The 576,716-nt window shown below is 37.5% G+C and overlaps 1 protein-coding gene across 18 annotated transcripts; it reads right to left on the reverse strand.

The window, feature by feature from the left end:
• Positions 1-213,935: 213,935 nt before the first annotated feature.
• ADGRL2 (adhesion G protein-coupled receptor L2) lies at positions 213,936-479,335 on the reverse strand. Of its 18 annotated transcripts, XM_081946471.1 has the most exons (24): positions 435,390-436,550; positions 390,442-390,623; positions 316,027-316,240; positions 296,138-296,247; positions 283,203-284,003; positions 265,686-265,982; positions 264,926-265,029; positions 262,983-263,168; positions 262,349-262,387; positions 258,119-258,302; positions 254,424-254,546; positions 253,986-254,191; positions 252,779-252,952; positions 250,040-250,249; positions 247,837-248,057; positions 245,210-245,276; positions 232,723-232,814; positions 231,664-231,708; positions 230,477-230,645; positions 226,333-226,461; positions 224,566-224,662; positions 219,653-219,781; positions 216,786-216,838; positions 215,904-216,041 (listed from the first exon to the last, which is right to left on the reverse strand). In XM_081946471.1, exons 2-23 carry the CDS (start codon positions 390,512-390,514, stop codon positions 216,801-216,803), a joined length of 3,708 nt encoding a protein of 1,235 aa, XP_081802597.1. In that variant the 5' UTR covers positions 390,515-390,623; positions 435,390-436,550; the 3' UTR covers positions 215,904-216,041; positions 216,786-216,800. The 18 variants fall into 18 exon arrangements, with proteins under 18 accessions (XP_081802605.1, XP_081802593.1, XP_081802604.1 ...); XM_081946479.1 differs by lacking the exons at positions 216,786-216,838; positions 435,390-436,550 and adding an exon at positions 479,320-479,335 and having other exon boundaries at positions 213,936-216,041; XM_081946467.1 differs by lacking the exon at positions 216,786-216,838 and having other exon boundaries at positions 213,936-216,041; positions 435,390-436,545.
• Positions 479,336-576,716: the final 97,381 nt, after the last annotated feature.

Consider the following 576,716-nt stretch of genomic DNA (forward strand, 5'->3'; position numbering starts at 1 on the left):
ATGCCCAGAGAGAACAGACATTTTTCTTTCTTCTTCTTTCAATTAAAACAAACATTTGCCCAAAGTTAGTTTCCTAGCAATTTGGTTTTATGGTTTATTATGAAATGAAATATTATATACCTTTCCACTAGTTTCTGATGAAATATTCATTTTGAAGCTTTGTGTCAGCAGGTCTATGAGCTTTATCCATAAATGAGAAATGTATGCAAGGTAGTCAGCCTCACGCTGTATTTCAAGGAATGTTTGGATTTCTATATCATGACACTCGGTCAAATGTGAACAGAAATTAAAGGTAAAATTCATGTACAGCTTCCACAAATCATGGGCTTATCTGTCAGCATTTTATAATAACCTACTATCTATGATCTATCAAGATACTAAAGGATAATTCTTAGCCCCAGAGGAAAAATCATGACATTCTCAGACCACTATAATAGTAATATATATTTCCATTGAGCAGAATTGTCAAGGTTTCTTTTCAAACTTCGCTCACTAATTGCATTTCAAACAAGTTGCATTGGGAATAATAGACAGAAAAGGCACCTGGCCTGTTATAACTTTAAAATATTTTGATAACCAAGGTTCAGGATTATTTAATGTAGCATTCTTAATCTTTTTTTTTTAATTTCAAGGAAAAATACATTGTTTTCTTCATAAACCCATACTCAGGAAAAAAAAAACCACCACCATCTTTTTCTTTTAATAATCTACAAAGAAATAAAAAGGTTATTCTGTTTGTTAGTTTAAACAATCTTAGTTTAAAAATCTCTGAGTCAGACGAACGTCCATGAAATACAATAATTCATCTTTGCTTTAATTTATCAAAATTAGAGGTTGGGGTCAACCCCCCCCCCCAACAATGTACTGCTTTAGTGGCTTGCAATAATGAGAATAAAGCAAGAAATTAAAAAAAGTCAATAATAACAAAACAGTGTACATTATAAAACATATTCACTGAGGAAACAATAAAACCCACAGCAAGTATTCAATTAGCAATTAATGAACAGTGTGGTTGAGGTCTTGACTGCCTAGTGCCAGGAAGTTTTGTGACTCTGAATGTTGCAAGCTTCAAGGATCGGGTATTCTGTGAAGCAATGATATTTTAGAGTGGTCTTCTCCATATCATCTGATTGATCGCTGAAAAATAGGTCATGTCAAATGCATTTTTATACTCAATGCCCACAATATAAAAAATTGTAAAATAAAATGCATTTGATACTCAATATCCAGAATCACTCTCAGTATGGCTAAGGATATTAAGCAGAATTTGGACATAAATTGTTCTTCCAAAATTCTCTGACAACCCTGTGAAGGAACTTGTTACTTTTTAAAAGTGGACAGCTGAATGATGCTCTCTCTCAGGAAGCAGACATATTCAAAGACAGAAAGATATATTGGGAAACAGAACCCATATGATGGAGATTACATTTTGGCACACCAATTGCTTTGCACAATTTTGGCTTGATTATTTTTAGTAGTTAATATTTATTGTTTCTGGTCACCTAAATGTCCATGGCAGGCAAAATATAGAGAGAAAACAACTTGTTATTTGTTTTATACAATTAAAGCTGAAATTGATTGCTAATGTCCATCTTCCCCCACACTGACAAGAAAGCCTTTGATGAGCTTGCCAAGAGTCCTTGGCCTGTGATGAAGGCTGCTCTAGAGATACCCAGCAAACTTTGATGATTATCCCTTTCTTATCAAACTGTTATTCCTAACATATGTGTAGGCATTAAACTAGAGAGCAAACAGCAGTGGGATTGTATGAGTGGGGAGGTTGAGCTTAAAATATAACCCTAATGAGCATTGATCTTCCAGTTACAGACCAATCAATCAGCTCTCAACCAGGTTTACTGACGTGGAAAAGTGGGACAAATGATTGAAATAATCCTTATATTTATGCTGATGTTGAACGGAGATGGGGAAGTTCAAAAAATGCTCAATAGTGTATCATCATCCTGAGACTGAAACTTGATGCCTTGATGCTCTAGCTGTGTTGATACTATAGTGATAAAATCTCTCTTTGGAATATATATATATATATATGCTTGAGTGAGAGAGAGAGAGAGAGAGAGAGAGAGGGAGGGAGGGAGGAGAGGAGAGAGGGAGAGAGAGAGAGAGAGAGAGAGAGAGAGAGAGAGAGAGAGAGAGAGAGAGAGAGAGAGAGAGAGAGAGAGAGCTTTGTCAACATAGTCTGGAAATAACATAATTTGCTTTACAAGACATAGTGATTCAATATTCTTTATTTTGTGTTTCTTTCTTGGTCTCGCTCACCCATACAAACCCAGAGATCACTGTGTTTTTGCTGAAATTTCTTCAGCAATGCTGGTCCAATGATCTTGAGCAGAACCATTATGAGACAGAAAATAGTACTCCCTCTTTCCATTTCATGGATCACTTCTCTGTTTCTTTGCTGTAGCCAATCAATGGGAGTGGGAAGTCCAAATATAGAAACCTAGCACTACTAGTGGTTTATAGTTTAGCTTGGCAATGCTATATTGAAATAATCCTTATATTTATGCAGCAAGTAGTACAATGTTATTAGGGCTGCTACTGTTCCATCATTTAAGAAGTATTAGTTTAATGTGTGCAATAATGTACGGAATGATAACCTACCACCACTCCAACATCAAGATAATCCTTTCATTTGGAACCATTTTATTACCCTACATTTTAGCTATTTTTATAACAATCTTTTGAGTAGCACTCAAAGCATGCTTCTACAATTTCTTTAAATAAAAAATTTGCATTGTTATTGCATTGTTAATTAAATACCAGTAGTATACTAATTAAAACAATGATAAAAAAGATTGCTGACTGTTGATTTCTTTTCTTAAAGTTGGCTTTGTGTTCCTTGTGTGTTATCTTCCATTCATTTTAGTTGACATCTCCAAACCCACTCTGGAGGCTGAACTGTGTACCATTGAATAGATGTTCACACTTTCTACATTGGGCGAAAATTTGTCTCTAGCTGAGAGAAGAAAGGCAGGAAACATTTGTGTGGTGCAAGACTAGTTAAAGATTGAGTTAGCTACCAAAACCTTTTTCTGTTATTAACCCTTTGTAAAGTACTTATTTTATTTATCTCCATGCAATTTGATTTATTATGATATTTAAATATTGCCATTGAGAATTATATTCTAGGAACAATACAGAAACAATGCACAATATATATAAAATCTTAAAAAGAGTTTGATATAGCACTTCGACATTAAGCTACAAATCAAGAGACTGTGAGCTCTAGTGCTGCCTTAGGTACAAAGTCAGTTGAGTGACCTTGGCCTGTCACTTTCTTAGCCCCAGGAAGTAGGCAATGGTAATTTCAAAGTCTTGTCAAGAAAACTAAGAAGGCTTAAGGCCAAGAAGTCTTGAAGGCATATGTCTGCTTGTCTATTTATCTGTCTATAAGCTATCATCTATCTGAGTACAAGTTAGATTTATCCTGATGCTGTTTAATCAGTAATTCTAGAATCTATATCTTAAAGAATTGCCTAAGGATTCATTTTGTTTTGTTTTAAGCTTTCCCTTAGTATTGGGGGGGGGGGAGATGCACAGCATAGACCTCTAGTGATCTTTCTTAAATATTTCTTTCACAGGGGTAATGCCAGAAAACTAAATACAGTTCTGCTGGATATATCTATAAAATAATTTCTGAAAATCAATTAATTTACATGACATTGTAAATCAGAGTTGAGAGAAAGAAAGACAGAAAGACAGAAAAAGAAAGAAAAGAAAAGGAAAGGAAAGGAAAAATTAAAAAGAAAGAGAAAGAAAGAAAGAAAGAAAGAAAGAAAGAAAGAAAGAAAGAAAGAAAGAAAGAAAGAAAGAAAGAAAGAAATAAATAAATTTATTCGGAAATAAAATAATTATGTTCATTTGAGAATAATGACCCATAATTTCCTTTCTGTGGGGATGATTTAAGTGAAATACTGTGTGTCTTCCATGCCAAAAATCTAAATCTTTTTTCTTAGATTAAAGGTTTATTTTTATATGCACTGATGATTTTGAACAAGATGCACATGTGAAAGTAGGTGCTTCAAATATGACATCGCTCATTTCTTTTAAAAAAATAAATATTCATTCGTTAATGTAATTTTTGTTACTTCTGCTGTCCCAAGAACAGCAATCAGGAAAGTGGACACTTCAAAGCTGAGCAAATCAAAGCCATAAATAGGGGTGCCATTTTGAGCACCAAATTCTGACTCACAAAACTCTGGAGACCAGAGAGAAGAGTCCTGTGATTTGCTTTTCATCACTTTTGTTCTTGCTGAAGGAGACAATACGGGCTGCTATCACATACATATGATCTTCAAAGATAATTGGTATGGTCTTGCCATCTGTTGGTGGGGCGGGGGGGGGGGGGAAATGATTTGTTCCAGACACTGCAGTATTCTGCCAAGAAAAGGCCTGCTAATTTTATTCCTAATTTCTGGTGGTTTTCATAATGCCATAACAAAGAATTGTCTCCTGATGTGTTTTTATTCTGTTGAAATGAGTTGAGCATCATGTTAATAATCTGAACAATAATTCAGGCTGGATCTGAATAAACCCCAATGAGTTTCATATTCCCTCAGAATAAGGGATTGGTGATCTGATCATCATCCTTGCTGTCCTCTCATGGTCTCTTCAACTTCAAAATCTTCTCTGGAGTGTTGGAGAATGCTTTGGAAGCATTTTATTTAGCAAAGTGAAGACTGAGTGCTTTCATCCACAAGGGCTCTGTTTTCTGATTCCGCAATAAAATAACTCTTTTTACTGTATGGTTACACCAGAGCCAGCCTTCTCAGTTTTGGCATTGTGGGCTATTTTGTAAACACACTTTCTTTTAAATAAAAATATGCAGCATAAAAAGAGATATATAAACATTATTTTCTCTGAGCAAGAGCCCTGCAAAAGATTAAATAATGAAGTCCTTGGAGTGAGAAAGTAGTATTTGTCAACTATATTTGTCAATATCCATCTGTTTTCAATCCGGAGGTTAGGGTTAGGGTTATATTTATTAGGGTTTAATAAATATAAAAATCATCCATTCGGCCAGGCAACTTTATTATTAAGGCATTAATAGCCTTAAGCAGAGACCCATAGAAAAGTTATAAGAACCCCTCTATATTCACAAGGATAAAGTTTGTATGGTTAGGATATTAATAAATGTCCCTCTAAAACTCTGGTTGGTTGGTTGGTTGGTTGGTTGGTTGGTTGGTTGGTTGATTGATTGATTGATTGATTGAATATGTCCCATCACAGCATTGTCAACTCTTAGTAACCACCTAAATAGATTTCTTTCATGGCGATCTCGCCCTAACTTGGTTCTTCAGCTCTTCCAATGGTGCATTAATTGCTCCTTTAACTGAGTCAATCCATCTTTCTGCTGGTCGTCTTCATGTTGTCTGAGAGGAAGGCATTAAGGTAAAGGCCCAACAATATTCACGATCTCTAAGTAGGTGATCTCCTGGATGATCTGTTTGTGTTCTTGTAAGAAAGTGATTTAGAAGGTAGCCCAAACCGTGATCTTTTTTCAGACACTATAGCTGGATTTATCAGATGAAGGACAGTTTACCACAGCCAACACATTGCCACCAACTAACCAACTTGCAATGAGAGAAAAGTTACATAATATCGAAGAAATGGTGGAATAGAATCATTTAAAAAAGGATGCAAAAGGAGAGACAAAATGAAAAGCGAATGACAAAAATTAAAATAACTTTTTCATTATTTTAAATAATTAAATAAAATTGTGGAATTATCCCATGGCAAATTGTCCTTTGGCCCATTTCTCATGATTATATTGTAAATATTCAATCATATTCAAAACAGTCCTCAGACTGGCTGTGGCAAATTGCCCGATCCAGGGCAACTTTTTCCTGAAAATTGCAGTATTTGCTTTCAACCAGCACAAAAAGGAAAAGGAGATTCTTTGCATTGTTCAAACTGGAATCAGGAGTATTAAAGATCTTTTTCCCCAGATAAAATCCCTATTTGTGCACAGATCAAATTGGCCATGGCAAGTCGCACCATTCCAGGGCAACTGTTTCCTGAAAATTGTTAGCCACCTTCTCTAATTACTGTTCCATCTCAATGTCTGAGAATGAAAGTTCCAACTGAACATTTCAGAATCCTTTTTTTCTTCTTGGCTGGCAATGCTCAGTTGAGCTAAATGAGGATAAGTCTAGGAATATGTGGAAACCAGCTCAACAGGATTTGCTTTCAACCAACACAAAAACGAAAAGGAGATTCCTTGCATTGTTCAAACTGGAATCAGGAGTCTTAAAGATCTTTTTTTCTGATAAAATCCCTATTTGTGTACAGATCCTCTTACAGAGGGACTGGCAGTGAGTCTCATTGTTCTCAGAAATTCAAATTCATTTGGTTTCTGTACAGGAACATTCCAGCCTGAAATCTAAATCGCCCCCACCCACCTCAAAGTGAGGACTGGCTCAGATTTTAGCCTTCAGCTGAATTCTACAATTGCAACAGATGAAGGAAAGTGTACAAAATGATTTCTGCATTATATTACTAGTTTCTGGTGTGTGTGTGTGTGTGTGTGTGTGTGTGTGCTTTAATGGAAAACTACTATTCAGATATGGTAATTATAAAAATCAGCTATAAATTATGGAGAAATGATTCATTTTTATTAGTGCATGTAATGATAGTTTACTGAACATATTTATTAGCTTATAGCACTGCCATATAAATTACAGTTTATTATGCTGTTGCATCTCCAGCATAGTCTATAATTTGATATATCAGAACTGTAACAAAGAAGCTCATTCCTGCAACCTAGTGGAAAAATCTCTCATTGAGGACAATGTTCTTGGGCTATTTTCATTTAGTGCCATCTTGATTAGGAAACAACTCTGCTCAGTGAGTCCTCCGTGCACAGGAGCCCAGTTTCAGTCCTCTCCATCTCCAAGTAAAGCTAACCAAGTTTCTGTCTTAAGTTCTGAAGAACCATTGCAACCATTGCTTCAAGGTATGACTATAAATTCCGACTCTTTCTCAGATCCTCATTGCCAAAGAGGCACAAGTTTAGATCAGCAAGTCCTCTACAAAGAATTAGGAAGCCACCCATGAGAATAAATTATGAGACCACAATCTTTAAGAGACTGCAGTAGATTTATGTCACTTCAGAATTCATTTTTTTTTTACTACCGATTCTGTGGGCATGTCTTGGTGGGTGTGGTGTGGCTTGGTGGGCATGGCAGGGGAAAGATACAGTAAAATTTCCATTCCCACACCACTCCAGGGTAAGGTTACTGCAAAATCCCCATTCCCTCCCGATCAGCTGGGATTTGGGAGGCAGAGAATAGATGGGGTGGGGCCAGTCAGAGGTGGTATTTACCAGTTCTCTGAACCACTCAAAATTTTCACTACTGGTTCTCCAGAACTGGTCAGAACCTGCTGAATACCACCTCTGGTTCAAAACCTGACCCTTCCTTCCTGTCTTTTCAAATTAATAAACTTTTGGCTGCTCTTTGCTTGCCTTAAAGCATTCTGCTATCTATCACTTGTTTACAAAATGTCACTCTCTTGCATAAGAATTAGTGTCCTTCACAAAACCTGCTTCAACTCTTTCATATTGATATTATTAAGTGAGATGACTAATAATAAATATATTAAGTTTGTATGCGGTTCAACTCTCAACAACTGTGGGGAAGCACACAATGATTAAACAAAGAGATTACAATAAAATCAATAATAAATTAAAATAAAAAGATCACTGGAGTTTAAGACTTTTTTTTAAAAAAAAGGACCATGTATTTAAACCCTAAATTACAGCCTTGGATGTTTGCAATGCTTCTATATTGACATGATCCAATCTAGAGTTATTGCTTCTCATCTTAAAGAAAGAAGGATGAACAATCTTGATCTAGATTAAAAGTTTCTGTATCTCTCCTGCACTCTTCATAAAATTGCCTTTTCAAATAAGCCTATGAGAATATACAGAGATTAATTTCCTGATTCATATATGACATTGTAATGTAATGAAGCAGGTTACAATGAGTTTGAATAGAAGAATAATATCTCTGAGAAGAACAGATAAATACAGATGTGATTGGCATCAAACAGCTTTTGAAATTTGTTTGCAAGTTCTAATAATAATAATAATAATAATATATTTATTTCTTAGCCGCACCCTCTCCCGAAGGACTCGGGGCGGCGTACAACAAAACATTCGAAATAAATATGTAAACAAAACAAACATATAACAAAGGTACACTAAAACATACATACATACATAAGGAGGAGATCGATTGATAAAAACAATTAAAATACTGTATTTAAAACCCCTAGAAATTAAATATAATTAAAATACCCAGTTAAAAACCCGTCAGGAGCGATATGGTTAAATCAAAGTTGAGCCAGGCCAGCTGCTTGGAAAAGGTGGGTCTTAAGCTTAATACGGAAGGAGCGGAGGTCAGAGGTATTCCTAATATCCGGAGGGAGGTCATTCCACAGGGCTGGGCCCGCCACAGAGAAGGCTCTACTCCTAGGCGCCGCCCCACGACATTGTCTAGCGGACGGCACCTGGAGGAGCCCCTCTCTGTGCGAGCGAATTGGTCGCAGGGATGTATGGGGCAGAATACGATCCCGCAAGTAACTAGGTCCTAAGCCATGGAGCGCTTTAAAGATAGTTATCAAAACCTCACCCCTCCCCTTTTAATGAAGGACTTAATGGGTCTGTTGAAACCCAAAGGTTAAGGATTGAGATAAATCAGATTATATATATATATATATATATATATATATATATATATATATATATATATATATATATATATACATACATACATACACACACATACATATATATATACACACACACACACATACACACACACACACACACACACAGATATATATATATATATATATATATATATATATATATATATATATATATATATATATATATATATATATATATATATATATACATATATACATACACACACATATATATATTTGTTTGTTTTCGTAGATTTTCACGGGTGTAGGTGTGCTGGTTTTGTTGTATTCGGGTCTTTCCCCGTGTAAGGTTGAGATTGTCTTTGCAACGTTTCGGCAGGATCTCACCTGCCATCTTCAAGCGTGGGCTTAAAAGCTTTTTTTTAAGCCCACGCTTGAAGATGGCAGGTGAGATCCTGCTGAAACGTTGCAAAGACAATCTCAACCTTACACGGGAAAAGACCTGAATCATTTTACAACCAAAAATAGCTAGTGTTGCTGAAGATACATAATCAGGATGACAGAAGGGGAAAAGGACAGAAAATACAAAAGAAAAAGCAATGTATTTCAAGTTAGATGGTTGTTGAGGTTTTTTTTTACCCTGCTTCAAAGGGCTCTTTTCTACATGTTACATAAGGTTCCTTTGGTTCAGAACAAATAGCTGTATTTTTTTAAGTGTACAAAAGCCAGCTGATTAACATGAGAAGAGAACGAGTGGCATTCCTTTGAACAAAGAATTTGAAGTTCCTTTGGAACTTATTTTAACTATTTCTTATCTTTAGGCTTATGAACAACTCAATGTCCTCTGTCAATCTGAATCATTCAACCTTAAGAGGTATGTAGGTAATTAAAACTTGCCAAGAGATATCACCACAATTTAAGGACCTTGCATAATTGTTCTATGATAATAGTGAGAAATGATTAGAAGATATGAAGAATGGGAATATATGAACTAACAAGCTGATACAATTCTGCACACATTCCTTAAATGTACAAATCGCCAAGAAACCCATCCAGCACCTGAGCCATTCAGCACACCTGAATCGCCAGTGGTTACTTTGCTTGTTCTCACCTGTTTCAGATGTTTTCTCATATTTTTATCCTGTCCAGCTGAGAAAAGTCACAAAGCAAGTTGTTCCTAGAAGAGCTAAGCAAGGCATACAATTGTTTCTGCTTTTGCAAAAGGACACTGAAGATTTCTTTCAATGTTTGCATAAGTGTGCAAAGTTGGAAGGGAAAGGCAATACAAAAACCATGCACCACTCTAGATATTATGCAAATAATCAGAACAATACTCTACTGTCTTCTGCTCTTACTGAGACCTGGCTGTTTTAATATATAATCACACATTTACACTGTGATTACTTTCAAGTAAATATACAGATTAATTCTGAAATATACACATCAGATACACAACTAGTGCTCTGTGCCTGAGTATATGCAATTTTTTTTAATGTGATCAGCACTTCAGAAAGTATAAGGATCCTACTCAGAAGCTTACAGTTTTACACCCCACATAAATGATATTGTATTTATGTTTTGACTTACAGTGTGATCAATATTCTAATTTACAATAATTACTGGAAGTCTTGATATATACTCAGTATATATTACAGCACTATGTGTGTGTGTGTGTGTGTGTGTGTGTGTTATTATTTAAGTGCTTTAGATAGTGTTTTTTCAATAATTTTATATGATTGATTAAGCTTCATATGCAATGTTTCATTTCTTGCTTTTATACTAGTTTTGCCCAAAATCACAATACTGATATGGGTAACTACATACATTCAGGATATAAATGCAACGTTTAGAATCACATAGTTGAGATTTAAGTTCTACTGGGCAAGAATTTCAGGGTCCTCAAAGAAGAGGACACACAGCGCTTGTTTAAATAAGGCAAGCAAAATATTTCCACCTGTGCTTAGTTCATCTGCCAGAGTGATCTTACCCAGCCAGGTCGTAGCTTGATCCTGTAGCTCCATGATGGTGAACCCATAGCATGCTTGCTACAGGTGGCACACAGAGCATTCTCTGTGGGCATGTGGGCCATCACCAGCTTTTGTTCTGTGCGTGCAGGCACACTGGCCAGCTGATCTTTGCGCATGCTGGAGCCCCGGAAACCAGGTCTTCAGGTTTTCGGGGCTGCAGTGCATGTGAAGAACAGGTGGCCAGCGCACATGAACATGCCAGAAACCAGAAGACCAGGTGGCCGGTGTGTGCTCCGGAATGCACACACGCATTCCAGTTTGGGCACTCAATGCCGAAAAGGTTCACCATCACTGCTCTAGCTGTACCTCTGTTTGTGCTTGATTGTTCCACTTTAGAACTGGAAAACAGACAGGAAAATGTCTAGCAATTCCACACCACTATCTATTTCCACTTCTAACGCTTCCTTTACTTTACTTTTATTTAGATTTCTAGACCACCCCCTCTTCCGAAAGGGACTTCCTTGACAGGTGACTAGGATTCTCCTGTTTGTTTGTTTGTTTGTTTGTGTTTGTTTGTTTTATTAAATTGACTCTGGGTAGCTTACGTTAAGGACAATAAAACCATGAGAAATAAATATATTAACAACAATAAAATACAATTATAATTAAAATGGGAAGGGAGGGGACAGGATGTGTAAGGAGGTGAGGTGGGATCTTCTATTGGTCCATCAACCACCACTAGCACTTTCCATGAATCTTAGTCTTGCAGAAACTAAGGCCCCACCAACTCTTCTCCCATTTCAATCCATCCATTTCAATCCATCCCTGACAGAAAGAGGATGGTATTTTTTCAATGTACCCAAGAAAGGTTATCTCAGGAGCACAGGAAAGCTTGTGTAATGCATCACAGCTACTCTCTGGCCTCAGTTCTGTTTCCTGTCCTCTTTCAGTCCTGCTGCCTATGGTGGCCCTCTCCTTCTGTCTAACACCAGCCTGCCAGGTTACTTTCCTCAGTTAATCTTTAATAAATGACAACTGTTATATCACACAGCTTCTGCTGAGAATCCCCTCATCTTACCCATCAGAGACTTGGAACTCTATTAAATTTTTAATAATAGATAAATGTGTCTGTTGATCTCTGCTGTAATTTAAATTCACCAGGGGGGGAGGAGGAAGAAATTAGAAATATAAAGCATAAACTTGCTCCCCATCTTGTGAAGCATCTATCTCTGCGATCAATGGATGAAACGTGGAATGAGGAAATAGGCCTCAAATCCAACACAACAAGGAGTTATGGTAGTCCAAAAGAGTAGAACTGTACTCTCCTTTTAACAGGAAAAATAATGAGATATTTCAGTACAAATTAAAATTATCCTTCACTTTACTTTCTAGGCAAGAATGATTTCTCAAATTTGATCTCTGGTTGGTCTCAGAACTGAGCTTCAGATATGATATAGTCCATAAAGGATCAAGGCTTAAATCTCATTTCCCCACATTCTTGACTATTCTGACACATTGTCAGAGCCTAATGTGTTGTCTCAAGGGAAATCCATTTAATAAAATGAGGGACTATTATGCTTAATTGTTATATATTCTCTGAATAAAATTGCCTCCTCCCCCCATCATAGTGAAACATATTTTCTCTCACTTAAATGCACTGCAACAATTATTTAAACTGATTTCAATTACCATTTTAGTTTGCACTAAATTAACTATTATTATAAACCCCAGATAGGAGCTCAACTTGACAGAAATGATTCGATTCTCTGGCATAGCAAAATCGAGATGATTAAAAGAAGAAGAAGAATGATGCTGTATGGGTGAACAAAATTGAGCTAAATGGGTGAACTGAAGCTCCTAAGAAGATGTGAAAGAAAGGAGGAAAATTGGCCTACAGCTCTTCCAAATATCTGTTATATCTGAATGGGTAGATTTGTAGCTGTGGGTAGATTAAAATAAGACCATTAGTTTGGCTTTTGACCAATAAGATAGATAAAACCAGGGTTGTTGTGAGACAAATATCATGCGGATGACCATTTGCACATCTCTTATAACTACTTTTAAATATTTTCACATCTCACCATTAGGCAAATAGAAAAGGCAAAAAAACTATTGCCCATTTTGGAATTTTTGCATATTTATTCATTTTGCTCTCCTAATTCATTCTGAGAAGGAGAATTTCCCAAAATTTCAAAGAAGAAAAAAATTGAAATAGTTTTCAGAACAAGTAATCATGGGGACCAAACAAAGACAGAGTGTTAAGTAATTAAGCTCCCCGTTAGAAGAGCGAGTATGCAGAGAAGCATAATGAGAGTGATATGGAATAACACACACAAACCAGCATGCAGAGACACTGAATAGTATAAAAATATAGTAGTTTACTATGTAGAAATATAGAGGTATTCAGAGTCCAGTTACAGTCCAAGTCATACACAGTTCAGTAATTCAGTTATCAAAATAGTCAGTCTAACACACAAAGAATAGCTAACAGTTGCAAACCACAAAACCTCAGTATACACCGATCAGCTTCTAACAAAACAGAGAGCTAACAGCCATTCTGGCTCTCTCTTATAGCTGCTTGAGGTAACAAACCAATTACATCTCTTAAGCATTTAAAGTAACATTAAAGTAATCATAGCTTATATACATTGCCAAGCCAAGCCTAGGGTTACATCCCTAACACAGAGGATGAAAGCCCACAAGCTTCTTTGACAAGTGAGCAGAGATTTTCAATCCCAAGCAAGAATCAAAATCAAAAATGTCAACAATGAAAAGGAAAGGAATTTTAACCCAACTGTGGAACTTTCCTCAGAAAATTTAAAGCTAAGGGAGGAATATTGAAGAATAATCATGTAAGCAAATGAGGTTATGAAGAAAGATGAGAAGATTACATTGAAATCCCTTATAAGTGGGATTATAGAATGACATAAACATTTACAGAAATAGTGTACATTCAAGGATTGACTCTACCACAAATTAGGTATTAGAAACAATGGACCAGCTGTTGGAGTGGAAAGGAGCAGGCACAGGCAAAGTATTCCTGCAACTTTTAAAATTGCAGAAGATTCCAAAGAATTAAAGTGCTTGCAGCACTGTATCAATAAATATGGCAAAATTATATATCTTCTAGCAACTGGACAGAAAATTGATGCCTATACCTATATCAAACAAGGAAGATGAAAGAGAACAGGCAAGTTACTATTCCAATTTTTAAGGCTTATTTAAGATCTTGTAAAGATCTTGTAAAGAAATATTTGGAGAGATAAATGCCAGATAAAGAGACAAGTTCAAGAAAAAGCCAGCAGAACATGAGATAAAATAGCTAACATAAGGAGAGCAGAGATAACAATATAAGAAGGAAATTTTCCTTTGTTTTTTTATTGCAACAAGAGTTTTGATTTTGTAGATCATGCCAAAAAGTGGAAAACGTTAAAATCAATGGGTACGCCAAACATTTGGTTATTTTTCTAGAAGACTTAAAGTGAAGAAGAAGCCATTGTAAAAAGTCAATCTGAAAAAAACAACAGTGGATCAAGATAGGTAAGGGAATGATAAGCAAGGGGATCTGTCTAACCTATTCAGTAAATATATTACAGGAATGGTAGGATTAGAAGAGATGACAGCTGGAATAAAAAGCTGAACATGAAATACATGATAAGATATGCAGACATCACTCTCTTCACAGAAAGTAAAAATAACCTAGAAGCATTATGGAAGCAGAAATGAAAAGTGAAAAATCTGGATGAATGTGAAATATTAAGAACATGAAGATAATGTCAACCAGCATGCTTGGTGAATTTAAGAATTGATTATGGGCAAGTCAAGTTATTTCCTTAGACTAAGATATAGGTAAAGGAAGTACTATTCATAGTGGTGATGTACAGTTATGAAAACTAAACTTTCAAGGAAGAATGAGATGGAGAAGAATGATGGTTCCAGAGATGGCTAATAAGAATACCATGGATTGAAAGTAGATCCAGACAATCAATCTTGGACTGAATAAATATTAAGTGCTTCTTTGAGGCAATGATCCGCAAGCAGAAACTCATCCTTTAGGCTTGAGATTAAAGAGGATGATGGACCAAGGTTGGCAAGGTTATAATTTATATTAAGAGGTTCCATAAAGCTCTGTTTTATTTGCTACGCTGTTTAGCATCTATGTAATATTCCAGATAATATTCCTATGCTCTTTAATATTTATGCATTACATAATTAAATTGATAAAATATGTTCTCCTGGGATGTAGTCTGGACTGAGGCATTAGTTTTCCCTTGCATTAGATCCAGCTGAGACATTGGAAAATTTGAATTAGTATTTAGTGTTTAATAGATAGCATAAAAGCCAACCAATGACTAGTTTAGACAACAACATTTGCTATTGTTAACTTGTTTGCCTTTTCAGCATCAGAATGACTTCTTATTCCTTTGTGTTTGTTTTTGTGTATGAGAGAGATATGTTTGAATTTTCTCAACATTTTTCTCTCATGTGTTTTGCTTTTTAAAAACTAGTTATTTTGTTCGTATTTTCATCCTAGGCTTTATTGAATGTTTAAATTTTCATTTATTATCATGCCCAGAGAATTCAAGCTATTGAACGATTTAAAAAAATAACACCAGGGGGTGAAGGGCAGTGTTTAAAAAGAAAATATTCACGTTTTTCAGAATTGTGACATGTCTGCTGGGTGAAATTGGAAAACTGTCCATTCCAACTCTCTCAAGAAGTTTATTTCTTTTCTTTTTCCCTTTTCCTGACTTTTTGGTAGCTATTGCTTTCTATGATATACTTACCGGTAGTTTAAATACTCCTTTGGTGTGTCTCACAGCTAACACCATTGCACCTACTTTCTGCCTAAGGTGCAAATTATTTCTCACTTAGCCACACTTTCATGTCTCTTAAACCAACATTGTATAAGATTACAAAATACACTTTGCCTTTTGATCTAACTTATTACTTCTGTTCTTAAAGACTTCACTTATTTCCAATAAACTGTTTTTCTCCATTTGTGATAATTTTGATATAGTTCTAGGTAAACCAGCCCTATAAATAGCAGTGCTGCAAACTAACACCTTGATATGTGAATGATAGAATTGTGCTCTTAGCTTTATACTGGCTATTACCACATAATATAATTTCCATCACTTACAAACTGAAATATTGTAGAACTAGCAATTTCCAAATTTCCAAATAACTTCCTATGACAAATTCCTATAAATTAACTTCCTATGAATTTTGAACTGCAGTTGAAATTTACTTCTTCTCAACCACATGAGAAAGGAGTCAAATATTCATTTGTTGGCTTCATTTTTTAATGACTAGACCACACTTGGAATATTATGTCCCGTTTTGGTCAGCACAACACAAAAAAGATGTTGAGACTCTAAAAATAATGCAGAGAAGAACAACAAATATAATCACTGGACTGCGGGCTAGAACATATGAAGAAGGAACTGGGTATGTCTAGTCCAGTGGTTCCCAATGTGGGGCCCATGCCCAACAAGGGGGCAATTAGATTTTTAATGGGGGGAAACTGAACCTTGTTTAAACCAAATTAATGGCCTTTTATGCTTTCTCTGCATGAGTAGTGTTCCCTTTTGGAGTAAAGTAAGAATTATATGTCACCGGGGGGACGGGAGGATCAGGATTTTACAGATGCTTAGATGGGGCAAGGCCAAAAATGGTTGGGAACAACTGCTCTAGTCTAAGGAAGAGAAAGATTAGGGGATACTATGATAGCAGTCTTCCAATATCTAAAGAGCTGTCACAAAGGAAAGAGAGCTACCCTATTCCTCAAAGCACCTGAAGGAAGGACAAGAAGTAACAAATGGAAACTTATCAAGGAAAGATCCAACCTAGAACTAAGAAGAAATTTCCTGACAGTGAGGACAATTAATCAGTGGAATGGTTTGTCTCCAGAGATTGTGGGTGCTCTATCAATAGAGATTTTTAAGAACAGATTGAACAGCCATTTGTCTAAAATGCATAGGATCTCCTACTTGAGCAGAAGGTTGGACTAGAACATCTCCAAGCTCCCTTCCAACTCTGATATTCTATTAGATCAGTGTATTTCAAACTTGACAACTATACAAAGTGTGGTTTTCATCTGCCAGAATTCCCCAACCACCATGCTGGAAGCTAAAAGCCACACTTCCTAAAAGTTGTCAAATTTGAAAAACACTGGTTTAAGAGACATGAAAGTGTGGCTAAGTGAGAAATAATTTGCACCTTAGGCAGAAAGTAGGTGCAATGGTGTTAGCTGTGAGACACACCAAAGGAGTAACACACATCTCCAGATATGCAGAGGATTCATAGCAAGAAATCACAATTTTCCAATTACTTGTTGCTCTTTGGCAGCTGCCTCTGCTTGTTTGGTGAATTGGGCAAGCTTTTAAGATAGTAGTCTGACTACAGTGCTAAGCACCCCTAATCCCTGAGTAAAAATAGTTTTGTTTTTTAAAAGCAGCCTAAATGAACAGGGAAAAGGCTTTTTTTTTTTAAAGAGATTTTCTGCTTCCTTTTCTTGAGCAACCAGGGACGTGCGGTCATTGGAGGCAGGGGAGGCAGAGCCTCACCTCTCATCATGAAATAATAATATATAATAATAATATCCACAAGGGAGTTTCATATATATAAGAGGAAGAGGAGGAAGGAGGAGGAGCGCGTGCGGGGCGGTGCCAGCTGGGCAACCGGCGGAGGCAGGAGGGTTCTCGGAAGCGCCAATAACCTTCCTGCCTCCGCTGTACTTTGCGCGCTCCTCATGACTGTAATAGACGTCCAGAAGTGGCAGGGGCTTGATGTCACCGCAGCTGCCATGCGCGGATGGACAGAGGTAGTGAGAGTGACGCTGAGGCAGTCCGGCGGACGAGCGACCGAGGATCAGGCTGCCTGATCCTCCATCGCTCGCTCGCTCGCTCTTTCGTCTACCCGGACCCCTCGGCACCACTCTGGTTACCTCCATCCGGCCGCGCCCAGCAGCGACATCAGCGACATCATCAAGACGAAGTGGCTTGGAGGCAAAGTGCTTTTCAGTGCTTTTCTGTGCATCTGGCATTTAGGTAGATAGCCGGATGTCCTAAACTCCAGACGCACAGAAAAGCAGCTGCTGTTGGGGATCACGGAACACGAGCCGGTGAAGCGCGCTCAGGAAGGCGGGGAATGGGATCACGATCCCATTCCCCGCCTTCCTGAGGGCGCTCCACCGGCGAAGCGCTCCGCGATCCTTTTCTGTGCGTCTGGCGTTTAGGTAGATAATCGGATGTCCTAAATGCCAGACGCACAGAAAAGCAGCTGCTGTTGGGGATTGCGGAACGCGAGCCGGTGAAGCGCGCTCAGGAAGGTGGGGAATGGGATCATGTGTGCTTGAGGCTGAGGCAGCCACAGGCTCCAGCACACGTGGTCCCATTCCCCACCCTCCTGATGACGTCACCAGCCTCACCAGCCGTAAACCTCACCGCACGTCACTGTCAGCAACATTAGGCTTCCTTCATAAGATGTGATTGTAATACCTAGTACAGTGATGGTGAACCTATAGCACACGTGCCACAGGTGGCACGTGGAGCCATTTGTCAGGGCACGTGAGGCACTGCCCTGTCAGCTGGCCAGCGCGCATGCATGCACTGGCCAGCAGAGTTCACCCTTTTTAAAAGCCATTTTTCGCCCTCCCCAGGCTCCAGAGGCTTTATAGGAGCCTGGGGAGGGCAGAAAGAGCCTCCCCCGCCCCCTGGAGGCCCTCCAGAGGCTTCATGAGCTTTCCTGAAGCCTCCGAAGTGCAAAAAACAGCCCTACAGGCAAACCGGAAGTTTGGGAACTTCCTGTTTGCTCAGGGGATCATTTTGAACGCTCCGGAGGCTTCAGGAAGCCTCCTGAAGGTCCCTGAAGCCTCCAGGGTGGCAGGGGAGGCTGTTTTCACCCTCCCCAGCTCCTATAAAGCCTCTGGATCCTGGGGAGGGTGAAAAAAGCCTGCAAAAATGGAGTGGTCACGCCTGTAGTGCCCGCATGTTCACTAGGGGGATAGCGCATTGCATTATGGGTACGGCACGCCTGCAGACAACCCCCCCTGCACTCCCCCCACTTATGGTATGCGAGCCAAAAAAGGTTCACCATCGCTGACCTAGTATTTAGCAAATCACTTTATCTGTTCTTACATACATTTCATGTAATTTTTTTAAAGGAAATATATTTTGGTGCTGTGAGTTCAAAATGAATTCTGCTGAATCTTTCTGATTTACAAATTTCCTTTCCTTTTTATTAGCCTTCTTCTTTACTTATAACCATTTGACAAGATAATGTGCCAATACAAGGAAGACTTAAGCACAAAACTGCAGCATAAAAAAGTACAGTTAGAAAATTCATAACAGTCTCATCTCTCAGACTGTGCAACTGATATCTTCATTGGATCCTCTTGATCATTTTTTTCTTTTCATAAACTGACTTGATTGCCTGGGGAATGCTATAGTACGGATCCTTCCTAATACTGGATATGCTGTTGTGTTCTGTATTATGACAGGTTTTATTTTCCTTCTATTCCGTGTATGCTTTTACTGTAAGCATAAACTTACTTTATTTTTTATTTATATATTAATCAAATTTATGTAGCTGTCCATCTCCCCTCCCCAAAGAGGACTCTTGGCAGCACACAACAATAAATAAAACATGCAATACAAAAACAGATATAAATCCAAGAGCTGCAATAATAAATAATATAAAACCAAACTAGTAACCTTGGGTGAAAGGAGAATAAAAATGGTGCCCCAGGACCTTACAAAATATCAGAAGGGATGGGACTACTGAAATTAGATTGGTCCCATCCCATGACACATTGCCCTGATTTCCAGACCCAGAAGCCACCTACTGTCTCCACCCAGATATCCTGAGGTAGCATGTCAGGTGTGAGAGGCCAGGAGCCATGATACAGTTCAAAAATACTATGGTAGGAGTTTATTTCATGCTATCTATTTACAAGAATCTGAACAGTCAAGGGAAATTGGCACCAGATAAGAGTCAATGGACTTCAAGGGAGGCTGGACCTAGGTCTCTTAGAGAAATGTGACTTAATGATGTGTTTGACCCCACCCTCAGGTTCAGCCTGGTTATGTCCTTCACCAGCAATTAGCATCATCAACAATGTACCCAACAATGTCTTCAGCTCTGTTGTGGTCCACAAGTAGCCAGCAGAGCTGGCAGCAGATTCAGACAGTGAGGAGGTTGGAAAGGAACATGGGCCAGTTCTGGAGTCTGGGGAAGACTCTGATGAGGGCCCTGTGTTGGAGCAGAGATGGGGCCATAGTTCTGAAGACAGTTATCAGCTGCCTTCAGAGTCAGACATCAGTGAGGCAGATGAACAGCTGGAGCCTGTTCCCAGTGTGCACATGCCAGGCGAATGGAACAGCTAAAAAACAGGGTTGACTTGGGACTGAAGCCACAGGTGGAAGATGAATGATCTCTCCCAGAGGAAATAAAAGAGGAGCAAAAAATGAGTGGAGTTTGCAAATTAGTTTACTTAATTGGTTCATGATTTTCTGAGAGTCCTTGCCAATTTCTGCAGATATCAGCCTGTCAGCTCTCCAAGCCAGATAAGGTCTGTGACTGTAAATCCTCCCTTGAAAGACTTGGTTGGATGTGAATGAGCAGCATTCGCAGTAAATTAATAAAAGGTTTTTTTGTTGGGACAAGGAGTTTGCTTCATGCTCTTGTGAAGCCTAGGTCAGAACAACCTCACTCATACATATGACAAGCACCAACTGGCAGAGACAGTCTCCCCTATTTACTATCATCAATTCCTCCAATGACTCTCACCTAGAGAGGGGTGACTGAACACATTCATGCCCATTCACATCTATGAACCCCTTTCCCTGACACTTCCACCAACTGGCAGGGATTTCCATCCCATGCATCCCACAAATTCACCTCTGGTTCTCCCCAGAGGAAGGGAAGAAAAGAGGGATTACTGTGGCCACAACAGAAGACCCACAGTCCAGTTCTACAATTGGATTTGGATTTTTTTTTACAGGTCTACCTAACATAATCTCCCTACATGCTGTTCCTATTTCCAGAAAGATTCAAAGAAACTTTATATATTCTATACAATTTCTCCAGTAACAAATGCCAGTGATATATCTTCTTGTAAACATTTTCTTTATGGCTAGAACATAATGTATATCTCAGTCCTTTCAACCACATGTTTTCCCATTTGTTCAACTGTGTACTATAGTCAACTTTTATCCCATTTTATCATACATTCCTTCAGTTATTCTTCTGTCTCATATTTTAGCATACGTTTAACCCTCAGTCCAGTTCTCAATCACTGAGCTGTTGAGAACTGTAACAGCATTTCTTCCTAGGCCATGGGATTGAAGGCCAAGAGGCTTCCACAGGAGAAATGGATTCACAGTAATCTATCATGTACCACTACTACTACTCCTGCACTGTCATTGCCCACATCTCCAGAGCCCCTGCATCAATAGACAATACCAAACAACAATAAACCAACAATGGAAATGACAGTGCAGGAAATGGGAGCTCCTCTTCCTTCAGCCCTTCAGCCACAAATGCACTAAGACCAGCCTGATCAGTTCCAAAATGCCATTGCCAAAAATAGCACACAAAAATGGCAGTCAGTCGGCATGTCCGCTTCCTACGGTGTCCTCAGTCCAGGCAGTTCCCCCAAGCAACGCAAATAAGTCCCTTGCAGTCTGATTCAATTATATCATTTTCAGTCCCTTGTAGGCTAGCTCCCCAGGAGCCTTAATTGGCAGCCCAGATAAGTGGGTAGCCACAGTAGACCACCAAGAGCAGCTACGTCAGTCTAGGAAATGCCACTGAAAAAATTGAAAAATCCACTCAGTTCCTGAATGCATCAAACATAATCAATGCGGCAGAACAAATGCCTTGAGTGCAGTTGTATATCTTGGTGCATTCAGATTTTTCCTGGAGATGAGTTGTCAACCATAGGAACAGAGGGAAAGAAGCTGTTTCCTACCAACAATTTATTTTCCTGTAAAAATGGTGATGTCTGATGATGAAGGTACAATGGAAGCACAGTAATATATAGCTCCTCTAGAAAGCAGTGTTGTCTCTTAAGCAACCATGCTTTATATAAAACAAAATAGTTTTGTGATGAATGAAAGAATGAATGATATTTCTTTACAAACTAACCCAAGGCTGTAAAAGAAAAGTTACCATACTGTCTATGGATTCCAGGTGGAAATGTAGGGGCCATCAATCTGCACACACTCATCCTTATTTCAAATACACCAATTAGCTGTTTGGAGGAGCAGACAAATGAAGAAGATTGTATTTTATTCTCAGTTTCTTTCTTGAAAAACTACTTGATGCCATGAAAAGTTACTAGATAGCATTGCTTATATCCGAAAGACCGATGCCCACAGGCTGCTAAATTCATATTAAGAATTCCAGCATTTTTTAATGTATCAGAGAATGGATCTGCAATTGAGAGCACCCTTTCAAGTGTCTTGCCAAAATCTACTGTGTCATGTGTTTAATCATGTAACAGTTACAATGCTTTGTTTCTTCTGGCAAAAAAAGTGATTTGGGCACATGCGTTGCTTATGCACAGAGTCCATTTTGGTCAGAACAAAGTAGAATTTGAAGACAAATTGGTGTTTCCTCCAGCAAGTGTTTTATTGGGATAGAGCTCCTTAGCAGGATGAAGTATCTCACTACAATCCACCCAGGTCTAACAATGAGGTTTGAGTTAAGCCACCTTGAAGGCATAGCTCCGAAACAGGAAAACAAATACTGCCATGACCTCCATAATTAAAAACAGAGATCTGCCTTGACATGAGCAGACTAAAATATCATCTGTATTGAAGAGCCTAAACACAGCTGCATCTTGACCCAGTGAGTTGAACATCACACAATCTGTAATTCCATTACAACGTTCCAGTTTGATCATGTGTTATGACATCAAAACTAAACAATTTCTTGTATTACTCCATCTAAATTATGCTCATTTCTCTTTATCTGTGCTGTTGATCATTTATATCTCATGGATTAATCCTAACCATACAGTAATGGTTTATAATAGTTGGACCACCAAAGACCATGGATACCTCCCGATATCCAGGATCTCTGCCTCCAATCCTTTTGTGTCCAATATTGATTTGGCTTTTTAAATTGCTTCCATGCCTCTTCAGACATAAGAATGCCATGAGCATGGGAATATGTATAAGTTTTTAAGTCCATAAAGCTTACAGAAACATCAAACATCAGAGCTTGCCATTTGTGGCCAGATTATGTGACTGAGCAGAAGAAACAGTCTGTCAGAAGTGCCATGTGCCTAACTGCTCAGGTCTGGGCAAAAATATACTCTATCCTGCCCACCACTACTTCTTTACAATAGAAAACATGTAATGTTTCTATGCTCAGATCAGGCCACTCAACCACTCTCTCTTGCAAATCATTGACATGCTGGCCGTCTTGCCCTTGAGTTGCCCTTGAGTTGTTTTATCCCATCATATCAGTTCAGTGCAGGAACGGAATCTCAGAAGATAAAGGCAAAATAGGAATCTTCCCTTCCCTTCCTTTCCCCTATCTTCCCTTTTCTTACCTTACCCTTCCTTCCCTTCCTTCTCTTCCTTCCCTTTCCTTCCCTCACCTTCCCTTCCCTTACCTTATCATACCTTCCCTTACTTTCCCTTATCCTACCCTACCTTCCCTTCCCTTCCTTCTCTTCCCTTCCCTTCTCTTTCCTTTCCTTCCTTCACCTTCCCTTCCCATACCATACCATCCCTTCCCTTCCTTCCCTTCCCTTCTCTTCTCTTCCCTTCCCTTCCCTTCCCTTCTCTTTCCTTTCCTTCCCTCACCTTCCCTTCTCTTCCTATCCCATCCCTTCCATTCCATTCCCAGAAAGACAGGAAATCTGATTGACTAGGAGTGGGAAGGATCTATTCCTTCCTTAGGTAGAAAAGTCAATTGGATAAGTTTAGGTCAGTCTCTGCTCCTCAGCCCTAGACAGGAAAGTTGAAAAACATTTGTTGAAGAGGCCTTTATCCAGCAGTGGATTGATTCGAGTCAATTATTCTCCTGCCACTTCCTACCTCCCCCAAAAAACATTTATGTTTTTAAACATTTAGTTAATATGGAAGTCACAGTTGTAGAGCTATGTGAATTTAAAGATAAGAGTTGTGTGACATATCTTCTCTATTTTCATGCTTTCCTCATCACTGACACACTGCCAACTATATATAAACACACACTTCCATTTATACTGGTTACACATAGCATGCATACAAACACTCCATTTATACATCACTCCTTGACATACATATAAGTACACTCCAGCACTTCATCAAGAATTCTGCAATATTGATTATTTTCTTCTCTGCAGAAGCCTCTCTACAGGCCGAATCTTTTTATAGTTCAAACAACTAACTCTCCAACCATTTTTAAATTGTTTTGAGTAGTCGGAATGCTCATATTATTCCATAATGCAGCAGCAATTGTGCAAGGAAAAGTGGTGGTGGTGGTGGGGATGAATTTCATTTCTTCAAAATGGAGTTTTTATAACCATTTGCTGTAATCCAAAAACTCAAGGCTGCATTTCACCAATTTGCTTGTTGTTTTCCTTCATTTGTTTTCTTTTCGTTTTCTTTTGTAGCTCTTCTTTAAGTTTGGTATAATGCCAGCAAAAGGGATGTTCTTTTTAAAGCTGTGTACTCATGTCTTGGATTGGAAGTTGTGCTCATCTTTCATCACTCGTGATGCCATAAATGTTTGTCCAAATGTATATTTCTCTTTATAAACAGCTAATATCCTTTTTTTTCCCTGTATAAAATGTCGATCAACAATAATGGTCATCTGGGGAATTGCCTGCTCCAATGACACAAATGATTACACAAATCAAAGCAAAATAGTATTCCTTAGCAATACAGCTTGCTGGGATTAAAAAAATGGTTTGAAATTCGGGATCACATGGAAATTGCATTTTTCTGTCTAGGTAATTTTAAGTCAATATTGCAAATGTTTCTACCTACAAGCCAGTTCAATTACATTGTATTATTGGAACAATAATGTTATAATTTTCCATTCCACAGGAAAACCTTTTTTGTGTGCTTTTTCTCTTAACTATATTTACTGTACATATTTCTCTATTATTTTTGCCAACAATAATACCAATATGCTTTATTATATTCGCAAGTGTTTTATTTCTTTCCCCTTTCCCCCTAATGCATAAATAGGTGTATTTGTGTCTATGTATGCTTGTGTGTATTTTTAAAAGCATTTGTATCAAATAAGTTCATAACAAAATTCACAGAACTGGAAATAACAAATTATAACTGTTTGCATTTGTGTATTGGCTGCAGAAGTGTGAATTAGGTAATCTGACATTAAAATAAACATTTCCCTTCTCCCTATGTGAGCATGATGTTTCCCATATTATGTGTAGAACTAGGAGAGACTTCTTAAGAATATATTAACACTGCAAAACATCACCTCAGAGTAATACTATATGTTGTCTTGAAGAGAATCAAGCCAACAGAAGAAAAAGAGAAAGAAATGGACAATTGACATTAAACAAATAAACACCATACAAAATATATTATGGTGAATTTTCAAATTCATCCCAAAGGGCATATCCACACTGCACCTTTAATCTGCATTCTATCTACATGCAGGTTTAATTCTAACCTGGCTTAACAAAAACCCTATGCAGGCTGAGATACTTTACAAGGTACTTAGCCAGTTTAGTCTAGTAGTTATGGTACCAGGCTAGATAGTAGGAGACCTTGAGTTCCACCTTAGACATGACAGTCAGCCTCTCCCAGCCCAACTCCCACTAGTCTTTTATTTTTTCTGTTCCTGAAAAGAAACTGTAGTGAGCACAATTATTTCTTCATTTTCCCCTCTCTCTCTCCCTCCTTCACTCTCCCTCTCCCTCTCCCCCCTCTCTTTTTCTCTCTGTGTGTGTGTGTGTGTTTGTGTGTGTGTGTGTTTGTGTGTGCGTGTGCATGCGTGTGCCAGCAGCAAGGAGAATGGATTCAATTAGAGCAACAATCAGTGAACCATTGGAAGACTTGAAGGACAATGGAGAACATGTCATTCCCATGTGATCACTAAAAATCAGTACAAAATGCACATACAGTATACACAATCACAATGACCTACTTTAAAAGAAAAGAAATAAGTTCACTCCTGCCTCACAGTGTCTCTAGTGTCTTCTAGAGATACTTTTACTGAGGACGTTATAGTAGTGCAATTGTTACAACACTTGACTTCTGAATAGAAGGTTGGTAGTTGAAAACCTTGTAGAATTTTTTGTTGCTCGTTTTCTTTTCCTAAACTATTTACTATTCCCTGTGCTTTTAAAAATAATAATGATAAACTCCGTGCATCTAATTGATTCTTCAGTTACTTGATATTAGAGACTTTGACAACTACTGATTTAGTTGACAGGGCATTCTTACATCTGCAAAGTAACCAATACACTGCTGGAATTGACTTTACTGAAGCAAAGCACAGCAGCCAAAATCAAAATGAATTCTTGAAGAAATATGCAGTAAGGGAAACAAGAGTGTGTTAACATTGCTAGAAGCCATACCTGAAAGTCAGTATTTGCATAGGGAAAAGATGGCTACAGATTGATGTCCATTCCTGCACTCCAAAAAATAGTTGCTGGTCTTATCTGGTGAAAAAGCAATTGGGCAGTATTAAGAAGCCACGGACATGGATTCCCATTCTTTCTTTGTCTAACTCACTCGAAAGATAAAAGGAAAATCACTTGAATGGAACAAAGAAAAGAAAATATCAATAATTGGCCTTTTCTCCCTCTCTTGGATTTTGTCATTAGAGCCTTTGCTGATTTGAAAAAATACCTTATGAAATGAAGTTTTAATATCTCAATTATATTACTTGTTCCATGCTAACAATGGACAAAATGTTGAAAAGAAGCTCTTTCCACCGGAGCAGAAAGGAAACTAAATAGCAAAAGTGCAAAAGCCAAAATCTTGTCAGCTTCTAATGATTCTGGAAAATTGTAAGACAAGAAAGACCAACTTGAATGTGGCTTGAATTGATTACAAGATTACATTTTGCTTGCTTCTACATGATTGGATAATCAAATGCCTAGAAATAATAGGAGTCAGTGGAAACATCAGAAGTTTTGTGCAAAGGTCAAGGACACAATGGAAGACAATGTTGCTGGTCAATGGTGATAAATTGGGAGAAGTTGATAGAGAAGAGATGAATCTTTCATCTCACCATCACTGCTACTGTTTGTGATTGCACTGAATCCTCTGTCAACAATACTGAAAAAATCAAGCCATTGCTATAAAACATCACAAACACCAGCAAGGAAATTCTGCTTTACATGGACAATCTGAAGCTGTATGGAAAAACACTATCTGAAATAGAATTGCTGCTCAACACTGTCAGTATAGATAGTCATGATATTGCAAAGCACCAGACAAATGTAGTACCCACAACACTGGTAGGGAAAACCAGTGAAAATTGAAGGAATCAGGATGTCCTATGGAAATAACATCAAGAGTTTGGACGAAGAATACTAAATACTAAAAAAAAATATCTGGGCATCTTCCAAGCCGACAACATCAAGCACACTGAAGCAAACAAGGTGGCTAGAAGTGAATGCACCATGAGAATGCAGAAGATTTTAAATCCAAACTCAATGGAGGAAATACCATCAAGGCAACTAACATGTGGGCAATTCTAGTCTTTAGCTGGATAAGTGGACTGGACTCAAGCAGAACTAAAAGCCCTGGATAGGAAGGCCAGAAAAATAATGACAATTAATCACACTCTTCATCCACACAGGAAAATATGTGAACATGAAATGACTAGACAGCTGAAGGAGGAAAAAATGGCCTGAGAAGAATATATGAAGGACAGTCCCATCCCATTCATGTCAGAAGTGCTGATTAAGACACTTCTGGATTGAAAGGGTTAGCCAATGACATCATTAGTGCCCAGGGAATTCCTTTGGGAGTTCCTTTCATGTCCCTGTCAAGGAGCTGGAGTGAAAGGCAGGAGCTGAATCCACCATGTAGCAGCACTCGAACATGAGGCCGCTAATCTCCAACCCAGCATCCTAACCATGGGAACTCCCATGTTCCTTTAAAGAACAGTGAAGAAGGTGCACTGAAGCTAATATACCAGAAACGCTTGCTGTGTACTGACAAGAACAAACTGACATACAAGAAATATCAGATGAAGAATAGAAAAGAGACATGACAAGGCAAAGTATTATATGAAAAGTACATTTAAAAAAAATAGGCAAAACAGATAACAAAAGACCTGTCCAGAAATGTTGCTCTAGTCAAATAGAGAATATTTGGGCAGAATCTGCCTTGTAAGAAATAAGCCACAGCAGCATTATATTTTGTTTTATTTTTAGATATCAACTTTTCTCTTTGTGAGGAAACTCTATTGCATACAGTATAATTTTCATATATAACATAAGTGCCGCCTGCTTTGATGACAAAATTTGCACTTGTATGAGTGCCTTTAAATCAACTAATTAACTACCATAATCCATCACCTTGATTTTTTTTTGTCTAAAAACAGCCATTATCTCAAATATCTTTTTTAAAAAAAAGTTGTGAATTATATTTTAAAAGGTGAAGTGTCCATGTGAGCATTCTCAGCAAATGAAAGCAATTTTTTTTCATTGCTAGATTCAAGAGAAGTTTTAAAATTATGCTAAGTTTTCAAATCCGTGTGCAGTCGCTCTTTCTCTACCCTAATTTTCTTTTGTTAACTTAATATGGCATATAGAAATATAAGCTACACTATAAATTTGCTTTGCAAGAATTGCTGTGGGTATATCAATAAGATCTGGTTCAAGATGTGCATTAAGCAGAAATTATATTTTAAGGAAAATCTTGTCATATAAAAAGCATTAGGGTGACTTATAATTAGGTAATTATTAAGAATTCATGTACCTTTCAGCATAATTAATGACACTTAATACAGGAGTATGCGAATGGCAATCCATCTATTTTAAATTATGCTCAGAAATTAACATAGCTCCCAAGGGGGGAAGGGGGAAAATAAGGCTCTTGGCTTAATAGGGGTAGAGTAAGCTTAAATTTAAACACAAAATGTAAATAATAAATATAATAAAGTAAAGAAAATTACTTTCATATTATAGTCTTGCTAACTGCAGGATATATTCCAAAACTAATATTAATGTTATCTTATTTCACTTTTCACAAAGAAAATGTCTTGTGTAAATAAACCCTGTATGAAATCTGGTAAGTAATTTATAATGACTTTCTTGTTTTGTTTTTACTAATGACATCTAATAAGCTGAATTCAAAAGAAGAATTTATCATTTACGTCTAGGGGTGTCAAAAGTGTTCTTAACTTGATGTGAAATGAGTCAAGAAAAACATTTATAATAAATACGTGGTTTAAGGGTTTATTTGTCAAAAATGAGAAAGTGATATCAGTCCATTTCTAACAAACTATTGGTTCAAAAAATGCATCCCACAGAAATCTTTATACGGGTAGTCCTTGACTTAGAGCATTTCATTTAGTTAGGGTTCAAAGTTACAACAACACTGAAAAAAATGGCTTATGATTGTTTTTCTCATTTATGTCCATTGCATCATCCCCATGGTCACATGATCAAAATTCAGATTCTGGGCAATTGGCTAATATTTATGATGGTTGTACTGTCCTGGAGACATGTGATCACTGTTGGTGAACCTTCTGACAAGCAAAGTCAATGGGGAATTCAGAGTCACTTAACAACTGTGTTACTGACTTAACAACCGCAGTGATTCATTTAACAACTATGGCAAGAAAATGGAGCACAACTGACTTAACAACTGTTTTGCTTAGCAACAGAAATTTTGGGCTCCATTGTGGTCGTATGTTGAAGACTATCTGTAAATATGTATGTATGTATGTATGTATGTATGTATGTATGTATGTGTGTATGTATGTATATTCAATAAAGCATTTATACGTCTGACATACTATTGAAATCTAGGCGTAGGAATGAGGCTTGACACGTCTGAGGAGAATTAGAACGGTTTATTGCAACAGGCACAGTCAAAACTACATACAGGAGAGAATCAACATCTTCCCTGCTTGACAGCTATTTATACGGAGCTGTCAAGCAGGGCAGCCAATGGGAACGAACTGAACAGCCCACGCTCAGCCAAGCTGCGTCTTAGCCAATCAGGTGCGGCTTGGTTGTTGCTAGCTGTCAGGCAGGGCAGACCGGTCCTAGGTCGAGGATAGAACACATACAGTTTATACTTCTGCACGGTAGCTCAAAATTTTGTCCTGCCATTTTGGATAGTGTTTATTTTCAGTCAGGCCTGAGAAATATTAGGGCCGATAGCACATTTTGAATCAACCTGTCCAAAAACTCAACATATCACTATGAAATCCCTTCCCCACCTTTGTGTGTACAATAACAATTATCAGTAATGGCAAAATGTTCCCTAGCTATGCCAAGGGAACATTGAGGAAACATTCAAAAGATAACAGGATCAAATGTTTTCACATTCCATAAAGATGTTTAAAACTGAAAACAAACCTACAGCTTTGGAACTTGGTCAAATTCATGTTATCTTACAGTGTATTCACTGAAAGGAGTGTGAAAAAGGAGTGTGAAAAATGGGTGAAACATGACTAAGGAAAGAAAAACATTCCTCCACTTCCAGCCTTCCAGCATGGCATATTTTATCTCTCCTCCTAATTTCCAGATTGCTCTCTTAAACCTTACTACAGACATATGATTATGCAATCTTTATTTGTGCATGCACATGTCCAAATCATTTATGATCACTAGTCATCAATAAAGTTGCTGTTTGCATTATTATGTTTTGAGCATAGGTGAACATGGGAGAGAGCAAAAGAAAGCAATTGTATTTACAGTGTAATTTATGTTTTGTTTATGACTAGTTGGAAAAGTCTTTTTATGTATAAGGCAATGGGTTTTTTTTCCCTCTTCCAGAGTGTAGTCAGTGAATTACATTACAGTGTAAGCATTTCTTCCAGCATAAAAGCAAACCTTGATAAGAATGAAGTGTTAGAAGTTCCAGGATCTAATCTGGGTCAATCACCGGAACCAGAGGGACTTCTGATCCTGGTGACTGAGACCCAGATTGGATCCTACCACATTATCCTGGGACACCTATATTTCAGTGGTGGGATTATTATTTTTTTACTACCAGTTTTGTGGGCATAGCTTAGTGGGCGTAGCATGGCTTGGTGGGCTGGCAGATGAAGGATTCTGTAAAATCTCTATTCCCTTCCCACTCCAGGGGAAGGTTACTGCAAAATCCCCATTTCCTCCCAATCGGCTGGGACTCGGGAGGTAGAGAATAGATGGTGGCAAGGCCAGTCAGAAGTGGTATTTACCGGTTCTCCGAACTACTCAAAATTTCTGCTACCAGTTCTCCAGAACTGGTCAGAACCTGCTGAATACAACCTCTGGTATATTTGCCTTCATTGTCAGTGTTAGAACTTCCAATATCAACCTTATTAATGCAGAAAATATTGGTCTTATCTCAGCATCAAATATTTTCTCTCTGCGTTATAAATCTATGATAGCCATGAAAGGATGGGAATATTTGGTTAAAGAAAGTCTGGGCATGAGCAGATACAAGTCCACAGGATTCCATGCAATTTAGCCTCTCTATGGTTAGGTCTTCCCCATCACATGGAGAATGTCTGAATGACTTTGTTAAGTGCACACAACGAAGTCAATGTGTGGAATATAATGACGAATCATCAGGCTAGAAGTAGCAACACTATGTAGAACAATGACATCTTAGAACATTATCTATCTTAAATGTTCATAAAGGAATTATTACTTGCTTATTATTCTGAAATCATACAAATGTAAATGTGGAAAATAAGTGTTTCAATAGCATACTCTTTTTTGGGGGGGGATATTTTCTCACTAATTACGTTACAGCAAATCCTGTTACGTACTTAAGGATTTCTGTGATTTAATACAGATGCTTCTATGAGTAGAAAAGGGAGTTTTTAGGTTAAACCATCTTTTTCTTCTCAGAGAAGTCTAGGGTGAGATGTTTCAAGGGATCAAATGCCTTTCCTGTGAAGAGACATCTGCTGTTTTAGCTTATTCTTAAAACATTTCTTGCCCTTTCTCTTCCCCTTTGAGAGATATAGTTTGGACAAGCCATAAGTTCATTTTTTTAATGCACCAGGGGTATAATAAAAAGCTATCTGGGCTTTGGTACAGATTCATCCCTGACATGGCCATAAGATCAGCCACATCCTTTCTTTTTCCTTCAATTGGCCGCAGCTACAAATATTTCTGCAGGATTCTAAACAAAAAAAACCCAGAGAAATAAATTCAAATTAGGGTACTTTCAGTTCAAGGGCTACAGATAGCTTTTAAGTTTTAGAAAGAAGCTTCTGAAACACTTGATGTTCATCTAAAATGTTGGGATCGTTCATATGAAACTGATATTGTTATGAATGCTTTGGCAAGCTTTTCGTCTAGCATTTGATCTGACTATTTGATCATTGTTGACTTATTGTCCACACAACAAAGAAAAGATAGTATCGTAGTATGCAATGTAATATCTTGAATTCCCATAAACTACACAAAACTGGAAGATGTAATGCACTGCCAGGGTTATAAATCATATTATTATCTACTTCCTCGACTTGATAAAATTGATTATTACAGCAGAGGGATTTGATGGAATCTGCAGAAAGCATATATTTGGTTATTTTCTTTTTTTAATATTTTGCATTAAGATTACAGCACATACATTATTTCAAATATTTGTTTGCATATAAAAATTCATGTAAGCAACAAAGCAAAAATAGCAAATGATGCCATATTTATATTTCAGTAGTCAGAATGCAAGTAAACATTCTTGGTGAAAACACATCACTGCTTCCAATTAAGGCAATATAATTGCATGCTTTGAAGTGGAACAATGGAAAAATCTGACAATCCATTGTGTTAATATAAGATATAGACTTCAGAGACATGTATAAAAAAGTCACTTCTAATCTCTATAATGTATCTTTGACTACCTATTCCTTTCATACTGTTTGTGTACTGAATTCAAATGCACACTTGAACATAAACAGATAACCATTTGGTTAAACTGTTTTGTGAAACATACAATAACCTATACAGGAATTTTTTTACAATTACCCTTTTTGACTAGTTCTTGGTGTTTCTGTTGGCAATTCCAACATAAGAACAATTTATTCCAGAAACTAAGAACTTCTGATATTATCTCATACTTTCCTGAGTGAGTTTTCCATATTCCATGCCTTCTTCTTAACAAAACTCAGAAACACAGTTTCAAAAATCAAGATTCAAATGCAAACTCAAAGGGACACAGTGGAAGAAAAATATACCTTACCTTTTATAAGCTGCTCACTTTTGTTATTCACAACTTATCTGCTTTAATGATGCATGGGAGTCTAGTGAGCCTATGGTATGATAAAGGTCTAAATGAAGTTATTAAAGATATTATCATACTTCTAAGCTAAATACTATAGTCTTTTTTTTCTTTTTAAAACTATCAGCAATAAACTGTCCTTTAGTGACAATATTGATCCCCTCACTGTGTGTAACTCTGCAGTGCCTTTTCACTGTTTTGGAAGGCTGCCTGCTAACAAAAATGAATAATAGTTGTTTGTTGTGCCATCTTGAACTGTTTGAAAGTTGAAGCCCCTTTGTGTTACAATAGCACTCAGTTATCAATAGAAATCAAAACTGCTTCAGGCATTCTGATGGAAGACTTTGAATTAAAGAAGAGAAAGTGGAGCATGCCATCTATTTAAAGGGTGACTAGAGATGGCATTGACTTATCATCTAGGGTAGTCACCAGAAGTGACTCTATTCCTCTTTTCTTTAAGGCTAGTAGAGCACATTTACTGTAGGCCCATTGTTAAATTTTCTGAATGACTTGTCTGCTTCTTTAAATTCTGCTCAAAATTCAAAGAGTTGTCAATGCGATTCCTTTCTCTAAAGATAAGTGAAAGCAGAGGACAACTTGACAGATGATCTGACAATTGATTCATACTGATTCAGAATTGTCTATTGCCAATGTTAATCATCTTTTCAAAGTTTGGGAAAGAGATTTTGTCCTATTAACTATTGTCCATTTTCTCCATGGGACACAATTTTTAATGGAGAAATACCTGCTCTCATAAATGTAAATACATTTATTCAGGCAATCATACAGCACACTTCAAAATAGCTTCTAGGGATCAACTCCTGTTCAATATTCAGGGCGCCCCATTGTACAAGAAATAAGTTGGTTTTGGTTTTGCTCTGACTGTCCTGGAAGTGCAATTTCACATCAGTTTGCAAAATTAGTAGAAAGCAATAAAAATGGGGGGGGGGAGAGATTATGGACCTTCTTCCTCTTCTCTTTCCCTCTCTCTAGATAAACCTCAAAGAAATGTATAGCAAATGTATATTATTTATTTACTCTTCTAATATGCAGACATTTTTATGTGAGGTTTGGCCTTTATCTTTTTTCCTATCTAATTTTTGCCTTTTGGAACACGGTTTATCTTAATATTGGCATACATTTATTCACTTCTGGTAGAAGAGTCTGAAGAGGGGAGTAAAAAGTTAGCCCAATAGCAGCCATGACCATGTAATCAAGGCTCCAGCTCCTTTTAATAAAGCACATTGCATGTTGAAAACATATAAATATATGAGAACCAATTTGGTTCTAGTCCTGTGTTGGGCACAAGCCTGCTGGGTAACCTTGGGCCAGTTCCTCTGTCCCAGCCTGGGAAGCAGTCAATGGTAAACCACTTCTGAAAAAAAATATTGCCCAGAAAATTGCAGGGATTTGATCAGACAGTTGTCAGCAGGCAATACAGACTTGAAGTTAGCCTCCCAAAATAAATAAATATTCAAGACACTGAGCTTGTCGATCAGAAAGGTCAGCAGTTTGGCAGGTCTAATCCCTACCACCGCATAACATGTGGTGAGTGAGCTCCCGTTACTTGTCCCAGCTTCTGCCAACCTAGCAGTTCGAAAGCATGTAAAAAATGCAAGTAGAAAAAATAGGGACCACCTTTGGTGGGAAGGTAACAGTGTTCTGTGCGCCTTCCGTGTTTAATCATGCCGGCCACATAACAATGTAGACTTCTTCAGACAGCGCTGGCTCTTTGACTTTGAAACAGAAGTGAGCACTGCCCCCTAGAGTCAGGAACGACTAGCACATATGTGCAAGGGGAACCTTTACCTTTACTGCAAATTGGGGAAGTTCATAAGAAAGAACAAATACATTTCTCTACCATCCTTCCATTTTACACTGATATTGAATTCCTGAAAAGGGACAAAACCATTGGCAAACTTGCTTAGAGGACACAAATAAATAACTCTTACTATGTATTATTTTCATGCCAATGGTATAAGACAGAAGACAGTTTAGGACATTGCTTTTGAATGTTCAGGAGTGAAGCAATGAAGAAAACCTCATTTATGCTAACCATATTGGTAGCAATACAATAGCATTTAGACTTATATACCGCTTCACAGTGCTTTACAGCCCTCTGTAAGGAGTGTACAGTGTCAGCATATTGCCCCAACAATCTGGGTCCTCATTTTACCAACCTCAAAAGGATGGAAGGCTAAATCAACCTTGAGCCAGTGAGATATGAATTGCTGGCAGTCAGCAGAATTAGTCTGCAACATTGCATTCTAACCAATGCCACTATGGTTCAAAATGGTAACCATATTGATGACATAAATGAAGAATAGATTCCATAGCCCAGATGAAATGGTTTTGTATATTAGAGGAACCCTGATAGTGATATTGTCAGTAGGAGTTTAAAATGACTTGATGGTATGGCATCAATCAATCAATCAATCAATCAAATCAATCAAATAATGAAGGACTGCACTGGCCCCAGCATAGTTTCAAAATAGAAATGGTTGCACACCATTATGAATATGATGAATTTACATCTCTTCAAACATTTCTTTAGAATAAGAATGAAGTAAGCAAAAGGGAGATTATTTTCACTGAGCATCTTATACATTTAAACAGCACACTGGTTTTTTTTTTTTAAAAAAATACACAGTACTATGAGATCGTCAAGAATTGGATGCATGTAATGAATTTGAGGCAAAGCTGTTCCATATTCTTAGGCTTCATTTCAGGAGTGGAGGGGGGGGGAGAGAGATGAAGGTATATACATATTTATTTGTTGCATGGCATGATTGCAGCCTTGGGAAATTTAAAAACACTGACACTTAGCTTCATTTATTTTATTATCGTAACATATCAAAGGCTCTTGCAGCACATTAATTCTCTTTCAATAGTGCTTCTTTTCTTTGCTGATCCCTGATGTGGGTTTGGAATTGGCTCTACTTCTTTTGATGATCTCCCGTCTTCACAAGCAGAGTGGCTGTCTGTCTGTGGGCCATTCAGCAGTATGACTACTCCATAAGCAAAGATGAGACATCAAAACGTTTTCTAATGAGCTGAAGAGTGAAATAGAATCCGATCTGCATGGTCATAAAAGAGGAGCCTGATAAGAGGGGATAAGCCTAAAGCCGTATTAAACATCCCATTGCTTTAGTTTGTAACAAAAGAACCACAGCAAAATGTCTTCCAAAACATCAAAAAAGAATACATTGCTTCAATTATTTTTAGCAATTTTGTAACTTCTAAGCGTACGGTGTTGACTACACATTGCAATCACAATGCTAGAGATTCCTTTCTTTTAACTAAAAGCAGATGCAGTAATTACAAGTTTCTATTTGATTTGAGTTCCAACTCTTTCTCCTACAGAATTAAAAATTGCTATGTCAATATGCTGTTTGTTGGGGCTTCCCATGCGACATGATGGTTGACATCAAAAGTGCCACATTACAGTAATTTACTGATACAGTATTTTTATTTTCAAGAAGACCTCTGTGGATTTTATTTTTATCTTTTCACCTTTGCAGGACTTGCTAAGTTCATGTTGCTGTTTTATATAAGAATGTAACAAAAAATAAAAATAAATAAACAGAAAATGAACTAAGATTATTTTTTTTTTAAAAAAAACATATACTTAAGTAGTTCAGTCTGCTCCTCTCTAACAGCAGACAGTTTTCATTTGTGCAAATGGTTACTTTTTGTATATTTTCACATTATCTGACACGTTTATATGATTTAATATTTTAGAGACCCAATAAGGAGAATGTTAAAAGGTATTGTTATTTCGCTTGCAGTAGTTTCAAACAATACATTGTGCTGAATGTCGGTCTTATCTCATTTTAGGAACGGATGTTTTTACATGGATAAAATTGTATAAGCTGTTTACATAATTCCGCTTCTTCTATAGAGCTTTTCATGAAGGAATGCATCAGGCTTTTATGGAACAAAATATTTTTGGCCACACAAAATTTGATTTCCCCATCCCACTTTTGTTTTTTTTAAAAAAGTCTCATTTTTCCCAACATAATATGTTTTGCTTTGAATACTATGCAACTTGAGTTGGTTGAGGAAGGTCTTCTCTCTAAAGTCCTTTGAAACAACATTGCTGTGTGCCCAGATTTGTAACAATTTGCAAAAACATGCTTACATTTTAGTGGGAAAGTGTTCTGGGGATAAAAAAAAGTTAACTCTTTTTTAACTGATGTCATGGAGCTCCCTTTTCATAATATAAAATTGATGTGCTGCTTCTCAAAAAAATTATTTACTCAAATGTTGCTGATAAGCCTATGAGTTATATGTGACTCTGGGTCTATCTTGTGTGCAATGGGAAAACTTGCCATCACTACCACCTCACTGCCACCATCTCGTTGCTGCCAACTCGCCCCAACTAACTCATTGTGGATAGACTTTGCCATGAACCTAGGTCTTCCAATCTGGTTTCAAAAGCTAGCCTGGCTTAAGGGAGACTAAAGTTCACACCAGCCAGGCTTCTCCAAAGACTTCCTCGCCATCACTTTCTAGTGCCTCACCATGAAAGTCTGACTAAGCAGGAGTCATGCTTCCTAGTCCTAAGTCCCCCTGTCACTGTCCCTGATTGTTCCTCTCTGTACCCGGGAGCTTTCAGGGTCTGGTGAAGCATGCTGAAGGAAATGTCCTTCTCCCCAACCCAAGTGTGAATGGCAACTTGGCAGCTCAGATGCAGATAAAAGTCCCCAGGCTTGGAATGGTGTGTCTGTCTCTCTGTCTCTGTCTCTCTCTGTGTCTATGTCTCTGTCTCTGTGTCTCTGTCTCTCTGTCTGTCTCTGTATCTCTGTCTCTCTGTCTGTCTGTCTCTCTCTCTCTGTGTCTCTGTCTCTGTCTCTCTCTGCATGCGTGTGTAAAACAATAACTCCCATTTAGCCTGCTTTTCATGGGGGTGCTGGCAAATGAGGTGAACCTTTGAAGAAGGACTATGGGCTGGTGAAAACTTTTGCCTCCCTTAAGCTGGGACAGCTTTGGAAACCAGAGTGGAAGGCCCAGGCTCACAGTGAGTTGTCTCTGCAGCTGGGGGGTGGGGAGTTTGTTCCATCCCTTTTTTTTACATAAGCATGCCATGTAAAAGGTAGCCCTTGACTCAGAACCATTCATTTAGCAAATGTTCAGAGCCACAATGCCATTGAAAATATGATTTTCAGCTGGTTCTTGCACTTGTAACCATTGCAGAACCCCCCCAATCATGTGATCAAAATTTGGGCACTTGGCAGCCAGTAGGCATTTACAAAAGTTGCAACATCTCAGGGTCATATGATCACCATAAGCAACTTTCCCACCCAGCTTCCAACAACCAAAGTCAATGGGGCATATCAGATTTGCTTAATGTCTGTGCGATTCACTTGAGAGCTGCAGTGATTCCTTAACAGCCATGACAAAATAGGTCATACAATCAGATGTAATTCACTTAACAACCTCTTTGCTTAGCAATGGCAATTCTGGTCCCCGTTGTGGTCAAAAGTCAAGGATTACATATTGTAGAAGAGTATAGAGATGGTCTTGAACAAAATACTAGTGTTTCACTAGTAAAACATGGGCTTAGCATGGGAAAACAGGAAAGTGTGAGAAAGAAACTCAAGTTTAGTACACTTTGACTCTCTTTGGTATAAGAGGGAGAGAAAGAGAAACTATGTCAGATTTTTAAGATTCTCTTATTATATTTTTTTTATCAGTAAAGTATTTCTTGTGGAATCTGTTTGCTGACCTGGTTTACCTTGAAGAGCTAACAGTGTAACATATTAAAAAAAGGAGCAGAACTTCAAGGACAATGGTCATCCCTGCTGGTTTTTTAATATCTCCCTCTGGCATAAATTCTGCCTTTCTATTGTAACGGTACAATTGATGGTGTATGGCAAAGTGAAGATTTATATTGTTTTTTAGGGTTTTGCCTTTTTCTTAAAATAAGGACAATAATAGATGAATTATACTCCTGATGAGCTTGATGCACCTATTTTTTGAAAAAAATTCTTTAGTTTGTTTGTTTGTTTGTTTGAATAGAAAATTTAGTAAAAAAAAAAATCTCAGCTCCCTTCAATGGTTGCTTATTGATGTATCTCTTAGGGGGTTAAGGAAAAGAGCAGTTTGAAAAGCTCAGTTCCCCAGCTGCAGGAGAGATGCCCACCAGATTTAAAATAATTGCAGCAATAGTTGAAGAGATTTCCCAACTTTCTTTTCATTTCCTTTGGGTCCTAAGCTTGGGGAAATGTAAGACAAGGGTGAGATTTCAAACTCAGCTGTTTCTTAGGCTCAACATTTATTTGCTTAAAAGAACATCTAGAGTGGGGCTACTCTAATTGCTCAGAAGGCAAAATAGAGCATACTTTACAATGTGTTCTGGTTAACAAGTCAGCTCACAGGTGGAAGGACAAGAAAAGAATTAAAAACTGATCCCAAATTAAAACTGTATACACATCTGTATTTGTTTCCATGTGTGGATAAAGTCTCATGAGGCTTAGCAAGAGCACAAGTGAAGGTCTTCTGACATATTTAATGGCATTGTTTGAATCATTCTGTATTTAATCCAGATGACTTGGTAAGAACTTTGACATAAACGTTAGGAGCCTGGTCTCACTTGGGATATTTATAATATATATATATATATATATATATATATATATATATATATATATATATATATATATATATATATATATATATATATATATATATATATATATATATATATATATATATATATATATATATATATATATATATATATATATATATATATATATATATATATATATATATATATATATATATATATATATATATAAGTTTATAAGTTAGGAAGGAAATCCCTTAACCTTTATATATATATATAAAGGTTAAGGGATTTCCTACTGCAAATCCTTCTGGAATGCCATTGCTTGAAAAAAAGAAACAAACAAATGTGCAATCCTGTACAAGTTTGAAAGTAGTCCTTTGTTTAGGAGATTAGACATACAGTTGAATGACCTATTTTGCACTGGGGGGGATGAGTGTACACTGGAAAAGATCTATACCACTGCTGCTTATTTTATGCAGGTGTAGAGAAGGAGAGTTCCAGCATGACAGGGCAAACTTTCAACAGTTTCATCCCATCCTAGTCAGTGTGCTTAGCTATCAGCAGGAATGCTTCTCTTCAATTTCATTCTGCAAGGTGCTAACAAGCAGCCTTGGAGATAGAGAGTTTGTGATAGCTGTACACCAGATGTTTCTGACCAGACTATGACCCCGGTTGCTTTATCTTTTAAGAAAGAAAACATTCCTGAAGAAGATAACACAGAGAGGTTTTATTTGTGAACTTCTCCTTAATATTCTTTAATTCATGTGCTACATTTTACTCTCTAATATTGTTGTACTTATTATTAGCACATGGCATTGTTACAGAAGCCAGGAGACCACAATAATATTGCAGAGTAGTAGTTTGGCTTGCCAAAGTATCAACTCTCTTATAGGACATATTTGCATGCTTCCCAAGGTGTGTCACAGGAGGGCAAGCTGACTTCGAACATGAGTGAAAGATGAGCAACTCTTCCTGCATCATCACCAAGGCCCTCTCCTTTCCTGGAGCTGCCTCGCAAGCGGCCGCTGAAACTGGGAAGGTTCAGAGCAATTGGGAAATCTGACTGCTTCCAGAGAGCACCAGCTTGTCTCTTTACCAAAGTGATACCTATCTATCTACTTGCATATAACATGCTTTCAAACTGATAGGTGGAAACATGCTGAGGCGAATGACAAGAGCTCACCCTGCCACACAGAGCGAGGACTGGAACCACCGAAGTTGAGACCATCTCCAGTGTCATTAAACCACAGAGCAACCACATCTCTAGTGCTGTGGTCATCTAAAGGATTAGCAGGAGTGCAATAGTAGTTAGTAGTAGTAGTAGTTGTTGTAGTTGTACTTGTAGTTGTTGTTTTTAAGCTATTTTTCCTTTTCTTTGAAATTAATTTTTAAACGGTAAATGTTCCCCTCGCACATATATGCTAGTTGTTCCTGACTCTAGGGGCAGTGCTCATCTCCGTTTCAAAGCTGTAGAGCCAGAACTGTCCGAAGACATATCCATGGTCATGTGGCCAGCATGACTAAACACCAAAGATGCATGGAAGCTGTTACCTTCCCACCAAAGGGGTCCCTATTTTTCTACTTGCATTTTTACGTGCTTTTGAACTGGTAGTTTGGCAGAAGCTGGGACAAGTAACGGGAGAGTAGCGGTGCTAGGGATTCGAACTGCCAAACTGCCAACCTTTCTGTTCAACAAGCTCAGTGTCTTAGCCACTGAGCTACCGCTCAGGTCAAAATAAAAAAAGAGAGCATCCAAAATGTAATGTCCATCCCAGAGGGATGTGAAAAACTTAAAAATGGGATGGGGTTTTGATTATGGGATTGTGTTTAACAACTTCACTTTTTGAAAAAAATCCTATGGATGCCCCTGATATAAATGTATAAAGGCCGTTCACATACATATACAAAATATATATTTTCAAAGTATTATTTTGTTTCTGGATAAACTGTTCATACCCATTTCATCATAACAGCTTTTGCAATCAATATGCACTAATTCCAAGGCAAAATCAACTAATCCAAAGTCTGCAAGAATTCCTATCTGCACGTTAATTTTTCAAAACAAAATTCCCTTTTAAACCTAAATATGAATTGAATTGACAAGTCCTGGCAAGATTAACCTCTGGCTCACTTTCATGTCATATAATTAGTATTATAAATTATGTGCAAATCTAAAATTATTACCGAAAACGAAGTTTTACTACAATAAAGATTGGTGGCCTTGAACTGCAAGAGTGTGCTTAGGCAATGTTTTTGAATCACATTTCAAGAAGGGTTTTTTCCCCCCTTTTTCTTCTCATCTTCCTTCCAGAGAATTTCAAGTGGGTCATTTCAGCTGTGCAAATGTGGGAGAAAGATAACGGAGTGTTACTTGCAAATGGCCAAGAACATCAAAGAAGCAGTAAGAACACTCAGTTTTCATGCACATTGGTCCAAAAATACTTTCACAGTGACAGAATCTAAACTGTGTCTCTGGATGTATCTCTGGACTTCAGGATGTTAATTTTGGGAACAGCTAAACTATCTTTGCTTGTCAGAATCCTTGTTCTGCTTTTGTATACATTTAGATGTATTACTTGTCTTATATGTTACGGCTGTACAAGCTTTTGCCTTTGATGTTTTATTTGCCCTCTGAGCAGAAGAGTTAATTGAATAAACAATAATACATAATAATTTATTATTCACTTTGATTCCCCCCTCCTTAAACTTTAGAATGTACAGGAAATGGCATTCTAATATCCCAGTATAATTTGCTAGCTTTTGTGCTGGATGGAATGAAATGATTGGACACAAATGGAATTAGGTGTAAGCATAGGATGTGAGGAATTGTATATATCATCGTACTCTCCTATTTACAGTCAAAAGCCCAGTGATCCCAGAATGCAGTTTTCTTTTGAATTTGCAGGGATGGTAGTCCAATTAACCCACCATGACAAAATCAAAATCTAGAAAATAACATTGTGATTCGAACCTCCACTTTTCTGTCTATTTTTCCCAGACCTTAAGCACCTTGGAATCACAAATCCAGAAGAAGAATCATGTAAGATCCAGATTCCATTCAGTACTCACCTTCTAGCTCAACAAATGCTTACTTGGAAATATGTACTTATTTATCATATTTATATTTTGGTTTTCTTTAGGAGCTCAAGGAGTTTTATATGGGGAATTTCCTTCATTTTACTCCTGCAAGAAGAACCCTGGAGTTATGTTTGACTGAGAGAGAGAATATCTTTTTCAGGAAATGTCTGTGCACTTCACCAGAAACTCAGTGCTCAGCACATGAGCCACAGTGGCTCAGTGGTTAGAGTCTAGTACTGCAGGCTACTTCTGCTGATCACTGGCTGCCAGCAGCTTGGCAGATTGAATCCCACAAGGCTCAAGGTTGACTCAGCCTCCCATCCTTCCGAGGTGGGTAAAATGAGGCTTGTTGGGGACAATATGTTGACTCTGTAAACTGCTTAGAGAGAGCTGTAAAGCACTGTGAAGTGGTATATAAGTCTAAATGTTATTGCTATTGCTATTTCGTCAGAACAACAAAAGTAGCATAGTGTTTTACCCCTTGGGAACATGCACATGAATTTTGATGACTGTAAAAAGGGGTGTGGGTTACATTGTGATGGTGGGGAGCGGCTAATATGCATGTGGCCACGTTGCCTGAAGACACAGCTACACAGCAGTGTAACGGGTACAGTTAGAGATGCCCAAAATGCAGTGCACTGTTGTGTTTTCCTGGTCTACATTTTGCTTTTCCTCTGGGCATTGCACAGAAGATTTTCCTTCCAACTGGATCCTAAAGCTGTGTCACCTTCCCAGGTAGACCAGACACAAGTTATAAAACCAGATGAGCTAATTCTACTTTCTTGTAAGTCTTCCGTAATTTTGCAGGTCTGAAAATATAAATCTCCCACCATTCTCCTCTACAGTTTAAGACAGTGATGGTGAACCTATGGCACGCGTGCCACAGGTGGCACGCAGAGCCATTTGTCAGGGCATGCGAGGCGCTGCCCTGTCAGCTGGCCAGCGCGCATGTGCATGCTGGCCAGCTGAGTTCACCCTTTTTTAAAGCCATTTTTCACCCTCCCCAGGCTCCAGAGGCTTTATAGGAGCCTGGGGAGGGCGAAAAGAGCCTCCCCTCCCCCCTCCCTGGAGGCCCTATGGAGACTTCATGAGCTTCCCTGAAGCCTCCGGAGCACAAAAAAACCGGCCCTATGGGCAAACCAAAGGTTCGTGAACAGACTTCCGGTTTGCTCAGAGGGTCATTTTGACTGCTCCGGAGGCTTCAGGGAAGCGTCCTGAAGGTCCCTCAAGCCTTCGGAGCCTCAAAATGACCCTCTGAGCAAACTGGTTTGCTCGGAGGTTTGTTTTGACTGCTCTGGAGGCTTCAGGGAAGCGTCCTGAAGGTCCCTGAAGCCTCTGGAGGGCTTCCGGGGGGCAGAGAAGGCTGTTTTTGCCCTCCCCAAGCTCCTATAAAGCCTCTGGAGCCTGGGGAGGGCAAAAAAAGCATGCAAAAAATGGGGGGAGCACCTGTAGTGCACGCATGTGCACTGGGGGGGGGTCTGACATTGCATTACGGGTGTGGCATGCCTGCACACTACCCCCCTGCGCTCCCCCCACTTATGGAATGCAAGCCAAAAAATGTTCGCCATCACTGGTTTAAGAAGTTAGGGTCTTTGGGGACTCTTTCTCTGTTCATTATGCTGCAGCAGGCTATGTCCTCTCTTATCTGACAGTTCCCTCTTTCCTGCATCTCTCAAGGTTTTTCTCCCATACTATTACAAGTTGACAAAATATTTGGTCTTATATTATCCAGTAACTTTGCACTTAATAGCTGGACTGGAACCTGAATCTATTCTAACTGCAGCCACCAACAATTGAATATAAAAGATTAACATTAAACAAGTCAGTGTAATGTTACACTTAAGGATAAAATTCAATATCTTGGCAGGACATGTCAATCATATGAAAAGTCAACCTAAAGATTTAGAATTGCATGTTACTGCCTATATTGAAAAGACATGACTTTCTGCATAGATCATTCAAAGCTAAAGAATACTGCTCTTAACATGACTTTCCATGGAAAGCTTTATAGTTTACCGAGCACAAGGAGTGATTCATACCATTTATTTCTTCAAAAAGGCATAGTTATTTTAAAGGTAATTATTATAATAAATGAAGATAAATAGAAAGAAAAAAAATATGAAGCAGAACTCTTACTTAACCAAAGAATGTACAAGATTTTATATCTTTTCAATGCAAATTGGGGGGGAAAAGGGTTATGAACACAACTAATTATGTTCTTATAATTCATAGAGCTCTCCATATCCATTAAACTAATGGTAAAAAATGTTTCCACTTTCCTTTCAATAAGTTGTATGAATTCAGAAATAAGCTTTTAGATTGAAGGGTGAGTCTCATTCAGTAAATTGCTCAACATAAGGATCTGATAATAGTATTTCAAATGTTTTTGACATATTTCTCATTAAAAATACATTTCTGAACTCAAAAATTTAGTTTGCTGTATAGTTTGAATGTATTCCCTAATAATGCAATTGTATGCACATCTACTTGGATAAAGACCACTGAGTCCAAGTGAACTTATCATTAGTAATGTGTTTAGCATTATAAAATATCAATTTATAGGCAATGAAATCCAGTTTGATTCAATCAGGTTTGATCTAGATATGCAGATCACAACTTTTTGAAACAGATTACTGAAGTCAATCAATCAGATTAGGAGATGTGATCCGATTTAGGAGATAAAAATACTTTTTGTGCATGTACAGAAGAAGTTCATCAATTGTTGCATAGGAAGCAATTCATTTCATTCAATAATTCCACCCAGATTGACAGTCCTGAACTGAGAGATCCAACTGAATTGCCTTCACACACATCTGCAAATTGGATCTTTGCACAGCTTTATCACTCATCATTCCTCTACATTTGGACAAAATTGTAGCTTTCATGAAATGATTCTCAACCAGCTGATACCTGATCCCATGTTTCTGCTGGAGCACAGAATTATATTATTTTCCTCCAAAAAATGATATAAAATCACTCAGCTTAAGTTTTATAAAACCAAAACATTTCCTTAATAAAATTATGCTTCCTTACTTTAAGTCAGTATTTAATATGCTTGATTCTGCAGTTCCTTTGTTTTTCTAGTCTTGGTACCAATGATTGGCATGTCCAAAGCCAATCTAGCAATCAAGGACAGCAGGGTTGAGCATGATTTGTCATCTGAAAAGAGACCCTGATCAAAGCTTACAAAATTCCTTAGTGGAGATAAGTAGCAACAATAAGAAGTTTCTTGCTGGACTACACCCATCATGATCATGAGCTATGCAGAATGAAGCACTGGGAGCACAATCTCCATCCCAATTCTTCCTTGTCAAGACCATTATCAAGTCTTCATCTTCACATTACTAAGTTCCTAACCATGAGATCAGTGGGAGCAGACAGGAGAAGGGACAGTACTTCAAGGTGCAATCATTACCATGGAATGCTATGTGGGCCAAATCCAGAGAATGAATGGATGTGTCCATTTGGTAACATGGTAGAACTTTCATTCAATTCATACTTTCAGCAACTTCATCACTAATAGCTTAAACTGCTATGCAATAAAGAGTGCAATAGCCACTAGCGGTGTTCAATCAGACCACCCAAGAAAAATAATGTCACTAGGGTTTGCATAATCACCAGGAAATGTTCATTAAGGGGGATAAAATTCATGATGTTTATTTATTTATTTTTGCTTTGTAAGCTACCCCAGAATACAGTCAAACGACATCCAGCATTTCACTTTGCTTCTCTTGATCTTGTGTGTGTGTATAAATTATGGAACTTGTTACTAACCCTAGTCTATTTTATTACTTTTCTCTCTCTCATTTTCTAATAGAAGAGGTGGAATTTATTATCTCAAATTTGGTTTTTGAGCAATGAGATCTTTAGGAATGGTTCACAGCTGCTTGGTAAAAGCTATCAGAAACTTGGAGCTCCACTCTTGTGTCAAACTTGGTCAGAATTTGTTCAGATTTTTCTCTGCTAGAATTGCTAGGAAAGCATGCACTTTTAACTTCACACTCAGGGGTCATCATGTTCAGAGGTACCACAATCTCATGTTTACCATTCTATAACCCAAACTGTCTTTGATCCAGTAATCCCATGCTTACAGATTTATTTTTGCCAGCTCATTTTAAAGATAATTCTGGGAAAGATCTTGTGGGCTTATAACATTTCCTGGGGGGGGGGGGGGGATCTATATAATGTGTTACCATCAAATTATTCTTTCTAATCCTGCCTCCTAAAATTGCCCTACAGTCTTTTCATATATACAAAATGAAAGAAATAGTAATTCTGCAGAGATTATGAAATATCAGTAGAATGCCATTTTATAAAATTGAAGAGGACATTCCCCCTGCTTTTTTATGCTGCAGTCAATCTTTTTGCTGAATTGCAGAAAAATGTGCCTCCAGAAGGAATAATTTCTGAATGAGAACGATTCCACCCATTAAGATCAATTGTAAGAATAATAGTTAGGCAACTATGAATTACTTCTGCACAACCTTTCTTACCTACTAGAAATAGAAAATGTTATTTTCTGACCCACATCTTCCCAGCTCTCTTAGTAAGTTGTCACAAACAAACAAAGTATCTATCTAATAGTCTCCCCAGAAGTCCTTTTTGCTCAATTAACAGGAAATGGAAATAACATTCCCATTCATTCCTTTCCATTTTTTTTTCTTCAGAAATTTGTGGTCAGAAATGAAATGCCAATATTTAGCAATCATGAAATGCCAATATTTAGCAATCTGTTTTAAGAGCTGTGTTTCACTGTTTTAGTGACTACCGTTACAAGGTTCATGGTTCAACACTCAACAAGTCTCTCATCTCGCAATGCAAGTAATGTGGTATGGATGAGGGCTACCTAAAGTAGGCTAAAACACAAAATCAAGGGAATAGGAGTGAATCCAGAAATATGCAAGTACAATTTACAGCCAATCGTACAGCAACAATTCAAAGTTACAACAGCCCTGAAAAAGTGGCATGATAATTTTTCACACTTATTATGGTTACAGCATCCTCATGGTCATGTGATCAGATTTTGGACACATGGCAACTGGCATGCATTTATGATGGTAGCAATGTCCCAGGGTTATGTCATCACCTTTTGTGATTGTCTGATCAGTAAAGTCAATGAGGAAACCAGATTCACATAACAGTCACGCTATTACCTTAAAAAATGCAGTGGTTCACTTAAAAATGGTATGAAAGGTCATAAAATGGGACAAAACTCACTTAATAACTGTCTTGCTTAGCAAAAGAACTGTTGGGCTCAGTTGCAGTCATAAGTCAAGGACTACCTCTATATGTTTGCTCATACAAGATAATTTTTCTCACTGTTCTGCCTCACTATAGACTTCTCTGCTGCTTCTCCTTCTGGGAATCAATAAATTATTTGATTATTTTTAAAATTTATATGGCTTTCTACTTGATGGAAACATGCCCGGAGACGATGATGCTTATGGGAGGAGTGAGGAGAAAGTCAAATTAAAATTGGAGTCAGAGATGGAAAAATGGAACGTCTTCAACAGAGATAGCCCTGTCCAATGTTATCCATTCTGCTTTGGACAAAATCCCTACCTTAGTTCATTATGGAAAAACATCCTCTCCTTTAGCTTTTGGACAGAATAAGTTGAAAAAAAGCCTGTAAATTAAACCTCGATCCTGCTGAATCTCATCAGCCACTAGAGTTTTGGAAATATATCTCCTGCAATGCTTTTACTGTAACAGGAGTGAAGAAAGGGCAGTATGGCAACCTCTAAATTGTCTAGCAAGAAACCTGCAGAGAAATTTAACTAAATCTAACGGAGTGAACCCTACTACAAATTAAAAATAAATGCAGGTTTTATTCCTCTGAAGGCTAGTAAGCTAGTAGTAAACTCGCTTCCCTGTCTCCTCCCTCCCGTGTTGGAAGGATGCAGAAGAAAAGCCGGGTTTCCATAACTGAATGCTTAAAAGATTGAAGAGTTCACCCTTCCACCTTCTGACTGCTTGTTATTTTTGATTTCCAGCTTTCTTTAGATCTGACAAGTGTGCTTTCTTATGGGAATAAGCAGAAGGAGACTCCCTGACAAGTCCACCTGTCATAAACTTCCAGGATTTTGGCTTGCTGGTAATAATCTGTGTTAGAGATTAGAAGAGTCACTGGTGAAGACAACTTTGCCCTCCAACTGCAGCTAGATGCCACACTTGTTGACAGGCAGGGCTCGCGCAGATATGTTATGGCAAAAGCAAAGGTTTGCTTTTAAACCTTCTCTCTCTCCCTCTCTCTCTCTCCCTCCCTCTCCCTCTCTCTCTCTCTCTCTCTCTCTCTCTCTCTCTCTCTCTCTCTCTCTCTCTCTCTCTCTCCATGTATGCACAAACACACACATGTATAGAACACATATATGTATAGAACACATATATGTATAGAACACATATATGTATAGAACACATATAGTGGCATGTATACTTGTGTGACATACATACATATATACCATTACAAGTAGTTGTAACTTACAACGATTCATTTGGTGACCTTTCAAAATTGCAACAGCATTGAAAAAAAGTAACATGAGCATTTCTCACACTTACAACCGCTGCCATATTCCCAGGGCCACATGATCAAAATTCTGATGCTTGGCAACTTGCAGGTATTTATGGCGTGTTCCCAAGTCATTTGATCCCCTTTTGCAACCTTCTAACAAGCAAAATCCAACGAAAAACAGATTCACTTAACAACCATATTATAATTTAACAACTAGAGTGATTCAATTAACAACAGTGGCAAGAATGGTGAGAGCATTGCAAGGATATTGGCCAGTAAAATCAATAAATCAATCAATCAAAATAGAGCTGGAAGGGACCTTGGAAGATACTAGGTGACATGAGGAACTTGTATAATAAATTGGTTGGAAAACAGAACCCGTCATCGACTTAAAACAATAACTTCAGAGACAAATTCTTGGATCAGATGACAGCCAAGCTTCTAATATTATAAAATTGGAGAGAGAAATGGAAGGATATTTTTGTACCTTTTCAGCATTTTATATGAAACTAGATATATTTGTTCTACAATATGTTAAAAGTACTGCCTCCAGTATCAAAGGGAGGACAGATCATAATGGCAGAACGTCCATGCTGGACAGCAAAAGCAGGAGAGCATGATTATCTTCATGCTTCTGGGCTTCCCTTAGGCATCTGGCTGGCAACTGAGAAACACAGGATGATGTACTAGTAGAGGCTTAGGTTTGACCCAGCAAGTTTCATCTTAGATCTTTTTAAAGTGGCTCGTGATACAATAATCAGCAAATAAAATGAGTGGGCCATTCAGGTGTGCCAAATGGAACTTGTATCACTGTTCCAAAAATGGGAGAGAAATGTTATAAACAGATAGATAGCTAGATAGATAGATAGATAGATAGATAGATAGATAGATAGATAGATAGATAGATAGATAGATAGATAGATAGATAGATAGATCGATAGATCGATCAGGGGTGGGTTCCTGCCAGTTCTAAGCTCTTCTATAGAAGAGGTTTCACAAATCTACAGTGCTGTTTAGAACTGGTTCCAGCTCCCTCTCCCTGCCCATCCGCACAACATCAAGATAAAGAGCGAGAGGAGGAATTCTGGGAGTTGAAGACCACAAGTCTTAAAGCTGTCAAGTTTGAACACCCCTGGGTTTTTTCCTAAAAGGTTAGGGATGCAAGGGTCTTGTAACTTGACAGCTTTAAGACACGCCCACCCAGTCACATGGCCGACAAGCCACTCCCACAAAGCAGGCCACACCTACAGAAGAGGTTCTAAAAAATTTTGAAACCCACCACTGAGATAGATGATAGACAGATAGATAGATATGGAAAGAGAGAGAGGTAGAGTAGACATTATAATAGCACACCCAAGAAAGATTATAGAAGTACTAGTACACAATACAGGTAGTCCTTGACTTTATACAACAGTTCACTTAGTGACCGTTCAAGCTTACAACAAAAGGTGGAAGGGTGAACTCTTCTATCTTTTAAGTGTTCAGTTTTGGAAACCTTGCCTTTCTTCTGCATCCGTCCAACATCCATAATTGTGGGAGGTGGGATGCAGGGAAGCAAACTTACTACTAGTTGAAATCAAATAAATTGAAAAATTGAATTGAATTAGTTTACTAGTCCTCACAAGTCAGTGGAATAAAACCTGCATTTGTTTTTAAATTGTAGTAGGCTCTCTCCAATAGATTTAGTTAAATTCCTCTGCAGGCTTTTGGCTGGATAATTTAGAGGTTTCCATACTGCCCTTTCTTCACTCCTGTTACAGTAAAAGCATTGCAGGAGATATATTTCCAAAAATGATGAGTTTCAGCAGGATTGGGGTCATTTTTGAGGTCTCATTTCTAGGCATTTTTTCAACTTATTGTGTCCAAAAGCTAAAGGAGAGGCAGAAACTCTGATGCTTTTCCATTATGACCTAAGGAAGGAATTTTGTCCAAAGCAGAATGGATTACATTGGACAGGGCTACCTCTGAATCAATTATAATGAAGATAGACATTATAGTAGCCCACCCAAGAAGGATTATAGAAATAGTAGTACACAATACAGCTAGTATTATACTGTTCATTTAGCGACTGTTCAAAGTTACACCAGCACTCAAAAAAATGACTTAGGACCTTTTTTTACACGTATGACAGCTGCAGCATCCCTACAGTCACACGATCAAAATATGGAGGCTTGACATCTGATTTGCATTTATGACAGTTGTGTTGTCCGGGGATCATGTGATCTATCTTTTGCAAACTTCTGAAAAGCAGAGTCAATGTGGAAGCCAGATTCACTTAACAACCATGTTACTAACTTAACAACTGCAATGATTCACTTAACAACTGAGGCAAGAAAGATCGTAAAATGGGGCAAAACTCGCTTAAGAAATGACTCAGCAGCAGAAGTTTTGGGCTCCATTATGGACATAAGTAAAAGACTACTTATATCTATCCACTGTATATGTTCTTATCTGTCTATCATCCATCTATTCACATATACACATGCGCACGCCAACAAACAACTTTAAAATTATAGCCCCTAGACCAGTGATGGCGAACCTTTTTTGGCTCGCGTACCATAAGTGGAGGGAGCACAGGGGGGTCATGGGCAGGCGTGCCGCACCCATAATGCAATGCGCTACCACCCCCCCAGTGCACATGTGAGCACTACAGGAGCGACCTCCCATTTTTTGCATGCTTTTTTTGCCCTCCCCAGGCTCCAGAGGCTTTATAGGAGCCTGAGTAGGGCGAAAACAGTCTCTCCCGCCCCCCTGGAAGCCCTCCAGAGGCTTCAGGGACCTTCAGGAGGGTTCCCCGAAGCCTCCGGGGCAGTCAAAATGAACCTCTGAGCAAAGCGCTCTGGAGGTTTCAGGGAAGCTCATGAAACCTCCGGAGGGCCTCAGGGGGGGCTCTTTTCGGCCTCCCCAGGCTCCTATAAAGCCTCTGGAGCCTGGGGAGGGTGAAAATGGCTTTAAAAAGGGGTGAACAGCTGGCCAGCGCATGAGGCGCTGCCCTGACAAATGGCTCCGCATGCCACCTGTGGCACGCATGCCATAGGTTCGCCATCACTGCCCTAGACCACTGTACAATGCTAGATTTTAAGTAAGTGTACTTATAAATGGAACAGAATGGATAGGAAAACAAGAAATATTACTACTTACATAAAAATTCTCATTATTATGCACAAATCAAGGTCCTCTCTTTAAGTTATAAACCTTTTCATATTGTTGTGCACAAGACAAAGTCCATGTTTCTCAAGGTCTATCTTAGAAGGAACATTAACATTGTTAAGAACGTAAATGGCATTATATACAGAGAAGAGGAAAAGTGTTCCTTTGCTACTCTGTTCACCAGGGAGGAGGGAGGAGATGTGTAAAGAAGCACCTCATTTACATGTTTATCTCCCTATAACAGCAGCAGCAGCTGGAAAATCCTGAGAAAGGATAGAAACTTGATTATTACAGATGTTTTGGACTTTGAGATTTTTAATATTAATGTACTAATTGTGGCTGAAAGCTTCCATGGTATCCACATCTTGGTGTGCTCATTGCATGCTACCTTCCATGGGCTCTACACGTTGAGAGAACCCTCTAACATCGGTTTTATAAACTATTTTAGGAATTGCTAAAGTGTCCTCAGTCTTGTCTTCTCCCTCTGACATTCGTAACACCTCGAATAGAAACATAGAAGAAGCTACTCAGTCCTTGGTAATTTTTCAAATACAAATTCAGTACCAGGATTTACTAGTTAGCTGTTTGCCTTGTTTACATTGCCCCCGGCCTTCTTTTCACCATCAGAGGTGTTCTGTAGGGAGAACGAGGCAGGCAGGAACTGAGGCAAGGCAGGTTGAAGCTAACACAACTGTTATTAACACTTTAACAAGCCCTAGCCATCCCAAACATCTCATGGCCACATGCACAGAGAAAATACCCTCTTTTACGGCCACTGGACAAACCAGTGAAGTCGTTTGCCTCCAGGAAACACTCAAACCGCACGAGGTAGGCATCCCATGTTTCAGTGGCTGGGCTGAATGCCATGAATGCTGGTAGACTAGCAATCCTTAGAAGTATGGATACTGAGGAGTTAGCCTTGGAGTGACGTCTCGTTGCCTGTGACTTGAGGCAGCTCTTATTAGTGACTTCGCTTTTCCTTTACCTCAGTCCTGATCCAATCTTCGTCGCCAGTGCTCTGTAGGGAGAACGAGGCAGGCAGGAACTGAGGCAAGGCAGGTTGAAGCTAACACAACCTTTATTAACAGTTTAACAAGGCAAAATGCAAGGCAAACCTGGAACCAGCAAACAGCAACATTAGAGAGCTGACAACCCTTTTATACCAGGGCTGTCAGACGCTGAACTCATACAATGGCTGCATTCTCCCGCCAGCTGGCTCCTCGTGTCTTGACCAATCAGGAGCCAGCAATGATAGTCAATGGTGTCGTAGCCTCAAGGACTTAAAAAGAGGTCTTCAGAGAAATTCTCTGCAGCCAAGAAATGGCTCTGGATTGACTACTGTGGTGCCCCCTGGCTTCATTTTACCATTAGAGGTCAATAAAAGAGCTCTGGATTGATATGAGAACCAATTTCTCAGCTGCAGAGGCCTTTCCTGAAGGCCTCTGACAGCAAAACGGAGGCTGGAGGTGATATGCACAAGAAGTAGGCCGGCAAGGCAAGGCAGATGTCAGAGTGTGTGAGGCCTGGCTGCAACTGTTGGAAGGTAAATAGGGCAGCTCTACCCCATCCCCACTCTAGCTTGATTTTTACTTGTGCGCCTTGTCCCTCTCAGTGTACTCCGGAGTGGGTGGGATCTTAACAAGGGCTTATTTTGGGGGTGGGGCTTATATTGAGCACACGTGTAAAGATCAAGCTAGTGCTTATTTTTGGGATAGGTCTTATTTTTAGGAAAACACAGTAGTTGTAAATGCCTTTCACTTCCTACATAAAGGATTTGCTCAAGATATTCTGACCTTGGGACCATTCACCTATTGACTAACTAGAAGAGAAATCTTAGTTCTAGAGTGTCTCATATAACACTTTAAGGAAGCAGATGAAAGAGTCCCAGGCAGACAGCGTAGCCCACTCACTCCATACCTTTCTGTTTTCCCATGTATTTCAGCATCTGCCACCTGTAGTCTCTCCTTAATGGATTTAATTAGTACACCATCCAGTGCACTCTCTATATCATTTGAGCATGGAAAAAATGGACATGGAAAAAAATGACCCGAAACTAGATTGTACAGATTATACAAACACATAAAGAGGGCAGTGAGCCACATAGCCTTCAGTAGAAAAAAATGCTTTCATTTTTTCTCTCCATGCATATTTTCATTTAATTTAGAGTGAAAAGTATCTAATTTATTTAAAAAACCCTAGTCAAATGGCCTCCTAATGTGATGTCTCCAAGAACAAGCATCCCTATTATTTGTTATGTCCCTTTCCATTATTCCTCTGATGTGTGGGTCACTATCTAAAAGTATCCTTTTATCTTTCCCATTCAAAATACAGTTGTGCGATCAAAACAGCAGGTGAACCTTCTTTTCCTTCCTCTTCTTTGGCATACTCAGCATCCAAAAATGTCTCAATCCTATTATAAATTATTATAAATAGCAGGACAGCAATAATAAAACACCAGAAAGTTCTGCTTGTGTAGTCCATGGGAGAATAGCTGGATAAAAGTAGAACCACTGACAGCCTTTTGCGGAACCCCAGGGTAATTGAAGACAAAAATACAGCTCAGAGAAAATCTTGCTTTTATTGTATTGAAACACCTGACATCACAGAGGGGAGGAGATGGGTTTTCAGCAATGTTCCATAAAATCATCCATTATTTGAGCCCAAATATGTAGAATATTAAAGCATTACTTTGATGGAAAACGACAGCATACCAGCACATAGTATCTCACCCCTTTCATCAAAAGCTGAAATGAGAGACTGTTAGGGAGATCCAAGAATACCTATTGTATTCTTTTCTATTTGTTTGTTTGTTTGCTTGCTTGCTTAAAACTCTTAAAAAGAAGAAAAACTAACACAATCTAACACAGAACGGAGGGAGGGAGGGAGGAAGAGAGAGAAAGAGAGAGAGAGAGAGAGAGAGAGAGAGAGAGAGAGAGAGAGAGAGAGAGAGAACCACAAATCCTAAATGTATTTTTTCTGTTTCATGAAGATGTTTATTAGCCACACCCATCCCAAAAAGGCAAAAAAAAAAAAACATCACCATACATTGCAATATGGCCCATAATGAGATCAGGTTTGACACCCCTGCCTTAGATATTGGAACAACTCTATTGTGTTACCCCTAGTCCTTCTTTTCATTAAACTAGGCACCCTTAGATCTGCAACGCCTTTTTATATGTTTTAGTCTCCTTTTTCCTAATCATCGTTGTTTCTCTTCTCTGCACTCTTTCTATGTTGTTGTTTTTTTATGTTGGATGTTTAACTGGATTTTCAAGGTTATCTGGTTTATAGTCAAGACCTTCAAAGTAACTGGGAAAGTAGGACTGAAAGTGCTACTCTATTAGAGCATTGTACAGAAATACACATACCATGTGTATATGGAATTACTGCTGTGAGCTGGGCAGCTATATACATTTGTTTAATAAATAAATCAAAGCAGGACATAACAAAATACAAACACACCGAAAGGGAAGGGGAATAAGAATATGTGAAGTTCCACAATCCTTTTTTCTTAGAAATCTTAATAAAAGAAGAAAGGGGCTCTTTCCAGCAAGCACAGTATGAATGTTAATGATCACACAGAATAGTGTTTAAAGCAGTACTTCCTTTCCACTTTTCTTCTCGATGTAGCATAGACAAAATGAGGAAAGCCAGTTTGGCTTTTGCATTCATACAGCTCCAGTTGCCAGGTTGGTCTGGCATTTCAAACGCAAGCATTTTTCTACTGATAAGGCTGCCCTGGCTTCTTATGTTCTTTTCATATTGCATTCAAAGGGAATCTGCATGATCTATTGTTTGCTCTAAACTATGTCCTTTATTTTATCCAAGCCTATCTGTTTTTAAATTACTAATTTTCACCCTTTCATGCAATCTTCTAAATTACTTTTTGGAGCACCAGCTATTAATATTTTAGGTGGCTTTGATGTTTTACTTTATACTCTTCCATTTTATTTTACATTTCACAGGTTCCTAGTTGCAAATAATCCTACAGGCAATTTTCTTGCCTTGTAACTATTCCTTGAAAGATATGCTAATGTAACCAGGCGCTTGTAGAGCTAGAGTTTAAGTTAATCACCCAAAGTGAGCTGTATTACTATAAGCGGTATATAAAGACATCCTGTACTGAGTTACAAGGTAAGTGTCAAAGCTGTTTTATAAAATACCCGAAGCTAAAAATAGGAAGAAATAACTAGCATTTCAAAGGGTATTGAATTAAGGAAGCAGTTGTTTGTATGTGTTATATTCTGCAGAAAGAAAGAAAGAAAGAAAGAAAGAAAGAAAGAAAGAAAGAAAGAAAGAAAGAAAGAAAGAAAGAAAGAAAGAAAGAAAGAAGAAAGAAAGAAAGAAAGAAAGAAAGAAAGAAAGAAAGAAAGAAAGAAAGAGGAGTGAGTGAGTGAGTGAGTCAAATTTACTGGATTAGTTCCTATATATCCAAGAAGGTAAACCTATGGCATGCGTGCCAAAGGTGGCACGCAGCGCCCTCTCTGTGGGCATGCAAGCCATTGCCCCAATTCAGCTCTGGTCTTTGTGTCTTTGTCACGAATGCACGGAAGCACATGTGCAAGGGGCATGTGCATGGGTGGGGCACATGCATGGGGTGTGCACATGGAAGTGGGTTGGTGTGCATGTGGAGGCCATGTGCACATGCACAGAGGTGGGTCGCATGTGGAGGATGGGGGACATGTGGGGGGCAGGGGGCATGAGCAGGGGCCACACACACATTGCATTTTGGAGGGGGTCGGGCACATATGCACGTATTCACCCAAAGTATTCACCCACACGCGCTTTGGGCACTCGGTCCAGAAAAGGTTAGCCATCACTGTTATATATCATAGAATTCTTGGGAAATAAACATAAAATGATAATTTCTATAGTTTCCATTTATTACAAATGTATCTTGTAAAGCAGAGTTCTTCAACCTTTCCAGCTTTGTCTATTGGTGGGAAGGAAAGAGGGAACGGTTGTGTGAGAGCAGACAGCAAACATGTGCACATGCAGCTCTAGTCATGTTAAAGGCTGGCACATGTACTCACTGCTCACGCAAATGGAGAATGCATGCGACTTCTGCAGCCCAGTTCTGAACTGCTCACGGCCCAGTAGTTATGGGGCCCAGGGGTTGGGGACTCCCATTGTAAAGCATAGAAAGCAATAGAGTGAGTGATGGCTTTTACTGCAGAGATACCATCCAGTCTTCAAAATTATATAGCATTTTTGATCAAGCAAAATAACTACTGCACAACTAAAAGTTAAATCTCCCTTTGGAAGGGAGATATGAATAAGACAAGACCAGATGAAAATCAAGAATAACTTTTAAAAGCAGAAGCTTTGCTCATAACACATCAATAGATGATGATGATTAAAAAAATTCTGCTTTCTAGAATAATACTTCAAAGATGTTTACAATAGAAACAATTAAAATCGGATAATCAAAACAATAAATAAAGCAATTTATTACACTTATTTTTTAAAAAAAGAAGGAAGGAAAAACAACAATTTGTGCAATGTTGAAATGGAGAGTAAGGCGATTGAACCAGGCTGCTCAGCCATGTCATAGGCGATGCTCCATTGATTTCAACAGAAAGAACATTCCAGAGTACAAGCACCACCAAAGAAAAGGCACATGCTCAACTGTTATAACATGGCAAACTTCCAACTGTGCAGGTTTACACTCAATAATGTGGCTGCAAGTTGTGCTCTGGTGGCAATGCCTGGACCAAATGTATGAACAGAGCACAATGAAAGAATATTAACACAAAGGTATTCATATACAACTAATGGTAGCTAAATTGTTCCTATCCAGGAAAGGATATCATTGGTAACACATTTTTGTCACAAAAATAGTGTCTACAGACTCTAGTGGCATCTTTATATTATGTACTATTAAAAGGCCCCAATTCTTGTGCTTTCAAACTACCCAACTGCAAAACATTGAACATGCCATGATTCAATTAGAGCTTATTGGTCCTAATAGATTCCATCACCTTAACATGATGGCATTTTCACAATATTATATTTTATGATAGGCAGGGAAGATGCAGGACAGAGCTGTCTTTGAATAACATGAATTTTTAAAAGAATAAATATGTTTTGCAACAGAACTCCATATCTTTGCATCTACTGACCGTCACCAGGTAGGCTGAAATGAAAAAAGAATGATTTATTGCTGGTATTTAGATCATTATTTAGGGTACTTATTTCCTATGCATATTTGATAGGTATCGACACTGTCAGTAAAAATCACTGCTAAAGGTACAGACTGTAATAAGTTCATCTACTGATAACTTTACAATCACAACTATGCAGTGTTTGTGAGCAACAGTACAAAAATGGATTGTCATCACCATCTTCCCCCAAAAGGATTGAACTTCTCAATCAAATCTACAGCAGTGTGATTTCTGCTGGTCTGGATACTAATTACCCTTTTCCCCAAAAAATAAGACTGCCCCAGATAATAAGCTCAATCGGACTTTTGAGCACATGCACTAAAATAAGCCCTACCCAAAAATATGCCCTCCCCAAAAATATTGCAACACAGTAGCAGCCATGAGATGACCACGCTTGCCACTATCGAAAACACGATAGATTCACTCTTACTTAGGTAGGCGCTGTCACCTTTTGAGATATAAGGCACAGTTAGAGTCCATAAATACATATGCACTGTATATACTGTATATATACTGGAGAGTGAGTGAAAACAAATAAAACAGCATTTGAATTAAACCAGAGAGCAGTGATGCAAACCTTATTGACTACTACATTGCAAAATATTGTATTTACCTGTAGTTAAATAGGAGCATACTAAGTGGAATTAAATTGTTTTCACAGGTAAACACTCTTATTAGCATGACTGGCACTTGCTTAAAGCATCCATTTGCTCCTCAATGGATTTTATTTCCCTTGTTCATTGACTTTCAATCCTTAACAATTATCACTAGCCCTTGCCTAATTTGAAAGTAAACTAAGGCACCACCAAAGCCACTCTTCTAGATAAAGGAAATATAGAAAAAGACTTGTTTAAGGAGTATTCTTTCTGTACTTGCTGTCAAACGTATTTGTGATATAAATTATTTTGATTGGGCAAAACAAAAACAGAGGGTTTTTTTAACATGTAGAGGTTCAATAATTTTTTTCTGAATCAAGGGTAAATTCATACAAATTTAGTTCAGTCCATGAAGAATAAATACCAGCTTACTAAATTTAGGACTGATTTTGAGATTCTGTATTTAACTTGAGAGCCATATGTCAACTAAGAAATCTGAATTTCCTTATTTCCTATTGATTATTGTTGGAAACTAATAAATAGAAATACCCTGTGTTTTGCCTATTTTTTTTTAAAGATAGCTCTTTATTATTATTATAATTACACTAAAAGAAAAAGAAAAAATGCAGAAGAGTGCGACAAAAGACAAAATGGAAGAAAAATATTAAAAATGCAAGAGCTACAATTATATATATATATATATATATATATATATATATATATATATATATATATATATATATATATATATATATATATATATATATATATATATATATATATATATATATATATATATATATATATATATATATATATACATAGTAATGCAACTTACATTTTAAACAAGTTAAACTTTAAGGGCCAGTCAAGTGCCAGTTCAAAACAATTACAAATGCATAAATACAAATACAAAAAGGGTTTTTTAAAGAACATGTAACAAAACATGATATATTTTTGCAATACCCCAAAGTATTATATATATATATGTTTGTGTGTGTGTGTGTGTGTGTGTGTATGTATGTATGTATGTATGTATGTATGTATGTATGTATGTTTTTGTGTTACAACCCCTAAATATGGGAGGAAGGTCACTACTCCCTCTTTCTGTCCTTCGGCAAATACATACCTATTTCCCTGGCTCAACTGATAAGGAGGCGAGCCTGTGGCTTAGTGGCTAAGACTCCTGCCTAAGATATAATACAGCCCAGGTTCAAATCCCAGTAAGGGTATGGCTAGCTGATGAGAGCTAATTAGCTCGAAATAGATCTATACTAGTCTCCCTTTATTTATTTATCAGTACAAATACAACACACAGACACACACTTTAAGCCCAAGCTTGAAGATGGCAGGTGAGATCCTGCCGAAACGTTGCAAAGACAATCTCAACCTTACACGGGAAAGGACCCGAATACAACAAAACCAGCATACCTACACCCGTGAAAATCTACGAAAACAAATTATATATATATATATATATATATATATATATATATATATATATATATATATATATATATATATATATATATATATATATATATATATATATATATATATATATATATATATATATAATATGTGTGTGTGTGTGTGTGTGTGCACATGCATAGGTGTATATATGTGTATGTACACACACACACACACACAGAGAGACTTGAAAAACCAGCTTAGGATCAGTTTGAAATGGGAAAAAAATCTATCCATGTGGTCTCTAATAGCTGACACCTAGTTGATGGTACATAATCAATCAATCAATTAATTTTGTAATTGTCATATCTGCAAGCCATCTTTTCTTTGGACTTCAGGCCTGCCACGCTTTCTACTGTCTATTTGCTATTGTGGGAAAATGGGAGGGGGGATTATAAGGAGTGGGGTGATATGTACGCATAATAACATTCGTTCTAGAAAGCCAAGGTCATCCTTTGTGTCTTCACCTGGTTGGAACTAGATGGGTGGAAGCTGCCAGCGTGGCAGTGGAAGATTGGACCATGTGGTGGACTTGTGGGTGTGGGGGCAAGTTTTTGAACTTTCAACTGGGTGGAAAAACCAGGAAACTTTCAGATTTGGGTTTTCCCAGATGTGTCAACATGGCTCTCTTAATAAATTAGAACTTTGAGGAATCATTTGCCTTGGACTCTGATTTATTTTTGGATGCTATTTGGAACCCTGACATTAATACAATCCTCTTTTAAGCCCAAAACTTTACAGAGAATAGTTTCGTCCACCATTTTGAAAGAGGGATCATTTGAAAGAGTCTCTTCTCTCTTCTACAAGATTCAGAATTGAATTTTTCCCCAGTAACATCCAAATATTGTTTTGTGCCTTCAGCGCTGGAAATATAATATAACTGAATATATCTGGAGCCCAGTATTTGCCAGATTTGAAAGGTTCCAAGAAATGACTCTCTAATTTCAGTCCAAAGCACATAGTCCATCTTGTTTTTATTAAACTAGAAAACAAAAGTTAATAAATATGACAAATGGTGTGATTGAAAACTGTGAAAATTGAAACCCACATAGTTGTATGGAAATTGCAATCTTGAGAGGAAAAATCTTGAAGTCTGGCCATACCACAAAAAAATTGTCAATTTGTCTGAAATATCTAAATGCACAACATAAATTCCTCTTATGATTAGTATCAATTCTGAATTTATATTTATGTTTTCCTTTAATTCTGATAGGTATTTTCAACCATCTATTAATATTACTGTCAAAATAGTAAAATATAGTATTTGAAATGCTCAGATCTATTAATAAATATATTGATGTGTTTAATTGCAGCTACTTGGGCTTTTTAAATATTGCTATATGGTTTATAAAGATAAACTATAATTCCAAAACTAGATTAAATATAAAAGAACAACATTGACAATTTCCATGGTGCAGTATAATCTGTTTGAGGGGGAAATGCTAGTTTTAATTATACATTCAAAAATACAAAAAAAAGTTTCATCCAAGAAATAAAACCAAAAAGAAATCATTTTTGTCTATTACATGTTCCAAAAATTTAATCCATACCATGTCAAAAGCTTTTTCCATATCCAACAAAACCACTACAACATTTTCTAAATTCTCAGACTGAATTGGTAGACTATCTAACAATAATTGAATATTATCAGAAGTCTGGCTTCTCATCATAAAACCAGATTGTGAGGGAAGATGTTAATGGTAGCATTTTCTGTAGCCTATGGAGCAGGAATTTAAGAATATTGAACAGTAGCTCGTAATGTTTAGGGATCTTGCCCACTTTCAAGGTAGCTATTATAAAATCGAAATGTCTATAAAATTCCACTGAATGAAAATTATTTTTACTTAAATTCTTATGTATCAAAACCACAAGGGAAAAGAAAAGAAAATCAAGAAAAAGAGAAAACAGTTCTATTTCTAAAACAGCTGGTTGACAATATGGCTAGAGTATCAACTTATTCATGTTGTTTTTCCTAAGATAATTTACTTCAAAATTAGATATCACTAATATATCATTAATATTTACAAGATTAGTGTGATGACTGACCCAGCCTTAACAGAAGCAAGAAACAGACTCCTTGTCACCAAAAACCCCTCTTTATTTCCCTCTTGTGAATGAATTGCATTCACCCACCTAAAAATCCAGACAATAATTCTTCAGAGTTAACTGCAGTAACAGACCCTTTCAGTTCCTTGCAAGAATTGCAAGGACAGTGAGCTCCCAGCCAAAAGGCTGCAAATTACATTCTGGCAAGCAGTCTCTGTGGCATGAAACATGATGAGCAAAATCTTCAGAAATACGAACTGTTGTTTCCTACGACAACCACTCCCTTTTCCTTTTATTTATTCCCCAGCCAAGGAGGGGCCACTCAGTATCCATGTGTGCTTTGCTTCCCGAGTCAAGTCCTTGTGCTCTGTTCTTCACCTCATATAACAGGTCTGCACATATGTGCATCTAGAACAGGCCCCAGCTGTTCTTCCTCCTCATTCATATCAGCCTCCAAAGGCAGACGTTGGGAAATGTTAGACAGCTCTGGCTCTAGCTCTGTTTCTGATTCAGGGCATCCATCAGAGCCTTCCCCAGATTCCAGAACTGGCCCAAGCTCCTCTCCAACCTCCGCATCGTCCGAGCCAGCTGGTGGGCCACAACAATTATTATGTGAATTTGAAAATCTATTTTCCAATAAGAAGCTCATGATTTTTTTTTCATGTCACCCTTTAGAGACTATATAAGGGGGGAAATTCAGGTAAGCTCTATTTAACTAGGTTACCTCACTAATTTTCAAGTGTGGTTCAACTCTGTTTTTTTAAACCACTTTGGAAGAAGGATTTTGGTAATCTCCAGAGAAGTTATGTGCCTAGAAAGTTTAATATGTTGCATGTAGAGCTTGGAAGAAATACCACAACCATTGGGTTTGGTCTATTAGAAAATTTAAATTTTGATGGCACTCTTGTGGATTGGGTCCAACAAATCTTCCTTCAAACACCTCCCCAAATATTTCTCTATTAACATCCACTAGAGGCTGCTCATAATCTGCATATGGAATATTTAAAACCTGAATCTGTTTTCTCCAGATCTGACCTTGAAGCTCAGCCAGTTTCTCTTGAGAGACTGCCAATCCTTTTACAATTTTTGTACCTTTAATTTCTGAAGCCTAGTTTCATTTCTTAGAAGATTCAAACATTATTTCCTAAACACTTTGGGATGTTTTTCTGCACATGACCAAGTTTTCTTCTGAATATATCAACAATTAATGTTTACTTATTCGTTGCATCTCTGTACATAGTTTTAGTTATTTTTGTTGGTTCAACTCTGAATGGCAGCTCTGGGGTTAATATTTTTCTTTGCATTCATCCTATCTTGTATTCTATAACTATTACATTTTCCATTGCAGAATTCAGACTCAGAGACTGAATAACTAAAGCTTTTTCAGCAGCTGGTAAGATGAGATCAGTCACTATTGGAGATGGTTCCTTCCCAATACAAGGGAAGATAGTTTCTTATATATGATATTGTTCCTTCAGGTAGGAAGTCATACTACCTTCCCCAAACTGAATATAGAAAGTGATTGAATATTGTTTATGTTCTATTATTTGGGGGAAGGGTTCAGTCTTCCAGTTCACAGAGGAAAATCAAAACAAAAGCACAATATTGGTTTCCCACCTAACAATCTTGGTCATCATGATTAATCATAGTGATTAACCCTAAGCAAGCCAATAACTTAAATCTTTTTTCCCCCAGGATAAATTTAACATTAAAAGGTAAAGGTTCCCCTCGAACATATGTGTTAGTTGTTCCCGACTCCAGGGGGCAGTGCTCATCTCCATTTCAAAGCTGAAGAGTCAGTGCTGTCCGAAGACGTCTCCATGGTCATGTGGCCAGCATGACTAAATGCCAAAGGTGCATGGAACGCTGTTACTTTCCCACCAAAGATGGCTTCCTATTTTTCTACTTGCATTTTACATGCTTTTGAACTGCTAGGTTGGCAGAAGCTGGGACAAGTAATGGGAGCTCACTCCATTATGCGGTGCTAGGGATTCGAAGCACCAAACTGCTGGCCTTTCTGATGGACAAGCTCAGCGTCTTAGCTACTAAGCCAACACATCCCTAAATTCAACATTAACCACATACACAATAATGCTTATAAATCAATACTTTCCTAAAAAGAATCTATACCAATAACCTTATTCACTAAGGCTATGTAAAAGTTCACAAGATACTTTGCTTCAGTGAAAGCTTGAAGGCATTCCACCTTCATGAAGTAACATGGTCCATTATTACTAAAATGGAAGCAAAGTGACAATATTGCTTCTCTTCATTTAGAGTCCTTCTAACTCTTTTTCCATAGAGCTCATGGTATTGGAGAAGATAGAGGAGCCTTCCTCACCAAGTGGCATTGACTCACCAAGGTGAGCCACTTTAGTGAATGGTGTGGGATTGCCCATAATGTCCAATGAAAATAATCAGCTTTCAGGTCTCCCTAAAAGTTTTCCAGCTTGACAGTTTTAATGAATGCTACAGGCAATCCTTCAGCATGTGCTGGAGATGATTACCCTAAAGCTCTGTTAACATCTGCTGAAGATTTGTAGCTTCCTCGCATTGCAGTTAATTCTAAAGCTGCCCAGCCTAAAAATACTCAGCCAATGAATAATCCATTCCTCCAAAAAAACAAAACAAAAAAAAACCCAATATTTGAAATAACTTGAATTATTTTGTACAAATGAATGGGGTAGCTTCTCCTTTACTTCATTTAATTGAATTGAATCTTGCCACCTTCGTGGTCCAAATCATTTTCTTAAAACAACTTTCTCACAGACCTTGTCATCTTTGCTTATGTGGATAGAGGGTTGAACTTGAAGTTGCTGAGATTTTGATTGCAAAAATGTATTTGGTTAAAACAGTAACATATAGTAATTTAGTAAGTATGGTTCGATTCTTCCAGATTTAGTCAAAACAGTTGTAAAGTTGAAAAGTGTGACTGAACACCAGTTTGATTCCTTAAGATGTAGAGAAGTCAGCTTCACTTAATTGTCCAGCTCAATAAAGTCATAGCCCTGCAATTAAGAAAACACATACAACTAATACCAAGAATACACAATATGATTTCACCATTCCCTTACAACCTAGCCATGGTTACAGACTTATATTGCTTCAATGTGCCTTATTCAAGGTGATCCCCCTACAAGCTTCTAATTTTAGACTTGATGAAGCTAAATCAAGATGCCACGGAAAGTACAAATGCATTTTGTGTTCATAACTGAAATCAGAAAAGAAAAGGTTATACAAATTACAACTTGGCCCTAAATAAAAACATTGTAAGTTTTCATAAGAATAATTGCAGATTTGAAAATAGGATGGGGTTAATGGAAAGAAAGAAAATGTTTCTAAAATGCAGCAGGAACAATTAACTTATCCTTCCCTCTTTTTTTGGGGGGGGGGGAAGAGATGGTAGTGGTGACAAAAATAGCATGCAAACAATGTTATTGGACCACAAAACAAGCAAAAAAAAAACCTCAAAACCAGCAACATTGCAAAAAATGAACGGGAACTGGAATAAATAGAAAACAATTTAATGTCTTACAAGAATACCAGAGATACAGATAACACAATAGAGAAGGGATGCCCAATCTTAGTTACTTTAAAATCTGTGGACTTCAACTCCCAGCATTCTCCAACTAGCATGTGGACTTGTGGACTTCAATTTCCCCATGGCTGGCTGGGGAATTCTGGGAGCTGAAGTCCAGAGGTCTGAGAGTTGAAGTCCACAGGACTTAAAGTTGTGCAGGATGGTCACCTTAGATTAAAAGTGGGTCTGTAGCAAATGGTGATAGAAGCAGAAAAATTTCAATAGTCAACATTTTTCATACTCAGTGGATTTAGGCCACACAATTTCCTCACAGACCTTTACCTTTCTTTCTCCTCTGGAATAAAGAACCCTATGTTATAACTCATCAAAATCCTTCCATCAAATCCCTGGGGTTGGAGAATCCTGGTTAAACCTGTCATTGTCACGATTACAGCTGTCAATCATCCCACTACATTCCCACTCCATCTTATTTCCTCCCTTTCTCCTTTGTGGCATTTTCGTTCTGTGAAAAGAATTAAAAGGATGTAGTTATTTTGCTTTTGTAGAGTTATAGTATTAAGAGCTGTAGTTATTTTGGTGTTTCTCATCTCGGTCTCTGCATTCCAAGAAACAATATGGGATGGGAAAAGAATCAGGTTCTGATTTAATCTTAATCAACATAAATATGTTGTCCTATTCACTGGCATACAAATTTTAAAAGTGAACAAATGCACACCGAGTCACGCACTTTGTATTTTGCATTTTCAACATTCACCAACCTTTCCTTGTAATGTATTGATGGACAAACGTTTTCCCTTGAAGCAAAATATAGCAAAAGAAAAAGCTAAATATTTGGTATTATTGCTACCTTTAAAAAGGCATACTGTATATATTGAGTTCATTATATCCTCCTTCATTAAAGATTATAAAGATAAATGCCTTAATAAAGTATGATTCAAAATAATTAGCAAAGAGATTAAATACTGTATTACATTATGAGATGATTATTATAATGGTGTGCTCTTTTCAGAATGATGACAGGCCTAGGCATTCTTTGTAGGTTTTATTTCTGTCTAAAAAGAGAGTATTGGGGGCTGGGGACGTTTCTATTTGAAAATAAAATGTGTACTTTATATCAAAGATGTATAGACGATTCAATAAAATATTAGTGATCTCCATACCAGACGAGACCATGTAATTTATAGATCATGTGAAACAAAAGGTTCTTTGATTGAGGCCTTCCCTTTCTATTCAAGTGGATACTTGAGAGAGCTAACAAGGCTTTAAAAGGCAGAATTAACATTAGAACTAAAATTAATTAAGAATTAAAAGCGACTGAAAGAGATCCATTTGGGGGGCCAAGTATGCTTTTGGGATTATTGAAATTCCCAGAGAATGCAAGCTAGGGAGTATCCAGGATTAAGAACTTTAGCAGTGATGGGTCTACAATAGCCAAAATATTATATATTCTAACAGTACACAAGTCATGCCAAGAGCATATGTTCTGGGCACACAGCTAGGATTACATGGTCTACGACAATTCATCATGGAGAAGGAGAAGCCGGAAGCGTCGCAGAAAGACCAGCTGTAAAAGAGCAGGCTCTGCAGAGCCTTGCGGAAATCCAGCCAAATAAACCGCTGTTGGGAGGTCTTCAGACTGAAACCTGTCCTGGAGGGACAGGGGAGAAGAAGGGACATCTCAGATGACTAGAAGAACTGACAGTTCCTTGGAAGGTCACTTAACAACCACCTTGCTTATGAATGAAAATTTAAATACAACCACAATAATTCCACACATACACAGAAACATATCACTAGGGTTTTTTTTCTTTCTTTTTTCTTTTTTTCCGAATTACTTTCATAGGGATTATTCTATATACTATTTATGTTGTTTGTATTTTTTGTCATGGATTGCATCAGTGAGGCTAAAACCGATTTCGTTTTCGATACATGATGTACAATGACAATAAAGGCTATACTATACTATTTCCTTGCTTGGAAATTTATTTTACAGGTTATTTCGTATACTGAAAAATGGGAAGATTTCTTTCTCCCAGAGAGAGACCTAGAATAGCGATGGCGAACCTTTTTTGGCTCGCGTGCCACAAGTGAGGGGAGTGCAGGGGGGTCGTGTGCAGGCGTGCCACACCCATAATGCAATGTGCAACCCCCCCAGTGCACATGCGTTCACAACAGGCGTGACCCCCCCCCATTTTTACATGCTTTTTTCACCCTCCCCAGACTCCAGAGGCTTTATAGGAGCCTGGGGAGGGCGAAAAGAGCCCCCCCCCAGATGCCCTCCAGAGGCTTCAGGGACCATCCGGAGCCTTCCCTGAAGCCTTCGGAACGCTTAAAATGACCCTCCGAGCAAACGGGAAGTCACTTCCGGTTTGCTCAGAGGGTCGTTTTAAGTGTTCTGAAGGCTTCAGGGACAGTCCGGAGGCTTCCCTGACGCCTTTGGAGGGTTTAAAATGACCCTCCAAGCAAACTGGAAGTGACTTCCGGTTTGCTCGGAGGGTCATTTTAAGTGTTCCGAAGGCTTCAGGGACCGTCCAGAGGCTTCCCTGATGCCTTCGGAGCGCTCAAAATGACCCTCCGAGCAAACCGGAAGTCATTTCCGGTTTGCTCGGAGGATCATTTTAAGCATTCCGAAGGCTTCAGGGAAGCCTCCGGATGGTCCCTGAAGCCTCCGGAGGGCCTCCGGGGGGGGGCGGGGAGACTCTTTTTGCCCTCTCCTGGCTCCTATAAAGCCTCTGGAGCCTGGGGAGGGCGAAAAAAATGGCTTTTAAAAATGGTGAACTCAGCTGACAGGGCAGCGCCTCGCATACCCTGACAAATGGCTCCACGTGCCACCTGTGGCACGTGTGCCATAGGTTCGCCATCACTGACCTAGACTATGTAAAGAGGGTCAGTATCTCTTCAGATTATTGGTTGGTCAGTTGCAAGAAGGGTCCTGAGTTTTCAGAAGCCTTCTGCTGTGTATTTAGGATCCTCCTTCTTGGGAGAATTATCTTACAGGGTTTGAACTTTTCCAGGACAGATGGGAAAACATGTTGCTGTTCCTACCATGGCAAAACTCCCCAGCATCAGACAAAACAAGGCTAGGAATTTATGAAACTAGGCAAAGTAGCAGCAAGTATATTCTCCAATTTATTTCACTTTTTTTGGTAGTCATTTGTTCAAGCAAAAATTCTGTTTGTAAGAAAATAATGGATTTGTAATGGTGGTTATACCCTGACCTTATAAAGTGCTTAGGGGTGATGTTCAAGCATGAGCAGAAATCACCATTCTGACACATCTCATATGCACAATCCAATTTCTACCTCAAGCTGGGTAGAATTCCTGCAAAACAATATTTTTGAGGTTCAGTCTTTATCCACAATAAATATAACAAGATCATCTTCTTCTTCTTCTTCTTCTTCTTCTTCTTCTTCTTCTTCTTCTTCTTCTTCTTCTTCTTCTTCTTCTTCTTCTTCTTCTTCTTCTTCTTCCTCCTCCTCCTCCTCCTCCTCCTCTTCCTCCTCCTCCTCCTCTTCTTTCTTTCTTTCTTTCTTTCTTTCTTTCTTTCTTTCTTTCTTCTTTAAAAAAAGAGGGTAAACTGTTATGGTCAGTTTAGTGTACAACAGATGGAGAACGGCCTTCAGCAATGCGCAAAGGGTGTGTTTATGTGTTTAGGCAGTGATCCTTGTTATGATAATATAGGTATTAAATGTACTCAAGAGAATCTGTATTTTCATCTGTGAAGCATTTGAGAATATGTGAGGACCATTCAGCTATGAGGAAGTGAGCCTATGCGGTACCTTTGCTGGTTTCTTCTAAATACAGGCTCAGCACTTTTAACATCACACATCACTTCACTGTGCTGCAGGGCACCAATATTGGGAGTTCAGTTAGAAGAGTTTGTAATACAATGATTTTTTTTCTCCTAGCAAAGTGAGTTTTTTCCTGTTCTGAGGGAGAAGAAAAATCAAATCCTGAGATTTGAGACCTGTGCTGAATACAAAGCACAAGAAACAAAGACAAGTCCATGCTCTTTTTCTGCGCATTAAAGCTTTTCAGAAATGTCGAGTTATGTTATGTGAACATTTCATCTCAAACGTCGTACTGTGTCTTCTGGAGTGCAAAATCATCATTCTTCAGCTGGTTGAGTATCTTTTTGGAAGTTAAACAAGGCACTTGAAAATTTGAGTGGTGTTGCTAGATAACTGTAGGTTTTGAAAACCATAACTTCTTTTTTTTATTATTTCTTCGCCCTCCAATTGCCAATAGTTGTCAAATGCTCTAAATTGGGAGCCATACTTGGGCTAACCAGATTCTAGTAATATAATAAGGATCTGTGATCCTTTTTCAGACTCATTGCCTCACTTGTTCTTTGTTGTCCTTTGAATGACAATCTGAAGTCAAGGACCAAGACAAAAAAGTAGGAGAGGCCAAGACAAATTTAAATGAATAAATAACCAGCCAACCTGTGGACAAGCTCTGCCCTATTCCAAACAAAATCACTTGAAAGTATGAGACCATAGAATGATACAGAAACTTGCCATATGTCTTACCATATTTTTTATCTAGCGAGCATGTTATGGTTAACTCAGACCAGTGGTAGGTTTACTTTTATGGTAGATGGTTATCATATTTTGTACCCTTCGGAAACAAGGCTATTCCTTCTTTAACTCTGGATGGGTGGCACTACCCAATAAGACTACTATGCAATCTGTGGGGCAACCTTCTAGACTCACAGCTCCTGCTTGAAGAGTAGGTGGCATTTGTGGAGAGCCTTTGCACACCTTCAGATACTGTACCAGTTGCCACCATTCCTTTGACTGGGAGACCCAACTCACTGTCACCCATGACCTTGTAACCTCCTGCTTAGATTACTGCAATGTGTGCTCAACATGGGACTACTCTTGAAACTTCAGCTGGTATAAAATAGCAATAGTAATTGCAATAGCAATAGCACTTATACTTATATACTGCTTCAAGTGCTTTACAGCATTCTCTAAGCCAGTGGTTCTGGCTGGTATAAAATAGCAATAGTAATTGCAATAGCAATAGCACTTATACTTATATACTGCTTCAAGTGCTTTACAGCATTCTCTAAGCCAGTGGTTCTCAACCTTCCCAATGCCGCGACCCTTTAATACAGTTCCCCCCCCCAACCATAAAATTGGTGTCTCGGTTCCTAAGACCATCAAAAATATGTGTTTTCCGATGGTCTTAGGCGACCCCTGTAAAAGGGTTGTTCAACCCCCAAAGGGGTCCCGACCCACAGGTTGAGAACCACTGCTCTAAGCGGTTTATAGAGTCAGCATATTGCCCCCAACAATCTGGGTCCTCATTTTACCAACGTCAGAAGAATGGAAAGCTGAGCCAACCATGAATCAGTCAAGATTGAACTCCAGGCTGTGGGCAGAGTTAGCCTGCAATACTACTTTATAACCACTGTGCCATCTTAATATGCAAAGGTATGCATGCAGTTGCACAGGTAAGAAATGGTCCAGCTACATAGCATATGTAACATCACTACTATGTAAGCTCCACTGGTTGCCATTATGCTTCCAGGTACAATTCAAGGTGTTGGTTATCACCCTTAAAGCCCTACATGGTTTGGGACGAGGTTACTTCAGGGACCATCCCCCCCCCAAGATTTTATATCCATCCACTTTGATCCAACAAAATGGGCATGGTTGCAGATCCCATTAGCCACAGAGAAACTGTGGCTAATGGAAGAAACATTAGCCACTGGCAGAAACTAAAAGGGCTTTCTTTGCTGTAGCCCTGACTTATAGTATATTCTCTGTTCTGTAGGGAGAATGAGGCAGACAGGAACTGAGGCAAGGCAGGTTGAAGCTAACACAACCTTTATTAACAGTATAACACGGCAAAATGTAAGGCAAACCTTGACCCGGCAAACAGCAACATTTGACAGCTGACAGCCCTTTTTATACCAGAGCTATCAGACGCTGAACGAATAGAATGGCTGCATTCTCCCGCCAGCTGGCTGCTCGCGTCTCAACCAATCAGGGGTCGGCAATGATAGTCAATGGCATCGTAGCTTCGAGGATTTAACATTCTCCCCTTGGAGATTAAAATGGATTCAATCCTATTGGCCTTTCGCAAGGCTTTAAAAACTTGACTTCTGTACCCAGGCCTAGAGCTCAGAATGTGTTAAGGGCCTAGTTTCTTGGCTTTGCTGTTAGTTGGTTAATCTTCATGGCTGCTGTTTGTATTTATTTATTTTGTGAATGCTTTTATTGTTTCAATGCTTTTAAATTATTCTAGTTGTTTCAGAATTTTAGTATTCTAAATCCCCCCCCCCCGAGTCACTTGGCTGAATTGGGCGGCTATACAAATTGAATAAACAAATAAATAATAAGCATCAATTGCTGCTTGTCTCCCGGCAAAAATAGCTAAGGAAGGATTTCCCCTGTTCTGATCTTCTACAGTCCTCCAGTTATCACTGTTAAAACAGCAGCAATGAAGAGGAGCTGTATATCATCTCCACTGAAAGCCATTAAAAGCCATTATCAGGAATTGTTACTTCATGTTGCAATTTTGGCTCTTTGGTGCTCCAAGAAGAAGCATTCTTTTAGGGCAGGAATGAAAAACTTGATTTGGATATACTATGCATCCTGGCATCTTAGGAAGTATAAATCTGAAGGCACTTTGGGGCATAGATAAGAGAATTAAGAATTTAGTTTGTGCCCCTCTCCCCCTGGGTCTATTACTCCATCTGCTCCTTGTTTTATGAGATTGATAATCTCAGTTTCTTTCCTTCTGTCTTGTTCTCAGACACACAAAAGAGAATATGGACTCTTCTAGTAGTACAGTGTTAGAGCGGAGAGATCTTTTCCCATTCATGTAACGTAGCACCTTATTAGCCTTTCTCTTATAGTTATAAAATTTGCTTCATTCACTTTGGCATCATCAGATACCTTATCTCAGGGGAACTGATATGTACAGGTAGTCTTTGACTTACAACAGTTCATTTAGTTACTGAAAAATGTGATTTATGGCTGTTTTTCAGTTATGACCTTTGCAACATCCCCTTGATCATGTGATCAAAATTCAGATGCTTGCCAACTTGTCCGTATTTATGACCATTGCTGTGTCCCAAGGTCATATGATCCTCCTTTGCGACCTTCTGACAAGCAAAGTTAATGGGGAAGCCAGATTCATTTTAACAACCAGGTCAATTGTAGTGATTCACTTAACAGCTATGGCAGGAAAGGTTGTAAAATGGGGGGGGGGAACTCACTTAGCAAATGTCTCACTTAGACTACAGAAATTTGGGGCTCAATTGTGATCATAAGTCGAGGACTACATGTCCTTTACAATTTTTCATTTAACTACATCTATGCGGAAATACATTCCTGCTATTGTGCAACCATAAAGGCACTTTGAACTTTTTTATGAATTTGTCTTTATTTCTGTAATTTAATTTGTGAAAACTTGGCTTAAGATCATTGCTCAAAGTTCCTTAGTTTTATATCCACATGTAACTGGAATGCCTGCTTTAAAATGCTATTGGACTTATTATGAAGGTTTCTAAAAGCCACATGCTTGTCTTTAAACAAGACCCACCACACAAACATACATATTTTTGAGTGCTGTGTAACATATATGTGATATTACACTTCTACAATAAACAACAGATCAAAACTGATTTGGGGAGTACAAAACAGAGTGAGCAGTGGCACACTCAGTGAGGGAATTTGTATTCTAAACTTATAAGCCATTAGAAATAGATGTTTGTACTAAAAGAACATGCCAAACTTCCTTTGTGGTGCCTCTAATGCTTTGTAATAAGATATTTCTACATCCTCAAAAATTATTATCTCTTCTATAGGTTGAAATCTGAAGTAATGATGCAAACACAGGAAACCACAGATCTTTATTTATCTATTGTTGTTTCTGTTCTGACCTAGGCTTCTTGAGACAGTAAAAAGCACATGCTTAGTCCCAAAACCCTCTTTTTATTTCAAATTGGCAATTGGGTTTGCAAGGTCACATAGAGTACAGAGTCAAAACAGAGCATCAGATTTTAAACCAACCAGAAGGAGAAAGTTGCTTCCTGGAAAGACTCGTGCGACTTTGCTCCTCCTTTATGTCCTATGGGAGGAGCCAATCATCTCCAAGCCTTACTCCCAGGTAGCCCCTTTTGTCTTAAGTGTTCTTGCCTTGTGGCAGCTCTGTGCATGGACGCACTGGGTACAGGCTCCCTGTTTCTTTTCCTTGCTGATGTCTGACTCTAAAGGCTCAGGAGGCAGCACGTAATTCCCAGATGGCCCTGGCCCCATCTCTGCCTCCAATGCAGAGCCTTCGTCCGAGCCTTCCCCAGAGTCCAGGACTGGCCCATGTTCCTCCCCAACCTCCTCACTGTCCGACTCTGCTGCCAGCTCCATAGGCTGCCAGTGAACCACAATAGTTTCATACTCACGTCTAAGAAACATAAACTCTGGAATTGGCAGCTGAGGACTTTGGGCATGCTTGATATAGTTTAAACAAATAGTTAAAACCGATGAGTCCTGTTTTCTCATTCTAAATGTGATCACATTCCTTTGCAGACAGAACTACTACCACTCCTCCCTCCTCATGACATCCATTTTTGCAGATCTTCACTTGCAGGGCAAATGTCTGCCACAGAGAAAGATTTGTGTGTAAGGTTGTACCTCTATTTACTTTTCAGCAAGTCACAACCCTTAAAGCAGAAACATCTACAGTGAGAAGATGCCCTTGGAGTGACATCAGAGAGGGTGTGAGGCTATGCACCCAAGTTGACCAAACTTGTATTGATTCTGAGTCATGCTGATCATGTCTTTGCTGCGGATATTTGTTCTGTTGCAGGATTTTTTTAAAAAATCACCACAGAAACATTGGCCTAGAGATATGTGGAACAGTTATGAATTATGCACCCCTCAATCATTAATATCTGGACAAAGGTCATGTCACCTCATAATTCAGCTGCATCCTCTCTGTTGCATAATATTCTCTCCCCCCAAAAAAACCCCAGACAATAGTTTCTAGCACAAGTAGAGTAAAATGACTCTGATCTTTGAATTTTCTATGCATTTCTTTTTGATCAACTAATGTTGCTAAGAAAAAAATGGAACAATTAAAGATCTATATTGGTTATTAAATGTGGATTTACAGGCGACTTTTTTAATCTATAAGTTGGATTGACAAAAGCAGAAATGAGGAGGTGGTAAGCTGCCTGGGAAAGCCAAGGGAAATCATCAAAACCATAAAAAAGTGAAAGTTAGAATATTTTGGACATGCGATGAGACGCCCAGAATTTAATTTAATTTAATTTTAATTTTATTAAATTTATAGACCGCCCCCTCTCCCCAAAGGGACTTGGGGCGGTGTACAGACCACAAATAAAACAATATACAAAACTTAGATAATTATAAATACCCATTAAAACAAATTAAATGATAGGCTGTACAGTATAGTTAAAAATTAAAACAACCTAAAAAATCTATCCCTAAAAATTTAAAATTTAAAATACAGGCTAGAGGGACACAAAAACTACAGTTAGGCCAGGCCAGCTAAGTTGAACAGGTGGGTCTTAAGTATCTTACGGAAGGAGCGGAGATCGGTCGTTATTCTAATGTCAGGGGGGAGGTCATTCCAGAGGGTCGGGCCCATCACAGAGAAGGCCCTACTCCTGGGCGTCACCCCCTGGCACTGCCTAGTGGACGGCACCCGGAGGAGTCCCTCCCTGTGAGAGCGAATCGGCCGCAGGGATGTATGGGGCAGGATGCGATCCCGCAGGTAGCTAGGTCCTGTGCCATGGAGCGCTTTAAAGATGATAGTCAACACCTTGAAACGCACCCGAAAAGCCACAGATAGCCAGTGCAGCCCGCGCAGGAGAGGTGTTACATGGGAGTATCTGGTACCTCCCATAATTGCCCGCGCGGCTGGGAAATACGGTATATTTCACTTAATCCTCCAAGGAAAGATTGTAGGCAAACAAGTTCCAGGCAGAAGAACATCATGGTTTCGAAATCTAAGGGACTGGTTTGGACAAAACTCAACAGCACTTTTTCATGCAGCTGTTGATAAAAATAGGATTGCCAACATGATTGCCAACGTCCAATGAAGGATATGGCACAAGAAGAAGAAGAATTGGTTACTTGACATTGAGGGTTATTTTGGTAGCATGCAGGTAGTTTTCAATTTACAACCAATTATGTGACCTTTTGAAGTTACAACAGCCCTGAAATAAAATGATTTACAAATAGTCCTTACACTTACAACCATTGCAGCATCCCCATGGTCTTGGTGATCAAAATTTAGGCACTTAGCAACCCATATGTATTTTTGATAGTAGCAGCATTCCAGGTTCACATGCTCACCATTTACAATCTTCTCAGACAGCTTCTGGCAAGCAAAGTCATTGTGGGAAGTCAGATTTGCTTAACAACTGCATGCTTCCCTTAGCAGTTGCAGTGATTCACTTAACAACCGTGACAAAAAAAAGCTCATAAAATTGACCTCAACTTACTTAACAATTGCTTTGCCTAGCCAAGGAAATTCTTGTTCCAGTTGTGTTCGTAAATTGAGGATTACCTGTATTTTTAAAAAGCTAATCCACTTTTAAGCGATCCTACTGGGAAGGTATGTTTTTGGTCTCCTGGTTTGGTTAAAACAATGCTAGAGATAAGAAGAAATACGTTTGCAAGGAATAAAAAATAGACTCAGTAGAACAATGTTCCAGTCACAATTTGCTTCTTTTTTTTAAACCAAAATGTGCCTTGAAACTTTTGTTCTCTTCAGTCTTTGTTATTGATTCTGAAAGGCCTTGGAGATGCCTTAAGAATCCAATAATGATTAAAAGAAATATTATTTTATTTTAAGGCTTTATATGTGACATGTCCATCGTGTTTTAAGAAAGATAAAGATACTTAAGAAAGTACCATTTTTTTTCATAATGTTCAATTCTTTAGGATATATTCCTGAGCTGCTTTTTCTCAAAAAACACCAAACCAACTTTGGATAATAAAAGATGTAAAAACAAATCTGCCCATGATTTCTGAGGGCAGATTTTATGAGATCTGCTAAAGAGAGCTTACTCTGGTAGAGACAACTGGTAGAGTGCAGGAGGTGTTCACGAATGTTTTCCTTTTTCCAAAGCTATACATACAAAAAAAAAAAAAAAAACCATTGGCATTCAGAGAGAAGATACATTTCTGGAAATTTCATATAAGAAAGAGTTGTCACTTCGGAAATAAGAGTGTCCCCTGTGAAAATTTACATAGAACATTTGCATTTAGAAAGACTTTCTCAGGTTTAACAGTGTATACCGTTCTATCTGTGTACAATCTGTATATGCAGTTCTTGATTTACCACCGTAATAGAGCCTGCTCATTATGGCCAGAGGTTGTAGTGACCATTATGTTATTGTCTTGCTTAACAACCACAATCTCTGCTCTCCCTATTGCAATCCTTAAGTGATCGCTTGGGCCATTAAGAAGAGCAATAAAGTGCCTATGAGGACATTGGAAGTTAAAATGGCACTTTAAAAAGTGTCTTATGACTGGTCCTCACGCTTATGACCATTGCGGCATTCCCTGCGGTCATGTGATCAAAATTTGGGCACTTGGCAAGAGGCATATATTGACATTTGTGACTTTCCCATGAGGCTTAGGCATGCTGAATTGGTTTAATAATCTCAGCAAAAAACATTGTAAAATTGGGTGTGACTTACTCAATGACTGCATCACTTAGAGATAGAAGTTCCAATCCCAATAGCAGTCGTAAGTGGAGGACTACTGCTAGTTCTTCTGACTCCATTAACTTTCCTTTGACCAAACCTCTGTGTCTATATTTTGGAAAGAAACTGGCAAATGAGGATATACGTCAGATATGTTGCAAAAGAATGAGGTAGCGGTTCCAGGGCAGTGCATTAATCCCTGTTTTATTTGTCGCTGTCCTTTTCACTCATGGTGCACAGCAGCCCATCTGGCCAATTGTGTCTCAAAGCTGCACAATTTGCCCTTGAAGTGATTATAAACTCCACAGGAAACATGCTCCCTCCTGCTGAGGTTATAAACTCAAAATGAGCATAAAGGGCTTTCTTTGGAAGTGAAATCTCTCCACTGAGAAAGTCTTCTATATTGTAAACTTCTTCTTTTTTTAATAATCATAGATATTAGCTAGTTAGTTCCACGGTGTCCCATATTAACACAACTTACTGCCCTGCTAGCCCAGGAAAGCTTTCTGCTTGCTTGCACACTTTCAATGTCCTCAGAATAAAAGAAACAGGTGAGTCAAATGCATTTTGTTATTAAAGCCTATTACTCAGGATTGTAGTCATATCAGCACATTTCTTCTATAAAAAAAGCAAGGATGTAACTTCCCCGTGTTCATTGAGGAATGCATCTGTGATAGAAAAGTCTCCAATGCATTGGGCTATATAACCACACATCCCTTCCATGTTTCTGGCATTTCCTGCATCTGCCATTGTGGAACCAAACCAGGTTACATAGCAAAACAATTTTTTTAAAAAAAAATACAACACAAAGGTTAGAAGATTATGCTTTGCCCTACTGGAAAGGTACAATGCTGGAAAGATACACTGGGAAGATATAATGTTCGAACACAGCCCTCCCAATCTAAACACTCCCTACAGGGCAGAAGCTATGGATGGCAGATGGTTTCGTCCTCCACTCAAACTCGCTCACCTATTGTTTCGCAACACTGAGCGTTAACAGAATCAACACAAAATTAATTCTGGCTATATATTCAAGACCCCTAAAATATAGGACAATAGCTAATTGGAAGGCTAAAACTGAGAAATCCTGGCTTATTCTGACAGCTAAATCAGCCTTCCAGCTCACTGCATCTGCTATGCAAAAATTATGCTATGTCACAATTGTGGTAGTAATTATTGTTATTATTTCTTTTATTCATTAAACATGAAACTCAGTCAACTGAACATTCAGAAATACATCACAAATACCATTGACTGATGCTAATGGTTGATAAGGGGTGCTGCCAGCATTCTAGGTATCAACCAAGTACCTTCTTAAAAGGTGCTTCCTAGCATTTTCTAGATCAACTAGGTGTTGATCCTTTAGTCATTGCAAGAATAGCTTATTTTTATCTATTTATTACATGTATATGCTGCTCATATCACACAATTATATGCTGCTCATCACACTCTTGCATAAGCATCATGGTTTGAGACTGAGTGACTTGCCCAAATTCATTCAAACAGCTTTCCTAGTAAGACAGGACTAGATCTTAGTTTTCTGCTTTCTAGCCTGATGCAGTTTCCACTAGACTAGACAGATTCTTCACAGCATTGTTTACAGCAATGCATCTTTTTATTAAAAAAAAAACATGATTATGGCTATTTTTATATGATAGCCTTTGACATCCCACCTCAATTCACATCCAAGAGCATGTAAGGTAATGAATGATTTTTCAAGAAAGCATAATTGCAAAACTTTCAATGGTCGTTGTTGATGGATTTTGAATTCAATGTATGTTTAGCACAACCCACAACAAACCCAAATAGTTCAGCTTAACAGCAACTTGCATCCAAATTATTTACATCATAGCCTTTAGCTAGGTTACATTAATTTTGTATGCATTCTGCAGAAACTACTTAAGCAGAAGGCTAGCAATTGAAGACCTGCATGTAGCATTTATGGGACCCTTTTAGCTTGATCCTCTCTGAAATTACTGCCACTAATGCAAACTTTATCCTTGTATTATCTTCCAATTTACTTAAAGCAATGTCTAAGCTATCAAAGTACTTGCCTTAGACTCTGAACAAAGTACCTGATGATTTTTTAACACCATGGCTGAAAGAATTAATTGACTGCCTGGTATGTGATTAACCATTAAACACTCTCTCACCACTTCTACAGATTAAAAATAAAAATCAGAACACCTGGAGTCAAGTCCTTGCATTTTCACACTGCTACAACTCATTACTTTATGTCATTTGCCTTGCAAGTAAATGTGCAATTTCATGATGGCATAAATGTGATAAATAAATATGATAAATAAGTAAAGACTGCATGATGACTGACTAATGATCTTGATCAGAAATAGTTTTGCAACGCAGAGCATTCAGTAAAAATGATATCGCAGAATAACCATTTCAGACAAGTGGTTGTCCAATCTCTTCTTTAAAACCTCCAGTGTTGACGCACCCACAACTTCAGGAGGCAGCCATTTCACTGATTTATTGTTCAGTCAGGGAATTTTAGTTCTTAGTGCTACTGGTAGGTTGGTTCTCTCTTTGAGATGGTCCTCATTGCTTCTTGTCCTGCCTTGGAGCTGTTTTTGAGAATTGGTTGATCCCCTCTTTGTGGTAACCCCTGAGATATTTGAAAACTACTATCAGGTCACTCCTAGGCTGGACCAGCCCTGCCATGAATTAAGAAATAGGAAACTTATGATCCTTCTGTTATTATATATATATAACTTCCAGTTACCACAGCCCAAAATGACCAGCAGGAAGAGATACTACTGTTGTAGGTACATGTAAAGTCTCAGATTTCTCACTCCTCACACTGTCATACCTTAAAATGAGCAAATTGAATTTATCCCTTAGTTAGAGATTCTTTATAGGAAAGGGAAGAAAATTGGCAATTATTTACTATGCTATTATTAATGTTTCTTTTTTTTTCTGATAGGGATAGTAGAAGACTTTGAAATGTTGCCATATTATTTTGGCTTGGGTTCTGCGCTATGAACTCTGATACTGCTTTGGATGGCATTTGCTCTTTTGCATCCAGTAATCATAAATCTTGGGCTGACTCTAACATTTGTACCCCATAATGGTCAAGGAAAGGTCTTCTGAGTTTACAATATGTAACAGAACACTGTAGAATTCCGCAGATCCAGTTCCCAAGAGCAGCATGATTTTTTAAAAAAATCATGATTGCTGCATCATTAAAAAAAATAACTATAGCAAGAGAGTCCTTAGTATTGAATTCAAAAAATTGATTTAAGGAATCAATTAATTGCTTAAAGCCATGCAGCAACTTAATTAGTTGATAGGCTTAATGATTTTTTAAAGATTTTAGAGTCTGGCCTTTAAGGTAAGATACTCTAAATATTGATTTGAGACTGATGAAGTAATAAAGGTATTTTGCATTGGCATGAGTTATCTGAAATATAATGGGAATAAAGGTATGATTAATTCAGAGATCACTGTCCTAACCTAAGACTCCCCCCCCCTCTTTTTCCATTTAAATCAGAATATAACAAATAATGTGTTGATCATATATCAACCAAATGTTAGCCATGCAAGCTGTTTCAGTCCTAGATGGATTGATTACACCTATCAACATAGAGCTATTGTTAATAAAATATGTTTGCATACTGGTACGTTTAGGAGCACTGCAGTTTTGTTATAAAGCTGAGAAGTCAAGGAGATGGGAACTATTTGTTGAGTCATAATCTACAGCAGTGTTTCTCAACCTGGCCAAGTTTAATATATTTTGACTTCAACTCATGCTGGCTAGAGAATTGTGGGTGCTGATGTTCATGCATCTTAAAGTCGTCTGGGTGGGGAAAAAGCACTGATTTACAGCAACACGAGCCTGCTATTTTTACTTTGGTATAAAAATTATAATCTGAAGACTCAGTTGTTGCATCTTTGAGAACGTTATAAACTACATTTTTTAGAGTCCTCCTGTCTTTAGCATGCTGGTTTTAAACTACATGGCTTCACAAATAGGAAAGTATGAAATACATAGCTCATTAGTGACTTTTTCCCACTTAAAGCTGTCTAGATCAGAATTTAGAATAGTTGAAAGGGACCTTGGAGGTCTTCTAGTCCAATCCCCTGCTCAGACAGGAAACTCTCCACCACTTCAGACAAATAGTTATCCAACATCATCTTAAAAACATCCAGTGTTGGAGCATTCCCAGCTTCTGGGGGCGGGTGTTCCACTGATTAATTGTTCTAATTGTCAGGAAATTTTGTGTTAGTTGTAAGTTGCTTCTCTCCTTGATTAGTTTCCACCCATTGCTTCTTTTCCTACCTCAGATGGCTTTGGAGAATGGCTTGACTTTCTTTTGATACTTAGAGTCCTTATTCAGAGGCCTTCCCTTTAGTCTTCCATTTTGACTCCTTCCCCTCAAATCAGTAGCACTTGGCACTGCCACATGTCTTCATTGCTGCCCTCTAGATAGGATAGCTCGTCTTGTCTTCTTCCCCATCCCATTTTTTGTTTTTGTTTTGGGCAACCAAAACTCCAACTACTGTTCAGTAGAGTAGCAAAGCAACCTTTCAGACATGATACCCAATGGGCTTCAGAAGGGGACTCTGAACAGCTGGAAATTATGACAATATGGGAGCTGCTCACTGGAAATTCTCCTCAGAGCAATTTCTAGCGAGCAGCGGCTGAACCAGAACTAATCAGCTCCATGTGCTAGTACCTGCACACGAGTTGTTCTATTGTAGAACTAAAGAGGCAGTGAAGGAGGCTTCAGTCTCCATTTGGTAGCAGAAGCCCTGCCATCAAGCAATTAAATTGAAGATGTTATGGCTGGTATGCAATTGTAAAGATGCTAGATTGGATTGGTAACACCAGTCATATAGGTAATATTCTCCAAACAGCTCCTCTTAAGATCAAACCTCTAGTCTCCATACTCATATTTATGAGTTCAATATTTGCTTTCTCCTGCATTCATTTGGAATTCATTGTCTTTATTAATCTTTCCACAGATCATACTGTGTGCTGGTATGCACACAAATAGAACACAAAGAGTCATAATCAGTAGTTAAATATTACCATGGGGCCCTTGAATAAATATACATACATAGATAAAGCTAGATTAGTCATAAACACTTATTTATTTTGGAAATACCTGTGGAAAATATCTACTGATATCAGCCTAGCTCTAATCAGCAATTATATATAACTACAAAGACACAATTGCTATCTAGCACAGAGATATGCTTTGACAATATTCCTTGCTATATCTATAAAACAGTTTACAAACACCCTGATGAATCATTAAAGTTGAATTTCTTTCTCTTCCAGTCTTAAGTAAAAAAAAAGAGCTTGTTTTCAGTTCAGCCTATCTTCAAATCCCCTTGTTTTTATATCATTGTATGGAAAATTACTTCAACTCTCTGACCACAGATAGCCATATTAACATGAGTGGGAGTGAAGAGGTAGAGAAGTATATCATCAAATACATTATTGTTCTGTATTTTATGATGTAACACACTTAGTGCTCATGGCATAAACATATAATGCTAATATACTTTGGCATAACCAGCAAATCCAAGTCACTCAGAGGTGCTTTAAGTTGAAAAGAAATGCCGTTAGTCAAATTCCATTCTTTGTGGGCCTAGAGCAGAGGTGGGGAGCAATGGCCCCTTTATAACTTGTGGACTTAAACTCCCAGAATACCTGAGCCAGTGTGAGAGTTGAAGTCCACAAGTTGTAAAAGGGCCATAGTTCCCCATTCTAGAGCACAGGTATGAAACTTGTGGTGTCACATTGCCGTCATGTGATGTATCACATTATTTTTCCCTTTGCGGAACTGGGGTGGTCATGACCTGTGTGTGAGACATCGAGCCCCTGGGCTGCCAGTTTAATATCTCTGGTCTATAGCATTTCACCATCTATAGGAATACTTGTTCTCCACATAATTCTGCTAAAATATCTCTTTTATTGGGCAGATTTTTTAGCTATGTTCAAGAATGCGAAGAAAAATAAGGTTCTTGTTAGGGATATCTCCATTGGGAGACAGAAGTTTGTTATTGTTATTGTATATAGATATATGTTGCCTACCCAACGCTAGGAGTATACTCCCAACAGTTCTGATCTTCAGTAAGAATATCTCAAAGCAGTTTTCTAGCCAACAAGAAATGTGTGGCACTTCCTTCTCGAAACTCTCTGAAGTTTTTTTTTTAATCTACTGAAAATCACTTATCAAGGCCTGTGACAACTGCCCTATATGGTCTCTTTAGCCCATCACCCAGCAGTTGACTCTCAAGTACAACATAAAGGAATGTACACAAATATATTCAAATCTGTGTAATTTCCAAAGGTCACACAATTCAGCTTTTGTTGAATTAGCATTTATTTGGCACAATGATTTTATTTCTCTCTCATACACAGAGACCTTAACAAAACATATACAACAATTAGCTATCAGTTTTCTTGGAGCAGCTGAAAACGATCAACAAGACAATGGGAAATAAACACTGATAATTATAAATGTTCAGTGCTATGATGGGTTCAAATTTCCAGCCTGTTGCTTTCCGCTGGTAATAAGAAAATAAATCTGTACTCTGACTTGGAGTGTAAATAATGCTGGGTAAACGAATTCCTTGTCCTCTAACACTTATTTCCCCCCAGTTGTTTGGACAGCTCACAGCAGTTGCCATCAGAGTCAATCCTAACTACCATCAACCCTCTGCTTTATTTCACTTCCTGACACATAGTCTTTTGTGCTTTCCCAGATGTCCTCTGTTACACGGAAAATTCTTGAAACAGGTGCATCCATGTGCCTGGAAATGCCAGGAGAAAATCAAGGAAGTTTATCTGTTGTGGGAAAAAAAGGCTTTGACATCTTTTTTTTTTTTTTTTTTTTTTGAATCTCACAGCCAGGAACCATAACGCTTATCAAGATTTTTTTTTGCAAAACACAAAAAAAAACCTTTCTTTTTTAGGTACGCATCTTTAATTTTTGGGACATTTCAGACAGCAGTCTGTTCAAAGAAAAACTGTAACTATTGTAGAATGCTTCTTAATTTTTCTAGGAACAATTTCAGCTGTCATAATGGATTCTTCATTCTGTGGGCGGTTTACTGTTTGTGCACATTGAACTAAAAGAAATTGCCTTTTGACTTCCCCAGTCTTGACCAGTGGCATCATTGTACATAGATCCATGCAGAGGTGGTACTCAGCCAGTTTGTATCGGTTCTACTGAACCAGTAGTAATGATTCTGCTTGTTTGGACAACTGGCAAATTGCACCACCGGCTGGCCCCACCCACCCCACCCTATATATCTTGCCATGAGGCCCAGTTAATCTCCGTGCCTCCACACCTCCGCATCTAGCCCGCTCTGCTCACCAAAGGTAAGCATTCTGCCCACTCACCCTTCAGCTCAGGTCGGGGCCAAGGGACACAAACCAGTGGTGGAATTATTTGAAACCCACCACTGTATCCATGTATATGCAATGAGTCATTTGAATATATTACAGGGAGTCCTCAACTTATGACCTGTTATTTAACAACTGTTCAAAGTTACAACAGCTTTGGAAAGGGTGCTTTGCAACCTGTAAATGTTTATTGAGAATCTCAATCATCCAGGTCGTGGTTGTTCCAAAGGTGGGTTTTGGTTTTTTTTCCCAAAAGGCAACTGGACTTTTCTGGATTTTTTTTTCTTGAAAACATTTTGCTTCTCATCCAAGATGCTTCTTCAGTTCTGACTGAACGGTGGGGAATAGAAGGATTTATTTCTTTGTAGTCATCTGATCGTTAACAGTCTGGAGGTCAATTGTTAGCTCTCTGATTGTCATTGAGGCTACTTGGGGATTTATCTGTACTCACAAGGCCCACCTGAATCAGAGTGCAAATGGGTGGGGAACCTTGTGGTCTCTCGGAGTTGAAAACAACTTGAAGGCCCATAAAAATATCCCCTTCAAAACTTTTCCTCTTCCTCAACATTTTCTGTGATTACAGTATGGAAGGAATCTGATTATTCGAAGGGGAACTCTTAAGAGTACAATTTTATGAATCTTTCCTTGGTAACAAATCTTGCTCAACAGAGGTATTTATTTCTAAGTAACCTGATGTGAGAACATGTTCTCTAACACAGCTTATTATTTCACTCTATGGGCCATGGGGTTATTTTCCCTCAGGGCCGTGTCTCATTTAAAAAAAAAATGAGTTGAACCTTATATCCTATTTGGGAACATGCTGGAATTACCGAGACAGTGTTTTGGAGAAGAAACCCATTTATCCCAGCATTATTTACACAGCAAGTAATTAACTTGCCAGTATGGATCTGTATATCATATTTTGCACAGTCAGCCAAGAAATTGCTCAGACGTTGAGTCGGTGCCAAGCTTATTGGTGCATTCATAGACGGAGAAGCAACAGTAATGAAACCTAAAACCAAGCAGCTTAACTTATGTCAGACCAAGGAATGGGAAGAAAGCACCAAGGAAGGGAGAAGAATGTATCCCTGCCCGTCATACGAAGTTTTAAGATGCTCACGCTTGCAAGGCAATCTTTTTAATGGCTGACATTATGATTTTTTTAAACTGTCATTATTTTTTTTAATTGAATCCAAATTGACTTAAATAAGTTGCATTTCTTTTCTTCAAGAAAATGTCAAAAGGTTTTTTTAATGTTCTATATTTTGAGCTAAATCTCTTCCCACCATAGATATTATCCTGGCTGTTCATCACATATATTTCCATATATATGTGATTCCCTATATGTGAAGCACTTATATATCTGCTACAGATACAGTTATATAACATATGTAGTGCATCTGTCTCCTTAGGCTGATTTCATGCTGGAAGTGGTAGTCCTTGACTTACAACCATTCATTTAGTGACTGTTCAAAATTACTACAGCTCTGAAAAAAGTTGCTTATGACCGCTTTTCAAACTTTCAACTGTTGCAATCCTTGTGGTCATGTGATCAAAATTCAGATGTTTTGCAACTGGCATGTATTTGCGACAGTTGCAGTCTCCTGGGGTTATGTGATCACTTAACAAGCAAAGTCAAAGGGGAAGCAACGGTTAACAATTGTGTTACTAATTTAACAACTGCAGAGATTCACTTAATTGTGACAAGAAAGGTCATAAAATAGGGCAAGGTTCACTTAGCTTAGCAACTGAAATTTTGAGCTAAATTGTGGTCATAGCTTGAGGACTGCCTGTGATGCTACTTAGTTATCTGTAGCCTGACTAGCCATGATAGACAGTCCTTTGAAGCGTGTTAGTTCTAGGCATGAGAAAACCAATATTGGACACAAATAATGAAGTGTTTACTGCAGAATAGCTGGCATATTACTGAAACCAATGCGGCAATGTAAACTCAGCATGAGATAGCATACGGCACATCATGAAGGAGGTCTGACTTCCATATATGTCTTCAGATTTTCACACCCACATGATCAATCTCAGAAATTGAAGAATGTCATTTAGTCTGACAGAATGGAATTGGTGTTTGTTGATCTGCCCGAAACCATATTTTGGGGTCATCATGAACTTGAAAATTCTAACTCCTTGATGTTCAATAACTGCCTGAGTGCTTTTCAACAATCTTGGTCTCCTGGTTTTCTACTCCCTATCTTATGTATAATCTTTGCAGGGTGAAATTGGGAAAGCACCTTTTCTCAATAATATCTTGTGCAGAAGACTTGCTGTTCTCCAAGGTCTCCAAATATGTTAAATTGTTCTAACCTCTAATTTCTGTTGGCAGTTCTGCCCCATCTCTAGCAGAAATAATAACAGTATGGTGGCAATGCTGATAGTGAAGGTTAGGTAGAACAGGAGAAGAGGAGAATCAATAGTTTGCCAGAATTTCATGATACCTGAAGTCTACTGAAGTATCATATCAGTTTTTATGGATTGACCTATCCCTGCCTATTCCTTTACTACCCACTCCAACTTCAATTACAGCTGGCATTGCATTTTTCTTCTTGACTTTGAAGATAGCACTAGTTTAGAACAGTGGTTTGGCCAGCTTAAAATGTATGGAGTTCAACTCCCAGAATTGGGAGTACCCTGGGAGTTGAAGTCTACAGTCTTAAACTGGCCAAGTTTTTTTTTTAAAAAAAAAAAACCACTGGTTTAGAATAAGAAACATCTCAACCATTTTTCCTCATTTTCTTATATTATATATGAGCTCTTTCCAGAGCAGCCCACATGTTTTCAATCTTTCTGCAATTTATGTCTCCTCCTCCCACTAACATAGAGATCACATCCCTAAAACTCTGATTGGGCTATTGAGAATAGCTCATTTGCAAGCTAAACGCTAAGGCCAAAACTGTGATATTGATTTCAGAAGAGGAAGAAATAGTTAGCAGGACATTTTTTTTTTCATTTCAGCATGGAATATGGCTTTAAAATCTCAAGATTTGCAATGATCTTTTCTAAATCCTACATTTACAGATGATCAGAATGGGTTTGATTCAGTAGACGATCAAAATGATTCAGTAGAACCTGGACTTTTCATTGGACTTTTCAAAATTCTGTCAACTTTTAGAGTCGAAATGGCTAAGCAATAAATAAATAAATAAGCAATTGTGTTGACAATTAATTCCACATCTGTTGGCAGTAACCCAGAAGCAATGTGGAAAGGGCTCGAGACAATATGTGTGGCATAGCTAATATCCCTTTGCTATCTGTTGGGTTTCTCCACTGTTTATACAACAGGTTATTCACCCTAGAGCAGTGGCCCCCAATCTTTTGGGCACCAGGGACCAGTTCCATGAGAAGAGGTTTTTTTTCATGGACTAGAGGGGGTGTGCTTCATGTGCTGCCTGAATCCCATGGATGGGGCTTTGCCTGTTTGCAACGCCCAGTTTTTGGCATGCCGTGGACCACTACCGATCCATGCATCAGGGAGCCCTCTCCTGGAAAACATTTCTTTCTCTTAATGAATTAAAAAATATTAGTGCAAACACTACTCATTTGTCAGGCAACTCAGGGTCCCCCCCCCTTATAAAGGATATATAGTACTAGCAGATGGTAGTTAGTTTCCTGGACTGAATTGACTGAAGATAGAAATTAGAGTGGACTTCCATTTTATCATTTCATTTAGTCCAATTGGTAAACTATATCAGTTGCAACTGCAGCACTTGACAACTTGCAAACTATTAAATAGACAAAATATGCATTTAGATGATTTGGAGGAAGATTTTATTTTATTTATTAAAATTTTATAGCATAGAAAGAAATAATGCAAGCTTTGGAATTGTTTGTAATAACCATAGATATTTCTATTTAAGCAAAGCCTGGAATATGTAGAGGATTCTTGCTGTAGCCACGCCGAGAGATTGAGAGTCAGGTGGCATCCAAGTTTAATTTATTGCTGTGATTGTCATTTCTAAAATTCTTTGAATATGTTTACTTTGCAGTATTTATAACATCACACTCCAAGACTGCCAAAGGACTGAGAGATGTACAATGTTAAGCAAAGAGAACATATCTATTATTTCTTCATTTAGAAAATATATATGGCTGCCATTGTACATAAACATCCAAGAAACAACAACAACAACAATAACAATAATAATAATAATAATAATAATAATAATAATAATAATAATAATTATTATTATTATTATTATTATTATTATTATTATTATTATTATTATTATTATTTATCAGATTTGAACATTCTGATTCTACAAAAAACTGCTCTACTTGGGACAGCTTATATCCTTCGACGTTACCTTAACAGTTCCTAGGTCCTTGTTTAGGACTCGAGCTGCTGAGCTACCAACCAGCTGCAAAGGCTGTGAATCTCACCAAAGATTAACCACATAATAATAATACCTCAATTATTAAACAGAAGCCAAAGAATTAAGATAGTCATCATGCAATAACCCAGCCAGTATAAAATTCAAATGCATATCACACAGGGGTGGTATTCACTTACCTTCCCTACCGGTTTGCAAATGTGAGTGTGCACGTCCGCACATACATTCTGGCTTCCGCGCATGCGCTTTGGGTTAAAAAGGGCCTAAATGGGATGCCATAGAGGGGCAGGTAGCTGGGGCCACCCACAATTTCTGCGAACCGATCCGAACCGGTAGAATACCACCTATGTTATCACAGCTATACTGGGCTGAAGTACCGGGTAAAATGGAGGTGTCTGCAATGGTTAGGACACTGGTTTGACAAACAGCAAGTCCAAGACCCAACTGCTGTCTTGGAGCGAGGTGAACTCCTTCCTTCACTCCAGCTGCTGCTGGGGACATGAAAGGAGACCCCAACTAGGTGTCGCCCAGGCAATGTGATGTCATTCATCCTTTCAACCTGGAAGTGCCTCCATTGAGTACAATGCAAGCTGGGGAAAAAGTCAGATTTTCTCAGTCTTCCAGGAAAACCAAGAACGACAAGCTTCCTGAATGCCTGGAGATGAAGACTGATTCATAGAGTAAGTACCTTGATAGAGAAAATATCATTCTTCTTCTCATAAGATGAGTTTGTTTAATAGAGGGGTCCTGGAGTACACCCACCCTGTCAGATCTTGTGGGGCAGCCAGGGACTCTTGCATGTAGTTGGTGCCACATAACTTGGTTTTGTGCCATGCAAGGGGGGTGATGATCAGTACTTTGAATGGCATCTAGAACCATATTGGGAGCTAGTGCAGCTCACATAATAGTGGTATAACCTAAGAAAAACTTGAGGCACCTAGGAGAAAATGAATGCACCCATAACCAGTCAGCTATGACTGAAGTCACATTGAAAATAATACCATGTTAAAAGGTTCCCCTTGCACATATGTGATAGTCATTCCCAACTCCAGGGGGTGGTGCTCATCTCTGTTTCAAAGCCAAAGAGCCAGCGCTGTCCAAAGACTTCTCCATGGTCATGTGGCTGGCATGACTAAATGCTGAAGGCGCACGGAACACTGTTACCTTCCCAGCAAAGATGGTTCCTATTTTTTCTACTTGCATTTTTATATGTTTCCAATCTGCTAGGTTGATAGAAGCTAGGACAAATAACAGGAGCTCACTCTGTTATGGGCACTAGAGATTCGAACCACCGAACTGCCAACATTTCTGATCAACAAGCTCAGAGTCTTAGCCACTGAGCCACCGCATTCCTATCATGTTAGACATGATTAAATTGTCTTTGCTATATTATAATTTCTAGAAGAAATGATATCAAGCACTTGACCAGTTTTGTTTCTGAAGCTTTTTTCTTTACAACAGGCTGTTCCCATGTACTATAATAAAGCAATAAAAATAAATAAAAAATAAAAAAGAAGCAGAGTAGAGAATATTTGAAAATGCAAAGTGAATGGTTGTTTTCCTTCAGATCCTGACTGTAATCCTTTGTTTCCGTCAATTGTATATTGCCCTTTTTAAAACTACATTTAGCAAGCAGTAAGCTTTTAACTGATTTAGATTGAAATCAATGATCTTAAGGCATTTAGGGAGAAATTCACATAACGTTCAGCCCTTGCTCAAATGTTCGTCGAGGCTATTTCAGTCAGCAGTTTCCTGACTATCCGACCATCTACCAACTCCTTAGTTTCCAATTTCAGAAGTTATTGTTTTGTTGAGCCAAATTACTTAGGGAAAATGTAGTCTACGGAAGCAGGACAAAATAATACTGCAAATGCTTTGCCTATGCATTGAATAACTTCTGATAGCTCTCTTTTCCAGAGTTATATCATTTCATTTAATTTTGTTCCTGTTCCCCGAGAAGTGCTGCTTACTCAGTGTAGCAGTTCCAGACAGTGGTTGGACATGAGTGAAGTATTCTATCTAGAAGAAAAGATTAAACTACTTTTTCTCTTTATGTCTTAAAAACTCCAGGCAAGAGGGACCTTTTATTTTAGGTATAGAGTAATCATGAGCACTAAACCTACTCATACATAGTCACTCAACTAATATTTATGCATATAATGAATTCATAGCCTGTGGGATCTTCCATGAATATGGGCAAAAGAGAAAGAAGTGCAGAATATGAAATAAAATGTTCCCTGGTTGAATGAGAAAAACATTATTCATAGTGTAAATTTTAGATTTAATTTCAGATTTAATATACAGTTAATGAGGGCAAACATAAGTGGTAGAAGCCTGAGTAATCTACCATTGTCGATTCAAGGTTCCTGAAGAAGATCTTTCTAATCTTTACAAGCTCTTGTGAAATGTGCAAAAAGCTTTCTCTAAATTCCAAAATGCCGCATTCCTCATTCAAACATTCTCATCTATTCAGGTCAGGGAAAATAGTAATATTTAAGAATGCCCCACAATTTGCCTGAATACTAACCACCTTTGTGAGAGTTCAGTGGTTTTCGCTAAATGGCATTGTCACCTTACACCTACTGAGTTTCCCCGAAAATAAGACAGGGTCTTATTTTCTTTTGACCCCCGAAATAAGCATTTGGCCTTATTTTTGGGAAGGTCTTATTATTTTTGAGTTACAGGAGGAGGCGAGCATAGTCATCTTATGGCTGCTGTTGTGTTGCAATATTTTCAGGGAAGGCTTATTTTTGGGGGAGAGCTTATTTTAGCGCATGCGCTCCAAAGCCTGATTGGGCTTATTATCCAGGGAGGTCTTGTTTTCAAGGAAACAAGGTAGATAAGGTTTAGTGGAATTCAAGAGGGGTTGTATTTAGTTCATTTATGACTACATAGTGATTCTAGACTGATTCCTCTTTTGATTCCACCCTCAAGTTCTCCTATATTATCTTTGGCATCATCTTTTTGCAGTCTATCCAAAAATTAACTAATAGGAAATCTAGATGGTCCAGAGGGTCTTTTTTAAAAAAAATCTGATGGAAGTAATGGTTACTGCTAACTATTTTGTGCACAAATGCTTAGGAAATTGATTCTTATTGGGTTTGGTTATTTTTATTTTTATCATTTTTTGTCATTTCTAAGCCTCTCGGTGTCTTGTTGGAATCAAGTGAGTTATTAGTGATTTGTGATTATAGCTTTATTGATTAACCTATAGGCCATATCAAAGCAGGTGAGTTAGAGATAGCAACAATGCTTACACAAAATAATTAAAGATAAATCCATTAAAGGAAACAAGCTTCCTCTCCTGGAGCCTGCGTTAGAGAACCCGTCTTTAATCTGAAACCAAGCATTGCTAGCTAGCCTTACTTTGGGCTCCATAGGAATTAATAAATGAAGTTCCAGAACAATTTGTCCAATGCAAAATGCATGAGGGTTAGATGCAATGGCCCATGCTACTACAATTGAAAATTAGAAAGGAAGATTATAACATTATGTATACTTAATCAAGAGGTTTAATCCACAGCTGCATGTTATTATTTTTAGCCTGGGGGTTTAATCTACCCTAAGACTAAAACGTCTTTCCTTAAGACTGTTTATGGAGATCTTAAGCTTTCTACCGTAAGTAGGTCTCATGGGACCTTCTCAAGTGCCTTATTAAAATATGTGGCAGTCATGATGGAAGGAGTCAGAGGCCTCTCCACTGCAGAGAGCAAAGAACAAGAGGATTAATGCTGCCCTGGGTGCTTCCTGGAAAAACTGCTGTCGTGAATTAGCCCCCATTCTGGATGCTGCAGTCTTAGGAAGTGAGTAAGGGCTATGCATGATTAAAACAGTTGTTGTAATTTTTTCCCTTCAATAAATCAATCTACCTTTATTACGGTCATCAACCAATACCACAAACAAAAGCATTAATAGCAATCAAAATAGTAGTAAAACAAAAATAAAAATAAAAAGCAGACAGAACCATATATTCCAGCTGGTGGTGTATTATCGGTTGCCTGATTTTACACGAGGCATAGCAAAATTTGGCCACATTCAAAGAAACTACTTTATGCTGCTCCGATAGTAGTGGTTGCACATAAAAAAGAGCAAGCTGATACTGGAATCAAATTAACCTGTAGGGTTATAGGCTCCTTTTCATTGGATGAGCCTAAGTGCAGATTATTCTGCCAACCTAGCAGTTTGAAATCAGGTAAAAATGCAAGCATAATAATAGGAACCATTTTTGGTGGGAAGGTAACAGCATTTCGTGCACCTTCAGCATTTAGTCATGCCGGTCACATGACCACAGAGATGTCTTTGGACAGCGCTGGCTCTTCGGCTTTGAAACAGAGAGGAGCACCCCCACCTAGAGTCGGGAACCACTAACACATATGTGCAAGGGGAACCTTTACCTTTAAGTGCAGATTAGACAGCCAACTGTCTTCCTGTCCAGGATAATTTAATCTGAATTACTGCATCAAGCAGGGAACCTTGGACTCGATGGGATAAAGTCTGTGGTTTTCTGTAGAAAAGGAGTGAGTTCACAGAAAAATGCAACTGCCATTGCTACTGAAAGCTGAACAGAGTGCTAGGCAGAAGATTCATGTACCCGTTTCACTGAGGGCTTTATCACTACTGCTACATACTTATATGAAAGGCATTTAAAACATTTAGCCACTTTTCCCAAGCCACTAATCAAAACTAGATTGCTGATGATTTCTATTTTTGCACTCAGGTTTACCAGAGCATTCCTAATACACATACAGGCACGCACGCACACGCACACACAATATATGTGTGTGTGTGTGTCTATGCATCTATGCATGCATGCATCTCTCTCTCTCTCTCTCTCTCTTTCTCTGTGTGTGCGTGTGTACATACAGAAAGACACAATTAGAAATCCAGCCATCATATTTCTTTCCTGAATACAATTTCCGCCTAGAAACGCACAACACCCCAAAAGTTGCTTCACGCTAAACGTTTCCACAAACCAAGTTTATTGAACTACTAAATTACAGGCACTCAATATGACAAGATGACTGCTTCCCTGCATTTGCAATGCAAACAAATTGATGAATTGAAATGGCAAGCCAGCAAATATTTTGAGTCTTATTTATGAGATGGAATAGAAGAAGCCCAAGATGAAGCAATTGGTGTTAGAGATGAGGGGAGCAGAGCTGGAATGCAGGACCCCAGAGAGAAAAAGACGCTGAATCTTAGGAGGGGGAAAAATTAAATGCCTCTTTCAGCCAAAAAAAAAAGAGAAACTGACATGCTTATTATTGTGCTTATTCCTTTTTGGGAGCTTTATCTCAAACTATAACTTAAAAGAGCAATTAGAAACAAATGGCGCCCAGCATGAATACTTCTCTGTGGATTCCCAAGCTTGATTGTCTTCATTTTGGCTCTTATATCAGCAGCATGATGCATTGCCCATTGGAAACCAGCACAACGGGTTGAGTAGAAAATACGAACCCTGCCGTGATTTAAGTCTGTGCCTTGTTTTGTGTGTTCCGTAGGGGGACCTGAAACGTGGGCCATGGTGTCAGTCTGTCCAAATAAATGGTTTTCGCCTACAAAGCCCGAGCTATTATTAGTTAGATTATCCTGTCATTTGGAGCAAAAAGAAGGAGACGCAAATAATTTCCCAGAATAATCCAGAGAATTATCATACGCCTCTAATATTGATCGCCTGGGAAAAAATTAAAAGAGCGTTTTAGAATATCTTCCATTTTCTAATAGGAGCCTTTGGATTTCAGCAGTTTGAAAAGAAGAGAGTGATTGTGGCTTTAGAAAACTAATTAGAAAAACTGTGGTGGGGGGAATGAAACGGGGAAAAATGAAATAAATCAGACGGGGGGGAAAGTGTGTGTGTGTGTGTGTGTGTGTGTGTGTAAGAGTGTGTGCACATCCACATAGAACAATCAACATTTGGAATGGAAGGCACTCTCTCTTAGCTAAGCCTCTGCCTTTCCACCTTTGTTTTCCATTGTCTTTGTTCCTCATCTAAACACTAATTAGCTGAGTATTTTTTTCTGATTTTTGGTTTTTTAATGTCCCATACAATGGGTGAATTCTGTCTAACTCAGCAGCAGGGGTTCTGCAATAATAATTTGCATAGGAGTGTCGATGATTACGATCCTTTCATTCCCATAGTACCAAAAGAAAAATAAAGATGAAGTTTACACATAACTTACACGTAGTCGCCAGACATGAAAAAGCTTTTGAAAAACAATGTCAATCCCAAACTTCTAATAAATAAATAAATAACCTTAGAGAGGTTAGTTTTTGTTAGCAAAACATGCGGCATCTTCATTTCAGGTATGTTGCAAAGCTGTTTGAGCCCAGCATATTTATTATGCCTCAAATGATGTTTGAAAAAGCATCCTAGAAAAGTATTGAAGAATGCAAAAATGGCTTTCTGAAAGGTTAATTCACTAGGTTTTTTTTTTTAAAAAAAAAAATCCAGTCACAGATAATCAGGAAAAGGCTCAAAGTGCCTTCAGTCATTCAAAGGTTGGAAAGAATTTGGCATGAGCTGCCTTGAGAGCTTTAATCAGATCAAGTATGTACATTGCAGTGTTCCAATATCTCAGAGGTTGCACAAAGAAGAGGGAGTCAAGCTATTCTCCAAAGCACCTCAGGGCAGGAAAAGAAGCAATGGCGGGAAACTAATCAAGGAGAGAAGCAACCTAGAATTAAGAAGAAATGTCCTGACAATGAGGATGCAATTAATCAGTCAAATAGCTTACTTCCAGAAGTTGTGAATGCTCCAACACAAACGGTTTTAAGAAGAGATTGAATAACATTTGTCTGAAATGGTATAGGACAGGGGCGCCAAACTCACATCATCACATTGTCATCATGTGATGCATCATGACTTCTTTCCCCTTCACTAAAATGGGGTTGCGGGTGGTCAGCACACGAAGCATCTGGCCTGCGGGCCTCGAATTTGACACCCCTGGTATAGGGTTTCCTGCCTGAGCAGGGGGTTGGACTAGAAGATCTCCAAGGTCCCTTCCAACTCTGTTATTCTATTCTTATTCTAATATTCAGGCAGTAATTTGGAGCTCAAATAGAAATTCAAAAATCTGAAACCCATTAAAGTTAATAGCACTGACTCCTGGCCAGCTGGGCACAAGACTGCAGGTTTATCAGTGGTATCTTCTTTTGACCTACTCAAAAGTCCATCTCACTATTTTCAGGGATGCTTATGCCCAGTTTGCTAATATTTAGAATAGTTGCTTATATGTTGCACAACTCAGTGTGTTGAACTTTCTTAGGTTAAGACCTACACTTTAGGCAGGGCAGGGGTCACTCTCAAAAAGTAGATAGGTATGAAAGAAATGGGATGCCATGTCAACTTGATGTCGTTTCAAAGTACATGGCTTATGATCCCAGGTCTCCTGGAAACAGGAGCATTAAACCCATCTCAAAAAGCCAGAAAGGATCACAGCTGGTTACTATTGGAACAGACAACCATTGGGAAATTTCAAAGCTGTGGCCAAGACAAGGCAAATCAATCAGATAAACGGATTAACAGAGTTGGAAGGGACCTTATAGTCCAACCCCCCCCTTCTCAACCAGGAGATCCTACAACATTTCTGACAAATGGCAGGCCAGTCTTTTCTTGAAAGTCTCAAGTGATGAAGCTCCCACAACTTCTGAGGGCAAGCTGTTCCATTGGTTGAGTGTTCTCACTGTCAAAAAGTTCCTCCTTATTTTTAGTTGAATCTCTCCTTGATCAGTTTCCATCCATTATTCTTTGTCTGGCCTTCGGGTGCTTTGGAAAATAGCTTGACCCCCTCCTCTCTGTGGCAGCCCCTCAAATATTGGAAGACTGTTATCATGTCTCTCCTGGTCCTTCTCTTTACTAAACTAGTCATGCCCAGTTCCTGTAACTGTTATTCATATGTTTTAGTCTCCAGTTCTCTAATCATCCTGGTTGCTCTTCTCTGCACTTTTTCTAGAGTCTCAACATCTTTTTTATAGTGTGGTGACCAAAACTGGATGCAGTATTCTATGTGTGGTCTTACTAAGACTTTATACAATCAATCAATCAGAATAGAATTTGAAGGGACCTTAGAGGTCTTCTATCCAACCCTCTCCTCAAGCAGGAGATCCTGTACCATTTCTGACAAGTGACTGTTCAGTCTCTTCTTAAAAACCTACAGTGATGAAAACACCCACAATTTCTAAACCACTTTTGCTAATACAGATTTTACACTTTTTAGCTTATTTTTGCTTAACAAAATCACTTTTGCTAATACAGACAAAGCAACATGTATAGAAGGAAGCCGACTTAAATGGGGAGACTTTTTAGCTTTTCGGTGTGATTATTTTTCTCTGAGTCATATTTTTAAAACTACACTTTGGCAACAATTTTTCAAGGACTTTTGTGGATTGCAAACAAAGCCTGTGTCTTCCTGCCATATTTATCAGCTGAAAGGACCAGTGAATTTAAGAGTGTTTGCATTTGAAGAGACATGTTAACTGCTCAGTTAATGAAATGTTGTTTGACTAAAATATAGCTTAGAAACAACATTTAAAGAAAGGCATTTCTATTAGTGTGGACTTTATTTTGTTAGTGCCAAAGATGTTTGCCTTGTATATGTGATTAAAAACAAACATCTCTAAGAGAAAGAAATGCTCGGCAACAGGATTTAGATATTGTACTCTCTGAATTTTATTTGCTTCTGGTTAAATAGTCTTCTCTGAATTTTTCAAATAAGAGGGGACAAAATTGTGTACTGTTATTTTCATTAGGTACATATGAATTAGCTTTTATAACTTTTAGGACAGCATTTCCACAATTCTGGGATCATATACCATTCTTTCAAGAGAAGAGGAAAAAGTGCTGCAGTTTTATTATTTTCCCAAAAAAAATGTTCAAAACATTTATTGAAATGCAATGCTTGCCTGGAAAAATGTGGAACGATTGGGAAAATATAAAATATCCTCTTGCCTTCGAAATTCTGTGGCAGAAAACATGTAGAGATTTGACTCAGTTCCAGCAATTCTATGATACAGAATGGTATTTTTCCATTCATAAATGGGTAAAATGAAACAGAATGCAGATGATATTATTATCAGAAATCTGACTGCCAATTTGTCATTATATTAAAGTAGACGAGGGATGGCATTTGATTTCATATTAGATGCTGAAATGAATTTTCTCTTTCAGTGATCAGACTTGCACAAATTTTACACTGCTGTAGTTTCGTTTGTAGCCAATAAAACATTTGAAGGGAAATACAATTTAACAAAAGTAGCAAATGCATCTTGATTGTTTAAGACTAAGTTAAATCAACTAACTGGATACATAACAGTTAATCAGCTGTGTGAAAATAATAGAAATACTTCCAAATATAAGAATAGCAAGAAATGGTACGAAGATACGTAGATTTGTCTGGAGGTGGTACATCTTATTAGCTTGTCAGCAATACTCATTGTTCATGAAATGGAGTAAATCCTTAGCCTTGGTGAGAGAATATGGAAGGCAAGAGATCAAAGCTAGCCATTATATCATTCAACAAACATACTATTATTACTAGTACTACATTACTACTATAGTACCAATCTTGGCAATACAAAATGATCCTTAATGCATCTCAGAAGCTCAGAATTTCAACAAAGTTTAACAGAATAACAGAATTGGAAGTGACCTTGAAAATCTTCTAGTCCAACTCCCTGCTCAAACAGAAAACCCCATATCATTTCAAGCAAATTGTTGTCTAATATCTTTTTTAAAACTTCCAATGTTGGAGCATCCACAATTTCTGGAGGCAAGTCGTTCCACTGATTAATTGTTCTTGCTGTCAGGAAATTTCTCATTAGTTCTAGGTTGCTTCTCTCCTTGATTAATTTGCATCCATTGCTTCTTGTTCTACACTCAGGTGCCTTGGAGAATAGTTTGATTCCCTCTTCTTTGTGGCAACCCCTGAAATATTGGAACACAGCTATCATGTCACCCCAGCCCTTCTTTTCTTTAAACTAGACATGCTCAATTCCAGCAACAGTTCTTTATATTTTTAACCTCCAGTTCCCTAAATATCTTTGTTCTTCTTCTTTGTACTCTTTCTAGAGTCTCAACATCTTTTTTACATCATAATGATGTAAAAAACTTTAGGCCAGATCAATTTTATTAAAAACATCCTGTTAGTTAAACACATTCACATTTTTTAAAAAAATGTAGCTATATACTATTATTATTATGTGATTAATCTTTGGTGAGATTCACAGCCTTTGGGGCTGGTTGGTAGTCTAACCGCTTGAGTCCTAACCAAGGACCTAGGAACTGTTAAGGTAACGTCACAGGATATAAGTTGTTCCAAGTAGGGTAGTTTTTTGTAGAGTCAGAATGTTCAAGTCAGGTAAATTTAGAATAATAATAATAATAATAATAATAATAATAATAATAATAATAATAATAATAATAATAATAATAATTATTATTATTATTATTATTATTATTATTATTATTATTATTATTATTATTATTATTATTATTATTATTATTATTATTATTATTATTATTATACGATTGTATCACAGCGGCCAGTTGATTCGCCAGATTTGGCATTGATTACTAGTCGGGCCCCACCCAGGGGCCTAGGACGTCGTAACGTATTTTCGTAATATACGTGCAGATCCAAGCAGTGCAGCTTTTTGCATTTGACTGATGGTGATTTTGTCAATTTTTAACTGTTTTAAATGTAATTCCAGTGCTTTTGGAATAGCACCCAGTGTGCCGATTACCACTGGAATTACCACTGCTGGTTTGTGCCATAATCGTTGGATTTCAATTTTTAAGTCCTGGTATTTCGCGACTTTTTCATGTTCCTTCTCCTCAACCCTGCTATCACCTGGTATTGCAATGTCTATGATTGTAACCATCTTTTTCTCAACCAGTGTGATGTCTGGTGTGTTATGCGCTAGTATTTTGTCTGTTTGTATACGAAAATCCCACAGGATCTTGATGATCTGATTTTCGGTGACTTTTTCAGGCTTATGTTCCCACCAGTTTGTTGTTGTTTTAATATTATAATTTTTGCACAAATTCCAGTGGATCATTTGTGCTACTGAATTGTGCCGCAATTATTATTATTGTTGTTGTTGTTGTTGTTGTTGTTGTTGTTGTTATTATTATTATTATTATTATTATTATTATTATTATTATTATTATTATTATTATTATTATTACAATCAAGCATCTTTATTGAAAGTGTTCCTAGGCAATCTAATGCTTTGCAAGGTTAGGATGTGGAACCCTTAACTATAAAGCTGCACCTTCTGGAGAGTCCTTCTGTTTCTCCTTCTCCCGTCAAGCTTTCAGAATAGTCATCCTAAAAATATTCTGCCCAAGGTAACTAATTCATTCAAATAAATCACATGGTGAGTTTTAAAAAGGAGGTCAGCAGCAGGGTAGTTAGACCAAGTATTCATTGGGGCTGTGTCTGTTCTCTAATTTGCCTGTGGATAATTTGATATTTGTTTGTTTGTATTATTTTTTGTTTTAGCAGGCTGCATTTCCCACTGCTCTTATAAGCGCAAATAATTGCTCTCATTTTTTAAAAGGAATGAAAGCAGGAGATAACCCCCTAGAAGGCTGAGCTACTGTGCTAGCTACAAAAATTAATATTGAATACTCCTAAGTAAAAGTTGCTACTGATAAAGACAGTAATATGAAAGCTGTAAATAATGGGCCTATTTACATGGACTCTGGGCAAACTTTGTGAGTTGTTTTCTTGTCTAGTAAACTTTCAAGGTTGGAATTGTATCATACAAAGATAATACACTCACAATACATCTGTACAGACCAGGCAGACAAAGATAACCTGCGAGTGACTTCAACTCAACTATACAAGCAACACAGCAAGAATGGTGAAGCTAAATAATTTGTTTGTATTTATTCAATGGATAGAGCTGCCCATCTCACCCGAGTGAATTTGAGCAACTCACAACAATTAAAATGGCATTCAAAACAAAAAGCCAATCAATATACGTATTTATGTAGTTATTACTATGTTTTAATTTGTTGTATTTTGATACGGACTGTACACCGCCCCGAGTCCCTTTCGGGAGAGGGGGCGGTATATAAACGCTAATATAATAATAATAATAATAATAATAATAATAATAATAATAATAATAATAATAATAACACAATACATATAAACAAATGAAAATCACATAAAATAACAATCCACAACAGAATCCAATAAATACATCATGATGAATACAAGCAGTCAAGAAACTTTCTGCTACTACCAGTTGTCCAAGTCGTATCTTCAGGACTTCCTGAAGGCCAGCAGAGTCACACCTAATATCAGCTATGGGGAATGATGTTCCAATGGAAGGGCACTAAAGCAAAAAAAGGGGTTTTATCAGCTAACATTCCTTTTTTAGAAAGGATCCATAACATGCCTCCCTTGCTGCACTTGATAGAGCAGAGCAGCTCCCTATGGAGAGGAGCTCCCTCAAATATTTCAGTCCCATACCATATAGGGATTTATAGGTCATTACCAGCACGTTGAATTGAACCCAGAACAGAGGTGGGTTGCTGCTGGTTTGGCCCGGTTTGCCGAACAGGTAGTGGAATTCAGGCCTGGGTCGCAGAATTGGCAGCGGCCCAGGCCTGCCATGCCCATGAACCGGTTCCCTCGTCGCTGCTGGGCCTCCGCCATTTTGTTTTTATTGTGACTGCACGCACACAGTTCACTATAAATTGTTCTACGCATGCGTGAAGAACAATCTACACTGAACAGTGCGCATGCACTCAGCGCGCATCTGGCACATGCACACAGGGGTTGCGAACCAGTAGTAAGTAATAAACCCTGGCCCAGAAGCATCCTGGTAACTGATGCAGCTTGGGCTATATCAGAGCTTTAATATGTGCTGGTCAAGAACCACATATTGCCATTGCACAGTTGCATTTTGCACCAACTGCAACTCATGGATGATCTTCAAAGGTAGCTCCATGTAAAACACATCACAAGAATCTATTTGAGAGGTGACAAGGGCAATGAACCAGAGGTGGTATTCAGCAGGTTCTGACCACTTCTGAAGAACCGGTAGAGGAAATCTTGAGTAGTTCGGAGAACCGATAAATACCACCTCTGACTGACCCCGCCCCCATCTATTCTCTGCCTCCCTAGTCCCAGCTGATCGGGAGGGAATGGAGATTGTGCAGTATCCTTCCCCTGCCACACCCACCAAGCCACGCCCACAGAACCGGTAGTAAAAAAAAATTAATCCCACCACTGCAATGAATCAATCTCATTGTCCAGAACAAGCACAACTATTACACAACATAAAGTTATGAAAGACTGTCTCCTGGCCATGGATGCCACGTAATCTTTGAGCAGGAGTTGTGAGTCCATGAAGCTGGACCCCAATCTTAGACCTGTTTATATATCAGGTCATTTGGAAGCAGTCTTTCTTTATCCAGAACCAAAAATGGAAACTGTAAGACCCAAAGCTACCCAGTTTTGCTTGGTTTGAGCTGAAGCCTATCAATCCAACTCAAACCCCTACAGCCTGGGAGTGGACATCAAGAGCATTGCTTAGTTTATTGGAGCAAAGTTGTAAAACTGGAATAATGTGATACCTTACCAACTGCATAATTTCACCCAACAGCTTAAACTAAAATGGAGCCCAAGGAAGGACCTCTTGTTTCCAATCAACACTGACTGGAGTGTGCCGTAGAGCAGGGATGTCCAACTGGTGGCCCAAGGACTGGATGCATCACATGCAGGCCACACCCACCCCAGTTCCGTGAAGGGAAAAATGTTGCAAAGCATCATATGATGGCAATGTGACACCATGATTTTGATACCCATGCCCTAGAGAGGAAGGAAGAGAACCAGAACATTACAAGGCTACCCACCCCAATCTTCAGAATCAATCCAGATGGGTACCTTGGTGGATGGTATCAAAAGCCACTGTAAGGATGAATACACTTCTCCCATCCTGCTGACACCAATGGTCATCCAAAAGCATGACCAATATTATTTCAGTCCATACCCATGCTGGAAACCAGACTGCAAAAGAATTCATTTTATCTAGGGATCATCTGAGATTGTTGCATAACTACCCTTTCAAAAATCTTCCCTAAAAAGGGAAGATTGAATACTGGATGGAAATTGTACAATATGAATTGATCTAGCCATAGTTTTTTGAGAAGGGGATGAACAAACACTTCTTTTTGGACTCTAAATGCAATGCTACATTTAAACATATGCATTACTTTACTTGTAAAATCCACAGATTGAATGGGAGTAAGCTATATCATCTTATAATGATTCCTATTCACTTGTTAACCAGAACTCAGTTTCCAAGTCCAGGCAATGCTGGCCATGTGTTGCCCACAGCTGAAAGCACTTCTCTTATAGCATATGTATATGTATGCTACAATTAAAAAAACAACAAGCTCTGCCTGATTATAGGTAAGGGTGAGATTATCTTTAAAGGAAGAGTTTTTCTGGGCAATGCTCACTGTTGCATAACGCAGCACTAGCAGATAAAAGAAAACTAAAAACTAAGCCATATGGCCAGGGACCACTGCATCATGTGATCTGGCAAACATGTTTGAAATTGAGTCAGGAAAGAAAAAGAGAGAGAAAGAGGGAGAGGGAGAGAGTATGTCTTTATTTTGCATTAATTCATAAAATATCCTTATCAATTACTGGATTAACTGCAGTTCTAATGTTGTAGCTAGTCAAAAATATGACTCAACATTTGGCATGGATTGTTGTAGTATTGCCAGTCATGGATAGGTTTACTAGATATCTCAATAGGCAGAGGAAGCTCAGATAACTGGAAAAGAGGTCAAAAGGGGGACACTGTTTTAAAATTTGTATTACATTAATTAGAGAAGGTGGGATGGAAGTAAATAAGCACACATTTGAGGAATGCTAGCACCAGCTGTTTGCCTAGTGTGCTGGTGACTGCCAGTGGCAAACAGGTTAGGCGGCAAAAGTCTTTAACCTACGTTTAACTGATTAAGGCCTTGTCAGTTTGAGCCAGAATTGGTTAGCACTTATAAGGGAAACACTGCACCACGTAGAAAAGCAGCTCAAGAAAGGATACTCAAAGAGCCAGACAATATTTGATTCTAAAGCTATGCCTGCTGGGGCAGAAAACCTGAGGGAGTTTATCCTTACTAGAACTTGCATAAACCGGGCAAAGAATTTTGACTTAATTATTTAGGAGCCAATGCTCAATTACAGGTTCTCTGGAGGAAAAATGTTTTTTCCCCTAATCTTTCCTTCAGAAATTCAAAACAAGAGGGTCAAAAACTATCCCGTGTCAAATAACCCAGGAGAAACATGACTTTTTGAAACCTTTTGGATGAAGAGACTACAAGGCATCAAAATAAGAAAACCCAAACATTTCTAATTCTCAGGCATAAAAACACTTAATTTTTGTCAGCCCCAAGCCACATTTTGGCATAGTTTAGCTATTACAAGCAGGCACGACTGTTGGAAAATAAAGAACAGCTGAATGAATAAAGCAACCATTTTCTGTTTCCCTTGCATATATGTAAAGTGCTCAGATGCAATCATTCTTAATAAGGATAGTCCAAAATTAATCCAGCCAGGTTAGCCTTTTGGGAGAGAGGGCGGTCTAGAAATATGAAATAAAGTAAAGTAAAGCCACCAAACTTCCTGACATCCCTTCCTCTTTTCCAGAGTCTTTCTCATCAGGAGCCTTGTAAAGGGAATCTTGAGGAAACGGCAAATTCTGTCTCTGTCCTGATTGTCTGGTCTAGGATTAAGTTTCAATACATCACAAGCCATGAAGACAACCCTGGCATTGCAATTTGTCACACTTTTTTTATGTGCCATATCTCACTGTAGTGCATTCTCCCCAGTTACTGCCAGAGGCTACACATCTAGAACAAAACTCACATAGCAAGAGAGGTAAAAATCATAGCAAGTAAAATTAATAGCCGTTATTTTACCTTTCCCATTTCTAGAGACTGTGATTAGTTGTTCATCAGCCCAGCTCAGAAAGGGGTCTCCTTCTCTTGCCTGAACTTATGGAAAGTTTTATAAATTCGAACCAAGGAAAAGTAGCATAAATCTGATCCAGGGAGAAGTAGCAAATGTTTTCTTGAATTAAGTGATTTAGATGATTGCCAAGAGTTGCATAAAGCAACTTTTCAAGTCAGGGGAATGGGGGGACGGACGGGACAATTCTAGTCCTTAGGATATTAGATGAAAGTGCAATGCTTGGGATCCAAACTAAAAAGATGCTACAGGACATGCAAGGACCCCCATCAACAAAGCACCATATTCTATAGTGCACTTGTGGAACACCACATGATCCTAGGTAAGGACATAGCTGGTTTAAAGAACTGAATACAGTTCAGTATTAAAGTATCCCCATTTACTGCTAAGGAACTGTGATGGTGCAGTGGTTAGAATGCAATATTTCAGGCTAACTCTGCCCACTGCCAGGTGTTCGATCCTCAGCAGCTCAAGGCTGATTCAGTCTTAACATCTCCCAAGGTCAGATAGTTGGAGGCTAATATGCTGACTCTGTAAACTGCTTAGAGGGGGCTGTAAAGCACTGTGAAGCGGTATACAAGTCTAAGTGTTATTGCTACTCCAAAACACATTTTCTCCTTCACATCTGAAATACTGCACAGCTCTATTAGATTTTTTTTAATGAGATGTATTCTTCCTGAAGACAGACTAGATCGTACACTGTATAACCTCCAACGTTAAAGAATCAGAAATAGGGACATATTTGTTTCAATGCCATAAACGTGCTCCTAATTTTAATTAGCGTAAATGGCACCAAACAAAAGATTATTTTAAAAGAGAAACAAGAAATGCTCTCTTTTTTTTTGAGCATTGGGGAAGCAATCTGTGCCTCTTCTTACTTAAGCAGCCCATCATAAAAGCCACCTAGTTCCATGGATTTTACTTCTAAATAAACATGAATTAAAGGGGTTCTCAGACATGGCCTATTAGATTTCTCTGCATGCAAAGCTCTAAAGCGTCTTCATAGCTACTAAACAGTCCATTGGTGCTGCCTGAGATTAGATCAGTGTTGCTCGATTTTGGCTGGTTTCATATATGTGGACTCCAGTTGGAATCTGTACATCTGAAAGCTGCCAAGATTTTGAAACACTGGATTGATTTCCCCATTCACTATCCAACCTGTTTTTCTCCCACAGCAATGCAAGGCATTGAACCAACATCTTGGTCATTCAATAATTTATTCATTGACTTCCCTCTTGATCATTCCTAAATACTTTGGGATAAGATGCAAGACTACCAGACTACCTAAATGTTCTGACTCAGGCTTCCTTAGAAAGCAAGAAGCAAAGTTTTGGTCACAACAAAAACCTCTTTTATTTCCCCAACTTTTATTCATTTCATTCACAGTCAGCAAGGCTTTAGCAAACAGTCTTTCAGAGGAATGTGTATCTACACGCACCTTATCTCGTTTGGAGCACTGCAAGATAACTAGTTTCCAAACATAGGGCAAAGCAAAACTTGACATAGAGTCTCTTATAATCACCAACAGAACTTTCCACTCTTGGCACCACGTAATGAATGAATTGTTTCCTGCAAAAGCTCACTCCCCATTCATTCCTCTTTTGTTTCTTCTGGAAGGGGCCAATCACCTCCAAGGTTGGCTTTACTCTTAAGTCGATCCTGCTTTCTTAATTGTTCTTGTCTTCTGGCAGCTCTGCGCATGTGCACACTGGGAACAGGCACCAGCTGTTCCTTTTCCTCGTTGCTGAGCTCCCTCTCTGCCTCCTATGCGGAGCCCTTGTCTGAGCTTTCCTCAGCCCTCAGGACTGGCCCATGTTCCTCCCAGACCTCCTCACAGTCTCACTCTGCTGTCAGCTCCTCTGGCTGCTGGTGGGCCACAACACTGAAGCTAGCAGTTATTCAACATATCCAAGAGAGGAACTAACAGAGTTCTTTCTTTTCTTCAGGATAAATTCTGTTGCAGAAGCAAGTGGTGAGATCTTAGAAAGAACCTGCAATTTAAAAGACGGCCTTTCTTTTTTTTTTTTTTCAGGACAAGGTTTTAAAACAACTTGTCAAAATCAAATCAATTGGCAAGAATGGTTGACTCAATATGTATAATCCAAATATGTGTAATCTTTCTTCATTTGTTTTGTCCCTGTGTTCTTTTAGTTTTTCAAAGTAATTGTTAAACTGAAATCATTCCTGAAACTTGTATTTTACTCTGAAAGGGAAAACATAAAGGTCTTTAAATGTTTCATTTTAGGATGATGGAACATTTTAGGAAAGAAGAAATAATCTGCTCCAATGTCATTTTCTGGATTCAGTTCTCTTCTTAAAGCAATCACAGAAGCCAAAGCCAAAGCATTTCTCACCTGCGAATAATACCCAAAGTTTGTAGCTTTTGTCAAACATTTCACCTTGACTCCCCATGTCCATTTTGCCAGTTTCAAAATAACACCTTGCTACAGCTGTAATTTCCTCTTTTTAAAGAGTTAGCTTTCAACCAATGTTTTCCCAAACCCTCGACTGCTTTGTATGGAAATTAAAACAGTTTTGCTATCTCTTCAGCCTTTTGAAATAAAATTATACATTGCTGTGTCAGGCTGAATCCATGAGTGTGTTAAATCTTACTTCTCCCTATGATTGATTTGTTTTAGACTCTTTGTAGTCGCACATTCAAATCCGCATTTGATCCGTAATTACCAATATCAACAGAGAAAAGAAAAAAAATTACCATCCCCAATTATTTACCGCTGGCTGCATTGTTGGGGAAAAAAAGCCAAAAAAAAAAAAAAAACCCAGAAAAGGCTATGCGCTCTTCTAAGTGGCATTGTGTATGTATTATTTGCACTTCCCTACTATTGTGTGGAAGGATTTTGCAATGATGGACAGCAATGAAAAGATAGGAAATGACATGCAAGCTGTCCTCCTCTGTAATATATGCAGAAGAGTTTTACAATAACAATATGAGAGTCAACAGGGAAGCTTGGCACAATGAAGTGCTATGAATCAGGATGATCAAATGATTTTATTAGTTTACTTTAATTAGTCAGATCTATTTCCATTTTTAATATGACCAGGGAAACAAAAGAGAGGGAGGGAGGGAGGGAGGGAGGGAGGGAGGGAGGGAGGGAGGGAGGGAGAGAGAGAGAGAGAGAGAGAGAGAGAGAGAGAGAGAGAGAGAACAAGAACAAAGTAATTGTAAGTAGTTTATCAAATCAGGCTTGGCAGGCACCACACAACCGATAACTTGCTCTCATTCAAACTGAGCAGGCAGCTTTTAAACTCTTTTCTCAGCACTCATTCCTCTTTCTCATCCTGAAAAGAAGGTATAAGCTGCAGAATCTGAGGGTATTGCCCCAAAGGAAGTGCATCCCTTTTAAGATCCTATGGATATATAAAGGTAAAGGTTCTTCTTGCGCATATGTGCTAGTTATTCCCGACTCTAGGGGGCGGTGCTCATCTCTGTTTCAAAGCCAAAGAGCCAGCGCTGTCCGAAGATGTCTCCGTGATCATATGGCCAGCATGACTAAATACCGAAGGCGCATGGAACCCTGTTACCTTCCCACCAAAGGTGGTCCCTATTTTTTCTACTTGCATTTTTACATGCTTTCGAACTGCTTGGTTGGCAGAAGATGGGAAAAGTAATGGGATCTCACTCTATGTTACGCGATGGAAGGGATTAGAACCACCGAACTGCTGACCTTTCTGATCAACAAACTCAGCTTCTTACCCACTGAGCCACCGTGTCCCTGAAGACAGAGGCAGGATTCAAAACAAATCATTAATTTATGTTCATCCTGCGGGCTATGGATTCATTACCCTCTGAACTCTGCCAACTTTTCTTGTCTTCTCTGACAATCATGTGACCTTCATCCAGCAAAATCATCTGCTCAGTCCCCATGATTGTTAATTCCAGAATTTCCCCTAAGCAAGCAGTTATTATAAACTGTGTCGAATTATCAATGCTTGCTTCTGCGACCGAGACTACCGTAAACCAGGCTGGGACAATTATCACATGAAAGAAAATATTATTATTTTAGGAAATGGTAACATTTTAATACAATGAGAAAAATGATGAGGGAATAATAAATGGAAGGCATAAAAGGAACTAATAATAAAAAAGAGCTTGGTGAGGAATCCCGCTGTCATATTTGCATTTACCCTGAAACGAATGCTGTGCACATTTTGGAATGCAAATAATTCACAAGAGGAAGCAAAATGAGGATGTTATTAATATTTTTTTTCCTTAATGAGGAATTGTACTTTGATTGAAGGAAGCTTTAAGGTAGCCTGAACTAGGCTTAACAAGAGAGGTTGGCCTTTCTTTTTAAATTATTGAAATGAATATGTGAGGATACTTATTCCACCACTGAAATCCCCAGCTTTAATATCAACTGGGAATCATGGTTTTCAAAGATGTATTGGAAATAGAAGGGATTTCAATAGGCAGCATGATCTTTTGAAAAGGTCTGCAAGGCATTAGCATTTCCTGCTGAATCACATCAAAAGACCATTGAATAAGGCTGAGGTTGTTATTAGACACCTGAAAGTCTGTATTAGACTGTATTGGACATCTGGTTAAATAAAGTTGAAGTACTTTAGCATCAAAGCCTTGCAACCAACTGTTCTGTAGGGCAAAAACAAAAACTAAAAAACATTTGCATTTCTTTGTCTGCTTTCCTGAATTGTTCCCTGTAAATTCCTCGACTTGCGACCGGTCTTAAGTCTTGACTTACGACCGACTACAAGTCCTCTACTTATGACTGACAGCCCGGCAACCAAAGGCTCATGCCTATTGGCTAAGACGCCCCGGGCTGGAAGCGGGTATTTTACTCCTGTTCTATTGGTGGCTCTGTTTGACAGCTCCCTTACATATAGCTGACAAGCAGAGGAGGGTGCTGAATTGTATATACTGTAGTTACCTTAAGCATTGTTTTGTTGCAATAAAAGCTGTTCAATTTGCCTCAGCTAGTCTGTCACCTCTTCTGTCGGTCCAGACTTCTACATTCCCCTTTTCAAAAAACATAATTTCCCCTCCCATTCCTTGCAAATAGTGGGGAAGATATTTAGAATGGTGGCAGTGTAGTACATTTGAATCCTTATCCTAAAGGCCAGTGGTGGGATTCACTTACCTTCCCTACTGGTTTGCAAATGTAAGTGCCTCACCTGCTCAGGTGCACCACCTTCTGAGCATGTGCAGTGCTCACATATTACATCATGGCAGGTGGGTTGAGCCTCCCACAGCCACCGCTATCGGTTTGCCTGAACTGGAGAGATCCAGCTGAATACCATCTCTGCTAAAGGTGCTTTAGAATATGCAGAATCTTTTCTTTTATGTACACTGAGAGCATAGGCACCAAAGACAGACTTGCACCTCTTACTCTATCTGGGAATCAGATCTGCATCACAGTAATATTTTTACCAGATCCTAAATGAGCTGTGGTGTTGCAGTGGTTAGAATGAAATACTGCAGACTACTTCTGACTATGAGCTGCCAGCAGTTCAAGTCTTACCTGCTCAAGATTGACTCATTCGTCCATCCTTCTGAGATTGGTAAAATGAGCACCCAGATTGTTGGGGCAATATCCTGACTCTGTAAACCACTTATACAAGGTTGTAAAGCACTGTAAAGCAATATATAAGTCTAAGTGCCATTGCTATGTTATTGCTGTTTTTTTAATGGCACATGACTCCTCAATAACTCTGGGTGGTGTACATGTTACTGTGAAAGACAGAAATCTGGTGAATGTCGACATTCACCGGTGAATGTCCAAAATATTTGCTAAATACCCTTATTTATGACTTACACTAAATACCTAACCCTAACCCTAACCCTAACCCTACGTATTTGGTATGTGTTGACATTCACCAATTTCTGTCTTTCACTGTAACATACAAATAAGAAAAAAGAAGGCACAGAAAAAATAAAACCACAGCCGACCAGAAGAACTATTAAGTTAAACTAAAAGGGCCCCTGCAGTCATTATATATTAAGATCTCGGACAACAACCTGATTTTTAGTAATTCATGAAACATCATTATGATGTGAACTGTATTAATTCAGAAGGCAGGCATTGCTAGCAAGAATGCATACTTCCTTGATCCATTCCAAGATGACATTGTTTGATAATGAGGCCCAAAGAACAACCTCTCTACTTGAACATGCTGTACATGTAGAAACAAATTGAGTTAAGTGGTCTTTCAGACAGCAAGGACACTGAAGGCTTAATAGATGATCACTAGAACCTTAAACTGTACCTTGAAGCCAACTGGTAAAATATATTCCAGAGTGAGATCCAAAACTTATTCTGGTCTCTGCTTCACACTTTCTCCCTGTTAATCCAGCAAGGTAGTCTAGATTAAGTAACCCATATATACACAACTATGTATTTGTCTGAAATGTTTTCTCAAGTTTGAGAACAGGCCTTCTCATCTAATGACTGCTTTGATAGCAATTCTTTCTCTTGTCCTTTAAGGCTAAGCCCTTGTTCTCTACAGTCCCTCCCTCACATTCACATGTTCCTTTTGGGTAACTCCAGTATTTAGATGCTTAGCAGACTCAGTCAGGAAGTGAAATCAAATATTGGATTTTCTAAGGTCAAAGAAGGTGATCTACTCAATCCTAAGGACCAAGGATGCTGTCTTAGCAGCTGAAGATTTGCACTCTTGGTATTGTTTAATTTCCTATCATGATGATGGTAATGTCATATAAAATAAAACGTGAGATTCAAACCATGATGTTTCATGGTTCTTTTTCTGCTATTCATCTCTATAAACAAAAGATTTTGTGTGTACCCATGATTCTTCATTTGACATGCTCAGTCTGACCCTCAGTACTTGTACTTTTACTGAATTTAATGATACAAATTCAAACAATGTGCAGTAAATGTGCATATTAAGGAAAACATGCACAAAAATATATGGACCTAACAAATAATGTACAATGTTTTAGTAGGCAGAGTTGGTTCTAAATATTTGTAACAACAAAACATGTAAAATGTGCAGATTATGATAATTCTTCACATCTACATATGTGTGTGGATTTTGTTTTTAAAACTACCAACTGATAAAGAAATTCTATAACAAGGAGGGCGGGGCTGACGTCACTACAACACGACATGCAATCTTGGAGCTCCAGGATTGCTGTTGATATCTCTGCTGCTGGACGGTCCTTTTGGACCTAAACCATCCCATAGAGATGGTGATAGAGAAGGGCATGTCCAGCTGATCTCAGGGACATAGCAAAGTCCCTGATTGATCCAGGAGAAGCTCTTTTTCCCAGCAAAAAAGAAGCAGCCATTGAAGCTGCAGAAGGTTGGGACAGCCCCTGAATGGAAGAAACACAGGAGAGAGAGTGTGTCATAATGGTGAGACAAATGTTTATTATTAAAGAAGAGAACACCCAAAATGACTTAGAGTAAAATTAAAATTGAAGACAGAAGAGAGCAAGTGGCAAATTAAGCCTGTATTAAACTTAGTGTGTTATCATTTTTTAATTTTCCTTTTTTTATGGATGGAACTTTTACAAATGTCTCTTACTTTTTAAAATTGGACTGGTTCCTTTTTTCCCTCTTCTATTTTTCCTCTTTTTTTCATATTTGTGGATTATGCTCTTCTTTCTTTTCTTTTCTTTTTTACAATGCTCAGCTGGATTGTTTGCTTTTAAGCACTTGGAATTTAAAGAGAGGGGTAGAGGCAGAGAAAAAAGAAGCAACATTGCCATCTAGAGGCTGGAGGCTTGGAAATATCATTTTTTTAAATTTCCTTTGAACATTTGACTCATATCTAATAATTCAAGGTTCTTGATTTTGTTTATTGAAAGAGATAGTGGGAAGAGTACAAATTGTTTATGCAGGTGCTCTTCTGGAGTACTATTAATAGCTGGACTGGAATGAAGAGAAAACCTTGACTTGAAAGATTATAGTAAACTTGTTTGAAACTTAACAAAAAAGCTTTGGGTGTCTTAGTGGCAGTGTTTATAACCTGGAAGAATGGTGCAACATGAAGAAGAAAAAGAATTAACATTGCAAATGATTATGTTTGAAATTCAAAAAGTACAAATAAGTACAAAAAACATTGAAAAGAGGATGGAGAACATAAAACAAAAGACAGACAAAATAGAAGGAAGAGTTGAGAACATTTATAAAAAGATGATAAAATTTGAAGATAGAGTTCAAAAAATTGAAGAAAAATATGAACAAAGTGTTAAGAAAATTGTTGATATTGACAGCAAATTGAGCGTGGTTGGAAATGATAGAAGTGGAATGTTGAAAGGAGAGATTAACGAACTGGAACTCTATCTCAAACACCAAAACATGGAAGAAGAAAAGGGAGAAAAATTGGCAGAAACAATGAGAGAAATCCTGGCAGAAGCACCAGTGATAACCAAAGGCAAGCGAATGGAAGGAACAGATGGAGGGTTTCGAGTCTTTACAAGATATGCACGGAACAACAAGGTGCCAAGAGAAGTCCACATAAGACTTACCAAGAAAACAATTAGAATACAAATACCACAAATGGCAAGAGATATAGCACTGCACTACTACTGAAAGGATACAGGATGAAGAAATGAAATGTTGGAATAAAAATTAAGTTAAACTTAGTTAAATTTAGAGTATTATGTATAAAATAAAGTAATAATAGTTATAGCTAAATAAAGGATTAATAATGATAATAATGCACACACACACACTCACACACTAGATTGATAATTTGAAATTTTATATAAATTGTAAGTGAGGACTATGGAGAGGATGCTTAAAAGTTTTGTTATAAAAGATAAATAATTCTATATAGAATAGAATATAAAGATGTAATCCTATTGGCTGAATTCAGGATGATGTAAATGCCATAATATAAATTTATCTTAAATTTAGAATACTTTACATAAAAAGGATGTAATAATAGCTATAGTCAAATGAATGTTTAATAACCATAATAATTGTATACATATATATTAGAATGATGTTATGAGTTTTTATGTAAATTGCAAGTGAAGACTATTGTGAGAAAGCACAAAAGTTTTTTTTAACCAATCGACACACTGTAAGTAATTGGAGAAGGATTTTTATTTTGTGTGTGTTTATGTTCGTATGTTTTACATTTGTCTAAAAAAAATTTTTTTTTAAAAAAAGAAATACTATAGCATGAAATTAATGAAGCAAGAAGAAAAACTGATTGAACACAAATTAACAGATTTGCCATTGCTAGTCCTGAGCATATTTTGGTGCTATTGATAACAATGTTTGGCACTACAGAGCAAATGATATATTTTTAATACGCCAAAGAACATAGGTCATTTGAGATATTTTTTTTATATAATTCTTGACATACATGAAATCTGTAGAAACCTGGAATTCTTGAGAATTGCCACTAATTTGGGGGAATTGTCATTCTTTTTCTAAAGGTTATTATGTGGAGGTTTGATGTCCATATATTCTAGGTCCTGTAATAGTGGATTCATGCATCAGTGAGTGTGTTAAACTCAAGGTTCTCCAAATTGTCCTCCAACCTCTCAAATCTGAGTTGTTTAATATAGAAAAATGATTGGGATCAGAGGAAGAAGAGAAAGGGAAAGAAGAAGAAAGCTATGGTTGAATGCAGTTGATAAAATAAATTGAAAAGAGAGCAAAAGGAAATGTGTAGGAGAAAAGGCAATTTATGAAATGGGGTACCATAGAATGTGATGAAAACAATGATGGTTTTCAAGAGAAGGACAAAGAAGGATCATGAATGATATGGATATAAACTAGGTTTAGCTATTTTGCATTTTATTTCTTTTTTTTTTACTCCATGTCTTTAATTTCTACATTTTTTTTACTATTGTGCCCTTCTTTTCTACACTTTGCATAATATCATTTACTGTACCTCAATAGGAAAAAATGTGTATCTTGGCTTTTCTGTAAATTGTTGATTAATTGTCTCTATTAGTTCCATGTATACTTTTTGTTACTCAACTGTACAAAATTCTGGTAAGCAATATATGAAAATGATAAGCCTAACATTAAAAAAAAGAAACAGCCCCACCCAGTGGTGGGTTGCAAATATGTTTACTACCGGTTCGGGTGTGCTTTCCCACATGAGCGCGCCCATTGCTTCAGTGCATGTGCAGAAGCGTCCAGGCGGGTGGGCGGGGCCTCCTGCCACCGCTACTACCGGTTGAGTCGAACTGGGCCAAACCAGGAGCAGTCCACCCCTGGCCTCACCCATCCACTCCAAATCCCCAAAGAAACAAAATATAGTTCTGTGTACAATGCAGTACTGCTCACTTTGTAGCATTGTTTTATTCAGTCCAGTCAGTGTTGTTGTGTGAGCCTTCCCTTCCCAATCTCCACAAGATTGCTCACTCTTGTTTCAAATGTCTGCCAAAGCCTGGAGAAAAGTGTCAGCAAATACATTGTAGGGATTCGTTTGAAATGGGTGAACAGCGCTACATTTTCTTATGTACAGTGTTTGATTCTGATCAAACAATATCTGTATTTTATTTATGTTAAGTGATCATCTGCCTTGAGCAATATGCAATCCAATTATGTCCTACGGCTTTTCTCAGAAGTCACATTTGCCTTATGGCCAAAGCAGCATGTTGGTTTAGGGAGCCTCTCCTTTCATGAGATCTTTCTGGAAAAGCATTCCTGACTTGTCACAGAGAATGCTTTCTTTGTAGAATTAGATATTAGAAAGGTAATAAAAGAACAAAGGGGTTTTACTTGGAGCCATGAAAAGTCTGCCAGACCGAAGTAGCAGATACAGCCAGCTTTGCATGTCAAACTTGTTAGATATTAGCATATATCGTAGTAAGTCTCCCCTCTGGTCCGCTGCTACAGCGGGAAACAGGTATTGTTCTGATTGGTCGAGGGGCGTACCCGATCCCTATAAAAGGGGAACCCTCCGACCACAGAGCAAGCTGGATCATTACTACTATTAATAAAGAGCTGTTAAGTCACTTCGTGTCCGCAGTCTGTCTCTCGTTGCCCAGATCTAACATTGGCGACGAGGGTGGGATCGAGAGGCAGATAGGACGAAGAACGCTACCTCCAGAATCTCCGGATTTGATCCAGCCCAGGAATTCGGCAGAAATTCTGGCCGCCATATCAGATCACCGCAGCACGGCAAATTCAAACAGAGAAGATGGCGATGCATGCTCCCCCCGCTCCTTTCGACCCAGAAAACGACGAATGGGAAGCCTTCATGATTCGTTTCGAGTGTTTCCTCGAAGCGAACGAATACACGGGGACCACCGACGCAAGGAAGAAAAACATTTTCCTCGGCTACTGCGGAAAGGAAGTCTTCAATATGGCCAGAGACCTCACCGCGCCTACTCCAATACAGGCAGTATCATGGGCGACGTTGCAACAGGCCCTACAGACTCATTACGCGCCAAAACCTTCCCGCCATGTTTGCCGCCAAGCGTTCAACACGAGGAACCAGAAGGCGGGAGAATCTATCAACCAATATGTTGCAGCCCTACGTAAAGCAGCCACACATTGTGGATTCAGAGACCTGGATGAGCAGATTATGGATCGACTCGTTAGCGGGCTGAGAGACATTTCCCTACAAAAGCGGCTGTTAGCAAAAACCAATTTAAGCCTACAGATTGTACTCGAGGAGGCAAGAGCTTCAGAAGCAGCAGACAGATCAGCGGAGACAATTCAACGCGGGTTCAACACTGACCAGCCAGCGCCAAGACACACCAAAGTTCACTACGAGGACACAAGCCCCGCCTACGAGGATCCCGAGTTCGAGGACAGTCACCTGATGCGGAGCAGTCACATGAGGCCTGGGGGGAGACCCGGATCCCGCTTGCCACCCTGCGCAAGTTGCGGAGGGAATCACCCCAGGTCTACTTGTAGGTTCAGGAACGTTGTTTGTTCGCACTGCAACAAACTTGGGCACATCGCACGAGTGTGCCGGAGCGGAGTCCCTGCCTCATGGCAGCCACCCATGTACCGCCAACAGAAGCCCAACCCAGGGGCTTGGCGGAATCAGAAAGGGCGCCCAGAGAGAAATCCACAAGTGTATACCCAGAGAGAAAATTCCCAAAGAGCTGAGCGAGCGTATCCCCAGAGAGATTACTCACAAGGAGCTGAGCGAGCGTATCCCCAGAGAGAATACACACAAAGAGCTGAAAGAGCGTTCTATCAAGACGCTCAACGAGAGTATTTTCAGGATGTAGACGATGAGATAGATTGACCCAGAGAGAGGAGTTGTGAACGTATCTCACCACAATACATCAGGTCCGCCCTAAGCGGCCAAAAAGGCTGAGAGTCACAGTCCTCTTGGAGGGCTCACCCTGTGAGCTAGAAGTTGACACAGGATCGACCCTGACGATTATTTCATGGGCATCCATGAAACAGGCTATCCCTAGCCTCAGAAAGAGCCAACTACGCGCTCCAGACGTCCTGCTGCGAGACTACCAGGGAAACGAAGTCCCCATCGTGGGCCAAGGCACATTCCACATCCGTTTCAAGGACATCGAAGCCCAGCTGCCCGTGACCATCGCTAGCGCACCATTACAGAACCTTCTGGGGCTTCATTGGTTTGAAGCCCTGGGGTTAGAAGCCACCGGAATTAACGCCGTGAGAAACAGCAGCGCTGAACAGATTTTTAAGGAGTTCGAGGATGTGTTCAGCCCCGGTCTTGGTAAGTATGTGGGTAAACCAATACATTCAATTTAGACCCTAAAGTGGCGCCAATCCGAATTAAACCGAGACGAGTGCCTTTTGCACTCCGCCCAAAAATAGATAAGGAAATAGATAAGTTAGTGGAGCAAGGAATCCTTGAGCCGGTAGATCATGCGCGCTGGGAAGCACCCATCGTGACCCCAGTCAAACCAGACGGATCAGTCCGCATCTGCGCGGACTATAAATGCACAATTAATGTCGCGCTACAACAGAGCGCATATCCTGTGCCTGTAGTACAGCACTTATTGCACTCGTTGGGGCCAGGAAAGGTATTTGCTAAGTTAGACATGGCACAAGCTTACCAGCAACTGCCAGTTGATAGCGCCACAGCGGAGGCCCAAACTATAGTGACGCATAGAGGAGCATTCAAATGCAACCGGCTACAATTCGGAGTGAGCATTGCCCCAGGATTGTTCCAGAGCGTCATGGAACGACTTTTGCAAGGGATACCGGGAGTCGTCCCCTATTTTGACGACATCTTGGTGTCCGCTGCAAATGAGGAGCAATTAAATAAAAGAGTCAGAACTGTTTTGGCCAGAATCAGAGAAAAGGGTCTCCGCCTTAAAAAGGAAAAATGCCAAATTAACGTGCCTAGCGTAGAATTCCTGGGTTATAGAATCGATGGTCAGGGAATACACCCCACTTCAAAGAAAATTAAGACGATCCAGGACACCCCCACACCACGAAATCAGACCGAGTTGCAGGCCTTCCTCGGATTACTTAGCTTCTACAGCGTTTTTCTGAGGCAGAAGGTGACCGTTGCTGAGCCACTACACCGTCTACTCCAGAGGAACGCACCATGGAAATGGGGACGATCCGAAGCTGCAGCTTTCGCCGGGGTAAAGCGCCTGCTCACCACTGACTCGCTGTTAGTCCAATACAGCCAGACCCTACCACTGGTATTGACCTGCGACGCATCACCCTTCGGAGTTGGAGCAGTCCTCAGCCACAGGATGCCCGACGGAAAAGAAGCACCCATCGCCTTCTACTCCAGAACTCTTTCATCGGCCGAAAGGAATTACAGCCAAATGGACAGGGAAGCGCTGGCTGCTGTAGCTGGAGTAAAGCGTTTCCACGAATACCTCTATGGCCGCGATTTTGAACTAATTACAGATCACAAACCGTTGTTGGGACTTTTGGCGGGAAACCGCCCCACCCCGGTCTCCCTTTCTCCACGCATGACCAGGTGGACTGTTTTCCTGGCTGCGTATTCATACAAATTGATTCATCGACTGGGCTCCACTCTCGGACACGCAGACGCACTCAGCCATTGCCCATTACCTGACATTCTGCCAGACCCCACTCCAGAAGTACCGGTATTGCTCATTGACTGTTTGGACTCTGGACCGGTTTCTTCATACGACGTTGCAAGGTTCTCCTCTAAAGACAATGTAATAAAGCAAGTTCAAACTTGGGTTTGGAGGGGGTGGCCGAAAGGAAACGTGGGCCCGGAATTCAAAATGTTTTGGTCAAAACGGGATGAACTCTCAGTGTTACAAGGTTGTTTATTGTGGGGGGATCGAGTTGTTATTTCGTATGTTTTACGTAGGAATGTATTAGATGCTTTACATGTGGGTCATCCAGGGATTGTTAGAATGAAGGCGTTAGCAAGAAGTTACGTTTGGTGGCCAAACATGGACAAAGAAATAGAGGAGTGGGTTGCGACCCATGCCAGGAATCGAGACCTGCACCCCCGGAAGCGCCCGCCACAGAATGGGAGAAACCTAAAGCACCCTGGTCGCGAATACACATCGACTTCGCAGGGCCATTCCAAGGTCAGACTTTCCTTATAGTTGTGGATGCATACTCAAAATGGCTAGATGTAGTCCTAATGACTTCAACCACGGCAGAGGCAGTCATTAAGGTTCTACGGCGACTTTTCGCCACTCATGGCCTGCCCGACCTCCTAGTCTCCGATAACGGGCCCCAATTCACGGCCATGCATTTCGAAACGTTTTTAGCAGGTCAGGGAATTCGGCATGCCCTCGTCGCGCCATTCCATCCGGCATCAAACGGACAGGCGGAGAGAATGGTGCGATTCGCAAAAGAGGCCCTCGCTAGGATGGGTCCAGGTGATTGGCAAACACGCATTGACCATTACCTCCTAATTCAGCATATTACCCCAAGCGCAACGACGGGTAGGAGTCCCGCTGAACTACTCATGGGCTGCCGTCTACGGTCTCACCTGGACCGTCTTCACCCAAATTACTCTGCCACAGCTCCCCCAGACTCCACAAGCAAAATTCGGTCTTTCAGCATAGGGGATTCAGTATACGCCCACAACTATGCAGGGGGAACATTTTGGATGCCGGCAAAGGTCATTGGCATCACGGGTCCACGATCGTATCTGCTGGAACTAGAAGATGGGCGGAACTGGAAAAGGCACATCGATCAACTTCGGGGTCGCCTAGCACACTCAGACCTTCGAAACGAAGACGAGATTTCCCTGCCTACAGAAAGTCAGCCACGCGAGAGCCCCATCATAGAAAACTACGACACCTGCGAACCAAGCTTGGAACAAGAAAACACGCACGAAGCAGAGCAAACCCCAGACAACGCAACCGAGCAGACTCCAGAACGCCTTAGCAACGAAGGCACAAAACCTCCCGAACGTGAAACAGGAAAAGCACCCGATTCTGCAACCACTTCTAACCAACCCGAACTACGACGCTCCTCCCGAGCAAGACAAACACCCACATACCTAAAAGACTATGTTACCTACCGCAACGTTCCATCTAGGAGGGGAGGGGTGTTAGATATTAGCATATATCGTAGTAAGTCTCCCCTCTGGTCCGCTGCTACAGCGGGAAACAGGTATCGTTCTGATTGGTCGAGGGGCGTACCCGATCCCTATAAAAGGGGAACCCTCCGACCACAGAGCAAGCTGGATCATTACTACTATTAATAAAGAGCTGTTAAGTCACTTCGTGTCCGCAGTCTGTCTCTCGTTGCCCAGATCTAACAAAACTGAATTCAGCAAAGGATATTCAGTTTATGAAGTCGCAGGCAAAGGCTGTGATGATGACTTACATCAGCTATGATCTCTAAAGTTTCGCCATCTTAACTTGGATATTTGCCATTTTAAAAATGCCTTATGTAGCAAAATGAGACATCAGTACTAGAACTATACATATATGAATGTCAGGGTTGGTTTCCCCCCCCCCCCTGTAAAACTTTTCCTTTCTGTTGCTTTGTTTCCATGGCTCACTCACCATTTTTGAACAACCTGATCTATTCTTGGTAATTTCTGAAATGTGCCAAGGAAAGAATAGAACCTTGAAAGATCATTTAAGTTTTTCTAGATTATCCAATTTGAATTTTAAATAAATAATATGTTAAGTATATATAAATCCATAATTTCTGTAACTTGCTAGTGCAAAGAAGTGAAAGCTCACTGTATTTGTGTAGCATTAGCTACACAATCATCAGAAGAATGGACTTGGTGCTACTGAAACTGTTCGTTGTGTTTGGAAATAAATATAATTAACAGAATAACACACTTGGCAGGGACAGTTAAGGTTTTCTAGCTCAACCCACTGTTCAAGAAGGAGATCTTATACCATTCCAGACAAATGCCTGTCCAAATCCTCCAGTAATGGAGCATCCACAACTTCTGGAGACAAGCTATTTGACTGATTAATTGTTGTCACTGACATAAAAATTCTCCTTAACCCTAGGTTGGATTATTCTTTGAGAAGCTTCCATCTGTTTATTCTTGTCCTGCCCTCAGGTCCTTTGGAGAAGAGGCTGACCTCCTCTTCTCTGTGTCAGCCCTAAAATATTGGAAGACTGCTATCATGTCACCCCTTAGCCCTTCTCTAACATCAGAATTCTGCTCAGCCTTACTCTGTCTAGTCTCCATTTCCTTTCCCCCCTACCCTTCAATTTAATGTTGAATATACCCAAGATCAGTCTTCTCAATCTGTGGTCCACGGACCCCTGGAAGGCCATGACGTCATCACAGAGGATCTGAGAAGGCTTGAAGAAATGTTATTATTTAAATCTTAAAGTCTTGGTGATCCGTGGCCATGGTCTATGGCTACAAGGGGTATTTAAAAGGGGTTTGTGGTGAAGAAAAAGAGAATCACTGCCGTAGACCAGTTCTGTTCGGGCATAAACCTCCTCTCAATCCATTGAGATAGGAGTTGCAATACGCATTACCACTGCCAGAAGTCCAAATAGTCCAAATGGTGAGATTTTATATTAGAACAAACTTTGAACAACATGTGGCTGATGGATTATTTGGGGAAAATCTTTTTTAGAAGAATTACAGAAGGGATCTTTTTTAGAAGAATTACAGAAGGGATTATTGATATTGGTTAAGCCAATTCTCCTGTCTGAAGGAAGAGGTTAAACAAGTCCTGGGCTTCCTAGATTTACAATATGAAGGGAAAAGCTAGAGAAAATATTAATTTGCATGGAGATGAGATATATTTACCCATTTGTCAGTTGTTTGGGGCCAAGAGTTGCACAGAAAGAAAAGCCAATCATGGGAAGCAAGAATTAGGAGAAAAAAAGCTCACAAGCCATATACAATATGGGGTAATTTTAGCTTAGCATGTTGATGCTTGGCACGTTGATTCTTAGTAGGTTGATTCATAGATGCCTTAGTATCATGTTTAAGAAAGCATGTATGCCATAATACAGCTTACTTGGTTTGGTTTAGCTATTAGAGGGGAAAGCAGATTGCAGCAAATTTCCTTTTAAAGCTTTGCACAATCCACAAGAATCTTTACCTTAGCATCGTGTTCTCCCATTTATGTTCTCTCAGTATGAATAAATTTGCACGACTGTATTTCTCCCGTTTTTCTCTGCTCAGTCTACCAGATCTTGCTCCAGGTGTCTTCTATCAAACAATGCCACCTTGTTGGACACTGGAGTCACCTATACTCTATAGAACAATATCCTCAAAGCAATTGAGATGACCCAACCCTGTTAGCCTTTTTCAAGGTCTGCTTTTTCCTCAGGTATTTGGGTTATGAGGTTTGCTGCTATTGATGTGTTTCTCTGTGAATGGGGTTGTTGTTTTATCTATGGACACTGGGGGTTTGTATACTGTGGTTTTGCATTTTAATCCTAGTACATAGCCCAGAGTTTCCACTGCAAGATGGGTGGCCGTATTAATCCTATCAATCATTCATTCTCACCAACTGTGTGTGACACTGTATCTTTAAAATTATAGTTGAATAATAATTTATTAAACTTTTATGCCACCCTATTCTCAATGACTCTTGATAGCTCACAACAATCAAATGAAGAAATTACAATCCAATCAGTACAACATAAACGATAACACATATAAAGGAGAATGTAGAGAAAGAAAGGAGTAAAATGAAGTATCTGGAAAGCTATAATGTAAGGCAACCAAATCTTCTCAGCTGGTATTTCACAAGCGTTTTAACATTTTCCATGTATACTTTCTCCAAAAGATATGTGCAAAGATAGTCCAATAAATGGATTAATAACTTTAAAAGCTATCTTAAAACCTATCTCTTACACTAAATTGTAAAAGTCCTGATGGAAGGATTTTGTTATTTTATTGAAAGGGCTGCCTCATTTTAGGCAGAACGATCTCAGTAGATTCAATAGAAATAATGAACTGCTCATGGGAGATTAAATCTCTCTCTGTGTGTGTGTGTGTGTGTGTGTGTGTGTCTCATAGCTGTAGTCTTTATACAGCATTTCATGTTGCATATTTTAACACCTATCGATAGTATTTACTCTTTGTCACTTTTCTAGCCAAAATAAGTTAAAAACTAGGCAATGAGCAGAAGGTGAGATATAAATTCAGGATATTTAATTGTTTAATTTATATAATCATTGTTAGAAAATGTACTGCTTCAGGACTGTCTAGGACTAATTGTCCCTAAAACATAAAGTTGCAAAAGATGCTGAAAAATCTTAATTTAATTAGCTTAATTAAATTCATTAACGCTTCTAAAAGAGATTTAACACTAATTTGAACCTCTAAAATTGAGAATTTAAATTGTTAATCAGTCAAGTGAGGGAGTAGGTTATTCTGTTCATTATGGATATGGAAAGAAGGGCTGATCAGCAAGAGGTTTGTCTGTGCGAGTCCTATTCTCAATGGAGTGTATTTCCCAGAAATTCAAAAGGAAAGATAAGATGGTCACAGTGATGGTGGTGTTTCCCAGAAAATAAGACAGGGTCCTATTTTCTTTTGAACTCTGAAATAAGCACTTGGCCTTATTTTCGGGGAGGTATTATTTTTTGTGAGGTGCGGGAGGCGGCGAGGTTGGTCACCTCATGGCTGCTGCTCTGTTGCAATATTTTCAGGGAGGGCTTATTTTCGGGGGAGGTCTTATTTTAGTGCATGCACTCAAAAGCCTGATTGGGTTTATTATCCAGGAAGGTCTTATTTTGGGGGAAACAGGGTACTTAACTTAATATACAGAGATAAAACAGGATTGAGCTGATTCTCTCTCTCTCTCTCTCTCTCTCTCTCTCTCTCTCTCTCTCTCTCTCTCTCTCTCTCTCTCTCTCAACATACAGAGGTACATATACACATCCACACGCAATATCTTTGAACCAACAATGGTAGAATGTCAGCATACTTATATTTTTTGTAGTAGTGACGTAACCTATAAAAACATGATAATGATTTAACATTATGTGTGTGTGTGTGTGTGTGTTGTATTTGTGCTGATAAATAAATAAAGGGAGACTAGTATAGATCCATTTCGAGCTATTTAGCTCTCATCAGCTAGCCATACCCTTTACTGGGATTTGAACCTGGGCTGTATTACATATTAGGCAGGAGTCTTAGCCACTATGCGACAGGCTCTCCTTCTTTATCAGCTGGGCCAGGGAAATAGGTATGTATTTGTGTTACAACCCCTAGTATGCCCAAATATGGGAGGAAGCTCACTACTACCTCCTTCTGTCCTTCGGCTCATCACAGAAAACCATCCAGGCAGAATAAAATATGGTTTTCTGCCTGGATGGTTTTCTGTGATGAGCTGAAGGACAGAAGGAGGGAGTAGTGAGCTTCCTCCCATATTTGGGCATACCAGGGGTTGTAACACAAATACACACACACACACACACACACACATATTTGTGGTGTATTTGTACTGATAAATAAATAAAGGGAGACTAGTATAGATCTATTTCGAGCTTACTGGGATTTGAACCTGGGCTGTATTATATCTTAGGCAGGAGTCTTAGCCACTAAGTCACAGGCTCGCCTCCTTATCAGTTGAGCCAGGGAAATAAGTATGTATTTGTGTTACAACCCCTGGTATGCCTAAATATGGGAGGAAGGTCACTACTCCCTCTTTCTGTCCTTCGGCTCATCACAGAAGACCATGCAGGCAGAAAACCATATTTTTATTTTTAATGTTGCCTTTTTATATTTGTGTTGTATTTGTACTGATAAATAAATAAAGGGAGACTAGTATAGATATATTTCGAGCTAATTAGCTCTCATCGGCTAGCCATACCCTTACTGGGGTTTGAATATATATAATATATTCAACCCATGGTATGCATATATTATATATATTCAAATGGGGTTTGAATATATATAATATATGCATACCAGGGGTTGTAACACAAATACATACCTATTTCCCTGGCTTAGCTGATGAAGGAGGAGAGCCTTTGGTGTAGTGGCTAACAAATCTGCCTAATATGTAACACATCCCAGGTTCAAATCCCAGTAAGGGTATGGCTAGCTGATGAGAGCTAAATAGCTTGAAATGGATCCATACTAGTCTCCCTTTATTTATTTATCAGCACAAATACAACACAAATATAAAAAGGCAACATTAAAAATAAAAATATGGGTTTCTGCCTGGATGGTTTTCTGTGATGAGCCGAAGGACAGAAAGAGGGAGGAGTGAGCTCCCTCCCATATTTGGCATACCAGGGGTTGTAACACACACACACACACACACACACACACACACACACACACACACATATATATATATATAAACAGTAAATATATTACTATATATTAAAATGTACCATTTAATAAGAGCAATATATTTAATCATACAGTGTTTCCCTGAAAATACAACCTATCCCAAAAGTAAGTCCTTGCTTGATTTATACACATGTGCCCAATATAAGCCTAACCCCCACCCAAAAATAAGTTCTAATTAACACCCCACCCACTCCAGGGTGCACAGGAAAAAATTAGGTTAAGGGGGAGATGTGGGTGGAACTGTTCTACTACTTACCTTCGAATAGTGGCAGCCGGGCCTCGCACACCTTGACACCTGCCTTGCCTTCCCATTTCTTCTGCAGCCAGCAAGGCTTTCCTAAAGGCCTCTGCAGCTGATAAAATAGCTCTGGGTTGATCCAGAGCTCTGTTATCAGCTTCAGAGGCCTTCAGCCTTGCCAGCTACAGAAAAGGCTTCCTGGAGGCTTCTGACAGGTGCTGGTGATGCATGGAAGTGAGGTAAGTCAGTGGATGGCATTTCCCCCCCTCAAAAACAAAATGGCCTTTTCTAGTGGCAAAAAAATATAAGACAGGGGCGTATTTTCAGGGAAACACGGTATCATATTTAATATTGACATAGTAGTCTTTTGCTATTCCAGCAGTTATCTAGGATTGTAGATCTACCTAAATGGTACAGAGAAATGTTATCATATAATGGAACCACCAGAAGAGCCACTTTGATACCATAAGTAATATTACCAGTGGATTATATTTGATTATAGATTAAATTGTATAGGGTGATTAGAAGGGAAGATTATATTGTAAGTATTATGAGAATAAAGGTTATAATTATGGCATGTATAAAATTATGTGTATTCAAAAGAGAGTTGATACAGACAGCATACTACCATTGCAGAAATGGAAATGTTATGTACAACAAAGAAAAATGTATAATAAAAATATTTTTTTAAAAAAAGAGAAGAGCCACTTTGTATCTAGACCAGGTTGTTATTATTAACATATTATACAGGTATTTATTGCTAAGAAGGTTTTGTCCAGTGGTGGCTTGCAGGCGTTACGCCCTGGTACGGATGTACCGGAGCCTGCCCGGAGCACCAGTTACCATTCTGGTACGGTGCTCCAGAGGGCCCACCCGCCCATGCACCTGTGTTCCTTACCTGCCTTTAAATTCTTCGGCGCATCCGTGCATTGCACAGCGCATACAGTGCCTGTGCGATGCTCCACAGAGCAGCCGGACCATTGTGAAGGCTCACAGAGGCATCACTGGATGGTAAGGCGCATGTGTGCATGTGTGCATGCATGCTGTGCGCATTCATTTGGAGGACGCCGGGCCCAATTGCAACCATACCGGTTGCAATGGGATCCGGAACCCACCACTGGTTTTGTCCAAATCCAATGAGTATATACAGTTATGAATATTTGGGATGTACGCAAGTATTTTACATTCATACTGGCTCCTCTGTTTATTTCAACTGAGGGAATCAAACCATGCTTTCATTTATTTAAATGCCTAGGTTAATTTCAAGATCAGCAAGTTCAAAATTACAAAGGCTCCAGATGTTATCAGGGAGATGTAGTTTTTCTAAAGCTATTTTAATCTGATTTCAGGCCCAAGTAGGACATAAAAACCTTCTTGGATGACTTTCATAAGAAAATGACAGGATTGGCTACTGTATTGATTTTCTCAGCTTTCTCAATGACATATGGCAATACCAATTACAGAATCTTGTTGGATCACCTTGTTGAACAATCATTTTCTTACACCAATCCTGTTGTTACTTGCAAGACTGCTATTGTGAATAGTACTAAAGTGGCTCATTATTAGTGAATATTTGCTAAGCTGAGATTTATAAAGGTTTGATGGAACAAAATTGGAACATTAGAAGATAATATTTGTAGTTAAAAGTTAAACTGTGGAGTATTCGGTGCTCTCTGAGACTGGCTGTTTGCTTACAGACATTTCACTACCCAGCAAGTGAACACCATCATTCAAAAGAGACAATAATCTAGGAAGGAGAAAAAAGATTAGAACATATCCCCTTCAGCAACCAACAACCATACAATCAAGCAGAAAACAATCCTCTGATCAGGAAAACATACTCACACTAATATCGTAAGGATAAACTACTATAATTTATACTATATTTTCCTGGGCTCCAAGATCACCGCAGATGGGGACTACAGCCAAGAAATTAAAAGACGCTTGCTCCTGGGGAGAAAGCTATGGAAATCTAGACAGCAAATTAAAAAGCAGAGACATCACCCTGCCAACAAAAGTGTGTATAGTTAAGGCTATGGTTTTCCAACTTGCAATGTATGGCTATGAAAGTTGGACCATAAGAAATAATTGAGGCCTTTGAACTACGGTGCTGGAGAAGACTCCTGCGAGTTCCTTGGACTGCAAGGCAATCAAACTGGTCAGGGCTAGAGAAGATAAACCCTGTCTGCTCTTTAGAAGGCCAGATCCTGAAGATGAAAAGTACTTTGGCCACCCAATGTGAAGGAAGGATTCACTGGAGAAGAGCCTAATGATGGGTAAGATTCAGGGCAAAAGAAGAAAGGACGACAATGAGGTGGCTGGATGGAGTCACTGAAGCAGTAGATATTAGCTTAAATGAACTCTGGGCAGGGATGGTAGAGGACAGGATGGTGGAGGAACGTTGTCCATGGGGTCGCAATGGGTCAGACATAACTTCTCAATTAACAACAACAAATTACTATATTTAGGGGCAGGAAACCCCACACTTACACATACTAATGATGTTACCTGGTTGGATAATGAAATGTCTGCAAGATTGCATTTCACTTGGTGTTTGGGGAGAGCACCAAAATAGATCTCACAAAACTGGAGCAATATTTTGGTTCACAACTTTCAGGATTTTTTTGAGGGATAAAACTTTCTATTGTGTTGAATCTAAAATAAAAGGGGAAGAAATGCATTGCTGATAGAAAAGCAAGCATAGAATAAGATATCAAGTGGTTTCTCCTAATTGCAGTTCTTAAAAATTGTTTCTGACCTTTGACATATCATTAATCAACACAAAAAAATCCAAAAAGTTTAATGAGACTAGCACAGAGAAAGAAAAAGAGCTTATTAAGAGGTGCCTCAGTAGATCAGAACAACTCTTCTATCATATTGGAGTCAAATATCACCTTGTCTTTTCCTCTTTTAATTTCTGTGTTACTTAAAACAATGACATAGTCTGCCATAGTTCCTCCATTCAAAGTTACTCATGGTATAGATGGCTTCTGTGAGAATTGGTGGTTATCCCTAGCTTTCTTTCTGCCCTCCCTATCCCAATAACTTCACAACGGGATCTCTGCAAGGAATCTACCTTTGAAGGCAAACTGGCAGCTGGTGCAGCTAACCTGTTGTTCAATAACAGACAGGATGCATTTGGTTATGAACTCACTAGTTGTAATTTATTGCTGATTCTTAGAAAATGCATTGGTGAATGGCTGCAGTCCCAGGGCACTGTTTGAAAGTCTGCCTGCCTGTTCGTGAAATAATAAACTATTAAACAGAGATTATAGACAGCATCTGGGGAATGGGGAATGGACAGGTTTTGGATTACTTATGTTTTCTGATGATCACAACCATCTACTATTTGTACATGCTATCCACAACATGACTAATTCCCAATGCTCTCACTGGCCAAAGAATGGGAAAATCCTGCTCTACACTCTACAATTATATTGGAATATAATCCACTAAATGGCATTTCATCTGATTTCTAGGAAGAACTGCCAAGTATCAGGGGCATTGCTTCAATAACTGTGTGCATTAGAAGAGGCCATATCTTTGCCATGCTTTTGTTAAACAGCTCTTCTGCTTCTGCCAACTTTCTTTAACAGTCCCTATTTTCATCAAGATAATCACAAGGAGAGTATGTTCTATATTTACAAATGAAAATAAATGTCTGCCTGTGCCAAGAAAGAAAGAATGCAAACAGGATATAGATTACTAACTAAAAATGTCCTATTTCTGTGATTTAGCAGATGGTTTCATGGTATTGATTTACTCCATACAATTCCTTTATAAATGTGGTTGCACTGTTAGGGCTGGGTATAAGATTTGGCAAATCCCAAATCTAGGAATAAAATGAGCTAATTTGGAAAGAAGTGGGAGATGCCCAAGATGAAGCATGTTTTGAGTAGAAAGATAGGGAAGAAGGAGAGAGGGGGGAGGGATGGGGAGGGAGAGAGAGTGGGGAGAGAGGGAGAGGGAGAGGGAGGGGGAGAGAGAGAGGGAGGGAGGGAGAGAAAATAGCAGATGAGATAGTAGCAGTTCTACATACATTTCTCCACAAGCAGCTGTATAAAATAAACTTCAGAGTGGGAAGGAAGAAGGTGATGTGATATAGATTCTGACTGACAGTTATCTTCTATTCTTAATGAATAAATTAACCCAGGATCTCCAGTAATTAAGATTTGGGAAACTCTCTCCATATCACATAGGTATTAGGCATGGAGAAGTCATTTGTTCTCAGTCTGGAGTATCTTGTTGCCAGATCAGCCCAGCAGTCATTTTTGAGAGAAAAAACTCTTTCCACTTCAAATGGATCCACAGACATGTTTTGTTCACATGCATGTTTCATTGCTGTGGTATTAAAGTATTTTTTTTCCATGAAGCAGCTGAAGCTCTGGTGCTCATGTTGGTTGGTGCACTCAACTTCATGACAGGCTAACTCGAGCAATTTCTTGGTTGTTTTGCAAAAGAAAGAATGCTCTCTCGATGGAGCCAATGGTTTCCCTGGGCTTCTAGAACTAATGCTTATAACCAAAATTCGGATTGGAAATCCGGTCGTAAATCATTGCAATCATAAGTTGAGGCTGAGACATCCATGTAAGTAGATATGTTTTTTAAAAACATATTTTCTGTGCTGGTGGTTAAGTGAACCAAGCTGTTGTTAAGTGAATGGCATGGTTCTTCTGAAACTGGCCAAAAAAAATTGGTGCAGATCGTAAAGGTGTGACTGCAAAATTCTGCAACCAGAAGTAAAGGTGAGCTGGTTGCCAGGCATCTGAAATGTGGCCATGTGACCATGGGGAATGGAGGCACAATATTTTATGACAGCCAGAAGTGTTTTGTAGGCTGTAAAACACCTAATCCAACACCTTCTTAACTAAAAAAAAAAAAAAAAAAAAAAACCAACCATTTTTAGTCAAGGACTACCTATATTAAGAGCCATGGTAATGCAATGGTTGGGAATGCAGTATTGCAGGCTAACTCTGCCAACAACGTGGTGTTTGATCCTGACCAGCTCAGAGTTGACTCAGCCTTTCATCCTTCCGAGATCAGTACAATAAGGATCCAGATTACTGGGGGCAATATGCCAACTCTATACACCACTTAGACAGGGCTGTAAAAGCACTATGAAGCGGTATATAAGTCTAAGTGCTATTGCTATATTATCATGAACAGTATACTGAAATGGAACAGTCATAATAGCGCTTCCTTTTGGGAACAGAATGCTGTTTTCGAAACACATTAGAACAAATCAATAAACAATACTTTGTATCATCCCCTCCCCCCCGGGACTTTCATTTAGTTTGTATACATTTGCCTGCTTGCTTGTTTAATAAGTTTATCATTGTACGGTATCTAGTAGCAAGCACCAGGCACATTAAGTGCACCGATCTCTGATACCAGCATTAAAGAATTACATATGTCATATGTGGGAGGTGGGACTCCTTATGGAGATGCTGCAGTGAAAAGGAGATATAGCTTAGTTTGTCACTTTCCACCATAACTGATCATTCATACCTCATATATGTATTTCTCCAACATGCACATGTCAAAAAGGATACTAATGGAAAGAAGAGATAAGTTTTATCTTCTTCGTGTCTTATTCCTGGCATGATTTACATTCCCTCCATTCTGCTTCACTAATTCCTTTGAAAATATATATATATGGAGAAACGGCTTTATTTTATGCATCACACCTATAAAGTGCAGCTCTTTTTCCCTCTCACAATATTTTAAGTAATATACTGGTATGGTGTCAGAGAGGCTGGGATCTCTCCAGTTTCTGATCCCTGGAGTAGGGGGATCAGAAATAAAATTAGTGGCTGTTCAAAGTTACAACACTGTAAAAACTGATTTATGATCACTATTCACGCTTATCACTGTTGTAGCATTCCCATGATCACATATCAAAATTTAGACGCTTGGCAATTGGCTCATATATATTATGGTTGCAGTGTCCTGGGGTCTTGTGATTTCCTTTTGCGAACTTCTAGCAAGCAACTGAAGTGATTCAGTTAACAACCGTAGCAAGAAAGGTTGTAAAAGGGGGCAAAACTGTCTTGCTTAGCACAGAAATGTTGGCTTCAATTGTGGTTGTAAGTCGAGCACTACCTTTTTTTTTTTTTTTTTGCAAAAAAATATATATTCTGGGATCTGCATGTAGCTCTTTGATAGTCCTATGCTGAATACTTTGCACTAATCCAGAGAGAAATAGAATAGAATTGTTTATTGGCCAAGTGTGATTGGACACACAAAGAATTTGTCTTTGGTGCATAGGCTCTCAGTGCACATAAGGAGAATAAAATATATTCATCAAGAATAAAAAGATACAACACTTAGTGATAGTCAAGTTAGTAATAAGCTATCAAATTGTACTAGTAAACAAATAAAACAATATAAATGGAAAGATACAAGCAACATGGTTTTATAGTCATAAGTGAGGGGAAATAGATACTAGGAAGAAAGAGAAGAATAATAGTAATACAGTCTTATAAATTATTGACGGTGTTGTGGGAACTAGTTGTTAAGCAGAGTGGTGGCATTTGGGGGAAAACTGTCCTTGTGCCTAGTTGTTCTGGTATGCAGTGCCCTATAGCATCGTTTTGAGGGTAGAAGTTGAAACAATTTATGTCCAGGATATGAGGGGACTGTAGATATTTTCACAGCCCTCTTTTTGACACGTGCAATATACAGGTCCTCAATGGAAGGCAGGTTGGTACCAATTGTTTTTTTCTGCAGTTCTAATTATCCGTTGAAGTCTATGCTTGTCTTATTTGTTGCAGAGACAAACCAGACAGTTATAGAAGTGCAGATAACAAATTCAATAATTCCTCCGTAGAACTGAATCAGCAGCTCTTTGGGCAATTTGAGCTTTCTGTGTTGGCGCAGAAAGAACATTCTTTGTTGTGCTTTTTTATGATGTTTTTGAAGTTAGGTGTCCATTTTAAGTCTTGAGATATGATAGAACCTAGAAACCTGAAGGTCTCTACTGTTGATACTTTAGAGGTCTCTACTGTTGATACTGTAAAGGAAGGGGAATCCAGAGCTGGGATACTATTCATGAAGAAAATCACTAACAATCTTTCAGAGGATTTAAAATAGACTCTGTCATTTATTTTCTTCACAGCAGGCTTGAGGGCAGGCGTTTAGCAAGGGAAATACCAAGGGTTAAATAGAAATAAAATGGAGTTATACTATATAGTTTTCTCCTGAGCTTTAATCCAGACATTCATCTGCATATTTTTATGAAAACTTAAATGATTTTTCCCCCCAGTTTGGGAAAGGATTTCTGTATCCCTTAATTCATCTTTGACACCTGAACTCACCATTAATAACTTGCATATTTGTCTTTCAAATACTAAATGATGGGTGGATGAAATGTGACTTGGCAATGCTGTTCCCTTTGTTATTACAATTATGCTCCTGTTTCAACAAGAATTTAACATTTCAGAGATACAGTGTCACTGGAGGAGACCAGAAGTGATCCTTTTGTCTGATTACAATGAAGATACTACAAAGATGTTTGTCTACTGATGATAAAGCATACAAATTAACACAGAAGGTTAATTAATTAGCTCCACAACAGGGTCTTAGCCTAGGTGCAGATAACTTTCTTTGTATCATAAATCAAATATGAACTGGGATACCTTTCTAACCAAGTACCTGGAAAGTAAAGATTTTTTTTCCTGTTAAACAATGGCTTAAAAAGAAGCAAAAAGGAAATAAGAAAAGGTCTCATGTAATGTAATAAGTAAAATTAAGTCTCAGCAGCTCCCTAGAGATGCCAGGTGGTTATGTTATAGTGGCAATTAATGATCCAACAGACAAGATTTCTTTGACAAGCTATTAAAGACATACTTGAAAATGCTCTGCCACTTCAGCTTACTCTCTGATCTTCCTACTTTCTTTCTCCAAAACTGAATGGCTCCCTCCCTCCTTGCTTTTAATTTTCTAAATTTAGTTTTCGCCCTATAGCAGCATTGGAGAAGCTTCTTGGATGAGAAGAGAAATATCTTCAAAGAAAAATAAACTCCAGTTGCCTTTTGAAAAGGCACCTTTGGGGCAACCATGACCTAGATGACTGAGAATCTCCATAGACATTTATCCCTAGAGCCAGGGGTGAAATTCAGCAGGTTCTGACAGGTTCAAGAGAACCAGTAGTGTAAATTTTGAGTTGTTCAGAAAACCGGCAAATACCACCTCTGTGTCCGCGTTCCAAATATCATCCAAAATTAAATCAGAGTCCAAGGCAAAGTATTCCTCAAAGTTCCAATTTATTAAGAGAGACATGTTGGCACATCTGTGGAAGCCTGAATGTGAAGGCTTCCCAGCTTTCCCCACCCAGTTGAAAGTTCATGATCTTGCCCCCACACCCACAAGTCCATCACATGGTCCAATCTGCCACACTGGCAGTTCCACCCATCCAGTTCCCGTCAGGCTCAGAGGCGTAGAAAACAAAAGATGACCTTGGCTTTCTGGAAAGGAATTTATTTTGACGACAACACATCTACTCCTTACTATTCCCCCCTCCCAATTCCCCACTAATGAAACAGCACAATAATAGAGAGTGTGGCATGCCAAAGATCCTAAAAGGAACCAGCTGCAGGCCTGACACTCTGGCTGGCACCAGAGTGGGGTGGGAATGGAGATTTTGCAGCATTCTTCCCCTGCCACACCCACCAGCCGTGCCCACAGAACCGGTAGTAAAAAAAAATTGAATTTCACCACTGCCTATAGCTATCTATACTTCTCCAAGTGACAATCCCACAGTTTCTCCTGAGGATTGTCACCTATGTACCTTGAGCATTCTATACCTCTTATCATCTTAAGTGCAGAGAAGCCTCTTCTTTATTCTAGTCCAGTTGCTTTATGGAGACTTATTTTTCCTGACTGGTGATAATGTCTCTTTGGAAGAGGCTGGTGTTTATTTAAAACAAAGTATGGAATTTTCAGGCCCTCTGTGGTGCAATTTCAGACTGGATCAAGACATTCTGTGGCTGAAGTTTGAGAAGAACAGAACAGAACAGAATAACAGAACTGCAAGGGATGTTGGAGGTCTTCATTGTTCAACCTACTGCTCAGGCAGGAAACCCTATACCACTTCAGACAAATGGCTAACCAATCTCTTTTAAAAACTTCCAGTGCTGGAGCATTCACAACTTCTGGAGGCAAGTTGTTCCACTGTTCTGTCAGAAAATTTCTCCTTAGTTCTAGGTTGCTTTTCTCCTTGATTGGGTTCCACCCATTGCTTCTTATCTGGCCCACAGGTGCTTTGAAGAATAGCTTGACTCCCTCTTCTTTGTGGCAACCCCTGAGATTTAGAACACTGCTATCATGTAGTTCTTCTATTCATCAAACTAGACATAGCCAATTCCAACAATTGTTCTTTATATGTTTTAGCTTACAGTGCCCTAATCATCTTTGTTGTTCTTCTCTGCACTTTTTTTAGAGTCTCAACATCTTTTTTACATTATGGCAACCCAAACTGGATGCAATATTCCAAGTGTGGCCTTACCAAGGCAGTATAAAGTGGTATTAAGATTTCACATGATCTTGATTCTATCCCTCTGTTTATGCAGCCTAGAACTGTCTTGGCTTTTTTGGCAGCTACATCACACTGCTGGCTCATATTTAAGTGATGGTTTACTAGGACTCCAAGATCCCTCTCATAGTTACTATTATTGAGCGAGGTACCACATATACTGTACCTGTGCATTTCGTTTTTCTGTCCTAAATGTAGAGACTTACTTTTTTCACCATTGAATTTCATTTTGTTAGATACAGCCCCATGTTCAAATCTGGAATCATATTCCCATGCTTATTCTAATTTGACTCTTACCGTTCTATACTTCTGGAATCTGCTCTGGACCCTCTCTTTAAGCTTGACAGTTATTAAGCTGACAGTTATTTTGTAACCGATATTGCAAACTGAATAACTGGGGTGTTTGAGCTGTAGCAGCAGTTTACTAATTAATAAGAAAGCCTTCCATGTTGCAGCCAGTCTATAGTGGAGCTAGAATAATATTTGCTTCTGATGGCTTTGCAGTATTGTTACAAGGAGATTGAAGTGTAGAAAAACAATTTTCTTCTTAACTCCATGCAGTTCTTAGGACAATTGAACCTGAACCAGTAACTGTCCTTGATTTCAGTCTTCCAGAACTGACATTCCCCATTAAGTCCCATTCAGAAAATCAACATTACAGAAAAAAATAAAATAAATAAGCATACACTTCAACATCTTTGCCCTGGATTGATTATTATTCAGTAAACAATCCTCTCACATTTCATGCCCTTTTTACTGTATATTTTTAAACTGAGAAAGATTCTCTCCTGCATTTCAGAATTCAGAATTAAACCTGATTTCAATAGAAACCCTCCTGAGGAGGATGTCTATTTCATAATTAAACCCTGATTGTATACTTTGCTTGTCCCATTTGAAAATGTCAGAGGACAAAATTTCCTTGAGACATCAAAGTGATTACCAAAATAAACAGCAAATGCTGCTTTCCTAAAACGGACCATTTATATTTTATTCTGTCCGTATTGTAGGCAGTGAGGGATCATGGCCATTTTTTTTAATGATATGAACAAAACTCCTGATTTCAGAATCGAAAAGTTCCTCTTGAAACTTTGGAGTTAAGTCTTTCTACATCTTCCTTTCTACATCTATTTTTTTTCCTGATAAACTTTTTTATAACAGATGGCATTTTGAAATCTGTGAAAATAAGCTCTTCATGGTACAACTCCTTTCTTTCTCCAGTGACTAAAGCTACTTTTTTTTAAAAAAAGAAAAAGCTGGCAGTACATACACACACACAAAAACAAAATCCAAAATTATATTCTTCAGCCAAAATAGTTAATTAAACTAGCAATTACTAATAATTGCTAGAGTGAGTCATGTTTGTTGTCTTTAAAGTACATCTCTCTGCCATTCCACAAGTTATTCTGATGTGAAATTTTGGCTCTTCAGTTTGGCTTTTTAAACAGACCTCTTGGGTAGGATATATATATTTTAATCACCCTGTCTACAGATAAGCAATGTATTTTTTTTTACTAGATTATTGGCAGGACACTGTATTTTCCATTATAGTCTTTTGTGCAAATTTATGATTAAAGGAAACAAACATCCTTACATTTGAAGAGGGAATAACATTCTCGTGGTTTAAGATATTTCAGTAATTTTCTGTACTAACAGATCTCATAACTAGGAAGGGGGGAAACGAGAATTTGCCCCTTTAGAGACAAGTTGCCATTTCAGATAATTAAAAGAAATGAAGCACCAGTCCCTGTTATTTCCATATAAATATGGTCATTAAGAATTCATTTGCCAATTTCATTTCAAAGAGATTCATAACAGTAGGGTGGAATGGTTAAATGGTCATTTAAAATATTAATTTCTTTTTATTCTGGTAGAAATAATAATCATTAATGGATGTCTGTTATTCGGAGAAGAGGTTTATGACCTGAATACAAGTAAATTGTATCCCACCAATATGTTTTCATTAAAAATATCAGCCAGATATATTATTCGTGTATGTAGAAAAAAGTCAAGGAAAGAGCTCGTTTTTTTTCTCCAAACTGGGAGAAACCGTGTGAAAGGTGAACCTTGACAAAAGCTGAACTAGGAATTCTGCTGCAAAACAGCCTGATTCATTTGATGGTTCCCCATGTATTTAATCTTTTCCTCCTTTCAATAAAATTACATAATTTAATAAAGTATTTCTTGGCAATGAAGACAATTTGGTGGTTTTAAAAAAAGAACATTTGGATGAGTTTTCAAAGGCTATATCCAGAAGCACCCTTTAGCTTTAGAAAATCCAGTGGTGAATCTAACTGGAAGAATCCCATTCTCTAATAGCATCAGTTTCCATTCATCCTGTGCAAGTTACTAGATTGCTTAAGTGGGAAAACGCTCAATGTTAAAATGTTTATTGTAACATCTTTACTTCCATTTATCATTTCTTTTAGATTCAGTGTATGTGACCTAGTGAATAGTAGATTCATCCCAAACCTCTATCCATTTAGTCTTCTGTAAGGCTTTAAAGTCCTGGCTTTTCCACCAAGCACTGGGAGATTAGATGGTGGCACGTTAGCAAGGATTTGCTGCTTTTACTGTTTTGTGTTTTTAACTGGTTGTCCCAAAGGTCCCAAAGTCCAGAGGCAGCTGGATTTTCTGGTTTTTCTTTGAAGATGTTTTGCTTCTCATTCAAGAAGCTTCTTCAGCTCTGACTGGATGGTGAGAAAGAATTTATATTCTTTGCAGACAGCTGGTCATTTGCATTCTTTTAGAGAGTCATTGAGGACACCTGGGGGTTTATCTGTATCATCAGAGTCACCTGAGTGGTGCAAATAGGTGTGGAGGAGGGGTGGGTTCCTGCCAGTTCTAACCTCTTCTATAGAAGGGGTTCCACAAATCTACCGTGCCATTTAGAACCAGTTCCAGCTCCCTCCCGCTGCCTGTCTGCACATCATCAAGATGAAGAGCAAGAGGAGGAATTCTGGGAGTTGAAGTTCACAAGTCTTAAAGCTGTCACGTTTGAACACCCCTGGATTTTTTTTCTAAAGGGTTAGGGGTGCAAGGGTCTTGTAACTTGACAGCTTTAAGACTTGCATGCTTCAAATGCCAGAATTTCTGAGCCAACATTTTGGTTGCTAAGCAAGAGCGTTGTTAAGTGAATTTCACCACATTTTACAAGTTGGCCATGCCCACCCAGTCACATGGCTGGCAAGCCACTCCCACCCAGTTACATGGCCGGCAGACCACTCCCACAAAGCAGGTCACACCTACAGAAGAGGTTCTAAAAATTTTGAAACCCACCACCGGTGTGGAGCCTTCTTAGAACAGTTGAAAGGACTGTGTTGTAGTTTGGAGATAGATGATATCATATCCCCCCCCCCTCTGTTGAGAGAGGGCTGTTCAATTTTGACATAGATGGCCTCTTTAACTCCTTTTTCAAACCAGTGATCCTTTCTGTCCAAAATATGTCTTTAAAAGAGTGGCCTGTGTCTTTTAAATGCAGATAGACTGCTGAATCTAGTCCTGATCAGAGGTGGATTGCTCCCTGTTCAGCCCAGATCGGGAGAACCGATAGTAGCTGTGGTGGGAGGCTCCGCCCACCCACCTGGATGCTTCTGAAGCATCATGCGCAAGCGCAAACGAACTGGTAATAAAAAAAATTGGCAACCCACCACTGGTCCTGATGTGTATAAATCCTTTCATTCTCCACCATCCAGTCACAGCTAAACAAACTTCTTGAATGAGAAGCAAAACATATTCAAAGAAAAACCAGAAAGTCCAGGTGCCTCTTGATAGGGAAGAAAAAGCACCTTTGGGACACCCATGACCTGGATGACTGAGAATCTCCATAGACATTTAACTGGTTGGGTGATACAGTTTTTCAAAATGATTTTACATGTCTTGTCATCTTTAATTGGGAGCCACCCAGAGTTGGCTGAAGGATGGACAGCTCTATAAATTTTACAAACAAAGAAACATTCAAAGAGGATATCTAATCCTTTCTTCCAAGCTCTTATTTTTTTAAGACAAATTCACCCATCTAGAACAGCATTCAGGCATAAATTTAAAATGAGATGCAGTGGAAGTATTCTTGAAAACAAAGTCCACCACATTTTAAGACATACAGAATGTAATACTTGATAAACATACCTGGAATATGAACATTTGGAATGCATCATTTCTACCTGGCCAACTTTAGATGATGGGTGATTTTGTTGTTTTTGGTAGTTGGCACACTATGCTCAGTGGTGTCAACCGCTGAATCATTTACCATGTTTCTGTTCTGCATATCAGAAAGTACAACACATGCATTACAGTTAATGAAGATGGTGGGTCACTGCCAGACACAATTCAGTTAAAGGGTCCACATTATGCAAGAAGGGTAGTGTTTTACTTCTGGCAGCAACCTCTAGCAAACATGCTGTAGACTAATGAAAACATTGGCTGTTTGGACTGGTTCAGTAGAAACACCACCGTGTGACTTGTTGAAGGTGAAATCAATAAATAAAAATGCAATAATGTGATCATTCATTCCATCTGCCTATTTCTTCATAAGCAGAAGGGCTGCAGCTGGGTTGCCATACCAGCTCTTTTCCATTAGAGGTATGTTTAGATCAAAGCAATTCTTCATGCCAGAGCCTTCCCATTAGGAGTCTCCACAAGGGCAACTTCTCTAGAGTAAATGTTTGAAAGGGTAGCAACCAGAAGTTGTCACTCAGTCATAGTAGGTTGACTGAGTATAAATTGAGAACGGACCCCTGAGTGGGCCTAAATTTTTAATTCCCCCAAAAAGCCAAGTGTTCAATTGGCATCACATTGGGCTTGGATCTACAACTCTGTTATCATTTGCCTGCTTCTGTGCTCTTAATTCTAATGACCCTTTGTTTTATTAAAAAGGTTTCTTTAGCTAAAGGGGATGTCTTGGTGATCAAAGTGCATTGTTGGAAACATATTAACTCCCTGCCTTCACAGCTAAGTCCCCAGTTTGTCATCCTAAAACAATGAGACTATGAATCTGTCTTATAAATTTACCAGCCCTTTTTTTTTGCCAGCTGCTTCCATATGTGAGAGATGAATGCATTTTGAGCTTAGTGCAGTGTCCTCATTTTCCCTAACTTGGTATTTCATACTTCAATTCCCATCGTGCTTAGCCAAACTGGAGCTGCATGATTGGAGAACCCTGGAATGCCCGAACATGGCCACATACATGCTGCTCACTAATATAAACGTTCCTTTTAGCCCTCGGCTTCTTCTAAGTGAGTAAAACTGAGGAAGGACTTCAGAAATGAAAAGTTTGAGGAACCGTTTAATAGAAAGATACTGCAGGCCGACTGCCAAGTCAAGAAAGAGTGTGGGAGCACAGAAACATTTGGCTAGTTATATCAATTGCTTTGCTAAATTTTCTTTTTGCATTTTTAAATCAAGTAAAATAATTTATGTTTGGTTTGTCTTTCAGCAGAGAGAGGGGGGAATGGGAAAATGGGACATTCTTGCACATGGGACAAAGTTCTTATGCAAGTGTCCAATTTTTTCTCAGCCATCTCTCAGCAGTCAACAATCTCTGGCTTCCCCTGACTCACTAAAACCTCAAGGGAGCAGAGCAAGAGAAGAAATCATGTTGTGGTGGTAATGGTGGTTTTCCTTCACATCCAGCAGCTCGAGTACTCAAAGAAACTGAAGAGCAATTGATTGATGTTTAACTGGAGGGGGGAAAGCCAACTGTCACTTTGCTACTTTGCAACAATAAAATCAGCACAAAACTTGCAAAGCAAAAATGGACTGAAACACCCTGAGAACCAAACAGAGAAATTGCTCCAGAAGAAAACTTCCAAGAAGCTAAAAGGTTTTGGCATGATCATACCTGCAGCTGAAAAGAATGAACAATAATAGCCAGGAAGGTGGGCTGCCAGGAGTCACTCAAAAACCAGGTAACACAACAGAACACTGGGCTTGTTGTTCATTGTGCTACCCCAGCCAATCCTTTCCCCCGTTGCCTATGTCAGACATTAATTCTTTGTGTGAAGAAAAATAATAATTGCAGTCTTCGCAAAGAAAAAGTTACGAGCTATTGTCCCCCTCAAAATAGTCTTGGAAAATATTTTAGTGTTTATGAGAATGAGTTGATTCGAGTAACTTATCACAGTGTGAATTCCAATGTTATGAGAACAAAACTGACATGATTTGTGTGGCAGTTTCACATAATGTATTGTTGTTCTAGAGTTAGAATAATGGGAGGGAATAATCAGAAAATTGATCCCTTATGTTCAGAACAATTCTGCAGCCTTCACCAAGCCTAGATCTTAGTTATAAAGAAATGCATGATTATTTATTCAGCTAATAGAAAGATAAATTGGATTTCATTTTATAAATAGGGAAAAATAGTTGTAAATATCTTGCTAAGATTAAATAGAAACAGCCTTGGCTGAAGTGCCTTTCCAAACGTCCTGAATGTTGTTCACTTATGGAATGCAATCCACATTTCTTCTCAAGTGCTTCTGTTTGCATTTCTAGCAAGCAAGCATTGTTGCTGCTGGGAAATTATAGTTATTTCCTGAACAAACAAGTATAATTCTTCCCTGGTGTAGTTAAATGGTGTTATTTAATGTGCTGGAAGAAAAGCATGGCACTTATTGGATAATCCATATTGAGAAGAGCCACAGCTTCATTTTCTGGACTGAGGAGCACAAGTCTCCAGGTTTTTGGGAGCAGCATTTTCTCAGAATTAAGCATTGTGGGATATACAGGTACTCCTTGACTTTGGACCATAATTGAGCCCAAATCTCAGTTGCTAAGTGAGACATTTGTTAAGTAGTTTAGTCCCATTTTTCCAAAATTTCTTGCCACAGTTGTTACATGAATTGCTGCAGTTGTTAAGTTAGTAGCATGATTGTTAAGGAAATCTGGCTTCCCTGTTGATTCTGCTTTTCAGATGGTTACAAAGGGAAATCACATGCATATCATAAATATGTAGCAGTTGCCAAGCAACTGAATTTTGATCACATGACCATGGGAAGACTACAACTCTCGTAAGCATGAAAAATAGTCGTATATCGCTTTTTTCAATGATGTAACTTTGAACGGTCAGTAAATGAGTGGTTGTATGCCCATTGAGATTAAGTGTGCCATGTAGTAATACTATTGGGCTTCAGGATACCTCAGAAAGATAGTTTCAGATATAGATTTGTGGAAGCTGCCCTCCCCTACTCTAGACAGAGAGATTTATTTTTAATCTCTTTCTTTCCTCTTCTTTCTTTCTCTCCATTTTACCTTCTCCACTAATGTACACATACACTGGCAATTCCTTGCCTTCAACGTGTAAGAGAGTTATGTATGCTGCACCACAAAGCTGCCATCTCATCTTGCATTGAAGATTTTTTCAAACAAAATGCTGTATGGCTCTCACCTATATGTTGTTTCAAAGAGCAGAACTGGGTTTCAGTTTGCTTTGCAAAACCTGCATTGGTGCACAGATAATTTAAAGACAAGAGAAATTATCCTGCCTGATTTCATTCTTCTACCGAAAACTCTTTCAAAGCTAGACATTTGGGTTTGATTCATCCCCTGAATAGCTCTACTGGCACTATTCTGATTTGGATCTTTGGCTGCTTTCCAGGTTGGAGGTATATGGAGCCTTCAAGACCAATAGACCTTGATAGATCTGTCTTTCATGAATTTAGTAGGACCCCATTCAAAGCCATCAAAGTTGGTGGCAACCATAACTTCTTGTGGTAATGAATTTGAAAAAAAGTGATTTCATTGGTCTGTTCTAAATCTCCTTCCAGTTTCATTGGATGACCCTTGCTCCTAGGATTTTGAGAGAAGGAAAAATATTTTCTAATTTCTCCATGCCATGGGCCATTTTATTCACCTCATATTACCAGTCAGTCACCTTTCTCCAGGATAATGAGTCCAACACCTTCTCATCTTTTCTTGAAGGAATGTGTTTCAGCCCTTTGATCATTTTGGTTGCTCTCTTTTTACCTCTTCCATCTCTAATGTATATGTTTTTTTTTTCTTTCAAGTGTGTTGACAAGAATTGTATACAGTATTCCAAATGTGTATCAGATTCTCTAAGGTGGTTGGCTTGGAGTTAAAAGAAAGAGATAATACTCTTGAGTTAAGTTAGATTAGAAGACGAGAAGAAGTATGAGAAACAGCTGTGGGCAGAAGGAAAGGGAAAAGAGCTGAGAGACTTGCATGCTGCAATCTTGCCAAGTCATGTTTTGTACAAGAAAATAGAAGAGGAGCCATTTTATAAAGAAAAGCACAAAGGAAAATGGGGACCGGTGCCTAAACATCTTCACCTTTACAATAATATTCTACACAGTAGAACTGTGGTAGTGCCCTGCACTACACTCAAGACTGCAGACAAGTGTGTTTATTTATTAGGGCTTTTTTTCCTGCCTTTACTTCTTTATAAGTAACTTATATGTTACTTACTAGTAACTCAATGTGGCACACATACCTAATACTCCTTCCTCCTCCTATTTTCACAACAGCAACAACCCTTTCGGGTGAGTTGGTTTGAGAGAGAATGACTGGTTCATAGTCCACAGTTCCATGCCTAAAGCAGGACCAGAACTCGGTATCTTGGGTTACTATGCCAACACCCTTACTACTACATCAAACTGACTAGTCAAAAGAGGTTGGTTATCCTATGTAGATTCGTTCTACAATACAAGAACTGACAGTAATGGTAATGAGAAACAACCAGAAGATAGAGATCTCTGTGAGACAGAGTCAAAACAGTCCAAGTGGCATCATGTCAATACAACAATCCCTGTAACTTTTTGATGACACACAGACTCTCCAGCCAAGGAGAGAGAAAAATAATAATTCTCACTCAACTTGATTGTACAGCCCTCCCTGGAAGACAACACCAGTTCAGAACTTTCTCAAGAGATAGGTATGGGACATACTTACATTTGCTTGTTTATAGCAACCATCAAAGAAACTATGATTCTCTAGACAAATTTGTAGAGGATGAGATAAACTCTTATAGTTAGCCTCCATCCTGGGTTCCTCAGACATCCATTTCCTAAGCAGAAAACACCATTACAAAAATACTATCCTATATAGATCTCCTAATGAACTGCTCTGATCAAAAAACAATATTGTTAGAGGCTTTCAACTGATAGAGCTCTAATCACACACTGTGAGGGCACCCCAGAGGTGGTATTCAGCCTGTTCTCTCCTGTTTGAGTGAACCGGTAGGGAAGGTAAGATAATCCCACTTCTGGGGCATCCCGACTTCACTGCAGAGAGCAGTATAGATTGTTTCAAAAGTATTAACAGACTGTGTGGCCTCAGTTCTTAAGATATTCATTATCTTAAGAACTTGCATTTACCTCCAGCCAGGCTAGCCAAAATGTGTAAACATTTATCACTTAAATGCTAGAAATGTGATCAAACACCGGGCACTTGCTACCACATATGGTGGTCATGTAGCAAACCAAAAAAAATATTGGCAAAGGATACGAAGGTGGTTGGAAGAAATGAATGGATAGAGGTGGGAACTCAAACCAGAAATATTCCTATTAGGAATCATCAAAGAGGATTTAAGCAAAGGGTTAACATATTTAACACTACATAGCATAACAGCTACAAGAATTGTTTATGCCCAACAATGTAAGAGTGGAAACATTCCTAAAGAAAGAGAAATAACAAAAGAAAATACTTGACTGTGCAGAATGTGATAGACTGACGCTAGAACTGAAAAATAAAGGAGAGACAGAGTACTATGAGATTTGGGATAGATTTTATCAGTGGTTGGATTTAAGGAAGGGAAGTCGGAAAGATAAGCACAAGGATGTATAGATTGAAATAAGAGGTAATATAGGTAATATATTATGTAATTGTAACTGGAATTGCAATTATGTAGAAGAGGTTAAGTATGTCTATATAATGAGCAATAGTAACACAAGAGATCTGTGTTACATTCTGTGGCAGAGAGATCGCTAAGATGGTTTCACCACGTCCAATGTTTTTTCTTTTAACAATAAAAGTTTTTGTTTTTTTTTTAAAAAAAGATATTCATTATGTCTGAATATGGGTTCTGCACTTCCAACACTGTTCCTGGTTATGATATCCTGATTGATTCTAGCGATTATCCAAAATTCACATCTATATACAGTGGGGCAAAAAAGTATTTAGTCAGCAACCAATTGTGCAAGTTCTCCCACTTAAAAAGATGAGAGAGGCCTGTAATTGGCATCATAGGTAGACCTCAACCATGAGAGACAAAATGTAAAAAAAAAACACCAAACTACCACATTGGCTGATTTGGAAATAATTTATTTGTAAATTATGGTGGAAAATAAGTATTTGGTCAATATCAAAAGTTCATCTCAATATTTCGTTATATATCCTTTGTTGGCAATGACAGAGGTCAAACGTTTTCTGTAAGTCTTCACAAGGTTGGCACACACTGTTGCTGGTATGTTGGCCCATTCCTCCATGCAGATCTCCTCTAGAGCAGTGATGTTTTGGGGCTGTCGCTGGGCAACACGGACTTTCAACTCCCTCCAAAGGTTTTCTATGGGGTTGAGATCTGGAGACTGGCTAGGCCACTCCAGGACCTTGAAATGCTTCTTACGAAGCCACTCCTTAGTTGCCCGGGCGGTATGTTTGGAATCATTGTCATGTTGAAAGACCCAGCCACGTTTCATCTTCAATGCCCTTGCTGATGGAAGGAGGTTTGCACTCAAAATCTCATGATACATGGCCCCATTCATTCTGTCCTGTACACGGATCAGTCGTCCTGGTCCCTTTGCAGAGAAACAGCCCCAAAGCATGATGTTGCCACTCCCATGCTTCACAGTAGGTATGGTGTTCTTTGGATGCAACTCAGCATTCTCTCTCCTCCAAACACGACGAGTTGTGTTTCTACCAAACAGTTCTATTTTAGTTTCATCTGATCATATGACATTCTCCCAATCCTCTTCTGGATCATCCAAATGCTCTCTAGCAAACTTCAGATGGGCCTGGACATAGACTGGCTTAAGCAGGGGGACACGTTTGGCACTGCAGGATCTGAGTCCCTGGCGGCGTAGTGTGTTACTGATGGTAGCCTTTGTTACATTGGTCCCAGCTCTCTGCAGGTCATTCACTAGGTCCCCCCGTGTGATCCTGGGATTTTTGCTCACCGTTCTTGGGATCATTTTGACCCCACAGGGTGAGATCTTGCGTGGAGCCCCAGATCGAGGGAGATTATCAGTGGTCTTGTATGTCTTCCATTTTCTAATTATTGCTCCCACAGTTGATTTGTTCACACCAAGCTGCTTGCCTATTGCAGATTCAGTCTTCCCAGCCTGGTGCAGGTCTACAATTTTGTTTCTGGTGTCCTTTGACAGCTCTTTGGTCTTCACCATAGTGGAGTTTGGAGTGTGACTGTTTGAGGTTGTGGACAGGTGTCTTTTATACTGATAACAAGTTCAAACAGTTGCCATTGATACAGGTAATGAGTGCAGGACAGAGGAGCCTCCTAAAGAAGAAGGTACAGGTCTGTGAGAGCCAGAAATCTTGCTTGTTTGTAGGTGACCAAATACTTATTTTCCACCATAATTTACAAATAAATTCTTTCCAAATCAGCCAATGTGATTGTTTGGTCTTTTTTTTTTATATTTTGTCTCATATAGTTGAGGTCTACCTATGATGCCAATTACAGGCCTCTCTCATCTTTTTAAGTGGGAGAATTTGCACAATTAGTAGTTGACTAAATACTTTTTTGCCCCACTGTAACTCTCTCTACAAAGACCTACATAGCTTAATAATGTAGAACTATGGCAGCACTCTGCTATTAGATTATAAGAATATCCTTGCTGGATCATCTTAAGGCTACTTTTAGTCCAACATATTGTATCCAACAGTGACAAAATTATTTTTTTTTCTGAAAAACCCATAGGCAGCACACACAAGGACAAACCATGGGCATTTCTTTCATACATAGGCTTTTCATTTCACAGTGCTCTGATTTTACACATACTTGGCATAACCTCAGAATGTTTTGACAAAGCAATGATGGATGATTAAAACCAGGCTGATTCTCATCTTATAGAGAAAATGTTTAACAATGAAATGCTGTGCACCTTTAAAGCTTCTATGAGAATCAAATATAAGGAAACTGCAAATAGCTAGTTGTCTTTTCCTGAAGCAAATGTATAACTTTGTTCTCATATCATGAACTGTAAAAAGCAAATAAATGGCAATTTGATCAATGTTCATCAGCCATGTCGAATGGAATAGCCATGCCAATCCATGATTTTGTTGTGGGTGTACAGTAGATGTGGACCGCATGGGACTGTTATTGTGGAGAAAATGGAGGAAGGATCATTAGGGGCTGTTTCCCCCAACTTCCTAATCATGAATCAGAAACTATGTGTAAAGGACATACAAAGATGTCATAATATTATTGATTTGCTATCCCATTTTTGCTTTGTACAAATCAACAGGTTATTTGTAACTCTTCCTTCATGAAGAGTTGGGCTGAGACAGAGTAAATGACCAGAGTCATCAAGCCATCTTGGTCTCTCATTGTTGACCCACAGAAGAGGCAACTTGTAGAATCTTTTCAACTTCTAAAGCAATAATTTCCATCTTATTCCAACGTTAGCTATGTCACATTGTCTACCTGTCACTGTTCATACAAAATAAAGCGAGGGTGGGGCTGTTCTTGCTCCTACAGGTTATATGAGGCTGGTGGGGGCACACATCCCTTGTACTGAAAGAGAAGTTGGAATGATCTCATAGAATCCGAGCTAGTTTCTCATGGTCTTTTATCTGAGCACCTATTTTGGGGGGATTTTCATAAGGCTAGACATGTACTCCTCCAGAGGATGAAAGGTTTGGAATATTGATTCAATATCAGTGGGAACCCATACATCAGCAGAACCTTGATCCCATGGGGACCCAGTTTCTTCCTGAACCTCCTTTCAGATATGGGACACCATCTTGTCATTGCCTTCTTGCTGTGCATATACTCAAAAATTCCCTTAGCTGAACAAACTTGTCCATATGGTCCAGGAGAGATCAAAACCATTGCTTGTGTGATGTTGTACTTCATTTTTTGTAGACATCTAAGAAACTCATTGGTTTTACTTATCTTGCCACTATATCAATAGATAGACAGATCTTTGGAATACAAACATTTTCCTTTCTGAGGCCAAATATTGTGGGCAAATTTATCATGGCAGGTGTTAAAATATGTCATCTAATATGGTATCCCTGATTAACATATGTTTATTTGCTTGCGTATGCTTCTATTTATTATTATGTATGAATCACTGATTGCAATAAGGATAGTATGCATGATACTCTAATTGAAGGGTATGTTAAGGAGATTACCTGCTGGTTAAACAACCCGAGTTTTTATTTAATAAATTGACAATAGAAGTTTCAGTGGGGCAGAGTGGAGCTCTTATTCTCATTGCTTCCTCCAAATGGAACCCTTTAAACATTTCAAACATTTCATAGAACACTCAAGTTATGTCAACTTTTGTTGGAATGTAGCCAATTTGAACTACAGAAGCTCTTTAATTGTAAATTTTTAAAAAGAAGGCATATTTTCTGTTTCATGCCCACCCTTCTTAGCTCATATTTATCTATATAATTTACATAACTGCCCATTTCACATATCACATAGTAACGCTGGATGGCTTACAATGGGAGAAAAAATAAAATAAAAAGAACTTTAACTCAATAGAATTATACTAACATGCTTACTATTGTTGTAATGTTTGGGTTCAATTGTCTACATAACATTTCAGATTATATAGCTCAGGGTTATCCCTAAGTGACTGCATTCTTTTGTATTGAATATAGTTGAAGGCAACTATGAAATACTACTGAACACTGGAAGAAATATGGAGCCTTTGACTGTAAGGACATTATTCATGAAGAAAGACAGATCAAGACACTGAGACCAAAAAAAATACAACCTAAACCTTATGTTCAACAAATAAAAGACATCTTCCCAAACCCATTTTTAGTGAATATACACCACTCTTGAAATATTATTTCAGTTTCGCTATTGTACTGCTTATCTGTCATAAACATAATAGAAAAAGGCAGAAACACGTTTTTTTGGGGGGGTTTTGCACTGAGAAAATATATTATAAATTCAGCGTACAGTGCCTCATAGTCATGCATTTTTGTTAAAAAAAAGTAAAACAAAATATAATAAAAAATAAGTTATCTAAGCAGAACTAATTTCTTTAAACTATGCTCATAACGTGACACATACTTTTCCCCCCCACAGAAAAAGAAAATATAATCCCACATAGAATCCCACATAGAATATAAGCATATGCTTCAAATTGAGCAGAATTCAAGATTTTAATGGGACTAAAGTCTTGAACAGGAATGTATGAATCAGTGTAAATTATCTCAGTTTTAATATCCACATCCATCAGGGCAGTATTCATTTCTATTTTTAAAAAAAAGTTGTCAACAAATTAACATCTATTCTTGTTTTCATAACTTAGGCATCTTTTTCGCGTAATATCTAATTTACTTAATTTTTAATATAAATTCCAAAAGAAACCAGATTTTATAGACATTCCTCTCGTATAGAGGATGGTATCACCTATCTTTAATAGTTACTGTCTCTCTTATAAGACTGACAGAATGAGTGCAGTAGCTCTATAAACTTGAATTTCAAAAATGCCATCATGCTTGCTTGCCCAGATAACAGTATCGTATCCAATTTATATAAGCTAAATTTACATTCAATTCAGAACCTACACTTTTCCAAATTTTGCAAGACACTTAATGAAACAGGTATAAAAATGTGTAAAGAGCAAAGGTGCAGAAAGTAGGTATATGTGAGGAAAACATACATCACAATTCATATGGATTTTCAATGCAAAAAATTAATGAACCTGGATACAGACAAATTTAAATAAAAACCTCAATGACTAAATAGCATAAAAACTTGCCAACTGTCCTTATTCTCTGTTACCCTAAGATGTCTGCTTACTTGTTCTGATTCAAAGCTTCACTCCAAAGTTGATCTTTGCTGAAACTCAAGACTTTTGGACCACAAGATTTCTTTTGCTACCTCATCACTTCTTGTGATTTTATGTGCAACTTGCAAACCATGAAAGATAATTATCTCTACCTTTCTCTTTCTATATTTTGAAATTCTCATCAAAGCAGTCTTTGAAATTCTCCTGAAAGCTTCAGCAAGCCAGAGTTCTTGCAACCATCTTCTGCAAAAGGGACATTTTCATTAGCAATGCCTTAACTTTGTAATGATCTTTCCCAAAGGGCATTCATTCTGATGCTGTTGTGCCAGCCAGGAACATTATTTTTTAAAGCTTGTTAGCTTGTTTGCTCTTGTCGATCTCCTTTTCATAGAGCTCTTTCTTTTTTAGCATAGTTGTAATGTTTTCACACTTTGGTTGTATATTTAAAGAGGAAGACACAAATATAGCCAAATAAATTAGTCCACCACAAGGGCAATAGAAAATGAGGTACTAATTTTTACAGGCAAGTAGAAGCATATCAATACCCCATAGGACATTATACAAAGAGGCAGTTTTGAGCTTCAGAAATAAACTGGAAATGTTGCTTCAAACCAAGCTGGTGTGAGGATGTGGCACCTGTCTATACCCCTTTCAAGCTATCTCTTCTTCTGAGAATATACGGTTGCCCATTAAGATTTCCTTGCAATTCTGGGAGAAATCATAGTAGCAAATATTTATTTTGGGATAAAATCTGAAACATTTCACATGATAACTTATAAAACTTTCCGCTCTCCATTGTCAATCCAAAGACATCAGTTTGTACACCCACATCTGTGCATTAACTTGTAATAACTATATACAAAAAAGAGCATTTGCAAGTATTCTTGTGTTTGTGTTGTCTTCCGCATGATACAGATCCCACATTATCAGAATGCAAACTCAAGTGGAAACCAGCGATCACTTGATTGCACTGTATGGTATTATTATTTTTTCCTGAAGATTTTATTTGAGCAATGTGTGTTATGGCAGAGCTTAAGTAGAGTTTTCTGGTTTAATAAAACACTATGGCTAATACTGGATAATGACAGTCCATAACAGCAGAAAAGCTTTAGCATTCATTTTAAAAGGTAGATCAAAAGCATCAGAAACATTATTCTCACCAAAATAGCAATGCACACAGACACACAAACACAAAGACACTCTTCCTTAAAAGTTAGATTGATTGTTCTCATGTACTTATGGCTGCTTATACAAGAAGTGAAAGGCATAATGACATATGAAAAGAAGGTGGGTCTTGAAAGTCAATGTACTACTTTTATTCCTGCATAAATCAAAGTATAGGAAGCTGTTGATCAACAGGTATCTTTTGGGAGCTGTTAACCATTCCAGTATGACATTAGTGGAAACATCCCTTTATAAGGGATGTGGTGGCTCAGTGGCTAAGATGCTGAGCTTGTTGATCAAAAAGGTTGGCAGTTCGATGGTTCGAATCCCTAGTGCCGCATAATGGAGTGAGCTCCTGTTACTTATCCCAGTTTCTGCCAACCTAGCAGTTCAAAAGCACATAAAAATGCAAGTAGAAAAATAGGGACCACCTTTGGTGGGAAGGTAACAGCATTCCATGTGCCTTTGGCATTTAGTCATGACCACAGAGATGTCTTCAGACAGCACTGGCTCTTTGGCTTTGAAACAGAGATGAGCACCGCCCCCTAGAGTCAGGAACGACTAGCACATATGTGTGAGGGGAACCTTTACCTTATTAGTGGAAACATTTCAATTCTTTATCATGGAGCACACCTTAAGACTAATTCCAGTTCCTACCACCATATGAAAGAAATCTATAATAATGACTTCCTCACATTTTCCTCCCCATAGTATGTGTAGTATTAACGGGTTGTAGATATATATTCTTTGAGCCTAAGTTACACTTCAACACATAGAAAATGTACTCTGTGCCATGTGGATTTCTTGAACTGATCAGCCTAATTCTACAAATCTAGGACTGTGTGGGAATTGTATTCAACATTTGTAATGAATCCTCATTCAGTTTGCCACAAAAGCAATTGCTTTTTTTCCCATTTAACCATGAAGGCAGTTTCTATGTCATTCTAATTAATAGAGTTCAAGGTTCTTACTCATACCTTGGCTATTATTAAATGATTTAGTTACAGTATTAGGTAGTAATAGGCTTTATCAGAATGTCCTGTCTTTTTCCGTACATTCACCCCCCTAAGGTTCTGCAACCATCCTGATTTCAATTAAACCTCAAAAAAAGACAAAAAGAGGGAGTCTTTTAGACTAGAGACATCTTCAATACTGTTGCTGTGAAAGTACACTACAGCAGGAATGTCCAACTTTGGCAACTTTAAGACTTGTAATCTTAAAAGACCCCATGCTGGCTGGGAAATTCTGGGAATTGAAGTCCATAAGTCTTAAAGTTGCCAACATTGGATGCCCCTACTCTACAGGAATGTAGCCAATAGTCACTACGACTGGAGCTCAGCTCAATTCAAGGAATTCTTTCATTTTTATCTGGAAAGGAACAGCCTTCCAAAGGACTTCATCATGTTTTTGCAGACAAACTGTTTGCTGCTAGCAAAGATGGTTATGTGGAACCTGATCTTTAGTTCCCTGATTTTGTTGCATTTTTTTTACATCTCAATCCCTTTCTGCATAGTGATTTGCAGTGCAGAAGGGGTCTAGCAGCCCCAAGAGTCTGTAAAAAAGTGACGCTAGGCAAGAAACAGATGGCTTTGTTAAAAAACTAAATGATCTATTTTAACAAAGTAAATTGATGTAAATACAAGATATAATTTGTCTGTGCAGTGTAAGTGGTAAAAACAATTTTACAAAGTCTTTTAAAAGCCCCCAGAGCATTCATTGGAGCACACTGGTTGGTTTCACAGGTGGTGAATAACCAGGTCAGTTTAACAAGCTAAGAATGTTGGATAAACTGTATATGCAAAGATGATAGATAGAGATGATACACAGATGAAGATAAATGATAGATAGATGATAGATAGATAGATGATAGATAGATAGATAGATAGATAGATAGATAGATAGATAGATGATAGATGATAGATGATAGATGATAGATGATAGATAGATAGATAGATAGATAGATAGATAGATAGATAGATAGATAGATAGATAATGGATGGATGAATGGATGGGTGGGTGGGTGGGTGGCTCGATGGCTAGATAAATACATACACACATATATACATGCACACACACATATAGACATAAAAATAAACTGACAGACATGGCTGATAAATAGACATACAGAGAAAGATAGAGATGGATGATTGATAGCCAAATGATTGATAGATAATAGAAAGAGATGATAGACAGAGACATATAGATATGATTGACAAAAAAACAGATAATAGACAGATAGATAGATTCTAAGCATTCGTTATAACCTGTTTCTGAAGTTGTGAAAACTTAGAATTGAAAGCAGCTGCCAATATTATTCTCATACAAAAAAAAAAAAAAAAACCTGAATAAATTCTAGTTTGTTTAAATCCAAATTTTAATATCAGTTTTGCTAACAGTTTTGCTGTTAGAATTCTCTTTCATCTTTCCCCCATAAGGCAATACACAGTATATGGGGATCTGCCTTCATGTTATCTTCTCCAGACTGTGAGAGGTAGATGGAGCTGAGCATGAGTGATTGATCCAAAGTCCCCCATTGAGATTCCACAGCTGACGATAGAATCTATTCTAACACTATCACCATTTCATCATACAGCCTTTCTCTGCTTAGCAAGAATGGGCAACCTATAATTTGCATTCATCCCAGCCCAATTTTGCAGACTTTGGCACCTATCTAAAATCCTGATATTAAAATTGGGAGCAAACCAAGGCAATCTGGCAATATAACTTCCTGCCTTTTTTTTTTTAAAGAGAGACAAATATGCAAAGTATTTGTGTGATGCCTCCAACTGGTATAATACATTTTTTTTTAAGTAAGCCTCCAAAAGAATTTTTTTTTAAATGTGCTCAGTGGGATCCCCAACTCATACAACCACACTTACTAGCCCTTTAAGGCAATTTTTTTTATTTGTCTTTTTTTTAAAAAAAAATTGTAGGCCTCTTTTGAAAAATAGTTGCCTGTCTCCTGTACAGAGTTAGGAGAACATTTCTCTATCTAATAGCATTGAATCATACAGTTGAAGAAGTATTATAGATTTAATCACCTAATCATTTCTCAGTGAATAAAATCTAAAGTTGCAAGTACTCACAAATGAGAATTGAACACAGGGATGTCCTTCAGCCTTTCTTCACCAAATATTCCCTTGATCAACTTCATTCCCTTTCTCGGAAACCTTTTCAATAATCACCACCTATCTTTAAACTGTGGCATTCCGACATAGGCCCAGCACTTATACAGAAAGTCTTATTCGTGTAGAATCTAATATGAATTCCATGATTTGGACATGCCAACGCTAAGAGCAACCTAAAACTGTATTTTATCTTTTGCCCTCTTTGCCTTGCAATGCGAACATTCTTGACCTAGTTGTGGAACACCTGAAAGAAAATAAATACTGAAGAATATGAAATGGATCTGATGTCAGAGACATTTTACTCTCTGCTATTTCAACAAGGGAAAAATATGTTCTTCGTTGCTGCTCCCTGTCTTCCCCAAAGACTGTTCAATGCCTATGGATGAGCTAGCCACAAATCTTTCAGCTGGCAAGGCATCAAACAATACTCCAAAGCTGAACATTTTTCTCAGACAAGAGTTTCCCAAAACTACTGTCCCTTGCTCCTTTCCCAGTATATTTATTTTGGAAGAAATCCAGGGGGCAAAACCTAATATATTATCCAGACTGCAGTTGAAGATCAAAGATGTTCTAGTTGCTGCTTTCTGAGATCCTCCCTTAGGACTAAGTTGTTGAAATATTAAACACTGAGTTGGATGGGGAATAGCTTGGTGGTGAAGGAATTTATAAAAGCTAGAAGTTTAAAAAATGCTATATCAATATGTATAGTTTATTTTTAATACCATAACCATTATTATAAATACGTTCCATGTGCAAAATTATGCAACATGATGGGGGACCTTGTGATAAACAGTTGTCAATGTATCATTTTATCTTAAGTATAAAGAATCTTGTAGGAACTTAAAAAATAGAAAATATTAAAAGAGTATCATGCCATGGAGTAAAGTGCATTTCTTAATGCTTTTGAAGTATAATCCTGAATTGTTGGTACATATGTACCTTGATTGCACATCTCGTTTCAAAGACTTCATGGTCTATAAAGTTATGTCATAGCATAGTGGTTAATATTTAAGATGCTCCAAGCTGGAGATTCCACCACAATATGATGACATGCAGCAGAAGGAGTAGCAATTAGTCAGATCCCAGTCCATGCCTTCGCCTCCAATGCCAAGGGTTGAAAAAGAATGAGATCACCAAACGCCACAGGATTTTAGTATTTTCTCATAAAATTTCAAAAAAAAGAATCAAGAATTTGCAATCATTTGAATTTTTAGCCATTTTTTAAATATGTTATTTTATTTTCAGTTTATTTTGCAATGGCGTACAGTGTTTAAAGATAGAATATATCCCTTGGTCCTGCAATGTTTTTAAACCTTGATTTAATATCAAAGAAATAAGGGAGTCTCTTTCTTTGATTCTCCTGTTTTCTCTAATAAGTATTCCATGGCTTCCTTATATGATTTAAATGGAGCTGTAAATTGGAACCAGCTTGTGTTTATCATGCTGAAGCTAGCATAACATTTTTTTACTTACACTTCAACATTAATTTATCAGTTTGTCTGCTGTTATCTCTATACCATTGCTTGACATACCATTAATTGTAGTATGCCAAGCAGAATTGCTTCTTGTGAGATAGAAAGCCATGTAAATTTGATTAAAACAAACAAACAAATAGATATGTTTAAATGAATAAAGCAGGGTATTGTATGTGTTAGTGGATACACAACACCAAACAGACTGATATATTTTTTTTGTTCAGGTCCTACTGAAAAAATGCTAAGTTGATATGGATTTTTACTACAACAGTACTTTTTTTTTCTTCCTACACTTTGGGGGGAAGTTTAAAAAATCAGCACATAGCTTCAGACTCACCTGATTATAAATGCATGCTTTGGTTATTTTTAGCTATGTTTATTTTGCTTTCTTTGTTTAGACATTTTCTAATTAGCCTTGTTGTGGGCCTCATTCAGAACTCCTGGCTTGGTGAACAATGTCTGCCTCGAGATCAATACAACTAATTGTACCTAATTGATTATACAATTTGCATTAACAGATTTCCATTAAATCCCTCCGTGTGAACTTTGAGGTGCTAATTATTGTGTGGCATTGGAATGGTGAAGCAACAATTAGACTTTGGGGCATTCGCAAGACTAGTCTTAGTTATTCTGCATGCTATTTTGCCAGCACGTGTTAGAGAGTAGTATCCTTCCTATGCAATCCTGCAACATTCATCATAATTAAATGTGATTTCTTTGGTTTTGACTTAGAATGTTGTATAAACTCCATCACTGTGATTTGCAAAGTGTTGTTATTGATTTAAAATGTTGGATTAATCCAACACTGTTATATTCAATAAACATGGTTAAAACCATGACTTGGGGCAATGCTTGAGCATCTGATATCATTCAAATGTTCATAATGTTTATCTTTGTGGGACATTTTTATCAAGCCTGGAAATTACAGGTTTTATTTTTACTCACAGTCGAATGCAATCATATTAAATACTGGATATCGAGTAAGAAGAAGCTAAATCCAAAATAAAATATTGGTTGTTTGTTAGTCTTATTGGCTGGGACCTGATTGTTATGCAGATCCAGTCTAGTTTGGACTATAGCCCAAATCATTATTGTATTACATTTAAATATATAAATTGATTAAATGAAATAAATATCAGAGAGTTTTTGGAAGTTGTTGTACCAGAATTCTTTCTACAGAGGTTCAAAGCAAAACTTTTTTACTGTTTGATTTTGGGGGAATAATATTAGGAATTAATATATAGCTGGAGAAGGATTATTTTTTAATAAGAATAATTATACACAGAAATACACACTTTTGAATTATAGATGGTCAGTACACCACCCGTCCAGGTTTTTATGGTCAGTACACCACCCGTCCATTTAAATATTTGTGTTTAATTTTTAACACTTGAACTGTTAACTGTCACAACACAATTATAATTATGTGAAGTGATTAGTGCTTGAAAAATCATTGCCACGTTGTAACATGCAAAAAGTAGTAACTAGCAAGGAATTATTCCTAATATTTCTAAAGCTGTTTTACAGCAGACATAAGGGTGACATTTTCCTGAAGAAAAAAAAAACTATGATCCTTTATAACTTAAAGCATTTTTCTCTTTTTAATTGACACCCCATCTGACTTGCACAAACTTTTTGAATTTTCAGGCTGAAACCTTTTTCAGATTCATTCAGAGTGAATAAGAGGTAGAATGGCCTTGGCTTTCCCTTCCTTCAGTTTGCTTTCAGACTTCTCAGTTCCCACCAACACAATCTGGTGATTATTGTTATACATTAATTGCTGGAACTTCAAGTATTAACTCTGTGTGTATAGCTGCAACAGTACAAAAGGAATCCAAACAATGTGGAAAGCCAGATTCATCTTGAATGAGTCAGAGAGTTGGCAACATGATGCTTTCCAGGTGCTTTGGGTTTCTACTCACAGAATCCCCAATGATATTATGCCCAAGTGGGTTTCAACTAAAACATCTCTGCATCTGTATTACAAGCACAGGGAGTAAAGTTTTAATATTACAGGTGAAAATTGCAGTAACGTTCTACAGTGTACACAGTTCCCTAATCAAGGTTTCATCTTTGCCATTCTACTAGGTCAGCTTCCACCTTCTGAATGTAGTCAATATTTCCTGGTCACTAAATAAGCTCCGTTTTCAATGAAAGGTTTTATCTCCCTACTCTTTTAAATCATGTTCCCCCCCCCCTCAGAGTTTTTTTCTGTAAAACTTCAGGGTTGCCTCAGGCTTTGTTGCCTTGGTTGGTGCTACACAATCAATGACACTCACAGCCTGAATGCTTGAAATCGAGAAAATGATAATAGACAACCTTTGTTTTAAAATTAAATGAAGAACACCAAGCCACTAATTTAGCAAGATGCCTCCATCACGCGTTGAAACGAGTTTCAAATTTGTGTAACTGTTAATGAGAAAACTAGAGTTCTGTGACTGATTTCACAAAGGATTATTAGGACCCTCATAAAACTACAGTTGCCAGAATTGTTTAAAGGAAGCAATGATTTCAGTCTAGTTTTCCTACCAGTTAAAAGAGTCCCTCTTGAATGTCTCTTCGGATCCAGAGGGGGAAACAACCTAATTATACAGTTGAAGGCAAATTGCAGGAGACTACAATTCAAAAATTAATTCTGGGAAAAACAGCTTGGATAGGACAGATAATTCCCAAGTCATGTGTTTTTAGTTTTTGTTAAAACCCAGAGGCTTTAGCCAACAGTAATGGATGTTAAAAGTTGATTCATTCCTAATAATGCTATCTAAGGCTCTTATAAATGGTTTTTCAACTCTCTGGTTCTTCAACCATGTATTTTAGCATATAATATAGCCATTATACAGATAATAAATGTCAGTGTGATATGGTGGTTTAAGTGTTAAACCAAGAACAGGGAGATACAGATTCTAATCTACTTTTAGCCACTGAAGTCCAGTGGGTGAGTGGAGCCAGGCATTCTTTCTTTGCCCAATCTACTACAAGGAGTTCTTGTTGTGAGGGGAAATTAGGAAGACATTCTAACTTGCATTCCTGAATGAAAGGCAGGAGAGATATAACAAATAGAAAGTATTTTTATTTCTTTATAAAATGTTTAGGCCACTTCACTCAACAACCATTCTGAATAGCTTCACAAGATGAAAAAAAAAACAAAATAAAAGAACAGGAATCCTATGGGAACAAATAAAAAATACAAATGAATACAAATGAAATAAAAGCAAGTAACAAGGCACCCATTACCCCACATAGTTCAAGGACTATGAAAAGCAAAGTTTTTAGGGCTTACTAAAAGGTGGGCAGTAGGATCTCTGAGAGAATATTGTTCTTGTTTCAGAGGACAGGTCCTTCAACAAAGAAGATTCATTTCTTGGCTCTTGCTCAAGGACATTGCTTGATCAATATAACCCAAAACAAGTCAACTTTGTATGATTGAACACAATAGGCTATGAGAACCAAAGTGAGCCACACTACAATAGCCACACAGTAACAACCTCTGGGTCAATTAATATTCACACAATGTATGGAAGCTGTGACATGAGTGGCAAAATTATCATTTATTATCAGTTGCAAAAATGTACATTTTCAAATAGAACCAGTCAAATGTGCTAGTCCATCAATTGTTTCCACAACCATTAGTTTCTGTAATACCAGTAAGTATGTGGGCAGTTCAAACTGTGGCTTCACCTATGAAATTGACATTTATGCCCCAAACTATCAGAAATGAGAGTTACATTTCAAACTCTGAGGGTGTATGAAAAGTAAGAATAACATGCATTTTCTTTTAGCTATTTGCTTGAGCTCTTAATCTTTGAAGTCTCTCAAAGGATAGCCTATTAATTTTTCCAAAGGTGAGGCTTTGTAGGATTTCAGGCACTTGCTTGCTACATGGCCTGCAGTTCCACAGGTGCAGCACTTTGGGGCTAACACAGAAGTCTGTACCGTATTTTAGAAGTGCTAGGTTTCATGTTATAAACTGAAATTCACCATCTCGGTTTTCTGTCAAGTACAAAGTTATTTTTATTGTTGCATAGATTATCCACTGCTAGCATCTGAGGACCTTACAGGAAACAAGATGAAGATGGGAGTTGGGGTGGGGAATAAGGGTGTAGTAAAAGGAGCCCTTGTGGATTTTTTTTAAGGGACAATGCTCATCTCCATTTCAAGGCCATTGAGCTAGCACTGTCTGAAGATATTTCCACAGTCATATGATGTACCAGAGCATTATACCTTCCCACTGAAGTGGTACATATTTATCTACTCACATTTGCATGCTTTTGAACTACTACAGTAGATTGGTAGGGGCTGGGGCAAGCACAGGAGTTCATCCTATCATGTGGCACTCAGGTCTTGAACCTGGGCTATTGGCTTTCCAGACAACAAGCACAGCTCTGTAAACTGCCTAGAGAGAGCTGTAAAACACTGTGAAGTGGTATATAAGTCTAGGTGCTATTGCTATTCTTAACTGTTGAGCCACCAATCTCTGTAGAGAGATTGTAAAAACCTCCTTTCCTTATTCTTTCCTCAATGCCTCAGATCTTCCAGTTGCCATTCAATTAACAAATTCTCCATATTCTGTGGTGTGCCTTTTCCCACCTCATCTTTTGGTTCCTCAGAAAGTCCTTGTGGTACTGGTGATCACAGCAAGAGCATTCCATTTCACATCTATTGAATAATTCTCACAAACACTGAGTTCATCTTGTGGCAGCTTTGGGATCTCTCAGTTTTCTATAATTCTTCTACTTGAATCTTCAAATGCAGCTTCAGGATCCTGTCAGGAGCCTGCAAAATCAAAATCATTTGACATCATATATTGAAAAAGAATACAATATTAAAATTTCATCCAGCAATCATGAGAAGCAGTAGCAGCAACAAATAGGTTGATTTTAATTATGAACACAGTAAGTATCAATAAATACAATCTATAAAAACAAAAGCTATTTTGGGACCTTGCATAATTTTTAAAAGTGAGACTCATTCCTAAGAGAATAAAGTTTAAGAAAACTGTTTAGTAATGAAATAATAATGGAATCTCAAAATCTGTCAGAGTCTCTCCTTGCTACATCTTTAACCAGTGTTTCTCAAACTTGACCACTTTAAGATGTGTGGATTTCAACTCCATGCCAGCTGGAGAATTCTGGGAGTTAAAGTCCACACATCTGGACAAGGTTGAGAACTTCATCTTACACCAAACAAAATCAAGGGTGTGTGTGTATGGAGCCTATTACGTTTCCCAAAGTAGAGTAATTTTTTCGGAACATCTTCCATTAATGGTTTTATAAAACACAGGATAACAGAGTTGGAAGGAACTTGGAGGTTTTCTAGTTCAATCCCCTGCTTAAGCAGGAGAACCTATACTATTCCAGACAAATGGCCATCCAATCTCTTCTTAAAAACATCAGATGACTTCTTGTTATCAGATAACTTCTTGTTATCCCTTTCCCATTCCAAGAGTCAGGTTATAATCCATCACATTTACATGTTAAAAAGTTTGTCTACCCTTTGAGACAGTGTTGGAAGATCCAATTTTGTATTTTTATTTCATCATTACATTGACATCATGATGGCTTTGGTGAAATCCTCACTAGGGCCAGTGTTTGCATTGAGATCCTCCTTTTGTCATTTTGCTGATTTTGATCCCCAACCTATTGATACCACTATCCATAGAGTTGTTATGAGAGAAGGGGAGGCAGAGAGTAAGAATGCCACTTTGATCACCTTGGGGACTAGACAAGATAAAAAATGAATTGAACTGTTTTGCTTGAATTCTCTGACATATGTGTATGTCAGCAGTGTCCAACATTGGCAATTTTAAGACTAGTTGGCTGGCTGGCTGGCTGGCTGGCTGGATAATTCTGGGAGTTGAAGTCTTAAAGTAGCCAAGGCTGGACACCTGTGGTTTACATGGCTTTGTGTCTTGCTTCTTAAATTTGTTTCATATTCATAAATAAGTGTATTGACTCATACATCACATTCTACTTTTATAAAAGTGACAAATGATTAATATATCACAAAGTTAACCCAACCAATTGGAAATCCTGTCTTTCACCATATCAATCTACATAAGTGAAGAATTTAACCAGTGATACTATCCTGTGATGTTTCGTATTCACTTCATAAGTGAATATCTGCATATCATAGTCTTTTCATTTAACTCTAATTTAACTACTAAATGTGGGACAGTGGAAATCATATGAATTTAATCTGCTAAAGTTCATAAATGTCATTACCTGCAATCTTTTCTCAATCCATTTTAACCTGTTGATACCTGTTTGAATTCCAACAGAACATTTGATTAAAACTGACAAGGATGAAAGCGAAGGTTTCAATATCCTAATGGTGTCACTTCAAATACTGGCCGGCAGCTCAGTGATCTAAGGTAAAAAGTACAGCTTTCTAACAAGGTAATTTAGTAGAAACAATGAGTACCAAAGCCAATTTCATTTAGACCATTTTAAAAGGAAAAAATTAGGATTCCTTGTACATATGTCTAATAAAAGCCAGAAATCTTGTGCCAAATTCTTGGATTCTGTTTCCTTTTGAACTGTTTTTCTTCAGATACTTTATTTCAATTGTTTTGGAAGATGCATCTAATCCTCTGTTGTTTTTTGGTTAAATATAAATCATCAGCCCACACACCAAAATAATTAGCCATATAATTTATCAGTGTGTGTTTCATATGTCCATAATGGCAGGATTAACAGCTTCCCAAGCTACAGTATATATTTTGTTTAGTACTTGAGGTGTTTGCTTTTCTCTTTTCATATGAAATTCAGCAAAAAAGATTATCCTCCTTTTTTCCTAAACACCTGAACTTTATTGGTTGTCATTGAAAAGACAGAATGCAAGAAGGAAGATATAGTTCAGGGGTAAAATACTTCTGTAGGGAAGGGAGGGAGGGAGGGAGGGAAGGAAAGAAGAAGGAAGTAAGTATTGGATAGTTTTTATAGCACAATTTATAGTATTTGTTTATTTGTATATTTGAAATTTTAAAATGGTGACGGAAGGAATGAAATTTATTCAGGGATAAAAATGGTGCCAAACTATTTTCATATTCATTAGATGTCTGAAGAGATAATTTATGCAATGAATCTGAAAGAGGTTTATGGAATCCAAAAGTGTTTGGATGAATAATTGGACTGAAATTAAATGGCAATGAATGTATTTTTAGGACTTCAGAATTGAGCCCCAAACAGCAAGAACACTTTCTCTAAACTTATTATAATTTGAAACCTTAACTACCAAGAGTCATTGATACTACTAATTCTACAAGGATAGTTCCTATAGCAACCCAAGGCCACTTTTCATCTGGCAATAACATTTTATGATTTTTCCCCAAAAAACATTTCTGCGGCATTTGCAAAGCAGGGCTTAACAATGATAGATTTTTTTAAAATCAGACATGAAGTACAAGAATTGAGGATTGAAATAGCCACAATAGCATGATGGGAGAGAAGCAAACATAGGGAATAAAATTTTAAATGTAAATGTTAAATTCTCTTTTATTGGCAATTTTAAATTTGTTTACAATGCTTGTAAACAAAAATCTTCAAAGTTTTGGAAGGGAGATCATCAATCAGTTCAATGAAATGTATTCCTAAGTGCATTTGGTTCAAATATATCCATTTTGATCAAAGTTACAAATTCCACTATTTATGATTCTTGCTTTTTTCCTTCCTATATATGATTTTGATGACTGGCATAAAAAAAAGCCAATGAATATTTAAACCTTTCATTGAACCAGACAATTATTTCAGTAACTAAGGTTTAACTACTCCAACTTTATCCATTTCGTTGTCTCCAAATGATTCCTAGTTTCAAAGCAGCAAGAAAGCTTCAATAGAACAATACTTCCTGGAAAGTCTGAGGTCATCCTGTCGAATAAAGCCGGACTAATCCATATAAACAGTAGCTTGCCATAATCTCAGGCAGTGGTATTACCACTAGGACAAGTTCTTCCAGTTGTATGTATTGAGACAGTTTGAACCAAAATCAGGAATTGTGTTACTGGTCTTCTCACTTGGCTGTTAAATCATGTTCCCATCTTTTTTTTCCTTGTTGTACATATGTAGTTAAAACCTGACCAATAAACCCTGAACTATATCTGATGAAGAAAAAACTTATCTGGCACCATCTTCATTTTATCAATAGTTTTTTTTAAATTATTATGCTTGATGTTTGTGATTAGGGTGAGAGACTTATAAATGGTATTTTAGTCTTTTTCTTTTCTTTTCTTTTTTTCTTTCTTTCTTTCTTTTTTTTTTTTTTTTGCAAAAAAACCTCCATTTTTTTCCTAGGATTTTCTTTTTGTTTGGTTTGGATTGGGGTTTTTGTTTTGTTTCTTGCCATCCATTCCCTATTTAGGGTCTCCAGCAGATAAAACCACCGAATTGTCACTTATATAAATCTAAACAACTACTGAATATTAAGATTATGAATTTGATTCCAAAAGCAGATAATTTTTAAACCTTTTGCCATAGGATAGTGTACTCTCAACCTCTAAGCTGCAAGGAAAACGTGAAGGGCTTTTGATGGAAAGAATTTAAGAATCCCATAATTCTGAAACATTTTTAAATCCACAGGCTTCACATTTAAAACAACAAACCAATAGTTACAAGAAAACTGCATGAGAAAACTGTGTATTTAGATGGGGATGGGAGTCAATGATGATTTAATTGAAGGGGCATGTTTTATTTGGGGTCCTCTGTCCCCATTATCAAACAAATGCCTGCTTGTGGTTATTAACTCTTGAACCTTACACTGGAAATATGTGCAAAGTGCAAACACTCCAAAATTACCCTTTGCTTTGAACTTCTCCAACCATCTGCTGCTCATTAAAAGAACCATTGTGTTAATTACATACAATTATTATCTATTATTATTCAGAGGCAATTGTTATTTTGTTTAATAAACACATATTCTCCATACATTTACTCTTTTTTTCTATGCATGATGTGGAAGCAGTGGTTATCAATGGCTATGCATATGAAATTACTTTGAGCGAAACCTGACTCCCTGTACCTTTATGAATATAATTCCTTTTCAGGGTTAAACAATGGGTTTGATAGTACCTTTTTCCTGGGTATTAATGCAACTTTGCAGTCATTTCTAAAATCTTTGAAATGACCAGTTGCCTTCCAAATAAAAATTAGCTAAAAAATTTAGCCAAATAAAAATTAGCTAAATTCCCTCTCCCCCTCCCCTTCCTTCTCCTCCTTTCCTTCAAGACAGTCTTGATTCCCTGGTGACTGCATGGATTAGTTCCCCTTGGTAAGAACTTAGAAGTGTTTGACATTGCCTACTTACTAAGATTGAGAGAGAGAGAAATGGCCAAAGGACATCTAGCTGGCTTTGTGCCCAAGGCAGGACTAGAAGTCACATTCTCCTGGTTTCTTAAGCCTGGTTACTTAACCATTACTCCAATCTGATTTTCTGCTCAGATTCTTAGTCCTAGTTCACTATCTTTATTTATTTACTAGCTGATAACCTAGCACTGCCCGGGTATTTAGTTATCCCAACCCTCATTCCATGAACGTCGCTACAATTTCTAATGTTGGATTTTCCCCCTTACCAGATGGAGCCTCCTTGTGGAGTACGGTGAAGCTGTTACCATAGCAATTCCACAGCGCTGTACAGTAGAAGCAATTTTAAGGCACAACAGGCTGTATCTTAACAGAACACATATCCCAAGGGGTGTTATTGGTGACTTGCCCCCACAGTATTTATTTCCAGAGGGTAAGTAATCTGTGTACCAAGTTTGCTTGAAATTGCTCAAGGCATTCCAGAGTTATGCTGGAACACGCACACGCGCACGCACACACACACACACACACATATCCCAATAATGCACAGTATTCATGTCAGAACAGTCATCAACATAAACAACCTGCATTCAGTGAAGAATTTCGCTGGCAGAATCCTTCAGCAATCAAAAATCCAACCAAGGCACATTATTTAAAATGCAACTGGCAGGTACTCACTGCAGGCGTACATATCATGAACAATAGCAGTGCAGTTAATTTTCTTACAGTAACTTTCCATCAAGTATGTCAAAGTTTCTACTACATCAGTTCTGTCATCTGCTGGTGATGTATACCACTTGAGGTATTACTTTTCATACACACTGCAGTTTGGCTAGACAATTTTACACCGAAGAAGTACAAAAAAATGAAAAAGAAAAATCATTGAAGAATAAAATGATTTTTGTTCATTATTTCTTTCATAAACTAGTTTTTTAAAAAAGCATTCAGTTATTTGAATGGTAGTCATCCAATTCTGGTTTGATTTGGGTTAATTAGATAGTATTTGTAGTTTAAAAAGAACATCATTTTTCATATTTGTAAATAATCCTTTCCCTTAAAGGTAGCTAAGGAAAAATTAAAGCAAAGATGAAACATATCTTGTTTCATTAAAATTGACTAAACATTAAGAGTGTTTGTGATTATCTCTTGACAATACTTTTTTTAAGATAAGAGGAATCAAAATTCTCAGGAGAAATATTATTTCTATGCTTCATGCAGCAGCATCTACAATCTTTCCTGTAACTTTTTCCATTCTTAGTTTGTCACTGTATGCAGAAGCTGCCAGTGAAATTAAACAAGAAATATCAACACTTTTAAGATGCATCCATTAAAGTTATATAACACTAAACTGAGGTAAGCAGAAAAGGGATCTCCATTCCAAATTGAAATGAAATATATTTAAATAAATAAAAAATCATACTGATCCACATCCCTCTGTTTGATTTTATGTGTATACTATCATACAAGGGTTTTTTGGAAGCCTTTGGAAACTCCTAAATTACTATTATGTTGGAAATAGCATATAATACTCTTCCAATTGTTGCTGGACTAAATTCTAAGACGTCCAGTCAGCATTACCAAGCGTGAAGGACATGGGAAACTATAATTGGAGATTATATACAGAGATTTCTGATCTTTTAATTAATGCAAATATTAACTATTTATTGACAAATTGCAAAGTCTTACAGATAAAAATAGTACTGAATCCTTGGTTACCCACAAATACATTTTTTTCAATTTATTATAGGCCAATTGACAGCCATTTTTGTCTCCCACAAAACAGCCTGAAATCTCCTGATTTAGAAACCCATTCTGAATTTCAACTTGACTAACACGATTCATTTCCCTTCGTTTAAAGACTGTTAGATCAACATAAGTAGATTCGCCAGATTTTTTTCCCTCAACTTTTTCAGCAATTTGGGCCTAGCAATCAGGCATTGGCACAAGGCCAAACAAGATTCTCATAGTACCTCGGCAACCACTTTTGCATCATTTCATGACATTTAGAACAGCCTATTTTTAATCAACTGTTCCTGGGCCTGAATCAGTTAAGCTGTAGACTTTGATCACTAAATTGTTTAACTTAGGACTTTAACTGACATCTTTAACCTGTAAATCTTCTTGGGCTTCCTTCCAAGTATTACCATCTCTGAGCCACAGAGAGGTCCATCGAATTCATGCAGGTCTAATCCTAAAATGGCAGGTCACAGCCTTGTGTTGTAACTTTCAAGCCACTTGCTTGAGAATAGCAGCTATGATTACCTCTGAGATGGCTGTGGGATTGTGGTCTTATTGGCTTCATGCTTACATACTTCCTGTCGTTCGCCAGCTTCATAAAAATGTGTTTCTCTTGTTCTACAGTTAGATGCAACTGCCTATTATAGAAAGATTGGTGAAATCAAAAAGTCATAAAATGCTATCAAAGGGCAAAGATCCACAAAATAAAGAATGGATGTTTTGTTTTCTCACCTTCTTCTATTAAAAAGAACAATAACTAAAATTCTTATACCAAATAGCGAGTTTTGTAATGGATTCTGTACACTGACTTTAAAAAATATATTTTTTTAAAAAATAAAATGTTAAAACTTTTATTTGAAAAAAAATTAAGTAAGAGTTTATGACATCAACTAAAAATTTTAAATCAGATATTTTAACATCAACTAAAAATTAGTTCAAAAAGAGGAAACTATGAGGAACCAGGTTTTTTTAAAAAAATATTTCTCTACTGCTTTTAAATGAGTATTTATCCTGCAGGATTTACAGCATACTTGAGAAGAAAAGTCTTGCCGAAAGAAACTCATCAGCATGTTCTTTATGTTTCTTCATAAAAATATTCATACAGAGATATCAGAGATATAAAAATAGCCATGGAACATAAATACACCTTATAAACATGACCTTCTTATATTGTTTTTATCTCATTTCCAGCCAAGAAACTTAATCATAAAATCATAATAGTGGAAGTCACTGAATAGACTGTTTTGTTCATGCATCTATGTTTACTAAGTGCAGAATCCACTATGATCACTCTGATGGAGACCATCTAGGTCACAGGTGCCAAACTCACAGCATCACATTGCCATCACATGACTTCGCGACATTTTTCCCATTCGTAGAGCTGGGGTGGGCTTGGCCTGTGCATGATGCATCCGGTCCATGGTCCGTTAGTTTGACATCTCTGAATTGAAGCTCTGTAAGAAGACTCTACAGCAAAGGACAACTCACCCTCTATTAGGGCAACTTGTATCACTAGCTGTCAACTTGTACAGGACAAAAGTTCACTTACTAGGTCTTCTAATATGTAAAGCAGCACTGCTATTTCTTCTCCTTAAAGAATATGTGCATCTTCTCCCATGATGCAGTTGAAAATATGATTAGGGATTGGGAACTGCCTGATTCCTTTGGGTGAGTTTAGACTGCTATGGGCATACTTCTTCCCATCATTGGGAGTTGCCCTTCATGATAATTTTGGCTTGGGCTGTAGGGATGATCCAGCTTTTGGATTCCACAGAGGAAGCAGCAAAGGTGAGCTGGGGCATGGAGGGCAGAGTGATGAGGGCAGTGGGAATGGATTGGAACAGCTGCAGCATCCCAGGGCATGGCAAGCAGTCCCAGATTCGTGTGGGAATATGTTATACTGTTAATAAAGGTTGTGTTAACTTCAACCAGCCTTGCCACAGTTCCTGTCTGCCTCATTCTCCCTACAGAACAGCTTTGCATTGTGAAAAATTGGAAGAAATGTCAAAGGGCAAAGCCAGCTTGTTCTGACCCAGCTCCCCAAACCCAACAAACCCTCTGATGTGAACTCAAAAGATTCCTTTATTAGGAATGCCGGCAGTCCTGGCAAAAAGTTTCTCTCATGGGCTAACAAGTCCATCCATCTGGAAGATGAATAGTTGTCTGTGACATGTATTCATCTCTGCCCCTTCCCTTTTATCTTCAGAGCTAGGGTAGGGCCTTCTCCTTCTCTGCCTTCTGCACAGCCGTGTGTCAGGTACTGGACCCAGCTCTTCTTCTCCTTCTTCATCAACCACCTCCACACCTGAGGCTGTTGACTCTCTATCTGAGGTTTGATGGATGGCCCAAACTCCACCTCTGCCACTCTCTCTCTGCCAACTCCAACCCCTCTTCCCCCTCGGAGCTCCTAGATTGCTCTGATGCTAACCCTGACTCCCACATCTTCTCCTCCTCCTCCTCCTCCTCCTCCTCCTCCTCCTCCTCCTCCTCCTCCTCCTCCTCCAATTCAGCTGCTGAAGGGGCTGGTGGCTGACAGTCCACCTTACAGCTTCTTCAGAAGTTCTTTGCAAAGAACATATCCCAACTTCAATTCAACAGAGATACCCTTTACCCCAGTTTCTATAGCAGAGGAGGAAGCAAGGGCAAGCCAAGCCTGTTGCTGCTCAAAAACCCAAAAGAAGATGCTTGATCTGTACAGGAAGTTAACCTAGAGAGCCAATCAATGTCACAGTTTTTGACCCTGTCTATCTCTGGCCATAAGAATAGGACCTGCAATTGAATAAGAAGTCTCATAAGAATAGGACCTCCAATTTCCTCTCTGGCTTCCTTCTTTATCTCTTTTTAAAGCAGGAGATCACTTTCCATTTATTTCTTAGAAAGATGTTAATGTATTTTTCCCTTCAGGCTGAAGGCGCAATTCATATTTATCTCAGTTTTTTGACTGGTGTTCAAATTAGTCCAGCCTATGTGAAATGGAGGGGCTTGGCAATTTTGAGGAATACAAATAATGAAGTTATGGCTTATTTTATCTTCATCTTCATTTCAAGAAAATTACAGGTCTAACTTTTGTTCCCTGCATTGTATCTGAATTGTCAGCACAAATAGTTCTGGTCCCTTTGGGTTTTCTACCCAGTTGTGGATTTGTATTTTCATGTGAGCTTTAGAGTCTCGGAGAGGAAAACTCTTTATAAACCCACGGTCATCTGAAGAAAGTATAAATGACTTGAAAGTCAATAGATAATTCTTCTTCCAAATGAATTTTTTCTTTAATAATAAATCACTGATGAGGCACTACAAAAATGTTCTTTTTTTATGGCTTTCAGAAATACTCTGCTGATACCAGAATTCATGAAGACTAGTGGATTCTAAGAGCTATAGATTTTATACTGAGTGCAGGAAAGTGTTTCCTTTCATTACATTTACAATAAGGAATTAACCCCAAGGGTATCTACTTAATTTCATAATATATAGACTGGAACACGAGTAATGTGAATCTTCTAAAACGCTATAGGGAAGCAACTGACCTTTACTCTCATGAGAATTTTCTGTAAAATATACTGGGGGGAAAATAGTGAAACAAAGATTTTTGAGTTAACATATGCCAAAATATTACTAATTCTGTGCCCTATATGATAGGGAATTTGCAAACATAAGCTTTGGTGAACTTTTGTACAAAGCATTCTTTTTGGAGCATTTCTTTTGAAAACAACAAGAAAGTAGATCAGGAGGGAAGGGGAGAGGAAGGGAAGGAGTTTTACAGTTGAAATTGGAAGTCCTAAAAGGGACAGGGAAAACATAATATAAGATATAATCCATTCAGATCTAACAAAACAAATGCAAGTCTTTTGATAAAGGCAACTTTGGGAAATCATTGATAAAAGCGACCTCTCTTGCATTCTTTATAGCACAGCCGACAACAATGAAAGCTGAACTTCAACACTAGTTCTTCCATTTTAAAAAGCAAGAATAGTCACTATACAAGCTTTTCTGCTTTGTACCACTGATGGTGGTCACCCTTGAGGATCATCCACATCATTACCCAGGCAATGGACATAAGTTAGTTTCCTTGAGTGCTCGGAAACTGATATGTATATAATCTTACAATAGAGATTTCCTCCTACAAATGTTCATGCTGTTTGTATGGCTATCTAGGGGAAGCACTAATCAATTTAGATATATGGGTTTTATCCAGAGTATTCAGGTAGAGTTATGGGTAAAATAAAAAAAGGTCCTCCATTTAGACCACAAACTAGTTCAGGTGGTGAAGGATAGTTAGATTGGCATTTTCTGACCCTCAGCTTCTACCACAAGAGGAATTCATTTCATCTGTGCAATGAGAAAGGCAGAATTGCTATTCTAGACAAGTTTCAGTGCAATATTTCTCTCTCCACTGTTGCCAGTAAGCAGACATCTTCAGTTCTGAGTAAACAGAACAACAGGCAAAGTAACTTTCTTGTTCCATTTTCAAACAATACTTAAGGAATCTGAAATATTGATTTCAGACAATACAAATAGATAGCTTCCAGCTGCAGGACTTTCAGGTTGAAAAATAGATACCAAATCCATTCTTTTGTCAGTCAACTAAAGAAAAGCTGATGATCTAAACAGATCTCATTTTTGGCTTGTGGATGCTGACCAGAGATGATAATAGCTGGACACATGGAGTGTTATTTATGAAGCTACAGAGACACTTTGTCTTCTTCATAAAAACCAACTATTTACAACTCTACTATGCAGGATCCCTTTGGAGCCTGGTTGGAGCAGATGTCAAAGAGAAGTTTCCTAGAAAATGAAAAATGCTAGGGAAGACTTAGGGGGACAATGCATCAAGTATTCCTAGGAGAGAGGAGATGTCAGAATTGCTAGAGTAATCATTAGATACATCAGGAAGACATTTGCTTGATGATTAGTAATTGTGGAGGAACTCCAAGAAGGGGTCAAAGGATCAGGTAAAAGGCAGAGAGAAAGTAACCATGAATCCTGGAAGAAATATAAAAGAAGCAGGAAATAAAAGTGATATAATTCAGAATGAGGATATCTTTCACAGTTTTAGCAAACAGTTTATCAAAAATGTAAAATGATCAGGTTTAGCGATACTACAGTTAATTGAATATGAAAGCTCACTGTCTTTCCCCACCCCACCCACTCATTAATCCAAGACAATATTTCAGATCAATATGTAGATTGTCAGTTCCTTCTACAATGATACCATTTGTTGAAAATACTTAACAAACTATCCTAGAGAAACTGACCATATGTTTTCTCTGATGTTGGGGATATTACTTAGATGAGCAGAATTTTTTTTAAAGGCTGGTATTTGAATGCAAGGATTCCTGGTTATTCTAGATAACAAGATGATAAAAAATATGGAGTAAATGCTAATAGCAAAAGCACTTAGACTTATATACCACTTCATAGTGCCTTAATGCTCTCTCCAAGTGGTTTACAGAGTCAGCATATTGCCCCCATCAATCTGGCTCCTCATTTTACCTGCCTCGGAAGGCTGAAAGGCTGAATCACCCTTCATCCAGTCAGGATCAAACTCCTGGCTGTGGGCAGAGTTTGCCTGGATTCTAACCACTGTGCCATCATGGCTCTAATATTAATACTGTTAAGTAGATCAGCCAATTTTTAAGTAAGCATATTTGATGGATACACATATATAGATCTATAGATAGTTCTTGGCTTACAACCACAATTCAGCCAAGCAAGAAGTCCATGTGACCACCTTGCTTAACAACCACAATCCTGGCTCTCTTCATTGCAGTCATTTAGCAATCGTGCAGCTCATTAAACACAGGATGGGGTGCCTCAATATTTGGACAGCCATTTCAAATGGCACATTTCCTTTCCCAAACAGGGAGCAAGATTAAATGATTTCCTTGGTTCTTTGTAAATTCCTAAGGGTCTATATCTTCAAATTATGACACCTATTTTTTAACAGCTTAGGACATTACTGAAGCACTTTCAATTTCTGCTATATTTCACCAGGATGGTAAACAAAGCATAAAATAAAAGTATTTAAAATATTAACTGTGAACATTCTTCGTGAGTACATTCACGTATTCATATACAATATGTTAGTATTTATAAACAAATATGAACTTGCTGGAATACGCATGAGGAATAAAGTAAACCTATTAAAAAAGGGAAAGTGGACATAAGATATTTGGCAATATAGTTGACCGTACCACTCTTTCCAGAGGCACATTAAGGGAGAGGTTTCTAAAAGTGAACTGAAATCTGAATTAACACATCTGTAGGCAAGATAAGATATGAAACTGGACAATTGATATTTGTCATGCATGAGGAGAGTTTTACAAAAACCTTGGAAAATGACATCCTTTCACTCTGAACAATCGGGGCATATAATTAACTGCCCACACACAGATTTATGAAGTCATGAAATAAAGGGTACATTCTCAATATAATTAAGTGTGAGTCTAATACATATGCAAAAACTCATGATCAAATACTATTTGCAGGATTTTCTTTTCAGAATCACTTCTTGTTCTTGTAAAACAAATCCCAGCATTTGCTGAAAGACTCTAAAATATAGAACTGTGCAGTTCATAATCTTGAGTAGTTTCCCATTTTGGGGGTTTCCAGGTTAAAAAAGTGTGGAAGAAAATGTCCAATAGTAGCCATTAATCATAATAATTAAATAAAATATTCCGCTCGTAGGCTGAATAACCCTGATGCTAGGAGCTAGAGAACAGCTCAAGAAGAAAGCTGTTGACTTCAAGCAATGTTTAAGTTTCTCAGCAGCATAACAGCACTAGCACGTACCAGGTGGCTTGGTGGATCAAAATGAAGGCCTCTCTTTTCCAATAGATTGTTGCCCCTTTTGCCAGACAAAAGCTTCTGCCAACCCACAAGTAGGCCATGAAGGTAGTATGATGAGTATTTGTGCTCCCCAAGCAACCAGTAACTATACCTGTAAATATATCTTTACAGCACTTTGGGAAGATTAAAAAGAAATACCATCACATCATCCAACTAGTAATGGATCCTAGCGGCATGGGGCTACCATCTGGCTTTTCTTTTTGCCAACCCAACTATTTTCAAAAGCTGGCAAGCAGAAATGGAGTGAGGTTCATAGAGTTGAAACCAGTCTTTCAGATAAAAAGTGTAGAGAAATAGGTGCAGGAAAAACTCACAAACCTTTACAGCAGTGAGTCTCAACCTTCCCAATGCTGCGACCCTTTAATACAATTCCTCATGTTGTGCTGACCCCCAACCATAAAATTGGTGTCTCGGTTCCTAAGACCATCGAAAATATGCATTTTCAGATAGTCTTAGGCGATCCCTGTGAAAGGGTCATTCGACCCCCAAAGGGGTCCCGACCCACAGTTGAGAACCACTGCTTTACAGGATTTAAAATAAGTGGCAGATGACCTCACAAATCTCAAACCACAAGGCTCGTTCACTCCAAGTGTTAAATGATCTATAGGTCTTGACAATGCTATCCTAAAATCTTATCAGGTCATTAATAGTGCAGAGCAGTGGTGGGATTCAAAAAATTTTACTACCAGTTCTGCAAGCATGGCTTGATGGGCGTGGCTTGGTGGGCATGGCAAGGGAAGGATACTGTAAAATCTCCATTCCCTCCTCACTCCAGGGAAAGGTTACTGCAAAATCCCCATTCCCTCCTGATCAGCTGAGACTCAGGAGGCAAAGAACAGATGGGGGCAGGGGCAGTCAGAGGTGGTATTTACTGGTTCTCCAAACTACTCAAAATTTCCACTACCAGTTCTCCAGACTGGTCAGAACCTGCTGAATACCACCTCTGGTGCAGAGATGAGAAGAGCAAGGGCTACATTTTTCGGATCCTGCCATAATTTTCAGATTAACCCATGAAATTTGTGACCAAGACAAGGTTGCTACATGCTAATTATCAGCTTGGAGAAAACGGAATTTTTTAAATATTATTTTCTATCCTGCTGCTTGCTAACAGTGGATGAGTGAATTTAAGGAGTAAATGCATGCATATATACATTTTGCTAACGAATCATCCATCATGCTCAGCATATGGTCTTCTTACAGCTTATCTCCCCACTATTGGAAATACCTTGTAAATTGTATTTTCTGTTGCCAAGTTGGAATCAGTAAATAAACGAATAAGCAAGCAAACATTCAGCATAGACCAATAAAGTCTGCCTGGTTTCTACTGTACCATCTTAGGATGAATCATTGCAGATCCTCTGCAACTGACTTAGTAAGGGAAGAGAAACAAGTGCTCCATGGTAGCTGTGGCAATAAATATTACATCCTAAAATAAAAGTATTCTAATCTGTGGAACTTTTGATCATCTTTTGTTTCCAGAAGATAAAACGGTGCAAGTATACATTAGTAGTAATTTATTTGGTCTTGTTGTAAGAATCTTAAAGCCACACAGGAATAGCTGCTTGCCAAATAATAAGACCAATAAGAAAAACTACCCAGTTCTATTCATTTGACCATCTGACATTTAAATAGATAAAAAGGTATGGTGGTAAATTTGGAAGTGTAGGATACTTTCCATCACAACATGTTCCAGTGAGAATTCATGGCCATACTCTGATCTCTCTCGCTCTCTTTTTTTTAAATCCATCATTAAAGAGAGATATCCAACGAACCAAAGAAACAAACCACTAACAATTCATTGTGCGAAACAGAATTGAAATTCAATGTACAGACACCCATGAGAGGAAGATTAATCAAATTCAGCGACCTTCACTTCTGACTTGAAAAGTTCAACTGATCAAACACATGGGGTTTAGTGACAAATAAATTAAAATTTCACTACCGACTCAAATGCAAGCTTTTGTGTACAGATCATTTGCTCTCTGATAAGAGAGGTGGCTGGATTCAGCCATTATTATTATTTTTGCAGTATTTCAAATCATCTTCAGCAAAAGTATTGGGAAAGAATACTAGCAGTCTGACTGAACAAGAAGGTCAGCCCTATTTTGGAGATTAATGGATAGGTGAAAAATTATACCTGATGCACATAGTTCTCCAGTATATTTAGAGTAGCAGCTTAACTCTCTTACGTTGTTATTTGAGATGTTCCCCACAAAGCAATATCCATAAGACTGTCAATCAATGGGAGAGGTGGCAATAGGTCACCTTCTTCCTGAGGTTTTTGGCTACTACTGATGGGCAATATTGATCGGAGGAATCAAAGCAGATATTTATCTAAGAGGCATCAAGTCATTGTGTGGTATGGAATTTAAGCAATCCATTCAACAATGATCCTTGAGCTAGATCTTAAGTATGTGTTAGTGCTTTCTCCAGGAATTCAGAGTAATTTATATGGTGATCACCCTTGAGTTTATATTCTCCAAAGTAGTCTTTTGTAGACAGAATAGGCTAAGAGAAAATAAATCTCCCAATGAGTTTCTATGGCCAAGACTGAATATGGGACTCCTTAAGTTCTCATCTAATATCTTACTGACTTAGCACACTGACTTAGGATACAACAATAATAGAATAGAATAGAATAGAATAGAATAGAATAGAGTAGAGTAGAGTAGAGTAGAGTAGAGTAGAGTAGAGTAGAGTAGAATAGAATAGAATAGAATAGAATAGAATAGAATAGAATAGAATAGAATAGAATAGATCAGTCCTGAAGGCCATCTTTTTCTTTGGATCTTCAAGGCTCCCACACTTAGTGCTGTGGGAAACTGGGAGGCAGGATTACAGGTAGTTGCGGGGATATCTAGCCATAGTAACATTCTTTCTCTGAGAGCCAAGGATATTCGGCCTGCACCTGGAGTAGCATAACTGGAAGGTATTTCCAGTTGGGACAGTGCATTGATTGGACCATGTGGTGGACATGGTCCAATCAATGGGGAAAGGAGCTGGGCTTTCATTTGGGTGGGGGAGACCTGGAAGCTTTCAGATTTGGATTTCCCCGGATGTGCCAATATGACAACTCAAATAAAATGGAGCTTTGAGGAACTTCTAGCCTTGGAGTCTTCTTGCGTTGGGGGTGTTATATGGAACCCTGACAAGAATAGAATAGAATTATTGGCCAAGGATAATAATAATAAAGCCCTACTATATGTGTAAATATATTTAGTCATAAGACCGTACTGTGGTTATTAGGTGTTTAGCAGAGTGATGGCATGAGGGGGAAAAAAACCTGTCTTTGTATCTAGTTGTTCTGGCATGCAATGTTTTTTTCCTTGTGACAGGAAAAAATAGTCTTAAATATAGTGATATCCTGACGAGAGAAATTGAAACAGTTTATGTCTAGGATTTGAGGGATCTGTAGATATTTTGTCAGACTGCTTTCTGACCTGTGCAGTACACAGGTCCTCAATGGAAGGCAGGCTGAATGTAATTGGTTTTCTTTTGTGCAGTCCTAACCATCAGTAGAAGTCTGAACTTGTCTTGTTTGGTTGCTGTACCAAACCAGGCAGTTTATATAGACAGTCTGCACCAAACTAGACATTTCTTACAGAAACGTAAGAAGTTGCCTTTACGTTATGTCAGACCAGCTTAAGATCGTCTACTTTGCCAGCATTTTCTGCAGTTCCATTCCTAGATGGAGATACGAGGAGTTGAACGTGGAAACTTTGAAAGGCCAAGTTTGTGATTTAACCGCAATGCTACACAACTTCTCTCCTTTCCAGGGTTGACTTTTAGTCAACGGTGATGTTCATATATTCTGATGAAATATTTTGCACTCCATATAAAACCATGATAGGTGAGGCTGGGCTCACTGTGCCTGGAGGGCCGGGAAGTTCCCCTTTTCAGCTTGAGCACAAGACAATGCATTAATTTATGAATTTATTCCCCTTGTGACAGGGAAAAAAATTGTCTTAAATATGATCTGTTTCAGTGAGTTTGCTAATTTCCTTTCTTCCTCACTTTGTTATCAAAGTAATACATTTTCTGACACCAGCACACTAGTGACCAGTATGACTAATGATCATTCCATTGTATTTCTACTGTGGAACTAGCTGTTTGTATAACCATTGTTCTCTCTCCCAGTGAATTAGCATTATGTCTATTACAGTCCTCTTACGATTTCCAAAATGTGTTACACTCAGCAGAAACATTCTGCTGAATAATGGCAAAAGGTGTCTTATCAGTTTCTTAAACAATTCACTTTTTACCGGCCTTCTGCTTTATCTTTTCCTCCTTAGTCCTGAAGGTCAAGCTAGAAGGAGAATGGAACTGGGGCCTCTGCTCTCTGTGGGACGAGAATTTCAGAAGCTTTGCATGAGCAAAGGGGATTCTAGAAGAAATAAAAATAGAGAGGAAAACAATATGTAAAGTAACATTATTTTAAGTTTCCATATTTTGGGCTAAGGATTCTCTACTTTTTTGGGACGGCGTGTGTGTGTGTGTGGGGGGGGGGGGGGTTGGAGTATTCCTGAAGTGAAATTTGAGTTCTACTTGAAAAAGAGGTAGAAGCTCAGAACCGTCTTCTTCTTTCTAGTGTTTCAACTAGCCACCTTCCAGCTTGCTTCCCTGGGCACTAATGAACTTCTCAAATCATGAATATTAGAAGGGTAATCATGAATCCATTCATCCCTAAAGGAAACGTATAAAAGAGTTTCCTTTTCTGATGAACTCTGTTTGACTGAGACCGCACTCCCATATCACTTCTCTGAAAGCAAATCCTAATGAACTCAGTGAGGCATACTCGGAATAGGCATGTACAGGATTGCATTATAATTCCATAGCCCTCATGCAGCAACATTTTTATTAGGGGAAACCACAGGTCTAGAAATAGCGAGCGAACCTTTGGCTTGTCCTCCAGAAATGCATATTTCTCAAACTAACATTCGTCTGATGAAGAATTCCAAAGTATGATTAACACTCATGTCAAAGTGAGCCAGGTGTGTTGGCTAGCATTCGGATCAATGTGTTGGCAGAAAGGTGGGCACAGACTTGACTATTTTCTTTTTCTGTTTGCCATATGAATTGGAGCAGTGGTGGGTTTCACTTATTTTTGCCCTGCATGTGCACATGCGCTTCATGTGCACATGCACCTTCCATGCATGTGCCCGGCCTTCCACACATATGCTTTTCTTGCTCATGTGCCTTCCACGCATGTGCCTTTTCTTGCTCACGTGCCTTCCACACATGTGCCCGGCCTTCCACACATATGCTTTTCTTGCTCATGTGCCTTCCACGCATGTGCCTTTTCTTGCTCATGTGCCTTCCACGCATGTGCCCGGCCTTCCACACATATGCTTTTCTTGCTCATGTGCCTTCCACACATGTGCCTGGCCTTTCACACATATGCTTTTCTTGCTCATGTGCCTTCCACGCATGTGCCTTTTCTTGCTCACGTGCCTTCCACGCATGTGCCCGGCCTTCCTCACATATGCTTTTCTTGCTCATGTGCCTTCCACGCATGTGCCTTTTCTTGCTCATGTGCCTTCCACGCATGTGCCCGGCCTTCCACACATATGCTTTTCTTGCTCATGTGCCTTCCACGCATGTGCCTGGCCTTTCACACATATGCTTTTCTTGCTCACGTGCCTTCCACGCATGTGCCTTTTCTTGCTCACGTGCCTTCCACACATGTGCCCGGCCTTCCACACATATGCTTTTCTTGCTCATGTGCCTTCCACGCATGTGCCTGGCCTTTCACACATATGCTTTTCTTGCTCATGTGCCTTCCATGCATGTGCCTTTTCTTGCTCACGTGCCTTCCACACATGTGCCCGGCCTTCCATACATATGCTTTTCTTGCTCATGTGCCTTCCACGCATGTGCCTTTTCTTGCTCATGTGCCTTCCACGCATGTGCCCGGCCTTCCACACATATGCTTTTCTTGCTCATGTGCCTTCCACGCATGTGCCTGGCCTTTCACACATATGCTTTTCTTGCTCATGTGCCTTCCACGCATGTGCCTTTTCTTGCTCACGTGCCTTCCACACATGTGCCCGGCCTTCCACACATATGCTTTTCTTGCTCATGTGCCTTCCATGCATGTGCCTTTTCTTGCTCACGTGCCTTCCACACATGTGCCCAGCCTTCCACACATGTGCTTTGCTTGCTCATGTGCCTTCCATGCATGCGCCTGGCATTAGAAATGTGACTAAATAGGACAGCATAGTGCCGGGGCAGGTGGGCAGACACACCCGCGATCTCCACTACCGGTTCACCCAAACCAGTCCGAACTGGCTGAATACCACCTCAGAATTGGAGGTTTTCTTTTGTACTCCAGATCTTCTGTAGTCTAAGAGAAGGAGGAGGAGGAGACATTCAGACCTGAAAGAATGAATTAAAGCCAAACCTGTCAATCCACTGAGAAGCCAACAATCCATCAGAGCCCGGGAAAAGCAAATTCTGAAGAATTCATCAGAAGGAAGAAAATTCTTCTCTCAGGTGACTTTTAAGGAAGCCCTATTTTGCTTTGGTTATTTTGTCATCTATCCTAGGAGAAGAAGTGATCTCTTCACAGACAACCTTCACCCAAAGAGGAAATCTGCTCCAAATCTGGAAAAGTATTGAACCGTCGGAAAAAAATAATCATAGTAGGGTCAGATGTGAATGAAGATGCTTTTATTGGGTCATTTTATAGCTGGATCTGAGCTGTATTTTTGCTTCTAAGTCTTAGTTTGATTAACAAATATGGTATATGTGTGTATTTAGGGATATTCTTACTTTAACTCAACTATGAGTTAAAGCTTAGAAGATTCATGATATCTCCCATTTCTCTTGTCTTCAACTCTCAATTAGCTCTTTAACCTTAATTTACATACTAAACCACAGGAATCTTCTGGAATTAATAGTCTCATTCTAACAGGGAATTTAGCCAACTACATGGTTGGGTTTTTTTTAGCATCAGAAAAGGCAAAGAAGCTGAGAACACTGGACACATTTTCACTTCCTCCTGTGTGAAAGGACAACTAGAATTGTTGGTAAAAGGTTAGATGGCAGCAACAAAATAGATAATTCCTTCAGAATGTTGAGGGGACAACAAAAGAGTTGTGAGCAGTGGAACAAGAGATTCCAATCTGCCACATTCTTGTTTAGACAAGCATCCACTGCATTCGTTTTTGCGCCCCTGTAATCCCTTGCTTTGGGGTGGAGTCAGGGCAACCAACTGAATGTAGTTGAGCATTTATGGCCAGATGCCCTTCCTGAAGCCTATGCAGAATTCACAGCATATACTTTTTCTTTGCAATCTGACAGAGAAAATCTGCTGCTGCCCAGAACTGAACTCTCAAACTTCTGAGAGGAGGTAAGCGTCTTCACCTCTAGGCCCCCATGCCGCTCATAAGCACCCATGGCATTATATAAGCAAAATCACAAGACTAATAGGTTGTCAATTATTATAGGTTGATTGTAAGACCAAGATCAATACAGTACAGTAGCATATTTTTGACCCCAATTATGTGTCTCTCAATGTGCATTACAGCTTGATAAACTTGACATCTTGACTGCATTCTGTAGCATAGATTACCTTGTGGATTTCCTTAAATTCATTTCTGATAGTCCCAAGAATTGATTCTTAAACAAAAAAAATGTAGTCTGAACAACCGTCTTGCTATTACAGTACAGTATGTATAGAGTGAGAGCAGGCCAAATGAGTAGATGGATTTAATGAAATACTGTTTCATTGATGCTCTCTGACCATGGTGATACTCAAACAGGTAGATCCAACTTTCTAAGTTGCATGGGGTCTCCTGATACATCGTTAACAGGTGATGGTTCTACAGACACAGGATCATGTTACCTCAAACTTTCTACCAACTAAACATTTATGTTATGAAGGACATAAAGAAACCACACAATTTTCAAAGGATGAAGCAGCAATAAGCAGCTAATGTGGAGTAAAAAGAGTCTGGAACGAACACACACACACACACACACACACACACACACACAGAGGATTGATTATTCTAATTGAACTGAATTATGCTTCCGTACTTTCACATCTTTTTGTGGAAGAAGGAAACACTCTTCCATTCCAAAGCAAAATTGGACTTGGCTTTGTTTTATTTTTTTAAAAAAGGACAATAGAACCAATCCGAAAACATGCAGTAGACTTAATCAATGACATTAAATTCCTGGCAACAGAGCTTCTCTGGAGAGTGTCTGGCTTTGTTATTCTCAATGTAGAAAAGACCAGCTTAATCATTGCATAGTGCTTTTCTTAGCAAATTAAAATATTAATTAAAGAAGCAGTATTTTATCTTTCTTCCTGCTATTTAGTGAATGAATCATCCCCTCTCTGCTAGAGATTTTCATGATGCAAAGGATCCAGTCTTAGCATGTAGACCTTTCCCCCAAACGTCCACTCCTTTCCATGTGAAAAATCACAACAGGTAGTCCTTGACGTATGACCATAATTGAATCCAACATTTCTGTTGCTAAGTGAGACAGTTATTAAGTGGGTTTTGCTCCATTTTACTATCTTTCTCACCACAGTTGTTAAGTGAATCACAGCAGTCGTTAAATTATCAACACAGTTGTTAAGTGAATCTGGCTTCCCCGTTGACTTTGCTTGTCAGAAGGTGGCAAAAGGTGATCACATGACCATGGGATACTGCAATCACCATAAATGTTAACCAGTTGCCAAGTGTCCAAATTTTGATGTGACCGTAGGAATATTGCAAGAGTCGGGAGCATGAAAAGCAGTCATAAGTCATTTTTTCAGTGCCATACTACCATGATGGCAAACCTATGGCACGCTTGTCACAGGTGGCACCCGGAGCCATTTCTGAGGGCATGCGAGGTGTTCCCCTGTCAGCTCCAGTGCACATGCATGTGCTGGCCAGCTGATTTTCGGCCTTGATTTTTGGTCATTTTTCCCTGAAGCGTCCGGAGGGTAAAAAACAGCCCAATGCGCAAACCGGAAGTTTGTGAATGGGCTTCCGCTTTGCATGTTGGGGTGTTTTTTGCCCTCCAGAGCTTCAGGGAAGCCTCCTGAAGCCTCAAGAGAGCAAAAAATGGCAAAATGGGCAAAGCAGAAATCTGTTCCCAAACTTCTGGTTAGTGTGTTGGGCCGTTTTTCATCCTCCCCAGGTCTCTAGAAAGCCTCTTGAGCCCGGGGAGTGCAAAAAACGGACCTACCATGCCCATCAGAAGTCGCAAAATGGGCCATTTCCGGCCTTCAGAGGGCCCCCATGGGAGAAGCCATTTTTACCTTCCCCAGGTTCCTAGAAAGCCTCCGGCACCTGGGAGAGTGAAAAAAAGACCTACCAAGCCCACTGGAAGTAGGAAAAATGGGTCATTTCTGGCCTGCAGAGGGCCTCCAGGGGTGTGGGGGAGACTGTTTTTGCCCTCCCCTGGCTCCAAGAAAGCCGTGCGCTCATGCGAGGGGGTTCACACACGCATGCGCAGGGGGCATGGCATGGGAGCATTAAATTATGGGGGTGGGCACACAGGCATGACAGCACCCAAGGTGAAAAAGGTTCACCATCACGGCCATAGTAACTTCAAATGGTTGTAAGTCAAGGACTACCTGTATAAAAAAATCACTCCAACCTTTGCGAATTCATGAGAAAAAATTAGATAGCTGTGATTAGAAGCAGTTCTTCTGGAACAGCAGGAGCAAGAACCTTAGTGTGTGTGTTGTGATACTGTATCTGTTATGCTTATACTATTATTCCATACCAAATCCTGCTTACTGTATACCATGTAGCCCAGGTTAAAAACCAGTTCAACCGCTGATCCAGGTATGTGATTCCTTCACAGCATCTACATCTCAAGGGCCAGGAGCATCCTTGGCTGGCTGACTGATTCTTAAAACTTAAGATGGTAGCTGTGACCTCAAGATCTCAAGAAGCCCACTTCTCTTTTTACATGAGTACATGGGTCAGATGTTCTTTTAAAAAAAGAGGGAGCAGACTTTGATCTTGTAATTGCATTACCATCTTGACTTTATATATTCCCCCTGTGGATGCCTCTGTTCAATTCACCTTCAATCATTTTAATGTGCTTTTCTTCAGTCCTATCATCATCATCAAAAAAAAAATGTAGCTGAATAAATTGTTCCACCCTAGCTATCAAAGCACATTCTTCCTCAAAACCAAGACCAGTAAATGGTAGGTTTTTTTGCATCTTAATTCAGGACTAATTAAAGAAAATGATTACTGGGTTTACCTGACTTTGTTTCCTGTCCCAGTGAGTGTCATCTGCTGACCAGAAAAACAACCACCAATTCCCTTTAATGTGTGACTGGGTGGGATTGAATAAGGCTGAGTAAAAGCCTAGGATGAAGGATTCAACCTGCTTTTCTGGCTGCCAAAGTGATTCTTGTAAATTCAGTGAGTCAATTTCCTCAAGTAAGTGAGCAAGAATAATGTTTTTGACTCATTTCTGTAACTAGGTTTTAGGAACTGGGTGGAGAAGAGGTCACATTTTAGATCCTATTTAAAGCAATAATACTTAGACGTATATACTTCTTCGTGGTACTTTACAGACATCTTTAAGTGGTTTACAGAGTCAGCCTATTGCCCCCAACAATCTGGATCCTCATTTTAACCATCTTGGAGGGGTAGAAGGCTGAGCAACCTTGAGCTGGTGAGAATTGAATTGCCGAATTGCAGCCAGCAGTCAGCAGAAGTAGCTTGCAGTACTGCATTCTAACCACTGCGTCATCATGGCTCATTATGCAGAAACATTGCAAATTCACAAACTTTTAAGCCTAGTAGTTAAGCATTAAGTATAGTGGTGCTTTCAGAGGTGAGTGGGTTGCTCCCAGTTTGGCCTGGTTCGGCTGAACTGGTAGTGGGCCTGGGTTGCAGAACTGGCAGTGACTGAGGCTGGCCATGCCCCCTAATCGGTTCCCTGGTCCCTGCTGCCATTGCCGGCATGTTGTTTTGTAGTGTGCCCGCGTGCGCAGTTCACTGTAGATTGTTCTGTGAACGCGCAAAGTGTGCATGAAGTGCGCACAAGCAAACCGGTAGTAAAACCGGGAGCAACCCACCTCTGGGTACTTTGTACCACTGGCCAGTCACTTAACCTAGTTTAGCAACACATGCAAGACTTTCAAACCATTTTGAAACTGCTAGCGAGGTATAATATAGGCAGATATCTCTGTGGCTTCTAGGTGCTGGGATCAAGCAAAGATAGTTATGGTCTGCCTACTGACCAGATAGAAGGGAGTATGCTACCTTATTTGTCCAATAATGGTTGCACAAATCCCATTCTTGCTGGGCCATCAAACTTATCATCAGTAAACCATGGCAGATCAAGTTCATGGAAACTATATGTTAAATGGTGGCACAGTGATTAGAAAGCAGTATTGCAGGCTAACTCTGCTCAATGCCAGGAGTTCAATTCCTTTGATCCTGACTGTCTCAAGGTTGACTCAGCCTTCCCTCCTTCCGAGGTCAGTAAAATGAGGGCCCAGATTGTTGGGAGCAATGTGCTGATATTTGTAAACTGCTCAGAAGGGGCTGTAAAGCACTATGAAGTGCTATAAGTCTAAGTGCTAGTGCTAAAAGCAGAGGGAAAATGCTACTTTAATCTAATTGGCTGAGAATGTTATGCTGCCTCTACTGTGGGTTGGAGATAAGGCAAGAGCAAGTCCTTTGAAAAATAGTTAGATGTAATTGGAGTCATTTAGACAGTGAGGTGGGCGGCATGTAAATTTAATTAATACTGCTCATGCTGACAGGGATATTTGGATGCCCCTAATTCCCTCTAAAATCTCAGTGCTGATTCCTCCAAAACCCAAACAATAAGATGCTTTCCTTCCACAGTATTTCTTGCAAACGTCGGTTTCAAATCTCCTGCGCAGACAAGTTGCCCAGCTGAGACGGTCTCAAGTTATTGTTTTTAAGAAAACATCAGCCAGCTACTTGTGATTCATGGCTGATGATCAACTGATGAAAGGAGCACCCGCCTGAAATTTGTATAGCTTCATCATATGCCTGTGAATGCCAAAAAACACATGTTCCTTCATAACAGAGTATTTGGATTCAGAAATGTTTTGTCCTATAGTTACCTCACTGTTCACTAGATCTGTGATTGTAACACAGAAGACTTTAAGAATCTAAAAGAATTCCAAGTGGGAGTAAAAATGAGAGAGAACATAGAAAAGCCAAAAAAAAAAGTGTAGAATACAATGCCAATTGTACAACTTTTGTTATTCTTAAAAGAATCAAATTATTTCATATTTTTTATCATTTCTGATTCAGGAGAGAAGTAGAAAGAATATTCTTGTACTTTTGAAAAGTGCTCTATTAAATAATCAGCTCTTGAACTCCTGAACCAATTCATACAAAAGTTTAAGTGGATTAGACTCCTCAGTTCATGATAAAGTAAAATAATATTTTTTAAAAAAATTAAGCTGAAAACCTGAAAGCAAATATCCAAGTAATTTGGATTGCTATTAGTCTACAGTAGATTATTTTTTAATCAGGTGGCAATATTACTTTTGTCAATATTAGATTTGGCAAACAAAATGCTTCGAGACACTAAAGTCAAACAAACAGCCGTTGTTTTGTTACTCTGAGTATCCTGTGGACTATAAGCTACTTAATTGGAATGTTATTAAATACAAAGCTTTCTTTTGTAAGGTTTATAAGAGATGAAATGACCTCTTTATAACATTTAAAATTAGCAGGAAAAATCAACAACTTCTAGGAATCTTATTTGTGGATCGGCCTTGCTATGTTTTATATAGCATATCCTCATATTTTGGGAACTTCATGCAAGGATGCAAATATAAAAGATTTATAAGCTTCATTTTTTCCCCACAGGTGTTTTAAGAGTGCTATTCTTGTCGTTAGAACAGAAATGAGTATGCAGATAAACTTGTCTCTGATTTTGTAAAGAACAAGCAACAGGGAAAAGCATGAGAAGACATGAAGGACACAGAGAGTGATAAAGCAACTTCAGAGTGTAAGATGGATGAGTGAGTAAGAAGATGAGTGAGAAAGAGAAGACAGAAAGATAATGATAGTATAAGTAAGATAGACAAACAATTGAAGCAGAAAAAGGCAGGCTGATCTATAATGAACTGCAGAGAAAATAATTGAATAATAGAACAAGAGAAAGAGAGAGGCAAAGAGAGAGAAAAGATTTTATTAATTCATTCATTCATCTATTCATTTGATTTTTATGCCACCTCTTTCCAACCAATTCCCACTGAATACATGTATCCTTGGGTGGGACAATTTCCCCAAAATGTTTGAGGAGGCAACCTTTTCCACTTTATTAGGAAGTCCTTGCCAATTCCACGGACCAGGTTTTGGCTAACCACACAAGGCAAGCTATTTGTCAAAAGGACCAGTCCTACTTTCAGCCCATAGAGCAGGGGTGACAAACTTGACTTCGTCGAGGGCCACATCAGGGTTGCATGGCTGGGTTGGGGAGCATAGTCAGGGTGGCATGGCCAGCTCAACATCACTTGTGTCAGGGGTACCTGTGATGGCCTGAGCACTCTGGCAGTGAAAACGGAACTTGGGAGGGATGTGCACAGCCTACCCCCCCCCCCCCCCCGAGCTGGCAGAGGATTGCAGGATGCTGAAACAGGTGAAAATGGAGCTCGGGAGGGCAGCACGCAGCCTTCCAAAGCTCCATTTTTGCTGGCAGAGGCACCACATTCTAATCCTTCACTGTTTTCAAGGCAGTCCCATGAGCCAGATCTAAGCACCCCGTGGACCAGATCTGGCCCATGGGCCTTGATTTGACACCCCTGCCATAGAGAATAATTGATGTAGATTTTTCTTGTCAACAGGGAATTTTCCCCAATCACTGGAACTTAATTTAGTCTGCAGTAAATTTCCAGGACAAGCATAAATTGGCTGTCTTTTTGCTGCCCTCATTCTCAAGCCAGAGTAGAGACTAGCTATCAATTGATGCCATCATCCTTTGGGGATGACTCCTGACTGAAGAAAAACACTTGCAACTGGCTGTACCCTAAGATGACCATCACTGAACACAACTTAATAGGCTTACCTTGTTGTTAAGAACTTCTGAATTTAATGTGATTTAGTTCAAAGCATGCATAGGTTTTCCTAGGATTTTCCTAGACAAAGGATTATGTCAATGTTTCAGTTTTTCAATTTAGAAGGAAAAAACAAAGTTCGATCAATTGCAAACTGTGGCGAGAAAAGAAGAGTGCAGCAAAGATCACTCTTTTGCCAGATCTTTGAAAAATATTTGGGGTGGGAGTAGGGGCAGGCATAATATCCTCACATGAGATCTTAGAAATCTTCCCATTTTCCAGAGAGGAAAGAAATAGGAAATTGCTCTGTATTGGCTTTTTTTTTTTCAATAATAGTGTTTTAGGTGAGTTGTTTCTTTTTTTAGTATTTATTTCAAACTCTTTTTTATGCCCACTGCTACTTTTACTGCATTGTTGGTGTACAGAAATTCTCAACAGACACCAACCCTCAACATCATTTCCCCTGTTTGATCACTTTCCTTTCAGCTGCTCGTAAACAAGTGTTGGAACTTGTTTGCATCCAGAATGTAAAACAACATAATTTTTACCTTTCTGTTTTGCAGCTGGCAGCTTCCTTTAATTAGACACAAGAAATCTTTGTTACATCTCTTGCTCTCTTCTAACAATCCCGGGGGAATGAATATCGTTCAGGAGGCAGACAGAAACCAAGCTAAGATAATAAGCAGGTGATGTTGGAAAGCAAAGGAAAAGTTCATTGAAGACAAGGAAAAGAAGCTTTATCTTCACTGATGAGCAGACTCCTCCAGACAGGTATGGAACTGAAGGGATGAAGAAAAGGTTCACATAAGACGTAAAAAATAATCATGAAATACCATACACAGCGCATGGAAAACTCAGGAACATGGTTACAAGTGGAATTGAATAACTAAACAATGACCATCAAGCCCATCCCATAGAAAGAAAATATCACTAATCTAATTAATTAATCTAGACGTGATGGGCGGCACATCCATTTAATAAATAAATGTAAGTAAATAAAGAATGTGAGTTGTCTTCCCATATGGGTGTTTTGTGCTGGGAAGACATGAGACAGACAATCTGGATGAGTGGAAACAGGCTGAGGTTGAATCACAGTGAGGCACAAAAAGTGCTCATTGAGCTGTCCTACAGCTCTGGCATTGTCTCTCAATGTGGTGGCACTTGAAGGAGAAAACCCCAAATTTGGGGAGTCCTTAGATTCAGTGATAGGTAGACATTGATAGATAGAGGTCCAGAAAAGCATGCGAAGAAGAGACTTCTTAGGGTTTTTTTACAGGGGCTTTTAAACCAAATTTTAAGGGGGGGGAAGGGATGGGTTGATCCGGATGACTCAGACAGGCTTGGGGGGGAGTCTGCCAAGGCACAGGCCAGAGCTAACTAATGGGCGTGGGTTGGGAGGGCTGGGAAGGGTTGGGATTCTGGGGGAGACATTAAGCCATTCCATTGGGGGGTTCACCATCACTACTGTTTGTGGGAGAGGCAGATATGGTGGGGCCCGAGGGCCAAATGATGTTCGGAGGACGTGGGTTTGCTGTTTAAGAGCGATCGCGCGTTCCAACCCTCATCGCCCTTCTCGCACCCCTGGGTGCTCGGGATTACAGGACCCTGGTCTCCGGCTGGTGTCGCTCAACACCAGGTCTGTGGTAAATAAGGCTCCCCTCATTTACGACCTCATACAAGAGGGTAGAGCTGACCTGGCGTGCATTACGGAGACCTGGTTGGGCCATGAGGGGGGTGTTCCCCTTAGCGAACTATGCCCACCAGGCTTCCAGGCGTTTCACCAGCCGAGAGCCCAGGGCAGTGGCAGGGGGTGGCGGTGATTATTAGGGAAAGTCTCAGACCTCAGGAGGTCACTGTGCCTCAGATAGGCAGGCGTGAGTCCCTTTTTGTGAAGTGGGGCCGTGGAGCTCAGGTGGGCCTTTTTGTTACGTACCTGTCTCCCTGCTACGTTTCATCGGCCCTGCCGGAGCTGCTGAATGTGTTAGCTAGATTGGTGGTTGATTTCCTCAGGCTTATGGTCCTGGGGGATTTCAATCTGCCTTCCATTGGCGGGACATCCAAGTCAGCTCGGGAGTTCATGGCTTCCATGACAGCTATGGACCTAACTCAGTTAATTCAAGACCCCACCCATAATGGGGGACACATGCTCGACCTGATTTTTGTCTCTGGGCAGTGGATGAATGATCTAGATTTAGGAGATATTTCTATTCAACCCTTGTCATGGTCTGATCATTTCCTCATCAGACTTGACTTCCATACTGCTACCCCTCACCGCAGGGAGGCGGAACCGACTAGATGGTTCCGCCCGAGGCACCTGATGGACCCCGAAAGGTTCCTGATGGAGCTTGGGACTTTTCCTGAATCCCTTGCTCACAACTCGACCGAAGCCATATATATATATATATATATATATATATATATATATATATATATATATATATATGTGTGTGTGTGTGTGTGTGTGTGTGTGTGTGTGTGTGTGTGTGTGTGTGTGTGTGTGCGCGCGCGCGCGCGCTGATAAATAACACAAATACATATATGCTGCTCCTCTTACCTATCCCACTCAGGGTACCAAACCACCAGCAATCATAAAGCATTCAGACATACTAAGCAAGGTAATAATAGGTTCAGATTTTTCTCATGAGATCTCTTTTGTGAGCCATGTATCTGCTGAATCTCTGCAAAACTGAAGCATCTAGACGTTTCAGATGGAAAATAGCTTTCATCACATTTTTTTTAAATGCAAAGGTACTTTCGTTATATGTCTTGCATTGGCAAAACCTTTTGCTCAGTGAAGGAAGCTGAACGAAAGAACTGAAGGTCCATTTTGAATGAAATTTTGGCAGCTTAATTGCTTCCAACTGACAATCAACCTTGTGACAGCCTCCAACTGAATTCTTTCCCTTCACCAAAGAATTTCTGATCTTCTTTATGTTCTCTGATAGCAGGAAGAGGTCATACACTACCCAACTAATGTTTAGATTCACAATGAATGATTGTATGTGTGCATGTGTAGTTGCAAATTTTTCTGTCTCTCAGATAAAAGATGAAAGGAAGGGAGGAAGTTATAACTGAAATAGGGGAATGAAGGAGGATTCTCCAGCACTTTAGAGATGTTCACAAAAGAGAGAGTAGAAAACTGGTATCTATCTTCCCACTGATTTATTCAATCCTTCCATCATGAATAATGGGAAAAATGTGGTTGCTCAGAATAATTCAATAGAAGAGCTACCAAGAATAGGAAAAACAGTTCTCCATTTTGCAGAAAGACATTTTCAGGAGCCATGGAGTTTCTGTATTCCTTTTTTTCCCCTTGATCTGAAATATAACTATTTATTTAATTCCTCATTCATTTATTTAAAATAGCTGAAATAAATTTGATCCATTCTCTGTTGCAGTTCGGAAGCTTTCAAGAAAATGAGGAACCTCAGTTTGTTCAGTTCCAAACAGGGGCATCTGAAAGGACTGGATCAGATAGTTTTCAGAAGTGTCCTTCCTTCGCTTTCATACCCGGTACAGATATCCTGGATTTTATTCTCAAGGACTATCCAGGTAATGGCAAGTGTCTCCGTTGGAGAAGGGACAATTTCATTTTCTTTCCTTTTAAAGCTATAATTTAAGTCTCTTGAAGAAACCTCACTTGGTCTAGATATTAGGACCAATCACCTGTAGACTAATAACTAATATGTCTTTCTCAGATGAGCTGATAGATTGGTAGTTGAACAACTTCAGTCACTGGCTGGTCATTTTTGTAGTAGCAAAAAATTTTTATAGCATTTTATAGCATTGTCCAACCATCCCTGAGGTGAAATATCACTAATAAAGACAGGCTGTATATTGTCACAGCAATGGATGGCTAACATTACATGATGATATAAATCACTAGCATGAAAATGGTTATTGTCCATTTCATTTTAAATTGGTTTTGGGGTTTGGAACAAAAGCTGCCCTGGTCATCCTGCAGGGCATTTTTTTTTTCTTTAGAGCTTGTCAAGGAAAATATGGCACCGTTCGTTCTCTTGTTCCATTCTGCAGCTTCCCAAGATGCTATTCTTCTGGAAAAAATGCTGGGATCATGGGTTACAGCAGGGGTCAGCAATGTAGCTCTTTCATCCCTCTGCTGTGGTTCCCTGTCACCACAATTGATAGGGCTTTCAGTTAGGACAGGTAGAGGAAAAGGATGCCGCGCTCCGAGGAGACTCTATGGTGGGGGAACCGGACTTCCGGTCGGCTCCAGAATTGAACAGGGGGCTTTCAGTTAGGATCTTTGTGGCTCTTTGAGTGTTTAAGGTTGCCAACCCCTGGGTTAGAGGGATCCTTCTCAAATGATTATTTACAGAAAGCGTTTTGGTGCTTATTGCTCACCCCCTACATCTTTTTCAGAGTAACACCATTTTTTCTCTCTTGCTCTCTAACAGCCATATGAAACCTGTGGAGGATGTTATCCAGCGATTTGGCCTGAGCTGTCTTCAGTGTGCAGTTGATACACAGTTTCATTTCTGATTTCCTCCAGAGACCAGTGAAAAGACCGAAAACTCCATAGTTAAAGGCGAGACTGTCTCAACCTTGTGCTTTCATTTTTTTTAAAAGTTCCACATCTTAGCACAGAGCAACAACCAGTGGCTCAGAGTAAGATAAAGTGGCCCCAAATCATTGGAATATAATTGTTTCTAAAACTTCCCTTTTTTAAGGGTATGGACATAATATCTATCGCCCGGCATCCAGATGATCAGTTCCCCACAAATCCCCCTGATTTGCCACTTATTTTCAATAAGTAAGTAACATTAAAATCGATGATTTTGAGACTTGAAAGATAGAAGAAGGGTGACTTATGTAAAGAAGTTTAGGCAGTGGTGGGATTCAAATAATTTAACAACCGGTTCTCTGCCCTAATGACCAGCTGGGTGGGTGGGGCTCAGTGGTCATGTGACTGGGTGAGTGTGGCCAACTCAACATCACTCACATCAATTGGTGCTTCGCCTTAGCTGTTACAATGTAATAAGGGTTAACCAGAGAGGAAGTTTCTGTAAGCAGGGCAATCAAGATTAGGCTAGAAACAACACCAGAATATTTCCCTCCTGCTTTCCTTACAGGATTAGCCCTGTAAAGTGGGAAAAAACAAAATAAGATTTCTTTCAATAACCGATTCTCCAAACTGCTTAGAAAGTTAACAACCGGTTCACCCGAATAGGTGCGAACTGGATAACTCCCACCACTGATAGGAAAATAAGATGCTAAATGTCATAAAAATAAGGCTCTCATTCTACACTTTGCTTCGTCCCTTCCTATTTTGATCTCATCATCATCCATAAACTTTGACATCTTTCCCAAGACTCAGAAGAAGCCTGCAAAGCCCACAAAAATGTGTATCCATGTTTTTATATTTCAATATATTAATTTGAACTATTTGGTTGGCTCATTTTTTTTCCTCCCTAGCTTGCTAAGTAAATCCTGTCTGATGCTGTCCCTTTCTCATGATGTTTTATTCTGCTGACTGATTTCCTGATTTTCCTTTCATAGAATATGGGCTTTGGAGAAAACCATGTTTCTGGCCCCTAGCAGTCTTCTGTTTCATATATCCCACTGTGGTCTGAAGAGAATCTACAGCAACTTCCAAAACTTGACAACCGATTTGGGGGAGTCTGAGACACCTGAATGATTTGATATGATAAAAGGTTGAAAAGTTTCCCCTGTCCAATCATGACTGGTGCTCATCTCCAATTCTCAGCCAAGGAGAGCCTGTGTTGTCTGAGAAAAAACTTCCATCATCATATGGCCAGCATGAAAATATGGAACACAGTAACGTTTCCTGCCAAAGTGGTACCTATTTATCTACTCACATTTGCATGCTGCTATTGGCAGGAAATGGGACGAGTAATGGAGCTCACTTAATCGTGTGGTGGGCTATGGGCTTTCCAGCTGACAAGTCCAGCATCTTAACCACTGACCTGTTTGTAATGATATTGTGACTCAATTAGGAAAGTTTATTTGATAAAACTATCTTCAAAACTGTTTCATGAACAGAATATTTGCACTAGTACATCTCCTTCAATATATTTTTTAAAATGCCTCTTGAAGTCTTGATCACTTCTGAATGAAGGCAGATATATGTGTCCCAGGATAATGTTGCAGGATCCAATCTGGGTCGGTCACTGGGATCAGAGGTAACTATCCTAGATTGGATCCTTGCTTGCTTCCTTTCAATATTTATCTTACGAATGAATGGATTTTGCTCATCCCGTACAACCAACCCTCCTCGCTTCCCTTCCCCAATATCTATATTTTCTAAACTGCTGGAGGAAGCTGATTGTGATGTTGGGGGCCAGTTTGCTTACCTACCAGAAAATGTGCACTATATTTTGTCATTTTCCCCCAGCTGTTTTATTCTTCCATACCTGTTGAGAAGAATGTGATTAGGCAATAAGCATTAAATTTACCAGCAGAGTTTCAAGAAAGAGCATAGGGACATGGAACAACATTTGCTGCACGATAAGCTAATGAAACGCAGGGGAGAGCCACAGAGATATGCGAACCAGAGCTGAGCCATTAACAGACAGGGGAATCTGTTTAGCTCTCAACAGTCAAGGTAGAAAACTAGAATAACTCTCTACAGTATAAGTCTCTCTCTTGGTTTGTGTACCTGAAGAATTAGTGTGTGAAATTTTTTGAGCCCCAGCAAACTTTCATTGATTGTCTCTTTTAAGACTTCTGTGTTAAAGTTCCATTCTGTATGTTCAACATCTGGACCTTCTTAAAGTATAAACGTTTTCATACATATCTGGTTTCAGAACAGATAGTCTTCAATTTACGTCCATAACTGAGCCTGCCCATTGCAGTTGTAAATTGTGATCGTCATAAAGCAGGTTGTGATGTGACTGACCCAATTTTACAAGTCAGTTTTGTGGGGATCATAAGCAAATCACCATGGTCATTGGGCAAATCTGTGGTCATTAAACAAACCAATTGTTTGCTATGAGACAATTTTGGTGCAAACCAGAAATAAATGCTGGTTTTCCGCCAAAATGTCATAAAATGTCACTTGCCTTAGAACTCTGCAAATGGCCATAAATGCAAGCTGGTTGCTGAGCACCCAAAATGTGACCTCAGGAGCTGGGCAGTCATTGGAACTTCAGAACTGGATCATAAATAATCTGGAAAGGTTTATTGTAATTTCAACTGGTTACGAAGTAATCGATCATAAGTCAAGGACTACATGTATGAATCCATATTTTTCTTCTTCCTCTTTAATTGTGGACTTTAGTCCAATTCAATTGTGATTGGGGTTTTGAAATTTACCATTCCCTGCCAAAATTCTCATGTAGAAAATATGAACTTTTTTTTCTCTTCTAAGACTGCTTACAGACTTTTTAAATGCATTTATTTAACCATTTTTAATTGCTGCCCAACTCATACACAAGTGACTTACAACATCAAAAATCCACAACACAAAAACTCAACCAGGGTTGCTATTTATAGACAATTAAGGATAATCTAATCCAAGATATGGAAAAATGGAGAGGGAACATAACATATACTTACAATGGGAAACTATTGAGATTTAAAGACAGAATCACAAATTGGGGACGTGTAAAGATGTATAATTATATAAATATAATGATGAGAATAGCTCGGAATTGTAACCAGGTCTACATCTCAGCCAAAAATAGCTGGGGATGGGGGTGGGTTTTAAAGCACAATGACTATATATGTATACTTTTTTGTTCTCTTTTTTTAAAAAGAGGAAGATATATGTCAAATTAAATATGTATACTGAAAAGGAATTATAAATACCATCAACATAAAATGGAACTCCCTCAGAAGCTGAAATACACGAGGTAAACGAGATGAACAGTGTGAAGTAGAGGAGAGAGGAGGGAAGAAGAGAGGGATAAGAGAGAGGGTGGGGTGGGGGGCAAGAGGAGAAGAGAAAGGAGGAGTGGAAAGGGGGGAGAGGAGGAGAGAGGAAGGGGAAGTAGAGAAGAGAAGGATGACAGAGGGAAGAAAGGAGGTAGGGAGGGGGAGGAGAGAGGGAGAAGAAAGTGATGGATAAGGTACAAATATGGTGTCTGGAGAGCAGAAGAGCCAATAATTGTTTTTGGGAGCTGAGGTAAGGTGAATTGATGTAAACATTTAATAATACAATATGATGTTGGCTATGTAATAGTATACATGGGATTATATGTTATGAAAATGGAAAAATAAAAAACTTAATATGTAAAAAAAAAAAACCTCAACCTTCCCTCACTCCATCCTCCCACAAGGGATCATAAAATGTCATTAGCCAACCACGGTGTCGCATGGAAGTCTGATATTGCAATTGTACCTCGTAATCTGTGCTGGCTTCCAATTCATTTCAAGGGGCCATTTCATATTTTAACCGCTGACTTATAATAAGAATTAAATGGCTTAGATCCAATTAGTTCAAAGGAATTTTGCCTTGGCATATTCCATTTGGTTTTTTCCGAAGTTTTGGAGGAGCCTGCTTCCAATCCTTGTGATACCAGAAGATGCTAAATCAGCATCTTTTCAGTTGTAGCTTCTTACTATACAAATTCCTATATTTGAAAGTGCATTTTCAACTTGGCATGTTTGCTAACTAAAAAAAAAAGCATTCTTCACTCAGGCCATTCAGGTTTTGCAGTTGACGGCTTTCTTGTACAGAGCTAGTTTTCTTTACCCAGGTTCGATGCTTTGTTTTGTTTACTTAAAACCATTCTGTTACTTTTGTATGGAGTGTGGTACATCGCCTTTGATATCGGCGGCAGCAATGCTCACTTAACAATACAATAGCACAAAACTTTGCTCACCTTCAGAAATAAATAAAGCTTACAGAGTTTTTTAGAGTGTCGAAGAAGCATTTCAGTTTGATAAAGCTTTAGTCAAAATGTCATTTTGCATCAAAGCCGCATTTCTCTTCTAAATGCCAATTCAAGGGGCTGCCTGGCTTTATTCAGACCTTTAAAAGAGCTTCTGCCCATATACCACATCACCTCCTTCAGTAGAGGTCAGCTGAACTGAACTACTCCTTTTCCAACATGTAGAACTGATAGAGCTGGGGGGGGGGGGGAAACCTCCATATGTTTTTTTTAAACCCATGGAACAAATTCAATTTAGACCATGGTTTCATGTCATCCACCTGAAATCAGCGATCTGTTGGGAACAGCCGATACATACCTATGATGACATCTGAATCACATTTAGTAATAAAGATGAGGGATCCAGCTTAATTAAATGACAATGATCCCAGGGTTAAAAAAAGTAACCTGTTCCTAATTTTATCACCTGCTAAATTATGCATTGTGCACATTCTGTGTCTACTTGAGAAGATGCCATTGTCAAGGGTAACTCCAGTCCTACAATCTATTTTTTTGGTGGGGGGGGGATTGCTTCTTTCACTAGTTGTCCCTCTCTCTGTCTGAATGATTTGCAGTGAAGCTGATTTTCTCTGTCATGTTTTTTCTTTCCCATGAAATGATAGGGAAGTATGAAGTTGGTACTTCATCTAATTCAAGAAAGGAATTTTGTTGTTGTCATTCACTACAAATTTGATTTTTATTTGCTTCTTATTGGCAACAATGCCTTGAATGACTGGATTGAAACACCAGGAGAGCTGGTGCCATTCAGATATTGAGGGAACTTCATTCCAGAGGGCAAGCTCGGTTGAACAGAAGGTATGGTTCCAGGTCCTAACTGATGACATTGTTTAATCGAACCCTGCCAGATTGGCAGGCCAGATACAATGAGAGACAGGCAGTTCTTCAAGAAACTAGGGTCTATGCCAATGATGGCGAACCTTTTCGGCACTCAGTGTTGAAAAGGGAGTGTGCACATGTGCACCCTCGTCAGGGACGCGCCCCAGACAAGAAACTGCCAATTGGACATGTGTGCACTGGGAAATGAACTTCCAGTTTCTAGTGTGTGCATGCACACCAGTCAGCTTGTCTTCTGGTTACTGGCATGCATGCATGCATGACAATCAGCTAGCATGCATGCATGCAATGGAAACCAGAAGACTGCATGTGCAAAAACAGCTGATCGCCTTGCATGCATGAGCACCAGAAACAAGGAAGAGGAATGGGCAATGCCATACGTGCAGGTCAACATGGCTCTGCATGCCACTTTGGCCACACATGTCATAGATTTGCCATCACAGCCCTATGCTATTAAGGCATTTATAGGTAAGAACCAGCATCTTGAATCAAGTGTGGAAACAAACTGGCAAACAGTAAAAGCTGGTGAAATAGAGGTAGGCAGTGCTGGCAATGCTCACTGGCAAAGCTACTGCATTCTAGACCAGTTGAAGACTCTGGCTGGACTTTAAGGGAAGCCCCATGTACAGCACATTGCAGTAGTCAAGCTGTGAGGGAATCAAGACATGAGTGACAGTCTGAAGGCGCCTTGATTTAGGAAATTGTCTGGTGCACCAGATGGAGCTGTTTCGTTATTGCTGTTGCTCTGGGTCATTTCAACCCTGAATTTAACTACACAATATGTGATGAGTAGTACAATATGCATACACACAGTATCCTCTTATGTTACGGATCATGTGGATGGAAGTTGCAAACCTCCCTCCCCTCTGTTTTAAATGTTTTAATCCAGCTCTGGTGAGTCGGGGATGTTGTGTCACTGAAGCAAGGAAAAGAAAAGAAATGTCTGCGGCTCACCATTTTCCAATCCTAATGTGAGCTTTAAGGACAACGGGAGGGGAGGGGACCCTCTTTAATGAGTAAAGACAAATTGTGGGGTGATTATGTCATCTGAATGCATTGGATTACAGTTCTCAACTTTCTCAGACAGCGTTACTGAAAGGTGCAATTCAATAACATCGGCTAAGTCAGACTTTGTCCACATAGTGTATAATAAAATGAGTAGTGCCTTCTATCATCACGCTGAGTAATTAAAAGCCTTTTTTTTTACCTTGCTTGAAAAAGGCAAGAGGATGTAGAGGAAATGAAGAACGGATAGGATGATGACTGATGCTGATGATGAGAGAATTATAGCTTCAGCTTTTAAAATGAAAATACAGAAGTCATTTTCTTCAGCGTTCAAGGCGCAAAGCGAGAGAATAGAGAGCTAGTTTTTATTCTTTTGCACAAGATAATATTCTGCAGCTACTCAGAGACTGGATTCCACAGGCTTGTTGCCATATTGAACATGTTTGGTTTTTTTAACTATATTCTCCCGGAAAGTATTTATCTCGCTTTCATTTCATTTATCTGTTTTTGGTAAGGGATTCCTTTTCATAAATACAAAGCAAATAGAATAAATTAAAAACCCCATGAATCAAGTAAGATATAGCATACAGACAAACAGGAAAACCATGAAATAATAAGCAGTAAGTCTGTAACTGACATAAGCAAACAATCGTTTTAGTGGTTAATCAGTAAGTTTATTTTATTCATTTGTTTATTTACAACATTTATATAGTCGTCCATTTTGCATCAAACCCTGGACATCTAACAAACCCCCAAAATACAACAATATCTAAGTGCAACAGAAAAAATATTAAAACCACGAGCAACCAAAGCAAAACCAAGCTTAGCGCCATAGCTAGAGTTTAACATGCATCCCACAAGAAGATCCTCTAATCCATCTCAGCTTATCCCAAAGTTGGGGGGGATAGCCGGATATTAAGTGTTTTTGGGAAGGTTAAAAGAGTGGTAGTGTCATGCCACCCTTCCCCGGTCGAAGCCTGAATCTGTAATGGAAGATGAGTTGGAACAGTAGCTCAGATGGGGAGGTTCTATTGGCTTTGGAGGAAACTGGGGAAGCGGAGAGCCAGTCAGGCCAAGGCATTTCAGGATTAGAACAGCTTGTAGCTGTTCCAGGGCAAGATGAACATGAGAGACAGACTCAGGCGATGAGCAAGGACCACCTCCTCCTGATCCTAGAGCACAAAGAGAAGAGAGAAGGCCAGAACAACGCAGACTGACTCAGCTACGAGGGAGAGAGTGCCCTGTTCCCCTTCACAAGGCACACCTGGGGACTGAGATGTAAGAAGATGCCAGTGGGAGGGGCATTTGTCGGGAACAAGCTTTGAATCGGTAGAGCCTCGTGTGCACTTGGTAACATCTGGACATTACTGTGCTCTGTCTTGTGGGACTTGTCCAGTTTACCTGCTTCACTGAACTTCTGGCTCTGGTTACTGTTTTGCTAACCTTGCTAACTGGACTTCTTGCCTTGACTTCTTGCCTTTGCAAAGCAGTAACCTGCTTTGCAAACCTTGCTTACTGGACTGCTCACAGCCAGAAGCTGTTTAAGGTGCATGTGAGACCTTTGCTCCAGGACTTGTAGTAAACATGAGGACGTTTGGGGGCAAAGTTGGAGCAATAAGGGGGAGTTAGACCTCTAGCTGTGTTGCTTTCATGCCATGCCCCCAGTCATCACAGGTAGTCTGCAAACTTCAGAAGAAAAGGTGTTCTATAGGGCAGCTGCTGTCACCAAGTAAATGGGCTTCCTAGGTTCCAACATTTACAGGAGTAGACTAGGAACATGCCCATCCTATCTAATCTGAGAGGACACAGAGATCACTTTAGGGAGAGGAAGTCTCACAGATAACCTGGTCCCATGCTATATAGGACTTTAAAAGTGCAAATAGCACCTTGAATTGCTGGCTAAGTTTAAACCTAATTATCTTTGATTGCAATTGCAATGGAGATGTAATGAGAGAATAACCTTGAGAGACCGGAAGAAGAGCCACTGCTTGAAAAAAGATGTTTCAGCCCACAGTAGAAATCGAGATGGAGAAAGCATTGCAGAAGGGACCCTCCCTAGTTTTTTGGAAAGTAAAAGTAAGCAGAGGGAATGCTTTCAAACGTGCAAGATTCTATTATTGTTAGTTTACAATAAAGGCAATAACTTGTGTTTTTGGTTTCCTGTCTGAACTACCTCAAAGGGCTGACAGGAGTAGTATTGGCAACATTTGTAAAATTTCTGATGAAATTTGCACTAGTGAGAATTGTATAATGTATAATCTCAGACTTGAGCTAATGTATTGTCAATTTTTAGTCCCGATATAGTGATTAGTGCAACAGGACAATAGCTATTGTTGCAAGGGCTTCATTTTGGGATTTGGAATAATGAATGACCATGGCAGTATTAGTGAGCTGCCCTTCCACACAGTTTGAAGGGAGCACACTGAATTTAGGTATTGTAAACACGTTTCTGCTTAATAAGGAAGAAAGTATGATAAAATGTTACTTTGAAATAACACAGAATATACAGTATAATTCCCCTAAAGCCTAATTTGGAACATCAGCTTTGTTTGCTTATAATTTGAGATCAAGCCCAATTTGTCTGACCACAAAGACAGCTTTTCCAGTCCCATCATTGTTGGTTCTTGAATTGAAAGGCTGCAGGGGGTGAAATTATTGATTATGTATTGATTTTTTTTAATGAAGCAATAAATTTATATGTAAAACAAGGTTGGGGATAATAAACCACTTCTATGGTTTACTTTATGTCTGAAACACGTGAGCTGATCCATTGATTTAGAATTTGATGGCATGTCACCCAAGTCTCAGACCAAAGGTGGGTTCCCCCCCCCCTATTTTGCATCATAAAATCCACTTGCACTTTAGGCAAGGAAAATCTGAATCCTCCAACACAATGTAGTCTTTCTATTTTCTAGCAATTTATTAATGATATTAATTAATTGTATTAATTGTTTATTTAATTACTTGATCAAATTGCCTGTCCTTCAATTCAGTTTTGATTTAGGTTCTTAAGTTTTCTTTCCTCACCATTATTTTCACCACTGCACAAACACTGAACATTTACTCCAGTTTTTTCAGCATAATAATCCATAATTATTATCTTTATTATTATTTCCTCCCTCCTGCCCTCCCTCTCCCTCCCTCCCTCCCTACATATTTTATTCTGCCTTCAGTGAATTTGCTTCCTACAAACAGCTTTACACCCAGGGACACATAATGTGCTATGTAATGTTAATTCCCCAAACCAAATCCATACGTTGATGAAAGGCAGGTATTCTAATTTGCCAGGCTAAGCACCTCTTTTACTCTGCTCTCCTGCTGACATTTCTGTTTGACTTGCATTCAATCCTTCATCAGTGACTCAAGGACAGATTGCCCTAGGAACAGCAGGATGTCACCCTTGATAATAAATGCAGTCCTTGAAAGGGTGACCTGGAAACAGATTTTGTTTTGCTGAATTTCTGCATTTTAGCCACTGCACCTTTTTGTCAGTTACAGGCTGTATAATTTTCTGAACTAAGGAGGAATGACAGTTATGATAGGAAAAGGAGAAGAGTGGGAGAAGGAGAAAGCATAATAATGGCCAGATGACTTTAAAGCAAAGGACACAATTGTGCTTATTTATGCATTCATTCATTTAATGTTTTACCTGATGATGTTGTTAATGATTTATATGAACGAGTCCATCCTCAGAATGAACATCTCTGTAGGATTAGGTTTTCTATCATCCAAATGTACTGTATTTCCCACCAAATAAGACCAGGTCTTGTATTAATTTTTGCTCCAAATTTTCCAGGTAGCTCTTATTTTTGGGGAAATATGGTACCATATTCGTCCATCTGGGTGACGATCTTAACTAGGGCTTATTTTGGGGCAGAGCTTACATTACGAGCATCCTGAAAAATCATACTAGGCTTATTTTCTGCTTAGGTCTTATTTTCAGGAAAATATGGTATATATGTGGTGCAAAGCAGGCCTGAGAGATGAAGGAGACTAGATTTGGTGAATCTGAATAATATATGGCTGCTGTGAAGAGATTTTGAAGCTCTCAGAAGTACAATGGGATTTCCCCAAAGTGACAAGAACCAAGTCGGGTTTTTTCCAGATCTTTGTGACCAATTCAGTCATTCAAGGCATTATTGCCAGTAAGAAGCAAACAAAAATCAAATCCATTATTTTTGCTTTTTTTTACATGGAGAGGAGTTGAATTACTGACAGTTCAACCTTCTCCTTCTAATCATGGTGTCAATGTAGGTACATTGCTGCATGCTTATGTACAACTATAACCCTTAGTCTACTCTGTACATTTTATTTTCACACCCACTGCTGGGTATCTTGAGAGGGACAGTTGTTACCTAAATATGTGGCTACAATAACATATGGCAGCTGATATGGCAGAGGGCAAAGGTATCAATTATTTTATTATTTATCCTGTCGTGTATTTCATTTCTCAAAGTTCTATTCCATCTTTTCTCCAGGATGGCTTATGCAGAGCTTTGCTTTTCCTTTATCTCTACGCTAGAGTTATTGTAAACTTGACAACTTTAAGATGTGGACTTCAACATCCAGAATTCCTCAGCCTGCATGTTGTCAAGTTAAAAAAATAATAAACCTGAAGCTTCCATTTGTAAATTTGCTTTAGCAACCAATGGAAAGTATGAAGTTTTGGATGTTTGAATCTCACTTTGGATTTAGCCCAGATTGAACTGTATTGGATTAGATGTCGAATCAACTTTACTGAACAATTGGATTTGTCATTGAGTATCCACATTTATTTCTTGAACCTCAAATAGATCCCCTGATTGTTAATATATAATATTGTAAATGCTATGTACATAAAACTGTTGTTATGTTATACTGCCCTTAGTGTGTAATGCTATTGCTAATACAAGACGGCTATTTTAAAAAGAGGAAAAATTGATGTGTGAAACTGGCTAGTTTGGTGGATATTGTTTATAACTTCAAGTTACCATTCAGGTTTTTATGTGCCATGATATTCAATGATGGTAGAGGCATTACCAAATTTCATCTTTGTTGATTGCCACTATTTTTTCCCATATTTTTTATGGGAGATGCATTATGTTATAACTTTAAAATATTGATCATAAAGAAGCCCAACATGGCTAAAATAGAGTTGCAATGTACACAGAATATAACCAACCAAGAATCTTGGCTATAAAGTAGATGAATTTCAATATAGGTAATGGCAAATGTGTACAGATCTAGAACACTGATATGAAAATATTTCAATATCTGCTGTCAGCTGGCTTCCATCACTTAACAGATGAGAACATATGACCAATGTGGTCTGCACTCAGATGTTAAGCTAGGATGTGCCAGTTTAATTTGAGGAAACTAGATATAAATTTATGGGCTACCCAAGTTGGTTGCAATACAAAATGGGATTTTTGTTAATAGTGTAGGTTAAATTCTGAACTGGAGAAGAACATTGAATACCAAGCCTTCAAGTAAGCTTTGAGTGACCCATTTGTCTGGACTCCTGTTACTGTTATGATCTGAAATAGCCATGCAAAGCGATCAATGAAGAAACCCAGAACCCAGTCCTTTTAAATCTCAATCTCTCTTCCCACCTCTGTCTTCTTCTCTGAAATTGGAGGATTTCAAGAGCATCTGCAATCAAAAATGTTGACACTTGGATGTTGTCCCAAAACCTGATTAAGTCTCCTATTCAATGACTAGCTGTGTATGTTGCTGTACTATGTGTTGATTCATGCTTTTCCTTTCTCTTTTCTCCTGGTTCTTTTTTGAGTTATGATCATGCCCTTCAGAATATATATTTATGCAAAATCTGTTCAAGAAGTATAGCTCCAGTTAGAAGAGCTGCATTTAGAATATTCCCTTTTCTTTATAAATAGTGAAAGAACAGAATTTTGATTTTTTTTCTTCCCTTGTAACTCTGTTTCTTGCTTCTACACACACTTTCCCCATTGTGGAAATGAAACTGATGTGAATTTCTTTTTCAGTCTTCAGAAGTGGACAGGAAAGTACAAACCATGTTAAGCTACTCTAGTCCTCCCAAGCACAGATATTTTCAGGGTATAAGCAAAAGATGGTGGCCACAATAATGTGATTAAGATTTTTTTTTTAACAGAACTAATGTTTTAGTTCTGTAAAAAAACAGGCAGGCTTTCATTCACACCATGGTGACTATGTTAAACTATTTGACCACCTTACCAAATGTTTCCCAACTTTGGCAAATTAAAGGTGAGTGGACCTCAACTCCCAGAATTCTCAGCAATGGTTATGCAGCCTATGGATTTCTGGGAGTTGAAGTCCATATATTTCTGGAAATGGCCAAGATTGAGAAACACTAGCCAACAGATACCTTTTCATTTTGGTTTACGTCATCTAAGCCAGAAGTTAACAAAACTTTTGTCTAAAGGAAACTTTAAAAAAAAAAGTATTTGTAGGATTTAGGCTGGGCCATCAATTCTCTAGAGGTGATGGATTTGTGAGGGGATGGAGTTACAAATGTTTGAATTTTTTTAAAGACCCAAATCAATAAATGGCATCACCAAACCAGGTGCCAACAATTTACAATAATTCAAGCTTGAGAACTGGGGACAGCAGGAGAGAGCTGCAAAATTGTCATCTCTAGCCACAGATCATCACTGCTTCTAAAAAGTATCCTCTTAGCAAACAATTTGTATTATGTGAATGAAACAGATTCAGGAGGAATTTATGTCACTCATTTAATTATGAAAATTGGAACTCAAGATTTATAGGCGTCAAGAATTGAATTTGCTAGTGACATGAATATGTGATTTCAAGATTCCTTTTTCAGTATTTTTTAAAGACTCAGTCCATTGTTGTTTATACAAATATTTCACATATTGCTACTGTATCTTCATTAACCCTTGCACTTATTAAGAGACTGTTAGAGATGTCTGAAGCTATAATGAGGCTGCAATTGAGATTTGTTTTTTTGAAATACCAGGAAAAACAATCTGACATTCAAAGGGGGGGGGATCCTGAAATTCAACAATTCTGTGTTTAAAACCACTGTTTTTCTGTGTATGGAGCCACAAATTAAAGTGGAAGATAATTATGTCAGCATAAGACTTTGTTAGATGCTCTGTAATAGTTTCCTCAAGTTTTTGGTGAGATAAAAAGGCATTTCCTTAAAATAAGAGAGCACCTTGAGATTAAAGTTGTTTATTAAAGTGATTCTATCTAACTGCACTGTAACTTTTACAAAATCTGAATTATTCAAGTAGCTGCTGCCTTGGGAGATGAATGGTATGGGAGAGAATTCAGTTAACTTAGTCACTTCCTGAAAACCTTTATCTCCAAATGAAACTAATTTTTAAAACGCCATAAAAGTGCCATGATTCAAATTTGAAAGGTGGTTTAACAACATCCTGCTTCTTGCGAGTTAAGTGAAAGCAACGAAATAAAATTTCACCCACACTTCATGGTGCTTATCTAAAGTACATGATATGTAGCCCTATAGGAGAATCTCTTTCTCACTCTCAGTGTCTGACTAATTGTTTATGAACCAAAACAGAGAAAACAGATTAATATTAACAGGTATAAAATCTAGATACATATTTTTTAAGGGTTTTTTACCCATTAAAGACCTGGAGAAAAATATCTGGATAGGAAAAAAATAGAAAGTAAAAGCACTTTATTTAAATAAACATGAATTTGTTACTGATAGCTCCCAATTCAAACATGATTTTAAGGGGCACTTAATGTCGATTCCAAACTTTGTGACTGAAGGAGGAGAATTTTAGACCTCTGTGTTTTAAGATGATGCTTTTAGAAGGAATGGACTTGGTGGCTCAATGACTAAGATGCTGAGTTTGTCAATCAGACAGGTCGGCAGTTTGGCAGTTCAAATCCCTAGTGCCGCATAACAGAGTGAGCACCTGTCACTTGTCCCAGTTTCTATCAACCTAGCAGTCTGAAAGCATGTAAAAGGGCAAGTAGAAAAGTAGGAATCACCTTTGGTGGGAAGGTAACAGTGTTCCGTGCGCCTTTGGTGTTTAGTCATGCCAGCCACATGACCACGGAGACATCTTTAGACAGCATTGGTTCTTCGGCTTTGAAACAGAGATGAGCACCATCCCCTAGAGTTGAGAACGACTAGCACACAGGTGCGAGGAGAACCTTTACCTTTTAGAAGGAATCCCATACTCTACTATTTTTTTTACCTTTTTTTATAAGAATAAACTTTAATTTAGGACAGAACTGTGTCCTTATATGTTACAGTTGTTTCCCCCCCCCAAAAAAAAACCCTCAAATTGTTTTGCAATTTGCAAAGTGTGTGTTATAATAAATTTGATTTATCTTAGTGAGGCAATAGAGCGCAGCTCTTTTTAGTCAAATTCTGTGTTGAGTAGAGATGTGAGATGTAAACAAAACATGCCCCAGATTTTCAAGGGATGTTGCAATGAAGTCTTTGGTGGCACAGATGACACTAAACAGCATCTGCATTGACCTCCCTTAAATCCAAATACTCCAAAGTTTATGCTATGTCTGAAAAAGTTCGTGTTTCTGAAAGGTTGCATTCAAAATAGAGAATTCATTTTTTTAAAAAAATCAGAAATGTGTATACAAAATGGTATCAAGGCAATGTATATTAAAAATGAGACAGTAATCCCAGTTAATTTGTAGCTCAAAGTTATTCCCACAGGGAAAGCTGCATGCAAAGTCCTGTGTTAAGGGAGGTTGAAAAAAATAAACAAAGGGATGCTAATTTTTTAAAATAATAATGCATACATTAAAATATTGCACTTACCATTGCTAACATAATATCTATTAATCTACACACCTTTAATATATATGCTCATAAATTAGTTTCATGAAAACATCACCCATATAAAAGGCACAGTCATCATAACACATTTGAACCTCAGTTACTATGATGAAACTTACTTCCACGCCTAGTTTAATGGGACTGCAGTTTATACCACCTAGTCTTCCTAGATTTCTTTGTAGTGAAATCTACCGCCATTCCCACATGAAATGAGAGCAGGAGCTAATTAAAATTACCAACTAGAGAGGGTATGAATTAAGGGAATAAACAAGACTAAAGACAGGAGCTCTGCTGTTGGTACAAAAAAAAAATCCCCTTGAGTTTCTGTTTTACAATTGTACAAGAACTTGTTAGACTAAATGTACAGCGTCTATCAGTCCATGCAACAATCACTAGGACAGTATACAATTAATGCTCTCTTTAACTACACGCAGCAGGTCACATTTTCTCTCTGTTCACTTCAGGATGTCAAGTCATTCCTGAAAAGCCTGCAAAAATAATAATGCCTGTTTCCATTTTCTGCTTTCTTTAACCTCCCCCTACTCTGAACCCTCAAATGCAGGCAATATTAATGGAAATGCAGTTTTATAATTCTGTCATCATGCTATTTTTTGCTGTGTTGAACCAACAAATGGCACAGTACTGTGGAGAAAGGCAACTCATTTGCTTGCAGATATGCAAGCATTCATCTCCCTCACATTTTCCAACCAGAATTGCTAGAGGCTGGTATTAGAGAGATCTGGATTCAACCCTCAACCACAAAAACTTTCTGTGAAACTCTGGGCTAAATACACCTTCCACCACAATTCACCTTAAAGGGTTGTTGTGGGGGGGGGGGAAATGTAAGAGGAGAGAATCAGAGGCGGTATTCTACCAGTTCGGACCAGTTCACCCAAACCGGTAGTGAAAATTGCAGTGGCTCGCCCATCCGCTCTGACTCTATGGCATCTCATTTAGGCCCCCTTTTTTTCTAGCAAAAAGCACATGTGCAGAAGGCTTAACACATGTGCGGAGGTGAGCAAGCACTCAAATTTGCGAAACGATAGGAAAGGTAAGTAAATACCACCCCTGGAGAGAATGCTAGATGTACTGCCTTTCCTCCTGAACAAAGGAAGGAAGGAAATCTAATTAACCTATCATTGTCATCCTCAGTGTGATTTAGGTTGGTTAATTTGTTCTTCATCCATTGCAGCCTTGGAAAAGGAGGGCCAGAGAAGAGCTTTTCTTCCTCTTGACAGCTGCTCTCTCAACTTTCTCTCTGAATTAAGACTGGAGGAATCTTCTGCCAAGTGAGGATAGAAAGTCACAATGGAAATAAAAGTTACCTCAACTGTGCAGGTGGGGAATGCAAGAGTTCAGCTCCATTAAGAAAACTCATAGCTGAAACTGTCTCTTGAATGACTCCAAAAGATTCCTCGGAAGGATTGCTTCAAAAGCTGTTAACGTCTGTCTTTAACACAGAGTGTGACACATTCCAGAAATAGCAGCAGTCTCTTTCAAATAAATTGCCAGCCATCTTGCATGGCACGCCAAACACAATCTTAAGAGCCCAAGAGTTACTTGCTAAGCAACCCCATTAAAAGATTAACTTCCAGCAAACAAAGGCACCCCACTCAGTTGGTTCACTACGGCTTAGCCATACCTTTTGGCATTTGGCTTATATAATACTTATAATACTAGCACTTTGGAGAAATCCCAGTTGCTTTTTCAGTGCTCTCTCTAGCTCTATAGATACATTTAAATACCAAGAAACATAGTGTTCACACAACAGAGTATCTTCCACTAGCTTTACATTTAGATGATAAAATGATACATTTTACCTACAACATTTAGAAGATTAAAAAGGGAGGCAGTTTTGTCTAGTGGTTAAGCCACCAGGCTAGAAACCAGGAGTCTAGGCGTTCAAATCCCGCTTTAGGCCTGAAAGTTAGCTGGGTGACTTTGGGCCAGTCACTCTCCCCCAGCCTTAACTAACTTCACAGGGTGGTTGTGCTGAAAATAGGAGGAAAGATTATTAGGCATGTTCATTGCCTTATAAAAATAATAAAGATGAGATCAAAAATATCTAAAAACAAATCTGGATGCCACCATTCTGTTGTCATTTACGAGTCATGAAGACTTTGGCGAAGGAGAGTTGTGACCCCTTGGTTCATTCCATCTGGTCTATGACGCTTGCCATCTTTTATAGACTCTATTGATTGTGGTGAGCTGCCCCAAATCATTGAGAGTCAGGTGACATACATGTTTAACAAATTATAATAAGGGTGATGAACCCTGTTCTGTGTCTTCAGCCCCACCTGAGGCTCCAGAATACATCCTATAGGATGGCAAAATAATTATCTCCCCATATATGACAAAAAGTTTTATATTTTGCTGGATTATTCAAGAGATAGTAGTTTTGTAGGCATTAATGAATTGAGCAGCAGCATCTCTCTCTCTCTCACTCATACATACTCACTCTCTCTCTCTCTCTCTCTCTCTCTCTCTCACACACACACACACACACACACACACAGATTTAAGATCTGTAAACGCTAGTTACTATACATGAAGCACGACAGCAAAGAAAAATGGCTCATTTTAACTTTTGTAGACTGAGAAGGTTGCTGGGCACTGCCCAGCAACCTTCGTGGTTGAATGGACATGTCTACTTTTAAGATTCGAGACCGGCTTGCGCTGAACAAGCTCTCTTTGTCCTTCAATCTGTGCCGAGGACAACCCAGCTACAGGAGTATGAACAGTAAAGAAAATAGGCAGAATTGACAAACCTAAGATTTCATTGACAAACAAGAAGTTTGTTTGAACCTTTAGACAAAATTTCAGACAGGTGAATGTTTGATTTGAAGTAGCAAAATGCTAGCATTTAAACTTTAAAAGCAAACTTTGCATTTCCACTCCCTTATACTACTACTTCATTCTTGTTAGTGCCTGCCAGCACAGAAGCTCTCATAAAGAGCCCGATGCTAATGTTCTCATTCTGTTTTTTTTAAAAAAACCACTTCCTTAAGTTGGCAGTTCTGGTTCACTAACTCCTGATATTTGTACGATTTTCTCCCTTTTGTTTATCTTGGATGTTAGCTTCTGGAACCATTTTATGATTCATGAAAAGCACCAAGAGAAATGGTATAGTCATTAAGACCGTGCAGGACTTCAGATTCAGTAGCAGTCAAAAAGTTTTGTCGGAATACATACGTTTCCCAGGTAGCACATCTCTATAGCTTTTTAAAGCTACTGCATCCTGCATTCTGCAGTTTAAAGAATTGCACCTGGGGGCAAATTATGCAAACCCTGTGTGCTCTAAATTCAATCCAATCCAAAGTGTTGAGCAACCCTATTAAATAGGCTTTTAATACATAGATCAGTGTTTCTCAACCTTAATAGCTTTAAAATGCGTGGATTTCAGCTCTCAAAATTCTGAGAGTTGAAGTCCACACATTTTAAAGTGTGTGCCTGGGTTGAGAAACATTGATGTGGATAAATAAAGGATTGTTGAAAATGGCAGCAAATATATTTATTCCACTTTCTAATTTATTTAGTTTTATTTATTAAATTTCTACACCACCCATCTCACCTGTGAATCTGTACCTCGTTGCAGGTTTATAGCAGAAAGGATAATTAAGTTGATCTGTCCCACAAAAAGTCTTAAAATTCTGAAAGATGCTAATTTGCAAGGCCTTCCTTCACAATAAGGAAGACAAGAAATAGCTACAGAATATTATAAACTAGCCGTGTATAATAGAACATTAATAAGGGAATAAGAAGAAGTTAACATTTTGCATTAATTTCATGTGCTTACAAATACCTTTTTGGGGTTACCAGTTTCCATGTACTTTTTCCATTTTTCTTCAATTTATTTAAATAATCCAGCCTTTTCCTTGGACCTTCTAGTTTTGGTAGACTACAGCAATGAAAAGTCCATGACTGGGGATGATGGGAACTGATGTCTAGCATAGCCAATTAAGTGTGATATTGAAAATACAGACTTAACTTCTATGAAGGCTTATTAGTGCATATTGGTCATTTCTGTACCTATTTAATAAGAATGAATGAAGAATCGTTCACATATGTATCATTCTCAGTTTTTCTTTTCTCATCAATATAAAGTTAGACTTTAATCATATCCTAGAATTCTACTGAGGTCAATGGAAGTAAAACAAATGAAATGTATAAAAGGGTCCACTTAAACTACAGCTTATAACTGCTACTTTTAACTCATTCATCAAGTGGTTTCAGTAAGGGAAATATTTTCCAGTATGATCTCGGAAACGCAATGTACTTACTTAGAACTACCTTTGATTTACTGCTCTTCTTCTGAAGTGCTCAGTGAACTTTCCAACTGTTTTTTGAGCATTTATTCTGGACAATTTACAGGCTCAACTACAAAATCTCTGTGGTCATCCCAAATAAAGACGTACTTCCAATCACGTTCCATGGGTACAAAATAAAATCTATCAAAATACAGCACTAACTATATATAGATGCAGTGCCAGGAAGATGTTAAATAGGAGTGGTATGCATGAGGTCCCATAGAAGCAGAGAAGAGTTCACATGATAGTAAACTGCAAGAAAATATAAATGGAAATAAAGAGCAGATGTGGGAAGAAGAAGAAAACAGTGGCAGGAAGTCAAGTTCTAAGCAAGGGAAACCCAATCTATAAGAAACACAAAGTGAAAGTAGAAACACGAACAGAAGACAGCATAATGTATCACACACCCCCTGCCCTCTTATCACTTACTGGTAGCAGCTGGTCTATGCAAACACCCACCTTCTTGTTACACACTGCTCAGCAGTGGGGAACACTCCGCACCTGCTATCCAGGCTAGTGTGGTACACTATGATGCAAACACCATTCTGGATTAGGAGGGTGATAATTCTGGCAAAACGATTTGAGAAAATCATGACGATCTGAAGTAACACGTAGAGCACAGCAAACCTTGGTGTACATTTGGTAGTCTACGCCACACATAGCTGCATCAAAACTTCCTTAAAATTAAATTCCATTCATCATCGTGTAAAGGAAAGTTTGGCTATGCAACTTCCAATCAATTTAGTGGTGCTTCTGCAGAACTTTCACTGTCGATTGTATCCAGTGGCCTTAATTATTAATGAAAATCTTGGCAGGGACTGCCAGTTTAATGTTGGTTTTGTCTAATAGGGCCACAATGCACCCAACGCACGCTCACAAACAGGAGGAAAAGAGCCAACAAATTAGCAATAAGAATGAAAAATCAGTACATGACTTAAATCTGAGTTACTGCGAATGAAAATTGGAATTTGGAGCGCTTTATGACAATTCAATATTGAGGAATAAACAAATACGTTTAGTGAAATTTAAATCACTTGCTGTTGACACATTATAAAGCTCTGGGCATTGTATCAACACCCTGCCTTGATTCCCACTTTGCTAATAGTAGTAATAATAGTCAGGTTAATTTGCATATCACAAAAATGCTGCGATTTTACTGTTTTTGCAAGGGCTTGAATATTCATAGAATTTTAATAAATGAAACTATGTATTTTATTTTTGTTCTTGGGAACAAGAGATTATCTTTATCACTAATTGGAGATTTAGCATTACAGTTGCTTGAAACATGACCGTACAGAGTTTCTTTTAATAAATAAGATTGTATAGACTTTTTTGAAAAAAAAATCTCTTATATAAAAGGGGAAGTATGCCGCTAACTTTTTAACCCAATCTCCTGCTTTTCATCTTGATGACACGTGACAATAAAGTTGCGGCCCGAACTGACCCCTTCTTCTCCCCATCGTCTGAAAACTGTAAAAGGAGTGATCCTTAAAAGCAGAATTTCACCAGCTCACAAAATCAATAATCGAGCTTATGACCCATAATGCAAGAAAGCGCATTTTTACCTATTTGGAAAAAAAATTCACATTTATTTACTGTCAAACAGGTGTTAAACTTTACATTGGATATTAGTGATGGGCTCATTATTAACAGGTTTACACAAAGGGATTTGGGTGAAAAGAGCAAAAAAAGAAAAACCTGAAACAATGTACATTTAATTAGCTCTTTTATCATAAAATAAATTAATTACTAAATATAGGCAGAAGGAATATGGAAGAGTAATATTTATGTTTTCTCTTAGCTTAAAAGGGGTAGGCACCTTCCATTCACTAGTCCACCTTCCCTCCTCCTCCTTCTTTAAAGAAAAGAACAAAAGGGAACTGAATCTATAGCTAGTGGGTGATTGTTCCTTTTTAACCAAATTTGTGCAAGGCCTGGCATAGTTGGCAACTAAGAGAATTCTTTCCATAAAATATGTTCTTTTGGCAATATCAAGTTTAAGCCATAAGAATAGTCATGTCAAAGCGGCATACTGTTTACAGTGGAAAAGAAGAAGAAAATGGGTAGAGTTTGCATTTTAAACATATTACGGTACTACGGAACCAAGTGTAAGAAGAAACAGCTTGTAGCATATGTGCAACCAAGAGCGTTTCACAATATTTTCTTCAAATCCTTTAAAATTATTTTAATGACAATTATATTTCTGTTTGGACACAAAGGTATTTATTTATTTTACCCTAGCAATAGAACAAAATATAATTTCTTTAGCCATTTTTTTTTCATGAGAACATTGTACAGTTGAAGAAATATATGAAATAAGGCCTGTGGCTTGATTGCTAGTGGTTAGACATGTTTTCAACCCTTGCCTTAGTGGGAAAGATTTGCCATGAACAGCATACTGGTGCAGAATCTCTCTCCTGCTTTTGCAAGTCTAGTCAGGAATAGTAAGGTACAATAAATTTGTCCCACAGGATTTTAGTGCCTACCTCTTGTATATAATACAATGCAGGCATACAAAAATGATGCAGCCATATTTACAAATTTAGTTCCCAAACTGCTGCTGTAAAATGGCTGGAACACTTTGCATGTATGTATGTGTGTGTGTTTATTTCACAATCTTTTTTTTTAATGTCAGCAGCAAGATATCTTAAAATACCTTGATGGTATCTCTCTCTCTCTCTTTTTTTTTGTCTCTTTGTAACAAATAATTCTTTTAGTATACTCTGTGTATATACAAAGCTTTTTTTTTTATATAAAAATTCACAGAACTGAAAGGTCCAGTCAACTCCTTTACATGGGAGAAACCACAGGGACAAGAGAATAGTCACTTCAAGCAGATATGAGGGGGTCTGCATGGAGCCAATTAAGTCTGTCTGTTTAATACTTGCATGTGGCCTTCAGGATTCCTTTGCTACTCTATTAAAGGCTTGTCACTAGCTGCATTTGTCCTTCCCTAACATCCCCTTCTGGAATACATCCTTCCTTGTTAATGGGAATTATATAGCCATCACTGTTCCCTCTGCTGATTTGATAGTACATCTGAAGCGGATGGCCAGCTCCAAGGTTTGGCATACTTTTGTAGTAAATGTCCTCATTTTCGCTTCTCCGGGAGGGAGAGAGATCTTCCTCGATATCAGGACTGCTCTCAAGATACGGAGAGTCTCTGAGGTTGGGCATACTTGTGTAAAGCGAGTCTCTGTTGGGCGATTGGAGGTGGTCTTCCACTTCAGCTGTCAACTGTGACACGTAACTATCGGTTCCTTCCATCTTCACTTTCTTCTGTGGTTGGTACAGAAGAGAGTGAGTCCGTTGAGGAATCAATGGGGCCTCAAGTTCCTTTTGGTGCAGCTCCAGGCCCGTGTTATCACTGTGCATTAAAGACGAAGCGTCAGCAACAATGGCGTCGTCTTCACTACTGCTCCCACCGATCACAGCTTTGATTGGTAACGTGCGCTCCAGGTTATGGTTCTTGTGGCTGCCCCGCAGGTTGTTGTGCACCAATTCTGAAATGATCATTTTTTCAAATGCGGCATCATTCAGGCTTAGTCCACAGTCTACAACTTGCACACTGTCATTATAGTCTCCATTGCGCAAAGAGTAGCTGTTGTTGAAATTACCATTTAGCGGTAGAGTATCCATGGCACTTGTATCCCTGGCATTGTTCAGTGAATGTCCTGCAACAGAAAAGGGACACCCATGGGTTACTGCTTACCCTGAAGCTAAAATTCTTATTCTAAGAAAATGTTTAATGTCGTTCAGGACAAAGTTGTACTTGGAAGTAAGACTTGGGACACGTCTCCCAAGGGTAAAATAGCTACACACCATATAGAAGAGAGAGAGAACTTTACAAGGTAATGTTGTTTTTCCTCGGAGCTTCAATTATATTTTCAATCAGAAATTTTAAAACAAATGTTAATGGGTTCTGGATGTACCAATTTAGGATTCAGTTCTACAATTCTTCCTGCAAGGAAGAAGAAAGGGACTCCATGTCCTTGCATATGAATGCCAAGCAATTCATTCATAAAACATTTAGCGCATAAGTACAACGGGGAAAATAAAATCAACAGGATTTGTCCTAAACAACACTAAATTAAAAATAAATAAATAAATAAAAGGGAAGGAGGGAGAGAGGGAAGGAAGGAAGGAGGGGGAATCAGGTCACATACAAAACAGAAGGTAAATGCATAACAGTAAATATTCACATATTTAGCAAGCAGATACTTTAATATAACATTTCTAACATTTCCTTGTGTCTGTGTGTTTCTTTAGCTGAAGATGGAACAAACAAAAGAATGACCAAAAAATGGACAAATACAAAGACTTCATGTTAAGCACAGACAGCCATCTCTCACACTGAAAGGGTCTGAGGCCCACAAGCACCATCCAACACAGGAAAGACAGCAGGTGGAATGACTCACTTTGGACAACTCACATCATGTCTGTCTGCTCAGGCTATCTGGCCTAAGAGTAGCTGATATATAAAAGAAAGTAAAATGATTTATTGTCACAAGATGAAGAATTACTGAGCGTCTCAGCAACTTAGTCAGAGCAAGGGTTCAGCAAATTAGATTACTTGCAATAACAGCTTTTCCCCACTTTAATGTGCTTTTTTTTGGGGGGGAAGGGTTGCATTTCATATTCTCTCTGCCAGGAACAGCCCCAGGCTTCAGAATGTCAAATTTTACCTGCAGCCCTGCAGTTTGCATCAGTCACAGTGACAGAACCGTATGAACCAGTGTTAAGTCTATTCAGAGTTAAGCCCACAGACACTATGGGCATATGGAAATCAAAAGCAGAAATGTTAGGGATTTCTCTAAGCATGGGTCACAAAAAAATTAACCAAAGAAGAAATATTAGCTGTGGAATGGGAGATTATCAGTCAGAACCGATAACTTTCAACTGCTGAAGAAATGGAGAAATTGGATACATCTGCTGGAAAGATGACACAAAGTTTAGGAAGAGAGAGACAGAGGAGGAGCGGGAGAGAGATAGGAATTGTATGGTGAAATGTTCTTTTGCTGAGGTAAATAAACAAATTCATTTTTCTAGAGACACAAAGACATGTAAACTAAGACATCACAGTGCTTCCCAAACAAAGGAGATAAAAGAAAGTTCTTAAAAGAAACTGAATGGCATGGATCATGGAAAGTTAGATGGTTTGTTAGTGAGCTGTTGGAAGAATTGCTTTTATTGTTCTAGAGCAGTGTCTGGAACTCTTAAGGAAGAATGAAGTATTGTTGTCTGAATGAAACTGACCACTGTGAAGCTGCTGCATTATATGCAAGGCTTGGAGTAGGTACAGAGAAATAAAAAGGCTGTGTGTGCATCTAGAAATGTTTTCAGGTTTATTTTCAGCCAGTACTTAAAGCTGCAGCTTAACCAAAGAAAATTCAAAGTTGCTTCTATAACAGACAGAAACACTGGTTTGATGCCTCAGGGATTTTTTCCCCTCTCCCTTTGGTTATGGAATACTAATTGAGAAGTAAAAAGCTGCAGCTAATCTTACATTGCATTGTTTTTGCCATTCATGTGCGCTGAATTAGTATAAAAGATTACAAGTCTTTGAAAAGCTGTAGGCTTTGATTAAACAAGTTTGGTAGGTGGGATAATTTCATATATGTTTTGGGATTTTTTTTCTTTTTGCAAAAGCTTATGGAACATATGGCATTCATGAGAGAACCAATGCATGGGCCACATGCCGATATTAATTTCCTCTATAAAGGCATTTTCTCTCTCTCTCTCTTTTAATAATCATATTCTTCATACTCTATTAAATAAATATTGAAGCATTTTTAATAATCCTTAAAAGAATTTTCTGTGATATACTGCAGAGTTAAGCACACTCCAATGCACTTAAGCCAGTTTTAGAGAGGCAAGTTTAGATGCCCATGATTCAGGGAATTCACTTGAAGTCTTTCCTAGCCTGTAGCAAGATTACTGTGGGAATGTAAAAAATATTATGTCAATTATTAAGCATTTTGCTCAACAGTGCTCTGGTTTTAAGCAGCAAATTATTTCAGCATTGGATATCATCAGTTACCAATAGGGCTTGCTACAGACCTAGTGACTTTTTTGGGTTCATCCAAAAAGTAGTACTCATGTACTGTTGAGTGTGGAAATAATTAATTTGGAAATTGTGAACCACTTGCCCGCTGAGTCTACTTCATGACCGCTAGTTATGTTTTAATTGTGCCCATTAAAAATCATGCTGAAAAAATTTACATTTGATAGGCAAAGTTAAGTTTTACTCCCATACTTGTCTCTCTGTAGGTTGCTAGAGGAGAGCATAAGGAAAGTAAGAAAACACGAGAATGAACACAGAAACTACAGTTCACTTTAAAAGTAAGGAAAATTGACATAACAGGTTTATACAGGTTTAGTTTTTTTTAAATAAAAAAAAACATGTTATAAAATGTTTAAGAAAGGATTTCAATTTACATTAAAAACTACTTATGAAACTAGTAATTAATAAAGGTGCATTATTTTATTTTTAAAGGACTCATTACTTAAAAAAAACCTATTGGCTGGTACAGTATAACAAAGGTATGGTTAAGACTAACACTCTAAATCCTGATACTTCTGGCTTTTTATAGTGAATTAATATCCCTACAACTGATCAGAGCAATGTCAAGTTAGCTGACAAATGCTCAGAGGACAAAAGATACACCCTGTCCCAAACATCTGAGATTAGATCCAGCAATCAGGCTGTATATTCCTCCTAATTCTGCTTTTCTAAGACTAGCCACCATCTGATGACTTTCTTAAGGAAACAAAGCAAAACACAACACAGCAAATCAAAGTGCTCCTATAAAGCTGCACTATACTATAGTTGGCCTCTAAATGTGACTCCGGATGCAGTTTTCCACAGCATGACAGTGCACATGTCAGGATGCCTTTGTGTGAGTCTAATGGTCTAATCAACTCCATAAGCAGATGTTCTCAGCAAGATTTTGATTCAATTTATATTTCATAGATGTGATACCTCTAAGTGATATATATCTTGAAGATGGGCTCTCGGAGAATGGGGTGTCAGTCCTGCAATAGTATATTAAGATTTATGCCACCTGTGTTAAAAACATGGAGGATTATTGGCAAATACTACTATGGCAAAGGATTAACACTATAATATAGTGCAGTTTTACAAGTCTGGCATTATCAGTAGCATTGGAAGGAGAATAATTCAAAAGGAAACTGTAGCTCCAACTATTTTAAAAGAAAAGGCTTGGAGCAAAGCATACTTTAAAAAAAAAAAGCAAAATCAACATATCCCAAAGTGTGGGCACACCTGGTGAGTTAAACACAGGAGCTGAAGGGGCATTACATACAACGGTTTCAGCGAGCAATGTGTTATAAGGATTGTTAGTGCCGTGCGGTCGAAGAAGAGGGTTTGTTAGTAGGTAATTGCCAGTCACTCCTAAAGCAAAGGAAACAGAAAGAGAGACATCAGCTCTTTCATTTCAGGCTGACAGTTCCAATAATGTGTATTTTTTAAAAAATTTCATCACAAGTCATGTATATCCCGTCAAATTCAATTCAGCTGAACATTTCTGACTATATTTGAACTATTAATTTGAAGGAAGAGAATGAAAATATTGTTAGGTTTTGGTAATTCACAGGTGCTGGCCAAATCCCCAAAGTAAACACCTGCTGAGAAATGACATTTGCTAATTTATACAAAATTGCTGTTAACACTCCAATAGCAATTAAATACAGCGACTAATGTTCTATTTCAAGAAGTTACAACTTCATGCCTGTAACTTTCACCGTGGATTGGCACCAGACTGGGTACATCAAAAATTTGTTAATTGAGAGCAATAGGCAATTCTCCCCTAGCAACAGCCAAGGTTTATCACTAGCATAGTTTAAAACAAAGTTAAGGTAAGCAACGGCAAGCTGCAAGATGCCTATTCCATTCTATGCAAGGAACACATGCCGAAGGAGAGGTCAAAGGTAAACCATTCACATATATTTTACATGTCAAATGGGCTTCATGCTGCACTATTGGTGTGGATTTGTAAAGTCAATTATCTTTCAAGTTATCTCTGCTCCCTCAGTAAAAAGAATCTTAAATCAACACAATGAAAGCTCATACAAAAGCTCTTTCTGCAATTTCAGTCCTAATGCATCAACACTTTTCAATACGCTTCTAATGAAGCAGCCGCACACATAGCATTACTTGGTAAGAACTCAGCATGTGAAACATCACACTGATTTTGGGTCTGTCACGTTAATATTGTTGTCAGAACAGATACAAAGACTCCACTGCTTTGTGGACATGCAAATAAAATTAGGTTGAAAGCGCCTTTCAATTGAGCAGTCTGAAAGTATGTAGCCGGGCATTGTATGACAGGCCCAAGATGAGACACAGAGCAGCCCAACAATGCATATACAAAATTTACATTGATTAGGTTCTCATTGTGGCAATAGCAGAAGATATTACATTTTAAATATTAATGCTCTTATCACTACTAAAAATATTATTACTCTAGGTAGCAAAAATCCTGGAGTTTTGGGAATTGCTGTACTGTCAGCTTACGTTAATCTTATTTGCAATTTGATTTAATTTATTTGATTTTTCCCCCTCCACTGTTTGAGGCTTATTCTAAATATTAGCAAAGGCAATCCAAATCCTTTTGTCACTATACTACATATCATAAAATTGCTATTATAATAACTATGCAGTAGAGTTCCAGTTGAATTACATAATTGGCTATAGTTCTTTGCTACCAGCTTAGACATATTATTTCCAGTATACTCACCAGATACAGTTGAACATTAATACCCTAATTCTGAGTATGACTCTTTTTTCATTGTAAACTAAGAAACTGGCCCTTATTCTTCTTAATGTTATGGGATCTATTTCATTGGGATGTTCTCAGAGTATAATGCAGACTTCAGATTTGAGTTATCTCTGAAACTGTGCCCAACTAATTTGGTAACATCAGAGGTGTAAAAACAATTCAAGCCAAATTACTATTGAACTTCATACTAAGCCATAGCTTGTTTTAACCATGGTAAGATGAATAAATCTGAATTAAACTAGTGCATCAAACCATATATTATGAATGAAATGGTTGAGTTAGTGTAACAAACATCATAGGTTGTGGGTGAATCACAACTATGAATTGCAGATTAGTTCATCTAATTAGGTATTTTTTTTCCTTTTATAGAAAAGAAGCATTGCAGGTAGTCCTCAACTTAGAGTAAGCTTAACAATTGTTCAAACTTATAATGGACTTGTATATAAAAGGCTTATTGTATAGGCTTTTGCAAAATGTCCATTGGGTAAAATGGCTCTGCTTAATGACCAGCACAATTGCTTAATGACTGCTTAAAAAATGGAAATTGAATAAATGAATGAAAAAGTTAAAATTGGATTCAGACCATAGTGACCTGCTTAACAATCTCAATGGCTTACGACTGTAATTCCAGGTTCAATTGGTCATAAATCGAGGACTACCTGTAACACATTCAGTTGACAATAAATCACTTTACTATACAAAGTTTCTTTCCAGGGAGAAAGATCAATCTGATAAGAATCTCTGACCCTTCATATTCTCCTATTATACAGCTTGTCTTTTAATATAGAACAGGGGTGTCAAACCCGCGGCCTGCGGGTTGGATGTGTCATAAACTGGCCACACCCATTCTCAGTTTGGCAAAGGGGAAAAAAATCATGATACGTCACATGACAATGCGAGTTTTGACAACCCTGATATAGAGTATTTTTCTGTTTCCAGTTCCTGATTTTTCTCCCCCCTTCCACTTCCAGTTCACCTTTGTAGCAAGGAAGGGAAGCCAACAAATAATGTAAAGTCTAAACTGAAAATAACATATCCTTTGCAGAGAATGGAAGGGAGCCTTAGGCAATGATTGGGTTGAGATCAGAGGGGAAAAATATTGCAGTGTCTTTATTATGCCAAAGAACCGGTGGTAAATTCCTGAAATTTATACATGTTGAGTTGCTTGGTATTACAGCTATGCATAAAGGATCAATTCATCACTGGAACTTTTCACTTTCCCTAAAATGTTCAGTTTGGCTCATTTGGGGGCTGGATCACATCCAGAACTCCATTAACTACTTCCTGTTCTGGAATATATGCTTGCAGAAATATACAAACCACTTTTAGAATGCTCAGATTGACCAGTTCTGGGGAGGGTAAACAGAATGTTGCAAAGAAATATCTCTCCCATTTAGCACATAATTGCTTGGCACAGCGTTACAATTAGACTAGAAAAACACAGCGTATTGGCTTTGGTGAAGGGAGACTCGTATTTCCTACCAAGGATAATAGAGACATTACAGCAAGGGCAAACAATGATGTATGAAGCTGCAAGGAACTAGAAATCCCTTGTAGGACATACCAGTACCTCACGCAAATTTGAACTCAGGAGTTAGGTTTTTAACTGTACACAATATTGATGAACATTGAGTAGCTTATTAAACTGGATTGTATTTTGCACATTATTCTAGAAAAATTCAGAAATGGCTTTTATTATCTTTTTAAAAAAAATATAGATATACAAACAATGTTCATTGCAATGATCATATGTTTGTGTTTTGCAGCTACAATAATTAATGTGGGCATCTAAAGTAAGGCACAATGATGGCAAAAGGATGACATGTGCATCACGACTTCTTGATGTGCAATTATTTAAAGATGTCATGATGCGGTTTGCTTTATTTTATGATGCACATCCTCATTTCCTTCTCTTTCTCTCTCAAGAAGAAACTTGTGCTTCTTAATCATTCCATCAAGGAATAGCTATCTAAAAATATTTGCTTTGTGTATACAAATCTCTCTCAAGACAATAAGGAAACATTTGCAAGTATGGAGGATGTTGTTATGGAAACCAACTCTTGCTGAATCAAAGTATGAATGATCCTCTTTCGCAGAAGAATCCTCTTTTGGGCTGAAAGAATCTACAAGCAAATGCCAACTTTTTAAACCAACCCAGCTTGTGATTTCTTTGGGACTAGATACTTAGCTTGAAATAGCCATTCTATTTTCCTGATGAAGTGATTAAGAAGCACACAAGGGCTATGGTGTAGTGGTCAGAATGCAGTATTGCAGGGTAATTCTGCTGATTGCCAACTGCCAAAGTTGACTCAGCTTTCTATCCTTTTGAGGTCGGTAAAATGAGGACCCTGATTGTTGTGGGCAATATGCTGACTCTTAGAGAGGGCTTAAAGCACCGTGAAGCGGCATATAAGCCTAAATGCTATTGCTATTTACTATGCAATGTTCCTGTAATGCTGACCACATTCATGCATTTATTTTGTAAAACCAAAGTGCATAATAATGATCACCTAATTGCTGTCATGGCAGAATTAGACCTGGGCACTGAAAGTGATCCAGTGCTTTTCTGAAAGTTCAATTGACAGGAAGTCTCCTCTTCTCCTCTCACTGGATTTTGAGGAAGTGATCTTGCCAATTTTGAACGAGTATTTTAAAGCCTCAAGTTCACAGCAAAACACTGTGCTTGAATAAAATTCAATTGTGGCTATTTCCAGATGGGACTTTAGTATTGTTTAGTACTGTATGTCTATGTGAACAGGATTGAAAGCATATAAATATTAAATCTGAGTTAAATCATAAAGGGTTAACCCAAAATCCAAAAAAGCAAGCTAGGGTTTTCTCTCCTTCCCCGAAACTGTCATGTGGCAGAGAAATGCTCCACATTCTAAACATGATCAGAACTATCTTGGAAGGAAAATGAATTTTCAGATGCCTTTTATAGCAAGCTAATGCTAATTTGATTTTACAGGCAAACTGTGTATGGTAATCTAATGCATTTAAAATTTTACTGTGCTGGTAGTTCTGTTTCAGTTTTGGAATATATAGGTTAGCAAAGTTTTAAAATTATATTCTTGCTTTTAAGTTAAATTATTGATGAGACTTATTTAAATACGCTTTCCATGAATGCGAATGTCAACTTTCATCCTAAGTAAGGAGATGAAGGAACTGAGTTTTAAATGTATTCAAGACAAATAGTCTCTGAGTTACAGTTTTTTTTAAAACAGTCTTCCGCATATGTGTCTGTTTTCACTCAAATGCTGAGATCTTTAGCCTATAGTAACTTCCCAGAGTACATCTGTTTATTTGGTTTAATTACTGCAATCTAATACCTTGACATTTTTATTTAAGAAATACCATTAATTAAAAAAAGTAGAGTGAGATCTATCAAATAACTGACCTTGATTAAGGGTTGAAGTGCTATTGATATCACCTGAGATAAAGGAAGATTCAGATTGCTTTCTCACAGTATCATTCCACATTCTTCTTATTCGGCTCTGTTAAATGTAAAGAAAATCAGGTGGAACTGTCACATCTCAAATGGCTCCAGAAGACTACTGCTACTTTATTACTAGTCCCCAATCATCTCATGTGATCTCTTATGTAAGCCCTTGTCTTAAACACAATAGTATTTGCTTCCACGTCAAGACTATGCTGTTAATTTTCTTTTGAGTGTTGTGCATATTATTAAAATCAGGCTACTGAAAAAGAGTAAGTAGTTATACCGGTTATGTTGTCATGGGCTTGGCTTCAAATTCGCTCTTGAAGTTTTGATTTTAGGCACTTTTAAGCAGTGCTGTGGCATTTTATTTTCTCTTCAGATTGACCAAGTGATGCTAAGGGAAGTATAAACAAAGTTGTGGCCCAGTCAAGTTCCACTAATCACCTCACAGGGTTGTTGTGGGCAGGATAGGAGAAGGGAGTATTAGGAATGTTTGCCGCCTTAAGTTATGCATGAAAATAATAAAGGCGGAATAAAAAATGTTAAAAAATTGAGGTCTGACATGTTTATGTAATGTATGTGTTTTATTAAAGATTTTCTAATCTATGTCATGATTACTTCCCGATATTTCCAGAGCACCAGAGCTCTAGTATGAAGGAAAGTTAAGGAGTTAAATGTTTGTGAAGCTTCAGTTATGTTTTATATGAGGAAGTTATAATTCATCAGTAATTTTAGAAGGAAAGGAAATTGGATATAGAAACACACACCATACACACAGACACAGACACATACAGACATAAATGCAGTGGCCTAGTCCCATTCTCAGTTCTTTTCATCTGCCTGGAAAATATGTAACATCATAAAAATCTGAGGAAAAACATAATGTAATATAAACACGAGGGCCTTACCCATAGACATAATTGTGTTTAAATAGAAATGTATCACTAGTAATAGATGCCCTTCTGGGTCATTGGGTTCTATTTCAATACAACAACCACAGATTTTTATTTATTTTTAAAGGTGGATATAAAGATCCTGGAAAAAAATGACTTTATACTTATGCAAAAGGTTGTCTACCATTTTGCTTATGCATTAAATCCACAAACACACTCCAGCCACCTTCTTCACACATAATCAGAAGTCAAACCTCACAAATGCATGACAAACATTACTTCAAACAGTGAGGTCTTGTTTGCATTTGGCAACTGCATATAACCAAAAGTGCAGGTAATAAGGAATATGCAGCAGTTCATGCAAGTGATTTTCCAGGAAATTTTACTAATAATACCTTTCTTTTACATACAAAAATGTTTTTGAAATAGTTATTTAAAAATCCATCAGGAATTATTTTTGGAAGTTTTCTTTACAAGCAATATAGTTTAGTTTAGTATCTGATTTGTCTTCTGAAACTTTTATTTTATAAAGTTGCATTCAGTCATTTTCTAAACAGAGAATGATTATTTAAGTATGTCTGGAGGGACCTATTCCTATTAATCACTAAAGGATTTTAAACTACCTCCACAAACTTTCAGAATTTTTTGAATTGACATACATTGTGTATGTGTGTATATGTGTGTGAATGCATCAAAAGACTGTCAACAGGGCTATTATAATGAGAATACAATTATTAGTGCATCTAAACAGAACATATCTCAATGGGCTATTTGATAACCAAGATTAATTAAAAGATGCTGTCATTAGAAGTACTGTCAAAATGTTTGTTACCTGAGTGCCAGAGGAATAGCGGGCACTTGTTCGTGTTGTTGATGCTTTTACTGAACTGTGTGGACTTTCTGTGGGTAACCCACCACAGCAATATGAATGTCTGAAGCACTTGCCATACTCCTTGCGTACCTATAGGTGAATAACAATGATTGTAATTAGATACGTTTAAGTTTTCCTTTTTGAAATATATTTCTATATAATAAAATGAAGCATATAACTGTTTTAGACATTCAATTAAACAAACATGAGTACTGTACTCAAATAATTTTGTAACATTTATTATATCCGGGGGAATGGTTCAGTACATTCCAAATTATATTCCCAAACACTGATTATAGGCGGAAATAATGACATCTTTTTAGCTGTAAATATAATTTTGCGGACCCGAGTATGATGTGGCATTTCTCACTCCAGAAATTTTTTCTTAGGAAAACTAGTAGGCCATATGTAAATGGCTGGATTTTTCAGTGTTTTCCAGAAAGTTCTGTCCCTAGAGTGGTAAATTCTGCACATTTCAAATATATCATAGATGATAGATAGATAGATAGATAGATAGATAGATAGATAGATAGATAGATAGATGATAGATAGATAGATAGATAGATAGATAGATAGATAGATAGATAGATAGATAGATAGATAATAGATAGATTCATTCTTGTTCCCCAAATATAGGTAGTCCCCATTTACTGATTGCAACAGGGATGGGAAACTCTTGCTATAATTAATGAGATTGTAAACTGAAAAATCATGTGATTGTGCCAACTTAAAAGGTAAATGTTCCCCTCGCATATATGTGCTAGTCTTTCCCAACTCTAGGGAGCAGTGCTCATTTCCGTTTCAAAGCCAAAGAGCCAGCACTGTCTGAAGACATCTCCATGGTCATGTGGCCAGCATGACTAAATGTAGAAGGCGCACGGAACGCTGTTACCTTCCCACCAAAGGTGGTTCCCATTTTTCTACTTGCATTTTTACATGTTCTCGAACTGCTAGGTTGGCAGAAGCTGGGACAAGCAATGGGAACTCATTCCATTATGTGGCGGTAGGAATTCAAACTGCCGAACTTTCTGATCGACAAGCTCAGCATCTTAGCCACTCAGCCACCTTACATCTTAGCCACTCAGCCACCTTACATCTTAGCCACCTTACATCTTAGCCACCTGAGCCACTTGTGCCAACTTACATCACCACAGATTGTTAAATGTGACAATTTGTAACTTCCTGCCAACTTCCCCATTGACATTCCTTGTTGGAACCTATCTGTGAAGGTCTCAAATGGTTATAACATGTAACTAAAAAAAATCTGAGCCATTTGCCCCATATCCAATCATAATCACATATTGTGTTGGATACCTGGATGGCAGCAACTTCACATCTCATTATAAATCTTATTTTTCAGTGCTATCATAGCTTCAAATAGTCACTGAATGAGCGATCGGTAATTGTGGATTCCATAGGTTGGTAATTTGGCTACAAATGTATCAACTAAATATTTTCTGTTAATACACTGATCATCATTCCACTTATTTTAAGCACGGAGATCATGACAGGATATTGCAGATTCAAGACAGAATTGAATTGTTTCAAATAGTACCTGTTCTCAGAATGTAGTCTAATTTAAGTCATTAATCAATATTTCAAGATATTAAACATGGTTTTTCCTTTTGTATGAACATACTCAAATATTGAGATCATCCAGGCACTTTTCTCTCTTTCATAGCATCTGAGTACCTTTGGCTATAAATCAAGAAATATTTTTTTTCCTTATGCTGCATAAGGTTTTGGGAAATCCCAAACAACAGAGGCCCCACTACTTATAGCATATACCTTGTTAGCAATGGAAAAGGTATTTAATTTAAGGAATCGGTTTGCTTTTTCAGCTGTTCCTTGTTATAACCTGCATTGAATTTAATTATGTTTTACTGTCTGGTGTTTTGGTAGGCATTCATTTAATCTTTATGTGGTTTTAGATTACTATTTTATTTTCAGATGTCATTGGTTTTGGCTACATTTTTTCATATTTCATAGAAAGACAACTAATGTATAATAGTTAAATATAGACATTATAAGATCGTACAATCTTATAAGAATACACGTGTGTGTGTGTGTGTGTGATATCAAATACACACACACACACTCTTAAAAACAACTCAAACAAAACTAAACCTGTACTGATAAATATTTCATGGACATGCATAACTATCAATTAAAAGATGCTAACAACTATAGAATTCTACCCAACAGATCCCCTCGTTGTCTCCTAAATATCACTCTCTAAGGCTGATTTTGCCTAATTGTCTATGCTGCTGCAAATATACATTTTCTGTCGGACTGCACTTTCTACTGCCATCATTTCTAAATTACAGCTTGCTGAAAACCGAGGTAACAGAACTATCATCTTGTCAGGATTGGAAACATAATCATTTTCACTTTCCCAATTTTATTTCTCTGCTCAATTTAGCGACCACTAGCAATAACCAAATAAAAAAAGACTGCATTAGCAACATACAGAAAAATGGAACAATATCCAGTAGCAGAGAGTAAAGCTTTTAAACCTCAAGTGACAATCTGAGTGACGTTGGAAGCATGAATAATCTTGACTTACTCTACCTACTTTCTCTACACTTGAATGGCATTTTGTTACAACTTTATTGTGCTGGCTTTGCTTACTGTAAAAATAAGATACTTAAGTTTCAAAATATTAACACTATAAATATAGCATGCCTTTGTATTTATGAATTTGAAAAAAATATTCCTAATATAATATCCTGAAAAAGCGTTCAACATTGTCCTTTTAATTTTTTTTAAAAGGTAGTACCTAATTCTAGAAAATGTATCCTTATATATGATATTAGCCTTTTTCAGGAAAAAGCAGTATAGAAATATGTCTAAAGGTTGGAGCATAAAAATTAAATGTCACTAAAATTATAAACGAATTCTGAAATGCTCATTTGATTTTACAAAATATTACTTGTCTCTCAGTCTTTACATAAGTAGTATACACATGTGATTAGTGGTGAAATTCAGATTTTTTTTACTACTGGTTCTGTGGGTGTGGCAGGGGAAGGATATTGCAAAATTTCCATTCCCATCCCACTCTGGGGACAGCCAGAGGTGGTATTTGCCGGTTCTCTGAACTACTCAAACTTTCCGCTACCACTTCTCCAGACCTTTCAGAACCTGCTGAATTTCACCCCTGTATGAGATGTATCACAAACAACTACCTCAGTTAAGTCTTTTTAATTTAAAGATCTTAAAGTAAAGTAATACTTTTGAATCAAGAATCCCCAAATATAATTGCAATGTGATTAAAATTGTACATATGGGTTATTTATTTTTTCATGTATTATTATATTTCCAAATTTCTAAATTTCATCTTTTCTCATTTAATTTTTGATAATTTTTATTGGTGATATAAAAATGCATTTTTCCTAGAATGGAAAACTACTATTAAGTACCCCGCTTACTTTGATAAAGCAAATAATATATTCAACTTATTGGAATTTAAAGTCTTACCTAGAGCCAGCAACTGTTATTTTAATAGATAATTATATTCAACAATATTTTCTATCAGAGCATTATAAAAGAGACATTCTGCTTATACGGTACGTGGAAAAAGCAGGAGCAGGGCCATATCAGTTCCCTTAAATAGCTTGCTGGTAGTCAACTTTTGATGAAAACATTTTTCATGAATTCTTATACATAGTAATCTAATGAATAACTTCTAGACTGATATATTATTGTATTGTAATCCCCCCCCCAGATTTCTCATTTAGAGTTTTTCCATGTGGCTCTTGGTTCCAACAAAATAAAAGAAATACAACTATATGCTAAACTATATGCTCATTAGAAATGTGCACGTTGTGTCAAAAATTTATACATGTAATCTCTGTGAGAAAAATAATAATACTTAAATTCAATGTTTGTATTTTTTAAAAAATATTCAGTAAGTGGAGATGGATGACCAATGCAAGACTCACATTGATATTTTGATTCTATTATAAACCAATAAATGACTAACATTTTTTTCAACAAGAATATTTTTTCTTGTTTTTTCTTTAAACGTGTTCTATAATTTATCATGTTTATCGTATACATTTAGTTATTCACTACAGGTAAATACATATAAATGAAAATGACTCACTTTCTTCTGCAGTGCACAATGAAAGATGAAAATAAACATTCCCTGGAAAGCATTAAATACCGTGAAGAGGTATGCCATCACAATAGTCTCCTCGTTGATGTAAAGCAGTCCAAAAGACCATGTTAGACCAAGAAGACATAGGAGAGCAAATGCACCTAGAGCCCAAGACCTGAAAAATAAAATAAAATTAAGCAAGACTGCTGAGTTTAAAAAAAAATCACAGCACATTGCAAACTTATGCATTACATTTTCACTTGCTATGGTTATCTGTTGCTAGGTTTGCATTCAAACATTAAAAAAAATAGCCTTTCAACGATTAAAGAAGGAAACAGTCCTATTCTTTAGTGAAAGCAACAGTGGTAGATGAGCCCTTTCTCTTATTCATGACTGCAAAGGCACAGTACTATTTTGAAATGCAAAAAATAGAATCCATGATCCTGTATGTAACCTTTTATCTATATGTATGTATGTGTGTGTGTGTGCATTTTATCACAAATATTTAGTCATTAATAGAAGCCAGGTTTTTTTAATAAATGTGCTTGAAATCTGACATAACATACACAGATAAGCATAGTTATACAGGTTATATGGCAGTTCAGAAGCCTATAACCAGAAGCTCAAAAACTCTGCTAAACTAAGACTATATCGTCTAACTTTCATAGGAAAATGTCTTACTGAATGTGGTTAAGTATGTGGATTTAGCCGCAATATAAAATCTTTAAAGGATTTCATAATGAATAGTTTCGGGGAAAGAAAAAAAAAAGAAAGAAAGAAATCGCAGAGGACAGCACAGAATGAAAAGGGAAAAGGGATTTATTCATTGCATTCCACATCTAACTAATGATCTTACTTGATAAATGGCTTATTATCTTCATAGCTAGAAAGCATTATAAGCAGAAAAGAGAAACAAAATCATTAGACAGAAATTTAATTTGAAATTAATAAAAAAGCATTTTAGTAAAGTTCATACAAAAATTAGTTAAAAGGAGAGAATTCAAAGTGCAGATGCAAGCAATTTAAAATAATAAAGGCATTTAAGAATTGAAAATAGTTTAGCAAATTAGATATTTAGATTCATTAAAATTAGGGACAATCCAAGAAATTGTCCAAATTTTCAAGTTTTTTTCTTTTTTTTCTTTTTTTTTAAAGTCATGCTTTAAATTTGTTAATATAGGGTTCTATCTTACCCAGGTAAGTCCGTATTATAGTAGCCATCACAAACACGGTAATTACTGGTGTAGATGAGAAGACAAAAAGAGGAAGAAAAGGAAGAAAAGAGAGAGATGCTAAAGATTAGCTCTCTCTCTCTCTTAACATGCAACATGCAATGAAGTTGATATTGTGACCTATCTAAGCAATATCTACTTTGCAATGTTAGGTATCTTGCAAATTTACCCTTGTCACATTCTATTTTCAAAGACAATTTAAAAACCCAGTCTGCAGCACAATTGCTTGGAACTTATTAGAGGCTTATGGTAAAATTTATGCAGCCCTCCAGCGTCAGACTAATACAATAACCTAGCCTGAAATAACCCTATGACTTAAATGGTAAAAAGCTGGAATAGGCAACACAAGACTGAAGTGTTTTTAACTAGAAACTTCAAATCAATTTCTATTCCTTTAACCACAGAAACAGAAGGGATTGAAGCTGAAAGTGCAGACTTTATGTTGCCTAGTTCAGCTCTAAAGAGTGATCCACCACTGTCAGTTTTATTAAATTAAACATTGCTTTAATTTCTGTAAAAGAGAGCATTACGATAAAAAATAATTGTTTGTTAAATTAGCACAAAAAGGAACGGATAACCATCAAGATAGCCATAGTAATAGGAACAAACCCGCTTAGGAGGTCAGAGTTATGACTGGGGAAACTGCTGAGGACCCCCTAACTGCTGAGAATAATTTAAGAAAACAAACCCAGCAGAACAACATTAGCCGTGCAGAGAGGAAGGCAATTTCGAGGGGCATTTTAAATGCAAATGAAATGACTGTGCTGCCCTGGAATTTCAGGAAGGCACCAACCCAACGCCTTTGACCAACATGCCAAGGAGAAGTTATTTAATTTCAACCTTGTCTGTAACATTAGAGCAATGAATGTGTTGAAAGCAAGACTGGTGTTGTTCATTTCTAACTGACATCTGTGGTTCCTGGGAGACAAAGCCATGTGTTCCTAATGGAGGGGAGCTTTCAATCAGCTGAAACAATCAGACAAATAATCACAGTTTTGGATCTGAACACATAGCACTTACTTAATGTTTTCCAACCTGCTAGAGTCTGGTTTCAAAGTGTTTGAGTGCTTCACCATTTTGCACAGTGTGATCACCAGGAAGATAAGATTCAGCTGTCAAAACAGATACAAATGAAATTAAACTACTTCAAGAAACAGGTTGATTAATGACGATACTCCAGACTAAACAAAAAAAAAGAGGAAAAGCTATCATTCCCCAAACTATTGTGCGACATGAGTACTATCAGGAAAGTAGCTTCAACAAAAGATTAGATCAATGGTTAAAAAAAAACCCGCAGCAAATATGTTTTTCAGATAACATCTTGCATTCTTTTCAATGTAAATCAAATTGGTAGAATGCTCGCTTAAAGTTTTATTTTAGCATATTTATATAATATATACAATGCCTAGTGTAAAAAGTTACACTATGCAATCATAGTAATAATAAAAGAATAAAAACAATCCAGCATACTTAAATATGCTTCTACAACTCTACATTTTTGATCACTTAAGGTGCTTAACGCTATATGAATAAGAAAAAAAAGGTGAGAAAATCCTTTATTCAAAATTAACTGCAACATGATTTTTTTCCCATTTGCTAACAATTTGTTTTCTGCCTTTTTTTTTTTTTTGTATGTCTTGGTGGGAATGTGTTCAATGCATGGATTATCTTCTTTTCAGGTAAATATATTTCTGTGTCATGGCACAAGGTAATAATTAAACACAATTATGATATATCTACAAGTCATCATGGAAAAATAAAATATAAATTAAAAATAGTATAGTAAAATTAGCACAAGGCAATAATTTTAGCCTGATGTTGGGTGTGATAGTTTACCATCAATTAACTTCCGTTACAAATAATTCATCCACTGGGTAGATACCCACAAAGTTAATTTTAGCCCCTCCTCCACTTTTACAGGAATGAATAACAACCCATGACTCCCTTCTCCTTCCCAGTATGGGGTCCTTTGCATTCTATAAATTTCTTAGAAATTATTTCATTAGCTTTTTCAATGCTGGCTTACCAATGAATATGCATTTTTCATGAAATTAAAATGTATCTGCCAAAGAATAATAGATTACAAATGACAAATCGTGTATTTTCTGTTTTTCTGCTCTGATGTCTATTGAACACAGGTCTATTTCCTGAAACAGGAGGTCTGAGATCTAATCTTTCTGTCTTTTTCCACACAAAACTATTATTGTTAGGCTAGGAAAAGGTAAATATATTGTTCCTAGACTACTTAATCAAACTCTCATCATCCCATTCCCATTCACTTGCTATTTTGGTGTTTTGGTGATGTAACTGGTTCTCTGCCAAATTGTTTCATGACTTACACTGAAAAAACTGCTCATATTTTATGTGTACTGATATTCATATTGCCTGTGTGGAGTTTCTGGCCCCAATGGGGAGAGAGATTACAACCAAGGGGCCAATATTCAGGTCTTTGATATATTGCATAATGCCATTGGCTGCCTCTTGGGAACTGAACCCTGGGCTGATTACGAAAAGAATAGCTTGTAGAATGATGGGCTGACAATTTGGCAGCAATGAAATTTGAAGCTGTGGTTGATGCACGTATTTATATTAATCAGATTGTATGAGGTTGTCCCTTGTTTTCATGGCTTAAAGTGTACATAGTTTAGGTCATCGCAGTAAGTTTTTGTCTGTTTGTTGTAAAGGCCCCACTGGGGCCAATCAGTGAACATTGTGAGTTTTAATAGTGCCAGAGTTACTAAGTGGGTATAAATGAAACTATTTCATCTCTTGTTTTTATGCTTCTAATTTATTTCTAATTTGTTTCTTAGACTGCCTAGGACCATCCGCACATTAACCAAATATTACTACTGATATAAATAAAATCTATATGTCAAAATGTTGTATTCAACTTATTTATTTATTGAATTTAAAATCTGACCTAAGCTTTCTAACATGAGCCAGGTATATATAGGTATTAATTGTGACAAGAAGTTATAATTTATCCCTCCAAAAAAGGATGCACAAATCCACAATTCCCAACACCAACCCTATGTGGGTTGGCCAGGAGTGAAGTTCAATTTGGTCTTTGTTCTCATTTAGCACTATTAACTACTAACCATATTAGCTATCTTCAACAAGCTACAAACTTTAGCCATGGTTATGATATGTGGTAGATGTAAGATAGTATCACCCAGCTGTTTCGGATGTTATCTGTCTTATGCCAGTATAATTATTTATGTGCCACCCATTTTCTCTAGAGGCAACTCTGAACATCTTACAAATTTAGTGATTTAAGCCCAAAATACCTGGAAGGGATTCCTGATATGTGGCATTATAATCTATTTCATGTTATCTATGTCAATAAACTATCAATTAATGGAATCAGCCTAAACAAATCAGCCTTGTTGGAAAATTTGGGTGCAATAAACAAACAAATGAAACAATACATTTGGAAGCTTCTGTTGAAAGAAGAAAAAAGTGGTTGGAAGAAAATGCCCCTGTATTTTATCAGGGATAATAAATCTTCTGCAAAAAATAGAAAGAGAGGGGTGGAGAGGAAATAAAAGTATCTTAAAAGTACTATAAATCCAAGATGATGTGCCATATGACAATATGGCATAGCATGATTCTTCTCTGTATCTTAGTGAATATAATATAAAGCAATAAACTCACGTTCATTATCTGAAAAGCAATACTTAGAAACCTTTCAAATATCAGCAAGGCATTTATAGAACCTTTCCTAAAATTATTACAATGAAAGAATAGCATCATGATAAAGACAAGCAAAGTCTCCTGAAAGAGAACTGCCTTTGACTCCTGCTATTAACCATGACAACAATAACAACAACAAGGAAAACCATAGTCCTCTGTACTTTATTCTGTTTCTGAACACAAGTATGTAATTCAGTGTGTGTGTGTTTTGATGTTACAACATTTGTTTTGCCACATACACCCTATGGGCCTACGATCAGGGGTGGGTCCAGCAGCCACTACTGCCTGTTCCACTCATGGGTGTGCTTCGTTGGCATGCTTCACTTGCGTTTGTGCGCTTGATGCATGCATGCTCAGTACAATAAAAATTGTTCTATGTATAGACAGAAGCCAAAAACAAGATGGTGGCACCTATGGTGGCGCCAGGAAAACCAGTTCAGGGGCATGGCAGGCCTCGGTTGCTGCTGGTTTCAGTGACCCAAGCCACTACTAGTTTGGTTGAGCCATCCGAACTGGTAGGAACCCACCACTGCCTATGATTTTGTCCCATAATTTACTTAATCACAGAAAAGGAAAACAAGCAAGAAAGCAAATAAACCTCCTGTCAGCCCTGGAAGCCATCTTTTTCATTGGAGCTTCAAGGCTGCCACATTTAGTGCCTGGAAAAATGGGAGGGGGGAGTTGTGAGGAGTGGTGAAGGATTAGTGATAGCAACATTCCTTTCTCTGGGAATCAAGGGTATTCGGCCTGCACCTGGATGGGAGTGACTGGCGGTTGTCTTCAGTTGGGATGATTAATTGATTGGATCATGTGATGGACTTGTGGGTGCAGGGGGTGGGTCTTTGACTTTCTTTGGAGTGGGGAAAACCCGGAACTTTCAGTTTCGGGTTTTCCCAGATGTGCCAATATGACATCTCTAATAAAATGGAACTTTGAGAAACTTCAAGCCTTGGAGACTTCTTTCATTGGGGGTATTACTTGGAACCCTGACATTAACCTGAATCCTGTTTTTAAACCATAACCAGCCCCCTAACCACCATAACCATAACCAGCCCCCTGAGCACCGACCCGTCACCCAGGAGGTGTAAAGAATCAGAGAAGTTGGAGGAGTGACACCTCCTTTGAATAAATTGAGCCTTAAGCTAAATTTATAAGCTAAAGAACTTTAGGCAGATTGCTTTATCATGGGAAATATGAGAAGCTAAAAACAGCCTGAAACTGTGATCTGCTTAAATAGGAGTGGGTACCTTTCTCTGACGACACATTTCTGAGAGGTGCAGTAGGATTTCCAATAACTTTGGGCTTTTTAAAAATAATTTGGGGTAATTTTTAAAGATGTGAATGGAAATTGGAGGCCTTTAGGAGAAAAAAAAATCACACTTATTCTTCATGGGGTGAAATCATACTGTTGTAGTTCAGCCATTTTTTTAACCAAACTTCAAATATAGGCATTTGAAAGCATGAGAACTGGAAGAGTTTATCTCTGAGAGAAATTTTCATTCCTGTTTTCACCCAATATTGAGAGTAAAAAAATAAAATAAAGATATGACTGTGTTTTATATTTATTACTCAGCTATTTCGTCACTTCCTTTGCTCCCTTACTTGTGTGTCATTTTATAAATCAGATTGCCTGAATTTTATATTGCAGACCTAAATTCACAATTCTATAGAGTTGAAAAATGCATATAGCTGGTCTAATGTTCATTAGTTTATACTGACAATGGTACCTTATTTTAATAACTCAAGATAATAATATTTTATTCTTTATATGGCCATAAGGCCAATATATATGTAAGCATTTCCCTTTTTTTTCTTATTATAGGAAAACTCTAGAATGTTCAATGTATGATAGTTCTCATTTTATCCAAGTTTCTTGAATTTAAAACACCCATGAAACATCCTGCATATCACATAAAGCATTTTGAAATGTAAGTTATGTTCACAAAATAGGAGAGACTTTACCCATATTTGGATCAGCATATCAAAGTTTACTGTCTAGTAGTTTATTGCCTCAGAGCATAAAAATCCAAGGGAACTAAGGATAGTTAATATTTACCTTCTTAAAACAGAAATTATTGAACTGTTTATTCACCATTCATGAGACAAAGTCTTTTTTGTGAAATGTTTGTGTAACATTTTAGGATACAATTCCTAAAAGTTCAGGAAGCTTTTTCACCAAAGCCCAACATGAATGGCAAGATTATCAGCTCATCTGGAAATACCTAAGATGAATGTGGATTTTCTTTTGCTGGTGATTGTAGAGTTTAAAAGAGCACACAGTTAATTTTAGAGGCAAAAAATCCACTTAACCAAATCTTAATTTAAAATTCATTTCATCTAAGCTGAAGACCTGACATGGATTGAATAAGAAGGGGAAAAAAGGGAACACATGCTGAAGTAGCCTCCCTGAACTGCACAAGTTCTGACTCTATTTGCCATCCCTGGAGTTTTTTGTTGTTGTTTTTAATTACCAATTCAGCTCCAAACTGGCTCAAGAACCTTCTTTTAGCCATACAAGCCCCATTCCTTTCTGGAACATGCAACATGAAGAAGACTTCTAAATGAGTTGCAAACTGAACTCTCACTGAACTGGATGAATTATTAAAATTTCAGATGGAGCTAACCAAATGACAAGAACAGTTCCTGACATGTCATGATCCGGGCTTCATTAAATCATTTCAGGCATACTAATAGTTTTTTTGCCACTCATTACTTATACACAGATATACATTACTTATATACATAGATATAACAACCCTGGTTTCCCATAGGTAAAGACATAAAAAAATCTAAAAAATTCTTAGACTGGGATGGCGTGACAAATACTTTCCTTTTTAACAAAGTGGAAAAATGATTCTGAAAATGTATCATTCTTTAGTTATCTAAAGTCAATTTAACACTACTTTGTTTCCCTGAAAATAAGACCTTCCTGGATAATAGGCTCAATTAGGCTTTTGAGCACATGCACTAAAATAAACCCTCCCCAAAAATATTGCAACATAGCAGCAGCATGAGGTGATCACGATTGCTGCCTCCTGCACCTCAAAAATAATAAGATCTCCCCCAAAATAAGACCAAGTGCTTATTTCAGGGGTAAAAAGAAAATAAGACCCTGGGTTATTTTTGGGGAAACAATGTACAACATCATAAAGCATATTATAAATTACTTGACTTTTCCCAAATCATTCTTTTTTATATTTTATATTATTTACATTTAAAAGTGAGGTTGGATCGGAGATATTGTCACAAAACAAATTAATTTAAAAAAAAACCCTTTACTATTTATTTTGTCTATGAAAATATCATCTTCCTTTTAAATTAACTGACTTTATAATTCTTTTTTAAAGTGCAGAATGTATTTTTAGCTCCTTTGTGTTGTTAAGTTACATAAATATCAGGAGGAAACTCAACAGATTAAAGGGAAGAATTCCTTCCAACTCCAAAGTCTCTTTCTCAGCAATTCTTTGTTTCTAATTTATAGGAACAATAAGAATTGTATTCTTAACTTCCCATTTCCCCCTCATTCGACTTCAGGCATTTGAAACTGAATAGATAGGGACAAATCCTATTCTTCTTTATAAAAATGATTTTAAAATGCAATTAATTGTATCAGTAACCCAATCAAACATTTTGGAGTCTTTTGTCTATGAGATAAATTTGGAGTTGCTTTCCTTTGTTTTTAAATTTTGAAAGTGCATGCTAAGTTTCAGTGTTATACTGTTTACATGTATTATAGTGTTTATGTTTGTTATTCAAATTTTGCCAATTAATTTGATAAAATTAAAATATTTAAAAATGTAAAACAAATATTAAAAATATTAAACACTTAATAATTCTAAATTGAAAAGACTTCATACTACCTATTTATAAAAATATTTTGAGGAAATTTGATTTTTTTTAACCTCTCAGAAATTTATCACACTAGAAATATATATAGTACATTTATTCCAGTTTTTAAAAATAAATATAGCAAGGTCAAACATAGGGCATTTACTTATGCTCTATGTACACCTACTATGAACATTAGATTATGAGAAAAAAATATTCAAACCACATTAAATAGGTATTTTTCTTGAATTACATATATTACACTACATTTGTACATTTTAAAATATATAAACATGTACTTTAACTACACAAATTGATGCTGTCTCAGCACTTAAATTTAAGACTACTACTTTCATACTGAATACAAAAACCTGGCTTCCTAAATATTTGTTACTGGGCAACTAATTCTCTCTTTCAAAAGGGGGAAACAAGGACAACCCCCTCATCATATTATAAGTCTAGGATATTAATTTATGTTATTAAAAACTTTTTAAAAGGAGTGGATTATTATAGTAAAAGTGAAATATTCATAGGATGAAACAGGCTTTTTACTAATGGTTAATATTAATCCCTTACAAAATATCTTAACTAGTTTCTAAATGTTCATTAACAATAGCTTACACATTTTAATTTTTTTCTATAATAATGAGGGTTTTAAAAAACAAAATAACCAAAGCATCTAATCCACAATTATTTTGTTAACATATTCTTCAACAAATCCATATTTCTCCCAACCAATACTTTCAAAAATATGTGGCATATTTATAAATGGTTAAATGCTAACAGCAGCTTTTGAAGTGATAACGCAAGCATGGCCGTATTTTTATAATGATGGTAATTGTAAATTCTTGAATTATGTTGATTGTCCATTTATGCTTATGACTCTTGTTTGGCTACAACATTCACATTCAACTGTTTCAGAATCATTACACTTCCCTTTTTTTTTCTTGGTGGGGACGATTAGAGGGCAATGCAATTGCTAGACAAGAATTACTGCAAGGAACTCTGCAGTGATTGCTACCTGCTGTTTCATATTTTCTGAAGTTGGGAATACTGTTCCCAAAGGCCTTCCACTTCTCAGCCTAAATGATTTGCAGGATAATAATGTCATGGCTGGTAAATAATAGTGGACTCTAACTGTACATGGTCAATACGATTAAATATCCATCACCCTGGTTTCTATTCTGACCTGGTTAGAAGCAAACAGCAATATCTGCAGCAATGCCCAAGGCTCAGACAAAATGTAATGTTTTAGAAAGAAAGATAAGAACAAACTGAACAAAGAAGTGAGAACAATATTTTTTTTTACAAATCCATAAATACATTCACATATTCTCAAACATATGTACGAATATAGATGTATTAAACAGGCATACTTTGTGTCTTCCCTGTAGAGAAAGAGAGAAGAGATGGAATAGACTTTCTGAATTCTTTTTCATCATACTATTTTTAATTATTATATGTATATCCAGAGAAAGTGTCATTCTTACTACTCCCTATTGTTAATACCACACTTCTGTGGTTTTGTTAAACTACTGTTCATTGTGAAGTTAAAAAACAAAACATACTTCATTAATAAAGATTCTTCACTAAATTTGTACAGATCAACCTCATTCAATGAGCTATGCAGTTGAAAACATGTTGCATAAAGAAAATTCATTGATATGAGCAAGTTAAACAAGTCAGGGAGCCAAATGCAAGCTTATTCCTTTTTATGGGCATTGAAGAAAAGAGGTTGAAGAGATTGAGTATAAGAAGGCTTTTCTTCGAGGGTCACACATGTTTTAACATTAAACAAGGAATGAGGAATAGTGCAGTGTATTTTACTGTGTCCTCTATACTCACTTACATCAATCATAACTTTAAAGAAGTCAGAAAAAATTATAGAACAAGTTCTCTAACATTACATTCTACTTGAGAGGATTCAAAGAATGGAAACTGGAAATGGGATCCTCTTTTAAGTAAGAAAGCCTTCAGTGATGAACTTCAAATTTATTTAAAATTGGTTCTGTGGGCGTGGCAGGGGAAAGATACTGCAAAATCCCCATTGCAACCCCACTCTGGGACCAGTCAGAGGTGGTATTTGCCGGTTCTCTGAACTATTCAAATTTTCTGCTATTGGTTCTCCAGAACCTGTCAGAACCTGCTGAATTTCACCCCTCCTTTTACTGTGATAATTATTTTTTAATATAAATTACCAAATATATTACCAAAAGAGAGCTCTATAAGGAACAATGAAACTAAATATTGTCCTCATGCCATAATATCATAATAACCATGAACCCATTCATGACAATTATTTACCATAACCCTTGTTATAAATTGTCATCTGTATTGTTATACAAGTAAAAGCAGCTGCAAGTACAACTGTTATATACTATGCTATGTGTCAATGATAAGCAACTTTTCCATATTGTCCAATCTAGATAATTGCTAACTGCTGACATTGCTAGATTTGCCTGTTACCTAAATGTTGAAAGAAAAGTATGCTGATTCAGTCTATCATTAATTATTATGCATCTTACTATATAAATTGATTTCATAATTCTTCATTAATTTGATGGGAAAGACCACTCACTTTGGTCCAAATTAGCATGAAGACCACTAGTTAATTCAACAGGCCTTCTCTACCTTTCTTTCTCACTTTAAGATTGTGCAATTCAAAAGCTAATCATGATGGACAAATGGCTTTCTAACCCATATAAGGCATAATGCAGCGGAACGGGGAATTTGGACAAACACAGAGAGTACATTCCTTCTTCTTAGACAATGAAAAAAAAATCCACCTCCCTTTGTTTTGGATTATTTGTTATATTAGTTCTCTTCCTGTTTTTAAGTCCAATCCACTGATCTCAGTTGTGTCGCTTGTTGTGGATAATATGATTACTTTGATTTATTTAAGTTGTTATAATCATTGTATTTTTGAATATGTGTGTGTGTGTATGTTTGTACTTACAAAGCTGGTAAGCTTTTCTTAGACGATAAAGAATTAAAGTCATATTCAATCATTACTATTTCTATTTTCTGAAATATGATACATTTTGCAATTTAGACAATCATTAATAGAATCAAAAAGTACTAGATAATTTAACTTTGTATAATAATGTAAAGACTGATGTGATATAATTATATTTGATAACATCTCAAAAGAAAGATGTTGGAAAGGAATTAGACATTTCAATTTTAAATGCAAATGACAGACTAAAGGTATCTGACTCTAACAGTAGTTAGAAAGCACACATTAAAAAAGGTGTAAACCTTAAATAAAAGGAATAAGAAATACTCCTATGTACACTTTCCTTACATGAGTGGCTTTGAGTTCAACCGCTTTTTTTCCTAATAGTTATATTAGAATTATACCCTAAATAAATTCAATTAACTATCCATATTTAATTACTCTAGTGATCTGTATGTTGTTACTCATCAAATATGACTGTTTACAGACAGTGCCATGGGGCGGCGCCTAGGAGCAGAGCCTTCTCTGTGGCGGGCCCAGCCCTGTGGAATGACCTCCCCCCGGATATAAGGACCACTACTGACCTCCGCTCCTTCCGTGTAAAGCTCAAGACCCACCTATTTCAAATAGCCGGCCTGGCTCAATCATAACTTCATAACGCTCCTGATGGGTTTTTTAATTCAGTAATTTTATTTAATGGGATTTTAAATTGTGTTTTTTAATTGTCTTTCACTTATGAGCCTACCTCCTCCATGCACATGTATATGCCTTTGTTCTTTATGTATGTATGTTTGTCTTCATCTGTATTTTATCTGTTTTGATTGTACGCCGCCCCGAGTCCTTCGGGAGAGGGTTGCGGCTAATCAAATAAAATTATTATTATTATTATTACAATTTTCACAAATTAAAACAACATATCTACCGTATTTTTCAGAGTATAAGACACATCTTTTCCCCGAAAAGAGGGTGAAAATCTGGGTGCATCTTATACACTGAATACAGCATTTTTGGCCTCCCGAAACCCCGCCCCCTTCGCAAAAATGGATGTGCATAGGATTTGAGATGCCTGCAAAGTCCTCTTGGGGGCTGGAGAGAACAAAAACAAATGTAAAATGGGCCATTTCCTGTTCATCTTTGCACCCCCCCCCCAGCCCCTAGGAGCACTCTACAAGCCTCCTAAAGCCTATGCATGCCTTGGTTTTTGTGAAAAACAGACCGTTTTGGCTCATTTTTGCTCCCCCAGTCACTAGGAGCACTTTGCAGGCCTCTCAAACTCTCTTCATGCCCTGTTTTTCACAAAAAAATGAGGTGTGCAAAGGGTTTGGGAGGCCTGCAGAGTGCAAAAACATTTTTTTAAAAAATTTACCTCTTCAAAATCTTGGAGAGTCTTATACTCCAGTGTCTTTTACTCTTAACTGGTATTCAGTTAAAATGTTTTTACTACGTCCACCAGTTAAAAATTCTTTCCAAAGATTTTGCAGAAAGGAACTCTTTTCTTCCATTTACTTAAAGATCAGAAAATTGGAGGAAGCTATTTCACAGTAAAAAATGATGGTTATTTTTCTAGGCCCTAGTTCTTTTGATTTATCAAGAACTATAGTATATCTATAATAATTTCTTCTGGTTATACAAAGTGTGGCATGAAACCAGATAAGAAGGTATCTGGCTGCAAAGGTAACTGGAGACCCAGGTGGTAAAACACTTGTTGTTGGTAATTACAGCATCTTGAATTGGGCCAAGAAATACATGTTTCTCCTGCAAAATACATGTTGTTCTGCTGAATTGGTTAGCAAAAGAAGAGCTGCATTATGTGTCACCTGCAGCTTCCAAGTTCTCCTTAAGGGCAACCCATGTAAAGTGAATTAGTAAATTACTGATTAGTAAATCAGTAAGTGTAACTGAGATATAAAAATGACATTTGCTGCTTTAATCCAGGAAAGGGTGCAACTTAAAAACCAACAAAGCAGGCTCACTTTTTTTTTTTGTCTAGTCTGCACCTCTTATAAAAAGACTCAGAGAGAACTGAGTCTAGGACAACTCTTAAACTGTGTGCCAATTCATTCAGGTGAAGTTCAGCTCATGGAATTAGAAAATGTCTCTGCCAGGATTACTTCCACCTTGCTGGTATTTCATCCGAGCTCATAGACATAAACATTATCTATAGTTCTAATCATTTCCATGTGCTGATCTAGGGATCTTCTTAGGTTGTTAATCTCCTGTTGCTATTTAGTAAAACAAGGAGCCCACTTGGATCAATCTCCAAGAAGCTGCTGCTTAACAGTGGCCTTAAGAAGTTCATTATTGTCTTCATATTCCAGATGTGTCCACTGAATCACTGGAACATTTTCCAAGTGCCTACTGGAAACCAACTGAACCCATAAATATTATGAGTTAAACCATCTTAATGGTTCCATATGGAAGTTTGTAGAGGCCACAAGCACAGGCGGTGTACCATTTCACTCAAACTGGTAGCGGAAATCATGGCTGGGCCTGCCCACCCGGGCTCTATGCTCTCCTATTTAGGCATGTTTTTGAGGCTGGGTGCATGCATGAGCAAAGTGCATATGCAGAAGACCGGGTGCATGTGTGGAAGGGCCGTGCAGCGAACTGGTGGTAACAAAATGTGAAAACCATGTTAGCCTCAGATGTTAACTGGGCTGAAAGTCAATGCTAGACCCAAAGTCATCCAGCAGTTTGCTGTGTTGAAAGTGGATTAATAGCCTTCATAGTTCACTAAGTATTAGAAATCCAAAAGGTATCACCCAAAGAGGCAATACAGACATGCAAGAATTAATGTTCACATTTATATTTATATCATTTATATAGCAATGCCACTGTCCTTATACAACATATGTGTATGGAGGAACTCTAATTCATTTCAAACATAGCCACCAATATCCCTGAAAAAAAAATTGGGTTCATTTACAATAGGTATTTTTATAAATAAATATTATAATCTAATAACAAAAAAACACAATGCATCAAATTAATCTATGAGAAAAACTAAAATGAAAGAGGTCATATTCTTACCAGAATAATGAAGGTAACAGGCCCAATAAAACTCCAGATAAAATAGTTGTCCACCTTGAGCCAGCAACTGTTTTAGAAAAGAGAAAAAAAAACAGTCCATGAAGAAAAAAATATTATAACAATTGCAAAAAAAACCTAACTTTCACTGACTCATGTTTATGAGATATCTTTTAGCAAACAAAAAAAGTCTATGAACAAAATAATATTATGAAAATTGCAAAAAAACTAACTTTCACTGACTCATGTTTATGAGACATCTTTTAGCAATGACATTAAGTGGAAATCCAATTGAAATCTATTCTTATAAATAACTTAAACCTCTTCATAAATGAGGTTTGGAACTTTAGGGAGGCTGACCAAATCAATGAAAGTGAAAATAATTAATGAACAAACATAATCTATAGTATCTGCACTATCCCATCCATCCATCCATCCCTCTCCTCTCCTAATGGAAATAAATTGTGTTTGTTCATGAAACATTCTTTGTGTGGAAATCTGAACAACATTAAACTATAGGTAAACATATATTTTATGCAACCTAGTTATGCTATTCATCATATTTTTGTGTTGATTACCAACTCTTATTTTCAAATTTATCCAAACTAGACATTCCCTATTTAAGGACTATTTACAAACCACAGCCTCATAATAAAAAAAATAGGCTTGCAGTATTGTCCACAGTTCTATTTATGTTCTTGAGCACTGGAATCTATCTAACTTCAAAACACAACAAACACACTAACTCGAACACACAATACGTAAATCCTTTCTTTGCCATGATTTATTTTCTTCTCACTCTCTGTGCCTACTTTTTGTTCCATTAAATCAAGTTGAGAGTTGGTAGCAGTAAAATAAAGAAAATGCTGAAAAATTAATAAACAACATAGTAGATGAGGTTAATTTCCTCATCTAATTTCCACACACGGACCAATTTTTGTGCTTCTGACACACACACATGGTCCATGTCCCTGCTGCACAGTGCCTTAAAATTTGCTATTGTACTATTCAATCTATTGTTTAACTATAACAAGAATTAGATCCCAGTAAGCTTGGCTGATTAAAAAAAAATACCAAGCAAGATCAGACCTGACTTGGAAGGGAGATTATTATAAAATCCCCAAGCTGAAAGTTAAACTCAGACGCCAAAAAAACACCCCACCCTCATTTCACTTTTGCCATGAAAACAATATGAATATGTCTATTCAATCACCAGGAATCAACCTTAATTCTGCTTTATTATCAGATCATCATAAACATACCTATCAGAAATTCAGAAAATAATTAGACATCCTACTTTTTCCAGCAAAAAAAGGTGTACTACCAATAAAAAGCCACCATTCCCAACTGTATATTCAACAATTAAAAGGAAATAGCATTAAACTAAATTAAGCATCGGCTATGAGGACTCAATTCATTTAATGATTCACTTTTTATATATTTCAAGTAGCTCCCTAATGAATCACTTTTATTTGTCTTTCATCAACAGCTAAATTAAGCAGACTTTTGTATTAAACAATATCTGACCATGCTGTAAGTATTTAATCAATGGACAAAGCAAGCACTATTAGAATTCACATTTATGTCTTCAGTTATACAAATCCTCAGTAATATCTTGTGTCTCTCTTTTATAACTTTATGTAATACCCTATTTTATAAACAGAAGATCTACCTGATAAAATATAACCAAATTGAAAAATATAGATTGAAATGCTCAGCTATCACTTTCAGAGGATATTTTACCAGAAGACCAATTGAACAATGATATCTTTTAAAAAGTTAAAACTAAGGTATTATATTTTGCAATAATGTAATTTGATTTCAGCAAAATTCCCTATACCTATTCTTTCATGTAAATTACATTGGGAGTATAAATAAAAGTAACCAAGATTTGCTGTGAATGAAGGCAAACATAATGATGCAAGATTGAATTTGGGTCAATCACTGGGACCAGAGATTTACTCTTCCAAGCTTTTGGACTCGTGCTGGAGTACATCTTCTCTCTAATGGAATATGTCCTTTGGGCTGTTTGATGTGTTGATAGATGGCGACTGGTTGTTGTTTCCTTGTGCTGCCAAGCCCTCAACTCCTAAGTTTTCATTGATAGCCTCACATTGCAATGAACAAAGGACACACATTTAATTTCACAGCAGCAAAAATAGTTGGCCACCCAGGTACAAAGATAGGCAAGGAAATGATTGAAGCCTGGATATAGGCCCCTTGTCAGCTAACAAGAATTCTGATTTACCACCAGCTTATCAAATACTAAGGAGCCGAGGACATGGAAACACTGCTATCATCAACGCACCAATCAGCCAATAGGAAGGCACCACATAAACATGACTCACAGAACAGACCGAAGTATGTATTCCAGTAGAGACAAAAGTCTCTTAAGATGGGCTCCAGCATGAGTCCAAAATTCGGAAGAGTATATCTCTGGTTCCGGTGACTGACCCAAATTCTATTTCACAAGAATCACATTACCATTCCCTACTAACAATGTCTTCAGATATTCTTTTACTTGTTGTGTTTCATTCATCATTTATTTCAGCAGGGTTGGCTTTCTATCTGATAGCTAACACACTCAGTAAAATAATTCAAAATACTAGATGCTAAACACATATACTTACGCATTCTTTGCTCCATAGCTTGTATAGTCAATAGCTGCTGAAACACCGACAACAGTTGCAGGAAAGAGATAGCCAGCAACATAATAGTACTTCTTCCTGGAATATTCACTTTCAAATACTTCTACTAACATAAGATACAGTTGTACCCCTTCTAGGCACATCCAGGCAAAGGCTGCCAGGAAGAAAAAATGTAAGAGGCCTGCAAATATGGGACAGGCAATCTGCAAAGAAACATAAACAATCAAATGCAAACTACAATTTCTTCAACCTTGCTTGTGTAGTCTGACATTTCCAAAAATAAGAATAAGGTGGTTTCAACCCAGAGCTCAGATTTTAGAAAGAGCCTACTATAATCTCAGGCTGAGAGAACCACTCCAAAGCAGAAGTTTCTATTCGGCATGGTTAAACGTCTGTGTGTTCTCGGTAGCTGTACCCTGTCCTTTGTTGCACTCTGTAAGTTAAGATATGGAAAATGTGTGCCTGTTCACATTATTCAGCGTAATGGAATATCAAGTATGGAAAGCAGCCTATTAATTTTGGGTACGGAAATCTTAACAGTCTGCTGCAAGGCTTATACTGCAAATGATTTGGTACAGAAAGATAAAGAAACACTGCCGCTAAATGTATTATTTATAACTTCTATTGAAGAAAAAAAAAAGAACATGCCATTGCAAGGAATTCCATTTCCTTTCGTATTCAATATTTTTTTTTCTTTTCTACATAAGACGGAGTGCTGTATTACTAACCAGGCTATGAACACAATCCTTAAACTCGAGGAAAGCTTATTTTAGAAAAGTTGTAATTCTGTCTCAGGTCTTTAAAATTTAGGTCTTCCATTATGAAAAGTGAAGGTAATAAAATGTCATTCTTTTGAGGGGGAAGGGCAGTTGAGAAACTTCAAAAAGAACTATATAGAATAATTTTAGCATTATTGCATCATTTAGATATATAATGCACCTATATAATGCCAACTCTGGATAGATAGTACTCGAGTTACGACCAGTCATTTCGTGACTGTTCAAAATTAGGAGACCTCCCCAGGGCTACTTACAACTCAAATTCAAAGTTCTGACTGCCCTCCCCAGTCATGTGATCATTTGGATGCTTTGCAACCGCCCCTCATTTACAACTGCTCTACAGTCACAGTGACAGTGATTTACAATGTTTTATGATGCCATTTACTTCCAGTTTCTGGGAGGGGGGTTATATCCCAGACTATCGATTCTCTTAAAAACCACCGTGTTAAATGGCTGTGATGATTCACTTAACAACTGCGGCAAAAAAGAACATAAAATTGGGCACAGTCACATGGCAACATGCTTAATGACTGGCGTGACTTAGGGCTGAAATTGCAGGCTCAGTTATGGTTTTAAGTTTGAGGACTACCTGTACCACAAAATCCCTAATGGGGATTTAAGCCTTTAACAAGTACTGCTTTGGTTTTACGCCTCTCAGCAATACTGCTTCTATTTTATTCTTACAAATGTTATTTTATTCGGCTTCATTGTTAGAGGACCGCGGAACTTTTACAAGGAGCTGTATGCCAGTATGAATGATTATTGCAATGCTTGCTATTTGTGCATGTAGTATCTCTGTCTCTAAAGAAATACATATGCATGACCCTAAATCAGAATAATGTGCCTGCCTAAGGCCTTTCAGACAACAGTTTCTGTTGCAGTACTTTTTATCTCTTATATCATGCCAGAGTGTGGTTAATTAAAATAGCTATAGTTTTAACATGACTTAAATCTGGACAATGCTGCTTAAAAATAAATAATTCTATTTTAAAGAAATTAATCTGTCTGGCACAAGAACATCTAGACAATCCCTTCCTGTGCTACGGTGCCCTTTAGATGAGCTGAATACAGTTTCAAGCATCCTGGAAGCCATTTGGTTTCAGAACCAGATCTACTAAATAAACTCTTGTTCTTCTGCAGAACGATCGCTCCCGTTCTCTCAACCTTCAGAAAATAATTTAAATCTCTGCTTCAACTTGTTTCTATGAAGTTTATACATATTTACAAATGTATCCTAAACCCAATCAATTTCACCACAGTTTTCTTACTGCTGACTGTGTTTTGATTTTCTATTGTTGCTTGCTTGATCATCCAGTTTGGTGGGAAAACTGGGGTTACAAAATAAAGCCTTTTTTTATTTTAAGGAAACAAAAGCCTGTGAATATATACAAGTCTGGAGGGCTTACCTTATATTCGGTTTTATCGATGCCTATTAGGAAAATAAATTCGGCAATGAGGAGATTAATGCAAAGATTCTTGTGAATTGTGTTCCGGTCACTTTGAAGGCCACGGAAGAAACAGAAAGTAAAGATGCAAATCGCCAGGCAGACAAGGGAGATGACAATTCCTACCCAGGTGATGACAGTGAGGAGTAAGCCATGAATTCCATTTTTGTACTGGAAGTAATGAAAATGAAGGAAAATTAGTGTCATTACTGACTAATGGACAAGTAAAATATCAGGGTTACATTTAACACTAAGGACTCAGGATTTTGTTTTATGCAACACCTTATAGCTGGTAAAAAGACAGATTTGTTTTTCATCGGAAGTGCAAATTTGCACTGATAACAAAGTGAGAGGTGAGGTGGCCCAACCTACAATATTTGTTGGTTTGTCCATAAAATAACCTGTAATATGTTCATTATGAAATAACTGGTAACAATGAGGCTAAAAGAAACTATATAAATATTAAACTGAAAAGATACATCTTGGGAAATTGTTCTGTTGAATGTATAAAGAGAACATTGTTTATAATACCAAGAGACTGAAGTACAATGGAATTCTTTATTAAGATGTACTTAAATAAAATAAATACATATTTTAAACATTACAGTTAAGTAAAAGATATTACTGTCCAGGTCTGCACATCATGTCACAACAAGGCATTATGGTTTATAATTGAAGTGAAGCTAGTTTTAGTGCTTTGCAAACCATAGTTCATGACTTAAGGTTGTATAAGTACACTATATTGCCAAAAGTATTTGCTCACAACTGAGTCTCATTATGTGGATGGGTGAGCAAATACTTTTGGCAATATAGTGTGTGTATTCAGTATTAGTTTAGTAAATAAATGATGGTTTCAAAATTGTTGCTTATTTATGACCGAACCTAACCAGTCAAAGACAGCAATATTTTACTGTTATCTTCACAACAGTATCTGGCAGGGGATGAAAAATCAGCCTGATGCCTCTGATATGTGGGATAACACAAAGGTTAGTTATGTCTCTCTTGCTCTTTAATATTTACATAAAGGCCAGTGGGAATGATATAATTACTATGTTAATGATAACAAACTTCACATTGCCACCCCAGGTTGTAAGTGAGATGCTGTTGGGGTCGTGTTCTGGGACCTGCAGGTTATTATTATAGCTTGGATGAAAGAGAATAGACTGAAGCTGAATTCAAGCAAACCCGAGTTGCCATTTGTACTCTTTTAATGCCCAGCACTATATTTTGATGGGCAGACACTATCTATGAAGGAGCAGATTTGGGATCTGGAGTATTTCTGGATTCGTGGCTCATTCTGGAACAATAGGTGGATTTTATGGAAAGAGGTCTTTGCCCAACTTTGGCTGCTGTGCCAGTTGCATTCCTAAGAGGACCTAGGTACAATCATCAAATTAACTAGGTACAATCATCCAGGGTTTTACATGGGTCTGGCCTTAAAGGCAACTTGGAATACATTGGCTTGTAAGTTTACTGGTTCCTGGCGCAGGAGGCAAAATCAACAATTCTGGAGGGACTACACCAGTTACAATTACAAGTTAAGGTGCTACACTTCATGGCACAAAGAGCCCGAGTATTTGCAAGAACACCAGTCTGAAGCAGAATCAGCCTGACACACTAATCAAGAATGTCAAACTCGCGGCCGGCGGTCTGGATATATCACATGCTTCCCCCCCCCCATTTTAGCGAAAGCGAAAAAAGTTACAATATGTCACGTGACAAGGTGTCATTGCAAGTTTGACACCCCTGCACTTGATCAAGCATGAGCAAGTTGTAGAAGAAAAAGGGCTGTGCTAATAAATTAAAAGTAATTTGGGTCACAAAGGAAAAGCTATTGTGCCAATTAGCTTGATTGCACAGGGCTGTTTGGCCATATCTGTTGGAGACCAGCACTAGGTCTAGTAAGGAGCAACTTCTTTTAAGTCTGATAGATGATTAGGGTTGAGACTAGAAGGCATTGCTTATCTACAATCGCCTTCCTATGGAGATCAGATTCTCCACCTCTCTGCTGGTTTTTAGGAAATTACTGAAAATATAATTATTCTGGAAGACATATTTTATGTTTTGTTCTTGCTTGTTATTTTTCTGTCTTCATTGGGGTTAAATGTTAAAGGTTTCTGTATGGGCAGAAACTGCACATCAAATAAAATAAATTATTTATGGAATAGAATACTTTATTGGTATTGGTATGCCATTTGTTGACGAATTATGTAGATTATTGTACATGTATTTAAATTATAACCTGTTTCCTCAAAAATAAGATATTCCCAGATAAAAAGTCCAATCAGGCTTTTGATCACATGTGCTAAAATTAAATCCTCCCCCGAAAATAAGCCCTCCCCAAAAATATTGCAACACAGCAGCAGCCATGAGGTGACCACGCTTGCTGCCTATTGCATCTCAAAAATAATAAGAGCTCCCCGAATATAAGGCCAAGTGCTTATTTTGAAACTCAAAAGAAAATAAGTCCCTTTCTTATTTTTGGGAAAACATGTAACAGATTTATTCCTTGTGGCCACATTCAACTGTCTTTTTCTACTACTTCCTCCCATGTGTATGTGTAATATCTGAACTTTGAAATACAAAGGCCACAGAATACTGTAAAGTAAAATAATGAGTTATCTCAGGGTAGTTCAACAGACCAGGAGTTTTACTGGGTCTTCAAAATGCTGTAATTCAAAATTTGTCAGGATTACTTACCACAATTCCCCTATGGGCCATGAGAATTGCAAAATTAGTTAGGTGGCTACATGCACACGTGGTATGTGTTTTATTTGTGTCAATCAGCTTGCAGCCTTGAGTTGACCAATATCCCATCATAGTCCGCTCTGAATAGTTCCAGAAGGAGCAATTAGCATTGAAATAATTGTTGGGCTGTGAGACATCAGAATGGGAAAAAAATACAATTATTTGCATATGAATGCTATAAGATAGTTTATTTAAATCTAATACAATCCTTTGTATCGCAGCAAATTAAGCTGACACAGAAGAAAAGGTATATAGTTTGTGCCAAAAAATAAAATAAAATAAAGTAACTAACAGACTGTGTAGAACAAACTAGCAATTTAGTTATAGGCATGCCGTACCACGGGCATTACTGAGGATTTAATTTCCTGCAACTAGAATTCTCTACTTAAGTTTGGTGCTTATATTGATGACCTGTGGCTATTGGATTTCCAACTTTTAGCAGTAGAAACAGGTATAGTTATTTAAAACAGACTTCTTGGATAATTTAGAATTTAGGAATGCAGTCTCAATTTTAATCCGTTGTAAAAGAACAGAAGAGACATGTCAGCCCAGATTAAATTGCACTGAAAACAACTCAGAAAAATTAAAGGGGATAGATTCCCCCCCCTTTTTTATTGGCTTTTCCAATTTATTGCTTTAGGTAAATGGAAAATCCCAACCTGGACAATCAACAGCATTTTGACATGACCAGCAGAGTCTTTTAAGCGTCAGCTGAGACAGTGTCAACCTGATTCCAAGAAGGGAAGTTTGCCCTTTGGAAGAAAACCTACTTGAATGACTGGTAAATGGGCTCCTGAAGATAGTACAGAATTAGAGCAAAATGCTCTGAGTGCTATTTAAATTTTGCTACATTAAGCAAGCAAAATTGTAAAAGCCCGTGTTTTCTGCCCTGCTGCTAAGGTAAGAGTTAATTTTCACTTAGGAACAAATTACAAGCATTTACATTTTCATGTTGATTACTGAATTAGCTTTCATTAAGAATACACTTAAGTTCTAATAATCACTGAACCAGGCTCCTTTAATTTTATTTTCGCAGACTTAAATAAACCTATGCCTCTGACCTTCCAATATTTAAAATTCAAATGGAAAGATCGTCCCCCCCCCCTCTTTGCTCTTGCTGATTTTATGACCTTCCCATTAATTCATTTCCATAACTTACATCGATGTGTGCCAGGGTGAAAAGAACAGGATCGGTCAAATAGACACGACTGGACTCCTTGTTGATGGAGGCGGCAATGACATCAGAGTTCACAGCGATGGTTCTGTTCCTGCCAGCAAACTCAGTTCCTAGCTTGATGGTTGCATTTTCAGTACTAAGAAACCGGCCCAAGCTTTTGTAAATGATGAACACCAGCTTTGCTAACCCTGGAAACAGAAACCTTCCATTATATTGACTTGAAACTGCACCCAGTTCCATTTTTCCACTTTAGCTTCCTAACCACAATATCTGTACTGAGGAGTCATGGATTCCAAGGAAAAATGGCAGCCAAAAGGTACAAAGGACTATGCATTTTTAATTCTGTCAAGGGGGCTTTAATCCAAGAAGTGGTAAATGCTCCTTATAAGGTTGAAAATAACTCATTTGATCAAGACATACCATTTCTGCTGTTTTGCTTCACGGTATTTGAAGAGAGCTGGATGGAGTTGCCGCCGGCATTGCCTTGAGGAAATTTTAAGTCCTGCACTTGCCCTTCTGTGCTGAGTACTGCAACTTCCAGGACTGGTAAAACACAATAAAAAGTATATTATTATTATTTCTTTTATTCATTAAGCATGAAACTCAAGTCAAGTGAACATTTAAAGATATGTCACAAATACCATTGACTGGTGCTAATGGTTGATACCAGCATTATTGCTGCCAGCATCCTAGGTACCAACCAAGTATCTTCTTAAAATATTTTTGAATAATAATAATAATAATAATAATAATAATAATAATAATAATAATAATAATAATAATAATAATAATAATTATTATTATTATTATTTATCCTGACCATCTCATTTGCAAGTGAAAAAAAATTGTGATCAAATTTGCCAGGTTTTTTTGGGGAGTGCATTGGACAGACTTTGTTTATACATGACAGATGTACATGAATTGTTTCAACTTCAGGGAATACTTTTTCTTTAAAGTTTAATTAACTTGAATGCAGATGCCATGAAAAGAACGGTTCAGAAGACATGACATCCAATCTGCGAGTTTAAAATACATCATTAAAAAAATCTGAGTACTGTTTTTTATTTGGAAGAAATATATGTCTATGAGACTGATGCAGTAGTAATTAAAAAACTTGGACAAAGATAAGAAGCACCCCGTTAAAATTTTCACTTTATGCACCAGATAATCCAGTATTGACTAAACTGATTCACAAGATTGTTGTAAAGGTATGGAAGCACAACAATGTATATTACTCTGAGTTTCTTCAAAGAAAGGAAGGATAACATTTAATTAAAAAAAAACCACTAAAAGGAATATACTTAAAGTCTGACAAGAGTAATGGTACAATTTATTATAAAGATTTCTACACCCACACAAAATGTACTATTAATTGAGGTCAACCAATGTCCCCCACAGAGACTTGTGAAAAATTTAGCAGAGCTATTTTATTGAAATATGCATGGTTTATTACTTCTTTCTTTCCTTCACACATACACACAGAGTATAATGTTCTGAATTTAATATCTTGGTATTTTCACTAATTAAATGGGAAGCAAGCAAGCAGAAGCATCCCACTGAGAGGGAAGGAGAGAGTGTGCATGTCAAGGATAGGCAAATTATGAAGGCAGCATTGTGCCAACATAAGCTCCACCCATTCCTGGAATGCCATGCTGGACACTCATCCAATGATGAAAGCAGCACAACCTGTGGGCGCTGAACAAGGAAACGCATACCTGCCTTATCATCTCAAGTAGGCAAGATAAATTAGCATGCAGAAAAAACTTCTCTGTACAGATTTCCAGGCTGGACAAAAGTTACTGCTATGTAAGTAACGTACTATGGAAGTTATGTCTCCTGCTGGATCAGGTTTCTACATGCACCTGCTGAATCGACTAATTTATAACAATCCTGACTAGTTAAGCAATAGCTAATTGGAACTTAATCTGGGGCATCTCATTCTCATCCAAGATAATTGTGCCAACTTCATGTTAACTTTCAAACAATTTATGTGTGGTCTATATCCATTTTAATGCTGAATTCATTTATTATGGAAGGAGATCTACTGTAGCTGTTTATATAAATTCAGTGAATTCAGTATTGAGAAAATGTGTTGGTAAAACACAAGACGTAAACTAAAGAACACATACTATTGAATATTGGAAAGAAAATTTTGATCCTGCATTGATTGCATGACTAACTTTGTTGCTTGTATTCTTACGATTTATTGATATTGATTGTTTCCTGATTGCTTATTTGTAACCTATGACTACCATTAAGTGTTGTACCTCATGACTCTTGACAAATGTATCTTGTACACTGAGAGCATATGCACCAAAAACAAATTCCTTGTGTGTTGAATCATACTTGACCAATAAAGAATTTTATTCCATTCTATTCTATCCATATTTAGGAATGCAGTATTAAGTTCCTTAATACTAGGTATCTGTAAACTATTTCATTTTCGCCAGCAGAAACATATAATTTCACACATAAATCCAAGCAACAAGTATTTTTCAGTAATTAGTTAGAAATTTGGTCCCTAGAGCTTGATTCAATACATTTCTTAATATCTATAAAATGGAAGAATTGTTAAGGATTTAAATTTACACAGAAAGCTATTTAACTGTACATAAGGAACAAACATAGGAAAAAGATCTAAAAAGAAATACTGGTATTTTCTTCCTTCTCAGCATTTAAATTATACATTCTGCTTGAAATGTCAGTAACTATTTTGCAGTTTATGATACATGACTATTTTGTATATTGGAGATACAGCTCACTGAATGTATTTTCACCTTGGGTGAAATTACATTGCATTTAATAAAAATAGTTTTTACATCGTGTGGTCAAAATTGGCTTGTATTGTCATAAAAAATGAATAAAATTCAGAAATAATAATAAATGATCAGAAAATAATTTCCAGGTCAAGTATCTCAATTACTTACATAGATACACAAACACAATTTTTAATCAGCCCTTATAAAACCTCCATCACAGATTAGTACTATTATCTTGATACTTCACAGAATAGGATACGGTTAAGATAAAAATGAATTGCTTCAATTTCTGTAATGATGATTTCAGTAAAGAAAAAAATAACTTAAAATGTCTGGTTTAGCTGCTATTATAAGACATACATTATCTAGTTGATTGCCTTCCTCTCCAACTGTTCCTAGTCAGTGGTGATAGGTAGGAAAGGTCAGGCCCTTGGCCCCTGCTTTGTGGGGTTCTGCACACTTCAGCAATGTCTCTGTTTCTGTTTAACATCTGCATGAAGCCACTGGATAAGGTTAGCCATTACAATTATGGGTAATCTATCTCCACCCATGGTGAATTAAGTGATGCCACCTTGGTGGCGCAGTGGTTAGAATGCAGTATTGCAGGCTAATTCTGCTGACTGTCAGCTGCCAACAGTTAAGCAGTTCGATTCTCACTGGCTCAATGTTGACTCAGCCTTCCATCCTTCCAAGATTGGTAAAATGAGAGTCCAGATTGTTGGGGGCAATATGTTGACTCTGTAAACCACTTAGAGAGGGATGTAAAGCATTGTGAAGTGAATATGAGTCTAAGTGCTATTGCCATGACTTCTATCTTGCAATGTCTGAAGTCTGTTAAGGGCTCAATGGGGAGCAATGGGCTGAAACCGAACCCTGTCTTGATGGAATGATTTTGGGTTTGGGACTCTTTAGTTCATGGAGTGCTGCCATTCTTGGTTTTGGACAGGGTTGCATAGCCCCAGACGGACTCAGTGCATATTTTGTGGGTTTTCCTAGACTTGTGAGTCCTGTTTAAGGAGCTTGTGGCCGTTGTGGCCGGAAGGCACTGGTTGATTGTACATTTGTAGAGCCCATCCAGAAGTTAGTTTGAATGTTGTCAGCAGGAGAGTGGAGGTGTATTGGGTTGTAAATTTGGGGTTTGTGTGAATGAGTTGGGTGGTCATATAAATGTCAGAAAATAAATAAATAAAATTCTTCTACTTCTACTTTTTAAAATATGAATAGAATAATTACACCTGAGAAAATAAAATTTTCCAGCAAACATAGTATATATGGCTATTTCCAAGCCATTATTTTAGCATGTTGTTCTTTTAATTTACAGCATCATGCCTGGCTTTCTGAAGTGCAAAGACTTACCTATGTGATCTGTAGGCATCGCGACTCTTGTTGGTTCTAAAAGATTATCAGCCAAAACAAAAGCTCCTTCTTCTAATGTATCAAGTAACATCGTTGCAGCGTGAGCTTGTTCAGAAGAATTCATATCTTTCCAAGATTCCAGAGCTTCAGCCCTAAGGAGGTTGTCCACGGTGTCAACGATTGCCTGCATTCATTAGAAAAATATTAGGCTCTATAGCCTTAGGCAGCAGGAGAAAGTTCCTAATACGATCAGATGGCAATTGCAATATTTAACTGCCAATGTGATTTACAGTGATTTAAAGCAAAAAAAAGCTACTGCTTTGCTTCAGAACAAAGAGGATCAGCACAACATGCCTTAGAGCAAGTATGAAAAAGAACTTAACATACTGAAGAATGCAAAAAGGCAAATACTCGTGGCTTTCATTTGGAAACCGAGGTGTCAATCCAAAGTTTCAAGGAGCTTTGAGGCATGCATGAATCTGCAGGAGTTTTTCAAGTAATTGGGAACTGAAGAATGTTAGATATTGGCTTAATACCATAAATGTAGCCATATGTGTATGAAACATATGACAGCCAGCCTAATATATAGCCAAGGTGTCGGATTATGATTGGGGACATTCATGCTTACATTCAGCCTTATGGGGTTGATTTTAAGCCTATCATCCTCATTTAATCCAATCTACTCTATGGGATTATTGTTTAAGGAAAAACTTGAGACAAAAAATTGAGCTTCTGGTGACTACAATCATGATATAAACTAACCGTCCAACCAAATAAATAAGCAATCATAGAATAATATAAAATTAAATGTGTGGTGAAGGATCCAAAGTGAAAACACTGACTGGACTCTGATGATCAAATCATGGTTTAACAAACCAGAATAGGAATGATACTAAGAGAATAATATTTTCTCAGTTTCTTTAGAATACCAGAATGCTATCTCGTAGCTTTGGCTATCATTTAAAAATGGCTTCAAATCTGTCTTGTTTGGAAAGCCCTGCCTACAGTCCTAGTTTGCATATAATGGGAAATACGTTAGGATTAGGGATTTTTAATTTGTCTGAAACTCCTATGAAGAGCAGAATGAAACAGCAGTAAATGTGGATTCCTTTTAGCAAAACGAGGATGTAAGCATCTTATAACAGCCTGTCCATTCCCATGGCAAAATAATAATAAATAAAATCACATCCACTGACAAATCAATTGAAGGGAAGCTCTTAAATTAACGGCTAATGTAGCCCCACAACTGAATAGGCTCTGCACTGCTGAGCCATCATGCTTATTTTGTCTCATTTACCTAGTTTACATATATCATTAAACGCACACATAATGTGGTTGATCAGTTTCAAAAATGATGGAAATGAGAGCAAGCGGCACTACATGAACAAAAACAATGTCAGGTCCAGAACTTTGTGCTCTGTGTGTCTGAATGGATAGGGAAAGCGGTATGGGCTATTGTCTGGGGTAAAATTAATTAGCCTAATCCATTTTGATATCCTCTTTATGGTTGCATGCCGAGTGTCCCAATGGCAGGTGGAAGATAGTTTTGACTGATATGAAAGGATTTTCTTCTTTTCTCTAATGAGAAGCAGAAGAGTCAACTGCACACATTGATACCACTTCAACCATTGCAGAGCGTTGAACAGAAATTGGTCTATGGAGGCCGGATTCATTAATCACCGAGAAATATGAATTGGAGCCTTTGATCTGAACTATAAGTGAATCCTCTGCCAAGGAGTGAGAACTTGCCTTATTTGCATAGCAGTAGCTAGATTCCGATTAGTAATTTGGGGAGATTTTGTGAATCTTATCCATTTGTGACCTACTAATACGATCCCAGTCAGAAATTGAGGTTGTGGTGCACTAAGGGCTCATTGGTGACACATGCTATTAAGCGGGAGATTAATTTTGTTCATAGAAATCAATGAGAATTATCGATGCCTCCCAAATCCACAGTCACTGCAATTACAAATATGGTCACATTTTAGATTTGACCATGAAATTTATCTTTTAAAGTAAACTGCACTTTTTGCTTAGCTTCCCATTCCTCTTCCTTTTTTTCTTTGTGCTTTTTTTAAAGTGAGTCCTAGACAAGTCTATGCAGTTTTCCAGTTAACATTTTTTTTGGAAATGATTTGCCATTGCCTTCTCTCTAGAGAAGAGTAATTTACAAAAAGTAATTGTCACCCAGCTGACACATGCGCCTAAGGTAGAACTAGAATTCTACTTGTTCCCACTACTAGTCCAGTGCTTTAACCACTAGACCAAATGCATTAAGTATCTCCAGTTAAGAAAGCTGAATCATAAATTGGTTAAGAATTGACTTGTTTCCCTTGCTCACTTTTTCCTGTTGTTAAGTTTCAATCTTTACCAACACTGAATATACTGTATATATATAAAAAAGAATATCACTTAGACCTACAAAGTAGCAGCTTTTCAGTGACTAAGCAATTTCATAGTGATCTACTCTAATCTAGTGATCTTTTTTGAAGTGATCTTTTTTGAAGTGATCTTTTTTTAATCACTATTGGCTTTAATAATATCAATTATTATAGCCCCATATACATAATGTCAGTAATTATACACAATTATAGCTAAAATGTGGAAAAAATAAGGAAGTCCATGCAAGCTCCATTCCCAATATACCTCCACATTCTGTTAGTTTAAGATCTTATACTCCTACTTATGATCAGAATGTACTTTAAGTTAAAGGAACTAATCTCCTTTCAAATTTAAATGCTAAAGATATTAATAACTCTAAAACTGTATTTCTTCCAGCAGTGGAAGGGAAGGCCAGCTGGGACTTGTATGCATATGTTTCTTACATTCCCATTGTGTTTCTATTCATGTCTATGCCTTACCTATAACCTGGGTTAAAGTGAATTAAGATTCACATTAATCCAGGCCTGCTTTTCTTTAATCCCCAGAAACCTGCATCAATTTAACCTGAGTAAGTCTAAACAAAGTTAGCACTGCTGGAGATGTAATACTAATAATGTTCAGCTGTCCCTTTTGAGAGTAATGGATTTATAGATTCAGTGGAAATGGGGCAGAAAGTGAATTAATCTTGAACAGTATAATTATTCTTAAGCAATTTGGAGGGTTACGATTGTAATAACTTAACAGTTTCATAAAAAATGCCTTTGCTCTATTATAGGCAGATTCAATTTAAACTTGTATTTCTTTTTGTAATACTAATTGGAAATTCTATAATTAAAACTGCCATGCTGTTTTTCCACCCCCAAAATACCATCAGTCAGAGGTATGATGCGTCGATATTGGCATGAACAAGAATGTTCGCTGCCGGATACAGGTAGTCCTGGATTTACCATCATTAATTTTACAGTGGTTCAAAGTTACGGCGGCCTTTGGAAAAGTGAATTATGACCTACGCAAGTTACGTGACTGCAATTCAGGTGCTTGGCAACTAGTTTGCATGTATGACTGGCTGCAGCATTCTGCAGTTACATGATTACGATTTGTATATTGGGGTAGCAGGATTCACTTAACAACCATATATTTGCTACTGACAGTGGTAAAAATTGTTGGGAAATCAGGTCCTCCTTGACTTGACATAACAACTTAACAATAGAACGTCCGCTCCCAATTGTGGTTGCAAGTCAAGAATACCTGTATTTAAGTTCTGAATTATTTTATTGCTCTAGAAAACAGGATGATTTTCCTGTAACAATAGCAGTTCTTACAGGAAAAAGTGTATAAAATCAGACAAATAGTTATTATTTTGAATTCAATAGTACACTAGAAAGATAAAAAGAGGTGTTAGTGCAGAAAGACAAGGTGGGAATCAAGTGGCATTCTTGCTCCATAAAGGTCTAGTGAAGCAAATGGGTACGTGAAGGGGCATCCATCTGTGGATTTTGCTTGCTACAATTAAACAGTGTGTGATATGCAGAACTACATATATAAAACATCTGGGTTCAAAGCAAAATATTGAGGAAACAAACTTACTGCTATCTTGGATTTAGTTTAATCCCCTTTCCCATCCTTGTATTTTTTTACACAGAGTACGGAAGGAAATGAACTATTGATTATTGGCTTATTCTATTATTGGCTTACTCTCAGAAATGGAATCTGTGCAAACATAACACTCTGCACAGGGGCTGTGGAGGGATACAATATACATATTATCCAAATACTGAAATACAAAGGATCATGCAGCAAGAGCAGAAACGTAGCAGCAGGGAGATAGCAAGGTGACAGGAGAGATACCTTAAGGTAAGCCCTGCATGTCTTCTCTCGCTTTTGGAGCTTGTTAGTAAGTCAGGGGGAAAAAAAATCAGAGGTTAGACACAAAAAAAGTGCAGTAGAAATGCTACTATTTAACGATTGTTGACCACTTACGTGTAAACTTAAGAAATATTTTTGCTGATATAATAATCATAGTGTGTTTAATTATTCTCAATGTGCTGTTTTTACGAAGCCTAATGAAAGGGAGGTTTTAATAAATTATGGATTAATCAACTCCTTGGTATATTCAAATATTTCTAGGGCCCTAATTCATATTAGGAAGGGACCGAGACCAAATGATTATAGCAAAGAAGAAATGTCTTCTTCCCAATTTTCCTCCACCCAATGTTATAAAAATAAAATGAATAAAACTGCCCAGTGGGGCAAATTGTCTTCTTACTCTTTTACAGTGAAACAATTTGTTGCGTGTGAAAATGTGCTATAACTTCAACATCCACACACCTATCTAGATTTGTTACTTTTGCTCTTAAATTCCTACACCTTCCCTACTTCAAGAGTAAAACAAGCAGACACTGGGCATTTCTGGAAACAAACAAATTGCAAGGCAAACATGTTTTAGAATACACTTGAGGAATCTGATTCAATCTTTATCTACCTTGTTGTAACTCCGCCCTGCAGAGTCCTTCTCATTGGGCTTCAAATCTTGCAGCTGAGCATCAAGGATGTCTACCAACTGTTCCATCAGTCTGACTGATGAACTCACATCACCAGCAAAAATTGGTCCTTTGGTGTGTTTAGCCAATTCATTGGCAAGGTTAGCAGCATTTTCTCCACTTCTGATCTGAAATGGCAATTGAAAGGCAAACCAACTTAAGCAACCAAACGGAAAAACAAGTCCACTATCTATAGATATTCTTTTGTGCTTGTTCTTAATGAGAAGACTCTATTAAAGTGTCTCGTGTTTTACTGGTTTTTTTATGAGCACAAAAAAAACCCCAACATAATTTCAACTTTTATTTTTATTTTAGTACTAAGATCAGATACAATCAAAATGCTTTCTTAAGTCGTGATCTAAAACAATACCTAAATACCAATAGTGACAAAAAATAATATAATAAAACATGATAGTTCTTGTGGGTAAGTATATATTCAAGTATTCAGTAAAATTCAAGAAAGAGACTTCAAACCCTAGGCAAATATTCCAACTCCCAGACTTGACCTAAATTCTCACATTCCACCCTAATTTGTATGGAAAATACAGTATTCACTCCAAGAACTTATAAGACATATTTCTATTTGAATGTCATGAAAAAAAAAAGACTTTTTAAGTAGGATTGAATATTTCTGGTAGACACCCGAGGGTTTGAGTCAATAAGGGAAGATAGTTTGTGGAAGCATTTGTAACATTGCTTTAGTATGCTGGACTTGACCATAATAAATATTTGATTTGAGCAATGCTTTGAAGAGCCCCAGAGATATGAATGTGAAAGACAACCTCTGTGCATGGGTTGGTATAGATATTTTTATTTTATTTATTTTTTTGTGGGGCCAGAACTTGAGGATTGGGATAGGATGTAAAAACTATAAAACAAATAAAATCAACTATCCTTCAACTACTGTGTTTTGGTGTCTAAAAGCATTCTCCAACATCACATAAACAAAGACAAGAAAACTATACTAGCTTGAAGTGAAGACAAATGCTGGGGAAGCAACAAGTAGTACCATTATTGAGAAGCCAGGTATGATAGACTTTTGTGGGGAGAAAAGCTTTGTTGAGCAGTAGACAACAAGGCTTTATTGACTGCCTGCTTATAGGGCAGACATGAGAAAACCTTGGCATGCAGACTACAACTGCTCCCTACTTCTACCAATAATCTCCAGGTAAGGTGCCAAAACTCAACAGCCAAATGTCAACATTCCGTGATATGGTTTTGGATTATAGAAATGGTTTATGGAGCTTAAGGGTGGGGGATGGAATGGATTTTTTTCCTCAGAGATTTCTTTTTGCCTTTCTAAGAACTTTAAAAGAGCTGAATACATTTCCCTCATGTTTTCTGGTGCCATCACATATTACAAGATATTCTCCACAGCAAAGCTGCAATGCAGATCCTGACACTTCAACTACTGCTCATCTCTAATGGAAGGCAATAGAAAAATGGCAGGTTATAAAATAATAATAAATAAGACTTGTACATCTTTTTCTTCCTAGGCACACGAAGAATATAAAACGGTGTCTCTTCAGGGACTTGTGTGATAACAATTAAACCCATGGACCGTCCAACTAAATATAACCATTACGCACCATCTATAAAAGCAAGAATGATTGTGGGTGGACCTAATGATATCAGATCTGTTCTGAGAAAGTCCAGAGAAGAACCACTAGATTCCAACAGGAATTCAGAAAGCCTAATCGTTTCTTTTCATCTAGTGGCTGGTGGAAGTTTTGCATCCTAGATCTGATAACCCCTGATAGAATCCAAGGTGTATCCTGAGAGCAATGCAATTCTCATTATTCCTAACACCTGTGATGAACTAAACATTCATTTACAAATTCTCAGATTAGGCATGCTATCATATTAATATATTATTCCAACCCACCTTCTGAGCCAGCTGGTTTACCCAGTGTGAAGTACAGTTGCTAAGATCAGGACCTTTAGGGTTCCATGTTCCTGTAGAAATCATGCAGAGGTATGAAGCTGTTCCTATAAAAGATACCCAAAAAGAAACCAAACTTATTTATATATTTATGAACTTTTCTTTTCCCTTTTTTAATCTTCCATACATCTTTGTAACCTGAAAAAAAATCGGACTAAGGTTTAATATATATTCAACTTTTAATCATTAAAAAAAAAATGCTGGCTGAGGATGAGATTTAAAAAAATACAGGATACTAATAGCAAACTAAAGCCGTGCTAATAATGTTGGGTTTCTGGAAAATCAATAAAAAATGAATGCTGCTGTCTTCTTCTTTGTCCTGGAATTAATCAAAATAGTGTTCATGGGAAAGATGTGAAAAAGTTTTGTAACTGACTGTGTTTCTGCTAAACACACCTTACAAAGTTGTTGTTATGGGGAAAATTGGAGGTGGAAGAAGTATTAGGTATGTTTGCTGCCTTGGGTTATTTATAAAATAATAATTTTATAGGTGGAATATAAATAAATAAATCTGAAACAACAGAAAAAGGACTATAAGTACATTTCTAGGCTTTAATGCCTGCTATAGCTTAAAACCCGAAGATGTCATATTCTCCTAAGAAAGAAAAATCAAATGAAATATAGCTTAAGAGTAGTCAGCAAGGATAAAAAAGGAGTTCAAGACAGATTTTGTCAAACATCCGATTTGTTTTTAAAAACTTACCACGGGTTCCTTTAGGGCAGGGACGTTCCACCATTATTCCCCTTTGAGTCTGAGGCCAGCTAATCCCCCGGGCCACATCTGGTTCGCAGAATCTCTCAGGCAGAGGGAAAAAACTTGTAACGGGAGGAATTTTGGTTGTAGAAACTGCTGGTGGTGACTTAGGACCTCTACTATCTTCTTTGGTTCCTGCAGCCATAGTTGTGCTAACAGGAACTTTGTGTGGGGTAGTGCTTGTGGTAGATACAGTTGTTCTGAATAGCTCTGTGGATGGAGTTATTGTCTCTGCTGTGGTAGGCACTGTAAAGGGAAAAGTAATGTTACTATTTGCCTTTTACATTTGATATACTATTTGTAGGGTTTGATATGCTATCTGTGTACTGTCCAGATCCTCTTGTGAGGGAGATAGTCAGATTTTAAATTTGATAAATAAAGAAAGAAAATAAAAGAAAAAAGAAAATATGGAGGAAGAATGAATAAGAACAGTTGTGAAACTTTCTCCTTCTCCTTCAGAGAGGATTTCCAGATAATCAGAGGAAAATATATAGTAAGAATTAAGAATATTAATAAAGATGAACACATAATCCATACTTAGATGCAATGCATGGCGGTGTCTGCACATATCTCTTATCTCTTGAATACAAATTGATAGATATATTTCTAAAGCCTGGGAGGCACTAATATCAAATTGTCTACTCACAACAGATACATTTAATAAAAGATCGTAAAATTATATTGATCGAAGAGATAAAATCAATGTTCACATTGGAAAAAGGCAAAATAAACAAAGAAACCTACAACAGAGGGACAGGTTATAAATAACTAGGTTGTTTAATAACAACAACAAAATCTCCCAAAAAAGAAAGCACCCTACTTGATGTCACTCACTCTGTCACTTGAAGAAAGATAATTAGTGTAACATCTTGCCACCCAGAAGACATTCTTGTTTCAGAGATCTCTAGCACACCTGATTAGATCCAAATTGGGGCAGGGAGCAATTGGGAGACTGGAACGTTGCATGCTTGTGTAATTTCAGTATTTCGACATCTCAGATCTTAAACATCACTTTCTAATAGAGTAAGAACTAATTTAAGCCAACCACACTGCCTAGTCATCCGAGAAAACTAGTTTTCAACAAGTAACTTCTCTGTTAGCTTCTAGAATTGTTCATTTTATCAATTCATCCAGAAATAATCAGGGTAACTGTTGCAAGTTCCAAGCTATTTCAATAGAATCCAAGCTACTTTGGATCTTTGTAAATGATGTGAATACCTGCCAACACTTAAGAATTAAAAAAAATGAGTTTTAACAGTCAGCCAGATGTTTAGAGTAGATGATGATGATGATGATGATGATGATGATGATGATCACTATTATTAAATATATAAAAATTTGAAATCACAGCTGCAAATTCCCTAGCTGGGATTGGCCTTCATACACACTGAGTTCTTCCCAAGAATCTAAGGTGTTGTTATTTTACACAGTTAAGAGCTATTCCTATTCATTATTATACTGTATAGGGAGTGTTATATCTCGTACCCATTTCAAAAATAAAGCTATGGAAGGCCCAGCTATATTTTCTAGAATGGAGTAATACGCATAAATAGATGATGCTTCTTGAAATATATTCCATGTCTTTGCTTCTATGAAAAAAAAATACTTAAACAAAACTTCCTTTAGTCCTTCTATCTAAATGCTTGGATACTTTTACTTCTGCATGCAAATCAATAGAAATGAAACAAGAGAAAAAGAAGTAAATTCTCTCACTAGACCTCATACATTCCTTTTTTTAAAGAAGTGTATTTATTAATCTACTGTAGTGTTTGTCAGTTATAATAAGCTATAAATGACATTTATAAAAATGATAATGATGCTCATAATAATAAGGGAATAAGTGCATCTTGAAAAGGAACATGAAAACTTCAAGGCTCCAGAGAATGGCAATTCCCATAGAATCTGTTTGAAACTATAATGATAGCATGTCTATTGTGATGTCATTTCCTCCCTTAGGTCTTTCTTACATGGACATCCTTTACAATTTCTCATTTTTTAGAAAAAACAACAGTTATCTGGAAAAGAACCACTTGACTTGGGCAGGTTTTTCCCCTACTACCGTGTTTCCCCGAAAATACGACAGGGTTTTATTTTCTTTTTACTTACAAAATATGGCCTTGGGCTTATTATAGGGGAGGGCTTATTGTTTTGGGGTTGCTGGGCGGCTGCTCCCTTGCGAACTGGCTCCCGAAGAGCCGGGCACAGCCTCAGGGGCGAAGCAGCCATGAGATGACCAAGCTCACGAGCAACCGCCTGGCAAATCCCCTCTCCAGCTGGGCAGAGCGCTATTCACTGACATAGGGGGTATCCCTAAGGCGCCAAGCCACGTGATGCTCTGCCTGCTCCCCAGCTCCCGCGGCTTGGCACATTCAGAATACCCCCTAGGTCAGTGCAAGGAGCTCTGCCCGGCTGGAGAAGGCGGTTGCGCGAGCGCCTGTTCCGCCCCCAGCAGGCATGCCTCCTAGCCTCAACATGTCCAGCTCTCCCTGTAGCAGCCCGGACATGTTGAGGCAAGGGAGCAGCCGCCCGCAACTCCCGCCTCCGGCCAGGCAGAACACCACTCACCAACCTAGCAGTATTCCGAAGGCTCCAAGCAATGTGAGTGCCTTTCTCCCCCGGCTCCTGTGGCTTGGCGCCTTCAGGATACCACTATGTCAGTGAGCGGTGCTGTGCCTGGCCAGAGGGGGGGGGGTTGTCCAGGGGGTTTATTTTCAGAGGTGGGCTTATATTTTTGCCCACGTAAAAATGTGGCAAGGCTTTAGTTTCAGGACAGGTCGTATTTTCGGGGAAACACAGTATGTCTTCAAGTTAACCTCATTTTCCCAAGGGTAGGGTAGGGGGAGGATAAAATAATTGGTTGCTTCCCAGTGCTGATCAGAATGCAGACATTTAAATTTCTAAACAGGGATAGAGATTTGGAATCTATTTCTAGTTGACTTATTGCCTGAATCAAGATCTATTAAGATGTGCTGTATTCTCTAGAAGCTTTCTAAAATTATCTCTAGAAAAAAACCTGATAGGTTTGCTAGACAATTCACAATAACAATATCAAAGGAAAATATTGTCACTTATTTTTTAAATTATCAGGATTAGATTTTAAAATTTAAATTAAATGCTTATGTAGAAATATGGGTTGTACCAAATCCCTCCAAAATGCCATCTTGTGAAAGTGATTTAATCTATTTTATTAACATTTTGGATTGACAATGTAATTCTTTGGATTGGCAATGTAATTCTTTTTTCCCCTTAGTGTTATTCACTGAGAATAATTATTATGTTTGATGTCTATAGCTATTCATTTCAACTTTAAAAAAGAGTCACCGGGAAAAAATATTAAAATATTAAAAAATAACATCTCTGAAATAACATGAACACTTCAAAACTCTAACCAATGAATTAAATAATTTGTGGTAGGAGCTCTAGAGCAGTGGTTCTCAACCTTCCCAATGTCGCGACCCTTTAATACAGTTCCTCATGTTGTGGTGACCCCCAACCATAAAATTGGTGTCTCGGTTCCTAAGACCATCGAAAATATGTGTTTTTCGATGGTCTTAGGCAACCCCTGTGAAAGGGTCATTCGACCCCAAAAGGGGTCCCGACCCACAGGTTGAGAACTACTTCTCTAGAGTATCAGCTCAATTTAATGCACCACAATTAGTTGCAGCTTCTATATTACTATACCTGGAATGTACCGATTCTGTTGTGACACATTACATAAAACATTGCTATGTTAATCTATTACACACTATTTACATATATATTGACTTATTTTATAATTTGATATACTAATGTTTATGTTTACACCGCAAGTTATAAGATAATAAATAGTATAATACGTAGAGTAAAAGTCATGAAAATTAACAATTAACTAGAAAAAAATTAGAAAAAGAATTTGTCACTTTCAATGTTTTTTTTTAAAGGTTCAAAAGCTAAATCCCAAAATGATTATTTCACTAGATATCAAGTGGAAAACAGGAAGATGCTTGAGAAAAAGTATTAAGCAACATACTGTCTGCAGTGAGTGATAGCAACATTTGTTAGATTGCTAATCCTCTCTTTCCATCTGGGAGGCTTACATGGGATCTCTCTCTTCATTTTATCCCGATAACATCAATCCTCTCAAGATAGATTGCAATTTCAACCCACTCTTGGTCCAAAACTCCAAACATTACAACACATTGATTTAACAAAAAATAAAACAGCTTGACTTTATATCTGGGTAACCAGGATCTGCATGTGTAGTTTTAAAGATTAAAGGAGGAAAAAAAAAGCCATTAAGTTGAGTTTCTGGTTTGATACGTCTGCGGAGCAATGGGTCCAGCAAATCTGATTTTAAAAGATATGATGAAATATTTTAAAACAGATAACTCATGGGAAGCTGGTACAGATAGTCCTTGACTTACAATAGACCTTTCAAAGTTACAATGGCACTGAAACAAGTGACTTATGAATGTTTTCACATTTATGACCATTAAAGGCATCCCCATGACAACTGATTCATATAGATGGTTGCAATGTTCTGGGGTCATGTGATCATCTTTTGTGACTTTCTGAGAAGCTAAGTCAATAGGGAAAGCCAAATTCACTTAGCGACCGTGTTAAATGATTCACTTCACAACTGTGGCAAGGAAGGTTGTAAAATGGGGCAAAGCTCACTTAACAAATATCTGACTTAGCAACAAAAATGTTGGGCTCTATTGTGGTTGTAAATCGAGGACTACTTGTATTCAACTAGGAATCCTGCAGCTTTGCTATTTGCACAGAAAACTTGAAAAGGAATTCATGAAACTGAATGTTTCAGTCCCTGAAATATCATTATTCAGCGTGGGAAGCGGGATCAACCATGGTATTTCCTGCATGAAATTAAGAATACCATCTGATTTTCAGGAAAGGAAGTCTCATTAGATCCATCATAGCTTATAAAAAATGTATGAGAATTGTAAATAACAATTTCCCGGAAAGCTACAGAGAAGAAAAGGAAACAAGCAGCCAGTCATCAAAAGAAACAGCTAAAAAAAAAAAAGGCATTTTAATTTACCATCCCAAAAGGTAGAATTAGTAAGTCCACCTGAACATCAGAGTATTAACCTGCCTCTAGCTATTGCAATATTAAAAGAATTATTAACTGGTGAAGCAACACAACTCATAATTTTTGCTTCAAAAAAATAATAACTGTATCTGTATTGGTATTCTCTCCATTTTTTCCAAACAAAGAAAAGACAGGTCCCCCTGCCTGGAGGAATTTACAAACTGTGACAAGCATTCACTCCCTATGAACTCAGGCCTTCTGGAAACAACCGGATTTGACACTTTTCAGGTTTAATTTTTTTTTTACTTTGGCACTTATTTCCTAAAGGCTTATGCTTTTTTTTAAAAGGATTTAAACCTCTTCTGTCCTTAGGCTATAACTTCTAGAAACACGTATTCTTGAATGTAAATTGAATTCAACCACAAATGCAAACAAGGAGATAGGTAAGACATCTGTTTTTCAAAGAACCTGAAAAGAATATTTCTTTCTAGTGGGGCTAAGGAGAAAAGAAAAAAGTAAGAAACTTCTACTTCTATTAGAATGTGGACAAGAAATGTAACATCCTGGCACACACAAAAATCATGTATTTTTCAACATCCCTACAATGGTCAAAACTGAAAGCATCCATATCTATCCATTCTGCAAATGTTTAAGAAAGCCAGAGTTGATTGTGCATCTTACTTGTTTCATTCCAAGTTTACTGAGAACATTATATAAAACCTAAAATCACACGGTTTTTCTCCCTCTATGGTTGTAAATCTATTCTAAAGTTCCTAAGGTGCCTGATATTACACACATTCAGTGCCTATTGAAGACCTCTGACCTCATACAGTCATTTGTAAAATTAATGCAGGAATGGCTTCAACTGATGCCTAGGCCTTTCTTTCTACCTGTCTTCTTTACATTCTATATAGTTTATGTAGAATAAAATGCACACATCTGTCTGTTTACCTATCTATTTCCTTGTTTCTAGCTGAGTACCCTCAAGAACTCTTTCTGAAAGTCATGGTTTTCTGATTCTCATTTTCCATTGCCAACACACACACATAAAGGACCCTTGTGAAGTGCCACATTTCATTGCTAGTCTGATAGAGTACCGCCTGTGAAATCTTGCTGAACTTTCTATTCAGCCTACCTGTTGAAAAAGAAAAAAAAAGGAAGCAGACTCCTCAAACCTGTCTAGCTTCTCTGTAAGTACTTGTCTGGCATCTTGTGAAATCTCTGTAATTTTCTTTTGATTACAATGCAGCCAGACTCCCAATGCTTTCTCAATTAATGTTGTCAAAAGCCTCACCAATGCTTGGGAAAGTGTCAAGAAGCCACTACTGCTTCAGATCTTGGGGCGCTATGGAAAGAATCTGGGGGAGGTTTTCCTTATTACTGATATTCTAGACACCATGTGTTTAATTAAGTCGTTTCTCCATGACAGAAATCTGTATCAACAATAGTGCAATTAATACTCTCACAGATCCTCTTACTTCTGACAGCTTCTAACTCATTTAAGCTACCCTTGTGCCCTACAGCTTAACATCACTAAAAGGGATCACAATGACTCTTTTTTTGAGTCCAGCTAGGAGGTTAAAATCACAAGAGCATATAATTTCATACGGCACTCTATGTGCAGCTGTTCATTTGCAAAGACAGATACCACTGCCGTCAGTGTAGCTATTTAAAAAATGAGTTCTGAAATACATCTGCTTTGTCTGGAAAAAAAACGATGTGCACAATTTAGTACTCATGCTACCTGTGCTGTAGAATTATTTAAAGTTTAAACACTGAATCTAAATGCCCAGAATGATTAAAAAGACACCCTGTAGAAAAGTCAGATTTCTACTCATGTACAATCTGAATGGAGGATAACTACACTTCCTTCCCTAAAGGTGGCACCACAAGCATCCTAACAGATTTGGCAAAATAGACATTAAGCAAGGTTTGCAGAAGAAGATGTTTGGCAGAAAGTAACAATTAGCGTTATCTTCTTTTATAAGGTATCAGTCAATTCAGCCGATCTGGTAGCCATACTAGTTAAAAGGGTTTTGCTGTTGTTTGCATTTGGGATAACTGCATAGAAATTTGGAAACTGTTTCTATGATGCTCAGCTGCTTTAAACTTATGCAGTATGTTGGAATTAAAAATAAATCCATGTTGATTACAGGATTCCTATCGACATTCTGAAATGTGGTGAGTAATTGCACATTATGGCTCTGCTGTTTAAGGAGGAAAAGTGAGAGAAGTTTCTCATGTTGGAACAAAAGACATAACTACAGCAACTCATGCAAATTGGTTGGAAGAATATTGTATCATCTCGTACGGCTGATATGATCTAATTGTATTGCTATTTATCTGGTTATACAGCCTAGTTTCATGCCTCTGAAAGTGTCAGAAATCACTTAAATGCATAAATATCAACAAGAGATCGGTCCAGGGAGTAATTAAGAAAAAAAATATCTCAGAGTCAAAGGGATATAAACCTGTACCATACTTAAGACAGAAAAAAGCCCTATAATACTGGGGACTTTTTTCATGGAAAATATGAGAAGATACTATTAATCCTGTTTTTAATCTTGGCTTTTGAATTTCTGGGAAGTGTATCAAAGCATCAGCCTGTAAAGTCAGAAAATGGTTTTCCTGTAACATAACAGATGAAAAATAATAGATTTCTTCCAAAATAATATACTATATAAAATAATATTTAAAAAATCAAATATAAGTGGTGGTACAGTGGTTGAAAGGCAACATTGCAGGCTAATTCTGCTAGCTTCCAGCAGTTCGATCCTGACTGGCTCAAAGTTGATTTGGCCTTCCATCCTTCCAAGGTCGGTAAAATGAGGACCCAGATTGTTGAAGGCAATATGCTGACTCTGTAAGCTGCTTAAAGAGGGCTGTAAAGCTCTGTGAAGTGATATATAAGTCTAAGTGACATTGCTATTGCTATAATTGTTTAACATATTCTTGAGTTTTAGATACAAAGGAAATGAGATCTTCTTAATGTATTACCTTTCTAAAGAAGTGTTCAAAAGCAATGTAGGCCAGTATATCAAAGTTAAAAAAAAAGTAGTAAACAGGAATAGCATCTATAGCAGTAGTAATAGTAATATATACTCCTGCCACACTGTGAATGAGAAGATCTGGATTCTGTTTCCTATTCTTTCATTTACTTCATTGGATAGCTTTGGTCAACCTAACCTAATTTGGAAGCTGGAGCTCTTTAAGAGTCAGTGGCAGAAGGGGAGAATACCACATAGGCCTTGTGAGCCATTAGAGGAACTGTGAAAAAGCAATATAATAAAAGGAATTAAAACTAAATCCCTGATTTAGTTTAAGTTTTTGCTTTATTGCCCGGGTCAAGGGCTTTGCTAGTCTTCTGAATGGTATACAAGGGTTCTGAACTTTAAACTGTATGAAGTCTGAGAAATACCTTAAGCCCTAAAAGAATTAATTCGTCCACAATCCTTGATATTCCATGAAGTTAATTTTGCATGGGGCCTGAAAGATTGAGTTTAAGCTATGGTTTTAATGCTGCAGGAATAGAAAACTTAAGCATTTTATGAAACCCTTCTATAAATAATTCTGGCACTGCTACCGACACTGCAATATAATATAGAGAAGTAACATGAGGAATATCACTTCTTAGGAGGAAACAATGACATGGGAGAGGTTAAGTATGATATTTAGCTATGGGGGAGACTAAGATAGAGTGAGATAAATAATTCCATTTGGTGAAAAGAGGGCAAATGCGGTATTTGAACCATTTTGAAGAAGGAAGTTGTGGTGCACACAGGTACTGACAGGCTACAAGATAAAAGACAGGGTTTGTTGAGTCTCTGAAGATGTCATTACCGAATGCATCACAAGTAAAGTGATTGCTGAATTCCCTATAATGGTCTTAAAATTAGATATTCTACAAGAATAGGCCTTGGCTTCCGCAGTGGACATTTTGACCCTGTGACACTATTAAATGTTTGATATTAGGACAATTTCTTTTCTAAAAGCAGAGAAGGGTAGAAACAATTGCTTATATCTGCTTCAACCCCAAGAAGTATATATAAACTCTAATCATTTTTTAAAAAAATGTTTAACTGATGTTCTTTGTCCCTGAATGTTCATTCCTGAAAAGAAAATGGATGTCAAAGAATGAAATGACCATTAGCTTACCTGAAGGGTCATTCTTGGTGCACTGCAGGAGTGTCCAAGCAAGGGTTAAATTCTGTCCCACTGCCCAAGGACTGGATTGAAAATCTTTGGCCACGCCCTCTGGTTCCTTCCTTCCTCAGTTTTTCAATAAAGGCATGGTCCATCTGAGATGGATGTCCGCATGGCAAAGGATCTTCACAAGGAAAAGCAGGACATCCTGCAAATAATACCCCAGGGTGGGGTTGGACACTCCTGCAGTGCACTGAGATGACCCTTCAGGTAAGCCAAGTGTCCAAGCAAGGGACATGCCCAAGCAAAATGTCACTAGGGCGGGTGCCTCCAATAAGGTCCACAATCCACGTCAAAATTCAGCAGAAACCATGCTCTGCAAGACACCTCTTCCGAAGACAGCATCTGCAGAGGTGTATTTGTCCAGCTTGTAGTGCCTAACAAATAAGGATGGTGTCACCCAGGTCACAGCTTTGCAGATCTCCTCAATCAAGGCCTGGGTAGCCCAGGCCATGGTAGTCGCTGCACTTCAGGTTGAGTGCGCTGTCAGTCTGGGAGGTGCAGAGCTACCCTGGTGCTCGTACGCCAGGGAAATACAAGCTTTAAGCCAACGGCTGATGGTGGAAGATGAAACTTTTTGGGCCATGGCCGCCGATTGAAACGAGACAAATAAGGTCTCTGAGCGTCGGAAGGAGGATGTATGCTTGATGTACCGCTTCAATGCTCTCTGCACGTCGAGGGTATGCTAACGGAGTTATCTAGAATGCGTGGGTCTTGGGCAAAAGTTTGGGAGAACAAGCTCCTGGGCCCTTTGAAAGTAGGAATTGATCTTCGGAGTAAATGATGGGTCCAGCCAGAGAATGACCCTGTCTCTATGGATGAGGCACAAATCCTCCCTGACTGACAGGGCTGCCAGTTCTGACACCCTCGCCAATGTAATGGCAATGAGGAAGGCTGACTTGAAGGAAATGTGCCTGATGGAAGAAGATCGGAGACGTTCAAAGGGTGGTTCTGAGAGAGCCCTGAGAATAACAGCAAGGTCCCAGGACAGGTATCGATGGATCACCTGCGGTCGCAGGTTTGATGTGCCCCTAAGGAAGGCCTGTATGCTGGGGTGACAGCTGAGTGATTGGGGAGAATCTACAGATGTTACAGTGGCCAGTGCAGTGACTTGGCATCGTAAGGTGTTTGGAGCTAGTCCTTTATTGAATCCCTCTTGGAGGAAGTCCAGTACTTGAGGGAGAGATGCAGAAAGTGTGAGCCACAGCAGGTGGAGAAGGCTGACCACGTGGCTCTGTAGATCCTAGTGGTGGAAGGACGCTGGGCCACCTGGATGGTATGAATGACCTGCCTCAAGAATTTGGCTTGAGCTAGGAGATCCTCCTCAAGTGCCAGGCGGTCAGATTGAGCCACTGGGGCTCTGGGTGTTGTATGAACCCCTGGCTGAGAGAGACCAATTCCTGGGGAATTGTATGACCCCCTGGCTGAGGGAGACCAATTCCTGGGGAATTCTCCAAGGCTGGCTGACCGAGAGGTTGGTGAGGTCGGCAAACCAAGTTCTCCATGACCAGTAAGGGGCCACCAGCAGCACTTCTGCTTGTTCTAGCCGAATCTTCCTGATGACTTTAGGAAGTAGAGGCAATGGCGGGAAAGCGTAAAGCAGGCCCGTGGGCCAAGGGCAGTTGAGCGCATCTACCCCTTCAGTCTGAGGCAAGCTGTACCTGGTGAAAAAGCGGGGAAGTTGGGCATTCTCCGGAGTGGCGAAAATGTCGACTAGTGGAGTGCCGAATCTGAGACACAGTTGACGGAACAGGTTTGGATGGAGGCTCCACTCCCACTGATCTAGAGTGGCCCTGCTTAACCAATCCACCCGAACGTTGTTTATCCCCGATATGTTTTCCACTCTTATGGAACTTACATGATGCTCTGCCCACCATCCGAGTGCATCCACCTCCACCAACAACGCTGTGGATCAGGTGCCGCCTTGGCAATGATGTGCGCCTTCACCACCTCATTGTCCATCCTGACAAGCACATGGCTCCCCTGCAGGTCTGACTGGAACTTGTGCAGAGCAAGGCAGACCACCCTCAACTCCAGCCAGTTGATGTTGTAGGCGAGCTCGTTGGTGGACCACCTGCCTTGCACTATCTTGTTGTGGAGGTGAGCTCCCCACCTGAAGAGGCTGACATCCTACGTGAGGATCACATGCTCGGGTTCATGGAACAACAAGCCCTTCATCAATGCTGGTGTTTGCCACCACCTGAGGGAGCGTAGTACTTTCAGTGATAGGTGAACACAGGTCCTGGAGTTGCTGGCATTGGATCTCTGTGATGGAAGGAGGAACCATTGCAACTCTCTTGCGTGCAGCCTTGCCCAGGGAACAATTGCCAGACAGGAAATCATATTGCCCAGCAATTGCGACAGAAGGACCACGGGGAGGGAGGGAGACTGTTGAACCTGCTGTACCAGCTCTTGGAACCTGTGAATCCGATCTGGAGACAGGGACAGAAGACATATTGAAGTGTTGATCACCGCTCCCAAGTGTAACACACTCGTGTGGAGAGGGAGATGACTCTTCTTGTGGTTAATGGAAAACCCGTGGTACTGCAGGAAGTCCATGGTGACTTTCAGGTCCCGTAACGCTTGCGTGTGGGATGACTGGATCAAAATGTCATCCAGATAACGTTGTAGACGAATGGGTCGCTTTCGGAGTTCCGCCTCCACTGCGGCCAGTATCTTTGTGAAGACCCTTGGGGCTGATGACAGGCCGAAGGGGAGGGCCCGATACTGGTAATGACAACCGGCATAATAAAACCGCAGGAATCGCCTGTGGGTCAGTCTTATCAGAATGTGGAGGTAGGCCTCCTGTAAGTTGATGAAAGTCATCAGATCCCCTGGCCGAAGGCTGCCCAGGATTGGAGGGACTGCATTTTGAACTTCTTGTAGGCAAGATGATAGTTGAGTTTCTTCAAGTCCAAGATGTCCCTCCACCCTCCTAAGCTTTTTGGAACTAGAAAGAGGATGGAGTAGAACCCCCTCCTCTGCTGCCCCAGGGGAACCGGTTCTATGGCCCTTATTTCTGTCAGATGACAAATCTCTGTCTCCATGAGCTCCTTCTTGATGGCACACCTGGGGGTGGGACATGAATGAAATGTTGGGGGAAGGGAAATGAACTCTAGGGTGAGGCTGACCCTCACTGTTTGCAGTACCCACGCATCTGACGTGGTCATCTCCCAACGTTCTGCAAACAGTTGAAGCCGACCCCCTATAAGGGTGTATGACTGGTGGTCATTTGTTGTGGCAGAATGGCTTGTTGGCTGATCCGCCTCAAAATGGCCATCTAGAGAAGGACTGGTGACAGATCCTGTCCCTAAAAGGCTGCCTGTCCTGGTTTCGTTCGGAGCCCTGGGCATAAGGGCATTGGAAGGAGGTGGAAATGGAGGAGGAATTAGGTTGCTAGTCAGTGGCTCGAAAGGACTGCTTCCGAAAGGAAGAATTCCTGTGGTCTGGTTTACATGAGACGGAAGGCATAACCTTCCACTTGTCCTTATTCTCAATAAGGACAGAGTCTAAGGTACTCAACCTGGCACCCTTGAAGGGAGCAAACACGAGCTTCCATTTAGATATCATGTCCATGTTCCAATGGTGGAGCCATAAGAGCCGGAGGGAGGTGATGTTAGCGGCATGGCTCTGGAAGCAAACATTGCTGTGGAATATGGGTGAGCAGTTGACGCAATCAGGCAATAGATGCCCTGCTAAAGAAAGAGGCCGAGGTGGAAGCCCTAATGGCCCATGCCGCAGCCTGGTGGGTCTTATGACAAGCCCTTTCCATTCTCTTATCTTCCGCATTGAGCCCTTCCAAGAGATCTGGGGGAAGGATGGAATTAGAGGTCAGGGCCGCCACCAGAGCATCGACCTCTGGTAATTTGAGAAGATCTTCCATGCCAGACTCTAGGGCCGTGATGGCGAACCTATGGCACGCGTGCCACAAGTGACACGTGGAGCCATTTGTCAGGGCACGCGAGGCTCTGCCCTGTCAGCTGGCCAGTGCGCATGCGCGCGCTGGCCAGCTGAGTTCACCTTTCTAAAAGCTATTTTTCGCCTTCCCTAGGCTCCAGAGGCTTTATAGGAGCCTGGGGAGGGCGAAAAGAGCCTCCCCCGCCCCCCCCGGAGGCTTCAGGGACCGTCCCTGAAGCCTTCGGAACGCTTAAAACCACCCTCCGAACAAACTGGAAGTGACTTCCGGGTTGCTCGGAGCGTCATTTTAAGCGTTCTGAAGGAAGCGGGCGGTGGCAGCGGCTGCAGAGGCGGCGACCCCGGAGAGGCAGAAGCGGCGGCGGCAGCAGCTCGAGATTCCCCGGCCGGCGCGGAGCAAGCGCGGAAAGGCTATGCGCCGCCGCCTCCCAACCGCAGCAGGCACAGCTGCTCCAGAGGCGGCGGCGGAGGCGGAGGAGGTAAGCGTGGGGGGAGGGGAAGGGGCGGGGGAGGCAGGCAGTGCGGGAGGCGCCACGCGACGCCCGGCAAACTTTCCCTGGCTGGGAGCCGCCTGGGCGAGAGGCGACTGGGGGGGGGGAGAGGACAGGTGCTCGGGGACGCCTCCACACCTTACGCTGCTCTTCCACGTGGCAGGCGCGCCGTCTCGCGTGGGCTCTGGCCGCCTTCCCGGCACGCAAGGTTGGGCCGGGTCTCGGGGGGCGGGGGAGGCAACTTTGCCGGGGAGGGGACAAACTTTCCGCCTGCCCCGCCAGCGCATCTCCCGGGCCTTGGTGGCGGGGGTCGCGGGGGGTCCAGGGCCCTGCGGGGAAAGGCAGGAGCTGCGGGAGGGGCACGCGGGGCTGTCCTCCTGCCTCCCGGATGGGGGCCGCCCGCTGGCTCCACTAAATGGGGAGGGGGTGGCTGCGTCCCCGGGCTTCCCTTCTTCTTTTCCCGCTTGGGCTGCGCTGGCTGAGAAGCCCCCTTTGCCCCCCTTCCTCCGGGAGGCCGGGAACCTAAAGCTCGGGGGCTCCGTCGCCCGGGGGGAGGCTGCGATAAATTCCACCCATGCACTCACTCAGACTGAGGTGCTATGATCAGGAAGAGGGGCAGAACACTGTTGGGACCACAGGTGGAACTTGCTACTGGCAGGGGGAAGGCCCGTGGAGGAATGGCAGCTGCCAAGGCCTCTGAACGCCCAAGCACTTGCCCGAAGCTTGCTGCAGGAAGGAGAAGTGGATCTGCTGGGTCCTGGAGCTCTGGCAGCAATGAGCAGCAATTCGGCTTTTCAGTGGAGGAAAAACCACCTTCAAAATGGCCACTGCCACTTCCCAAGATGGCCATGCCCAGCGAGACACACATGGTGCACCTCCGGCAGATGGATGGCTGCTCCTGTTTAATCTCTTCACCGCACGGCCGCTGGAGTCGCTAGATGTGCCTCCCAAATGCTGGACGGGCCGCTGAAACTTTGGATGGTCTCGCCAATGAAGCTTAGCTGGGCGGCAGCACTGCGGAGGTGACGGCCCCCCCGGGAGGGTAAGAAGCGTGCCACTCCATCCAGAGCGAATCCGGCTTCTCAGGGCAAGGCAAGCGAGGCAGCGAAGCAAGGAAGGCTAACTAACTAAAACGGAAGGTAAAACAATAAAGAGCTATGCTAAGGGAAATAGTATTTGAAATTCTTTCAGCTAAGGCTGTAAATACGTCCGATGGGCTTTGGACTGAATTGAAAAACTGAGAATGGAAGGAGCCAGAGGGCATGGCCAAAGAATTTCAGTCCTTGGGCAGTGGGACAGAATTTAACCCTTGTTTGGACACTCCAAACAGTGCACCGGAGAATGCATTTGTTTATTTCATTGGATCAGACCCAGATGTAATCATATTTAGAACAGGCTCACTGAAATCAATTTGTCCTATTAACTTTAATGGATTTAATGAAAGTAACACTAAGTTTGGGTCCAATCCAGTATTTCTTTTAAAAAAAAAATCTCCTGCAACACTTCCCAACTCATTTGAATTGAGTGGATTATATACGTTATGCTTTTTAAAAATAACTATTAACTACATTTCTTTCTCTGCTTGCTCATATCAACCGGCTGCTGCATATTTATTGTGACCATGCAGCATATTATTCCTATAAAGCAGAAACAATAAATAAAACATAGGAATTATACAAAGCTCTTATTGAAAAAAAATTGTTTGCATGAATATTTCTTTCTTACATTTAGCATTTTTATAAATTATAGATTACAGTAAACCTGAAACCCTTGGTTTAGCAGATAATAAGACATAAAACCTATTGGATCCAAGTTTGCCCAAATTTGTCACATGGATGGATGCTGTCCACTGTTCAGTTCATTGTTAAGTGAGTCTGGCCTTCCCATTGTCACAAATGGTGATCACATGACCCCCCCAGGACACGGCAACTGTCATTAATGAGAGTTGGTTGCCAAGCATCTGAATTTTAGATCATGTGACCATGGGGAGTGCTACAATGGTCGTAAGTGTGAAAATAGTCATGTCACTTTTTTCAGTCCATTGTAACATTGAACAGTCGCTCAAAAAGTATTGTAAGTTGAAGACTACCTATATGTATGCATTTTGGGCTGTAAAAATATAAAATTTAATGCTAGTCATTTAAATAGAAGATGTATTATATTTCTTTTAAGAAATTAGCATGAAAAGTATTCTAAATGAAATGATTTAAAGAAGTACTGGTAATATAGAAAATATTTGTGTGTGTGTGTGTGTGTGTGTGTGTGTGTGTTTGTAACATGTTTCTCTGTGTTTGTATTATATACGTACATGTATGTGTGTGTGTGTGTATACATATGTATACACACCATAAAGAAATGATACAGGGTTTCCTGCCTAAGCAGGCGATTGGAGTAGAAGACCTCCAAGGTCCCTTCCAACTCTGTTAGTCTAATCTGTATTTGTAGCAATAGCAATAGCACTTAGACTTATATACCACTTTACAGTGCTTTACAGCCCTCTCTAAGTGGTTTACAGAGTCAACATATTGCCCCCCAAAATTTGGGTCCTCATTTTACCCACCTCGGAAGGATGGAAGGCTAGGTCAACCTTGAGCCTGGTGAGGCAGATGTAGCCTGCAATTCTTCACTCTAACCACTGTGCCACCGTGGTATTGATACCAATATTGATATAGATATATGGATATATGAGTTTTACTTCATTGCCTTAAAAAGCTCAGCAAAGTAGCCTTTACACATTTTCCTATATATTCAATGGAATACTGATTGAACAGGTAACTTTTCAAATTCTTAGCACAACCTCTAATAAAATTAAGCTCAAGGCTAACCCAATTCCTCTCCTCTTTTGTTTCTCAACTGATGGCATTGATCTAACTACTCAGGATGAGCTGTTTTCTATTCAGAAATGAAGATACATACTATCCATAGTTGTATTTGCACACTTCTATAGCACTTTTATACCTATATAGACCTAACTTACTTTATAGCACTTCTGATCCTATAGTTCTTTTACATTTACAGTGCATCATGCAACCAGTTCTATATAATAGAAGTGATAAAAGTTCATCAACAGATGAAGAGGAACAACTAATAAAAATATATAAAGTAAAATGAAAACAAAAAAAGCAAAGTCCACAAAGGTTTCTGTGCATAACATATTTTAAAATAAGTGGATTTCAGCAGCTTGTAACAATATATTTTACTGCATTCCCTTGCCAATTATCTTTCTAAACAACATTCTCAGTGTTTAATATCTATATGTGAACCATAGTATAATAGAGACATTTCTTCACTCATGAAGCTTCCTAAATATCTGCTCTCTGGCAGTTTATATAATGATACTATCTTTTAGGTTCCTATACATATTTGGTTCTGCATTTGCCACATAATTGGAAATATGAGAATGGAGTACCTTGCAACAAAAATATTAAATCACATTCCTCGGAGCTCAAAATGGAAACTGAAATGAAAACCTTCACAACGTTCGGGGAAAAACAAAACAGTCTCTATGAGTTGCTTTATCATCACATACTTTTCTAAAGCTAGCACAAAATAATTAACTTATTTATAAATTTCATTGTGAAGTGAGAGGAAAGCGCCAATGCTAACATATTTCTCATTACAAATACATGGGGTATTACAAATAGTGTATTTAGTATTTAAAAACTGTCCTTGTTTCGGCATGGCATAGGTAAAATTTAGAGCAAAACTGTCCTCTTGTTTTTGTTTTGGCAAGCAGCATTCATTCTAATTTCAAATCTCATTTTATTAAGCAGTTTATTTATGTATAAGCAATTTATTTATTTAAATAGTTAAAAAGAGAATTCCTACCTTGGGCAGGATCAGGTGGACCAAATTCAAGAGAATATCGTAGGATGAAATTGTTGTTCCACACATACAGTTGATTGTCTCTTGGATTGTAATCCACAGCAGCAATATAATGATACATGTTGGGGAAAGGAACATCTACATATTCTCCTCGGCTTAACCTGGTGTTGTAAATATAGTCGATTGCATTTTTACCAGTTTCACTTTCATTGTCTTGGTAAACTGATCGCACAACGTAAAGCACCCCGCATATCATAAAAGCATTAGATGCTGCCCGTTTGTCGTAGGTTGTTTCCCATGTTGCTTCAAAGCGCAGAGTGTATGGATTGAGTTGGCTAATGACTATCATTCCATTGTTTTGTTCTGTTGCGTAAATTACCCATAAGCCATTTTCATCCACTGCCAGATCAATATCAGTCTTTCCCCCCCATCTGTAAGGGGATGTGTCATGGTAGTTGGCGGAATTTATAATAGCTTCTCCACTCTTAATTCTAGTCCTTAAGTCAAATTTGACAATGTTTCGGGTTCTTTCCTTATTAAAAAAGACCGCGCCATCGTATACCACAAATCCTGTACCATCCACTCGATTCGGAAGCTTATATGTTGTCTGTTGGCGTCCATTTTGGAAGTCCTCTAAAGATGCATATTCTATCAAAGTATCAGTGCGGTATGGAGTCCACGGCATGAAGTATATTTTATCTGCAGCCTGAAGAGGATCTTTGCACCATGCACCTGCCTTTTGTTCAGCTTCATATAAATTTGGGGAATCCACCACAGCTTTCAATGTCCCAGGGCAAACAAAAACTGGTAGCCACAGAAAGAAGCAAGACAAGACAGATATTTTTTTAAAAAATGAATAACATTCACAATATCCATAAAATCTAGGCAAGCACACTGTCTGAATAACTTTAAAGAAACAAAAAACCCTTCAACTAACAGCAATGCCTTATAGTTCATATGCAATTAATACATGTATTAACCTTTGTCACTGTGGTTCTTAAAAGTTACACAGTCTTTTCTCTGACAACAAAGCAAGGTTGTATGGCATGTTACTAAATCTGGAAAAAAATAGAACTACCCTTGCATAAAAGCATTTATTCTCCCAAACTTCTAATTGGTGTAGAGCAGCTCAACTGGTCGGTAGATGTTTTTAATTCTTAACATTTTCAAGAAACATTCAGAAACCCTCAGACTGAAAATAAAGCTGCTTCAACATACAAGGGGGAAAAATGAAAATTAAAACATCAGATCCATAGACCTTCATCAAGAGCAACAGAAATAAAGAGCAACCAAAGCAATGGATGGAACAGACCAGGAACCCTGTAATTATGGCATGCTATGGAGAGGGTTCTGGAAAGCCAAGCAAGATGACATTTTTATTAACAAATAGTCGTCATGGGTAAGAGAAAGACAGGGAAAGAGAAAGAGAGGGTGGAAGAAAGCAACGGGAGTCTTCATCTCAGAGCAGGTGCCATCAGATACTAAATCCCACCACCTGCTTTTAAATAGCCGAGTCAGTTTAGCAGCCAAGTCAGTTTATTGCAAAATTGCAAAAAAATCAACTTCTTTTAAGGAAGGGTACTTATGAAATCCTGCTAATTATTACAGTCTTGGAGTGTTGTGGGGAAGGGGAAAGGGAAGAGGTCAACATCCATAAGGCACATAACAAGGAGCTGAGGGGTTTGGACTATATATGTTATTTACCTTTTTGCTCCACTTCTATTTCAAGCATCGGAAGAAAAATGAAAAAAAAAGTGCAAGGGAAAAAAAAGAAGATTAACACAAATTGACTATTAGGCGAAGATTAAATTAGTCAACAGATGTTAAACACAGGAAGAATAAGAACTGCACAACATTGGATAGAGAGAAACAGACAACAGGAAAACCTAGCTGGAGAAAGATTCTACAGTTACATAAGTGAACATGGATCAATCATTTTAGTAGGTTAAAGAGGCAGTACAGAAAATGCTGGGATGCAGTTTCACTTAGTCAACCTGAATAAATAATGAAAGACTTGACTAATGCATGATATACATAGCCTTCTGTTATCCAAGCAGCCTTAACAAGTGCATGTAAAAAGGCCTTCTATTAATATGCTATCATATGCATGTGTTTTATATATTGTATTTTAGTATAAAGAAACATCTTTGGTTAAAGGAGAAGCTAAGTGGATTTGCATACGCAGATCTCTTTCGGGACCCCAATCTTATTCTTCTGCCAGAAAGAAGTGTTACTATTACTGAAATTGCAAGAGATACTAATAAAATTGGATTAGCCTTTATGTATAAAATATTTAATTCAGACTAGCCTCTTGCAAGTTTCTTTGAGACTGCAAAATCCAAATGTTGAACAAGAAGCAAATCCAATATATTTGGGCACTGTGAGAGTTCTCAACTGGTTTGCTTTTTATGTAAATCTCCAATTCATGGTGAGTTTACTCTGCCATTTTTCCAAATACAGATGTTTCTTTAATTTCTTTTTAAAAAGATACAATTTCTTGTGGTATTTAGCTTTACTGGACTTTTCAGTTAAGAGTGAAGTGGACAAAAATGCAAATAAAATTGGGCATGCATGTAAGTAATTACAACATAGAAGAATATCTCTTAAGAATAACGGACAGTGGATTGAGCTATGGCATAGAGTTACTGAACAAACCACAATTGGCTGAGATTATTCAGCACCCTAAACCAAAAGCAAACAAACCACAGAACAGCTTAACATGATGTATGTATCCACTCAATATACCACTCGTCTCAAAAGTCTATGCTGTGCTCAGTCAATGGATTTATAGAAGCTTTTGAGTTTTCCTTTAAATCAAATATTTCCCAATTTTAGAATTTTCAGAAGAAAAAAAAATCTACAAATCTGAATGTGACCACTTATTTTGGCTATGAATTTTTCTACAGCTGATCATTCCAGCCTGTAAGGTAGGTAATTGATAATATCTCAAAGCCTATTCAATGATGACAGTAAAGTCCAGCAGTTCAGCCTAAAATAATACAAATGAAGAGCTAAGGGTGCATACAAAACAAATAATTTGGGCACATAGATGGCATTGTGGAAAACACATTTTCATTTTACAAGTATTGAAAATGAAGTTAAACTATGCAAAGGTAGAGACACAGTCCTTAATGCTCATATATTATAATTCATACCGCTGTTTTCAAGATCACACGGTTCAGTTTTAGAAAAGTCTTTAAGTAGGCTGACCTTTCCCTTTCTGCCACGTAGGAGATAAGATTACCAATTTTACTATTTAAACAATCTCTTTCTTTTTTGCTATTGCCAATTATAGAAAAACAATCTTCAGAGAGATAGCCAAACTCTTTTCTCATTCAGAAAATCCTAGCAGCGAACCTTAAGATAAAACAATTTTTGCTCTTGACAAATTCTATAAGTAAGAGTGGAACATCTTGGGAAGGTTGGATTATACTTTTTTTCCATGGAACATGCTTTCCCTCTCATCATGATGAGAGAGGGAAGGGGATACCTTCTTCATGTTAGCTGTATCGCTGGTTGAAAACACCATTGTTAAGAAATAGAGGTTCTAGAGGACAAAGGAGTAAAAACGGTCATTTGTTTTGGAGAATGAATGGATTATTATCACCCAGAGCCAAGAAATGTGATTCAATGAAAAGTTCTTTACCTCCACCACATCACACACACACAGGGAGGGAGCGAGGGAGGGAGGGAGGGGGAGAGAAAGAGAGAGATGAGAGGAAGGGAGGGAGGGAGAAAGAGATGAGAGACAGAGACAGAGAAAGAGAAATAAATATGAGAGAGAGGGGGGGAGGGAGGGAGGGAGGGAGAGAGAGAGAGAGAGAATGAATGAATCACAAACCTAATAATAGATACTTTCACAGGTGACTTTTAAGTAGTAAAAGTGAAAAAAAAACTTGCTACCTTGATTCCATCAGTTCACCTCATCTTTCGATTTGCTACAGTGGTTTAATGTAAATTATGCAGTTTACCCTGGTTTCATTCCCCCTGCTTAGAAATGGGAATGTTGGGATTTCAATTTTAGAAATAATAAATCTTTTCATCTGCTCCATCAATATCTTATCCCACTACCTACTAAAAATCATGGTGGTTTACATTCAAAAGTTAAATGAATATTAGAAACATTTTATAGGCCAATGTCAGAAATATTCTGGGTTGAAATGTTCCTCACATACATAGCATGTTTTCTATAATTCAAATGGAAAGAAAATGACAGAGGAAAGAAAAGAATAAAGAAAGGTAAGAATTTTTTTTTTGTTATGCAGAAAAAGTCATCAACAATCCCAGGAGTGGGGAGGGAGAAAAAGGTAAGGTCCACATTAAAATTTGAACAAATTTGTATTTATAACTGCACTTTCCTCTTACTGAGAGAATATGGAATTGTTCCTGGAGGTCAAAGTATATTGTGCATTATTCCATGTGACTATTATGCAATTATCTCTTTCTCTGACACCTTAAAAGGTTTTGCTTATAAGCAAAAATCCTTATAAGCAAAGTTACACATTTGCATGATCTGCTTTTGGTATTTTATGCTGTGGAATATAGAACTCTGGAGACACAGGCCTGAATTAAATCCTCTATCTAAAATGAATAAGTATAACAGTCGAGATGGAAGAAGTAAACAAGAAACAAAAATCAGATTTATCTTTTCGTTTAGGTAAATTTAAGTATTTTGCATCAGATTAACACAAAACAGGACAAAGAGTTATCATCAGAATATGTACCAAATTACTGTTTATTATCCTGTTTTTTAATATGTGGGATAATAAAACAAACCACTTGTCTAATATAATTAATCCAAGACAGGGCTATATCGAGGATGCTCAGATGAACAGTCAATACAACTATGTTTTGACAAACAGAATTTCATAAATTTCCTTCCCCTGTAGGACTTTTTCATCTGTTTAAATAAATAATGCTGATTTGTGTCCACATATACTTACTTGCATGCATAGCTCTTTACTTATTGAAACCAACGGGAAAATCTACGTATTTATCAGAATACATGCAAGACTTCGAGTGAAATGTATAAGAAACGTGTTGCAAAATAAATACCTAGCTATAAAATAGCTTTATTTACTTTTGCTTTGGTTGAAAATCATTCACCTTGAAAAATGTTGGTCATGGCATTCTTAATGCAGCATGCCTCAATGCCAAGGAAATTTATTACATATTTCATACCAAATTTATTTTAAACACACTGGCATTGTCCAAAAAACCTTTCCATGACAGTAATTATTTGAAACCATCACATTTCTCTTTAATAATGATATAGTCTACCACATGAATCTTATGCACTTGATTCAATCGTTAACTGTAAAATACACAGTTAAATTACTTCTATTAATTTTAATGATACTAAAATACAGTTTTACCTGGCCAGGATCCATTTTTACTGGATCTGAAAAATCTAAATCAATTTACTATCCCAGGAAATAGAATATAACCAAGTAAATAGACCAAAAAAAGTTTTAAAAAGAGGTTTGTAAGCCATCACTTCCTGATGTTTGTGGATGTGAGCATATTCTATATTAAAAGAAACAACAATGTACCTGCTCAGAATACTAAAACAAGGGCATAAAGTCAACAAACAAATAAATATTAGTATCATGTACATAGTGGGCACATTGAATTCAGCTGTACATTTTTGGGGACAGCCTGGTAAAGTAATAAAATTGCAAGTTCCAATAGTACAGCTAGAAAATAAAATACCTCTGAATGTTTTCCACAGAATTACTGGATATAAACAAGACTTAATATAAAACATCATGCACAGATGTATGAAGTGGTGCCTCTGATGTGCTTTTTAATCCTAAAAGGACTGACTTAGGTTATTTGGAGTATCAACATATACTGCATAATTCAGAGAAATGTCAAGTGGGCTTTTCTCTATTGCTCTGTAATTTAATCAATAACACTCTTATTTCAACTTTGCATTTTAGATCTACTTTATAATTCTGATTTTAACAGTGTTTCCCTTGGAAATGTGCAATTGTACAGAAGATGAATTGGTCGTAGAAGAAAGTATTTTTTTGAAAATAAAAGAACATTTCCATTAATTATATGTATTTTAGATGGCTAAAATTGGGAAGCAGAACACATACTATATATTTCATATAACCCTGATTGCATGAAAATAGCAAGAAACTACAAAAGTAGGGTCCTCCCACATTTGTAATATAGGGTCCCTAAATAATTTACCACATAAACTGGTGGATTTATGGTGTTCATTTAATGACTAGATTAATGAGTACCTGGAGTTCAACTGATAATATACTGATTTCTGAACAATAATAGAAGTGTATGAACACTGAAATACATTATTCTTATACTAGACATCTCCCTTGCCACAGGGCCTTCTATTCCTCATTGTGGTTAAAGTAAGTTTGCCAGTGGTTTAGTTTTGATTTCATTTTTAAAATAAAGGTCACAACGGAGCACTGTGCAATGTGCTGCCCTGCTGTTCTAGGGAAGAAATTCCAAGGTAAGCAGAGGAACTAAGAAAATATACAGTTACAATAAGACACAGAAAGTAGATCCTCTTAAGGAAGGTTTATCCCATTATCCTACTTAGGAATAAATTTCATTGTATTCAAGTATTATGCTTTCAATTTTTTGGAAAATATTCTGGGCCAGGATTTTTCAAAATCTATTCTATGGAATCCTAGAGCAGTGATGGCTAACCTTTTCGGCATCGAGTGCCCAAAGTGGAATGTGTGTGCATGTGTGTGTGTGTCTGTGTGCAGGTGCGCTGGAGTGCCAGAAACATGGCGTGTGCATGCCTGTTTTGGGGCTACTTCAGAAACATGGCGTGTGCATGCCTGTTTGGGGGCTACTTTTGGGAGCGTTTTCAGGCCGTTTTCGGGACTGTTTTCTGGCCGTTTTCAGCCCCAAAAGCCTGAAAAATCACTTAAAAATGGCCTGTTTTTTTACCGTTTTTTAGGCCATTTTCCAGTGCTCTGGTGCCCACGAAGACTAACTTGCACCAGAAACCAGAAGAGCGGTTGGCAAAGGCAGGTGCCCACGCATGTCATAGGTTATCCATTATGGTCCTAGGATCTTCTGAGAACTTCATGGGGGTGGGAGTAGAGTCCACTAGAATTGAGCACATTTTCCAGCTAGAGATTATTTCTTGAACTGCTCTAAGATAGCAGGGCCAATAGCTGCCATATATGATGATTATTCTCCTCTTTCTTGTACATGCAATAATATGTGCCTAGAGGAAAAGCTCCAAAATGAAGAGAACAAATAATCACATTAAAAATGTTATGACTTCCTAATGTTTTGCGGTGGTGTTTTTTTTTTTTTTTTTACTCCAATGATGCTTTCAACTGAATGCAGTCCAGGACCATATAGTTAGTTATTAATTGTTCTCATGTATTCCAGGGTTAACATTAAGGTGTTACCCTGGTATCCATGAGAACAACTCATAACTTCATTCTTGAAGAACTTTGGATTTTTGATCATTTGGCCTTTTCAGCAATAATTTTGTAAAAAGAAAAACAGTAAGGAAGTAGGAGTCCTAAATCTATTGATCTCTTTTGGATCTCCTAGCTGTGACAAGAAATTGAAATGCCCAAAGTGATGAAGTACAATCTTAGCATGAAACAGTCATCCATCAATGGCCAAGTGAGGTCAACAATAACAAAAGTCAGGCTGCAATGAAAAACTGCAGTCATCCTTCCATGTTTTAAATAATAAAAAAAATGATAGTGCTTTATGTTGTAGCTGCATTGGTAGTAAATTAGGTCAGAAGCCAATATGCACTGTCTGATAAGGATGGTTTTCTCTCTCCATGGCCTTGAACCTGAAACGATGGATTATAAGTGCATTAACTATGAAATATCATGCAGCACAGTGCTTTAGTGCAAGTAAACGAAATGCACAACATTACGTGCAATAAGCAGTTTTATAACAATTGTAACACGCGTGTATATGATATCCGAAATACCGGTGGTTGCTGTGAATGACCAATGCAAAGCTTCCAACACCTTCAAAATGTATACCGAAAGGTTTACAATCCCATTGCAAACAGAATGTAAAAAAGCAGAAAAAGGAAGAATTTGGGCATTGCAGAAAGAAGAAAGCTAAAATTTGAAAGTAGGTTGCTATGGAAAAGAGCAGAGATTTGAATAAGCAAGTGAAGCTCCTGGGAAGATTTTGAATACGTCACAGAAATATGGATAATTTCAGAGAACAGATGTGTACCTTATTTTGGCATTACTGCACATATAGTATGTACAAGTATGAATAAAATGCCTTTTGTAATGTCATAATGATAGTACAGAAAAAAGAATAGCCATATTACTTGTACCTTAAATTAAATTGTTTGAATAATTTTCTCTGCTCACTATAAATATAACTACAGTTATATTTATATAACTGCAAGGCAATATAACTACAATTACTATGGGTACAGAGAGGCAGTTTTGAATGAGAGATTTTCATACAGTGAGTAGGAAGATCCTACTGGCTGAAGTGTAAGGGCAATGATACCAAAATTAGGTATTCAATAAAAGCAGCAGTAAGTATACTTTGGCTGCAGTTAAGAGTTATTAACATTGTTCCATTGGCCTCATTATTTTTTTAAAAAATCTGCAGTTTTGAAATAAGCTGGTGTTAAATCAGTCACTAGAAAGGTTACCGCTCTGCACCTGGTTAGGAATCAATTATTGGGCTACAGAATTAATTTTATTTCAGCATATGCTACAAACATATTTTTACACTTTAAATGCAGCACAAATTAAATGAAGCACCAGTAAGCTCGCCTGAGATTTAAAAAAAAATAATGTGTAATTTTAAAAAGTAAATATTCACCCAATATCAATTCCAAATAGATTTATTCAAAATTAAACTCTAAATTTGGTCCATCAGTTAGAAAAAAAAATTCTATCGACATTAGTCCTGCATAAAAAAAAACTTAGGAAAATATGTAATAGATGACCACCGAATAGTATTTTGCAATGCCATTCAGAGTTTTCTTCAGTTAACTGCAAAAGAAATCATTTTTTTTTTACATTAAAAAAAAAAACTTGACTGGCAGGAATGCATCCACATTTGTCCTAAGAGCTCAGCAAATGATCTGAAAATAATATTTATGTATATTTAAACACTTCCTCCTGCTACAGGAAATGATCCCAAGAAATATAAGAATCTTGATATTTGAATGGTGTCATAGCCTCTTTCTGGTAATTTAAAATAGTAACTTCAAGGTAAGGGGATGTTATGATCAAAATTATATTTTTTTCTTAATAGGCAAAAATGCATTACTCCCAACATGCTACAAAAAAAATGATATAATGAGCCACCAATAATAAGACACTGGAAAACATATTAAAATTCGGCATATGCAGTGCATTTCAAATCTACTGATGGTACAGAAAAATAAAACCACAACAAGCATCTTTTTTTGCAATGACACAATGGTAGAAATACACAGCAAGAACAGAAAAAAAATATGAACTGTGTTTGGCCTTTAATTGCTTCTTCAAAAAGTTCACAGAAGAATTAAATACTAAGTATTGCCAGTACAAATTATATTATAGTGTTTTAATGATGTAATTAGGAAAATTAGTATAAATATAAAGCATGGATGAAGTCTTGATTGTTAACCTGGTTTGTGTTTTTAACACAAGAATCGAACCAGTACTATTGTCTCAACTTATGGAATATGTACTTCCTTTTTACTAAAAAAAGCATAAGTTTGTGAGTATTAAAATAATTAAATGGGGCACAAGGAATAAATGGGTGCACAATTCATGCACCACTAAATTTTACAGTTATAGGCAGTATTGTTGTGGTCTGCCGGTGACCTGCAAAGCTGACAGCAGAGTCAGACAGTGAGGAGGTTGGGGAGGAACATTGGCCAGTCCTGGAGTTTGGGGAAGGCTCAGATGATGGCTCTGCATTGGAGGCAGAGAGGGGGCCAGGGCCATCTGGGAGTTATGCGTTACCTCCGGAGCCTCCAGAGTCAGACAGCAGCAAGGAAGAGGAACAGGCTCCCCCTGTTCCCAGGGTACGCATGCACAGAACTGCCAAAAGGCAAGAACAATTAAGACAGAAGGGACGACTCGAGAGTAAGGTGATTGGCCCCTCCCATAGGACATAAAGGAGGAGCAAAGGCACATGAGCCTTTGCAGGAAGCAACTTGGTTCATGCTGATGAGTTTACCTTCTGAAGCTCCATTAGCCTTGCCAAGCTAATTGCCAATTAAGTCTTTGGCAGCGTTTTCAAAGAAAATAAAGATGGCTGCTTCTCAGCCTTATCCCGAAGGACTTTGGCAGCCTACTGCAGGACTCTTTACAACAATTAGGGACTCATTACGGGCTGTGAATGAAAAGCCTTTGAAATAAAAAGAGGGTTTTTGGACCTAATTGTGTGCTTTTTATGTATCAGGAAGCCTACAACAAGTATCTTTTCTAATAGAAAAGACACTAAGTTTCAATTTATTTTTAACAATGGCATTCTAAACAAGTGTACAACTATTTGTGAATCAAGTGAAAAATGAATCAAGCAATGTAAGATTTGTGACCAGCTGTTGCTACGAGAGGAGGACTGCAGAAACCTCTGTGAAAAGATTAGATATACAGAGATGCAGTCGTAAATTGTGAATTTCAATAAATAAATGTTGAGGTTTCACAGCCTCAACATGGTACATTAATGATGACATTTTTCTGCAAATTTGGATGCATACTTTCAATGTGTAGTTACAAACAGATTCAAAATAAGAAAATAGTAAATATGGCAGATACAAAGGTTTTGGATATCTTTTCAGTCAGTGTTTTGTAATATAGGTAGTCCTCAAATTATGACCATTGGTTTAACAGCTGTTCAAAGTTATGAAGGTGCTGAAAAAAGGAGATCTATGACCAGTCCTTGCATATCGATGGTCACCTGATCAAAATTTGAGCATTTGATTACAATATTTATGATGGCTGCAAGCATCTGCGGGGTGTGTGTGTGTGTGTCATCTGATCTCCACTTGTGACTTTTACAGGCTATGTACTTGGAGGTGTGGGAGGAGTCAGAGTTACTAAAAGATTACATGATTAATTAATCACCATATAATTCACTCAATCACGTGCAGCAAAAAGGACATAATATCAGGTGTGACTCAGTTAAGGACTGCATGACTTAGCAACAGAAGATGTGATCTTGATTGTGATCTTAAAGTTGAATTTATTGACTGCCTTTTTAATGACCATAAGAGCTGCAGTGGTGCAGTGGTCAAAATGCAGTACTGCAGGCTACTTCTGCTGACTGCTGGCTGCCTGCAATTTGGCAGTTCGAATCTCACCAGGCTCAAGGTTGACTCTGTAAACAGCTTGGGGAGCACTGTAAAACATTGTGAAGCTGTATATAAGTCTAGGTTCTATTGCTATTTCAAAGTTATAACGGCATAAAAGAAATAGCTGTGCAACTAATTCTTTCAGTTATGACCATAGCAGCACCCTGCAGTCCACCTGATTTTCATTCAGGTTCTTTGTAAACAGTGCATGTTTGTGACTGTGGCAGAGTCCCACAGTCATTTGATCACCATTTGTGTATCTTTAGTTGGCTTGCAACAAGCAGAGTAAATAGAGAATGCAGAACCATAAGTTGCAGTTACACGATGCTTCCCTTAATGACATGATGATTTACTTCATGACCAAACTGGAAGTGAGGTCATAAGACTGTTACAGCCATGTGATTTTTGGCTTAAAAAACAGAAATTCCAGACCCGATTGTGGTGTCTAAGTGAGGACCACCTGTGTCTTCTTTTGTAAAAGAAATTAACAGCTGCTAAGTGTTACTCTAGCTCAAGGGTGTCAAACTGGCAGCCTGCAGGCTGGATGCGTCACTTGAAGGCCACACCCTCCCAGCTCCATGAAGGAAAAATGTCACGATACATCACACGATATCAACGTAACACCACGAGTTTGACACCCCATGCTTTAGCCACCTAAGAATCCTATTTGTGGCTTTTTGTTGTTGTTATTACTCTTTATTTCAGAACTCTTATAATTCAGAAATATTCTTAGATATCTTTGTATGCACAATATGTTTGGGATTTCATTGCTGATTTTGAGTATATTTTACTTGGGGAGTATAAAGGCCAATCCAAAACATTTATCTTTCTTCCTTGTAAGTAGCTCATGACTGATTTGCAGGCATGGTTTAGATTGTCTTTAGACTGATAAAATGTCCAAAATTTTCAAAAAGATACAGGACTTATTTTTACAAGATGTAGTGATTTTGTCAGCTTCCATTCACTTACGGATTTGGTGAAATACAGATTGTGACCAGGGGTACCTGAAACTTTGCACGCAACTGTATCACTTAGCCTTTCATAATGGAGTAGACATGTAGCTTTTAAAATATGGAATTTTTCTGGGGGGAAAGCATGAATATGTATCATTATAGATGCATTCTTGATCAAGGACCATGATATTTAAGCTGAGGGTAAAATAAATTGTGCTAAATCTAGTAATACCTGGAACATTATACCCAGATACATCCACGGCACGCTCCAATTCATGAGCCAAAATTACCACAGCAGGTAGTCCTTTCAAAACTAATAGTAAAGTCAGTGGTTTCTTTACAGAACTGCAAGCCAAGCCAATTTGTCAAGAACTGGTACTGGGCATAAGTACAAATTCCTATTGACTCTTTTGAATAGCTAATTCAAGTTTCTTTTTTCTGAGAGGAAAAAAAAATCAACTATAGTAGCCTTAAAAGCCAAACACTTAAGAACACAGACAGACACTTGGCCAGCATCACACCATGGCTCCTTTCCACACTTCGTGAAGCTAATTGGAGACCCTGGCCTGGAAGTGCTCTGCATGCAAAATGGTTCTCAGGCGATAAACATGTGCTTCGTTTCTCCATCAGTATGGCTCCAGCATCAATTGTGAAAACTAGAGTAAGGGAAGAAGAAGAAGGGGGGGGAGTATACTTACTGTAAGGGACACATTCATATTGGACTTCGAGGTATTTATATGTTCCAGGACAAGGATCAGGAAACACATCCGATCCAGTAACTACTATACATTGAGTTCTGTTGTTGCACCTGTAACAGGATAGAGAGAAAAAAAATCAACACAGCAATTTTAGAATAACTTATTATTTTTATCTTTTGGTGATAATTCTTATAATCCTCCATAGTTTAATACTTGCCAGATGCAATGGATTGCAATGTGCATGTTTCCCAGAAAGTGGAGAAAATGTGAATATGTAATTAGTTCAATGAATGAATGTTCAATGTTCAGTGTATAATGAAATGTCAATTCACAGCAATCGCGGCTAAGAGTTTGGGTAACAACAGATAATTCCTGTCCTTTTTTCAAAAGTCCAGGTTGTTGTTTTTGTCACTGCGTTGTTTTGTTTGCCAGCTGTGCTTCAACTCTAAGACATACGGTAGACTGATCTGACTCTTATCACTAAACTCAACTGCGCATATACACACATTCGTCCACATTCCTTCATCATTATTATTTCATTTTTCTTTGTCTTTTATTTGCCTGCCAAGGTGGTAGGCAGGAACTCTGCCAAGATGTAATCATTTAGCTAGTAAGTTTTGTTTTTACTTTCTTTATAATAAATTGTGTTTCTTAGAATATATCTCGGGTTTATTTTGCTTAATTATCAAGTATACTTCAAGGAGAAGCCACGGTTCATCCCTCGTTAAATACAGGGCTGAATTTACACCCTGACAGTTTTTATTTTGCTTTTGCTTTTTTTGGATGGTGAAACATTTTGAATTCAATTTTTCTAACAATTAATGAATTTTCAGTCATTACGATTATTAAGTAGCAATATTGTTTTAAAGCAACACAATTTAAATAGTTATACTTATTGTTTACAGCTGGATATTTTCCAATAATTGTGCTCGGCATTGGAGAAGCCAAAGTTTTAAAGACGGAAATACTACTGTACCCTTGATGGTATTGTGGAGATGTGACAACTACTGGGCCACCAACAATATTATTGGCAAATTCCTAAGTGGATTACACTCAACATAAAACATTATATTAAATTACAAATATTATGGTAATATAAACTAACAAATGATTTAATCAGCTCTAAATAAAACTGTAAAATAAAAAGTGAATTTAAAAAAAAATAGAAAATCAGGATTTTATTTTTACAAAGTGTGCAATATTAAAAATCATAAAAAAGCAAGCATGAACATTAAAAATATATCAGATTTAATACTGGAAAAAATTACTCAAGATGTCCATCTGTAAGACATTTCTCTGAAATGACATTTTACTTTTCAAGGACATTCCAAGTCATATCCTTCCTCAACATTCATCTCCCACCCCAAATAAACCTTTACAAGAAATCAAGCTATGATCCATTTCCCATAAAATGACCATGTTAATCAGAAGCTGCTGGTTTAAAGAGGTGCGGCATCCTGTAGACAGATACAATATAAAAGACTTGGTGTTTCAAACTGAACTTTAATTTTGAATATAAATGAAGTGGTCCTTGTCAAAACTTAGAATAAAACCAAGTTCAGCAAAACAACTTTCAGTGTTTCATTGTGAAGTCAAAGCAAGGAGCCAAACAAAAGGCCAGGAACAGTTTGGTAACTAAAACAAAGGATGTTTGGCTGCTCTCCTGGGTAAGTTCTGTTTGTCAGTAAACTGAAGAAAGGGCAGCCAGATCTTAAAATAATAGTCTAGCCTTTGACTCCAGCCATATATCAAACTACTGCATTACTAGCATTTCCCATACTATTGAATACCCTTGCATAAGTTGGAGACATCTATCTTATGCTGGAGACTTAGAGAGTTTCTGACATCTGTCTTCCCAAAAAACAGGTGTAAGATCAAGCCATGTTTTCAATTCATGTTTGCTAAATGAATATTAAAGTGAGCTTAATTGCAGCTTTTCAGAGTAACTTCAGTGTTGTTAATAAATGATAAAACAGACATCTCCCCTTCTTTTTAGTATTTAGCTTCTGAAAAGTTAGTTTTAACCTTCAGAGGAAAATAAGTTTTTTTTCCAGAATGGATAAAACAACCCCATGAAATCTGTTATAGATTCCAGGCTGTCATGCTGATTGTCTCATTCCTACAATAATGATAGCTGCCTGTTGGTTCAGATCTTCTATTGTAAACCAGACAATGTGTATTCAGCAGTTTCCCACAATAAACTGACAGACACCCCTCATAATTTCCTTACAAATGTGCCCATCTTAACTAGGTAATAAGTACTCTATAGTTAGCTGTTACGTTTGTATAAAATGTCTTACTAAAAAAAATACACATACATATACTATACATCTTCTTAATAAATTCAGAAGATATTTTCATAACGGTAGTTAGACTTGTAAACTAACAATGCTTTACATCCCAAGTACTGTAGACTGAAATGGCATGGCTATTCAAGCTGAAATTGGGTGCTGAATTTTGTTACTATACTTCAAATGATCTGGATAAAAGAGAATAGGCTATGGGAAGTATTCAAAGGGGATGTTGATAAAACAATTTGGGCCATTTAAAATGCCTCTGCTTAAAGTGCTATGGTAGCAGTGACCTCTGGTACACTTGGTATGGCTGCTTAGCAATAGCAATCAGCACTTAGACTTATATACCACTTTACCATGCTTTACAGTCATCTCTAAGCAGTTTACAGAGTCAGCATATTGGCCCCAACAATCTGGGTCCTCAGAAGGATGGAAGTCTGAGTCAACTTTGAGCTGGTGAGAATTGAACTGCTGGCAGTCATTAGTATTAGCTTGCAGTACTGCATTCTAACCACTGCACCACCACAGCTTAGGAAGCATTAATGACTTTCAAGGAAGTCCTCTACAACCATTTGTTTAGCAACTGTTCCAAGTTATAATGGCACTGGAAAAAAATGACTTACAACTGGTACACTTAAAACTGTCATAGCATTCCCCATAACCACATGATCAAAATTCAGGTGCTTGGCAATTGACATGTGTGCATGACAACTGCAGCATCCCAATATCATGTGATAGCCATTTGCAGCCTTCTCAGCCAGCTTCTGACAAGCAAAGTCAATGAGGGAAGCTGGATTTGCTTAATGACCATGTGATTTATTCAACTTCAATGACACACTTAACAACTGCTTTGCTTAACAACAGAAGCTCTATTCCCAACTGTGGTCATAAGTCAGGAATTATCTCTATGTATCTATGTGAATAACTTTCATGACCAGTTCCAAAATGGAGGGATAGAATAACAATACAAACTATCTTCTTTTGACCTAAAGTTTAGATAATAGTAAATGAAAGTCTCTTTAAACATTGTTTCATATAATTAATAAATATCATTTTGTTTCTTAATTTCACTTAGATGAAAATACCTTCTTTTAGTTCCCCTAAAATTTGGAAAATTTTCCATCCCTTTGGATCTTACAACCATCAGGAGAAGGTTTTGACAGTAGGAACAGGTCTCCAAAAGAGTGGGAATTGCCCTTATTTTATAGGCAAAATGAATTAGTTGTAAACCACATAGAAATTACAATATTTATATGTCTTATTCTATGACTATTATCAGAAAAAAATATTTGCCCTCTTGCGTGAAACAAACAAAATAGGTATGCTATACAGTGGCTTTTAAATATGTCCCCTAAAAAAAAAGAAGAGTCTAACGGGAAGAGAGAGAAAAGTCTTCCTATGCTTCACGTTATAGTTTATCAAACCTGCATAATGTAACATGATTTGCTATAACTGCCAAAGTCACTAGGCAGATATAAATCACTGAACGATTAGGGTAAAGAAGTATATAATATCCATCAGTGGTAAGAGCTTTTCCCTCCTCTAGATAAACAGGATATAATAAGGTATCTTGTAATATTTCTATGGAACAGCTTATCCCTGGTTTTTTTAGCCCTCTTTCACTTTCTCACACTTCTTAAGAACTATCTTTTTTAGCAATGCACTTGGGAATATGTAAGTTTAGCCTAAACCTGTGGGGAGGACAGTTAACTCTCATTGATTGGTGCTTTATACAGCCAACATTTTTAATCCCATCTTCTGACCTTTTGTAAGCTGCCCACGGCCTATAGAAATTTAGCTGCACAGAAGGTATGGGAAAATATAAATAAATAATTCTGGAAATCCTGCATGAGCCAAGTAAGATAGCAGTTATCTCTTACTTAGGATGTCCACCACTGTTCTACAATATTGTAAAATGAATGGAACATGGGCTTTGGAAGGCTTGTAGCTCAATTTTGTCAAATTGTTGCCTTCCCAGGTTCGAATATTGCTAGTGCTATAGCTACAGATACATAGATTGGGAATTCTTGGCACTGAAGAAATAGGGAATTATAATGTGAACACTGCAACACCAAAGACAGTCAATGTATAAAAACTGTTCCTGAACATTAGCACATACTCCGGGGGGTGGGGGGAGAATTAGCATCTCTACCACACTCTAAGAAAATCTGAAAGTTTCTCAAAATGTAACAACAATCCGTATGTGTAAACAACAGCCAGGATATTTCTAACAATTTATTTTATAGATTAATGTAAGGTACATACATTTTTTTCTGTTGTTTATGTGGTATTTTTAACTTTTTAAAGCATTCAGAAAAACCGGGGCTTCATGGCACTGAGAAAATTTTGAAATCAGGTTGCCATCTAATTAACAGTTTCAAATTATTGCGAAAACACAGGTCTGCTTCTTCACACAATAGCTGAAGAAAAATGTCTAAGGCTAAAGAAAAGAAAAGAAACGAGGAGGGGAGGCTGTGTTACATCTCCACTGCTCCTGCATTTGCCACTTTTCATTTATCACTCTGGAAGTCTGTCCCATCTGTGCTTGGCTTTAAAAATGTTCTTTGTTTCCATTCTAATTTGTTTGCCTTCTTGCTGTAATTTCAATGCGTACAATTCCCAACAAATTGCTTTTGCCCTTCTTTTGATTATCATATTCTCATTATTATACTTTACCAAGAGAAAAGTATGGAGATGAGATTCCAGGAGCAATCTATCTGGGTGAGGTGTTTTAATCAATGGTCTTGCTCTGGTGATTAAGCAGAGACTTCTGTTTTGGCAAGATAACATTAGTTTCTCCTGTCTTGCTCCAAAAGCCAATGGGAATCTTTTGCAGATCATTAGATATGCTACAATAAAGCTTTGGTACATTCCCTTTTCTTCCTTAAATTCTTCACTGTCCTATCATTTCCCATCACCATTGGAACTGCATTATTATTATCGCTCCCCTGAAACCTGCACCAGCGCTATGTCTCCAGGCCATTGGATGCCATTTTCAATTGAGGCTCCCACTTCAAAAATATAAATTAAGAAAATTTCATTATCTCCTGCCAGGGGCCATTATTCACCACTGTTCTAGGGAAGATTAAAAATGCAAGATCTATAGTCTTGAACAAATACTCCAGTATGAAAATGAGGATCTGGGTGTAAACGACAAGGCTAATATACTAGGACTAACTAAAATTGAGACTGAATCTACAAACTGAGTTTGTTATAGATCACAGGGCATAGGCAAAGCTAATTCTAACAGACAACTGAATTCTAAATTCACAATCCCTTCCAGCTGGGACTTCATAGACCTATGGTTTTAACATACCTAGAAGCAAATATGATGTAAATTGCATCAGCTTCATTTCAAAGTCATGGGACTTATATCTCAGTTTTCTCTCAATGGACATCAGGATTATATGACTGAAATGTGCATCAGTAGGTCTAGACTGAAACAATGCTGACCATATTTGTAATGCTATAATATACTGAACTTTCTAAAAGATTTATGACAAATCTAGTGTGGTTTCGGAAGTTGTTGAACATATTTTTAATATGTGGTGTGTATGTGTGCAGTTTTATGCAATTACTCTAAATATATATATTATTTAACCTGACAACAACAGATGCTAGTGTATCTCAACCTAAGTTTACTTGGGCAGATCACGCGTGGTATTTTACTCTTTCAAAGAATCAACAGAATTTGTGTAGCAGTTATTTCTGCATATTGCAGACAGAAACATCAAAACACATGGGACTACATCTCATTTTAATTTTGACAAATCTGACTTACAAACATATAAAACTGCTATAGAATAGAGAATCTAGCCCACCTGGGACTGCTTGAGATGCTTGATGGTGGCTGGGCCTGCAGATATGTAAACACACATGCTTTTGTTTATGCATACGTGTTCCCTGAAATATCATGGAGAAGTAATAGTGAAAAAATAAGGTCTGTATAAAAGCCAATAATTTTCAGTACACGAGGGGAAACACAGATGCATAGTTTTTATTTAATTGTTTAATAGCTAATGATTTATTGGACATTATTAATTACTAAATAAACATAAGGAAACTAAATGTAGTGCAATTAATATAGCATAGGAGGTGTTGCATAGTAATGATCATTTGTCATAATTAATACAATAAGTAATGCTTGGGGCAGATATTTTAAAATGTAATATAAATACTAAATACAGCAATCTTTTTCTGTTTTTTTTTTGTATTCTCAAAATCAATAAAGGGGAACAAATTAACTTGAAAGTAAATTGGCAATTGTCTACTGAAACACAAACACCCTATGAATTTTCTGCAAGTAGAACCAAAAGGACATGATTAAACAAAAAAATCTTACCATGCTACACAATTAGTGAAGTTTTAGCAAACGTGACTGAAAGCAGTAGTTCCAGGAAGAGTTACTCAAAACTATCAGAGGTACTTTGAAGGGTGTACAACATGTCTAAAGATTGGGCAACAGCTGAATGACGCAATGAACAGAAAACAAGAGGTCACTCTAAAAGTGCATTTCCATTTAAGAAAGTTACTTTTTGATTCAAGCTGGATCTAATTTCTGCTACTTAAAAATATTTCAAAATATGGGCTGCAACCAAAAGTTACAACTACATTATGGAGCCTCATGTAGCTGTTAGTTGCTTAGCCTGTATGAATATAACTGGATGCAATTAGTCATTTATTTATTTCATAGCATTTGTATGGATGCCCATCTTAAACAAGTAACTCTAAATGGCCAACAACTAATATACAAAACATGATAAAACTCCTACAAACAAACAGTTAAAAACAACCAATGCATTGCCTAACTGATACATCTTGATTCTATTGTCTAGAGGAAAGCCAAGTCTTCACAGCCTTTTAGATCTTCCATATAGGGCAGGTACTGAATAGACTTCAAACAGAATTGCTTACAATAATAAATCAATTTATGAATGAAAATGAAATAAAATAGATAAACTACCCTAGTATGTAAAGAGAAAAAATAATATTTCTTTTTTCTGTAAATTATGCTCTGGGTGCCATGTTCTCTTATGGCTGATGGTTATCCACAAATGTGCCTTCTTGTTGGCATTCTCCTCTCTCTAATAAAGGACGTCTTCTACCTACTTTGTTGTCTTTTTAACTCCAAGCAAAGTTTTTATTATTTCAGGGTTTTTAATATTAATTTTCTATTTATGCTTGAACAGAAACATTTAATTCAACTCATCTTAGCTGCCTAGTAATCATTTTAATTATCAGTTTAATTGTTTGTATATTACACATTTGTATGCTTTTCTTAGTTTTATGTTATACTTATTTGTTTAAAATGTTAGATACTGGTTTTCAAAATATGTTATAAGCCACTCTGGAAAACTTTTTGTTTTGAAGAAAGGCCTATAAATTCTTAAATAACGTAATTAAAAACATGAAATTCTCAAGCAATGGGTAATTTCCTATGATCTAAAACAGGAACGTTGAATTCCTAAATGCAAAGCTATATCTTTTCCCTGGGCCTTGTCAGAAAACTGCTTAGCTCTCCCATGTATTTCCATTCTAAATGAAAAGCTATCAGATATCTATTACTCTGAAATGTATTGCCTATTATTAATAAGAGTTAGGCACAATAATTCTACAGTCCTTTAAATATATCCAATTCAGTAAGAACTGTACTGCTGATGTTTGGAGAAAATATTGTCTGCTTACTGTAGAAATACTGGATGTGATGGCTTATTTCAAACAGCTTTCTTATATTTGGCAAGAAGAATACCTAGTCAATCTAAGCTGATCTTCAAAAGTTAAGCAGAGTCAGATTTGGTTAGTACTTAAAGGAAAATGATTCAATACCAATCAGGGCTCAAAAACAACATTACAATATGAAAAAAATTGACAATCTCTCTAGTTTTGTCAATAAAAATGATGTAGCACCACTAGTCAGAACTGAAGACGCTTCTTGGATGAGAAGCAAAACGTCTTGAAGGAAAAACAAAGAAAACCCAACTGCCTTTTAAAAAAAAGCATCTTTTGGACAACCAGGATCTGGATGACTGATAACCTCCCTAGACAGAAATGATGTGGGTATCTCTATGAACTAATCCGGAGCTGTGCCTTACTGGTTGGGAGATTTTATCTTAAAATATCCTAATGACTGATATAAAAAGGATAAAGAATAAATCTGGCAAGAAACAATGCATGCTACCAAACTTGTTTATAAATTACATCTTAGTAGTTAAATAAACATAAAGGGTTAAACATTTTAAAGTGTCAAGACTGTCTCCCCCTTTTCTTGTTTTAAAGTGATTCTCTGATTACTACCCAGGATTTACAATGCTAACAATATGCAAATGTTCTTTTATATAATGTGATTTGCATATATGTTAAATAAAATTTGAAACTGCCTCTAAAACTCCTTTAATCTTTTTTAATTAGCGAAATAAGCAATTTAAAAATAGCAACAACAATTTGTTAATAAAAACTCTGATACGTTAGATGCCTTGATAATTCTGGGCCATTTTACAAGACCTTTGGGTCAGTTTAATGCAAATTAGGCTTGAGTCACCCAGAGTCTTATTAATCCAGCCCAACTTCCTGGTTTGCAAAACTGCACATTCAACATAAAAGTGGCTTAATTTTAGGAGCAAAATAAAGAATATTTATTTGCAGAGTAGACCACTGAGACTCCCTTTATTTCAAGGGGTCATCGTGTCGAAACATAATGTAAGGACACAGTTATCACACACATATAGAGTGAATAATTGTGTATGTACTTCTTTATTTAAACATTCATAGGATGCCTAGAGTTTTGAAACTTCTCCTTGGATAATTACAATGTATTGCCATATATTGGAGCCAGTGTCAATTAGGGCCAATTACTCATGAAAATATTTTCCCATTACAGTTTTCACATATAGAAACTATCACTCCCCATTTTGACAGAGGAAATGGGAAATCGCTATGGGATGTCCTAGTTAAGATTTAAATTAGCAAGAAACTTGTTACCGGGCATTATAAAAGATATGGAATAATAGGACATAACCTTGCAAAACCTTGGCATCCTCCCCACTACGACCTGTAAATTATCTGCAGAAATTACCTATTCTTGTGCGGCAGCTTATATTTCTCTCATTGGGGAGGGAGGGGAGAGAAGAGGAGGGGGCCTTTAAATATTTAATTAGTAGCATGATATGAAGACAATGGTGCATGCCAGGCACTTTGATCTTCAGCCTATACTCTTCCTAATTATACTCAAATTTACATCGGTCATTGCAAACCTCTGGCACTTCTAATTACTTATTCCTTAAAGACCCTTCCACAGAGAGGTATTTTTCATACTCACAGCTCTGGATTTCTCTAAATAGTTTTCTAGGCCATTAATTACTTTCTCAAGGTTTTATATTTATAGTATATATTTTATATATAAATAAAATAACCTGGCTAATTATGAATGTCTTATTTTATTTTATTTTGCTTTCCTTCTTGAACTGTTTAAATGGAAATTTGAAATCTCTTTTCATCATGCAGATTTTAAATATCCATGTGTGGCTTTAAAAGTATTAATGTCAAACGGGGGGTTAAAAATCAAAGGAATGCCCTTGGATTTGATCTGATGATTTCCTTACCACCTTTTTTTCTCCATGCGCATGGACAGCTTAAAAGCATGTGACAGAAATGCTGCCTGTCCCCTAGGAAGGGCCTTTAATCATATCACGCCCAGTGCTGTCATTTGTTATTTAAACAGAAGTTTGGGAAGTTTGTGCTAGAAGCAGTGTGTGAGTGTTATTATTTTATTCTCTTGAGATAACTTGAACGTCATGAAAAGAATGATTATTTATCACCGACATAGCAGCATCTCACCACAATAAGTGGAAAATTTACAAGATTGGTAATGGAAAATTTGTAGTGAAAATTTTTTCAGGAATATTCTTTTTTTTTTTAAAAAAAAGCTTACATTTGAAAGAAAGCATAGCCTTTGAAAAGGGAGTACTACAAGTTCCCATCCATGATTTGCTGGAATCATCATGATTCATTCATAAGCTACAATCCATTTTTAGTAAAGAAAAAAAATTGCTGGAAACAGTGCTGTGACTCTCTCCCTCTTCAATCAAAAGCAAGTTTAGAAAGGCGTATGAGGCGATATACCAGCTCACCACTCTAAGCTTGTATTTAATTAAGCTGAAAATGTTCATAATCTAATCCTTTTTCAAATTGCCTTCCTCCACAAGAGGGTCTGTGTTTGCACAATTAAAAAGGCTCACTTTAACCTGACCTAACTAATGTATTAGATGTAAATCCTTCCCTATTGAAACAAGTGCTGGGATGACAGCAGGAAAGGAATCATAAGAAAAGAAGGAGCTCCTTTATCATGCATATAACATTGATAGCATTCATGATAACGGAAGCCTGATCATCCTTATTTAGTTTTATAGCATGTTACCTAAAATTATTCTCTAATTCAGAATACTCTGAGGGGACTTTACACTGTGTCTCAGTCGCCAAAGGGAAAGAAAAAAATGTAGGAACCCAGAAAGTAAGAGATTTTTTGCATTTATAAATAAAGGAATAATGGACTAATTAAGTTGATATATTTGACAGGAAGCAAACTTTCAGATCTGGAAGCATCTTTTCAACCCCAAGTTCACACACCCCTTCCCCAAGAAGGCTAACATTTCCTCTGCAGGGTAAATGGTGACTTGTTTCAAGTTAAGAGAAAAAAAATGTACTGCAAGACAAGTTATGGATCTGGGGGACGGAGTTTTATGTATGATAAAATAAAAGCTTTGCAAAGCTCATAAAATACCTAGATTAAAGACGTGTTCAACATGATTACCCTGTTTACCTAGAAAGCACAGCAAGAAAGAAGATAATACAAAGGCTGAAGGGTGAAGTCTTAAGATAAGTTGCACTTACTAAGATGCTTTAACATAGGGAGCAGGCTTTTGTTTATGGTTGGATGAAATATAGCTCAACTCAATTTTCTCTGCTTGGACTATATGGAGTATAATGTTCACAATGTATTATAGCTCATAATGATGTAAAATATCTGGGCATTTCTGTTGGTCTGCCCGTCCATCCATCTATCCATAGGTAGTCCTCGCTTAGTAACTATTCATTCAGTGACTGCTCAAAATTACCACAGTACTGGACAAAGGAACTTACGAATTGTGCCTGAAGTTATGGTAGTTGCAGTGACCTCCCTTAGCCAAGTGATTATAATCTGTCTGTTTGGCAACCTGTTGGCACTTAAAACTGCTTGGCAGGCACCTGGTGATTATGCCATTGCCATCTGCAATCTTTCCTGCTGGCTTCATCAAAACGTCAATGGGAAAGCCAGCATGGAATGTTGCAAGGTGCTGCCACTTACTAAGAGGAGTTGTTTCCAGGCACTGCCTGAAAAATCCACACTGAAATCAAAGAAGAATTTTCAGCCATGAAAATTTACACCACTAGAGTGAAGAGGCAGCATGGTAAGGATCACTCAGTGCCTAATGGTAGAGGGGAAGCCCTGTTGGCCCAGCACAGACTGTTTCTGTGTCTCCCAGCTTAGCTTCTGAAAATCTTTGTTGATTTGCAGTTCCTAAGTGGAGATATAGCACTTACGTACAGTAAGGTAGAGTAAGGAGAATGGGGTGCCTCAGAGGGATGGAGGAAGCTCAGCATAGAACATGTTCATGTGGTTTCAACTCAGGGCCTACAAATTCTTCTTGCCTTTCAGAGAATTTTCAACTACTGAGTGGAGAAACATTCATGCACAGCTTGTACCAGATCTCCCAGGGTCTCCCCCACCCTGTGGCCCATACCTGGGATAACCACTTGCAAGATTGCTTAATGACTGCAAGCAGGAATGCCTAGATTGTGCTTGTTAAGGGAAGTAGTCATTTGGGGACATAGTTAATGACTGTTTTGTTCGATGACTGAGATTCTGATGCTAAATGTGGTCCTTAAGCAAGGATTGCCCCATCCATCCATCCATCACAATAGATTGCTCATACATAATTTTTAGTTACCACAGATATCTTCAGGCCTTCCTCAAAAATCCAAAAAGGTGATATGAGGACACAAACTCTGTGCCTCCTTTCCCTAATCCTGATCTTCCCTAGCATCTGAAGATTTCATTTTACCCGAGAATGGATTCCTGAGCAACAGGGTCCCCTGTTGTGGAAATATGGCACTACATTCAGCCAAATGCAGTCAAACTTTCTCTGACAATTGGAGGCTAGTTCTTCATCAATTCTATACTTATACTAACAAATGCCTGAAGACATTTACTGGAACTCCCAAGAATAGCTTTATGGAGAACAATAGCTCTCTTCCTGTATTATTCAATGTATAGGGAAGCCAAGGGATTAAATTCTAGGGGGGAGGGGGTAGCACACCTTTGGCATTGTCCCAACATACTTCCATTTCCTTGCTTTCATTCTTAGCTTCTATGTGTTGAAGGAGTTTGGAGAGACATCTTTCTGTATTAGTAGGCAATCTTTCAATTGTACTGTCTATTAAACTGGCATGTGGGTTAATGTATCCATTGTGTATAAAGTGGGAATGCAAAAATCTGCTCCTATGAAATCATTTTAAAAGGGAAACAGGAACTTCAAGTAAATAACAGATTTGTACAATAATGCAGCAGCACTACAATGCTATCACAGAAAATTGAAATGGGGAGCTTACAATATTTTTTAAAAAATACCCAATTCATGTTTCAGTAGCAAGGTAAAACTATTACTCTGAATAAAGCATTTACTCTACATTACTCTTAAACCACATTAGCTTCATAGCATTAACTTGCTTTATGGGTTCAGTTGATCATGACCTGTAAAATGTTAAGCAGAACTGCTTTAAATATCCACTAACACCATGCACGGGACTGAGAGCACAAGGCAGTGTTTTATGAAGCGGGGAAAAAGTGTCCCCTTATGAAAAACTAGCACATATTCTTATGTCACTGATATAAACAGGGTACGCATGTTAAATAATGTATAACACTGGCAATGTTTTTCTAAGCAACAGGAAGGCAGACTGAGTTTATTTTAGTTCCTGTTCTTTTCCAACAGAAATGCACGTACACAAAGACAAACATGTTCAAATATGACATTCATGTGCAGGAAAGCTGAGAATTCCCTTTTGTTCTCTGTTAATGAACAAATTCTGTGTTTTTAGGGGAAGGATAGAAGCCTGGAATTACTTTTTGAGTAACGCTGGCCAACATCTTTGGCAATTATGATTTTATTAATTAAAACCAGAACCACAGAAACATGCTATTGTTCTTACATTTGACCCTTACAATTTTGCATTTCAGCCATTTTTGTAGCACAAAATGTCATCAGAAGTTACTAATTCAGCACCAAATGGGTTATAAGAATGTAAAGTTTATATTTTAAAGATACTTTTTAAAAATTAATTGCAAAGGCCTAATAGAATTCCAAAGGTCAGGATAGGATATTTTAAACAAAGAAAACTATTCCTGCTACTTTTTAATTAGAAGATGTTGGCATGCACAAAAACATACATTCACAGTATTTATTCAGCATTATTAACCCACCCTCAACCTAAGTTTGTGGGACAAAAAAGAGGATCAGACTTATGAAAACACAGACCCATTCCTTTTCTACATGCCTCACACCTTACTAGGTGCACCAAAAAGAAACAACATAAGCAGCAATGCTGAACATAGCCTACTCCTGAAAAAAGCAATTTTACACATGTTCTTAGGAAGCATTTTATTTTTACTGCTTTTTAAAATGTAGCTTAAAGTTGAACACAGAAAGATAGTCAGTGAAAGTATTCTTTTTTTATGTTCATTGCCATAACAGCTCATCTTCATTTATTTATATAGTGAATCAGTACTATTTATTATATGATTTCTACATGTTTCCTGTACACAGACAGCTTTAAACATTTCACATAGGTACCACATTACTCTAAATTGTGCAACTATCATATAATATATAAAATACCGCAATGGAAACTTTACAGCAATTTGACCTCATGGTTATTTGGCTAACTCTGCTTCATAATATCCAATGCAGTTAATTGTACATTTTTGATGTTAATAATGTCTGTCAGTTTCAAGCATAAATTGTCTTTGATTAATATTTAAACTGTGTTTGAATAAAAATAATTGTGGTTATATTTCCTATTCAGCAGCCATTATGGCTTACTAGAGGCCTCTTTAAGAAAAAGAGCAAGCTAAATGGCTCAGCTGTCCTTACTATAGGAAGCTTAAAATCACTTTTCATCACTGTATCAACCAGGACTGTAATATAATTATAGCTACCCTATGATTGGGATGAGTATGTGAAGTGTTTATGCACTACTAGGCACAATTACTGCATGCTAGTACTGTCTTATTATTTTGCATAATAAATATTTTTTAAAAAACATAATTCATGTATCTGAGCTCCAGTAGCATTGTTAGGGAAAGAAGGATGTGTTTTGATAAGCTGAAATGAACCAGCAAGAAGATAGTTGTCATACTGGTAGCATTTTTAAAAAAAGTTCATTCTAGGATGTACTCAGTACACAATGTACTTGGTAGTCTCAGTTCCAAAATTCAGCAGCTGGGTTGAATAGAAAGATGAAGGGAAGAGAGGAATTAGATTTGTTATGGAACCAATATAGTCCCTCAGGAATCTTGAGGTTTGGCACAAAATCCAATCTGTAATTTAAAGCTCTTATTTTCAAAGTATTTTTAAATTAATATACTGCTAATTCATACAAGTGTCGGATCTGTCCATTCTTTTCTCTTAAGGCAAGTGTCTTTCATCAGCAGATATTTGGTCATTGGAAGGCCTTAGCATAAAAAAAGAACTGTTTTAGTATACCACAGCCAAACATAGTACAATTGAGTAGAAAATATTATGGCCCATCAGTGAATTTATCATTCATCTATGATGAAATACTTATAAAAGAATAGATTACTTTCCTATGGTAAAGTAAGTTGTAACTCTTGAGCTAAGACTATCGCAAAATTCTGTTTATAGAGAAATTCCCCTTCACTGAAACATAATGTTCCATTACCAATATAAATAATTTTCACTGTTCACATAAAAAGTCAATTATTTGGGCTAACAATTATTAGAACCAATTGAGTCTAAGTGACTGATTGTTAAATCAGTGTGTAGAAAGATATAAAACTCAGAAACTGACTTATTGGATGAAATGTATTACAATAGGGGATGATGAGGGAAGCATTAGTCCAGGACTATGAAGATCCTGGTTCAAATCCTGACTTGCATGAAATTCATTGGGTGGTTCTGAGTCAGTTGCCATTTTCCAACCTAAACTATCTCACTGAGTTTTTCAGATAATAAAAAGGTTGGGAAAAATCATGTAAGTGGTTTGTTCCTGGAGGAAAAAATGGACTATATAAATTTAATAAATAACATTATAAAGATATATCCTTCAAAAGATATGTCCTTCACTTCAGAGTAGCCACTGATCTACTTTCAAGAACTCTTGTTAAGAATGTCAGAATATTCAAATACAATTGTCACTGTTGCTGATAAGGTTATTTAGTGACAACACTGAAGAAAATGTAGGTAAGAAAAGCACTGAAACTCTCAAATTCTACTTGGGAACTAATTATCATCAAAATATGATCCAGTTATATGTGACCCCTTGGTCAAATATAACCACCATCATCCTTTCTCCTAAAGAGTTCATATGCAAGCAATATCAAAAACTAACCATAAATAGGAAACACTTCGCAAACACCACATCAAATTACAAATGTACTGTCTGAGATGACCATGGCGAAAGAATGTCTATGTTTCTGCATCCACTTTGATGTAACCTGAAGCCAGTTCTACATAAAAGAATGCTGAAGAGAATGCGTCTGGCTCTGATAATCATGTACAGTAGAGGTTTGTCAAGTATCTCTCAGATTCTGATAGTGAAAACCAGTGACGTACCAAAAGAAAACAAGGGTCTGATATTTGAGATCAGTAATTCACAATGACATCTTTCATGTTCATTCCTCCAGAAGCACGCTAGTTCAAATTAGTATCTGATATGTGACAATCAATACAATCATTTTTGGAGCAGAGAAAGGACAAAAAGCTATCAAAACCACAGAGGACAAGAAAGACAGACAAATTCAGACTGTCATTGTCTCCCTAAGACATATTTCCTACAGACATTTTTTTTTTAAAAAAAAATAACAGCTATTTTGATCCACAACAGAAGCAACTGCCACCTTGAAAACTCTTGATTCTAAAAAGTCAGTTGAATCCTGATAACCTGATTTCTTTACAAGACATAAAAGAGATGAATGGTATAAATACATGGGAAAAGTGTAATTGTAACTATCTTGTATTTTCAGTATACTTTACTAAACCAGTTTTTCTGCACTGTCACGAAGTAATATAACCAAGATGCTGCAATATGATTCCAAAGAAGGTGCCGTGTTGTGTGTTAATTTGTATGGCTGGCCACAGTTGAGTATTAAGATGGAGAGCCATGGAAAACTTTTAAATAAATAAACAAGGATGCCATCTTCTCAAAATTGGTTCAGCAGTCTTGAGGATTAAGGGACCAAAGTAACCAAGAACTGTTGAAATTAATCAGATAAGATGAGTGATTTCCTGATCCACCTTCCAATTCTATGATCATCCATGAAAGACTTTCCTTTTATTCTTTATCTTTAGAGAAAAAAAAGGGCAGCCTTGTTTTCACTTGAAAGGAAGCTCATCTGATAAACCTGCACTCTTAAAAAAAAAAAGGTTGACAAGGGAGGAAATGCATGTAAATGACACTCGAATAGGATCTGGGTCAGAAAAGTAATTTAGTTTTGTGGGGTTTTTTCCTATCCATATGTCAATCATATCGAGAAAAGCTATTAAAAACATCATTTGGTGTAAGTTATTTGTTTCTTACAGGGGGGAGAGAGGGAGGGAGGGGAAGAGAGAGAGAGAGAGATCTTCAATGAAGTTCTAAGAATTTTAAATAGACTGTCTGCTAACCTAGAAATAGAAAGGTCAGAGTGCAAACAGTTCCTGTCTTGAGCTTTGACAGGCACAGCTGTGTTCTTAGAAGAATGAATGACTGACATAATGAAAAGAAGGGGATGCCCTGCAGTTTCAGAATGTATTGTGGTGTTCAGTTGTTAATACTAGCATAAAACACTTAATAAACTAGGCTTGGTATCCTCATCTATGGAACATACTTTCATGCTGATATTTCACTTGTAAAAAGCACACCGTCTGTGATGATGGTCATTTCTCTACTAGCAACTTATAATCATTGATCTATTGCTGTGACAAAATAGTAGTAATGAGGATATCATTACTTCTAAGGACGCCTGGATGATGCTACGGAAATACTACTAATGGGCACATGGTGTGTATATCCCTTTTAAGCACTTGTGGGATAATGAAATTGAAAGGATAATAGCAAATAAATTGTCACTGAAATAATGATAGTAAACAATAGTAGATTTACAACCTTGCTTTCAAGTAACAATTACGACACTAAAGTTTGACGATATGTCTTGTTAAAAGGAAACTGAATTATTGGAACACAATAATTTTAAAAAATTTTAAAAAATGAGAGAGGGAAGGAAGGAAAAAGAAACCCGAACGAATTAGCAGTCTGGACTGATCTTAAATTAAATCAGAGAGGAAATCATTGGAGTGTTTTTGGTTTAAGAAAATACAGAGATGAACGATTTTAAATTTACCTCTACATCTTTTTTAAAAAAGCCAAAAAACCCTAACACTATTGTTATGCTGATTTAGATATTGATTTGACACATCATTTCTCAGTTTAATGGAGTAATTTGAGAAGAGATTCCTGAGATTTAATTCTAATGAAAATTAAACTCCTAAGAAATTACCAGAAAAATCTGGATCTTGGTATGCATCATTTATTCATTCAACGATTTTTCCAATCTTTGAAATGAGACTGCAATTTCCCATGGATTTGTCCCAAAAAATTTGTTTTATGAGTAATTCAGACAAAATGAAATAATAATTCATTAAAAGCAATATATTGAAGCATAATAGGACCTTTTCAAACATGTGAGGGTTTCATTGTAGCAGTAAAGAATGTGAACACTTTGTGGTCAATGTCAATGAATGTTTAGCAAGTATTCCCAAAGTGAAATCAATATGAGAAGAAAGGAAAACAAATGGGATATTCTGGGAATCTACCTAATGCCTTCTATGTCATGCCAAGCACTGTTTGTATGAATTGTATTAGCAGACTTAAAGTGGATTTTTCCACTGGGATCCTCTAGGCTGGAGTTGCAGCACAATACAGTTCTTACCCCATACAAGTGACAGCCTTGCAGCAAACCTGATGGGTAATGGGTGTCAGTAGGAAAAGGTGGGGAATGAAGGCAGAAAAAAGTCAGCTTCTGTTGGACCACATACATAAGTAGCATGCTACAAACTACTCTCACACTCTCCTGCCATTACACAAAGTATCACCTATGCAAGGCAAGAACCGTACTACAGAATCATATTTCTTTATGCTTGTTGAACTTGCAAACAAAATGGACTTACAAACATCCTGTTGGAAGATAACTCTTCATAAGTAGGGGACTAGTTGTATATGTATCACATATCTACCAAGAAGTGAGTTGTGCTGAGTGTTATGGATTCTCCTAAGTATAGGGCTTTGGGTAAAAAAAAAAAAAGAACTTTGACATCTCAGAAAATATAAATCATATTTCTCCTTCCTTCCTTCACTTTCCTTTTTTCCTACCCCCCTCTCTAAATAAAGTAAAGATTCCCCTGCACATGCATGGTAGTCATTTCGGGCTCTAGGGGCAGCACTCATCTCCGTTTCTAAGCCGAAGAGTCAACACTGTCCGAAGAAATCTCCATGGTCATGTGGCCGGCATGACTAAACACTGAAGGTGCACAGAGAGCGGTTACCTTCCCACCAAAGTGGTCCCTATTTTTCTACTTGTATTTTTATGCGCTTTTGAACTGCTAGTTTGGCAGAAGCTGGGACAAGTAATGGGAGCTCATTCCGTTATGTGGTGCTAATGATTTGAACCGCTGAATTGCCAACCTTCGGATCGACAAGATCAGCATCTTAGCCACTAAGCCACTGCATCCCTTCCCTCTCTAAATACAATACAATAGTAGAGTTGGAAGGGACCTTGGAGGTCTTCTAGTCCAACCCCCTGCCTAGGCAGGAAACCCTATACCATTTCAGACAAATAGCTATCCAACATCTTCTTAAAGACTTCCAGTGTTGGGGCATTCACAACTTCTGGAGGCAAGCTGTTCCACTGATTGATTGTTCTAACTGTCAGGAAATTTCTCCTCAGTTCTAAGTTGCTTCTCTCCTTGATTAGTTTCCACCCATTGCTTCTTGTTCTACCCTCAGGTGCCTTGGAGAATAGTTTGACTCCCTCTTCTTTGTGGCAACCCCTGAGATATTGGAACAATGCTATCATGTCTCCCCTAGTTCTTCTTTCTCTAATAAAGCTTAGGAAAAAAGCAAACAATCAAACTTGGTAGTAGCTTTGTTTAATGAGTGGATTTTTCTTCCTGAAATGGGGAGATCTCATTGGAAGGTATATTGGAGTTTCTTAAGATATTTATATCTGTAATTAAACCTTTGCCACTGTATTCTTTTTTATTAATATATTTTAATCACTTCTTTTACCTTTGTGTCATAATTTTGTAGGCATCAGGGAGGAAACATTCAGTATTCTCCATCTGGAAAGGATCAGCATCACAGATCTTGTCATCTGTCCGTCCATAATTAGCACTCTCTATCATAATGACATCACTTCCTGGACACCGAAGATCAATGGAGTAGCCCTCACAGGACAGTTCTCTCCTTACCAAACCAAAGGGTAGTGCTGCTCGGCTAAAACCTTAAAAAAACACAATAAAAAATTAGAAAACATATTGCATTATTAAATTATTCCCTCACAAATAAGTTAGAGAGATAACTCTAAAATACACCTTGGTAAACATGAGGACATTTTTAGACTTTTACCATACCAGAAAGTGCCAGACAGAAAATGTCCACAGCACACCCTGGATTTTCTATGTAGATGGATGGAAATATTTATATAATAGAGCAGCTTGTTCACATCCTTCTTGAATCAAGAGTTAAATGTGGCCATTATTCTGAATGCATCATTTTATAAATAAACACATGGTTGAGAGTTGTTCTTTAAAAAATAAATTATGAACTTTAGAGATTACAGGAAACATCCAGCAGATTTCGGGGTCCAAACAAGTCAAACTCTGAAAGAACAATGAGTGGAATTTTTACGCTAAGTGTGCAGTGGCGGCTGAGTGGCTGGGTCATTTTTTGGCCATCAGGTTTACAACATACTTTCAAGCCAGGACCTTTGCTTAATGAGCCCTAGTTTGTGTTCTCACTAATTTAATTATTTTTAACAGATGTTTATGATTGGCTTTCTTCATCCTGGGTCAGCCCTTGCATTGACTTCACCTTAAATTCAAGCACTATGTCACAAGTATTATTTATTTTCCATGCTCTCTCCTGTTCCTAGCCTACTGCTGAACTCAGGACAGCCTGAGAAGTTTTCACAGCAAGGCTATGTTCTCTGCCTCAAAATAACAGAAAAAACAGGGCATCTGCTTGTTGAAAAAAATAACAACCCCCAAAACAATAAAATGTTACAGGCTTATTCAACTTGATAATTTAAAACCAATGTGTTCTCAATTCTTCGGTTTCTTTTGTTCACTTTGTTCCTTTCATCTCAGATCATGTGGGATTTGTATGTGCAGTAGCTTTCTGCTGAATGAATTTTTTTGAGCTACGTGTTAAATGTCGCTTAACTTCTTTCCTTTCCGTGCAAACCATGATTGCATTTTCACAATAAATCTAATTATAAAATGGTTCCGTGGCAAATGTCCAACCTGCAGCTCCCACAATAGTCAGAGAGTTGAAAACTTGGTTTATAAACAATTTTTCATACCAATTTACCCAAACGTATTGTTTTGGTCCTGATTTATTTATCATAAATTATCCTCTGTGGCCTGTAGTGACTGGAAGTAGCATGTGCATACTTAACCACTCAAAGTGGTTTTAAAACCGTGGCAAGAAGCCATGTGCAAGATTCTCAGTGGACATGTCTGTCACCCAACCATTTTACATTAAGTGTGATACGTGAACAGACAAATTGGGATTTCCATCTTTATCAGATGCTGGGAATGCATGATCAGCAAAAAAAAAAAAAAACTACATTGTGATGATGAGCTGATTGTATTTCACACTTCTGTAAAGCCAGAATATTTTTCACAAGATAAGAAACTATTTGAACCAATTCCAATTCTGTGAGAGCAGAATCCAAGGGCTATGTTGAGCCAGAAGGAGAAGCTCCTTGTGAGAGCTGCGTTCTGCAATCTTTGTTTTTTTATAAGGACGGCACTGGGACATGTAACAAAATACAAAAGTCTTTTCAAGCATGTACAAAACACACAACTCTTTCACTGGTAAAGCATCACAGAAGTTGCACTTAAAATGAAGGCTTTTTATTTCCACAACAGGAGATTCAACTTTGAGTCAATATTAAGCTCAGCACTTTTCTTCTGATTGTATTTACCCTCTGATAGCTGCAAGTTGCTGCCAGCTATTCTGCCAGTCTCGAATACCATTTGAATACATACAACTGAATTAGCAACGACCCTATGCCTCACTGATAGCCTATGCTAACTGGGAAATACAACTGACACAGACGGAAAACCATTATGAAAAACAGGTGGGAGTACAATACAAGCCCATAGCCTGGGCCTCTGAAGAAGAAGCATCATTATTGCATTTAACTTCCTCATATTTCTCTTCATTGAGTGGTGGAGGAGGGATCTAGAAAGTTTAGGAGAGATGATAATGAGGATTCTGCAGTAGAATGTGTGTGAGAGAGTGTCTGTGTATGTATGTGCTGACTCCTGAAGACTGCCTGGACAAGTCCTTGAAGTGTTTTTGGCAAAGTGTTTTGTAAGTGGTTTGCCATTGCCTCCTACCTATATAGAAGGACTAGGGGAGACATGATACCAGTGTTCTGAAATCTCAGGGGCTGCCACAAAGAAGTGGGAGTCAAGCTATTCTCCAAAGCACCTGAGGAACGGTAGGACAAGAAGCAATGGGTGGAAACTAATCAAAGAGAGAAGCAATTTAGAAAGAAGGAGAAATGTCCTGACAGTTAGAACAATTAATCAATGGAACAACTTGCCTCCAGAAGTTGTGAATGCACCAACACTGGAAGTCTTTAAGAAGATGTTGTCTGAAATGGTGTAGAGTTTCCTGCCTAAGCAGTTGGTTGGGCTAGAAGACCTCCAAGTCCCTTCCAATTCTGTTATTCTATTCTATTCTATTCTATTCTATTATGAAAATAGAATACCTCAATGTCACCCAACTAACCTAAAATGGGACTAGAATTCGTGGACTCAGTTTCTAGTTTGACCTTGACCACTTCACCAAATTGAGGCTCACCTTAGTAATTAGCATATAGAGGTAGTCCTCGATTTACAACCACAATTGACCCAACAACATTTATGTTGTTAAGTGAGACACTTGTTAAGTGAGTCTTGCCCCATATTATGACCTTTCTTACCACAGTTGTTAAGTGAATCATTGCACTTGATAGGTTAGTAATCTGGCTGTTAAAGTGAATCTGGCTTCCCCATTGACTTTGCTTGTCAGAAGACTGCAAAAGGTGAACATGTGACCTTGGGGGACAGCAATCGTAAATATAAACCAGTTGCCAAGCATCTGAATTTTGATCACATGATCATGGGGGAATGTTTCAAAGGTCGTAATTGTGGAAAATGGTCATGTCCCTTTTTTCAGTGCTGCTGTAATTTTGAACAGTCACTAGATGAACTGTTGTAGGTCAAGGATTATCTGTACAAATTTTCATCTGAAAAACTGTAATGTCTGAAACACAAGACAATTACCAGTTTTCCCCAATCTGTTAGCTTTCAGATAATGTTGCATGTGCTGGCATGGAATGACTAAATTGTAATCTCACACATCTATAGTGCACTAAGTAACACACACTGCCGGAATTCAAGAAATGCTACTTTATTGCTGTGTAGTAAGAGATTTTGAAATCCAGCCCCAAATCCTTACTGTCCTTTTTAAAGACAACATGATCAAGATAGGATAGTTCTCTTTCTCACACTTTCTACTTCCTCAGGAGTCAGTAACTGTTTTTCCTCTCCCACCACTTTCTCAAGGCTAGAACTAACTTCCTGAATAAAGACAGAGGAATAAAATCATCTATCTTCTTTCTTGCCTATTATTAACCATTTCCAGGCCGCTTTAGAAGCTGTTCTGTAAAAACTAAAATAAGAACAACAATTCCAAATACTACAGTCCAAATTTCCTTATAGGAAATTTAACTAATATATAAGCCTTAATAGAAAGCTTTGGGTCTGGGTTTTTTTTTTTTTTTTTTGCATTTGTTGTGGAAATCAGAACTAATACAGTATTTCAACTGAGGTTGCCAGGACTATAGAATTCAAAACCAGAGAAAGTATCAGAAAATCCATGGCAACATGCTTTCATATTAAGGGACACCATAATCACTGAATCGTGAAACACTTCTTCTACGAAAGTAGTTCAGCTGTATCTCTAAACCATGGGAATGAATGAAAGCCAAGAAAATATGCATTAATAATTAAAAACAGAAGGAATATTCTTGAGTTTGGTGGCTGAGAAGGATAGATTTATAGTGCAGAGAAAAACATTATACACTGCTGTCATCTAGGTTTCTATAGTCTCATCTGAGCAATTGAAGAGAGTTGGTGGGAATGCAGTTTACATGCCTGTCTACTAATGCAGCAGTACTAGAGCAATTAAAAAAAAACAGATGGGAACACAGATAGATTTTTTTAAAAAGAGACTATCTTTCAACTTAGATTGCTCTATATTTTGGGCCGCTGCTAAAAATAATAGTTAGGTTAAGATTTGGAGAATTCCCAATAGAGGTAGCACATTCCTTACCATCACCCTCTTATTTATTTATTTTTTCATTTTTTAAAGAAAGGCAGTGTGAACCCAGAGAGAAACAAGCTGTGAAAAATGATGAGAAGTGGAGATCTTGCTAAGAAATCCAACAATATCATCAATATGCAAAAACATACCAATCTGTAACAATAAAGGTGAAAAAAACCTTCCTATTTTTCTTTAGGAACCAGATAAACGGCAGCCAGTTTTGGGAAGCTGGGATATCTCAGGTAAACGTATAGGTGTGCTTTCTTTTACCTTTCAATTGAGAACTGAAACGTGCAAAGGGATTATTGAGGATACGATAAGAGGAAAGTTATGGTCCGGATGAAATGTGTAACAGAATCTGGGAGAGTGAAGAGGAATCAGAATTGTTGCAAAAGACACATGATCCTATAGAAGCAGATTCAGAGCAACTCCATCTTAATTATGCTAGATTCACATTTCATAATGATGTTAAATTGAGTTGGGAACAGCTTAAAGAACCTTTCAAGTTGCTGCTGTGTTACCCTATTAATAATATGATCTTCTTAATAATCTAATAATCAAATATATTTCCATTCAGAAGGCAGTTCCTAATGAAGGGTTATTTTACTTCCCCCTACCATTTGGGAAAGCCCAGGTCTCGGTCTTACTCCTGTTTTCTGCATCATTGCAAAGTCTAGATTTAGACCTGTATGAAACTGATCTAAATTGTGTTCTTAAAGCTCATGGATTTTTTTTTCTGAGACTACATCTTTGAACACATCAGTGAAAAATATATTTTTGTTGCACACTTGCAACAAATAATTTCCTCTTCCCAATCAAATGTGAAAATTTAAACCTGTGGTACCCTAACTAGCACCTCTCACACATCTCCTTTGCTCGATGACTGAGTCAAAAACTGGGCATGCTCAGTTGTAGGAGGTGTGGCCAAAGATCTGATTGACTCAGTCTCCAAAGCAGAAGAGGAGTCTATACCCACACAATTGGATTATCCTTCCAGCACACTGGATAAGCTACCCAGTGCTTTCACTGACCAGGCAAAGAAGCCACTCTTTTTGCTTACTGAAAGTGAAGAAACCAGTTGAAGTAACATCAAAGAAACACGATTTTAGAAGAACAAAGTACTTCCCCAAAAGTGCTTTAACACTATCAAAAGAGTGCTTTACTCAAAGTATGATCAAAATGAAGCCTGTCTTTTCCAATTGTGCACCACCACCACATTTCAGTTGTGAGTAGAGAACAATCAAAATATATTGCTGTCATTAGTGCTGAGATGACAAACCATTTAGATTTCCGGTATGGTAATTTACTAATGAACCTGGTCCTTCAGAAATGATCTTGAAGTGCAGTACATAAACCGGTTTCAGCAGTACTATGGAGATAACACACTTCAAGAAGGGATTTAAAGCACAAGTGCTACGATAATTAGAATGCACTGTAAAACAACTCAAACATGTGTAACAATTTTAAAATACTGCTTGGCATCTAGTTAGAAGATGAATGTATGCTCATTCTTTAAAGGAATGAGAAGAAAAAGGAAATCCTAGAATTTTTGATGGCCAGAAAGCAGCTGCATGCAATAAACAAAATTGTGAAAGGCAATTAGTTCTGGCTTGTCTAAAACAAGGTGGAACACTTCTTAATTTCAATAAGCTATATTAAACTCAATAATGAGCTTATATATCTCCTGCACATGTCTACCTATAAGGCAGATATGTATGATTAAACAGATATTCATAGCAATATGTGCTTTTCGGGGGGTGGGACATATAGCCATGAAAATTAGGATAATTTGCATAGTGTAATTCATATATGTCAATTTGCACATCAGTGAAACATATTTCCATTGCACACTTGCAACAGTTCCCTCTTCTCAATCAAAATTGGAAACTTAAACCTGTGGTACTTTGTATTTGCAATATGTAGCAATTCGTTACACAGTGTTACCTATAAAATTAATCACTCTTGGATTTGCTCTTGATTATCTTTGAGACTGTTTGCTCCTGGTAGAATCTGCTTATCCTACTTCAACTCATGAAAGCATCTTGTAATTCACCCTCGCCTGCATCACATCATCTTTAGAGAATAATTTCTGGATTTATTCATTAAATTTTATTTTTCATTAATACTTTTGTGACTTTATGTCTTTCTGCTTGTTTTATTTATGTAAGTCGCCCAAAGTCTTATGATTGGGAACAGAATTAAATTGAACAAAATAAATTAAAAAAAAAACACTTTCAGTTATAAAACTAAAACAGTTCTGTGGAAAAACTAAAAACTAAAGTATTTTCTAGAAAATCTTCTTTTGGGGATAAAAAAAATCTATGTCATTTCAATGCAAAAGGAATGTCCTTGTATAAATAAAGACAGCTTTTTATTCATCTGTACTTTATTTTTTAATAAGAGGCTTTATCAAATTTGAGAAAAGGGAAGCCAGTTGAGGAAAAATAATGGTGAAAACACTCAACATATAAACCAGTTTCCAGAGCAAACATTGCTTGTTTTTGTAAAATAGGGAAAACATGTATGTACTCTATTTGTCCAATAAATAAACAATTCTCTATGCTTTTATCAGAAATTTGTACTTTACGAACTATACGGTGTGCTTAATATAAACTTTTCATAACATAAAGTTTCCACTAAGGAAGGCAAAGCAGGTAAAATAAACTGTGTTTCCCTCCTACAGACCTTAAATCAGCTTTCACAAACAGTTAAAATTGTTTGCAGAGATTTAGTAAACAGCATGCTTTGTTCGATTCATTATCCCTAACATTTGTTTAACTGTATTTCTGCAGTGAAGATATACCAGAGTTAACAATGTTCTACAGTAATCAAGATATAAAAATAATTGTATCTGCCCTTGACTATTTAAACTGAAAATTGCTACCATGAGATCTGCGGAGGAGAGGGGGAAGGACTTTCATTTTTTTTAAATTTATCCCCAAACAAACAAATAAAAGAGACTGTGACATTTCAATTTACATTAATATTGTCTGGGTAAAGGCATTAATATGCATATATTTATTTCCTGTACATGATTCCAAGAAATTGTATAGAAATTATCAAAGATAATGTTCACAAAAATACATCGATTTTTCTATCAGGAATAAAATGATTGTCATTTAAAATAAAACTTGGGCTGGTTTTGTAGAATGAGAAAAGTCATCTTGCAAATATCACATTTTTTAAAAAAATATTATACCTTTTTGATACTCTTGTGCCAAAAAGCTTAATGCGATAAATTGCAGAAGCACATTTTAGTGCCTATTGCTTAATAGATGCACTATTTTAATATTTTGTATTAATTATATTATGGTAATATAAATTATTAGTAAATCAGTGACTATTGACAAGTTTTAACATATAAGGTAGATTATTTTCATTTTTGGTCTATTATTCAAACATTTTTGTTTCTTTTGGTTTCATTTCATTTAATTTTGCTTTGAATTTTTAAATATATTCAGAAGTTTTGTCTTTTATTGTAATTTTGTAAATTATATAAAAAAAACAGAGATTGGTTATGTTACTAATCAATCAAAACACACTACAAAAAATTCAGTACACTAATACTTATCACCTGAATTAGATCTGGTATTTAGCACTCTGAATTCAGAACAAGGAATACATTCACATTCATATATGAGTTCTACTATTAAAATCCTTAGGATTTTTTCATTCTAAATTAAAACAAAAATGTTATTTTTTAAAAGAAATAGTTTAATAAATACTGCTTTTAACACAGACACTTAAATTCAGCTTAATCTCTAGCTCACTGTCCGGTCCTCATTAGAACTCATGGATATTTTAATTTGATTCCAATGAGGACAAAAATGTTGGAAATTAAAGTACAAAATCAAGCCTCCATCTCATTGGTTAATGGATCAGAATGTTACTTTTAAAAAATGAAATGAGTACTGTACTTTCTCATATGCATGAAATGTATTACAAAAATGCATAAAATATACAGTACACATACAAAACATGTATACATTGTAGACAGTAAAAACACAATCTCATACACATTATTATAAAGCAATAGAGCTGTCTGATATATGCAGAAAATGGAAAAATTCTCAAAAGAAGCAAATAAAGATTTAAAGATCAAGTGTTTGTCAGATGAAAATAGCAAACTTCGCCTTTCCATTATAAATATCATCACATACTATAGTTTTTCTGCAAGCATCATTGGATCTGAGCGGACTATACTAACACAATTACGAACAAATATATTACACGCACACAATCCTGACACACAAACGTCTAAACAGGCTTAAATAACAGGCACAATGTTATGAAAATGCATGTATAATTTTTCACATGTTTTATTCCTTATAAGTCTGGATACAGTCCTCTTTTTCAATTTGTAATACTAATTCAGAACAAACAGATGTGTCTGGTTGTAGAGAACTGTAAAACAAGTTTATTTTTTTCACATCTAGTCATGCTACAATTTTACACATATTAATATAATATCCAGACTGAGTTACTGAATTATGTTGTGAAACGTTTCTTTTGTTGTTTTAGAAACTTCAAGGCTGTTCAAAATACAGTAGTTAGGTGATCAGCTAGTACTTTGACATCAGGTTTAGGTGTGTACTTTTCTCATATGAATTTGGCTATTTAACAAAGTAATTCAAGTGAAAATTTTCGATGCCAGCTTTCGATGCTGGTTTTGCATTCAAAGATTAACAATGTTTTTTGTGGTGTGTATGAAAAGTTGCCAGTTTCATAATGCTAGTATTGATTTTAAAACTTCAAATGGTTATTGCTTTTATTTTCGAGGCTTTCAAATTGCAAGATAACAGATTTTGTTAAAATAGACAGTTGGATATAAATACATAAATGTGTTGCTATATGGAATGTGGCAATCTTTTGTTTTCTAACTATGTAGACATGTATACATAAACATATTTATAAATATATGTAGGCAAGAACTTACAAAATAAAAAAAAACAATATATTGTCTACCCAGCCAAATAAGATTCTCGATAGCAATAAACCGAAGTGCAAAAAATCCCCCCATGAAAATGCTGATTTTTCTATTTATGTTTTGTGGCCTGCTAATGTTTCTTGCAATTTCTGCTTTTCAAAATTTTCACAAGGCAGGAGATAATACATGCTTTAAATAAACGTGCTAGGCATGCATAAAAGGCTATTCTGAATTATGAAGCAGAACAGATTGTCTCATGACAGAATAGAGATGGGCAAGTTTCTTACAGATGCACTTTGCAAAAATCTGAAGACAGATAATAGAGGATGGCAGTCAGTAAAGCTAAATTTTCTGGGAGAATGGAGGCAGGACAATGGGTCCCACCATATACATGCACTTAATTTTAAGCCTAAATGAAGGCTTCTGTATATTTTGTTATTTTAGGCACCCCACCACTTTTTCCACCAAAAACTGGAAACTTGTCTTTTTATTTTCATCCATTTGCTGCCAAAATTCAGCTCTAGAATTTCTGAGGGTGGCAAAAGAGAGAGTTCAGGGGCCGCAGGCAATCCAATAAATTGCCCATGATGTTTTATGATTCAATAGGCCGTGACAGCAGAGTGAAATGCAGATTGGTGTTTAGCATCTCAAAAACTTTTATTCGGGATGTTTGTCAAAAAGCGCACGTATCTTTTCTGAAAATTGCTACTTGTCCAAAAGGAAAAGGTTCTCATTTCAAGAAGGAAGTATTATCACCAAAACAAAAGAAGTGGGATCTGTGTGCTGAATTATGAGTCAATAGAATTTCCTGCTGCATTACAACAGAAGTTCTAGGAGATCAAAAATAAAACTACACATTTTAGAGATTCTAGAACTGTTTATTGATTGGTGTTGCACGGATAAATACTTTTCTTTTAAATTTTCATACAATCCCTCTTGGTTTGAATAAATGACCAACATAAGGCTGATAAAGGGGAGAACAAAACAGAACCCCCCCCAAAAAAAGATTGTCTCTAAGCAACATTAATTCAAAGAACCGCTGCTGAGTTCATAAACTAACAAAGGAGAGGGGGAGAGCCTTTGTTCCCAGGCTTGGTAAACCAAATTTGCAACAAAGCAGTTTGACACATGAGCTTTGGAGAGTGGGAGGAGGTTCTGTTTTTTACGGGAGGTGGGAATGTCTATTTCCCTCTTTTCTAAATAGGGTTGATTCTATGGCATCAAGATATATATTTTTTTTGCTTTAAAAAAAATCTGTTTAGAAAACATCAAAAGTATTTTACTACTTCTCATGGTTTAAAGATTGTTGAGCCCGAAAGATATGAAAGCAAAAAAATCTACTAATGCTAAGTAGTCTTTTTTTTATTGAGTGAGTTTTATATCTGAATGTTTCATTCTGTTGTTTGGAAACACTTGATAAAACATTCTAGTAGTGATAAAATAATCTACTAAATTAATACCTGTGAATTCACTAAGTTCAGTCAGGGTTTCTTTCAGGTGACTAGATACAAACATATTAAATTTAATCTTAATGTATTTGACCCCGTTCACTTTGTCTAGCTAACCAGTATTCTCATTTGAATATATTCTAACATAACAGTTAGAAGTTTGTGATGCCAGGCTTATATCTCTTCTGAAGAAAAAAAAAGATTCAAGTTTATTTTTTTATTAGTTAATGTTATTACTTTTTATTTATTAATTTAAAAAATATTTATTTGTTTATATTTTTAATTATAAAATTTGCCTCCCATCTTTGTGTCAAATGACTTTGGGTGGCTTACAATGTAAAAAAAACCATTAAAATCATTTGGTACAAAATAAAAAAAGAGGTAAAATAAATCAGAAGATGGTGAAGGAAGGAGCCGGATACACAGGGAAGGGGGGGAGCCGGATTTTAATTGGTCAACCACTTCCAGGATGAAGCTCCCCCATTTGGTCTCCAAGCAGTCTGGCAGAGTCAAATCTTGAGGCTCAGAATTGTAGGAGCCAATCTCATGTTAGGTTTTAGGATGTGCCAGAGGGCAGAAGCCATGGCAGAGAAGGCTCTTCTCATGGACCCTGCCAGCCAAAATTCCTTGACTGATTGTCAGTGTGGGTGGAACCGGCGAATCCCATTGGGGTGAGACACTTCCTCAAGAAGGCTGGACTCATGTCATGCAGGGATTTAAAGGCAATTTTTAAAATGTATTTTTCTCAGGCTTTATTGCATTATAAACTTCAGGATGTGAATGAGTATTTAAGTATTCCTGTTCATAAATAATGTGTGCTTTGGTTACCCCTGCCCCTTTGTATTCATCCTGATAATATTTCTGGGTCCACTCTGACTTCTGAGGACCTATTTCAGAACACTATCAATATAATGCCCTTCTGCTGCTAGCTGCAAAATGATGGTGATGATGGTGATGGGAGGAGGACGAAGAGGAGGAGGAAAATGGGAGGAGGAAGAAGAAGAAATAGTAGTAGTAGTAGTAGTAGTAGTAGTAGTAGTAGTAGTAGTAGTAGTAGTAGTGGTGGTAGTAGTGGTAGTGGTAGTAGTAGTGGTAGTAGTACCGTTTCCCCCCGAAAATACGACAGGGTCTTATTTTCTTTTGCCCCACAAAATATGGCCTTGGGCTTATTATCAAGGAGGGCTTATTGTTTTGGGGCTGCTGGGCGGCTGCTCCCTTGTGAACTGGCACCCAAAGAGCCGGGCACAGCCTCAGGGGCGAAACGGAAATGAGGTAACCATGCTCAAGAGCAGTCACCCCGCAAATCCCCTCTCCAGCCGGGCAGAGCGCCATTCACTGACCTAGGGGGTATCACTAAGTCACCAAGCCATGTGGCGCTCTGCCCACCCTCCAGCTCCCGCCCTCCTTGGCACATTCGGTCAGTGCATGGAGCTCTGCCCGACTGGAGAGGGGGGTTGCGCAAGCACCTGTTCTGCCCACAGCCTCACCAAGCTCTTGCACAGCTCTCCCAGGGCACTGCCGCTGGCCGCCGCTGGCCGCCACTACGCTCCAAGCATAAGTTCCAAACTCCAAAACTTGGGGCCGAGTCTTCCAGCATCAGCCGCTTAGGAGTGCTCTCTATGGTGGACCGGCTGCCGGACAGAGAGGCTTCCGGACAGAGAGTCTTCTGGACAGAGAGTCTTCCAGCAGCTGGCCCACCATAGAGAGAACTCCTACAGCGGCTGATGCTGGAAGACTCGGCCCCGAAGTTTTGGAGTTTGGAAGTTATGCTCGGAGCGTAGTGGCTGCGGCGGCAGTGGCCAGCAGCAGTGCTCTGCGAGAGCTGCAGAAGGGCTTGGTGTGGCTGTGGGTGGAACAGGCGCTCACGCAACACCCCTCTCCAGCCAGGCAGAGCTCCATTAATTGACCTAGGGGCTATCCTGAATGTGCCAAGGAGAGTGGGAGCTGGAGGGCGGGCAGAGCGCCACATGGCTTGGCACCTTAATGATACTCCCTAGGTCAGTGAATGGCGCTCTGCCCGGCTGGAGAGGGGATTTGCCGGGCGACTGCTCATGAGCGTGGTTACCTCATGGCTGCTTCACCCCTGAGGCTGTGCCCGGCTCTTCAGGAGCCCACTTGCAAGAGAGAAACCGCCTGGCAACTCTCCCCTCCAGCCAGGCAGAACGCCACTCCCAACCTAGCGGTATCCCAAAGGTGGCAAGCAACATGATCGCTTCCCCCCCCCCAGCTCCTGCGACTTGGCGCTTTCGGGATAACTCTAGGTCAGTAAGTGGTGCTCTGCCTAGCAGGAGGGGGGGTTGTCCAGGGGGTTTATTTTCAGGGGTGGGCTTATATTTTTGCCCACATGAAAAATGTGGCAAGGATTTAGTTTCGGGACAGGTTGTATTTTCGGGGAAACATGGTAGTAGCAGTAGTAGCAGTACTAGTACTTTCTAAAGCCAGTTTAAACAACAGCAACAAAAATGACTGAACTTATTTCAGACTGGCAACACTTTAGTATCAGGATATTTTTTTCCAGTGCAGATTTGAATGACAAGCCAGTTGATCCATTTGGATACACTGCTGAATCCTAAAATGCTCCAATCATTAGTTTGTATCACAATGGTTAAGCCTCGAAAGCAATTAATTGCTGCCAACACTCGGAAGGCAAAACCTTTGGCAACTTCCTCAAAACCTTGATTATTGGCAACAATTTGTGTCATGATTCTTCCAAACGACTCTCTGGATAGGTACTGTGAATATGAGAGAGAGAGAGAGAGAGGGAGGGAGGGAGGGAGAGAGAAAGAGAGAGAGAGGGGGGGGGGAAGGAAAGAGGGAGAGGGAGGGAGAGAGAGAATAGATAGATGATAGATAGATAGATAGATAGATAGATAGATAGATAGATAGATAGATAGATAGATAGATGATAGATAGATATAGATAGATAGATAGATAGATAGATAGATAGATAGATAGATAGATAGATAGATAGATAGATAGAATCTATATCATTTTAACAGCCAAAATGCTAAATATAACAGACTGATCTGCATGTTTGCCCAACAGAATGAACTGAAACTACACATTCTCATAGGAGTTTATAGCTCTAATACATGAGATTATCCAGTAAAGCTCTCTAGAGTGTTCATTAAACCATGATAGAGGCATCACTATTGTTGGAGATTATTAATGTAAAACAATGCATTTGCAAAATGTTGACTCAAGTTATATTCTCAAATGGGATCATGTTAACTGGCTATGTGCATGTCAAAGCTATAGTGTTCTAATTACTCTTCTTTTGTTATACCAAATAATTTTGTACTACTTTTCCTAGGCAAAACATTTATGTATTACACTAGGTGACTGTGTTTCATGACATCATGTGTAAAATGCATAGCCATAAATTTCTTTATTTCAGGCATTTTCAAAGAACAGGATAGCGTGCATAGTTTTATACTCTCAATACTGCTGTGAGGCAAGTGGGATTTGGTATCTCTCCCAAATCATCATGATTATTACAACAGCCATATCAAACTTGAGATAGTACTGTCAAAACCACAGTTTATGGTTTAGCAATGTTGAATATATTGGGTATATTCAGTAAATTATTTCAGCCAATCATGGTTTGGGATAATGTGCAAACCCAAAATGAGCATACCAGGAAGCAATCCTTGATTATTTTATTCATGTGCTGGAACATTGCTTCTCATGTAAACCATCAGTTAAGTAGCATTCCTGAAGCCAGGGTTACAGTTACCAATATTGGCTATATATTTGTTTTTAACTGTCCAATACTATTTTATAAGATTACACTTAATTTTGGTCCAGCCAGATTGTTTCCATATTGTTAGGTTTTTCTCTCCTCTCCCTTACTGATTAGCTTTTATGTTGGGTAATATAAAAATGTTCCACATTTACATATGTGACTTTAGAAGCAGTTTGTATTTTAATTTTCCATCAGTTTTATGGACCAGATATGAACACTTCAATATTAGTAAGATGTTATCCATTTAACACTGATATTACAAAGAGCCCAGAAGCAATAGTTCTGCAAAAACAGCAAAATAATAATTGCCTATATAATCCCAGCATTAAATGTGTGACATCATCATCTCCTGTGCACTAACCAAATATACTTGAGAAATCAAAAATGATTGGTACAGACAATCAAAGGACACAGTGTAATCTTACTTCAAAGTTGGAATTAGTGAAATCTCCATGTCTACTTCATAAACCATCTGGGTTTTTATTTCTTTTCTTTATTTTTCATTTAAGCAGCATTTAGGTAGGATTTAAGTAATATAGTGCACGTGGATCTGATACGTATTCATGGCACAAGTTCTATTTTTCTATAGTTTATCAGTTGGTGAGTTTAAATTTGCTATTGGAACAAGCAGGTCCTTAAAAGAGATGAAGATCCAAAAGAGATTGGCTAAGACTTTGCAGATGGATCAGAAAGTCCCAAGGCTAGAAATAGTGTGAGTTGACATAACACACAATGAGTTAGGAAATAAGAAGTAAGAGTGGCAAGCATTATGAGCACTTCTGATTCCCCAGCCTTCTGTCTTAATTAAAAGATCATCCTCCCTCTGAGAATTGCACATACAGTGATACATGTTCAAAAATACTTAAAAGTAGTCACTACTGGGATCTTTCTGATAGGAAAAAAAGTATAGTATTTGATTCACTAGCTGATTAGCTAAGAACAGGATAGCATGTATGTTACTCTTTCAAATCCAAATCCCGTAGACCCAAGTTGCCCTAGACCCAAGTTGTCAGGGGTGTATTTAAGTTGCATCCTCTATTATGCTTGTTTTTAGATTTATTTATTGGGAAGGGGGAGGGAGGATTGTCCACAATACTTAACTCTAAAGGAAGGAAGTGTTTGCATATGCTACTACATTCCATTTAAGGAATCCACAAGCGAGGGGTACTGTTTTGTTTTCAGCCTGTCTCTGAATTTTCCCGTAAATTGAAATGTTTTCTTCTCCTTACTTCTCCATTCATTGTGCTCCTGTGCCATATCTTTTAGATTATAATTCTGACACCAAGAACTATCTTGCTACTAATAAGCCCATAAAATTTTGTTTCGGCTAACAAGCAAATTAAACCAATATATAAATAACCAAATGCCACATTTAACCCTAAGAAATTATCCTAAATTCAAAATTATTCTCCAAACCGGGAAAGTCAATGAGGAGAAACACACAGAAATATCTGAAACTCCTTTGTTGTCTCTAACTTTCTTATCTTGATTATCAAGGATTGACAAGTCCAGTTGAAACCAACTGTGGAAATGGTACAACATATGAAAAAATAATGATAGTATATATAGATAGTACCGTGTTTCCCCGAAAATAAGACAGGGTCTTATTTTCCTTTGACCCCCAAAATATTGATTAGGTCTTATTATCGGGAGGCTTATTGTTTTGGGGTTGCCGGGTGACTGCTCTCTTGGGAGTGGGCACCTGAAGAGACAGGCACAGCCTCAGGGGCAAACGGCTGTGTTGCGCTGTCACAGCAGCCATGAGGTGACCACGCTCATGAGCAGCCACCCGGCAACCCCCCCTTTCCAGTCGGCAGAGTGCCACTCAGGGACCCAAAGACGCTAAGCCGCGTGGTGCTCTGCCCTCCACCAGCTCCTGCGGCTGGATGCATTCAGGATACCCTTAGGTCAGTGCATGGTGCTCTGCCCAGCTGGAAAGGGTGGTTGCGTGAGTGCCTGTTCCATCCCCAACTGTTGTGCTTCCCAACTTCACCATGCCCTGGCCCAGCTCTCCCTGCAGGGCCAGTGTACACTCCGAGCATAACCTATTCTCCGCCTTCCAAACTCCGGGGATCCGCAGCCGAGTCTTTCAGCAGTGGCCGCTCTGGGACTATGCTCTATGGTTGTGGGCTGGCTGAGGCAGAGCATGCTCCCAGAGCATACAACCATAGAGCGTATTCTCAGAGTGGCAACTTCTGGAAGACTCGGCATCCTACCTCCGTGCTTTGGAAGACACAGAAAAAGCCATGCAGTGGCGGTGGGGGGCAGTGCAGGGAGAGTTAGGCAAGGGAATCGTGAGGCTGGGAGGTGCGCAAGAGGGAGAGGAAAAGCCGCTCGCGTAATCCCCCTCTCCAGACATGCGGAGCTCCATTCACTGACCTAGGGGCATTCCGAAGGCGCCAGGTGGAGGGTGGCAAACAGGCGCTCACACGGCTTTGTGGTTCCCCTAGGTCAGTGAATGGCGCTGTGCCCAGCTGGAAAGGGGGGTTGCCGGGCGGCTGCTCATGAGCGTGGTCACCTCATGGCTACTGTGTAGTGCTGCTGCGATAGCGCAACACAGCTGTTCAACCCTGAGGCTGTGCCTGGCTCTTTGGGAGCCTGCTCGCAAGAGAGCAACTGCCCGGCAACCCACCTCTCCAGTTGCACAAGGCCTCTAAGGAGGAAGACTGGACTGAGCAAGCAGAAGGCCTGTGAGGAGTCACTTGTTACATGCATTCCATGCCTTTGCCCTCCCCTACCACTTGGATCCTGGGCCAGCCGGAAGAAGATGGTGAAGATCAACTGGGAGAAGATAGGAAAGTGGAGGGTGATGAACTGCATGTTGCAGTCACAAATGTAGGACACTTGCCAAGCACCCACATTTTAACAGGACCATGGGGGTATTGCAACAGCTGTAACTTCACATATAGTTTAGTCCATGAAAAGTATGCCATTCTACCTCTGGATGCAGGCCATGATAAGATAAGCCTTCCTTTCCAACTTGAAAACAGGTTTGTGTGTGCAACGGATTTGCTTGTTTGCTATCAGAAGTAGAAAATCTTCAAATACCTTTTGACATACTATGCAGCTGACAACCATACAATGGTTTTGCTTCTTCCAACAATCTTGCTTGGAAACACTAAGTTTGTAACACTGAGATTTCCTGGTGGTCTTCCATCTATCTGGTGTTTTTAGCTTTTTTAAGATCAGCTAAAGCAGCTAGGAGCTGCCACCTGCTATGACATTGTGCCACTTCTTATTGTTTCATCACTCACTCAGGACTGACTGCAGTATTCTTTAATTTACCAGGCAGATATAAAGATAAACTATGCTCTCCCATATTCCAAATAAAGCAGTAGCTATGCATGCAGGAAGGTGTGATTATGTTGTAAAATTGTAATTTAACTAGAAAACACCTGCTTTGAAAAACTTCCTGGAAGTACAATTCCCAACAGGTTTCACTGATGATATTCTTCTCAGGCAGATTAAATTCAACTCCCTTCCATTTGCCATGTGTGAGTTTCTTAGATGACAGAGAGGGAAATGCTGCCTGCTCTACTTAAACCATTAAATGTATCAATAATCCTGCAGGAACATCATTGTTATTCCTGTTTCTTATTTCTCCATTTAATTTTACAAAGTCAAATTCCTGACATTCAAGCCCTATAAAGTCTCTAAATCAAGCATTCTTACAGTAAATAATTAAGAGAAATAAACCTATTATCAATGACAACTTGCAATCAGACATTTTTAAGGACACAGTGTTACTTTGCTTACTTAAATTATTAATTTAATATTAATTTCACTTCACTTGAGCGCTAGTCTAGCTAAATAGCACTTAGCTGTGTTATTCCGTTATTCTGACCACATGTACCTATGAAAACATTTACAGGAAGCCCCTTCCCTCCCCTCCCCCCTATATCCATTGGTAACATTTACAGCATTTTCCAAAGGAGCTGAAACTAAAGATTGGTGCATCTAGGTAACTGGAGACTCAACTTGACTAGCCAAGGCAACACTTAATAGTCCAAGTGTATCTGAGACTTATTTATCAAGTCCAAAACCACACCAAGAAACTAATTTATCACAATTTTGTCTCTTGCAAAAGCATGGAGTTCATTTGGAAATTCGATTTCAGGGGGCAATTCATTCCAATTATTTTTGAGCTGGGGCTTTGACTAGCCTGATTTCTCTGCACCCCATAGCTATTCATGTTAGAAAGAGAAACATGTGTTGCTTATAGCAACAGAATGCATGTGGGGGGGGGGGGTGAGAGATGGGGAAGCATCTATCCTCCCAGAGGGACACTTGCAGTCCAGGGCTGAAGGTTGTGTTCCCAAGCCAGAAAGCACAAGATTTGGGAGCATAAAATGTGTGTCCAAGTTTCTATGGGATAAAGTAATGTCTAGGTTTTTTGTTGTTGTTGTTTTCTGGCTGAACAATGAGCAGAGGTAGGGGAGAACCCCATACATGAATCGACTTAAGATTTCTGAAATGCTACCAAATCCAGTTAAGAATCCCCTTAATCATTCACACATACCCCAGTAGCAGAAAGCAATGAGGCAAAGTACCTAGATTTTTATAACCCATTAGGTATTATACTCTCTGTACAGGATTTAAACACACTAAATGCACTGCCAAAAATTTCAGGGACCTTTCATCTTGAACCCTTTAGAGCCAAGTCAATCTGAGCAGTTACAATGCCATTTTTTTTAAAAAAAAGAACAGAGCTGGGACGTTCCATTTTAGGAGGAAGGAAGAGACTTGTGAAAAATCCCTCTTCCTAATTAAATCATGGTACGTGAGTTTGAAGTGGTAAATAATAAATCAGAAAGAATTTGCAATTTGGTTGTCAAGGAAACCGATATGCCTTTGTCATAATTGCTGTGAGTCCCATTTGCCCTTTTGGACACCAAGCCTTATCAAGCATTCAGATCAGAGAATGAGAAAGTCACTCCCCCCCCCCCCCCCGCTCCTCTGTCCCTGCTACATAGGCAATTGTGTAACAGAGACAGAGTTTGATTCAACAAAAGTATGCTATCAACAATTGTGGTATTCAACGATGGTCCTTCCCCTCCCTCCCTCCTCCTAAATGCCACTATGAAGCCAAACATTAGAGAGATGAAACTAGAATTGATATTACTTAGGAAGATTCCAGGAACCGGATTTAATAGAAAGCGTTCCTCTAATGGCAGCTGTTGTCATCATGGTTGATGGGGAGAAGGGAAAACATTTTGAATATTTGGCACCTGTTTAGTCACAATTCCCTGTAAAGCTCTTTCTTTGAATTCAAGAAAAAAAGTCACAAGAAGTAAAAAGGTAGATGAAGTACATTTATCTTCAGTGTGGTTTACAATGGACTGGTATTTGGGAGAAAAAATAAACAAATGCCGGTTAGAAAAAGTTTTAACAAACAAACATTTCAGGATGAAAATGCTGTCATTTTAATGATGCATAATAAGTTTTACAGTACTGGTGTAAATGAAATGATTCTTCCTCTTGGATTTCTGCCTCCATCCTCCCAACCCATAGCCCCCTTGTTGTTGTTTTTTGCCAATCAACAATCTTGCTGCCTTCATTTCCTGCAATTGCTTGTTGAGAAGATGTTCATGATTGTTTCTTCTTTGGCTGGCAGAAAAGAAAACACACGCACTTCCATGCTGCTTACATGTTCACTGCAAGCTGCTAATAATTGTTTACTACTTCAGTTTCCTTCTTTCTGTCCTATTCATTTCCTGGATTTTCTTCCCTTGTCATCAAAACTTGTTGTCCACTTGGGAAAAAAACAACATTTTAAGTGCACTCCTTCCAAATTTGGCATCTGGCTCTAAAGGAGCAAAAAACAGCAGGAAATAAGGACCCAAATCCTGGCACCTTGTTCCTTATCCTCATATACATAACCTGTTCACTTTAATGTGACCTGTTCTATTTTGTAAGCTGTTTGTGTACAAATTAAGATAAAGGAATTGTGAATAGTGCTAACTGGACCCTTGAACTAATGCAGGTGGTTTTCGACTTACAATCACAAACTTCTGTTGCTAAGCGAGGCAGTTGTTAAGTGAGTTGTGCCTGATTTTACAACTATTTTTACCATGGTTGTTCAATGAATCACTGTGGTCATTAAATGAATTATGTGGTTTTCAAATCAATCCAGCTACCTCCATTGATTTTGCTTATTAGAAGGTCAAAATGGTAATCACATGACAATATATGCCAGTTGCCAAGTGCCCAAAATTTGATCATATGACAGTAACTATATGAAGTTAGGATGGTACTGAAAAAAGTGACTTATGACCATTTTTCACACTCATTACCATTGTAACATCCCCATAGTCACGTGATCAAAATTCAGATGCTTGGCAACTGACTCACATTTATGAGCATTTATGTTACTAATTTAACAAGTGCAGTGATTCACTTAACAAATGTGGCAAGAAAAGTTGTAAAATGGGGCAAAACTCACTTAACAAATGTCTCCTGAGCACTATAAATTTTGGATTATTGTCCTATGTTGAGAACTACCAGTATATTGCTAAAAAGTCTTAAATACATTTGGTAAGTGGCTTTCTATCCTTCCTATGCAACTATTATTTGCTTATCTTACAGAAATGCAAATAATAGGGCAGAGCCAGGCAATCGGAATTCAAGCTCTAAGGAAGGGTGGATAAAGATAACCTGTATACAGTCGTAAGTGTGTCAAATGGTATGGAACTTTTTGCAGCACTGCTGTAATTTCGAGTGGGGGTTAAACAAATGGTCATAAGTTGAAGAGTATCTGTAAAAGCTAACTTAGCTCCAGCAGAGGTCCAGAAACAGCTGACTATCACCCAATGGCTTATATTTGCTCTCTAGGTGATTCAAGATGAAACAGGCTAAAAAACACAATTAAAAGTGTAATAGGTACAATGACACAGAAAGCACTATAAAAATACCATACAAGCTTGGTAGCAGCGACACAAGGGTTCAAAATCTAAAACAATTGTAAATATTAAAATACTATTGAAAATTAAAATGATTTTGAAGAAAAACTTGGAGAAATAGATGCCAAAATGATCTACATGTGGGCACCAAGTGAACCTCTCTGAGAAAAATATTCCATAAATAGATCTCACCACAGACCCAAAAAACAAAACAAAACACACACACACACAAACACACACACCTCTTTCTTTTGTATACTAATATTCTGTTTGTCTGTCTATGTGATTTGATTGTTTCAAGTCCAAGGCAATGTAGAAATATAAATGCAAATAAACAGCAACAATAGGTAAAGGTTCCCCTCGCATATGTTATAGTCATTCCTGACTCTAGGGGGTGATGCTCATCTCCGTTTCAAAGCCAAAGAGTCAGTGCTGTCCAAAAACGTCTCTGTGGTCATGTGGCCAGCATGACTAAAAGCCGAAGACGCATAGAACGCTGTTACCTTCCGCCAAAGGTGGTTCCTATTTTTCTACTTGCATTTTTACATGCTTTTGAACTGATAGGTTGGCAGAAGTACTTTTGCCATATTGTATTATTGTTTAAACAACAATAATAGAATATGGTAAAACCGATCTTTACTCAATCTTTGGTCTAGTACCTATAGAAGGGGATATTTATGGGTCAGAGTTGAACTCTGAGATCTGTGGTGTTCTCTAAGCTTGCTATTTCGCTTGCAGACATCACCCAACTAGGTAACATCATCAGTGCTAGAAGGGAATGGGATTTGCTCTCTTCTTTATATCCAAGTGGCTTGCTTTGTCAGTGTTGGTGAGAGTGTTCTCGGTAGTCCCTTGATTAGGTTGTTGTTTGGTATTTGACCCCATACTTTGCAATAGGTTTGGAAGGCAACAAAGGTAAGAACCGCCTCTTCATTGGGAAGGGGAGGAGAAGCTGCTCTAAAGGACAGGAGATCACACAGAGAATGTCCACCATCAAGCCTTTAATCACAATAAAGGCAGGCATCTCCTGTTGCTTGGTAGGTTGGGGGCCAAATCTATTTGAGCAAGTTCTCTACTCAGGCCCCAAGACTCAGGGGCCTGGGTCTTTGTTTTGTACTGAGTCTTTGTTTTGTACTGCTTATTATTATTGACATAGTCATTTATTAGTATTGGTTATTGTAATGTTTCATTCTATTAGCTTCCTGAAAAGCATTTAATAAGTTGTTAATTATATATGCCTGCTGGGATAGTTCTTTCACACTTTCTAGTTGTTTTTCCCATCCTGAAAGGGGAACAACCCACATACTCAGTGAGATTACCAAAGAATGAGGGGGGGGGGAGAATCTCTCATTTTTTTTTCATATCGACCAAAAATAAGGACTACTAAATTGGCAGTTTCAAACTACTATGCCAAGCAGCATGCATAAAATTCAGAAAATAACATACATGTAGTCCTCCAAATTCTTAGTAGTCACCTCAACTACATAATACATCCTCAAAAATGGAAGTAAGGATGGCAATTATTGTTTGGCAATATAGCATGGGGGTAAAAGGGACACACAAAAAAGCCCTATTGTGGGTCTTTTTTTTTTTTTTAACTTTCAATCTCTGCAGTCAACCTTTGACATTCTACACAGACCCAGGGCGATCTCTTCATGTATTTCCTTTTTATCCAATTGGCTTGAAATCAAAGACAACAGTAAGCGCAGCTAGGTAAACTGTCAATCAGCTTTTCAACTTTGTTATAAGATGTGCTTGAAAGATTTTATATTGTGGCTGATATTGAAACAGTATCTTTCAAATTGCAAAGACACTGGAGAATTGGACAAACTGCCCATGCACAGAACCTGAATTAGGCCCAGATGGTGGGATCACTTAGATTCTCAAAAAACAAACTTGACATTTTGGAGTAACTTAAGAATAACATACAATAATATACCAGATCCACTGTGAGGCCAAATGGAGTCTACTGCAATATGACAAGAGAACACTAAGATTATAAGTACAGAACATATTTAATATGTATGATAACAACAACAGAAATGCAACTTTAATTATACTAAATAAATTGTCTGTGTGTCTGTGTGTCTGTGTGTGTGTGTGTGTGTGTGTATGTTGCATTTGTGCTGATAAATAAATAGAGACTAGTATAGATCTATTTCAAGTTATTTAGCTCTCATCAGCTAGCCATACCCTTACTGGGATTCGAACCTGGGCTGTATTACATATTAGGCAGATGTGTTAGTCACTAAGCCACAGGCTCTCCTCTTTATCAGCTGAGCCAGGGAAATAGGTATGTATTTGTGTGAGCTCCCTCCCATATTTGGGCATATATATATATATATATATATATATATATATATATATATATATATATATATATATATATATATATATATATATATATATATATATATATATATATATATATATATATATATATATATATATATATATATATATATATTTGTGTTGTGTTTGTGCTGATAAATAATGGTCCTCTGTGATGAGCCGAATGACAGAAAGGGGGAGTAGTGAGCTCCCTCCCATATTTGGGTATACCACAGGTTGTAACACACACACACACACACACACACACACACGTGTGTGTGTGTGTGTTTGTCTGTGTGTGTGTGTGTGTATGTTTGTCTGTGTGTGTACATATTATACATACATATTATGTGTGTGTATGTATGTAGGCTTGTCTGTGTGTATGTACATATTATACATACATATTATATGTGTGTGTGTGTATACACATCCATTGTATGTATATCAATTTTTATGTACCTATCCTACAGCAGACTAAAGTATTATACAGATTCTTGAAAAAAATGTATTTATTTATATTTATAAATATTTATATTTACATGATGTTTGTATAACTGTCCACTCCTTAACATTTTAGGGGAATTTATAGAAATACAGCTAAAATGGCAGTTGTACTGTTAAATCTTAAAATTAAAGTTAAATCTTAAATTACTGCACCAACTGCAAAAGTGTTTTGGGCAGGTATCCCAGTAAAGGACATGTTATGAGGTTACCAATTACCACACCATTACTTTATCAGCAAACACTTTTCTATTCATGTTATGTGGTTATTCTGCACTGTGCTGAACTGAGAACCTCTCTCTTAAAATGGATAGCAATCCCATTAGAACAAATATTTCTCTCAAATCCTGATATCCACATCTCTTAATCATCAATAACACTCTTACTCATGCTGAGTTTTAGTTTTGTGGTCTCACAATCATTCCTTGAATCTAAAAAGATTCTCAATGCTCAACCTGGATATTCAGGAAAAATAATTTCATTCATTCATTCTTCTCTATTTCACACTCTCCTATCTATTGAGTTGCAGCTCCTTTATTTTCATGCAGCATTTTATATCCTACCTTTCATTCATACATAATGATCTCTCCTTCCATTTTCTCTTCAATGACATTTATGCTAGGTCGGCTGGAATAAGAGTAAGTGATTACCAGAATCACTGTCCAAGCTACAATAACTAATGGTAGGGTTTGAATCTATTTACTTTTTCTGCCAGTATAACACATTTTAATCATTTGCAATACTTTCAAATCTAGGAATTATTTCAATCGATTTCAAATAGATGTAAATTCTGTAAGAGTTAAGACAGAACTATAACTCTAATGTAGAACACAATCTCCAGATGATCTAGCAAAGAAAAAATCTAGTATTATTTTCTGATGGTGATTGCAAACAAAGAGCTGTCAGCATTCCAAATATCATGCAGAATTAAAGCAGAGTCCAAGGCGGAACTATCCTTAAAGTTCCAATTTAATAAGACAGACATGTTGGCAACAAACGGTGGAATCCCAAATCTAAAAGCTTCCTGAGATTCCACCCAGTTGAAAGTTCATGATCTTATCCCCACACCCATAAATCCATCACATGGTCCAATCTTCTTCTGCTATGCTGGCATCTCCACCCAGCTGGTTCTGGTCAGGTGCAGAGGTGCGGAGACAAAAGATGAGCTTGGGCTTCTAGAAAGGAATGACAACAACATATTCCACAATTCTACTCCTTTCTATTCCCCCTCCCAATTACTACACTAATGAAACACCATAATGAAATACAATACAATACAATACAATAGTAGAGTTGGAAGGGACCTTGGAGGTCTTCTAGTCCAACCCCCTGCCTAGGCAGGAAACCCTATACCGTTTCAGACAAATAGCTATCCAACATCTTCTTAAAGACTTCCAGTGTTGGGGCATTCACAACTTCTGGAGGCAATCTGTTCCACTGATTAATTGTTCTCACTGTCAGGAAATTTCTCCTCAGTTCTAAGTTGCTTCTCTCCTTGATTAGTTTCCACCCATTGCTTCTTGTTCTACCCTCAGGTGCTTTGGAGAATAGTTTGACTCCCTCTTCTTTGTGGCAACCTCTGAGATATTGGAATAATGCTATCATGTCTCCCCTAGTCCTTCTTTCTCTTAAGCTAAACATACCCAGTTCCTGCAACCGTTCTTCATATGTTTTAGTCTCCAGTCCCCTAATCATCTTTGTTGCTCTTCTCTGCACTCTTTCTAGAGTCTCCACATCTTTTTTACATCGTGGCGACCAGAACTGAATGCAGTATTCCAAGTGTGGCCTTACCAAGGCATTATAAAGTGGTATTAACACTTCACGTTATCTTGATTCTATCCCTCTGTTGATGCAGCCTAGAACTGTGTTGGCTTTTTTGGCAGCTGCTGCACACTGCTGGCTCATATTTAAATGGTTGTCCACTAGGACTCCAAGATCCCTTTCACAGTTACTACTACTGAGTAAGGTATCACCTATACTGTACCTGTGCATTCCGTTTTTGTTGCCTAAATGTAGAACCTTACTCTTTTCACCATTGAATTTCATTTTATTAGATAGTGCCCAATGTTCAAGTTTGTCAAGATCCTTCTGTATCTTAAGCCTATCTTCTGGAGTGTTGGCTATTCCTGCCAGCTTGGTATCATCTGCAAATTTGATGAGTTCCCCATTTATTCCCTCATCCAAATCATTGATGAAGATGTTGAAGAGTACTGGGCCTAAAACAGAGCCTTGGGGTACTCCACTGCATACTTCCCTCCATGTAGATGCAGTTCCATTGAGAACTACACGTTGAGTGCGGTTGGTCAGCCAGTTACCAATCCATCTGGTGGTGATGCTGTCTAACCCAAATAATAGAGTGTGACAGGCCAAAGATCCTAAAAAGGAATATAACTGCAGGCCTGACAGAAGCTGAACCACTGCAAATGTTAACTGCAATCCTCAGCTGAAGGTTTCCATCAAGACACTATTCTAAATTATATCAATGGTTACTGAAAGTCATCTAGAAACATCAATAGTCCCCTCCCCCCCCACACACATGATTAAACCAACAATGCTACTTTCATACCAAACCCAGGTGTAAGCACAGACTAATAGACATTATTTGTAAAGCATCATCTCAGCCAGCAATCTCCAACCTTTCCAAGTTTGCGAACGAGCAGAGGGGGGGGGGATGCTTTCTTGTGATCAGTGGGCAAGCATGTGCACGCATCTCCATTTGTGCAAGCTGCAAGCACATGTACCTACTCCTCCTACAAATGTAGCTGTGTGCATGCGCACTCACCCATCCACAGTAAGTTCTGTGTGCTCGTCCACCACTTCTGCAGCCCTGTTCTCAATGGTGGGCCATGGCTTGCAGATTGGGGAACCCTGATCAAAGCTTCTCATAATGGGACTCAGATGGAAATTTGGCAATAGCCTGCACACCTTCGAACAACTTGAAAGAGTTCTCTCTGCAATTCTCCTTGGATGTGATCATGAAGGGGATCCAATGCTGCTTCTTTTCTGTGGCTGCTGGTATGCTGAAGCTGCCTTCTACTCACTCACCCTATACCACAATCATTAAGTTCTTTTCTTTTTGTTTTCCTTCACTTGCAAAACTTCTTTGAACCATAGATTGATATGTGTCTAATATGGGGCAGGGGATGTTTGAAGACACAATCCAAGCACCAGGGACACCAAGCAACCAGGTTGTGGCTAGAACCTATGCCAGTTTTGAAAAGTGGAAACTAAATGGCCACAATAAGAGAAACTTGTTTAAGTTGAGTTCAATTCATGATGACATCATGGCCACATTCAAGTAATTTCCTTCTCAGAAATATGGATATAATTTCCCACTGTTTTTTCAACTTTACAGTCTAGTTTACAGCAAAGGAATAACTTGGATGTCTCCCATGTAAGTATTAACCAAGAGAATTTAGACAAGGTCAGCCAGTTGCTGCCATCTGTTTAGATAATATGGAATAGGAAAAAGAAAAGAATTTGTTTTATTTATGCTTATTGGCTATATACATGTCAAAATACAGCTGATTCTAGGGCAGAAGCTTATTTGCAACAGAAAAATTACTAGGAAAAAATGCACCTTTTTATTAAAACAACATTAAGAAATATCTACATTGTGTAATATAAATAACTGTATGGTAAGTTCTACAAAAAGTGAACGTGATTAAATAGTATAACAGCATCTTCCAAAACAATTTAGCCTATTTTATATACAAACAAGCTACATTCTTTTCTCATGATTGAGTCTCCTGAATTCAGTATAATCTAATCTGCACACTTCATAGAAGATAAGAGTCTCAACTGTGTTCTAAGAATATCTATCTGGAAATTTAGAACTATGCTCATATTTTCCCCCTTCTGGAGTCCATTTAGATACCTTGAACCCAGAAGTCCTCTTACCTTTTATGTTTTATTTTTTTTCCCTCTCTCTCTTCCAAAGCTTCATATTCTATAAGCACCATACCAAGCACTATTTTATTAGTTTTCCTAGGCTCAACAGGCTACAGAATGAGTTCAAAATTATCTATACCAGCACTTTCATAATCCACTGTGAAAAAAGTACTTCAGCTTTGCCAGTTAGTAGCACACCAAGTGAACCTGGTATTTCTTAATCTGAACAGTTTTCCAGGTGGCCAATTTGATTTGTCAATGCTTCAAAATCTTTAGTATGTCATCTGTTAGACTAACAGTTAATCCATCAATCATTGTCTCCAGGCCGTCACATTTTTTTTCTTTGCCCCCTGCAATCTTGAACATAAGCTTTCAAACTTCTCTCCATGTTAACACTTGAGTCTGAATTGCTTCTAAACATGCACTAATATTCACTGAGTTTTTACAAACAAATATGAGAATACTGGCAAGGCAAAGCCATCTTTTGACACACTAGTATCAAAAACGGACACACCTGTGCTTCAGATAAACTCAAGAAAGGAGGGAACCACAGAAAATATATTTTTGTTTTATTTAAAAGCACACATTTAACTTCTATATTTGGTCTGCCAAACAAAATTGCATTTCAATATATATTCCCTCAAAGCATAATCAGATTCTTTCACAGCACTAATCATTATTAATTTGAATTACAGTATACTAGAATAATGCTGAAACAAAGTACATCTATGTTTCAGAAACCTGGAATTACATGTTTTTTTTTCACAAAGCAATTATCCAGATAGAATAAGACAATCAATTTAAAATATTACTGGGATAATGTTTACATTTGAAATTATCCTTTCATTTAGATCACCTTCATAAACATATTATTTTCTGCAGTATGTTATCCTCAAATTTAAAAAATAATAATTTGTGAATTATCAGTTTGAACTCATCCATGTGAACTCAGGAGTAAATTTTACTTGGTTCACTGGATTTATTTCCATGTAAGAATGCAAATAATTACATTCTTTCAGTGCCTTCCTATGCAGGTCTATTGTAAAGAAAGTCTTACTGAATTCAGTATTACTCCCAGATAAATGTGAATATGATTTCAGCTTTAAAATATTTTAATTAGAAGCTGTTGATACCTTGGACCACATGACAAGCTCTAATAAAAAGCCTTCTTCAAAAGAATAATTATATTCCTTGTGTACTGAAGTATAGACCATAACCATTGAAGAATTCTGGTTTTTTTAATTCCCATGATACCATTTACAGCAGCTTTTAACCTTTTACGTAACATTGTGCTATTTAATACTCATGAAGTAGTTTTAAGGAAGACCTGTTAATTTGAAAGGGACATATTATAACATCTCTCCTTGGCACTATAACAATTTAATCTCCTTTTTTCAAGACAAATCAGTTGGAAAATGACCATCTGCTAGTGAGCAAGTACTATTCAAGCAAAATAATGAACAAAATGCCCTCCATTTTCAGGAAGTGAAGGACCATTAAATGAAAGGAATTTCTAAAACAAAAACATGAGGTTAACTGATTGATTCACCATTCTCTGCAAAATTACACTTCCATTTCTTTGACGATTATGTTTATGGGTTGCAGGAAAGATGAAACATAAGAAACATTTGGCATTACCTTCTGAATAAAATTGTGCAGGTTATTGGTATTTTCAGCTGAACAAAAATTAGGCATGTTTAATGCCATGTCCCCTGTGATTTTTAGTCATCATCTGGATTGTCAGTTATTGTTAGGAGAAAAACTATATTCTATTTGTCTTTCCAAAAGAAACTGTTTTAGATTATTCTAAAACTGTGTTCCTTTGTACTGTCTTAGTAATAAGGAGGTTAACTATATATGTCTCTCTCTCTGTGTGTGTGTGTATGCTTCCAAATACAATAGATAAAACGTCAGCTCCTATTCAGTTTGTAGTTCAGACAGTTTCTAGTCTTAATCAACTGCATCCTTATTTTGCCCTATCAATTAAATTCTAAAGAAAGAATATGAAAATTTGGGTAGGGTCTTTATGAAAAGGCGTAACTAGCAGATTATTGTCCTTTTTCTTTTATGTAATTAATCTAAAATACTGCAGAAGACTGTTTTAAAAAGCTGAAATGGTTCTATCCATCTATGCCACTCATAAAAACAACCTCAGAATAAAGTGACCCCTAAGTCCCAAATCTAATCTGACAATCACAGTCTGATAAGAATATTCTGACATGCCGTTCAGAACTACTTCTTCAGAGTAACTCAGACAATCTCCAAGTTTCTTGCTCAGGAAAGACATTCAAAAGAACCCATGAGAGTGGCGTCAAACATAGGCAGTGGTAAAACAGGGCAAAGACGTCTTTTTAAAAATAATATATAGTTATAACTGTGTTTTGCACCTGTGAGTATTTTACTGAGATGTAAGCTACTAAGGTCCAAAACTTTGAATACTAAGACTATAGTTGACAGCAGGCTCCAAGCAATGTTAAAAGCAAGTAGATCGCTCTGCACAACAGGTTTTCCCCATTATTATCTTCCTCCATTTCTTTTACACCTCAAATTGGCCCAAGTGTTTCTCCAAAGTAACTGGAGCACATTGGCAGTCTATAGGTAGGTGTTAATAAGAATTTGTCCTGTTAGTTAAAAGGTGTATACCAGCAAAATGCACCTTACCTGCTGATAACATTTAATACTCTATATAACTGAAGATAATAATGGAAATGTTATATAATGATACATTGGGTTTTAACTTTTACATACATTTTCTTGCCTCTTATTTCTCCATTCTGGTAAATCACTGTTGATGCTGTTGCCTATGGTGATAAGATTTTATTTAAACATTGAATGGTAGCAGCTCAATTGCCACCTCTTGCAGCAGCTGCACTGTGCATGCTGTAATTTAAAACCTCAGATTCTTTTGGGAAACACTTTTCATTCTGCTGTTTATACAGATATTCATAGCCAGCCCTGCTAATGTCTGCTCGCCAGGCGGAATAGTTAGTTCGCTGGAATTCTAAGCCAGAATGCAATATAAATAAAGAGATTCAATAAGATACAATTTTTAAAAGGACAATAAAATAGAGGCAAAATAGATAACAAAATGGTTTTTTTTAACAAAGCACACACTTAGCAAGTAAAAAGCAGGCAGAGCAAAAGAGTCTTATTTAACAATAAAACAACAAGAAGGTTGAATCCAGAGCCAAGTGCTCCAAAAAAATATGTTTGTAGATACTGATATGAGCCTCATTTTGTTAAAATCAGGACAGAATATGGGGAAAAAGATCTCTTCTGGCTATTACAGATGAAGAACCCTTATTAAAGTATATTTTTAAAAGTATTTATATAGTATTCAATCATTTTTTTAAAAAAAATACTGTAGGGATGAAATAAAGAAAGAATGTAACTCTAAAAGTTAGACTTGTACTTGAGGCTACAATTCTATTATTTTCGTTTTAGTAAAAAAGGATTCATCTATGTGACTGTGGACAGAGTAATGCCTTCCCTTCCCAAGGCACTATGCCAGGAACACAGACCATAGGATACATGGAATGGTGTCTTTTATATTCATCATGACTAAGTGGTTCAGTAAATGTCATAGGTAAAAAGCTACTGACAGCTCTAACAGAACCAATGGGGATCTATTGGCCCAATTCTCAGTTAATTTGTCAAGGAAAACAAAGTTGTTTCAGTTCAACAGCTTTTAGAATCATTAGATCTCCTAAAAATGGAAGTGAAGAATATGTGGAGCATTGGTTTTTAAGGTAGTAGAGCAGCATGCTATTTAAAATCCAATGTTATTTTTTTTATTAAAAAAAAAACAACCCAGTATTTCTCTCTTTGGCAACTCAACCTTTATCCTTGGTAAATATGATAGTAGGATGGATTAATTTGCAGGGAACAATATTCCATATATTTCCAACTTATTAATTAAGATGCATCAACATTAAACCATTTCATGATGCAGTCCCACAGACAAGAATACTGAATAAACAGCACTAGCAGTAATATAGAAACAAGCTAGTTTACCCAAGTTAAATGTGCTTCAATTGAAAAGACAGTATCATAAAACAGCAGAGGGTAACTAAGTTTTTTGTTTTAATGGACTCTTGCTTTATGGATTACTAGCTGAATACCTATGCTCCGCTATGAAACTATGTGATCGGGCTTGATAAATCGACACTTACAACTTGAAACTTAATGAATAGTTATGGATTGGCCTGTCCTCTCCCCTTCTCTCCTCAGGCTTGCCCCACAGAGGCCTCTCCTATCCTATCTCCTCCTCTCCCTCAGGCTCATCTCTAAACTTCCAGCCTGCAGGCCGGATGAGTCACACGCTGGCCACGCCCACGTCCAAGTGGCAGTTGGAACATAGTTATTTTCAGGTTGGGAGGGGGAATAGAACTTCTTAGCATCAGAGTGTGTTAATAATATAAGAAATACTAATGATCTAATGGACATTTCGAAAAATCCTTTCTTAGCGAGCACCTAGAAGCCAAGGGGAACATACCTGCCAAATTTCAAGTTTGTAGGCTTTACAGTTCTGGAGATTTGGTGGCGTTGCGTGAGTGGCATTTCACTTTTGTATATATAGATTATGATTGAAGGAAGCATCAATTTTGAGAATTTTTTTTTGATAAAGTAAATTATTACAACTGAATACTAAAGCATCCATATTTTAGTAACACAGTAACGTAAAGATGATTTATTGGTGGTGCATATCTGAACCAAACATACCAGAATGCAAAAAACAATTCAATGCCATTTTCTACATGTGCAGTCCCATTACAGCCAAGAGAACCCATTCTACTGATTCAGTGATTACTGAATCATCCCCATAATTCTAATAAGTTTATTTTATACCTGAAATGATGCTAGAATGCTTAGACACAACTGAATATTGCTGACTGACCACTTATGAAATGTTACACGGTACATCCAGATGTCTGATAAATGCCTGGATGTCACTGCTTTTCCCTTGTTCCTTTTAAACTATATTTTGTAACAACAATAAGGCACTGTCTATCATGTATTTCGCAGGGAATATAGCCCTTCTGGGACTGATAAAGTTCCTTTGCCTTCATTCAGCCTTGTAACTCTGCATGAGATACAATATAGCTGGAATGCATGTGTCTTCATATGCACTGTGTAATCCCAAGTAAATTTTTCTTCCATTAAAAAAAGAAGTTACTGTTTAAACACATTCAAACTTTGTAGCATTCACACAAATACCTGATGTAACACATGATCTCAATAATCATCACAAAAGAAAAGACTGAATAATGCAATTCTTTATTAGTCAGATATTACAGAATAGTTTCTATTAAACTGGAATAGTTTCTCAGGCACGGTACTAGAGCTTTTTTCAGACAAACTATGTGACTGCTTTCATCCGTTTGTTTCCATACTGAACTTTTTATGAAAAAGAAATATTGTGCCAATTACCAGCAATAAAAATGATGTTTAGATTTGTGATTGATAGAACACGCTTTTTGACAAAGCAACTTTATCTTCAAATGCAGTGGGAATAGATGTTAATAATAGCATCAAGACTTGGTTTCTGAAAAGCATTTCCTGTTCCACTAGATTCATTCTTCCAATACTTTTTATACATTGGGTTATGTTCAACATGCAATTTAATAATTAATTAGAGTGCAACACATTAAAAACTAGATGTAGTGCAAAAAGGTAAATAAAATTGAAAATTTTGGAAAAGCAGCCACAAGGCATTCCTAAAATCCTGCTTTGGATTGTATGTGTAAGAGGAGCTACTCATTAAAGCAGCCATATCCAAACTTTTCAGAATGAAGTAAAAGGTCAGACTGCCTTCCTGCCATCTTGTAGGGTTTTTAATGTACAGTATGCATATTCAACTCCATAGATTTATGAGCGAATGTGTAAATTTTGAAAGGATTTCACATAAATCTGAAGCTAGCCCCTGGCCCATTTTTCTTAAAAGTTCCAAGTCCATAACCATGTTAACTACTGAGAAGCTGCCTGTCATATCCTGTTAATGAAACTTTGACTTCCCTTTGTTCTGACAGCAGCAAACAGCTGCTTGTAAATGAACCACTGTCTCTGGGCTGGCTCCCATTATGCCCTGTTTTTGTGTTTGACAAGGTCACTTGCTGAGGGGATTTTTAAGGAAAAAGACTCTGCAGTCTATGGAATTAGATTTAAACCATAGACAACCCAGTTAAAATATTTCCCCCTAATGCATCAGCAAAGTGAGAATAATAAAGAAGAAAAAATATCTCCCTGACCATGTCACACGGTTTTTTCTTCCTAATAGTGACTTCATAATTCTAACAATCATTGTATAAAAAGTAAACTATGTTTTCATAAATCCTCTTTCAAATCAGCTATGTATGAAAGTTTAATTGTTCAGCAGGATTAAAAAGATTAATGTAATATTATTCATGTGGTTGTCATTGTTGACACATGATTCTACCTAATAGCAGCCATAACAATGTGAAAAGTTTCTTTTTTTCTAGATTAAAAAAAATGTTTTCAGGTTTTGTTTGTTTGTTTTAACATTGGGCCAATTTTGTTCAAAAGAACTAGCTCCCTAGCCAAGTCAAACACTCTTGTAAACAAAATTATTAAACTGGTTGATTTTATAATGGATTGCAGACTTTTCAAGGGTTAGAAAATGTGTACTTCTGGAATCTGTTTTTGAGATAACTAAGACTTCAGTCAAAGACACCAAAATTGTTCAGATGTTATATATAGAACTAACCGTTATTAGATTCTAGTTCCCACCAGAATTTGACCTATGATCTCCGGGTGAACAAAAAAAAGTGGACATTATGGTACGCAATCCTTTTGTTTGAACATTGTCTTTGAAGCCAGGCATGAAGGCAAGAATGAATGGAAAGTATTCTAAGAAATGGAAGATATGATACTGGGAGACATCCTGTGGAATTTGCATGAATGGGTTTGAGTCGCCCATAATCAACATGCACACAAATAGAAGAATTGTGATGGGCTACTTTAAGCATTCTTTTGACTTCTTCATCACTGGCCATTCAAAACAATGAATAGAGATAAGTCTCTTCTAGTCATTCCTTATATAACTCCAAAAGGCCACTATTATCCTATTCTGTATCTCACATTGAATAACCTTTCAGCTCTTCATAATGCAGTATTAGTCTTTCCAGTGTAATGCCAATTAATGCAAAAAGGAAAGGGGGGGGGCAGGGAAATCTCTCTCTTTCATACACACAGACACACACATATTCATTCTCTTTTTCTCTCTCCCACACAAACACACACACACAAACAAAATTACTAAGAATGAATGTTGATTCTATTTTATAAGTTACACAACAGAATATCCTAGTGTGTATAGTTCCCTTAACATCTGTCTGAAGTAAATGACAAAGTAAAACTGTGACTATGGAATGTATGCTTCAATTGTATCACATTATTATTATTTTCTTTTAAGAACAAGAACATGAAGTTTCTGCCTGATGTTAAGGAACTAGATGTTGTGGAAAGAATCTTGGGAGGACTTGATTTTCCATGGGAATTCCAGCTAAGAATATCTACCTTTGAATTCTAACCATTGTTCTCTGTAAGTTTCTCTCTTGGCAAAGTAACAATAGCTACAAATCCATTAGATTGCAGATTCTTTTGGTTCAGTTTCAATCCAAGTAGCATAACAAGCTTAGAGGTAGTCGATGACATTATAAAGTTTTTAGAAAATACTCTGTCAAGTGTATCCCAATTTCAACTTGCAGTATACCTCTGAACAAAATGGAGATCTTTTTTTTTTACTTTACACAAATATCTGAATATTTCTATGCAATGGAAATATTACAAAACTGCATTCTTCCAAAACAGAAAAAATAGTAGCTTCACAAAATGAACAATTTAGTTTTTTTTTTAAGAATTCAAATTTAAGAAAAGTGTAGAAGGAACAGAAATTTTCTTTTTGATTTCTTTTAGGCTATAGGAATATACATGCTACTGTCCTGTCTTGACTAAAGTAAAATAATTGTTTTCTCCAAGAATACTTCTTAGATCTAGTCTACATGGTGCATTGCCTTTCAACCTTTAGACAAAAGCTTGAGCATGTCTAAAATCTGGCTGCTAACTGCATAAACAGTAAGCTCTATACCTTTTCTCTCCTACTGCTGCACTGATAACCCAAAGTGCTAACTCCCTACATGCTACTTGGCTCAACATCCTATAGGATTGCCTCCCCTAGTTAGATATGCCACTTCCTGTCATTTTCTGACAGACAACAGATTTAGGGTTCAAAATCTGTGAGAACTAATATATGGGTACAACAACCTGCCACACATTGTCACACTCCCTTAACTCTGGATCATCCTCCTCCAGAGATGTAGGATGCTTCCAATCTCCTGAGCATTAAAAAGGTTTGACGACTAGAGGACAAACACTTTCCATCTTTCTGCATGACTGGTGAAGTCAGCTCAAGTGGGTGTCTCCCATATCCTCTTAGTAAATCTGGTTTTGGCTTCTCATATCTAATATTCATGTAAACCAGCTCTAAAATAAATTCCCTCCTCCCTTTTATGGTTTCTGTACTATATTCGTTTCAATGAGTTGAAATGTTGGATCTAGTTGAGATAATTTTAACTTCCTACTTGTCAATGTTGACAGGACCAAACCTTGCATTCCAAGTTGCTGATCTTAAGTTATTTATTATCACTTCAATACGAGCCTAATTACAATTTATGGCATAGGAACTCACATTCCAAGATAAGCTTACTGAACGTATATTCTCTTTTTCAAAGTGTTGACAGCACCTGGGACATTGATCTATTCTATCAAAAGATATGTAGTTTAAAATATAGATAAGAGGTCTGTTTATTTCAATTAAACACTGCAAGTTATAGAAGAAATACAAGTCTTACCTTTTGAGTTGTCTTTACAAGTAGGCAACAGTGAGGTATAACTACAGTACTTTGTTCTTGTTTTAATCACAATCCCACAGGTGGTTCTGCACCATGAATTTAGCCAACATAATCTTGTAGGTTAACAAAGGGAGATGTAGATTAAACTCATTACAGGTTTTATCATGTGGGACACCTGGCAAAATATGTATCTTAAATGAGTAACAGCAAACCTTCTCTCGCCTCTCATTCTCCCCTTGACTAACATCCCAGATGAACATATTTGGAATGCCTGTAAAAATGATGAATTGCTGGTTCACAACAAAAGAAGGTTGGATTCAAGATTAAAAACCAAATCTTCAGCTGAATTGCATTCCCATTGTGAAAGGAGCATTGCTAGCAAAATTTGGAGAAATTCCTTTAAAAATTTGAGAACTACCCCAAAAGGTTATTGACATGTGTTAGTTCTTTGAACTGATTTTGCCTCCTAATTAAAACTTTCAAATTAGAGCCATTGTATACCGACTGAATACCCGACTCCCCACTGAGATTAAAATCATGATGCAATTCCTAAAACATGTAAAACCCACTAAAACCTGAACTAACACAAAGCCAAAATAGACAACCCCCCCCAATGCTTCCTGTCAATCAGGAAAATCTGTTTAATAAATTTGGAGAATAAAGATCATACTGATTAGCTACTGTGAATTAAGGGCACAATATACTAGTAAGCAACATAAAACAGTCTCATTCTTTTCAAAATGATTTCTCCTCTTATTCTACCCAGCTTAAAAAGCCTCCCAAATACTTTTAACATTCTTTCCCCCCCAAAAAAAATATCCATGCATTTACTGTCCATCCCTTCAATGTGTTCAACACTTTGCTATAGGTGTGTGTGCACACATGCACATTCACACACAATCCTCTTTCATCATATTCAGTAGAATCCCAGTCAGTTTTATGTGCATTTTTTTCAACAATGCTGAATAAACTGCAAGACTTGAGGAAATGGCATGGAACCAGCTGAGTGGCTCATATCTTCTGTTTGGATTTCTTGAATATACGAAGAGAAAGCTAAACATCCTGATGTTACATTACAACCATTCACTGCAATTCCATTCACAATACATTTCTATTCTCCAAATGTATTAAGTAGCTTCATACTCCAGCTGCAACTAACTATTCAAGAAACCTTGACCTTATAACCTTTCCTTGCATGGTTAAGCCTGTTACATGAAGTAAATGTATGTGTGTTTGTGTGCATGTGCATGAGAGAGACAGACAGACAGACAGACAGACAGACAGACACATTCACAGAGAGAGGGGGGAGAGAGGGGCAGGAGAGAGACAGACAGAGAGAGAGGGAGACAAAGAAAGCTTAAGAAATGGGACAGAAACAATGATTTGCGGGTACAAATACACCTTACAAAAAAACCTCACTAATTTTATTTGCAGAAATATGTTTCTTGAAACAGTGCAATATTGCAAACAGTATGATACCTTTGTGTCTGCTTCAACTTCAATACCCACTTTGTCAGTCCAGGAAGATTACAGAAGATTTTGAAGGATCAAAATGTACGAGGAGAGATATCTATTTCCCTTTCCACCCTCCTTTCATTCCATATCCCCAAAGTATCCAAGGCATCCTTTTTCCTTCCTGTACTGGCATCAAACAGGCCAACCTAGTCTTTCCTGAAAATAATAATGTATATTGAAACTGTCACAGGATCATAGTCACTGAATTAATTTAAAACATGATGAATAGAATGCATTATATGCAAGAATAAAAGAGAATTACTCTGCTATTACACTTATTTCAAAGACAGTAACTTTGGACTGGTTTATTCAAAATGGCATTTGATTTGCTTTTAAGCCATACTCTTATCAACAGCAGTTGGTGTAAAATTATGAACTTCAGAATCTACTGCCTTGCTAAAGATTGCCATGAGGGGGCATAGAATAGACAGATAACCTGCCTCTTTTCCTCAGATTTCAGATGCTGCAACTACAGAGATACTGTTCCCAGAATAAATTTCCTTTGAGATTCAAGGATTTCCTTTGTATTATGCCTATTTTTCTACAACCAATAACTAAAATTTCATAACAGACCTTAACTCAGTAATGACATTAGGCCAGTGTATCCAAACACCGAAAATCAGAAATAAAACTTTGATAACTATCATGTGAATTGGGAATACCTAGTGAGTGCTTGAAAAGGTTGCCGGTCAATTGTACTTTAACTATACATCTCTGTTTGTTTCCAACTTAATCTTTTCAAGATATTGCAATCATGAGACAAAAGAATGTGTGAAACTAGTATCTGTCATTTCCAATATTATTTTGAAGAGTTGGCAATGACGGTGAATTTTACAGAGGTTAAACTCTTCTTGAAGTTAAGCACTTTTCCATTTCCCTCCAGTATAAGAATAAAGTAAGCAATACTTCATGCCAACTTTAGCCACTGCCCTATCAAACTGCAATAAGTACTGTATATCAGTTATCTTGTTTTATGACCTAAAGTTGGTAATACAATCCTTACCAGGCGCAAGGCAAGAATGAAGTAAAAAAAAATCAGATTTCTGTAAACAAAGCAGTCTATTTACCAAGCTGGCATGAATTAAGCAAAGAAACTATTCAGAAAATTAGAGCCAAAAAAAAAAGTTTTTTTTTTAAAAAAACAAAACCAGTAGTTTCAGGAATTTGGTTACATGGCAAGGCAGGGGCTGAACTACAGAGGTGAACCTCTAAAGTTTCAAATTGTGTGTAGCAATGAAAACCCTCCCAAGGTCACACCTTTGTATGGAATGTAGAGCTGCTTTCTTCTTAGAAATAGATGATTTGTACATAAAAGCTGGCAAAATCTTCCCTAAATCTGATAAACCTCAGCTTTAAGCAAGCATTATTTGTCAAACTATGTTTTCTAAACTTTTTATTCTCTAGCACTTGGAGAAGATCATCAATGACAAAATTGCAAAACTGTCCAGCTTGCATTTTGTCAAAGCCTATTTTTCTACCATAAGAACCAAGAACAAAACCCTTTATAAGTGAAGAGCTAAAGATGCAGTACCTAGAAAGGCTGCAAAATCTTTATGCATTGAATGGCCACTATAAACCAGCTTCCTCAACTGCAGTCTTTGCATATATTGGGATCTACAACTCCCTTCAATCCCCTATAAAAATAATTGGAATACCAGATTAGGAAAGGCTGGTGATTCCTCAACTAATGAGAACGTATGGCATGCTGCAAAGAGTACACAAAGACATAGAAAATAAGGAAAATATTTAGTTTGAAATCAATATATGTGAATGCTATCTAAAGATGCAATAATCAACCTGATATCCTTAGAGATTTGAGACTATAATTCCTATAGTTCTGCCATTGACATTCTGACAGAATCCAATGGAAATTGAAATTAAAAAAAAATGTCTGGTAAGCATGGATTCTCTATACAATATATTTTCACCATGGTCATCATCTCAGAAAATTGCATATCACAACAGCCAACAAAAAACAACAAATATGGCTGGGTAAAGAAAATGGGCTTGAGGAAATAACATGGCCTTGGAGATGATATGCCCACATTAAACTGCTTCTTTCTTCACTTTAATTTCATTTTTATTTAGTAACCCTAACTTATTGATTTATATTATAGCCAGACCAAAATCAGAAGAGTTTAGAATGTTACACTGCATTTCTTCAGAGTCAGTATTAGGTTAGGAAGGCACACTTTTATATTATCTGGCCACACAAGTCTTGGATTCTTAGATGCATTCAATTTAATCAAAGTAATATAGTCAAGCAATCTATGACATGAATTCACTAAAATAAAAGTGAGTAAGCAGAATTTAAATTGATGCAATCTTGTGATGTCTTGCTTAGTCCCACTAAGTCTATAGCTAATTATATTATAGGCTTTTTAAACTGTTATCCAATTTAAGAGCAAGGACACAGATTAAGATATCAATTATCTTAATTTATATCTTACTAAAACACTAATATTTTTATACTTACTGCATATAACCAAATCTCTTTTAAAGATAGAAAAGAGTGTAAAGTTATATGGTTCTGGCTTAATCTACAAGTAATATACTTAGTTATGCATTATCTTGGTTTCCATTATATACCATCATGGAAATTAATGGTTTGTCTTTGAAAGGCAATAGAGTCTGAATCATTCAAATAAAAATATGAATAAGAAAGCTTATCTTCACCATCTATTGCAAGGGCAAATAAATTATTTGGAGTTGGAATCCATAATATTTTAAGTAGCATGTTGAAGGCCACACTCACAAAAATATTTGACGCTAGAGCAAAAACTAATTTTCATTTCATTAAATTTAACTGATGTTAATACAATAATACAATACAATAGCAGAGTTGGAAGGGACCTTGGAGGTCTTCTAGTCCAGCCCCCTGCCTTGGCAGGAACCTTATATCATTTTAGACAAATGGCTATCCAACATCTTCTTAAAGACTTCCAGTGTTGAGGCATTCACAACTTCTGGAGGCAAGCTGTTCCACTGATTAATTGTTCTAACTGTCAGGAAATTTCTCATCAGTTCTAAGTTGCTTCTTTCCTTGATTAGTTTCCACCCATTGCTTCTTGTTCTACCCTCAGGTGCCTTGGAAAATAGTTTGACTCCCTCTTCTTTGTGGCAACCCCTGAGATATTGGAACACTGCTATCATGTCTTCCCTCGCCCTTCTTTTCATTAAACTAGACATACCCAGTTCCTGCAAACGTTCTTCATATGTTTTAGTCCCCAGTCCCCTAATCATCTTTGTTGCTCTTCTCTGCACTCCTTCTAGAGTCTCCACATCTTTTCTACATCGTGGCGACCAAAACTGAATGCAGTATTCCAAGTGTGACCTTACCAAGGCATTATAAAGTGGTATTAACCCTTCATGTGATCTTGATTCTATCCCTCTGTTTTTGCAGCCTAGAACTGTGTTGGCTTTTTTGGCAGCTGCTGGACACTGCTGGCTCATATTTAAATGGTTGTCCACTCGGACTCCAAGATCCCTCTCACAGTTACTACTACTGAGCAAGGTACCACCTATACTGTACCTGTATTCCTGTAACATGTTCAATGTTATGAAAATGAAAAGGTTAATTTTTATAATTATTGTTAGATTTTTAATCCAATTTTATTTTTAATGAGAAAGAGTCAACTCAGGATGATGAACATACCTAATATTCCTGCCTCCAATTTTCACAACAAGAAGATTGTAAGGTGGCTTGGGTGTGTAAAGCAGGCCTATACCTCACAATATTCTGTGAGTTTTATTCTGTGAATTTTTTCTATGCTAGCACCTTAATCATATCAAACAAAACTGACTCTCTGTTGTTCTGATGGTTGTCTTGGTTGCAATTCTTCCTTTCTTTCGTCAAGAATACTCTTATAGCCCATTATGGCTAGAAACTATAAGCAAGTTTCTTTATTTAACAATGTGCCTTTGTTAAATACATTTTATTATATGCAGACATTACTACTGGCATTAGTCACAGAAAGTTGTTCTTATAGCCTAGCAAAATGTGTAAGAACTAAGAGTATATAATGCACTTTGGATTGCAAATTCTCCCTACTAGCACCCAGACAGGATTTATGACTGAACTATATAATACATTTTTTTTTCTTATGTCTGTTCTGAAAAAAAATACATCTGTGAAGCCAAATAATGTAACAGAGCTAAACTATGAAGAACACCCATGTGCTTTTTATATCTATCTATTGGAAAATTATTGTATAATTGTGTAATTTTGGACCAAAATCTAAAGATAAATTTAAGATAAAGATAAATTTATATCTATAAGAAGGCTCCATGGGAACACTTTTCCCACACTTGTTAGATTAGAAGACTCAATATTCACAATGCTAGTGGCATGTGCCAATTTATGTTTTAGATTTAATAAACTTTTGCTATTTTTAATGATGAGTTACTATATCATCCTTCCCATTTTTCATTAGGTAACATAGCAAATATTTTAAGTTTGTCAGATAAGTTTTTTTGAATAATTCTTATAGCCCTAGGTTAGCATGATATGCATCTAAAATCTAAAGAGTAGATTGCCCTTGTGGCTGAGTGATATGTCTTCCATTTAATAGCCTAATTAATCACAATAATTTCAAAGAAAGTCAAAATCTTGTCTATGTAGTGAGACAGAGATTGTAGGTTATCTCAATGAAAAAAATAAGCTGCAAAAGCACAATTGAGGGTGTCCATTATTCCATGGTAATAACTTCCATTATAACTTTTAGAGAAATCTTAAGATGATCCAAAATGTTTAATTTTGTTAATTAACTGCAAGGATAAGAAGAAAATATACTAAACTGAATAATGTAGAAGAAATAATAGCTATTTGGTGAAATTATCAAAATTAAACAGCAAGATAAAGCTAGTTGGTATGGATAACGCAGTTATAAGACACATCAAATTATTTTGCATTCTGTCTAACCTTTTTTTTTAAATAAAGTATAAATATTTTTGTGGGCTAAAAAATTTCATGGCAATTTTTCCTTCCTTGGCAACAGCATTAAATCATGCAGAATATATACAGATCAGCCTGGACTTAAAATAAAGTCAACATTTTCCACATCAAATGTTATTTTATCTCTTATCAACTGGACAGGTATATCAACTGATATAAGCAAATGGAAAATTGTCAAAAACAAAAATAAAAAACAGTGTGTTATTAAGTGAAAAATTATTTTAAATAACTTTAGCCATGGGCTAGTCACTTTGAAAGCCGCTAGTGTCTTTCAAAATAATAAAGATGTATAATTTATGCAAAATAATTTATTCTGGCTGTTACCTTATTATTTTTGCTATTGCTACTGATGCTTTCATGCTCAATCAAAATGAAAAGACAAAAATCCTTATTAAGATGGCTATGTTAAGAGTGAAATTTAATAGGCAAGTTAGTTCAGAAAGCTAAATCAAGGGATAATTATTCCTTTGGATGACTAATTGCCAGGAATGTTCAATTACAGCTATCTTTGAATGCCCCAAAGACTTTGTCTTTAGCACCAAATTTAAAAATAAGTTGGATTATTGGTTTGCAAGGTCTATTCTTTAAAAAATCCCCCCAAAATATATAATTTACTTTTGGCTTTGAGGGAGGGGATATCAGGTTTTGTTTTCCATTTTAAAAAATAAGACAAGCATATTTTCTGTTCTTAATTTCTTCCTAAATAATTTTACCCTAAATTATTTACTCTTTGGTTTTATTCCTATATTTATATTGTAACTTTGAGGAAATGGGTATATATGTAATGTTTTTAAAAAGCAGTTCCAATAAACACAAGTATAAAATTTATTTATAAAATCGGATCTATCACAAATTTAGTCAGAATGAAAGAGAGAGGGAGAAACACCCAAAAGCTATTATGTTGTTAATATTCAAGGCTGAAATGCTATTGAATGGGATTGGAGTGTGGAGAACTGCCTCATTTCCTGTTTCAGAACCATTTTATTTTTTTATAGATTTAGAAACGGAAAAATGATTATGAGTCTATGTATGTTTATACTCCCCGTTAACAACAGTGAAAATAAATATTGGACAAAACATAAATAGGCTAGAAAAGAAATAAATACTTTGTTATGTTCAGAACTTGTCTGGCAATTCTCATGTCCTTTTATTCTAAAATAGGTCCTATACATTGGTTGCCTACCTACAATTAAAAAGACTACATATTATGTCATTTTAGAGCCACCATGTAGAGATCAAGGGACATTTTAGCATTCAGGAGAAGCGTAGTAAAAATGTGTTAAAGATCTAGTTTACTAATTTGACTCACTGCCGCAAAAGATGCCAATTCCATTATTTCTTTTGAGAAATTGTTTGATTTGACCTATCTTATTTCTGTTCATGGTTATTATGAAAAGGACTTCATTATCTGGCACTTTATTTGCTTGTTTTTCTCTTCTTCCCATCATCTTTACAGCTTGTTACAACTTGTATGTAGATTACTATTTGTTTGAATAACTTGTTTGTTTTGAATTATAGGCAAGGATGCTAAATCTAAGGATATATCAGAACAAATTGATTAAAAATATAGACTTCACTTTTACATAAAGCACCAATTTTTGAGACCATGCTTGAAAGGAACATGATTTCATACATATAAATAAAGAAAACATGGACTAAACATCTGAATTGCATAACTGACAGGGCAAAACTATCTATTATGTTGCATTTCAGACAATCAAAGAAATAATGGGACTTTCATCATTCTGAAAAGTAGATTCAATATTATGTCTCAACTGAAGGATGAGTGAGATTTTTAATAGGTTCCCAAATTCAAAGTGTTCCAGACAGGAAAATAAACAACTATAAGGAAATATTAGTGCCATGAAGGAATCTGGAAAAACAAAATATCTCTTTCACCTTAATAAACCATTGTCCAACTCACTCAGGGAAGGAACATTTTGATGACCTAGTGGAAGTTATTGAGACAAACAAAATTAGACTTTACGCTCCATCTGGATATTTTTTTTCCTTCCATTGAATTATGTCCAATACTCACAAACGTATTGTCAAGATTTGTCAAACGTGGTTTGTCATTGCCTCCTTCCTAGGGCTGAGCAAAAGTGTCCATCCCAAGATCACCCAACTAGCTTTGTGCCAAAGGCAGGACTAGAACTCACAATCTCCAAGTTTCTAGCCTCATACCTTAGCCAATTCCCCAAACTGGCTCTCATTTAGATATTGCAAGGTGCTTATTCAGTTTCTTCTGCATCAGAGAAACAGTGTTCTTTACCTAATGTGTAAACATTGGCTGAGTATTATTCAGTCTTCGTAGCTTCTGACCCTCACTTGGCATTTAATTCCCAGTCCACCAGGCTATTCATGCTTGATGGCACTGATGCAGAGACACTCAATGCTTTATTTATGAAATGGTGGAAGGGATAACACTACAAACTGCATTGGACAATATCCTATTTAAATACGTATGTAAATGGCTACAGTCCTACAAAGTTGAATCATTACTAGATTGGGTCTATGCTGCTTGATTTTAGAAGAAAGCATGTAACCAATTATCAAGACCAGAACAAAACACAGAGCAAAGCAAAGAAAGTTATAGATAACATAGTAATATCTGACCACATGTAAACCGACTTATGTGAAATAAGTTATTTGATAAAAGCCTTTCCGGTTAAGCTTAAGTTTCAAGCTTTTTTCACACTTTATCAAGGAAATGCTATAGGTCACCACTGAAGGACTGATGGGACTTAAGTACATACTTTGCAAACTAGAATCCACAAGCCTAATCCCTGACGTCATTAGTAGGAATCAAACAAACATGCACAATTGTAAAGTTCAAGAAAAAAAGTACTGCTAGCCAATAGTATGGAATTGAGAAATTAGGGGTCCAATACATTGGTTAACACTAGATCTAAGAAGAGTCAGGCAGTTCTGAAATACTATAAGAATATGTCTTATGTTTTGAGAAATAAATTGATTTGGAAATCAAATCATAAGTTTCAAAACCTTTAATGTTCTGTAGATATATAATTTTCCAGACATAGCTACAGCCATTAAGACCGAGACATTACAGATTTTTTTTTCAGTCTAGACATCTGAAAATATCACAATATACATATCTAGGTCTTCTGAAGTGTTTGTCATAGAGTGGAAATGCTCCCAACATTTCTTTCTTTCTTTTTTTTCCCTTTCCCTTTTCTTTCTTTTTTTTTTGTGGGAAGGGGAATTAAATAGCAAATACATTAGAGAGACAGTACCAAAATTAATTCATGCCATAGAATAACCAAAACTGCCATCTGCAAACTTTTAATTGTCCAACAATGTGACAAGTGGGCATCTCACAGAAATTCCCTTAGATAAGGCTTCCACCTAATCCTTTTCAAAGAAATTCATTATTTACACCAGTATACATATATCAACCAAATTGACAAAGCTTTTCCTTGTTAAAAATGAATTATTTCACAGCAGTGAATATCTTATATTATTCAAATGTTCTCCTCTCAAGTGCCTTTTCATCTAAAATTAAGCAAATAGCATTTAGTCCAAATGTTCTAATACTGATCAAAATGGAGCCATGACCTATTAACTGTTTGCCCTATTTTTCTAAAGTGAAAGCAATGACCACAGGAAAACATCACACTCATTCTGGATAACAGCAAAAAGGGATATTTCAGAGGGACTGAAATTATTCTAGAAGCCTGAAACTTAAGATCGTCCGTATCTTCTGTTGTTTTTAATTATGTCTTTTAAAAAAGGTCCCCTGCTGTGTTTTTGAAATACTAAATGGCCTCCACAGCTATGTGACATAATTCATTTTAATTCATGATTACAAGATGTTTTCAAACTATTCCCTCTTTCCCAGCAGCTACTTAAAAGCATGAGGAGAAGGGAGGGAATCTTTTATTCTCTTCCCCCTCTCTATTTATCGGTCCATTTCCAGATGTACAACTTTTCAAAACTGGATATTAAGATTAAAATCACAGCATATGTTAACTACTTTTAATTGTTTATATACATTCCCACAGAAATGCCTAAGGAAAATCAGAAAATCATTTTTTTAAAAAAAGATAGCTTTTAAATTTGATTTGATTTGCTGAATGGATCTGAACAAGCATCTGAATTGTGAACAGATGCAGAGTTACCTTTCCATAAAAATGAAATATTGAATTCATAGAGAATACCTACAATTTCCACTATTTCACCCCAAGAACACACACACACACACACACACACACACACAGAGGGGGGGGAGGGAGAGAGAAAGAGGAAGAGAAATACCTTGCCTATGCACAAAATCTTTAGGAAGCTTTTTGCTTATATGTAATAGTACATAATTTTATCAACATCATAATCCCATTATTGTTATAGTGTTGATGGCCTGCTTGCTTCTCTCACTGGCAACTTAAAAAAAAGTACAGATAGTCCTCAACTTACAACCACTACCAAAATTTCCATTGTTAAACTAAGTAGTTGTTAAGTGAGCTTTGCCCCATTTTACAACCTTTCTTGCCACAGTTGTTAAGTGAATCATGTAATCAAATGTGGCTTCTCCCATTGACTTTGCTTGTCGGAAGCTGTCTGGGAAGGTTACAAATGGTGATCACATGACCCAGGGACAGTGCAGTTGTCACAAATTCATGCCAGTTGCCAAGCATCTGAATTTTGATCACATGACAGGGATGCTGCAATAGTCGTAAGTAGGAAAAATGGCTTAAGTCACTTTTTTCTGTGCCGTTGTAACTTTGAAAAATCACTAAGTGAATGATTATGACTCAATGACTGTACCTAAAAGAAACTCTTTTTGTGAGTACCAAGAATAGCAGAATTCAATGGCAGTTGTAAATAGTGCAAAAAAGGAAGGGATAGTGAGACCACAATATCTCCTACAATAACAGTTCAGGTCCCCAACTCTGTTTGTGACATAAATAAGTATGAGACAAAGGAGAAAAATATTGCAACTACATCTTTATCTTGAATAATGCTTGATAGCAGATACCCCTAGGAACAGGATGTGAAGACTGAAATATGTGTAACAAAACTTTGGAAGTTAAGGAAAGACAGTCAAAGTAAACCAAAATTCCTAATTCTCAAAGTTCTTCTATCATGGACCTTAATAGTGTTTCCAGTAAGTATCAGAGAAATTGGCACTTTGTGGAGTCCAATGACATCCAAAGCAGCTCTCTTGTTCTATTTTTCTATCTTCCAACCTGACTTTTAAATACTACATTAAAAACAGACTTGGCAGAATCAGTAGAATTTAAGATGCCTTCATAATATCATATGGGCTTAATATCACAACATGTTGGTGGCATTCTAAAATCTACTTCTATCATTCAGATACTACTACTATCACCAGTATTATTACAACTCCTACCATTTAACTGAACAGAATCAACAACTTGAGTTAAATAATTAAACCTGCCCAGAAATGTCAAGACAAAGATCAGTGTAAAACTTTATCATTCTTATAAAGCTTCCATTTTCATCTTCATGCTATGCAAACTGCTTTGTAGCCCTTTAATTTAAATCATCAAACTGCTTCAGGGAATTGCCAGAATACAAGAAGAAATGGCACTACCACTAGTCAGAAACACATTAAAGTTTAGACCAGGTTGGGGGGGGTGGGGGGAAGCAAATAAATAACATGCTTGTCAAACTTTATAATCAATACAGCCAGAACTCCAATCATTTCTTTTGTTTTAATTAAAAGTTACATGCATCTTCCCCCCCCCCCCCAAAAAAAATCTCCTTTTGGAAGGAAAAGGATCAAATATGGCGATCAAATAAAAAATATATTTCAGGGAAACCAGTGCTCTCTGAACAGATGCACACAATCCTTCTCTCACAAATCAGCAGCTATATAGCAATATTCCATTTAAGCTTGAAGGGATAATATAAATTTGCCAGTCAATTATTCAAATTGTAGCAAATCCCTGCATGATATATGTTCTTCAGGAGCATATGTGCAAATCGTTCAGCAAAGCAAAGTGCCTTTTTGGATCTGCTCCACGAAGCTGCCACAACTGCTCAAAGGCTTGTATATGGATTCCAAGACATTTCTGCTAGGACAGCAAGAGGAATGAAGTCAACACCGCTGGTCTTCTCTAATATCCTAGCCCCGATAATAATGTTTCTTGTATACAGCAGGTGGCTTCCAAGGGATAGTATAAAATGCTGTAAAGCTAATGAATAACTGGCAAATAAAACAATATAAATCACTGGCTTTGTTAGTATACCAAATCCACTCCCTACTCCTTCTTTGGGAATGAGTTTCTCTTCTCAGAAAAAGATTTTACTGGACACTTATGGCTGTTGCATTGTGTTTGGAACTGAATATGCCTCTTCTGTATGTGTGTGTTTGCTTTTTAATTCTAAAGCCTACCAACAACAGAGCAAGGTTCTTTGAAAGCAGAGGCTTATTTCCAAAGAATGACTTCTCCTTCATTGTCTAATATAGCAATATTTTTTTTTAATGGTCTTACAATTAACATTGTGTCACCAATGCTCTAGTCACCTCCCCATTTTGAACATTCTAATGTGTCCTACATGGATCTGGTCTTAAATGGTACTTGAAATCTTCAGATGGTACAAAATACAGCATCATATCGTGATCATATTGCCTATTAATGGCAATGCCACAAGTCCCCATTGCTGTTGTAATCCAGGAATCATGAAAATCATTCAGGAGAGACAAGAGTTGCAGGTAAGGAGGGTGGGAAGTATGAGGTGCTGCAGGTAGTTACGGAGGGTGAGCAGGCCAGCAAGGACAGTGGACAGACATTGGAGAGGGTAGGAAGGTCAGTGGACTGGAAGGAAGATGCTAGAGACTACAAGATCCATGGAATCTCATATTCTGTAGGAGACTCCCAAGAAGAAAAAGTGGTGGGATTGACCTGCGACCTCCCCTACCAACTTTCTCATTTGCTTTCCCCTTTTCTGTCTGGGAAAATCACAAATGGTGATCATGTGACCAGAACTCACCATAAAGGTAGAATCATGAGCCAGGCACCTTGCTGCTTGTTCCACCTAATTTGATTTAAAACAATGCAAACCTCATATGCTGCAAAGCACTGGTTTCCACTGAGCTCCAAACAGATCCCATGAATTTTCTTGAAGAGTTAACTGAGTGGTAAGTTCTTGAGATGGGTGGCCTTATAAAACGAAGGGAAGAATTAATGAGCATTTTTAAAATTGGTTTTTTGAAACTGGTTATTTTTTTCCCGACAGCCATGTTATAAACAGATGAGCCCCCACTTTCACAGCAGCATTTTGCAGAAAAATTGAGAGCACTGGACACTGAGGACATTACTTTAGTTGAGTAAACAAATGTCTGCAAGCAAACAACCAAGCTCAGAGACCACCAAGGACTCCAACAAACAGGCTTCGCAAGCATCTTTTCTCATATGAACTCAAAACATTAATGCCAACTTAAACGAATAAAAAGTTTGTTGGCTCATATTGTTTAACAGTTTTATTTTCTTTGCATTTAATTCTGATATTTGTCTTAGCCTATTTTTAAGTAAAATGAAGCTAGGAATGAAGGAAAAGTCTTCAACCTAAGCTTCACCTTCAGCTTCTCAAATATTCCATTTTGCAAATCTGGATGCCTGAAACTTTTTGGTCCCATAACGAATTCAAACAAATATTCCCATTAATGGGAAAAGTTAGAATGCTTAATTAAGAATAAAATTGTCTCATGACTAACTAAATAAAGCAACGACAAACCACCCATTTATAAAATAGTCATTAGTTTTTTGTAGCAAGCCCATCAACCTTGATTACTTTTTTACCAGCGGTTGGCAATTAGTTACCCAAGTTATAAATGTACAATTAAAGTAGTGTTCAACCGACCATATTCTTTAATAACATATCCTGAGCCACAATGGAAAAAAAAAATGACTGTGTAACGTCAAAGCCATCCTACTAAACAAAACTGAACTGAGCTTTATTTCCCATATCGAGAATGTTTTGAGAAAGGTAAAGAATTATTATTCTGAGGCAAACGGATAAAATGGTTCTTGTGGGCAGAAGGGGAAATTATTCCCTACTTGTTCTAAGGAATGTAAAAAGCAGCACAACAATCCTGGAAATCATTCTATTCATACAGCCTAAAATCAGGAGTGCTTTGCTACATTAATACAGAGGTTGGTTTACAAGGGCTCCCCCAATAGGCATGACCTTTAGAAAATTCAGGCGCAAGGGTGGGAATCCAAGAAGACGGAGGGGAAAGATGAAAAATGATGCCAGGGCTGCAGTTGTCTTATGCTAAAGACTTGACTTCGTCACGTAATTCATACAGCTGCAGCCGGGCTAATTCAAGAGCTCACTTTTCAAAAGCTGATAAAAATGTAGCGTTTGATTTGAAGAAGGTGGGTTGTTGTTGTTTTCTCCAGAGGTGGATCAGGTCTTCTTTTTAATGGCATTGATTAAAATTATAATTCTATAAAGACGATGGTAATGCCTTGCTTTAAAAAAATAACATATAAAGCTGCAGAAATTCAGCTGACTGTCACATTGCTTCCCTGTCCCACTATTTCTTCTCTTTTTCTCATAATGCTTTACGCAATTACTTCTTTGGTTTAATTGCTCAGATAAAATCACAGAGGAGCTACAAATTACCCAAAGTCGGTAAAAGAAGAATAATTATTGAAAATGACTTCTTCCATTTTACATATCTAAAATTGTTAAGGGGCAGAGGAAATGACTTAAAACGGAGTAATGCTGGAATCAATTGAAATCTTGGTGGAAAAGTCTCCCAGAATCTTTTCTTTTTGACATTACAAAAATTTATGCCAAAGTAAGCCATATATTCTGCCAAGAAAAGCAGGATTATGTGCTTTTTTTTAAATGAAAGAAATGTTCATATGCCATTATCTGTGCTGTACAGTTTAGTTTGTTTCTACTAGACATGAAGAAACACAGGAGCTGTGGAAAAATAACATTCCTACAATTATTTCAATATTTTAGCTTCATGACACAACATTGCTTTCAAAAATAATCAATAAATATTTGGATTATTAGAAGGAATTTTAAACCTACCAATAAACTGGACACTTGTTCAGGAAATATGCTTCCAAAAAAAGAAATGTATTGACTGATCCAAGCCAAGTACACTGCCCCTGTCCTTAATCTATACATATCAGAGTTAAGCAGAAATTTCAATACATATTGCTTTCTCAGGATTCCTAGTCAAACAAAAGTTTTGACTCAGAATAATATTTAAAAAGGTAGCACCTTTTTATAGGAATTTTTAACCTGCTTTGCATGAGGATAAAAAATGAAGACCAAAAATTCCTATCTTGGCTAAGATTTTACTGAACAAGAATATAATTTTATCTAATTATATAATTCTATACCATCCCCTGATCAAAGCCAATTTAAAACAGTTGTCTAACAGATACCTATTGGGAAAAATATTATCTTTTATCATAACAGTTCATTAATAATTCCAAGCTACCAGGAAAAACAATCTCAGGCTACCTGATAGTAACTATTAGGCTTTCAGGGACTTCTCTCTACCATAAGGATGTTTTTCTCAGTTGACAAACTTGGTCTCCCACCCAGATGCTCATAGTAATGGATTAAGTTAAGAGAGATTAATGTTAAAGCAATACAGAAATAGGCCGACACACCTTACTTACTAGATGGTACCTTGCAAAATCTCTCCTGCTATTGCTACAAACCTAATGATAGCAACATAGCAGAACAATCTCTTACAGCTGTTGCATAGAAGAAGTTTCCAAAGAATATTCTAGAATAAGAGTCTTTTTCACACTGAAACTAAAAAAAAAAATTACAAATAAAGAGCAGTGGTCACATATCAACATTCCATACATCATAAAGTCATGAAGTTCCTTCCAAACTTATCTAGCTGTATTTATAGTAGGCACTACCAAAATCCCTAAACTAGCAATTTCAAAAATCACCTCTCAATATACTAATATTTATAATGCACAAACAGTATCTATAGCACACAAGAAGTGTCAGGAACTAATGCTAAACAGGAATTCCGTCAATGGATCAAATCAAATGTTTTTGTGTTCCTGGTTTTAGCTTGTTTAATTTGTCAGCTATCTTTATAAACAACATAAATTATAAGCAAATTACTATCATGTGTTCTGTGCTAATTAAGCTGTTTCTAATTTAAAGGTGTTCTATATTTACAATTTTAAATGCAAACATGCATACATTTTTATAGATTGCTGATTCCAAACACACATCATTAGAAAGAAAAACAAACAGCAACTGCTGGCAGAAGCAAGGTTTGCAGCACAATAAATGCACAAGGCATTTCCCCCCCTCAAAATCTTCAATTCTCATTAACAAAAGAAATTGTAAGTATTTGCTTTTCTTTTGTCTTGTAGCCGCTGACAAGAGGGGTTGGGGGCTTGCTCCTATATAGGAGATTCACTTGGTAGCTCTCAATAAACCAGGTCAAAAACATTTGAATTTCTAGAACATTAATGGCATTTCTTGATTACACATTTATGGCCCTTTAGTGCTGAAATGTAATGTGCACAAAATAAGAAAACTTCAGTTGAAGGTGCTTGTAATACCAGAGGCTTATTTATTTCTCCAATATCCAAGGCTTATTTATGTGATTAATTGTCACTCATGCAGAAGCAAACATGAAAAATGCATTTCTAAGGTGAACAATAAATGCTTGCTGTTGATGATACCATTTAAAGGAAGAAATGCTTTACACCGAGTGCACATAAGCACTTTAACTGAAATGAAGTAAGAATCATGTTGTTTTATTCTGCTGTTTGTATCTGAAAGATAATATTCCTATCATAAAGAAACATATTAGCAGCTCAGCTCAGATATCATTCTAAGGCATCAAATTGTTTGGGAAACAAAGTTTGTATGCTATTTTTAGGCTAACAAACCATGGCAGGCAAGCCAGATTCCGAAGCCTACTTGAAAGTATTTGTGTAAGTTGTGGCTGGTGTCAGATCTCAGCACTCCAGAAAAACAAACAAATACAGTAAAGGATGTATTTCATTTTGTATGAAATCAACAAAAATTGTAACACAATTATTGTCCAGCCAGACCGGATCTATTCTTTCTCTTCACAGGATGTCTTAATGCATTATCAGTAGTTTGGTTTGCACTTTACCTGTATGTCTGCCCTGCAAAATGATAAGCTGTATATTTCATATTGTCCAGTCAAGTCCACCTATGTATCAAATGTCTGGAAATGGTAAAATGGCAATGGCAATTACTGGGGCGAAAACCACACCCCTCCAACCTCTTTTGTGTATTCGTTTTACCCCACTTTTCTTTCCTTCTCACAAAGTGATTGAAGCATCTTTGAGTTTACATTAGTTGTATACAAACTAGGTATTGTGTTTTTCCTAACAGCATAATTCCAACTTTCTGGTTTGTGGTTTTATGCCAAACAAGCAAAGCAAATTTGTGCATGTCATTGGACACCATTTGGCCATTATTTGAGTTCCATCGTGATCCAGCCCACAATGACCAGCTAATAATGCCCAAGGATTTCTTCCTCACTTGATACATTTGCCCTGTTTCTGTATTCCCTGACAACAGAAGAGAGGTGAAATGCTTTAGGAAATGATGTTTTTACTAATTAATCAACAGATTTTATCACAGTCTCAGTCCAGCGTCAAATATTTATTACATTGTGTCAGGTAGTAAAAGAAAACCAAAGATAGACTTTCATAAAATCACTATAAACTACAATAAATGTTACACTAAAAAGCAATCACTTTTGATTTCTGTCTTCCTACACTTTGTTACCACCATTGATACTCAAGGGGTAGATAACTTCTATTTATACTATTCTGATCTCTGTAAGAATAGACATAGCACAGAATCAAATTATTTTATTATTACTATTTATCAATTTATTTGTTAAATTTGTCACTTACGAGTAGCCCCACAATGAGACAGGCAGCAAATGAATTTAATAAATAAACAAACAAATTCCGCCTTTCATGTTCAATCATTGAAAGCAAAGGAACAGGTAGGCAAGAAAATATGATGTAGATTAGGCCTGAAGGACTTTCTGATCCTATGTGGTGTCTATACTTACAGAGCAGAGGTGAAATTCAATTTTTTTAAGTACTGGTTTTATGGACGCAGCTTGGTGGGCGTGGCAGGGGAAGGATACTACAAAATCTCAATTCCCTCCCCACTCCACGGCAAGGATATTGCAAAATCTCCATTCCCACCCCACTCAGGGACCAGCCAGAGATGGTATTTGCTGGTTCTCTGAACTACTCAAAATGTTCGCTACCGGTTGTCCAGAACCTGTTGAATTTCACCCCTGTGACGGAGATCAGAATGGTATGTGCAATAATTTTCTTGTCACATTATAGAAAGAAAAAATTGTGTTTGAAAAAGGAGGATAGGAAGAATATCAACCTTTTTAACTATAGTGTTGGAGCCTTCTCAGAATATAGTAAACAACCAAGAATGAATGTGTTAAGAAATGAATCATCAAACACATCAACACAGGACCAGGCTCATATCACTATGCTTTGAACACATTATATATAGACCTAGCTTTTTCAATAAATGCATTGTTCTGGGAAAGGTGGAAAGAAAGAAAAGAAGAGGAACACCAACATCAAAGTGGATAGATTCAATTGCAGTAGCTATGAATGCATTATTGGGAGCCCTGAAGGACCAGTTTGGGTACAGATGGTCCTGGAGAAAACCTATGTGGTCACTAAGACTAACATTATATTTAATAGCATATAAACATGATCATAATCAGGAACAATGCTTTTTTGGGGGGGAGGGGGGCAATGATATGCTTAGGTAAATCCCTGAACAGAATTCACTTTGTGATTTGAATCTTTGAAGTCCTTTGAGGAAAACTAACACATTTACAAAAGGCCAACTGATAAAACTGCACATTACTAACCCTTCTAATCCACAGATGCTCTCTGACATTTCTACCTTTTTGACATTTCTTCTGGACTAGTGGAAATATTTTCACACAAGCCTGAAGGACAATTTCAGTTTGTCATTACCTCATTTTAAGAATGTCTAAGGACCTTGTATGGGTCATGCTTATTTTAAGTAAAGGGAGTGAGTTCAGTTGGCAACTTACTTAGCAGCATCATAAAAATATCATATAACCTTCCTCAAGATAAGCTCTGGTCTTAATAATTGCATGAGCCCAACCATGGTATTCCTTAAAAACAATATAGAACTGATTTGCTCTTGTCTTCCTTTTGATTCCCACATGCCAATTCCAGCTTAGCCTACAGCCTTCAAATATCATTTTTGTCCCCCATTCAAATACTTGTACTTTCTATGTACTTTCACATTCTGTAAAATATGGTAAATAGTCACATTAAATTTGGATAGGAAAGCAAGTTTGATGGTCTTCAAGATGTAAGAGACTCTGGCAGGCATCAAGTTAAATGCTCATGTAGTCTAGTTCATCTCTCTCTCCTCTAAGGTATGAAAGTTGTGGATAAATTTTATCCATCCACCCAAAAAATATCAAGGAAAAAACAGAGAGAGGGAGAGGGAGAGAGAGAGAGAGAGAGAAAGAGAAGGGCAAAGAGAGAGAGTGAAGGGAAGAATAGGAATAGGGATTAGTGAGAGGGAGAGGGAGAAGAGGGAGACAAAACTATTTGGCCAATGATAATGCAACTGATATATGTCTCAGTTCCTTACAAGACTATCCACTCAGTAAGAAACTTCAGTAACACCTGTAAAAGATAGAGCTGATGCACAGTATAGTAAAAGATTAGATTTCTTAGTAAGTTAATTTTGCTTTGCTTAAATGTTTAGAAATTCAAATCATAAGCTAATTATGCATGCTAATTTGAGATAATGTTTTGAAAATTGCTGCAATACTAGTGTGGAATAATGTCAGTAAAAAATAATCAGAAACACATACTTTTTACATGGACATTTTTAAAAAGGATAACAGAACATATTTCTCATCTTCCTACAACAAAGGCAAATTATGTACCATCTACTTTGGATAATGGATAGCAGACAGATGCTGGAATGTGCATTTATGAGTTGTGGCGTATTAATTAATCGTCATAGGAAGATTGAATCCATTTCTCTGCATTATTAGTTTACAAACAAGAGACATTTTTCCCCAAAATGCTCGAAATGATGCTCTGTTATTACAACAATTCCATTTAAATCTAATATTTAATAGCACTTCTTTTTTTAAAAAGAGGCAATACATTTTTAATCAATTCAGCTTTGTTCTGTTACTGATTAGACCTATAGACCACAAAGAGCTAGCATGGCAAGAACCTCAAAAAGACTTATTTATGTCAATGACAGATCAAAGCAGCATTACTAGAATTATGTAATCTCTTTAAATGTGGTGTTGAAAGAAGAAAAGGGGGATAAAAAAAGGCTGTTCCACATGCATTGTGCAACTTTCTTTACTTGACTGTACTGCTTAAGCAAGTTTTTTGAAGATGTAATTAGAAGAGTGCAATGTATTAATCAATGTCATGGGTTACTCATTGCAGACAAAACCCATCCATTTCTTTGTGTCTGTTTTTTTTCCAGAATTTGTCAAAGACAGTTATTAAAAAAATACTTTAATAGCATACTGCACTTTTTAAAAGAAATCACTAAGGTCCTGCAAGAACACCTCTAAATCCAAAATGGGCCCCATAGGATTTCTTAAAAATTAAAAATAATAAATGATTAACATGGGACTATGTTTATAACCATAGATAAAGGATAAAAATACATATAAAGTCTTAAATATACTGCAAGAACAGGAATTCCAGAGGATCAAACTTGAAATATTAGCAAATCAATGCTTTATCCTGCATTGAAGCCATATTGTGAATCAGTAAGCCCCTCCCTCAGCAGCCATTTTGGGAAAAAATATGTGCAATATATTCTCAAACGTTTAAATGTGCCTCAACCCAAAACATACCTTAGGGATCCCTGTGTTAATATGAATGTAGGATTTTTTTCATGACATATATAAATGTGTGCTTTTGTTGCTACTTTTCAGCTATCATTTATTAGCATATTTCTGCACATTATAACACATTTTTCATTAGATTACCTTCATCATTATTTAAAAACTATGTTTCCTGATCTTAGCCATGGTAAAGAAAGAACAGATGAATTCATTACTCCTACCACTCTTCAAATCCTTGACATATTTCACTAACATGATGGATCATCCCAGAGAGATACCCAGATGTTTCTCAAATGTGAGCTAAAAGTTCTCTCTATTCATAATACATATTCACAATGCATATATGGCAGTGATGGCTAACCTTTTTGTCATCACGTGCTGGAAGTGTGAGCGCATGTGCGACAGCGCACACACACGTGCCCACACCCATAATGCAATGTGAGTGCAACGCACACCCCCCCTTCGTTCTGCCATCCCTATACATGCATGTGCAACCCCTCCACACCACAGTTTGGGCCTAGCAGGTCTCCCTGAAGCCTCCTGTGACCAAAAATGGGGTGTGGAAAGGGTGCTACACTGCTCCCATGCATGCACATGCAACCCCATGCTCCACTTGCATGCACGGCTGAGACTCAAAAATCAGCTGGCCAGTGGGAGGCACATGTGCAAGTGCGGTGGAACTGAGCTGGGGTGACGGTTCGTGTGCCCACAGAGAAGTGTCCGTGTGCCACCTGTGGCACGCATGCCATAGGTTCGCCATCACAGATATATGGGATTCTTTTTTCACTTTTTGGTCAGATAAAAACTTATTGCAGTTTCTTAAAAACAGTAACCTTAAAAGGGATATGTACCTGTTGATCTGCTGATCCTTTGAAAATGTTCATTTATATTTTAAAAAAAGAGTAGCATAAAACCAACTCAATTTCCAATCAAGGGCCTCAATAATATTGAGTCTGAAACTCAAGTATATTCCTAGCTGCGAAGAAATCTGAGGGTTGGGTTTTTTTTTTTAATTACATAGATGAATGTAAAATACTAGTAGTATTCTATATGCTGTCCTACACCAGCCACCTGCCGCCTGGCACTGTCCTTCTAGGTATTTCAGAAAACACCTGGGCAAGATGTTTGTTGGAGATGCTATGAGATAATTAGCAAATAAAACCACTTCTGGCAGCCCTTCAGCATTAGTGTCGAGCTACAGCAGCAAGCTGGCACCTGGCAAAGAGAAATGCTACATGTGATAATTCCAATTTACACATTCAGCACAACATTCCATCTGCCTGTCATTGGGAAACAGTTTCATATTCAGTGATAACAAAGATACCTTGAAACAATACGGTGTCCAATTGCTGACATGGAGATTCCCTGAACAAAGCAGACACCAGCTACAAATGCCTTTTTTTTGCTTACATGATTAGAAGGGTTTCTCTACTGAAGTAACAAAAAAAAAGGCAAAAATGGACTTCAAAGGGATATGCACTAACCAAAACTGAAAGAAGGTTGTTATTTGAAGGATGGGCCCAAAGCCTGCATGAAAAACAATCATTTATTTTAAGTTGGATACTGAAAGAAATAACTAATGTGATAAACCCATCAACTTAGAAATTCCTAAGGTTTATCACACTACTTATTTTTGTGCAAAAAGTTGTTATAAGCAGGTACATGGAAAAATACTGGACATCTACAGTAGACACCTTAAAAACAGAGATGAGGAATTGCTAAGAATGGCTGTTTGAAAATGACTCTCCATATTATCTCCTTTGCTTTGTGAATGGAAAAATTCCATGAATTATCATAGTTGTAGTTGCAGACTACAAAAATCATTTTCTAACCAAACAAACAAACAAACAAAATTTTTGAAGACTGGAACTTTTGTCATAACTTGGATGCCCCAAAAGAATCCGATATTTTTTAAATATATATATATATATATATATATATATATATATATATATATATATATATATATATATATATATATATATATATATATATATATATATATATATATATATATATATATATATATATATAAACATTGCATATATATATATAAACATTGCATATATATATATAAACATTGCATATATATATATAAACATTGCATATATATATATATAAACATTGCAAATTGTCAAAGATATCTGATTATTTCCTATCTACTTTTTGTAACAATATTTGTGATTTTTACTGTTATCTTCTTGTAGGAGTATATACATTATCTTAACTAAGTTTATATTTTACACAAAAACATAGTTTGCCACAAAAGCAACTGCCTGAGAAGACGCCTGGATTGGGGCCCAAAGGATAAAGTGGAAACATTACATTCTGTCCCATACTTGTGTATGGTTTGCCCTGACAGATCGGTCTCACCGGAGAAAAAAACACATTATCCTAAATATTCAAAATTCAAAAAGATGAACTAAAGCAAGGGTGTCAAACTCAAAGCCAGATCCAGCTCATAGGGCACCCGAGCTTTGAGTTAGATCCGGCCTGGAAGGCCCCCTGGAAACAGTGAAGGACCATCCCGAGGTGCCTCTGTCAGTGAAAACAAAGCTCAGGATGGCCGTGTGCAGGCCTCCCTAGTTCCGTTTTCATTGGCAGAGAATTGCAAGAGGCCGTCCCAGCCGAAAACAGAGCTCGGGGGCTCATTTTCACTACTGCCAGTGCACCACAGATACCCCCAACACAAGTGACATCGAGCTGGCCATGCCCACCTTGGCTACGCCCACCCTGAGGTCAAACACAACCCTGATGTGTCCCTCAATGAAATCAAGTTTGACACCCCTGAATTAGAGGGTCGAAAGTAGAACAATCTTTTTCATCCTTTTTTGTAAACTTTGTCAAATTTGGCTGTCCATCAGATAACTTAAAATTGTGGTGGCATGCGTGATGCACTGCATGTGTTTATACAATGTACATGTGCGAATAAATGCATGCAACTAAGTCTGCTGATATAAAATGAGTTAATAATTTTGTTTCTTTTATCTCAGCAGCTCCTGTAAAAGACTGTGGTGCTGTAAAATACACCTCAATGTTTACTGTAGTATTTCATCCATCTATTTGGCTTCTATCAGCAGCCTTAAAAACAGTATTCTATGGTCCCAGAAACTGCATTCTACAACATTGCTTTGCCCAGTTTCTCCTTTTCAAAGTCAGACAAGGCTGCAGTTGAGGGCAGCACAGGTGATAATGAGTGTGTCTCTATTAATCAACAACCCTGGGGGTTAACTGCAAGCTTTTCCACTCATTGATTGTTCTGTCAGGAAATTTCTCCTTAGTTCTAGGTTGCTTCTCTTCTTGGTTAGTTTCCATCCATTGCTTCTTGTCTTGGTCTTTTGGTGCTTTGGAAAATAAATTGACCCTCTCTTCTTTGTGGCAACCTCTCGAATATTGGAACACTGCCTCTCATGTCACCCCAAGTCTTTTTTTTTACTAGACAAACCCAATTCTTGCAAGCATTCTTCATGTTTTAGCCTCCAAAACCCAATCAACTGTGTTGCTCCTCTGTGCATTCTTTCCAGATCTCAACATCTTTGATATATTGTGGTAAACAAAACTGGATGCAGTATTTCAAATATGGCCTTACCAGGCATTACAAAGTGCTACTAACACTTTGTCACATGATCTTGATTTTATTCCTCTGTTAATGCAGCCTAGGATTGCACTGGCGTTTTTTGGCAGTTGTAGCACACTACTGGCTCATGTAAAAGTGATTGTTTAATAGAACTCCAAGATCTCTCTTGCAGTAAATGCTATTGAGCCACATTTTAACTAATTTGTACTTGTAAATTTGGCTTTTCTTGTCTTGCCTAAGTGTAAAACCTTGCTCTTCTCTACATTGAATTTCATTTTGTAAAGATAGGGCCCAGTGTTGAATTCTATTGTGATCCACTAGGATCTTCGGCCTATATCAAGATAGGCTTTACACACCAACACAAAATTCTTTGAATCATTAGAATAGAGGTTGGGCAGGGGGGAAAAAACCTTCCTTTTTTCCTATTTCCCTTGGTATCATTTGAAAAAAATGTTGTCGGTCTTAGAAAGCAGTTTCAATTTTCTATTCTTCTATTTTAACCTGCCTTAATCTGTTAACAAAAGTACTTTAGGTAAAATGATTCCTTCAGTTGCCTTAGCTACAAATCCCCATAGTATACTATAATTGAAATCTACTCACGTAAGTTAAGAATAATTAGGAACCCAAATTAAGCCAAATAGAAATTTAATTTAAACAGTCATCTGCTGTCATTTAAATGGTTACGGGGTATTACTATTGCTTAACATATCCCAATGTCTTCAAAATGGACGTTGCTTGTTGCTTGGCATCTTAAGGATTTACTCTTTCATTTCATGGGCCTCACTCAAATGAAGTCCATTTACATAAAAGCTCACCAGTTAATGTCACATGAGCTTTTCAATAAGCCAATTTGTAATTCTACACAACAAATAAAGTACAGCTTCTCTGAGGTAAATAAAAGTGACACTTCATAACACCTGAATGAATCCGACCCCCCCAAAAAATTAAAATTGAAAACACAATGATCTATTTCAAAAGATTAATAACTCCAAGCTCTGCTAAAAACAAAGCTAATAATTAAATATGGTTCCTGACTTCTATTAAGTAGCATAATGCCTGCTGATGTTACAGCCACAATTGTGACCAGAATTTCTGTTGTTAAGGAAGATGGTTGTTAAGTGAGTCATGCTCGGTTTTATGGCATTTTTGCCTATAGCATTATAGTTAAGTGAATCTGATCATTAAGAGAATCTGGTTTCTTATATCATTGACTTGCTTGCCAGAAGCTGGCTCACAAATCTCATGGCTTCTGAGATGCTGTAACTGTTACATATACCGGTTGGTTGACAAAGGCTCAAATTCTGATCATGTGACCATGGGGATGTTGCATTGGATGTCAGTGTGAAGACTGGTTGTAATTCACCTTTTCTCAGCCCCATTATAACTTTGAACTGACACTAAACAAATGGTTGTAAGTTAACATTTACCTGCAGTCAAAGGTTTTTGGACTTTTTCCATTTGTAACACGTTCTACACCTTTCCCCCTCATTTCTTCCTTGGTTTTGTGTTATGATGATTAATTTTGAAGTTTTATAATACTGAGAGATGGATCTTCCTTGGTCCACCCCAGGTCTAGTACAGTGAAGTTATTTAAAAGTAGGGTAAGAATAATTGTAACATTTAAAAAGACAGGATGTATCATTTTTCTATCAGTACGAGGTCTCAACATTGGCAAAAATTCCTATTGATCCATTAACATATACAAAATCAGTAATTCTGCAAAGCAATTCACAAACTATTGTATGAGCAATTCTAGAACTTGTGCACGAAACAGGATCTAAGCAATTGCACAAGTTGTTCCACAAACTACTGTCTCAATCCTTACACACTCTCATTAGAACCAAAAAGATAGGTTTCTTGTCCTGCTTTCCTTCCTACCACTGTTGATGGGAGAATGGTCAATAAACTATATTTGCTATTTCTTTACTGGAGTCACTAAAAACAGTACCCACCTGTTCTTGTGTTATGTGTTTTGTGCTGACTACAAAACTAACAAATAGTAGTATACTATTGTAGGTGTATTATATATCTGTAAAATCATAATGAAGAAACAGGTTCTCCAGTACTGCCATGGAAAAAATGTTACGGGATTTCCAAATTCAGATGTGCCAACATTTAAAACTGAGTTTTTCAAACTATTTTCCATGAAACACCGGGGTTTCATGCTACATAAAACAACAAAAATAATTCACTAAAGAATTAATTTGAATCATGTGACAATATCAAATATTCTTTGCTTTGGGACAAATCTTAAATTGACCTTTTATTACCAACATTTTTGAATATTCTTCAGAGAAGACTACATAATACAAATGGTAATTAAAGGTAAAGGTTCTCCGCGCACATACGTGCTAGTTGTTCCCGACTCTAGGGGACAGTGCTCATCTCCATTACAAAGCTGAAGAGCCAGCACTGTCCAAAGATGTCTCCGTGGTCATGTGGCCAGCATGATTAAATGCCGAAGGCACATTGAACACTATTACCTTCCCACCAAAAGTGGTCCCTATTTTTCTACTTGCATTTTTACATGCTTTCAAACTGCTAGGTTGGCAGAAGCTGGAACAAATAACAAGAGCTCACTCCGTTATGCGGCACTAGGGATTCGAACTGCTGACCTTTCTGATCGTCAAGGTCAGGGTCTTAACCACCGAGCCACTGTGACCCTTTTCACCAATGGTAATAGGAAGTCTAAAATCTCAGTGTGTCAAAATATCACAAGATTTCTGTGTAGTTATTATCAACATCTTGCAAGAGTTCATATAAAATATTAGTATATTGCATTGTTTATTAATTTTATCAAATTTCAGACACACCTTTCTAGCTGTAGTTTCTGGGAGTAAAGCTGAGCTTATTATGCAATAACTGGTATCTCACAAGATCTGCTGATACCTTGGCAAGTTTGTAATTTAAAAAAAAAAGAAATTTAAAATATTCTACAAATGCCACATTACCACATATTGGTTAAAAGTAACAGACTTGGGACTCCTTGAAAGACACACTGTAATTTAGAATATTTTGAGATGTAGGTATATACCAGAAGACCAGATTTTTAACTAGATCACCTACAATGACAACCCTTCAAGGCATCCTAATTTCAGAGCACAGTACAAACAATCTAACTTTAGATTTTCTTTTTAATTGCATTCTTACATTCTCTCTTTAATAATACATCCTAAATGATGTATCCCTCAAGGAAATTATTCAAAGTAGAATTTGCAGGTTACTAGTTTACTTATAATATATTTTACAGCTCATTAAATCTATCCTAACTGGCCTTTCTGAAGCATGGCATCAAACTCAGACAATCGTTATGACTTTTAATGTCATTATGTACTGTGAATCATCTTAATAAAAGACAAAATATGCAAACAAGGTTCAAAACTTCCATCAAGGTGAATGGGCAAAAACACATCACAAACCATCAGTTTGTTCCTTGTTGCTTTCTATGCTGCATGCCAATTTCATCTGTTATAAATTAACTAATGAAAAAGGACAAGAAACAAACAGTACATTACTGTTTACAAAGAGCAGATTTATCTCAAACCCACTGAAATGCATAATCAATTGTAAATGGCCACAAAACCCATTTTCCTAAACAGAATAATGATACTGAATAGACATGTGAACTTGGACTATAAGACTAAAATTTATTTTACAAACATTTTGTTCCAGTAAGATTCTCATTTGATAACTCAGGCAGAAAAAAATGTGTGTCTGTGCATGTACGTGTGCCATTCTGCTTGCATGTTTGTGTGCCATTCCATTTCTATACACACACACACACACACACACACACACACACACGTATTTAGGTATATTACAGGGGAAATATCAGTTTTCATTCATGAGTGGCTGAATGGATTTGACCAATATGATGCTTTCCAGATGGCCACAGACTAACCAGCAATTATGAAGTTTTAGCCCAAAATTTGATTTGCAAAGAGAAGGCAGAATATCAAGGCAAGCAATTTATACATGATAAAGAATTCAATTAAATGCAAAATTCAGATATAGAGATTATGGCACAAATGGCCTGTGTGGTATCTATATTTAAGAGCAAATTTGCATTTTCCCATCTTCTTAGATAAAATTTCTGAGTGTAAATGATCAAGATTAATTGATAAAATGCACTTATATCACTGTTAACTGTGATGATGCTCATATAAAGGCATCGGTGCATTTTTGTATGAAACAGTATTCAAGATGTGATTTGGATTTGGTCAGAAACAAATTATCCAGGACAATGTTTCTTAAACTTTCCTGTCCCCCACTCCACCCAAAAGCAGCTTTTCTTTGTATGTGTTATATTTACTACATAAAAAAAAATAAAACTGACATGTTTTTGCTACTACCACTTCTCACTATTGTTAAGTATAATTTTAATATTATGTTATTTTTAAAAAGGCTGAAAATAGTTTTGTTCTTTAGACCCTTTCCTAGGAGGGTTGGGGAAACTCCACAGGATCTATTTTAAGAAACACTTATCTAGGAGTACAGATAGAGGGGGCACCTCAACTAAGCAATCAATACTACAGCTCTAATCAAAGAAAAGTTTGTGGATAAAGCAATGACAAAAAGCTTTAGCAGAATAAAAATTTCAGAGCTAGGAGAGAATGTGAGATGGTTTATTTTATTTAAGTCCACGGGATTTTTGTTTGGCTTTTAGAGTTTCTGTATCACTTTTGATTTGCTTATAAGAATTACAGAATCTAAAGTATGCCTTTTTCCAGCTAAGAGGTTTATGCTGAACATAAGAATAGCTTTTGAGATCTTTATACAGCGTTCCAAAGGTCAGCGGCACCTGGCCACTCATGAATCTGCAGAACTCGATAAGATTATGCCGGGGATAAACTAATGCTATATAAAATGGTGGAGAACAGCAGATAAGAGGGAATAAGTGACTTTGATGAGATGATTTTTTAAATTTCTTTTAAGAATTTGATCTGAAGCATAACATTTCAGCATACAACAGACAATACAAGCTGTGCTCCTAGCAGACTACTAAAGAAACATTAAGTTTGCCTATTTATTTTTCTGGAGAATGTTTTATTATGTTATCTCGGAGGATTTCAAGTCAATATATTACAGAACAATATAAAAGTACTCCTTTCTTTTACACATTTCATTCTTGTAACTTGGATTACAAGTACAACATATTTTAAGCTTTGTTTAAAAACAAGTTTCCAATTTGATATGACATTCTACTCCAAAGCACATAATTTAAAATTGGATCCAAAGTTAGCCAAACAGAATATATCAAAAAATGTTCAGGAAAATATTTTCAGTGCTTCAGAACATGGAGGACCATAAGAATAATACCTTTTAAAGCAGTTACCTTTTTTCCAGGTTTTTGCACAAGCCTAGATTGCTGCTTTAATAAGTCTGTTCATTAAAACTACATTTATAAATACAATTTATTAAAGCAGTCACATCTTTAAGGATCTAATTAAAACAACTTTCTTGTTTTATATTCTGATGGAAGCTTTAAAAAAAGATATCCCAGTTTTAAGGAACACTGTGCTTGTACTTTTCCACATTCCAAATCACTTCTTTCAAATAATTTCTGAACCATGTACCCTGTCTACCCAAGATAATATCACCACTTCAGTCTCATGTATGTGACTAATCATGGAGCTATTCTTCCCCAGATCACTTATTTTTAGCATTTACATTTGATATAAGAGGAGTTCAAAACAGTACTCTTGGTTAATGCTTTGATAACTTTGTCAGGAAATCTGAAGACAAAAATGTTTAAAACATAATGTAGAAAATGTTGAGTGGAGGAACTTAGTTCCAATTCCTTACTCAAACAACACATCTTACAATTAAATGATTAATATACATTTCAACTGAAAGAAGACTAACAGTAAAATATACAACTAATTAAAAATCTAATAAAATATATGAAATCACGGTAATTAAATTAAAAGAAATTATCTTCTGGCTAAAGAGAAAGGACTTAATTCTTTTCCTAAAACAAAGAAATGTAGAACTTATGGATAGGTCAGGTTTCATATCAGTGGGCAGATGCGCAAATCGTTAAGCTGATTTGCTTCACAAAGCTGTTGTGAAAAGCTACATATGTGGCAAAACATCTCTTTAGCATTTGAGATGAAACATTTCTGAAAGCTAAGTAAAACATTCCTTTATTTTTTCAAGTTGAATGCTTCCTATTTTATATAATTGATTACAAAGCCCATAATTTTCAAATATAAAAACCTATTATTATGCATTTAAAAACCAACAGGAGAATTTCTAAACCTGAGAGCACTGAAGTCTTCTCTTTTCAATTAATCTGCTTTAGAAAAGCCTTGTTGATTTATCTTCAGATATCAACAAATAATTGCAATTAACTGTCATCTATAACAAATTTCCACCAATGTTTATCACTATAATTATTGTGTTTTCTTGTTGTTGCCCCTATGTCTTGTGTCCAGCTTGTTTTATTTGACGAGTAAAAGTACTTGGGAAAGAATAGTCTGCTTTTATGGAGTAACTCACAAAACAACCCCCCCCCTCCCATACCCTTGCTGAGAATGTAGCTTTTGTGTACAATGCACATATTGTCACTCTTTATTACAAATAATCCAATCAGTTTCATCCCAGTCAACAAATGTATGCTCGCAAAGCCGCATTGTCTTTTAGTCAAGCATAAATTAGTGTTGTTGGTATATGGATATTACAAATATACCTACATATGCAAATTCCTGGAAAGTTTTATATATCTTCCCTATCCAACATTGTACTTAAGATTCTCCCAAACTGCAAGATAAATCTCCCTATTAATAGATGAAACTCCCATTATCCACCTTTTCCCTGATCCTGTTACTGTATTAAAAAAGAAAAGCAATTAGGAATTAATAGAAAGATGTAAAATATTTTTAGTCACTGAAATTTAGTTGTGCTGGCCTCCATCAATAAAATGGATGCAAACAAAAATGGCTAGCAAGTAAACCAAGTAGGCTTGTTCTAAGTTGGTTTAGGAACACTTTTGCCATTTCTTTTCAAAATTTACATTATTCAAGGTTTCACATTCTGGGTGATAGGATTATTCTCAATTCTAAGCTAAACTAAGCTCTGTTGAGGTTGATTTCCCACAGATTTTTGCCAGCTATAAAAACATCCACCTCTAAAGCCCTATTATATATCTATTAAACCAAAGGCAGATATCTTGCAAGAATGCCCAATAAAATAAGATTAATTCATCTGTTTTGGCTTGAAGCTACCTCCATATCAATATTCCATTCCAGAATAGAAAACCACAACTTTTGATTTATTCTAATAATTTTTAATTAGTGTGGCTCCCTTCCGTCTACTCTTCCCATTTCCTCCCTAATTTTCTTTCAAGTGAGAAATGAAGTCCTTTTTTTAAACAAAAAAGCAGTACATGCCTTCTCATTTGTAAACTGAACTTTCCCGGAAAAATAAAGTTTTATTCAAATACTGGTATGCAAAGACCACCAGGAACATATGTAGATAATTATCTCTAACAAATCACAATGATTTTTTTTAACAGACCACATGTGAGAAGTGTGTTTGGAAGACTTGGCCTTCAATACTTTATCAACTCAATAGGGGAGAGGGGGGGAATAGTCTTAAAAGTTGGTCAGGCAAACCAGGCTTTTGAAGGGCAATATCCCCTGAGAGAGATTGCTGGTCTTCATTCCGTGAAATCTAAATGAGAGTTCCTACTATACTTTTTTTTTCCAATTCAAGCCCATGAGCCGTATCTTAGAACAGATCCAACATTAAACTAAATAGATATGTAAAAGCTTTTTTTCAGGATATTCATGGAGTAAACAGTTGTGTTTGTCATTCAGCAGGCTCAGGAAGAAGTGAATGGGAATATATTATTTCACATGTTATGTTCTTAGCATATATTTTTAGCTAAATTCCAATTGCAGTACCATGTTGAATGCAAAATTAGATGGAGGGAGAAGAAAAGAAATCTGAATTTTATTCAGACAGAGGATCCTTTTTTCCACAAATAGTACCAGACCTAACCTTCTGAACATTTTCAAGTATCATAACTGAGCCATCTCTATATTACATTTCATTTTCATAAGAATTGAAGGGGAGGGACCATAGACCAAATGAATCCAGCATGATTTTAGAAGGAAAAAATAGTCTTAAGAATTTGCAGGATTTATCTCCTCATACTCTAAGGCAGTGGTCGGCAAGCAGCGGCTCGCGAGCCAAATGCGGCTCTTTGCACATTTTAATGCGGCTCTTCTGTGTGCCGGGCGCCCGCTTCCCTCCTCCACTCGGGCTTTGGAGGGAAGCTTCTGCAAAAGCCCGGGCATGACAAGTCTCCCAGGGTGTAATTTGCCGAGATGTACGTGCGCACCTGTTTTCCACGGCGTGGAGCAGCGGCGAGATTCTGGGCGGCGAGCGATGATTCCGGGGGCCATCAGTGGGGGGGCAGGGTCCCCCCTCGCGTTCCTCATCTTCCCGGATGGCCCCTGGAATCATCGCTCGCCACGCAGAATCTCGCCGCTGCTCCACGCCTTTGAAAACAGGCTCGTGCGCACAGCTCGGCAAATTAAAGCCTGGGAGACTTGTTGTCACTTGCCTTTGCAGAAACTTCCCTCCGAAGCGTTCCGAGGGAGGGCTGTAAACTTCCCTCCGAAGTCTTGGGAAGTTCTGAGGAGCCCCCCAAAGCAAAACGCCGCTGCCAGGTAGTTAAAAGTACGTCTCTGATTCGTCTCTGTCAGTCTCTCTCTGATTCCCTCTCTCACTCCCTCTCTCTGTTCCTCTCTCTGTCTGTCTGTCTCACTCACACACACACACACTGTGGTCACCTTGTTGACCACAGTGTGTGTGTGTGCGAGTGAGACAGACAGACAGAGAGAGGAACAGAGAGAGGGAGTGAGGGAGGGAATCAGAGAGAGACTGACACACACACACACACACACACACACAGACAGAGACAGAGAGTGGGAGGGAGGGAGAGAAAGATAGACAGACAGAGAGAGAGACACACACACAGAGTGAGTGATTAAGTGAATGAGTGAGAGACAGACACACCCACATACACAGAGTGACAGAGATGGGGGAAGGAGGAGAGAGAGACAGAGATACAGAGAGAGAAACAGACAGATAGACACCCAGAGAAAATGACAGAGGGAGACAGAGAGGGAGGGAGGGAGAGAGAGACATTTTAAAAATGCGGCTCTCCAAATAAATTTCAATCGTGGTTTTGGCGAGTTTTGGCTCAGTTGAAAAAAAAGGTTGCCCACCACTGCTCTAAGGAACCATATTTATATTTACATATTTCATCTAATGCTTTCAAACAAAACATAAATCATATTTTTTTTATTTCCAATGATAGTTACAGGAACACACAAAGTGTTTTTTTAAATTGTTATTTGGATTCAATCAAGACATACTAATATCCAAATTTGTCCAAAATAAATCAATATTTTTTTAAAATCAAACTATGGCCTAAATTATATCAATACTTTGCAACACCTTGGATTTCATCATCTATAGAATAAACATACAAGATGCTCACACATCTGCCTCTCTCTGACCACGACTAATTATCATGAATCCAAGTACAATAAACTTATATATATATATATATATATATATATATATATATATATATATATATATATATATATATATATATATATATATATATATATATATATATATATATATATATATATATATATATATATATATATATATATATATATATATATATATATATATATATATATATATAAATGGCTGTGTGTATTCCAGTATAATTCTGGAATGCCTCGAACAATTTCAACCAAACATGGTACACAGATGACTTACTCTCTGGAGAAAAATACTGTGGGAGTAAGATACCTCTAACACTCCTCGGGGGGGAGGGGGTGCTCTGTTAAGATAGAGCCTGTTGTGCCATACTGGCTTCTACTATACAGGGCAGTGGAGTTGCCCTGGCTTCACAGTACTGCACAGGGGGCTCCCTGTGGGGGCCAATCCAACATTAGAAATTAAATTTGGTCCAGACATTCCCCCCCCCTATAAATAAATATCCAGGCAATGTGTTATTGGCCACTAGGAAATAAAGATGCTTACAGAAAATAAAATGGCAATGTTTTGTATGTAACACTGTGAATATATTGACTTTCCAGATCTCTAATGAAAAGTGGGGTGCCTCCTGATACTTGGAAGGGATCTTGAAACTGTAATAAAATCTACAAAACCTGGGGCTCATTCCCACAGTCATACCAATACCTTTTTCTCCTGTTCTTAAGATGGGAGGGAAGCAAGTCTTTATAGCCTTCCTTACCAACCTCAGCAACAAGGCTGATCAGTGCTACTGTCTGCATACAGATATGCCCTCCCCATTCTAGTCTGGTCAAATTCATCATCTCCTCCTTGTTTTGAGTGCTTTTGTACAATACAAGATCAATCATCAGTGAGAATGGGCTGGGCTGAAATTGCCCAGGCAAAACAAAGTTCTTTCTTTGTTTCACAGAAGAATTCAAAATACAGCCAAAGATCCTACAGTCCTTTAATTCTGCCACAACTATTGTTTGTTACTTGCAAACTGGGATGTGACAGAGGAGTTGGTGAACAAATGGACCATTTTATTTTCCTATTATTGAAAGGAACATTGACTTCATGAAACCGCTGCATTTCATCTTCCAACAAAGTCAATATTCAGCTAACTAAACCACATACAAACAAGGGAAAACAGCTCCTGGTTCTCTTCTTAAGCTCTATACATCCCAGCAGCCAAAACATAAATGACGATCATGGCTCAAAGTCCTACAATAGGACAAGAAGGGGAAAACTAGTGTTGAGCAGTTTATCAACTGCAAAGGATTCTTTCTCCAAAAAACCCAGGTAAGCACACAGGAAATTTTCTTTCCTTTTTCCAGAGAACAAACTAATTCTGAAATAGCTTGGAATGGGTTCAGTCTATCCTGCCAGCATACCAGCTACAAGACCAAAGCTACCCTGTAAAAGCATGTCCTCAGCCAAAACTAAATGGGGTCTTCATATCTGGGTAAGGAGTTCCATATTCTTACATGTTTTTTCATGTAAATACAGAAAAACTGAATATGATATATACATACATTTAAGCACAGCTTGCTATAATTTAGCTGCAATTCTATGAATTCCCAAACTCATTTGATTATCTTGTCTTTTCTCTGACTTGATAGGGCTGCTGTATTTTATCCTGATAAGACTGTGAAAAAAGGAAGGATACCTAACTCAAGATGAATTACCTGACAGAAAAGGAAATCAAACTTTGGAATCTTGTTCAAGTCCAACATCTACTCGCCACACTTAATTTCTGGTGATGTATCACTCTATTTTTTAATCTTGACATTTTTAGCAAAAAAATCATTTTTGAAAGAATGTTTTTTTTAAAAAGGCAGCAAAATTGCAGCTTCGGTCACAATAGAATTAATTTTTACAAAACTCCATGAGATTTACTTCTGAGAAGACCCCAAAATAAAATTGCATCAATAACTAGTTTGTAAATTATCATCTGTAAAGTGGTCCTGTAAATTGCATCAGATTTCCAGCTTTTTCAGTAAGGTACTATACATTTTCCTATTTTAGTGGCATTCAAATTGGTTAATGACAAAAACATGCAATCCCCCATTCAATTCAGGAGAACTTAAATGGATAAATGATGTTTTATACTGTTAAGCTATTGCATGTGTAATACTATAACACTACTGTGCTTATAGTATGCAAGAATTATAGTGAAATATCTTAAGTCTGTGAAGCTGGGGAAACTGAGCAGAAATAAGCATCTAGTAGAAATGACAAATTGTGCTTAGTACTGTCATGACTCAAACTCGAGCCTTTTGGGTCCTGATGTTGGATGCAAGTATGTCAGCCACAAGATTTGTGTCATGACACAGTTTGTCATTGGTACCTCTTAGCACCTCTGTGAAAAATATTGCAAAAGAGAAAAAAAGTAGCTTATTTTTTCTCTAATTTAAATATTCCCTTAGACATTGCATGAACAAGTAGGAAAATAATTTTAAGTGGGAAAAGATATAGGCTGACAGTAGCTCATTTTCAATTTCAGTGACCTGATTTTGAAATGAATTATGCTTCTTTTCAACTTACTACACATCCACCAGTAAGACCTAAAAACCTATATATTCATAGCTGTGATTATGTGTCTGCATCTCTCTATGAGCATATATATATTTGCCACTGCATTTTTTTTAACAGTGGATCAAGGATATTTAAACCTTCACTATCTTATATAATTTCAGAGAGATAGAAAGGGGGGGGGGGAGATTCTAAAGAGGGAAAACAATTTCTACCAAAATGGTAGAAAATCATGTGAAATATGTCAAAAATAACAGAAATATAACATGACAAAAATAAACTAAAAATTCCAAAATGCATCAATGTATTTCAAAATATGTGACTGAATAGCATTCCTCCAGTGGATACATGCAACAGAAATATGAAGCATCATTTCCAAAATGAATTATATTGCCCCTTTAGACAAGGATGAATCATAAATCTGAATTATATTTTTTATTCTTACAAATTACACATTGGCATATCTTACCTTCTGAACACTGCAGGAAGCTGACTATCAGAAGCAGCCAAAACCTTTTCATTCTGCAATCAGAAGCCACCATTATTGACCCCCTTTAAAACCGATTTCTTTTTTTTTTATTCCTTAACGATCCCAGTTATAAAATGCCCAGCGTCATTCAAGAGGGTGGTCTACATCATTCATCTTCGTAACTGGGGAGAGAAATGAAAATGAAAATTATCAACTCATGTTCACCATTAAATGAGACAGTAGAGATCAGATTATATGCTGATGAGAAATCTGGCCGTGAGGGAAGACAGAAAATCATCTGTTTTCCATTAATAACTGAAGGGAGACTACAATTAGGAAACCATGAGAAAAGAAGCACGTAATGTGTGTGAAGGATGGTGGCACATTCTTGCAAGAATTCCAGGATTTCGAGGAACTTTCAAGCTAAAAAACGCTGCAAGGCCAAAAGACATCTAACAACACTTGTAAGAAAGAAAGCAGGGCAGTTGCCTCAAGAAACAGAGCAGAAAGACAACACTTCCAAGCACCCTTTTGTATTCACATTTTCAGGATCAATGTGATCCTTTGGGTAACATGCAGCTTCAATACCTGTTCAAAGAACTGAAAAGGTGTTAAGATTTTTCTGAGATAGCAGGGTTCCCATCCCCGGGTTAAATTCAACATCTATATTTAGGGAAGAGGTTGCTTCTTGGAACGCAGAGGTTTGTCTTCATAAACATTCTTTACCAATAAGAGAAACGGGGTTGCAGCTTTTATCCCAAGGGAAATAATTTCTGCCAGGCATGCCAGGGCATTACCGAAATAATAGCAACACTTAAAACTACGCTTTCGAGGCTTTACAGAATGCACCTTTCCCAATCAGTAATTACAGACCAAGAGTATGCAAACTGAACTTCAACAGGGTTTTTGTGCAGCTCTGCATTAATTATTTCATTAAATCTGTTATTAGACATCAATTACCGGGCCACCTTTCGTCATCGTCAAAGCCCTTCTACATTAATACGACAAGAGCATGCTGCATCTACTTCTCCATTGCTCTTGTATATTTCTATCCAAAACTATTACTCATCTACACCCAGAGCTAGAAACTGATGTATATCCCTGGATCTTCTCTGTACTAAGAAGCAAACTGCATTCTACAGCACAGCAGGAGACCAGGCATTGTGCACTTCCGTGAATGTTCATCTCTCTTTGAAAAAGCTGCCTACAGCTAAGGCAGCAAAAGTTATTTTTGCAAATGCAAACAAATAACTACAAAGCTGTGAACAGTTAAATCTGCCCTGGTCACCTTTGTTTGACTCACTACATTGCCAAAGAATAGAAGCGTCAAACCAACAACGTAAGTTCCAAACTTGCTCTTTTTCAAATAGCTGGCAAAATATGAATTGTGCCAAATTCAGTCTACATTACATTTGTGCCTAATAGGATTAGAAAAATCAGTCATAACAGATGTTCTTTCTGATCCTAAAGATAATGCTTAGAACTTATTTCAAAGCTCCTTATTTTGGAATATGCTTAGAACTAGAGTCACTGTTGCAAGTTGGACAATTATATGTCATATAAATCAATACACTAGTTTGCTGTCTGTTTCTGGTCCTTGAATGAAGGAACCTCTGCAGCCTAAATATTTTGAGAAATTCATGCTTGCCTATACTTACACTGTAATAGTTGCTTTGAGACAACCAGTAAACTCTCTTTTGTTATTTAATGCAATGGTTTGCACTGCTACTCCACATTAATAAAAGGAAGGAAGCAAATGGGTTAATTACATGTACTGTATGTATCTTGCAACTCAGAATTCGTAATGAAAGTGAACACAAGGAAAAACTGGAGTCTAGTTCCCCAAATTATTACTGTTTTTAACTCCCCTGTATACTTTTCCTTAATTTTTATACTCTTCTAATTGATAACAGATAGTCCTCAACTTATGACAGTTCAAAGTTACGATGTAAACGTAACTTACTGTATAGTTGTAAATGTGACTTATTACCAATCCTTAATGTGGCAACCATCACACAACTCCCATTGTCACATCATACAACCCCCATTGTTATGTGATTGCAATTTGGGCACGGAGACCAGTTCCCATTTACAACAGCTACAACCGCTTGCGGTTACATGATTGTGATTTGTGATTTTCCTATCCGGCTTCTGACAAACAAAGACAATTGGGAAAGCTGGATTTGTTTAATCACCATGTAATTTGCTTAATGACTGTGGATTATTTGCTTAGGCCCAAGGTAAAAAATGATCCTAAAATCAGGTCCAGACACATGACTCGCTTTGTGACCACACCATTTTATGACAGAAATTCCACTACCAAATGTGTTTCTAATCAAAGATTACTTGCATGCTATAGCCACATTGTTCCGCACTCTGAAAAGAAAAACTCTTCAGTAGGTCAATGTTTGGGACTGACTTGGAAGACGGATGGTACCTAAGCAAATCATTCAGAAACTATTCATGTGGCGTATTCAATTTCAGAAGTGGTACCAGGCTAACTTCGAACTTAAATTCAGTTTTTCCCACTTTAATATACTAGTGAAGTACGAAAAAGCATTTTGATGGGTATAAAAACAAAGGTGTTTTTTTTAAAAAAAGGAAAAGATCATTTCTCCCCCCCCTCCCCCCCAATGGACAACTCTCTTGTTACTTTCAAAAGTGTGACAGAAGAAGTTCTCGGCAGATACCTAGAGGTATAATAAATAAATAAAAAGGAAAAGTGAAAAGATCTATTGCTAGTTAGCCTAGACGTGGCACATCAGCTGCTGCAGGAGTTTCCTGAAGCTGACACAAAGGAATAATTACGTTACATCTTGAAGTCTTACACCCACAGCAAAAAGAGCATTCTCTAGTGAAAAATCTATAGCATCCGCAAAGAAACAAGTCACATGTATCGCTGAAAGGATGGTTTGTCTTTTTATTTTCATTTGTTTCTTTGCAAAAACTATTCCCCATTAGAAAAACCAGTCAAGCCATTTAGCAAAGGAGGGGCTGCCTTGTATTTATACACACAGCACACAGCATGCATAGGAAGAATAACAGACCTTTAGGATACTTTCCCTAACAAAAGCCTGAACAGTAACAGCAGGCTTCAAAAACTTTATAGGCAATAAAAGGTGAACCAATACACTCATTAGAATAACAAGAGTGCTCGGCTCAGATAAATTAATAATTGCAAAGGAAATAAAGCTAAAATTTGATTATTACTGGAATCACAAGGGTTTTTTTGAGAAAAAAATTGCTGAGATTTCTTTGTTCATGATTTTTGCTTTTGGGATTCAAAACAAAATGCTCATTTTCATACATCTTCCAAAGATGAGAAATGCATCAAACATTAAGCAAATATTTTAAACACTGGAAACTAAAGACCAATTTTCTGGAGGGAAAAATTTTCTAGATTGTGTTGTTATTGTAATTTTAAAGTGATAATATGGTTGGAGTTACGTTGAGGTTTGGTCCATCTGAACTGTTGGAATATGTAAAATAACAGAAAGTAATGTCAAGTACAATGCCACTGCCACTGCTATGCAATGATTTCAGTGTAATATTAGTTCAACAATTTTAAGACTTTTTCTAACACCAATATGTATACACTAATACCTATTTTTTTAAAATCCTTCAAATAGGAATGAAGAAATTTGATTGCTTATTTTTTCAAAGAATTGGCTAACACATCTGAAAGAAGAAAATCCTTTTTATTGCAAATAACCAATAATTTTATTATATGACTCTTGCATAGCAACATGCTTTATCTATCCTCTAGTCAGATGCTACCCTCCCCTATCCCCCACAAACATTAGCAGGTATAAATCCTGGAGCCAGAGAATACTTGGGACCAAGGATGTTGCTGACAGCCTAGTCTTTCAGACCATGTAATTGCACAGATAAGGAGACACAATCATTAAAATCTTGCATCAACAAAACCCAAAACAGGCAAACACCACAGGAAAAGCTGTATCAAGTTACTTCTATGCAAACAGAAAATGTAGATCATAGTAAGTGGTCATTCTTTGCAAATAGCCCATTTCCCTTCAGACTTTAAAAAGAGAAAAAGCTCATACATAGCTGGGCCTGACAGTGAGGAAGGGAGACAGCCTTTAGAGCCAAAAAGCAGATTAGATTTCAATGCAACCAAAGCTGCCTGGAAAACTTCACTTGTAACTTAAATCCTTCCCTCTGGGAAACAGCCTGATCTCCATCAGAAGAATTTTACTTTGGAAAATTAGAGGATATATCCTAAGCCCTTTTAAAACAAACAAACAAAGAATATCAGGAAGGAAGGAAGGAAGGAAGGAAGGAAGGAAGGAAGGAAGGAAGGAAGGAAGGAAGGAAGGAAGGAAGGAAGGAAGGAAGATTGGTTAGTTTTTAGGGGCAAACAAAAATCAGCTTGAAATTAAATTTACACTTAATCTTAGCTATAACAATGGTTACATCTATCTGTTAAACTTTTCATAAAACTGCAGTAATTCCAATATAAGGATTGGATCTCAAATAGAATTCGTGGGCCAGAATGCTTCCTTAGATACTGTTCTATCTAAGATACTGCTTCCTCAGATACTATCCAATAGTTCTGGTAGACATCGCATCATACCGTCTGGTTCCTAAAAATCCACAGAACAGGGGATGAACACTAATTCATCATCTTCATCATCATCATCATTTTTATTTACATTCAAAGACTGTAGAAGCCATCCCCTTCTTCAAGCATAGTCATTTGCAGAATAAGTACTTTTAAGTACTTAAGTACTTATAGCTTTGAAATAAACATTTTCTCTTTATTGTATCCCCCAAATCTCTCAAAACCTGAAAAATTAATAATAGTATCAAAATAATATTAGTATTATATAATATGTTTCTCACTACCAGGGCATAGTGGTAGCTAGTCAGTTGTCCAAATGTGAGCTAATCTTGCATACCCAAAGCTGGACAATTATCCAAAATCACTTTCAGAATCAGGTCTTTCATTCAGTGGCCTTGGCCCAAATATTACACTACTTCTCTTTTGAGTATGAGAATGATAATTCAAGATAGAAGACTTGGGCCATGGGCCCCTTGCAACAGGCTAACAAATTCAGTACCAGATACTGCAGAAGAAATCAGGAAAAGCTATATTTCATAAAGAGAATATATGAATCTAGGCAAGAACACCTTAATCGTAGCTGAACTGACAGTAGCAGCACTCCAGAGCTGGTTGGGGCTATTTCACAAACTATTGCTAGGAGTGCAAAAGCCAGCGAAGTAGTGGGTAGATCTCCCACTCATCTGGTCCAATGCCAGAAGCTTAGCTGAACGCTGCTGGTGTCCAGAAAGAAAGAAAGCTAGTGTAAACTCCCTCAAATTCACTGAAATCCTCTAGAGAATCATGATACATATTTTGAGAAACTCTGGCTTAAGATTGAGGTGAGCCAGCTACAGTCTTTCCACAAAGCAATGGTTTTGATTATGTTCCGCAAGAGTGCTGGGATTGCAGCCATTGAGCAAAGCAAGTCACAGGGATGTCTCACTTAGCAACCATTTTGCTAGAAGAGCCAGAGTCTGGTCCCAATTGTGACCGTTAAGTGAAAACTACCTGTAAAGTATCAGGGAATGGAACAGCATTTAATGTGAGATGCCATGTTACAGTAAGAGAATCATGTTTATGAATTCAGATGCTGTATGCTCTGAAGTGAGAGATTAATGCTTTAGAAATGCCAGAAACAGTGTGAGATAAACATACACCAGCCCTGAATCTAAGCTGAACATGAGATCACAAAGCTGGAGTCCCAACAGACCAAATCCTATGTTAAGCGTTACAACCGTTGCATTCTTTGATAATGTGACAAAATTAGTGGACCAGAGGAATGCCGTTGATATAGTTTACTTGGACTTCAGTAAGGCTTTTGATAAGGTAGACCATAACCTACTACTAGATAAAGTAGAAGAATGTGGGTTAGACAGCATCACCACCAGATGGATTGGTAACTGGCTGACCAACCGCACTCAACGTGTAGTTCTCAATGGAACTGCATCTACATGGAGGGAAGTATGCAGTGGAGTACCCCAAGGCTCTGTTTTAGGCCCAGTACTCTTCAACATCTTCATCAATGATTTGGATGAGGGAATAAATGGGGAACTCATCAAATTTGCAGATGATACCAAGCTGGCAGGAATAGCCAACACTCCAGAAGATAGGCTTAAGATACAGAAGGATCTTGACAAACTTGAACATTGGGCACTATCTAATAAAATGAAATTCAATGGTGAAAAGAGTAAGGTTCTACATTTAGGCAACAAAAACGGAATGCACAGGTACAGTATAGGTGATACCATACTCAGTAGTAGTAACTGTGAAAGGGATCTTGGAGTCCTAGTGGACAACCATTTAAATATGAGCCAGCAGTGTGCAGCAGCTGCCAAAAAAGCCAACACAGTTCTAGGCTGCATCAACAGAGGGATAGAATCAAGATCACGTGAAGTGTTAATACCACTTTATAATGCCTTGGTAAGGCCACACTTGGAATACTGCATTCAGTTCTGGTCGCCACGATGTAAAAAAGATGTGGAGACTCTAGAAAGAGTGCAGAGAAGAGCAACAAAGATGATTAGGGGACTGGAGACTAAAACATATGAAGAACGGTTGCAGGAACTGGGTATGTTTAGCTTAAGAGAAAGAAGGACTAGGGGAGACATGATAGCATTATTCCAATATCTCAGAGGTTGCCACAAAGAAGAGGGAGTCAAACTATTCTCCAAAGCACCTGAGGGTAGAACAAGAAGCAATGGGTGGAAACTAATCAAGGAGAGAAGCAATTTAGAACTGAGGAGGAATTTCCTGACAGTGAGAACAATTAATCAGTGGAACAGCTTGCCTCCAGAAGTTGTGAATGCCCCAACACTGGAAGTCTTTAAGAAGATGTTGGATAGCTATTTGTCTGAAACGGTATAGGGTTTCCTGCCTAGGCAGGGGGTTGGACTAGAAGACCTCCAAGGTCCCTTCCAACTCTACTATTGTATTGTATTGTATTGTAACCCAGTTTACTCACAAAGAAGAATTTGCTGCCTGACAAATAAAACACTAATGCTTATACTGTTTCAAACATTATAACTTTTATCTTCTCTGACCACATAGGCACTGGACTCTACATCAGTTACTTCTAGGAAAAAAAGTGAGGGTAAGAAAGAAGAAATGGGGCTGAAATGGCTGCCATTGTCAGAAAGGTTAGCTTCTTTTCCTAAGAGGTTTTGTTCATTTCTACACAGAATATCTCCCAACTCACTGATCTGTTCCTATTCACATAAAATAATGGTGTCTCAGATTAACAATTTAGGAAAACAAAGTCTGCTTGAGCTAATGAGGCAATAATAATACTCTATTCCCAATATTCTCTTTCTTTCCTCCATGCTTTCTCTATTATCAATATCATAAATGTTATCAACATTCATTACACTTTTGCTCCAATTCATTCTATTTCATATTACTTTAAAAAAAAAAAACCATGTTTCAGATGTCCTGTGTACTAACCAGCCATTTAGTTTGCCCTCATGATTACTCTCTGGATTGGCGGGGGAGAGAGGAAACAGAATGCACAAGAAAGTCAATTACCACTATTATCAGCTGTAATATCTTAGCCTCATGCTGAGCATGTTAAATATGCTGATAGTTTGGACACCAGAGGCACAATCTGTAGATGTTTACCATTCTGTTCATTAAACACTCCTAGGTCTGTGCAAGAACTGCAAAATAAATAGGTCTCATACGCTAAGTTTTATAAGAAGGGAAGGGTAGGAAAGGGAAGGGAAGAGAAGACAAAAAAGTAGTATACAATCAGTTGAAGCAATAACATCCCAATATAGGATATGATCTTTTTTTAAAGGAGAAACAAGAGCAGACAATTTAATGGCTTACCTAGTTATCAAAGAGTACCTCTAGCAATAGATAGTATTGGTAAGGATTCAGTTTCACCATGGGATCCAACTGGACATCCTTACATAAAGTCAATACCACTTAGCTTCAATTCTATAAACCTACATATAAGATGTATGTGAGCTTCAATTTTATAAACCTACATAAGCATCTGTATAAGATTTTGAATGCGACCTAATATACAAAGTTGGGAGGAAAAAGTAACGCAAAACAACCAACAGTGCATTTCCATGCTCTGTTTTTTAATTAAGTTTCATTCTGTCAAAACTGTACAAGTTCTATCTTTTCACAAAAGTATGGCCATACAAAATGTTTTGAAATGAAACAGTTGTCTCATGTTCAAAACGGGCCATTCTGACTCTTCCAGAGCTGTTTCAAGCCTGAATCAGCTGTTTTAAATTAGAAGTAGATATTCTGAAATTGAAGTAAGTCTCATTTCATACCTGGAATGATTCCAGAATGGCTAGGGTAAGAAGTTTCAAATTCAGGTTCACAATATTTTGCATACCCCTTACCTGATAGAAAAATGAGATTTAGTGGTCAAGGTGGTTGAAAAGGAAATGCATCTGAAAAATAGTTGTCAAGTTTCAAACACAAAAATAGAACCAATTGTAGTGACTTTTCCCTCTCTTTTGCATCACTGTAGATATTCCCTAGATCTGTGATGGCGAACCTTTTAGACACTGAGTGTGCATACCCAAGTCGAAAGGTGTGCATGTGTGTATGCATGGATATGCACATATGCAGACATCTATGGACATGCAAGTGTGTGGACATGTGCACAGACATGTGCAACAGAGACCCTAAGACCAGCTGGCCAGGAGACAAGATCTTTTTCTTTTGTGAGCTTCTGTTTTGTCATTTTCAGGGAAACAGAAGCTCACAAAAGAAATGCCATGGATATCTGACCTGGGGCAACAGTACGCTTGCCAGCAGAGAGGGCTCTGTGTGACACCTCTGGCACGTGTGGCATAGGTTTGCCATCATGGTCCTGTTCAGATCCTGTTACAAAATTGGTTAAAATTCACCACTCAAATATAGATGACAACCTTTTTAGAAGATACAAGTGGATTGCTTTATAAGTAACTCCAGAAAGTGTACATACATAATATTCACCCTTCCTATTCCACCCCCTGCAACAGACGCGTGAGATAAGTTGGGCTGAGACAGAATGTCTGGCCCAAGGTCAGTTATCCAGTTATCCAGTCAGTTATTCATCATCATAAAGTGGGAATAGAACTCATAGTCTCCTGGTTTCTAGGCAAGCACTTTAACCACTATATCAAGCTGGTTTCCCAGGTTTTTAAGCTCTTTTTTCTATCTATCTGTTTGTTTATCTGTCTGCCTACCCACCCACCCACCCATTTACCTATCTACCTACCTATCTACCTAAGAGCCGCCCAAGCTTATGAGAAAGCGATTCTGAGCAACATACAACAAAATTAAAGACAATAACTACAGGTAATCCTCGGCTTACACCCACAATTGAGCCCAAAATTTCTATTGCTAAGTGAGACAGTTGTTACATGAATTTTGCTTCATTTTACAACCTTTCTAGTCACAGTTGTTAAGTGAATCACTGCAGTTGTTCAGTTAGCAACATGGTTATTAAGTCAAACTGGCTTCCCCACTGATTCTGCTAGTCAGAAGGTTGTAAATAGTGATTACATGCCCCCCCCCCGGACCACAACAACTGTCATAAATATGAGTCAGTTGCCAAATGTCTGATTTTTGTTCAACGGTCATGTGAAATCCAGTCATAAGTCATTTTTTTTCATTGCTGTTGTAATTTCAGTCACTAAATGAACTGTTGTAAGTCATGAACTACCTGTATTGGGAAAGTGAATTTTGGAAGTATAGTCAGAAAATATTCTACAGGCTGCAGAAAGAGAGATCATTACCTGCCTACAGCTCTTGGATCATAATTTCCCCACTCCTGCCTATATTATGTACAGGTCAGGCTATTATGGCTTGTTCAACAACCCATAATGAAAACCTGGCTTACTGTTAAGAATAAATGCATCCATTAATTCAATAGAATTAAGTCCTATGTTATTACCTCCTTAGCCTGGGTAAGAAGACATCAATCAAGAGTTCTCCTTCAAGGCACATGACCAGCCTCAAATTATCATAATTCTAAGACATTATGGAAATATCTAACTCTCCAGAGAAGTCTGTAATTCTGGGAAAGGAAGAGAATAAGAGGATGGCCACCAACAAGATCAATGGATTCATTTACATTTGTGACAGGTGAGGAGACCACTGAAAAATCTGAACTACCAGGTGGGGAGAGATTGTCCTGTCAAAAATCTATCTCTATATTAATTAAAGTGTCAATGTTGAATTGGTCTAAGATAATAATTCAAGAGCAGCAGTGGGATTCCAAATCTTTTCCTACCGGTTCTATGAGAGCCTTGCGCGCAGCCCTCAAAGACTGCCCTCAGTGTCAGCACTGGTGAGCTGAGCTATTGTTTAGCTCAGCTGAGGTATGGAAATCTACCACACTAATCAGCTAAACTAAAAAAACAAGGGAATATAGGACAGGGAACGGAAGGGGCGGGTGGGCAGGCCCAACCAGAGGCAGCATTTTCTGGTTCTCTGAACTACTCAAAATTTCTGCTATGAGCTCATCAGAACCAGTCTGAACCAGCTAAATACCACCTCTGTTCAAGAGGATATAAGGTTATAATCTAATTAAGATCCACCCATCACTGGTGCTAAGTGAGTGTGTATTTCCTCAATGTAAAACAGATAATTTATTAGAACCATTAGCAAACAAAGATAATGAGACTATGATAAGACATGCCAACAGTTCTGGATGATATATTATGCCACTTGACAGTGAGATGGGTGGCATATAAATTAAATAAATAAATAAATTTATTTTGTAACCTTTTTCTTCTCAGTGTAAGAAAATCGGAAATAGGAGGAATATCATTCGTACCTGACACTCCCAGTTCAAATGTTAGCTGCCCAATATCCAACCTCCACCAGGCAAAATAAAACCAAGCATGAAGATTTAACAACAAATACATTTGTGGGTTACGTATACCATCCTGTTTATTTAAGCCCATTGATTAATTTAGTTAAATAAAGCCTTATATTCAAGGTACTGCAAGTTGCAACTGTAGTTTATATGGGCTTGAGGCCAATCATTACGCAAAAAGGTGCTCTTTCCACACACAATATAACTGCGTAGTGGTATGTGGACTATGCAAGAAACACGAGTTTAAAATCATTTAATTTTTTTAACAATAAATGAAAGAAAGCTGGCAATTAAATACCTTACATTAGTTGGAATAACAACATGAAGCTGGAAATATATTAAGCACAAAAACAGTTTTTTAATAGTCTACATGAGTTTGCTACTTTATCATTCAGTTTCCAGGTTAATTATATATACACTGCTTAACTTCCAAAAGGACTCTATACATATACATATACACATACACACACACTCATGTATACACACACACACACACACACACACAAATACACTATTCAAGTAGAGGTTTTTTTTCTGTTCTGCACCAGTGATGATGCCCTTCTATGCCCTTTGTCAGTGACTAAAATACTTAGACGAATGCATTATGTCATTCTTTAAAAGTTGTCATTTTAAAATCCTGAAGGAAGAAGAAGAAAAAGTGACTGGAGTAGCAATTGTCTAACTCCATTGGGAAACTTTCAGAGCCAACATGGAAATCCAGTGAAACCTGCATTGTCTTAGGTCATCAGAGGTCTTCTCTGTGGAGGCCAAAGGAATGAATGGAGGAGCCCAGCCTATTCACTTAAAATGTTTTCTCATTAAACTCTACAGGCACCTACTATATTATGCTTTAAAACTGAGAATATATTACCTCCATGTACAACTTTTCTATACATAAAATAGACTGGGAAAAGACTAATCAGGGAGAAGAAAAACGCAAAATGTAACTGATAGGTTAATATTTTATGCAATTATTCCCTTAGTTTGCAATAATAGATTCAAAAACACCAGCCATGGTTTTTCTGCTCAACATGAAGACAAGCTGCAATGTTTTACACTGTATTAGGAAATCAGTTTCTCATTATGTTTAAAAATAAGAAATCAGTTTCACATCGAAGTGGGCAAAATTGGACAGAAAACAACCTAAAATCGTAACAGCATAAGTAGGAAAAGAAAAAAACAGTGTAGGCTGACAATTCTGAATGGCAACTCTCAAAGCTGTGCTGATGGACATGTTATCTGCATTTACTGCTAATTAATTCTACATTCTGATTCTTCAAGAAATAACACAGGTTCCAAACTAATATTTGTGATAACGTAGTCTAATCACTGCGCAGCAAAATATGAAACAAAATCAATCGTATCTTGTAAGATGTAATCTTGCTACTCTATTTGGCTCACTGTGCTGAATTCCTAACTCATAAATCATTGTTACTAGCCATTCAGAGGATCAATATTCAGATTCCCTCTTGGTCTATACATACAACCACTAAATGAAATAATAATGACCTAAGGTCTGTCATATATTAGGTCATCAATACCACCAGCAGTGATTTCTTGGCAACAATGAGGTAACTGAAGATAAAAACAAATCTGATTTTTTAAACAAAAAAAAAACCTGTAACAACAGGGTATGTGTGTGTGTGTGGGGAGATAACTCTTTGTATGACCTAAATATGTTCATAAGTACAGTCCAAACACTATTACCTGCTTGACATTTTATGGAAAATTTACATTTAAGGAAAAGTCAGCTTTGGTGACAATGCTGATGCTAAATATATTTAATTAGACTGTAAACATACGATCGTTAAATGCTATCTTGTCTAGTTCTGAATCCCCCTCCTCTCTTCTATATCCTCTCTTTGTCTTTTAAAAGCACCATTAGTACATCTGTAAAGAGAATTCCTCAACTCCTTACTCTCATTCCGATAGCCCCAAAGTCCCAGTGGAACAAAGATTAGTCCCATTAAAAACCAACAACAAAAAAATAAAATAAACTATTAGAGTGCTTTCCGTGAAGCCTTATTCCCCAAATGCTTTACAGACCATTTAATTATCTCAAGGTAGTGGAACGCCTCTCTGCAGACAAACGTGAAAGCTACACAGCTCTTTCTATCTCTTTCTAGTATCCCAGTTGTAGACTATGGTGCTATTTTAATCTCCAATAAGAGGGGGGAAAATGTTGGCTGACATGTATTACTTAGGGTTAAAGAAAAGAGAACAATTTCTTGAGATCTTTAAATTACCACCAAAACAACACAAGAAAATCCATAAGGGTGAGTGTAATTTATGAAAGGAACATATATAACGCTATCAGCTAGCTTTTCACCTAACCCCACTATGCATATCATCAGCAGAAAAAGCAGTGCCTATTGCCAGTCATTGACATAAAGTGATTTTCCAGACATACCACTTTACACAGCAGGGGAGTTGCACATTTAGGAAGCTTTATAATAATTATGTTTTTTTAAAATAATGGAGGGGAGGAATCTCTGGCTTTCCAGTTTGTTCTCATTCTCTTTCTAGACCATTAGAAGATTTCACAAATAGCGGGATAGAAAGCTGCACAGCGAAAGCTGCTCCCATCCAACATTAAAAAGTGGCAACATGCTTGACGCAGACTGAATCTTACATGCTGGTTTTTAACTCCAATCACACAACATAGCATTGCCACAAGATGTGGAGGGCAACAACAATACCACCACTGCTCAGCTGATGGAAGCAAGAGGTCTACAAAGGAAACAAGTGCTGGAGTTTTATGCACAACCTTCTTGCCTTTAAGGAGATGGCAAGCGATAGTGTTTTGTACTTGAATTTTATTAGGGTGTGAAATATGAAAGGCTGCATTAAACAACCCTCAATTTCCAAAACTTTGTGTAGATTCCAAAGGGCATCACTTGGCTCCCTCCGTATCTCATATATTAAGAGTCAAGCTTGGTTCTTCAGATATCAAGACGATCGAGAGGAGATGTGGTGGCATATGGTTAGAATGCAGTATTGCAGGCTAATTCTGCCGAGTGCCAGCTGTTCGATCTTGACCGGCTCAAGGTTGACTCAGCCTTCCATCCTTCCAAGGTCAGTAAAATGAGAACCCAGATTGTTTGGGGCAATAATCTGACACTGTAAACTGCTTAGAGAAGGCTGTAAAGCACTGTGAAGCTTTATATAACTCTAAGTGCTATCGTTATTGCTATCAAACGTAGGTCTGTTATTGTGAAAAAAAGATTAAAATTGCATTTTGCATGTAGAAATGGCACTATTCTAAAGGCATTTAAAGAAATATCAAAGGTTATGTAACCTTTCACACTTTTAAAAATTCAATTTAAAGTTGATGGGCACATTTTAAATTAAATTGTTTTTTTTTTAATTCAAATTTTGTATTACTGTACGCTGCTTTAGAGTAAGATTACGGACACTGTACATAAAATAAAAGCTGTAAATATGTATTTCTTGCTTATGAGTTTTTCATGGATTCTAGCATTCTCACCAACTTTGGAACTGTTAAACCCAAAGTTTTTGACCATAAATTTTAGTAACATGGCTAAAATAAATTCAAGACTGATTTGCTGGAGTATCCTTATTTAAGCAAGTTGTAGATTTTAGTTGCTCTCATTTTCTCTCCTTTTTTAAAGTTTATTTTGTTCATGCTGTGATTTTTCATATTCATATTGGAATTTGGTAACACAGATATTTGGCCACTTTTGTATTTCCGAGATAAATATTTCACAGAATAAAAAAATCATTTTGCCTATTCCAAATGCTTGGCTTAATAATTACGCTCATAATTTTTGGCCTGGCTTGCTTCAACATGCCACTAATACGAATTACATTTTTGAACTGCAATTAACAGCACACTCCATTTGCCTACTAACCATCAGATAGTAAAGGAACATTGGTGTGTTTTTTTAATGTGCAAATGAAGAGAAAATGTGTCCATACGTGAAAGAAGTAAAGAAGATTACAAAATTTTAATAAGAACATTATATTATGGTAACACTAATCTAGGTGTTTTACTGGAAGCAAAGTGGATTACTGTAAATGAAATTTTAAAATGTCCTTTCCATTTTATAGATAACACAAAATGACTCCTTTCATGTCTCCTGCGATAAGGATACATTTGCCACACATTTAAATGGTGCCTTCACCCCATCCAACCCAATGTATAAATTAATAATTCAGTGACATTAATACAAGAAGATAAATGATAAAGCAGCAGGGCACAAGGGCAGCATTCGAAATAGACGTCTTTGGGAGCAGCTAATACCTTTCTGCCAATTACAGGCAGAACTTTTCAACAATCTTCAACAGCATTTTTACAATCTAAATAGCAGCTTATGCACACGCAATTTCACACAACTCAAGCTTAATAAATTTCCTGCTGGTACCAAACAATCATTTTAGGGGATTAAAGTGCAACATCTGCTACCATTAATAAGCATTTTATATAGCTGTAAGTATAAAAAGCAGTTTTCACTGAACTGCAACTCTGAAGGGGGGAAAAGGTACCAGTTTAGTATAAATCATAGTTTTATCACTTTAGTTGTGATTTTACCTTATGACAACAATGGAAAGTATTACTGAAGTATTACTCTGCATTGACTCCAGAATGAAAATATATGCTAGCAGAACTATTATTTTTCCAGTATGGCAATGTTCCAAACATTGAAAAAGTAAATTATATAGCCAAATGCTAAGCATTTCCAGTCAGACTTTTAATCACCAATGTGTTTTCAATTGACTTTTTCAGCTGCAGAAATATACTTTGCCTTAATATTTGAGTGACATCTTCTCTTTAAAATGCTTATTAATGCTTTAAAAAGTTATTAATAAATTGGATTGGTTTCAAAGCAATCTGCCAATATCAATATTGTTCCTGATACGATCTTCTTGTTAATGTAATTGGAACAAAGTCAGAATTTGGTTATGATATCAGTTTTATGATAATCAACACAGTGAAGGAATTTTGGTACTTTCCCACCAACATCAGGGAGATTAATGTGTACAGTACTATGTAGAGGCTATGAGAGGATTAAAAAAAATAGTGCTGAAGGATATGTGTTTTGGTTTTTGTGTGTATGCCTGTATGGAAAGAATTAAAGCAAAATATTTCACATCAGGGATCTAAGAAGCAAAAGCTCATAGTCAAAGTTGGAAAGTCCTCAGAGATCTGGAATAGTAAGTTCTACAACAAACCCCAAAATACTATTTATTAGCATATGCTGTCCAAATGTTTTTGCTCTGTATTGCCAAAATAGCCTAATCCCTGCTGTTTTCATTCAGAACACTGGAATACCACAAGCTATCATATCCCTTGGTAAAATAGGACTGAAAAATGAGGATGTTAAAAAACTCTTGTTTCAATACTTGGTTGGCCATTTGAAGGTTCTGAAATGACAAAATTATCATTCCATTACACTCAAGTTCAAAAGAGAGAGAACACACAAGCACTTGGTATCATTTATCTATTTAATGTACCACGCTAGCCCAAATCAAATATTATTTTATATATGACTGTTGCAGACAACAAACCAGTTCCATAACCGTAAAGCCTACAAACTTGAAATTTGGCACATATGTTCCTTTTGGCTTCTAGGTGCTTGCTAAAGAAGGATTTGTCAAAATGACCATCAAATCATTAATATTTCTTATACAGTAATTAATATTCTCTGATGCTAAAGAGTTCTACTCCCCCTCTCCACCAGCAAAGAATTCTGTTCCAACTGCCAGTTGCCTTATATTAACATGCTCTGATGCTAAGGAGTTAGACATTCTACTCCCCCTCCCCACCTGAAAAGAACTCTGTTAGCTCAATTCAAACTAACAGATGTTTCACTCCTTCACTCAGGAGCAGTCTGGTTCTCTTTACAGTACTAATTGTCGGTACCTCACTAAAATGTCTACACCTTCCACTTATGGAACTGCTTCTGGACTCAAGGCGGGGGGAACAATATTCCTTTATGTGTTTCAATCACCGATCACCACTGAGCCAACGGATTGAACCGTAGTGAACTGGATTTCCCCTGCATTGCCCAATCACATAGTTTTGTCGTGAAGTACGGGTATCCAGCTAGTATATATATAATCAATGAAACCAATAAAAGATGGCAAGCAGAAGAGTCCAGTTGAATGAAGCAAGGGGTCTCACTTGTCCTCACAAAAAGCCTGTGTGAAGATCCAAATGTCCGTGATTCTTCTAAACAGCACCAGAATGGAGGGCATCCCAAGTTTGGGCTGGCAGGTGCCACTCTGAGGTCTGAATAGATGGAAATTATTTAATCAAAGGAAAGCAGAGCATGCCAACCCTGCAAGTTTGAAAGGGTGAACAGATACTATCGACTATCAAGTAACCAGACCTACTAATTTTTATATATAATAGTGTAGGGTTGCTTTCAATAAGAAACGAAGAAAAAAAACCAAGAGTTGCACTGTCTTGCAGGAACTGAAAACCAGGGTCAAAATATAAAAGTTGCCAAAGCCATTTTAAGACTAATTCAAGGATCAGCTGAATCTATTCATATTTGGAGTTGGTTGGTTGGTTTTAATCGACAATTTTGGCTGGTGAAGTTCTAGTGCTTTTCATGCCAAGAACTCAGTCCACCATGACACACACCAAACAGCCTTCTTAAATTCATCATGTGAGGCTAGAATGCCATCAAGGAAATGCTCAATATTTCCAACTTTACCTTGCTTCACTTTTTGGGAACAGCCACCATCAATAAGGTCAATCATAGATAACAAAATAAAGGCAGAAAAAAATATGTGGGATGAGCTACAGAAAAACCTTTTGCTTATGAAAGAGGAAAATTCTAATCCAATTAAGAGTTCAATTTAGAAGGGCGGCAGTTACTTCTAAACTGGATTTGGGCTTGACTTACTATTATTTTCAATAATAATTGAAATATAAGTGACCATAGTTACATTGGTTAACCTTTTACATTCAACTAGCCTTAATATAAGAGATTATCAATACAGGCTACCCACATTGCATCATGTTGCCGGGACACCCAAAATTACTGAACTCATTTAATAATCAGGGTTACCAACTGATGTAGTTTATGCCATTGGGTATAATTTAGATGGTTAGAATTTGCACACAACACTCTTCAAACAGAACATAAAAGACCTGTTCTGGCATTTCATTTAATTAGAATCTTGGATCCCCACTGCAAGAATGTGTATATATAGAGTTTATTAATGCCTTAAATCAAACTATTATTCAGATTTGCATAATGAAGTCTACAACAGCCTTATTTAGTGATGAGAAAGCAACCTCCACAAAAATTTTAAATGTTAAAAATCCAGACCTAAATTCATACCCAATGTAATTCAATTCCTACTACTTAGAGTTGGCAGTTAAATACTGCTTATGGACAGAAACAACCTATTTTTACTTTATATGCCTCCAAAAATCTACACCATTACTGAACTATTGTAAATTTGGTATTCATTCTAGATGACAACATGTCTTTCAAAGAAGAAAAAGAATGCAAAAATAAAATTATATCACTGGACGGTTGATCTCATAGTGATTTGGTCCATGGTGCAGCTGTTAGAATGCATTATTGAAGGCCAACTCTGCCCCATAGGCAGGAGTTTCATCCTGACTAACTAAAGAGTGACTCAGCCTTCCATCCATTCGAGGTCGATAAAATGAGGATCCAGATTGTTGGGGGCAATATGCTGACTCTATACACCTGCTAAGAGAGTGCTGTAAAGCACTATGAAGCGATATATACATCTAGGTATTATTGCTTTTGCTATTCCACACATAAGTATCAAGCAAGTAAGACATTAAAAAAATCAGCAAACTATGTCAAAGAACACTCTATTCATGTTTACTTCAGCATCTGTATAATAACGTACTGAAATAAATGAATAAAAACTGTGGTTTCCCTTCTGCAAGAAACTTTAAACATAAACCTTTCAATAATGATTGCCAATCAAAGCCAAAGCTTGCTATTGAATCATTTTTAAAGTATTGATTGACCACACATTTTTCTTTCCCATAATCAATGTAATTACAATTACATTCCAGCAAGACTCTTATAATCTATTCATTTATAGATAATATGTGAAATCAAAGAAAGAAATGAGAGATAGGATAACAAAAGATAATTCATTTTAATATGTTTTACTTATTATCATTTTAATATGATAATACATTTGAATACTTCAATAATATGTTTCAATCGTTAACATATTAACGGGGAAGACATACTGAACTTTTCTCAACTATCAAGTTAGAATTAATAAAAGTTGGTATCATTTACATATTTTAGACTGCAACTCTCACATTTCTATGACAATGATGATGCTAATTCAGATAGATGGCTATTTAGAATCATAACCTCTAAACAGCTTGTTCTAATTAAAATTGGATATTGGATTTTTTTGAGAAAATATGATTAAAACTCCAATTTGCCCATTACATTTGATAATGAAATAAGTTAAACTGATTAAAATTTGACATAATTTTTTTTCTAATATCACCTTGCAGGATAATGAGGCACACCAACAAGAACATTGTTCAAGATAGTTATCCACATTGTTACTGTGGAGGTGGTAGCGGAAACTTAGCTGGGGGAATCCTTCCATCGTATCTTTAGTAATATTATATCATACTGGAACTGAAGGAATGTGAGTACAATGGGTGATACCTAAATTTGATTAAATAAATAAATGAAGTTCACTTTAGGTGCTCTGTCTTCCTGGTTCAGTATCCTCAACACTCTAAATTACCGAGATACATTCCTAGGGATTTTGAATTCTTCTTCTTGTGCCACATCCGTCATCGGATGTTGGCGATCATGTTGCCAATCCTATTTTTGTCAACAGCCGTATGAAAAAGTGCTGCTGAGTTTTGTCCAAACCAGTCCCTTAGATTTTGAAGCCATGATGTTCTTCTACTGCCTGGACCTCTTTTGCCTTCAATTTTTCCTTGGAGGATTAAGTGAACTATGCCATATTTTTCTGGTGTCGCGTCACATCACAGGAATTTTGAATAGCAACTTCCATTTACCTTATTTACATCTGGATCACCCTGATACAGTTTACAGGACTTGCAGGACTGATATTCGTTGTAGAAGACAAATTTGTTGCAGAAACTCACACTGCACTACAAAAACTGTAGTTTAAAAAAATCCAGGCTTATACTTGGCTGAGAATACTGTTTTTGTAGGATGCAAAAGACATTAGGAGGGGGAAAAAAGCTTTTAAAGATCTTCTGTTCAATAAACCTGAGCTGTAATAAGATACAAAAATAGATCTTACATTTTCATATGTCAGCTCTTATTACGCCTCTTTGCACAAGTCCTGCATGTGTCAATATACCTTGTCTCAAAAAAGGCCTTTCTGATCTATTTTTAAAAAGCGGAATTGGTCAGGAGTTCATGCAATGCTTCTTGACCTAATGTCATTTTTATGGTTTTTTTTAAACCATTTACTCAATACATTTAAAATCTACACTCACCACTTCCTAATATTCCAACAGTAATCAACATTACTCCTTAGTGTATGATTTTTAAAAAATCCAAAAGTATAAATAGCAATAGCATTTAAATTTATACACCACCCCATAGTACTTTACAGCACACTCTGGGCGGTATACAATGTAAGCATATTGCTCCCAACAATTTACAGACCCCAGAAGGAAAGACTGAGTCATCTCATGTCCTGTCAATATCAAACAGATTATGTTAAACATAAAATCTGCACGTTGTACGGCTATATAACTGCAACACTCTTTCCTAGATGGCTTCTGTCACCTTTAAAGCCTTACAGGGCATGAGACCAGGTTACTTTTAGGACTATCCCTTCTGGATGATTTCTGCCTATTCCAACAGATCTGATAAAGTGAGCATTTTCTGGGTACCCTTGGTGGAAGTATCATTTGGTGGGACCTGAAGAGCATGCCTTGTCTGCCAGGGTGCCTGCGGTATAAGAATAGCCTACATAGATCTGAATAGTTCTAACTATACTGGCCTTTTTAAAGCTATTTATGTCTGACTTTTATCCAAAACATTGGGTCCAGGATATTAAAGATGGAACTCTGGCATGGATATATAAATAAGGTAAATGTAAAGGTTCCCCTTGCACATATGTGCTAGTCATTCCCGACTCTAGGGAGCGGTGCTCATCTTTGTTTTGTTTCAAAGCCGAAAAGCCAGCACTGTCCGAAGTGGTGTCCATGGTCATGACTAAATGCTGAAGAGGCACAGAACACTGTTACCTTTCCACCAAAGGTGGTTCCTATTTTTCTACTTGCATTTTTACGTGCTTTCGAACTGCTAGGTTGACAGAAGCTGGGACAAGTAACAGGAACTTACTCCATTATGCGGCGCTAGATATTCGAACCGCCAAACTGCTGACTTTTCTGATTGACAAGCTCAGCATATTAGCCATCGAGCCACCGGGTGCCTCAAATATATATATATAAATAGTCCTTAGTTAATTACTGTAATTAAAAGTCTATTGCTAGGTAACATGGCACACTTAGTTGCCGACAATATCATGTGTGGTTAAGCGCAATGTCAATGCGACCTCTACTAGCAACTTACTGCTTGTTTCTGCATTCACTTTGCTTATTGGAAGTCAGCTATGAAGGTTGCAAATGGCGATCAAGTGACTGAGGAATGCTGCAGCTTTTGGAATTGTCCGCTGGTTGACAAATGCCTAAATTGTCAGGACGGTCCTAACTGTTCGAAGTTACGATGGTGCTGCGCAAGGAGACTTATAATCAGCCATAATCTGAAGCCCGCTCACAAGTTCCAACCACTTGTTCACCACCATCATAACTTTGAACATTCACTGAACAAGTGGTTGGTAAGCGAAAACTATCTGTACTGTATAACCGGTGATTTGGATAGATGGAAGGGAATACAAATTGGATAAACTAAATAAAGAAAACATGAATAGAGTTTCACCAGGTAATAAATTAATGCTCAGGACTTTAGTTTACTCTAGTCCTTTGAAATATACTATATGAATATCTGAATGGGACATTAGAACAATTCTTGGTGAACAGAATGTTTTGATGAAGGTCAAAATCTGAAGTAGAAGTTGATACTACCTTTCCACTATGCTTTCCACCATCTAAGTGTCTCACAATTTCATCCTTCTTCAAAAGTAATGTTGTATCCAGGTTTGCAAGCCCTCCAAACTTCTGAAACATGCCATAGAATAAGTGACAACTAAACTTTCAAAGTACATGCAAAGATTTGTGCATACCTGTTATAAAAACTCCCATGCCACTATTTCAAAACACATATGCAACATTATTTTCCTCTGGGAAGCAGTGTGCAAATTCTCCTTTTAAAAGGTTATCTGTATGAGTCACACATTGTTTCTTGCCTTTTCTAAGAACATTGACTAACATAGTTTTTAAAAATGTTACTTTACCTTGTCTGAAGGGTTTCAAGCAGTTTTCAAAAAACAAAACAAAAGCATATAACAAAATTAATAGCAAATGGTACGAACCTAGCTTCTTCTAGCACAATTTCACTATTTTTCACCAGAGCTTCCCACAGTAGAAAGAGCAACATTAATCATCTCTTTCCACCTGAAAATCTATGTCTCCTTGAAGTGAATTGAAGAACTGTACCTACTAAAATCTACTCAGTTAAAATTAAAGGTTGGCATTCTACTGCAGAATAATTACATCCCTTTATTTCAGTCTGTCCATATAGTGTTATAGATATAGTGCTTTAAGGCAGAAAGTTAAACTGTAGTTTAGTGAGATATGAATTAGGATATCTGTCACTATTATAAGGTTTTCTCTTTTCCAATTTTTGCTGCACTGTTTCATGTAGACAGACAAGCAGGAGTAGTGTTACACTATTAGTGTGAAGCTACTTCATCTTGATAGTTTTGTTTTGTTTTACCAAATCTTGGATGAGATAGAAACATTCCAGAATATCATTTTCAAGGACCCAGAAAGGAGGCCTTTTCAGTCTCAGCACCTGCCATTGGAATATAACATACAGTGAGATGCTAAAACTTGCAAGGGGCGATTGTTAACATTTCAGAAATTTCATGAGCTAGTTGAGAATTGAGCCGAATCGCTAGTCCTAGTCTACTAATCTGTTGTTCAGCGGCTAATATAGTATGGCGGCAGCAATGGAGCCAAGCAAAGCTGCTTCTTAAACATTTACCATTGCACCGCTGACCATTACCCGGAGATGGGATTGTCTACTGGCTTCCAAAAGGCTTATGTATAATGTAATTACTATAATACAGCATATGCACTCATAAATGGGCATAATATAACGTTTGTAAGTACTTGTTGCAGCAGAAATTGAGTTTTTGCAAATTCTGGTAAATGGTAAATGTTATTTTATCTCAATTTCAAAATTAATTTTAAACAGGTCTTTTCAGCTGTGTGAATAATACAGTAAATGTTAGGTTCACTTTTGAGTATATATAAATTCATAAATATATATGAATCTTGTTATTACATCCAGCATTGAACCATGTCTTCCTTAATTACTTTTGTGCAATAAACTATCAATAATTTTTGATCTAGTCCTTGCATAAATATTATGCGATCTATTTTTCAAACAGAGATACATTAAATAACCAACAATTATTAAGTCTTTCTTATTTGTTTTGCAATGTTCTTTTCCAATTAAGAATCTAATTAAATTTGCAGCAATTAAAATGAAAGAAAAAATGCTATTGTATGGAAACAGAAGTAAAATCAGACACAGCCCAGATATCTGTTATTTTAATTTATTTGAGAAGCACGATTTATCTTTTTCATTAATCAATTTAATTGTAAAATTTAGAAACCACCCGTCACTGAAAAAACAACTGTGATAATTTAAGGAAGTATTTTTTACGAGCGCCGGACAAGAACCTGGGCCTCCTGGTCTGGTGGGGAAAACATGTTGTGGGTGCCCCCAATGAAAATATGTCCCTTTACAGAACCAAGGAAATGCACCTTCTTTGTTGTAGCACTTGCCTTTGTAACACTGTGACTCTGAAGATCAGACTGGTCCCAACATGCCAATTCTTCAGAAAAATTCAAAAACTTGGGCGGATTCTAAGGCATGAGGATAAGTCAACAGATTAGTTGAACTCTATGAGATGTTATTTGATTGTAGATTGGATTCTACCTTGTTTGTCATTATAAAAGTTAAATATTGCAGTTTTGCTATTTATTTTCTATTTTTCTTTTCTATATTATTGGCTTCGTACTGACATTGCACTAAGATGGGCCGCCATGTAAATCGAATAAATAAAAATAAGGTGGATATGCATTATGCATTTATTATGTTATGATATATTATTATAGTTTATGTGTTATTGTATTTTAGATTCAGATTCTGCATTCATTCAGGATATCAGATAAGTATACACATTATTCCTTCCCTCTTCTTCTTTCCCACAATCACCATTTTGAGAGTATGTAGGACTGAGTGAGTGAATGGTCCAAATGGTTCAAAAGGATGAAACTATATAGGTAGCCAACCAGATTTAACTTAGTAAGAAGTTTGAACCCAGTGATCAGTTTGGATAGCCCTCAAAATTTTGCCATCATTTGTAGCCATGCCTAAAGGTTAGGGCTACAGTTCCCATGTCTGATCTGAAACTAAGACAACAGCTATCCAACTTGGAACTTTCAAGATGTTTTGGTTTTTTTCACCAAATTGTTTAGAAAACTGGCCATGCAGTCTGGAATGTTTGAGAACCCTAAACTCCCTACATCAACAGAGTATCAAACTGGAGAAAGTGCAAGTTTGGCTCAGATGCTGCTGTCAAATCTTCCCTGCAGATATGAAAGACACAATTACACAATATCTGAAAGGAGGTTACCAGCTTGTTTCAGAAAGCTAGATACTTCAGTTATTCTGTTATGGTTTTAGAAAAAAATAATTTCACATTCTCCTTCAGCAGAAACTTACTAGTAAAGATTCATAAACAAAATCATTTTTGGAGTAGTTATTGATATGTAGATATACAAACCATGTTACTAATTCTTATCAAATATATTGACATGAGAAACATAGTTATTAGCGATGGGAGCACAGTAGTCATTAAGTATATTGGAGAATGTGTTCATGTAGAAAAGTATAGACTACTACTGCTGTGAATAAACAAATACTGCAAAGAATACAACATTAGGAAATCAGGGTATATGTTAGTGATATTCAATATGAGATTTTATTTCCTTGTTCTAGGGGACAGCTACTTATAACTTTTAAAACTTTTAAAAAATTAGAACTCTCTCAAACGCTAAAATTGTTCCACATTAATAGGACCTTATTTAGTGAACATGAAACAAATGATGCTTTCAGAATAATTGCATTTGATTGTTTACAGGAACAATATGTGAGGTTTTTTTATGTAAAGAGCAAAAGGAGAAGCAGCAGCATTCATTCAGTAATATTTATACCATATCAGCATATATATGTGTAGTTACTATGATTCTACTAAGAATACCTATGTATAAAAAAGGGATAAAAAGAAGAAAGAAGAAAAAGAAGAATATGACACAGCCCGTTATTAAGATACATATGTGCATGTTATTTCATGTCATTTTGATGTCACTAAAAGAAAGAAGAATGAAGGAATAAGAATATTTCAGAGAAGCACCTGCTATTCCTTGGGATCCTTCCTGAAAAGAAGACATGTATTATAAAAGAAATAAGAAAAGCACATAAAGAACATATTTTTTTGAAAATTCATTTTAAAAAAGTTCTGTCATATTTATGATAGAATATGGTAGCCCACTTCTGGAAATTCCATATATTCAAAGTGTCCTCAATTAGACAATTCCGTGGATCACATCCATTATAGTTTCTAATTCCTGCATCCCCAATGCACTTCCTGAAGTCAGCTAGTACTTGACAAGATTTTACACTTTGCTTTCTTCTTCCTTAACAATTTTACTTGCAATTTTAGCTTCTTTCTTTTTCTAAGACTCATTGTAGTTTTTGGTTTCCTTTAGTGAGGATGTGGTTTTAATCTTAACAATGACGAAAAGAATATATTGTGTAATAATTATTTTTAATTGTTAGCTCATCCAAAGTTAATGGAAAAGTTTGGGGAGCAGCAGGGGGAGAAAAGAAAGCAAAGTTATTTGCAAATTTACTGTGAATAACAAATAAAAATTTAAATTATCAGAATCTTCAGTCAGATTTTTTTTCATTAGCAATTTATAACATTATCCAATCATCGCTATGTCAAAAGAAGTGTAGTAAGTACAGTTGTTTTAACCACTTTAGTGATGACCTGATAAAAGTTATAAATGCAATATATAAGGCAATAGTATGGAAATGATTAGTGTTTCATAGATAATGCCCCCCTCAAAACTGTTTTGATTTTTTTTAACAAAATAGAACAAAGCCAATTTTATCTTAGTTACATGGAAAACAATCAAATTCAGCAAATTATTGAATAAATGCATATTAACAAAAACATTTGTTTTAAATTAAAAATTGTATTACATTTTAGGCAATTTTCCCCATACAAGTTTAAGGATTTAAATCACACTGCACTCCTTGGGAGTGACTTTTGAGATGTCATGCATAAGCTTACTCTGCATAAAACATTTGCATAAAATATTCACTGTCATTTCTCCCCCCCCCCTTTTTTTTTTAAGGACAACACAAATTATTGCAGGTGTATTATTTCTTTAGATGTACTTACAGAAAAAATAATGAAATGGATACTAGTTATTTTTGAGAAAAGGCCACTCAATAAAAATCATATACTACAAATTAGTACTTACATAGGGAATGAAATTATGAAACAACTAATTATTTTGTTCATTCTAAGCATTTGTTTCTTAGAAATTAAGTTCTGATTCATCTCTAAATATACAAGAGTCATTTGCATAACTCTTGATTCTAAAATCACAGTAGGATCATTCTTTGTTTCAAAGACAAATTTTATATAAACATATCTGCCTGAAATATAAATTAACTAATTTTATAAAACACAATGTTTCATATTAGCCTTCAAATTATATTAATTTGAAAAATGAAGTAAACATAAATTAAAAAGAAGACTACATATTTCTATATTAAAAACCATTAAACGATTAACTTGGTTTTTTAAAAGAAATGCATTTATGAATTTCATAACTGTGAAAACGCAGGAAAAATTAATTCAGTGAAAATAGAAAATATTTCTGTCTTTGAGTTAACCTGGGTATTGAATTTCACTTTCAGAAACAGAAGCAACGCTGTATTCAAGTGCAATGAAAATAGTATACTTTCTGAATGTCACAGTGGAAATAATGCAAAACCAATAAATCACAGAGAACCTATATACATTGCCTAAAAAATTTAAAAAAAAAACAGTCATGTAAGGTCTATGTTAAAGTAAAACAATAGCCAGTTTTTTTCCGAGTATAAAATATTAGTCATCATTTTAAACATCTTATTCATCTAGAAAATGTTATAATCCATAATATAGTGCCATAATACTAACCTGATTGGAAATATCACATTCTTGACATAATGTTAAAAAAAAAAGTGCTGTTAACAAAATATCTTGCTGGGTGAAAGAGAAATTTGAATTCTATGCTGCTGACAAGTTAAAATCAAATTGTTCCATCTACAGGTAACATTTCAAAGGTTCCACGGCTTTGATGTAGAATCTGCAGCAGGGTTTTTCATTCCTCAACCAATCACTCTTGTCACTTACATTCCATTTGCCAAATAGTAAAGATTTTATTAGTCATACTCATGGCATGCTTCCAAAGGCAGAGAAGAAACTCCCAAAGAAAACAAAGAACAAAAATCACTCCTCTATACATAATAAGCAGAAACGCTTTCCCATCGTGATTCGCTGGTAGAGCCTCATCATTTAAAATGAGCATGGCCAGCAAAAGGGCTACAGCGCAGGCTCATGACTGAATTTATGATCTCACTGAACAGGAAAATGCTACACACACACACACACACACACAGAGAGAGAGCTTTACAAACACAAGCACACACAAGCACACACAAGCACACATTTAGCACACAGTCCAGTTCATCAACTGCAAATCACACAACATTTTTTTTAAAAAAAAGCAATGTAAGGAAACATTGTTTGTCAATCTATTTATTGCACGGGGATCATATGTGCATCAATTGAAGAAAGTAGTTGCAAATTTTAAAATTGCAACGAAGCATTCTTTTGTTTTCCTCTTACACTTCAGTTGCAAAGTTTGGAAACAGGATTCTAATGGTTTCAAAGGAGCACATGTTGAATCTAAACAAAAGATACAGGGAGGGGGGGGGAGGAGAGAGAGGGAGGAATGACTATAAAAAAAAATAATCCCACAGCACACGATTTTAATCTGGATTCTCCTTCTTAATATTTTTTCCTTAACATGTTTAGGAAAATGTGTGATCTTAATGTTTTATAGTCTTATTCCCTGGGATGAAGCCACACAATGGGACTTCTTTTTCGGAGTAAGTATCTGTATTATCAGGCTACAGGAGTTATAGCAGTGATACCCCTTCCCAATAGAGAGCTCTATAAAAAGCCCTCTTTCAGAGAAGTAATTATATCTCTAAAATCCAATAATCTTTATTTAAATAGCTTTACTACCTCCAAATGGAATTCTTTTTTTTTTTCAAAGTAGCATTTGTTAATATCAACAGTCTGAAACCTTAAACTGCTCCAAAAATTGTAGTGTGTGTACAGGCACCCTATTAATTACTGACAACAGGTGCAAAAGATAAGAGTTAACAATCAGAACGATCTGAAAATATTACAGACATTACTGCCCTCAATGTAAAAAAAAAAATACAATTATAATGAACAGAAGTGAATGTGTATGATAAAAAAGCAAGGTTTTTGTTTTCCTCTCAGGATTCCAGAAAACTTAGGTGAATAAGGGAAAAAATAGGTTGGCATGTTCTAATTTTCATACATTCAAAAGGCTTTCCAAAGAAGAGACATTCTATGTTGGCATAGCCACAAACTTTGTACAATCTAGAACACAGTTTTATCAAGAAAGCCTGTACTTAAAAACTCAAGGAAATGTCAAATGTGCCTCTCTCTCCTCTGGCATAACGTATGTTCCAGAAAAAAAAAGCAGAACTGTACACTCAAGCCCATTCTCAACCTTGTTATGGCTCCCAAATAAAGGTCTGAATGGACTATAGCTAGTGCTGAATTTAAATTTACTCTTTCATTTGGGGACAATTGTAAAAAAAAAAAAAATACTAGCAAGTGCCAGCTCCTCCTGATGCTCCTGTCTGGTACCAATTCTTTCTCTTCAATGCCATGTACAAGGCTTCTTCTTTTTTAGATATTTTTAATACCGCTTTTATTATTTTTATAAATAACTTAAGATGGCAAACATTCCGCTTCCATTAAGTGGATCCTATAATCCTCTCAGTCAGTGTTTAAACTTTTTTTTCCGCCAAGGACCACTACCCACTTTTAAAAATCATGGAGGAGCCCAAAAGAAATTTTGTTTGTATAGGTTATATTTATTGATAACGGCCGTATTAAAAATTAAGACACAATCGTTTCCGCTACCACTTCACACCACTCTTTAGAAGGATTTTAATATTGTATTATTTTTCAACATAGATTGGCAAATAATTTTGATTTCTCAGATCCCTCAGAGGTCTCAGGATTACACTTTAAGAAACATTCTCTAGAGCGCATATTTTTCTGGAAAATTAAAAGGATATCCACTCTATATACCCCAAGTTACCACAATTTTATGTCAAGCCAGGCGTAACTATTTATAAAATCCATCTATACTTTTATTTACGTCCTTCTATGTATTCAAATTTTGAGCTGAGGGTTTTTTAAAAAAAAAAACTGAAAAAATGTCTGCATGTATGTCTGCTTCATATTTCCAAACTTAATTCTTAATTTGTTATATCCGGTCAATCTTTAAATAAATAAAAAAAATCTGAAGAGAAGACATCTTTTGACCAAAGTATAATTGAAGTGTATATTTTAATCTTTATCTTGATTATTTTAAGAAACTATTGTTAAGGGAATTCCTTCCAAATTTGGAGAAAACAAGGTCAAGCAGAGGCTTCTAGAGTCCTCTTCTGCCACTACCACACAGCAAAAGTACAGAGCAGGGAATACACAAGCAGAGACAGCTCAAACTGGGTCAGTGGATTTACTGAATTATTTTGTGCAGGGGGGGGGAGTCCTCTACCTGCGTATTCTATTGAATGAAGTATTGCCACTGTGAAAAAAAACCATTTCCAAAGAAGAAAGGAATGAGAAGAAAAGAACCTATGCAGATTTGAGCAACAAGCTATTGTAGACCAAAGATATTGAGGTCGAAACAAAATGTGGAAAAATATTTTTTTTTGTACTAGACAATGCACAAAGTGCCTTTATCTGAAGCCATTAATAGGTCTTTGCAAATCATTGATTTTGCATGTGAGGGATATACCCCTCTGGAGTCACTGAGACACCTGATTTATGCATCAGAACTTCAAAGCAGCTATACCAAAATGCTGTGGCCAATTCAGTTTCATAGCAATCCAGAGGGGCCCTTCGCTCGCAAGTAAAGCACCTTAACAAATACTTTTCACAAGCCTACCTATTACTGCTACTGCTGATAGTATAAACAGAATTCTTTGAACCCAACATTTATCTTAGGTGGCCTCATACCTGATGTATGCCCTTGTATTTGCCATCAATAGGTTGCAAATATCTTGGCTATGTAATTATTAATTAATCAAAAATCATTCTAATACATTGAAATATTTAGCTATCTACAAATACGTACGGTCAATCAACCCGAGGTCTGTCAAATCAAGATGAAATAATTTCATCTTAGCAGAAGCCAATGTGCAAAAGACAATGTGCTCAAGCAGATGACAGGTAAGATGGTCTTTACGATACTATCTTTTTTTGTAGTCAAGCTAGCAGGAAGTAAGGTTAGTGTCCAACTCTTCAAGTATCTCTTCAGCATAGAAAGAGACTGTTGTCTGTCTGTCTGTCTGTCTGTCTGTGTCTGCCTGCCTGTCTGTCTATCCATCCAACCATCCACTATGTCATCCAACCAAACCCAATAATCATTAGAATAAAATGCACCTGCAAATTAAGTGTACTCCAAACTTGCTTGATGCTCTAATGCAAACAAGCATCTATTTAAGTCAATTTTTATTCCACTTAACCCTTCAAAAATAACATTTAAAATTGTCTATATGCATAATGCAAGATAGTAATAGGAAATAAGAGAAAATAGCGAGCTCCAAAGCAAGAAATCTAACTTGCAACCAAGACTTTTGTCAAATTTTGTGTACTGATTATAGGAGTATTTATTGGTATTGTTATTGTACATTCAGGAAGAAGAATCTACATGTATTATTATTATTATTATTATAAGTAGTAGTAGTAGCAGTAATAGTAGAAGTAGTAGTAGTAAAGCAATAACTTTTTTTTTATTCCATTCAATTGTGTCTGATTCTCATAGACTGCCTGGACAAGTCCCTGTAATTGTCTTGGCGATGCTTTTCAGAAGTGGTTTACCATTTCTTCTTTCCTAGGGCTGAGAGAAAGTAACTGGTCACCCAACTGGCTTTGTGCCTAAGGCGGACCAAAACTTCCAGTCTCTCAGTTTCTATCTAGCCCAATGCCTTCCTTAACCATTACACTAAATTAGGTCTTATAACAACATTAACATATATCAAAACTGTACTATTCATTTATTCTTCTTTGTCTAGGCAGAAATTTGAGAATTCGTTTTTTTCTCCGTCCCTCCCTGCCTCTTCTCTTTCTCACACGCACAACAAAAAAGCAAGACAAATGAAGATGAATTTATTTCTATTTTTCCCTCCACAACATTAGGACTACACAGCTCTTAAGCAATCTGCTTAAGATAATGTCTTCCGTTTACTAAAGTTGGGGGAAAATATATTGAAATGTTAGTTTATGTCACACTTTCTGTTTAACTTACAACTACTTACATCAAAAGTTTCAAAGGGTTTTAAGCTGTGGAAACTGTTCCCAAATGGCAGCTAGGCTTTTTAAAAAAAAATCTAAGAACAAGGCCTGCCTTTTCTGTGGTACCGCAGCAAAATTGCTATGGATGCTCCTGATTGCATTTTTTTTGCCCCTTTTCTTTCACAAAATCCTATTAGATTTTTTCAAGTTCCATTAAACTTTTGGAATAATCCTGCTGTAGTCATAGCTGCAAAAGAACAAAGTTTCTATGCAGGGGAAAAGCCAATAGATAACAATAAGTTTATTATTAGATGCATTTGCTCAATAACGGATGGATCAAACTTAGTAAGAACCACACGTCCAGATACTAGAGTATTTAAATATTAGTATTTCTGGATCTTTAATCAATCTTACTATCATAATTCTATTGATATGTAATTGCTGTGGCTAATATTCTTATCCTCTTAAGAAAATGTTCCATGCAAAAATGATACCATATTGCTATGATAATACATAAATATGATTTAGAACAGCAATTCCCATTCAATAGTCCTTATATGATACTGTAAATCTCTTTATTAGAGAATGACCTATTGCAAATCTGCATTGTTTCTCCACTTAAATGGCCATTTCGTATTATAACAACAAGTTGATTTTTTTATTAGCAAAGTTTAGCCAGTTCAAATAATGAGTCAATATTAATATATATATATATATATATATATATATATATATATATATATATATATATATATATATATATATATATATATATATATATATATATATATATATATATATATATATATATATATATATATATATATATATATATATAATTAAGATATTAAGTGTAATTTTCTTAACATCATAACATCTTCTCTTTTTTAAAGAAATTGTTACCAAAAATACAATCATATTATACTGCATTTTACACATGAAGTTTAGCACACTGTAATAAAGCTATAGAAAAAAACAACTATCAAACCAATTTTCGGGCAGGATTGTTACAAGAAAGGATATTATCGAATGCTATTTCTGTTTTGTGTAATTTGAAACTGCATATACAATTTTGCATCAACATCATACTGAATAGGAGACAGTATGCTATGAACTATTTTAAAAGGGAAAGAAATCATAATTTTTCTGCCTAAACGATACTTATTTCAAACACCTTTGCTATTTTCCTTCTTGCTTAGCAAGTAAGATAAGGAGTATATTTATTTATCTTACAAATATTTCTTCTATTCCATGGATGATTTTATGGATTTATTATCTATAACTTGCTTTGGTATTTGAACCCTGTTCTAAGTCTAGCAAGTATAAATCAATTTATTTTAAAACAGTGATATTAATTAATAAAAGAGGAATATTTTATTGATTTAGTTCCTTATACAGATGGAGTAGTCAATACTGATAGAAATATGCTTATTAGTCATAATTCAATACATTTACTTTTCCATTAACTTTAATTTCTATATTTATTAAAACAATAAAAGGTTTGCTGCTGTATTTTAAATGTTTAGCAATTGGATGTCATGTTTAATTATGGTTTACGTTAATTTGTCAGTTAAATTTTAATTAAAAATGAAATATTAAGCATTCACGTTGCATTTGTATGCAATAAATCTAATGAGAAAGAATACTGAATTTACAAAATTCAAAAAATGTAGCATTAAATTACAGTAATAAAATCACGTATTTTAATGAAGATAAAAAAATCATTTAACAATATTACCCTGACTCATAATTGTTTTCCAAATATTATTTGTAATTATTGTCACTTATTGCAACACAAGAGTTAATAAAATTGCATTTAAAACAACTTACAACACCTGAGAGAGCAGCCTTTGCCCTGAGTTAGAGGTAATGTGCTAATCTTTTTAAGATTATATGTGGCAAGACACTGTCCACCATAAAAAAATATGCCTATAAAAAGGTCTCCCACTCTCTGCATGTTTCCACATAAACAGTTATAATCTTTGTGATCTAACGAAGAATGCTATTAACAAACAGAAACTGCATTTATACTGGAGAGAGGGAAATGTTTTATTCCCAAATAAAATGATTATTTAGATTATCATATATACAAGCTCCCTCTGCAGGTAATGTGGAGAGTTGGCAAAAAAAGAAAAAAAAACTATGTAGGAAATGCAAAGTTTATCAATTCAAACAAACTGACAATATTTTAGAAAATTCTGAAAGCTATCTCACTTCCATAAGCATTACCTGATGTCAGTAGGTCCTGAAGGAGGCATCCTGATTTTATTTTTATTTATTTATTTGCTCTCTAGGTGACTCTACACAGTTCAAAGCAGCTAAGCTGGTTCTGCGCACCAAAATGCAAAAGTCTCTTTTCTGAAGCCTCATAAAAGTCTTTTATGGGTAAAAGTAAACCAACACCGGACCATTCTGAAATGGAGGGGACCACCCAAAACAAGTCATCACTTCCAGGCTAAGTCATCTTCTTATCCAAAATAAACAAACCCAGCACTAGGGCTCTGTTTAATGTCCCTCTGTCACCTAAACCAAAATTGATTCCATTTGGGATTAACTCAGTGGCTCAAAGTTTAGCATCAATTACACTGAATACGAGAGTGCACATTTTAAGAAAAACAAGCTCATAATCTGAAAGGAGAACAGTATTTTGGGGGAAAACTACCCGTTCTCATAAACTGTTTTTTTTCCGCTCTCTTGCAAATGAAAGAGTTCTATTCTTTTCCACAGAAGAAAAATAATTTCATTTTGTTTGATGTACATGTTATAACTATTGTCCCTATTTAATGATCGGTATAATTTCAATAAAAGTCAATCATACTGCGCCAAAGGTGCTAGAGAAGTCCAATGGAACTATAGTTAATAACCAATCCACACTACTGTTTGAATTCTCAAAGAGTCTATATTTTACCAGAAAACTATAATATCACTTTTTTCCCAGATGGAAGAATATTTCATTGCCTTTCTAAAAGAGGTCAGTTCTTATCTCTCGCACAATTCTGTATATTTCTATTGAATTCAATGAAGCTTTCCATGAGATAAATGATGTATTCTTATATAAACAGACCAAATTTTTGATGTAATATATTCACTTTAGAGCTCAAGCTTAGTTTATCTGTTTGGCATATTTTTTTCTATTAATCAGAAAATCACTTCCATTTAAAATTCACTTCTGACTTATAAAATTTCAATCTCAGCAGTCTGCGTGTAAATTACAGAAATAAGGACTAAACTCTAATATGGTTGGTAATGTAAACCATTACCAAAGAGGAGAAAACTAAAAGTTATTATCAAGTTCAAATAAAATAACATAGAAAGAAAGAAAGAAATTTATATTTTAAATATAAAGAATATGGTAAAGGAAATATAGTTTAAAAAGTTTATTAAAACAAATTCATAAGGGGTTTCAGGGTCAAATTATAAATTAAATGTTTATTTTTATTTTAGACAAGCATATCCACAAAGGGGCATTTCTAGTTGTTATTTTGGTTATTTGTTATTATTTGTCATGTACTGATTCTTTTTTACTACTTCCACATGATGTGTTTCTGTGGATATTAGCAAAAATTTAGTTAGTCACAACCACAATGTTGGACTGCAATCATGGAAGTCAGAACACTGAATCAAAATCACTGTGTAAGTTTAATAATCCAACACATAGATCAGGAAAGAAAGACAACGTGCAAATAATAAGGAAGGGGGCATAGATAGAACAGCCATTTCAAAAACAAATGAACCAGGTAGCATTTTTGAAAACCTTAATTAGTCTCCCACGCACAGCAAATATAAGCCAAAAGAGAAATGAACCATTCACTCTAAAAATTCTGTCTTTCTTTCCTAATGTTTTTGTTTTGGCCATCAGCAACACTGCATTTTCAGTTGCTTTTCTGCAGGTGAGCAAGATTAACTTGAATACATCAGGCTAATTTCTTCTATGTATACTAATGTAGCAACAATGATTTCAAAAGACATTCATCTAATACAGATATGCACACCCGACACTCAACACAATCAGGTCTTGTCAGTCAGCGACGAATATTCCATCAGCATTAAAATGCAATCACAGTTGTTGCTGAACCCTCCATGCCACTGAAAGGGCACGAAACAAAACTCTTAGGGAAAGTATGTCTTTGGGAATCAATTTTATTTATCTAGTTCAAAAGGTCTCTATATCATTATTTGCATTGAGCCAACAAAATTCTTCCTTTAAACTCTGACAAATAGCATCAAGCTATGACATGTCAAAAATGGCAAAGACAATGGCTGAGTCATATTAACAATCATGTTCTATCATGAAATCCGACTGAACTGCTTGCCAAAAAAATGCCACCCAACACTTTAAATGGAAAAAACAGCAGAATATGAACATTGCTTTGTTTGTTTGTTTGTATGTTGTGTGTATACTTATACAAACAAATTTGGTGGAATCACTTTTGGTGGGTGGGAGTGTGTGTCAGAAATGCTTGGCATGCCAATAAAGATATCATTCCCTCTACAATTTCAATTATGAGAGCCACTGCTTATCTAAGCAAAATAATACAGACAGCTACACAACAGAACAACAGCAAACTTGAGAAAACTCAGAGATTGCAGTAATGCAGAAAATTCTTTAGACTAAAATCCTTAAGGTGGGGATGGGAAGGGAGAGCAACTGATCTAAAAACAGCTCAGGAAGAGAGTGCTCAGTGACTAGAAAGTAATTCAAATGTAAAATAGAAAATCAATGATAGGGGGATAATGACTCAATTCCTGAACACTTGCACTTCATACCACAACATTTCGTTGCAGATGCTATTTGTAATTTTAGGCTCAAAACTCTCTGATGTCTAATAAACCACTGGTCTACTACATAACTATGGGTTGAATTATGATTACTCAGTGGTCAAAACTAAGAATTATTTCTCTCTTCTGAGTGATTGCAATGACTACCTTCTTTAAGTTATATAAAACCTTGCTCCAAAATCAATTCTAAACCCCACCTCAATTTAATTACCAACATTATCAGCCAAACAAGGAGAAATCAAACTATCCAAAATAAGGCAGTCATTTCTTCACTCAACAGCAAAGAATAATTTCAGTAGTAAAGGAACTTTAAGTACTCTGTCAACTGAACAAAATAATAATCAAAAGGCAGTCACGATTCATACAAAAATACAGCAGACAGAAACTGCTGTGCCAAGATAGGCTGGATGCAAGACTGAATTTGCATCAAATAAACAAACTGAATGGTAAAGATTTTAAAATACAGGAGGTGGCAACATCTGAAAAGTTTTAATAAGCATTCTGGAAATGTTTATAGTACTCAAATCATTATCTAATTTTTCACAAATCATGAATCAAACTGGTGTAATTTTAATCTGAATGTCATGCCTCTGTTTTTATATATATTGTATATCAATTAATTGATCATACAGCAGGATATGGTATATTTTGTTAAAAATGATTATTTATTCACTGAAAATTAGCACATCCACAAATAATTGCTGGTGTTATAATAATTATTTCTACGATTTGTTTTTCCCTGCTTTAAGAAAACTGGACTATTCAGAAAACAAATGGAAATATTTACCAATCTTCACAATGTTATAAGAAGCTGAAGGTGGCAGCAGGGACAGGGCGTATTTTGTTAATAGTAGACATTTAGTGCAAACTTAGCCTAAGATCTCCATTTTTAAAATGGATGAAAAAGATTAAAACATAATTGCAAAATTAGCAAAAATGATATAAAAATTAAAAGGATGCTTTAGCCAAAAATCCTCTAAGCTAATGATAATTTATTTCAATATATTTGACTTAGGACCTTAATTCGTATTTTATTTGAATTATCCTTTGTGCAAACTGTTGGCTAAACAGATGAATTACACAGTGCAGTATCTAAAACACAAGATTTTGATCAGTCTTTGGTTTGCGTACAATTCATTTTTGATGTGCTTCCTGTAAAAATCAGACAGCACGATTTAATGTTGAACAATTAAAGTAGAAATGTTTATAAATCATGGATCATATTCAGTGGCACAAATCTATTTAAATGTTAGTTACTCCTTCACTTAAGAGAAAACAAATGAAACATTTTCGGGAAGTAGGTAGGAGGGAGGGAGGGAGGGAGGGAGGGAGGGAGGAAGGAAGGAAGGAAGGAAATCTCTTGCAAGAACTGAAGTGGAAGTCAAATACTTTTCTTTGTTTTAAATATTAAACCACTGAGTGCCAGCTTCATTCCTGCAACTTGTTCAGAGAAACATTTCTGTTTATAATGCTCTCACCACAGCTGACAATTAAGTTGTGTCCTGTTTATCCATCTGCCTTCAGCTGAAGAACAAATAAGCGCAGAAGCTTATTTCATAACCAATCTCTTAAATTCCTTAAAATATTTTAATGTCACTAATCCCTCTATTCCAAGACATCATCCTCCAAAGATCCCTCATTTCTTCTCAAGATATGCTGCTCTACTGTCATTCATTGATTATTTTTGTGCTCTGTAGAGGGAGACATTACCTCTGGACTAGAGCATACCTCAATTTTAACCTGAGGCAAAAATCTGGTTTAACATCTTTATTCAGTTGGCATTTGTCTTCTCTTTTCAGCTATTTTATTCACGAATTCGAGTGAGATAACTTTGTGATTCACAAAGGGGCTCTCCCGAATAACATTGTTATGGTGCCTTTCCCTTTTAGCTAAGACAGTCCTAGAGATTCAGTGAAGCAGGCGTTTATGTGCTTTAGGAAGCGAAGGCAGGTGCGTAATGTCTCAATGAGAAAGCAAGACCTAGAAATTCTAACTTCCTCTACAGAGGCAATATTTTCAAGCTACCAAAATACAAAACATATAATCAGCAGACAAAATGTGCATGTTTGACAACCGCTGAAACACTATCACATATTCAAATATATATTTTACTAAAGCTGAGCAGTAGTTTCTGGAGTAATAAACAGTGTTTTCCTGCACTGATGGCATAAATGTGTATATTATTAAGACCACTCTGCAAAGTACAATTTATCTTTAGCCTTTATTTTTTTTTTGAAAAAAATGATGATTGTCCATCTATCCTCTTCAAAAACAAGTTCAATGATATTTCCATCAAAATTGAACTTAGCAACCATGTGTGAGATAAATAGATACAGATTACGTATAGTGTGAAAAACATTGTTGCACTTTTGAGGAATAATATTAAAGCAGTATAAATTGATATCTACTAGGCTCTTTATAGAGAAAGAAAATAGCTATGGTTGAATTTGCACACTAGTGTATATTCTTCTTAGTGCATTAAATACTCCAATTCTTGATCATCCTAAACAATTTAGACACTGTAGGCAAGTTCCTGCTTAACAAGGTAATCTCATTTCTGTGGTTTTTCAGTGTAAATTGATTTTTTCCTTCTTAGCTGCTTTGATAATTGAACAAAATTATACAACCGTGATGGGATTTTACTTACCAGCAAACAACATATAAAATCTTCTGCTAAGATGAAGCATATTACTTCATAAAACTTCATTCTGTGTAATTACACAAGTTGCATTTAAGCTTGTTTCTGCCACTAAAACAATCAATAGTGATTCTGTTGCTATTCTGAATGCACTTTCCTTGCAGGTGTTACTTCTATATTTACTACAATTTACCGCTATGTTTTTGATCATTACTTCTTTGGGTGTACGTGTGTGTGTGTGGGGGGGGGGGAGATAGCAGACTTACAAGTAGTTGAAGAATTCACTGTTACAAATGCCACATGGAAAGGGAAATAATGGCACATGCTAATTATATACTATTATATACTATTTCTTCAATTTATAAAATGTATCATTTGTGATAATAGTCCCTAATCTTTCTTGCAGTGTAATTCAAAACCTGTTTGAGAACATTTTCCCCCTAAAATAAATCTTAAATGTGGCAAGTTACAATGCAGTTTTCAATTCCAATTAAAGAACTGTCATGTCTATGTCAATAAAAATACTTATAAATATGAATGCACTTCACAAGTAATTTTCATCAGAAATAAAGAAGCAAGCTGAAAGAAATAATGCTATTTCACTAAATTAATACAAGGGTATCATGTTTAATATATCTTTTTAAAAATGCATTTCCTCAGAAGTTCAGCTAATATAGCTGTATAAAGAACTGACTGAATTAACTACTTCATGCAGAATTATTAAACATCAATGACTTCTATCCATCGAGAGTATTTTATATCTTTTAACTTTAGGGTATGTTGGTTTTTTAAATGAATTATCAAATTACCTCTACTGGATTTTTTTCCACATGCCATATTAGCCTTATGAAATACTCAGACAACAGTTGCATGTAATATGTGATATGTAACTATTAGGGTTGATTTCATTACTGTAATTCTATTATGAGTGGCCTGATATTTGCTGTCCCATAACTATTCTTCTGCGGATGGATTAAAAATTATAAGCCTATCCCAGTTATACCTGATTATTTTTTCCTAGTCTTTATCTGGTGGAATAATAATGGGTTCTAAAACTTCTTATTTGAAAGTACTAATACCAAATAAGCCTAAAATCCGGAGATTAGGTGTAATATGTACTGTGAAACAGCTCATTTTAAAAAAGAGTACATTAAAGAGAAAATGTCTCAAAATGACAGTAAATTCAATTATATTTGAGACATACATTAGGGAATCCACACTATGGAAATTGAAAGCTTATAATTTTAAATATCAATTCATATTTTTCTTAACTTTTTAATGTAGTATTTATTATACATTTGTATTTGTCATTAGGAACCCCAAATGGCACATGATTTCACTCTTTTGCAAGCAGGTGCAAAATACTATAATTTTGTATTTCATTTTTAAATATGTATTTTTGTCAATTAAAAATGCAATAAGTAAGTCAGGCTAAGTGACAGATATGAAAATCGGTTTATTTAAATGTCAGTTTATATGTATAAACACACACACACACACACACACACACACTTTTACTTTTATTTCAACATACTTTTCTTAGTACATCTTAAGTACCCCTTTTTAGTATGCCTCATTCCTGACATAGGAAACATGAAGCCATATTCTGAGGTACAAATTATGGACTGGCTGCTAGGCTGATTTTCTTTTTTAAAATACCTTTCTCTGTTTATTTGAAGGAAGGAAACATACAGAAGCTCTCACTGTTATCTTAATTTAAGATTTGGAATACCACTTGCAATATTGCTATTCACAAAATGGGCTACTTGCTTTGATGTTCTGTTAATGAATATTGAAGCTAAATATGCAAATAAGTGTACATGCATGTGAGGGACAAACAGAGGAAGAATGAATGAGGGTTTAATGGAATCTCTCAAATCAAATAATTGGTTTGTTCTACCCCATATTGATGCAATAAGTTGATTTCTCCATCTGCTAGCCTCCAGAGCAACCTAAAATCTATGTACAATTTCTATTGCCAACAGAACATACCCAGTATGATTAAAAATGGCAGGCTTAAACACTGCTGTGGCATATTAATTTCTAAGTGGCCTAATCTTGCTCTACAAAATGCTGAAAGTTTTTGTTCTATGACATTCTCCAGCATTTGAAATTGTCAAATATCAAAATCAAATCCAATGTGTCAAAATAAGATACATTTTAGATTATCTCTCTTAGCTCTATAGGATAATCTATTTCTTCCATAGCACTCTGTATCCAAAGCAGAAAACTTAAAAGCAATTTAAGTGCCCTATAGAAAACTGTCTCAATATATACCCTCCAAATAGGGACTAATTCAGAAAAAAGGGCAACTTTAAGAAACTATCCTTACATAATTTCACATTATCCTAAAAGACCCTATACAATCATGAACTTCTGCTATCAAAATAGCAGAAGTCCCCAAACATCTTACATTAGATTTTGTTCCCATTTTACTTCTAGGTAACCCTCTTTGTTTATGAACAAACAATTCTGAATATCAGAACTGTCTTATTATAAAACAATTGCATTTAAAATTGAGCATCAAAAGTCATATCAAATGATCTCTGTAAGGACTTGATAAACTGGAGAAACAAAAATAAGCATGAGAGAACTTAGAGATGACAGGGAAGTTATTTTTGTAAAGCCTAATATATCTCCTAAATTCTGATTTCCTATGAATGATGTACCGAAGAAGGACCGCATTCTCTTGCTGTCCATGTCTGCCAGATTGTGAATATTGATTTTTAAAGATAATGAAGGAGTAAAATGAGCTATCTCTTTTACTAACACAGGATAATCAGTACTACAACAAATGAATAAATGGGTGCCGGATGCAACAGCACCTTAAAATATAATTTGCAAAATTCTGTAAGCAAATGAAACAGTGGGTTCTTGATATAACTATTTGAAAAATATTGATTATACTACTTTTCACAATTTTTGAGAATGGCAGAAACAACAGTAACAATACAAAATTTTAAAAACCCCAACACATATCAGTAACTTACCCATATATTGGGTATCTTCATCATCATTAATGAAAAAAAGCAACTAAGTATTCTTATTATCTTGGAACATTTGTCAATAAATTTACCCGAGACATAGTTTCAAAAATAACATTCTGTATCAACTATAAGGAAAAACAATGCATTTCCTAGTAGATGTATTGAAAGAAATGTGCGCTCATTTTCAAAGGCTGTGAACAGAATGGTCTTTTATTTCATGGACTGATTTGTGTGGATGTGTGCGTTTTAAGTAATTAGAAGTTCTTTCCCATTCAGCCCCCCAATGCACTGATATGTAGACCATATCCAAGGATGAGCCAGAAAGAAAAGGCCTCACAAATCCTACTAACAAAATAACTAGCAGATACCAGAAACTATGCAACAGTGGCTGGCATGAAAAAAGGTCACTCTTTTTTCTTAGTATAAACCATTAATCAATGGAATATAATTGTTTGGCTGCTTACAAGGGCCAGCAGTATACAGACTATGTTTCTTCCCTGGCATAATTACAAAACACTAAAAGTTCAGAAATATAACCCAATTCTACCTCCCCTTTTTACCCCTTTTCAATTCCTCACTGCCCTTTGGGCCTCTGCTTTGGAAGCAAATGGAAGACAGACTGAAGTTTTCTCAATTGAGCTGAAAGCTAAGAAACCTTTGATATGCTAATGGGATCCTTCAAAGGGTAAGAATTCACACTTGCATTAATTCAAACAATTTGTGCAGAATGATGTGAAATGGCACCTCTTTTAGTAGCAAGTAACAAAAGGGAGGGAATCTGAGTATCTGAAGAAACCAAACAACAGAGGATTTGTTCTGCAGGATTCTTTTAGCAAGGACAATATTTTCTGAAGGAAAAGAAAAACACACCTGAAGCCCCAAATAAGCTATCTTTCCCTTCTGCCATACCAATTATAGGTGCATCTAATAACCACCACTAGTATTATCAGAAAATATTATTATCTCCAACATATGATCAAGCAAGAAATCTTCCCATACCTGAAAGCCTCTGAAATGGTAAGAGTTTTTTTCCTATATCCAGTATCCCCTTCCCCTAAATTTCATTGTGGCTTTTATTTTTGATATTCTAATGCTAAAAAGAAAAGAAAAAAGCAAACATCCTTCCAGACATCTCCAGCACGCCCCCTCCCACACACACACTTTCTTTGCATTGTCTCCAGGTGGCCCTAGACTTCTTTCTACAAGCAAAAAAGAAACCAGTCTTTAGGCCACAACGGGAAAGAACTGTTATTTATTGCTAAGTGGCAGCCTTTATAGGAGACATGCAAAGGACGGTTTGATCCCTTCTGCTTCCTTGTGTGATAGGTGAAAATGTGTGTGCAACAAGTGGGTCTTTTTATTCAAGGAGTGCAACTTTTCCCTTTCAATATACAACTGAAATACAAGAGGAGGAACAAGAGCGGAGAAGGGCCTGCTTAGGCATTCATGCAGCCAGATTAATGAAATCAACTGCCAGGCAGTTTCCAAAGAATCTCTCTCAGTCGGGGAATCTGTGCTTCCACTAAAGAATGTTGGAGGAGCAAACCAAAAACAGAGAGGAGAAAAATCTCTTACAGTAACAGGATCCAGATGGCTCTTGCTGTTACTATAAAACTTGTAAGGCTGCTCCTGAAGCTTTTTCTTCCATCTCTGAAGCAAGGAAGGTTACCCAAGGAACTTTCTTACATTCATACACACACACTAACCTCTTTCCATGGTGAAATAAGAACTTAAAACAGTTAGAAGACGATGGCTGGAAAGATCCCCCTCCCCTCCATACATTTCTTGTTCAGCGTTAGCCCCTCTCTTTGGCAGGCTTCTTTCCTAGTGAACTTGTTTAAAATCACCTCATGTCTCTTACAGAGAAGTATCACAGGGCCTTATGAATAGCTCTAACAAGCTGACAATAAGTTCCATCAAAATTGATGATAAACGCTGCCAGATCAAATGGGTAGGGTTGGGCAAAGTTTAGCAAGTCAGAGAGGTACCTCTCCTTGAACCCACCCAACCAATCCAGGGTCTGATGCCAGCCACCCACAAGAACAGGCAAAACAAGGGGAACAATCACCCCCATGTGAAGGTGTTCTTCCAAAACCTCAATCCTCTGAACAAGAACTTGGTTGCTAAGGGATATCAATGCGTTCTTCTCCCAGGACAGTGCCCTTGGCTTGAATCTGATCTATCTGGCTCTCCTCTACCAGGACTCTTAAGTCTTTTCTCCAAGATGCCTTGATCCTAAGCAGTGCCACCTCTACTAGCGTTGGTTCACAACTAATTGCATTTTCAGGTCACCCTTCTTTCCCTGTCCCTTGTTTCATGGGTCACTGGCATTCTCCTTTCTTTGCCAGAAGGTGCCAGGAGAAGGAAGCCAGACGATTATTGGAAGCAGTGGCAATCACAATCTTCCTCCACTCCCCTACCTACATGGGCCTCGGGTCTAGTTCTCACTTTTTTTGCCTCTCCCTTCCCTGGTTATAAATAATACTCTTGATTTATGTAGTGGGTTGTTTTTTTTTTTTTTTAAGGTAAAATAGAAATGTTTGAATGAATGGGAATAAGGAAAAAGTGGGACAGGAAAGAGTTCCCGGCATCTCACGAGTGTATTGGCGGGGTTCCCTTTTCCCCACAGGGAAAACAAAGGACGAGGAACGCGCACCCCGTTCTCCCACGAAGCTTCCCCCTCGCGTGCAAATGGCTCGCAAAGCAGGAGGAACCCAAGTAAGCAAACAGGTACCCTAAGTAGAGAAAAGCTCATTCTCCCTCCCCACCAACCTCGCTTACCTCGCTTGGATTTGCAGCCAATTGCGGGCCAGGGTTTCTCTGGCATCTGGATGCCCCAGAAAGGAGGTGCACTGGATGAGTCCCTTTACGATCACGAGGGTTGGGCCTGGGAAGCGGCGGCAGAAGCAGCAGCAAGCCAGATCGAGCCGAAGGATCGCCGGTCAGGCAAGAGATCGAGCCGGGCTGGGTAGAAGTGTTAGAAAGCCGGGGAAACAGCTGGCTTCGCAGCTGGCTGAGCTGGGACCAAAAAAAACAACGTACAAAAGGCAGCGGCTTCTCTTCTTCTTCTTCCTCGTCCTTCTCCCTTTCTACAAGCAAACCTAGCCAGCCGAGGGTCTTTTGGAGGGGTTAAGTCAACATTTCACCCCCCTCCGCAGTTCCCAACGCGCTCTGCTCTTTCTCTCCCTCCCCCCTCAAAAAAAGAGGGAGGAAGGCAAATTATTAGAGGGAGGAGAAAAGAAACGGCACAAGCCAGAAAGAAAAATCGAAACAATTCTTCCGGTACTCTAAAAGCACCACAACAAAAGAGAGCTTAGGTGCAAAACCCACTGGATGTGACCAGCCCTGGAGTCCTAGATTTCTCTTTTCTTTGAGCAACTGTAACGATTGTTTAGAAAGAAAAGAAAAACGGAAAAAACAAAACCACGATGCCAATAATTCGATCTTCGGTTTCTTTTCTTCAGGGAGGAGGCGAAGGCGAGAAGGGGGGTTGGATGCAATTGCAATGCGCGGAGCCCCCCAGGCATAAAAAAAGAGAAAGAAAATCAAATATCTTCTTCTAAAAAGGCAGCCTCTCTTTCTCCGTCCTTTTCTTCCATCTTCTTTGCATCACCCTTGATGACATTCTGGCCTCTGGCAGGATCCAGTCCCAGCCCTTCCTTCCTCGGGCTTCGCGTCTTCTTCCCTCGGATGCTCTGCCCCGTTGAAGAACAGGAGATCAAGAGACCAACTGGCCGCGCTTAAAACCACGGGGAGAAGAGCATGAAATCGCCCAAAAGGAAGCAAGGAATGGAAAGGGTGTGTGTGGGGGGAACCCAATGAATAGTACCGCCAGCTCCTTTTCGTTCATGCACCTCTCCGTGTGTGACTGGGGATTGCGAAGTCCTGACACAGACTCTCCACTAGCTCTGAACTGGAGCCACCTCCAGCCTCCACCTCTTCCAATCTCCACCCCCTCTTTCTCTCTCTCTCTCTTTCTCTCCCCACCCCTGGGCTCAGCTAATCATATAAACATATTATCTTGGAGAGAAACGGCGACAGCGGCAGCTTTTCTTCTTCTCCCCCCCCCACTCCCGCCCCCCTCTAGCCCGCTTTCCCCCCTTCCTTTGCTCCCCTCCTTCTCCCGCCAAAACTAGGAGTTCTGGCAAATAAAAACAGATTAGAGGCAGCTAAGTACCAAACGTGAAACGGATAATCTAAAAGCTCGATCTGCCACAACTGACCATTTTCCAGTCCATTTCAGCTGCTTGCGGCGGCACCGTTTGGGGGTGGGGGAGGGAAAAGAAGGTGGGCTGGAATGAGAGAGAGAAAGAAAGAAAGAAAGAGGAACGCACACGGATCCGAGGAGGGGGAGAAGAGGAAAACGGCGTCGGTGTAAGCTTGAGCCGGTCTGGCGGCGGCAGCAGGAGACGCTGGTTCCCTTCTGCCAATGGCAACGGCAAGCATTGGGGCAGCCTCGAAGCGAGAGCGCATCTCAGGGTCCCGACTGGAAAGGGCGCTTGACGGCCGGGATCCCTTTCCAACCGGTCGCGGCGCTGCAGACTCGCAGACGCCGCGGCCGTTCGCTTCGCCGGCCCTCTCCGTTCCCTTGCACAAGAGGCGGGCGGATGGGCAGCGAGCGCCGGGCTCCTTCAAACTTTAGTCGCCGGCTTCTTTCCCTTGTCCGCTCTACCCCAGCCCACCCTTCCCTGCCCCACGGTCGTTAGGGTTAGCCCCACGATCCGAGAGGAGAGCGTTGGCGAGCTGAAGCGGTGACAGCGGGGTTCGGAAAAGGGAGGAAGGTTAAGCGAACGCCGCGGGAGAAGCGAAGGCGGCGGGAAGCTTTGAAAGTTCGAGTCGCGGAGCTTTAATCGGGCGCGGATGAGTTTCCGCCAGCAGGTTCCAAACGTCAAGCCCGTCCGCCATTCTTCACTCTGACGGTTCGGGCCGCCTGCGATCGTGTATTTCACTTTGCGGGGCAGCGAGAGGGGGCTTGGGCAAGCTGCCCACGTGCAGCATTGAGGAAAAGCAACCGGGAGGTCAAGAGAAGAAAACGATACAAATATAACAACGACCCTCGCAGAGCCCCAGGCTCGCTTCTTCCTCCCTCCTTTCCCTTCCTCCTTCCTTCCTTCCTATCAGTGTGCAAATGTGTGTGTCGGTGCAAGATCAATAAAGCTTGTAAATAATTTGAGGAAGGTGTACTTTCCCCAAAATACTGTGAGGGAGCGGACCTTGTTTATTTCCTCACTAAATTGTTTCAGAGATAGGATTTCTCTCACTTTGACACAAACACAAACTCCATTTCAGGAAGTGCTGTTTGGTCTGAAAACTGGATGTTTTTAAAACTGCTAGTTCTCTGGATTGGTTCACACATCTGATTTCATACACCTCACGGAGTGGCAAGTGTGGAGCTGTTGCCCTGCAATAACATGCACTGATCACACTTTTAAATGCAGTATGTTATATAGACAAAATAAATTTACACATTAAATCAGTAAAGCAAAACGTGTCATTTATCTGCAATATATTGGAAACCATTTCTGAATGTTATATAATTAGAGATTTGGGCATTTTACCACTGAGATTATTGAAATGAAAGTTTGAGTTCACCAGGAATGGATTTTTGTGTGAAGAAGTGCAAGCTCAGTTCAATTCTGACACGAGGATGAATCCTAGACTAGTAATATTTAATGTGTTATGTAAGCATTTTGCTTCATTCTCATTATTTATTCTTGATTCTTTGATCCAATAAGCCTGAAGTATGACCACTCCACTTTAAATTAACAATAATTATTGATACCAGACATGCCAAGATTATATTGCCTATTAGTTATAAATATTCTGTATGGTTACTGTTTCATGTTTCTAGTAAGAATTTGAAAGCATAATATGCCCCTAATTTAATCAAATAACTTTATGAGGTAGTTATTTACCAGCCTGAATATGCATAAACTGAACATGATTCGTTTTTTGCATGGATAAACCCTAAATAACATGACGCTGAAGTGCCCATGTAAGAGACCAGAGAGAGGGCTTTCACAACAACTGGTTGTATAATTAGTTACAAAATGTCTGGCTTTAAGTATGCAATGTATGTTACAATACAGACACCCTATGATCAGACTATAAGTACAATATAATTGTATCTTGCAGCCCAGGTTGAATAACCATAACATGCAGCAAGCTTGGATCAGGGCATGGATCTGATCCATGCATTTTTACTCCACTCCACCCTTTTGGCTATAGTTTCAATGGATCACCACATGTTAAACCATTTTCCCCCTGCCCATACTATCTGGGATAGGAATCGGATTGTCCTCCCTTTTGCCTTGCTTTTCTATGTTTGCTTTATCCTGATAAACAATGATGTGGAAAGCTTCAGGTCACCGATGTTATCGCAGATGTTGTATAAAAAGGACGAGTGAGATGTTCACATATAGTATAATATAATTCAGGATTCACTTTGTCTACTTCCATCCCATAAAAACCAACATGAAAGGACACTAAAGTCATACACAAAATCTTAAAAGATAAAACATGGGTGGTATGGACTATTGCAAGAATATTTTAGTTTTAAAGGTGTCTTGTAGGTGTGATAGGTCGGACACGACTTCACCACTAACAACAACATAGGTGCAGTTTGTTTTAAAATCAAAGATACTATGTGTTTACATGTATACATATTACAAAATAATTACAGCTTTGCATATGCGATGCAGCTGTAACACACCCATGTCCAGATTGCCTAGCCAATCCCTTTTTTTCCCTTCCCTTCCTGTTGTATTTACTACAAGGCCCAGATTGGTATTCAAAAACCTCTTGTATTTGCTCTGCTTGCCACCATTAATTGCCCTAGGGTCAATCTTCTGAAATGAATTATGTCAGTTTCAGAGTCAGTCCTCCCATATTAGCTACACTGTGCTACCACAAATTGTCCTAGGGTTATTCTCCTTGGGTGACTTATGCAGTGCACACTTGAAAGAGCTGAATCCTTTACATTCTGGGAAACTGCACATAAAATCAGATAGGAAACATTTTCACTTTGTAAACCTTCAAAGTTATCATAACCTTTTGGATCTATTGGCACAACACATTTTGCTACAATTTTTTTTAACAGAAACTGCTTTAAAGAATATAATTATCCTTCACAGCATAAAAGTAGTGGTCTTAAGTGTAATTTGAAGTGATTAAAAAGATTCCATACTCTAAACAACATATACCTTGAGAATTAGTCAATTGAAGTTTTTTCTCTCTCTAAAATAATCCATGAGGCCACAAAAGACAGTAATATTGCTCATTATTATTGCAAAACATTGTGCATGCCATGATCCTTTCTTCTGTCCTAGCATGCTAATACAGAAATGAGTTGATGCCTTGTGTATAAATAATCAGTACAATTGTAGAGAAAAAATAATGTATTTTCTATCTATTAAATAGCCTATATTTTCACCTGATTTTAGAGATAGTTTGCTGGATTTTATGTCATTCAACATAATAAGAGAACCAGCCCTTGATTATTTGTTTCCTTATCCTGGCAACCTTAGGGAAAATCCTAAATTCAACTGAGACACTCACAACCTCACAAGCTGTAATGTCAATATGCACATAATCCTCCCCATTCCATTTAGTATCTGACCAGATAAAGTCCATGAGTTTAACATTCAACATTATATCAGATTCTCTCTCCCTCCCCCCATTTGTTTTTCATTATAACATACTGGGTGGAGAGATCTGGAAATTTAAGAAATTCTCCCATGCCTCGCGACCACTGAAGAGGCATCATAATGGTCTTTTTTTCCTGATAGCCAACATAATCATTTTTTATTTTTTTAGATTCATCTAAGAGGCCTTTTGATAACCAATTAATAAAGGATTAATGTACTAATGTGAAGAGAGTGATGTAAAATAAAAGTAAAGAATATGCTTCTGACATTTGTTGAGTTTTTTTCTTTTATAATGCTCTTTTCATGTTTACCTTCTGCATTTAAAAACTCTGACCGTTCTAACTAAGTCTAGAATAGCTGGAAGCAAAATGTTGTTCAAATAGAAGGAAAACATGCTTTGGAGAAGAAAAAGCATCTCATTGCCTGGATTTTATGAAAAAAGATAGGCACTATAAAAGAATCCCAGGGTGTACAGACTCAGTCTTCTCTAATCATGCATTATCCAAGCACCATATCTCAGGATGTGCAAAGCTTTCTTGAGGAAAAGAAAGTAAGTCTAGGATAAGGAATTCACTGTATAGAAAAATAAGAATATGTACCATAATCGAAGAAGAGTGAAATCTTTAGAGCTACATTTTTTGACTACTAGATGATTCACATGGAATTCTCAAAGTCTCACAGAGGGGGAAAAAAACTAGATTTGACAGCCTGGAGATCTAAAAGACATGTTCTATATCTGGGAAAAATCACTGAATCTTGCTTGATTCTGTGCTATAGGACAACATTGTTACATGCAGCTAAGATTTCCCTAGGTATAATCAGTTTTACTACAGGTACAACAGTGTCTATATGCCAGTCTTCCTTTTCAAAGGGAACCTCACTGGTCTCTTAAAAGAAAGCTAAAGGGTCACATTCCCTCCCCCCCTCCTGAATTGTTTAAAGACAACATGAAAGTGAATGTTATATACCAGAACTGGATTATTTAATCAACTCACTGAAAACTGAAACAAGCTGGTTCTGATTCTTTAACTTAAATTCCTTTGGGCTGTAAAGTATTATCCTTACAGAGCTCTTTTTTTTACAAAAACAAAGTTGGTATATATAAAGTGATCAAATACATTAAGTTACACATTGAACTATATCTTATTACATAAACTATATCTCTGTAATTCAAAGGTAAATGCCAGTGCAAATGAGAAACTTGCATGGGGAGTACTGACATAGGGACTGCTGATGACCTTTGTACAGTCAGAAACTGGGAGCAAGACTGGGTCACAAACCTTGCAACAATAAACAGGGATTATTGTGTTTGCTTTTCTTTTGCTAGGAGAAAAAAAAACCTTATCTATTAGTTGTCAGGAAAGAAAGAGAAAGAAAGATGTGCAGGACAGGGAATTATAGGAAACTCACATGTGAGTGAGTTTTGCACTTCTATATGCCCTACAGACATTTTGCTTTTCGTTCACTTTGCCCAGTCAGAAACCATTTTTCCTTCTCCCTCTATTTCCTTATATATGTAACATTACATAAATTGAAGCAATTTTTTATAATATAGGGCACAAATCCAGTTATCGCTAAACATTGATGGTCTTATTGATCTTAGCAGGAGAATTAAGCATGTGCAATCAATGCAACCTAAAAGGGTGTGATTTAGGCTAGATTACTTCACATACTGTAATTTGGTTGGAATATCAACAGATTTTCATTGTGTTTCTTAATGTGGATGAAATCCTTATTAAGGGGATCATAACTGTAATAAGAAAGCTGTCTCAGAATACTGATTTTAAAAGCATGCCACTAATTATACATTTTACAACCCCACTATTTTCACACTAAGAAAATTACACAAACATTTGGTTTTCTTCTGCAATTTCGCCACAAATTTTTTGTCAGGACTGTGAACGTTTAATCCAACATTAATTCTACTTTTGTGTGATCACAATATTTTGTGTTTGTGTGTGAAAAATAAATGATACATGATAGAGTTGTTACCTCTTATGTTCTTACATATGGCTATATGCATTGTTCTCACCATGGATATGTTTATGTATCCTCTTTGCTTATATCTTATCAGAAAATGAAAAGCTTTGTATTCATTCTTCATATTTACCACTCACCCTTATTTTTATTTCACTTGGGCTTCATATTTTAAGTGTTTTATATACATTCTCTTAAAATTGTTTGCCATTTTTTTCTTCACTCATGTACGCATACCCAATTTACAATTTGTATAACAGACTATTCGATACCTTACAAATTTAGTTCTAACAAGACATTTCATTACTGATACTTTAAAAATGCCAACCGCAAATATCAGTTTATGGTTTTATTGAGTATTGGGGCCCATTTCATACACTAATAAATAACAAGCCGCCTAGAATAAGATAGGCGACAAATATACTTAATAAATAAAATAATAAAGCAAGCAAAATAACTGATAAATCAGCAGCGTATGATTTTCACTGCTTGCCTGATTTCATTGGTGATGCCTTGGTCATATTTGATAAAATGATGAACAATGAATCAACAGCTTTCTTATATGATCCACATCTTTAAAATATCATAGCCCATGCAAGTGTAGAAGTGTATAATAATGCAACACTTTCATGACTGTTCGTGACACCTGATTTTCAGACCATAGAACAAAAATTATTCAAAACAATTGCGACACTTGTGTTGTTGCTAAAAGAAAATAAAAAAGCAGCAAATCATCTTCCCCAACACAATTCTATTAAATATTAGGTTTTTCTTTCTGTTATAGGTGAAATTCTAGTCAAGCCAGTAGGAGCTATTCATAAACCTTCTGGATAAGGCATTTGAAGATTAATGGCCAGCCATTACAGATTATTGCAATGTTTCTTAAGGAATTGTGTACGGTTTCACTGTATATAGGCTCTAATGAAAGGGTTCCCGACAACACTTTTAGCCAATTGTCCTGACAGCTGCATTCTTGGGCAGAGCACATTTCCAAAAGGAGATTGAACCTATCTGACAAAATAGGTTAAATTGCCCTTCCAGTTAGAGCCATACAATGTTGTTTCCTCTGCTAGACAGAGAAATGGTTGAGAATACCCAACTACCACCTGAGAGCATATCTTGGTACATGATATACAGTTCTGTTAAAAAAAAAGTATTCACCTCCTTTCCAATTTTCTCAATTTTAGCATACTTTTGCCATTGAATTCTATCCTAGTCTGGAGTAAATAAATAATACTAAATTCTGGTGCTTGTTTCATTTATTTCATTAAAAAGTAATACAATAGATTATATCCATTATACCATCTCCATTCCATTCAGTCCTTCAATTAAAGATGTGTGAAAATGTCATTAACCAACCGGAGCTGACTTTGTCACGTAGAATCTCATAAACCTTTCTTTTCCTCACAAGATCCCAGCCATATATTCCAAAGACCAATTAAGCGCCACCTAGAAAAAAAATCTGAAGACTGCAGTTTTTTTAAAAAAAAAAGTCTAGAAAAGTTCACAAAACTACTTCTAAAGCTTTGTGGCTGACACCAATGCATAGTCAGATGCATTGTCTTGAAATGGAGTGGCTGTCTTGTCAAAATCACTCCAAGAGTGCAGCATAATGTAGTTCAGGAGGTCACAAAGAACCCCAGAGCAACATCAGGTAATCTACAGGCCTCTCTGAAAAATCAACATTCAGGAGTTTGCCATCAGAAAAGAACTAAGTAAAATAGGATTTGTGGGAGAACCTAAATAAAAAAGCCTACAGAGCATTCCAGGAAGCTCTAGATATATCCCACATAAAAGCTCAGAAACCTCTCACAAAACAATTTCTTCTCAGCTTGAACATGCCATTTAAACAATGCTTTTAGGAGTGGAACACAAAATCAGAATGATGGGACCTGGCATGCATTGTTTAAAAAGAGTATTCTGAAGATTTATTGCTAAAACATATTATGGCAGTAAGCATTTCAAGTCCCATCTCAATTTCTCATCTCCCAGTATATTTGATAATAGATTCTGACATACAGAACTGCATTTTTGTACAATCCATTCATACCGCCTTATACTCCATTGTGTGATTCCTGAAATCTTCGAAGTTCAGCATTTATTTTTGGCCCTTTTACCACATTACCTTATTTTACTGCATGGCACAGATCAACAGGACCACTTCTTTCTTGTGAAAAAGGCAGGAGTTTTGAAAGTTTATATTCCAGGAAACATTTTCTATGCTTGCAGATGAATTCCTGAGTGTCTGAACTCCGAGCAATGTTCAAAAGCCATTAGGGTCATTCCAGTAAACCAGCCAGTTGCTTGAGATCACTGTGCTATGATGTGCCCAACACTAACCTGAATTTGTGCATTGCAGAAAAATAAATATCAGAAGAGGTGGCAAACATTGCACACTATTTGGAAATGTGTTTAGGCTTTTATTTAGGAAAATACATTAGATTTTGTTTTTCCAAAAAACGAGAAAAGCAATTACCATGAGTTTAGCTGTTTCCAACAGATTTGGCCTAACAAGCGTTCTTACAACTCAACTCTCACATGCATGCCAGAGGTGGATACAGAGACCCCTCTCTGGGCATGTGCGCAGTTGCCAGCTACTGTTCTGGGTTCCGGTATGTGCATGGGCTTCATGCATGCGGAAGCACCAGAAACTGGAAGAACATCTGCCCTGTGTGCATGTGCACGCCATCCAGCTGGTCTTCACATGCGAATGTGCATGCCAGAACCAAGAAGAGCAGCTGGCATGCATGCCCAGAGAGAGGGCTCTGCCTGCCACCTCTAGCATGTGTGCCATAGGTTTGCCATCATGGATCTAGTGGAAGAACCCCATTCATTTTTTTTAACCTTCCTGTTTTATTATAAACTTCACTATACATCCTAGCTACTTTTTGAAGTGAATAATTAACTGGATGGTGCATTTCTTCTTACTGCGATAGTATAACTATTAATACATTTAGGCTCAGAAGTAAATATAAGGGTCTTTTTTCTGGCAAAAGATCTTCCCAATAGGCTACTATGTCTGGTTTAAGTCTGGTCTAGTTGAATATTTTATGGTTCTGTCTTCAGAAAAGGAAATAGTTTTGCCATAAACTACATACATACGTGAATGCTCTTGGTAACTCATATTCAAAAATGTGAATGGAAGTGAACCACTCAAAGCAATAATTGAAATAATTTGAATAACATCATGTTGATGCAACTAGTTTATATATGCAGGTAATCCTCAATTTATGACCACAACTGAGCCCAAAATTTCCATTGCTAAACAAGACAGTTGTTAAATGAATTTTGTCTCATTTTATAACTTTTCTTGCCACAGTTGTTGAGTGAGTCACTGCAGTTATTAAGTGAATCTCGCTTCTCTGTGGATGTTGCTCAAAATACAAAATCATTTTTTGTATTATTATGAACCATATCTTGACCCCAGATTCTGAATGAGAGTGAAGAGGAATGTAGAAGGGACAATAAGAGAGATTTATATATTTAGGATTCATGGTGACGCAGTGGTTAGAATGCAGTATTGCAGGCTATTTTAGCTCAATGCCAGGAGTTTGATCCTTACCAGCTCAAGGTTGACTCAGCCTTCCATCCTTCCGAGGTCGGTAAAATGAAGACCCAGATTGTTGGGGGCAAAATGCTGACTCTTTAAACCACTTAGAGAGGGATGTAAAGCACTGTGAACAGTATATAAGTCTTAAGTGCTATTGCTATTTACTTATTAAATTTATTGGCCACCATCTTACCACAAGGTAATTTGGGGCAGAGATATTAGGGATATACCCAAAATATTACTTTGGTATTAAATGACTCTACTTGCATAACTGCAAAAGAAATAATAATACCTTGTTTTCCCTTCCTTGCTACTTCAGATATATTGTCATTATCTATTTATACTGTTCAAACTAAGAGTGTAATAATTTTAGGAAGTTTTTCTGCCTCTCTATTGAGCTTTTTAAAATCTGCATACCAAATTCTGAATGCCAGATTGTAATATAAGTTTAATTTGGTCATTACAATACAATACAATGTGGTACAATATTCCACCTGAAAAACTGTATGTTTTAGTATCAAATGGCTGCAAAGAATTCACTGGAGTCATGGTTCTGGCCTATTTTAGTTAAATACTGTATTGATATTGTTGTGCTGGTTCCTTCGTGCAAAATACTGGGAAACACTTTTTTCAAATGCATTTCACACCCACCCATCCTCTCTATCCTTTGACTCGATCCAAAAGGATCCCATGGTCAATGTTATTGGAAGCTACCATCAGGTCAAGTAGGGTAAAGATAGATACACAACCATCATCCCACCCTCACTGCAGTCATTCAAAAGTCTGACCAGTGTCATTTCTCTCCCCTACCTGGGTCTGAATCTTTAACGGAAAAGGTTATAGATAATCTGCTTCATCCAAGTTCATACAACCACATTTTCCACCATATAACCCCAAAAGGGGAGGTTAGAAAATTGTCCAGTATAGTCAAATCCAGCTGTGGTTTGTTGAAGAGGGGGATGAACTAAGGATCCTTAAGATGTGAAAGACAACACCTCACTTAAATAAGAATTCACCACTAGTAGATCCTACCCATACACTACCCCCTGGTCCACTTTATCAAGATTGCCATGGATATAAAGAACACGTGGCTAAGCTTCCAGTCCTAAGCACCATGTCCACTTCTTCAGGCTCAATGGTTGAAACCAATCCCAGATAATCAGGAAAGGAAGGAACATTAAATTTGTTCGCTGTCATGAATTATTTACAAAAGTAATAAAATCTATATCTAATTAAATCTCTAATATGTTTCATCTTCTCTGCAGGTCTGTAATTTAAAAATGTCTATTGTTAAAAAAATTATAAACTTATTTTACAAGATTTAAACAAAATAGTGTGCTTTAAATTCATTTCAATATGTATTTAAAAGCCAACAAGAATGGGAATTATGTAGGATTGTCTATTCATATTTCCTTTCATCCCATTATTTTACTGCCATTGTTATACTATTACGTAATTGTTAAAGGTTTCCTGATTTCAGTGAGATAACGCTTCTATATCAATTATCTTTATTGCTGTTTGCATCAGATTTAATCCTGAGCCTTATTTTTTGTAAACTTAATAGATAGACATGTTTAGTTTTTACATGTATACTATATATCCAATTGGTGGAATTTTAGTATTACTGCCTATGTTGGTATTCTTGACTGGCCTTTCTTTATATGGCATATTTCTTTTCTTATTGCAATGTGTAAAGAGGCTCTTATCTTATTTGCAAACACTGCAGGGACTATCTAATTAAAACAAAATTATTTTTATTGTTACGGAGTTTTCGAAATTCTCTAGTGTAACTCTTTTAATTTAAGGCTGGCTCTTATTCTGCGTATGTTTTTTTCCCTTCCTCTCTTTCTCATGTACCTTCTTAATATTAGAATCACAAGATAATGTAAGTTTTCTAGCATGGCAAATTTTAATCTTCTCCAGAGCATTCAGAAATGACCGAATCTGCTATGGCTGTGATTTCCAGGTTTACAAGTCATAGCTTACATTGCTCACTGAAATGAAGTCACCCAGCAGGATTCCTTGAAATCCTGTGGTTGGTTTTATTTATTTATTTAAAGCAACAGGTACAGTACAACTTCCTAACTTCCTAGTATTTTTCATTATGTGTAACATGGTTAGCTATTCAAATCCATCTTAATAAAGTCTAAAATATTATTTAATAGCTGGCAAAATCATGGACTTACTCATAATACTTACTAATTATTTTCTTTCTTTAGCCTTTACCCCCTCCCCCTTACAAATGCTATACATGACTAAGGAAACACCCATTTCCATTTGTTTTATGTTAAATCAACATCTAACCACTCTGTGATTTCATTCAAAGAAAACAGAAGGAACACATTAGCTTTGTGGTTAGAGAGATTGATGGGCTTCAAACACTTTTAACCATGGATGGAGACTTTTTATTTTCTTTTTCCAGCACTAGCAGCTGGTGTTTTTAATTTAAATAGATTTAAGAGAATGAAGATCATTTTATTGAACATAGGTTCCTTGGACAAAAATTAAGTTAACTATTTTAATTAAGTAATATTCAAAAGGAACTTTGCTTAAAAAGTTAGAAAGTATAGTAATAAGGGGCAAATTTAACTTCTTTTAACAGTAAAAACATACATGAGAAATAAGCACTGACTCCCACTCCACATGCCAAATTCCTTATTGTGTACAGTATAAGAACAAGAAAAGTAAGAGTAATAAATTGACTGTTAGGCCTGAAAAATCATGTCCACACATGAAGGTCCAATTAAACTGATTTATTGCTTAAAAAAAAAAAACCATGCACAGGAATCTTCTCAATTAAAGCAGCTCAGCAGTAAGGGTCAACAGAATTCAAGGTGGTTGAACTTAGTCTGCTTGTCACTAAATAGGGATTCTAAGCTGATCCATCTTTTAACTTCACCCCCAGGTTCTGCTACTTCTTCTACATTAAAAACTTCCTTTTTACAACCCTGTAATCACTTAACTTGCGTTCGAATCTGGGCAACTGGATGGAGCTGAGCGTTAACTGGCTGGATGCCCTTCCAGACGTCATGTGGAGTTCACAGCAGATATTTTTTCTTTGCACAGAAGAGAAAAGCCTGCCACTATCTAAGATTGAACTCACTACTTTCCAAGTGGGAGTTAAGCCTCTTCACCATTAGGCCACCACACCCCTCTATTCCTTCTCCTACATTGACTGAGTATAAATGATGTAAAACAATTCTCTTCCAAACAGTTCATTGCTCTACTACGGAATATAAAATGCTTCAATCCACTTCATAGATAACATTGTTGGACTATGCCATCTTGTCATATCTGGTTTTATATCTAAAAAATTAAGTAATAAAATAATAGTTATGTTCACTTTTGCAGAGGCAACCCAGGTTTGAGAACATACAAGTAGGATAAAGTTAAGAAATTGCTAAATCTTTCCATTAAGCATAGTATTTTAGATTAGATGTTAATTTATTTTATTTATTTCAATATCAACCTATCCCTATTTTTTCTTATTCTATTCAATTAACTCTGATTTTCAGAGATTGCCTGGATAAGTTTTCTTGGTAAAATTTTCAGAAGTGGTTTGCCATTGCCTTCTTTCCAGGCTTAAAAAAAATTGCTAAACTCAAAATCACCCAATTGGCTTTGTTCCTAAGGCAGGATTAGAATTCATAGTCTCCTGATTTCTAACTAGATGCCTTAACAACTACATCAAACTGACTCTCATACTATCCATACCTTTGTCCATATGTGTCAGCTACCACTTTATGCTTGCTTGGGTTTTACTGTTATGCAATGATAGACTGCCATGAACTGTGGGGAGGGAGAATGAAAGAGGGAATGCTTGGGAAAATGAAAGTAAGTACTGTACCCGCCCCCCTGGAGCTGCTGCTTCAAGGTCACATAGCTGGAAGAAGGAGGGAGCCATATACCAAATGGTGCTTGGACTGACAGTTATGAAAATATCTTGCCCGGACCTGATTGGTTTTAATGGGGTGGGCAATGAGAGACAGTTAAGGGAGGATAAAATAGAAGTTAGGAATTTTGGCGCACAATTCTCAGTTCTGGCTATGCAATACTGCAATACACTTGATCTTTAATAAAAATATACCTTACTCAACAAATGGAGTCAAGAATCATTTCTATTTAGAGGTTTTAAGTTGGGTCAGGTCCAACAATATGCTTCACTGACACAAAGCCTTCATGCAATCAAATGAAAACAAAAAAAGCATCCCTACTTTGGTGCAAAAAAGTCAACTAGATAACATTTACTATAGTTCTCTCAAATTTCCCAGTGTGAATCTAACTGCTGCAAGATCTGTCATGTTTTTATTTCACCAATTATAAAGCTCTGTTGTGATAATGATTTCCTGCATTGCAAATACCTAATGTAGAAGGCTATTAATGTCATTTAAATATAGGAGGGCCAAAATAATATATCTCCTGTCACCTCCTCATCATTCTAAATGAGCACTTTCAAACATTCTTGTTTTTGACCAAAACTGTTCCAGTGTGATTGAAAGCTTGGTTATACCTTTTTAAAAACAGCAGTCAAAAGAGTTATATCAATGCCATGCCAGTATTTTAAATAGCATCAATCATTTACCTAGTAGCAGTTATAATTACTACCTATACAGTTCTCACATGAAATTGTTCATCAAGGTGCTATTGAAGTTTTCTGTTTCAAAAATCACCAAAGCACCTTTATAGTTTATCATGAAAAAAAATATATATAAAGAATTTATAGGAGAAAGGATGGCTTTGGGACTCAGTTTCTTTCAGTTCAACCTATTTCACAAAGCCAGTGTGGGGAAAATTGGAATATGTATGACATTTTGAGCTCCCAATGAAAGCTGGGATATAAATTGAACTGAAAAAAAACATGCTAAGCTTCTTTTAGGAAGCCAGGTCAAACTGTTTCCATGTTTCTTGTTGGGAGTTATTATTGCTCGTAAAAATAATGTTTACAAAGGATTTTTATCCAATATTATTTCTTATAATAATTGGGAGCAGATAATTAAAAAGAAAACTGTTTGGAGCCTAAAGAAACATAGCTCAGTCTTAACTCACTCTCTCTTTTATTACTCTCTACAGTCTGCTATTTTTAATGGCACTATTTTCAATGCTTTATTATTTTTTCAGTTTCATTTTTTAAATGATGCGGATTCTTGTCTCTTACCATGAGAGCCACTAATATACAATGTTATAAATACCTTAATGAATAGTATAAATAAACATTCACTAAAATATAAATTATGATAAAGCAAGAAGCCCATAATGATTTAGTTCCTTAAATATTGGATGCTGGTTTAAAGTGCTGCAAGGAAAAATCTTCAGGCCTTCATAATTTCTGAAAGAAAGAATCCACAAAATAGAAGTAATTACAGTAAATTCAACTGTTGTAATATTGCTTTAGGGAAATTCTGTTTCATTTCATTTTATTCTTGATCATATGCATATTATGAGTATATATAACACATGGATAAAAAAAGCAGACGAATAAGAATAAGTATCATGGTTCAAAAACAAGGGGTCAGTATTCTTTCGTGATATTTGTTTATACCTTTCTGTCATACACTTATACAAAATAATATACGGAATTGTATATGTAACTAGTGAATAAGTGATATATGGCTTCAATCTGTCTCCCAGTTTACCCATAAGAACCATTTTGCCTCAAATCAATTAATTGCTCATGACCTATCAGAATGCTGATCATTATTGATGATGATGATAATCATTATTGTTTCCATGAATGGTCATTTAAATTAATTTGCAACAAGCTTTAACTTTGGCACTTTGTTGCAATTGTGTCCTGAGTTTACTGCAGCATTAATCATTCGAAATCTGACATCAAGCAATGATTTAGCTTGCTGACAGAAATCTGGTTTCTGGCATGTGTGTGTGTTTGTAAGTTTCTGTGTGTTTACCATCCTGATTGCTGAACTAAAGGAACCCAATATAACTTTCAAAATTTGTTCAGATTACAGTATGTTCATCCTAAACTAAAATTATTAATAAACTAGAATAGGAGCTCTAATAATTGATTCATTGGAGAAAAAATACAGCTCAATAAATACCAATGAAAGTTCTATACATTTATTTAGCAACATATTATTCTATTAGTACTTATCATATTTTTCGGAATATAAGATATATATTCATATAATATGCACTTTTCTCCCTCAAAATAGAAGCTGAAAATCTGGGTGTGTCTACACTGGATACAGAATGTTTGGCCTCCCAAAACCCTGCCCCCTTTGCAAAAATGGCTGTGCATAGCCTTTAGAAGGCTTTCAGAGTGTTCCTGAAGACTGGGGAGAGCAACAATTGGGGAGAGTATAAGATGCACCGGAATATAAGACGCATCAAGATTTTGAAGAAGCAAATTTAAAAAAAAGTTTTTGCACTCTGCAGACCTCCCAAAAATGGCCTATTATTGTCCTGGGGTGTAGGGGGGGGGCAAAAATGACCTGTCTTTCATGCAAATGGGTCCATTTTATGTCAAAGAAAGAGCATGTATAGCCTTTAGGAGGGTTATAGAGTGCTCCAAGGGGCTGGGGGGGGGACAAGCAAAAAACAACCAATTATTTGCTAATTTTTGCCCTCCCCAGTAGCATTATGGAAGCCTCCTAAAGGCTATGCATGCTCTTTCTTTGACATAAAATGGACCCATTTTCGTGAAAAACAGGTCATTTTTTGCTCATTTTTGGGCCCCCTACACCCCAGGACAATAATAGGGCATTTTTGGGAGGTCTGCAGAGTGCAAAAAACTTTTTTTTTAAATTTGCTTCTTCAAAATCTTGGTGCGTCTTATACTCCGGTGCATCTTATACTCTGAAAAATATGAAAAAATATAAAGTTCATATTGTAAAAAATCTTCTCAAGCTACAAGAAACTTTGAACAACTTTACCCGGTTGTAATCTTTCTATAAGGAATGAGAAGTGGTTACTGTCATTCATTTGTCAACACATTTATGAAAAATTACAGTGTTATTATGTTCAGCTGCCAGAATATTATACAGTATTATTATATTTATTAGTACTTGAAATACTACTTCTTCTAATCTGCATTTCTTTGTCTCTGGGACATGATACTATGATTCCTGACACTGCTGTATATAGGTTATCCTGTCCAAAGTCAAAATTCCATGTCAGCTTTTATTTATTTATTTATTTATTTATTTATTTATTTATTTATTTATTTATTTATTTATTATTTATTTATTTATTTATTTATTTATTGCCTTGAAATCAGAAACGGCTGAACCAGAAACTGATTAAAAATGGTCAGGTGGTGATGTGAGAACTAAGAGATGCTACTAGTGAGTTCAAGTCCTGCCTTAACTATGAATGCCAGCTGGTTAAACTTGGGTCAGTCACTCTCAGCTCAGCTCATAGGGTTGTTGCTGTGGGGAAAATAGGACAAGGATATGTGTTGGATATGTTCACTTTCTTGAGTTATTTGTAAAAATAATAAAAGCAGGAGATAGATAGATGATAGATAGATAGATAGATAGATAGATAGATAGATAGATAGATAGATAGATAGAATTTCCCCATCTCAAATCCCAATCCTAACTCCCGAAAGACTATATAATTTATGATGAGCTATTGAATTTATAATATTGGTTTTGAATACTTTAAAACTATTCAAAGAACACATATTTTTATCTTTATCTTTACAACTATTATTATTTCAAATCAGGAAATAAACAATTGGCAATCATACTTGAATGGAAATGTATTTTATTGTATTAAATGTAAGCTTGAAGTCTATATAGTTATGCTGGGTCAGTGATGTGCTGTCAGGAGAGGCAGAGCCTCACTGCTCTCATCATGAAAATAAAATAAAAATTACTCCGGGAAGCTGCGAAAGTGGCTGGGAGCGGCGAGTGGCTTGGTTTAGCCTCCCTGGACATCGCAGCAGCAGCCCCAAGTGCGCCAATCTCGCCATTTTTTGCATTGGGCGAGCCCGGGATCCTTGCAAGGGGAATGGGACCACTTGTGCAGGAGGCTCCTCAGTGCCAGCCTCAGATCAGCGCAGCCGCGGTCCCCTTCATGTTGGCTCAGGAAGGACGGGAATGGGACCACGTGTGCAGGGGAAGGGGACCGCGGCTCACGCTGAACTGAGGCTGGCGCTGAGGAGCCTCCTGCACACGTGGTCCCATTCTCCTCCTTCCTTCTCCGATCGGGCTGCGCCACCACGCAGTTTGATGACATCACCAGCCTCACCAGCCATAAACCTCACCGCACGTCACTGTGCTGGGTGCATTGAATTTGAAACCAATTTATTACACCTTGATTTATCTGTTTTAATTTCCACTATAACAATGAAGTTTCCTTTATGATCAATTCTCTTATCCATGTGCTACTTGAAAAAATACTAACTAAAAATTCCAAACATTTTCTACAAGAATTTTAGAGAGCTGGCCAATTTTTTTTTATTTTTTTTTGGGTGGGAAAAAGGAAAAGAGAATAGCTGCATTAAAAATAAGAAAAAAGGAAAATGATATAGAAAATATAGAAACTAAACAGAAGTAGGGTAAATAGAATTGGTGGATTCTATTTATTTTCTTCAAAATATTAAAAGAATGAACTGTTACAAATACGGTTATGGTACCTCTATATTTTAAGAATAACAAATGACAAAAGGAAGGAAAAAGTTATAATTTCCATACAAAGTTGTAATTTCAAATAGGAATGGGGAAAATTATTCATTTTCTAACATTTATTTGATTTGATTTGCTATTTCCTATTTGTAAACTGCTCATCTTTGTCACATTAGATTGGCTGATAGATGTCAATCCTGAACTAAGTTATAGGCTTTTTTTTTTCTTTCTCTTTTTCATTTTCCTTCTATTAGTCTTAATATTATATTGTATACAATTATTAGCCGTGCTGGAATTCTTACAGGTTTTTAAAGCAGGATTTTCTTCACAGTAATTCTCTGAATTAGTAAAAAAGAGAGGTATCAGAAAATGTAGGGACTTAATCAAATACATAAAGAAAAGATGGCATTAATCAGTGGTAAATGTTATTTTGTGTCAGGCCGAAGTAGTAATCATATGTGTTAATGTAAATATGCTCTGAAACCTACTTGCAATTTTATCTCTTACAATAGTTAATTGGTGTTGGCATATTGTTTTCTTTTCATTTCAAATCAGTTTGTGTGTGTGTGTGTGTGTGTGAACATTTGTGCATAGGTATACACTTAATTCTATTAGCAAAACTACTCTGGCATAATATACATCTAATTAAAGCTACATATTCATCATTATATTTGTTAAGAAATACTCACTCCCCATCTATTGTACATGAAACTTCTGTTAGTAAAACAATAAACATCTGTAAGTCCAGTTAGTGACATTGCAAAGATTTGTTAAACATTGAATCAACTAATGAGCAATAGACAGTGGCAAAAATCATATGTTATATTGTTACTAACTCCTGAGATTTGCAGTCTGTTGGCATAATTTGGGCATGAATGCATAATTTATAGGAAAGCCTCTATTTTCCAGAGTTCTAGTTGATGAAAGTTGTTTTTAAATACCCTGTAGTTAGATTATTAACTTTTGCAAAATAGAAACAGATGTGTGTCTTAGTATGCCATTAAATTTATGATTTACATAGTACCCCTGAATACATCAACAGAACCCAATGAATCTAATTTGCTTCGGGATTTACAATAACCTGATTTGGCATGTGTAAGCACTGAAACACTTTAAACAAAATTAGAAAACTATTACATTTTGTTTGATTAAAAGTGCAATTGTCTTTATTAATGACAAAACTTAGAAAATCTTTCTTTGTTCAAGGATTTTTCTTTTATACAAATGTGCATTACATTTACTACATTTTTGCCGCTACTTTCCTCATTTTAAAATAAACTACTCCATTGAATAGGAGTCTGCCCAATACAGTGCCAAAATCCAACTTTCAAATGAATAGCAGATTTCATTAAAAAGAGAAAGAAAAGTTAGTATTTGTTGTCAAGAACTTGTGCATAAAGTTACCCTTTTAATGGTTATATTTAACTTATGTGTTATTTATATAGATTTATATAGTTAATAGATGGTATTTTTTTTTCAGAACTTAATCTTACAGTTGGGAAGGTTTATTCCTCAGTAAACATAAGCTGTAGCTCCAGGGCTAGTGAAGTACTACCACAGAATTGTGCATTTGTAACTTACATTCGTTTTGTGCCTTGAATGGCTAGAAAAAATTATAATACTCATTAGCATGGGTAATGTGTATTATTTCTTTTATTAAATCACATTTTCTATCATTACTAAATAATCAGAACATTGGATACCTTATGAATGAAAGCAAATATACATGTTCCAGGATAATGTTGCAAGATCCAATCTGGCTCGAGCACTGGGACCAGAGTTTTAGTCTTCTGAGCTTTCGAACTTGTGCTGGAACCCTATTGTATTCATAAAATAGCCCAAGGCACATATTCCAGTAAGGAGAAATTCCCCAAAGATGGATTCTAGCACAAATCCAAAAGCTCAGAAGAGTAAACCTCTGGTTCCAGTGACTGACTCAGATATTGAATACCTTCTTTCAAAGGCAAGATGAAAAAAGAATTCTGTGTGTGTGTGTGTGTGTGTGTGTGAAGAGATACCCATGCTAATGAATATTTGAGTCCCTGAAAAATAGCTATTGGGAAAAATAAATAACCACCTCTAAGGACCTAGCTTCTTGGGCTGGTGAAGGCAAATTTTTCTCCAATCCATATTAATTCTTGGATAAAGTAGTAGCTCAGTTTTATATCCAAAGACTTTATATGTTTAGGACAGTGGTGAAATCCTCTGAAGTCTGCTACCGGTTTGGTGAGTCTGCTACATGCACCTGAGGCGTGCCCACATAGCACTAAAAAAGGAACATTTTTAAGCCTTTTGAGTTTGCAAAGGGGGGAATCCGTGGTGCCATGCGATTTAGATTAGCTAGAAAGCAAGAAATCTGACGATTCTAGCTAATATAAATTGTGCGTCACAGCTGATGGTCGCCCAGCTGATTGTCGGAAATACCAGTTCGCGCCAACCGGTAGCATTTTTTATTATCAGTTCAAGCGAACTGGTCCAAACCAGTAACATTTCACCCCTGGTTTCAGGAATAAGGAAGTGAAGTAGAATGGTAAGTGGTGCAGAATTCATTTCTATAAGGGTGTCTTCCTCTTACATAGCAATGGATGCAATTTGTTGATCATATGGACATCTGAATAAGTATAACAGTACCAGATGCAAGGCAGCGATGGGGGAAGATAGCCCACCTACCCTTGTTGGTTTGCTTCCTGAATTAATCTGGGTTGGCCATTTCAGGCATAAATCATTGTAGTTAGATGGCCTCTAACATTGATACAGCAATGTTCTTACATGTTCTTATCCATCACAGTTCAGGAAGTGAAAGTGTGTTATTCTCCCATGTATTTAACATTAAAGCAGCAAAGAAACAACACAAACAATTTTCTAGACAGAGAAAGGATTGAATGTCCAGATATTTTTAACGAATCATCCTTAGCAAACAGCTGATGAGCAACTGGGAATCTCCATTGTATCCAAATTAATAGTTTCATCTCCTTTGAATGAATGAAATGTGTCAGGTTTATTTCAGACCATATGGAGATAAGGGAAAAAGAAAACAACTCCCTTGTAATTCCGCTTCCCATGAAGTTTAATTATCAGGTAAAGCATTGGGACAGTTCTCTTTCTTTGATTTCCTATCTTCAAGATAGGATAATGCTAAACTTCATAGCAACAAAGTGATTATATTTTATATTAGAATATGCAACAGGTGTCATCCAAGGACATACTGACCCAGATAATCAGAGTAGTTTGTCATGAGAAGTAAAGAAGCTTTTGTCTGTGGGTTGGACTTCGCAAAACAATTACTGTTTGGAAACTTAATTATAATGCTGTAGAACTCATGATAGACTTGGGCCTTTAGATCTCCTAAAGATTGGTCAGAAATTACAATCTAATAAATAAATTATAATTAAAAGTATTATTTTGTTTAAGGTAGTAGTAATTAAGTTTCAGAAAACTAATCTTCCCATTTCAATTATATGCAAAAATGTAATTAAAACTTTACATTTGATTTAATTATTATTTAATTATATGTATATTACTTCCTTTCCCCTAAGTTTGTTATAAAACAAGTCTGCATCAATTGTGATCCTCCAACCTAAACAAAGCACACAAGCCAAACAAATGTTCAGAGGACTTCTTTGCCACCCATTTCTTCAATATATGAAATCTTAGGCAGCTTGCAGTGCATTAGACTCCTGATACAGCCTGCAGCCAATATAATTGATCAAAGTTTTGTGGCTTACTATAATGTGACAGGAAACTTTGTTAGCATGCTGTCCAAATAATCTTTGCATTTTCAGAATTGTTAAAACAAGGATGTTTTATAAGCCAGGATGTTTTCGACTCCCTATATTTCTAAATGAGTTAATTAAGTTCCACTTTATACTCATTTACTCATAGAACATTCCACCAGAACATCATCCAGGTGCTTTTTTGGCAAACTTCAGATGAGCATTAAGATTCTTCTTAATGAGCATTGACATCTTGTTACTCTCCTAGGGGTTCTACATTTATCTAATGTTTTTCTAATGGGGTAGTTATGAACACTTACTTTAGCCAAAGTGAGGCAGGGGCTCACAGAAACCTTCAGTGTTGTTCTGGGATTGTTTGTGACTTTTTGAACTGTTTTATTTAGATTGTTATTAACAGGGTAGCTACTTTTGGGAAATTGTCCCAAATTATCTCAATTTCAAAGGTTGGGTCTTAGGACTGGTCCACAGTTCCTACTTGTCTTAATATGAGGATAGCCGATCTAACATTTTAGGAGAGCAGTAACAAACAGTACTATCTATACTTAGACTGTTGAAATCAAAAGTGGTGCATTTCCTTCTGTAGTAGAGCAAATGGGCAGACTTAATTGCTTGCCCTCCATCCTTCTATCTGATACAAATATTTATGTTCTAGCTGGCAGATTCCAGACCTCAATTTCTATTCTGTGTCTTCAATGGCCATCTTGTACTGACTGATAGATACCCTACTATGAAATGGTGACTTATTTTTTGGGGGAACGGGGTGGAAGGTAAAACTTTGGGGAACAGGGTGGTGGTAAAACTCTGGTTTTCTCTTCCTCTTTTTTTCACTGTTCTTTCTCTTTCTATTTTCTTTCTTCTTTGAAATTGATAAGTGTTCTGCCAGTTTCTCCTTCTAGCTCACATAATGGAAAGAACAGAAAAAAACTCTTCAAGTCCTCTCCCCACACACACACATGCATTCCAGTCCTTAGAAAACATATCCACCACAAGGAACACAGTTTGCACTTATTCTCCTATCACAGGTGGAATGGGAAAAAGAAGCATGGTTCTATGTTGTTACCATGTTTCCCTGAAAATAAAACAGGGTCTTATTTTCTTTTGACCCATCCCCAAAATAAGTGCTTGGACTTATTTTTGGGGAAATCTTATTATTTTTGAGACACAGGAGGCAGCACACATGGTCACCTCATGGCTGCTGCTGTGTTGCAATATTTTCGGGGAGGCCTTATTTTCAAGGGAGGGCTTATTTTAGTATATGCACTCAAAAGTGGGCTTATTATTGGGGAGGTCTTATTTTCAGGGAAACAGGGTATATCATTGCTATTCATGGTTTCTGGAATCCAACCAAGAATTACAGCTTTTTTTCAAATTTATGGCAATTCCTAGAATATCCATTCAGTTCTCATTCTCTTTCTATCCTGAATTAATAATCATTGGAGGTTATGCCAAAGAACAAAACGAGAACATGAGGTGTTGTTTGTCAGGTAATATCATTTGACATTGAGGCAAGCTATGACTTTCTAGAATCTAGGATGCAGAACAGTATTTTTCATCATCTGCTATTGTGGTTTCTAAAATATTAGAGATTACTAAGTAGTTAAATTTATTACATTTTCCATGCATGCAATTCAATGCTCAGTTGAATAGAGACAGCTAAACCAGGATTTCACTTTAACAATTTTTTCAACAATTTTTTTTAAGAAAAAACGGGAATAGCAGCGTCCAACATGGGAATAACAATGTCCAACATATGTCCATAATGAGAATAGCAGTGTCCAACATGGCTTGTTTTTTCTCTGTTTCTAAGTTGTTTGTGGAGAATTTTCTGACAGCAAAAGAAATGCTATTGTTTTCAGTTTATATTCTATTAGAAGAAACTAAAAAGCTGTTGGCACATATTGCTTACTTAATTGTGATCTTGCTGAGTTGCATGTGATCTTAAAGAGGTTCCTTATTAATGTGGATACAATTTACATAATTTATTTTCCAATAAACCCTGTGATTCAATCCTGCTCCTATTGAAGTTAGGAGGAATATTTCCATAAGCATCAGAAGTAGTTAGTTTCATAAAACTCAGCTTTAACAAGGCAAGGAAAGCTTTTCATTAAATATTTGATGTTAACTGTCAATTATCTTCTTTTTTTAAAAAAAGGCAGACAACACATTTATAAAAGAGACATTGATAGTATACATTATTATAAAAGTATGTTTTGAACTATTTTTATGATATTGCTGAACAAATAAGAAATGGAAAAGCAAAATTGCACTTAATTGATCTTAGTTCATATGGGTGAGTACAGTAAAAAATATTATTAAAACCACACTTCTAAAAAGGAATCATTTGAAACTTCATTTACATTTAAAACATGAGTCAGCCTGGAGAGCTTAAGTCTTCTTTCTTTTTTCTTTTTCTTTTCTCCTTTTCTTTTCTTTTTGCTATAATACACACTAGCTGAAGAACTTCCTTATCCACAAGATAGTTAAGCTGACTAAATCAGCTTAATGGAACTGGCAAATCAGCTTATATCTACATATTTCCACTTAACTAAATTGTAAATCAAGCTGGATGAAACTCATTTGTTGCCCTTTTCCAGCAGAATGACATTTATTTCAATTTTTATAACCTACCTTATCTTTAGGTGCCGAGCTAATCAAATCCAGTGGAAGAAAATGTGCATTCACACATGTATATACCATTGCATATTGTTATAATGTCATACCAGTATAATCTATTGACTGAACTTAGTGTTAGGTATGTTTATGATAGAAAAAGTGAAATAAGTTTTATTCCGCTTTTCCATTTTTTAAATAAAAAATGCTTTTTTTGAATATCTCTATTGTTTGCTAGAGACTATAGAGCCCTGAACTTTTGGGAATGAAAAGCTACAGATTTTGAAAGTAAGTCAGATAAATAAATTATTAACCTGTAGTAAAACAAGAATGGGATAGCCAATGATGTGCAGTCAGGTGAGGCAAGTGAGGCACAGCCTCACTGCTCTCATCATTAAAAGAAAAAAAAATGTAAAAGGAAAAAGCTGAGCTAGTTGCTGCCTCACCGTGGATGACTCTGCTTAACTATTTAAAAAAGCCTCTAAAAAGTGCCCTGTACTATGAGGCAGGAGAACTTCATGCCTCATCTAGTCTGACTTTAGACGTTTTATGATCACTCGAGCAGAGTTAAGCAAGGGTTAAAAGCCTAAAAATTCCTGACGTAAGTGAGGCACGCAGTTCTCCTGCCTCATAGTAGAGGGCACTTTTTAGAGGCTTTTTTTAACAGTTAAACAGGATCATCCATGGAAGCCAGGAAAGAGCCATGCTGTAGCACACACACTTTCCCCCAGCCTCTTTCTTTTGGAAGGCTCGGATCGGCTCCCCTCTGGCTTCTCTGCCTCTCCTCTCACCCAAGCCTGCCAGCAGGAGGTGAGTGGGTGGGCTTTATTGCGTTCCAGGCATTTCCCACCCAGACAGCAACTGCATTTGCGATGGTGGAGGTGTTTGCGGAAGGCAGCGGGGGAATGGGGGAGATGGCAGAGGAGCTGTTTTCAAGCCACTGGAAAAGATATCCAATCCAACCTCTGTGTGTGTGTGTGTGTGTGTGTGTGTGTGTGTCTGTTTGTTTGAGAGTGGGTGAGAGAGGGAAGGGGGTAGGAGAGATAGTCCAATCCAACTTGTGTGTGTGTGTGTGTGTGTGTGTGTGTGTGTGTTTGAGAGAGGAGGAGGAAGAGAGAGAGCAACAAATGCTGTTGTTTTAAATCGGAACTGAGCATGCCTGGCTGTGGAATTCTGGAAGTTGAAGTCCACAAGTCTAAAAATATTTGAAACCCACCACTGTGTCAGTGCTTCACCAGCCATAAACCTCACCGCACGTCACTGGATAGCACATGGCAAAATGTGACATAATTTTATACATTTGCATGATGCTAATATGTATTTACAATATGCAGAAATTAGAAATAATGTATATGTTTAGAATGTATGCATTATTTGGATATTTAAAGTAATAATTTCATTTGCGTCATTGTAGGTGGGAAGACATATTAAGCCAAATCTATCCAAATCACAATACAGCTAGAAAAACAATTTGTGAATCCAGAAAAGATCTCACAGAGTAAAATCAACACTCATCATATAAACTCTGAAGTATTTGTCCCATCTATCTGTAACGTGAGCATACTCATACATACCAGTGACGTGCAGTCAGGTGAGGCAAGTGAGGCACAGCCTCACTACTCTCATCATGAAAAAAAAAGTAAAAGGAAAAAGCTGAGCTAGTTGCTGCCTCACCGTGGATGACTCTGCTTAACCTCACTGGTGCTCTCCCTCCCCAAGTGTAGTGACTTCCTCCCCAGGCCCCCATTCATTTCTCTCTCACACACACACAGCTGGATAAAACTATATAAAAATCTAGCCCAGCTTCACTGATTACAAGTTTAAAAAGGCAACGTGGCTCCACCTGCAATCAAACTACACTTGGGGAGGGAGAGCACAAGCAAGCACTGAGGAGACCACAGGAGGAGGCAGGAAGCCAGGCAAAGAGCCATGCTGTAGTACACACACTTCCCCCCAGCCTCTTTCTTTTGGAAGGCTCGGCTCGGCTCCCCTCCGGCTTCTCTGCCTCTCCTCTCACCCCAACCTGCCAGCAGGAGGTGGTGTGTGGGCTTTATTGTGTTCCAGGAATTTCCCACCCAGACAGCAGGCTGCATTTGCAATGGTGGAGGTGTTTGGGAAAGGCAGCAGGGGAATGGGGGGGATGGCAGAGGAGCTGCTTTCAAGCCACTGGAAAAGATATCCAATCCAACTTTTGTGTGTGGGGGGGTTTGTTTGAGAGTGAGTGAGAGAGGGAAGGGGTAGGAGAGATAGTCCAATCCAACTTCTGTGTGTGTGTGTGTGTGTGTGTGTGTGTGTGTGTGTTGAGAGAGGGGGAGGAAGGGAGAGAGGGAGGAAGGAGGGGAAGGAGAAGAAAAAGAAAAAGAAAGAAGGAGCAAAGGAGAAAAACAAATGCTGTCGCTTTAAATTGGAACTGAGCATGCCTGGCTGTGGAATTCTGGGAGTTGAAGTCCACAAGTCTAAAAATATTTGAAACCCAGCACTGTGTCAGTGCCTCACCAGTCATAAACCTCACCGCACGTCACTGATACATACATTTGCAAACCCACAAATATTGACCATGCTCTCCAGCAGAATTCGTACTGAATTTCCCATCTCCTGATTATACATTTATTTTTTTTATTTCCTAATATTGATGTGGTGCCTACAGAAAAGTTTTATTAGGGAATAGTTTTATTCCCTTCATTATTTAATTTTTCTTTTTATCTCCCAGAGCGCGTAGCCAATACAATCAGTTAAAGTTCTTCATTTAGTATGTTTCAGAGAGAAGAACACCTGCTGGCTTCTTTAATAACAAGTTGTCCTTTCTTGAGTTATATATGAAAACTACAGCACAGAGGGGAGTTCAGAATAACCTTTAAACATTAAAACTGTATTTTTAAAAGGTCCATTTTTAAAAGGTCCAGCCTCCATGGCGAAGATTGCAAAATAAATTTGGGAAAGCTTTCCCCCCCCCCTGAAGATGGATGATTTTTGTTTTTCTTTCTAAAACGAACATTACACCAAATAAGCGAAATTGCACTTCTGGTTAGTGGCTTTGAACATAAATGCTAATGTTCTACAAAATAATGTTTTCAAAGTAGTTTTTTAAATACTGTTAGAGTAATACAGGTTTCTGGATGTATTTACTCTACCTTGTTCTTTAGCTGTTATTTGAAGAGGCTGGGTTTTTTGTTTTCTTCCTTCCAGCGAAGTAAGTAAGGGTTTGCCATTTAACAGTTAGAACATTCCATAGCTTTTAGGCATGAATAAAGATTCACAGTCTGTGCTTTTAGCGTTTGGTTAAATTGACTTTTTCTCTTCCTTTTCATTCATTCGTCAGGCTGCTGTCTTAACTCAGAGCCAAGACAGATGATGTGAGTCCTAAGCCACTTCTTGTAAGACAAATACGTTCACGCAAAGAGTGTATCTAACTCGGGAACAACTGTTCCCCTTATTTTCAGGATGAAGCTGACTGAATGGAATGCTAACTGTTTGGATTTTTTTGTGAAAACTCCTGTCCAGCCAGCTGAACAAAGAGCTCAGTGGTAGATCCTAGTGATAGTTATGCATATGAACTTTCAGGGGAAGTTGAATTTAGCTGAGTAAACATAACAGCTTAAAAATAAAATAAAAAAGCATATAAACAATCACCAACATAATTAAATGGCCAATAGAACTTGATTGCTATTTGTACTGCATACAATAAAACTTCTCTCGCTGTCTTCTTCTCATACGGAAGCTGTCTTGTATTGATGCTTGCTTAAATGTTTGTGTGCATGCATAGATGAATGCTATCTTCTGAGCTGTTTTGCCCAAATTCCTTGTTCTGATGTGTAGACCCAGGGCCTAGAATATTTTAAATTATAAGGGGACTGAGATGAGAGAAACAGGTAGTCTTTGAATTACAACAGTTTGTTTAGCGATCATTAAAAGTTATGACGTCACTGAAAAAAAGTGACTTCTGACCAGTTTTCATACTTATGACTGCTGCAGCATCTCCATGGCCACATGATTTACATCCAGATGTTTGACAACTGATTCATAGTTATGATGTTTGCAGTGTCCCGAAGTCATGTGATCTCCTTTTGTGACCTTCTGACAAGCAAAATCAGTGGGGAATCCAGATTCACGTAACAACAGTGTTACTAACTGAATAACTGCAATGATTCATTTCACAAATCTGTGGCAAGAAAAGTTGTAAACAATGGGACAAAATTCACTTAGAGAATTCCTCACTTAGCAACATAAATTGTGGCCTCAACTGTGGTCGTAAGGCGAGGACTACCTGTATATTGTTGTTGTTCTGTTTAAATCTGTCAGATTTTATTAACATGTTCACATCTTGCAATTTCCCTGATTTTATTTGAACTTGCTAGACTAGTGTGATTCTTATCCTGCCAGCAGATATATTCACCCATGTCAGCCACACCTAACCTAATGGCTTCATGCCAGGTTGCTACTACAATTTTTCATCTCTCAACCGTCATGACTGTGGGGAGATATACACCCCATGCAATGCTTCGAATTTCATCAAAGTAGGTACCAGGGCTTGTGGGGTGGAACGGATATATATCTGTGCTTGGAGAAAAAAAAAACTATGCTGGTGTGAAAGCAGAATAAGTAACCACAGTCACAAATGTATTCTTCAAGATCACTGGCAATGAAAAGTGTGTGCTCTATTAGTTTTTTTTTTTTTTTGACAACCTGTTATATTTCAGCTGGCATCGTACTCCAAACAATAAGGTGCCCTCAAACACAGACTAAGTGGCAGACTCCGTGATCTTGTGTACTTTATTCTTTCTTCACAGTTATGCAATGTTTACATTTTCATCTAGGGCGCCGTCTGGCCACCAAGCTAGATGGGTGTGGTATAGAAACTTAAACAGAGAACAGAATTCCTTCAGTGGCACAGAGGATACTAAAGTAGCCATGTGTAAAGAAAATGTTAGTTGAGATTATAGCTATTCACTATATTCTGTAAAATAAGCCTCAGCATTGATTAAAGAGGAAAAGAGGATACATCTAAAGGAAACTTTCTATGGAAATCAGGATTCAAGAGAGTAAAATAGACCATAATGTAAGAATATGTCTCGCATTGTCTCAGACTAAGAGAGGTCTGAAAAAGGGCTTCATAATCCTCTTATTTACAATGTTTGTAAGATAACCCAGTCTGCAGGGACTCTGGCACACAAACAGCAAAGCAGGAATTAAAACAATAGGATGCAGTAAAAGAAATATAATAAATAACTGTAACATCATAGGTCCCTGCTTACCTATGATGGAGACAGTTAGCTTAGGTCAAAGGAACAATATGAAGAGTTTTGTGGAAATGCAAGGCGCAATGAGGACAACCATATAGCTACTGACAGTCTGCTGTGTTGTCCACACTTCTGAGAACCACTTGGGCTGAGAATACAGTTTATTCTTAGTAGATATGCCTCTCAAGATGTTCACACCAGTCAGCAATATTCAAGTCTGGCAATGGGGAGCCTATTGTACCATATATTATGTAATATGCCATATAGACTTTTATAGATGATGAGAAGAACTGTGAACAGAGCTCTACAGACAAACAATGTAGTAACCTAAAGATTAATGTTATTCTGCAATGTATGTTGTCTTGCCAAGAATCTGGCTGCTGTATCCTGTACCAATTGCCCCACACTAAGTATATTGCCTGAGTCCAACTGGGGTAAATACTATTTAAATATAAAACCAGTTCTACACAGTGTCTGTACTCAATCCTATATCCCAGTTCAACGTCTCTAAAACTGTGTTTTTCAACCTGAGGAACTTTAAGACGGATGGACTTCAACTCCCAGGTTTACCCCAAACAACACTCACCCATCTTAAAGTTCCTGATGTTGAGAGAAACTACTGTAAAAATAATAATTTTATAAAACTATACATATTAAACAGATTATTATTCCCAATCACAGGAAATTGAGGTTTGGGGTGCTTCTAAGTAGGGAGGGATTGTGGCATTGTTTAAGGCTGGAAAAATGGGTAACTGGGTCAAACAATTTAAGAACACTGCCTTATGGCTTACTTAGCTAGCCTGGTAAGTAGGCTTGCTAATTTAGTTTTACTCCCTTTATATATTTCCTATGATTTTTATCCCTTTAGGACAAGCAACAATTCAGCAATAAAACTTTTTTTCGTCTCTCCTCATAAGATAATTTCCATCTACTGAAAGTCTGTCAGTCAGACAGCTGTTACTTGCAGGAAACCAGCCACAAAAGAAGCTGGTAACCCTAAACAAATATGTAATATGTTATTTTACACCTTGAGATTATATTTGTTCCATTTCTATCACACATTTCCTTCAAAAAGCTAAAGGCAGAGTAGGATGTTTCTATGATGTAGGATAGGTGGAAACCTCAGCATTAGAGGGAGGTACCTTTCTGATAGGGATTTCAACCTGAGCTTTTGCAGGACTAGTCTGAAAAAAATATTTTATTTTAATATTTATTATATTCTTCAAAGCCGATCTATGTTCTTACTTTCCTAAATTATTGCATTTTGCATTACAGAATGGTATGAATCTTCTTTCATTCTCTCTCTCCATTTTTTAAACTGTACTGTTAAAATGTTCTATATGATTATTTCTAGTATACAAAGAGATTTTTTTACATTTAATTTGACTCTTTGAAAAATAAAAGGTGATGATCTAGTCAATCATTATGGACAAGACAATTACTGTAGAAAAAACCCAAATTATTATAACTTACGAGTTACATAATGCATTTCAAGAATAAGTAAGCAGTACTCCCTCTTTTTTAAATAGCTCTGATTTTGAATGAATAGCCAAAAATAGCTAATGAACTCAAGTTAGGACTTACTCTCATTGTCCCAGAGAGCCAAAAAAACCTAGAAAATTACACACCAAGGTCATATCTGGCAAAATGGATACAAAGCTATAGAAGAACCTACTCTGCTGTTTAGCAGAATCAACTGGAATTGATATTTATTTTATTTATTTTATTTTATTTTATTATTCGTATTTATAGACCGCCCCCTCTCCCGAAAGGGACTCGGGGCGGTGTACAGTCACTAAAATGCGTTATAAAATACATACATAAAACAGTTAAATAATTAAATACGTAGGTGGAGGAGGTTGCAAGACTGTATATAGAATAATAAATATAGTACATTAAAAACTCTAATAACCCAGGAGTTAAAATATTACCCAAAATTACCCATTAAAATATATCCACCGGGAGGTAAAAACTAAGAATGTGCCAGGCCAGCTAATCGAAACAGGTGAGTCTTTAATTTTTGACGGAAGGAACAGAAGTCAGTGGTAGTTCTAATGTCGGGGGGGAGGTCATTCCAGAGGTTTGGGCCCATCACAGAAAAGGTCCTACCCCTAGGTGTCGCCCGCTGGCACTGCCTAGTGGACGGCACCAGTAGTAGTCCCTCCCTGTGAGAGCGGATTGGTCGTAGGGATGTGTGCGGGAGGATACGATCCCGCAGGTAACTGGGTCCAGATAAGTACAACAATGATGGCTTTTGCTTAATTAAGACTACTGTTCCTATGAAATAAATCACATGTAATCTAAGTAGCCCCAACATGATCTCTAGGAAACAGGGATGATATATAATATTTTATAGTAATTGTAACACAAATCTAATAGAGATGTTTCATTTTCCTAAGAAGGAAAACTAGACTTCTAGTGTAATAAGCACACTATCACTAGCTGAAAACACTGAACATCTATTCTATCTTTATTTCTATACAGATTTATTTACTTTGTAAACACACAAAAAAGTAAGAACTGGAAAATGCTGAACAGTTACAAATGGAAGATGATGATATCTGAAATACTGCAAAAATTTGGAACAAGATGACAAAAGAAAACCCTAATCTAAATGCAGTCATGGCTTTTAGTTAATTATAGACAGTCATCTGAAAGTTTGATTGTCTATATTTTCTATAGCTATGAAAGCAAAAAGTCTTGCAAACAAACAGAATAAATTCTGCCTTGAAAATCTTACTAAATGAGCTGTATCCAATAACAATAGCACTTACATACCACTTCACAGTACTTTACAGCCCTCTCTAAGTGGTTTTACAGAGTCAGCATATTGCACCCAACAACCTGGTTCCTCATTTTACTGACCCCAGAAGGAAGGAAAGCAGAGTCAACCTTGAGCCATTCAGGATTGCACTCTTGGAGTGAGCAGTGAGTTAGCCTGCAGTACTGCATTCTAACCACTGCACCACCCTGGCTCTCAAGTTTATGTATTCAATATGTTGCATGCAGTGGTGTTATTCTACTGGTAAAATGGAATTTACTAGGAGAAGATTCCATGCTGCTGCCAAACATGTCATAATAATTCCAAATAATACAACTTTCCATAGGCTGCAGTGGCTTCTGCTGAGTGTCTGGATGCAATTTAAGATGGTGGTTGTCACCTATGTAGTCTCACATGGTACAGGGTCATCTTATTTGTGGGACCACTGGTCTAAATTGCTTAAGGTAAAGGAAAAAATTCCCCTTGCACTTATGTGCTAGTCGTTGCCGACTCTAGGGGGTAGTGCTCATCTCCGTTTCAAAGCCGAAGAGCCAGCACTGTTTGAAGACATCTCCATGATCATGTGGCCAGCCTGACTAAATACCAAAGGTGCACAGAATGCTGTTACCTTCCCACCAAAGGTGGATCCTGTTTTTCTACTCACATTTTTACATGCTTTTGAATTGCTAGGTTGGCAGAAGTTGGGACAAGTAACGGGAGCTCACTCCATTATGTGGTACTAGGGATTCAAACTGCCGAACTTCAAGCTCAGCGTCTCAGTCACTGAACCACTACATCCCTTTTAAATTGCTTACTTACCTCCAAAGTGACAGGGCAGGAAATGCCCATGTCCCTTCTATCAAACATACTATCTTATACAACTCAAGAGGTGTGCTTTCTCAATTGAGATACCTGCCTGTGGAAAAAGCATTCTCCCCTACCCCCAAAATTCAAATGAGTGTGACCCTATTGGATTAAAGATGTGGCTTTTCCCTCAACGATTGGAACAGGTAGTTTACATGAACTTCAGTAGGTAGCTGCTTGTCTTCTATGTGTTAGATGGAAGAAAAATGTTGGTCATTTGAAGATCTCTATTTGGGCTGTGATTACTTTTAATTGTTTTGGATGGCTGTTTTTTCTTGTGTTCTTTAATTACTGGTAGCAACACCAAGGCAGAACAGTGAAATAGACAATTACATAAATTTTCTGAATTTGGCTATATATTGTTGAACACATAAAGAGGAGAAAGAGCAAGCAAATCTTCCTTACTAAAGGAAAAAGTTAACAGGCATCAGATCATTTATTAGCATTAAAAGTGCAGGAGAATTGTTTTGAATGATATCTAGAATGCGACGTGAGTATTCACCGTAATGTGCATTTAATCTTTATTCATTAAGCACAGCTAGAGGTGGAAATGAGAAAGTGTATTGTTAAGGTGCAGATTAATTATATTCAACAAGTTATTTTCTTTGGCTATCTGACATTTATCACTTCTACATGTGACTTAAACACATATGGTCTCTCTCTCTCTCTCTCACACACACACACACACACAAACACACACCTATACTGATGGAAATTATATGGGTACGTTCAGCATCACTTTTTCTTACACGCAAAGCATCTTAATTCAGAATAATATTTTTGTTTCAGTTAATGACAGTGAAAACACATTTGGAGATGAGCAGTATAAGCAATTTACTGATAAGCCTATTTGAATATTACTTACCTTGAATATCTGAAGGTTTTTTTTTTGTCAAAATGGGTGTATTGTTTTGTACTCAAAGGGGAAAAAACTTTTATTTCCCATTCTATGCTAAGAAATATAATGATGGATGATGATGATGATGATGATGATGATGATGACGACGACATTCTTGACCTTACCAGTTTAGGGCTTAGTTTTAGTTGGAAAACAAATATTTTCATTAAGATATTAGTTGGAAAATTAGTATTTTAATTAAGATATACTTTACACTTGTTTTTGTAGTTCTATGGAACTACTTTGAAGTTTGGAAAGTGACATATTGAAAAAGTTACCTACTGTAACCTAAGAGAACCTATTTCTCTTTTTTTCTCTGCCTGAACTATTAAAGAGAGAATTAAAATTGAACTGGTCTCTCTCCCACCTGTATATCCAAAATTTGGTTAGGTGACATGAATGAAAGCAGTGCTTAATTGAGTTTATAACCCATGCTATTTTTTTATCCTTGGGTTCTAAAGATGTAAATCCAATGGAAAAGGATTTAGTCCTACGGACATTACTAGGAAATAACACAAGATAAGGATTGAGTAGAGAATTACTCATACCACATGCTCTGGAAGTTTATTTCCCAAGAGAAGTAACCTAGAGTAATATAGGTAGGTTGGAGCAAATATCACATGCATCATGACATCTTTCAGGCAAATGATGTGACATGTACTTGCATCAGATGATATAATTACAATGCACCATTTGCACATTTGCTCATGAGTTGTGTCATTTTTTTTTTCCAAATCACCAATACTGCTATTGGGAACACACATCTTTGTAAGACAGCATTCCATTCTTCCCTTCCCCTTGTTTCTTGTATTTCTTACAAAATGGGCATTCCAGATTAAAGTTTTAGGTGTGGTAGATTATTGGACAGGAATCAAATCCCCATTAAAACATAAAGGGAAATTGATGACTTTCTGCCTTCACCTTCTTTTAGCTTAATCTATCTAGGTTGATGAGGAAATAGGAAACAAATCTTATGATGAACTTTTAAAAGAATTGGTCATGTTTAGCTTGCAGAAGAGAAGACCAGATCGAATGAGTTAAAACCACATGGAAGTATATTTTAAGTTTAGGAGAAATGTATTGACAGTAAAAGCTCAGTAGAATAGATTGCCTTCTGAACTGGTATGTTTTCCTTCAGTGGACATCTTCAAGCAGAAGCTGAATAGCAATTTGTCCAAAATTCTTTAGTAGATCCTTCACTACATAGACATTGGGCTAATTCACCACTGTGATCCTTCCCAAGTCCATTGTTCTGATTCCAAACTAGCTTTAAATGTGGTTTTTAAGGGTGAGCTGTTATTACAAGCATATTAAATTTTTGCAAATACCATAATACAGTATTTCAGCGATGATTATTATGATAGAAACTAGAAATCAAAGCTAACATTCATATGGGTGTTTGCCCGAGATGCACTAAATTCAAGAAGAAGGACTGTCAACTGAACCCTATTTTCTGTCCCTGCCTTGAAATGAACTGCTTGGAGCCTTGGACACACCTTCCTTTGTTGACAGAAACAAACAAACAAACTAAAATTAAACATTTCTCTGAAAGTTAGTTTTCTCAGTTTATCTGACTGAACCTGTAACATTTAACATGCAATTAACTGAAAGAATCAAACAACATATTTTCTGACCTAAATCAATTGTTGGCAAATAGCAATTCTAGTACATAACCTTATTGTTCTTGTGAACTCTTTAAATGCATTACAGCATGACTTTTTTAGTATGTTAAAATAAATTTGGCAGAGGAGTCATATTAAAAATAAATAAAGTATGTGGTTGACCCAGAGAGAAAGATCCAGTTTTCACCAGTATGTCCAGTTTTAGGAAATGCTTAATTAAAGGATTTCAGGGTGTAGATGTCTTTGTACAATAGAAGATTACATGTTGTGATTTACTCACTGATGTGAGAAAGACAACCTACTTGTTCTCACACCCACATTTACTATAGAGGTAAACCCTAGCACTGAAACAACATTAGTGGATTGATGAAGAAAGAAGTTTAAGCAGAGACTAAGAAGGTCATTCTAGGATTTTCCAATTATTAAAATATGTTTTCTAAGCTTGAAATGTGATATTCTGACAATTTGGAAGTGCCTAATCTTTTTTTTTTTAAACAAAGTTTTTTATTGGTTTTTTGATGTTTTACAGAGGGAAAAGGTAAGGGAAAGGTTACAAATTTTGGCAGCAGCGAAATGCGGTAGGTGCACCCCCCCTCCAAACTCATAGTATACATTTGCATAAGATTCAATATTAAGTAGTAACATATAGTCAGTGTGGTAAATTCAATTGGTAATTTCGACCAGTTTATATCAGGTGAATTTTCTTACTCATTTGTGTGATCTGAGCTTTCTTGATGTCGCCCCATCTCCCCCCGCTGGCAGAGCTCCGTCTCCTCCCGTGTCTTGTATGTCTGTTGTGGAGTCTTCTGGTTTTTCTACGAGTAGTTTGTTTTTCTCCATAAAGTCCTGCGCCTCTATGGGTGTATTTATTCTAACTCTTGTCTCCTCCCAGAATATTAACATACCTTCAGGCAGCAACCGTGTAAACCACACCCCCTTCTGGTATAATTTATTCGCCAATTGCGAATAATGTTTTCTTTTTTCCTTTACTTTCTTGGGGATCTGTTTCAGAATGGTTATCTCCTTATTTTTGTATGTCAAGGCTTGCCCCCTTTGTGCATTCAGAATTTCATCACTTGTGCTTTTCCTAAGAAATTTAATGTGTACCTCCCTGGGAACATTGTGTGTTCTAGCGTAAGCTGAGTTCACTCTATAGGCCAGGTCTATTTCCCACCCCATCTGTTGTTTCTCCTTCTGAATATACTCAGCCAAAATGTTTGTCATGATGTCCCTTATATTTTCATCATCTGTCTCCATCACATTTTGAAATCTAAGATAAAAAGACATTCTCTCAAACTCTATTTTCATTTGTTGGGTGTCAAGTTCTTTGTTTCCCTTCTGCACCCCCTCTATCCCCTCCCTCATCTCAGCCGCCCCGCCCTCCAGAAGATCCAGTCTCTGTGAGTTCTTATTAATTTTATCCTGGTTCTCTTTAATTTCTTCTTTCATCTCCTTCAGTTGTCTCTTTATTTCCTCTTGTCCCTGTAGAATTTGCTGAAACATTTGATGAAACTCCAGCTCCGTAGATTTAGGTTGCTTTAAGGCTGTTATCGTTGATTGTGTACTAGGACTGGAGGTTGCAGATGTCCGGGCAGAGGCAGCAAAGCCTGGCTTTCCAGGGGGTGGTCTTTTAGATGCCATTGTTTATAAAGTAAAGAGTCCAGTCAGTATGGAGAAGGATCAATCAGGAGGATAGAACAGCCAGGAGAGTCCAAGAGACAGAAGGTTCAGGCAGAAGAGAGCTTTTATTTCCACTGAAACTGGCAATAGAGCCAAATTTCCACTCCAGGGAGTTCAAAAAACAGCAATCCACAATAGATTTGTCTGAGTAGCACGGAGACAAAGACCGGAAGCCTGAAGTTTTAAAGGTGGAGTCAGATTTCACATTTCATAAAGACAACGGAAGTGTGCCATCTTGCCCTGCCAGCTTCGGGTTTAGAGGCAACAAATAAAGTTTTCAAAGTTCAAAATTTCCAAAGCTTCCAGATCTTCATTATATTATAAGTTTAAGTCCAAAAATCCACTTAGTAAGGGTGTGACATCATTGGTTTGGCTCTCCCCCTCCTCCTTCCCTTGGGGCTTAGAGCACGCTTGTTTCCAGCCGCTTGTCTGAGGGGGGGGGAAATCCCCCTCCCTCCAGCCGCGCCTCTCTAAATCAAGCCGAAAAATAAAGTTTACACAACTGGCAAGTTTTAAAAGTTAGTTATGGGAATGGAGGAAGTCTATGCCTCACCGCACCGCCGCCGCTTCCTTCAGTTTTCTTTTTCATCGCAGCAAAGACGCCGGAGTGTCTCTCCATCGTGCTCCCCGGTGCCTGGAGCGAGGCGGGGGACCTCCCGCCGCCCGCCGCCAATCCAGGGATCCCCGCGGTGCCGCCCCTTCGGCAGGACGCCTCTACGGGGTGTCCTGTGCCCCCCAAGGAGTGGGAAGCCCACCGGGGATGCAGGGGGCGAGCAACGCTTGCTCGTCGCCGTCGGCCGCCGGAACAGGAAGTCGGAAGTGCCTAATCTTGAAACAGTTCTGCTTCTAAAGCCTTGTCCAAAATGGAATCAGAGCTTTTTTAAAGCTCAAAATACCTCGAGTGACAGTACATGCACTTTTTAGGTAAAACGAGGGTTTCAAATTTAAAATATTTTGCACACAAACATTTCTTTTAAAGATATTGTATGAAAAACATGTCGATGATGTAATAAATTGCATAGAACACAAACTTTCCATCTCAGAAGGGCCAAAAACTAGGTTTATATTATTACTTTGATAGTGGTGCTAGATCTTTGCTAATTCATATGATGTTCTCTGTTAGTCTTACAAGAAAGAATGCTGAAGTGAAACCTTCCTTTTCCAAAGTCTATTTCCCACTGACCCAGATTCCCCATTCTCCTTGTCTCCCAAAAACCTTTTCAAGAAATCTGAAAGTTCTTTCTCCCCCCCCCAGAAACAGAGCCAAGTCATTGTTATGTATAATATTCAATAATGACACTGATAGAAGTGACTCATTTTGCACTTAAGGAAAATTGTTCTTTTTGCTGTCCATCCCCAGAATCTCCTTCATTGCCAGAATCCGAATGAAATGCTTCTAAATAGAGATGCACATTTTTGCATAATGTGCAGCAGTGTGTTGACAGTGAGGTATGCTTAGAAATGAAGCCTTCAGAGGACTGTCAATTACCTCATGCTGATAGGTATATAATACACATAGGTTATGAGCATTTTGGCTTCAGACATATGTTATTGTCATAGATTACATCGTTTTATTTGAAAGTGGTTGCTGATTTGTTTCTTTGTTTTGATTGATTTGTTTCCAGCCTTCAAGCACTGAATCCATTGTGTTTTATTTTAAAGAAAGAAAGATGAAGCATAGCTTGATACAATGCACTTTGGAATGAATACAGATAATCCTCGACTCAACCACATTTGGGGGTGGAAAAAACTGTTGCTAAACAGTGCAATTGTTAAGTGAATTTATGGGGCTCCCCTTGAGATGCACCCGGGGACTACAGCTGGTCCAGAATGCGGCCGCGCGGGCGCTTATGGGGAGTACGAGATACTTCCATGTAACACCTCTCCTGCGCGAGCTGCACTGGCTCCCTGTGGTCTACCGGGTGCATTTCAAGGTGTTGATTACCATCTTTAAAGCGCTCCATGGCACAGGACCTAGTTATCTGCGGGATCGCATCCTACCCCATACATCCCTGCGACCAATTCGCTCTCACAGAGAGGGACTCCTCCAGGTGCCGTCCACTAAGCAGTGCCAGAGGGCGGCGCCCAGGAGTAGGGCCTTCTCTGTGATGGGCCCAGCCCTCTGGAATGACCTCCCCCCCAACATTAGGACAACTACTGATCTCCGCTCCTTCCGCAAGAAACTCAAGACCCACCTGTTCCAACTAGCCGGCCTGGCTTAACTAGAACTCTATCCTCTAATCCCCCTGGCAATTTTAAATTGTAAATTTAAAATTTAAGGGTATTTTAATTGTCTTTTTAACTTTATTGTTATTGTCTCTTAATTTTATTGCTATTGTTATTTATGAATTGCTATTGTTATTTATGAATTGTAACAATGTTTTTATGTATATACCTTCTCCGTGCCATAAGCTTGTCTATTTAATTGTACGCTGCCCCGAGTCCCTTTGTGGAGAGGGAGCGACTTATAAATTGAATTAAATAAATAAATAAATAAATAAATAAGTAAATAAATAAATAAATAAATAAATAAGTATGTGAATTTATGACCTTTTTGTTATGGTCATTAAGCAAATCACCTTCACCCCTTGACTTGCTTATCAGAAACCCCGATGGAAAGTTAGCAAATTATTGCAATCATTGCAAATACATGCTAGTTACCAATGCCTAGAATTATGCTACTGCTGTATTAAAAAAATACTCTATTGTCTTCATGGAAAAAATGGTTTCAGATTGTGTTTTGTTTCGTCAAGGGAAAAGTAAAAAAATAGTTCAATTTTCATAGGTGGAGTGCCGGGCTCTTAACTGATCAATTGTTGAGAGATGTCTAGGAGTATTTGTTCTTTAATTGTGCAGCCATCTTTCCAACAATCTGCAGTCTTATTGGTTTCCCACGCATTAATGACTTTCAAAGCAAAGACAACAACAGCACTCTTTTCTCATCATAAATAATATAAAATAACTTTACAGCTTCTCCAAAAGAAACTTCTAAAGCACAAGACAATGAGATGAAAAAGGGAAGTCTTCTTCATATGAGGATAATTTTTTTGGAAACAAAGGTATCAATTTAGCTCAACATCCTTTTACACCAGAGCAGCTTTCAAACAATGTTTTTCGTCACTTTTGGTAGGATAGATCTGACGGCAAAAGCAACCCACATTGGGTTCCATAGCTTCTATTTATGCTAAACTCAAGACTCTTCTAAGAGAAGAGACTATCTGTAGCTCAGAGTTGGACTTGATGAGTTTGGTTGTTCACTTGCTGACTTTCCATTGTCCAATTAGATGACAACATTAGTCAACACTGAAGACTGTGAATCAGTCAGGGTTGGTTTGTTTCTGCCTGCTTTGCAATGAAGTACATGATTTTCTGAAGAATTAAGAAGGGGAGTTCACCTGTCTGTGGGTCACCATTGATGAAGCTTTTTTTGTTTTCATTTCGAAATGAAGACATCGCTGGATGTCTTTGAGCAGTTCTTTTCCAGCTTCTTTTTAATTCTTTTTACCTGATCATATAGCATAGTGTGGTTACTTGACCATAATACTAGTTTTGGTTGTAAAAAAGATGTTGAGACTTTGTTGCATAGAAGTGCAACAAAGATGATTAGACTGGAGGCTAAAACATATAAAGAATGATTGCTAGAATTGGGTATGTTTAGTTTGTTGAAAAGAAGGACTAGGGGTGACATGATAGCAGTGTTCCAATATCTCAGGGGTTGCCACAAAGAAGAGGGAGTCAAGCTATGTTCCAAAGTACATGAAGGTAAGACAAGAAGCAATGGGTGGAAACTAATCAAGGAGAGAAGCAACCTAGAACTAAGGGGAAATTTCCTGACAGTTAAAACAATCAGGTGGAACAACTTGCCTCCAGAAGTTGTAAATGCTCCAACACTGGAAGTTTTTAAGAAGAGACTGGATAACCATTTGTCTGAAATTGTATAGGGTTTCCTGCCTAATCAGGGGGTTGGGCTAGAAAACCTCCAAGATCCCTTCCAAATCTGTTATTCTGTTCTGTTCTCTTCTTTTCTGTTCTGTTCCATTCCGTTCCATTTTGATGGAGCAGATGGCAAGAAGCAAGTGAGCGGGCATGGGAAGGCCTATCAGATACTTTTTAAGATAAAGTGATAAGTCTCCTCACCTCTGTTAATTCCAGTTCTCTCTGCTTCCTTTTATCAATTTTGAACCTCTTTCTCCCAGTTTCTTCTTGTCTTCATGGAATAAATGAATCAGTACAGCAGGAACTGGTGTGAATCTATATGCAATTTGAAGTATTTTGAAGAGTCCCTGGAGCGTACATTATTAGAGTACAGTGTTCAACTCGTACAATTATGTGCATCCCAACACTAGGTCTGAAAATGTTGCAAAAGATCAGACTGAATACAAATGTCTCGGACCAGCCAAATCAGAAATCCCAATGGGTCAGAAAGAATATACTGGCTGAAAAATGCATGTACAGTCTTAGATCTTGGACATCATAGATAAAACTTTGATTTGAAACCACACCTCATATTATGTTTTCTTCAATTGGAAGCATGCCTTTGCTATTTTACAGACAACAAAAAACTTCCAGGGCATGCTTGCTTGTGCATATGTGTGTGCACACATACACATATACACACACATCCTGTATCTCACCCTCCTGAGATTATAGTTTTTCAGCAGTATTTTTCCTCAGGGCAAAACTAGTTCAATTATTAAATGGCTTTATGTTTATTTCAGATGAGAACTTTGAGGAATGAGAAGGTCAAAGAACAATGAACATGGAAGATTGAATGGCTAAGTACCACTCTCCTGAACAATTAGCGTATCTTATCCAGGTTACCTTTCTATAGAGTCTCGTTTTATTCATGAACTCTGCAGGTACAGTATGATGACTTTTCATTTATTTGCTTGCAAAGATGCTCTAATTAAAAGGTAAAATCAACCTATTTTTATTTAGTCTTGAAACAGGAAAAACTTTGCAACTTTTAATGTGTATGTTTGTTCCCTATTCAACACGGTTGCATGCAACTCTAACTGAAGATGGAGTGTCTATAGTCAGAAAGTACGGTATACCATTTTAAATTCACATATGCAGCAAAACCCTAGTGAAACATAAATATGGATCAATTTTTATACAGTTCAACATGGTAAAACATTATATAGGCCTAACCCTCTTTCAATCTAAAGGAGAGATACAATTCTTTTCTTTACTGATAAGAACATAAACTATATTTATGCGTGTGGGTATGTATATATTACAATAAATTATGTAGCAAAATGCATTGGTGAACACCCCAGGTTTCCAAAGCATTTCCAGCAGAGGTGGTAAATCTTTTTATTTCTTTAGAAACAACCACCCAAAAAAATTCTCAACAAAAATTCAGTGGGAGTTTTATAGATGGCTTTATAGAGTCTGAATATGCAAATACTTACATCTATATTAATATTATCCTTATCAACTTGCATATTTATTTTAAGTGAATTTTCATTATTCTAAAATGACAATTTGCTTGTTCTCACTGCATTTATTGGTGTCAGATACAGAAAATAGATTTCTGCTTACCATTCTGGGAAAGATGAAATTCATCATTATGCCAAAAATACCCTGGAAAGCAAAGACACATTATTAGTTATTATGCCCTTATCCACGGGGATTCTCAACATAATGGATCAGCAACCACACACAAAAAATGAAACAAATCAATGACTAAAAATACAAAGCAAGCTTTTCAGAGTGTGTCAAAAATGTCACATCTGCTTTTGTGTCAAAAATGTCACATCTGCTTTTGTGTCAAAAAATGTCACATCTGCCTAGGCAACTCTGGTCACATTGGAAACTCCTTGGTGTCTGTGCTTATGTGAGTGTGCGTGTGTGCATGTGTGTGAATGTTATGTATCTATAGTGTGAAAGCTTTGTATTTATAGACCATGCATTGAAGGTATTGTAGCACATAGATGAACTACTTGCCTCTAGGAAGCCTTGAGTTCATACTGCTAACAAAGACAATCACAAAACAAGTCATGTGACAGGCTTCTGACACTAAGGAAGCAGCTACCACTAAACTGGATCAGGGTTGAGTTTCATTTTTTTTCTCCTCAGAAGTGTTTCCGATGGCCAAGGGCTTCCACCAACAAAACTGAAAGGTTTGCTTCCTCCCCCCATTTCTTATAATGGTTTGGGAAAATAGGGTTTTCTTTAATGCAAAAATATGCCCATGGACTCTCACAAAGGGTTTACAAGCTTCTTTCCATTCCCTCCATCACCATTCCATGAAAAATCGTGCCCCAGAGATCTGTTAGCAAATTTCAGCAGCTTACAGTAATCTAAACATAAGGGATTGATCTGAGGACAGCCTAAAGGTCTTGGATTGCCCATTGACAGGGCAACAGTGACTTAAATAAACAGTTTGACCTGACATAAGACTTTTCTGTGTTTCTAAATTCACCCTTTCTACATGTCGTAGTTAGCACATTCATAATAAGTAATCACTCTAATTTAAAACATCTGAAGGAGAAAGTTCTCCAACACCAGCACTCCACATACCCCCCAAAATAAGACTGGGTCTTATATTAATTTTTGCTCCAAAAGATGAATTAGGGCTTATTTTCTGATTAGGTCTTATTTTAGGGTACATATGACACTAAATGCATCCGTCCAGCTGACAATGTTAAATGGGGCTTATTTTTGGGGTATCCTGAAAAATCATGCTCGGGATTATTTTCAGGTTGGGTCTTATTTTCAGGGAAATACAGTAGTTCCAGATAAGCACAAAAGTAATATAATCTGCTGGACCAGTCTCAGAATATTACCAGTCCATCCTTATGCTTACACTGAAGTAAGCATTTAACTTCATACAGCCTCCCCAAAATTGAAATAATTCCCCAAATAGTTCCAGGAGATGCAGTGGCCTCCACAGGAGAGTTGGAAAAACTGAAAGCAGCAGCAGCATGGCGAGATCATGCTGCTTCTCTGTGCCCCCCCTTTTTTTATTTACTTGGTTGATTTATATCACCGTCCATTTCACAAATTGTCACAGTGGGTGGCCAGCACTGGATTAAAAATCAACATAATCGCATAATTTAAGATGGGCTTAAATTAAACAAATAGCGCTGAATTTTTCAGTGGCATCAAACAGCTTACTGTTGTGAATTCTAGGTATCAATTTTTTGATCTTTGGATCTTTAGCTGAATGTCTGACAGAGCAACATAATTTTGTCCTTCTTCCTTTAAAGCTTCAGTATGACCATTCACTATAAGCCTACTGCTTGTATCACTAATGCTGTGACCTTACGAGATCCTTTAGGTCATGTTTGCTCATCCAACTTTCTAAAACAGCAAACTCATAGTCAAAGACCATTCTTTTTTTTTCTTTTTTCTTTGATCCACCAGTTCCTGAAGAGGGCAGCACGTTCTAGATATTATTGAATAATAATCTAAGGCTGTCTGGCTTTATTGTATTGAGGGTTGGGGCAGTGCATAGGTAGATATATATAAAGGCAGATAGCTGGCTATTCGTACCTCTTCTGTGGAAGAATAAACCAGCTCATTCTTTTGTCAGGTTGCAAGTCAAGGTCAAAACTGCATGGGATTATTAAGGGGGACATTTAAATAAGATACCTGGAGCCGTGTATTTAGTAGAGAGAACAACAAAATATCAACAAAAGTACTTCCATGAGGAGTGAGTTTTATCTCTAATACGGGAGATAACTTTTTTTCCTTATTGGCAGCACATACACTGTCACAAAAACTTCTAAAGGGGTTAGATTTAATTATCTCACTCCTTGAACATTTCATCTCGATTGCTATGGCAACATGCAGTTGCCTCAGCAGCAATGCACACTATAATCAGATATTTCCTCACTCATTTCATTGCTGTTCACCACAGCTATGCAATGAAATTTATAGCCAAGCCCTGGTAGATATTGCAGGACTTTTACAGAAATGAATGTCATTCCCTCTTCCCATTCCGGAATTCCAGACATGTGCATTCATAGGTATGCAAACATGAGCCACCTACTCAAACATTTTTTTTCCTCAGGGAGTTTGGCACCAGATTATAGGGTAAGATAAATATGTGTAGTTTGAAAGACATTTCTACTTCACTGAATTTAGGTTTTTTTCATTACACCTCCCTCTTTACAAGGCAACCATCCCCTTATATAGCAACTCAATCCTGCAAACTAATGGGTAGTTTTTTTAGTTTCTGCACCAATTGTGAGAACAGAAAACACCATATCTAACCAGACTATCATTTGTTCCATTTCCACTCTCACCCTACCCCCCTCCAAAACAAAACCTTTTTGTTTGATTATTCCTTCCTTGATTAGACATTTCTGGAGCAGATGACATGGCCTCCTTCAACTGTCTGATAGAAAAATCAGGGACAATTGCTACAACAAAAATAATTAGGGGCAGTGAACCAACAGTAGGAGTACAATTCATAAAGCAGACAATGCAATCATTCAGAAAACTAGAAAAATGTGCTTGCTGTTGGATTATAGGAATGTGTGGTATACTCAAATATGCATCTGGCGAAAAAAAATGTCAGCAGTTAGGCCTGAAGTACATGAGATGTTTATGTTTCACAGATATATGTGTATGCACACCCCTGAGAATTGAACGGGTGGCTTTTTTTTTTTTGCTCTGTTTATGAAAACATTAGCATATTAGATGCCATAGTTCTCCAAATTAACTATATTTGAATTAAGGGTTGCAGTAAATGAAAGCTCTTTTCACTTTTGTACACAGCTTTATTCCAATAACAGATACTTGTAGTATCAGAAGGATTCTTCTTTTTTGAAAAAGGAGTTCTATTTTTGCTGGTAATTGTGAGGATTCTTTGCTTTTTAAGTTTGTGTATTAGAATAACACAAACCAGGGCCATGGTAATAGTGTTAGAACAGTCTTTGAAAACCAGTCATCCATGCAAGGTGCCCATGAGAAAAATATTATAAAACCAGAATTATGTAAGATCATTCAGGACTTAGTAGCATATTCAAGGTCAACCATTTCATTCTGCATTAAATGATGGATGCACAGCATTTTGCTTATCATTAACCTTGATTCTATGCAGACCTTCTCCTCCATATGGTCCTGCTGAACACAATCTATTATTTCCCTTTAATATTTCCCTTTTAAAAGATTCTTTTTACTGCTGTTGTTTTTAATTCTCTGTTTATGCTATGCTTTTTATAATTACTGTAAATTGAAGGGTGTCATTTTAATAATGAGTGGTGTATAAAGACTTCATGTAAATAAATAAAGATCATATGATCTCTCCCCCTTAAATCTATCTATCTATCTATCTATCTATCTATCTATCTATCTATCTATCTATCTATCTATCTATCATCTATCTATCTATCTATCTATCTATCTATCTATCTATCTATCTATCTATCTATCTATCTATCTATATAAAAGCCAAATATCACTCACTCATCATGAAATCTCCAAAACCGTAAAGCCTACAAACTTGAATTTTGGCACATATATTTCTCTTGGCTTCTAGGTACTCGCTAAGAAAGGATTTTTAGAAAAGACTATTAGATAATTAGTATTTCTTATACAGTAATTAACACATTCTGATGCTAAGGAGTTCTAGTCCCCCTTCCCATCTGAAAAGAACTTTGTTCCAACTGCCAGTTGCCTCACATTCCGTTACCTCAGTTCAAACTGGCAGATGGTCCACTTCACTCAGGAGCAGCCTGGGGCTCCTTACTATACTAAACACTGGTACCTCACCAAAATGTCTGTGCCTTCCACTTATGGAAGTGCTTCTGGACTCAAGGTGGCGGGAGCAATATTCCCTTATGTGTTACACTTACCGACGACCACTGACCAAACGGATTGAACTGGAGTGAGCTGGATTTCTCCTGCATTGCCCAATCACATAGTTTCATCGTGAAACATGGGTATCCAGCTAATACAGAATGTTATGTATCACAAGACAGAACACAGAATATAATTCATGCATGCACAATGTTGTTGCATGCACAATGGGGCCTCCATTCCTACCTCTTCTGTAGAAAATCTTCTTTTGTTCCTAAATATATGACTAGTCAAAGATGGGAACAGGAGACTTTTTTATTTATTACATGCATTTATTTGTTAAATTTGTATGCTACCCATCTCAACATCAGGTACCTCTGTCAACCCTTTTTCCTTCTCCATATTTTAAAAAAAGCCAACCTCAATATTACGTGGTAAGTTCATTGTATCTCATCATATTATTTTGTTCTATGAAAAACAAACAGATGAAGAGACCTTTTGCCTTTCCAATCCAAATAATTCTATGTCTTTCCATTGCCTCATTATTGATATGCTTATGGAAAGAGAATCATGTAAGTACTCATTCTATGTGTACCGAGTACCTTTCTTTCCATGGCCAATATAGTCTCCAGTGATTATTTAGATTAAGGCTATGGAGTAAAGGAAAGTCTTCAGACACTGTTCCTTGCCCGATAAGAAATGTCATAGTTTCTTTAGAGAAGAAAAATGTATAGCACAATTTAGGCTAAAGTCTAATTTGAAACAACTCACAGTTATAGAATAGTCAGAAGTAGAAATGGCTCTGTGTTTCTAAACATTCAAAGGTGACAAATCAAACTTAAAGAGAAAAAATCATATTAATCTACTGGAAGGATGTGGAATAAGGTGCAAGCAGGGCGTAGGCTCCCTGCTACACTTTAAATGACATCAGGAAGATGTCATCCAAACTGCACCCTCTCTGGGACAAACAGTATCAGGATGATGGGAACATTTTGAAATTTTCTTCCTGGGAGCTGGCACTTGAAACTGGCCAACTTATTTCTTTCTCATGCCTTGGACACATCTATCCTCTTGATTCATTGGTTAAAGCTACAAACACCATCCTGATAAGTGAAGAAAAAGGCTAAATTGGTTTTTTTCATAATGATAGGAGGGTGGATGGATGGATGGATGGATGGATGAATGGGTGGGGTGTGTGTGTAGGTGGGTGGGCGGGCAGACTTATAATTTGACTTTTGGCCTTATTTATGTCTAGGCTTTCTTCAAATATTTTCAAAATAACAAAACATAGCACAAAGAAAACTTGAAAAGATCAGGTAGGACACATTGTCATTTTAAAAGAGAAAGAAAAATAAAACAAAAATCCCAGCTAAACCAGTGCAAGATCTTAATGACTACAACAAATCATTTTGCAAAACTCAAGTGATGTCTACATGAACATTTGCAAAACCCTTTATGGCTTGGGGCCTTATACTTTCATCTGTTCCAGATAGGATCTACCTATCTGATATATTGATGACTTGAAGCTAGGAAGCTTTATCAATAATAGCCTCATCCCTATGGAATTGTGTCCCCTCTCCAAGGTCAAATTAACCCCTTTCTTATTGTCCTTTTAGAAGAGTCTAAAAGAGTATATTTGAAAGGAGTCTTTTGTTGAAAGATGCAACAGTTGATTGGAGGCTGTAACTGTTTTTAATTTGCATTTCCTTTTGTTGATTGTAAACAATCTGGAATGAACAGAGTTGTATATAAGTTTATGCCAATAGTAGTAATGCCTACAGTGTTTACGAGCCACCTGACACTTACTAGAGAAGAACCTTGATGGACCATCCTTGGCAAGCGGTCCCAGATTGTCTGCACCTGGATCATATCTCACTTTTACACTTTTTGCAATGAACCTCCTCCTGTGCAGCAGAAAATGCTTCTGCAAAACCACATCATCTGTTTACAATATGTCTTTCTGGTTTATCAAAAGCCTGATTTGCATTCACAAGGTGTCACATGATGTAAACTCTTTAGGCTAACTCATACTGAATCCAGTGTTGGCATCCAGTCTTTGGGGTGATTACCAGAGGAATAAAGCTAAGGCAAAAATCATTGGATTTGGTAGATGAAGGAATAATGGCAAGGAGCCCACTTGTAAGGTGTATCTGTGGCTATTTCAAGTCTCAGGCCACTTATAAATGCACAGATAGTAAGCCTGCAACTTATACTGTGGCACTGGAATTAGTAAGGTATAATTGTTGTGTCTTTCCTAGAAGGCACTTGAGTCTAGAGCAAGGTTTTCCACTGCTTGTTTTGCCAAATTTTACAGAAAATTAAATCCACTGAGTTTGCAAAAATTATAATATATGCAAGCAGGCATATATTTGAGCAGCAATATTAGGTGGCATGCATACTTAATCAGTAATAGCAATAAAATAAAAGGCAGGCTTAAAAAAAGGTCTAATAAATAAGTAAAACCCAATATCATACAGAAACTTGTTTTTAACTTCTAGCTTAACGTGTGAAACTGAAACCTATGCAACTTTCCATGTTTCATGAGTATGCATGTGTTCTTTGGTGCTATTGATGTCTAAAATTATTAATTTTATGCTACTATGGTTTGCTTTCCAGCATCTCTATGGACGTCCCAAATCAGTTTTATATAAGAAGAAAAAGTGGTATTTAATCCGCCTCTTTCTTGCAAGTGAAGCCATTTTATTTGTTCTCTACAAAGGGCAAATGCTGCAAAGGTGAAAGTATCAATATGCTGGAAAGAGATTTCAACATAATGTTGGTCCTTGTAGTAGTTTTGTAAACTTTTGTTTGTATATAACTTTATGTAGGCGTCAGGAAGGCCATCCGGTCAGTAAATGCTCAGCGCCATTCACTTGGCCCACCTCCACCCTGATGTAAGGGATTACAAGGTCATTAAAAGAAAAAAAAATGTGAATACTTTTTTAAATCAAAAGTGCAATTAAAAACATAAAGAAAATGAAATCTATTCTTGGCTGATGTTGGAGAATAACCATCCTAGTCAGGAGAAGTCTCAAGCAGCCTGGATTCATTACAGAAACACAGGGGGCAAGGTCTGACTCCTCTCTCCCCCCAAATACCTTCCTAGGCAAAAGCTATCAATCTGAGGAGATTCTTGTAGAATAGGCATCAAACAATGAAGTTGCTGCTTTGAACTCTACTGATATGTCTGCGCCTGGCATTAATGATTAACTTAAGAATTTTAATAAAGTAGTATTTGATTGATTATTGTTAGATACATGTAATACCTATATGAAAGAAGGTCATACTTATGCATGTAAATTGATCAGTAATGGGATGGTAAAGAGGACAAATTATGAAAGCCTATGTTGACAGCATTAGCAAAAGCCATGACTTGTGAACTTGCATTCGATGTCAGGAGTCATGTACACAACATCTACATTTGGATGATGATGTCACTGCACAGCAATTGTCATTTTGGCCTTATCATCATTCTCTGTGGACACCATCATTCTCTGTGGTGCAAGACAAGCGTATCTAGTTATAGCATCATTAGGACTCAATTAAGAATACAGAACTTTCTTGAAGAAGAAGGAAGATTGAATTAGCTCATAAATTCCTGGCTGCACTTGAAAAAAAAATAAAGGAAACTTCAGGGAAGTGTCTGCACAGATTGAAGAAAAAAGAATTGAGAGTGAGAAAAATATTTTTAAAAATGATCTGTTTGCAATTTCCACCTATAATATGCAGTGTTACCATTCTCTCACATAATTTCTATCAGAGAGAATATTGATTTTTCTCCCCCTGCTGAGTTGCCTAATAGCTCTGAAAATGATTCTCTGAATCTGACTTTAACACGAGATCTTTGCTTTCTTTCAAAGTAATAATTAGGAGGGGGTGAAAATGAATGTCATGTTGAAAAAAAAAAAAGAAGAGCCATAGACAAAGATTTGTCACATAAGGAAAATAATTTGCCATAGAGACAATAAATAATAAATAAATAACACAATGACTTTGTCCCCATGATACTTTTCCTTATGAACATGTCCTACATAATACATTGACTCTCAAATGTAAACATATCAATGAATTGAAAAACAGGAAGGTAGTTATAAATTACCATAATTACTTCAGGCAGATATGCATTCATAATCCTATTGTATGTGCATAATTCTATTGACATAAGGTATCTTGTCAATTCTATAGGTATAGCCTGGAAAAAGACTCTTGCAACTTGCATTCTGTTGAACCCACTGGGACTTCTTAAGGGAGGGGCAGGAAACCAGAGTGAAACCCCTAAGCTTCAATTTGACTATTTTATTTTTTTCCTATTCTGTACTGGGTGGATTAGCATAAAGAATTTAATAGGACTGGAAAACATCCATGGTTAATCTTTACATAGAGGTTACTTGATTTTGATTTTGATTTGCTATCTAAAATTCTTGTACTCCAGTCTACTCCAAGCATCAATTTTGTATGTATCACTCAACCATAACTATATGATAGCCAATTTATGTTTTTATGATGCTACTTTTATTTATTTATAGCTACTTAATTGTAGAACCTCAACCTTGATTTCTCTTGAGCATTGGCTTGATCATCAAGAAAGTTTAATTGCAGGGGTCTTTGTATAATCTTGGCAATATAATGGATTAGCCAATGTGACTCTTTTTGATATGCTGAATTACCACTCTACCTACCTCACTTGCCATTGCTTATAGCAATAGCACTTAGAGTTATATACCACTTCACAGTGCTTTATAGCCCTCTCTAAGAGGTTTAGAGTCAGCATATTGCCCCTCAAAAGCTGGGTCCTTATTTTATCCATCTCAGAAGAATCAAAGACTGAGTCAACTTTGAGCCTAGTGAGATTTGAACTGCCAAATTGCAGTCAGCCGACAATCAGCAGAAGTAGCCTATAGTACTGCATTCTAATCACTTTGCTGCCATGGCTCTTTCGCTATATTTATACTTATGCTAGCAAGAGATGCTAGGAAATATGCTTCAATATCTGGAGAGTTATAGGCTGTTAAGGATGCGGTGGCTCACTGACTAAGACACTGAGCTTGCCACTCAGAAAGGTTGACAGTTCAGTGGTTCAAATCCCTAGTGCGGCATAACAGAGTAAGCTCCCGTTACTTGTCCCAGCTTCTGCCAACCTAGCAGTTTGAAAGCACATAAAAATATAAGTAGAAAAATAGGGACCACCTTTGGTGGGAAGGTAACAGTGTTCCATGTGCCTTCGGCATTTATTCATTCTGGCCACGTGACCACGGAGAAGTCTTCAGACAGTGCTGGCTCTTTGGCTTTGAAATGGAGATGAGCACCACCCCCTAGAGTCAGGAATGACTAGCACATATGTTCAAGGGGAACCTTTACCTTTATGGCTTATTTAATTCTCCATGGAATGGCAATGGCTCTTTATTATTAAGTAGATCTTATCAATACTTGAAAAAACACAAAGTTGAAACTATAGTGGTAATTACAGCAGTGGTGAAATTCATTTTTTTTACTACCGGTTCTGTGGGTGTGACTTGGTAGGTGTGGCAGTGGAAGGATACTGCAAAATCTCTATTCCCACCCCACTCCAGGGGAAGGATACTGAAAAATCCCCATTCCCACTCCTGGGGGAAAGATATTGCAAAATCCTCATTCCCACCCCATTCTGGGGCCAGCCAGAGATGATATTTTCCAGTTCTCTGAACTATTCAAAATTTCCACTACCAGTTCTCCAGAACTTGTCAGAATCTGCTGAATTTCACTCTGGATTACAGGTATTACCAATGAACTACTCCCAGTCAGTGGATAGTTTCCATTACATAATGATACCTCAGAGTGCTCCAGTTTGAGTTGGATGAGAAATTTCATTACCAAGTAACCATAGTTGTTGCATTTTTTTCAATATAGCATGGGATTTGCCATTCATCAACTCTAAAAGAGTGATGGGAACAGCTATTCTAAATGATAGCATCACAAAGAAGAAAGCCTTGCCACTACCTCTGTCTCAAAATGTGGTGAGAAATATACATAAATTTAAGTTCCAGCTGCTTGTTAGTATATATATGCATCTGGAACTACCTAAGAGAATTTTAATACCATTCCTAAGGTTAGGAAAGTTTGAAATTCACACTATTGCTTAAAATGTATTTGTGTGTAATGGAGTTATGTGTACAATTCCTCCACTTACAGACTTTAAAAACCTATACATAGATTTGCACATTTCAGAAAAGTTAATGGTAATTAATATTCTCAAAATCTGTACTCTATTAGAGAAAATCTTATTTCTCAAATATTAAATGGCATCTTTTATTTAAGAGGAAACCAGCAGAATTAATAGACTTCCCCCAACTTTTCCTTCTTCACCGTTCAAATGGTAAAATTCAAATGGAATATTGCATAAGCATTAAATACTGAATTAAATTAAATACTGAAAAGAAGGACTAGGGGAGACATGATAGCAGTGTTCCAATATCTCAGGGGTTGCCATAAAGAAGAGGGAGTCAAACTATTTTCCAAAGCCCGTGGCGGTAGAAGAAGAAGCAATGGGTAGAAACTAATCAAGGAGAGAAGCAACTTAGAACTGAGGGGAAATTTTCTGACAGTTAGAACAATTAATCAGTGGAACAACTTGCCTCTAGAAGTTGTGAATTCCCCACCACTGGAAGTCTTTAAGAAGATGTTGGATAGCCATTTGTCTGGAACAGTATAGGGTTTCCTGCCTAGGCAGGGGGTTGGACTAGAAGACCTCCAAGGTCCCTTCCAACTCTGCTATTGTATTATATTATATTGTATTATAGTTAGAAATCTCTCTCTGTGTGTGTTTGTATACACACACACGCACACATATTTCTAACTAGTATGTATATATATTTATGGATTTTAAGCATAGTTTTATTATACCGCAAATATTTCCTAAGGAGCTTATTAAGTGGTTAGATAAATTAAAATTTAAAAAGAAGCAAAGGTACGTTTGAAATAAAAACTGTTTAAACATGCCTACAGGTAAAGACCAAAGTGAGCAGCAGGAGTAATTCCTCCTGTGAGTGAACTGAAGCTGTAGGAGACTTTTTGCAGTGGGACTGCCAAGAACAAGAAAAAAATGTGAACGTCTTCACTTTGCTTTTTGAATAATACTGAATAGGACTACCTGAGCCAGACTACAATAATCAGAGTTTTCCAGGATCCAAAACCTAGGAAGACATACTGAGTTACTTCAAAGCAATTTTCTCCATTGTTCTTCACCTATACTATAGACAAAAATCTTAGCTACAAAATACACCCATTGTTCAGTAGGCTGCATATCAATTTTTGAAAGGGTTGTTAATTCATTCAGTAATAATTGGTTTTGGATCATCATTTTTGACTCCTAGCATGCATACATTCCACATTAATAGATTTTCTCCATGGCTCTCTGTCCCTAATTTGTTCTTTCAAGTCTCCCAAAGGTGGACTTGCCAACCACCCACTTTGCTGCTGGTCAACCTCTTTTTCGCTTTTCTTCCACCTTTTCTAGCAATAGAGCCATGTCTACAGAGTTGGAGCTTCACATAATGAGTTCAAAATCCACTAACAAAACTGACTTGAAACTGTTCAACTATCTTGGTTGTTGAAATAATAATAATAATAATAATAATAATAATAATAATAATGATAATGATAATGATAATGATAATGATAATGATAATGATAATGATAATGATAATGATAATGATAATAATAATAATGATAATAATAATAATAATAATTTACGACGTCCTAGGCCCCTGGGTGGGGCCCGACTAGTAATCAATGCCAAATCCGGCGAAACAACTGGCCGCTGTGATACAATAATAATAATAATAATAATAATAATAATAATAATAATAATAATAATAATAATAATAATAATAATAATAATAATATCAAAGCACCTAAGTACACAATGGAAAAAGCATCAAAGCCAAAGTGGAAAATCCGATTAGAACAAAAAGTCAAAAAATTAAGGACAGATGCTAGCAAGTTAAAGAACATGCATGAGCAACTTAAAGAACATGCATGAGCAATGGCTTAAAAACAGCAAAATCATAGATCAGCTAATCAGAAGATATAGATTGGATAGAAGAAACATCAATGAAGCTGTAGAGATTGTAAAACAGCAGATAACAGCAACAGCTAGAAAAATTGAGAGATACGAGGCATGAATCATCCAATAAAAACAAAATCAGCAATTTTGATCAGACCAACGGCATTTTTATCAAAGTCTTAATGTGAATGGTGACACCAAAATTGAAAAACCAGAAAAGCAGGACACAGCTGAATTCTGGAAAGGATTGTGGGAAAATGCAAAGGACTATAATAAGGAAGCAAAGTGGATACATGACTTTGAGAAAAGCATTGGTAACAAATAAATGCAAGTATTAGAAATAACAACTAAGATGGTCAAAAATCAAGTAAAAGAGTAAAGAATTGGACATCACCTGGAAATGACCAATTACATGGTTTCTGGCTCAAATATCTGACCAGTTTACAAGCAATATTGGCCAGGCAACCGAATGAAATTTTACAAAATGGTCAAATTGATGAATGGTTGACAACTGGAAAAACATACTTGATTCAGAAAGATGCAACTAAAGGAACAATACCTGAAAACTACAGACCAATAACGTGTTTGCCAACACCTTCAAATTACAGGCATTATTGCAGATAACATTATGGATTATTTGGAAACAAACAACATCTTGCCAGTAGAGCAAAAAGGCAATAAAAGAAGGAGCAGGGGCACAAAAGATCAGCTCCTGATTAATAAAATGATATTAGAAAATTGTAAGAAAAGAAAAATGAACTTGAATATGGTCTGGATTGATTATAAAAAGGCATTCGACACATTGCCACATAGTTGGATCATAAAATGCTTAGAAACAACTGGCATTAGCAAAAATATTACATCCTTCACTGAAAAGGTGATGAAACAATGGAGAACTGAGTTGGCAGTAGGGAATGAGAACTACGGAATGGTTAATATCAAGCAAGGAATTTTCCAGGGTGATTCACTTTCACCTCTTCTCTTCATCATCGCAATGATCCCGCTATCGGTGATCTTAAAAAAAAATGAAATTAGGCTACCAAACAGCCAAAGAAGCTGAAAAAATTTCGCATTTATTATATATGGATGATTTGAAACTCTATGGTAAGTCAGAAATAGAAATCCAATCACTGACAAACACAGTCCGAGTATTCAGCACCGATATTTCAACGCAGTTTGGCATGGAAAAATGTGCCACTGTATCCATAAAAAGGGGCAAAATCAGTGCATGTGAGGGAATTGAAATGCCCAATGGCCAACTAATTAAATGCAACAAAAATGAAGCCTACAAATACTTAGGCATTCTGCAGTTGGATAACATCAAACATGGAGAAGTAAAAACTATTGTCAGGAGAGAGTACATCAACAGAGTTAGGAAAATTTTAAAATCTAAATTAAATGGTGGAAATACAACCAAGGCCATAAATACCTGGGCAATACCAGTTAGATACACAGCTGGTATAGTTAACTGGACACAAGCTGATGTGGACATTTTGGACTGAAAAACCAGGAAACTAATGACAATGCACTACAGTTTACATCCAAGCGGTGACACTGATAGATTATACCTGCCCCGAAAATTAGGTTGCAGAGGATTATTACAAGTGAAGCAAATAGTTGAAGATGAAAAACATGCAATGGCTGATTATTTAAAAGAAAGTCAAGAACATCTCTTAATCAAAGTAATGAACAAAAATCTACTGAAGGCCCAACAGACAAAACAAGAATATAGAAAAGATGTGATAAAATCAAGAATGGAGAGTTGGCAGAACAAAGCATTGCATGGTCAATTTCTGGAAAAAAATAAAAGATAAAGTGGACAGTGAAAAAACTTTATGTTATGGCTAACAACAGGTAGCCATAAAGAAAGAAACAGAGTCACTAATCCTGGCTGCGCAAGAACAAGCTATCCGAACAAATGCCATTAAGGCCAAAATCGAAAAATCCTCTGATGATGCCAAATGCAGACTCTGCAAAGAAGTTGATGAAACTGTTGACCACATACTCAGCTGCTGTAAAAAAATTGTGCAGACTGATTATAAATTGCGGCACAATTCAGTAGCACAAATAATCCACTGGAATTTGTGCAAAAATTATAATATTAAAACAACAACAAACTGGTGGGAACATAAGCCTGAAAAAGTCACCGAAAATCCGATTGTCAAGATCCTATGGGATTTTTGTATACAAACGGACAAAATACTGGCGCATAACACACCAGACATCACACTGGTTGAGAAAAATAAGGTTACAATCATAGACGTTGCAATACCAGGTGATAGCAGGGTCGACGAGAAGGAACATGAAATAATCGTGAAATACCAGGACCTAAAAATTGAAATTCAACGATTATGGCACAAACCAGCAGTGGTAATTCCAGTGGTAATCGGCACACTGGGTGCTATAATAATAATAATAATAATAAATGGTTAAAAAGTGTTGGAATCTTGGCAGTTTATTGATAGTCAAACTATGACGGGAGTCTCCAAACCAAAGAAATTTTGGCAGCAATCTATATCTCCTGTGCATGTGCTTTCTCTTTGTCTCTTCTCTGATGATCACTTCCAATTGCTCCTTCACTTGCTTTCAGTCCTTGCAACCCACTCCCAGCTTTGCAACCTACTCTCTAGAGCAGGGGTGTCAAACCCCTGGCCCACAGATTCCTTACATCTGGTCCACAGTGCCACTCTGGAAACAGAGAACCCCCCCCCCCAAGCAGACCACTCAGCCCACCACAGGCACCCACAGCACAAGTGATGTTGAGCTGGCCATGACTACTATGGCCACAACCACTTGGCCTCCAGGTCAAAAATAACCCTGATGCGGCCCATAGTGAACTCCAGTTTTATATCCCTGCTCTACGGATTTAGGCAAAGTTACTCTATTTCTTTTAGGGTCATCCTAACCCATGCTTTCCTTCAGAGTAATTCCCTTCCATGCACGTACAAACTCACTCCTCTGCCCATCATGCTTGCAAGCGCATATCCCGCTTGTCCATTTATCATACATAGAAACATATAGACATCTTTCCACCATCATCTCACTTTGTTTTACCTGCCTTGGCAGTTTTTCCTTCCCATGTTTTCCTCTGCTTCAGATCCTCAATTTCTCAACACCTGTTTTTCCCCGCTGTCTTCAAAGAAACAGCTTAACTAAAGGAGATGTTGCGTGGTTTGTTTGCCACATATCTGGATTTGTTTGCCACATATATGGACAATGCCAGATTGAAGGACCCTCCCTTCAAGGAAGGAGAGAAGAAAGAAAGGCAGTTTTTCCTCTTGTGAGAAACAAGAGGAATTGGGTTTTTTCTCTCTATTTTGATTGGAATGATAATATCCAGAATATTTTGTGAACAGCAGGAACTATGCAATTTTTTAAATGTTCCAAACAATCACTATGATTGTCATATGCTTACTTCTTTGTCTTCTATTTTTCTTTATGGGGGTTCTTCCATCTCTTTTGTTGTCCATTCCCCATCAGCTTTCACTGAAGCTTGATAAACTTTGTAGCATCTGGAATCACTGAACAGTGATCAATGACTTGTGTTGTTCAGCGTTCAGCCATTGATCATAGAAGAGATAGGTGCATATTTGGAAAGCCCTGGCAAACAGCTGCTTCTGCTTTGCTTGCCAACTTCATCTCTTTTTTTGTTTTTGTTTTCTTTGTTTGTTTTAGATTCCCTAAGGGTCTGGAAAAATCTGGAAGCAAGATAGTTGTCTAATTTAGTCAGGGTTGTATAGCATTGTTTTATTGACATTTTTTTCCCTGGCCTTCCATATATATTATAAAAGCACAATCCACCACATGAACATGTCAGATGGTTACAAGGACACAAATGAATTCACTTTTGCAAGTAGCAGTAAATGGTTAGTTTCAGAACACTCTTCATATCCTCTTGCCCTCTACATATGTTGAGACTCCCAATATTCACATTCAAGAAAATCCTGAAGATTTCTTACAACATTTTACTAATGTCTACATGCTACTCTCCATTTAATTTTCTTTTCCAAATTACTGATGTTACGTTCTTAAAAGACCCTGGTCTTCAAAGGTCTGAACCAAAGAATTCCCAGCGCAGAAATAAAAAAAAATATTAGAGTAACATTTTAAACTAAGCAGGCTCTATAATTACTGAACTTTACAATGAAAAGTATCTTTCGAAATCAACCTCTTTGCAAGATAGTGTAGGCTTCACAAAACAGGCTAAGTATAAGACTCTAGCTTCTGTTCTGAGAACATAACTATAAAAGTGAGTGTCCACTATGAATGAATGAATACACACACATGCAAAATGAATTGATGGTTTGGTTATATTAAGAGAATGAATTAAGATCAAATTGAAAACATATATGTGAAGGAAGAATAAAAGCATCAAGAGGAAGAAAATCACTGAAAAATAGGTACACTTGATAAGAGAGAAATTTAAACAACAAATGGCAATGTATGAATCAGAGCAGCGATGTAGGAGAAACAGAAATAGAAAAGTGTGAAGAAGTATAGTAAATGATGTTAGTGAAAATGAGTGTTTCTATGCATCTTTAATTTCTTAACATTATATTTCCTATTTTTTTCCCCATGTGCTGCATAATATTTAATTAAAGGTAAGGGCATGAGGCATATGCATATATGGATGTATGGCACAATTTGTATGCCCCTTTATTTATGCCAATATGTATGGTCAAGTATGCGAAACAAAAATCTACTAATCTCACACTTTTGCTGAAATTATTTTGAATGTTAGCTTTATTTTGCATCATCAAATCGGTGTCGGCTCTTACCAACCACACAGACAAACCTTCGAGAAGAGAACATTGGCTTACATTCAATTAGTGAATACATTGAAAAAAATCATGGGATTTCAAGAAGCATGTTAATATTTGTTGTTTATTGTTCTAGCTACTGTGTTTCCCCCAAAATAAGACAAAGTCTTATTTTCTTTTGACCCCTGAAATAAGCACTTGACCTTATTTTCAGGGAGGTCCTATTAATTTTGAGGTGCAGGAGGCAGCAAGTGTGATCGCTTCAGCTATTGCTGTGTTGCAATATTTTCAGGGAGGCCTTATTTTTGGAGGAGGCCTTATTTTAGCACATGCACTCGAAAGCCTGATTAGGCTTATTATCTAGGGAGGTCTTATTTTCAGGGAAACAGGATATATATATTAGGTATCTCCCCATACAAAAATATGACCCCCAAAATATATAAATTGGAAGCACTGGACTTGTTTTGCTATTTAAGACACAGTCATAGTGTGTCACCTACATTTAGAAATTAGACATGCAAGTTTAAAAATATTCATAGCAACACATGATCATATTTAGCAGTCTGCTCCTTTTTCTTCTGAGAGCATTTAAATCCCCAGGAGTAAAAACCAGCTTCAAAACACTGCCCCAGCTAGAAGTATATATGATGGCACTTATTTGTATATTGCTTTAAATAGCTGGAGATTGAGACAGAGATTCATCCATTCCCCCTCCTCTTCTCCTTTATTGGGAAAAGCAACCAGAGCAATAAAATCCAAAGCATCTCCATTTTTGGGGAGGGTTTTCTATTTTATTCCTGCATCTAGTGATGATCAAATGTTTGTGATCATTATGCAAAAATGTCACACTGCAAAGCAGCATTCCATCTGATCACCCGAAACATCACTCCACTTGCCTTAAAGTCCCTTCAGGGGCAGAAGGGAAGGATGCCAAGGTTAATTCCTGAAGACCCATTGAATTTTAGTTGGTTTGATTGTTTACTGAACAGTTTATTCCAATTACACCAGATATGAAGGGGAAAAAAATCTGGCATCTAGGTTTTCTCATTTTCCTTTTCAATCACCTTCTTTTTATTTCCTTTTCAGTGTTTTCCTTCCTTTTCAGAGTTAGTGCGCATGCTGTGACTTTTTTTTAAGGTTGTAAACTAAAAAAAAAAAAAGTAACAGTGTGTGTTTTGTCTTTATTTGTCTGTAAACTACTTGGGGCAGTGAAGAGAGGGGCACAAATGGTTGAAAGAAATGAAACAAATAAGTAAATAACACTTTGGGTTGGATAAGCAAATGGTGGCTACATCTCAATCCAATACAGTTTATTATGTCTTTCTATTGAAGCTCAACCCTATTTAAAAGAGCAACGCTAAAGAAAAGTCAGCACAAACCAGTGAGTTTCAAACAGGATAGGGGCATAGCTAATTCTTCCTGGAAATTTTCCAAATGTCTCTTGTGGTTTATATGGGTAATAGAGACATCCCCTTAAGCATTTGTTTTCCAGTCACCCTGCAAGTATGTCAATGAGGAATGTGAGCTGGGGCTATTTTGTCTGAATGCTGTGCACCAACAGATATGAATAACTATCAGCCACAGTCAACTTTACACACACACCCAAGTTAATTCCTTTTTAATGACCATTGCTTAATGATCTTCGGTGACAATGTGAAGCAATCCCATCTTGATTAGTGGGTAAAACTAAAAACTAACAAGAAATGAAATGAAAATATAAGGCTTTTCAGTCTTGAGGTGCACATATTTTTGCTTTGGTATTCTACAATCACCTGGCTGCGTGGGGATCTGGGTTACCAATGTTTCCAGAAGACCAATCTGGGAGATTTTTGACCCCCCCCCCAAATGTGATCTTTGCAGCACTGCAAGAGACTTCTGGAAGAAATCTTAGATTGACTCCTTAGTATTTTTAAATTACGCCCTTGAATAGTTACCATGGATTACATAGCTCATAGCTTATACATTTTATGGCTTCTTTACACCCTCTTTCCTCCCCACTATCCTTTCAATAGATAAAAATGTGAATGGAGCTCTATTTCATTATTTGTCAGCTTCCCTTTCATATGTTGTATTTTATATAGGAAGACAAACAGCATATCACGTTTGATTTTAATAGATAATTGTCACACCTCTTGAAAACCTCTTGAAATTATTTATTCCTTGTTCATTTTTAAAAATATTTTGATGTGTTTCTTATCCTCTAGTTTGGCAGGTCATCTATCTTGTTAGCTTTTTTAAAAAAGCATGTTATTTTTTAAAAACAACTGAGGAATGGCCACACCCGGTTTAGCAAAGGGGAAAAAAATCCCAATACATCATGCGATGCTGCCGGAACAATGCAAATTTGACACCCCTGTACTAGATGTATAGCATGCTAAATGTACCAATTGCCATTTATGGAAAATCCCTTAATAAACTGAGGTACAACTTTCTCTAGCTCTGCTGTAACCAGCATTACCAACCTTTGTGACTTCCAGATGCGTTGAGAGTTTCAACTTCCAAACTTCTCAGCTAATTGCACTTGCTAGGAAATCCATTGAAATTTTAAAAGATAAGAAAAGTCCTAGCAGAACAACACTATCTAGCGCTGCATTTATTTTAAAATCACATAGTGATCCTAGGTGGTTCACAACAGCCAATTAACAACAACTAGATAGAAACATTTCTCGCAATAACCAGCCTGATGTCTATGGGATTTCAATAAAGGATGTTTATAAAATCTTGTGGTGGTGCCAGTAGTGGGTTGCAGGCAGTATGCCCCGGTACAGGCATACCGGTGCCTGCCCAGAGCCCCGGGTACCGTTCCAGTATGGTGCTCCGGAGGGCCCACCTGCCCACCTGAGCTCCTTACCTGTATTTAAACTCTTTGGCGCTTGCGCGCATGCACGCACAGTGTGTGCATGGCACCTGCATGACACTCCGCCTAGCAGCTGGAGCGTCGCGGAGGCATGCGGAGGCATCGCAAGAGGTAAGTATGCATGTGCGCACTGCACAAATTCATGTGGTGCATGCCGGGCCCCCTTGCAACCGTACTGGTTGCAACGGGATCCAGAACCCACCACTGGGTGGTACAGTCCATAATCTAGCTGTGTGTTGTGTTTAAAATATGTATTTTTTTACTACGGGAAATTCAGGAGAAATATATTATGTATATTACATGTATATTACGATATATTACATGTATACAGTAAAACAACAGGATATCCAGCCACATCTCTGGGAATTTGAGATAGCAACTTCCTTCTTTTCTTTTTACTAGATCAGGGTAGAGGTGGTATTCAGCAGGTTCTGACCAGTTCTGGGGAACCGGTAGCAGAAATTTTGGGAAGTTCAGATAACTGGTAAATACCACCTCTGACTGGCCCCACCCCCATCTATTCTCTGCCTCCCGAGTCCCAGCTGATCGGGAAGGAATGGGGATTTTACAGTATCCTTCCCCTGCCATGCCCACCAAGCCATGCCCACAGAACCAATAGTAAAAAAAAAGAAAAAAAAGAATCCCACACACTGGATCAAGACTATCAAATATTCAGCCCATGGGCCGGATGCATCACAGACTGGCCACGCCTACGCCCGGTTTAGTAAAGTGGGGAAAAGTCCTGATACATCACGTGATGCTGCCATGACGACACAAATTTGACACCCCTGTACTAGATGTATATCATGCTAAATGTATCAATTGCCATTAATGGAAAATATCTTATATTCAGTGCAATGGATATATTGTACACGTACACACACACGGATTTGTCATTGGTACAATAACTTATAATTTTTGTTTTTAAGCATTCAATGTTCTTCTAATATACAATGGAGTCTCTTGTGGAACTAACTGGGCTTTTCTTTTGTTATGTCCTTTGTTCATATTAGTCTTCCTTTTCTCAATTCATTGTGTACTGATATAAAACTTTGTAGCATTCCCTTCCTCCCACCCATCGGGAACTAAATACTATTGCTCATTTTAAAATTGGAATCAAAGTCATATTTTCTGTAATTATCATAATTTTGTAGCTACTCCGCCGGCTGCTTACTGCCGTGTGCTTTGTGAAATGCAGAGATTCCCAGCGTCTGTTTTGATATTTTGTTTCATGTCACCCCAATGTTCCTTACTGCTAGGATAAAAAAGCCATACAGTACAGCATTTCTCAAGCGCAAAGTTCGCAACAAACCTAAGAAGAATAACACATAATTTAATGAGACTAATGTAAAAGAAGCAAGGGTCCTTTTCATCCAATTTACTAACCAAGTATTTACAGCTGAGATGCCTATCTGGAGCTTGATGTTTTTGTAACCCAGGCTTCCTAGGAATGCAAGGAGAGCCCATTAAGGCACTTTGTTAGAAAGAAAAGAAAAGAAAAGAAATATCTATGTAGGTTTAGGGCAATACATCAGCGAGATAAGGATCTCACATTAAGATGACCTTTATGTGTGAAAAGCAGCTTTACTTGCAACCAGCTGCCAAACTTGCTTTGACCTGCCAGAGGTCTCAAAGCTATGCAGATATGATGTATTAGTTTCTTTCTTCTCTGAAACAAGCTTCAGAGTTTAGTGTAATCAACTTGCATAGAGCCACCTGCAAAGCTGCTTTAAAAAAAAATCTGACAAGGGTAAAATATCCAAGACACTATCCTATGTTCAGCTGTTGGTCCCAATGACTTTTTAAGGGCTTCTTATCAAGTAGGTGGGGGGTAAGATCACTGCCTTATTGCTGTCACATTTATTTGTGCAAGTGTATAGACAAACACACTTTTTGTGTATGTGGGCATGTCTAGTTTAGAATTGGGCATGTCTAGTTTAATGAAAAGAAGGAACTAGGGGTGATATGATAGCAGTGTTCCAATATCTAAGAGGCTACCAAAAAGAAGATGGGGTTAACCTATTCTTCAAAGCACCTGAAGGCTGGACAAGAATCAATCAATGGATGGAAGCTAATCAAGGAGAGGAACAACCTAGAACTTAGGAAACATTTCCTGACAGTTAGAACAATTAATCAGTGGAACAACTTGCCTCCAGAGTTTGTGGGTGCTCCAGCACTGGAGGTTTTAAAAGAAGATACCGGAAAACCATTTGTTTCCTTCCTTGGCAGGGATTTGCCTAAGAGACCGCCAAGGCCCCTTCCAACTCTGTTATTCTATATTATGTATATTGTACAAAAAAGCTCTAGTTAGCCATCATCTAGCTTTGGAAGAACATGCTGTTTGAACTTAGCCATTGTGGTTTCTAAAGCAACATATACATCATATCTACCCATTAATAGTTTATACAATACAACATGACTGAACAAACCATGGCTTAGTGTGAGGTACAGATTAACTCACACTAAAGGATACAATCATGCTCAGTAACAAGGTCAACCTTTCAATAAGTAGTGATCCCTAGTAAAGGTCCAAGGATTTTTGATTTGTTTTCTTGCTTGCTCCAAATCTAAATTCAGATATGCAAGCTATCACTTGGGCAACTACTTCTTTACTATAAAATTATCTCTCGGAATACTGAGCAATAGGCTGCCATAACCAAGCAGTGACATCAAGATCTGTTCAGGTGGAGGGGTGTTGTCTGTTTTTTTTAAAATAAAGATTTGGGGAAAGGCAACTGAAGAATATTATTAATGCAACCAAAGTTAGGGCAAACTGGTCAAATGTTATTGCTAAGGATGAATTACACAAACCCTTCTCAGTCTGCAGATTAGTATTTTATTTTGTTCTTTACCTTGTCTGCATTAGTACTTTATTTTTCAAGACACTAAGCAAAAAGAAGATTTGGAAAAACCTACAGTCTTTGAACACTGAATATAATGACTAAATCAAATTAAAACTCAAGTCCTATGGAAGAACTAATTTCCCCAAATTATTAGCCTAATCTGTTAGAAGATTTCATACTTTTATTTCTTCACCTCCTGTTCAACTATTTCAAAAATGAAAAACCACTGCTTGTATCATTTCTCAAACCATTAATTGCCAAAAATTTAGGGCTCATTCTGAATTAGCAAAATGGTGGAAACTTTAGTATAAGCCCCCAAATACACATACAACTATTTTTTTAAGAAAACAAAATCCAATCCTCTGATGTGCACGACAAATCATCATTCATTTTACATCTCTCAACCCCTAAAAGTTTAAGGGTGTCCCTTGCTCACTCAAAGTTTACCCATCTGTAAACTTTGTGACTATTAATGTGAATATAAAATGAATGGAACTGAATATAAAGTATGTCTGTTTGAAAAATTCCTTCCAACACATGGAAATGGATCATTAGAATCAAAACAATCATTTTAGCAAATCAGATGTAATTCTTTACTGAATCTACTTCTAATCTGGATAGATAACAGAGTTGCATATCCGTACCCTAAAGGTATACTATAAATATGTCAGAGTTTGTTGCAGAAATCACTTCCAGAAAGCACACACAGATAACTGATTCAGCAGGATTCATTAACTTCTTTATAAACACAATAACACATGACTAAATGTACAATACCACTAGCTGATTCTTCCAATGTGGTAGAGAGTTACAGGCAAAAAACACAGGGAGAGGAGAGAAGCAGTTTCAGTTCAGCAATCAATTCTCAGCAGACTAGATTAGTTTACTTGCACAGACTCAGAGCTACATAGGTAAGCCACACCCAGGCTCTGAGCCGTCTGGCATGGCTCTCAGTCACGAAATAGTTCCTATTGGCTGACCTGTTACCATGCCTATTCATTGGCTGACCTTGTTACTATGTTTCATGTTCTAGTTCATGGATATTCTGACAAATACTTCCAAGGCAAATTCAACAATTAAATATAGATAAAGGTAAAGAAAAGTGCAACATCCATTACACAACTGAAAACTATCTGTAAAACTGAATGAGATTTTTAAAAAGGAAGGAAAAAAAATCCACCAAATGCTTCAAATTCATCGTTTCAGACATTTCCACTTACTACATCACTTATGTCTTAGGCAAAAAAAGTATAATTAATAATGGATTATCTTGCAAATTGGGTCAGAGAGATAGGTCCTTTATTCACCTTTGATATTCAAAATGTCAAGCTCTTTTTAGAATCCACATTGTGGAAAAAAAACATTTAACGTTTTAGATAGGGTTGTACAGTTAATGCTTATTAAACCTGTGATCTATAGTATATTCATAGCTTTCTTCCTGATGTATCTTTTTATTCATGCAGAAAATACATACATATGTATTTGTGTGTTTGTTTGTGTGTGTGTGTACATGTGTGCACATACAGTAACAAGTCTTAAGACTTAATTTCCCGCTCTTCAAGAAAATCTAAACTGTTACAGGTTGACTATTCTTAGATGTCCTCTCACTCTTACCTTACACCCACACTTGATAATAGTGAATATATTATATATGCCTATTAAATCATGGCTTAATTGATAGTAATGGATGTTGGTACAATAGTGAATAAATACTGAGCTTAGCTAAAAAGAAAAAGGGATTTAAATGACTTATGTAGTACAGAGAACACAAAAAAGGGTTTGAAAATGTAGCTTTCCTTACTAGTGCTTTAAAAACAAAAACAATCTTAAAAGTGGCATAAAAGGATATGCAGCAACTCCCTGGATTAAGAGCGCCCCAGTTTAATTAAGAATGGAGGTTATTGTAGCAAAATTCAAATTAAATATACAATGATGAAAATTAAATGCACAATGGTTCAAGTTCATTATATCATCTATAGTAGCATTCAGTACAATTATTCTACTCTGGTTTACATACAGATTTGACTTAAGGACAAACCTTGGGAACAGAACTTATTCTTAATATAGGAACTACCCATAATTTTACATGCTAACAGGTATTAACTATTTTTGCCATTTGAATTTGACAAAGAGGTTTGAGATTTTTTTTTGAATGCATGCGTTGGGACAACTATCTATGAATACCCTTTCAGGCAAATTAATATCTTTGTTGTAAGTCAGTTCATTTATATTATATTATATTTTCTTATATGTATTTGTATTGCAAGGACTACAAAAACTGGCAACCGCGGGGTGTCAATCAACACCAGCAGTTGCCAGGATTGGCTAAGACGTGCAGGCCAGCAAGACCTAGCGTCATTCTAATTGGTTGCCGGTTTGACAGCTGCACTATAAATAGCTGTCAAAGCGAAGTTGCTTGTTCTGTTCTGTCAGTAGTTTCTGTCAACAATAAACATGTTCTGTTCCTGCACAATTCGCCTCAGTGAATCTCCTTCAGCTGAGAACATAATAAAAACTATAAAGAGATATCCAGGGGTGTGTTCCAGAAGGCACTATTGCCGGTTCGCACTTGTGTGCGCTTGATGTTCACTGTGCTCGTATGTGCAGTGCAATTAAAATTGTTTTGCGCATGCACAGAAGTGAAAAACAAGATGGCGCCAACGATGCTACCGACTGGGGAACTGGTTCGGGGGCACGGCAGGCCTGGGTCGCTGGCAGTTCCAGCAACCCAGGCGGCCAAACCACTACCAGTTCGGCCGAATCGGTCCGAACCGGTAGGAACCCACCACTGGAGGTATCCCATTTTTGTGCTTTCTGATTTAAAAGTGAGAAATGTTTAGCTATCAGTGATGTGCTGCTCCAAATACCCTTGTTCGATAAAGCTCTTAGCCATCACCCCAGCTTCCTTGGTCATGTCTTCATTAAAACAAAGGCAAACATAAAACAGTTCACTGCTTTTTGCACTCTGAAGAAGCAAGAAATAAGAGGAAAAACCAGACAGAAAACCTCGAGTTAATTTCTGCATGTCCATAGGTTTTTCAGCCTTTACACAGTTTAATCCAACTTTCCTTACCACGAGTGCTACATTTTTTCCATCCAACTGCCTGGCCTGGCATGATGGGAATAGTAATCAAAATGATTTGGCAGGGGTCAGGTTGGGAATGGTGGCTTAGCAGAGAAAGTTAAATGTATTCAGCATTTTCTGTTCAATGGAAACTTTAACCTTCTATTTCTGAAACCATTTTTAAAAGGGGGAATGTAAATTGATGTACTTGGCAATAGGTCTTCTAAACATTTGTACACCCTGACCACTTTTATAGTGTTTAACTTATGGTTGTATGCACTGCAATAATCTGTAGGGGGAGGGTAATTTCCAAATGGTTATAGTTATTTGTTCCATAAGCAACATGTGGGAAAAGCAAGTAATGGAGATTTTGAAGTACTTCTGGCTTTAGAAAACCTTCACTTTGCATTAGCTGTTATGTGTAGAAGGAAGTATTGATACAAAAACTTCAAGGTTCTCCCTGATATAAGTTGGAATAAAACAAGACTGCGGCTGATTGTCTGACATTGAAAACAGCAAACCTGTGTCTTTATCTTCTGCTTCTCAAGGGGGGGAAATGTACATTTTAACACAGCTGCAAGAGTACAATGATATCATGTCATATATTTGGGTTATTTTGTACGGTAATTAATAGGGGAAGAGGAGGAAGAAATGCAGAGTTGCAGCTTTTTGTAACAGCAGGACAGTTCCTCTGTAGGCCTTCTATCTTGAAAAGAACAGAGAATTGTTGGGCTTCTTCTTTTGGTCAAACCTAATGTCCAGGCTCTTATGATACATCTGCCTGTATGATTAGGGTGCAAGAAGAATATTCTTAATGCATAGGGTACTATGTATGTGAATTTTCCCCCTGCCTTTTCTTCCACTGGCCTGCTAGATACAGTAGAGTAGCTCAGTCTTTCGCGGAGCAGCAAATATTTTGCATGTTCAGTTTGCAAGTGAAGAGTGAAGCTGAGAAATGGGATCTTGTTTTGCAAGACGCAACTCTTACATTGGGGGAAAATTTCCTTCTCAGCGCCAGAAAATCAGATCAGCTTCACCTGTTCTAGTTGGCTGAATGTTGTGGGTGCTTCATCACTGAAGGTTTTTAAAAATAAACTGGACAGTCACTTGTCTGATATAGTATAGGATCTCCTGCTTGAGCAGGGGGCTGGATTAGAAGACCTCTATTCTGATTTGGATTCAGAAAGACCCATTGAACAAAATGGAAAACCTTTTTATCCTCTTCAGCTTTTTCAGGTACAAGTCTAGGGGACTCCTACTCCAAACTTGGTTGCAACTTTGAAGGTTAATATAATCTACAGTACATATTTCATCAGAATTACTCATAAAGACATACATACATACATATATACATACATGTTGTATTTATGCTGATAAATAAATAAATAAATAGTAGTGAGCTTCCTCCCATATTTGGGCATACCAGGGGTTGTAACACAAATACATATACAAATACATATACATATACATTACATACACACACACACACACACACACATATATATGTTGTATTTGTGCTGATAAAATAAAGGGAGACTAGTATAGATCCATTTCGAGCTATTTAGCTCTCATCAGCTAGCCATACCCTTACTGGGATTTGAACCTGGGCTGTATTATACACTAGGCAAGAGTCTTAGCCACTATGCCACAGGCTTCTCCTCCTTTATCAGCTGAGCCAGGGAAATAAGTAAGGTTGAGATTGTCTTTGCAACGTTTCGGCAGGATCTCACCTGCCATTTTCAAGCTGTGGGCTTAAAATGTGATCGGAGCTGCCGTCTTTCTGTAAGTGACTTACAGAAAGACGGCAGCTCCGATCACATTTTAAGCCCACAGCTTGAAGATGGCAGGTGAGATCCTGCCGAAACGTTGCAAAGACAATCTCAACCTTACACGGGAAAAGACCCGAATACAACAAAACCAGCATACCTACACACGTGAAAATCTACGAAAACATATATATATATATATATATATATATATATGTGTGTGTGTGTGTGTGTGTGTGTGTGTGTGTGTGTGTGTGTGTGTGTATGTGTATGTGTATGTGTATGTGTATATATATATATATATATATGTTACGGTGAAAGACCGAAATCTGGTGAATGTCGACATTCACCGGTGAAAGACCGAATATTTCATTACATCGTTTTACATTCGGACCTTCACCGGTGAATGTCGACATTCACATAGTCGCTTGGTGTATGTCCGAAAATACCCTTATCCTCTCGACACCCTTACCCTAATCCCCTTACCCTAATACCTCGGCTCCTCGCTTCCTTTTAAGCATCTTCTATTCGCGGAGTTTTTTTTTTTTAAACCTGCGATCCTTAAGAAGATGCCTAAAAGGAAGCGAGGAGCCGAGGTATTAGGGTAAGGGTGTCGAGAGGATAAGGGTAATCCTCTCGACACCCTTACCCTAATCCTCTTACCCTAATACCTCGGCTCCTCGCTTCCTCGCTTATATATATATAAATGTGTATATAAATGTATATAAATGTATATATATAAATGTAATGTTTGTTTGTTCAAAATCTCAAACCTCCGAAAGTTCTTCACCGATTGCTTTGAACTTTTGACACAACGTTGCATTCGACTACGCACATGTTTTTATATATGTATATTATATAGATGTCACACCTGTGACAGGTAAAAACATGATTTTTTGTAAAAACATGCTTTTTGAAAACCAGCGCCATTTAATGGACCTAAAAGCAACACACACCATACCATAGCGTTCATTTCTTGACTATAGTATATTCGGAACAGTTCGGCCTCCCTCCAGCTTTGGCCCAACAGTCCCTTTATATGTGTGGATGGGCTGCGGCTGCACCCTTTCCCCTTTCCACCCCTCCTCCAACAAGCTTTGTCATTTCCACCAAGGGGAGCTGAAGCCTTTCAGCCTGCCCCTCCCCTCTCTCTCCTCCCCTCCCACCAGGTCTTTGCTGTCTGCAGCGGGGCGGCGCCTGCCCCATCCCTCGGCTGCCTCCTCCCACCCTTACGCTGGCCTCCCCCCGCCAAGCCCAGTGGAGGCCCAGAGGAGGTGGAGGTGGAGCATCTCCTCAGCCCGGCCGGTGCTCTCCAACCCCCTCACAGGGAGCCAGCTATGGCCTCGCCAAGGCTGCTCCAAAGGGGCTGCAGCGGTGTCAGCCTGAAGTGTAGTAGGGCTGGGGCGGCCTCTGGGTGCCCCGTGAGGTGGCGACTGCAGTGGCGATGGTGTCTCTGGATGGGGCCGTGGCCAACAAGGGCTTCCTCGCATCTGTGTCACCAGGGACGGCTCCTTCCTCCTCCTCTTGCTCCTCAGGGGACGCCGGTCGGCTCCTCTCGCCGCCACCGCTGAGGGAAGCTGGGTCGGGGGCGCCGGCCTCCTCCTCCTCCTCTCCTCCTCAGCTCGGCCAGGCTGGGGCCTGTGGGAGCGTCCTCTGTGGCAGCTCTTGCAGGGGCCATCGTGACTCACTTCCATGCGATCTCTGCCGGGTGACTTGCCCTTTCTCTTTTCTTTCTTTTCCATTTAACCAGACTGGGCCACAGCAAAGCGTGGCTGGGTACAGCTAATATATATATAGCTGATAATTATTAGCTGATAAAGGAGGAGACCCTGTGGCTTAGTGGCTAATACATCTGCTTAATATGTAATACAGCCCAAGTTTAAATCCCAGTAAGGGTATGGCTAGCTGATGAGATCTAAATAGCTTGAAATAGATCTATACTAGTCTCCCTTTATTTATTTATCAGCACAAATGCAACAGAAATGTAACAAAGGCAACATTAAAAATATGGTTTCTGCTTGGATGGTCTCCTGGAGTGAGCCGAAAGACAGAAAAGGGAAGCAGTGTGTTCCCTCCCATATTTGGGCATACCAGGGGTTGTGACATAATACATACCTATTTCCCTGGCTTAGCTGATAAAGAAGGAGAGCCTGTGGGTTAGTGGCTAACATATCTACCTAATATGTAATACAGCCCAGGTTCAAATCCCAGTAAGGGTATGGCTAGCTGATGAGAGCTAAATAGCTTGAAATAGATCTATACTAGTCTCCCATTATTTATTTATCAACACAAATACAACACACACACACATACATACATACACACATTGCAATAATGAGCTTATATATGAGTTTTAGAACATTTGGCCACAAGCAAGTTACTAGTTGTCCATCTGAATAGTTTATTTGCCTTTTCTCCATTGTGCTACCTTCTCACATTGCAATAATGAGCTTGGTGGGACTTGGGAAGCTAATCAGCACCATATCCCCTTTATCAGCCTTTTGTGAGCTCCAGCCATTCGCTTCTCTGCAGCTAATGTTTTTCTCACCAGAATCTAATATCTGTTTGAGAGCAGTGGAAGATGAAAGGGATCCAAAGTCTTGGAATGCATTATACTTTCAGGGGTGGACTCCACATGTCTGTTCCTTTTTTTCCCCATGTGTGATGAATAGTTTGTTGCAGTTTTGCTAAACAATAAAGCAACAGGTGAAGGAGGCTGCTCTTTCAGCCAACCCCACTAAATTCATAATATGCAAGGTAAGCGGTTTGAGAAGGGAAAGTCTGCCTATAAAAAAGAAATAGAAATAGAAGAAGAAGAAGAAGAAGAAGAAGAAGAAGAAGAAGAAGAAGAAGAAGAAGAAGAAGAAGAAGAAGAAGAAGAAGAAGAAGAAGAAGAAGAAGAAGAAGAAGAAGAAGGACAGAGAGAAAAGCAAAATAGTTTTAAATGGATTGCCTTACAGAATAAATTTTATAAGAAAGCAGACTTGATTGTAAAGGCATCAGGTTTACACTAGAAGCCAGACTACAAGATGATATATGCTGGAATAACAGACAAATAAAAAGGAAAATGTCCCTAACATTTTCTTTATCAAGGTTATTCAATGTGGTCTCCTTAGGACAGATATGTTCACAGGTCACTAAGAGGAAAATACATGGTTCTTTTCAGCAATAACCGATTCTCTGCTTTTTCGTTCAGGTAGTCCTCAGCTTACAACCATTCATTTACTGACTGTTCTAAGCTACAACGGCATGAAAAATGTGACTTATGCCTGTTTTCAGTTACGACCTTTGCAGCATCCCCATGATCATGTGATCAAAATTCAGATGCTTGGCAGCTGGTTCATATTTATGACCGTTGCTGTGTCCCAAGGTCATGTAATCCCCTTTTACGACATCCTGACAAGCAAAGTCAATGGGGAAGCCAGATTCATTTAACAACTGGGTTACTGACTGATCAACTGCAGTGATTCACTTAACAACTTTGGTAAGAAAAGATCGTAAAATGGGGCAAAACTCACTTAACAAATGTTTCACTTAACAACAGAAATGTGGGCCTCAACTGTGGTTGTAAGTCAAGAATTACCTGTACTAGCTCTCACAAGGTGAAAAGGACATGGTTTCTGTTAAAAATGTCCTGTCACCAGATGAAAACAATACCAAGGCAGATCTAAGTTTTAATTTACCCTCAGTTTGCATTATGTTCTTCCTCACTATTATATCTAAGCTGGATTGCATTTGAGTAACTTTTTCCTCAATGTCAGTCATGATCAATGGCTACAGGTCACTTCACCTTACCATGCAGTGAACAAAATATTGTCTATCCCCTACAAAAAGAGGATAAAATAGCAGAGTAGCAATGCAGATCCATTGTGGGAGAAAACTATTGGCTTTTTGTTACTTTCCAAAATGGCTTTATGCAATACGGCAGGAAAGAGTAGGATGACCAGCAGCATGGTGAATGGATTTAATTACAGCCATGATGGGTGTACCATTAGACGACCTGAAGGACCAAGTTTGGGACTTTTCCAGATCTTCCTGGAGAAAATATATCTATGTGCTTGCTAAGAGCTGATCCCCAACTTGATGGCACATAAGCAATTTATGTGATATGTGGCTGAAATTCATTTCATTATCTCCATGGACAAGAGAACAATAATTGAAATAGAAAGGGTCAGATAGAACCTAGGAGATACTAGGTAGATAGAATGAACTAATTCAATGCCTTTTTTGCCTGATAACATGGCTTTCAAAAGATATTCATGTTATGCCACTAAAATTTATTTCAAACATTTCTGAAGTCTACAGGATCAGTATGGAGGAAAACTAGGGTTTCAAAAATCTCACCTATATAAAACAATATTCTTCATATTTAGTTATCTTAAGGCGGCATCTTTCCTATTCCTTTTCTGTTTAAATCCCTGATTCTTGGTCAAAAGGCTCCAGCAATCTTATAAATGCTGCATTGCAAATCATTAATATATAGCAGTGTGTTTCCAAAACTTGACTTTGGCTTATTTTAGGGTTTATAATGCTAGAAGCAATTTATAATGCAGGAATGGGTTTGTTTTTTGAATTTAAACCATTTCTTTTGAAGTATTTAAACTGCCTATTGCATACTATTTTGATCCATCTACAGATACATACATTATTTCTGGTTATGTCCTGTCTAGATACTGAAGATAGATAGCCTCTTTGAACAAATATTCTGAAAGCAGCATGGAGTCCTACTACCTTTCTCAATAATGAAACTTCAAATGTACACTTTTTAAAGGAAAAGGCTAAACCAAGATCACTGGGGTAAGTTGGGAGAGGGGAAAATAAAGTGACATTTCCAAACAGTTTAATAACACTTCTTTGTAGACGCCTTACTAAACTCAGCAAGAGGGAGTATCTAAAGCAATAGAAATGAGGTCTACTCAATTTAAATTTGAAATCCTTGCTTTTTAAAAAAAAAACAACAACAACAACAAAAGCAGTCCCCTGCTGTTTTGAGTTTGGCAACTGATAGGCCAAAAGGGACGTGGTGGCTCAGAGGCTAAGACACTGAGCTTGTCGATCAGAAAGGTCGGAAGTTTGGTGATTTGAATCCCTAGAGCTGCATAACAGAGTGAACTCCCATTACTTCTCGCAGCTTCTGCCAACCTAGCAGTTTGAAAGCATGTAAAAATGCAAGTAGAAAAATAGGAACCACCTTTGGTGGGATGGTAACAGCATTCTGTGCGCCTTTGGCATTTAGTCATGCTGACCACGTGACCACGGAGACGACTTTGGACAGTGCTAGCTCTTCGGCTTTGAAATGGAGATGAGCACCGCCCCCTCGAGTCAGGAACAAGTAGCACATATGTGCGAGGGGAACTTTTACCTTCATCTTTAGGCCAAATGTATGGGTTTGATTTAATTAGGAAGAGGTGCAAACTCTAGGTAGTCCTCAAGATACGACCACAATTGAGCCTAAAATTTCTGTCATAAGCAAGTTAGGTGATGTTTACCCCTTTTTATGACCTTTCAGGCCAGAGTTAAGTGAATCGCTACAGTTGTCAAGTTTGGTAATATGGTTGTTAAGCGAATCTGGCTTCCCCATTGACTTTGCTTGTCAGGACGTCACAAAAGGAGATCACATGACACCACGACACCATCATAAATATGAACCAGTTGTCAAGTGCCTGAATTTTGATCACATGACCATGGGGATGCAGCAACAGTCATAACTGTAAAAATCGGTCATAAGCCGCTTGTAACATTGCAATGGCCACTAAGCAGATGGTTGTAAGTCGAGGGCTACCTGTATGCAGCAAAGCCCCTTTTTCCAGCTGAATTTTTATAATCAAGTCCATATTTGGATAAACTGAAATGGCTATAAAACATCTAGCAATTTCCAACTCAGAAAACAAAGAACAGGAGGAATTCTAGCATGATACTTATAAAAATGTTTGGGAGGGGGGGGGAGTTGTATGATTGGATTCTTCTATGTTAGAATTACATGTGATTTTGATGTAATATTCCAGACAAAGAGCTCACTGCTCTATAAGTTATTCATAAGGTGTCAGTGTAGACTACCAGAAGCTTTCATCTATTAAACTCTGGTAAGCTTCATAATTGGCCTAGTGTTTCCTAGAAGGAATGATGATAAAGAATATCACTATCCATTTCCTTGCGATGAAATAACTGAATCCTCAACTTTAGAATTCAATGTTATTGAGTGTGGAATACATGACCAGTTAACTAGATTTGAAAAGTGTAGAGGAACCACAGTGGTCCTCTACAATTCTGGGCACTAAATCAGATTTAAACATGCATTGTGTCTACTATTATGGAAATGCAGAAGCAGAATCTTGGACAGATTTTCAATGCATAAACTCAATGTTCAACTTATTTCACTTTAAATAACAAGAAAAAAAAGTTAAGCATTGCTCTTCTATGCACCCTTTGAATATTTTACACCCACTGGATATTGCATGCACATTTGACGTAACACATGCATGCTTTAAAGAAAGTGTGCCTATAAACACATAAAACAAAACAAATTTTATCTCAGTCTACAGTATTTTTAAATATATGAACAACACAATGCTAAATGATTATTAAAAGACTATAATTGTTTTTGCAACACAACAATGTATAATGTATGCATTATACATACATGTGCTACTTCCACTGCATAATAATTAAGGAGAGTGATGAGTATTTTTTCAAGTACAATAAATCTGAATCAGATTTTAATTCCTTTCTCTGTTTAGCAGCACAGGAAGGGTACATATATTGACATTATTTTTCAGACTGCAATCCTATTCACATACACTTATATGGAAAGCAGTTTCACTGAACTCAGTGGGATTTACTGAGTAAAATGCACTCTCTGTTGACTTTCCCAATCCATCATCTTTGAACTAGCTGTACATTTGAAGGTAGATCTATATTTCTTTTTGCAGCCAACTAATTAATACATGATTCTCTAAAGATAAATATGTTTATGCAAGGAAAATATGTCTTATAAAATGTTGTTGGGCTTTGTCCAAGGATTCAATTTTGATTTTGATTTCTTCGATTTATTTAAAATATTCCTTGTTTGTTCCTTCTGTCTGAACTTTTTCTGAGTTAATAATCCGGTTACTAGTTATTCAGCAAAAGGAGGACATATCCTCCTTGTCGATAAGTTGTCTATCCTGTAGACATTATCTCATATTTTCTTTTGTTTTTTGAGTATGTCTTCCTGAGCAGCTTTTCTCTGTGACATAGGTAAAGGTAAAGGTTCCCCTCATACATATGTGCTAGTCGTTCCCAACTGTAGGGGTTGGTGCTCATCTCCGTTTCAAAGCTGAAGAGCCAGAGCTGTCCAAAGACGTCTCTGTAGTCACATGCCAGCATGACTAAATGCTGAAGGTGCATGGACTGCTGTTACCTTTCCATCAAAGGTGGTTCCTATTTTTCTCTAATAGCAAAATAATTGGTGACTATGTTACAGTGAAAGACAGAAATTGGTGAATGTCGACTTTCACCGGTGAATGTCCGAAATATTTGCTAAATACCCTTATTTATGACTTACACTAAATACCTAACCCTAACCCTAACCCTAACCCTACGTATTTGGTATGTGTTGACATTCACCGGTGAATGTCGACATTCACCAGATTTCTGTCTTTCACAGTAGCAACTACATATAGGACTAATGAAAAACTATGCACTATGAAGTAATTAATGAAAAGGCAAAAAAACCAAGATCAGATATGAACGGGAAACTTAAATGTGTTTTCCTAAAAATGAAAAAAAAAATCAGAACTTTAATTTCAGAGATCTTTTTAGGTGAGTGATTTCCTCCAGAAAGCAAATGTTTCCTGATTTGATGCTTCAATGAGGATTTCCATCTTAATGATTCAGTTCTTAGAACTTCTAAACTGTTTGGGAATGAAATAAATTAAATAGAGTTTTGTTAATTTTTGATATATGTGATAATTGATAAACTAGTTTCCTTATAATGCTACCATGTTACCAGTATAATCCAGTATCATATCCCATAAATTCTTCTATCTGATGATCTTCTGAAGCACCACTAATATTTTATGCATGTAGTCAATACAAAAGTGCATCCTAGAGACACACAGCACATTTATCCTTTTGCTTTAATCTTGTACATTATAATGTCATATGTAATAATATAACATTCTTGGTCTGCACTTGATCAAAAGAACACTTTTTACACTGATAAGAGATAGAGATAATACTATAAGAAGTAATAACTATACCAAAGAACATGTCACATGCAAACTGTTCAAAAAATCATTGTTTCCAGGCCTTGTAGGAAGAGCTGTATCTTGGTTCCTATTTTCATAAGGAAAGAAAATGAGAATTCATGGAATTACAAGCAAATGAACTGATCTCGTCCAGATCAGAAATAAATAAATCCGTAAGTGCTATGAAACTATTGTGCTACTTATCAAAAATCAGCATGGATTTGTCAGGGGTAAGTCTTGCCAATCTAACCTGAATTCATGTTTTCAATGGATAACTTCCTTAGTAAGTTGTGGGAATGCTCACATATATATTCAGGCATATATTTTGACATAACATATTTCTAATTTCTATACCTCAGCAAATCACAAAAATATCCTCATGACATTCTGATTAGCAAGCTAGTTTAGTGTGAGATGGCTGCCATGACAATAAAGTGGATAATTAGAGTCTAGAAACTAAATCCTATGAAGACAGACTGGAGCTTCTGGGAATGTTTAGCCTTCAAAGGCTGAAGGAAATATGACAGCATATTTTGAGGACCTAAAAGGATATCCCTGTTTTCTATCTCTCTGAAAGCAAGTCAAGAGATAATGGAAATACAGCAAAAATAACTTTTTTTAAGTTACAAAAAGGCAGATTCTTGTTAAATGTTAGGAATACTTTCTTATTACTATAGTGAGGGCAGTTTGACAGGGAATCTAGTTATCCTTCAAGGTAATGGTCTTCTTCCCTGGAAGCTTTCAAGAGAGATTGGGCAGCTATCTGTCATGGATGCTTTAATCTGAACTCCTGCATTGAGTAGACAGTTGGAGTTAATAGCCAGAAGTAGCTCCTTCCAATTCTAATTCTGTGATTCTGAAAAATACATCTTGTTCAGTGTAATGTGTTTTTTTTCCCTAAGAATATTGGTAGAAATGCAATCTAAAGCTAAACTCCTAAGAATACTCCTAAACTCACTAGGGTTTATTTTTTAATAGTTAGTGTTAGTGTCTTTAGACCCCAACCAGTGTAAAAGAGACAAAAGTTAGATACAAGATCCAATAGAATAAAATCACAATGCAAGACACCTGATCTTTGTATCTCAAAAGAAAATATCAAGTTCTGAACAGCAAAGGAGCTATGTCTATCTAACCGTTATGGTTTATTATTTATGAGGTCAAAGTGGAATGTATGAATGAAAGTTTACAAGCCATGTTGTTAAGTGAGGTAAAATGCTTGAAAGCTAAAAAATGACAATTTGAGAATGACGGGATTTTTTTAAACATTGTTTAGATCAGTTGCCTATTAGTAGTTTCATCTTGTAGCATTTAAAGTAAATGGGTATATTTGTATTTTATACAATATATGCATTTGGATGGATGGATAGATGGAAGATATGGATGGATGGATGGATGGATGGATGGATGGATAGATAGATAGATAGATAGATAGATAGATAGATAACAAATAGAATATATACCATATTTTTCGGACTATAAGATGTACCAGAGTATAAGATGCACCATGATTTTGAGGAGGTAAATAAAAAAAAAAAAAGGTTTTGTACCCTGCAGGCCTCCCAAACCCTCTGCATGCCTCATTTTTTTGCAAAAAAAAAAGGGGGGGGGCATTCAGAGCTTTGGAAGGCTTGTAGCATGCTCCTGGGTGCTGGAGGGAGGGGCAAAAATGAGCATTTTTGCCCTCCCCAGCTCCCAGGACCATGCTACAAGCCTCCAATTTTTTTATTATCATTCCTTTTTCTCTTCAGTTCAATAGGATGTGCTCAGAAACATCAAGAGCCTTTCTTGACAGATGAAAGTACCACATATCACAGTATTTTAATCCACAGTGAGAATTAAAGACCATTTGAAAGCTTCCATTGGTTTATGCCCACGAGTAATGGTTAAATTTGTGCAAAGTAGACCACAAAATAAGTGAAGGAAGGGGGTAGAACATTTTAGAAGTGTCAGTGAGAGATTTAGCAACTCTGAATTCATAAAGTTGTATTAACATTATCACCAACATCATCATTATTTTTCCTCATGTAACTAACAAAAGTTAAAATTTGCAAATGTGAAACTGCCATTGCTGATCAGAAGAGTATGAAAAAAGGAGACCAAATCTATCACAAACATTAATTTACATAAATATTTTGTATATTATTATGGAGTAGAGAAGTGCATTCAAATTAATTGTGGCAAAATATAGAGACCTGTATTGACTTAGCCCTAAATTAAATATCATTATTTTTTTTTAAAAAAATTACCTTTGAATAAGCACCTTAAATATAACAGAACTTTCTGTATGTTAACAGTATTGAGGTATTAAATCAATTTCTATTGTTTCAGCTGAAGGTAAACATTTCAAATACAAAATATGGATTGTACAGAAACATTTCCTTAGTAGTGACCAAACAAATATTGACATCTTCAATACTACCTAAATACCTAAAAATATTTCTATTCCCACCATCTTGATAATCAGATATGTGTAGAGAGATATTCCCTGTAGATTACAGATAGGCACTGTATAATGTTAAGGATATTGAACGTCTGGCATCCTTTTTAGGAAGGAAGGCAGGAAGGCAGGAAAGAAGGAAAGAAGGAAAGAAGGAAGGAAGGAAGGAAGGAAGGAAGGAAGGAAGGAAGGAACTATAACAATTGTTTCCCCAAGATTTACAGTTAGAATAAGGCAAGTGAATCAGTTATTCGCCACTCCAAGTACTACTTCAGCCTATGATAGATTTCTGAATGTTTAATATTAAGCTTCTCTTAAAGATTGAAAAAAAATTGTTAACAAATCCCACAATTGTATCTGTCTTTGAATTCAAGTGGCATTGTGTAGTGCTTGTTACTTCAGGAAATGGTTCTTCTCAGCAGCAGCTTAATTCCTTTGGATTTGGAATCTTGATGTATTAGAAATCCTTTGTATGATGAACCGTGATTTAAAACAATACTTTGGTTTCACAGCGTCAATTTCTTTAAATGTTACTTTGTTTTCCTCCTAAGGTAGGCTTTATTTTCCTAGAAGCCAAGTATAATCCACAATACAGTTTCCTAGCTCTATTATAAACCCTCTGTAAATCAGTAACCTTTTCCCTGGTTATAAACAGAAAACAAGTTGCCATAGAAATAATGTACTATATACATCAGATTCCAGTATTAGAATTGCAATTTTCAGAACTGACAGGCAGCATGGCCCTCTTGAAGGTGTTAGAGGAAGAAGGCTGCCTATATTATTATTATTCTTAAATGTTTCTTTGAATTACACCAAAATACCATAGTTCAAAGATAACTTAATCCTTAATCCTGATGTATACACTCACACAAACACACACAGTACATTTACATTGCATCTTTTACTGCACAATCTTAAGCTTTAATGTATGCCAGCTAGGAAACTTCATAATTTAGTTTAAATTTACTATACTGATCATTTTGGAGAAATGGTATAGATCCTATACGTATGACTTAAACAGGTTAGGGAAGTCCAAATCCTAAATCTATTGAGACCAGCTTCATGTTAGAATAGTAAGACTTATTTAAAAATATTCTTATTGAATTTAATGGGAAGCTAAAATACCGTTACTACCTGATCTCCTGCTCTGCCCATCTCAGCAAGAAGTAACATAATTTTTCATCTTCACATGATGCGCCATAAAATAATGAACAGATGACTGAAAACTATCCATAAGTCTCTGCACAGCAATGGCACAAAACAATCATTATCAACTATTGAAACCAGCACAGTTCACCAAGAATAGTAATTGGTACATTTGTGATATGTCTGCATGCTAGTTTTCTCTATCTTTGCTCATAAGGATAATAGATATGGTTTTGTTCTCAACGGAATCATGGTAGTCAGGGGAACAGAGATGGGCCAGTTTTAGAAATCATCACAGAAGAAACTGGGAAGAAGAGACATAACTGGAATGGAGGTAGAGGTTGGAGCTAGAGCTGTAGAAGCTTATGGCATTGTAACACAAGAGATTATATACAGTGATATGATGTCACACCTAAGAGTTATTGGCAGAAGTCAACGGCTCTATTTATGACTCTGCGGTTATAGTATTAGGGGCTATCTGTGGTTCTGATTAAAGATCACCATTCTGACTCAAGGCAGAGACAGAGAATTGGTTAAAAAATAATTTAGCTGCTTGAAAAAGGCAATGACTTTGCTAACTCTGGCAAACAGCTCAAACCTGGTGATATAACTTCAGATTTCAAAACAGTGATGCCATTTAATAAGACAACATATCAAAAAGAAGAGTATGAAACTATCCCAAAGCTAAGGAGAATGAAGACCTAGGAGTTAAGTGGGGGATGCTGTCTATAATTGTGGAGAAACTGGACATTGGGCTAAATAAAGTATCTAAGGCCCCTCCCTTTGCTTTATGGTGAAGTTCCCAACACAGGGGAATGATACCCATAAAAGTCAATGCGTGGAAAGTAGACTCTTTTTGGAAACTGATAATGGGATAACTTTATTGATACCACAACTGGTTACATGTAGAGTGGGTTCTTGGATATTTTTGTTCTCCTCCCCCCCCCCAACTAGGAAAGTCCCATTGTTAATCCTCAGACACCATTTAAATCTCTAATTAAAATATAGATTTTGCTGTCCCAGGAAATGCTTGGGCTGTAATGAGAAGACAAGGAATATTACATTGTTTCAATGTTGGGGAAACAAAATATTGGAAGAGCATATAGTACAGACTACAGTACTGCTTCCTTTCTTGTTTTGAACACTTTGTAGAATCCTTATCTATGAGATGCTTGATATCTCTGAGTTGGTGGTATACTGTTCAAGGGATACTGTTGAAGGCATCCTTCTTTGTGTCAGGGATAGGAGGAAAAGCAAAATTGTCTACTGAAGGATATATCTCTGTGTTGCTTGGACAGACTCCTCATCTATACCTAAAACACTGTTATTTGGTTGACAGCTTCTGTCACAAAAATGCAAACCATATTATGTAAATTAAAATATGCAATGCTGTCATAAATTGGTTACTAGAATAATGAGACTTGGATTTATCTCCCCATTTCTGTCATCCACCCCCCCCCCCTTAACCCCACTCATAAAATATCCTCCTGGTACCATGATTAACTTTAGAGATAAAGCATATAAAGAAGAAAACATAACATACCAACCAAGGAGAGCACTACATATTTTGTCCAAATTCTATTAGAAGGCATCATTTCTGTTTGCTAACTATAGTATAGTACAAACTAGCCTGCAGGCTGTATGAATGCTATACCCTGCTTACATGGCAGTATTACTTAGCCCAATGAATTAATGAGTAAATGCAAAGATTTGAACAATCAGCCCTTCAGTATTTGCACTCAGACTCTCATACTACATAATTACACCAAGCTCTAAATTAATTAAAGTTGATTTTTCTGAGCCTGAACACTGGTCATACCCTCAGCTCTGCTATCATATAAAGTCATCAGCCTACATTCAATGTGACACTTTATATCTCCAGCACTCTTAGCAATATTACACGGAAACGGTCGTAAATGAGGATAGAGTTTTACAGAAAAAAACTGATGTAGCTGTTGGTGGTTATTATCATTAGTGGTTGGTTTGTGCGTGTATGTGTTTATTTCCAGTACTTGGGAAGAGAAAGAAGCAAGCTATTTGGATTGTGTTTGCTTTGTAATTATGTGAAATAACAATGTAAACAAATTACAATACATAGTTCCAGTGGACACCCGCCTACATCTGATTGCAGATTACAAGAAACTTGTAACGAAAAAGAAAAAGAAGAAAGCCAACTACAATACAGTATTTATTTGGTGCTAACATACAATTAGTCTCTGACAATTTCAGTATTAATTAGAACTCTCTCTTTCCTCTCTGCTTCCTGCTACTACAAAGCAGCTCTCTATTTTTAAATGTGCATTTTCTACAATTCAACCACACAGGAAAGCAATTACTTTTTCATTTGATTAAGATTCAGGAATCTTAATACACTGGAGAGATATTGGAGCACTGATCCATAAATGCTGACCACCCCACTTATCTTAACATCCAGCTAATTCATATTTGCTCTTGTACTACAGTTTCCCTATCTCTTCCCCCCACCTCATAAAAAGTGATAAAATATTATTACAAGTTTTTTTTTTATTTTTCTGATATGCTTGAAAATAAATAAACACACGCACACATGCACAAACACAGATGCAACTTGATAGGGGCTAACAATCCAGTATGCATTTGTTCTTCATTTGCCATAAGAAAAAAAAATCAATCTACAATATTATTTCAAGAGTTAGGCATTTTCAGGTACCAGCTTTAAGATGTATCTAGTAAGCCTCTAAGCTAAGTTTATGCCTAGTTAGTACCTAGATGGGAAGTTATCAAGGACTTCCAGGTTTGTGGGATGATAGGGGAAATTGAAAATCATTCTGTAAGAAGACAACACCTGGTTGTTCCTGAATATTGTAATCATCGGGAGTCAAACTTTGGCTTCTGATAATTATTTACACACAACTGTGCAGGTTGACTCCCAGTGATTTCCCTGCGAGAGTTTTTGTATGATTTCAAAATATATCGCCATTGCCCTTTTTCATAATAATAATTATTATTTTGTTTTTTCTTCCCTATCTAGAACATAGCCTGGAATTTTCTAATGGTCCAAGTCCTAGCCAAAGTCAACTACAAGTGGCAGAGGTTGTGTTTCATTGGCATTGTGTTCCTTTTGTCATTTGCCACTGAACCTTTTGACCATTCCCACAGATTCTTCTCTTTTCAACATAGACAATTTTTTTTAAAAAATCAAAGAATATGATCTGCAAAGGTTAATAATTATTAGCACTGCAGCAGGAAGAGAAAGCATATTTTACCATTTTACCTTTTCTCCATTGTTGGGAAAAAAATCCCCCTTTTTAAGCTCTTAGATTTGTAACAATCCCAATAAAGATTTTTTTTCTCAAAGCAAATGCCATTTTCAGATCACAGCAGATTAAATTTCTCCTCCATATCTGTGCACTGATAATTATAAGATTACAGAACTGATTCTATTCATTCTCATAAATATATATGAAGCAGCATATGAGAAAAAAAACAATACATTTAATATCACCTTATCTATTTTGGCCTTTATTTTCTAAGGTACTTTTCTATTCTTGAAAAAGATTTTTTTAAAAAAAAGAATTTAACAAGTCTGGGCTAGTCATGTAGCCTTGGCAATTTGCTAGCATTCCTTTCTTCTTGGCTTACATCAAGTCTAGGCCTTGTTGAGGGATGGCTACACATTCCTTTGTAAGTGTCACTAGTGTGGGAGAACCCACAAAGATTGATTAGGAGTTAACTGAATTATAAACACCAAATGTTATGAAGGGATGGAAGCCAGCTTAACCAAGTTTGATGGAATCATTCAATCTTAACTAGAAGTATTGTTTAACAAAATATTTTTAAATGCTTGTGTGATTCTATAATTCCCATTGAATTCCAAAAGAATTTCACTTCTGTACTATTTTAAGCAACTCTTTCAAGTTTCCCAAGATAAGTGAATATGTTATTTATGTTCCCATTGCGTCAAGTTCTAAAAGTTGTGTTCTTGCACATGGGATGAAGAAGAATTCAGAAATTCACATGTATAAATATATAAATGGATGAAACACCACCATGTTCTATAAAATTTGGCCACTTCATTGTTATTGGCATTTTGAGCCAACAGAGATAAGAAAGTATATGAATAACTATTTGACTCTAAATGGATACATTATAACCAATCTTAACCACCATAAGTTTGTCTGTGATCCTGTTGAAATGGTGTCCAAACCAAATGTATAGACTTCATTAAATTTTGCTGTGGTGATAAGGGAATTTTGGAATTCATAGACCAACATATCTGGAAGGAAACAAATAAAAAATATATGAAAACATTCAGTACTGTAGTGAGAAGGAAGGGCAGCCCAATCAATTACTGATATGAAACAAACAAAATGTTAAGCATTAATGATATTTATGTAGTTACTTATCAAGCACATCTACATTATATTAAAGTAACCAAAATATCTTTAGAATCCGCACGGCATGGCACAACTTTTGAGCACCCCTAACGTTTGGAAATTGAAAGTTGAAAAATTTGACACACCCTACAATTCAATTCAACTCAGTTATTAGTTGCCATTCTGCAATTGTTATAATTCGAAACTGTGAAGAAGGAATCTTTATCTACAGATTCAATATAGTCTAAAGATTAATTAGTTCCCAAAGATGTCTTCTATGGAAATCAAGGATTACACCAGTACTTTCTTTTTCTTGTGAAACTTTTGATGTAATACTATCCCCAAAGAGCTACATACATACCAACATAATGACATTTCTATCTCAAAATACCTCACTGGGGCATTGCAAAAAGCCATATGAAAATAAGATCAAGAACATGGAAATACCTATGCATTTACTTGAAACAGAGAGAGATAGTGAGAATATACAGTATATGTGAGACATAAAGAAAAAAAAATGCAAAAAAAGAGTTTCTGTTTACAGTATCATCTGCTTTATTGTATGTAATTTATAGTGATGAATGATTTTAAAAGTGAAATGTAAAATACAGAAAGAAAACATTCAGTCTATTATGAATGATAAAATATAACATATGTGAGCAATCTTCAACATTAGACATATAAATATACTCCAGTAAGTCATCCATTGATTATATATATATAATCTGATCAGTGGATTTTATAGCTTAGTGTTTATATATATATAAGATCCACTGTAAAATCTTATTCTATGTACTGGAATTAATATTCCAAGTACCGTAGAGTGTTTAGGATCAGAGAGAGAAAGAAATAGAATAATCTGTTGTTATGTCTCCCTTCTAGTACTACTAAATAAACACATCTGAGATGCTAATGCTGTTATCTATTCTAAGAATACTGTGGGGAAAACATCAGACAATTATCTATGATCTTAAGCGAGAGGGCAACTTGCTAAACTGTCATCACATTTCACTTTAGTTTCTGTTCCTGAATGACTAAACTGGTAAACCTCATTACAAAAGTATGGGCTTGGGTTTGCAAAGGTGTGAATCACAGGCCAAGGCTAAAATATAAGGAAGAACAAAGATTGAAAAGAATCCAATACTAGCATCTCCCTGAAGCATTTTGTTCTGAGAATCAGAAATTGCTGGGCCACAATAGATGATGGGCCTTGAAAAACTGCTTATGGGTACTGAGGGGAAAAAGAACAGGTATATTGCAAAAAATCATGAGATGAATAACATTTTCAACTGTTCTGTGACACAGGATGGAGGTATGGGCTTAGGAGAAGACAATGAATGTTGGCTTTTTATCTCCATCTCCACTGTGAAGCAGTAGTTCAGGCATCAATAAATGCTGCTATAAACTCTTCCTTTTACTACATGTGAAACTGTTGTGGTAGCCCTAAGCACCATGCTACTTTTAAAAATTAGCATCCTTTTCTAATTTAGAGAGCAAATACCAAGATGATTCTTACATTATTGCTGAACTTTGCAGAAGGTCATTTCAGTCTATTTCCTCCCAAACAAGGGGGGGGGGGTGGGAGATCTAAAAATTAGTATGGACCAGTCCATTGGAAAAACTACTTAGAGTGGCACACTTGAGTTCTAGAAATGGAGGAAAAGAAGACTCAAGGTGTTTCACACCTGGTCAACTTCAAGACTCAAAAAGACTCAAGTGTTCTTATAAAATTGTCCTTTTCAAGGCTTTTAAAAACCGGAGCTCATGTAAACCTGAAATCAATAGTAATCTTCTTGCCATGGCAAGAATATGCCAAAGAAATTTTGTCATGTCTCTTTTAGATTTTCCATCCACTGCTAAGAATTATATTTTAATAGGCATGTGGAAGTCAGTCAAAATAACATTAAATCACATAGTTATCAAAATATATATTATATTTCAATATTTTGATTATTTAACCTTATTAACCTTCATTTTCAAATGCTTTCATATCCCCCCTGGGAATTGCTCGGCGGTAATCCTAGGGTAGGTGAAAAATGGGGGCTTTGCTTAACTCTGAAGTTTCTCTCTGTTTATTAATTTTAAACAGAATGTTCCCATTTAATCAAATTTCTGTCTGGATCTAAGAACAAAAATTGAAATTTGTATTTCAACGAATGTAATCAAAATCTGTCTTTGCCAGACTCTGATTTGATATGTCAAAACTACAATATAGCAAATGATACATGTGTAATAAAATATGGAACTATGTGGAGATCTCATGAGCAAAGAGTATGGGTATCCCAACCATGCATGCTTGTTGCAATTTACAAATTACAGAAGAAGATAATATGCTGTTTATCTACAAGGCTGTCTGGGATTTGTGGATAAAGACAGCTATATAAGACTCACAATTGTCACTGTTAAAAAGCAAGTGGATCATCACTGACTAGTTGACGAAGGAAGTTCTTGCTTCCAGACTTGCTGTGTTTGTTTAGAGAAAGAAGAGAATGCCACAGCTGGTTAATTTTTCATTAACTAGCAGCACATATTTTCCTACACATTATTTATGAGTATTTTTGTTGATGCAGACAACCTGATAAGCTTCTTTAACAGCTCAATAAAGGAACACTGCATTAACATGGGACGTCTAACTCTGAAACTCCCAGGACAACCAATTGTGCAAAGAGACACAGACAAAGGAAAGCAAGTCTCCCCCCCCCCCCATTTATTTGGGCAGTCCCCTGCCTCTTCCTCTTTAGAGAACCTTGACTGGAAGAAATAAAATCGACACCAGCTATCATACTCCAGCTGGTCCAAAATGACTTGAAAGGTGTTGGCTGGACCAATGATCTACTGATGATCTACAAATGGCCATATTAGCCACATGCCTGGTTTGTTTCACTCTTTTTAATGTGTATGACTATAGAATTTTAAATCAATTAGCTTAATAGCCCAGGAAATCTCATGTGACTGCAAATGGGATATTATGGAAAATGTTTCCCTCCCCTGTCTGAGACAATAGCATATGCCAATACCTTTTGTTTTAGGTTGCATGGTTTATGATGGGACTTATTTTTCTTCAGCCCAATCTGTGCTTGTTTACTTTCTTTGTATTTCCATTAGAATGGTGTGTGGGATGGCAACTCGAATAAGGCCATATCTATTCAAATGAGAGCCATACAAAGTTCTATGGATTTTAACAGCAGGTAAATGTGCACAGGCCACCGAGTTTAATTGTATAGTCCTCAGCATCATTTTCTGTAATCCCTATAACCGGAGTCTCCTTCATAGCAATAGCACTTAGACGTATATACCACTTCACAGTGCTTTACAGCCCTATCTAAGCGGTTTCCAGAGTCAACAATCTGGCTCCTCGTTTTACTGACCTTGGCAGGATGGATGGCTGAGTCAACCTTGAGCCTGGTGAGATTCGATCTGCCAAACTGCTGGCAGCCGGTGATCTGCAGAAGTACCCTGCAGTACTGCACTCTAACTACTGTGCCACTGTGGCTCTTATACACTTATTCTAGACTAGGCAGATTTGTGGAGAGCAGACATAACACTGACTTTAACTTAGGTTCAATAATATGGATGCTTTTCAGTAAATTGGAATGAATTAATGCCGTATGTTTCATTAATGTAGACTTGGAACCTACTAGCATTAGTCAGTTGTCAGTCATCAGAACGGGCTATTACAAGAGTCAAGCTCTTGTGAGATTGGCAGCTATACAAATATTTATTGATTTGATTTCTATAGCCATCTCAAAAAAGTGACTATACGTAGCCCATAGAACATGGAAAACAATTAAAACAATACAAAAGATATATAAACAAGTTTAATAAATAAATGAATAAATACTTATTCTCCCCCCACTAAACTTTTATACTTTTCCCTGGTATCCCCCACCCCCACCCCATTACCTCAAGTGCCTTAAAAATGATTAAACAGTATGTTGCTGGACTGGTTTTTGTTTGTTTGTTTGTTTGTTTGTAAAAAAAAAGGCCCGAGAACAAATAACTAACTCAGGAAAGAAAAATATATTTTTTCTTAAAAAAAAAAAAAAGTGCCAGAGTTTGAATTGTCAAAATCAAGGTCTATAATTCTGAATGAAGCCAAAATTGACATTCAAACCACTAAATTAATTTGCCACTGCTTCTTTTATGTTTACATCATTCCTTCCTCTTACTGAACAGCAACTTTGCTTTTACATTTAGAACTTGTTGCTCACTTCCTGAATATTTTCCATGGCATTTTTGTTGTTCAATGTAGTTAAATTCTACGCAAAATGAATTATGCATCATATGTAACACACACACACAGACACATCATATATATATATTCTGTCAAAGCACCTGGTCACCTGAGAGAGAGCATACTGCGACATACTGCGACATACTGCTTACACGACAAACCATTTTGTGTTACATTTTTGCTGATAAAGAAATGAAGGGAGACTAGTATAGATCTATTGCAAACTATTTAGCTCGCATCAGTTAGCCATACCCTTGCTGGGATTCCAACTTGTACTGCTTACATATTAGGCAGTTGTATTAACCTCTAAGCCACAAGTTCTCCTCCCTTTATTAGCTGAGCCAGGGAAGTGATTAAGTGTTTTTTCTTCTGTCAAAGCACCTGGTCTGCCCAAATATGGGAGGGAGCATACTGCTTCCCTTTCACCTTTCAGCCCCACTCCAGAAACCTTCAAGGCAGTCGCTTACATGGCATACCATCACATAGTAGTAATATGCATGCTTATAGCAGTATGCTCCTGCATATGTGTGTGATTAATGAAATGAATAATCTTCTTCACATAAATTAGTAAAGCCTTTGATGCACAAAAGTAAGCAAGTTTTTCTTTCAAGCTCCAGTACTTTTACTGATATGATGGTGCTATGACTATTACAAGAGATACAATTCCCCCTCTTCAAGGCTGAACTAAAATTAGGCTCCACTTTCAAGATGTTAATAAAATCTTATGCAACCCCATTCCAGTTACAAGTTCCCCCAGATTTCTTTTTTGGAAAACTGTTTGAATTTCCAGCAGACACACATTTAAAAATAAATAAATAAGCAAGCAAACTCCCTTTTGCCTAACATCCTACCACAATGCAGTGGTGGGTTCCGGATCCTGGTGCAACTGGTACGGTGCAACGGGGCCCAAAGTCCCCCACATGCATGCATGTGCACAGCACGCAGGCACAGGTGCGAAGGTGCATGCATGCATCTTTACCTTCATGATGCCTCCGCAATGCTCAAGCTGCTTGGCGAAGCATTGCGCAGGTGCCATATGTTCTGTGCGCAGAAGCGCCGAAGAGCTCAAATACAGGTAAGGAGCTTGGACAGGTGGGTGGGCCCTCTGAAGCACTGTACCGGAACGGTACCTGGTGCTCCTGGCAGGCACCGGTACACCCATACTGGGGCATACTGCCTGGAACCCACCACTGCCCCAATACATTATTAATGAGAAATAAAAAAATTATAATTTTAATCATTGTGACAAGTTGTCTCAGAAATAGACCCTCTTAAAATTCAATTCAGTATGACATCTTTTTGCATTTAACCAATTTTCACCAGATGAAGCTGACAATGTCCTGTAAGTTCTTACTTGGCAGCACCCTTTCTGCAGTTCTCATTGTTAGTGTGGAATTTCTATTACATATGTATTCATTATACTGAAGGGTAGTTTATTTGGAATCCAACTTCAAGGCATTGCATTAGCCAGTTGGTCAAATATTCTATTAACTATTATTGTTATTAATACAAAACTTGTAATGAGAAAGCCTTGTTTATGTTTTTATATATTAAATTTATATTGCCTTCTTACTATCTAGAATGACTCTGGACAGCTTACACTGGCAAAACCCATTAAATAAGAATGTAAACCACTACCTAAAATATTCTGTTCAGTAAAGTAAAATTACTGGAATTATGAAAAGATGTAAGTGTACAGTTTCAATGCAATGAACTGAATATATATTCACTAAATGAAGTGAATATATATTTAGTGAATAACATACATTCACTAAAATATGTGAATAAAATATTCACATATTTTTTGTTATTAACATTTTGTTATTGCATTGTACTATATGATTATTAAACATTATAACAAAGAACTTGTGAGGAGTTTAATATTCTAAATGTGTATATGTCTGACACCAACAGATCCAGCAAAGGTTTTTGGGGTTATATTAAAAGTTAACCTATTTATTGTTATGCTATGGTACTTTTTATACATCTCATGATGCTATTATTTTTAGTTTTTCAATTAGCATAAGTCTATTGGGAGTTTTGCCATTTTATTACAAAAAAAAACACTAGAAGGACTATACTGACAAGGAACAAAAACAGAAGAGGAAAGAAGGTAAAAAGCGGAACATTGGGATAAATATAAACAAATGAAATTTCAGGTTTTAGTTTGTATTGACCAAGTAAAATAACATCTTTCCCATCAAGACTCAATACCTCTCCTCCCATGAGGGAAGTTCTGTTGAAGGTTGAAAGTGCCTCCTCAATGGTACCCTGAGAACATTGTGGCATCCAAGAAAAAATGAATCTAACTTTTAGGTCAGTGTTTCTCAACCTTGGCAACTTCAAGAAATCTAGATTTCGATTCCTGAATTCCTGGGAAACCCTGGGAGTTCAAGTCCATATATCTTAAAGTTGCCAAGGTTGAGAAACACTGTTCTAGGTCTTTGAGATGACTCAGAAGAAAGATTCTACTCTTCCACAGGATGTTTAGACTACCATACATTTAGGCAGCTAGGTTAATTATTGTTTTATATGTTGCTGTTTTATTTTATTGTAAACTACCTTGATTCCATGGAAGGAAGTGGTTTTTTAAACATATATAAATAAGCAAACAAACATACATATGTTTCAGTTTTGCTGGATTTAAAAGAAGGAAACAAACTAAATTAGACATTGGTCATCTTCACATACTAGTCCTTTAAAAATGCTTCTCAAAAAGAAACAGTATTGCACTGTATTTTTTTAATTATTATTATTATTAAGAAAGCATATTATCATTTAAATTTGAAACCTGAACTGAATGGTTGGCTAAAATGAAATTAAAAAGTACAATAGAATACTTAGGTCAAGTGCTGGACAGCTGGTTGTACTCAAAATCAAATAAACGAAAAAAATGTCCTCTCAAAATTAAGTCTGTGGTTTTCAGTCTCATTAATTATCAGACTGGCCTAGCTGTAAAGCCATGTAATTGGTATAATTTTGATGGGTTCTTTTAAAAAGAAAATCATGTTTGACCCTCTGGTTAACGCTGTAATTTATTCTCCATTTTAGAATATTTTAACATGTCGGTAATTTAATCAAAGAAGGTGATCAACCACTATGGTTTCAGCAATTTGTTTATTTGTGCTTTCTAATCACAGCTGTCAATGTATACATCTAAACAAGACATAAAAATGGTTGCTTCTTTCTTCCCCATAAGTCATAGATGACTTGACTGCCTGCTCAAAGAGAGTAACTTTTAGGCCAGAATATTGAAAAGAATTTTGCATGACTATAGAATAAGAAAGTAGCCACCAGATACGTTTTGCTCCTATATAGTAGTCCAAGAGGAAAGTGTATCCAAGGCAGCTGACTAGGTTCAATTTGTAGTACAAATGTATATTCTAAGTCACAGTCTCCGGGGCTACATTTTTTTCTGGATGGTGGGGGAACTGCAACAAATGAAATTGCCTGAAAGCCTTCTTATAAATAAGACTTGCAATGGATACTATCTTGGATAATGAAAAAGGCTGAAAGCAATGTCTCCCAAAGCCATTTCACTAGTTTCCCAGTGTGATTTTTGCTCTTTATCTAATCATTATGACATAAAAATAAAGCAAAAGATTGGGCTGAGAAAAAGAGAAAGAAGACCTTTGTACCTATGTTAAAATCTCCATAGCCTCTTTTGGTTGAACTGAAAATAATACATCCAAAAGAAATAGCTCAAGACTTAACAGTAATTCTTCTTAGCTATAGAGTTGACACCACAATGCTTTCCTTTAAAGCCCCTTTTTATTATTACTGTAGAGGGCTTTTAAACTGTAGGGAGTCTTTATGGAGTCAAAGGTATGTGTGTGCTTGTGTTTGTACACAGACACAGACATATGATCAACCAAGCAGGGAAAAAGAAATCACCCCAGGATAATTTAAAGCGAATGCTTACCTATTAATTGAAAGGAAAGTTAGACAACTGGCAGTAGCTTGAAACAGTGGCAACAACAGAGACAAGATAAGAATATTTAATGGAGACAGTAAATTCATGCTACAATAGAGTATAGATTTCTGCTAATGCATGGGAGATAGCATTTCATCTTAAATGTAGGCAAAACTCCACTGATATATAGTATAGTAGGAGTAAAAGTGTGTAGAAGAAGCAAGTAGATCTCGATTTGTAGTAATCCTTGAAATTCAGGCTCTTATGGCATGGACATTTCTGGTCCATAGAAACTACAGGGAAGTGTAATTATACTTGAATTATGCAGTTAGTGGTATTTTTATTTTATATTCAAATGAGTTTTGTTTTGTTTTGCATCTAACTCTGTTGGTAGACTTTGGAATGCTATTAAGAAGCAAAATAGAAGTGATTACGTTGAAATCTATCCAACTCTGATTTTGATATATTTATATTTAATAGGGCTACTATTATCATTAAAACCCACATGATCACTAGAAGTTGCAAAGGACATGTAAAAAGGTATTTTTCATTTTTTTCCCCCATTCAGTTAGCTGGAGAATTCTGGGAGCTGAAGTCCACATATCTTCAAGTGAAGAAACACTGCTCTGATAGTTATCCAGACAATGCAGGTATTACTAGCTCTAATATTTAGACCAGTAACACACAACATTGGCGGAATATTAAATTGCCTGATCTTCAGTTTATGACATTACTTGTACCAGACTGAATTTACTAAAGTGGACACTCCTTTTCTGTAGAAATCTTCATATTATCACTTAGGCTTTAATTCCCGAATCCATTGCTTTACCAATGAACAAGATATAAAAAGTCCCTGTGAATGTTTAGTGTAGAGATTGCATTGTTTTGTTAGAGGGAGAATTATGGGATTATCACAAAATCCATTGGCTAGAAGAAAGAGAATGATTGAACTCCAAAGATGAGCAACAGATATAACAGGAAAAAAAAAAGGAATCATAATCAGCTTGTTCTAGCCTCAAAATTTTAGAACACTAAATTCCACCACCCCCCTCACTTTCAAAGCAAAGGCATGCATTCATTTTTATCATAAAGAAGGAAATCATACTACAGGCATTCTATTATTAAGTCATGTCAAATATACAACGTTTATAAACAGGCACACAATGTTGTCACCTCACTTAGGGCTTATGAAATATGATCCTATTGTGAATTTTCCAAGCGTTCCAGCCTCAGAAAGTCTTGCTATAAGACTCAGGAATTTGATTTGAAATCCAAAACTTCCTAGAGGCCAAAGGTTGAAGAAAGCTACAGTAGGAATAAATTACATTTTCAGTTAACTTTCCTAAGCTTATCTCCCCATTCAGAAATATTCCTTCTAAAATAATAAAAAAAAAGATGGATCCACAAATTCTAGCAACTACACAATGCTAAGTTCCCTACGGGCATCTGTGGCCTGCTTTCTGTACAGGTCTGTATTCAATCTACCCACCGTGTAGAAGATTTGGCAGGACTAGGTGGTTGCTTACATTACAGTGCTTGCAAATCTGTATGGAAAGAGCCTGTTCAATCAAAAGGTGACAATCATTCAAAGGAAGTAGCACTATTTTTAGGTCAAGAGTATAAAATAGCTCTACTCACAGTAGCCATTCTCCCTCGCCTGCCATCAGAGACAGTGAAATGTTTAAAGAACTGCATGGCATTAAGAATTCAGCAAGACTGGACTTCTGTCATGAAGAACAGGGAAGGAGGGCTAGGAACAGGAAGCAATTATATGTTCTTGCTTGTAAAATGTCATCATATAGCTGTTAAAGGAACAACCCCTCTATCAGGAAGGAAAAGTGGAAACTTTGCAGATACTCCATCTTAGAACTGCCTAGTAGTCTTAAAATCACTCCATCTTAATATGTAATTCCTATCGCCCTCTCGTCAGAATGACTGGCATTTAGCAACTAAATGACAGCAGAAATATAGGCAACAAAGCTTTCCTAATTATGGCAGCCTTCCTCAGCTTCATATCTTCCTAATACATAAACTGCACTCCTGTAGTTGCAATATCTGTATCCAATACAAACTATGGAACTGAATAGAATATAGAACCTCTGTAAAATAAGATTGTAACTGGAGATCACTGAAAACATTTTTTTCTGCATTCATCATCATCATCACCACCACCACCACCACCACCACCACCACCACCACCACCATCACCTATTCAACAAGATTCAGAGACTTGTGGGCTCAGAATATGTTGTAATCATGTGCATATATTGCAATTGAAATGAGGTGGGAATTGAAGTTATGTCCTTTTTCACCCAATATAAATCACCTTAGTATTCAAGCTTATTTTTTAAATATATGATTTAGTATTACTATTTATTTCTTAAATGCTAAACAGAAAGAAATCCCCTTCTGTAATTTTGGTGAGAATCATTATTTTGAATATTTCAAGGAAGAAAATAATTGGATATCAGATGCTTCTCACTTGCTGGATATAAAAATACATTGCATAAAAATACAATCACAGCCGCCTCCAATGACATTTATCAGATATACTTAAATATTCTGATAAATTTGCTTGTTATTGAGCAGTAATAAATGACTATCTTATATTTGTTCACTCTACATTTTCAGGGAGAGATAAGTATGATTCAAATGCTATATAAATCAAACCAGGCTTGAATCGTGTATGTCATCGGATAACACTTGAGTAGTGTCTATCATCAGATTTAAGATGACTTGCACTCTTGAGTTAATGGTTAAAGCAAGTTTCTGATTTGTCCAAACTCTCCATAAACAATACAAAGGATTTGTGCTGATGAGATCGCTAGGGCTCGTTGCCTTAGAAGAGTGAGGAAAATCCTCAGGGACGACTCACACCCTGGTCAGCACTTCTTTACCCTTGTACCATCAGGAAGGAGATATAGAATCATAGCCAGTCGCACAAACAGACTGAAGAACAGTTTTTATCCGTGGGCTGTCAGACTCCTGAATGCAAAATAACATAACTAAGTAGTATGATGGACTTACAGGGCCAGCACAATGTGTAACATGTTCACACTGGTGTAATGGGATTGGGTGTTTGTTAATGTGATTTATTGGGTCAGGGATATCTTTTTTCTTTCTTTTTGTCTTCACTGTGAGTTGTATTGTGTTGGGAGAGTGCACTGAGGGAGCTCAACCAATCTCATTGTACCAGTGGTGGGATAAGATCGGTACACCCCGGTATGGAGCATCCCGGAGCATCGTGGGCAGTAAGTCCGCATGTGTGTGTTGGTGCGTGCATGTGGTGGACGCATGGCTCCGTCGTACCATACCAGTTGCAACGGGATCTGAAACCCACCACTGCATTGTACATATGTTGTGCACTGACATTAAATAATTATATTAAATTATTATATGTTCCCATCGTTTATGTAATATGATATTTTCTTTAATATTATTTGAGGTGTATTGCTATTGTATGGAGTTCATAAAAATAGTTCTCCTGTTTGAAATTATCTCGATCCCTATTAAATTCAACTTTTTTTAATTAAAAAAAAATTAAGCATACAAACAGTTGACAGTGGGTGCTATATGTGAAAAAAAATTACACATTTCAGGGCTTTTAGCAATCCTGCATTAATTGTAAACAAACAATTTATAAGTCTGTGGATCACAAAATAAAGGGAAATGCTTGAGAGATACGGTATACCTGAATCCCTGGATCATCAAAAGAAGCAGACCAAATTTGGTGAAGATGGCATTGGATTTGCCCTTCAATTAAAAATGTGGGACAGGAATCTGGATGATGACTGAATTTAGAAAGATGAGAAAGAGAGTTCCATTAAACACTGGAGGCAATTTTCACTCAGGTGACACTGTTAAGCTTGGAATGGCTTGGAATCTCTTTAACAACCTCCACCTAACACCTTCCCATATGGTTTAGTATTAGTTTGGGGGGAAAAAAGTCTGTATGTGCACAGCTGAAAAAAGAACCCTGACACTCCAGTCCAGATGGCACACAATTTAATCACAAAAACCTTGGGAAGCTCTGCAAGACTAAGGTGCAGGCTGCTTTCCCAGTTGCAGGACTTTTTTCCCCCCTCACCTGCCTTTTACCACCTGGAGTCTGATCCAGGACATTTCACAATCTTATATCAAACCTGATCTCAATCCTGGTTAGGTTTTGTTCAACTATACAATCCCCATTTAAAAAAAAAAAAAAACTTAGCAATGGTCATCCCAACATCCCAAAAACCAATGTTAACCCAGGACTACCTGAAATATTTTGTGACTTATTTGCTAAATCATATGTTATAGCATTATATGACAACATTTTGCTGAAAAGATTTTTCAGTCTAAACTATTTGCATTAAAAAAAACAAAACCCTAATGCTTTCTTTTAAAGATAATTTTCTTTAAACAGCATTGATTTATTTTCCTTTTAAATAAACATAGACAAAAGTCTGCCTGAAACCTTCAAGACATCCCGACAGCCTTTGTAATCCTTCAGCATGTCAACACTCCCTGTATGGAACATAGTGAATGGATGTTCCTTCCATTTAACCAGGCACGTAGCAGTTAATGTTGGACCGAGACTGGGTTTACGAAGTCCTTATTCAGCTGTGGAAGTTTACTGGGTGACTTTGAGCCATACACACTCTCTCTTAAGTAGCCTAAGTCACAGGATGTTGGTGAGAATAAAAGGAATAAATAATTTTTACATCGTCAGGAATTCTGGAGGAAAGGCAGGGTATAAATGCAATCCATACAAAAATAAAAAATGAAAATAAAAGACTGTCTTCTGTAGAAAACTCAGTGAGCACTAATGAGTTAAGCAGGACTTTTCACCAAGTACATGTGTACAGAAAAGAACCATCTGAGCAAGCAACCTTTTGGTTTCCAGATGTTTTGAGTCACAACATCTGTAACCCAACCACTACGGCCAATGGTAAAAATTGGGGAGTTTAATCCAAAAATCTGTTGAAGACACCATCCTGCTTGCTTGTCTACACTTAATATATGCTTACCGTTAAAAAAATAAAAAGCTTCCCTTCTTCTAAACATGTTCATTGAACTTTCTGATTTCCTCAGAGCATTTATTGCTGATACTAAAAGGGGTCTCTGCCAGACATTGAGCCTTTTCTACCGGAAAAAAAAATGTTCTTCCTGTACATTAAAGTACAGCTAGATTTCTTGAACATTTGTGATTCCATCTGATCAGAGGAAGGAAAAGAAAAGAAAAGAAAAGAAAAGAAAAAACCCATCTGGTATTCTAATGATCATTAGTGTTACAGCATAAACACACAGGCACACACAAAGAAAAACTTGGGGTTTGCGTCTGCCCTTGATTGCAGTCTTTCTGATGTGCTTGTTTCTATTAAAACTATCTGCTTTTGTATGCTCGGGATTTCTGGCTTTCTGTTTCATCATGCCATATTCCTGTCCTGAAAGTATGGAGGGGAGGCAAATAAGAGCATTGCCTGGAGCATTTTGTTTATCACAGATCCCACTCTTGTTTTTATCATGGCTGAACAGAAAGTTATTTCCTCTACACGGAAAAAAGATGCTTTTGTAACTTCTAGATCAAGACTTGTCAATATGTCTTTCCTGAGCATTCTGGTGCAACCTCTTTTGGAGATGTCCCCCCCCCCCCGGAGTCCCTTTTGGCACAAATTCTTTCCAGCAATTGCCAAATGTGTAGCTCAAAGGTGTGATGTTGTTCCTTTCTCCTTCCACCCCCCCCCCTTGCCATTAAAAACAGTTTTCTGTTCACTTTCACTCTCTGTAAATTAGCTGCCATCAAATTGTTTGCTATCTCTGAAGCTTTGCAGGGATCAGCAGGAGCTGAGAAAGAGAGAGAATGGGAGTCTTTAGCCACACCCTTTCTGGCCCTAAGTCATGCTTTTTTCTCATCAAAGAAGGATATAGAGCAGTCATTAGGTGCAGTTTTATATTCAAGGCAGGTTAAAGCAAGGGAGAAGCAGGAAATCAATGGCGTAGAGATGAAACACCACAATTAAAATCATTTATTTGATATGCCTTTGGCCAAGAACCTAAAGCATGTAAGTGCAGGATCTGGATTAGTTACAAATTGCAACTTGGCTTTATTTTCTTTATTTTCTTTTTTAAACTCCTACTGAGTCTAGCTGCAACCACAAGCAACAAATTGCTTGAAGACATTTCTCAGCTGGTGTATAAAGAACCTTAACTGGAAGGTTTGATTCCCCCCCCCCCCCCAATACGTTAGAATTAGTTTTATAGCAAAGGAGTGGAAAAGCACCCCACAATGTTCAAACACTCCTTATTTATTTATGGTAGTTGCTCATGAGTCCTTTCATCAATATCCCAGTATCTCTTTTATACGAATACTTATATGTAGATACATTCTAAGTCATGCTGCATAGATTTAGTCATGATGACTTCCCAGCTACAGTTTAATAGTCTGGTATGTTGCGGGAACCTCATTAGTTATGGGAGATATGAACTATTTGTCTATTTAAGAATGAAGACAATATTAAGTGAAAATATGAAGTCAAGGCGTATCCAAACTCAGAAAAAGAAGAAATATGGTGGATAACTCCCTCTTAATTGGTGGCAGCAGTGCCTCCGATAGAAGGTCCATGCAGAGTGGTAAGGACAGCTGAGAAGATTATAGGAAACTTGCTTCCCATTATTCAGGATACTGCCTATAAGCACTATGTGCTTAGAGCTCAAAGCATTGTTAGAGCTCAACCAGTGGTGGGTTGCAGGCGGTACGCCCCGGTACGGGTGTATCGGTGCCTGCCCAAAGCACCAGGTACCATTCCGGTACGGTGCGCCCGCCCGAGCTCCTTACCTGTACTTGAGGTCTTTGGTGCTTCCGCGCATGGAGAGCATGGCGCATGCACGATGCACCACTGAGCAGCTGGAGCACTGCAGAGACGTCACAAGAGGTAAGGACACATGTGTGTGCTGTGCGCACATGTGCTGTGTGCGTTCATGTGGTAGACACATGCCTCGTTGCAAATGTACCGGTTTCAACGGGATCCGGAACCACCACTGAAGCCCATACACTCACTTTACGGTCTGTTTCTGTTGCTCCCCTCTGGGAGGAGATTTCAAAGTATTTATAGCAGGACCACTAGATTCTGTAACAGCTTTGTTCCCTATGTCATCCAACTTGTAAACGTTCATGATCCTTTTTTTTTTTTTTTTGGCCATGTATATTTATACATTTGAACTAGACTGTGAAGTTTCTCTTTGTCATATATGCTTGTGTATGTGGATATATGCATAATGGTTATCTTTTGAGACCTGAATGCAATGAAATTTCATTTTCATGTATGCTGATTAGTTTATATTTAAAGTGACAATGAAGTTTTTACTCTATCAAACTTTTGGAATAGCACTCACAGTACCAAGATGTGAAAAAAGTAATGGAGATTTTTGGAGGGTCCCAAGCCTTCAGTGCATGCAGAAACTTAAGAATATTTCTGATATTCCAGAAGAGTTCTGGAAAAAAGAATGAGAAATAAAACCCAAAGATTAAAAATAGAGAGACACATAGAAAGATGACGGAAAAAAGTTTTTTAAAAAAGGAAACTTCTTTATAAAGGTATAGAATAACAGGGTAGAAAGAAGGAGGCAAGCTACTGAACAATGGAAAAAGAAAACAAAGAAAGGGGGAGAGAGTGGGGGAGAAGGAGAGGGAGAGGGAAAGGAAGGGAGGGAGAGAGGGAGAGAGGGAGAGAGGGTGGGGGGAGTGAGGGAGGGAGGAATGCTACATTTTCACTCAGCTTGCATGCTTTGGTTTCTCATACTCTTACTTTTACTCCTACATCCATGTTAACATCCATCTCTACACTTTGCATTATCTTAAGATTTCTGTGGCAATAACCATGACTGAATAAAGCAGTGTCCCTTATCACTTGACAAAAAACAGTTAATATTTTTGATAATGTGTTTTGATGAGAAAGCAGACTAAGATAAATGTTTCACCATTCTTCCCTAACCTATTAATCAATGGAGGACTTAAGTATGTATATAACAAAGATATTTTTTCCTGTATTGGAAAAATATGTATTATAGAAACTCTATGGATGCCTTCTTCCCATGGAAAAAGTTTCTGGAAAGTCATAAGAATTTTCATAGGGTAGTTTTAAAAAACCCAAAACTCTAGATATCACAATGGTTGTTTAATGGATTTATAGAAAAGCAGCATAATATTTGGATTTTTTATTTGTTCATCACTGCAGCTCTACAGCTAGAAAAGTTATTTAAAATTATGTATTTATTTATTTATTTAGCACATGGCATGCCATACAAGGACTAGCAATATAAATTAACATTTCAACTAGATCACTAGAACCCAATAAAATATAAATGTCAGAAAGATCTATGTTCAAATATCAATGTCTAGGACATCGACCCATTGAAGTGTATATTTATATTAAATTTATATTATAAAAAAATCCAAATAGTGTAAATAAAAAATGCAAATAAACTACATTTACATAGATATTGAATTATCCTGATGTGAGCTTTAAGGTTGATATCAATGAAGCAGTGGTCAATTCTCAAATTGAATGATCATAGTCTAGGGTTGTCTTCTTCTTCTTTTGTTCCAAAATTTCACCAGATGCTTCACCAGAGACAAAGTTAGCTGTTTGGGGTGAACCATAATCAGACATCAGTTTTTTTGGAATTCTCCAAAATAAACCAATTAGGAGACCTCCTACATCTGTCTGGTTCAGAGAAAGGACAAGTTATTCTTGGAAATTATTCCATATGGACCAAAGAAGACAAGGAACCAATCAAGGTCCAGCTATAGTGGACTTCTGTGATGTGGACCAATCAAAGATCAGCTTGGCAGGCTCAAATTCAAGAATCTAGTCAGCCTATAAACAACAAAGCAGCTCACTCTGTTTCCAAAGATGTGAGCCACAACTACTGGTGAAATGTCAGTACAAAAATAAATAAATTACCACCGTCATTCAGCCTGAAAGCTCATCACTGCTTAAGTGATATTGGTTGTTTCCAGACTTAGAAATGAAATATGTTCTCTTCCAGATTGCACTGAAGTATCCATGATTGAATATCTCTGCAAAAATTCATCCTATTTACAGTTACTTTATCTGTGACTATCATTCGTTTGTCAAATTTATACATTGCTAATTTCATTTCAACCCATGGCACCTTACAGCAATACACATCACATTATAAAACAATCAAATTATCCTTGTAAATGATAAATGCTAGAACATTTACTGTAGCGATGGCATAAATACATTAATACCTGACTGTTGCAATTGTGTTTATAATGTTATACAATTTTTAACATTGTTTACATATGTACTGATTGTCTGGCAAAGGTTTGTTGCTTCCCTAACTAGTCCTTTAAGATTGTTTCAAATATTTTATTAATAAAAATGATACAAGATAGATGATAGATAATAGACAGACAGAGACAGACAGACAGACAGACAGACAGACAGACAGATAGATGGATAGATGATAGAATTTTTTTATCAGTACTGTTGAATGAGGCTATTTCCATGGAAACAACTCAGAGTACATCTATGCTGCTCCAGTATCCTAATCACTCACCGTAATTAGGCAGTTCAACTAGGAAACAGGAATTGGAGAATGCACACTTGAAATATATTGGGGGGGGGGAGTAGCCTATTCCTCTTCCCTTCCAATGGGCATAGCTAATATGTGTTTGGGATAGGTTTTCAAAAATCAATTCCACTTCTTTTTAAATCCTTCTTGAGGGCAGCAAAGGCTCTTTCCTGAGAGGAGTTGCTGCTATGATAGCACTCACAAACTATCCTTAACGCTATCTGTGTTTTGGGGGCGGTAAGTGGCAGTTTACAATTATTATAATTTTCTGCATGTTTTGACAATCCACAGTTCTGAAGAAACCAACTGTAGGCAGTGGTTTCCCACCTTTTTCTCAGAAATCTCAGCTCTTTATATATTTTTATTAAATGAATTTAGAGTTGTAACTGCTGCTGCAGCTTTAAGTGTAAGATTTTAGACCCTCTAGAGCCGTGATGGCGAACCTATGGCACACAGGCGGCACACAGAGCCATTTGTCAGGGCACGTGAGGGCATACTTCTTTTGAGGCTGTTTTTCGCCCTCTGGAGGCTTCCTTGGCCCTACGGGCAAATCAGAACCCAGAAGTCATTTCCGGTTTGCTTGTAGGGCTGGTTTTTGCCCTAAAAGGTTTTTCCTGAAGGCTCCGGAGGTCAAAATCAGACCTACGGACTTTCCCGAACTTCTGGATTCCCCATAGGTCTGTTTTTTGCCCTCCGGAGGCTTTAGGGAAGCTCCTGGGCAGGGTAGGCTGTTTTTGCCCTCCCCAGGCTCCTACAAAGCCTCTGGAGAGCGAAAAAAACCTGTGCCAAAAGTGGGGGCGTGGTCATGTGCATAGCATTATGGGTGTGGTATGCCCACACACGACCCCCCTGCCCTCCCTCTGCTTTTGGCACGGAAGCCAAAAAAGGTTTGCCATCACTGCTCTAGATGATACAGCTAGCTCTTTGGCTTATGATAGCAATTGGGACTATAATTACAATTGTTAAGTGAGACATTGTGTAACCATGCTGCTTAGTGACAGCACTTCCAGCAGTCCTGGTTTGTCATCCTTAAACAAGAGCTGTGTGGATCATTAAGCAAGGACCTCCTATGAGAGCTATTTCTGACTTCCTGCTGGGTTCCCCACTGACTTTGCTTGTGGGAAGCCACCAAGGACTTTCAAAAGTTGCAATCATGTGATTGTGGAATCCTATAATATCATAATGGTGAACCAAGCACCAAGTGGTGGATCATCATTATACGACGGTGGGGACATGGCAATATCTGAAACTCCAACCACCAATTGTAAGTATCACTCATTCAGCACTATCATAACTTTGTATGGCCACTGACTGAATGGTGGTAAGCCAAGGATTATCTATATCAGTGATGACTAATATTTTTGTTGTCACGTGCCAAAAGCTCACACCCAAACTGTAATGCATGTGTGACACACACACTCTGTGCCCCCCTGTGCTTACGTACATTATACACCATGCCTCATTTTGGGCCTAATAGGCCTCCCTGCAGCCTCCTGGGACCAAAAACAGGCTGAGGAAGGGGGTGCTCCCCCTGCCTGCTGTGCATGCACGACTCCTCATCCCTGCACATGCATGCGAGATCCCCTGCATGTGTATTCGTCTCCTGAATGTTCCCCCCCCCCACATGCATGGCAGAGACCCCAAAATCAGCTGGCTGGAGGGAGGCACAGACACATGTGTGGTGGAGTTGTGCTGGGGCAACGGCTTGCGGGCCCGCAGACATGTTCCTCACTACTGTGCCATTAACTTTGCCTGCTGGGAGAATGATTATGTTGTTGTCTTTCCTCAGGTTGGTGAGTGCTATTTCTTCTTCTTGCTGTAAGTTGCTTCTGGGTGGATTACTGGAGCAAAGGACATTGCTGACTGCAAGTCTGATTTTATTGGCTTCATCTGGGTTGATTTTGGTGAGTGTAGCTTCAACTCCGCATATGATGTCTTCAGTGGGGATGCGTTTAGGGATGACTGCAAAGCAACTCATGGAACAAACAGTACACAATATATCAGACAGAACCCTCACCACAGCTGAAACCAATGTCCCTTCAACTTTGCAGTCACTCCTAAATGCATCCCCACTGAAGACATCATATGTGGAGTTGAAGCTACACTCACCAAAATCCAAAATAAAAGCCTCTCCCATCAGTGAAGAGATCCAGCAAAGAATCATCCCCAGAGAGAAATCTTCCAGATGCCCCAAACTCTATGGCCTCCCCAAGATACACAAAGAAGGAATACCACTCAGACCCATAGTCAGCTCCATAGGCTCACCTCTACAGAATCTTCCCAAATTCCTTGCCAAACAACTCCAACCTTAAACAGAATCCATCACCTCACACGTACAAAACTCACTCCACTTCATAGAAACAATAAAGAACCCAAACCTACAACCCAGCGACCTACTCGTGAGCTTTGATGTTATATTCCTCTTCACCCAAGTGCCTATAAAAGAAGCCTTGACAGCTATCCAGAACAAACACAACTCCCCTAAACACATCCTGGACCTGACCAACTACTGCCTAATCAACACATACTTCATCCATAATGGACAAAGATACAAACAGATAGAAGGAGCACCCATGGGATCACCCCTCTCACCCATCATCGGAAACTTATACATGGAACATTTTGAAACCAATGCCTTAGATAAATCTGAACACAAACCCAAACTCTGGTTTAGATGTGTTGATGACACTTTTGTGATTTGGCCACAAGGGAAAGAAAAACTTGACAACTTCCTCACACATCTCAACAGCCTACACCCCAAAATACAATTCACTATGGAAATAGAAGCAAACAACCAACTTCCCTTTCTGGACATCCTAATCTACAAAAAACCCAAATGGCTCCCTAGGACACACCATGTACCGGAACAAAACACACACCAACCGCTACTTAAATGCACAATCCCATCACCACCCTGCACAGATCAACTCTGTAGCCAAGACCCTCATCTCCAGAACCAAATGCCTTGCCGACAAAGACCACCTGAAAACTGAATTACACAAACTCACAAACATATTAATCTCCAATGGATTCCAAAGAAAAACAATTACCAAACTATAATACAATACAATACAATAGTAGAGTTGGAAGGGACCTTGGAGGTCTTCTAGTCCAACCCCCTGCCTAGGCAGGAAACCCTATACCGTTTCAGACAAATAGCTATCCAACATCTTCTTAAAGACTTCCAGTGTTGGGGCATTCACAACTTCTGGAGGCAAGCTGTTCCACTGATTAATTGTTCTCACTGTCAGGAAATTTTTCCTCAGTTCTAAGTTGCTTCTCTCCTTGATTAGTTTCCACCCATTGCTTCTTGTTCTACCCTCAGGTGCTTTGGAGAATAGTTTGACTCCCTCTTCTTTGTGGCAACCTCTGAGATATTGGAATAATGCTATCATGTCTCCCCTAGTCCTTCTTTCTCTTAAGCTAAACATACCCAGTTCCTGCAACCGTTCTTCATATGTTTTAGTCTCCAGTCCCCTAATCATCTTTGTTGCTCTTCTCTGCACTCTTTCTAGAGTCTCCACATCTTTTTTACATCGTGGCGACCAGAACTGAATGCAGTATTCCAAGTGTGGCCTTACCAAGGCATTATAAAGTGGTATTAACACTTTACGTGATCTTGATTCTATCCCTCTGTTGATGCAGCCTAGAACTGTGTTGGCTTTTTTGGCAGCTGCTGCACACTGCTGGCTCATATTTAAATGGTTGTCCACTAGGACTCCAAGATCCCTTTCACAGTTACTACTACTGAGTAAGGTATCACCTATACTGTACCTGTGCATTCCGTTTTTGTTGCCTAAATGTAGAACCTTACTCTTTTCACCATTGAATTTCATTTTATTAGATAGTGCCCAATGTTCAAGTTTGTCAAGATCCTTCTGTATCTTAAGCCTATCTTCTGGAGTGTTGGCTATTCCTGCCAGCTTGGTATCATCTGCAAATTTGATGAGTTCCCCATTTATTCCCTCATCCAAATCATTGATGAAGATGTTGAAGAGTACTGGGCCTAAAACAGAGCCTTGGGGTACTCCACTGCATACTTCCCTCCATGTAGATGCAGTTCCATTGAGAACTACACGTTGAGTGCGGTTGGTCAGCCAGTAACTAATCCAAAGAGAGACTCCCCCAAAAAACCGAAACACAGAAAGGCACCACAGATAAAATCAGCAAAATTCTCCACAAATACAATATCAAGACAGCCTTCAATACTGACCAAAAATAGCCAACATCTTAAGAAACCCCAAAGACAAAATCCAGCTAGAAAACCAAGGAATCTACGAAATACTATACAAAATCTCTCCTGCAACATACATAGGACAAATGGAAAGGAGAATAAATGCACGCATCGCATGCAAGAACACAGCAAGAAAAAAAGAAAAAAAAACCTGTATTCCTTTTCCAGCACCTTAAAGCTACAGGACATGAAATTAATTTTGAAGGAACCAAATTAATCTCCAAAACTGAACACTTCAACAAGAGAATAATTATGGAAAGTATCGAAATAGAGAAACACCCCCACAACATGAATAAATGTGATGATACCTCCCGCCTACCAGACACCTGGAAATCAGCCCTAGTCAACAAACGAGCCCAACCCACCACTCAGGCCATTGTAGTGATATCCTGAGTCCTGTGCTGAGTCCTGTGCACCCTTCTCCAAACCCCCACAAAGCAAACTGGCACACGCCATGAACACATGGCCAGACCGCAAACTTGGAGCCAAACCAAGCCCGGGATGTTACACCTCAGCTATCTGCTCAGGACATTATATCACAGAACTCAGGAGGTTACAACACAAAGACCCATGGATGTTACAATGAAGCCAACCCCCAGGAGGTTGCAGCACAGGACTCAGGATATCACTACAATAGAGCTCAGGATGTCATCACACAGCCCATTACCCAGATCATTACAATACAAAAGAACAATAGGCACACAGTCAGTACCTCAGCCACACAGGATATTACAAAACAGCCGACTAATCTGCAAACATCAACAACTAATCAAGATGTTACAACACAGCCAACCAATCCGCTTACAGCAACAAAGCCAGCACTCCACACACCTCCCACCAATATTTATAGAAAGATGGCAGCTCTGATTATTCTTTGTTCGCACAAGCACGAAGCTGAAGGCACTAGCCTGAACATGACGAGTGGGACCTCGTCGAAACATCGCCAAGATACTCTCAATCGTACATGGGAAAAGACCCAAATATGCCAAGACCTACATATGCATATATATATAATTTGGTCCTTTAACTTCTTCTCCCTCTGAATTATTCTCCATCTTTCCACCCTTAAGGATCATTTATAGTATCTCTTATTGAAAACCTTCGCTAATTTCTTTCAAAAACACAATGCTGGATGAGGTTTTTGATATGAGCTGACCCATTTCTTCAAGAAAAGGAAAGTGAAAACAGTAACATTGCAAGTCTATTTAGTGAAAGTTTTTTCTCCCCCAAAAGCCACGAATGGAGAAAATTATTAAGCAATAACTAAATCTCTGCTAGGAAGCCAGGCAAAATATGAAGCAGAATGCACAATCATGAGGGAAAGCAAAGAGCTTTTATTGGCTTGCCTTTGACATCTGAATATGGGAGGCAGTGGCAAATTTTGACTGAAGCTAGGAAACAAAGAGAATAAATTTATCAAGTTGACAAAATATACTGATTTTCTCCCAAACTGAAAGAGACCACACATGTTATGAAACAAAAAAGAAAGAGAAATAAATAAAAAGAGCTGGCAGATTATAAGCCTATGAATACTGGAGTTTCATTGTGTTCTGTTTCAGACTGTATATCATCTGATTTATATTCTTAGCCATTTTTTTTTAATTCTCCTTGGGCTGTATTTTTTTCTTTTCTTTTGCAGATGAGCAGAAGGAAAGGGAAGTCACAGATCGGCATTTCAGATGGCACAAGTTGGAAGCATATATATCCATGCTACCTACGATACCTAATCTCCACATAAGCCACACCAATATTTTCTTTGTTATGCATTTCATGAGTTCCCCCTGCCTCAAATGAACAGTTTCTTTTTGGAACCATCATATCTTAACATGATGCGTCTATACTAGTGATAACAAACCTTTTCGGCACCGAATGCAAAAAGGGAGCATGCATGTGCACACTCATCTGGCCCGCAACCCGGAAGAGGAGCTGCCTAGGGGACATGCATACACCAGAAAATGAACTTCTGGTTTCCGATGCATGCATGTCCACTGGGCAGCTAGTTTTCTGGTTATTGGCATGCATGTGAGTGCGACGATCAGCTGGCTGACGAGCACGCTCTCGCCGGAAAACGGAAGACCAGCTCTTCCAGTTTCCAGCACTGCTACACGCATGAAGGCGAGCTGATCATTGCATGTGCATGCACGCCAGAAAACCAGAAAAGAAATGGGCAACACCACACATGTCAGACAATATGGCTCCGCATGGTACTTCGGGCATGTGTACCTTAGGTTCACCATCCCGGATCTATACTGTGCTCTATGCATTATTCTATTTACTTTGTGGAATTTCTTAAATCCACTTGAACTTTATGTTGAATTGTATTGTTTTATACTGATATTGTTAGTCATCTAGAGCTTATGAGAATGGGCAGCATGCAAGCAAAGTAGAATAATTACATAAACGGATTTTATATAATAATGTTATTTGAGTTTTCACCAATACAGGGTTGACCTCCACTATTTCAGTCCATTTAGATGTTCAGTTTTTTTTCCCATCTTCACTTCTGTAAATAAACTGGAAACATCCAGAATAGTAGTTAAGGTATCAGATTAGGAGCAGGGAAACTAAGGTTGTAATTCAGCAGCTTTATTGAGTGACTGTGTATCAATCACGTTCTCTCAGCCCAACTATCTCACTGTCTTCCTAAGTGAAAGAGGACTATATATGCTGTCTTGAGCTCCTGATTGAAAGACAGATTGAAATTTGGGGAACACATAGAGGAGATTTGGGGAATGCACAGCAGATGGAATTAGTGCAAAACTGGACAGTCTGTGGGCTATGTATGGTTTCTCATTTGCAGCTCCTACAATGAATGACAATGAAGATGTTGAAGCCTTTTTGTCTGTTTCCATTTGAGACAGGGGTCGGCAGCCTTAAACACTCAAAGAGCTACAAAGGGCCTAACCGGAAGCTCCCCGCTCAATTCTGGAGTTGACTGGAAGTCCGGTTCCCCCACCATAGAGTCTCCTCCTAGTGCATCATCCTTTTTCCCCTACCTGTCCTAACCGTAAGCCCTATCAATTGTTGAGCTGACTGGTGGCAGGGAGCCACATGCGTCTCCAAAGCTGCAGGATGCTGATCCCTGGTTTGGGATGTGCATGTGTGGGGGTTGAGAGTCTTTAACTGAAGATGTTACAACCAACATATAGCTATCAAAATTGGACTGTTTCCTTGTACCACCCTAGTGATGAAGGCCTTTACTCCAACTTGTATTAAAAAAATGAATGAGGGTGGGAATCCACCAGCAGATATACATCCATAGATGCAATTTAGTATCTTGAGGGATTTTTAGGCTATATTAAACTGGATGGCAAACCTTTTAAGATAGAAGTGTAATGTGTTTGAGAGCCAGTTTGGTTTAATGATTAAGACATCAAGCTAGAAATAAAACTACTTCCTTGGGCACAAAACAAGATGGGTGACATTGGGCCAGTCATTTTCTCTCAGCCCTAGGAAGGCGGCAATGGCAAACTACTTCTGAATAACCTTCCCAAGAAAACATCAGGGATTTGTCCGGGCAGTCTTGAAGAATTGGACATGACTGATAAAACATAATGGAAACCTAGACATTTTTATAGCAAGGAGTTCCATATGAATGAAACTTGAGTTTTATTAAATTTAAAAATATTTTAATGCTGCTAGTGCAATTCAACAAAGATGTCTGCATTATTGGTTAAAGAAGGTTCCATTTCAGATCCTTGCTAATGTAAAAACAATGTGTTCTTTTTGGTTACAAAACACAGGTGGTGATCCTGTCCACATATCATATCTATTAACATGCATGTTGGTAACAAACTGTTTGTAGCAGATCTGCAGCCATATTTAGCATGCAATAAAGACCTCTTATTAAGAGCGCCAAGAAGTCATATAGCCACAAAGGAGCAAGAACTGGTTTATACAAGAGCTGTTGATGGAGAAGACAATCCCTAGAAAGTTGTTTGACCACTAGCAGCTGTTGAGTACTTGTATAAAGCACCCTTTATAGAAAGCCTTTTTACGTTTATTGTTCCTTGCGCATAAGATCAAAAATCGTATCTATGCAGGAACATAATTAGCAAATTAATAGTCAAACCTGGTACATAAAGGGAGATATTTCCCAGGGAAAAAATGTGTTATAAGCACTTTTATTTTTAAATGCTTTGGCTTTTAAAAACAAATATAAAGTCATTCGTTTTCTTGTACCAAAAAGCTTGCATTAAACAATTCCATGATAGTTTATTTACCTGAACCAGGAATAGGTTTGGCCACTCAGGGCTGCCAAGACTCTGATTTCTGTTCAGTTGTTTATAGCCCTAGATCTGATTTCTTATGTATCTGTAAATGAAAGCTAATTGAGGGGAAAAGTTCACTTACATAAAGCTAGATCCTTATGTTAAAAATTTTACCCAAACAAAGCAGTATATTTAGTTACAGAATATGCATGCTTCCTATCAAAGGTAAAGAAGGCTGGGAATATAAATGTTTAATGTGCTCAATTTATAGTCACATAATTTTCTTGTCACTGAGTAGCTCCACACAAATTATCCAGAAGTGTTTCTTTTTAATAGTGGAGATTCACATGATTCCTACCCGTGAAAATGTCAACACAGATTCCTGTTGTGAGTAGCACACAATTAATGCTAAGATTAATGGAGAAGTGTAGCGTTCCATCATTAGTTAAAGAAAAAGCAAAATTGAAAACCTATGGTTGGGTCAAACTCAAGAAAGAGAGAGAGCTGTGAAAAAGAATGATGTCAGGAACAATGTTGGTTGTAAGTTCTGCTAGGCTGAAGGTTTAATAAAGTGATCAATTTCATTACCAGCTATTTATTGCAGTCTTGGAAAATCTCTATGTTTTCATTGTATGGAATTGAAGCTGCAACAGTATATACTATTTCCAATATCAGAAGCAAGAGGAAGAGTCATCAGAACTGAGAACTACTTCACAGCCACTTGATCTGATTTACAAATCTGCTGTGATGTGGTGATTTGATTGAAGTGTCATCAAATCAGAGCATCCCATTGAAGCTTTGCAAAGCGTTAGTGCCAATGTGTTTGTGGATGCAATATATGACAGTGTTTGCAATAAAATATGCTCTGTTCAGAACATAAGGTCTCCCTGAAAAATGGAACGAGTGAGCAGAAGGGAGCAGCTCGTATGGTTTTAAAAGCATGCTGGTAGTATTACTGAAGATTTAGTCCATTAGTACAATTAGGTACAATGGACAATCTTTATATATCTGTGTAAACTGGAACTCTGCAATACCAGAATTTGGGCTCAAGCATGGATTGGATAAATTATATGTAAATAATTTAATAAATAAAACAATCCTATCATGTTTTGACTATTTTTCAGGCTATTTTGGTGCCACAGATTGCTGGTAAATGGCCTTTGACATTCTCAACCTCTAATGCAAAGAGTTTTGTTCATTGAGCATAAGATAAATCATTTTGCTTCACTTTTTAGAGTATTTGTAGATTGCCCTAATCAGACTCTCAGCAGTCATATAAATCCTTTTCCATTAAATTACCGTGGTTAAAGTGATATGCGTTAAGAAAAAAGATTTTTTTTTTTTTGTAAATAGGTTCTTCAAAGCCAATGTTGGTTTCATATTTAAATTGCAGGTGTTCGGGGTGGGGGAGAAGCAAAACAGCAAACCATGTCTTAAATTGATTTCTTATCATAAAAGAAATAAGAAAATAGTAGAAAAAATATTACCCAATTTAATTCTATCTTGATTCCACACATCCCATCAGATGCTTTTGAATGGGTCTTTATAAATTATTTGTAAAGGTCTCTGTGTGTATATAAGTTTAATCACTCACCTTATAGATGAGTTGATGTGAAGAATAAAACATTAGACCTGTGGGATTAACAACTGTAAACCTTTAGGGAAGACCCAAACATTTTATTTTGTAACAGATAGTGTGCTCCTGTAGGGCAACTGTATTGTCCTATCTTTTATTCATGGGCCATCATAAGGGCCGCCAAATAGATTATCATGTTTACATCAGTCCTCCTTTGAGAGATAAGTTCTTTAATAGTCGAACTGGCAGGGTTAGTCAGTAGTGATATGCCTGCTGCTGAAGGAAGAAAGGAAGGAAGAGAGGACGTGAGGGAGGAAGAAAATACATATCTAAATCAAGGAATTGAAATGTGGTGAGAAATGACATCCTATAACAGTCATCAATCAGTAGCTTGTATCACTTGCTGAAGAGGTCACATTAAGGTCTCCTTTCATTTCATCGTTTTTACTTGATGCCACCAAACATTTGCCCAGGAACCCGGGAAAAAGAAATCCACAAGCTGATAGCTTCCTTGAAATTGGCAACCCTTTACAATTGCTGGTTTGTAATGTTGCATGTTTTTAATGCATTAGATACCTTGTATAATCAAAGTGCTACAAGACACTTGTCAATTAAAAGAGTTAACTCAATTAAAAGACACACATTTTAACAAGCACAACGAGCAAGGCAGCCTCTGCAGTGCTAAAATCTCTTATAGGATAGATGACTAGACAATCTGTTAGGTTAGAAGCTGAACAAACGTTTAGTTAAGTGTTTGCACTTATCATTTTAAATGTCCCATCTTTTCTAGCGCTTCTCCTTCACATCAATGAAAGAGAATTTTCTTTCCCATTTCAAGGGAGAAAAGAATAGTGGGTGCAAAGTACTTGAACAAAGTACCTTCGTTGCAAAGGTGTGTGTGTGTGTGTGTGTGAGAGAGAGAGAGAGAGGGAGGGAGGGAGGGAGGGAGGGAGGGAGAGAGAGAGAGAGAGAGAGAGAGAGAGAGAGAGAGAGAGAGAGAGAGAGAGAGAGAGAGAGAGAGAGAGAGAGAGAGAGAGAGAGAGAGAGAGAGAGAGAGAGAATGTCCTGCATATACACTATGAGCGATGGATTTGTGCTTTGGGAAAATTGAAATATTCTTTGTGTTTTTTATTTACTCAGTTTGGTTGCTTCCAAAGTTGATGGAAAATTTCAGAAGGACATTTATGCTATTTCTGCTTTAATCACATTTTAATCTACCAATAGATTTGACAACAGCTTCACTGCTCAATTGGGTTTTTAACTCTGGATTTAGCCCTTCATTCATCCCAGCTTGTCTGCCCCACCACAGAAAGGACAAGAAAGCTTAAAAAAACCCAACCCAGAATATTTTGAATATTTTCCCTCCAAAATACTGGGGGATATAACCCACCATTCTCTCTCCCACCCCACTCCCCACCCCCATGTATGTGTGTGTGTGTGTAAGCAAACTCTTCGCTGCATCTCTTTGAACATTAGATTGACAAAATGCATAGTATGATTAATGATGTGAACCTTAAGATGGTCATAATAAACTGTTTCCGATATTCCAGCTATAAAAAGTTCTGTTGCGTGTGCAGGTACAAAACAGCCTTCCTCACTGGATAAACACACACAGACATGCATGCATGAATGCATACATACATACATACATGTATGCATGCATGTATGCATGTAAGTATTGTGTCGCAACCCCTGGTATGCCCAAATATGGGAGGGAGCATACTGCTTCCCTTTTCTGTCTTCCGACTCACCCTAGGAGCCATCCAGGCAGAAAGCCATTTTTTTAATGTTGCCTTTGTTACATTTGTGTTGCATTTGTGCTGATAAATAAATAAAGGGAGACTAGTATAGATCTATTTCAAGCTATTTAGCTATTTAGCTCTCATCAGCTAGCCATACCCTTACTGGGAATGGAACCTGGGCTGTATTACATATTAGGCAGTTGTATTAGCCACTAAGTGGCCTGGAAGTTTGAGGCTATCTTCTGGAGAGAGAAAACTTCCCTGAAGATGGGCTTCAGCACAAGCCCCAAAGCTTGGAAGAATAAAACTTTGGTTCTGGCGATCGGCTATTTTTGGATCCCAGTATAGCAATAGCGCTTCGATTTATATACCTCTTCATAGTGCTTTTACAGCCCTCTCTAAGCGGTTTGCAGAGTCAGCATATTGCCCCCAACAATCTGGGTTCTCATTTTACCCACCTTGGAAGAATGGAAGACTGAGTCAACCTTGAGCCGGTGAGATTTGAAATGCTGAACTGCAGCTAGCAGTCAGCTGAAGCAGCCTGCGGTACTGTACTCTAACCACTGCACCACCTCGGCTCTTAGCTCTTAGTATCTTAGTTATCTTAGGACAGCAATCTTCTGAGAGCTCTCAAGCTGTTGTAACCACACTCCCAGCTTAGAAGTCCCAGTCCCAGGTGCTCCTACCCCACATTGGGACTACATTGGCATTTACTTTCCACATCCTTTCTATTTTCTCCTACAGACACTGGCATGTCTTCTCACTGATGTTCCTGTCATTGGCACCCCTACATCTATCACCTTCACTCTGTTCTGCTCCTTGTCTAATATTGTCTTTTTGTGTGTCTTGTCCTTAAATGCTTTAAACGTAGGTTGGTTTACACATTCTTCAAATAAATAAGAGGTAAATCCATTGTATGGTTATACCAAAATCACTATAGCAAAATGCATGATTCTCTCATTTTTAATGACTTAATAAATTTGGAAATATTTTATTATTCAGCTGATGAAGTGGGCTTATGGTTGGAATTTATATTAAATTAATAGTTGTTTCCCAAATTGTAGAACAGACACAGCCATTTTAAGGTGAAACAGGGCAGTTGGAACTGTACTACTCCGTTTCTTTCTGAAAACAGAACCCAGAAATAAATAATGCAACACCATGGCTGCTTTTTTAAATTATGCAAATACAGAAATTCTTACTAAGCACACATTTTGAGGTCCCAGAAAAGAGAAAAGCCTTCTATAATCATGATACAGAAGAGGATTTTGCAGAGAAATATCCTCTTTGAATAAATAATGACTCTCTCTTTTTATTATGTTGTTTCAAGAGAAATGAAAAACTTTCCTTAAGATTTGTATCTTCCCTTTATTTGTGAATTAAACCCTTGATATTTGCATGCAATATTAATATATATATATACCTAGTATGTGACAAGATATTAGCTTGGTCTGGGCTGGCTCATTGTGAATCAGATAAAATGCCTTGTAAAACTGTATAAGTAAAATGTTTGAGGACAAAATTTTAAACTTTGTGTATCTCTCTTTTCTCTCCTACTAAACAATTTTCTGCTAAAAGCAACTGGAAATATAAGACATCTGACTTATTATGCACAACTCCCAAAAGGTACAATAGTGCTATTTTGAACTTTTTCCAACTTACTAGCATGCTGAATAGCTCAAGGTTAATTCCATCTGTACCTTCTGCTTTAGTAAAACATACATACATTCACAGACACAGAGAGAATATATAACTCTCATTTAATCTATGCATTGACAATTTCTCATTCTCTAAAATCAAATACAACCTGAGAAATATAGGAAAGGACCAGGTTACAGTAGCAAAATATATGAGAAATATAAGCCCTCAGACTGTAAGTCCGTAACTCGCCCATAAGATAAAGCATATATGTGCATTCCCGACTCTAGGGGGCGGTGCTCATATAAGTTTCAAAGCTGAAGAGCCAGCGCTGTCCAATGACATCTTCGTGGTCATGTGGCTGGCATAACTAAATGCCAAAGGCACACGGAACGTTGTTTCCTTCCCACCAAATGTGGTTCCTATTTTTCTACTTGCATTTTACATGACTCAGAAGTGCTAGGTTGGGAGGAGCTGAGACAAGTAATGTGAGCTCCTTCCGTTATGCAATGCTAGGGATTCAAACCACTGAACTGCTGACCTTTCTGATTGACAAGCTCATTGTCTTAGCCACTGAGCCACTGCGTTCCTAATTTGCTCATACTGAGAGCTAATTCAATCTTGTGGTTAAGGCACTCTCCCTCTCCCTGTTGTGTTGGATATGTTCACCACTTTGACTTATTTGTAAAAATAAGAAAGGCAAGGGGATAGAAATGAATTCTTATGCCAAATTCTATGTTATGCCATACGTTTGACAGGACAAGAACTACTCTGCAGGGTAAATTCCACTGAGCTCCTTCAAAAATATGGCTTTATTTCTGAAACTTTGTGATTTGCATAATAATCATCTCAGTGAAGAAAAGTCTTTAAAGTTTTTTCTGATTAGGTAAGTGGAAATGGTATTGAAACTATTTTCCATAATTGTAGTGTGTGTGTGTGTGTGTGTGTGTGTGTGTGTGTGTGTATGTAATAGATAGATGTTGCTGGGATTACCATAACTTGGTTTTTTTTGGCATGGCACTGGATAATTTAATAAGTAAAATGGGAAACGGATTGCAATATCTTAATTTCTTTCTGACCATATTTTACTGAATAAAATGCATGTTTCTGCATATGTACAAGACAGACAGTCCTTGATGTACAACCAGAATAGAGACCAGAATTTCCATTGCTAACCAAGGGAGCTGTTAGTGAGTTTCACTGGGTTTGTAAACTTTTTTTTTTGCCACAGTTGTTAAGCAAATAGTGGTTGTTAAGTAAATCACATGGTCATTAAGCAAACCCCCTTTCCCCCATTGTGCTTGCTTGTCAGAAACTGTCTGGAAAAGTTGCAAATGGTGATCACATGACCCTGGGATGCTGCAACCAATTTACAATGCATGTTGGTTGAACTTTGACCCTGTGACCCTGAAAAAAACCACCATGTTTTCAATGAAAAAGCACCATTTTTCCCCCCAATGCAGTTATAACTTCAAATGGTTCTGAAATGAATGGTTGTTAAATTGAGGAATACCAGAAAATGATTTTTTTTCCATATTTGCTGCAAGAAATTGAACCTTGCCCTTAATTTCTTCCAATCCTCTCTCCTGCCTTCCTGTGAATAAAACACTAGATCTTGCCTTTCCCTTTATGCAGAGATACCATCTATCTAAATATCAGGGAATTACTTCAGAGACACCCTACATCACGTTGGTTCATATGGCATAGATCAATAAATGCAGCCATACAGGCAGCCATTCTGTATTTTCAGAGTGGTGCCTAAAAATACCAGTCACAGTTATGCTTTGTGCTCCTAAAGAAAACTTCGCTATTTGAATATAGACTGCTAATTTTACACACTTACCCTTACCTTTGACAGATTTAATCCTTATGCTTATGTTCTTAAAGGCTGGTAAGTGTGAAAATGTCAGTCTAACATAACGTCACAAACATAAATTGTGAAGATTGAAACCAGGAGAGCCTGTGCTGGTAAATCATACAACTGAGAATATGCATACTTCCATTAATATAACAGCAGTGGCTGATGGTACTGTGTCAAAAGTCTTCTCTCCCAGACCATGTATGGTCTAAAATAGGACACTGTCTGCCTTTACACTAGCAATTGCATTGTTTCTATCCACATTAGAACACTGTTTTCCAGTAAGTGTGGTGTAGCAGATACTTTTGAAGGAAGTTAGCACCCACCCCTCTCCTAGAATAATGAAATATTTTAGGAAATATAAAAATATAGATTATTATATTTCCCTGTATTGGAAGAAATGTCCTTCTGGGTTCGGCTCCAAGTGGGGAAAAAGACACTGGAGACATGGAGGCTGCTTGGAAAGATGGTTTTAATGGTGGACAGGACCACATGGCTTGAGCCCTGAACAGAAAAGGTGATCACATGCTTCAATGTTGGTGGAGAAGAAGAGAAGGGAAGAGAAGGGCTTGCAGGGATTTTTATAATCTGTTCTGCCCCACCTATCTGTTTCCTGTTCCTGTGTAAGAAATGTATTCTGATTGGTTGCCAGACTCCCATGGGCCCGTGTTTGGTTGAGTTCTCAGATGCCATGTGGTCAGTTGAGTAAAAGGCAATATTATCCTGCCTTAATCTCATCACTCTGGAGCTGAAGAGGAGAACTCTTTATTATGTAAAGTGGACTAGCTTGGCCTTCTTAATGGCCCATTGACAAAGTGGGGATGGGCCGGAAGCTGCAGGAATTTACTTTGTGTTTAAAATGTGTTTCTCCCTTTTTTCACATCCAGGAAATATAATATTCTGCCTTTTCAATATTTCCTAGGATATTTCATTTTTCTGGGAGAGGGCTGGGTGATAACTTCCAACATCTGGATGAGAAAAGGAGAAACACGTTTTTAAAGACAAAGCAGCTCCCTGCAGCTTCCTCTTCCTCCCCCCTCCCCTTTGTCAATGGGCCATTAAGGCCTGAGCCAGTCTATTTTGCATAACAAAGATCTACCCCCTTCAGGCAGAGCCATTTCATTGCCCTTCACCCACCAGGTTTCAACCAAACTTAGCACACAACCTACAAGGCTAGCTATGGCATCTGACAGCAACCAATCAGGATACTTATTCCTATGCCCCAGGAAGTTCAAAGCCCAGAGAGGGCATAAAACCCAGGGACTCTCAGCATCTCTTTTCACCAAGGAGCTGCAAGGCATGTCATCCTGTCCACCATTAAGCCATCTTTCCAAACAGCCTCCATGTTTCCAGTGTCTTTTTCCCCACTTGGAACTGAACCCAGATGGACATTTCTTCCCACACTTTGATTGTGGGTTGGCTATTTCAGCGTGATATGTTTGCATTAGAATGCACTAGCCATTAGATACAAGATTGATTTCTTATTCTAGGACATAATATGTTTTGGAAGTTTAGGTATCGCTGGAGGAAATTCTTCACAAACAGATGAGAAGAGCTCATGCTTTTATATCACATGCAAAAACCATACAACTTTCTATATTGCTTACAATGAATTGAATTAATATACTGAATTTGGAATCTATTAATTTTTCAATTTCAGTATAGAAGTCACTCGCATTCTAAAGCGTATTAAGAGGGGTTTCCCCCCCCCCTTACAAAATGAAATAAGCAAATAGGGAATACTAGCCTGTGAATTACTACTTATTAGTTGTATGAGTAATCCACCCAGGGAAATCCCTAATTCTGTAGTATCCAAGAGACTATTGTTCAACGTTTTGGATTCTTTTTTTTCAAATATTAGTCATTGAACATTAATGCTGGGTAGTAATGAATAACAGGAAAAAAAATAATGTGCAGATGTGTGCTTGGAGCTTTTTTAGTCCGCTCAGGAGCTTTGGTTTACTTTAGACAATTTAATCTTTATGATTTAAAAAAACAGGAAGAGTGCTGGTTTTGAAATAAATAAAAAATTAAATGTCATAGGATGTCCAAACATCTTGAGTTCCCAAGGAAGTGCTCCATTTCTCTTTGAAAACACATTCCCCAATTGCATTGTTTAAATATATTACAATGGCTTTTTATTACTTCTTCTATATTGCAAACCATAGTCTTGAACAGATGGCAGAGGAAATGTCAAGGGACTATTGCCATCAGAGTGCAGAGGCAAGGGTAAACATTCTACAAAGCAGACTGCTTTCTGGATCAGTCTAAAGCTCGGGAATGGAGAAAGGAATTTAAGAGGCTAGGGACAGAAGGTACTGTTTTACCTACATTCCCGCAGAAACTATCAAGGAATTACTGTGAGGAAGCAGAGGTTCCTGACCTTCACAGTGAAGCTCTATGAAGAAACTCAAAAATTGTTAAAGATTCTTAACATTCAGACTTGAACTTATATTCAGTGACAATAGTAAGATATAGACAGGGAGAGATTTGAACCGAAAAGTGATAAATGACAGAAGGAAAGAAGGAAGGAAGGAAGGAAGGAAGGAAGGAAGGAGGGGGGAAGGAAGAAGAAGGAAAGAAAAGATGGAGGGAAGGATGGAGGAAGGAAGGAGGAAAGGAGGGAGGGAGGAGGCAGGGAAGGGAGGAAGGGAGGAGGAAGGAAGGAGGAAGAAAGGAGGAAGAAAGGAGGAAGGAAGTAAAAGATGGAGGCAGGGAGAGAGGGAAGAAAAGATGGAGAGAGGGAGGGAGGGAGAAAGGGAGAAAGGAAGGAAGGAGGCAGGGAAGGAAGGAAAAGATGGTGGGAGGGAGGGAAGAAGGAAGGAAGGAAAAGATGGAGGGAGGAGGGAGGAAGGGGGAAAGGAGGGAGGGAAGAGGCAGGGAAGGAAGGAAAAGATGGAGGGAGAGAGGGAGGGTGGAGGAAAGGAGGGAGGGAGGAAAAAAGGAAGGAAAAGGTGGAGGGATGGAGGAGGAAGGGAGGGAGGAAGGGAGGGAGGGAGGAAGGCTGTATTCCTCAAATAGTTTTCATTTTGGACCTAACCTTTTCCCACAAGAATTTCATAAGATAGTAGAGGCAGAATTCAAACTTTTATAGCTATTCCTGCACCCAGTTAAATGTTCAAGCTCATTATGGTTCTTAATACATCCCTGCGGCCAATTCGCTCACACAGGGAGGGACTTCTCCTGGTGCCGTCCACTAGGCAATGCCAGCGGGCGACACCGAGGAGTAGGGCCTTCTCTGTGATGGGCCCAACCCTCTGGAATGACCTCCCCCCCGACATTAGAACCACTTCTGACCTCCGCTCCTTCCGGCAAAAACTGAAGATTCACCTGTTCCGATTAGCAGGCCTGGCATAATTCAACTGTCCCTCCTGGCAAATGTATTATATCTGGTTATTTTAGGGATTTTTTAATTCACTGTATCTGTTTTTAAGGGTTTAACTTATAATATATTGCTTTGTACAGTTCTTTTACTGCATTATAACCTCCTCCAAGTCAACCATCAACTGTACATATTTAATTTTATTGTATCTTGTTATATTTTGTATGAACTGTACACCGCCCCGAGTCCCTTTTGGGAGAGGGGGTGGTCTAGAAGCATTAAATATTATTATTATTATTATTAATTGCAAGTAAGTAGGGCAGAAGTAATAAATCCTCTGCATATCATTGATGGTTTGGGGTGTGTGTGTGACATATATCTGATATGCACTTTAACCTAGCGGTGAAATTCCATTTTTTTACTACCGGTTCTGTAGCCATGGCAGGGTATGGTTACTGCAAAATCCCCATTCCCTCCCTACTCCAAGATAGGGATATTTCAAAATCTCCATTCCCACCCCAATCTGGGGCCAGCCAGAGGTGGTATTTGCCAGTTCTCTGAACTACTCAAAATATCTGCTACCGGTTCTCCAGAACCTGTCAGAACCTGCTGAATTTCACCCCTGCTCTTACCCCATTCAAAGTTGGCCTGAAGCTGCCCTAAAAGCTGATGGAGGGATCACTTCCCTTTGCAATCTATGCTTTTTGTTTTTGCTGTGAATAGCTATCCAGTTAACTAAGGTAACTAATGCTTTTGCCAAAATAAAAAACCCAAAAAACCACTATCATGAAATGCTTTGGACTACAGAGCAGCGTATTCGGGAAATAAAAAGCAAAATGAAACCTCACCAGAAAAAAAAAGGAGCATATTAGCAGAAGCAAAAGAAAAACCCCAACATGGAAACGTTTGATTGAAACTTTTGTTTTCAGAAGGAAAAGAGGGAAAAATAAATATCCAAAAATAATTGAGACAGAATGATCACCATATAAAATGTATACTCAGATTTCCTGAATGTACTGAGCTAAAGAGAGGCCTCCCCTTTGTCTTAGCTACCATAGATGCACAGTCAGGATCCCGGCCAACAGAGTTCATTATCATTCAGAGGTTACTGCTCACACTCAAGGGAATATGAACAAAATCTTCCTTTGCAGCTTTTGTGTCAACATTAAGGGCACAGCAGGCAACTTTCATTTGTCCTTCCTAAGACTAACTACTTGCATTTAACTATGAGCACAGATAAAGGTGTCAGATAAAGTATTTTTCTAGGTACAAAGAACACCCCACCATATTAATTCAGGGTTGTGGCCAAAGAGGCTGAACATTGGGTGAGCAAGAAGCTTTCTTTATTAGACCAAGGTTAGTAATTCAAACATTTCTGAAGTATCTTGCTGGTAGCCTAACCCAAACCAATGATTCTTTTTTTTACTTCTTACAGACATAAAGTAGGTTCTAAACATCCCATGATTATACTCGACAGAGCACACTTTCAATGAATTGCACTTACTTTTTGGCAAAACAGTTCTGCTCAAAAAAGAAACATAACCCACAACCATCAGCCAATTGGGATTTTTATCAGTTAAAGTTACTTGATATGTTTATAAAGTGTCTTGGAAACTGAATTTAAAAGGAAGTAGGTGGGATTCGGGGAGGAGCAGGTGGGGTTGTGCAGTGAAATAATAAAATTTTAAAATCCTCTTGAAACACACTGGGAATGTCTATTTGAAGGCATAAGACAGCTTATGACTAGGCTTCTGAAGAATAAAATGAATCTCACTTTTTAAAAGCTCCGATTTGGCAGGTTTACAGTTTTCTGGAATATAAAAAACCCACTTTGCAGCTGTTAGATACCATCACCTTGAAAACTGACAACTTGGCAGGAACAGCATTTATACTGTCTACTATGACTCTCTCCTTCTCCTCTTCCTCCCGGTTTCTGCCTTCCATTGAGATACCAGGGCTTATTCTCAAGTGCATGGATGTAAATTTAGATGCCACTTTCCTATGGGACCACTTTGTGCTTATTCCTTATCAGTGTCTCATGTTTCCTGTTTTGCAAGCTGAAAATAAAATTAAGTGACAGTTTCTTTAAACTATCAAAATGTTTTTTATGGCTAACCACCATTTGGAATAGTAAATACTTGTGTAGTTTAGAAAGAGGAATGTGCAAATGCATAGTGGTGCTTTAACTTAAAGTTATTATATCATAGCCTTCATTAGAATAAATCTTGTTTATTGTCATAATAAAAACAATGTGGCAGCACAATTAATGTTCTCATTCTTAAATGCAAATTATAGTATTATCAACTCGTATTAGCTCTGGAGGCTAACTGGATGCTTTTGTTTAACAAAGAAAATGAAAGAAAAATGGGGAAGATATTCTGAGTACATAACTAGCATTGCATGTTTTATTCATGGTGTGTTTATGTGTACATTTTTCAAATTATTTGTTAAGAGAAACAATCATTTGCAAAAGATCTCAGAGTGATAAAGACCTGCTTATTGCTTGATTTTCACACACTGATATTGAGGAAGATCTCTTCTCCCAATGATATCTTGAAAATGAGCAGAAACAATATTTTGAAAAATCTTCTCTATTTTACAAGATTTCTCTCAAAGATTTTGAAAAATGTCACAGTTCATGTAACATTATAGATGGATGAACTGCTCATATCGAGCCATTGGTTTCCATTCTTGGCAGCTTCCATCTTAGGGGGCTTTAACTCCCAGAATAGTCAACTATGGCCATGTGTCATGGATCCATTCTCGGACGCCTTTCCAGATGCGAGTTTAGAGGAGAAGGGTGAGTTTGTTCTGACCTTGGCTTCCCCAAAAAGCACAAAACAGAGCCCTGGTCTGACAAAACGCCTTTTATTAAACAAATGTGAATTCCTCTCATTCTCATTTGGCAAGGCCTGGCAAACAGTCCTTCAAAGGAATATTTATGACTACAGACCTTATCTATCTTGGAAAGCTGCCATGTAAATATTTTCCAAATGAGGTGCAGTGCAAGGAAAGACTGGGCACAGAGTCTCTGAGATTCGTGGACAGATTTTCACACTCCTGAAATGAATCTATCGACTGAATTGTTTCCTGCAAAAGCCTACTCCCCCTTCTCTCCTCTTTTATTTCCTATGAGAGGGGCCAATCCACCTGTGACTTTACTCCCAAGTCTACTCTGATTTCAGAGTTGTTATTTTTCTTCTGGCAGCTCTGCACATGCGCACACTGGGAAGAGACTCTAGCTGTTCCTCTGTCTCACTGCTGTCTAGTTCCATAGGCATCTGATCACTGACAGATGGCCTTGGCCTCCGATGCAGAGCTCTTGTCTAAGCCATCCCCAGCCTCCAGGACTGGCCTATGCTCCTCCCCAACCTCCTCACTATCCTACTCTGATGCCAGCTTTGCTGGCCGCTGGCGGGCCACAGCAGAGTTTGAGTCTGCAGAGAAAAGTGTGGAACTGGGTATTGATCAGGATTGGGGCTCAGATAATGCTATCCTGATGGATCTTGGTTAATTGGACCAGGGCCAGTCTGAAACTGAGGGACGTGAGCTACAGCAAGTTGGCCAGGAGCTTCCAGGCAGATATCAGGACCAATTGCCGCCCCTTAGCAATGAGGAGGAAGTGGAATCCATATCTCCTCCTGATCCAAGGACACAGAGAGCAGAGAGGAGACAGGCATAATGTTGGCCAAATAGACTATTCATGTGGAGGCAACCTGGCCTCTCATGAAGGGTTGCACCAGCATCGCCTGCTTAAGGAATTGAGCATTGCTGGAACAATGTTCCCAGTACCATACCTTTTGGGATCATGTTGTGTATCCTGACTCGTTTGATTCATGGACTGCTTTCTTGGTTTTCATGTATGCCCATTGGACCTCTTTACCAAGTATGACTCTTGCCATACTGAGCTCAGAATCTAGAACTGCACAACGGGGGTGCTTTCCAAGGACTTGTTTGGAGGGGTTTGAATAAACACCTTCTTCCACAAAGAAGAACAGTCCAAAAAAATGCCAGTACAAGAGTATATTACTGTTGAAGAATTTGGTTATATACAGCCAATATATACAGTATGTGACAAAATTAATGGAGAAGTGAATGGAAATCCAATAGATGAATATGCTAATATAAGTAACATTGGGTGTTAGCATTTCCATCCCTTAATCTGAAACTTCTAGGGAAGTGATTTGGAGACCTTTGTCACTCAAATCCATAGAACTACAATTGTAGTCACTCAGTTTCAGTATTAAACCTTCATGATAAGATAATAGCAGCTCCTTCTCCTTCTGTTTTTAAAAACAAAACACTTCCACTACTTTGCTCCTTTTAATCCTTGTACTAGTAGAACATTTGACATTCATCCTTGAGTTTTAGGCATAGAACATAGAATGTCCATGATTACTTTTGCACCTCTCCAGCTTAGCTTATTTTTCAGTCTGGGATTTACATTCTATGATACCCATGGGAGGCAGAAAGACCAGGTAAGGTAAAAGGTAAAAGTCAGCATTAAAATGGTTGCTGGAAAAGAAAAGAAAACTTCCAAAATGTGCAGTTTTGCGAACAAGCACACAGAATTTGTTAATCTTGCAAATTCCATAATATTTGTTTAATGTTTTCATTTATTTCTACCATTATTATTGTTTTTATAAATAATTCAAGATGATGGACGTGCCTAATATATTTTCTTCTTCCTGTTTTCTGCAGAAAACCAACCCCGTGAAGTGAGGTGGGTTGAGAGTGATTGGCCCAATGTCACCTGTTGGGTTTTCATACTTAAGGCAGGACTAGACCTCACAGCCTCACAGTTTCTAGACTGCAACCTTAACCACTAGTGGAGACATGAATTCCTGGTTCAATATTCACATTCATACCTCTCAGATAAAATTGAAATTATGCACACATACACAAATGAAATGTAATGACATTCAGTTATGGCAGCTACCTAAATTTTGTTAGATGATTTTTCCCATCTTAACCCTGCGGGAAGAAACCACATTGTAGATGCAAATACAGAAAAAAAAAACATATTGCCCTAAATATGCACACATGGTGTGCCTCCTAAGGAGTGGGATTATATGAAAAAGGGATTGCTTGTATCTTTATATTCAAAATGTGGAACCTAGCAGATCACATCAGGGTTCTCGGCTCCTGTTTTAAAACAGTGCAATTGGTTCAGTTTGTTGTGTCAAAATATAACAAAGTAACTTTAAAGACCATCTCCCCACTGCTTGTCTTTATGCAGTCGTTAATTTGGAGCACGATTTCATCCCTGAATATTTCTCTTTATCATTACCACCACCACATGTATGCGTGGATAGATATAACTCTCAACAAATGTAACCCACTGGGTAAATTATCCAAAATTGGGTAAAAGTGGTTTTTCTATGGTTAACAACCCACAAACCCATTACCCAATCACAATAACGGCCATTTAAACTGTTTTAAAACTTTTTGTCTACAAAGTAGAGACATCACCCTGCCAATAAAAGTGCTTATGCTTTTTCCAGTTTTATGGTATGGCTGTGAAAGTTGGCCATAAGAAAGGCTGACTGCCAAAGAATTGAAGCCTTTGAACTATGGTGCTGGAGAAGATTCCTGTGAGTCCCTTGAACTGCAAGGCGATTTCACCAGTCAGTCCTAGAAGAAATCATCCCTGACTGCTCTTTAAAAGGCCAGATCCTGAAGATGAAACTCAAATATTTTGGCCACCGAATGAGAAGGAAGGACTCACTGGAGAAAGGTCTTTAATGCTGGAAAAGACTGAGGGCAAAAGAAGAAGGGAATGACAGAGAGTGAAGTGTCTGGATGGAGTCACTGAAACAGTAGGTGTGAGCTTAAATGGATTCCAGAGAATGATAGAGGACAGGAGGGTCTGGAGGAGCGTTGTCACGATTGGTCGGATACGACTTCACAACTAACAACATCACGTACAAAGGGTAAGAAGGACATTCTAATAAGCAACTTTTGGCAATGAAAGAAAAAAAAATTGGGAAGCACTGGTTTAAATGCAGTGAATCAAATGGATTTATGGAAGTGGTTTCTGCTTCTTCCTTCCTTTGGCTGTTCCCGGTTAACTGTTGCTCCTCAAAGGTCAAGCAAAGCTTTTCTGAATGGGGTGAACTATGCAGCAGATCAGATGGACCACAAGTTTTCTCACTTTGGCCATCGATGGAATGAAACCCTAGATACAGCTCAGTGTCAAAGCATTTAATTCATGCAATGATGGCTCCCCAAACGACAGTAGTATAAAGTTGTCAGTTTTGGGATGAAGCTATAGAATAGTATCTTACCTCTAAGTTCTATAAAAGGCTAATTAAATATGGAATCTCCTTCCTTAATTTTATCTAGTGTTCTATCTCAGAAAAAAGAAACACTCCTTTTAGTTTCCGTTGAAACCATATATCTCCCTTAAATGACATACAAATACTTCTTTTTTTTTGTTAAGCAGAAACCAAGTTGTACAGGAAAGCAGAATTTTTTAATTAATCCTTAACATGCCATTAATAATTCCATAATCAGAAAAAAAAAAACCTAATCATTGCTTAGCTGATTTCTGGCTCTATTATGAAGATTTTATAGTAGATTAGAGACATCAGATATGATTTATACATAGCTTTCTCAAAGCAGCTGACATCTAAGAAATGACCCCCACTGGCCTTAGCTAAATCTCCTTTCAGTCAAACATCTGTTCCGTGTTTGTGCTGATTTGTTGATTTGTTTGTTTGTTTTGCCTGAAAGAGAATTGGGCCAGAAGTTTGTATGCTCTGTCATTATAAAACTTGTACAGGGTTGTTCTTTTTGCTGCCCCCCCTCCCCCCCCACCTCATTTTCTTTTCTTTTCATTTTTCTTTATCCAGAAAAATCAGCCGAGTCTTGTTTTGTAGAGTAAGCAAAGGATTTTCTCTGCGGATTAAAAATAATATTTCCCAGTGTTATGCTTTCCATAAGTACTGTTGTTTTTACATAAAGCACAGTAATATACCACAGCAGTTAAGAGAAACATTTAATCAAGTAGGACTATAATTGTTGTGCCTTTATGCATAGTATTAGCCATATTTTAGTTTCACAAAACATCCCTCTTTTTTAAAAAAAGATTTCATGCAACTTTTCATATTAAAAAGTCTTCTGAAAGCGGCTTACGATCAAAGTCTTCATAAAATAAAATAAAATCTTAAAATTAATTTGTTAAACTAATTTCTTGCCAAAGCAGCCATTCTCATTTATTTAAAGGCTTCTGCATTAACCATGCATTTGAATAGAACTTTTTAGGTCTTATTAAGATATAATGTGATTGTCCAAGCTGGGAACAAAGAAATCATTTGAAGTACACTTTAGAAATCAGATGTGTTCTGAGGTGATAACCAGAGTGCATTGTTCAGAAAGACAAATAATAGCATACTTTGAAAAGATTATTTTGCCCTGGACAGAATAATGTATGATTCTATATAACACTTGTTTCACGTCTATGTATACATGCAAACTTATTTTCATTTATCTTCAACCGGTGATTGCACTAGAGGCAGAAATTAGGGAAAAAGTTAACCAAATCAAAAGTACCTCATGTCACATAATATCGAGAATATCTATTTTCAAGAATAATTTAAACACTTTTAAATATTGTTCACTGTTTAAATTTTTACAACAATAAGATCTAACCTTACCCAGTTATCTGAAATAGTACAAGGAGGTTTAAACATCCAAAACCTTCCTTAATATTGTATCACAATCGCTTTTATAAAGTAAATAAATTTCTTAGTTATTTATTTAATTTTTATGCCCTGCATTTCAAAACCTGTACCCTTAAGTGGTAAGAACAGTTTGGTCTAGTGGTTAAGGCACTAGGCTAGAAAACAGGAGACCATGAGTTCTAGATTCACCTTAGCCATAAAAGCCAACTGGGTGACTTTGGGCCAATCATTCTGTCAACTCACATCACCTCACCTCACCAGGTTGTTATAGTGCAGTAAATAGAAGGAGTATTAGGTATGTTCTCTGCCTTGAGTCATTTAAAATAATAATATGCAGGATTTAAAAAAAAATCCTTCTCAGCTCTAACCAAATTGTGGAAAAATGAGGAATTTATTGCCCTCTAAATATTGATGCTTTTTAAAAAAAATCCCTCTGTCAGCTTCAGGTTGCATCCCCGAGTTCTGAGGGTGCTAGCAGATGTTAATCTCAGAACCATTGTATCGTATCTTTCAAAAAACCTGGACTACCAGAGGAATATTTGAGGATTGGAAAAGGGCTGATGTGGTTCCCATCTTTAAGAAAGCGCAAAAAAACAGACCCAGGAAACTACAGACCAATCAGCCTAACATCGATACCTGGAAAGATCCTAGAAAAGATAATTTAAAAAAAACCACAATCTTATTTCATTCTTCAATAAAGTATCTAAATTAGTAGACCACCAATGTGGTGGACAGAGTATACTTAGATTTCAGTAAGGCATTCGACAAAGTAGACCACATCCTACGTTTTGTAACCTAGAAAAATGTGGAATAGACAACATCACAACCAGATGGATTTGTAGCTAGCTGATAAATCATACTCAGTGAGTAGTCCTTAATGGTACTACATCTTCATGGAAGGAAGGAAGCAGTGGGTTGCTACAAAGTTCTGTCTTAGGCCCAGTACTCTTCAATATCTTCATAAATGACTTAGTTGAGGGAATAGAAGGGGATCTAATCAAATCTGCCTATGACACTAAGATGGCAGGAATAGCCAACATCCCAGAAGACAAGTTCGGGATCCAAAAAGATCTTGACAGACTTGAACAATGGACCTTATCCAACAAAATGGATTTTAATGTGGAGAAAAACAAAGTTTTCCATTTAGGCATAAAAAACAAAGATATAAATACAGATTAGGTGAGACCTGGCTAACTGGGAGAGGGACCTTGAAGTCCTAGTGGATGATCACTTGAATATGAGCCAGCAGTATACAGCAGCAGCCAAAAAAGCTAATACAATCCTGGGTTATATAAACAGAATCAAAATCACATGAAGTATTAATACCACTTTATAAAACCTTAGTAAGACCACACATGGAATACTACAATCAATTTTGATCAACACACTACAAAAAAAGATGTTAAGACTTTGGAAAAAGTTCAGAGAAGAGCTATCAAGATGATTAAAACCTGGAGACTAAAATAACAAAGAATGATTGTAGGATTTGGATTTGGCTAGTCTAGAGAAAAGAAGAGCTAGGAGAGCATGATAGCAGTATTCCAATATTTGGGGGGCTGCCACAAAGAAGAGAGAGTCAAATTATTCTCCAAAGCACCAGAAGGCAGGACAAGAAACAATAGTTGGAAACTAATCAAGGAGAGAAGCAACCTAGAATTAAGGAGAAGCTTCCTAACAGTAAGAACAATTAACCAATAGAACAGTTTGCCTTCAGAAATTGTGGATGCTTCATCACTGGAGGTTTTTAAGAGGAGACTGGACAGCCACTTGTTTGAAATGGTATAGGGCAGTGGTGGGTTTCAAAATTTTTAGAACCTCTTCTGTAGGTATGGCCTGCTTTGTGGGAGTGGCTTGCCGACCATGTGACCAGGTGGGAGTGGCTTGCCAGCCATGTGACTGGGTGGGAGTGGCTTGCCAGCCATGTGACCAGGTGGGAGTGGCCAACTTCTAAAATGTGGTGAAACATACTTAAAAACGCTCTTGCTTAGCAACCAAAATGTTGGCTCAGGAACTCTGGCATTTGAAGCATGCAAGTCTTAAAGCTGTCAAGTTACAAGACCCTTGCACCCCTAACCCTTTAGAAAAAAACAAAACCCCAGGGGTGTTCAAACTTGACAGCTTTAAGACTTGTGGACTTCAACTCCCAGAATTCCTCCTCCAGTCATGTTGGCTCAGGAACTCTGGCATTGAAGTGTGCAAGTCTTAAAGCTGTCAAGTTACAAGACCCTTGCACCCCTAACCCTTTAGAAAAAAACTCCAGGGGTGTTCAAACTTGCCAGCTTTAAGACTTGTGGACTTCAACTCCCAGAATTCCTCCTCTCGCTCTTCATCTTTTTTTTAAAGAATTGTATTGGTTTTTAAACATTTATGGGAAAAGGTAAAGGGGTACATATAAAATTTTGGCAGCTCCCACGCTAGTGGTAGAAATCACTCCAAATCTCACAATTTTTACAATATTAAAAACAGCGTATAAAAGATAAGCAAAAAACAGAATCTTATTCTACATTGTATCAACCATGTATTCAATCATTTTTCCTTTGTCACTTTCTAGTATATCAACAATTACAAATATTTCAAATACTTTTATTTTTGTGACCTGAGCCTTTTCGATATTGCTTCTCGCTCTTCATCTTGATGATGTGCGGACGGGTGGGGGGAGGGAGCTGGAACCGGTTCTAAACGGCACTGTAGATTTGTGGAACCTCTTCTATAGAAGAGGTTAGAACTGGCAGGAACCGACCCCTGGTATATGGCCTCCTGCTTGAGCAGGGGGTTGGACTGGAAGACCTCCAAGGTCCCTTCCAGCTCTATTCTATATATACTCTCTCTATTTCCATGCAGGTTAGAACAATTAGCTGTTATCATTCAACTCTATCTAGAGGCCACAATTTCCTCATAGTTGCCTTGCCTGAGTCACACTATTTTAATTATTTAATAGATGACATTTAAATAGAGTGAAATCTTTAAAAAAAATGTCTCCATTACAAGAGACATGCTAAACAAAAATAGTGAATTGCATAGCAGCCACTACTAAATAGGTTTCTAGCAAAATTACCTCTAAGGAAGTTAATAAAAAAGAAGCTTGCCATTAAGTTCAAAGTGCTTGCAAATGCAGCATGTCCCTCTTTTAAAATGTAGGTCATACACAGAAAATAAGATGTAACACACTTGTGCCCACAAATTGATTTCTACAGCAAAATATATTGCACTTACAAAGGTAATAATGGAAACTCAAACACAAGCCATTTGTAGAATTCTTTGAATTTTAGGACAGAAATTTGAAGAGTACCTTACAGTTTAGTTATCTAAAAAAGAATGCCAAGATTATAGGAGTTCCAGATAAAATAAAATGATTGGGAATGATTTTATATGCATTAAAACAGCCACATTTCTGAAATCTTTAATCTTAAGACACATTACAGAGCAATATTGGCAGAAATATATATATGCCATAAAAATATGTGCCATCCATGTGTATTTTAACTGTCAGATTCCTATTCCCCCCCCCCCCAATTTTTGGAAACAAGACTATAAAATGTTAATTTCAGTGAACCTGGGTATAAAGAAGCATCTCTTTTTGGTAATTTCCTTTTGGTAAATGCTTTTCTTCACGAGGTCTTTTATGGACTTCCTTATAGTTCTCCTGGAGTTTCTGCCATTTGGGCATTACTAGGAGGCATCACTGTAGACCAAATGTTTCAAAATAATCACCCTGTTTGTTGCATTTACAACACATTTGGCCTCAAATTCAATAGGGAGACCAGGTTGAATTGAGACACATGTTCTTTTGTGGACTCTTGTTATTTCTAGTTCTTTACAATGTATGATGGGATTGCAGAATATAAAGTGAAGACATTTTGTTTAAAGGGAGGGAATGCTAATAAACAGTGTTTGTTTGTTTTTTAAAATGACTACAGGGAGGGGGAGGGGTGTGATGGAAAGGGGTCATTTGGGCAAGTCTTTGCTTGCATATCTTGCGTCTGACAATGCTATTCACACTAACCATGAAAAACAACTAATAATATGGTAAATACATGAACAAATATACTGATTCAATATTCCAAATTCAGAACAGTTTCATATGTAGCTAAAAATCATGGTAGAAAAGTATCAGAATTTAGTATTAATAGGATGAGAATGTGATACCCTCTAGCCCAGGACTGTCAAACTTGCATCATCACGGTGGCGTCATGTGATGTATTGTGACTCCCCCCCCCTTTGCTAAACCAGGTATGGGTGTGGCCAGCATGTGATACATCCGGCCTGTGGGTCGCGAGTTTTACAACCCTGCTCTAGCCAAAAGAATAACAGTAGCAGAATGTCTTCCTTTAAAGACCTGCAGAGGAAAGCAGGATCACTCTTTAATCAGTGGTGGGTTTTCATCTTTTTACTGGTTTGCTCGTGCGTGCATATTCAAAGCTTCTGTGCATGCACGCATGCACAGAAGCTTCTGGGCAGGTAGGCGGAGCCTCCCATCACCATCACTACCGGTTCACCTGGTCGCCTGATCCAGGCTAAACCGGGAGCAACCCACCTCTGTCTTTAATCCTAGAAACTAGGAACAGAGTGAAGCACTGAAACACTGGGAATAAACCAGCCCCTTCTCTGATCTTCAGAACAAGACAGCAGTCATCTGCAATTTGGTGACCTCCCAATATGTTATATTCTGAGTTTCATAATTCTAAGGAACATGTTCCAAAGCAATTGATCCGATACATCTGCAAGTATCAGATTGAGAAGTACGTTCTGCAACAGAGATATTCCAAAACAACAAAAGTCTTTGAATGTTCCCTCAATGTTAGCATCAATTACTGGATCTCATCCTAAATGATAACATGTTCAAAAGAAGGCAACTTTTTGCTAATTTTAGGTTCACAGCTCCATTATGGTATCAGTAGGAAGAGATCATGTCATTATGCTTGTTCAAAGATCTCCCTTACAGCAAACATCCGTAAAAACTGTTGCATGCTTCCCATGGATGTAAAAAGGATTTGCTGAAGGGACAAGTGTGAGCTTCTACTCAAAGAAATATTCATATTTGAAAAGGTCTTACTCTTTGCCAGTACCTTGTAAGGTCAGAGATCACATAAACAAAACTCTTTTCCCTTCTCATATATTTTTTTGGGTAGTGGTGGTAGGAGGCTTAATGAAGACTCAAGCAGATGTTGATATTGTGAAGCCATTTGGCTGCTAGTGGAGGTCCAGAAGGAAGGGGGAGGAAAAATGTGTTATTATTTTATATTATTGACACCACTGCCAAAGGAAAAGGGCAAGTGAAGTTAATATTTTCACATTAGAGCAACAGGCCCTTCATAAATTATTAAAACCCATACAATTTATTATCCTGTCCAAAGCTATAAAAGTTATTTTAAAAGTATGTAGCATCACAAGCCATTTTACTTAATTAATGATTTTATTTTTGAAGTCAGGATGTGTTGTGGTTTATAAATCATGGTGCTAAATCCTAACACTTCCTTAGGAGAGAGTGTTGGCTTTTGCTAATCAGCTGTTGTTGCCTATGGGGCCCGAGACATTACTATATCCATGACTCCTGCAGGAAATACTTTAATGCCAAGCTCCAACACTTTGCAGACCAAATGGTAACCTTTGCACATTACAAGAAATTATGCTTAAACAAAGTGGGAAGGGAAGGAACTGAAACAGACTTTTCTGCAAATTGTTTTCTTATCCGTGTTCATACTTGTCTTGTGCTCTATCCACGAGCAGATAGAACAGGCAAGCAGTGACAAGTCAGTTAAAAATATTTATTTCTTTAAAATAAAAGAGGAGGGGCATTTCAGGGTCATGGTCTTAATGATGGATAAATTGATCCATCTTCCAATGCATTTACCTCCCAAACATACAATAGCATGCATTCATCTCCTGAACGTACTAGTTAAACAATGTCTTTTAAATAATAAAGTTCAAAGCAAAAAAGAAAGTTGGAAGATATACACAGAAAACTATTGATTAAGGACCTTCTATTGGGGATTTGCAAAATAAGGCATTGTAAGATTGACAATTTACACTCTGGGCAACTGCTCCTCATTAGGAGATTATAACTGGAAGTCAAAGGATTTCAATCATGCTCACAGCTGTAATTTCAGCCTATTTATTACATGAGCACAACCAAACCTCATTTCTTAAGCACTTGTGGGTACAGTCATTTTACAGCCAAATAATTATCACATTTTTTAAATAAAATGCAAGGATAATATTCCATTTGGTGAAATATTTTTATGGGTTACAAAAGAATAAAGAAAGAAAAGATTTTAAGAAAGAGGAAATTTTTAGAAAAAAATTAAAGAAAAATTGGAAAAGATTAAATGGAGATGTCAGAAGATACTATGTAAAAACTCTTAACAGATGTAATGAAAAACTTGAAATTTGCATTATATTATAATATTAAATATTTTTTTAAAAAATAAAAGGATGTATCATTGGTGTCTGATACCAGATCAATTGTCTAGAATGTATTGGGGCACTTCAAATTTAAAACTATTTTTTAATCATGTTTGGTTTACATGTAAAATAAGAAAATTCTGGGTTCAAATACATATAATAGAGGACTTTAAAGATTAATATACAGTTGAAGCCAGATTGTTTGGACAAACAAAAATCATGGATTATTTTTTTGATATTATTTTCGCAGATTTTCACTGGTGTAGGTACGCTGGTCTTGTTGTATTCGGGTCTTTTCCTGTGTAAGATTGAGATTGAGACAATCTCAATCTTACACAGGAAAAGACCCGAATATAACAAGAACAACATATATATACATACATACACACACACACACGTACGTACGTATGTACGTACGTACGTACGTACGTATGTATGTATTTGTGTTACAACCCCTGGTATCCCAAATATGGGAGGGAGCTCACTACTCCCCCTTTCTGTCCTTCGGCTCATTACAGAGGACCATCCAGGCAGAAAACCATATTTTTATATTTAATGTTGCCTTTTTATATTTGTGTTGTATTTGTGCTGATAAATAAATAAAGGGAGACTAGATAAATAGGTGGAAATAGATATATAGTAGTTTCTCTTTATTTATTTATCAGCACAAATACAACATTGTGTGTGTGTGTGTGTGTGTGTGTGTGTATGTATATGTATATGTATTTGTGTTACAACCCCTGGTATGCCCAAATACAGCCCTGGTTCGATTCCCAGTAAGGGTATGGCTAGCTGATGAGAGCTAAATAGTTTGAAATAGATCTATACTAGTCTCCCTTTATTTATTTATCAGCACAAAGACAACACAAATATAAAAAGGAAACATTAAAAATAAAAATATAGTTTTCTGCCTGGATGGTTTTCTGTAATGAGCCGAAGGACAGAAAGAGGGAGTAGTGAGCTTCGTCCCATATTTGGGCATACCAGGGGTTGTAACACATATACATATACATATACATATACATATACATATACATATACATATACATACACATACACACACACACACACACACACACACACACACACACACACACACACACACACACACATATATATATATATATATATATATATATATATATATATATATATATATATATATATTACTGTGAAAGACAGAAATTGGTGAATGTCGACATTCACCGGTGAATGTCCGAAATATTTGCTAAATACCCTTATTTATGACTTACACTAAATACCTAACCCTAACCCTAACCCTACGTATTTGGTATGTGTTGACATTCACCGGTGAATGTTGACATTCACCAATTTCTGTCTTTCACAGTAACATATATATATGTTCTGTGTCTTGGATTTTGGGGGAGTCTCCTTTTGGATTAGGTTGGTGATTGTTTTTCTTTGGAATCCGTTGGAGATTAATACATTTGTGAGTTTGACAGATCACTTCCGGTCCCCGAAGGCGACGGACGTTCGCGCCCGTTGCTCGTCTTCTCGGTGGGCTCCCCTTAAGCTTAGGGGGAGCACAGGGAGCCTTGGAGGGGATCCCTGCCATAGGGCGGCTTGTTGGGGCCCCCTGGATCGGCGGCAGCTGCAGGGGGGTCTCCAGCTTCGCCCCAGGAGCTGGGAAGCACGGGGGGTGCGCAGCAGCATGCCTTCGCCGAGCGGAGCCTGGAAGGAAACAACTAATCGGACGTTACAGCTGAAATGCGGTGAGGTGGGAAGTTTCCCTCAATCTCCTTTTTAACTACTCAATCGATGAACAGCAGCCTTTCTTAAACTGTGTTTTCAATCTTTGTAAGTGTTAAGACTGGAGGGGGGGTTTCACTTCCCCCCCTAGGAAAAGCGGGAAAATTGGAAAATCCCTCTCTCTCGGAAGAGAGAGCGAGCGAGCTAATAGTTACTTTCTCTTCCTTTAAGCAATGGGAGGACGGCTTCTTGCTACAATTGCAAAGGAGGACTTCTGAGTTGATTCTTTTAAACTATTTTATGGAAACTTTGGACGTTGCTTTCTGATCTCCTGTTAAGGCAGAGCCAAGATGACCAACTGCCTCCTTCTTCTTGCACCTATGAATGAAGTTTCCCTTCAGAAAAAAATTCTGGCTTTGTATTATATCACACCCTAGAGATCTCCAGGAGCGTCTCCTTGCATGTATCGCCCTTGGATTTGGAACACTTGATTTATATCACCTGGCTTGGAGCTGTATAGAGAACCAACGCTCTCCTTTGGATCTGCTTGCCTTTTGATTTTTCCCGGTTGTGTCTTTCCACAGATGCCATTTCTTTGTGCAGACTTATAGCCATCTCTGAACTTGATATGGGTCCTAAAAAATTACTGCCTGGGAAGCTGTCTTCGGCCCCAACATCTTCTACATCCATCCCGGTCACCCAAAAGACACCACTGGGTTCATTTTTACAACCTAAAGCGACTGAAGGGAGCTCAAAGGAATTATCAGTTGAGCAAATGTTTCAAACTATTATAAAGGGACAGGACGAACTGAAAAAGCAACTGGCGGATTTAACTGATGAGCTCAGAGAAACACAACAACAAACAACACAAAATAAACAGAGAATAGGTGTGCTGGAGGAGGGCGCAACTGGGCTGAGGGAAGAGGTTAAGACAATACAGAAGGGGAATGTAGAATTTGAAAATCATATGATAAAGGTGGAATTTGAGAGAATGTCTTTTTTTCTTAGATTTCAAAACCTGCCAGAAACAGAGAATGAAGATCTCAAGGAGATCATGACCACAATTTTAGCAGAATATATTAAAAGAGATAAACAACAGTTATGGTGGGATATTGATTTGATCTTTAGAATTAACTCAGCATACGCTAGAACACACAATGTGCCAAGGGAAATACATGTTAAATTTCTTAGAAAGACTACAAGAGATGAGGTCTTAGGAGCTCAAAGGGTGGGACCACTAAAATATAAAGACAAAGAAATAACCATTCTTAAACAGATTCCAAAGAAAGTAAGAGATAAGAGGAAGAAATATTCCTCTTTAGCAAAGAAATTATATAATAATGGAATCTGGTTTAGATGGCTATTGCCAGAAGGAATGCTGATTTTCTGGGAGGGCAGCAGAATGAGAATCAACACAGTTGTGGAGGCGGAGGCCTTTATTAAGAAACATAGTGCCCTCCTAGATGAAACAGGGGACAGTACACAAGACATGAAGGAGGGAGGGGCCGCGGATCTGCCGGCAGACAGGGGGGAGGATGCAACACTCAGAAGACTCAGATCACAAAAATGAGTTGAAACATTATT

Source organism: Natrix helvetica (genome assembly GCF_964273705.1).
Source record: "Natrix helvetica genome assembly, chromosome: 3".
Taxonomy (NCBI): domain Eukaryota; kingdom Metazoa; phylum Chordata; class Lepidosauria; order Squamata; family Natricidae; genus Natrix; species Natrix helvetica.

What these genes read in the sequence shown, in the direction of transcription:
- ADGRL2 (XM_081946479.1), bottom strand. Translation starts at nt 390,514, where the DNA reads ATGGTGGCTTCTGATTGCAGAATGAAAAGGTTTTGGCTGCTTCTGATA. An exon ending in CTGCCCTAAAGGAACCCGTG is followed by an intron (nt 265,030 to 265,685) that starts GTAAGTTTTTAA and finishes TATCTTTTATAG; the next exon opens with GAACAGCTTCATACCTCTGC. An exon ending in AGCTATGGAGCAAAGAATGC is followed by an intron (nt 245,277 to 247,836) that starts GTAAGTATATGT and finishes TTTCTAAAACAG; the next exon opens with TTGCTGGCTCAAGGTGGACA.